The 576,716-nt window shown below is 38.7% G+C and overlaps 2 protein-coding genes and 1 long non-coding RNA gene across 5 annotated transcripts; 2 read left to right on the forward strand and 1 right to left on the reverse strand.

Moving 5' to 3' along the window:
- Positions 1-37,713: 37,713 nt before the first annotated feature.
- LHFPL6 (LHFPL tetraspan subfamily member 6) lies at positions 37,714-315,740 on the reverse strand. Of its 3 annotated transcripts, XM_058548068.1 has the most exons (5): positions 276,950-277,222; positions 275,778-275,854; positions 274,832-275,409; positions 68,011-68,109; positions 37,714-38,835 (listed from the first exon to the last, which is right to left on the reverse strand). In XM_058548068.1, exons 3-5 carry the CDS (start codon positions 275,214-275,216, stop codon positions 38,717-38,719), a joined length of 603 nt encoding a protein of 200 aa, XP_058404051.1. In that variant the 5' UTR covers positions 275,217-275,409; positions 275,778-275,854; positions 276,950-277,222; the 3' UTR covers positions 37,714-38,716. The 3 variants fall into 3 exon arrangements, with proteins under 3 accessions (XP_058404051.1, XP_058404052.1, XP_058404050.1); XM_058548069.1 differs by lacking the exons at positions 275,778-275,854; positions 276,950-277,222 and adding an exon at positions 315,653-315,740; XM_058548067.1 differs by lacking the exon at positions 275,778-275,854.
- Positions 315,741-323,495: 7,755 nt separating this feature from the next.
- Positions 323,496-405,202, forward strand: COG6 (component of oligomeric golgi complex 6). Its single transcript, XM_058548070.1, has 19 exons — positions 323,496-323,707; positions 326,474-326,617; positions 330,911-330,982; positions 341,315-341,373; positions 346,217-346,328; positions 347,970-348,052; positions 348,421-348,491; positions 350,899-350,992; positions 355,748-355,876; positions 355,955-356,046; positions 357,429-357,493; positions 360,978-361,069; positions 366,125-366,242; positions 388,513-388,644; positions 388,987-389,154; positions 391,476-391,583; positions 392,677-392,730; positions 395,852-395,931; positions 403,651-405,202. The coding sequence occupies exons 1-19, from the start codon at positions 323,555-323,557 to the stop codon at positions 403,796-403,798; spliced, it is 1,974 nt and encodes a 657-aa protein (XP_058404053.1). The 5' UTR covers positions 323,496-323,554; the 3' UTR covers positions 403,799-405,202.
- Positions 405,203-531,731: 126,529 nt separating this feature from the next.
- LOC131410154 (uncharacterized) lies at positions 531,732-532,621 on the forward strand. The gene is made up of 3 exons (XR_009221171.1): positions 531,732-532,122; positions 532,218-532,340; positions 532,599-532,621. It is a non-coding gene; the product is annotated as an uncharacterized LOC131410154 (long non-coding RNA).
- Positions 532,622-576,716: the final 44,095 nt, after the last annotated feature.

Here is a 576,716-nt window from a genome sequence, read left to right on the forward strand (position 1 = left end):
TCAGCATAAGCTGGAATGTCTGGAGCTTGGGAGGGGATCTCCTCCTCCTATTGGCCCCGTCTCCCTCTAACCACCAAAAGTAAATCTAACATCTCAGAACTTGTTCTAAAAGTAGTAAAATAATGTAGAAAATCCTTACTTTTTCCCATCACAATTTGACAGAAGGGTAATATATTAGTTATGTTTTTCCAGAGAAACAGTATGTAGATGGATGATTGATAGATAGAGAGAGAGAGAGAGAGAGAGAGGGAGAGGGAGAGGGGGAGAGAGAGAGAGATTTGTTTTAAGGAATTGGTTCATATGATTATGGGGGCCAGCAAGTCCAAAATCTGCAGGGTGGGCCAACAGGCTGGAGACCCAGGGAAAAACCGATGTCACAGTTCATATCTGAAGGCAGTCTGCTGGCAAAATTCCTCCTTGCTCAGGTGGGGATGGGGATGAGGAGTGAAGACCAGTCTTTTGTTCTATTCCAGCTTTCAACTGATTACTTGAAACCCATCCACGTTATGGAGGGCAATCTGCTTTACTCCAAGTCCACTGATTTAAATGTAAATCTCATCCAAAAACACTCATGGAAACGTCCAGAATACTGTTTGACCACATATCTGGGTACCACAGCCCAGCAAAGTTGACACATAAAATTAACCATCACAGGCAAGTTAGCAACTATTCAGGTTTCATCAACTTCAAGGGCCACATCATATTTGTCTTTTTGCGATCTTTTTTTGATGGGTATTTGGTGAAGTGGGTGGAACTCACAATCGCCAATTAAACTTCTTGAAACGCCTTATAGAGGAGAAATATTATGGCCTCTTTCCAATTGGCTGATTCAATATGTCAGAGAATTCTGTAACCCTGGGGCACAATTAGGAAGCTCTGGAACCTGTATGATTCAAATTTTACTTAGTCATAGTCAATGAACCTGCTACAAAGAATAGAGGATGAGATATAGGCGGCAAAAAGCTGAGAAAATTCATGTTTTCTGAGGCCAGAAAGGAATGTAGAGGAAAAAATATTAAATTACCTGAACACATTTAAATATTTTCTTATATACATTTCCTGTGCACACACACAAAATCACCTAAAATTTTTCAAACATTTTCTTAAATATATATTTATTTAAATACAGAAATGTTTCCAGGTGAGATATATATGGTATATATGTGTGTATACACATATACACATATTTATATATATATGTAATATGTATATTTATTTAAGTCTATACATTGAAATAGTTCCTTATTATATATTTCAAGTAAAAGCTGGTCTCATATTTAATGCTAAATAAGCTAGAAGCATTCTCATTGAGGTTAGAAGTAAGCTAAGGATATCTACTATCTATTAACACTGTTACTTAACTTTTTTTTATTTTATGGGGGTAATAGACAAGGGAAGAGAAAAAAATTAAGAGAGAAAACATTTTAATAAATGAGTACAAAATTATCTTTCAGATGATATAATTGTACATCTAAAGAACTCAAGCAAATCAACTGAAAAATTATTTATAAACAATAAGAGATTTCTGTAAGGTGGCTGGGTTCAAAATGAATATATAAAAATCAATAGCCTTACTATATATAAAACGACTACCAACTAGAAAAAACAAAATGGAAGAAAAGAACCTATTTACAAGAGCAACCACAAACAAGCAAACAAATAAAACCAATTAGGAATAAAACTAACAAGTAAGGAGTTAGATCCATAAGAAAAAATTTAAACACTTTAAAGAAGATGAATATAAGGCAAGGTATACTCTGTTCTTTGATAAGAAGACAATAATATAAGAATATCAATTCTTTCTAAATTAATCTATAAGTTGTATTTCATCCCACTATAAAATACAAATAGAAAAATTTTAAACTTATCTAATTCTAAAGTTCATGCGAAAAAATAAACTTCCAAGTATAGCTAGAACAATCCTAGAAAAGAAAAATAAGAAAACTAGATGTTAAAACATTTTAAAGCAAAAATAATTTAAATAATGTGGTACATAGAAAAAGATAGTTTAAAGAAAGAAAATACAGGTATCAGAGATATACAAAACACTCATACATGAATTTACAATATGATAAAGGAAGCATTGCAGGTAGGTGGGGAGAAGAATTGTTCAATAAATAGAGTTTTGACAACTTGATAGCATTCTGGAAAAAAGAAGTCCACTTTTTACTCCAAAATTTCCAGGTAAATCTAACATTAAAGTAAAAAAAGAAGAAATTATAGAAGTACTAGAAGAAACCATGGGTGAATTGTTTTATACAATATTACACAATATTTCCAAAGCCCAAAAGGATCGACATCTTTGATTATATTAAAAAAGAAAAGACAAAATTGAGAATTTTCAATATGTATGTCTAGCAAAAGTCTAATTTCCTTAATATCCAAAGAACTATAAATCAAGAAGATAAACAGTCAATAATTACATAGAAAATTGGGCAAAAATCTTGACCAGTCCTCAGTAAACTAAGAAAACTACAACTTAAACTCTAAGGAGAGAACATTTTTCACTTATCAAATTAACAAAAATCAAAATTTGATGAGATGTTGTATGTGGAGGGAATGGGAAACAGAATGAATGCCTTGCTGCTCTGAGTGCATATTATTACAACTTTATGGAGGTCAATTTGAAAACATCTAATAAAATGCAAGATTCATACTGCTTTGACTCAGCAATTCTGTTTCTTGGAAGTTATCCTACACATAGTCTCTCACATGTGCCCAAAACATATGTTGAAGGATATTTATTACAGCACTGCTTGCAAGAGCAAAATGTTTAAAAAGAACACAAACGTACATCAATAAATATTTGTTAAGTCAACTACAGTCCACCCATACAATAAAATACCAGCAGATATTTTTTAAAGTCATCTTTATATGTACTAAAATAGGATCATTTCTAAAATACAATAACGAATGAAAAAAGTAAGATATGGAAAAGTGTGTACAGTATGCTACTGTGTGTGTAAATTAAAGGGGATGATAGGATAAATGATTGTCTGGTACAGGTGCAGCGTGTCTAGAGAAGGATGCTCAAAAAACTGGGTATAGCAATGAGAAACCAAGAACTGTGAGGTAAGATGGGAGGAAACAACTTTTCACTACTGTATGTTATTTCATACCTTTAAAAATTGTGCACTATGTGTATACATTACTTCTTCTAAATGAATAAATAAATTCAAAGTGATTGGAAACTTGGGGACAGCTAATTCACAAAATCAAATTGCAAAAAAAATGTTATTATAGCAATAGGAGGAAGCAATGATCATATTACATATTCTATTCATAGCATTCTTGGATAGTTAAAGACTGGATATAAGAAATCTTCATATGCATATATGTGTGTATATATTTGATATAAGAAAATGTGAGGAAAAAGGGTCAAGCAAAACATTCTGGACAAAGAAGTGTGGAAATGATTTATGATGCATTCATTCAAAAATGATTGAGCACAATTATATGCCAAGTAATAGAATGATAACATAAAGAAGAAAAAACTTGTTTCTTGCACTCAAGCTGCTTAAAACTTAATAGACTGAATGAGTCCAAAATAATAAGAAAGACAAAAAAAATTAATGAGCAGCACAGGTTAAAATGAGTTGGGGTGGCTCAACTAACACTAAAAGATTATTGTAGAGAAGTCTTTCAGAAGGAAACAGATAATTAAAATCTTGACCCGCTCCGACTTTCAAGACCTTAATAACTCCCTTATAAAGAACAAAATCTTCCAATTCCGAGAGCCGTTCTCATCTACCACCAATAGGTCTCTGCTACCCATGATTGCCCACATAGTTTCAGTTCGCTGGAAATATTCTGTTTTAACCTAGCACATAGCATAGATGTGCAGCTGTCAAACAGACAGCAACTCAGCCACAGGGGCCAAGAGATCTTGTCAGGCTGTTGTAGGGGGAATGAATTCTATAAATAGTGCACCAAATGCTTCATCAATTATTGGGTAATGCTTATCAAGAAAATCTCTTTACAACTCCAAATGATTAAAAAAAGTAACAATTGACAAAAGATATTCTGATGTGTAATGAAATTGTGGAGAAAAACTCCACTTTAGTTTATCTGTATGTGTAATCCACCTTCTTCTAGGATCTGTAACTTAGTAGATCAAAAAGAACCTCTAAAATAATGTTTCCAAACGTACATTTTTTTTGCTTCTTCTTACATTAATTTACACACTGCATTGACTTACACGTATTCTGTTGAGGCTTGACAATGAATAAAACTTTCAATTTCGGTTTAAAACTTGGATTATAAGGAAGTGCTACCAACAATTCATTTAAAATTTGAGTTCTTTCCCAAAAACTCAAAAAGATTCAAATACCATCACCTCAGCTATGTAGATCAAGAGGCAGCAAACTATGGCCTGTGAGCCCAATCTAGCCCACTGCCTGATTTTGTAGATGAAAAATTTTGGAACACAGCCACCATCATTTGCTTACATATTGCCTGTAAAAGTAATAAAAGAAATTGGAGTCCGGAAGGACTGTGCAGGGAGCTCTCACGCCCTAGCATATCTCATCAATTACCACTCCAAACATTTTGTGGTTAAGGGATGCAGACAGGGCTCAGCTGAGTGAGTCTATTGTTCCATATGGTATTGAATGGATAGGCTCGTCTAGAGGTTTCAGATAGCTTCACTGCTGTGTGATATTGGGTGGCCAAAAAACTGGGCTCAACTGGAGCACCCACATGTGGCCTCTCAAGTCTGGCAGTCCTGGGGTAGGTGGACTAATTAGAGGACAGCTCAGGGCTCCAGAGAGTGTTCCAGAGACAAAAGCAGAAGCAGCAAGACTTCTTATGACCTAGCCTTGGGAGTCACACAGTGTCACTTCCACCACACACAAGCAGGTCTCTGAGGCCAGACTTTACCTCTCACTAGGAGAAGTCACTGAGAAGTTTTAGCCATCGTTAATCTACCAGGCCCTAGTTTATATACATAAAACAATTTCACTAAAATCAACCACCAAACCAATAAGATTTGAATTCAGACAAAGAATTGTGGGATTTAGGATTACATGAAGCTGGTTTACATTAATTTTCCACTTTTTTTCAAATTGTTGTGGCGGCATTTAAACACAATTTATCCATTCTAATAACCAGAGGCTGGAATTCTCAATACCTCCATTTTCATTTAATAGAATTTATCAGATTAGCTGAGCCACCATTCCTATCACACCTATAAAATGAGCAAAAGAAAGCCGTTTTCCTCTTCCAAGGGAAACAGGTAACGTGTACCTGAAAATATGAAGGATTTTAGCCACATTTGGGAAGTATTTTGAGCAATTTGGAATGGAAAGTGGTAGCCATCTATTATCTTTTTTCTTTCCTCAAGTGTGGAAATGTAATTTATATTTACATTTCAAATGTATTTTTATTCTAGATGTGTTGAGGGGGAAAATCCCCATGCTGGTGAAGAATTCAGTAATATGTCATTGAGCAGATCCAAGTGGGTGGTTCTACCAAGAAATGCAGTGAAACTAAATTGGAAAAGTGAAGTGGGATCAGTCCTCAGGTGCTGAACAGATGTTAGATCAGAAATACACATAAGGGCCCCAGGGCTTAGCTGAGGCAAAAGCTCTGTGGAACAAGCTAATGGCTTCACTTTCAGTGTCTTGCAAACAGTGAAAACTTCCAAATTGGGATGAAAGGAAAGATCTGAACTTTATGTATGAGAAAGAATATCATTCTCCAAATGAGAAAAACAACTGAAATTTATTTTGAAAATTCCTTTTGTGCAAATTTATTGAAACTGTCTTTGCAAAATTATGTTTTCCTTTTTTAAATGTCACTCTGATATACAAAATAAAGAGTTTTTTAATAGTGTTTATTGTATTTATGTCACTTTAATGGGCATAGCTGGGTGGCTGATGGGAGAATGGCCAGCAGAGTCTTGTGGTACACTAGGCCTAGACTCATGCTCAGTTATTTTAACACTCGTGTTTCACTTGATGAGAAAATCAGGTCATCAATGGATACTTTAAGATTAGCAGCATTGTTTTCATTTCAAAACAGTGCTTTCTAAAAGAACATCCATAAATCAGATCAGCAGTTAATGCCTTTTCAGTTTAAATAAAACAAGTTCTTAGTTCCATTTTTTTTTCTTTAGGAATGCGACCCACTTGAGAATACACACACACTAAAGTCGCTAAAACCTTAACAATTAATTACTTAATATTGTTAACATTTTAAACTGTAAAAATTGTTGAATTTATCATTTAAGATATAAAATAAACCCGAAATCAAATTCTGCTTCTTTGAATATAGGCTATTTAAGTAGAAATGTTTGGGTTCTGAGGTTGGTTCTCAGGGGAAGATCTAAACTGGGCACACAACATATATCCTTACACTGAAGAATGCCATTCACAAAAGCCTAAAGATCCAGGCAAAATGTCGTGACTTCTTAGAAGGGAACTGTTGCCCAGGAATCCCATCCATTGATAATGACCCATATTTGTAGTACACAGGAGTTTACAAAATGCTTTTGCATCAATTGCCTCCTTTGAGCCTCACAAGCCTGTGAGTTACGTTTTACTAGGCACATTCTATAGTTAAAGAAACTGAGGATCTGAAAAGTTAAGGGTTTTTTCTTTTTCCCCCCAATCTCTGACCCATCCTAAGCTAAGGCAGGACTCTGAATTGTATGCTTTCCATGACCACGTCCTCCCATCCTCCACACTGCTCACCCACATTGTCTATTCCAGTCACGCTGATTTTCTTCCTGTCTCCCATATAACGCATTCTCTCTCACCTCTGTTTGCTTGTTTGTTTTGTGCTGTTTGCTTAAATGCTGCTTCCTTTGCACTAATATCTTTAACCCAGAAAGACTTCCCTAAGCATGTCAGCCCACATCTCCCTCACCTTTTTACAATACCCCCCACCTCTGAATATCTGAAATGCACCATGGTGTTTGATTGTGTTACTTCCCCTCTTCTCTGATATCTGCAAGGCTTAGGCATCCAAATGGCACATAAAGACCTTGAGTGCAGGGGCTGTGTCGCCTGTTTACTCCTCGTCCCCCAAGTGCCAAGCACAGTTCAGTGAACAGAGTAGGAGAGCACTTATTCAAAGGGACAATCTGAAAATCTCTGTTCTTGGGCCAGGTGCCTGGGTTTCATTCCTCTGCCTGAAATGCCCTCTCTGCTTCCACCTTTCCAACTCCAATTATCCTGAAGACCCAGCTCACGTCACCTCCTTTGTGAACCTGTCCTGAATCATCACGGAAACTTGAGTCACTGTCTCCCAGCATTTGTCACACTCTATGGTGATTATTTACATGTCTGTCTCTCCCACCAAACAACTTAGAAAATACACGCAACAATCAATACCAGCCACGGTTTCAAATACCTCCCATAAACGTCTCTAATTGTTAATAGAAGGAATTCTTAACCCCAACTAGATCATAAACTCCTTTAGAGTAGAGGCTATGTCTTGATAGATATTTGTGGTGTGAAAGCAGTCTTTGGAAAAAGATCAGCTCTAAACCAGCGAAATCATCTCCAGTGAAATGCATTCATCCCTAAAGAGGAATAAACGAACTCCACAAAGCCTTTTTGAAAAGCACCCAAACACTTTTCAGAGGAAGTCAGTATATTTATCTGACTTTTTTTGTCATAAACAAATCATATTCACAACACACCTGGTACAATCCTATTGGAAGAAAACTGACGGTAAGCAAAGAAAGCTGTCAAAAAAGAATCGTTTTTTACAAAGAAAACGTCTGACGCAAATATTTCTCACAACTCTAGGATGAGCATATTTATGTGCTCCATAAAGATTTCATCTAATTTCTAAAATATATGGAATTTGGCTCTCGATGGCATATTTTACATTCAGGATAATGAAAAGTAATGAACTGAATATAGACTATTATATCAAAGTGAAGAGGATGAACATTATTCATCCTGAACATTAGAATCCGTTTTCATTACATCTTAGTGAATTTTGTGGCATGAACATGTATTTAGAGTTCTTGATCTGGAATGGCAATACCGCGTATACAAGACTGGCCTTATTTAGGAATGAACATAGAAACCAGAGCTCAAACTGCAGTTTCAGGATCATCTGGGAAACTTGTTAAACACACAGATGCCCTGGCTTCAGCCACAAAGATCTGAATCAGCCCCTGCACTTTTAATAACAGCGATAGTGATTCACACCAAATTTTGGGAACAGCTGGACTAGGGGGATAAACTCAGTGGCATGCTGAAGCCGGCTCCTACTGGCATTCAAGAGCTGATTGTGCCCATCTCGTCCCAATTCTGCGTTCAGCGATGACATGTTGCTAACTAAGTCAGCCATGGTGGCAGTATTTACACCACGGAAATTGGCAACTACTATGTTGTTCAACGTTTACCAGCACTCCACTGGATTAGAAATCAGAGCTTTGGTTTCTGTAAGAGAATTTTTTGGATAAACTTTGGTCCTGCTGAAACTCTCTGATAAACATTCTGTTATGGATTAGGAAGGAGCATAGTAGAAACTCAACGTTCCCAAGTGGTCAGATTCAGCACTTTCCCTTAATGAAGTGGAAATTAGAAGACTCAAGGAAGTCAGTTAACAGTCATTTAAAAAGCAAGGAAGACTAAAATTTCTTATGATGGTGAAATTTTTAAGGATTTATGGCCCAGATTTTACTCTGGATAAAGTGATTCAGGGGAAGATGTAGGGTGGGGTAACCTACAGATCTGCTTTGCCAACTTTTCATATTTAATCAGGTCCAACTGCCCTGCTGTTTTCCAACTCCAAGCCAACACTGACTCAAATATGGGGACCTTATAGGGGATATTCAATAGCATACACTCTCCCACTCCTCCTGGACGGGTGGTAGGCATTTATGCTCACTTGTTCACCTAAAAACAAACCAGAACTAGATAGGGATGGTGCTAATTTAATATTTGATCAGATAACACAGGAAACTCAGAGACTTGGCTTGAGATTTGTAGTCTTGTTCCACTCTGGCATTACATGTGAATTTTGGAATGACAGAGTCAGCAACGAGTCCCATGACTCTGAGACATATTCATACTCTAGAGGCTTGTGTGCAATGTCTCAGGGTGAGAAAGCTACAGTTTTGAAGGAGAAAAAAAAATTTCTTGCAGCTTCACTCATTGAGTGAAGTGAATTGAATGATAAAAGCCTTCTTTAAAAATAACTGAGACAGAGTGGACTAGGTCTTGATTCACAAGAGAATTATAAAGGATTGAATCCTTTAAAAGAGTAAATAAATATACCAAAAATATTCTTAGGTATGATTCTGCAATCTAAACACCATGTGAGATCACATATACTGACCCTTTATGCCAGCTTTCCTGGTACAGTTATGATTTTATAAAATTCTCTTTTCTCCAATAAAAGATTTCCATTACTAATTAAATGAGATTAATGTATAGCTCATAAAGATTTAGTAACTTCACAAATCAGAAAAAAAAATCCTTTAGCCAGATGATGTGTCCCAATTTGAGATTTGGAGAATATGATCACTATGTTTATAGAATTTATGATAGATTCCTTATAGCTAGACTATTTGTCCAAAAGTAGACTCTGTGTTTTAAAATTTAGAGCATGTACATGGACACTGCCAGCATCTTAGTGTAAGTGTGAGGCTTATTTCTCAGCCCCTGCCCTCCCCTGAATCAGACCCTCTGCTTCTCTAAGGAGGAAAATCTGTTGAACTGGACAAAGGCCAGCAGCCTCAAATGTCACAAGGAAGATTAGTCGATGCTTCTGGGGCCAGCGGTTGATCTGTGGAACTAAATGAAAAAAGGAAAAGAAAGGTGTAAATAACAAAAGCGTTGTCGGAGAACTAGAGTGTTTTCCTAAATGCTCAACTTACTGCCATTCTCCCAGTCCCTCCTAAACGAGAGTCGTTAAGTGGAGGAGTGGGTCTCTTAGGAGAGGGGCTCTGAGAACTGTGGAGGTATAACTAGGGGAAAACTACTATTATATCTTATTATGAGCCAAGGAAGTTGGACTCTGGGTGGTCCCTGCCTGAACTGTGCGGTTGTGTGGTGCCTAAATGACACAGGTGCCTAAATGACACACTATCCCATGCAGAAATTGCTCCCCTGCATCTGATTTCCCATGAGAAACTTTGCATAACCTTTTCCTCCTTAGATGGACAACTTATGGTAACATTAGATCCCAATGTTCTTGAATCAACCTTGCCTACCCCCACGGAACATTTTGAATTATCATGTTTTTAAAAAAATAACATTCCTAACTTAGATATTTAAAAGATTTATCTGGAAAAGGGATAGGAAAAAGATTAAAGAATAAAAAGTGGTCTATATTCGCAGTTTCTAGAGTATATTCTATTTCTGGAAAAATGTGTTTTACACTCTCTCATTTCAAATAATATTGTACTTGAGCATAATAAAGGCCTGAGATATCCTGCAGTTAAAACAAACATTCTTAGATTTCTTCTTTTTTTTTTATTGTGTTAAAATATACAACATAGGGGGCCGGACCAGTGGTGTAGCAGTTAAGTTCGCATACTCCACTTCAGTGGCCCAGGGTTCACTGGTTCGGATCCTGGGCATGGACCTACATACCACTCATCAAGCCATGCTGAGATGGCGTCCCACACAGAGCAACTAGAAGGATGTACAACTATGACATACAACTGTCTACTGGGGCTTTGGGGAGAAAAAAGGAAAAAAGGAGGAAGATTGGCAACAGATGTTAGCTCAGCGCCAATCTTCCTCAAAAAAAAAAAAATGCTTTCATTTAAAAAAATACACAACATAAAATTTACTATCTTAACCATTTTTAAGTGTACAGTACAGTGGTATTAAATACACTCACATTGTTGCTCAGCCATCACCATCATCCATCTCCATAACTCTTTTCATCTTATAAAACTGAAACTCTGTGCCTATTAAACAATACCTCTTCATTATCCTCTCCCTCCAGCCCCTGGCATCCACCACTCTACTTTCTGTCTCTATGAAATTGACTACTAAGTATCTCATATAAGTGGAATCATACAATATTTGTCTTTTTGTAACTGGATTACTTCACTCAACATAATGTCCTCAAGGTTCATTAATGTTGTAGCATGTGTCAGAATTTCCTCCTTGTTTATTGCTGAATAATATTCCACTGTGGGGTATACCACATTTTGTTTATCCATCCATCAGTCAATGGACACTTGAGTTGCTTCCATGTTTTAGCTATTGTGAATAATGCTGTTATAAACATGGGTGTACAAATATCTCTTTGAGACCTTGTTATAAATTTTTGGGGGTGTACACCCAGAAGTGGATAGATTCATTTTCAATTCAACATTTCCCAAACTTGTTAACTGCAGAAGCCTGTTTATATTGAACTGCTCTTAACATCACAAGAAACTCATGTTCTGTAGCCTTCTAGTTGGAATGCCAGTCAGCTACGTCACTTTTTTCAGGAAAAAAAAAAACCCTGAAAGAGGCTCCTTCCTTTGTTTACAGCTTTATACATACGGATACTTCACCAGACCAACCCACTTCTGAAGTAATCAGCTGCTCAGTGAGAGCTGGGCCACAGGAATAGAATTGGACCCTCGAGATCACCAGAGCAAAGCATTCCTGCTCAGAAGGGAAGGAAGCCAAGCTTCCATTTCTGGAACTGAAGAGTTCACACTGCAGGGATGGCACTTCTGCTCAGGATCCACTCTGACAATTCATAATTAAAGGCATCAATTTCCTTTTCTGGGGGTTTTACTATCTACCACATGCACACTATCTTTGTTGTGCATTTGCTATTCAATTATACTCCATAACTTTTTCTTGCCAAATTATTTCTAAAACATAAATTCTCAGTCAGTTAACACTTCACCCCAAATCCTCTGCAGCAATATGCAGAACATGTGGGTGCTGCAACTCTCAGTAATAAAGGAGAGCTGCTAATGTAGACATAGCATATATTTTAAAGAAGCAGATGGATCGTAACCTCAATTCTGCAGCAAGTGGGGTGTGCTGACTTTCATGGTTTTCTTGCCGGGGTTTCTAGATTCAGATGTTACTTACCACCAGCAAACAGATCTCTTTCACTCCCTTTGTATCCTGAGGTTCTCCTAAGTTCCCTGGAATTTAAGATGAGCTTCTCCCAGTGTTTCTTCAGTGTCCACCCAGCAAATGCCAAGCGAAAGAAACACTAGAAAAGGGGAGGAGTAGAAAGGTCTGTGTTGCAGCTCAGGAGGGACCCCTGTGAAAGGCGGGCACAGATGTCATAATAAACTGAAGGACATTTGCATTAGTTGGGGCTGGTCCAAAGGGGGTCTTGGTGTTTACGAAAAGGAAGCCCTTGGATAGTTGTCAGGGCCTGAGTCAGAAGAGTGGACTCCTGCCCACACGGGAGGCACGTCATCCCTGTAACTATACAGGACACAAAGGCCTCAGGCCGGCTAGAGAAATGGATCATGGAGAAACTGCCCTCTCTAAAGCATGGTTCTTTCTGCCACAACATGGTCACCTCCAGACATCCAGGGCCCTGCCCTGAGTCCCTTCAATTGGAGTGCTCTGCTCCGGCCGTCCTCTAGCCATGCCTCTCTATGGGGGACATTTCCAAGGCACCAAGCTCGTGCCACTCTCCTCTTCTACACCACACTCCAGGTACCCAGGATCAAGGAATTCCCCATCCAAGGGCTCAAGCCGATGCCAGCCTGCAAGGAGCTCTCCCCTGGGTCTATCCTCTGGAGGGCCCATCCTTAGAACTGGGAGGTGGCAGAGGAGTGGCTATTTGCAGGACAGGAGGGAGGCGGATTTGGCCAGAGCTTAGACATGCGGGCTGGGGTATCACACACATGTGTGAGTGAGGTAACTTGCAGTGAGGAACAGAGCTGAAAGTGGGAAGAAAGTGGGAGTGGGTGTACATTTGTGCTCTTGCCCCCAAGCCCTGCAAATGATGGAGGTGGACCTGCTGAATCTGTCCTATTAGGACTCACATGACAGTGGCCAGGAGACATCTCCATACACCAAAAAAAAGGCCTCTTGCTTTGCTGGGTGTGGTCAATAATCACCATTATAAAAGCTACCAGCCCTTAATGTACCAGACTCTGTGCTAAGAAGTTTACATGCATTACCTCATTTAATTAATTATAATATGTAAAAAAATAACATCATTCCCATTTTGCAGATGAAGACATCGAGGCTGAGAGAGGTTAAGTAATTTGTCCAAGCTAACACAGGTAATAAGTGATGGGATACTGTTCAAACTCCAGAATGAGACCTCTAAACCTGTGCGAATGAAGGGAGGCAGAGAAGGCTGAACAGATGCAGGTGAGGGCTTTGTTTCCTGAGATGGAGAGAAATCTGTAGACATCTAGGAAGGGGGTGGGAAAGAAGCAGAAACACTCAAGGAAAATGAAATGGCAAGTCGGAGGCCAAGGGCAATGCACAGAGCTGGAGGCCTTGTGGGGGCTGGATGACAATTCCAGCTTCTCCTCTGAGTAGAGCCCAACTCCACCCACGGGTCGTCTTAAAGCAAATCACTCAGTTAATCACACAGCACACCTCACACACACCAGGTGGACCAAAAACCAATTCGAAAGATTTACATTGTAGACATAAGTAAACAGCTGGCTCTAAGTGTTCTAGTTCAAAGGAGGAGTTGGCTTTTTTTTGTTGTTACTAAAATATAACTGGAAAATCTATGAAAGGCCGTTGTCACGGGCTCCTTCCCCCAGTTCCTACAGTTGAAGTGTGTTTTTGCTTGTTGTCTGGCAGCCCAGGGCTGAGTTTCTGGATGAGAACTTACAGCAGCCAGGTCAGTCAGAACAGGGCAGCTAGGCATAAAAGTTCTGGAGGAGAATTATTTAATGAAAAGTATGTTTCTCATTAAGGTCCATTTAAAGTCAGCTTGTTCAGTTTGGGGAGAAATTAAACGTAATAAAGAAAAGTGGCCCAATTAATTTAAATGTGTCTTCTATCATAATTATGGAAAAGCTTTATAAAATATCTATATATAAGTAAACAAAGAACACTTCATTTTCCAAACATACAAATTTTAGGACAATGAATGAGGAGAATAAAAATAAGTGGTATCAGTGCTGTGCGTAATAAAAATAGAGTAGAGTACATCATAGTGTCTCATTACTTTGCAATTTTGGTCCCTGCCTGGTCTCCATTAATGAGATCTCTATCAAAAACTTCACTTTTAGGGGCCGGCCTGGTGGCACAGTGGTTAAGTTCACACTCTCCTCTTCTGCAGCCTGGGGTTCATGGGTTCGGATCCTGGGTGTGGACATACACAGAGCTCACCAAGTCATGCTGTGGCAGTGTCCCACATACAAAACAGAGGAAGATTGGCACAGATGTTAGCTCAGCCACAATCTTCTTTACCAAAAAAACAAACAAACAAAAAAAACAGTCACTCTTCCTTCTGTGACTGGATAGTCTGACATTTCCCCTCCTGGTAGTTGCCCAAAAGTAACAATTCATATCCACAAGAGAAAAATAACTCTTTTCAGAATAAGAAATGAACACAGCAGGAATGAAGGAGCACTAATGGAGGATTCTAGCAGGCCTGCTGGCACCTGCCCCACTGACAATCAAGATTCTAAATTTGTCAGGGGCCAGCCAGTGGTGCAAGCAGTTAAGTGCACGCGCTCTGCTTCAGCGGCCCGGAGTTCGCCGGTTCGGATCCCGGGTGAGCGCCAACGCACTGCTTGTCAAGCCGTGCTGTGGCGGCATCCCATATAAAGTGGAGGAAGATGGGCCAGTCTTCCTCAGGAAAAAAAAGAGAAGGATTGGCAGATGTTAGCTCAGGGCCGACCTTCCTCACAAAAAAATAAAATAAATCTGTCTGTCTTTTGGAGCACTGATCTGCTCACCAGAGGCACTTTATATATATTATTATTTTGTAAGCCTCGCAACACTTCACTTGGATTACTACCCCCATTGTATAGATAAGGAAACGAAGACTCATTGGTGAATGTATTTTTACTTCATTTGAACTTTTTCTTAATTTTCTTAAACTTTCATTTTTATTATTACCATTAATAACTTTTTAAATGTACTAACGACTCAAAATTAGTTCATTAGGGTGTAAAAATAGTGACAGAAACAGAAACACTAGTACTCCAACTCAGAGTAACTTCATAATAAAGAATAGTGAAGAGATCCTAGAGTAAATAAGGAATTTGACTCTGCATATGTTGGGATGGTGAATCTATAAATGAAGATTTTTCCCAAGCATCCAAGGAATGACAAGTATTTGAAAATTGAATTTCATTGGATTACCTTTTGTTTGACCTGAGTTCTTAGTGTGTTTTAAGAAACCTTGTCATATTACAGCACTAACCACTGACGCTGTTGCATCATTTTTCAAATGAAGAAAAGCTGCTTTTATGATAAACCAACTGAGTTTCTCCAGAGCTCGCCAGTGCAAAGGTGATATTTTTGCTGTGACAAGTGGCACAGTCTCAGGGGTAGGGACACCGGCCCGTGTGTAGATCCCAGCTCTGCCACTTACTAGTTTTGTGACTTTAGGCAGGTTACTGTGGACAAAATGTCTTTTTGTCCCACTTTCCTTATGAGTAAAGTGGGGATAACAACAGTATCTAATCTTATAGATTTGTTTTGAGGATGGAATGCACATACAGTGCTGAGAACAATGCCATGAAAATAGCAAAGACTCAATAAGCACCAATAATTATTAAAGACAAGGAAGAGTCCAAATCCATCAAGTGCTCTCGGCATTGCACTCGTCATGTATACATAGGTACAAATGATAGTAATCTAAAGATCAAAGAAATAGCTTAGTAACAGATTGGCAGAAGCCCTTATCAAATGGAGCCACGGATACTGTATATTATAAACAGCATACCAGGAGGAAGGGCAGTGACTAATACATATGCTGCTGGCATAGACTTCACAACTGGATGAAGATGTATGTTGTATAATAAAGGATTTGTCTGGTCTTTGTTCCAGGTTCCTGGGATAGAGCTTCTAAACCCTTGGAATTTCCTGAGTGATAAGAGTGTTTTTGTTATTCACGGTGGAATTCATGGGTAAACCCCTCTGAGTTTGTGCTAACGAGAGGACTTATGGTAGTCCTCTAGATAGTTTCAGGGTGGTGGCTGGCCACACAGGAAAGACCAACTGTGAGATTAGAGGGTTGGAGCTTTGAGTCACATATTAGACCTACCTCCTGGGAGGTGATGGAGGGCTGTAGATTGAGTTCAGTCACATGGCCAATGATCTAATCAATCATGCCTATGCGATGAAATCTCAATAAAAACTCTAAACATTGAACTTAGTTGAGCTTCCTGGTTGGTGAACACTTCCGTGTGCCAGGAGGGTGATGACAGGGAGAGAACAAGGACACTCCACATTTAGGACTGTCTCAGACCTTTCCCAGACTTCTTTTGGCTGGTTGTGATTTGTATCCTTTATAAGAAAACTGCAATCATAAGTACAGAGCTTTCCTGAGTTCCATGAGTCATTCTAGCAAATTATCAAACCAAATTTTGATAATCAAAATTATCAAACCTTTAGTTCTCATGACCCCTACTCCTGAATTTGTAGCCAGTTGGTCAGAAGTACAGGTGGCCTGGGAATTCCCAAACTTGCAGCTGGCATCTGAAGGGAGACAGTCTTGTTGGGGACTTTGCGCATAACCTGCGGAGTATGCACTAACTCTGAGTAGCTATTGTCAGAATTAAATTGTGATATTGTGTGAATTGGTCTTGACATATGCGTACTAAGTGTATAGAGTAAATGGGCTTGATGACATTTTGACCAATTCAACACTGAAAGCATGCTTTAGTAAAAAGAAAACTTTTTTTTTTTTAAGTTAAGGATTCTTTTATGAGCCATGGTGTAAACGGGAAAATGTGTTGACATTAATACTGACACAGTGTGAGCTTAGGGCTCAGCAAGGAGGGGTCTCTGCCACCATCCATTGAGCACTTTCCTCAGAGACAGCTGTCAGTCAGCAAATGACTCCTCATCTTAAGTTATGCTGAGAGAGACAATTGTGATGCAATCAAATTGAGCCCACAGAATAAATGTATTTTCAGGCTACTGTACAAATAAATTGACAGTATAAGCCTGCTTTTTCACTCCCAAGTTCCCTGACTGTCAAAGGAGAAGATGCTCATGTCAGCCTTTGAAATTAAAATTATGATAAAACCAGCTCCTCGTGATACTTATAAGGCCACTAAAAACCATTTCTATGATTTCATGAAGCTTAGTCAAGTGTCATCGCTCAACGATATATCTAGAACTCTGAGTAGCCTAAACCTGTCACTTCAGGCGTGAAATTTCAAGATGTCTGAGGATATGATATCAGGATTTTATAGGAAAGCTAAGATATGACAGATTGATTGCTGAGTTTGACTCTCTCCAAAAAGTGTGTGAAATACTTCATTAAGAGTATTACAGAGGAATTAGTGGACTTCATATTATTTGGTTATATTTTAAAACCACCTCCACATGATGCAATGGAAATGGAAACAAAAGATTACTTTCCAGAGTGGAATGTAATCAAAGAGTAGATTAGGAAACCATAAGCTGCTTTATCCCAAGCTGAAGCACTCGGAAGCCTGTGGACTTTACACCTAACAGAGTGCCAGATTCGTCTTCAGTGACAGAGCACCCTAGGAAGTCTGAGTCCTTGCCTTGCCCTGAAAAATAGTTAACAAAGTCACCAATCACTTGTTTCCTTTTTTACTTAGCAGTTTCTAATTTAGTAAAAAATAAAGACTAAGAAAAGAAACATACTGAACACTGAACCTGACTTAAGGCTAATGTTATGTGCCATCAAACTGGATACAGTAACTTGGCAAAATATTATCCACTTTTTTAACTGATATGGATTTATTATTGTAAAATTATTTTCATTAACAATAGCAATAACATTTATTTTACATTTATGTAAAATTCACAGTCTACTTGCTAGATGCCTATTAACTGAGACTCAAAGTTAAAAACCCTGCCTGATGGGGGCAGGACTTCTAGAAGGGTGATGTGAGGATCTAGAGGAATGCTCTCCCCAGAAAAATGACCATTTAACTAGTGGACATTATAAAAATAGAAACAGAAACAGCCATTTAAAGTCTCTGGAAATTCCCCTAAGGATGTGTAGCAAATAGAGAGATATTTACTCAAATTATGCTAAATCTTGATTAAAATAGAGAAAATCTTTAGCATTTGAGTCAGGACCTGCTCCCATCACCCCACCTCCACCCTAGCTCCATGTGATCAAAGAACCACTCCATGTGGTGCAGGAAAAAGACGAGTTGTCCTGCTCCACTTAGCCTCTAGTCCAGGTTTATGATTCACCCTGGAAAGAGCAAGCCACTAGGATCTCTCATCCTCCACAGTCTCATGTTGTGAAAGCACTGTTCAAAGCAGGCATGGCTGAGAGAAATGGGACTCCCTTCCCTCACCCAGGTCATTCATAAAGTAAGGGCTCTGCTCCAGGTACCACAAGCTGAGAATATTAGGGCCTGATTGTCTCCGCTACAGCTTGCTCAAAGGGAGGAGTTTCCACACCAGCACTGCAAGCCAAAAAGACAAAAGGCTACCATCCCTCAGCACTGCTTATATTGCAGGGATGTCACTCTGGGAGAAGTGGGCTGCTGTCCCCATCCCTTGCTGTGGTGCAGTGGTTTTGAGGTTCTTCCCCGGTGGAGGGACAGTATGTAAGACTGGAGAACTCTACAGCTCTGCCTGAGAGAATAACTTTGGACTAGAGCGTGGAGAAGTTCATGCCTAAAGGTGTTGCTGAAAACAATGGAGATATTGGTGGCCAGCAATTGAGAGGGGCTGGTAGCTCTATAATACTAGTAGCAAAAAGAGAAATGTCAGAACAGACAGAAGACTAATAGAATCAAGGAAAGATTCAGCCAAGAAGAGTCCTGAGAAATCAAAATTGTCCCTGGAGTTCCAGAAGGCTATGCACATGCTCTAGGCTGCACTCAGGGGCAATCAAAGTGGGATGTGGGGCAGACTTGAAAGCTTTCCCCAAGCCATATACTGATCCATCGGTGAAGGTACTTAAGCTTTATGGCTCAAAGGGCTTAAGCACAACTTCTCAAAAAACACTGGCTGAACAATAAGCTAATCTGACCTGGGGGCAACACCTATAAAGCTAGGCTTAAAAATAAAATCGCTCCCATCCCTGGTGGACTGGAAGACTGTGCGCATGTCCAAGGCTGCACCCTCTTAAGAGGGACTGGAGGGAGCACCTCTGACCTACTAGTCCCTGACTGAACATGGGGCAAAATTGTAAACTCCTCAAAATGTGAAAATAATCTCCAAGCCACACTCACAAGATAGTTGTGAAAATAAGATGAAAATATAACTGGATAATGGGGGCTTAAACATAACTTTTGATTAATAACCAGTTTATGCAGACCTAAGGGAGCTTCTAGGAAGCCAGAGGAAAAGGTAAAAACAAGCGAAAAAATCTAAGTGGGGATACCAGATGCTCCACACTGTGGGGGAAATAGGCTTCACAGAATTAGTCCAGCCAAGTCATTAAACAAATAACCAAATTAAAAGAAAAAAAAAAACTCAGAAATGGGAGGGGGAACAAAATCTACAGTTGCTACAATATATTATTTAAGATGTCCTATTTACAACAAAAAATTAGGAGACATGCAAAGAAATAGGAAAGTGTAACCCCTACACAGGAAAAATAGCAAGCAACAGAAACTGCCTTTGAGAGGGACCAGTTTGGATTTAGCAGACAAAGATTTTAAAGCAGCTATTATAAATATGTTCTAAGAACTAAAGAAAATCATGTTTAAAGAATCCAAGGAAGGTATAATGACGATTCATCAAATAGAGAATATTAATAAAAAGATAGTAATTATTTTTTAAGTGGAAATTGAAAAGTTTAAAAGTATACAAAACATATGAAAAATCATTTAAGGGGCTAAACAGTAAATTTGAGCTGGCAGAATAAAGAATCAGCAAACTGGAAGAAAGATCAGTAGAAATTATGCAATCTGAAGAACAGAGAGGAAAAAAATAAAGAAAAATAAATAGCTGCACAGATATGTGGAACACCATTAAGCACATTCACATACATATAGTGGGAGTACCAGAAAGAAAGGAAGGAGAGAAAAGAACAGAAAAAATATTCAAGAAATAATGGCTGAAAACTTTCCAGATTTGATGGAAAACACTAATCTACACATCCAGGAAGCTCAATAAATTCTGAGTAGGATAAACTCAAAGAGATCCAGTCCAGGCACTTAGCAGTGAAAATGTTGAAATCCAAAAATAATCTTGAAAGCAGCAAGAGAAAATGAGTCATGACGTAGAAAAGAGTCACAATACTATTAACAACTGATTTCTTATCAGAAATAACGGAAGCCAAATGCAGTGAGAAGATATATTCCAAATGATGAAAGAAAAACTTTTAAACAAGAATCCTATATCCACAAAAGCTATCTTTAAAAAATGAGGGTGAAATACAGACATTCCCAGATAAACGAAAACAGAGAATTCATTGCCAGAAGACCTGCCTTCAAGAAATGTTAAAGGAAGTTCTTCAGGCTGAAAGGAGGTGAGGTGACACCAGACAGTAATTTGAATCCATGTAAAGGAAAATTATGTAACAATAAAAGAGTAAAAATACATATTTCTTCTTCTTTCTTCTCTTAACTGATTTAAAAAGCAATTGCTGAAAACAATTATTCATAAAATTGTATTATTGGTTCTATAATATATAGAAATGTAATGTATTTGACAATAACAACACAAATAAGGGTATTATTGTATATTGCATATTGTAGTATATTGAGAAATACCGTAGTAAATAAATGACAGCAAATGGTAACTCAACTCCCAAGAAGAAATGAAGAGGATAAAAAATAGTAAATAAGAAGATTAATAATAAAACTACCCATATAAATATATTTGTGTCCTCCTTCCTTCTCTTAGCTTCTTTAAAAGATATAAGATTATGTAAAGCAATAATTATAACAATCTATTGTTGGGTTTGTAATGGATATTGATGTAATATGTATAACAACAGTAACAAAAACCAGGGGAGGAATAGAGGCATACAGGTGTACAGTTTCCATATCCTACTATAATTAACTTAGTATAATCTGAAGTAGATTATAAATTAAGGTATATGTTGTAAACCCTAGAGCAACCACTAAGAAAATAACTTAAAAACATGTAGTTAAAAATCAATAAAGGAACAACAATGACATACCACTACACATCTACTAGAATGGCTAAAATACAAAAATCTGACAACATCAATTGCTGGCAAGGATGCAGAGGAACAGGTATGCTCACTCATTGACTGAGGGAATACAATCAATGGTACAGCCATTGTTTGGTTGTATGGTACAACCACCTTAGAAGACAGTTTGGCAGTTTTCTTGCAAAGCTAAACATTTTATTACCATATGATCCAGCAGTCATATTCCTAGGTATTTATCCAACTGGTTTGTGAACTTAGGTTCACACAACACCAGGAAGTAATTGTTAATTGATTCAAAATTGCCAAAAATTGGAAACAATCAATATATCCTTCAATAGGTGAATGAGTAAACAAACTGTGGTATATCCATACAATCAAATACTATTCATAATAAAAAGGAAGGAGTATCAAGCCGTACAGAGACATGGATGAATGCCAAATCTGTATTACAAAGTAAAAGAAGCCAGTCTGAAAAGGCTACATACTATATGATTCCATTTATACGATATTCTGGAAAAGGCTAAACTATAGAGACAGTAAAAAAAACAGCGGCTGCTAGGGGATGCGGGGAGGGAGGTTTGAAAAGGTGAAACACAGCACATTTTTTAGGGCAGTGAAACATTCTATATATTATATTGGTGACTATGTGACACTATGCATTTGCCAAAACCCATAGAACGTTACAGCACAAAGATTGGACCTTAATGTATGTCTGAAAAATTTTAAAACATCATGTAGGAAGTCAAGGGATCCCAGGATGGAATAAAGAATGTGAAAAAATAATCTAACTGAAACAAAATAGATGGAATTGAAGGAAAAGACAGAGAAGTCAACAATAATAGTTGGGGACTTCACTATCCCACTTTTGATAATGGATAGAATAACTAGGCAGAAAATCAATAAAGATATAAAAAACTTGTAGAACTATAACCCAACTAGACCTAACAGACATCTATAGAACCCTTTACCCAACAACAGTGGAATACACAGTTCCCTCAAGTACACATGGAACATTCTCCAGACCATATGCTAGACCACAAAAACTGGCCTACAGATTAATAGTCTAAATTCTTGGGCATAATGGGCAAGATCCTGGATTTATTCTTTAAATTCAATTAATACTGATTGAACATCTTTTAAGTGACAAGCACTGATCTGGAGACTGGGGTAACAATAACCAACAAGAAAGACGAGTCTCTGCCTTTGAGAAAATTGCATTCAGGGAAGGCAGACACACAAGTAAACAAAAAGTCAGCAAGGTAATTCCAGAGTGTTGTTATTAGTCTGGAGGAAATAAACAAAGTGACAGGATAGGTCTTGGGCAGTGGGGGTGGATAGGGGGCAGCTATATAAACTACTTTAGGGAATGAGATCATGAAAAACCACTCTACTTGAACTGAGATCTGAAAGATAAGGAAGGGGTAGACATTCAAATACTTAGAAGCCTGATATCTAGCAGAGAGAATGAACAGCAAATACAGAGGCCCTGAGGATGAAGTAAAGAAGGCAGGTGTGACTGCAGAGTGACCAAGGGAACGTGGACAAGATGAGGTCACAGAAGCAGGCAAGAGGCAAATCCCATAGCCCCTCTGGACCTCAGTCAGGGATTCGGTTTTATTCTGAGTGTGAAGAAAAGCCAGTCAAGGGTACAAGTTAGGGAAGTGGCGTGATCAGACTTATATTTTTGTAAAAAGACAATTCTTACTAAAATACAAGAGATTTTAGAGGCTTGGATTAGAGTAGTAGTTGTGGTGGCAGAGGAGAAAAATAGGCAGATTTAAGATTTGTTTTGGATGTGGGCTTGGGTGTGAAAATGAAGAATGAAGGATGACTTTTTAATTTCAGCTTCACTAACTGTGGATACCGTTACCTCTGATACAGATGAATAAAACTGGAGGAGGGGGCCGGCCTGGGGGCATAGCTGTTAAGTTCACGCCCTCCTCTTTGGCGGCCCAGAGTTCGCAGGTTCAGATCCCAGGCGTGGACCAACGCACCGCTTGTCAAGCCATGCTGTGGTGGCGTCCCATATAAAGTAGAGGAAGATGGGCATGGATGTTAGCCAAGGACCGATCTTCCTCAGCAAAAAGAGGAGGATTGGCATCGGATGTTAGCTTAGGCCTAATCTTCCTCAAAAAAAAAAAAAAAAAACCTGGAGGAGAAAATAAGTACAAGAGAGAAAGTCAAGGGTTCTGTTTTGGACAGAACTTACCTTGGAAGTTGTTTGATATCTACATAGAAGCAGCCAGGCAGCAATTGGACGTTTGGCTCTGGTGCCCAGTAAGACGGGAGCATCAGGACTGAAGATGCAAACGTGGCTGTCATTGGCAATTAGGTGGCAGAGTAGGCTCTTGTCCCACTCACCAGCCTCGCTCTTTTCTGGCCCTACCATCCCGCCATAATGAACCCCTGCCGTTTCCCCATGGTACCCAACTATCCTTTGTCTTCTTGCCTTTGCCCATGCTGCCCTTGCTTCCTGGAAGCTCTCTTGCACCATGTCCATCTGGTGAATCTCTATCCATTTTCTATCACTGGGAAATAATTTGCAGGTAATATTCACTATCTATGTTACTAACAATTTTGCAAGTTATCACCCTAGTGTGGACCTAATCTTTGCCTAACAATTCTCAAAAAAAAAAGACAAAAAAAAAATTCTCAAAAAACAAAACAACACAACAACTTAACTCACAGAAACTGAATATGTATGCGCTAAATTGAACCAAAGCTGAGTCCTAAAGATCTGAGCACAAAGACTGAGGCCAATCTGTTAAGCATCCTTGCTGAGCATCCAGCCCTACGTTTTGGTAAACAACTTATTCTGCCTAAAAGTTCTATTTTAAGATTCTTGAGGAGCCTATTCCTTTACTGACTCCTGCATGTGTGTGTATACACATGACTCTAATAAAGTCTGACAAGTGCTCAATTCAGTTGCTGCTTTTTCTTTAAGAAGAACAAAACTCAAGTGACAACTCCTCTATAGAGCTTTCCCTCAACGGCAAGATAGAACAACCACTTCCTACTGTCTTCCTAATGGATCCTGTACAAACTTCTTGTAATTGTAGCTCCACGTATTAACATGTCTGTCTCCCCATTAGACTGCTTCTTGAGGGTAGGACCTCTCATATACAGCACAGTTCTTGTCACTTAAAAATGGAAGGTAGGAAGGAAGATTGGAGGAAGCCAGGAAGGAGGTGAGGAAGGAAATTTTATGTAGCATGTTTCAAAAGCAATGCTGTTCCTAATACTTTATTTAATGGGCATTCATAACTAATGTTTTCTTAGAAAAATTGACAGCCTCTATTTTTAAAAAACATATGCATTTAGCGAATATACTATACACAGAAATCATTAAAATACAACAATCTACTCAATCGCTTAACTAGGTCAAAATTGTTCCTTCTGTCTCTCTCCTCCCATACCGCCCAACACTTTCTTTAATAACCGAATAGCTCAAAACCACTTGCCAGGGGCAGAAAAAAAATCAAGTGACTGAAAATGTCTGCATCAGCGACCTGATACTCTCAGAGAAGCTCCTGGGAATCGCCCCTTGAGAGCCTAATCGTGTCTGGGAGCAGCCCCCAGTCCGTGGGAAAGCCTGCCTGCTAACAACTTCCAGCCGCAGAGGAGGGCAGGGTGGGCCCTGGAGAAATTCCCAAGATTCTGAGCTCGGGAAACAATGAAATAGTCGTCCTGGCCACCAGCTCGGGGTCCCTGGGTTTGTGCTGAATGTTTCTTATTCGTATTTGTGAACATTTCAGGTGGTGTGGCAATCTCAGCTTTCTCTCTCTATTTCCCACAGTGCATCATGTTCACGACACGTCCTTTCACATTCCTCCTGCTGGCCGATCTCTTCCTCCAGTGCCTGGTTGGACACACACAGTCTGAACTGTTACATCTCCATTTGGGAGATGTAATTTAAAGTAAACACCACATCCAATGCGATGAGTGTTGCGAGCTGTTATTAAAAATAGCAGTCCTTGGGAGAGCTGTGCGGAGTCCTTCTTCATTAGATGATGGTCTGATCAAATTCATCTTCAGTGCCTGCGACAGCACGGCTAGAGACCACTTCCTAGGCTTTCCGATGTTCTCCAAGGAAGCTAATTGTCAGAGAACTAGAGCAGCTGTGGACAGAAAGTTTCCAATTCAGAGTCAGATGCAGACTCAACTTGGTGTAAAAGAGGTTCTTGTAAATTTCTTAAGCTGTAACAGAGCACCCAACTTCAAAATGTGAGAAAATTAAGAGTGAAAGTAACAATGACACTATGAATGACAATAACAATGAGCACTCACTATTTGCCAGGCACTGTGTTGTGAGTTTCCCATTAGGTAAATACTATTATCACCTCCGGTTAACAGATGAGGAAACAGAGGTTTAGAGATCACGGCACTTGTCCAGCTAGTAAGTGGTGGAAATGGGTCTCCAACGCAGGCCTGGTTTACACTGCGGTATACTATTACTATTGCATGGCTTTAAACTCCAAGCATAGCTTGAGATTAAAACAAAAAGTAAAATGATTTAATCCAAAATAGAACCAAAGAAGCAAAACCATAAAACAGCAAAGGTCAAAGCAATTGTATCCAGGACCCTGAGAGTGAGCAAGCAGGACTCCTATTGAGTCAAAGACGAATGGTCTGGAGAAAGCTGCCCAGCCTGCCCCAGTCTGGTGTCCATCCAGACCCACAGAGGAGAAAACACATTGGCAACAGCTGGCACATGCTCAGGAAGAAAGATCAACTGCCCTGTGTCAGACTCTCAGAATTCTATGTCATCATTTTGCCCTTGTGACTACAATTGTCCTAATAAAATCAGAATTTTATTCCCAAATCCTTCTTGTTTAACTCTTGCCTCTAGAAAATCAATTATGGAGAGACTGAAGGTTTCCAATACGTAAAGGAAGAACTAGCCACCCCCACTGGACCCATTTCAATACTGTCCATTCCTGTTCCTAACCCATATTCTTCTCCTTAGGCTAGATTCTACCAAAAAGTTAACAAACCCCTTCCATTTCTAATTCACAACACACTACCAAAATGTATTCATTTTTCAAATAGCAGCTCTTTCCAAGGATCATCAACTGAGCAACTTTTTGTTCCTTTTATTTGAAAATAGATTAACAAGGGTATCTTTCTTTGGAAAGAAGGTGTGTTCCTGTTTTAAGTCAGAATATTGTAGATACATTCATATATTAAATGTTACAGGAGCATGCCATTTAAATTATTAGCCATCATTTATCTGTTGTGGAAGTTTGGATTTTTCAAATAAAGAGATACGAGGAAGCCACACCTGTGTTAGTAAATATTGTTGTATTGTAATATTTATATAATATATAATAATTTATAATTATTAAAATAATAATAATAATTTATGTATATAATAATATTGCCATATTGTAAATATTGCTGAAAAAAACATGTAGACTGCTCCTTGGAGAAAAAAACAATAGCTACCTGTTTTCTGTTCTGCATTTATAATAATATTCACTTCCATTTCAAACTCAAGGTACCCCATTTCCTGGGTAGGCTATCCACTGTCTCCAAAGTCACCATTCTTTCCAGTGGTGAGGATTGTAACAGGATGGAACTCTCCACAACAGAGGAAAGCCATGAACCAAATCTGTGTGTGTGAATAGGGTTAATATGGGTGTTAGCTGTATCCTTCCTTATGGCTTTCTCTATCTTTTAATGTCTCAACTTATTTTTTAAGTGCAAATTACTGGGCCCAAGACCATACTTCCTGAATAATAATCTCTGAGAGTTAGGCCCAAGCATCTGCATTTTTTTCCTTTTTTTTTTTTTTTTTTTTGTGAGGAGATCAGCCCTGAGCTAACATCTGCCAATCCTCCTCTTTTTTTTTTTTTTTTTGCTGAGGAAGACGGCCCTGGGCTAACATCGGTGCCCATCTTCCTCCACTTTATATGGGACGCCGCCACAGCATGGCTTACCAAGCAGTGAGTCGGTGCGCGCCCGGGATCCGAACCAGCGAACCCCGGGCCGCCGCAGCGGAGCGCGCGCACCCAACCGCTTGCGCCACCGGGCCGGCCCCCAAGCATCTGCATTTTTAATAAGCAGTACAATAGAGGGAAAATTGTGTGATTATTTTAATGCCTGAAATGTCATTGGCAATCTTTTAATGCATAAATTATCTCTTGCACTGCCTCCAAGACACCACAGAATGCCATAAAAGAAACCCAATACTTGCAATATAAACAAATAGATTTCTAATCTGTGTTTACTTGAGCAACGCAGACAAATGGATTTTGCGCTTTGTAGGATTTCCCCATATGGAGTTAATTCACAGCACACTTTCCAAACTAGTTTGCTGGGAAACTTTCTTTGGCTTTTGTTTTTAAGGCCTTTCTGTGCCCCACCTTTGACCCCTGCTACTCTTTCTGCAGAAGACCCTGAGGAACAGTGATGGAGAAACTCCTTCCAGATGGGGTGTGCAATTATTTGTAATCATTCTTGTCCTAAATGTTGTTTTTCTTCTCAAAGACCTTTAGGAGCCATCAGATAGGGAGGATTTCGGATTTAGATTTCAAAGGACATCAAATTTATACCTTCTCTGTGTATCTATTCCAGTAATTAATGTGTCATATCGTTTTCCAAAGAATCTCACCGAAAAGTCTATGTCAGTTGATGTTCCCAGACATAACTACAAATAAACAAACCCATGTTCCAATGGGAAGCACAGTGTAAGCAAGTGTGTGGCTGAGGTTCCTCAGATACACTAGAGCTGTTAATTTCACTCAGTTGAACAGCAAATATTTATCAAATACTAACAATGAGACAAAGGCAGTGCTAAGTGAGTAAGAAAGACACAAACCTTGTCCCTGTAGTGACGACAGTCAAGTGACAGACATCAGACAATTCATTGCAGCTTTGGTCATAGGAGGGCCTACGAGGAGGCTCATCTCAACTGAGGTGGGAAGAGTTGGCAATGGCTTCCTTTAAGTTGCGGCCTCAATTATGCATAGGGTTTAGTTAGGCTGAGAGAGGTAGAAAATGATGTTCTAGGCAGGGAGGACAGAAGTGCAAAGGCTACAGGAACTTGATGTCTTAGCCAACTGAAGCAACAGACAGGAGGACGATGTAGCCAGGCACAATAGGTAAGGAGAAGGGTGACAAAGGAGAGGGTGGGAAGCTGCATACAGACTGGTAAAACAAGAGAAGCGAGCAGTCATTGAGGCAGGGGGATGATCAGATGTGATTTTACACATTAATTATTTCACCAGTGTGGAAAATGGGTTTAGAGAAGAGTAAGTGAGGACATAGGAAGATGAGTCAGGAGTATACAGATAAGAAGGGATATATTGTCTGCAATGTAATTTTTCCTTTGATCTAGATTTTTTTTTTTATTATTGAAGTATAGTTGGCATACAATAGTACATTAGTTTCAGGTGTACAACATAGTGATTTGACATTTATGTACATTATGAAATGATCACCATGATAGGTCTAGTAACCATCACCATACAAAGTTATTACAATATTATTGATTGTATTTCCTAGGTTGTATACTACATCCCTGTAACTTATTTAATTTACAACTGTAATTTTGTACTTTTTAATCCCCTTCACCTATTTTGCTCAACCCCCCTCCCCTCTGGCAACTATAAGTTCTCTGTATCTATGAATCTGTTTCTGTTTAATTTGTTTGTTTTGTTTTTTAGATTCCACATATAAGCGAAATCATATGGTTTTGTATTTCTCTGTCTGATTTATTTCATTTAGCATAATACCCTCTAGGTTCATCCACATTGTTGCAAATGGCAAGATTTCATTCTTTTTTGTCGCTAATATTCCATTGTATATATATACCGTATCTTCTTTATCCATTCATCTATTGATGTATTTTTAAAATGTGATATATAAATACACATATATGTGTATAATATTATATAACGTATAATAATATGTAAATACATGCAAAAATATTTAAATTCTTTTTAATCTCCACCCTAGAGGTGGCTACTTAACATTCAATCTACCCTCATCAGACATCCATTCACCAGAAGCAGCTACAACAAATATCTTCAAATATCATTATTGAAGCTTCACCAAAGAGATCTTTCATTGGCATAGGAATGCTAGAGAGAATATTCCATTCGCGAAAAGAGTGACATTCAAAATTTGTGCATTGACTCTGGTCAATTATACAACCACTTGTACCTGGGCATGAACAGTGTTCTGAGAATCTGGAGGGCCCAGCAGCTTCTCTCACTGTTAGGAGTGGTAACCTAGGCCTTGGTAACCAGACACTTAGTTCTGTGTCCCATTAATTAACAGAGGATTCTGATTCAAAAGGAGGTGAGCTGAATCCTGCTGCTAGAATATTGACACATCTGCTCAAGTGAACCTTTCATGCTGGCTACTTTTCAAAGTGCCTAAAGTACAAATAAGTGGAACAGATTGTATGACAGTTTCTGTGCTTACCTGCAAACAAATGTTTATATTTGTGGCAGAATCTGGTCAGAGATTCGCTTTAATTGCAACATCCCATCTGGTGGTAAACTTGTGGAGGAGGATACTTACAGCTCTCACTAATCTCCAAACATCCTAAACTAGCGATATTTGCAACAGGAATGTGTAAGTGGGATGGGCTAAATTGGCTCAGGTCAGTTAGCAATAACCGGATTAAGAGAGTATCAGTGGAGATGCAGAAAAGTGGATCTACCTATGGGGTAGACTTGATGTGGATGAGGCAGAGTGAAGTATCAAGAATGACTAAGGTTTCTGGCATGAGCAACTTGGTTCGTGGTGGTACGATATACAGAGACAAGGATCACTGGTTACAGAACTGGTTTAGGAGAATGATTGTAAATTCAGTTTTGGACGGTTGGGTTTGAAATATTTGTGAGTTTGCTAAACGGAGCTGTTGCATATGCAGTTGGTTTTAAGAGATCTGGGATTGAAGACGTACCTGTGGGAGCCTTTGATAAACAGATGTAGTTGAAGGCACGGGAGTACATGAGATTGCCCAGCAGATAATGGTTTAGAAGGATAAAGGCCCTGAAGAACTCCAACATTTAAAGTTTGAGTACTGGAGCACATAAATCAATAATGATTTTCGTGTTGTTACTCTAGCAAATATGTGGCATTGTACATAATTTTGTAACTGATAGCACAATTCTTTTCAGGTAAGACTCGCTTTTATTTGGAAAAATACTCTGATGAGCCAACTGAGGTAGAGACCACTGAAGTATGCTTCAGTGGCACACTTAAGCAATGAACTAGAACACAGAACCACTATGCAGGAGAGAAAAAGAATTTATTTTGCTTTTTACAGAAAGAAAGAGGATAGAGGAGGCAGTTCAATGAAGAGACCAGGCTGGTAGGGTTATTGGAACTTCACAGCGGGAGGGCAGCTAAAGGAAGGTAGTCTTCTGTTCCACTTATAGTTGTTTATGATGCTCCATTGTACACGCCTCCTCCATCTTCATCTGCCCAACCTTCATTAAAACCTAGAAAACTCATAAAATGTTTACTGCGAGTAATTATTATTATTATTTTTTAGAAATCAAGGAGTTTCATGTCAGGGTCAAAGGAATAATGGATAAAGGTAGCATGTGGATACATAAGAGGTAGCTTCTGAAAACATCCCCCCCGGAATTTGTAGGCTGGCTTTGAACTCTAATATGCTGTGGAATTGAAGGATTTATTTTCCATAGATTTTGAGGGACAGGCATATCTGTCATCTATATCTGGGTTATACATTTTTAAATGATCTCTTTGTATTATTTTAAAATTATTTTTGAATAGGTAATATAGTCATAAGTTTAACAATAAAAAGAGCACTTATAGTAAGTCTCCCTCCCACCCTTGTCTCTTATCCAGAAGCAAACATTACCATCTGTTTCTTATTTATCTTTCCAGAGACATTCCATTTGTATAAAACAAATACATGTATATTCTTTAAAAATGGTCTCAGAAATTTTAGCGTACTATGTACACTCTTCTGCATCTTGCTCTTCTCTCTTACTAGACCCTGAAGATCTATATCAGTACAGAAATGCTGCCTTTTAAATGGCCGTGTAGTTTTCTACATATGAATTTCCCATAATTTATTTAAGGAGTTCCCTACTGATGGTCATTTCAGTTGTTTTCAGACTTTTGTTATTATTGAAAATGCCTCTATAAAAACCTTGTCCATACATCTTTTTGCACATGTGCAAACTGAAATGATTCTTCTTGCCAAAAGAGTTTGAAAGCTCCCTTCTCATCAGGACAAGAGGCAGAACAGAGTGGGCAGGTGCCAAGGAGCATGCAGATAAAGGTTCAGAGAGCTCAGCGTAGAATCTCAGAGAGCTGCAGCAGCAAAGTCTCAGCCAGCATGTTTCAGGGCAATTGGTAGAAAGCAAAACGGTGCAGAGAAATAAACTAATAAAGACTTAGAACTAGAGATCTGTGTTTTGGAAGAAGACATTCTAAAACTTATCAGACTTCACAGGACAAAGCAATGTGGATCACACAAAAGACAAACTAAACTAGCAAGAACCGTCCCCTGAGCTTCCATGGAAAAGGGTGATCAGCAGTTCTTCAGGAGCAACTGAAGACAGGGATCAGAAACTGTATTTTGTGTCTAATTATTATCATCAACTATTGATACAGCATTTGTAACAAATCATTTTGCATGCTTTATAAAATCTGGAGTTCTTTCACTCCTCTTGATATTGTTACAGTCATATACTTGGAATGGGTGGACTCTATTATTAATCAAAATTCCAGGGCCCAGAATGAAAGGAACCAAAAAATAATATGATGTGTTGAGTGCTTACCACATGTTGAGAACTACAAAGAGCTTTCCATGGATTATCTTGTGTGATCCTCATAAAACTCTATTAAGAAGGTAAGATTATTGTTCAGATTCTACAATGAGGAAACTAAGGGTGAGACACTTAGCCAAGTTCACACAACTAATACATGATGAATTCAAGATTCAAACTCGGGCACTCCGAGTCGGAATCTCTTAACCACTGATGTATGCATGAAGTTTTAGCCAAACAGCAGGATCTAAGTCCATTGTTGATAACTAATCCTAACCTACCCATTTCTTTATGTTAGCTTTTTCCTTAATCCCAAGTCTTCCTTAAAGAGCTGGTGTTTTTCAGTAAAGTGGCTTGGAAACTAACCACTTAACTTGCCTCGAGAAAATAATAATTCATTCCAGATAAGTGCAGAAAAACAGACAGCCCTTATAAAATGTCTCTGCTAATGAAGCTTATTTCTGTGTGCGCTATAAGTTAAACATTCATTTTTTAAAAAGTTATGATTATTGGTATTATGGTCTAAAATATGCTTATGAATTGTAACAAAGAGTACTTGTTTTAAAGAATCTAAATAATAGAAAAATTTAAAGACCATAGTAAAAGGTAAAATATGTCAACGGTATGTCCTATCACAGTATGATGCATAATAAGTGATACTTAATAAGTGATCAGTAAACACTTTTTAAATGAATCAATATAATTAAAAGAAAAATACAAGGATATCAGAAAGCACTCTGGATGAGCCAAACTAAACGTCTCAGGCAATCATACATGGAAGGCACAGCATAGTCTTCAGAATAGGACAAACAACAGTTCCTCCCCATATTCCAAAGAAATGGCAATTGTGAAAGTTGTTAAGAAAAAAATAGAAGAGGAAGAGTTTTCAGATCCAATTGCTGGTGGAAGTAATTTAGCTTCGGTGTGGCCACAGATGGCCGCACAGCATGACGTTCTCTCCTGCTCTTGTTCATATTGAAAACATTCTCATTTTTCATTACTGCCGAACATTTATTTCAGATATGCATATTTACTTTAACCACCACTTGAGCACACAAAACTAGGGCAGGCAGTAAGAATACAGAACTAAAGAAGACCTGGGTCATGAGAAGATCATCCTCTTTCTATAATAGGTGAATTCCTACAGGGAAAAATCAGTTATTTTCTCATTGACCTCCATTTGTACAGTGTTAGTGCAGTGATCCAGTTCATGGCATCCTCTTGCCTTGATCTAGGGAATTAGTCCAAATCTGTTCCCTCAAAAATTGCTCTTGAGATAACAGGCAATTTCTTCTAGGTCCTGTGGGCTTGCTGGAACCTGGTGTAACGATCTAATGGTCTCATTTCCAAGCAGGCTTTCTTGAGATACCCACTCCACTTTATGAGAGAGCCTGAATCAAAGAGGTGTGCATGAACATTGGATGTTCTGACAAATTCACTCCAGTCACTAAGGATTGCAAAAACAGTTTTTATAAAGACCATTTTGCTGTTAAAAAAAATGCAGAATGAATTCCATCCCTCTCCTTCCATTTACAGCTAGGTTTCTTTTTCTTTTTACAAGTTAATGAGGTATAAATGATACACAAAAAAACTGCACATATTTAATGTAAACAATTTGATGAATTTGGACATATGCATACACCCATGATACCTTCACCACAATCAAGGTAATAAACATATCATCGCTTCCAAAAGTTTCCTTGTGTCCATTTTTGTGTGTGTGCTAAGAACACTTAACATGAGATCCACCATATTAACACATTTTTAAGCACAGAATACCATATTGTTAACTACAGGCACTATGCTGTACAGCAGATCTCTAGAATTTACTCACCTTGTATAACTGTAACTTTATACCTGCTGAACAGAAACTCCCCATTGTCTCCTCCCTCCCACAGCAAAGTTTCTTGAAACATTGCTCTATAATTGTCTCGTCTGTATCTCTTATTCATTCTTCTACCCCTAACAATTTCATTTCCACCCCCACCACTCTACTAAAACTGCTCTTCTCTGAGGTCATTATTAACCTTCTAGTTACAAAATCAAATAAATATAACTTGACTCCCCATAAACACAAGAGAGAACCCCTCCCTCTTGAAATTCTCTTCTCTTCCATTGGTGTCTGTGACAGTATCTTCTTTTGAATTTTCTCCTGTTTCTGATTGCTCCTTCAACAGGAATCCTTTCAGTGTTCCTATCCTTTAAATGATGATGTTCCCTAAGGTTCCTTCTGCCTTCATTTCTTATTAATGCCTGAGTATTCACTGATATCGCCCACATCTGTTAATTGTAGACCACAAATTTTTCCTGTGCCTAAGGCCTTAATGTTCAACTACCCAGTAGTCCTCTCCACCTGGATATCTCATAAGCACGTCACACATAAGTCCTTAATTACACTCATTCTTCTTTCATATCCTATCTCTGTGTGGAGACATGTTCATCCATCCAACTGCCCACATGAGAAACCTGGACCACCTCTACTCTCGTCCTCCCCACTCTCTATATCCCAGGGATCCATTGATTCTATCCTCCTTTTCTAATTGGTCCCATCCTCTCCACTTCCACTAACTTTGCCTAGTTTGGGGCCCTATCATTTCTCTCCTGGATGACATCTCCCTATTTGTTCGCCTCATTTTCCCAAGCACTTAGCCCACAGTAGGTGTTCAACAACTCTTTGGTGGTGGAATGAATACATTGTAACAATTCCTCTCCCCACCTCTGCCACCCAGTGACTCACCATACTTGCTCCAGGGATCTTTCTAAAACACACAAGGAGTCATGCCACATCTCCTCCAACTTCAAATCCTCCCACTGCCCCCAGGATCAATTTTAATCCTCTTAGTATGGCACACAAAGTACGTCTTGCCCTTCTCCAGCCTCATCTCTAGTCTCATCTCCCACCATGCCCCAAAGGACTCTCACTGCAGTCCTGTGAGACAATTCACAGCACCAGTACCCTTTAAAACCCTTTTCTCCTCTCTTTTTATTAAGGTAAAATTAACATACAGTAAAGGGCAGACTGTAAGTGCACATATCGAGGGATTCTGGCAAGTGTATGCATCCATGTAACCACCACCCTAACCAATATTTGGAACATCTCCACCATCCCAGGAAGTTCCCTATGTCCTCACCAGTCAATCATCTCAGATTAATCACTGCTCTGATTTCTATCACCATATATTAATTTTGCCTGTGTGTCTCACTTCTTTTGTTCAACATAATGTCTGTGAGATTCATCTATGTTGTTGTGTATACCAGAATTTCATTCTTTTTTATTGCTGAGTAGTATTCCATTGTTTAAATATACCACAATTTATTTATGTGTGGTGGCCATTTGAGTTGTTCCCAGTTTAGAGTTATTATGTGTAAAACTAAAATGAACATTCTTATGTAATCTTTTTGTGGACATAGGTTTTTTTGGTGTAAATATCTAGGAGGGGAACTACTATGGTTAATTTAATAAGAAATTGCCTAATGGTCTTCCAACCATGCATCCCTATCCTCGGCATTTATATATCCTCTTGGTGTTAACATTTTTATTTCCATCATTCTAGTGTACGTTAAGTGGTGTTTCATTGTGGCTCTAAGTTTCGTTTTCTTCTTGACTAATGATGTTGAGCACCTCTTCAATGTGATTATTGGCATTTATATATCCTTTTTTGTAAAATATCTCATCCAAGTTTTTACCCATTTAAAAAACTGAGTTGTTTGTCTTTTTATTATTCATTTGAGGGAGTTCTTTATGTGTTCTGAATATAAGTTATTTGCCAGATACATAACTTTTCCAGTCTTTCACTTAACTTTTCATTTTCTTAATGATATTTTTTGAAGAGCAGAAAATTGTAATTTATTATCTTTCTTTTCTTTATGCCTTTTTAATTTGTCTATGCAGGATTTTTTTTTTTTTTTACCTGGGAGACCCTCCCTGTCTTTGAGAGTCAGTTGATATCACAGGATATGGTAATCATTGATGGTCTTGTTCCTTTTCCCCCACAAGCTGGGGACCAACTTGAGAGCAGTGTGTTTTATTAAGTGCTTTATATCTAGTAGAATGCCTAGCAAGTAGCAGGTGCTCAGAACTATTTATTACACAAATGAATACATTGAAAATTGAAAGAGTCAATTCAATTTCATCAGTTAACTTCTTTGCATATCATTTTCTCTTTCTGAAAACAAGTAAAACTCCTCACTTACCTAATAAGCATGTGCAAACAGTGAAAGCTTTATGAGGTTGTGAAAATGGAGGTTTTTTTGCCCTTTAGGTGTATATCAGTAAGCAGCTTGTGAATACGTACTTTTCACAGATTTTTACTGTTGTTTTGTTATTATTATTTCATGAATCCTCATTTGCATTTGAAAAACAGTATTTGTAATCCTTAATAAATCAGACGCTTCTCATGAAATGCTGGGACATCTTGAACCAAAAAAAACACATGACTAGTCAGAACTTGAGACGCGCGAGTTTGCTACTTGACTCCATCATGTCAGAGTGACCAGCTTTCTGTTCTAGTGAGGTTCACCAATGTCTAAAATCATATGGATGACATACAAACAACGTCATCATTAAATTTGTCCAAGAAATTAGACCTTAATGAATTCCATAGAGAACTCCAACTTGATAATGGGAGCTAAGAAGTCATAATACTATTCTGACAGGAAAGTCCAGCAAAAAAAAAAAAAAGGGAAAAGGGCCAGCAGTACATGAAAATGACGAGCTAATTGAGGAAGCAAAGTGCAATCTTTTCCTCTCCGCAGGAAACCGCAGAGTGGAGAAGCCCCTGCTCAGTGGACAATGAAACACAATCAAATGACATTCAGCACATTATGAATTAAGTATTTGAGAGCAGAGTGACTTTTTCCATAGCAACAAAGCCTCACAAAGTCCAGAATTTTATTGGCCAGATTCTTGTATTGTTCCAGGGCAGCATGAATCCTCACCCTGGGTGATTAAAAGCACCAGAAGCAAGCAGGATATTCAGACATTCAATTAAATTGATAAATATAGAGAGAGAATAGAAAATATACTTACACGTATAAGTAGCCAGAATATTTAATTTCCAAAAATGAAAAGTATATAATTTAGAAACGAATTGACACTGAAGTTCATGGATTTGATGCAATAACTCAGCCTTGCCTAATAAAAGAATCTATCCATTACCCAGTATGTAATCTTTGCTCCTGAAAGAGCTGGTTCCGTTAGGGGGTCATGAAAGGGTCCAAATCTTTCTCTTTAGTCAAGGCTTTATGCTGGGAGCAGGAGTGTAAGATAATCTTTCTCAAATGGCCAAGATCCCTGAAAGAGAGTGGTGTGAAATTGCCCATGGCACAGAAGTGCTGAAGAAATGCAGCACGTTGCAGAAAGTGGAGGGGCAGCAAGTCACTGGCAGCTTGCGTTGCCTCCGTCATCATCCGGGACACTGCCGGCCCCGACACTTCCTGAACCATGGCTCTTGTTGCCCTAAGCCACGTCTGAATATTGCCCATATTCTCAAACTTAATCCAAAACAGACTTGAAATTCACTCATAAGAATTTGGTCATGATCGAAGTGCAATGAACAGGAAGTTAGAATTCTGGTCTTAAAGAATTCAAGTTGAAAGCAGGAACTATGTCTTATTCACCTTTGATACCTCGTGTGCCTAGAACAATGCCTGGTTGGATGATTATCAAGTGAATTAATGGGAGGCCTTAACAAGAAAAGGGAAATTCACAGGACTGTTGGAGTTGAAAGGCTATATTTAGGAATTTAAAGAAGCAAACCCAATAACTGAATGAACATTCTATGACTCATTTAGCTATTGATCAAAGAGAGAATTTATTCACAGAGCTTTTCAAATACAAACAAAATAGCACTTTTTTTATTTTTTACAAAATGAATATTGAAATAAATGTGGTACAGCACAGTACAATAATGGGCAAAAGAAAACAAGATCTAATGAATGGAAAATGTCTCCCATCACTCACATATCTTCAACTGAATTCTCCCCTACAGTGGACAGAAATTTGATCCTTTACTTCGTAAGAATATCATAGCAGAAGCTACTCAGAGAAATATTGCATATTTTTGAATAATATTGAAATACAAAGGCTTAACTCTAAAGCTCTGCATAAACACTGAAAACACGTTGAGGGCATAAAGAGTTTATGCAGGATATATAAAATACTGATAAAGTGGCTTATTGGTCCATTTATTAGGTTTAATGTATGCTTTATAAAGTGATAATACTGTGTTTTAAATGTATATTAAAAAGAAAACAGAGGAGTAATGCACCGCTAAACCTCTCATACAGTCTGTGCAACAACTCATATGTTTGTGCATGGGCCATGTGTGTGGATGTGTATGTCTGTATGTGCTCGTGTGCTTCCAGAAGCATCATGACCTACAGGGAACATCTGCGGGTTACCCTGCTTCCCAACATAATACTGTTTCTACTAGCCCTTTGATTCTGAGTCCTCATCTTTAAAAAAAAAACAAAACCCTTGTTTGCATATATAAATTTGTTTTGTGTGTGTTTGTGTTCTACATTAACAATACTCTGTGGAATAGAAACACCCAACACCCTGCAATATTTTTAGCCTTTGGTCCATTTTTCTCTATCATTCCATGCTCTCTCTTTCTTTCACAAATCGTGCACAACCCTTCCATAGTATATAAGGTTTCTGATTCCACTGGGATTCATTTCATTAGCATTGTATGGATTAGAACCACTATTCCACCTTTTGAAAGTAGCTGGATGCTTCAGTACCTCCAAGCCCCTTCGGCCCATCTTCTCCTCTGTTTGCTCTTGGTGGCCCCATCTCAGTATGGGTACTGCTTCTGTTTCTTGCCAGAGAAGCAAGCCAGCCATGTGCACAGCAGCATGGCGGCGGCAGCACCTGCTCCTGTGCAGTAGTAGGCCCAGCCGATTTCACACTTACCTAGGGACACAAGAAAGGGAGAGAAAGCAGGCACAGATCAGGATGACTTTGCAGGAGGCTCTGCTATTTCTCCCAGTGTATGTGTTTCTGGTATACAGAAGTGAAAATGAAATACCCATTAGCAATGTGGTGCACTTAATCGAAGGGAATGATAATACGTGCTGAAAGCTATCTTGAGACTGAAGAAAGCCAGAATGGTTGTGTGCATTTCAGAAGGACCTCAACTCCTACGCTGCCTGCTAGCTGAGAGAGAAACCTATTCTCCTCCACCAACGTCCACAGCCCTAGCTGAAGAAAAGGAGGAAGGGCAGCAATCAGGATAGAAGAGATGAAGGTATTAATTCTAATTTAAATCACCCCAACTCATGCATAATGAGGTACCTTAGGAAAAATTCCAAATAAATACAGTCTGTCTGCAAAGGTCACTCTAAGAAAGAAACCCATTTGAAGAATAACACTAAAGTGAATACTGCTATTTACATGGAATTGCCAAATGACTCACACTCTACCATTTGAACCGAAGAAGAAAAACTCCCAGATTCTCCTGGGATCAGCACTCATCTTTAAGTTAAAGCATCATATAAACAAGAACATAATGACAAGAGTCCAAATGGATCCTAATCTCTCAGAGTTGGATTAGTATTAGTAGTAACACTAACACACCCACAATACTAAAAATATAATTAATAAAAGAAAGCAAGAGTAGCTATATTAATTTCAGAGAGTGCAGACTTCAAAGCAAGAAGTTATCAGAGATAACAAAGGGCATTACATTATGATAAAGGAGTCAATTCTCCAAGAAGACATAATAATCCTTAGTGTGTGTGTGCCTAAAAACAAAGCATCAAACTACATGAAGCAAAAACTGACAGACTTCAAGGAGAAATAGATGAATCCGTTATCATAGAGGGAGACTCCAACACCCCTCTATCAGAAAGCACAGATCTGGCATGCAGAAAAAATCTGTAAGGACACAGTTGAACTCAACACCACCATCAATCAACTGAATATAATTTACATCTATAGACAACTTCATCCAACAACAATAGAATACACATTCTTCTCAAGATCAGATGAAACATTCATCAAGATTCTGGGCCATAAACACACCTCACTGCATTTAAAAGAATAGAAATTATACAATGTCTGCTCTTAGACCACAATGGAATTAAACTAGAAATCAATAACAGAAAGATGACTGGAAAATCCCCAAATTTGTGGAGATTAAACAACACACTTCTAAATAACACATCAGCCAAAGAAGAAATCTCAAGAGAAATTTAAAAATATTTTGAATTAAATGAAAATGAAAACACAACTTATCAAAATTTGTGGGATGTAGCAAAAACAGTGCTTAGAGGGAAATTTATAGCACTGAATGCATATATTAGAAAATAAAAAAGATCTAAAATTAATAAGTTTTTACCTTAGAAACCTAGAAAAAGAAGAGCAAATTAAACTCAAAGTAAGCAGAAGAAAAGAAATAATAAGAATTAGAGCAGAAACCAATGACATTCTATGAGGCCAGCATTACCTGAATACCAAAGCCAGACAAAGACATCACAAGAAAAGAAAACTCAGACCAGTATCTCTCTGGTTCAACATTCAAAAATCAATTAATATAATTCCTCATGTCAACAGATTAAAAAAGAAAAATAACATGATCATATCAATAGATACTATTTGTCAAATAGAAAAGTATTTGACAAAATCCAACACCTCTTCATGATAAAAACTCTCAGTAAACTAGGAATAGAGGGGAACTTTCTCAACTTGATAAAGAATAGCTATAAAAATCCTACAGCTAATATCATACTTAATGGTAAGAAACTCAGAACCTTCCCACTAAGATCAGGGGCAAGGCACGGATGTCCCCTCTCACCACTCCTTTTTACCATCATACTGGAGGCCTTAGCTAATGCAAGAAGGCAGGAAAAGGAAATAAAAGGTATAGAGGTTGGGAAGGAAGAAATAAAACTGTCTGTGTTTGTAGATGACATGATCATCTATGTAGAAAATGTGAAACAATCCACAAAAATACTCCTGGAACCAATAAGCAATTATAGCAAGGTTGCAGGATACAAGATTAATATACAAAAGTCAATTGCTTCTTATATACCAGGAATGAACAAGTGGAATATGAAATTAAAAACTCAATACCATTTACACGATCACCCCACAAAATTAAATAATTAAGTATAAATCTAACAAAATACATACAGGATCTATATGAGGAAAACTACAAAATTTGGATGATTGAAATAAAAAAACTAAATAAATGGAGACATATTCTACGTTCATGGATAGGAAGACTCAATATTGTCAAGAAGTCAGTTCCTCCCAATTTGATCTATAGACTCAATGCAATCCCAATCAAAATCCCAGCAAGTTATCTTGTGGCTACTGATAAACTGATTCTAAAGTTTATATGGAGAGGAAAAAGACCCAGAATAACTAACACAGTATTGTAGGAGAAGAACAAAGTTAGAGGACTGACACTACCTGACATCAAGACTTACCATAAATTGCCAGTAATCAAGACGGTGGTGTTGGTGAAAGAACAGACAGATAGATCAAGAGAACAGAATAGAGCACTCAGAAATAGACCCGCATAAATACAGTCAACTGATCTTTGACAAAAGAGCAAAGGTAATAAATGGAGCAAAGATAGTCTCTTCAACAAATGGTGCCGGAACAACTGGACATCCATGAGAAAGAAAGAAAGAAAGAAACTACACACAGACCTTACCCCCTTCACAAAAATTAACTTAAAATGGATCATAGACCTAAACATAAAACATAAAACTATAAATCTCCTAGAAGATAACTTACGAAAAAATCTAGATGACCTTGGCTTTGGTGATGACTCTAGATACAACACCAAAGACACAATCCATGCAAGTACTAATTGATAAGTTAGACTTCATTAAAATTAAAAAACTGAAAGACAGGGTCAAGAGAATGAGAAGATAAGCCACAGACTGGGAGAAAATATTTGCAGAAGACATGTCTGCTAAAAGGCTGTTATCCAAAATATACAAAAAAACTCTTAAAACTCAACAATAAGAAAACAAACAACTTCATGGAAAAATAGACCAAAAACCTTAACAGACACCTCACAAAGAAGATTTACAGATGGCAAATAAGTATATGAAAAGATGCTCCATATCATATGTCATCAGGGAAGTGCAAATTAAAACAAGAATGAGATACCACTACACATCCATTAGAATGGCCAAAATCTGGAACACTGACACCACCAAATGCTGGTGAGGATGTGGAACAACAGGAACTTTCATACACTGGTGGTGAAAATGCAAAATGTTACAGTCACTTTGGAAGACAGTTTGGCAGTTTCTTACAAAACTAAACATACATTTACCATACAATCCTGCAATCGCACTCCTTGATATTTACCAAAAGGAGCTGAGATCTTATGTCCACACAAAAATCTGCACACAATGTCTATAGCAGCTTTATCCATAATCGCCAAAACTTTGAAGTAACCAAGACGTCCTTTAGAGCCAGAATTTAAACCTGGGTTCCAGGTTCTAAGAATAAGAAGTCATTGACCCCAAATATCCTATCTGAGTGAGTGGAATGGGTTTCTGCATTCATTAATCCTTTTTTTTTTTTTTTTAACAGCACCCAAGTTATTCTTTTTGCATGCATGTTAAGAAAGGTTTCTATCTCTCTCACTGAATTTTGTCTTTTCTGCTCCAATTTTAATCCCTCTTTTAGTCTTGTGATCTGATCGGAAAATGCTCCAACAGAAACTATATTCCCCCACTTGGCTTTTGTTCTTGTTTACACATTACATTAGACACAAACACATACACCAAGATACTTGGATTTCACAGTCATTGAACATATAAACTATAGATTGAAAACCATATCCCTTTTTTTTTTATAAATCAGTCATTTTTACCTTGCTCATTAATAACTTCTCTATTGAGAAACACAAAGACTGTTAGGTATAGCATGCAATTTGACCATATCGTCACTGAAATTTACTGGAGGGGTAGTTGGCATGTGCCCTATTTACAGATAAGAAGGTGAGGTGAGGCAAAGTTAAATGAGTCATCGGCTTGTCAGTCAACGGTGGCAAAATTAGATCAAGGGCTTCCACATCTCCAAAGTACTCTAGGACATTACCTATGCACACAGACAACGGGCTATGTTGTTCAGGGCTCAACCTCAGTGTCATCCTTGATTTCTCCCTTTCCACATCCAATAATAATAAGTTAAAAATAGCAATTCATTGATTGATTTATGTATTGATTATTGTTTGCTCCAAATTGTTAGAAAAGTGTAATTTACATGGTGTAAATTCTAATGCATTTAATCCTCATAAGAACATAATGTGGTAGGCACATGAGTATCATCCCATCATTCAGATGGGAAAACTAAGGCCAAGGAAAGTTCAATCACCTGCCCAAGGACTTATTGTTAGTAAGAGGCAAGTCCTTTGCCTCTCTCTCCAAAAGGTACCCTGTGTACTACCACTTCTCAAACGCCTGCAGCACCCCCAAGCAGTCTTACCTGCTGTCATTGCTTTCCTGTCTCCCTGCTTCTATCACCAACAACAAAGTAGGCAGCTATCTTTTTAAAAATAAATCATGTTAAGTCACTCTGTTACTTAAAATCCTCTAATGAATTCTCAAAATCCCAGTCTCCTTCCAAAGGCCTATGAGGCCTTGAAAGAGCAGGCATCTACCTACCTCTCAGACCTCATGACCACCTTCCCTCTTCTTTCCGGCCACGCTGGCTGCCTTCTTTGGACCACATCAGCCTTGTTGCTGCCTTGGGTGCTTCACACTCAGGATTCCTTCCGCCCAGAAAGTTCTACTTCCAGATCCTTAGAGAGCTGGCTCCTTCTCAAATGGCACCTCTGTTAAGATATCTCCTCCCACCACCCACCTGCCTCATCAAAGTCACTCTATCCCTTTACCTCACTTGATTACCTTTGTAGCACTTAACCATGGTTTGTAAATACCGTGTGTATATGTGTGTGTGTGGTGTGTGTAATTTCATTCTCTCACTAGAATGAAAGCTTCAATTAGGTAAGACCTTTGTATATTTTGTTCCCCATTGTACCCCTACAACAGTGCTGGGCTCCTAGTAGGCACTCAACAAAAAAATGTGGAATGAAAGGCAAAGGAAAAGAAAAAACAGAAAGAAAAGAAGCAAAGTAGGCAGCCAGCCAGTCCCTAAAAAGCTGAGTAAATGTGGGGTTTTATTTTAAGAATAACTCTAGTTCTATTTTCCACAGGACTTTTGGAGAGAAGTTCCCAAACCAACTATATATTTATAGCCTCACAGAATGTGTTATATTTAACAGGATAATAGATCCTGAAAGATCACATCTCCACCTCAGGGTAGGTCTCACTGGCATAATGACCTCCATTCATACTGATAGATAAGCATTTTTCAAGGGTAACAGAGTCATGGACCAGATTTGCTGATAACCACAGGCTAATGTGGCTGTGAGTCTTGGGATTAATCTCCATTTTGAACTTTCTTTAGTTGGATTAAATAAATCCAGAAGGCAGAATAAATAGGTAGCTAAGAGATGGCACAAGTGGTTTAGAACCTTTCAAAAAGTCAGCAAAATTTATGTTCCATTCAGCACAGGGCTCATAACACAGAACACAACCAACTGTTCACGAATAACAAGGTATTGGCCGACACACAGTTCCATGACCTAACACGAAAAGCAGAGTCTATAATTCTGTATTAATTATTGGACACTTACTCAAGAAAAAGTAGTTGGCGAGGCTAATTCTTTAAGAATAGTATATGTGACAGTAGCCACGTGTGGTAAATAAGATGAAAAAAAAAGTTGCTAAAAGGTTGACTATCAGAGGACCCAGGAGAGAGAGTATAATTTTTTCTTCTCCAGGGAAGTCAATAAAATAGCAGAAGTTTAAACTTTAGAGGCTCTTAACTGGCAGGATTGCTGTAGCAGATGCTGTAGATGCTCTACCCAATTGCTTTGGATCCCTTTGCTGGGTCTGGGCTCTCATCTCAGCTTCTGATTCTTCTTTGCTCCTAACAGTAACCCTCTTCAGAGGGCCCATGAGCATGGAGCCACTTTGCCCCAACTCTCAGAATGCTGAAGTGCCCCATGGCATGACCTGTAGCCAATGGTGGACTGCAGAAGGACTATGAAAGCCTGCTTTCTTGCCTCCGGGTGGGACAAACTCTGCAGTGTGATGAATGTTCCAGAGCTGCTGTGAGTTCAGGCTGAGGCTGGGACCTCACCTGAAATTGCATACTTGCTTCATATTTCCTCTTTCACTACCTTGCTTTCCCACTTCCTTACTGGTTTCTCCTTGGCACATTTCCTTGATCACTTGAACACGAACCCTCATCTCAGGATCTGCTCTGGGGAACCCAATTTAAGATAAGAGCAAATGAACAAAAGTCTTTCTTGCTTTTCTTTATCATAATAAGGGTCTGTGAAGTTTCTTCAGTTGTCAGAGGCTTAACCACCCCACTCACCCAAGCCCTGCCCCATCCCCTGAAAGACCCAGAGCCAGGGTAGCGCCTTCAGCACCAGCTGTCTCACCCTCTCCCTGCCTTACCATCTTCCTGGGGCAAATCCAACTCCCTGTCTTGTTAAGTGTGTGTGTGTCATTTCTAATAATTGTTATGTTTCTGGAGGCTTTCTTGTTTGTGTCGTAAAACATGTAGTCACCTCATTAGACCAACTGCTAATTAGATGAAAATGAAACTAAATAAAGGTACTTAAAAAGTGTACCGTTGTAGAAGAAAATGTTTGAGGATGTCACAAAATGTTGCCACTAATTATACATATATGCAAGTTTTTGTGTGTGATTTATATATTTTGTGGTTTAAAATCAACAACTGGCTAAGATCCAACATGAGCAACTAATGTTTAGTGTGATTTAAAAGAAAAATATTCTGGGGCCTGGCCTGGTGGCGCAAGCGGTTAAGTGCGTGCGCTCCACTGTGGCGGCCCGGGGTTCGCCAGTCCGGATCCTGGGCGCACACCGACGCACCGCTTGTCAAGCCATGCTTTGGCGGTGTTCCATATAAAGTGGAGGAAGATGGGCATGGATGTTAGTCCAGGGCCAGTCTTCCTCAGCAAAAAGAGGAGGATTGGCAGATGTTAGCTCAGATGTCAGCCGATCTTCCTCACACAAAAAAAATAAATTAAAAAATAAAATAAAATAAAAATATTCCTCTATTTCAGGTATGAAGACTTTCATTTAGTAAGAAATTTATAAAATAAATAATTATGAAATCAATATGGATTTATTCTGGTATTTTGTATTATATAGAAATATAGCCAGCCCATCAAACTAGCCTCAAAATAATACACAAAAGCATACACCACACACACACACACACACACACACACACACACACACCCCTTCTGAGAAGCAAGAAATGGTCAAGATCAGTCCAGTAAGATCAAGAAGTGTCAACAGGATTTAGGCAAATCTAAAGAAACACTAAGTCATCCAACCCTTGATTCTTTTTTTTTTTTAATTTTTTTTTTGTGTGTGAGGAAGATTAGTCCTGAGCTAACATCTGCCAATCCTCCTCTTTTTGCTGAGGAAGATTGGCCGTGGGCTAACATCCATGCCCATCTTCCTCTACCTCATATGGGACGCCGCCACCGCATGGCTTGACAACCGGTGCGTTGGTCCACACCTGGGATCAGAACCTGTGAACTCCGGGCCGCAGAAGCAAAGCTGGAGAACTTAACCACTACACCATCTGGCTGGCCCCCCAACCCCTGATTCTTGATTCATTGATTCCTTTCCTCCCTCTCTCGCTCCATCCCTTCCTTTCTTCCTCAATCCATTCATTGATTCAACAAATATTTATTAAGTGCCCATTCCGACTAGGAATCACTGGGTGCTGGAGATCTAGTTGGGAGCAAGTTAGATAACAGTTCCAGTTCCTGCTATCAAGGAGCTATTGTCTAGTCAAGGAAGTAAGTTATTATACAATAATTATTCAGATAATTATATAATGAGTATTGTGATATGTGCTTTGAAGAAATAAAATTCAGGACGCTAAGACAGCAAATCACAAGGGATGTTACATAGTGTGGTCAGTGAAGGAGAGCCTTAAATTTGAAGTGGAATTTAAGCTGAGACCTGGCAGATGAGCAGGAGCTAGCCAAGCGTGACTGTGGGAAGCCAGGAAAGTGTACCTTCACTAGAGGGATGGGGAATGCAATGGAGAAACACAGGCGGATTTGGGTTTTGTTAACCCAAAAGAGATGGATGCCACTTCGGGTGTAAGCGAGAGATGAGGTTGGGTGTGACCACCGCCAGAGTTTGAGAGAGTGAAGCTTGAGAACTTCCTCTTCAGAATTTTTCATCTGTACTGTTGGATAGAAATGTGAAGTATTTGACATTCATCAATAAATCTTGAGCACCTACTATATGTGTTGCAATGTTACAGGAGCCGGAGACACAGCAGTAAACAAGACTGTGGGTTTTCCAATGCAGACTGGACACTGTACCTTGAACTTCTCTAAAGGAAAACAAAAAGTAGATTTTTTTCTCTCTGTGCATGATTCCATTGTTAAAACCCACATGCTCAATAATAAGAAATTAGCACCATGTTTTACAATAGTAGGAGAAAAAAGTCTTTTTGAGTACATTAGGCTATTAGGAAAGAGCAGACATTTAAGTTTCCATGTTTTAAACCGCATGGTAGTCCAAGAGTAGTAATGGAACTAAATGAAACCAGGAAATGCGGGGCCATTCTTGCATGGCCTCTCTCTTCCCTGTCTGGGCCATAAATGCTTGTTATTATAATGCAAACAGAAAGCATTTTACCAGAGTGCAAGTTTTGTCTGTGATCCTTTCGGGAAATTAGAGAAGCAAATCTGTTTAAACTTTCCCTTTTGCTCTCTGTAATGCTCCATCACACAGAACTCCAAGCTCGCATGGTTGGCAAATTGCTGCTTTCAACAATCGAGAATACTATTCTTGACAATAAAATAGAGGTTAATGGGACAGAAAGCAGCAAACCACAGCCGCCTGCCAAGTCAATGGAAGAAGATGCCATGGTGGCATTCTAGGGCAGCCCCAGAGAGGAGATGGGGTGGGAGAGGTGTGGCTGATTTTTTAAGTTGGCTCAAACTAGTTTTTAGTGCAGCTTTTGTTAGTAAGGTATACTAGAAGAGACAGAAGAAAAGGTATAAAGAACCTAGCTCTAGTACAAATAACAATGGAATTCCAGTGATCGCTTTGTCTTTTGAGGACATTGTAGTTTACATTCATTTACTCCATTAACGTTTCAGAGCCTACTATATGTCATTGTGTCTGGCTGCTTCCCTTCTGGATCTCAGTGCTCAGTACAATGTCTTGCCCACAGCAGACAGTCACACACATTCATGGTGTGAATAGATATCAGACACTTTACTTGTTCTGAACATAGAAATCTGAAATTAATAATTATATAATAGCTGTCACGTATAGACTGTGAGCCAGGTGCTAAACAGTTTAGAAGTGTCATCTCCTTTAATCATTTTTGCCTATGATGCTTTCAGGAAATTGGAGAAGCAAATCTGTGTATAGTTTCCCAACGTTATTCCCATTTTGAGGATGAAGACATTGAGTTACATGCAAGATAAGTAACTTGCCCAGTACCTCAAATAAATGGTGAAGCTTGAATTTGAACTTGGGTCGAACTGATTCCAGAACTTTTTCCTGTGCTCAGATAATGTATTAGGAAGATCTATATCAAATGTATTTTTCCCATTTGTTAGCTAGCACTTGCTTTTGTTAGAACTTAAATGCCAAGAAGAGATAAAACATATTTTTCTCCTTTGAACTTACCAGTCTTCTTAGAAGATTCCACATCCCCGTGTCCACCTTGCACAGTTCTAGATATTAAAGGCCTACATCTTGCAGACCCCAATTCTTGTGCCAATGGAACCAAACTGGAACACTCTTGGCAACCCCATCCCCTCTAGAGGATGTGCGGAGGTGGGGTTCAATAAATTTGCTTGATGCGGGGCCGGTCCCATGGCTTAGTGGTTAAGTGTGCGCGCTCTGCTGCTCGCAGCCCAGGTTCAGATCCCGGGCACGCACTGATGCACTGCTTCTCCGGCCATGCTGAGGCCGCGTCCCACATACAGCAACTAGAAGGATGTGCAGCTGTGACATACAACTATCTACTGGGGCTTTGGGGGGAAAAATAAATAAATAAAATCTTTAAAAAATAAATAAATAAATAAATAAATAAATAAATTTGCTTGATGAATTCAGACAATTGATTCTTCCCAGGTGAGAACCCAGCTATGGACATGCCCTCTCAACTGGGTGTTTTTGAGCCGCCCCTGACTCTCTGAGCCGCGCTGATGAAGGGCTCCAGGTCTTGGGCACACTCTAGCTCCCCTCTTAGGCCATCTGCCTGTGAACCCTCAGCAGTTTGGCCGGAACCACCATGCCGTCCTCACTCCTACCCAGAGACTGCCACAGCACTGCCCACTGTGTACAGTGTTGCACTGTTAAGCACAGCACAAAATGTGGTAACTCAGGTAGTCCTGTCCTCTGCCTGGTGCCTCTAACACAAACCTGCATGTGTGCCTAGTCTTCCTGTGCTCTGCATCTGAACCTGAGCCCCATCGGTTCCCAGCCTACCTCACTCCTCATGAGGTCACTACTGAGTTCCAAGTCTTGTGGCCACAAGTGCCCGAGTCCAGATATAATAAGTCAACTGGCTTCATTTACCAAGGCAGAATGTCTTTCATCTGTGATATCCTTAAATTTCCAACATGTTAAGATATAAATGCAAAGTTTGTGTAGAGAAGCAGCAGGGATATTAAATTTCATCCTTTTTGCTGTACAGATAATAAAGGCAGAAAGGTAAAAGGATCAGGGGAGAGAGAAAAACTTTTGTACTCTTAAATACCATGGACAAAAGTTTGATAGGTCTTTCTCCTCTTGAATAAATTTCTTCATGCCTCTTCATATTCAGACCATCTTGTCTGCATATGCGTGAAAACCAAGAACAAAAAGAATCTGTCATGGGACCAATTCCATTTGTTCTTTTGTGAAGTTACCGAACAAAGGTGTTGCTAGTAAATAAGAAACAGGTTTTAAACCTTTGACCTAAAACATACAAAAGCTTTAATTCAAACTTTTAATGGAACAAGTAGTCAAAATGATACCTCATGTGTCTGAAAAGAGAAGAGAAGAACATCCAGACTTGGTTGGTGGGCAAAAAATGTAGACGTAAAAAGGCTGAGGGAAGGAAGTTTGTGAGGAGTGGCTCTGTTTCAAGCTCCTTTGCTGGTTTCTGTCTGTTTATTACTAGAAGTAAAAACTCACATTGCTGAACAGGGCCGCCCTGTACACAGCTTCAGGGCCCCATTTATATTGTATTCTATGTACCCCTAGCGGGGTGCTCCAGGAGGTGCTGTCCTCAACCAGATCTCGGGAATGCCTCCCCCCCCCCATTAGTAGTACTTCCTGAAAGAGTAGGTAGTGCAGAGGTATGTGTAATGGTAGAACCCCCCAAATCCTAAGCACGGAGTCTGTGTACAGCATGTTTCAGCAAGCGTTGGCCATCTTCATGCCTCCTTAGCTTCTGGAGCAGGACTACAGTGGATGGACCCAGCATTTCTCCTCAAGAACTGCAGCTCTTGACTCTAATGAACTAGGCTGACTATCTCTTTCTACCTCTCCTGCCCCTTCATTCCCAGCTTTGGAGATTGAACGGCAGGATTTGAACTCTCCTGGGAGTTGAATGGTACCTTTTCCCCAAAACACACCGTATGCCTCAGTGTATGATGTTCTAGCTTGGAGCACTGGAGCCACTTCAACAAAAAAGAGGAGGCATGAAATTTCTTAAAAGATCCTCCCAGCTTCTTTGTTTGCCCTACGTTCTCCACAGAGGTAACGAGGATGTAAAGAGTCAGAAGATAAAATGCAGACATGTCCATTGTTAAGGACAGACACACTCAAGCTATGGCATTAGTAGTATTCTCCAAGACCATGCACGTCACAGGGTGCAGGGATTTATTCTCTGGAAAAGATAAGATATGGATCTGCAAAGAGCTCATAATGGCACTATGTCTAAGGAGATATGCTACAGTGCATTTTGATAGGAAAATATAGATCAGCCTTACAAATTTCATCCAGTGCAGCTACGTTGACTCCGTAGTGGAGCGGGAGTGAGGAGCGGGCTACAGAGGAGCACAGGAGGGGCAGGACCGCTGGGCAAGCACCATCCTCAAATATAAGTGCATGTTATATGGGGCTCAGATCGTAGGGGAAAAGACTTTCCGGAATTACAAACTAATTCTATTCTATTCAAAGGTGTAAATGTGTCTTCTGGATTCCCACAAAAATCCTGCTAAAGAGCCATAATTTTAATTTGCTCTGTTGTTTCTTTCTTGCCCCCATAGAAATGTTTTGGCTCCATCTTTAGGATGAGGAGCTGAGGGAAAGAGAAAAGAAGAGTTTTGCCCAAGTACTATTGACTGTCCCCCAAGGACAGTGCTCACCATCATCAATATAGGGATTTACCAGAAAGTACCTGTCCGAGGTCTCACACTTGCACGGCTGCTCAGATTCATGAAAGGGAGGACGCCCAGGACCGTAGCCGGACTTGACATAAGGTTCAGTAGTATATCAGGGAGAAAAGATGTTGCTGCTTATTATTACTACTATTATTATTAATGCTTTCTTTCCTAGAATCTCAATAAGTTCTAACATCAGAGTGTAAATTTGGACTTTTTTTTTTTTTTTAATTTTGAGCATCTGGAGATTTTAAATACTACTTTGTGTTTGTTATTTTCTGCAAATAGAAAACCATAAAGCAGAAATAAAGTCCTGAACGAGCAATACCCAGCACGAGAAAAACACATAAATGCCATCTCTCTGATGCCTAATTCTATACTTAAAATATATCAATGTAAGGTCTGTAGATTAGATGAAAGTATTGTATCAATGATAATTTCCTGATTTTGGCAATTGTGCTGCTATGTAAAAGAATGTTATTTTAAGGAATTAAGGAATGACAAAGCAAATATGATGAAATTTAACATTAAGGGAATCTGGGTAAAGAGTATACGAGAACTCTTTGTACTATTTTTGCAACTTTTCTATAAATCTGAAATCATTTCAAAATCAAAATTAAACAAACATAAAAATTTAACTATATATATACACACACATACACATATATAAAATCAGTGGGCGACTTCTATACTTGTAAGTATAAAGAGCAAGAACTCAATAAATATGTTGGTACTATATGGTACCCAAAATGAGAAATCTGCATAATGGCAATTTTTATTCTGTAATTTTCCTCATGAAAATATTCATTCATGCTCTTCCACTCCATTTGCATGTGTAGCTCTGCTGAGCCCAGCTCACAGCGAGGTATCTGAAGTCCCTGCCCTCTGGCTGCATCCCGTCTAATATAAAACCTCACCCCATTCCCACCAACCACAGCCAACCACCGACAATGAAGCAAAGAGCCTACAAATTAAATCCACTGTGGGAGGTCAGAATTGGCCACCACAAAATATGTCTTTTTACCTTGGTTATTTTATCGATAGACTGGGAGGGTCCTTGCTAAGACCAAACATTTACATTTGTAAGAGAAATCTCCATTTGTAAAGGTACCTCCCTCTCTGTACCAGGAAGAAGGGGGGATGACTTTATTTCTAGAAACTCTTATCAGTGCGGAAGGTGAGGACTTAAATCTGCACACTTTTGATTACTGTGCTTTCTGTTAATCTCCCATAGCTGACTCCCCCACTCGCAACATCCTCCTTTGTCTACCTGAATATGCTATTTAAAGTGAAAACCTCCACCATTTGTTGAGAAACTCAGTTTCCCTGGTCCCTCCCATGTATACATGTTATAAAGCTTTGTTTGATTTTCTCCTGCTATTCGGTCTCATGTCAATTTAACTTGTAGCCCAGATAGAAAAGACCCAGAGTGGGTAGATGCTAGTCTTCTTCCCCTTCACAACCTAATAAAGAAGAAATTCTAGCATTAATCATAAAATAGTGTGAGACAGTAAGTGAGGGGGATATGTGTGCAGGACACATGTGCCCAGGTGGGGAGGAAATGGAGCATGGACTCCATCTTCAGGATGCTTGGAGCAGAGGACCAGGGTAGCAAATGGGCACAAAGGGTCAATTTTCCTCCATACAATTTCTGCAGCCCAGCAAGGTGAAGTAGTGATATACTCCATGGGGAAACAACATTTCCCACTGAAGGAAGGAGGTTTTTCCAGCTGATACCTAGAGGGATTTTACACAAACAAAGCATGTGCTCCATAAGAGAAAGACTACAGGATTTTTATGCAATCAAAGTTGTCCCCAGACAGCTCCAGCTGTGGGCACTTGCAGCAAGACAGGAAGGCAGGAAGAATGCAGAGTCAGAGATTACAGTAAAGGGGTTAAACCTGACAGGACAGAAGCTTTTCTACATTCAAGCCTTGTCAAGAACCAGTGTATCACACTCCATTTCTGTGTCCTTTTGACTTTATCCTTTCCTTGCTCCTCTTCCTGCCACCTAGCATATCACAGCATCACAGATTTTAGAGCCAAAGGGACACTGGAGAAGAATCATCTAGGTCAAGGGTTGCTCATCTTTTTCTGAAAAGGGCCAGAGAGTAAATATTTTAGGTTAAAAGCAGCCATAGACACTGAGTAAACACAGGAGTACAGCTGTGTTCCAATGAAACTTTATTTAAAAAAAACAGGCAGGACAGATTTGTCCCATAATTTGCTGACCCTCCATCTAGGTCATCTCCTATATTTCACTGATGAGGATACTGTGGCCCAGGAGACTTAAGTCACTTTCCCAGATCTCTTGAATGTGTTTTCTTCAGTATGAGAGTCTTTCTCTTTGTTTATAATTTAAAATTTCCCAGTTCCCCATCTAAAGCAGGGTGTCGAGGCTGGGTTATTCTTAACCAAAAATCTAATCCTGACTATTTGGGTGATAAGTACATATACCTCATAATTACCTGCCTGCACTTTTAAAGTTAATTTCACATAGCCAAAGCAAATAATTATAAAGTTGTAGGCAAAAAAAAAAACCCAGCAACCTCTTGTACTAACAGACCAGTACATTTGGACATACGTACTTCATGTCAATATAAGTAAATCACTAGTATGAAAACAGCTCTAGATAAAAAAAAGAGCAGGGTTAGATGAATGGACAAACAAAATGTGGTTTATCCATATAATAGAATGTTATTCAGACATAAAAAGGAACGACATCCTGACACAGGCTACAACATGGATGAACCTTGAAGACATTATGCTAAGTGAAATAAGCCAAGACACAAAAGGACAAATATTGTATGAGTCCACTTATATAGGCACCTAGTATAGGCAAATTCATAGAGACAGAAAGTAGAATAGTGGATACCAGGGGTGGGGGTAGGCGACAATGGAGAATTATTGTTTAATGGATACAGATGCTACTTGGGATAATGAAAAAGTTCTGGAAATAAACAGTGGTGATGGTTGCATAACATTATGAATGTACTTAATGCCATTAAATTGTTCACTTAAAAACAGTTAAAATGGTAAATTTTATATGTATTTTACCACAATTTAACAAAAAAGGAGCAGTGTTATGTGGGGCAAAGAACACAGTAGAGATGGGTCAGTCAGAGAACCTGGAAGATCTAAGAACCAGACATCCAGGGGATTTTGCTGGGTGTGGCTGCAAAGGAACCAGTGCTTCTTCACTCCCTCTCACACATAGGCTCCCAATGATTTTCCCTTTTGTACCACACCAAACCTGCTGTCTCTTTTTTTTTTTTTTTTTAATTTTATTTATTTTTTTTCTCCCAAAGCCCCAGTAGATAGTTGTATGTCATACCTGCACATCCTTCTAGTTGCTGTATGTGGGACGCGGCCTCAGCATGGCCAGAGAAGTGGTGCGTCGGTTGGCGCCCGGGATTCCAAACCCCGGCTGCCAGCAGCAGAGCGTGTGCACTTAACCGCTAAGCCACGGGGCCGGCCCCCTGCTGTCTCTTCTTCACGTTAGATCCACCCAGGGTCCTTCCTCTCAAACTCTACACTGACTCAAGGCCCTGCATCACCCCATCCTGAATGCCAGGAAGAATCACAGGGCCATGAAAAGGGTGGCAAACATGCTTTGCCCACACAGCATTCCCACAACACAAAGGAATGGCAAGAGAAATAAAAATACCCTGGTGTTTCCAGAGACGTATTTAAATTTCAGTGTTAAGTGTCAGAAAAGAAAGGTAGGATGAGTGGAGCAGCATCTGAATTCTTAGGATCACACCAATCAAATGGACCTCTGTCCTGTGGCCCTGTGGATAGTTTTGTTAATATAACACGTTTGTACCATTTACACATAAAAAACGGTTTACCTTTGTCCTGTCTGGCCCGCTAAGTCTCTGCTAACACAGTGTTATTAATCCTCACCCCTTAGCACCGAATCCATCCTAAAAGTTTCACTAGAGATAACGCACTGTTAAGATGATAAGGCACACACATTGGCTCTATACACAAGATGTACGCTGGTGGCCTTTGTGTCCATGCTGTGAACGGACACAGAATCCGATCTCCATGTGGGGGTGGCTAAGATAACCAGTGGGGCTTTATTCAGTGTATGGCAGTAAAGATCATCCTTTAGTTTCTGTCTATAGCTGCTATTTATAAAGGCTGGAACTACCTGAAATTCAGCTCCTTTGACTCACAGATGGCCCCAAAGAGAGCGTGAAAGGACCCAGACTGGCTCTAATTGCTGCTCCCCAGTGTGATCTGTGGCTGCAGCCAATTTCCCGACAAACCCACGTGAAGAGATGCTGCGTTCCATCCTGATGGCATTTTATCTACCCTCCCCCGTTTGCACCCCTCACACTTCTATCAGCCACTGAGCAGCCACTGAATATACTCTGTATGCCCTTAAACGGAAATGGGCTGCAGCGAGCGCTGCTTTGATCTTGGTTAGTCGCCCTCAGTCCAAGGGGTTTCCTGAATGATCCCTCCTTGATTGTAAGGTAGCTCTTGGGAGCGAACCTAACCCAGTTTGGTCAAGCACAACCTTGAAACTCTGGTAAATGACAATACCCACTGAAAAAGTGTGAGGGATGGTAGGGGTAGCTACTCTCCTCAAACCTCATTTCCAAGTTGTAATGAAAGCAAGTCGCAGACCAAACCCTGCTACACATACAGACACTTGTTAAACACATAGTTATCAAAAAGCAGGCACAAACCAGCTCATCAACCTGTTCTGGGAGCTAGTTAAATCCCAGCTCTCTATCTTTTTAAGTGTTTGGCCTCCCACCTTGCATGAAAGAACCACTGGAGGCAAATGCAGCAAGCTTCCAGGGCAGGATTCTGTTCCCTTTGTCAACAAACGACCAGAAATCCTCCAACCCAAAGGCTAGAAACTGAGCCCTTTAGGGATGATCAAGCCTTGGCTGCCATTCCTAAGGACAGAATGGGTACAGCTGGAATACTTCAGTAAAGCTGTACTGGTTGTTAAAAATACTAAAATATGTACTTCTGTACTGGTTGGTAAACAGCCACTGCCCCAGGTTCCCCAAATGTCCTATTGTCCCTTCCCTCCTCTGAGAACCCTAGAGAATCCTAGTCTCATGTCCCAGAAACCAAAGAGTTAGTGCTTAGCAGAGCAGGGCCCCTCAGGAGCCTGCTGCAGCACTGGGGCCACTATTTGTTTTAGTTCAGATTGGTCATGGCCAATGACATATTGGTTATTAAATATTTTGACTATCACTTGGGCTTAGAACAATGGCTATGTGCCTGGAAGGATGCTTAAATCCTTTCATGCAAAGATAGGGAGTGTCTCTAAATCTTTCAGCCAATCCACAATCTTGAATACCTTTAATTTCACCGATGAGAGTCCATTTTTAACATTCATCATGCTAATTAATAAGACACTAATTCCACCAATAAAAATCCATTTCTGGGGGCCAGCCCAGTGGCGTAGTGGTTAAGTTCTCAGGCTCCACTTCGGCGGCCCAGGGTTTGTGGGTTTGGATCCTGGGTGCAGACCTACGCACTACTCATCAAGCCATGCTGTGATGGTGACCCACATATAAAGAAGAGGAAGATGGGCACAGATGTTAGCTCAGCGCCAATCTTCCTGAGTAAAAAGAGAAAGACTGGTAACAGATGTTAGCTCAGGCCTAATCTTCCTCACCGAAAAAAAAAAATCCATTTCTGACCATTATTTTACTAATAGTAAAGCTTCTGGAGTTGGTTGAGATAAGGATAACGGAACACTTGGACTAGAAGTCTTGAGTATCCACTCTAGAGCATGTGCCTGAGTTGTGACTTCCTCTAACTGATGCATACATCTCCCTCTGTGAATACTGAAGTATTTTAAAACGAATTACAGGCTTTGTAACAGTGGTGTCAAGAACTGAAGGGTCTGAGCTTTTATTCTACTTGCAAGTTGACAAGTTGCACTGCCACAATTTCACAGATGCTGGCAAAAGATAGGAGCTCCTGGGTCAGAGATAGAGAACTGTATTACTCACGGCACAGCAAGCAGCATGAGCTTCATGTCTGCATCCACCCCTTTGCCTCCCACATCCCACAGAGGCTGAAGTGGCAAACTCAGCAGGTTTGTGTCACAGTCTAGGAATCCCAAGCTTAGGGAACCCCAATTTTTTACTATAGGCTGCAAGCAAATCTGCCCAAACTTAGCCCCAGAGGGAGACATTATCTTTATTATACTAAACAATAAATAAACCTGTCCTCTTTTCCAGCAGGATTCATTATCTTCCAAGGCTGTTCACTATACAAACGTCTTTGAAAAGACAGTTAGGAATAAAGTGCTCTTGAGACATGCTGGAGAATTGTCTTCTGGTAGCAGCACTAATGAAATTGGTTAGGATTCTAAGTGGAAGCATATTCAACTCACTAGGAGGGTTGAACACTCATTTTCACAGATATGATTTCAAATTAGAGCTGGTGTATGGCAGTACTTATTTGCAATAATGCTTACTCTAAGTATAGATGTTTTCCCCTATAGCATCCCTCTGACAAACACTTTCATAGATAAGGAAGTCAAGTCAAAGGGGTTCAATGGCTTCACAGCTTCCTGGGGAGATTTGTGGCTTGCTGGGAGGTTACATCTAGAGTTCAAGTCTCTAAGCTTTCTAATGTCAGACTTCCAAATGTTGTTTACCAGAGGTTCTAACTCTTCAGATGTCAGGAATGCATTTGAATAATAAACAAAAGCTATGAACACTCTCTCCAGAAAAAAGCACATACCCATAAGCGTATAAAATTTGCACACAATTTCAGTGGGATCACAAATTCCTGATGCCTATTGACGGATTTTGGGCCCCTTGAATGGTCTGGAGACCTCAAGAAAAAACCCACCCCTGGAACAGGGGTTACTATAACATTGAAATCATTTACCAGCATCATCAAACCATCAAACTTACTAATCCAAAGTACCTTACGTATCCAGATATCATGTTGCTGACATCCTCAGCTATCCGAAGCATAACCCCAAATTAGGAAGTCAAAAAAAAACTGTCCAGAGCTACAAAATTCAGTGCTTCAAAGACCCACAGTGCACAGAAACAGAGCTAAACTGTGTTCTTTTAAAGCACGATTCTAAGATGATTTATGATGATTTGATTAGAAAGGACACAAATTAGAAGTGAGGCAATGAAGAGAGAAAGGCATAATTAATAACTGCAATGAATAATCGCTGACAGTGTGACATAAAAATGTGGTAAAGCAACAACAACAAAAATAGAAAGAACTCAAAGTGTTTTTCAGCCTTGGTTATTTAGTGAAAGGACAAGTCACTCTATAAATGTCCACGGCTCTCAGGAATGACTCCATATGATAGCATAACCACTAATGATTAAAAACAAGGCTGGTTTATGTTTTTTATATGTTTTATATATATTCTGGCTCAAATGACGGAAAAGTACATAACACACCCTAAAACTATTTCAACATGATCACAATAGGAAACATGTTGGTGTTTAAGGTAGAAAGGAGGGACTAATATTTATAGTATGTCTTCCAAGTGCAAAGCACCTTCCACAATCACATTTAATCCTTTTAACAGGCCTGTGAAGTAGGTACTGTCATTCCCTTTTAAAGACTCAAGAACTGAAGTTTCGAGAGCTCAAATAACTTGCCCAGAATCAAACAGTTGCTGGGGAGTCAAATTGAGATTCAAATCCAATCTGTAATTCCATTAACTATTCCTTTAAGGGGAAAATTCATTTATCTGGAATAATTCATTCATATGGAAACTTCTGATACATGAGTTTTTCTCTACAAATTCTCTACATTTATTAATTTTTGTCAACATTCTACCAGGTTAAAAGTCAGGTTAGAAGTCAGATCAGCATTAATTACTTTGTTATATTTTTGGTTTTATTCTAAAAACACTTTTGATAGGTTTATTAATCAATAATACTTACAAATAGTCCTTTCCTAGCAGACCTGTTAAGAGGAAGTGGCTACTTTCTATCTTCTATTACAGAACAAAAGCAATAACGACACAGTAAGGTCACACAGGAGTTAGCACACTCATACGATTTCTCCATTCTGGGGCAGAAATATTTCTCCTGGGATTAAGCATCATAATATAAACATTTGAAAGAACTCTCTTCTAATGTTCATATAGACAAATCTCCCAACAACATCAGTGAATGGTCTTTCCTCAGTGTTACTATTTTGAACGAAGATATAATTAGATAGAGGATGGTCTAAGATAAATCTGTGATAAAGCTCTCAGCTGGAATCTCCTTGAGGGCAGGGAGCAGGTAGGAGACTTCCCAACAGGGTTGCGTTACATTATCCGAAGAAGTCAGCTTGGGATGGGTGGGGGAGGAGGGCAGGTTCTTCTTCTTAATTAATAGATTAGCTTCACATCCTTAACTACCAGAAAATTTTAATAAAATCTACAGACTTATTCAAGATGATGTTCATATAGCCCATTTGTCTTAACTGTCCTTTCTTTCTTGTTTATGTATTTATATTTTATTTATGTATTTATTTTTTGTGAGGAAGATCAGCCCTGTGCTAACATCTGCCAATCCTTCTCTTTTTGCTGAGGAAGACTGGCCCTGGGCTAACATCCGTGCCCATCTTCCTCCACTTTATATGGGACACCGCCACAGCATGGCTCGACAAGCGGTGCGTCGGTACGCGCGGGCGAACCCCGGGCCGCCACAGTGGAGTGCACGCACTTAACCACTTGCGCCACCGGGCCGGCCCCTGTCCTTTCTTTCTTATAGATATTGTTGATATAGTCAATTGAACAAAGTTCATCCCTGAGACGATCTAAAACATCACAAACAGTTAAACTTAAAATGAATGCATTTCTACTCTCAGATTAACATTCAAGTGAAACATACTAGGAAATAGTTAAGAGCTCATAATACATAAGAATAATTAGAATTAAATAGTTCAATTTTCTAAAGTCGCTTAAGTAAACTATATCTAAAAAGGTACATAACTCAGGTATATTTATTTTTTGTTTTTACAAAAGGATCACATTGAAAAAAATGAAGAATCTTTAAAAGAGAGATTAGCCTTTAAAAGAGAGATTAGCATATTTTTTTCCAATAGTTTGGTTGGCCATATCTTGAGGAATACTATTTCCCACAGGTTTTCTAAGAGAATTTCATTTTTTCTGCAATCACTGAATTTCACTGCTGCAGATCACTACAAGCCACTGAATTAGGTTTTAAAAAGGCATTCTTACAAGAATGGGAATGATCCTGCTCTGAAAAAACCAAACCAAAAAAGACTTTCGGAAGGAAAGATTTACAGCAATTTCTTTTTTCATCTATCAGGGCACTTGGTTCTTTAAACTATGACCCTGAACTTGATATTTTTCTGAGAGATGGTTAAGCGATTGTCCCTTAGAGAGTAATGCTATGATTCTCACCAGGATATCAGTGGCCAAGCATATACAGAAACATGATGGCAGAAATTAGCGATAAGGTTTCTCCCTCTTTTTTTCTCTCCTCCTTCTTTCCCTCTCATCCTCCCTTTCTCCCTCCCTCCCTTCCTTTAACTATTCAGTAGATGGCAGATATGTGACATGCAGGTAAGGATCATGTCTACCTTATTTATAATTTCATCCTAAGTATGTGGCACAATTTTTGGTACCTAGAATGTGCTTAATCAATATTTGTTGAATAAATAAATCTATTTAATACTGCTGTGGGCTAAACACTGAGATACACACTGAAGTTGCAAAAATCCCGTCCCATAGGTTCACCTGGAACCTGCAAAGATGTATTTAGGGAAGCAGATAGAATTGGATCTATGATTATACAGAATGTAGGACTAGAAGCATTTAGGAAGCTGTAACTTAAAGTGGAAATGTTCAGGCTCTAATGTTGTTATCATGATCCCACTGGAATGGGCAGGTTGAATTCATGCCCCTCAAATAAATTGGTTCTTCTCCCCACTTCCTGGGATGAACGCAGAAAATGCTTCATCTCATGAAAAGAGGTCTCAAAGAAGGCTGAGTGACCAGAAAAGCTGATTGTTTTTTCCTTAGAGGTACCTGGACACTTTGCTCCATCACTTCATCACTAGCCAAGTTGGCTTCCTCTGCCTGTGGCAGTTTCCCAGCATCATGTCTAGCATCACATTCCAGAGTGTCCCCTGAGCCTACTCAGTTTGAGCCCTGGTTTAACTCACAGCAGCTTCCTGGCTTTCCTCTGTCATCCTCCTGCACTAGAGCTCTGTAGGAGGGAACACAGGCTCCTGTTGAACCTTCTGAATGACTCCCAGCAACTTGGACTTCAGTGTCAAAAGTCTGGAACAGATCCAGTTAATAGCCATGGAGGCGGGGCATTATGGCTGCTTTGAAGACTTTAAATTTGTCTAAATCTCAATGCATATTCAACGCCTTATTGCTAACCAGTGTCTCAAACAGCAACCTCAGAATGGAATCATAAATTTACTTTAAGCAATGACAAGAAACTCATCAAGGGCTAGGAGTCTCTTCCCGAACTGAGGGACAGATACTATCTGGGGCTCTCCACAGGCACCTGGTGGGCAAGCCCTGCGCCAGCACCAACTCAGCTGCCCGAAGCTGTGGGGCAGAGCCACAGCTGCCTGAGCACGAAGCCGCCTCAAAAGTCCACCGAAGCAACAGAAGCCTTCTAACTTCTGGCCAAAGCGAGGCTTATTTTATTAAATGCTACAGAAGCGGACAGCAGCTTCTCCTGTTGTTATCTGCAGAAATAGAGGCCTCTGTGTAGCCATCAGAAAAACTGGGTCACTCAGTTTAAGAAGCACTCACTAACACCAAGCTTGAAAAAGCTCAGAAAACCAATTTTCTATTTTTGTTCCCATTTTTGCCCACTGACCTCCCCAGAACTCGCAAAAAATTGTTTTTTCTCAAGTGCGAATAGATTTGAGAGAAGAGAAAATGTGAGTCAGGAGTCAAAGAGTTAAAGCAGATGTGTCCAAAGAGATGTGGGATGGTCCCTGCTCAGATTAGATAGAAGAGATTTCTTCACTGAACTGAAAATTTGGAAGAAACAGACTCTCATCTTTTCCAACCCTGAGAGGCTTTGAGTTTTCCGAGTTCCTGGTACTGTTCTTGAGAAGCCAAGAGCACAATTTCAAGAACAGGAAACATGATGGCTTCTTAATCAAATTAAATAGCAAAATGAAAGCAATAATTACTCAAATTTACTTGGCAAATTAGCAAGACAAATTAATTGAAACACTACTTTTGATCATAAGGATATAATTATAAAAGTCTTTGGTGGATGAAAATATCTCTGAGGCATGAATTAAATCAATTGGACAACCTGATTATAAAGACCTTATGCTTAATGTGTAAATCTAGACCTACTGTTATGGAATGTAAAAGGAAGAATAAAAATCGATCAACAATATTCATTAAAAATGGTCCTGTATAAATAATGTGAATAATAATAGCAAAAATCTACTGGGCTTTTATTATGGGAAGATGCTGTGCTACACTACATATTATTCTTACCACTTGTACTGTTTTGTTCTTTTAAAAAGTAATAAATAAAATCCCATTGTTATCACTTACACATCACAAACCATTACTGACCCTTTGTCCACAATCACAGACTTCACGATGGAAAGAGCACAGGGCATCGAAGTCCAACAAAAGAAAGACAGATGAGATGCCTTTTCTCTTCTTAGCCTCATCTTCCACTTACAAATACCACTACTTCTCAGTAAAATCTGGTTCTACAAAACTCTGAACACATCCAAGCTGGACCATAAGAAGCCAATTAGTACACGGTCTCCCCTGGTGGCAGTTATTCATTCAAGAGTGGGCACGTGACAAAGTTGGCCCAACTAGACTGAGGAAAGAGACTGTTATTTCATTATTTGGGGGAGAAGCTCGCCCTCTCCTATCCGACATGAACAAGGATGCTTAGAGCCCCAAGTGCCAAATGCAATCATCTTATGACCGAGAGAACTAGCCTCAGGATGAAGCCAGCTTTGGGATGGACAACATCTTTGAGCCCCTGGATCAGTCAAATCTGCAGCTCACCTTAGCTCTGACCTTGTAATAAGAGATCTTAAATGTCTTCTTTGTTTGTTTAAGCCAGTTTGAGTCAGATTTTTGTAACCTAAAGCTAGAGCATCCTAATTTATATAAAACAAAATGAATATTTCTTAAACTAAATTCTAGAAAAGTACAAAAAATTAATTTTTTTATATAAATTAGGGCTGTTTTTTTGAAAGTATGGTTGCTGACCACTTGCAACAGAATTACCTGGGGTGCCTGTTTAAAATACAAATGAGAGAATCATAATTTTTGGGGCATAGAAACTAAAAATCTACATTCTCAACAAGTCTACCTCTGATTCTAATGCTAAAGGTTGAGAGCTACCGTCAAGGCAAGCTATACAATTTCAGTGGGAGAATTTAGAAATTCATTAGGTAGCCTGTTTGGACTCTTGTTTCTCTATTTTAAAAATGTGTGTATTCAGATCCGCTCCTTGCTTCTTCATAGATAAGTATGATCCAAAGGTAAGCAGAGGAACAATCTTCGATTTGTAAAAGTCGGTATTTTTGCAAAACCGCTTCAAGGTTCTGCACTTGATAAAATATTAAGATGCTTGAGAAATAATTAATAGTTTTATAAAATTGTTTTCAAGGCATAGAAAAAAATTCTCCCCAAATCTCCTTTCTGAAGAAAGGAGGCATTTTTTAAAGTAGATTCTATCAGACTCCTACCACATTACATTACAACCACAAGTGTGAACTTTTTATGAAGTCCATTCCTTCCCTAACTACTATGTAAATTTTTGGACTCAGTTTAAAGGTTCTTTCCCTGGGGGGCTCTTTCTACCCCTCCAAGTATTCCTACCCCTTCCAGTGTACCTACACAGGCTCCTTCCTGGCTCTTCTTCCTGCCCTGTAACCTACCTTCATGCCCCCCCAAAACACACTCACACTCACTCTTTATCTACCTAAATCCTCTTCAGCCTTGAGGGCTCAGCTGAAAATAATACTTCCTTAGAGAGCCCCCAGATGAGGTCAGGTCCCCTCGAATGGTGATATAGCAACTAAACAAAATACCAGTCAGGCTGCTTTCAGCTGCAAGTAAGAGAAAGCATGCCTCAAACTTGACCCAACATAGAAATGAATTACTGTGTGCCAGCAAGGTTGGAAATTCCTAGGGAAGGCCTGCTTCAGGGATGACTGAACCACAGGCTGGTTTCTCTGCCCACCTCTGGCCCCACAGGCTGCTTGCTCCTGCCATTCTACCGGGTCAGAGGTGGCTGCCAGAGAGAGGGAGAGCACGGCTTCTGGTGCCTCTCCCTGAGATCCCTTCTTCCCTTCTTCCTCAGAAACCTCTGGAAACATCTCCTTCAGTCTCACTGGCCCAAATAGGTTTAAGCCTTCCCATCCCATCTGGTGTTAAGAGGTGGGATGACCAAGCTTAATTTACAGTGCTTGCCACCTTATTTCACGCCACAAAACAAGAAAATTGTAATATTTATACAGCATAGTAGGATAATTGGATGGGGCTGCTCAGAGCAGAGTCTTGGACTGCCCTAGGTCCTGAGCAGCCGCCCTGGGGGCTGAAGGGATCAATAAATGAGCACATCTGGAATGAAGATATTTCTGACATGTCAGGGGTGTGCTTTGATTGAAATCAGGGATCTTTAAACCACAGGTCCGCCATCTGTTTTGTAAATAAAGTTTTATTGGGACATAGTCACACCCATTCATATATGAATCGTCTTTCATGCTACAACTGCAGAGCTGAATAGTTGCAATAGAGATCAGATGGCTCACAAAGCTGAAAATAGTCACTATCTGGCTCTTTACAGAGATGTTTGCCAACCTCTGGCTCAGATTCACCAACAAGAGTGGAATAATATTGGCAAGGCAACCATGATGCCCACTGCAGTGCCTGACACTTTGTCCTTTCTAACACACTTCCCATGTATATCATCTTTTTGAATATCTGCCTCTCCTGCTAGTTTTGATGTTCCCTGAGGGCGACGAATAGTGTCTGTTTAAATTCCTTGCTTATACCATATCGCCAGCACCTAGCACAGGGCCTGGCACATTGTAACCATCCCATAAATATTTGTTGGCTGAATAATTGAATGAAGGCACTCAAGTAATCTTCCATGTGGGAACAAAAGCAATTATTTCTTCCAGGATGTCCTCTAGAGAGAATAACAACATTTCAATAACAGCATGCCAAGAAAGTGACCCATATTCCACAATAAGTAGGGCATGAACCTTAATAACATTAATATGTCCTAATCCTTGGAAGGAGGATGTGTCCACACACTGTCTCCACTGAGAGGAGGCAGAAATAAGCTGGATTTTCAGAAGTGGCAGAGGCAGGGTGTGGCTGCAGCAAGCAGCGTGTATGCCACTAAACCTGGGCCCCAGAGTCATCCTTAGTGAGAATGCTACCCTCACATGCATACTATGGCTCCCAGCCCCAGTCCTAGGTTCTCTCCCAAGTTTGCTCCATAATCTGTGACTTCACTCATTCACTGAAGTTCAGCCTTCATCAGTGTTCAGGGGAATAGTAATAATTTTATAAAGACAGAAAACACAGGAAGTTAGGTGGGTCAGGCATAGTGATAGCTCTGTGCCTCAGTTTCTCTTTAGGTCTTTTGAAAGAAAAGATCACGGAGTCTGCAAATATAATAGTAACTGGAGAAACCGAACTTGATACATCCAAACCACTTATTCAGGGGAACTAGAACCATTTTAAGATGATACCGGTTTTGATTTTCCCTCTCATCATCCAATCTAAGAGAAATTTAAAAATATAAAGGCAGAAATTAAAACAACACTACAGTTTTTCAAATTGCTAAAATGGCTTTAGTGAGTTTAATAACATAAGAAATTATTATCACTAGTAAAGAGGCAAGTTTTTTTTTTTAAGTTTAAATTTGACATTCAAATTTTTAATTCACAATGCTGAGAAGCTATTAAATACTGGGGTGCAGTAATGAAAATTGCAAAAACAAGATCTGAGTTTCATTATAACCTGCTAATTAATACAGCAACACACAATAGCAAGAGATCAGCGAGAACAGTATTCTAATCAAGTCAAGGCCTGTATGAAACAGCCAAAAACGCCTCAAACACCAGAGAAAGAAAAATACCAAACACTGTATTAAAATATCTCCCCTGGAAACAATTTGCCTTCCAAAAAAAACAAAAGCTGACCATCAACTTTGTGCCAGCATTTTTCCCGTCTCTGCATTTATGGCCATCACAAACTAATCCAGACTTAAGAAAGCTTCGTCAACAAGGAGGGAAAAATGGGCAGTGGAAAATCTCTTATTTTTTATCCATGCAAATTAGGTGGTATTTAGAGCATGGTCTTCTCTACCAAAAGAGCCAGTATTATTTTGAGGGAAGCAAGGTGTTTGCCATCCATTGGGTCAAACAAAAATTGCTTCATTTTCAAATTCACAGACTTTTGATCTGGTGTCATATCTGTCCATTCTTCTCAGTACCTAACAGAAAATTTTTTTCCATAGAAGTTCTAACAAGTTTTTTCAATGATTTGGGATATAGTAATACTGCCATTGGAATTTTTCTCCTTAAAGTGAAATATTTAATGTGAAAAGTGGATGTTTAAGTCAGTAACTCACTATGCACTAATTGTCAAAAACTTAGCCTATCCATATAGTAGGGGGAAATATATTTGCTGTCATTTGGCAATAAGTGTTTTATGGGTTCATAGTCTTTGGTCCAGTAACACCAATTCTAGAAAAACAACCTAAGAAAATAATTCAGTTAAGAAAAGACTTATATTCATTAAACTACTCATTATGATATGTCTTAAAATAACAGAAACCGGAATAGACTAAATGCCCAACTAGAAAGAAAGAAGTGGTTAAGTAAATGTAGGTTTATCAACCCAGTGAAATATTATCTAATCATTACAAACTATAATGGTGCAAACCATGTAGTACTATGCAAAAAATTTTTATAGAATGCTAAATAAGTAGGTACTACTATACGTACAAGTAAAAAAATCCAAAATTTTCTGATTAGTACACAGAAAAACTCATGAGGCCTTCATCAACGTGTGAACTCGCACCTATTTAATCACATCTCTCCTGCTTCTCACTCTGCTCAGTTCTGTGGTCTGCTGATGAGCTTCTCCCATTCCTCCCTTGCGCCTCTGCTATACTGTAATCCTGGCCTGCAAGATGCTTCTGTCTACTGCCAGATAATCCACGTGCATCCCTTTGTTCAAGACCCAGCTCAATGCTCATCCTTTTCACAAAGTTATTTATTACCCTGGAGTGAAATTGCTTTGGGTTCCTTAACCTTTACTGTCATTTCCTTGATCATTTTGTTTGCTTTATCTTCTCAGATAGACTGTGAATTCCACAGAGCTATTTTTAGCACATGCAATGAGTAATAAATACATGATTTTGAATGAATTAATCAATGAATATAAACTCTTCAGAGCAGGGCGATCTCTTTTCTTTGTATTTACAATACATCCCATAGTGCAGGTAAACAGTAGATTATCAATAACTCTACACTGAATAAATGGATAAATGAATGTACACCTATTATTACACATGACTACTGGTTGCAATACCAGGATGTGTTTGTCTTCTCCATCCCTTTTCCATCTTCTGCTTCTATGAAAGATGAGACAACGTTCTTTTCTAAAAGGAGTGCCATTCATGACGACAACTTACCCAGGTCAAACTGGCCAGAAATGTAGCCACAAGTCTGCCGGACTTCCTCACTGTCCCAGCCCAAGGGGTAGAGGGCACAGCCAGCACCGATCAACAAGCCTGCAAAGAGATAAGATGAGAGGGCTTTACCAGTGCCTCTCTGCATCCCTAGGTAAAGGTGGTGGGGGGATCAGTATTAGCACTATAACAAAGGAGCATGGTGTCTGCTTTTTGGAAAGCACCAGCCACAGCTCCCTTTAGCAATCAAAGATCAATTTGATTCCAAGAACAATTTCAAGTCTGCTTAACAGGGGAAAAAAAACCTTGACAGACAGCTCAGTTTGGTTCCAACTTTGCCTTTTAAAGCATTAAAAGCCTTGCAAATCCTGTTTAGGAAATACAACCCAGAAGCCCTTTTAATCACTCTTGTAGAAAGCCAACCAATTCCACCATGAATCCATGTAAACAAGTAATTCAAGATCAAGCAAAAGCGCCTAATAGGTCGTGCTTCATCATTCATTAGATTGTTTTTTACAGTTTAAGAATCAAAATAGACTGTTTCAGCATCACCAAATTTTACTGGGGCAGGAAGAACACAGAGATTTTCAGGACTCACTTTGGCACACTGATTGAACCTGTGAACTGTACTACGAGTTGTTAGGCTCCGTTGAGAAGATGAGAATCTGGGAGCATCCACTCATCTCAAGAAAAACCCTAGAAGACAGACACTTATTGTAATCTAAGTCCTCCTCGCAGCTAAGACCAAAAGGTGTAATGATTAAACTGAAGAAAGTGACCGTTTTATTTTAATATAAATTAAGTTATCACGGCAGCACACTCTGAGCCGACAGCTTTTGATGGGTGAGTCTTTAGTTTTGCGTCTAAGCCTAACACGGTTTTACAAGAAGCTGAATGAGACTCACCATGTGAATGAGCGGGCTAATCTGAAAGTCACATCTTGTCATGTCAATCATTGAGTATTATGGGTATTACCATCACCCGTTAGTCCCACCAGTGTGCTGAGCCAGTAGGACCAATGCATACGCAGTCTGATTGGTGAGAACACCAGCCTGTCTGAGGGAATGTGAGTTATAAGGCACTAAATGAGGGAGTCCCCTAAATGAGAAAAGTCCATTAGTATGGTAATGTAGAGGCGGAATGACAGGGTCCCAAATGCATCTAGAAGAGGAGACTGTCAATATTTCTGGACTGAGCCCTTTCCTGTCCCTCTGTGGTCCTTCTCCCCACGCCTGGTGGGTGATCTGAGTAGCTGTAACCCATACAAATAGCCTGTTTCCTCACAGGCATCCAAGGAGCAGCTGTTTTCCATCCCCCTCCCCCAACCTCCATGCTGAGCTGTAAGGAGAGACATCCTCCACGAACTGACACACACTTCCCACCCTGGTGACCCTCCCTCCAATGTACCCCTTGGTCAACATTAAAGTGACCATCTAGGGCCGGCCCCCTGGCTTAGCAGTTAAGTGCGCGTGCTCCGCTACTGGGGCCCCGGGTTCGGATCCCGGGCATGCACCGACGCACCGCTTCTCCAGCCACACTGAGGCGTGTCCCACATATAGCAACTAGAAGGATGTGCAGCTATGACATACAACTATCTACTGGGGCTTTGGGGAAAAAAAGGAGGAGGATTGGCAATAGATGTTAGCTCAGGGCCGGTCTTCCTGGGCAAAAAGAGGAGGATTGGCATGGATGTTAGCTCAGGGCTGATCTTCCTCACGAAAAAATAAATAAATAAAATAAAGTGACCATCTAATGCAGAGGGGCTGTGATCCAAGGAAACATCTACAATCACTGGAACTGCAAATCACTAACCCCACGATGTCCTACATGCAATTGTATAAATATGAATTGTGTTGAGGCCAAAGAATAATCCAGAAAGCAGGAGTATGAAGTTTTGCTCACTAAGCATATGCCCTAGTGACCGGTTTCCTTAGGCTTTTCCCCTTGGGATAGAATTTATAGAATTCTGAAAACAGCTTCAAACTAGTTTTACCACCATCAGGTAAAGAGATAATTAACGAGGATGCCAAAGTTTGTGTAAATTGAATTCCATGAATGTTTAAAAAATAATGTGGTATCCTTTCCAAGATACTCAGTTCCTGAATTAATAATTAATAAGTAACACCACTTTCTGAGATCTTGTGACCAGTTGTTTAAGGATGACAAATGCAGAAAGGCAGTCAGAAAATGTTCAAGTGTGAGAAAAATGAAAAATAGTAACATTCAAACCATCAGTTTTCTCTTTATCTGATAGGCAAATAATAAAGAGTTTCATTTGCTAATGTTCTTTTCAGTACAGCTGAAAAATATGTGTCATGCATTCACAAAATCACCTCCTTTGGTCCAGTATTAGACTGGGCACTTTGGGAGACTCAATAGAGAGGAGCTTGTAAATGCCTATATACAGAGCAAGTAGGCTTGTGGTTCTCCAAATGGTAGAACACGTGGCAGTCATGGATTTTTTTTTTTTTTTTTGGCTGAGGAAGATTAGCCCTGAGCTAACAGCTGTGCCAATCTTCCTCCACTTTTTTTATATGTGGGTCCCCGCCACAGTGTGGCTGACAAGTGGTATAGGTCCGTGCCCAGGATCCGAACCCATGAACCCAGGCCTCCAAAGCGGAACGTGCAGAACTTAACCACTATGCCACGGGGCAACCCCTAGTCAGGGTTCTTTTTTGTAGAATACTGGTCTGTCTTTGTGACATTATGAAATGTAGATTCAACCATATAAATTAGGAACAATTTTATGCAAGGAAATTTGTATTACGTGTTTGAATTTTTAAAAAATACCATGAGCATACGCTCACACTAGGAAAAAGTTCACTGGAGGGCAACTACCTTATCTGGATTTTTATATTAATATTTATGTAGTCTTTGTTTTGTCATCTGCTAATGTTTGCTAACAGCAAAGATACTGCAGATTCTGAAAGTCTGAGAAACATTTCTGGGAGAAAAGTGTATGTTGCAAACTGATGAGGCTAAATTGGCTGTGGCATTATTAGGTTCTGTCGGTAAACACCAGGAGCCTCCTCACCACCTTGCTATCATTGTAGGTTAAGGGGAAAGCAAGTCTTAGACCAAATTCGGCCAAATATACAACAAATGTTTTTGTTCATTAGCAAGCTGGCGCAAAAAGCAGTCAGACAGCCAGTACTAGAAGCTCAGCGAAACCCTCCCCCCAACTCCATGAGACAGTCATTCTAACAAGTACCTTCAATACACGATAAATACAACAAATATTCAAATGGCATGATGAGGGGCACTTCAGGTCAGAGCAGGCAATATCTTCTGTTTAATAGAATGGGAAGACAACCCTGGTGGTCTAGTGGTTAAGAGCCGGCGCTCTCACTGCCGGGGCCCAATTTTGTTTCCCCGTCAGGGAACCACACCATCTGTCTGTCGGTTGTCATAATGTGGCAGCTGTGTTGCTGTGATGCTGAAAGCTATGCCACCTGTATTTCAAATACACCCACGGTGGACAGGTTTCAGTGGAGCTTCCAGACTAAGACAGACTAGGAAGAAGGACCTGGCCACCCACTCCAGAAAAAAACTAACCATGAAAACCCTGTGAACAGCAGCGGAGCATTGTCTGATACAGCACGGGAAGGTGAGAGGACGAGGCAAAAAGACCAGGCAGGGTTCCACTCTGCTGTACACAGGGGTCGCAATCGACTCCATGACACTAACAACAAAATGGAATGGGAGAGGGGGCCCAGGAGCAAAGAGTTCTAGACCTGCATTGCCCAATGCAGTAGCCATGAGCTACATGTAGCTATTTAAATTTAAGTTAATTAAAACTAAAAATTCAATTCTTCAGTTGCACTAGCCACATTTCAAGTGGCCACATGGCGTTTGTGGCTACCATATTGGACAGTGCAAATATAGACCATTTTCATAATTGCAGAAAGTGCTGTTCTAGATCTAAGACATCGCTTCAAACGGATGCTGCTCTGGTCAGATATGTACATCCTATGCCTGATACTGCTTGTTAACAATCAAAATCATCCCTGCTCTTCTAGATTCTCCCTTTCTAGATGGGGCTAAAGGCCAGGAAGCTACATTTCAAAAACTCCCTTGCTAGCAGGAGTTCTGGTTTATATTCCGTCAATGAGAAGCCCTCAAGTGAGATTTAGAAGGTAAAAGAGAGGGATAAACCATGTTCCCCATTAGCAGCTGCAGCCAGGGGTATGCATTTCTGCAAAGAGTACACATGAGATTTTGGGAGTGGCTTTCCGGTACCTCCCTCAGCATCACCCACTAAGGGCAGATCATTAGCTGCCCTTAATTTCCTGATTTCCTGAATTCTTCAAAGCAGCTTCTCTGACCTTCACTTCCCCAGACCTCCCAATAGGTCTGTGTAACTTTAAATCCCTGGGCTACATCCCTTCCTACTTGAAATATCTAGAGTGGTTTCTTTCACTGGCCAAACCCTGGCTGGCACACGCCCATGTCCATGTGCAAGGACAGAGGGACTGATACACATCTTTCTATCCTACCCTCTGTGTGAACATCATCCATTTTCTCAATTAAAAATCATCTCTAGGGGCCAGCCCAGTGGTGCAAGTGGTTAAGTGTGCGCGCTCCACTGCAGTGGCCCGGGGTTCACCAGTTTGGATCCTGGGCGTGCACCGACCCACCGCTTGTCAGGCCATGCTGTGGTGGCATCCCATATAAAGTAGAGAAAGATGGGCATGGATGTTAGCCCAGGGCCAGGCTTCCTCAGCAAAAAGAGGAGGATTGGCAGATGTTAGCTCAGGGCCGATCTTCCTCACCAAACAAACAAACAAAAATCATCTCTAATACAGCTTATGCTAATTATCAAACCTTGGGGTAAGTAGAGATAGTGATATTAGAAGGCTTTGTGTTAACCACCTCTGTGGTATGAACTCTGGTTAGGGAATTTGACATGCTAATTAACCTCTCCTGCAGTGTTCAGTTTTAGCGGTGTTAAACCCTAGACCATGTTGTGGAAATCAATGTTTGATGGAAGCATAGTTTGAAAGTCCCTGAATTAGATAACACTTAGATATCATACTGTATACTGAAATGGGGCAGAGAATATTCCGGAATTTGAGGTGGTTGCCCAAATGATATCCTAGTGACCTAATGGGTTTTCATAGCTCTACTTGCCAAATTTGCTCCTGGGAAGAAAATGTGTCAAGTAGAATCACTGGCTCACAAACTTTTATACTATTTACATGGATTTTCTTTATTAGATATATAAACCTTGTGGTTACCACATGGGTTTAATTATGTGGTATTTTAACCAAATTCCTGGGTTGCTGCCATAAAAGACATCATTAAAATAAGTCACATTATCACACTTTTTTGAGTAAAAGTGAGAAAAGACTGTGAATTGAGGAAACAACCTGAAGAAGGTGGTTACAGAGGTGGGGTGGTTGGAGGTGTGAAATTATTTGCAATTACAGGCTCATTTGCAATTAAGAAGAAATCTATTTTTGCAATCCTAAAGACTGCAACTTTTAAGGGGTCAGGAGTAAGTCACAAATTAGTGTAAATTAGTTCAATCTTTAAGTTTTCACCCAGCACCTAGCTGAAATCAGCTATCTGGAGGCAAGAAACCCTAAGGAAGGTCATTTTGTAGGAGGTCTTAGAAATTTAGAGAGTCTGCCTCCTAAAAAGGAAAAAAATATAATCCAACAAATGACTCAATAATTCTTAAATTAGAAAAAATTCATTTGAATAATGCATTGACTATTAGGCCATTCCAACCTAAGTACCCTAGGGTTTTGGCCTCATCCTGTTCAAGGCAATTAAAATATTTTCAGAGCCAGGTCAGTGGAATGACCCCTCAGGGGAAGCCAATGTTAATGGAGAAGAGAACGCACAGATAAATGCAAAGGGTGGGGGGCCCTTGGGAGCTGTGCAATGATGCTGTGTTATCCCCAAATGGGCTCCTGTGCCTGAACCTTGGCCAGATACACCGCCTGCCCGTAAAGCAGCTACGAGAGAGAATCCCTAGTGGAAACTCTATTCCTTTCGCACAATTCTGGAAATATCTGCCATGATACTAGTTATTTCTTAGAATTTGAGTGTGAAGTCTGAAGTTTGTAAAGAACTCAGTGGTCAGAGTAAGAACCCGATGCTGGGAATTTTCCCTTCTGCAAAACTCGCTCTATTCCAAGTCAGTACTTAACACTCAGCCAGCGGAATATTAACATAACAATTCGGCTCCTGCCAAGAAGGCAAAACAAACCTCTAGTCAGCCAATGCCAATTACCCTCCACAGGTGGTAAGAATAGAATCCTCATGCTAAACTCATAAAGCCTTATTTTTTCCAGGCCACTCTTGAAAGTTTTTATGTGATCTCACTTTTTTTTCCATGACTATTGCTCCATTCTTTTTCCACATTTTATTTTATTTTTTTACAGTGTGACTTTTTCCACCTCTCGCCCCTTCAGTGATCACACCAGCATTTCCCATCAATTCATCTTTTATGTTTTTTGGATACTTTTATCCGTCCTCCAGTTCCTTTATCTTCGTTTCTGTGGCAAGCACCGAGGGAAATTGTTTTCTTTACTTTTCTCATGAAAGCTGCTCCGTCTTGTAGCCTGTTATCTGGACTTCTCTTTGGAAGATGTTGGCACGTTTCCATCTCCAAGTCTCCATATGCTAATTTACGTACACGATATTCATCCATTTTCAGCCGTAGATAATGGTCCCTTTACAGAATGTAACAACAAAATAAATCCAGAGTGGGGAGGCAACAAGAGCAAGGGCCAGTATTATAACTCTTCAGGCTTATAAACCACACCTCCTTTCAAAATGCTTTCTGGAAACTAAGGCACAGATGACAGAAGGACACAGAGCCCAGATCAATCCCAGAGCTCCCGGGTCCCAGTCCAGGGCTTTTTTCCACCTATCATGATCCCAGTACTTGGATATAAGTCCACTCCAAGGTCACACGCTCACCACCCACAACCTGAGTTCAGCCACAGACATGTTGGATTTGACCAACATCATGTTTTACTAAGTGGAACTTTTCACCTGCAAGTCCAGATTTCTTGTGTCTCTTGAATGATTGAAGGATGTGCCAACACTGAGTCTGCACACAGCTGGCTAGAGCTGAGTCATGGCAGTCTCATTAAACAGCTCGGGAGCCCTGGCCAGTCTTGAAGGCATGTCTGAATGGGGATCCCTGGCTTACTTCATCCATTACTGGTTCTTTGAATATGTCTTGAACTTTCTCATCTCTGAAAGTTGAATCTCTTCTCTCTCCTTACCTTATGCTCAGACTCTGCCATGAAAATACTAGCTGTTAAGGCCTAGAAACCTCAATATGCAGCCTGCCCTGGCCACCCCAGCAGTGAGCTACAGGTTTTACCCCTTCCCATGAACTCCTACTAGGATGCACTCCGTACCATTTATTTGGGGCTTACCACCTTGCATGGTAGTTCTTTGTAAGTATTACATCTCTTGGAAGGCCAGAAACTCGACCATATGTTCCCTTGCTTCCAACATACCGGTTCATGAAATTTGTTAAATATTAAGTAATATTGTTTATTCAGTATTTATAAGAGCCTCAGAATAATTATATGATAGTTATACAATAGATAATATAAAACATATAATTGCCCTCATTTGGCAGAGGAGGAAACTGAAGCTTAGAGAAGCAGCCTTGTGTTCATGAAGCTACTAAGTGGTAGATCCAGGGACTTACTTCCAGTCTGAGCCCTAAGCCAGTACTCCTAACCTTTACCTTCTAAAGCCTCCCAAATCCCCACGTGTTCATGGTCCCAGCTCTGGGCAGACCTCCCACGTCCATGCGTGTACTGAACTCTATATAAAACGGAGAAGGAGAAACGAGGCAGAAGATGAAGAGAGATTTCAAGTCACCATTTCTCCAGGATCGACTCTACTGCTGCATATAACCAAAGCCAAGGGCCCTTGGCAACCCCACAGACCCCCCTTTCCCTGAGTGCCAGCCAGGTGGATCCTGGACATGAGCCCTAAGACACAAAGCTCTGTCCACAAAGAGCACATGGAGACGTAAAGATGAGCAATGGATTCCTTATTATCAGAAGTTTAGCCAAGGAAAGCATATCTTATCCTAATGCTACAATATAAAATAGATATATGGTCATTTCTGAACTATCAAAAATATTTTTACAATCACAAGACTATTTCTTTGCTGCAAACATCCTGCAGAAGAGAATATACTTTAGGTTTTCTTAAAATGTTTTCCAAAATAGCTCCTTGATTCTCATTTCTTCTCCTTCTCCAGTTCATGCATCAGAAGACACGAAAGACATACACAGGGTGTTAGGTGCCCGAATACCCGCTCCTTAGCTCAGAGCAAAAACTTCCCGAGCTAATTTCATGAGTGACTTGTCATCTTTGCTCTTTCTAGAGTCCTAGGCAATCACTGCTAGAAAAAGATAAACTTGTTTTAAACAATGAAACTTTCGGGGAGATTTTGTAATTTTTATGTGACAGTTTTCTGGTAAATTACATTCAATTGAAAGCAACTAGTAGTTAAGAGCGCCTCAATTCCACCATTTCACTTCTTTAGGTCTCAGTTTTCTTTATCTGCGAAATGGGGGAAAGACCTATCTCTCAAGGTTGTCGTGAGGATTAAATCAGGAGTAAGTGAGGAGTAACTAGTTGGGCACAGTAACTCAAAGTAGTTCAGTGAATGGTCTCTACTGTTAAGCTTTTTTTGTGTGTGAGAGGAAGATCAGCCCTGAGCTAACATCCGTGCTAATCCTCCTCTTTTTGCTGAGGAAGACCGGCTCTGAGCTAACATGTATTGCCAATCCTCCTCCTTTTATTTTCCCCCAAAGCCCCAGTAGATAGCTGTATGTCATAGCTGCACATCCTTCTAGTTGCTGTACGTGGGACGCCGCCTCAGCATGGCTGGAGAAGCGGTGCCTCAGTGAGCGCCCAGATCCGAACCCAGGTCGCCAGTAGTGGAGCGCACGCACTTAACCGCTAAGCCACAGGGCCGGCCCTCTACTGTTAAGCTTTATACTTTGCGCTTCGGGTGGTGGAGGGGTGGGCGTGGCATTGGCTCAAGCCAATGTGTGTTTGTACACACTTGCCTGAAATTGAGTCCTCCTCTCTCAAAGAAGATCCTCTTCTTAGATGGAATGCAGGGAGGGTTTTAGTAAAGACATTCCTGGAAGCAACCGTGAGCAGTTGCCCCACAGTGGTATCAGTCATGCAAACAAACCTTAGTAGGTGCAAACGAAACAGCCACAGCCTGACGACCCTCAATGGATTCGTACACTAATACAAGGATAGTTAACACTTTCATCTGGGCCATTTTTTGTTTTGTTTTTTGCTTTTTCTTTTAAAGGCACTTTTGGCCTTTTCATGAGGCAGGTAGAGCCAGAACTGATGTTCCCACTTGGTAGAAGAAGGAATAGAGTCACAGACAGGTGGGGAGATCAGAGTGTCATCATGTGGATAACCAGAGGCAGAGCTGGGACACAGACTGAGGGTCCCGAACTCCTTTTTCTGTGCTTTGGTTCACTGGCTTCGCTCTGAGACTGCTGAGAAGGAGGCTAACAATGCTCAGCACCACAGCTAGACCTCGGAAACAAAACAAACGCTAGTCTGCACTGACCCTAAAGTGTCCCATGTTACAGTGGGAGAAAAATAAAGACACCGTCCCACATTTCCAGAGTAGCGTGGTCCAGTACAGTGCTTCTCAGACTGATGTGCGCACAGGACAGCTGGGGGCTTGTTAAAATGCAGATCCCAGTTCTGTAGTCCTGGGGTGGGGCTGGACCTCCTGCATTTGGAACCAGCTCCTGGTGAGACTGAGGCTGCTGTCCAGACCACACTTAGAGCAGCGAGATTCTAGTAGAAATAGTACAGACTTTGATGTCGATCAAAACCTAACCAGGTGTGTGACCTGGAGCAGCATGCTTTTGACTTCTCTGAGCTCAGATTTTCACCCATAAAGTAGACCTAATGGTGTCCACATCCTTAGCATTGTTATTGGAAATAAATGAAAGTCTTCATAAACGTGCCCAGGGCCTGGGATAAGATAGGGTCTCACTAAACGGTAGTTGTTGGTGTCAATATTAATAGTGATATTGTACCACTGGCGCCGCTGCCTTAGAAATGCAAACATGTCATTCTATTATACCTGCCAGTTTCAGATTCCTCACTAGCAGCGACCGGTGCTCACCAGTCTAAAACAAACGAATAGACAAAAACACGACCTAATCAAAAGCAGAGGCCTCTGCCTTATTGCTTGCTTCCATCTTCACCACAAATATATTTTCTGGAACTGACCACATCTCTACAGCTAAAAATGATCACATTTCTTCCCCCCACGCCCCCCACCCAACATTATATTACGAAAATTTTCAAACTTACAGAAAAGTTGGAAGAATTATATAGTAAACACCCATACACCCACTGTCTAAGTTCTACGAATGACAGGTTTTTAAAATGTGCTTTATCATCTCTCTATCCATTTTCCCATTCCTCTATTGATCCACCAATCTACCTTTTTTGGGGATGAGAGAGATGCTTGTCACAGTAGGTTTCAAGCATCAGTACATATGAAATTTCTTTTCATAATTCATACCCCACCCTCTATCTTCCTTTGGCCCAGTAGTCTGCGCAGACCTATGAGGAAGACATAAAGGCTAGACCCAGAAGCCGTAAGTGACACAGCATTGCATCCCTACGGCCTCAGGGCACTAAATTGGGACCCATCAACCTGGAAGTGATTTATATACAAATCTAGAGCAATGCATACCTTTAAGCTTTTCATATTTCTACAACAACCATCCTACAACCTAAAATAGGATCAGCTTGCTTCAGCTGCCTGACCCAGAAATACCTGAAAGAACCTCACGAGACATTTCACAAGGCCCAGAATGACAACACCACAAACAGTTCAGCACAGCCTGGCCACTCAGCTCAGAGTTTTCAGTGGACGTATTTTCTCTTAAGGATCACTGCTATTTTGTACAAAATAAATCACTCTTGATACCCTCTAAACAAGAAAAAAAGAACTAACATAATCATCACACCTCAACATGAAACCTTTCTGGGGCAGGACTAGGCTCCAAAATATCCTATTAGAAAAGTTCTGACCAGAAAATGAAAAACAAATAACAAGCAAACAAAAAAACCCCCAGCTATAAGAACATCTACACTGCAAACTCGGAACCCATCTCATCTCACCCCTGCTTTGAAAATGCATCGTCAATTCCAAATCAAACTCTGGTCAGCGTGTGTTGCCAAACTGTGGTTATCCGCACTCAGGTAAACATTCAGGTGGTAAACTATTAGAAACAAAGAAAGGCTTTGGAGTCAGAGTCCTGTATTCAAATACTGGGTTGCTACTTACTAGATACTGACTGAGCAAGTGTCTTCAACTTGAGCCCCAAGAGTTTCATTCATAAAATGGACATAGCAGTGCCTCTCCACAGAGTTGCTGAAGGGGTTAGATAAAATGTCCCAGAACCGCATAGAGCATGCACAAGTAGCTTCCCTCTAATGAAATAATGAGGAAAAAGAAAATAAAGCTACCTCTCTAAACACTTATTTTTATTTACATAACAGTAGCTTTATGAAAGCAAAGAGTACCACTACCCGGATGCCTTGCTTTGTGGGACCAGTTTGCAGAACTTCTGCTGGGATTATAGGGCAGACAACACCATGCGTCTGCAGTCTCACAGGAACACGTCATAATACATCACATCAGAAACTAGAATCCCGTCCCTAGACACCTCCGAGCCTCTCCCTGACATGCCTAAGATCTTTGCCTCGATTCCTGCTAAAGCACTAACTCCCAGTTCCCTTTTGCCTCCAGCCTGTAGAGGGATTTGTCCTGGGAGTGGGCTATAACATCACACACGCCCCAATGCACTCATCCCGAAGGCCCTGGGTAAGCTGACCCCAGAGACACTGTGATGGGATTCACTGTCTCCTGTAAGAATTGGAGAGGATTTGGGGGTCGTGTCCTGTTTGAATGGAGACAACAGTGGAAATGAGCTGCCCCGGTTCTGTGCAGACCATGTGAGAAACAACGGTGATTATTACACAGATACACAGTGGACCTACGGATCCAGGGTTTTACTTCAGCTTCCCTATGATGTAAGTTCTATTCTAGCAACCTGTTTCAGTTCTAACATAACATATTTAGGAGGCAGAGTAAAACCTCTCTCCCAACTAGTGCCCTTAATCAGTACATCAAGTGCCCAAGAATGGACAGAGTCCTTGCTTCCAACCCTATTTATTCATTTCTACTGGACTTAGAAAAAAGTGTCAGGGTAAGAAATGATTTATCTTCCTATTTATTTTATTTATTTATTTTTTGAGGAAGATTAACTATGAGCTAACATCCGTTGCCAATCCTCCTCTTTTTTGCTGAGGAAGATTGGCCCTGGGCTAACATCCGTGTCCATCTTCCTGTACTATATATGGGATGCTGCCACAGCATGGCTTGACAAGCAGTGCGTAGGTCCGTGCCCGGGATCCGAACCTGCAAACCCCGGGCCGCTGAAGTAGAGTGTGGGAACATAACCGCTACGCCACCGGGCTGGCCCCTTCCTATTTATTTTTAAGGTCCTTAAATACTTCACTCAGGGGCCCCATGACAACAATAAAGTAGGATGCCAGGCATATTTTTAAAAAGTAGTAAAATCTACACGTGATAAAATAAATAGTTAGTGAAAGATCCTCTACAAATTGACATAGATGAGGCATCTGTGCAGTCTGCAACCTGCCACAGCGAGCCACATGAAGCCTCGAAGCTTAGGCAAATGGGAAGAGTATTTAAAATGCTTTTGAAAAGGTAGTGCAGAGAGTATCAAGTGAAAATTCTATGTAGTAATGAAAATAAGCCTATCATGCAGTGATAGGGCACTTTTTCTTTAAGTTCTAGATATTCTGACGGTAGATATTACTTACATCTAGCTTCTAAACAAAAAAATTAAAGCCCGAAGTTGTCTGGATTTTTTTGTGGTAACAAACTACTGTAGCAGAGGCTAGAAACACCACCCACATTCCACAAACACTGTGACAATGCTGTGGGGGGGGCTTCTGCACACAGCCTTGGAAGTATGACACATCCCCACAGGCTCTGGAATACTGGGTAACTTTCTCGCCTTTCTCTTGGGCACGTTTCCTCACCAGTAAAATAGGAATAAAATCCATATCATACAGCTGCTATAAGGATTATTTTATATATATACACACAAGCATACATGCATACATATATGTGTGTGCATATGCACACATACACACAAACTATATATATAATTATATACATAGCTTATATTATTATCTGGATATAATATATACAAATTATATGTGCACATATATATTTTTTGACTAGACTATATAAGACATTTGTAACAGGCTTCTAACTTTCCAGCTTAGGGTATATATTATTTTCACTACTTATATACTCAAAAAGCACCTTTTTCACACTAAAAAATTAGAGAGTATAAATATACCGTAAGATCACAGATGGGTGCCATCAATGAGGTGGTACAGGCGGCCAATGTATTTAAAATAGACAGTTCTTGAAAGATATTTTTTTCCTTCATCTACCTTCTGGGACATCAGGAAAGAAAAACCTCATCCATTTTCCTCAGGTCTTTTTAAAATACCATCAATTCCACTAAAAAACAGTAAAGCCATCTGGAATAGCTGACAGACAACAATTTGGAAGCAATTTTTTTCAAGACAGCTATAATGATTTTCCTTTTCTGTTTTCTTTCTCTCTTGAAATGTCAAGGATAACTGAAACTTTTTACTTTTCCATCTGTGATTTACTGATCAGTCCCAAACAAGTTTTAAAAGTTCTTGAGAATTTGTTTCCAGTCAGTCCAAAGCTATTTTTTCAATTTTAATTCAATTTTTAAAGTATGACATTGTCTTAAATTGTTTTGATATTTAAAAATATAAAATATTTAAACACATACATTGAAATATGATTACAAACTATTTCACAATATGAAAAAATACTCTAAGTATTTAAAATACTATCATAAGTATTCACAATGAAATCACTCATATCTTTTTCAAGAACAGATTATCCTAAGAAGCATATTAAAATAAATGTAAAAACAGACCCTCAAATGGGTAAATGCTGCATCTCATATAGCAGAATTAGCAGAAGACAGACAGGAATTCTCATTCTTAGCCTGATGATCTAGTTATCTGAACAGGAATTTTATACAAACAAAGACCTCAACACCAGATATATACCTAGGGTTTAAACCATGAGATATATTAAATATATATATGTATATAATATTTGGTAGAGAAAACAATCCTAATTGATCTCTGCTTTATGAATTAAGCTGGTGGGCTTTTGGGTCTGTGCAAAGTGCGGTGCTTTTCACTGAGGAGGAATTAAAAAACTGAAGAAGGTCCATGCACTCTAGCATCTGAGACGAAGAAAAGTAACAGAAACAGTCACATTTCAGGCTTGGACTTGTGCCATGTTAGCGGCAAAACCAATAATTACCACAGAGATCAGTTCATTTTCAGCTAGAAATAAGGGAAAGTGGCCCTCGAAGGATGAATGGGGTTTTGATAAGTAGATGCAGTCCTCTCAGGTGAAGAAAAGAGGCCTGGGGATGTGCAGGTGCAAGGCAAATTTGGGGAAAATGAAACGAGAATAAGTTGGGAGTCAAGGGAGTAGAGGAGAGCAGTGGCCAAATGTTGGGGTGGGGTCAGTGACCCTGCAGAAGGTCATTAATTCTGGGCCAAGGAAGTTGGTCTTTATTTAGTGGGCAAAGGGGACTTAAGGTTTGTGAATTGAGTTCCCCCAAAAGGGACCCTCAGGGTGATCTAACCTGGTGCTTCTCAAACTGTGCCATCAAAATATTCCCAAGAAGAGCGAACTTCATACCTCACGGAGTCAGGGGTCGTATCTTCTTCAGTCACTCCTCCTCTGAAACAGGTCTTCCTTACTTCTACCTAAAAAATTATCGTGGGATTTTCCATTCTCCTCCACAGACAGCCTTATTTTTTGTATAAAAATTCTTTCTCCAAAATGTTGGAGTAAAATCGATGCACCAGTAAGCTATTTGGAGTTTGTCCTGTGGCTTCACATATGTGTACACACCACCCTGTTCCCTTTTAGTACACGTGGAGCTCAGTTTCAGAAGGATGAATGTAGGCCACAGCTCAAGAAGATGAAGCGGCATGCTTAAAGTCCTAGTTAGTAAAGGAATCAGAAATGAAACGATACCTCTTGTCCCTGTGTCCGAAGATTTTTCTGCACCACCACATTATCACACAGAAAAGAAAGTACCTGATCTGACTGGGGCAGGGCACATCACATTCAAAAAGGTTCCGAGGTCACCCAGCACTACCCCAGGAGTGAGACACAGACATCCCCAGGTGGCCCATGGACCCCACCACGCCAGCCGCTGCCCCCCAACAGGGCTGCAAACAGAGCTGTCTCGAGCAATGTGAAAGAGATGGCTTAGACCAGGCTTCCTGCAGAGGGCCTATCCCCAACATCGAAATTTCTAGCTTATTTACGAAGGAAGAACAGAGCCTCAGATAAATGCCTCCTTTCCCAAGTGGAACTGAGCAGCTGCTAATCAAAGACCATCAAACATGATTTGTACCACCCAGGGCTCCATGGGAGGCATAAAAAGAAAGATCCTAACACCATGTTTATCTCCCTTTCATTGCTGGTTCTGGCAACAGTATTACAGTCAGGCAGGCTGAGCCAAAACAATTTTCTAAAAATATGGATCAGCTGAGACCATGTAAAGCCTCCTTTTATGGAGTTAAGGTTAGGACTTTCCCCTTGGGCTGTTTTGTGTCTTCTTTCCCAGAGGCTGCTCTTCCAATAGCATCTGGCCATCTAAAAAATACAGCTCTTTCTCCTTGCCAGGGTGATCACAGCCTCCCAAAGACTGATAAGCAAGACTGCATTCTCCCAGGAGCCTGGCAACTCTTCCCAAGGGCTCCATGGTTCAGAGAGGGATGCAGCATGCGCCTGTGTCAGAGTTTCTCTTGGGGACTAATTGGTTTTGTTGGTGGACCTGGTGCCGCCCCGCAGGTGGGACTGGCTGGGAATCAGTCTGTTTCAATCCTTCCAAGGATGAGTTTCTACTTTCCCAATTTTTATGAAATGAGAGAGAGAGATTCTAGAGAGTAAACTGTATACCACGATTTTATACGGATATTCAAATTTAGGGGGAAAGAAAATAAACCCCTCATTTGTGTTAAGCTTTTCACCCAACTCTGTTTCAATGGCTGCTGGTGACAAAGCTAAGATGACACTAGAGGAGGTCTGCTTCCAGGAAATTCTATTTCCTTTATATTAAAAACAATAAACAAAGGAAACGCAACTGCTCTCAAACAAGCTTTGTAAACAGACTATTTTCAGAATTTAGGCTCCTTAAAGCTGCTGCTATAAAGGAATGGGATTTAACTTGAGAAAGGAACCAAGTGGAACATCTAGTTCCACCGTTTTTCCTGCTGTGCCCCTCGAAGCCTTGAGGGGATCCTAGTGATGTCTAAAGAGCTCCCACACAGATGGAAAGGAGCCAGAAGACCTGGACGGGTGAAGAGCAGAAAGGCCCTGGACTCCACTGCTGCTCCCACCAGGGCAGTGCTGCTCTTATCTGCTCTCATATTGGGCTTCCACGAGATATTTTATATGAGGGAAAGGTTTGGCTCCTAAATATCTTTGAAACTACCCTAACCCGGTACTATTGGTTGATTTGTGTTCCTCCTCCTCCAAAGAGATATGTTGAGGTCCTAACCCCTAGTGCCTCAGAATGTGATCTTTTTTGTGTGTGTGTGAGGAAGATCGGCCCTGAGCTAACATCTGCCAATCCTCCTCTTTTTGCGGAGGAAGACTGGCCCTGGGCTAACATCCATGCCCATCTTCCTCCACTTTATATGGGACGCTGCCACAGCATGGCTTGACAAGCGATGCATCGGTGCACGCCCGGGATCCGAACCAGCGAACCCTGGGCCGCTGCAGCAGAGCGCGTGCACTTAACCGCTTGCGCCACTGGGCCCGCCCTGAGAATGTGATCTTATTTGGAAATAGGGTCACTGCAGATGTCATTAGTTAAGATGAGGCCACGCAGGAATCGAGTTGGCCCCTAATCCAGTATCACTGGTGTCCTTATAAGAAGACAGCCATGTGAAGACAGACACAGAGTGAAGATGGCCATGGGACAATGGCAGCAGCGTTTGGGTTTACGCTGCCACAAGCCAAGGACTGCCTGGGGCCACCAAAAGCAAGGAAGAAGCAAGGCAGGACTCTTCTATAGAACCTTCAGAGGGGTCATAGCCCAGTCAACACCTTGATTTCAGACTTCCAGCCTCCAGAACTGCAAGAGAATAAATTTCTGTTGTTTTAAGCCACCCAGTTTGTGGTCCTTCCTTACAGCAGCCCTGGGAAACTAATGTATCTGATTAAAAATATTTTCTTCTCTTACTGTTTAATTTTTTTACCCTCTTAGGTAATAAGTTGATAAAGGAAAGTACATTAAAAGAAAAAAGCAGAAAGTTATTTTCTCAGTTTACTAACCAACTCCTGCCCCTCAGCCCCACCCCCACTCCATATGTCTCTTAAAACGCTTCCAAGAAGAGACACACACAGAGGCTCCGGTTTCTCCAACAACAACGCTGAGGTTCAAAGAGGGGGTCTGCACTCAGATGCCACACATCACACTGTAAATCTCTGCCTTACCACTGGGTCAAAGAACGAAGGTCGATCAGGGATCCTCATCTTTATAACCTGGAGGAAGCATAACTTACACATCAGACACAGTTAACCATGCGTGCTTGACACGTGAGACGCAAGCTGTGTGATCGTAATTTATATTTAAATAGCTTCTTTCTCCAAAGGGCTTGAAGAAATTTACAGACTTTTACTTAATTAATCCTTGCAAGCCATCCATGAAAAAGGTAAAGTAAGGTCATACATCCCCCTTTCCTCTGGCATCTCAATGTTGCCCACGTGTTCTCCTCTTCATTCTTGTTTTCAGGATTGCTGAGTTTCTCTTCTCCCAATATACGGACTTTTATTTTGAAGCTGATGTTCATATTTCCATATAGCTCTATTTCTGGGAGCTCCTGGTTAGTAAAGAAAATTATCCCCATCCTCCCTCCCTGCCCCCCTTTTCGGGAGGTTGCTCAGAAAGGGCCAATCTATTCCGAAATTACCATGTATTTAAAGCTTTAACTCCTGAATTTTCTTGAGTCTAGGAGACTCAGTGTGCATGAGTGTGTATGTGTGTTTGTGTGTGTGTGTGTGTGTGTGTGTGTGTGTAGAGAGAGAAAAAGAGAAGCGATAGCCTTGCCAAGTGGCAATAGAATGCCATAAAAAGTGTTTTAGGAGTGGAGGCAGGATCTCAGCATCTCAGCAGACACCTCATCATCACACACATCTTTCGTAACTCTTTTGGTCAGTGTTCAGATTGTGTTCCATTGGAACTCCTCCCAGGATTGCTGCGGCCAGGAGACGTGGAGGAGAAATCATCAAGGAAACTGAAGAAGGAAGGACTTCAGCTCCAACCCCTATTTTAAACAGGGCTGCTTCTCCTTTGCCGGTTTTCCTATTGAGCTTCTGAGTAAGCAATTCTATCTCCTGAGCACCTTACTGGATGGTGGGCAAAGATTCAAGAAAGATCAGCAAATTTCTTTGAGCTCTTTGGAGAAAGATGTTATTAAAAAGAAAAAAAAGTGCCATGTAACATTGGGTTCTCTGGACCTACCCCTGCAGCTCTGCCTTTAATTTATCAGAAGGAGAAATGTTAACATCTCTATTTCTCAATTTGCTAACGGTTAAAGCTCTTCTGCATAGCGTGGAGCAAAAGTAAGCCACTTCAATCTTCACTACCCCCCCACTTTTTTTTTGCTGAGGAAGATTTGCCCTGAGCTAACATCGGTGCCAATCTTCCTCTACTTTGTATGTGGGTTGCTGCCACAGCACAGCAGATGAGTGGTGTAGGTCCACGCCTGGGATCCGTATCTGCCAACCTGGGCCGCCGAAGCGGAGCCTGCCAAACTTAACCACTAGACCACGGAGCCACCCCCTTTGCTAGCCCATTTGAGGTGAGGTGACGTTTTACCAACCTGGAAGCCCTGTAGGTACTAGTTTGCTTTCCTGGATATTATGGATTGATGGGATTTAGCCAAGTACCACCAGCCTCTATACAGCAGAGCACTTTTTACATCATTTGATATGTATGTGGCCAACCCATTCTATAACTCGAAGTCTTTCCTTGAGCCAATAACTAGTGCAAGAATTCAAGTGTTTAAAACCCTATGGTTTTTCAGATGCTGTAAAAATTCCAACCAAGGGCTTTCAAAGTTTCAACACAAGTGTTTTCAAGCCAAAAGAGCTTAACACTCAATCTGGTTTTTTCTGCTGCTTATATTAAAATCTGTAACTAACCATATTTCTATAGCATTTGCAACCATCTTGTCGTGAAAGACAGTATGGAAATCACAGCCTAAAGTGGTTTGGATATATTCATTTCTGCTCAAACTGATCTGAAGGATTCAGAGGAAAAACCAAGTTTAGCCTCTTTGAGCAAAAGGATGTTAAAACAGAAGGTTCTAAACCAGCAAGAAAAGTATATTAATTAGCATTTATTAAAAGAGAAAAATGACCACTAGAAAAGAGACAAAACTGGAAGGGGGTCCACAAGTTCTTTCTAAACTCTTATCAAAAACATTTATGTAGGTATATCGTGATTGGAAGCTTAGGATAGCAGAATTGGGAAAGCAAGACAGGAATTACTAACTCTTATTTGTGGAAGGGAAGAAGTATGGGGGCTCAAAAGGATAGTGTTTTATAAAGATCACACTGTGGAAAAGAAAGAAATTCCTTGAGAGGTCAAAATGTTATGGGTAATATTGCCTAATGCTGCCTTCTGCATCTTGGGCAAGATGAATTCCATCACTATCAGCACCCGAACGGAGTTGCAGGGGCTATGAAGATCAGAGAACTTTGACTGCCAGAATTAAAATAAAGAAATACATAAAAGAAAATCTGTTCCAGGAAAGCAAACCCAAAGTGAAGTGGAAAGTAATACTAGGCAAATTAAAATGGAAGATGGCAATAACGTGCACCTCAGCATGCTATCTTTTGCTTCAATTGTTATTTTCTGTTAATGTTAACTTGTAACAAAAAAAAAAAAAACAGACCTGAGTTCAATCAGTTTCTCAGTCACACAAGCCATATTTCACATCTTCAATAGCCACACATGGCTAGTGGTTACTGTATTGGACAGCACAGATGTAAGACATGTGACATGTTCATCATTTGCAGACAGTTCTATTGAACAGCACTGCTTTAGAGGGAAGACCTTTCAGACTATTATAAAGATGGCTGATATTAGTAAGATCCTTCTCTGTCTTCCCAGCAACAAAATGCCTGTTGGCATCATCCATTGTGTTTATTCTAAACTTTCTTCATTCATTCCCTTTCATTATTATGTCTCAGTTTCACCAATTTTCAAGCTTAACCACTAATGAGATAAACAAGGAAGAAATATTATTGAAAAAGATAATTGAAACATACAGCATGACATCCTATAATTAATACATAGAAAACTAATTTGGATTATTCCTTTATAGAGCCTATGTGACATTAATTTCTGTTCTCACAACTATGTTGAGTGTAATTACAAATATCCAAAGCAGACACACTGAGTATTCTAAGTACAATTATGAAGCCCACAAAGTCCTTTCAAATGCAGGTAATTTTACAACATTTATTTGGACTTTTAAAAAAGTGCACACAAGAGCCAGCACTGTTGGCCTAGTCGTTCAAGTTTGGCTCTCACTGCTTTGGTGGCCTGGGGTTTCATTCCTGGGCGTGGAACCACACCACCCATCTGTCAGTTGCCATGCTGTGGCAGTGGCTCACGTAGACGAACTAGAAGGACTTACAACTAGAATACATAACTATGTACTGGGGCTTTGGGGAGGGGAAACAAAAAAAAAAAGAGGAAGACTGGCAACAGATGTTAGCTCAGGGTGAATCATTCCCAGCAAAAAAAAAAAAAGTGCACACAAGTGCCAAAGTCATTTGCATGAACCTTCTTATATAAATAACAATACAAGTAGAAACCAGAAAAGAAGAAAATAAGTACTGTTTGCTCCCCATTCTCTGTTTCTTTTGTTTAAAACTGAGAACTTCATTGTTTTCACTGAAGAGGGGAAATTCATCAGCTTCAGGATGATATAAATAAAGGAGACTTGGAGACAACAGGGGAAACGATGACCTTACTGTCTCATGCTGTCAGATTCAATAAGGTGTGGAGAGGCGGACATTCTCCATCGGTGCCTGTTCTTCCCAGTAGTTATTAATAGACTGATGCTAAAGCAGAATGATTAGCAGTATGAGTGTCTCTGAGCTTTTTGGCGATATACATGCTCAGCCTTTTCAGATTTTTTAAAATTTAGGTTTCACAAAAGTTTCATAAGCTCTACTGCTCAATCATTCTCATACCTTTCCTGATTTGCCAATACTCTACCACCGTGAGCCATCAGTCTGATTTCTGTCACTTTTATATTGTTGTGAACAATTAACCAAAATGGGTAGGACATGGGACTACAGACTTTAGGTCACATGTTAGAACTCCATAGAGCCGGGCCGGCCCGTGGCTTAGCGGTTAAGCGCACGCGCTCCGCCGCTGGCGGCCCGGGTCCGGATCCCGGGCGTGCACCGACGCACCGCTTCTCCGGCCATGCTGAGGCCGCATCCCACATACAGCAACTAGAAGGATGTGCAGCTATGACATACAACTATCTACTGGGGCTTTGGGGGGGGAAATAAATAAATAAATAAAATCTTTAAAAAAAAAAAAAGAACTCCATAGGGCCAGTTAGCTCCCTCCAGTAATACCCTTAACCCTGTCATCCTAAAAATAGGGGCCACTGGTCATAAGAACTACTGGGGAAATAGGGAAGGATCTGGGCATATGCTTTAAAAAAACTTAATCCAAATGATAAGCTGAATGGGAAATGAATTATTTAGATAATAAGTTTCTTAGTAATATTATATAGACTTCTGCTGTCCAATATGGCAGCTACTAGCTACACGCGGCTATTGAGCACCTGAAATGTGGCTAGTCCAAATTGAGATATGCTGAAAGTGTACAATACACACTAATTACAAAAGACTTAGTATGAAAAAAAAAGTAAAATATCTCATTAATAATTTTTATATTGATTACATGTTGAAATGACAATATTTTGATATATTGGGTTATAAAAAATACATTATTAAATTTAATTTCATGCTTCTTTTCGTTTCTTAAAATATAGCTCCTAGAAAATTTTAAATGACATATGTGGCCCGTATTATATTTCTATTGATGACACGGACCATCATCACAGGCTCTATCTGTAATATAAAAGAGCTTAGAAAATGCTGACTCATGAAAAGCACTCTAAAAATTATCTGCTATGAAGGCAAAAGAATCCTCGGGCAACAGAAGTAGAAGAGTAGCTGGAACTGGAGAAGGTGTCATCAATATCTCTATTATTGAGAGCAACATAAAGGCCTAGCCAGCAGCTGAAGCTATGTAATCTATTAGTATCAAAAAAAAATCAAGCACAGATTTCAAAATCCCTGCCCTGTCTTTTGAACTGACTGTGGGAAAATAGCGCTCGCAGTTGCTAGAGGTTGGGGCTGTGACTCAGAGGGGCTTAAATCCTTACTTTGATTTTCTCTTGATCAAAGATGGCACCTCATTACTGAAAAGGAGTCAAAGACTCCTGGAAGGAATTCTCCAGCAGGGTATACAACGACCCAGGGAGATAGCAAGATAATTTGATAATTACATCTGAGAGTTTTCTAAATAATATTTAAATCCCCAGATATTGAGATATAATGAAAAATAAGGATCAATACATTGTATGAGACCTGGGAGAAGCAATGCTTTTATCTAGCGGCGATTCAAGTCCTTCACAAAGCTAGATAATGAAGGCATTTGCCGTTTAGAAAAGGGAACAAACAGCTGTTTCTTCCTTTATTTCCAAGTTTATGTCCTTGCGCTGTATAAGCTCTTGTGTTCTATAAATAGGCAGGAAGGGAAGTTAATCAGAGTCAGCTTTCTCATCCAAGAGGAATTTTATCCCTGCCTCCTCTCTAATCTGTCCAGGCTTAGAGATGACCATTACTCCCTAGTTACAAAATCTGTAATTTATTTTCAATTACTTCATTATAATCAGTGTGATATTGTGCATATACCAGTTGGTTTAAACTCCCATGCCCAAGAGTCATCAGCTGACATGCTATGAAGAATGCCCAGGCCAGGGGGGTGAGGTAACATCTGATCAGAAGGAGCCACAGTCTAGAGGCAGCTACTACAGGCCTTGCTGTTATCTGTCTATCAGTCAAGAGCAGAAACTTTGCCAATAGTAAATAAATATCAACAATGGGCTTTTATTCATGAAAGTAATGTTTTGTTAATTAGCAAGATGGATATAATAAGAGGATCTCACTAGGTGACATTTTAGGTATTCGAAGTATGTGCATGAGCAAAAATAAGTTAGCGATACCCCCACGGTTGCATGAGGGTCTAAGAATCCCTCAGAGCCTGTATCCTGTATCCCTCAGGCCTGACTCTTGCACCTCTTGGAGGAGTGGTGCCTGTGGCTTGATTCCTAGTTGGATCTGTGCCCAGCTATTGGTTTAGAAGGATTTCTGATTTATGACGCCAAGTAGAAGCCCTGGAATCCTGCCTTGTAAATGCTGTTGTTTTTATCTCAAGTAAACCTTTCCTACAAGGTAAAGTCAGCACACCTAGAAATAGAGAATTGAGATCTTATGGGGCTTAAGAAACAAAGGGTATGAACTGTTTTGAGCCTGCTTTGCTGAAGTCTGTTTATTAAATAAATGTATGATAGAATTTTGTTTGAAATTTACATGTTTTATAACCTAGTAGCCAGGTGATAAGGGAGTGGCTTTCTTTCACCTACTTGAAACCTCTTGGTCGCCACTATGATCTAACAAAATTAACCTGGGTGTGGTGCATGGTCAAACTGGCTTAGGTCAGTAGGCAACAGCCCCTTTTCTCGTCCTGATCCAACAAACAAGCCTTCCTTCAGTTCTTGGGTGTACAATCCTTCCTGCCTCCAGGGGACAGTAAAGTCCCCTAGGCATTCTTCACCTGGTCAATTCTGATTCACCCTTCAGGTCTTGACATAAATCACTGGTTCCCAGACTTTGCTGCACGTTAGAATTACCCAGACAACTTCTAAAAAATCCCACAGCCCAGGTCCCACTCCATACAAATTAAATCAGAACATCTGAGGAGGCAGGAGCCAGGCATCAGTATTTTTTTAAAGATTCCCTAGATGATCCCATTGTGCAGCCATTTGGGAACCACTGGCTTCAGTGTTATTTTTCTCAGTGAAGACTTCAATGATTGCTCCACTTAATTTAGGTTCCTCTGTAATTGAGCTTCCTCTGTCTCACGGCTCTCTGTACGTTTTCTTATTTTATAATTAGCTGTGCGATTTTTGTTTTGGTGCTGTTTGCCTCCTAGACAGTATGTTCTATGAGGGCCAAGACCGTGGCTATTTTTCTCACGTCAGCATCTGAAACAGCTAGTACAGTGCCTGGTACATAGGAGGTGCTCAATATACTTGTGCAAAATAAATTCAGTATTTACCTCTTCACTGATACTTTCTCCCCCAATTAAAACTAGCCAACTAACCAAATATTTGAGTGCTAACTGTGTGATCAGTTTTCTAAAGGTACTTTGGAATGACAGGAGGGATTTTATAATCTATTTGTAAGCAGGATTAATGCATTTGAAATCATAAGAGAACTAGAGGAGGCAGAACATATAAAAAGCAAGGGCTTACCTAAAGAGACAGTGTGTGCAAGGTGATGAGTAACACATATGTATGGACATTTGTCCTCCAAGATTTATCTGAGTGAACTTGGGCATAGACAGGCAAATTTAGAAATCATATAGTGCAGGCTGTCTCATCCATCTCAACTTTGTATTCTTTCTCTCAGATTTTTGAATTCCACTACCCAGCAAGTCTTCCTGGTGTTCATGTGGCATTCACCTAAATCAGCAGCCTTTTGCTTATCTGAACCAGAAAGCTAGATTCACTCACAAATTTGAAAGAAATATCACCACCTTGGAAACTGTCATCTTCACTTAATTCTGATCAAGCATTTGGGATAATATTGAGATGATCAGCCTATTGAATCACAGAACTGTGTTAGAAGAAACAGATTTGTTTATGTGCTCTAAATTATTTATTCTCCTCGCATTCTTATCTTCCACTCAAATCCTTGATGATATAAACATTTTCTGGGCTGTCTCTACAAACCACAATTTCTGCATCTGGCAGGAACAGATAACTTCTGAGCAGGAACCCAGACTTGGGGGCAGGGGGCAATAAATGTTCTTGCTAATTTCAAGAAGTCAACACCTAAACAAACAGACCCAAAGAAACTCTCCAGCCCTTTTGCCTCATAACACAAGCAGGTGCTGCAAATTAAGGTAGTGTTCACAGGCCACATCAGAGAGAGAGGATGAATAAATTCTAGGGAGCTCCAGGGTGAAAGAAGGCATGTGGTAAAAATCCTAATGAAGGACACGCAAGATTAGTCCAAGCTGCTTGGGGGCAGCGACAACCCATCTTCTAGGCTAAATCGGAGTTAATGGCAGGACTCATCCTATTAAAACAAAGGATGGAATTTGTCCAAACTAGTTTTGCAGTGGGTAACATTAAAGAGGGCCCGTGGATGTGACCGACATTAATTTATTATTCCGTATTGTAACTGAGCTCCCCAGAGTTCAGGATGAATGGGAAATGACAATAAGGTGTTCAGTACGGTTTCCCTCCATGGTCCGGCTCAGTCTCGTGTCTTGGAAGGCAGCAGATACTCTCCCAATCAAGGCTTGAGATTGTTGTGTAAAATGTTGTCCAGCTGGGTGCCTTTTCCTTTCAATAAACAATACACCACTTGAGGAAGAATTCTGTCAGGATAGTATCAATGAGTGACTTTTTAGTATTCCCCAGGGTGGTGTTTGTGCATGGTTAAGATTACCTAGAAGTTATTTTTAAAAAATAAATGTTCTTGAAGTTTCTAAATCCAATTTGTAAAATCTTTTTATTCTCTTTTGAAATTTAGCAAATGTTAACAGTTTCAAGTGATCTGTGATCAACTACTAGAACCGTTTATTAATTTAATCAAACCCCTTAAACATTTTAAACTACATTTATAAATTTACTATGTTTAACTTCCTTAATTGCTTCAATTGTTTTGAGTACAAACTCTATCACACACATAAGTTCTTGTAAATATAAGAAATTAAACCTTAAATATAGTGAATCTTATCTCAAATGGCTCAATATTGTTTATGAACTTATTAATATTTCAACTTAAAACCACAAGTCTGAATAAAATAGTCAATTATCCATTTTTAACTTAATCACAGGGCTCAGTGAAGACACTCAAACACTTAAGATGCCATATACATTCAGATTTCTTTATACAAAAACATTGAAGATTATGGGGTGATTTTCTTAAACATTGTACATTTAATTTTGTCTTTTTATGAAAACAACCAAATCACCTCAAACACTTTTGTGGTCATGCTGATAACCAGGTGTTTGAAACTACATTCTCCACTGGGAGTGACTGAACATCAACTGCAGGCCTTAGCCTAGAGGTAAACTCAGGAACTGCAAGAGATCCAGGGTAATTTTTACCAGTACCATCATCAACATGGCAAGGTAATTCTGTTTTGACAGTCATTAGACCAACATGGATCTCAAGACCATGCACTCCAAACAGGGTGGTCTCTTAGCCCAGGTCTCTAGATTAAAGTCATATCATTATTTAATTTTCCTCTACTAACAGAATTTTGCAACCCACATTAAGTTTGGAGCTAATATATTTCATTGTTTCAACTGTATTTATTTGGGTTTTATAGATATTTAATTTCTTCATTGGATTTCATGGATCCCTTCCCCTTTTTAAAAACAATTCTACACTGACCAACTAGTTAATGATTTTCCCAGTCTCTCTAATACTGTTGTAGATCTCTTGCCTGAGAATTTCTAGGGTAAAATCTGGTTCTTTCAGACCAAGTCCCTGAGGACCCCATATTCTGAATATAGCTCAGCATGAAGTTCACTGTGATGCAGGCCAAGGCATTACTCTACAGAATGCAAGTTTTCCTTTTTTCAGACCTTTAGCTATAAGCATCTTCACTAACTTTACTTGATGCTTCCCAGGTGCCAAATGGAGCATAGGCCAAAGAGCTCAGAAACTGACAAATGGAAGAATTAGGTCATGTCATCAAAACTTGGTATTTGCTGAGGAAAATGACTGGGAAGAGCTTTAGAAAATATCTGCTTGTATCTGAAAAAAAGATCTGAGTTGCAAATAGGAATTAAATGTAATGAGCTACGAAAATGATACTTTTCTACATAACAAATATTTGTTTAAAAGGGTGTTTCGCCTTAATATTCACTGATCCATTCGTATACATAAGTACACAGAACATATACCTTTGCACATGATTTTTTTTTTTTGTGAGAAAGATCAGCCCTGAGCTAACATCCGTGCTAATCCTCCTCATTTTACTGAGGAAGACCGCCTCTGAGCTAACATCTGTTGCCAATCCTCCTCCTTTTTTTTCTCCCCCACCAAAGCCCCAGTAGATAGCTGTATGTCATAGTTGCACATCCTTCTAGTTGCTGTATGTGGGACGCAGCCTCAGCAGGGCCAGAGAAGCGGTGCGTCGGTGCGCGCCCAGGATCCGAACCCGGGCCGCCAGTAGCAGAGCGCGCACACTTAACCGCTAAGCCACAGGGCCGGCCCTGCACATGATTATTAATAACTGATTTATGACCTATCAATTTTATTTTCTTCAAGAAGCACTTTATAAAAGTTGACTTATTTAATTAGCCATTAATGACTAATATAAAACAAATCAATTATTAGAGTCAGATAAGCAGCACTGAATTCTCTTGGAAAGAAACGGGCATTTCCTTTCTGAGAACTAATGGCAGGTGGCAGACGACTGTCTGGGGCACAGTGTCCAGCACTCGGCTTTCCTTCTGTATAATAACCTAGGGGTGGAAATGGATGCCAGAGACCACTTATTTATCTTCGTACCTGCCACAGTATAAAGCAGGATGTTTATACTCAGCTATCTCAAATCTTTTTTGAAATATAATGGAAATTAAATAAACAAAACAGTATATAAGCAATCTTAAAAATGTCAAAAACTATTGAATAAACTATTCAATTATGCTGAGAAATAGCTGAGTTTTAGGTAAACTTATTAATGTCAGTTACATAAACTGAAATTGCTGTTTTATATATGACAATATCTTGGTGGTCTAACTACAGGCTAAACTAAACTGCCCAAATGCAGGCAGTAATCTTACTCTAGACTATCAGACCGAAAGGACAGGGAATTATTCCACAGTAATGAAGATATCTTTTCATCCTCAAATTAAAAACAATGTTACAAAGTTCCTGGTATAATCACTTTAAGTGTAATTTATTTGATCCTTATATAGATCTTCCAGGATTACTGCTTGCATATAGCCAATTATAAGTACTCAGAGACTTTCCAGTTCTCATTACAGGAGACTAAAATGTTTTAACAAATGATGCATCCTTCCACAATTTGGGCCCATTCTTTTTTTGTTATGGTGCTTTCCTATATTTTGCACCAAACCCACAGTAAACACTTATTCTTTACCTTTAACCCTACGCCCAGATTGAACTGCTGCAGCTTGAATCATCAAAAAGTAAAAATCAAGTTCAAATAGAAGTGGACCGTGACAGACAAGCAGTTGGTGTCCTGTCACAATGACACCCTGCCTGTCAACTTCAACAACAGGAAGCAGGTCCAGTTTCGAGCTTCCAGAAGCATGACCAGAAATGTAATTTAAAGAAATATTTTTAATAGTAATGAAAGGGATGAGAAGTTTCTGTTGTTATTACTTTTTGAATTGGGTAAATTGGTTGTCTTTAAGAAAATAAGGACTTCTCATTTGGCTTAATTCACCCCAAACAACCTGAACGCTTTGTAAAGAGCCATCACAACAACAAAAGTAGTTGTAGGTTAGTATACTGTAGTGGGAAAGTGGCTTAGTGTACGGTAAGATATGAGGAATTCGTGGTCTAAAGCAGGTAACTTTGACAACATCACTTAAATCTATGGGCCAAAACGGCTTTTGATTCATAATTCTAAGTGGGTTTTCTCTTCAAGACATAACTCCTTGGTTCATCTGACCTGACATCTAAATACTTTACAGTGCAAATTGAGATGCACCGAGATACTAGACCTGACTGGCATCGATAGGCAATTTTTGGCATCATAGTGTTCTAGCACTGATGAGCTTTAGTCATATATGTCTCCAGGCCAAGCGGTCATTGTTGAGTTAAATGCCTGCCTTCCACCGCACACAATCTGACATGACAGTTCAACACACAATAACTCTTTACATTTCCTAAAGTAACCATTGAGTTATTTGGATAAAACTTACCAGAATAGTCTTTAGGTAACGGTATTTAAAACTGGTACTTGGTTAGGGATGATAATGTGACAAAAAAACAAAACAAAACAAAATCAATCCAAAATAAGTTGTTCTATAACAATAGGCTCCTTTTGGCCTCAGTCATCTTCTAGAAAAAGAATAATTCAATATTGTTCAATGCTGTTCAATACTACGGCAAGATCTCTAAGCCAGGCTCTAGAGAGTTTATCATTTTTGTTCCAGACACAATAATCTGGTGCTGGAGCACGCTCAGCACCAAAGGTCGGACAAATGTTTAAAAGGGGAGCTTTTATGTAAGATAAAAATTCTTAAAAATATAGACTGGAAAGCATTGCTCAGATACCCAAGTATTTTATTTATAACTTTTATGTGCTAAAATCGTCTACCTATCTGAATCATACATCACATTTTGGATAACAAGACTAACATCTGAAGAAAAAATTGTCTAACTTTGAATTAAAAAAAAGCCAAGAAACAAAAAGTCTTTCACAACAGTTCAAAAATCCTGAGGCCAAATTTATTCATTCCTTTGGCTTTCAGCAGGCAACTGTTTTGTCCCCAGCAGTATTATGCAAGCTTACTTAAGAATGCAGAAGAGTTCAGAGAGCTGGAAATTCTATTCCCATTGCCATGGTGAAGACCACAGCGTATGAAGATAGCAGCCCCCCAGCACAAGTAGGGTGGTCTCCAATATTCCTTTGGAACACCACCACTGAACTTAAAAGCAAATAGTACAACTTAGAAATGAACCCTCTGTCCAGGATCTAGAAAAAAATCACCTCAAATATCATTTCAGGGAAACGGATCCTCTTTCCCTCATCCCACCAATAAGAGTGATACAAAACTAACAAAAGACTCTCATGAAAGACAAAAATTTTCCCGTATCTGAAAAAACTGTATGAAGAACATTAACAACAGACACTTCCCACACCCTAGGGAGGTGCAGTTCCTTGTAGCACAACCTAAACACAAGTATTTTGTACAAAATCACCCAGAGGACACCCCCACTGAGATGATCAATCAGCACACAGTGGCTTTGGGATGTTTTCCAAAAGCCAAGTCTCCGAAGAATGTTAACATTTCATTGCTTCCTTCTTTTCTAAAGGTTATTGAATCAGGAAGTCATTGTCCTCTATTAATCTTTGAAGGGAAAACAATAATGGCAGGAATCTACAACAGCTTCCTCAGCACAGCACAGCTGCTTGGCTTCCAATCAACATTCCATATTTCAAATAAGTATTACATGTTAAACCACAGAATTATAAATAAGTGGTTTACTATAGGGAAACCTTCCCAGGTGAATGTCTCTGTCAGAGGGATATTTGAATAAAAGGCTAAATTTACTTTTCATAACGGTATGTTGCCTGTAATAAACATATTTCTGCATGGGTAGTACGACATGTAAGTGTGAGTAATCTTTTCACTCTGTACCCTAGGGGCGATCAGCTGCTCTAACGAGGAAGATACGCTTCAACTGTAGTTAGTTAGTGTTTCATCAAAAGCCGTATTCCAGGGTGCCTGCTCTAGATTTGGTTTAATTAATTTTGTCCACACTAACCTTAGAAGTTTCCATAACCGGCAAAATGGATTTAAGAGGTGGGGGTTTTGGTTAGTGAAATTATTGGTGCTTAAGATGTGTGGATTGACTAGAATATAGAGACATTCTTCACTCTTATGTGTACATACTAGAAGAATCTAGTGTGCTATGGAGGCTGTATTCTCTGAAATGGCTCCTGAGACTTGAATCCAAAATAGTGCTGCATCCAGGCACGATTCATAGGACTTTGGTTGCCTGATTCCATCTCTTAGGTTAACTGAAGTCCTGCCCCTGGAAGAGTGTTGTGTTTATCTCAAGGGGACTCTTTCATGTCAGCTGTGGGTGAAGCACCTAAAAGGACAGAGAGCTGGGATTCTGATGAGCTTCAGAAAAGATACTTTCATTGTTAGGGCCTGATTGCTAATAAATATGTGTGGAAAATTTTGTTCTGAGTATGCTTCTATATTTGTAGTGGGATGGTCAAGGAGGGGAGCTGTAATCCTCGCCTGCCTCTAAATACTGCCCAACACCGCTACCTGTTCCCAAAATTCAATTTCTTCTTCTGGGGCACACATTTAAACTACATTTACCACCCTCTCTTCAACTGGATGTGGGCATTAACTGAAGTCTAGCCAAAAGGAATAAGAGAACAAGTGACGTATGCCATTTCGCATGATGGTTTTTAGGAAGTAAATGCAGCACCTCCATGCTCTTTTCCCTCTTCCATGAGCTAGACACAGGAACAGACAAGGCTTAGGGAATGGTATACCTGTAGAAGGAGGCTGAGTCCTTGAATCATCATATGGAAGCTGACTAGTAACAGCTACTCGAACTATAATGTGAGCTAGAAATAAACTTTATTGTGTTTCAGCAGTTACACATTCTTGGGTCTATTTATTACCATAGTCTAGTCTAACTAACTGAATCAGGAAACCACCAATATTTACCAAAAAGAACCTAATAATTGTGTATGACCAGACTGACAGAACAGTTTGAATACATTTAACTACAAGGGATCAACAGATTGTGTTTGAAGAATATCTGAGAGAAAAGTTGTATTTGGGAATTAGCGGACAGGGTCTTTACCAAACAGTTCTGTATTTTATATTCGACTTTTTGATTGACCACTACTCCTAGGTCTTTTTAGTTTTTTTCTTTTCTTTTTCTCATTCAGAACCTCATTAGGAATCACAGTGATACTATACTAAAAATAGCAGCTAACAATTATTGAGCACTTACTATGTGTCTAGAGCTGTTCTCAGAACTTCATGCATCTCATTCATTTAATCTTTAAAACAACCCTAACAGACAGGTGCCACAACTGTCCCCATTTTATAAATAAGGAACTTAAGTACAGAGAGGTAAAGTGTTTACCCAAAGTTACACAATTTATAAGGGGCAGAGAGGGGACTTGAACCCATGTCGTCTGGCACCAGTGTGCCTGCTCTTAACCTCATCACTATATTGCCTGTCTCCAGATTATCATAGGAGATTCAAAGATGAATGAGATTTGATCCTGCCCCAAGGAGTTTATAAAATTAAGTATAATACAAGGTAGCATATGCATCACTAATGGAAACACAAAATATTGTGGAGTTTCAAAGAAGGGAGAGAGAATATCTAATCAAAGAAATTTGGAATATTTTATGGAGGAAAATAGCATTTGTTATTTGTTTTAATTCAATTCAACATATTTTGATTGAGCACCATTTTATGCCAACTTTTCTAAGAGTACCTACTCAAATAATAACTACAAAATGTATCCACACTAATATTCACTCAGGAAAACAGTCTACCGTTTAAAGTAAGACAAAAGATTTGAATATTCACAAAATTTGTTTCTATTTAAACTTCAGATCCTGAGCTACTTTGGTTTTTTTTTTTTTAAGCACTTGCTTTTATTTATTTATTTTTTTAATTTTTTTGTGAGGAAGATCAGCCCTGAGCTAACATCCATGCCAATCCTCCTCTTTTTGCTGAGGAAGACCGCCTCTGAGCTAACATCTATTGCCAATCCTCCTCCTTTTTTTCCCCCAGCAAAGCCCCAGTAGATAGCCGTACGTCATAGTTGCACATCCTTCTAGTCGCTGTATGTGGGACGCGGCCTCAGCATGGCCGGACAAGCGGTGCATGGGTGCGTGCCCGGGATCCGAACCGGGGCCGCCAGTAGCAGAGCGTGTGCACTTAACCGCTAAGCCACGGGGTCGGCCCTACTTTGGTTTTTTTTAAGTAAGTATATCTCCCCCCAGCCCCCAAAGCCCCAGTAGATAGTTGTATGTCATAGCTGCACATCCTTCCAGTTGCTGTATGTGGGACGCAGCCTCAGCATGGCCGGAGAAGCGACGCGTCGGTGCGCGACCGGGATCCGAACCCGGGCTGCCAGCAGCAGAGTACGCGCACTTAACCACTAAGCCACAGGGCAGGCCCAAAGTAAGCATATCTTAAATGAGTTTTTATGTTGTGTTACTGTCTTTAATGAGTGAACATGTGTTTGCATTTGCACAAGTATACTGAAATCTCACATGCATATTGAAAAGTGCACATATAAGGGCACAGCTCAAAGAATTTTCATAAACTGAATACACCATGTAACCTTTACTCAGATTAAAAACCATGATGGGACCGGCACCCCAGAAGCCTTCCTTCTGCTCCTTTTTAATCACCACCCTATCCCAAGGGTAAGCATTATCCTATCTTCTAACAGACTAGATTGGTTTTGCCTGTCTTTATACTTTCATAAGTGGAATCATAAATTATGTACTCTTTTGTTACGATTTCTTTCACTCAACTTTATGTTTGTGAGACGTTTATGTCATCCATATTGCTGAGTGTCATAATAATTGTTTTATTGTCATTGCTGCATAACTTTCCGTTGTGTGAATATACCATAATTGATCCACTCTACTTTTGTAGGCATTTTGATAGTTTCCAGTTTTTGTTTGCTATAACAAATGCTTCTAGGAACATTCTCAAGTATATCTTTTCATCCACATATCTACATATTGCTGTTTGGAATATACCTAGGAGTAAAATTGCTAGATTATAGGGTATGTTGGCAGTTCAAAGATCTTTCCTACCTGGAAATTCAGGTCAGTAAATAATGTGATGTGTTATTAAGGGCAGAAATCAAACCAGAAAGCCATAATAAAATAAGCATTGGTTGTGAGAAGTGTCAACGTCCATACAACACATGCTTCCTAATTACTCTATTTTTAGAGTCAGATTTTAGCCACAATTCATTGGTAGCCTATCAAAGCGACTGACTCTAGTCATTTTCCAAGAAATTGCTTTTAAAATCTCACACTGAGCTTTAGGCATGTGCTTCAGGACACCTCAAAACGTCCTCGTGATCGGCTTTGGCTGGAGAGCAGGCAGAGCAAGGCCTCCTGCTTTTGGCGTTATGGGGCTCTGGGGAATCTCTCTCAGGGCAATTTTTTCACTTGTTCTTCTTATTCTAGTGCAATCAAGGGAATTTCACATATAATGCTTCAAGTTCCTATTCCTGCGGGCTCATTTTTTGCCATTTGTGTTAAAACATGCTATGAAACTTTTGCTTATGAAACTCTGATAGAGGGCATAATAACGCCAATTATTTGTCTTATCTCCACCCAAACACCTAAACGGCACAATCCCTTGGCAGTTAAGAATTTTTTCCATGCCTATTGGCGTTTAGACCCTTCAAGTGTTAGACAGGCTGGGGTAAATGAAATTGAAAGAAAACAGCATGTTAATTTATTTCAAAACATAAATAATTTACTAGAACCAGGCCGAATTAATGTCTTTGTGAAGACACTGGGCATGGTATTTTTCTTAAAAATACTTATAATTCAAGGGATCACTCAAATTTTAAAGTCTGAGTTTCTCCCTCTTCCTAACCCTTACGTTGCACATGACCACGTTATTTGGTGAAGAGCACATTCCTCAGCCCCCGGGACAGAACAACTTGGCCTAGTTTAACTTGTGGTCTTTTGTTATTACGGAAACATCTGGAAAAATACCATGACTGAGCTGGTGGGATCAAAGACCAAAGTGAAATGGTCTATTGTTAATTTCCAGGAACTGACACAGAGTGCAGAATGAAATAATTCAGTTGGGCATGATTCCCGTCGGATTTCTGCAAGGCTTGTATATCACTGTATTGCCGCGCCAGATAGTTGAAGGAAAAATAGTTCAGCAAAGTTGAGGAAAAATAAATCTTTGTGCTTGTGTGTATGCGTGTGCATGCAGCATGCACATATGCCAAACAAGTCAAATCTGTAATCAATATGTTCATGGTATATTCCTCTGATGGCAGAGACAACTTGCCATAAAAATATCAAAAAAACACAAAAGCCAGCCGAAGAAACACTTAAGTCCTTCAGGACTTGAAGTTAAGAATTGTGTTTGCAAAGAAGCATCCTGGTCTCTCACCAGACTGAATTCCAGAGGGCAACGGCTGCCTGATTTATCCTTGCTCTCCTTAGTGGCTGGGGCAGGGTCTGGCACATAGTTTGCAGTAACCAAAAGTCTACTTGGTGAAAATAAATGAATGAATAGGTGAATGGGAGAATTAAAACAACAAGCAGCCAAGCTTCATAGTCTAAGCGCCGAATTTGACTCTTCTCAAGCCATTCCCATTTGCAGTCAAGTTATCACCTTGACCTTTGATAAATACATTAAGAAATGAGAAGAGGAAAGAAAACAACACATATCTAGCTTGAGTGGATATTTGATACTTAGGTATTCACACAATAAGGACTAGAAATACCTTCAGATATCACCTTTCTCTATTTCTGTGCCCATGGGAAGCGTGTAATGAGAAACAGAATGGATGTAGGTTGAGGAAGTGTCCAATGGATGAGATTATGCAGTCTCCCTGGGTAACATCTAAAACTGGAGCATGAGCAACTATGAATCGCAATGGGAATGGTAAATAAAATGAACTGAAGTCTTTGAGAGGATTAAGAATATTGAGAAGATTTAAGGAAAAAACCTGAACATTTAGAATCAAGTTCTATGGCTCAGACCAAGATTCCGCCCTAGAATATAAACCCCAAGAGGGCTGGTATCTTCATCTGTTTTGTTCATTAATGTATCCCAAGGGTCTAGAACAATGGCTGGCACATTACACATGCCCAGCACATGTTTGTTTAATGAATGAATAAACCTTAAAATGTTAAAAAGAAAAAAAAAGGGGAGGGAGCCATTAAATGGTATTATATTAGGGGCATTAGTTGGCCAGTTCGTTCTCTACATCTTCTCAAGTGAATGCAGAAGATAACAGTACTGTTCAACTGTGATGCTACAGAATGACACTTATGATTGTACAGTTGAAAGGATAAAAAGAGAGAGGATAAAAGGTTTTCTCTCTTCCCCCCACCTCGGGCTCCTTTTCCTCACAATCTCTTAATATTTGGGCAATACAGTCAAAAGTTTGAAGCTGGAAAACAGCAGAACTGGATTCATCTACTTGATGTACGATGCATTATTTCTTTGCAAGAGAGAGGAGGAAGTGCCAGCTTTCTCTCTTTTACAATGTGTGTGAACATAAATCAAATATAGGGAAGTTGTAAAGTCATTGTGCAGTTTTTTAAACTTTTATAACTCTGGTGCCAGAGGTGGTAGAAAGCATTTGTAAAGAGCATGCAAATCCAATTTTCCTCCTCAAGTTCTGAGAGCCTCAGTTCTGCTTTTCCCAGCACTTATCTTTATCTCGTTGCCTACAACAGGCATATAAACGTTTGTCAAAGGAATTTAAAGGATGAATACATTTCGGATAATCACATAAGAGTGTTTTCGTCAACATGAACACATTTTTGTTTTAAAATCCCATTTGTGGATTTTTTCTGTCCTGCCTATACATTTAGGTTATCACAAAGTTAGAAGAGCCCAAGGGCATATGGAGACTCCTCCTAACTCCAGGAAGGAACAGGCCAAGTAGCTTTTATGACACTTCTTATCAGTGTCTTTTCTCTCCCTTGAAATTACCCTGGTTTACTCATATACCTCTTGAGAGAGAACAAGACTGGAGTTTACCATCAAGACTAACTACCCAGCCTTTCTCTCAAAGGCACTGTTTGTTGGCAGCCATAGTGCTGAGGCATCTGTGGGAAGCCCTCAAATCGCTGGCTCTTGTACCGCGGATTGACAAGGCTCAATTAGGTCAAAGCAGCTGCATAATATTAAGCGAGGCAAGGACTGCACGAGCAAATCCACGGGAGGCTTCCCTTCCTAAAAGCAGGAATTGGAAGCAGAAGTGGGAGTGTCACCAACTAGGTGCCTTGAGAAACTCAAAGGTGGGTTTGGAAGCAATTAACTGTTTTTCCGAGTTGTTTCTTTTCCTTTTGTATGTTAAGGAGATGTAACCACTAGCCATCCTGAAACTGACCAAGGGAGGCACTCAAGGGAGATGTAACCACTAGCCATCCTGAAACTGACCAAGCCTCCCCACGAGAGCTGTGCCCATGACCTTTGCCTTATTTTTAATGCAAAGATCTCTCCAGGAGGAGCTTAGGCCTCATTATGTGGAAGTGTGTTCTCCAACTGAGCCTGTGCAAGCCAATACGCCTCTCCCTTTTGAATATTCATTCTCCAGCCAAATAAAAGTTCCTGCTTTGCTTTGTTCTGGGACGCTATGACTTTGGAAATGATTCCTCATGGCCTCCTATTTGCTGCAAACACACTTTACTTTGTGAGACAACTTCCACGGGTGTAGAGTCTTATTTAACTCGCCAGGATGCAAGCCCAGGTATCAGGAGTTTTTGTTTTGCTTTTTTAAAATACATCTTTCTGTCCTCCTCTGTCGTTTAACCAACAACTCCTCTAACTTTCCTCCTCCTCAAAATGGCAAAGAGAAGGGGGGAAAGAGTCACATCCACGACCAAGTTTCCTTCCACAAAATTCTTCCTTGTGAGCCATTCTGCACAAGTTCATTAGCTGAATAAACCATTCTCCACAGACCTCATCTTTATTCCTAGCTCCTTTCCCCTCTCCACTCCTTTCTTCTTAACCTTTCAGCGCAGAATTAAGTCTTTGTGATATTCAGCACATCAATGAACTCTTGCCCAGCCCCGGGGAGTGGACCAGGGCAGGGGCGGCTCTGTGGGCTGCATTCCAATTCAGTGAGGTGGGGATGAGGAAATCCAGCCTCAGCCTTTGAATGGGCCCTGGGTCTGAGGATGATTCATAACACAAACATGTTTAGAAAGCGAAAGAAAGGAAGAAAAGGGCATGGGATTTGGAGTCATTGAGTCAGTATTGTTGGAAGACTTAGAGCATTATGGAGGGAAAGAAAGAGAAATTATTCTTGTGTCCCAGCACCCAATCCACAGGCAGATCTGCTTCAAAAGAAGGCCAATGACATGATACGACATCTCCTAAAATAAATTCAAATTAAAACTAAACAAAACAAAACCTACAGCTACTCTTACCATGCCACCATCCCACTTCTACTGTGTCTTGGCAAAATAAACATATGAATGAATAAATGAATGAACAAAATAAACAAGTCCCTGTCGACTATGGCAGGTATTGTCTATAATTTTTTTTTCTCATGAATAATGTAGGGGTAAAAGCTGAATTAGTTGCTAATTCTTTTTTATGAGATTTGGGGGAAAAGTGCTGCAGGGATATTTAAATATTCACTGAACTTAAAGAACAAATTAATTAAGTTGTCCTCATTTATCCACCTGGAGTGTAATAGATTCAAAATTAACTAATTGGCTAGAAATATACTCTGATTTCTAAAATAAAATTTTAAAGAAAAGAGTAAAGCTTTTGTTTTTTTTTAGGATGCAATGGAGCTAGTATTGGAGTCAAAAGAACTGGCTATGTCTTATTTTTGTATTACCCGCTGATTTTTAATAGATATATGTATATTTTACATATTATCCAGCAATCTCCTTATAATGCACGTGGTAGAAGTAATATCAGTTCAAATGTGTGCAGCCGCTGATGATTATCATACAAGTTAAATGATAGACATCTGCAAGATGCTCGTTAAGGCAGAATTCCTTAAAAGCTCCAAATAGCAGCTGTGCATTTCTTTAGTTATCCAAATAAAATATCTGATTTGGTCACAGAAATCGCACAATATTGTCTTATTTTCTGGAAATCAAACAGCTTCGCCTTTCCTATTTCATACTCTCATAATCTCTGGCATTAACATAAAATATCCACTGTGGCCAACCAGCCCTGCGGACTTTATGGCATATAAACAGTTACATTCATCCTGAGCTGCCTAGGAGAGTCAAGGTGGAAAATTGATTCGATATTTAATGATATATAAGGCACCGGCCAATGATCAGAACAAGGATTCAACAGATTCACTTTTTCTGAAATGTTTCTGCAATGTTACTTCCCTCTCCCTTTTTTAAAAAAAAGAATAATAGGGGGTGGATTATGTCCAATTTGTCAACAGGTGAATCAGTCTACATTGCAAAGGTTGGGGGTGTAATCCATACACTTAGTCTACCAAAACAGTCCCACAAAACCCAGGGCAGTCTGCGCTCCCTTCTGTACTGACCATCTTGCTTACACAAGAGAACACTTTTAAATGTGAAAAAAATGATAAATGATAGCAGGTTATTTCTCTACTCTGGGACTGCTGCTGCTTGTAAAATACAAGCACAATTTCATCTCCTCTGGACAGTAAGTTTAAACTGATGTCATTGGTGGGACCACAGGGGTCTAAGGTCAAAGTCTTTTACATATCGGTGAACAAAGGAGAGCAACATTTTCAAGCAGCTTAGGATGAAACAGTTTCAATACGTATTTGGTATTCTCACCCTCTTCTCTGGAAAAAAATGTAAAATAAATTATTATAATTTTTAAATAAACATAATTTTAATTCCATTAAAAAAATCCTAAGTAAAAAGTTTACAACCAATGAATTCTTCATTCACTGTATGTGACATAAGAGTTGAGTTAGTCTTCTGAAATGAATTAAAACGTTTTAACTTCTACTAAAGTTGTGATATTCATCATTGTTTGGGCGAAGTGGTTGAAGTTCCTAATTCCTTCTAAATCCTAATTTTTATTGAAATTTTTAATCATTATGAGTTCTGGTCATACCAGTCCCAAATTAAAAATAAGATCCTGTTCCCATGCCTGCAAAGAGTTTGGAAACTATTTTTCCTTTTTTCTTGAGGGTCTTTTCCCAATTTGAGGCTGAACGATATAGGTTAGAATTAACTAAAACTTTTTCTTGAGATACTTAAAAAATCCAAGTACTTTTTATAACTGTTAATAAGATACATTATTCTTTTACAGAAATAAAAATAGAAGGAGTGATGATTTTCAATAAGGTGACCAAAGGCAAAAAAAATGTTTCATAGAAAACACACAGCTTAATAGCCTGTGCGTTCCTGGAAGTTCTGGACCACCAGCTGCGTTTGCACCTGCTCAGCTGCCCCTGGCCTTGATATTATCAGGCAAGCCTCCTTCAAATTAGGCTTTCTAGAATCTGTACCCACTGTTCTCACACAATTCCCTTCTTAATTGATGCAAACCATACCCTCAGAAATAAGGATTAGTTCCCAAAGACTCCTTTGGAGAGTCTCAAGATTATGGTCTGGGTTATTATGTAATCCATACAGAGACTATGGAATATCACTTTGCCTATGAAAGTGTAATCCATACCTCAACTTGAACCTCTTAGGCAGGTTTGATTACTGGACCATTCACACTTTGTGTCTTCTTTCTATAAGTAGCAATTAATGTTGCTAGCATTATAGGGGGAAAAATAAGACTTTGCCATTTAAAAGAATTATTCTCATAGCCAGAAACTGAGACCTACCGCACCAGTTTTCTTACCACATCAAAATTACAGGATTTCTTCCATACATAAGTATAGCCCAAGGCACCTCCAAGAATTGGCTTGTGAATATCAAGGGAGGAGAGCTTTGTGACATTTGGGTAGGAAAGATAACACCTTAAAACTTTCAGTAGGGAAGGGGAAGGTGGACTTTGTCAAAAGTTAGAAAACTTTCAAAAGGCTATTTGAAAGGCTTGAAAGAGCTGTTTTCACTTTCACTGTAAGAGCTACTTGAGGGAGATGAACATGGGGAGAGGCGGGAAAGTGGACCTTTTGGTATACTGCTGCAGACAGCTGTTAAGTCAGATACTAGGAATTCCGTGGTCTGTATTTGCTCAGCAGTTTCTCAGTTTGTTCCAGTGGTCCTGAAGTTATTTGTCCTGGAAAGAACTCTCCTTGTTCTTTCCTCCAGTGCAGTTCTTATAAACAGCAATATCTTGGCTTTAAATTCTGAGTCTGGGTTATTTTTTTTTCTCAAAACTAGGAAAGAGTTTGGTAACAGAATTGAAAAGGAGTTGTGCTTTATCATTTCTGTTTTGCCAGGAGGGCATTCTTACTCCTGGTGGTAGCAATGTCTAATATCTGTCTGTTAGATCACAAAAAAAACTAACTCACAAGCGTGGATGCCCATTTACTTTCCTATTAAGTCCCCAACAGACAGGCTGTCAATCATGGAGAAAAGCCAAAAGATTGAAACCAAAACTTCAAAATGCATATCAAAAAGTGATGCTTGTATATCATATTTGCTTATTGGTTTAAATTTCCTCAATTTTAAAAATGTTTTAAAAAATATTTTGCAAAATATAGTTAATAATTTAAAATTACTCCTACAGATGTTACTGAATGTTGAATTCATAAACCTTTAAGCCTAAATTCATAACATATCAATCACACGCATGCTATGATGAAATAGATTCCAGCTTTATGACTGATCCTACATGTTGAAAGAATTTAAAACCATTCTCAATGTCATTTAGATGACTTCATGGGGTGAATGATAGTCCACTGTTCCACTTTTTGTTTTACAAGGTATGAAATCAGATGTTTCATTCTAATAATTATTATTTCCAAATGAACATTCACTTGGCAAGATCCCATGTTAATGGACTGACAAATTCAAGGTTCCAAGTGCATTCCCACTGGTAAACAATGGAGAAATTAGTGGAGCCATTTTGGAAACTCACAGCTGTCATCTGTTTCTACTTACCCAAAGCAGTCCAATAAAAGGACCTTGGGGGGAGGATGGAGAAAGATTGACCAGTGGTTTCAGAATGCTATAATTTGAAGGCTGGCTATATGAACAAAGCCTTTTATATAACATATTTGAATTCTGTTCCCTTACCTGGCAAAATACTCATGCACAAAATCAACCTGAGGAATCTGACCGCTCATAGAGGACAATCAGGTAGACTGGCTGTCTTAACACTTGGGTAGCACGGTAATATAAAGGATGGAGTAAGCATGAATACTTGGTTTGGGGTTTTTATTATTATTATGATCTGTTTGTTTGTTTTTGCTTAAATCTTCAGGAGATGACTTTGTCTCATATCCTTTTTAGCAGAGTTTGTCAGATATTATCATGGCTCAGTAACCTGGGGGCAGTACCAGGAAATGGCAAGCTATGAAAGAAGTTATGCTGCTATCATCTTGATCTTCTATACAAAATGGCAGCAGACTACCTGGTATGTCTAATGTTAGGTATTATTAATTCTGAAAAAGTGATGCTGGTGTATTTCCCTTCAGGTAGAAAATACAGTGGGTGACAGCCGCAAGTTCCTTATAAAAATATACTCTTTTATCTGGAAAGCTCTTATTCTAGTTCCTTTCCCTCAGCAACTTATTTTGGGTCAGGAGCCTCATCTGTGTGGCTTTTACTGGAGCCAAGAACCAATGAAAGGATGCTACACATGCATAATTCTCAATAGGTCTCTTGCAGTTCTCAGATTATCTCACAGAAATTTACCTGGTTGGAATAACAATACTTCCATATGCCAAATAACTATAGTTTAGACTTATTTCAGGAATATTTGAAGTTACAAACTTTTCAAACATGCAATGCAATGAAATCTTCAAAGTTATATGGAGTATATAGGGCATAAAGTTCAGCCTCTATGGGATTTCAAAGATACCAGTTTCTATAGCTGAGAATTATACCAGCAAAAAACTTTCATTTCTCTTCTTTATTTTCTTTCATTTATTCCATGTTCTGGTGGTAACCACAGAATCACCTGCAGTCTCATGGACAAGGCAGAAACTCTTAGTGTCTAATTAATTGTCAGAGTATCAGGGGTCAAAATTCCTGTCCTCTCATTGTCTGACAACTCATCCACTTCCTTGTCCATCATTGCTATGTGAAAACTATATTCTTAGATCATTAATGTGTACATTTGGTTTACAATATGTGTCAATGTGCACATATAACCACTACCCTCTATATCTGTACAGATTAATCATGGCTAAATGTGGTCGAGTTAGAAGAGACAGGCCTTTGGAGGCCAAGCTACAACCAAGTCGGAGGATCCTTAGGACACAGGCTAATCCAGACTTCAGGTTAATATCAGATATTCTTCAGGACATTCATACAGGTGAAACAAACTCTACAAAAAATTCCCCCCCGGACAGCACCTACAGTTAATACATTCAGAATGGTGTTTTAAACTTTTGATACTCTCATTAAAGCAGTGTTTAACACGTGTATAATTGGAGTACTGCTTTGATTTTGGTTATTTTGTATTTTTTTAGTCACAATACAAAATGGGGCTTAATATGGACTAGAGAAACACAACATTGACACAAATAGCTAGTTAAGTGAAACTTAGAGTATTATGAAATGAGAAAACACCATTTTTTCAAAAAAGATAAAGCAAGAAACAGCTTTTAAATATAAAAAAAATTTTTAATCAAGGCTACATTGACCAGTATCTTTAAAATTCAAAAGCAAGTTTTAAAGATATGCTTTTTCCTTATTAATATGGATTAATTCTCTAAGTATTACTAGCAAATTAAAACTTGAGAGGAAAATAGTAATTTGAGACAATTGATTCAAATGCCAGCAACTCTCTGACATACAGAAGCTCCATGATATATATTTGTCTAAAGAAATTATGTGACCTGAGCTGTTTACCTTGAACTCATTTTGTCTTGCATTTCTCAATGACTGTCTCTCTTTGTCTTCCATTTTCCATCTCAAACTTCAAAATGAATTGGTTATAATATAAGACTGAAGAACGTACGTAATTTTACTCATAATAGAATTTTAGATTGAATTTTTTCACATCTCTACATATTTTTTATGGTGGTAAAATATACATAATATTTACCATTTTCATCATTTTTAAGTGTGCAGTTCAGTGGCATTGAGTACATTTACATTGTTGTGCAACCATCACCACTATTCCTCTCCAGAACTTTTGCATCATTGCAAACTGAAACTCTGTCCCCATTAAACAATAACTCCCCATTCCTCCCTCTTCCCAGCCCCTGGTAACCACTATTCTGCTTTCTGTCTCTGTGAATTTGACTATTCTAGGTATGTCATGTAAGCGAAATTAAATTGGCTTACATTTAAAAGGCAAAAGTAGAATAATATTTATCTCAAGAAATAAACACATCAAGCTAATTAAGTTGGCTTTTATTTATGCGTAGACTTCCTTCTGTTGGCTTGGAAATCTTTACTTCTGAATAGAAAAAAAAGTCCTTACTTTTTGCTCTAAAATGATCAGAAATGCATTTAGTTTATTACGTGTGCCTTTCCTTTTCAAGTTAATTCATCTGTCATTGGGCTCCTATCACATACCAGATACAATGCTAGGCAGGCCTTGAGGATAAAATGGTGATCAAGACACAGTCCCCAACTTCATACAGCTTATGGTACAGTGGGAGAAACAGACAGTCCACAGAGAATTTGAACACTCTAGTAAAGGTTCTGATAGGAGGAATGCAGGGTGCTTCAAGATGCACAAAGGAGAGGCGTCAAACCCAGCTTGGGAAAAGGAAGGCTTCTGGGGAAAAGTAATGTATAAACTTAGACGTGAAAGATAAGCAAGAATTAGGAGGTGGGACAGAGTAATCCCAGGCACAGTAAAGAGTATCTGTGAAAAAGACCCGAAAGAATTTCAATGAAGAATGAGTCAAGTATGACAAAGGGAATAGAGAGAGGTGAGATAAAGTGGTGCCAGGGCACACTGGTCCTATGTAAGTCACGCTGAGTAGTCTGCGTTCTTTTTCCAAAGCAATGGGGAGTTGTAGAAGGAATCTATGCAGTACTGTGACATGATTATATTTTAGAACGCTCACTCTGGCTGGAATTGGATAAGAAGTAGGAGAAACTGGACTCGGGAAAACAGTCGGGAGATTAGAGCAGTAATCCTGGAAGGATAGTGGCAAGAACTACAGTAAAGGCAGTGGGAGAGGAAAGAAATCTCCTCTGTATTGAATTCCTGTAAACTAGCATAAATATACATATTTTTCAAAGAGCATGTACAAAATAATTATATAAAATCATGGTTTTTCCTAAAGTGGCTCATGCATTAAAATGAAAATATAACCCAAATTATGTGAAATTGGGTAATAAAATGAAACGACTTTTAAAAATAGTTTGACCTTGGGGGGCAGGCCTGGTGGCATAGTGGTTAAGTTCTCGTGCTCTGCTTTGGTGGCCTGGGGTTTGAAGGTTTGGCCCCGGGGCCGGGACCAATGCACCACTAGTCAAGCCATGCTGTGGCGGCGTCCCATATAAAGCAGAGGAAGATGGGCACGGATGTTAGCCCAGGGCCAGTCTTCCTCAGCACAAAAGGGGAGGTTGGCAATGGATGTTACCTTAGGGCTAATCTTCACACACACAAAAATATAGTTTGACCTTATATTTGGAAATTTGATAAAAATTAGAAAAAGTAGATTTCCATCTTAGACTCTCTTCCTACAATTTAGGAGAATAAAGTTTTAAGAAAGCTGAAATAAGTGAAAGTTGTGAAAATGAGAAACACCAAGGAGTAATGGACAGACTGCCAAATAAAGCTGTCAACAATTGCACCATGAGCTCAGCCGCATCATACTGATAATAATAATGTGGGCTGTGAAGGAAACATCCATATTGTGCGAATGTGAAGTACAAGGGCACATGAGTAAAGAAATTGCAAAGTGGAGCTACAGAAAAATTTAGCACTTGTTTATGTGCCAGTTGACATTCACATAAATAGGTAGTGAGATAACATCCAATTGAAAATTATGGGGATTTTTACAAAGTTAAAAAAATGTTATTGCAATTTTTCAAAAGGATGAAAATGCCCTGGTATAATTTCAGCGATCTGGAATCTATGTGGCTATCATATCACATTTCTATCTCTAATAAATTAATATGAAACTTAGACAAAAGGCACCGTACATTCCTAAAATATTTCCCAGAACTCTTAAAATAGGGCAAAGTATCTTAGCATTTTTTGACTATTGAAGTTACAGTTTTATTTTGTACCCTTAAATTGTTTTAGACAGATTTATTTGGTATAAGTGACATACAATAAACTTCATATATTTAAAATGTACAATCTGATAAACTTAGGCAAGTATATACCCATGAAACCATGACCACAATCAAGATAAAACCCCACCCTCAAATTTCCTTCTGTCCCTTTGTGACCCCTCTCTCTTACCCTTGCCAGCATCTCTCCCCCATCAGGCACCCACTGATTGGCTTTGTCATTACAGGTTAGCTAGCATTCTCTACAGTCTTATATAAATGGAATCATACAGTATGTACTCTTTGTCCGACTTCTTTCACTCGGTATAATTATTTTGAGATTTATGCATGCTTTAGCATATATCGGCAGTTCATTCCTTTTTATTGTTGAGTAATCGTCCAATGTATGGATATACCTCGATTTGCTTATCTATTCACCTGTTGATAACATTTGTGTTGTTTCCATTTTTTACTATTACAAACAAAGCTGCTATACACATTTGTATACAAGTCTATGTACACACATATATTTCCTTTTCTTATGGGAAAAAGAGTGGAATGGCCGCATCATATGATGGGTGCACGTCTAACTTTTTAAGTAACTGCCAAAATGTTTTCCAAGGTGGCTTTACCATTTTACTTTTCTGCCAGCAGTGTATGAGAGTTCCAGTTCATCCACATCCTTGCCCACACTTTGTATGGTCCCTCTTTCTAATTTTAGCCATTCTAATAACTGTGTAGTAGCATCTCATTGTGGTTTTGATTTGCATTCCCATAATACCTAATGATGTGGAGCATCTTATCATGTGCTTAATTGCCGTCCATATATTGTCTTTGGTGAAGTAAATACTTTAAATCTTTTCCCCATTTTTGTTAATGCATTGTTTTCTTATTTTTTTTCTTATTATTGAGTTTTGAGAGTTCTTTATATATTCTGACACAAGTCCTTTATCATTATATTATACAGAAATATTTTCTCCCTGGCTATGACTTGTCTTTTCATTCTCTTAACAGTCTTTTTTTTAATTTTTACTTTTATTGTGGTAAAATATATATAATAAAATTATCTACTTTAACCATTTTTTTAAGTATACAATTTGGTGGCATTAGTTGGATTCACAATGTTATGCAACTATCACCGCTATTTCCAAAACTTTTTCATCACCTCAAACAGAAACTCTGTAACCGTTAAGCAATAACTCCCCACTCTCTATTCCCCTCGGCCTGTGGTAACCTCTAGTTTACTTTCTGTCTCTATGAATTTCCCTATTCTAGACATTTCAGGTAAGTGGAATCATATAGTATTCGTCCTTTTTTGTCTGGCTTATTTCACTTAGCATATTTTCAAGGTTGATCCATGTCATACCATGTATCAGAACTTCATTCCTTTTTATACTGAATAATATTTCATTGTATGTATATGCCACATATTTTTCCCTTAACAGTCTTTCAATGGACAGAAATTTTTACTTTGATGAAGTCTAATTATGAATCTAATCAATGTGTTCTTTTTATTGATCACGTATTTGGTGTTGTACCTAAGAAGTTTTGGACTAACTGAAGATCACAAAGATTTTCTCCTATGTTTGCCTATACATTTTTATAGTATATATTAGGTTTTATATTTATATTAAGGTCTTGGCCCATTTTGAGTTAATTTTTTGTATATAGTGAGGTATGGACTGAAGTTCATTTTATTGCATATGAATACACAATTGTCCCACCTCTTTTTATTGAAAAAACTATTCTTTCTCCACTGAATTGCCTTTGCACCTTTGTCAAAAATCAGTTGTCCATGTATGTGCTTATTACTAATATGTAAAAATATAATTGATTTTTGTATAGTGATCTTATATTCTGAAACTTTACTAAATTCATTTATTAGTTCAAGAAGTTTCTTTGGGGATTGCCTCTGATTTTCTATATGGACGTACATGATATCTGAGAATAAAGACAGTTTTCCTTCTTCCTTTCTAATCTAGATGCTTTGTATTTCTTTTTCTTACTTTATTGCACTGGTTAGAACCTCCAGTTCAGTGTTGAATGAAAGGAGGAAAGAGGACATTCCTGCCTTGTTCCTGATCTTCAGGAACAGCATTCAGTCTTTTACCATTAAGAATAACGTTAACTATAGGTTTTCCATAGATGCCCTTTATTAGGCTATGGAAGTTCCATTCGATTCCTGGTCTGCTGACAGCGTTTATCAGGTGTGGATGTTGGATTTGTCAAGTGCTTTTACTATTTCTATTGAAATGATCATATGCTTTAATTTTTTAAAGTTTTAAAAATATAGTGATTTACATTGGCTGATTTTACAATGATAAACCAGCCCTGGATTACTAGAATAAATTCTACTTGGTCTTGATACATTATTCTTTTTACATATTGTTGGATATGGTTTGCTAAAATTTTTAAAGAACTTCAGCACTTATGTTCATGAGTGATAGTGAACTGTATTCTTTTCTTGTAGTGTCTTTCTCAGGCATCATAGATAATACTGGCCTTATAGAATGAGCTGAGACGTATTCTCTCCTCTCCAGTTTTCTGGAAGAGATTTATAGAATTAATATTATTTCTTCCTAAATGTTTGGTGGAATTCACCAGTGACATCAACTGGGCCTGGAGTTTTCTTGCAGGGAAGGTATTTAACTACAAATTCATTTAAAGAATAGGTATAGGGCTATTCATCTTTTTTATTCCTCCTCTGGTTGTTTGTGTTTTTAAGGAATTTTCCATTTCATCTAAGTTGTCAAATTTATTGGCATGCAGTAATTCATAATATTCCCTTATTATTCTTTTAATAGCTATAGAATCTTTAGGGATATCACCTCTCACTCTTGATATTCGTAATTCGTGTCTTCTCTCCATTTTGTCCTGATCAGCCTGTTAGAGCTTTATTAGTTTTATTGATCTTCTCAAGGAACCAGCTTTTGGTTTCAGCAATTTTCTCTATCATTTTTCTGTTTTGTATTTCATTGATTTCCACTCTGATATTTATTATTTCCTTTCTTTACTTTGGATTTCATTTACTCTCTTTTTCTGGTTTTTAAAGTGGAAGTGGAGGTCACTGATTTGAAATATTTCTATTCTAACAGAATAATACTCTATTAGGTAAATTTCCCTCCAAATACTGCTCTAGCAGCATCCCACCAATTTTGATATATTTGTCTTTATTTTCATTCAGTTCAAAATGCTTTCTAATTTCCCTTTTTATTTCTTCTTGACTCATGGGTTATTAAGAAATGTCTTATTTATATTCCAAATAATTGCAAATTTTTAGACGTCTTTATATTATTTATTTCTAAGTTAATTCCACTATGGTCAAACAACATATATGTTATATAACATGAATCTTTTTAAATTTATTGATATTTATTTTATAGTCTGGAATATGGTCTATCTTGGTAAATGTTCTTTTTGCACTTGAAGAAAAGGTATATTCTGCTGTTGTTGGGTGGAGTATTCTGAAAATGTCAGTTAGGTGAAGTTGGTTGACAGTGTTGTTCAAGTCTTCCATATCCTTACTGATTTTCTTTGTAATTGTTCTATCAATTATTGAGAGGGAGGTATTGAAATCTCTTACTATAATTGTGAATATGTCCATTTCCCCTTGCAGTTCTACCATTTTTTGGCTCATGTATTTTGAAGTTCTATTATCAGGTGCATAAGTATTTAGAACTGTTAGGTCGTCCTGACTCCTCTATCATTAGGAAATGATTTTGTTCCCTGATAAGATTCTTTGCTCTGAAATCTACTTGTCTGTTAGTAAATAGCCACTCTAGCTTTCTTTTGATTAGTGTTAGAATGGTATATCTCTTTCCATCCTTTTGTTTTTAACCTATTTGCGTCTTAATATTTTAAGTGCATTTCTTTTTTGTGTGTGTGTGAGAAAGATTAGCCCTGAGCTAACATCTGTTGCCAATCTCCTCTTTTTGCTGAAGAAGATTGGCCCTGGGCTAACATCCATGCCCATCTTCCTCTACTTTATATGGGACGCCGTCACAGCATGGCCTGACAAGTGGTGCATCAGTGTGCGCCCCAGCATCCGAACCTGGGCCGCCAGCAGCGAGCGCACGCACTTAACCACTATGCCACGGGGCCGGCCCCACATTCATTTCTTTAGTGATCTCATCCTTCTCATCAATTTAAATATTACCTGCTAGGGATGTTGGGTGTACTACTCAGATCCCCTGCACTTTAGGACTGAAGCACTCATTTCCCCCACTGCTGAGAGTACTGATGGTTGATATCTCAAAGCTTATTCCCCATCTCCACCAAGAGGATTGCCCTTAGCTAAGAGAACTGACTCACACAAGGTCACACTCTTGGGCATCTAGTGACTGGTTAATGTAGGGAATATAAATTACGACAACTCTGCAGGGTCATTCCAACTCTAGAGCTCTCTTTAGGACTGGTGGAAGCATTTATATGTGATCTTATTGCAGCCTAACTTTTCCCTCTGCACAATCCTGCTTCTTTTACGCCTCACAGTTGTCGATCTCAAGAGTACTTGCCAATAAACTTCCAGTGCAAATCTTCATCTCAGTGTCCACTTCCTAGGACAGCTGACCTATGACATCATCCATATGATGACACCTATAAACATATTTCCAGCACAAGCTTTTGTCTGAGCCTCAAGACTGAAGTAGCCATCTTTCTTCTCAACTTTTCATCTTTTCTTAACACTTTGATGTCTAATGGAAATCTCAAATTTAATGTCTAAAACTGAATACTTGATCTAAACCACCTTCCTCACACAACTCTAAACCTATCCCACACATAGTCTTCCTCATTTAAACTGATGGAAACTCCAACCTCCTAGTTACGTACTACATAAGCCAAAAGACCCGGAGACATTTGTGGTGGCTTTCTCTCATATTCCACATCAAATTTGTCAGCAAACCTGCTGCTTATTTTCAAAATATTTAACCATTTCTCACCCCTTCCAAGCTATCATTCTGGCCCAAGCCACCCTTCTCTCTCACCCGAATTAACTCCAATGCCTCCCAATTTATTTTCTTGTGTCTGTCCTTGCCCTCTACAGTTTATTTTCAACCGAGCAGCAAAAGTGATCCTAGTGAGACATAAGATCACTTTACTCTTTGCTCAAACTTTCTAATGGCTTTGCTCTTCATCTGTCCTCTCCCACTCCAACCCTCAGCCCCCTCTCTGAACTCATATCCTATACTTGCTACCCTCCTTGCTGTCCCTCCCCAGAGCCTTTGCATTGTCTAGTCCCTCTGCCTGAAATGCTCTCCTCCCAGATATCTGTAGTGCTTACTCTCTTTCCCACATCAAGTCTTTCCCACATTAGGTCTTCCTCAACCATCCCATTAAAATTGCAACCCACCCCCACTCCTACTACTTCCTATTTCCTTTCCTGGTTTTATTACTTTTTTCCCTCCTTAGCACTCCACTCCCAGAATTTAAACCCCACAATTTCAGGAATTGTGGGTTTTTTTGTTTTTTTTTTTGAGGAAGATTGGCTCTGCGCTATCATCTGTGGCCAATCTTCCTCTTTTTCTTTTTCTTTTTTTTTCTCCCCAAAGCCCCAGTACATAGTTGTGGATCATAATTATAGAGTTGTAGCTCTTCTATGTGGGATGCTGCCTCAACATGGCTTAATGAGGGGTGAATAGGTCTGCGCCCAGGATCCAAACTGGCAAACCCCGGGCTGCCGAAGCGGAACTTGCGAACCCAGCTGTTATGCCACCGGGCCAGCTCCAATTTCAGGAATTTTTATCAGTTTTATTTATTGCTGCTTCTGGTCTTGACCACAGCCTGGCACATGATATGTCAATATATGGTTGTTGAATCAAGTAATTAATCAATCAGTCAACCAATCGACTGATACTGACTGATGTATTTTGTTAATAAACAAACCTATACCCAAACAAAAGTAAATTCTTTTCAATTTATCCTCCCATGAGGTGAAGGAACACATTTGCAAAAATCCATTTGAGCTATCTAGTCATTAAGATGTTGCCTTCTAACGCTGAGATCGACAGATATAAGGTCTAGTTTGTAACTCGCACACTGTCATTTTTCCAGTGACTGGAGTTTTTCTCATCTATAGTATTAGGGAACCAGTCATCTAAGCTCTCTTACCTCTAAATTACCATAATGCTGTGATAATTAAGTTTCAGAAACAACTAATTCGGTGAGTAATCCTCTTCCCTCCAAATGGCAGCTAATTTGCACCATGAAGTATATTTAACTCTAGCTAACAAGATAAACAATGAACTAAAAAGTTAAACAAAAGAAACCTTAACAAAGCTAAGCACCAGAAGTAACTGGCATTTCTTGTAATTAAGAATTTTATAACTTTATATGATAGATGTGCATGCACAATTGTGTCTTTAATGCACTTTATAAAAAGAGCATGGACTAGGCATATTCCTTTGATGATCCATCATGTTGAGGACTGCTTAATAAATATCAAAAAGCAGCAATGAGGCCAGGGGAAACTCCTGACAAGGTTGTAGACATCTGGACATGTGCATCTGTTCAAAAGTCAGTGATCTGTACAGAAGACCCTAGAGAAAGGATTAGTGTCAATCTCATATTCAGTGATAAACGATTATGACCCCAAATCCAATATGACACTAGGGATAATAACAAAACTGGCAAGTTAAGTGCAAACTGAGTGACCTCAGATTTTATGAAAATGTGAAGCCCTTGATTGCTGCTCAAAGCTGTCATGTTGGCAAGAAAATTCCTATTCAGCCTAAAAGTATAGGAATTCTGATTTGTTTCACTCTGGCCCTACGAACAAGCTCCCTCCACCACAGAGCTCGAATAATCCAGCAGCCACCAGGGGCCTCCTTTGGTCTAAACCTTGTTTCTTCTATTTATTTCAACATACTGATTTCCAACCCCATTTCCCTGGCTCTCCGGACCCATTTCTGACCCTCTTTCTGTTCCGGTGACTCTTATCGACTCTGCATCAGGCTTTTTGATGTCTGTGGCTCTTCCCAGCTTCTGCCACCAGATCTACCAATGGGTTCTTTGATTTGCACTCTCGGAGGCAGCTATGGGTTTAGCTAATAGACCTCTCAGCCTCAGCCCTGGAATCAGGAAAAGGTTTCTCACATTATTAATAAGAATATAACTGCTTCCACTTACCAAACACTTACTATATGGCGGGTACTATATTGGGCACTTTCCACACGTAGTCTCATTTAACTCCTACAACATCTTTGTGAGAAAATTCATTATTGACATTTTATAGATGAAAGATCTGAGAAGTTAAATGACTCATCTAAAGTCATATAGCTAATATATATATACAAAGAAGGCACCAGGATTCCAACTTCAGACTCTAAGCTTTCCGCTTTCCACTCTGTCTCCACTAAGCATTTACAGCACGAGTGATTCCAATGTCATTTTCCCCTTTGCATATATTATATAGTGGTCAAATGGACACAAATGTTTTAATCATTTTGGTGTCAAGTCAAATATTTTCTAAGCGTGGAAGCTGTGTACCTTTATTGAAAGGCCATATGAAAATAAAGCACACAATTATATTGCTGATGCATATGCATAACTTTCTAAAGGACAATTTGGCAATATGCCTCAAAAGTTTTGAAAAGTGTTTACTTGTTTTAATACAGCAATTCCACTTCTAGAAACATACCAAGAAAATTTTCTTTACAATTCTAGAAATAACTAGAATGCCCCCAACGCAGGAGATTGATGGAATTCATTTTGAAATTTCGGTGTATTACAGTGGCTTTCTAAGTGTGGTCTGTGGGTTGCCGGCAGGGGTTCATGAGGTTGAAATCTACTTTCCTAATAACACTAAGATATTATGAGCCATCTTCACTGTGCTGACATTTGCACTGACAGTGCAAAAGCAACAGTGGCTAAAATTGCAGGCAGCTTAGCACAAGTCAAGGTTGCGGGACCAAACGATACTAACAGGCACACCAAAGTGTACTAGCAGCCCCACAGTCTTCACCACCACATAACTGCAGCTGAAGAAAAGGGCCAGTGTTACTTAAGATATCCTTGACAAACAAGTAAAAAATATTAATTTTATTAAGTATCAACCCTTGAGTGCATGTCTTTTTAATATTCTGTGTAACAAAATGGGAAGTTTGCACACAGAAATATGATGGTGGTCTTGAGGTAAAGCACTGTGTAATTGATTGTTTTGAGTTTCAAGCTGAACTAGCCTCATTGTTCAAGAAACATCATTTTTACTTGAAACAATAATTGACAAAGTATTGTTCTAACTTGAGTATTTGGCAGACATTTTCTTTACAATGAGGAAAGAGAACCCAGCACTGACAGTATTTTGTGCCAATGATAAAATTTGAGCTTTCAAGCAAAAATAAGAATTTTGGGGGCCGGCCCCGTGGTGTAGCAATTAAGTGCGTGCGCTCCACTGCTGGTGGCCTGGGTTCGGATCCTGGGTGCACACCGATGCGCAGCTTGTCAGGCCATGGTGTGGCGGCGTCCCATATAGACTAGAGGAAGATGGGCACGGATGTTAGCCCGGGGCCAATCTTCCTCAGCAAAAAGAGGAGGATTGGCAGGGATGTTAGCTCAGGGCTGATCCTCCTCACAAAAAAAAAAAGAATTTTGGAAAATTGCGTTCCATCACAGTATGATTGACATCTTCTCAATACTTCAAGACCTTTCAAGTGAAGTCATTAGTGATATTAATAAATATAATTTTTTATATATTGTAAAGTGAAATGTATCAATATTTGGAAGATCTGCATAACTTAGTAAATCAATTTTTCAGATAACGAATGTATGATGTTACAAAATTATGCATGGGTAAAGGCTCCATTCAAAATGCAAGATAGGACAATGAATTTTAACGTAACAAAATATAAAGAGTTCAAGGATTCCATATTTCAACAACTTTTAAGAAATCTCCACTTGTCAAGTTTTGATGTGGCTCCAAAGGAGAATTTCCATAATTATCTGAAAATGCTAATAAAATACTGTTCTCTTTTACAACTACATATCTGTGTCAGCATGAATTTTCTTCATATACTCAATCAAAACAATATATTGCAACAGATTGAATGCAGAAATAGATACGAGAATTTAGCTGTCTTCTATTAAACCAGATGTTAAAGAAATTTACAAAAATGTGAAACAATGCCACTCTTCTTAACTATTTTTTATTTGGGAAAATATATTTATAGTAACATGTATTGGGTTTAATATTTTTAAATTAATTAATAAATATGTTAATCTTTTCTCAGTTTTAATTTCTACTAGGTAAATATCAATAGCTATAACTCATATAAACCAGAGTTTTTTTGGAGTCTTCAATAATTTTTAAGAGTGCAAAGAGGTCATTAAGACCAAATCATTTGAGAACCAGTGATATAAGAGAATTCTATGTAGCCACTGAATATTTCAGAAGATTATGTCGAGAAAGATAAAATATAACACTAATAAAAAAAATAACTGAAGGGAGATGTACTTCAATGTTAACAGTATCTGTAAGCTGTGAAATTGTAATGTTTTTTACTTTTAATGTTTTGTTAAAATTTTTATAAAATGAGTATAGCTTACATACAAAGCTAACGAATTGTTAACAAACAAATGAATACCTGAATTAAGTCATACATGATAATAGTTTTACTCTAGGAAACAAACTTCTTTCTTTACTGCCCTCCTTATTTTAATTCAATCCCCTCCTTTCTTTCTGCCCAGCTATAGATTCCTGATATGCACATTACTTCTTCAATACTTTATCTTATAAAACAACCTTTCCTCTCATCTGAAGGTTGTCAACAAATACTAAAGTCATTGTTTTCTACAATCATTTATTATAAAGCCCAGTGATACTATGTTTTGGACAATCATACCTGCTGCAGGTTGCACATCAAATTATGTTGATCACTGCAATTTCTTCAGCCAGTCTCACTTTCCAGCATCCCACTGCACACCTAACAATAGTCTAAAACAGAGCTACGGTCATAACAATGGCAGAGGGGGTGAGAAGAATGACCTGCATCTTGGGTCCACTTAGTTACTTGATGGCTCAGTGGTTAAGCCACTGGAGTCCAACAGAACTGAAAGAAAATCCACAGTTCTGAACCCCTGCACATATATATATTTGTGTGTGTGTGTGTGTGTGTGTGTGTGTGTGAGGAAGATCAGCCCTGTGCTAACATCTGACAATCCTCCTCTTTTTTCGCTGAGGAAGACTGGCCCTGGGCTAACATCCGTGCCCATCTTCCTCCACTTTATATGGGACGCCGCCACAGCATGGCTTGACAAGCAGTGCGTCGGTGCGCGTCCAGGATCCGAACCAGCGAACTCTGGGCTGCCGCAGCGGAGCACGTGCACTTAACCGCTTGCGCCACCAGGCCGGCCCCTGAACCCCTGCATATATTTTATAACCTCTCTTAGTCTCAATTTCCTCATCCAAAAAGTGGATGTGAGGAGCTTTACAGAGTTATTATAATATAAAATGTCTCACATATTCTGGTAGATGGTAAGTGCCCCCAAAATGCTAGCCACTGTGCTTTTGCTATATTATTAGTATTATTGTTATTGATGTGATTCTAGACCTTAACTCCCCATTTAGTCCTGCTTTCCTCAGACATCATTATAATGGGTAACAGTGGTTACTTTCTTTTCTAGTCCAACTTCATTAACTACTCTTCCATGTTGGGGAAGAAAAGTGAGTCATTTTTTTAAAAATGAAATAATTGGAAAGTTTGAATATTTCTATAAGTATACTGTTAAATTGTTTAAAATGTTATATCACAAAATCTCTTTATTTCCTATTAGGAAACACATCTCTAAATATTAAGAGATAATGGGTAAGTTCTAAGTGTAAGAAGCTCTTGGGCAAACTTTAAGAAAAAGACACAATGTTTCTGTGTGGAGAGAAACTTTCTGGAAAGATTCAAATTGATGCTTAAAATATCACTCTGTCGGAGGGAGAGTATAAAGAGATCAAAGACAAATACCATATGATTTCACTCATAAGTGGAAGCTAAACAAACAAACACATAGATAAGAGGAATAGATTAGTGGTTACCAGAGGGAAAGATGGGTGGAGGGTGGCGAAAGGGGTTAGGGGCACATATGTACGGTGACAGATAAAAACTAGACTATTGGTGGTGAACACGATGCAGTCTACACAGAAACTGAAATGTAGTGATGTACACCTGAAATTTACACAATATTGTAAGCCAATACGACCTCAATAAAATAATTAAAAAAAAAATCACATCAGAGTTAGAGGCAGGAAATTGGATCCATTCTGCATAAAGACAATTGTGTTCTGAGTTACACACCAAAACTCACAGATGCTGGTTTTGTTTCTTTAAGCAATGCAAGACTTCCATGATTTTTTAAAGAAATCATTATAATTTCCTGTCTATGACAAATTACCACAGAGGTATTGTTCATTTTTTTTTCAATGCAATTGAAATTGTACATGGTAGGAAAGTTTTTAATTAGTTTATTCCAAGCAAGAACCGTGTGTGCTCACTGAAGTAGGAGCTTAATAAATTACTTCATAATCTCAAAAAATAAAATAAAATATTACTCTAATCAAAACTTTGGAAATGCTAAAGGGTCTGTGTGGGCATCGACTGGCTGCAAAGGCAAAGGAAGGCAGTAAAGCCGCAGAAGCCCTGGGCTGGGAATCAGGAGACGGAACTGATCCAGGCTCTACTGCTGATTAGTTGTGTGGCTTCGCCCAAGTGCCATTATCTTTCCTGACCTCAGTGTCTCAGTATGTGTATAACATTGGGAGGGTTGGACTTAAACATCTCAGAAGTTTCTCTGAGCTCTGAAATTCTGTTCTTCATTTCATTTCTTGTATTATGAATTTTTGCCTTGCCACTCTTCTGGACCTTTCTGCATCATCGGCACTACTGACAACAGTTTCCAGAAAACTCCTTCTTTGGCTTTCATTGTGAGGGCAACTCAGGGTCTCATTCTATAGACTTCTGTCCTTAATTGTGGTGGGCCCTCATGGCTCAGTTCTTGATCGGCCACTCTCTCTTTCTCTCCTTTTTCAAATAGCTGACAATTTCTAGTGTCTTCCGCTGGTACCTCTGTATCAATAACTTACAAATTTCTATCTCTAGGCCTAATGATGTCACATCACATAATGGAAATGGGCTATGGGAATGGCTTTGGGAATTTAACAATACTTAGAAATGCTCTTTAACTCAGGACTTTGTAAGGACCTGTTGAAAATAACTTTCATAATTTTATAAATTAAAAAAAACATAGGATGAGAGAGGTCAGATTAATTACCCACCCAGCTACTAAGTTGGACCTTAACAGTAGAGTGCCCAGTCCTAGTGCAGAGCAAATTTCAGTAAACTTTTGTTTTTGTTATGGCATTCTTTGGAATCCCTGCCAGTGGGGTATTAAAAGCGACAAATATTCTGAATAAGTCCTCAGGGGTTGGTAGTTACCTAGCACTTGCTTTTCATAATTTACTTGACAGCCCTTTCCAAATAGTTATTCAATTGTCCATTAAGTGCATATTTGATACAGCCCACATATTTACTGCAGAATAAAAAAACAAAAAGCGGTACAGTCAGAATAACCTGGGCCCTTCGAAAGGCAGCTCAGAGTCCTTCAGGAAGACCTGCTACCTTAGAGGACATCAAAGTTTGCTTGAAAGAGAAACAGCCTCTCCAAAATGGGTCTTCAAAGATGGCAAAGTACTGCAGCACAGCTTTAAATTCAGGCTTCTTTCTATGGTACTTTAAGTATAACAGATGGATCTTCATAATTAGCATCACATTTGCATTTTTCTCTCCACAAAAAAAGAGCTAATAATCTTAGCAGGAGAATTAAAAAGCATCATTCCATCATATTTTTATTGATCTTATTTATAATTTGTATGCCAAATCTTCTTTATGGTCCCTATTACTTCCAATCCTCTCCTAGGAGATGAACAAATTTGCAAATGAGGAAACGAGCAGAGTAGTTACTCAGGAGCACAAACTTGACAATGACTTTAGGACTAGAACTAACTGGAAGGCCCTGATAAAGTAGAAGAAATATGGAGATTCAGATACAGCTTTAAGCCCATCGATGTAATTTCCTCCAACAGAATAGGCCTATTTATCTTTTGTGTACATTTCTGCAAGATTCCCACCTTCTCCTTGTGCTATATAACTGCCACCACGCAGAACCACTTAGTTTAAAGGTGCTATTAAATAAATGAAATCACTGAACAAATTGCCCTCAACCAGGGCGGGGCTGGGGGTTTGAGCAGATGCATGAGCAGCAGCAGAGCACGGAGGAGTGGGAAGAGGCTCTGGGACATTGAACACATGAGAAAGCCACACCCTAGGGGAGCTGGGCCAGGGTAAACAAGGATCATATTCCATCTTGTGTATAACAGCTAACATCCTGATAATCCTTACAACTGCCCCATGAGGCTGATATCATCCTCATTTTGTGCATAGAGGAATTAAGACTTAGAGAAGTGAAACCACTTGCTCAAAGTAGTCTAGTAAAGTGGCAAAGCCGAGATTTTCATTTAGGTCCCGGCCAACCACAAACTTCATGATCATAACCAGCATGCCATTTTGACCTGTCAACCACATGCAATAATTTTGCTCTAGTAATGGCTTTGCTTTGATTCATTCATACCCAGTCCTCCGTAATCAATAACATAACTTTGCAAGTCACTTGAAGAGGGATTAGGAGTGTAATCAATGACCATGAAACAGAGAAGATAAACTGGTCAACAGGGAAACTAGACCCTTGACCTCAAGCTCTTGAGGGCTGATTTCTAACCAAGGCAGTTAATTAGCCACAGACTATTAGGTGGAAAAGTTAGGGTCCAGATCCTTTCAAATCAAAAATCTGAGCTGACTCTTTATAGGAGCACAGAGTTAATATGCACTGATTTTGTGGGTGCCCCCATTTAGCACATCACAGACCCTCTGAGTATCCCAAAACAAGTGAAACTATAAGGGAAAATTATAATCTTATTTTAGTGTTCTCTTGCAGTAATAATGCCTAAGCTTTGCTACATCTTTTTTTACTTTGAAAACGATATATCTAACCTAGGAATGAGGGTCTTTAAAAGAGTCATGCTCAAAGTGCCTATTTTTCATCCGATTCATTAAACTCCACCCCAAAGGCAAAACCAGACCTCGAATTCTTGGGTTGGAGAGTATCCCATGAGAGATCCCATAGTGCCTCCTAAATGAAAAGCAATCGCACCACCCACATAACTGATAAGATCCTTAAGTCCAGAAAGCCTGACAAAGGACTCTCTTTCCCTTGGACTTCAGGCCTCTTCAACAGCACACTGAGCATGTGCTCCACACAAGGCTCAGTCCTCTCCACCCACTTCTCACATGAATGAAAGTCACTTAAGGGCTGGGATCTTGCAGAGCAGGAGAGGAAAAGAGAACGAAGCAAGAAGAGGGAGCCACATCCTCCACCTAGTATAGTATGCGGGCCATTGCTCTTCTGCACCCTCCATAAACTCTTGATAATTTTGAAAAGACTGGAAAGTGAGCAACAGAAAGGATAAGGGGAAGGAAGGAAGAAAGCAGGAGAAGGAATTCCTCTGGGACTACTCTTCCATTCCTTCTCCCTTAGTCCAAACCCCCTGACATCTTCTTTCCTTTCTTCACTGTAATTCCTCGAATCATCCTATTCCCAAACTCCTAATCTTCTCCCTTGTAGCCAGGCCCTGGGCCATGGCAATCACACATTCAGACTCCTGGGAGTCTCCTCCCACTTCTCGGGAGTGGTAGGAAGGCATAGATCTCAAAGCTACAGAGTTTCAGTGAGAGGAGATTTGTTGGTTGCATTTAATTTAGAAGTCTGTCTTTTCATAGAAATAATGTTCTCCAAGATAACTAAGTTTGATAGAACTGTTATTCAGCGCACATTTTGAGTTAAATAGGTTTTCATGAGCCGGCCTTAGATCTTAAACATCATAACACAACATTCTGAGTTCCAATGCTTCTATGTAGGAGACTTGCCTGTAGCGCATTGTGCTCATTTATTTATCAAGCAAAAAAAAAAAAAATATGAGGAAGAGTGCAAAATAGAGAAGTTTACTTTGAAGAGGGAAGTGCAATGTGAGCTAAAGAATCTGGCACATAGGACAAATTTTGCAATCATGAAAAGTAAGACCAGGCATCACATACACTAGAAATTCATCATTTGCTCCAATATCTCTATTTTTATTTTCTGTAAACAATGTACAACTTTATGTACAAAATTACTATCATTCTGTCTGGTGGTCACTGTAGATTTAAATACGGAAAAGCCTCATTAAGAGAAATCTTAATGATTCTTTTTAATGGAATTTTTGGTTGTTCAAACCATCATTAAGGGCCGGCGCCGTGGCTTAGCGGTTAAGTGCGCGTGCTCCGCTGCTGGCGGCCTGGGTTCGGATCCCGGGCGCGCACCCATGCACCGCTTGTCCGGCCATGCTGAGGCGGCGTCCCACATACAGCAACTAGAAGGATGTGCAACTATGACATACAACTATCTACTGGGGCTTTGGGGAATAAAAGGAGGAGGATTGGCAATAGATGTTGGCTCAGAACCGGTCTTCCTCAGCAAAAAGAGGAGGATTGGCATGGATGTTAGCTCAGGGCTGATCTTCCTTACACACACACAAAAAACCCCATCATTCATGAGAGAACTCTAAATTTAGAAAGGCGATGGATTTTAATTTACTGATGTTAATCCAACAAGATCATTTGGAAATATTTAAACTGCCTAACAAAAATCATTTACTGGAAGATGATAATAAATTCCTTAATGAGTTTATTTCAGGACAAAAAAGAAGAGTAATGCTCTGTTTTTCAAAGGGAAAAAAACTAATAGGATTAGATTTGCAATGAAAGAGCTTGAGAGGAACTTGGCCAATTGGCGCTGGCAAAGCCATGTGAGCAGATGCATTAGGAATCATCTGATCTGGAAACACGGATCCCAATGCAGTCATACCTCCTAAAACTGCCTCAACCGTGTGGATGCAAAAATGGAAGCTTATTTCTAGTTTGCAGCTTTAGTAGAACCAAAGAAGATGCTACTTACCTCAGAGTCAGAGGGAGAAGCTTTCCAGTGGCATATGATGCCTCTGCTTCTCACAGAAACAGAAGTCCAGGTCAACTGGAAAGGGACCCTCTGGACTGAATGACCAATGATACTTCTTACCATATTTCATGATAATTATATTTAAATATGCACTAAACTCATATATGTTTGAAATGTACTTTAATGGCAAACCCAAGAAATTAACACCTAATTCTAAATCAGATAAGTTAACAAGGAAACTTTTAATTATATAAAAGGCTAGACTTACAATCAATATTTCCCAATTTGTCATAGTCAAGAGTGTAAATGAACATGGTATTAGGGATTATGGAAAAGGAAAAGTAATGTTGATAGGAAAAGCACTTTTTCAAGGTTATAAGCACTATGATTTTTCTCCAATATTATTTACAAAGTTAATTTACAGTTTTGCCGTCTAAAAAAATATCATGACTATGAAATATTTAACATTCACTTCAAAGTTTAAAATTAAAAATGAGAATGAATTTATGCAACACACTTGCCCTACCTTTAATTTAGATGATGGAGCTTGTTTTCAAGATAGAATATACAGATACTGAGCCAGATATCCAAGCAGCTAAGCTTTCATTCCTGTAGACACCATTAGAAGCTACCATTGAAAACTAAATGTCATCATGCCAACAAAGAGGTAATAACTATATCTATGATTGAACTGCCAAGTCCACCCAAGGCTAATGGTTAAGAGTTCAATGATTCCAGGGCCGGCCCCGTGGCTTAGCGGTTAAGTGCACGTGCTCCGCTGTTGGCGGCCCGGGTTCGGATCCTGGGCACGCACCGACATACCGCTTCTCCGGCCATGCTGAGGCCACGTCCCACATACAGCAACTAGAAGGTTGTGCAGCTATGACATACAACTATCTACTGGGGCTTTGGGGGGAAAAATAAATAAATAAAATCTTTAAAAAAAAAAAAAAAAGAGTTCAATGATTCTGAAGTGAAAGAAACAAAAGGAATTTCAAATTAAAATTGAATAATTTGGTAATTTCTATCAGCTCTGCATAGATTTACCATCCTTGGTTCCTTACTGTGACATCTTCTTTATCCACAAATATTTATCTGGAAATCTCACATATTGGAACATAATTGAGAATCAGAATCAAGTCACAAAATTCAAGCAACAGAACTCTCCACTATGTCTTGGAGGAAAGACTCTTACACCATCGACATCACAGATTATTTGCTTTTACGCTTTACCTAAAAATATGACAAGCTTGGTAACCTATTTTCTAAATCCAAAGAGTATTAGAAGTCATAAGTAAGTGGGGTTAGGACTTGCTATAGGTTCTATGAGAGCAGAGAGAAATGATGGCCTCAATAGTAGAGAAAGTAGAAAATCTATTAAAACTGACAAAAGCTTAAAAAACACATTATTCTGGGGAGAAAGAAACAAGACCTAATACAACTCAATAGGTCCCACTGGCATCATGGTATTCTATGCATGGCAGAAGAACTGATGGTCATTCTGATGTCTGATTCATTCAGAAAAGTTTATATTTTGTTTACTTAGTCCATTTAACAAGTCATAAAAGTACTAATTCATTTTAGAAAAGTATACATTTAAAAGGCTGAAAACAATATCTATGTGTATGTGTGTATACGTGCGTGTGTAGGTGGGTGGGTATCTATCTATCTATCTATCTATCTCCCCCCTTCCTCCCTCCCTATGTACCTACCTACCTACCTATCTTGAGAGAGCGTGACAGAGAGAGAGAGAGAGAGAGAGAGAGAGAGAGAGAGAGAGAGAGAGAGAGAGCGCGAGAGACAGATGCTTAGATTCTAAGAATTTCAAGCTGATTTTGCCTGAATTCAATTTCCTATTAGCCACATACCTCTATATTAGCATAGTGACTGGAATATAGAAATAATAATAAAACAAATCTTATTTATTGGTTTTGTATTAAGCCCCAAGTAGCATGCTAGGCTTTTTTCACACATTATTTCTAATTCTCAAAATAGGAGAGAAAGGTAGGTCTTCTTGTCTCCATTTTATCAATGGGAAGGCTGCGCTCTGGAAAGGTTGATAATTTGGCCCAAGTGTAAAGTTACAGGGCCAGAGTCTGGGCAGAAACACAGGACTGATTTACTCCAAAGTCCATGCTCTTTTCACTGTACTAATCTTTGCCCTGGAAGCACTCAGTGAGGAGTTTCTGGTTTTTATGACTTATTTACTTATAACTGAAAGTCTACCTTTTGACCCTCTTTACCCCCTTCACCACACATTTCACTTCACCAACGGTGGTTTCTTGATTTGAACCATTAAATAGTGGGGTTTTGGTAGCTCTGATCTAAGTGAATGCCATTTTTGCAGGTGAAAAGTAGTCAAATATTGGCAATTTCACATGGCTGTACCTAATAGTACACATTTCAAAGCATCATGGACCATTTTGTGATCTGTTTATCTTCTCCATATTATGTTTTACTTAGGCCAATTACAAAATTAAATTAGATTATATGTATACAGTAACCAGATAGTGGGGACCCTAGAATGAAAAATATGGTTAATGTTTTAATGGAAATCATGACGATGAAAAAAAAACTTGATATCTGAAAGGTCCTATATTAGGACCCTCAGCTACGACAAATTCACCACGAAGAATTTAATTTTAACTCACACTAGTATTGGTGGTATTTTATTCCTCCTACCCAGAAGATAGCTCATTGTTGGCTTATGATCACCCAGGAAATCTGCACGAAGGCTGAAGTGGAAGTCATCAGGCTCTTCTCTGAATCATGAGCTCCATTTTGTTTGTTTATTTATTTAGCAAAGGGGCAGGGTAATTACAAATAGTTTGCAGAGCCAATGGAAGAAATTATTAAATTTGCTCCTATCTCTAGTAAAACAAAAACCAAAAAAAACACTTTTGTTTTATTCTGCAGCAAATAAGATATTGGGGGATTAGCAATAGAAAAAAGAAAAACACCAAATGGCTTTATGGTTTTATTATAAGTAATTTTCTTTCCAAGCTGGGTGCATGCTTTTGATTTAAGAAGATCAAGATTTATAATAATTGATAATCTTTCCTGAAAAACAAGCGGCATTCAACCTATTATATATTCTAGCCAAAGAGAGAAAACTGTTCACAAGAAGCCACTATACCAATCACTTCCGCTATTTGTAGACTATTAAACGAGTTTGTTTTGTACTAAAGTGTACATTATCCAGAAGATTAAAGTAGTACATTTTGAAAGTACATAAACCTGTTTATAACCAAACATGTTATTATAATGGTACTTTAATTCTTTACATGTTCTATCAGCATATGTCTCTACGGCTAATGTTCTGTTTCCACCAAGTCTCATAAAGTAGAGTTAAGCCACATAGGTTTTGTTTTCCTGTTTGTTTTTAGCTTTATCAAGTTATACCCGTCATTAATATTCCTAAAGATTCAAGTATATTCAAACATTCCTACTAACTTTTGGGAGAAAAATCTTATCTAAGTATAGTAATAAAACTACTAAAGCAGAAGCATAAAACTATACGAAATACGTGTGTGTGTGTGTGTGTGTGTGTGTATGTGTGTGTGTATTGCTGTCTTTTGAGAATAGATGGGCTTAAGAAATATTTTTGGATCAGGACCATGAACTGAGTGGATGTGGATTTCATGGAGCCCCAAGAGGACCCCTGCAGATTAAAGGAACAAAAGCTTTGTACAGAAAATTCATTAGGTACACCTACATCGTATTTAAAAAAAAAGAGTGTAAAACAGAAAGCGTAAAAGAGGTCAACAGAATTACACCAGCTGGTCCCACTCCCCACCAGGCTGCGGCGGGAAGTGAGGCAATCCACAGGATACCTGAGGTTTAATCCAGACAAAGCTTCACAGAAAAAGAAAATCAACATAGCGAGTTGCGCTGAAAAACAATCTTCAGCCAGCCCAGGTTATGGAGTGCTGATAGAACTTAATATTTTAAATGTTTGCCCTTCAAAGAGAAACTTTTACATACTAAGCCAGTTAGCCCAGGTTTTGATATGAATCACCAAATTTAGAAATACAGCCTTCAGTTTAAAGAAGAAGAAGGGAGTCCTACATTTTGGTTAGGGCAAATGTGAAACCACAACTGCCAATATTACAATTATATCTAAAAATCTAACGTCAAGCGGTGAGGGAGATGCTCCTCTATTTCTTTACAAACACCAGGGTGGTCTCACACGTCTGTTGGAGTGTGGGGTGACAGGGGGACATTGTACAGGGCTTTGATATGGCCCATTATGACGATACCCAGATGCTGGATGTCTCACACACATTCCTCTTCTGCCGCCTCTTCAAGTCTCTCCCCCTTCAAACACTGGAGTTAAGATGTTAAAGACTGTAATTCAAGCTACACGAACAACAGCAGGAAGATTGGCCAGTGCATAAAGTAGAAGTTAAAAACAGAGATATCCATTGATTCTTTTAATTGCAAAGGCCATTCAGTTATAATACAGGACATCCTTGTCCTTTTCTCTTCATAATGCCCACTCCTTGCCTAGCTGGCCCCGTCCTCTATCGTTCTGATCCACCCTCTGGCTTTGTCCGTCTGCCCCAGTTTTCTCCCCCAGAGAGTGTAACCTTATTGCTACTCTGCAGAAAGGAAAAAATGCATGTGCCAAGGGCAGCCTGGGAAAAACCGAGATATCAGCAACAAAGAAGTCTCTCTGGAATCCTGACCTTTCGAAAGCTTTTTATGGACACTTAGGACGCAGAGAAGCCTGCTGACTTCACTCACCTGCATACACTGCGCAGAGGAACATACCAGGCTGTTCTTTTTTTGGCTTTACCCTGGGAATTGGGTCATTCTCCCATCTAAGAGAATACGTTTTCACTGGCCTCACTTGAAGAAGTACATTTAAGTGATGACATTGCGGTTATGACTTAAGACAGGCTAGTTTAATTATTCAAATAAAATATCTAAGCAACATGTCATTGAATGTACATGAGTGCAGTAAAAAGGAAGCATCAGGCTAATTAAGAAAGATTAATTAAGCTACATCAATTTTAGGCTTATGTAGTATTTTTATCGGAAGCTTTGAAGTGTATCACGATGTGCATTTAAACTTGCGCAGTGCCTTTCATCTAAAAATACAGAACGCGTTATCTTGAAAAGCAAATAAAACCTTTTATATATTATGTTTTTTATAGTGCTGGAATTTTAAGAAAATCTTATGCTAATGATTTAATTTTCATTAAAACACATGGCATTGGCAAGATAAGTATTATTATCCCCTGTTAAGAAGTACAAATTGATGTACAAAGAAGCTAAATGAAAACTAAGCCACATGATTGGTAATAGAGTGGTAATAGAGTGTTTTTACTTCTGCCTGACCACTGGCGACCTGATCTGAAGTGAGTCCCTAGCCTTCCCTGGAGTGGCAGTCAATTCACTCATTCTTTAATTCAATACCAAGGGTACAGGTTGGACAAGACAGATGGACTACTGCACAGTCTTCACCGTGACTGGAGAAAGAACTTCACAAGCAGGTCATGTATGTGATATATTTAAAGAAAAGCAGAATCTAACCTTCTCTGCAATATACTAGACCATCAACTACCAGAGAGAACTGAGAAAGGCCAAAGTCAAGGCCAGGAACAGAGGTTTTGAGCGTCTACATGTGCAAACCTGGATGTACTTCAACTGAGCCCTCGTACTGCATCCCCCGGGCAAATGCAATTAATTTTGGAACTATCTTTGAATGGTCCAACCCAGCTTCCCTCCATCCCTGTGGATAATAAAAAACTGATGTAAAATTGAGAATTTCAGGAACATTAGATCTCAAACTACCAGTATAACCTTCTAATCTTTCTCCTTTGTAAATTATTATACCTCTGCGTGACAAGTTAAGAGCCCAGAATAATGAAACCAAGATTACTGAAACCTATAGTTATACTTTAAAACATAATCCAACACCGTTTGGTCTTCTGGGCTGGTGACACTGTTTTCTTCTCTCTATAATGTGTCCTTAAGAGTTGTAATCAAGGGGTGCCTGGGCAAGAGCTCAGTGCACTTTAAAGATAAGACTGAAGTTCTTTCTATACTCCATCTTAGCACCGCCTGATTAAGATTAATGCTTTGAAGAGCTGCTTTTTGTGGACAGAATGAATTTATTATTATACATATTCATCACTTGTGGTTTCCTAGTGATATTGTTTACAGAACAGAGATACAATATTTTCATCCAAAAGGTCACAATGCATATAATTGCTGGCATTTTAACTCATTTGGAAAAATAAATGTTATCATTGTATCACTGTAGGGTGTCCTTCACTTTTTTCTTCTTATTATTGTCACTTTGGAGATTCTGTTAGTAAAAGTCAAGCAGTTTTCAGTTTTTTAATGTCTAAATCATTTAATAAAATTCAGTGAGCAGCCAGAGTACACAGAACTCTCCACCCGCAGCTGCCACAAACTGGTGGCAGGAGCAGCCCCTAACCAGATCTGGGTTAGTCATTGAAGGATACCGGAAGTAGAAAAGTTGGAGTTTCCAAAACAGCATGCTCTGAAATAACTGAATATAAAGATACACTCTTCTCTCCTCAAAGAAGAAAACATGTCCCTTTGTTGTCACATACCATCGATATTTTCAATGTAAAACTAATTAGATCATTTGGATAATAAACCCCATTTTCCATTTTGTTAAAAATAATGACCGTTATTCTAAATTTCCAAGAGTTTCATTAGTTCCAGAGAGAGCAGACATGCTAGTCACAGCAGCAATGACTCCTGCTCAAAAGCCTAGAAGAGAAATGGTTGATGAGAACGATAACCTGATTTTATTTCACTAGGGAATACCGCTTTCAAATCTCTTGCTACTTCTCACAATGGATGTAACATTTAGCAAATGTTATGAAGCATTTACTTCATCTGCTCTAGCCATCACTGGCAAATAACATTACCATATGAGAGAGCAAAGAAAAAGAAGTTGTTTTTTTCTAACCACATTAAAATCACACAACCAACGTTGCTGTTTAAATAAACAAAACCCGGGCCAGCCCCGTGGCTTAGCGGTTGGGTGCACGCGCTCCGCTGCTGGCGGCCCGGGTTTGGATCCCGGGCGCGCAGCGAGGCACCACTTCTCCGGCCATGCTGAGGCTGCGTCCCACGTGCAGCAACTAGAAGGATGTGCAGCTATGACATACGACTATCTACTGGGGCTTTGGGGGGGAAAAAAATAAAGAAAGTAAATAAACAAAACTCATGTGAAAAATAAAATGATCATAGAAACTTGATTAAATTTATGATGAGCCATATTGTGTGTGTGCACACATGAATGACTCTGAAATCCACAGTAGGGTGAAAATCATCATCTCCTAAACGTTCTACAAAGGATACAAATATATTCTGGGCGATTGGTAATTCTTAGAGTTTCAACTGCCAGAGGCTGAGCATGGTGAAAGCTATAATGTGTTACTCAGCATGGTTAACAAGGAACAGTCTACTAGCAAGCAAGAGAAAGGCACAAGCCTCCTAAGGACAAAGGTGTTGGTAACACATTTGGACTCACATCTAGACAAGTGTCAGTTTCTTGAAGGTGCTTATTAACCAACCTGAGCCAAACCTTCCTGTGGATAACTTGTGAACTGGCAGAAAATTGAGCCTTTTTGGAGATATATTTACTTTTCCAAACTTCAGAGGACTGTTTAGAAAATGGCTACTCAAGGATTTGACTTTATTCCCAAATATGTAAAAAGTTGATCTCAGATAGCAAAAATACAAATTTTCACTTTTGATAAATTCGGAAAATCAAGGGATTAATGTATTTCCCTACACGACACTATTTGACCTAAGAATCTTGAACAAGCCCAGAGATATAAAAGGTTACGGGATGTATGTGAATATCTACATTCAATATATCATTCTCTGGGTTTATCTTTGCATTTTGAAAACAAATACAGAAATAATGCCAATCCTAACCAACTCCTTCAGAAATAGAGGGAAAGGGAACACATCCCAATTCATTTTCTGAGACTAGAAATAACCTGATGCCATATAAGACAAAGACATCACAAGAAAAGAGAACTAAAGACCAATCAACACAAAGACCAATGAAAAAAAATTCTTCACAAAATATTAAAAAATTGAATCCAAAAATATATAATTAGGACAATATATCATGACCAAGTGGGGTTTATATCAGGAATGCAAGGCAATTAATATAATTCACAAAGGTAAGTCAATGGCAGAAAAGAGACTTTCAGCAAATCGTACTGTATCAACTGGATATCTGTATGGAAAAAAGCAAAAGAACTTGACTCTTAACCTCTACATTCAAAAATTAAGTCTAAACAGTTCATGGACCTAAATATAAGAGGTAAAATTTTAGGAGAAAATATTTGTGACATGAGGTTAGGTAAATATTTCTTAAACACAAATTTCTTAAGCACAAATTATGAAAGAAAGAATTGCTAAAATAAACTTCATCAAGGCTAAAAACTTTATTATTTGAAAGATACAGTTAAGAAAAAATACAAGCGGGGCCGGGACCATGGCTTAGCGGTTAAGTGCGCACGCTCTGCTGCTGGCGGCTCAGGTTCGGATCCCGGGCACGCACCGATGCACCGCTTCTCTGGCCATGCTGAGGCTGCGTCCCACATACAGCAACTAGAAGGATGTGCAGCTATGACATACAACTATCTACTGGGGCTTTGGGGGGAAAACATAAATAAATAAAATCTTAAAAAAAGAAAAAATACAAGCAACACACTGTGAGAAAATATTTGCAAAACATGTCCACCAAATAGCTTATATCCAGAATATATAAAGAACTCTTACAATTCAAGAAGAAAGACAATCCAATTAAAGGTGAGCAAAATATTTGAACAGACACTTCACAAAGGAAGGTATACAAATGGGTAATAAGAACATGAAAATACGTTCAACATCACTAGTCATTAGGAAAATGTAAATTAAAACCAGAATGAGATATGACTACACACCTACTAGACTAGCTATAGCTGAAAAAACTGACAATATTAAGTGCTGGAAAGGATATGGAGAAATTGGAACTCTCATATGTTGCTGGTGAGAACGAAAAATGGTACCAATGCTTTGGAAAAGAGTATGGCAATATTTTATAAAATTCAATTTTATATTTACCATATGACCTAGCACTTCCATTCCTAGGAATTTATCCAAGAGAAATGAAAACTTAAGTCTGCACAAAGGCAAAACCACCGTGACAAGAAGCTGATCTGTGGTAGAGTGTGATGCTCAGCTGTACGGGGCACAAAGAAACTTTCCAGCTGAGGGAATTAATTGTTCCATATCTCCTTAGTGGTGGCGGTGAAACAACTGTGTACATTACAGAAATTCATCAAGCCATACCCTCAAAATGGGTGAGTTTTATTGTATGAAATACCTTAATAAATAAAATTTTAAATTACATAAATATTTCTCTTTATCCATCGCCTTTGGTAAAGAAAATGACACAGTACCAAAGAAAACTATCACAGAATAACAGTGAAGATGAGATTTTGAGAAGAGAGTGATCAGAAATCCAGATCCTAAAACGTCAAGTCCAGCTTAAGCAACTACCTTCCAACACTATGAATATCATCCAGTAGCATTTCATTTTGTGGAAAAATGTTCATCATGGAAATGTTCATCATGTGGAAAAAACACAGTATGAACAGCTGTTTCTGGGTACGCTAAATTACATAATGCAGAATGCAGAGCTCAGTCCTACAAGAGATTTTCCAATGACAGTCTGCCATTAGTAAACCTTGGAGAATGGAAGAGGAAAGAGTGGGTGGGAGAAGATGGAAGAAGGAGAGTTAAAGAGAGAAAGGGAGAGATCAGTGCCAACCAGGAGGAGGAACAGCTGGCAAATGGACCAGCATAAAAAGACCAGGTGAAAAGAGGTTAAGGGAAAAGCCGAGAAAGAACTGAATGATGTCAAAGGAAAAGCACAGAGAAAAATAAGATATGTGAGAACGAACATCAAGGGAAATGAAAGCAAGCAGAGTCAGAAACTGAGCAGAACAGGTGAGGAGAGAAAAGGAAAATATGGACACCACAAATGAGGAAAGAAAAAAATGAGGTTAAAGAGGGTTAAGAAGTCCAAATTTGGATGGGAATGTGAGCTATGAGACTGCCAGTGTATTCTTTTTTTTTATAAAATTAAAATGTTTTAGGGAACTATCGGAGAAATAACTTGAAAAATTTCTTTTCAGATGTTCTCAACATATTTTTTTTTTCCTTCTGTGAAATGTAACCTTCCTGGGGCCTGTCAAAATTTTATTTGGCTCCCTTAAACTTAAATAATTCAATTTAAGTCATGGTTTCTCTTCCAAGGACATTTTAATTTGTACCTTATTTTTACAATTCTTTTCAAAGATCTGAAAGTGCTCATGAAACAATTTCCTACTGTGAAGCAGAGGGCCAAGAAGCAGATATATTATAAACACATACCTGTATTCTGGTTCCAGGTCTGTCAGCAACTGTGTGGGTTGGGCAAGTCCCTTATTTTGTGTGTGTGTGTGTGTGTGTGTGTGTGTGTGTGTGTGTGTGTGTGTGTATGTGTGTTTGTGTACTTTAACAAAACAAACTCTCTTCCAGTTCCATTTATTTACTCTTCTTTCTCCCTTAGCCCTTCCTTTTCCCTTTCTTCCCTCAATCCTTTTCTCAAGCTCTCTCCTTTCTCCCTCTTTCCTTCCCTTCTTTTGCTCTCTGCCAACAAATATTGAGAGCGTACGCTGTACTGAGCACTGTGCCAGCTACTGAGGACACAAAGCCACAAGGGTTCTCCTCAGGATTTGGAGGTGTGGAGATCACTAACTTATCAGTAACTTTCAGTGTTTTAACATTAAGGAGAAGCAACTATTGACTGTTCTATCCTCCAACATTAATCCTTTTCAGTATAAAAGCAACACTTTCTTTCCCATGAGAATTTAAGCCCTTTTGGATAATTTTTGAGTTATGCGCAATTATTTATCTCCCCATTTCCTAAATGTCATGTCTTCGCAATTCAGTTTGGAATTTTAAAACTCAGTCTGACAAGATAGCCTGAGGGTCCTTCAGAGTTGAGGCTGTAAACACGATCAAATGAATTTAAGGATAAGCATTTGTAGCAATAACAAAAGCTCCAGCAACCTAAAACATAGCAACTTTCACAAAAATGGGCCTCATTTTAGCAAAGAATTTGACGTGCAAGAAATCACTTAAAGTAGGTTTGAAAATATGTTAACTGGTGTTGGCATATCAGCACACCTTTCAACTCTTTCAGATTCCCACAATTATCAGAAAGAATGTGGTATAAGAGGATCTTTTTTTAAAAGATAATATACCTTTATATATCTTAATCCTTCCTCTTCTTAATTTACTTTATGCTATTCAATAAATCCCTTGAGTACCTACTGAAATTTCTCTTTACATGCTATGACTAATTGCTCTCTGCAAACTAGTAGGTGGTTCACACGGGATGCTTGGTAGTTTACTTGATACAACGCTGGATGATATGACAGGTTCAAGAAAGAGCAAGGCTTACATCTAGCTTTATACAAGTCAAGGCTCCAGAATCCAATGGCTGATTATCTAAAGTAACATTATGAAAAGCCCTCAGATCAAATCGATAAGAAACTTCAACTCTTTCCTTTGGGAGAAAGATCATATCCATGCTTGTCTCAGAGCTTCTTTCTCTCTCGTTTTTCCTAGTGATTTCCAATGATTGCTCAAAAGGAGACACTTCAACAAGAACCACGGTACAAATATTAAAATTGCAGGCTTGGAAGACATCATGCATGCCGATTTCAATTTGCAGGAGAAGAGAGAACAAAACACGAACAAGCAGCAATTCTAAATTATGATTTCTCAAAGAGCAATAGCTGGTTCTTTTCAGTTACTTGGTACAGGACCCAGGACATCATTTGTAGGCACTTAATAAAACTGTATTTGATGGCAAAACAAATACAAACAGTATTGGTTATTTTGAGAGTTGTCCTCCTAAGTGATTTAAACTCCTAACAGATGCTCTACGTAGGAGTTAGCTCCCTTGGAGTAGACATTTAGTTTGCTCTTTGGAAATATTAATGGGGAGAAAAGACTCTCTCTGTGGTCCTGCCGGTGCTTTAAACCCAAATGTCCTCATCTGTGCGTGTCTACGGCTACAGGTGCAAGGGCAAGTAGGGGGGAGCATAACTCCACAGTCAACAGCCTGTCTGGAGAACCTGAACATCATCACAAGTCACTGTCCCCTAGGCAAGTTTTTCCTTACAGCTGAGGTTTGGATTCAGAGATGCTAAGGCTAGTCTATGGCCAGAAGGAAAAAGTATACGACTCTTAGCTAGATACACCTGGGAAAGGGAAGAGAGGCGGGTGGAGGCGGAAGGATAGTTGCAAAAGCCAAGATAAAAATCTACCTGCACACTTGCTGCTGAAGGATGTGTATTTAAAAAGTCTGAAACTAGCAAACAATGGTACATCAAATTGGAATTTCTTCTTCCCTTAATAAGAGCTTACTATAGGCATTCGTCCTATCATCAACTATTACTATTTTTTCAATCTCTGAATTTTTTAGAGAGTTAGTTAGAAACTTCTCAAAACAACAGAGAGAGGAGCTGACAAGGATTTGTAGAAAAGAGCCCTGTGGCTGAGTCTGTCATCTGGGGATTATGCGAAGTCAGTCCCCCATCTCAGTACTCAGCAGAGATGAGGCTGACACTATTGGGTTTCCTGCCTCAGAAGCTCAGGGAACTTGCAGACCTGTGGCCAGTCCTCTCTCACTGAACTAACTGTGCATCCTGTAACTCTCTGTGGATGGAGCAGACACTCAGCAGCAGATCCCTTTTCCCTCATTATCTCCCTCTGCAGAAAGCCTGGGGATGACACTGTGAACACTACCTTGAGAGGAAGGAGAAGAGACGGCTCAACTCGCAGAAACATTCCCCCAAGGATTTATTCATCAAAATGTCACTACAAAGCAGTGCTCCCTGAATAGAGTTTCTTTCGGACTACAGCTAAAATTCCTTCGCTTTGGTTGCCTTTTCTTTTTTTCCCCTAAAATGTGTCCCATTATATCTCATGCACTGTGTCTTTGGCAGTTTAATGAGTTGAAAACATCTGGCTTTTGCTCTCACCCACATAACTGTCAATATGTTTAAAGTCATTCTTCTCCACAAATATTTCCAAATTCTACCATCCTATCTCTATAAAGTTGTATGTCATTCAAGGACTTTTAGAGAAAGGAAAAAAACCTATATTAAGCAAAAAATAAATGCCTCCCACTAGGCTATGCACTTCCCATTACTGTCTCACTCTATGAAGTGGGGAGTGGATATTACTGTCACCATTTTATAGATCAGGAACAAATTCAGGTAAGTCTCACAAGGGCTACATGATGGAGGCAAGAATTAAACCCAAGTCTGTGTGATTCTAAGTTCCACTGGTGTCCTTTCCTTTGCTTATCGTGACCCGCAGAACACCTCAGGAATTGAAGCTTTGTGAGACAAGGTGCGAGTCCCCTCTGACAGGCTTAGGATCATTCTTCAGGTTAGGGCTGGGGGTGTTATCATGGTTATCCTCAAGGAAAGGCTAAGCCAAACCAGGCTGTAATGATGTAAACTACTATTGGCTAATTCCCTCTGGTTCTCCAAGAAGGGTCCCAAGAGCATGTTCAGGAAGGGAAGTAGCTCCCAAGGGAACTTCACATCCTACATGAGTGCCTTCTTCCTCCACTTCACCCACAAAGCCATCTAAGGCAGCACAGGAAACGGGGTAGCATCACTATCGTCAACTCAGATTGAGAGATGCTATCAAGAGTGATGGATTGAAAAGATTCTGGGCCATGACAAGAGTACAGAATCAATTAGCAAAGGCTCACTATCCTCCTTCCATTTATGCTCCTGGTATGAGTCTGGCCAAATGATTTCAACCTCATATGTCTTCAATCTCCCCTACCATCATCCCTACAACTTCTCCCCAACCATAAAACGATTTTGTTCATTGGTAATTCGTACATTGTCAAAACTGGGTAGGGTAGATCTAAGATCGACAGTGGATCCTACTATATGTACTCCACTGGTGTTGGTGTAATTAGTGGAACTTGATCAGAGGTAGCCTTGGAGGGGTACTTATATTGATCACAAAACTATTTAATGTAACAAAAAAGTATCCAATATAAAATGATCTAATCTATCCAGAATTTCCTATTAACATATCTTGCATACAAATATTAATGTGGAGTGGGGTAAAGGTCATAGTACCTTAATCTCTAGGTGGATGCCTGTGATAGTCCATGAGTTCCCTTGAAGGTATGGAGACTCTCTACAATTGGAGGAGAAAGGTCTGAAGATTTCAGCCACAGACTTTCAATTAGGCAAGTTAGGAGAGAGAAGGGCAGGAAGGCGAGGAACCTTGTGATATTGTGATTTATAAGAAGAAATATATATTTGGTCTTCTACCCTGTTCCCGGCAGAGTTCCTAAAACTCTTGGAATTTCCTAAGTGATATGAGTGGTAAAAGGTGTCTTTTGTTACGTTAATAAGGTGATATTTGGAAAACCCCTAGGTAAACCTAGGGATGGAGGTTGGTTGCCAGGGGAGCCAACCATGTGATTAGAGGGTTGGAACTTTCAGTCTTGTCCACCCTCTCCCCCTCAACAGATTGAGTTTAATGCCAATGGCCAATGATTTGATCAATCATGATTATGTCATGAAGTCTCCATAAAAAGCCAAAAGGACTGGGTTTGGAGAGTATCAGGGTTGGTGAACACATGGAGATGCAGGGAGAATGGCACACCTGGAGAGGGCATGGAAGCTCTGCACCCTTTCCCCATACCTTGCCCTATGCATCTCTTCCATCTGGCTGTTCCTGAGTTATATCTTTTTATAATAAACTGGTAATCTAGTAAGTAAAATGTTTCTCTGAGTTCTATGAGCCGCTTTAGCAAATTAATCAAACCCAAGGAGGGGGTTATTGGAATGTCCAATTTATAGCCAGCGGGTCAGAAGCACAGGTGATAACCTGGGCTTGCAAATGGCGCCTGAAGTGGGGCCATGGGGGTGCAGTCTTGTGGAACTGAGCCCTTAACCTGTGGAATCGGATGCTACCTCCACGTAGAGAGTATTGAGTCGAATCATAGGACACTCAGCAGGTGTTGGAGAATTGCTTGGATGTGTGGGCAAAAAACTCACGCACTGGTCTTGGTACTAGATCAGGATAAACCTCATAGTTCTTATTTTTTGTAGTGGAGAATTCTCTTGCAGTAATTGGTCTCCTGACAGGTTCTGTTGTACCACTCTCATGCTATATAAACAAACCCCGATGCACGGACTCCAGATATAAGTGCACACTGCAGGTAGTTTGCTACTCCCGCCCATCTGACTATAAGATTTCTAGATATGCAAATTGAGCAACCCTAATATGCTGATGCTGAATGGACATGCAGGCCCGCACTGTGATGAGGAAGCCCTCCTGCATTGTTGTTGACAAGGTTATGGCCAGAATTGAGATTTGGAGTCATAATTCACATAGTCACAAACTCTACACAAGTAAAATATGCCAGGCACAAAGGGAATTATGAACTAGTGAGATGCTCAAAAAAGGTGAGTTTTCAAGTAGGTCAGTAATTTACATTTACATTTCTTTCTTATAAGTTCAGCAATGAAGAAGTTCATGAATTAGGACTCAAAGAAGTGAGGCATTAAGAAATCTCCTGTAGAGCACAGAAACACCAGTGAGAATTGGTGGATTATATCAAGCTAGAAGGGATATTTTGGGGCCAATTAAATCTTTCTGGTGGTAATTTTTATACGAATCAATGAATTGAGGGACTGATGCTAGCAAACATAACGTATATAAAAGAGCAAAGGACAGTCAACGTTTCACATTTGACCCAGACCAACAAAGCGAAAATAGCTAACTCAACAGAGATGCAAGTCAAACGAAACTGAAGATAAATTCATAACTTAAATAGTTGTTAAAGACTGTTAGAATTGAATTTTGGGTGAACTGTAGGAATTGACTCCATATGAAAGAATGCATGTAAAAACACGTTTTAATAACTGCTACCAAAAAAAGTAAAGAAGCCCAAATCTGCAGTTCTTTTATTCTATTCAACAAAGTCTATGAACTAAAGATGTACCTAAGTATGATTTTATTTTTGTAACATTTGTAAGATTCAACGTAAATAAATTCAAATACCAAGGGGAAAAAACACGGTCTTTGTCAGACCTGATGTCTTGATTTGGGTTTTAAATATTTGGTCACTACAGAAATAAAATATATGACCTATTTCCAGTAAACTGGGAATTGTGTGTGTTTCTCTCCTTGATCAATAACACACAATGGGGGAAAACATGGCCTTAACTGATCTTCAAACTAATTATCCTGGAATGAGATCTCTGACTCACCCACTGAAGGAGTCCTTCAGATAATTCAGTGTTTATTATATCTGGGAATACTGTCTTCTAATAGGGGCACTTATTAGCTAAAGAAGAACAAAGAGCCAGTAATCCTCAGGGATAGCTGCTGTCAAGCAAAATAAATCAGGGACCACGACTGATTAACTAATTTGAGTAGTAAAGACAGATTGGTTGCTATGGCAATAAGGGAAGGGGTAAAGATTTGATCACCTGAGAGATTCCTTATTCTCATGGGATTTCACAGAAATCAGAAACCATAAAGAGAAAACATCCACCAGGTTACTAACTGTGGCCATAAAAAAATAATACTTTGTGATCACTTCTCTTCTGAAGTGTTTAAATGGCTTTACCAACACTAATTTTTAGAATGACCTGAGACAGCTGGAGGCATGCCAATCTATCATTAACAAGATGTTCAGGAAGGCGATCCCTGGATACCACCTGAGTGAGAGCTCAAAAATTCTAGGCTCTTCCTGTCTCTGTGGCCTCTGAAGAACTCACTCTCCTAATTTAGAAACTACTTTCCCAACATATTCAAGGGTTTCAAATGGCCATTACTCAACACAATTTTAGGTTAAAGAAAATGAGAGTCCCACTGTCCTCAGATCAGATTCCCCCATATGTTTGTCCCCCATCCTGGCATCCAATTCCAGGAGGAATGGTTAGGAGTTGAGCATATCATGTTACTAGGGATGCTCATGTGGAAAAGAAAAACTGGGAAAGTACTTCTTAATCCTTTTCTGAAAATATTTGAAATGTTCATCTGTAGAAAAAAAAGATCACACCTAGCCTACCTAGCTGCTCTCTGGAGCACTGCCTTCTATGCTCTTTGAAAAAGTATTCCCTCTCAAATGCCAGCCTTTAGATCAAGCTGGGCTCTCTCTTCTGGAGAAAGGCTACTTCTCTCCATTTTCCAGCTCTGTACCTTTCACTAGGAAGAGAGATTTGGAGACATTATTTAGGAAGTCTTAAACAGCTCAGCTAAAATATTTGTATCTGAGTTTGTTTGATTCATTGATTTTTCTAAGGTTCTCTCAATATTGTCACTTAATTCTAGACACTCCCAGATTGAGAAAAATAGAACATTCAGTCACCAAGACTAAGGAAGAGGGGAAAAGAGGAAGATCTCCTGATTCAGATTCAGCTCCACCTGATGCTGGCATAGATTCAAGTCAGCAAATGTTAATGATACACTGGGCACGTGCAAAGAACTGTTGTGAGAAAAGCAGAGATGAACATTTCTCTGTATGTATACCTTATCATCTGGCACAGAAGATTTGAAGCACCTATGAGTCTGCTTAATACGTAGTGCCTGACTTCACAAAGTTCACAAGTAAGATGAGAGTACTTCGAGTGTCCTCCCTTATATGGTGCTTATTCTGAGAAGTAATCTAATTAGTAGTTTGGATCCCAGGCTTCAGAATCAGATGGCCTGGGCTGAAATAAGACTTAGTCAATGACAAATTGTGTGACCTTAGGTAATTTGGAATATCTTCTTATTATATAGTATTTACAAAAGTAAATACTATAAAAAGTGCTCTTCATGCACATCTCTATGTAAAATAAATAATAAATAAGGTTATAGAAGAGTCCACAGTTCATGAGCAAACACTTTTTCTGACGAAACCTCTCAAGCATTTATCATATGATGACACTACAGAATAAATTAGCTTTGTCGTTCTTAGTAGGTTTTTCTAAGTAACTTTTAGGTAATCATATATAAATATTGAAGGGCTAAACATAGAAATTCTGCACCATCTTGAATTCACCTATTTGCTTTATTCTGTAAGGCCTCCATTACGTTTTATAAACTGATCTTTGTTACTTTAGTGACAAAGAGATGAAGACAACATAGAGGTCTGCCAGACTAAAAGAACAAAAGGTGAGTTCTGATAAAATTGGGCAAAAGGCTAGAGTACTTATGATTTTTCTTCCCAGAGGGAGCCAGGGTTTATTCTTCTCCATCTCCTTTGTGTCCCCCTGTGGAGCACCTCTCCCCCTTTACTGCCTTTATTTGCCTATGATTCCTGTATTTCTTCTAGATCCTGAGTTCCCTGAGTTTGGGTGCCATGCCTTATTGGTGTTGTTATTCCTCATGTCTAGTACAATGCCTGACATATGGAAGGCATCCCATAAACAGGTGTTGAATGAGTGAGTTAATGAATCTCCTCCCAACAATTTTCAACGTTCATCTCTCATAATTTTTGAAGGGTGTGTCCATGTCCACAGGGCTAAGGACTCCTTTTGCCGGTCATGTTAATACAAAACTCATTCCTCTTGGTTCCATATTCCTTAATTCAATGTCACTTTCCCATGCACTACCATCCTTGAAATTCTTGAAATGGCACCATATTGCTGTTTTTTTCACCAATCTACATAAACCCAAGTCTTCATAGTTATCTTCCCTAATGCAAAATTCTTGATTGGTATCAGCAGATCTGTGCAAGCCTCTGTATTTCTGACATTCCTTTATCACCTTTCTCTTACTGCCTTTCTGAAAATTCTTTATTCCTTAATTCATTCCTCTTATGCTTTCACTTTTCCATAATAGAGAATGATCATTATCAGTTCCCTTTATAGCTGCTGTAGGGTAATCATGCATTTCTGCCTGGCCTTAATCATTTGATTTCAAACAGTGAGCTGGTGAGGGCAGCAGGGACCGGGGCTTAGCTCCTGTGCTCCAATCATCAATCTGGCAGATCATCTAGTATTCAGTCCTTCCTGAAAAAAAAATTGCTGGCTGATTTCTTGAACTGGGCCAAGATTCATGAAATATCTTGACATTTCTGTCATCAGCATAATGCCTCCATGATGTATCTCTTCATCTTTGGCCATGACCTAAATATAATGTCATGATTTGCACTCTGAAGTTCATGAGGATTATTCATAGTCCTCAGGAAATTATCTGAATACATCTTCTTGATCAAAAATATCCAACATTATCCTTTTACATTCTCATTACCAACTACTTAGGACTTCCCTACACATGATAAAAATTCTCAGAGGAAGCCAAGTCTTAGTTTTTTTTTTTGCTCATCAAAAACTCAAGCTTGAAAGACAAACACTGCATGATTTCACTCATATGTGGAAGATAAACCAACACACGGACAGAGAGAACTGTTTGGTGGTTACCAGGGGTAAGTGGGGTGGAGGGTGGGTACAAGGGGTGGAGGGATGCATTTATATGGTGACTGACAAACAATAATGTACAACAAAAATTTCACAATAAAGAAAACAAAAACAAAAAACAAAATCTTGATTTCCTACAGGAATGAATGTTATGATTAGCATCCTCTTTCCACCATTTGTACATTTGGAAGATGCCAAAATGTAAGAATAAAAACCTATAACAGGTTCAAAATTCAACATTCTCTTCAAGTAAACGCCAAAGCATTGTTTGCTACTCTAGGAATGTTTTAACTAAGTTTGTATGCCTCAGGCTAGCATAACTGTGGAAGGCCTAGGACAGCAGTAGCTATTCTAGGAGAAAAATCATATTCCTAAAGATTTCAACTGTAAGTTACCAATCACCACAGCATGACATTTCTTATCTCTCTTGCCAGTAGAGCCGTCCTCAAATTGCTTCAAGTCAGACTCTGCCTTTTGTCTCCCAGCCTCCCTGACAGCTTCTTTCCCTTTCCTCTCCCCCTCTCTCTCACATCCTCCACCTACAACACACACCTGATGCTACGAGCAGCCGGGAAGTAACCTAATGTTGAAGATACTCCTGAGGTTCAGATTCTTGTGGTTATTCAGTTCACAGCTCTGGACGGGCCCACTTCTCTATCATATGCATATGCCGTCTACCACTCTCTCTCCCTCTTTGTCAAGATGGTTCGTGGTCCTCTAGCTCTTTCTTTCCTCCTGCAAGGCAGTTCATGTGCTTTTTCACTGTGTTTCATTCCTATAAAATACGGGACATATGAGGCTCCCAGGATGCTTGTCTACCTCTGGCAATAACCCCCAAATCCTCCCTACAATGGCCCTGCTTCCTTGCTAGCCTTAAGAGCAAGCAAACGGGTAAGTGCCCAGGGCCAAAAATAATAAAGAGAAAGTCTTCAAAAGAAGATAATAAGCCCTGTCTTTGGAAGACCAAATAGGCTAATGGTGTGACCTTGTAGCAGACATTTGTGGTTTTGACTGAATTACATCTATCTCCTCACCAAAGTGAAACACAACCAAAGTATAATTAAAGTAATTTTACAAAGCATTTGCTAAATATCTGCTGTGTGCTAGGCTCTAGGGAAACCAAAGATGACAATGCCACGCATTGTCTCTTTCTACAAGGCTCTTACAACCAGTTGTAGTCTCAGACACACTTACACTGTGATGGCATCATATCTACAGTAGAAACACATGCAAAGTGCTAGGAGAGCACAAATCACCAGCATTAATTATGGCTCAGGGAAGAGTCAAAGGAATGTTAGGAAAGTCCTGTAAGGCGCTCTAGTTCCTTCCAGAACTTAAAGTGAAATGGCATTTGGGGTTGAATAATCAAGCTAACCATTTCATCTTTCTGCTCACTTTTAAAATATATATAATCAAAGTGAAAATAGTCAGCTAAAATGAAAAATTCCTATGGTAAAATTTTGCTAAACTAAATAGGAAAGATGAACTCTTCCTCAAAATCTCGCAGATCAGATATAAGATTTTGTGCTGGGTGTGTTCAAAGAAGGCAAAGGGAAACCATCTAATATGTTTAATTTGTTAAGAAAGCTGCTGTCAAATTTAGAGAATAACGAGCTTCAATTTCAATTTAATATTTAGCAACTTATTCTTAGTTTATATTCTGTTTTTTTCACACTGTCAACTTTTTTTTTTTTTTTTTTTTTTTTTTTACATTTTTATTGATATTTTAATGGTTTCTAACATTGTGAGATTTTGGGTTGTACATTTTTGTTTGTCCTTCACCCCATATATGACTCCCTTCACCCCTTGTGCCCACCCCCCACCCCCCACCCCCACTTCCCGGGTAACCACAGTCCAGTTTTCTCTGTCCATGTGTTTGTTTATATTCCACATATGAGTGAGATCATACAGTGTTTGTCTTTCTCTTTCTGGCTTATTTCACTTAACATAATACGCTCCAGGCCCATCCATGTTGTTGCAAATGGGACGATTTTGTCTTTTTTTATGGCTGAGTAGTATTCCATTGTATATATATACCACATTTTCTTAATCCAATCGTCAGTCGAGGGACACTTAGGTTGCTTCCACTTCTTGGCTATGGTGAATAATGCTGCAATGAACATAGGGGTGCATAAGCCTCTTTGGATTGTTGATTTCAGGTGCGTTGGATAGATTCCCAGTAGTGGGATGGCTGGATCATAGGGCATCTCTATTTTTAATTCTTTGAGGAATCTCCATACCGTTTTCCATAGAGGCTGCACCAATTTGCATTCCCACCAGCTGTGTATGAGGGTTCCTGTTTCTCCACATCCTCTCCAACATTTGTTGTTTTTTGTCTTGGTGATTATAGCCATTCTAACGGGCGTGAGGTGGTATCTTAGTGTCGTTTTGATTTGCATTTCCCTGATGATTAGTGATGTTGAGCATCTTTTCATGTGCCTATTGGCCATCTGTATATCTTCCTTGGAGAAGTGTCTGTTCATTTCCTCTGCCCATTTTTTGATCGGGTTGTTTGTTTTTTTGTTGTTCAATTGTGTGAGTTCTTTATATATTATGGAGATCAACCCCTTGTCAGATGTATGTTTTGCAAATATTCTCTCCCAGCTGGTTGGTTGTTTGTTCATCTTGATTCTGATTTCATTTGTCTTATAAAAGCTCTTTAGTCTGATAAAGTCCCACTTGTTTATTTTTTCTTTAGTTTCCCTAGTCTGGGTAGGCATGTCATCCGAAAAGATTCCTTTAAACCCAATGTCAAATAGTGTGTTGCCTATATTTTCTTCTATGAGTTTTATAGTTTCAGGTCTCACCTTCAGGTCTTTGATCCATTTTGAGTTAATTTTTGTGTATGGCGATAGCACATGGTCCACTTTCATTCTTTTGCATGTGGATGTCCAGTTTTCCCAACACCATTTATTGAAGAGACTTTCCTTTCTCCATTGCATGTCCTTAGCACCTTTGTCGAAAATTAGCTGTCCGTATATGTGTGGTTTTATTTCTGGGCTTTCAATTCTGTTCCATTGATCTGTGTGTCTGTTTTTGTACCAGTACCATGCTGTTTTGATTACTATTGCTTTGTAGTATGTTTTGAAGTCAGGAATTGTGATGCCTCCTGCTTTGTTCTTTTTCTTTAGGATTTCTTTAGCTATTCGGGGTCTTTTGTTGCCCCATATAAATTTTAGTATTCTTTTTTCTATTTCTGTGAAGAATGTCATTGGGATTCTGATTGGGATTGCATTGAATCTGTAGATTGCTTTAGGTAATATAGACATTTTAACTATGTTTATTCTTCCAATCCACGTGCATGGGATATCTTTCCATTTCTTTATGTCATCGTTGATTTCCCTCAATAATGTCTTGTAGTTCTCATTGTATAGGTCCTTCACCTCCTTGGTAAGATTTATTCCTAGGTATTTTATTCTTTTTGATGCAATTGTAAATGGTATTATCTTTTTGAGCTCTCTTTCTGTTAGTTCATTATTAGCATATAGAAATGCAACTGATTTTTGTAGATTGATTTTGTACCCTGCAACTTTGCTGTAGTTGTTGATTGTTTCTAACAGTTTTCCAACAGATTCTTTAGGGTTTTCTATATATACAATCATGTCATCTGCAAATAGTCACACTGTCAACTTTTAAATCACCATTGTGTGTCAGTTTTTCCATATGATAATTAAACATTGGCTTCTAAGAACTAAATTGAAAAGGAAACTTCTTTTAATTACAAACAGAAATTTAAAAAATCTCAATAAATCAAAATGAAAATTTCTTTTCTTTTGGGATTTAATGAATTGCATTTCAGCTACATACATGTGCTTCTAACTTACTAAATGGAGGAATGTGAACTCCTATAAATTCATGCTCCATGATATAATGAAAGATTTTATTATCTTTCTGTCAAATACACAGAAAAGCCTGATTCTTGGTCCAACAATCTTCTAAACTTGAAAGTTAATTTTAAAAAGAATTTGAGTGAAGAAATACTGATTTCAAAATAAGTTGAATAATAGGCTTTAGATAATGCTTTTCAATTTATAAAATGTTATTACATAATAACAGTAAACATTTCAATGAGTGGTCCAAACCAGAAATCTGACCATCATTCCACATGCTCCCTTCTCCCTCACTCTCCACTTCAACTAAGGTAAACATGATTATCATTCCCTTTCACAGTTATTCTAGAAAAATCCAAATTTATTTTCAATAAAAGAGGTACTTATGCTAAAATTTTTTCACCAACTCATCACCAAATGATTCTTGTCCCTTCCAGAAGATGGTGTGGAAGGGATATATTGGATGCATTTATTCTCTTCCACCTGGTATCACAGGAAGGGAATAAACACTCCAGACAGGTGAGGCGGTATTCCCAAAACCACACAGCAAATTGGTACCAGAGCTGAGACTGAAACCTGGGACTCTCAGGTCTTCTAGTTCTCACTCCATTTTTCCTTCCCCTCATCTTGCTAGCCCTAAATTTTTAGTAGTTTATAAACATGCCTGCTCCCTGTGGCTGAGTGTATCCTTTCCCAAATATGTACTATTCAGTCATTTGCACAAGAGAAAAGAATCAGATAATAACAATTAAAATCACCAATTAGTTTAATCCAATTTAAAATGCCTTCCCCTTCATAGTTATTAGCATCCTTTCAACTCCCTCTTCCATTGGCTTTCTGAAGGCTCTTCCCCCCGTTAGGTGTGTGTAAGGAGACCACTGCCCCCTTTCTCATTTTCCTGGTGTCTTCATTGTTACAGGACTCGTGCTTCAAAGTCTGATAAACGATCCACCGCGTCCGTTTGTTTTACTTCCTGGGGAAAATGGCAAGGCTCAGCAGTGAGAGCACGAACATTTTTTTTCTCTTAATGAACTTGAAAGGTTTCTTCCCTTTTTTATTAACAGGAGTCCTCTGCACCGGTACAGCTCTTTCTGCAACTGCAGCTAAAATCCCTTGAAGGTATTTGGGCTGTGGTGAGACTTTGCTTTATGGGAGTGGTAATTACAGAGGGAAGGGGACAGCTGGAGCACAGCCAAGGGGTGCATCTCCAGATAATGAGCACTCACTCCTGGAGCCGTCATACCACCAGGTACGCCGATATGTGGGCTGGGGCGGAGGGTGGGGATGCGGAGTGGAGAACAGAGGTTTTCATGGAGCTTGCGTCTCAAACAAGAGTCCTCAAGATGGCCCAGGTCCTGTCTCTATCTGCACCAGCCGGGCCTGAATGCCACCTCACCTGTCCCCTTGGAACAGATGTGTTTGAAGAACCAAAGGTCTCCAGGGAAATACCAAGTCTTCCAGAATAAGCACAGGAAGACACAAGAACATACACACACACACACACACACACAAATTAAACACAAGTACATTTTGTGTTTACCCATCCAATATGCCACACTGAGAAATATATTATAAAACTCACAGGCAGTCACTGAGTTCCTTCGAGACTCCAGAGTGAAAGAATGAAAGCTGATGACAGTTCAGGTGAAGGAGGTGGCATTTTTGTTCCCCCACAATGCTATTCAAACTTAATTTCTTCCAATATAAATGTGTCCAATTTCACTTTTTCTATGACGTTAATCTATGAGATTTTATATAGCTGAGCCCACTGAAGTCTTCCTCTCAGGCACATCACAGCAGTCCCCCTCCACCCCACCTGTAGACGTCCTTCTGGAGTCACTTCAGGTGACCACGTCATACACTAATATTCAGTATGAAATAACCTTTCAGTGGACAGCAGTAGAGTTAAAACACAAAACAATTGTATTACCTAGAATTATGACAACCAAATATTATTTCCACTTATAAAGTGAACACCATTGACATTACACCACAACCAGAAATTGTCCACAAGTGCCAGTGGTCTGCAAAAACGACACTTCAAATGGCTAAGAGATCCAAATACAGGCATTCATGTCACCGACTAGGTGCCCCGAGAAACTCAAAGGTGGATTTGGAAGCAATTAACTGTTTTTCCAAGTTGTTTCTTTTCCTTTTGTCTGTTAAGGAGATGTAACCACCAGCCATCCTGAAACTGACCAAGCCTCACCACAAGAGCTATGCCCATGACCTTTGCCTTATTTTTAACACAAAGATCTCTCCAGGAGGAGCTTGGACTTCATTATGTGGAAGCATGTTCTCCAGCTAAGCCTCTGCAAGGAATACCTGCCTCTCTCTAATAAAAGTTCCTGCTTCTCTTTGTTCGGGGACACCATGACTTTGGAAATGATTCCTCATGGCCTCCTATTTGCTGCAAATACACTTTACTTTGTGAGACAACTTCCACTGGTGTAGAGTCTTATTTAACTCACCAGGAGGCGAGCCCACTTGGTTCGGTAACATTCATACTGAATCAAGAGGATGGTTCCAAACAGGAATGCTATTTACATAAGGAGTATATATATCAACAGGGAACTACTTGGTCTGTTGCTGTACCAATACAAATTCTCACAGAGACAAGTTTATAATTAAAGTCCAACTTAGCACCTTGGCAAAGAGCAACTTTAAAGCTGAATAAAACCATCAATGCTACTTTTGAATCTCCTTTGAATTCTTTTTGTATGACTAAGGAACACGTTAAGTCCAATTTCTTTCTTTCTCTGCTCCTCTAGAGAGATAAAAAGAATTGAAGGGAAAAAACTTCCCAGAACTAGATGACTATCTAGTAAATTTCCAATTACACAAAATGTCTTCAGTATGTGAGGACAGAATTTGGAGAAAGGGTAACTAACTATTCAATACACAGTCATTGATTCGAGGGCAATGCTGGATAGTTTACCTTCCCGAACAACATTGCAATTGCATCACCAGAAAAATTCTGCCACAGAGCCTCTGCTTACAGATATTTTATGGGTATGCCTTTTTTATGACCCTGTATTAAACATTCTGTATCTTGTGGTCTGTGAAAATGTAATAAAAAAGGTTTAAGTAATATCACTTTAGAAATAAAAGGAACAAATTGTCTACTTGTTCCTGCAATACAGCTTTTCTATTTCATGGGTTTGTTTAAAATAATATAAATTATTTTTCATTTTCATGAAGAGAATTTCACTTGTCTTTATTTTTCCATTTTTCCTGATCTATGTTCCAATTTTCACATAAGAAGAAACTTGTCAAGACAAACTGGTAACAAGCTTTTAGTCATACTTGGTTTTTATATATACTTTAAAATGTAATATTATTCTTTTCCCCTCACTTGTTTAAACAGGATCTCTTTAAAAAAGAGGAAGAAAATAATGCTTCGTCACCTTCTTTCTTAGCCTTCTAGGGTCAAAGTAACAAGTCAGTGTGACTTTAATTTGAATACTCTGAGAGTAATTTAATGCCATGGCACGCTAATCCAGAGTTGACAGTGAACAAATAAATAAGCATTTATTAAACTCTGCTTGTGCTAAGTACTCAATAAAGGGAGCTGTCAGATGATGTCCCAGCCCATGAGGAGCTTGCAGACCAGTGGCAGAAACAGGCAAATACAGCAGGCAGTAACGTATTGCACATGACACACAATGCCAGAGGAGCAGGTGGAGAGAAGAGACCCTTGCCATGAGATCACAGACAGGAGAGACCCTGACAAGCAAGGGAGGGCCTCCTAGATGGACAATGGTGGACCCGATTCTTCCAAGAAGGAATTCATTTTGTAGATCAGTGGTTCTCACATTTTAGGTTGAACTTGTTAAAAATAGAGTCCAACTCTGCTCTCCCAGAGAATCATATGCAATATATCTCAGATGTGACCCAGAAATCTGTTTTTAATAAGCTTCCCATTTGATCTTGATTTAAGTGGTCCCAGGAGCACCCTTGGAGCACCACAAAGCAGACAGATGGGGGTAGGGGGTAGAGCAGGGGTGGCACATCAGGCAGGAGGAGCCATCTGTGAGATGACAGTAGGGGAGTGTGCACGGGCATAGGGTGACTGAGAAGCTGGAGAGCAAAGATATCAGAGATGTAGGTAGCTGCTTGATCACGAAGGCCTTGCTTTCCACGTGTAGGACCTTGAACTCGATCCTAAATATGATGGAGAATCCATTTCAGTGTAATAAAAATGAGAAATAAGATCAGATGTGCTTAATAACTTTTCATGATAGTAACAAAGTTGAGGGTCAATCCTTTCAATTTGATTAGTTAATCCATTTTTTTAAAATAAAGCCATGAAGAAATGAGAAATACTTTTTTTTTTTGGTATTTTTAATGCAGACACAAATGTCAGGATACAATGCTTTAAAATGCACCCCAAAATTGTGGGGTACTGTGGTGGCAGCACATCTCCTAACAGATGATGCCAGGTGGCCCATGCATACAGCAGACACCGTCTACAGCCACACAAAAGGGGGTTTCCGGAACGGCATCCACTTTCCCATTGGCTCCAAGAAGTGTCCAGAGACAGCCCTGCATCCCAGGTGAGACCACCAACCACTAGGAGACGTCAGTTAACCTCACAGGGAAGCCCCCACATGAAGCAGCAGCAACAGGGGACCGTGATCAGAATATAAATGAAGGGACACCAGTTATCAGTCCTAGTAAAAATGTCAGAGGATCACTACCCTCCATGCCACACCACCTAGGGTAGCGCAGACAAAGACACACGGCCTTGACACCAAGAATGAAGGGCTGAGTCCGTGGCTCCCCTGAGGGGAAGAGCTACCTCACAGCAAAGGGTTCCACAACGCAGGAGAGGAACAATCACGTGAGTGATGGTGTGTGCTTCTATCTGTGTCCTGGCTATATATTACCAGTGATATTTTTGTTATTTCATCCAAACTAGAAAGATTAATTACCTTTTTCCAAAAACTGAGTATTTACTATTTCTCTTAAGGAATTATAGCAAAAACACACGATCAATATTGTATTTAACCTAATGGAGCATATATGCGGGTTTCTTAGTCTTTATGAGAACATCTAGTTTTATTTAAACGTGGATTAATTAAATTAAAAATAAAAATTTGAACTCCAAAATAAAAAATAAGTTCTATTTTAAATTCAATTAGATAGATATTATTTGAATAAAGGCTTGCACCTAAAATAAGAGACCACGTGCCAAAGAGTTATTTGGTCCTTGGCATAGCTTCTAAATTCTTACTAAAGATCTAGTAAGAATTTGGCAGAGTAGCTGAGCCTAAAGAGATTCTGCTGAAGGTAACTAAAAATTTTAATAAAAACCGAATTGAGGGCAAAGTGCTTTCATATTGTATTTCCTCCAGCCTCCAATATAATTTATATCAACTGTAGCATTGCTAGGAACGTAAGTTTGGTAAAAAACATACTGCAGGTCTGACGAATTTGTAAATCGTATACGCAAAGTGACACCTGCAATAATATTTAATAATGTATATACTCAATATTCCAGAACCTGTGAGGAGCCTCTTCTCTTCAAGATGACAGCAAAGACTCTCAGGCTTAAAGGTAGTGTCTGAGTTTAATGAAATATGCAGTCTTTGAGCCTCATTAAATGTGAGGCCCATTGCTCCAGTGCTAGCATGCATTCTATCTTTCAGAACCTGGTCTTCTCACTGTCCAGCTGACCCAACCCTCCCCCATCTCCCCTGACTTCACCATCAGCCACAGTCCCTGCATCAGAGCTGATGGTGCTCTTCAGGACCAGATTCCTTCCCCATGACTCTGAAGCCTTTCCTAACTATTCCATCTTGGATGGGTTCTCTCCTTTCCCTAAACCACTTTGTACAGTCAGCACTACACTGCTTAGTTTATGATAGGACTTCACGTGCTTCTGCTTCTCTGAGTAGGTTTCATGGGATGGGACTTATTCATAAGTATTCTTAGAATTCTATTTGCATCTCTAGCATGGGAACTATGGAATATCGTGTTTAGCAGTAGAACTTGATCTGCAAACAAACTCTTTGTCCCAGGAGGATTTGTGAAGGGGAACATGACCCTGTTAATGCATCCCCCAGGTACCTTGTCTTAGGATACTATCAAGAAGGAAATAGTATTCTGTATGTTAACCAAGGGTCACTTTCATAGCACATGAGATTTCATCCCTAGATAAAACATGTCTTCATTTACTGATGTATCTGCTCCCTAGGTAAGTGGGAAGAAAGTCTGACTTTCGAGAAGAAAAAACATCAAATGAATTTTTGACTCTAGTCCTAGCTCTTCTCATGGTTTACGAGAATCACTTTAGTAGAGTGTCATGGAGTCAACAGGTAGCTAATAAGTAATGATGGTCTTACTGGAAATCATCTGTATATTGATTTCCCTAAAAGTCAATCATGGATAAATTCATCCAAAAAGAATATTGATGTAATTATGAAGATACAAGACAATCAATGCCAATTTAACAGTATCGACCTGGAAATCAATGTCCAGTTTTGAGAGGAAATAAACTAAGAAAATGTTCCAAAATGAGGACAGTCCTCCCATTTACCAAATCAAACTGAAGCATGATCAGTGTTTACTGAGCACTTACTATACATGCAGCACCATTCTACGGAGGAAGGGGACAGAGAGAGGTTTCTAAGAAGGTTTCAAGGAGTGGGCATGTTCAACCCGGTGATTAATGGAAGATCTGAGAAGTGGTATCTAAATGGAATTTAGAATGTCTACAGAAGGCTTTGTGGAGTCAATTAAATATTTATTGAATTTTTCTTTAGGAAACCGGAACTAAGCTGTAAACATTTTTTGAGCCTCTGTGGAGTGCCAGGCACTGTGCTAAATGCTGGAAATATAATAATAAATAAAATAACAGTTGAAAGAACTCACAGACTAGCCCTATGAACACACAAGCATTACTATATAACTTGCATACTAATAGCACAGTAAATGTACTTTGTGGGGCTATTTTGTCTTTTTTAGAATCTAGCTCAATTACCTAGGTTTTAAAATTAACCCACCGATTGTGGTCATGAACAGAGCAACAGCAAGATGACACAAATGCCTTTTTAGAGTGAGGGATAGGAAGTAATTGTGAAAACATCTTCTGAGTACTGGGGAAACCCTAGGCAGAAGTTGACCCAGAAGCACTTTATCTAAATTCATCCAGGAGGTCTCTGATCCCTTCCCCAGGGGACCTCACCAGCCACAGGTAAGGCAGGGACTGCAGAGCTTTCCAGAGTTGTCTCAGGATCACTGCAAAGCTACTGCATGATAACGCTTTGGAATAGAAAAACAGCAACAGAAATGAAAAGAAAGGGTGAAATAGGAATGGGTAATAGAAACGCCATCAACATTAATCAGCACTCTGCGTAGTGGGCCAGAAAACATATTTTAAGGGCAGGTGGACACTGACAATCCCCTGCAACTGACATGACCTCACTTTGACACACAAGTGCCAGGGCGAGGCGGACTACCAAAGAGCCAGAAACCCATTAGCGTGGATCCAAGCATATTTATGTTGTGCATGGATCCAAGCATATTTATGTTGTATTTCACAGCCCAATTTTTTTTCTTTGCGAGGAAGATTGGCCCTGGGCTAACATCCGTGCCCATCTTCCTCTACTCTGTATGAGGAATGCCTGCCACAGCATGGCGAACCCTGGGCCGCCAAAGCCAGCGCACAAACTTAACCACTACACCACGGGGCCGGCCCCATCACAGCCCAATGTTTTTAACTTACAGTGTAAAATAGCATTTTCCCATGTTATTGGAAACTCTGCAAACAAGTTAATTTGACACACTGGAAAATACAGATAAATAAAAATAAGGGGAAACTCCACCCATAATTCCACAAGCATAGAAAACCCCCATTAATATTTTGGCACAAAATCTGCCAAAGGTGCCAACTTGAGAACGACAAGAGTATTTAAAAAGTATAAGAAGAAAAAAGTCTGAAATTGGACCTAGACTATGAGATATGTAATGTTAATCTCCTGTGTAAAGGTTTTTATCCATATTTAAGTGAAATTACTACCCAAAACATGATAGTTACATCTGAATTTTATCCTATCATCTTGATATATGCTACAGCTATATATTTATATATTTATATAGCCATATATATAGCCATATATTTTTATATATATAGATGTATAGTTCAGACAGAGCATCTATTTATTATAATTCTTCTCAACTGGCCCTGTCATTTGTCCACTGATGTCCCAAGATAAAGGGTCCCTTCTGGTATTGTTAAAGAGGATACCAAGGCAAATCCCTTGAGATGAAGGCCATTTACTGTTACCCCAAAAGGATTTGTCTTAATTGGTAGCTTGTGAATAGGTCTTAGAGAAAATGCCACAACAGGAATATCTGTGTGGGCCACTCAAGTCCTTCCCTCTCATAGGGACTCCTTGGTTTAAAATGTCACCTTTCCCCACTCAAGAAAAATCCCTATAGAAAGACACACTTGGATGTAGTAAGTCAAAGGAGAATTAGGCAACTATGATATCATTGTGTTATGATTATAAACATGAAGTAAACACAACAAGACTACAAGCTTATCTCTTACCAATATTATTAAAAGAACAAATCTTAGAATCATAAAATTTGAAATTACTTTTAAAGATCAAAAAGAGGTGCATATTGCAATGTTATTTTAGTATTGAAAACCTGGAAATAACTAATATTCATAGAATAATGAATGAGTTATGACACAGCCATAGGGACAAAGCACTATTCAGCTATTAAAAATTGTATTTATTAAGCATGAATAATTTAATATGATGTATTATATATTTATATGTCTATATGTGAATGGATATGTGGCAAATTATTAAGGAGAAGTGTGGGTCAGTTTTCCCTCTTATTTTAGTTTACCTATACTTTTAAGTTTGCCCAACTAACTTGTATTAGTTTTGTAATAAAAAAATTTGTAAAAAATGTCTGACAACACAGGAAAGTGATAATTATGTGATGGTAATTGAAAAAAAATCAGGCAATGAAAAACTATGTAAGACATGGTTAAAATAAAGTGTTTCAGTTCACAGTAAAAAAGAACTAGAGGAAATTACTTCAAAATATTTGTTCAATAATCATTCAACCCATATTTATTAATCACCTACTTCATACCAAGCACTGCTTATCCCTGAGTATAAAGTGGTAAAGAAGACAGACAAGGTCGCTGCTTTCCTGGAACTTACATTATAAATGAATAAAATACAATGGTCAAATACTTAAAGAAGCAAGATCTTTTCAGATGCTGGTAAATCCTGTGAAGAAAATATAACAGGCATACATGATGGAAGGTAAGTGGGTAGGACGGGGCTACTTTAGACCATGCAATTAGGGGTTGCTGCTTTGAGGAAAGGTATCTGGGATGGAACTTAAATAGTAGGGGAAAGCACCAGCATATGATGATGTAAGGACAGGCAGGAATAAGTAATAACAAGGACAAAGACCCCTAAATTAAATGAGCTTGTTGGGGCTGGCACACAGGGAGCAAGAAGGTGGGGAGACGTACAAGAGGCATTCAGAGGAACAGACAAGGGTCAGATACTGCAAGCCCAGGGTAATGAATCTGCCTTTTATTTTAGTTAATTAGCATTCATAATAAGATTTTAAACAGGGGTGTGACATCATCTGAATACTTGTTGATGTAGAGGTGAATTTTGGGGGGAAGAAGAGACATCAAGCGTGACTCCAAAGTTTAGAGCTATAGCTAGATGATGGTGCCATCCTGTGATGACCACTAAGAGGGGGATGCATTTTGGAGTGCCAGAGTGTGGATCTAGAGAAACAAAAGTTCCATCTGGCCATGTTTTGTTGGACATACCATGTGAAGTGCCTAGTACACAGCTGGCTATCTGAAGTTCAGTGGAAAGGATGGGATTGGTGAAAATGTTAAGGATTATGGGCATAGTTCTGGATGGAATCACATAAAAAGTAAGTGCAAATAGAGAATATTTGAGAAAAACCAATCCTGTCCAAACTAACAAGTCAAGCAGAGAAAGATAAGAAGAATAGCTGGTGAGTAATAAAGAAGTAATGATGTCTTGGAAGATGGGCCCAAAGACTATTTCAAGAAGGAGAATTAATCAGGGTATCAAATGCTGCACAGAGGTTTAGCAAAATGAGACAGAGAATTAACCACTGGATTTGCAACACTGAGGTCACAGGTGACCCGGAAAATGGCAGTTTTGGTAGAGTGTTGGAAAAGGAAGATGCATTGGAGCAGGATGAGGAAAGAATAGGAGAGGAGGAAGCAAAGATAGCAAATATAGAAAATTCAATTGTATAAAAAGCTAGCAAAGTAGTAGCAGTTGGAAGGGAATATAGTTTCATTAAAGGAGGGAGGTAACAAAGCTGACTGAAAGGGAAGGGATTAGATACAGGGCTCAGGTGGACCAGTGGCTCTTCATCCACTGTAACAAAAGGGAAGTCAGAGAATATGGGACAGATGCAGGCAGCCTGGTAAACACTGCAGAGGTGGGAGTGGGGGAGCTGCCATTGTTTATCTTTCCAATTTTAACAGTAGTTATCTCTGATGGGTTGGATTATTGGTGAATTTTATTTTAGTGTTAGATCACATTTTTTGCATTTTCCAAAGTTTCTATAATGAACATACATTACATTCATAACAAAGAAAAATACTATATAAACCAAATATTGAAGGAAACAACTGGTACAAACTGGAAACATTTCAAAACTTTAAAAATTGTAATGTTACACAAGAGATCTATTTGAACATACATTAAAAAGAGGGGAAATTTTTTTTTTTTTTTTTTTGGTTTTCTGTTTTTTATTTTATTTATTTATTTTTCTGGTGAGGAAGATCAGCCCTGAGCTAACATCCACACCAATCCTCCCCTTTTAGCTGAGGAAGACTGGCCCTGGGCTAACATCTGTGCCCACCTTCCTCCACTTTATATGGGACACTGCCGCAGCATGGCCTGACAAGCGGTGCCTTGGTGCACGCCCGGGATCCAAACCCAGGCCGCGAGCAGCAGAGCACGAGCACTTAACCGTTACACCACGGGGCCGGCCAAAAAGAGGGGAAATTTTTGCAGCATAATCTCTGCCCTGTTCCAGCTCTCCAGCTGTCAAATACGCTTCCCTCCTTGTCAATTTCTTTCTAAGGGTTGGGTTTGGGGCAAGGGCTTGAGAAACTGCACTAATATTGTGATTTTGGAACTCAACCACAGTTCTTTGCCCCTAACTCAAGTCTAACTTAAAAATGTCACATATACAAAAACAATAGGTGTAAATTATCCCAAACTCCTATCTGCCTGGTAACGATTTTTTAACAAAACCACATCCTGCTGCTTTTCATCCAATTCTGCCTCAGGCAAAGAAAGGCATTTTATGATGTCATGAAATACACAGCTTATTGGTATAGATTCTATTTCCTTTTAAATTTTTTTAGATGAAATACTGATGAAGTTTTCTTCATGGGTTTCAGAACCCAAGTAGACTTAATTTAGGATTTTACAAAAGCACCAAAAATCAATGCAGAGAGGAAGAAGATGAAGCCACCAATGTAAATAGCATATTGACTGAGAAACAGAAAGTAGCTAAAGATATGCAGCCATCACTCACGAGTATCTGTCACTCTATTCTTGCCATGGAAGAGAACAGCTTGAGACTCACTGAGCTCAGTTTGCCTTTTAACATTTATAAGAGGGCCGGCCCGTGGCTTAGTGGTTAAGTGCGTGCGCTCTGCTGCTGGCGGCCCAGGTTCGGATCCCGGGCGCGCACCGACGCCAGCTTCTCCGGCCATGCTGAGGCTGCGTCCCACATACAGCAACTAGAAGGATGTGCAACTATGACATACAACTATCTGTTGGGGCTTTGGGGGAAAAAATAAATAAAATAAAAATTAACATTTATAAGAGACTTTAGATGTTTAAGGTAGTCTAAAATCTGGCATTCCATCGGGCAGAAGGATATTACTGATCATAGCCACAGAATTATTAGTTCTCGTCTTAGTTGAATCATAAGTTATGATTCTCAGTTTAAAAAGATTCACTTGGGGGCTGGCCTGGTGGCATAGCAGTTAAGTACGCGTGCTCCACTGTGGCAGCCCCGGGTTCACAGGTTCGGATCCTGGCACAGACCGATGCACTGCTTGTCAAGCCATGCCGGCAGCATCCCATATAATGTAGAGGAAGATAGGCACGGACATTAGCCCAGGGCCCATCTTCCTCAGCAAAAAGAGGAGGATTGGCATCGGATGTTAGCTCAGGGCTAATCTTCCTCACAAATAAATATATAAATAAGTAAAAATAAAAAGATTCACTTGGAGGAGTACAATTACCCAGGTACTTTTTAGTTCTACTTTCCAAAGACAGTTTTGTAAATTTTGCTTTAGTTTGCTGCATTGTAAGAAAATTTATTGAGAGGAAACCCTGGCTGGTCAGACAAATCATTTCTTCAACCAACACAGGATCCTGAATTAGAAACAGGGTGGATCCTCCTGGGGAAAATCAGCCACTGACAGAAAATTGGCAGCTCCTCCCCCTCTCTTTTCTTGCCTCTCTTTCACTCATTTCCTCTCTCCCTTCATGTACTGGGATGAATTTATTTTTCTTTTTGAATTCTTTTCCATGAACGTGAACTTCCTCTAGAAGAACCATGAATCACAGTAGGAGGCTGTAGTCAGTTATGAGAGTTTTAATACCAGCCTTCACCTCATCCATATTTGCAATAAACCACTCCCGGGAATATCTCTCAATATATGCAGAAGTTCTCACTGGGGGGTGAATATCAAAATGAGGGCATGCAGGCCTGTTCCCTAGAGTTTGTTTTTTTTTTTTTTAATAATTTTATTTTTTCCCCCAAAGCCCCAGTAGATAGTTGTATGTCATAGCTGGACATCCTTCTAGTTGCTGTATGTGGGATGCGGCCTCAGCATGGCCAGAGAAGCGGCAGGTTGGTGCGCGCCCAGGATCTGAACCGCGGCCGCCAGCAGCGGAGCACGCGCACTTAACCGCTAAGCCATGGGGCCAGCCCTGTTCCCTCGAGTTTTGTATATGTGACTGACCACCATCGCCCTCACCCTTCCCTTCCTCGCATAACAAGAGAGAACTTACTGATATTCACAGTAATGAGAACAAATGACCAAACATGGCCGTTTTCATCTAGAGTCAATTCACAATCATCCCCTTGTAAGCCTGTGGATGTTCCAGGGCCAATTTTCAATTCCAGAAGGTTTCTACTGACACCTCCTATCCCTCAGGGTCACTTCCCCTCATTAGTCAGTTACTGCTCGGGGAATACCAACAACATTTAATATTAGATTAAGCAAAATATGAAAGAATATAAATCAGCAGGAAAAATTATATTGCATACAAAGCACAAATACGAATGTTTCTGGTATAGCTCATAGTTTACCAACACTACCACTTTCTAACTGCACAATGCCTTAGAGGCATTTTAATACTATCTGAAAATTTTAATTGTATATCAGATTCAGAGAAATGGGTTCAGCTGTTTCTTGAGTAGCCTACAATTAATTATCTAATTTATAAAGGATTCAAGGGAAATCTGGTCTTTTCCCACCTGATAGCCATCTTTTATTCGTTTCACAAGTCATTAGCAGCATCTGGGACAATGGGAAAGCACTAAAGAAAGGAAGATAGAAACCAGTTCACTTTGCTGCTTATTATGTTTCTGGAAGAATTCTGGTCCATACAAGACTGGACCAGAAAGTAGACTAAAATAAGATTTCCCCACGTTCTACCTTGGAATTTCAATTATTTATGTGTTCCTTGGCTTCCACCACTGTGAATAATCAAGAGCTAGCTACTACGAAGGCAGCTATGAAAATCAGTACATTTTCAGGGAACAAAAGCAATCAGGATGGAACTAAAGGAAAATGACAAATGAGCTACATTTTTTAAAATCTAGAAATTGTAATGAAAGAAATTTAATTTGCTTTACCCTCTATAGCATTTACACTTGTATCACCAATTTGGCACTTAGCACACACTGGCTTGTGCTATTATTGTTAGTAAGGATAACAGCTGACATTTATTGATCTTTTACTAAGTTCTAGGCTATGTTAGGGACCTTACAACAACCCTCCAAGATAAGTATTATCATTCCCATTTTACTGACAAGAAAACAAAGGCTCAGGGTAAGTGACCTGCTCAAGTCCACAAAGTCCCTTAGGTCAGTTGGTCAAGTAAGAGTTGGACCCAAGACTGGCTGACCCCCCAACCCTCTGCACACAGCTTTCTCAGTGTCGGGGTAACCGTATACAGGTCTTATTCTCTTTCCTAAAGAGACTGTAAGCATCCAATGGAGGGTGGGGGTGGAATCCTTAGTGGGACAAGGACCAAGAAGTTCCACATCTTTGCATCACTCATTGTCTCCTGTGCAGTGCTCAATAAGTACTATGGATTGTGTCTCCATTTTGGTAGGGGATTTTGGTTTGTTTTAGCATCATTTTTGTTTCTACAGAAAGGCCAGCTGCAGCAATGCAGTTGCTGTGTGTGTGTGGATAGGAGCGCTTTTGCTACCAACAGTATAGATTGTGTCAGCTAATGTAATATTTTAAAAAATGTATCGCAGCCCTGTGCTCTCACTTATAAATGCGTAGTACACACACAAATCTATCCCAGCGGGCCACTGGAGCAGACGCCGGGATATAAACTGTGTCATCCCAAGCGGTCACTGAGTATTACTGCCAATGCAATGACAGCGGTCAGGGTGTCTTGTTCCACTCTAAAGATAGATTTGTCAGGAAGAGAGGCATTGCAATCTGTCACTACAAGTGGAAGTACAATCTCGCCAGCTTGAAAAGCAGGGGTCACTTTGAGCCCCTTTCATAGAAGAGAAAGAAATGCTAACATATCAGGATATCTAATTTCAAAAGAGAAAACAGCTTAGCTCCTCGCTGGATTACTCTGCCTCAATAATTTAGAACAAGCGGACAGTCCTAAAGAAAAAGATTGAAATTGTGTCTTTGCTTATAAAAAATTACTGAGTTGTTTGAATATTCTTGTTAATTCATTCAGTGGTACTTAATCAGCACACAGCACAGACTTTAATACAAACGCTGCTATCTTCTGAGCAGCCACAGCTTACGAAAGGGTCAACACTCAACGTAATGAATGCATATTTACTCTTTTAATGCAAAGAAAGATATGCAGTTGACTCACTGATAAATGAAATGCAGGCTGTTTCTCAGAAACTAAGCGTATAATCTTGGAAGCTTTTGGAAAACTATCACACAGACGAAACGGGCCACCCTGGAAAGCCTTTCTTTCAAAAATTATTAAAAATAATAAATGGACCAATTTGGGCAATACTATATGCCCCCCTGACATTATTCAAGAAACAAATGGAAATGGCATAGAGATTCCTCAATTCTCAAAACCTTTATGGTGGCTTTTTGGCTTGATTTTTAGTAGACAAAAGAGTGATCTCCTCATTTTTAGTAGACAAAGCATCCGATCGTGCTTCAGCCTGGTGCGCTCCTGTCCTGCTCCGGCGGCACAACTGCTTTCCTAAGTGACCTCGGGTAAAGCACTTAACCTTCTTGCATTTTAGTGTCCAACTGTGAAATAAGAAAGATAACCACAATAATAAGGCGCAGCACCTACATACCTCACTGAAGTGTTTTATGAATTAATCACACTGGGCGTTGAAAGTGCTTTTACACTTTAAAAGCATTTGAAAACAGTTAGCAAATTCCCACATTAATGTCATATGTTTGGTCCACAGAATTATGGCAGAGGCTTTGCAGGGTAAAGTGCACGCAGGTTACTTTGTGGCAAGGCTTTAGGTAACGTTAAAAGAAATATCTCCTTTAATTGTTTTTGCTATTTACCCCAGGGAGGAAGAGGGAGAAAAGCAATTTCAAAATATCATCTCCAGTTAGTGAGAATTATAAAAGTATCCAAGTAAAAGATCAGCCTTTGACAGTGGCAACGTGAGCTCTGAGCGCGGGTAATGGACAGCTGGTGAGGTGATCCTCCCTTTTATCTCAGCAGTTTGTGCCTTTTCCCAATCCTGCCCTTAACACTATCACGATGACCTCCTCTCTCACTCTCCGCCGCATCACAGCCATCTCTCCCATCAAAGGTGCAACTTCTAAGGCAGATTTTTCAGGTCAGATAAACCCTGTTTCTATCACTCTAGCCACATCGAGACAAGCTTAACCATCAAATGAAGCTGTAATTATGTTCTGTTAGATCATGTCATATACGTTGTTAATTGTAGTGAACTTGATGCCAACATATGACTCCTGTAAAACTGTCAGCATCTAGGTGCCAGGCCCTGGGCTCCCACGTCCTGAAGCGTAACATGAGCGAGTACAGTGCTCTCAGTTCCATGGCCAGGCAAGGAATGGTGCTGATTGATTAGTTCTAAAATAGACTTCAGATATTTATCACAGTGCAAAAGTTTCAAAAATAAACTGTCACCAATACCCACCACAGTCGTGCTGCAGAAGGACGTTTCAGTCAACGATGGATCTCACGTACGACGGTGATCCCATAAGATTAGTACCATATAGCCGAGGTGTGTAGTGGGCTGTACCATCTAGGTTTGTGTAAGTACAATCTAGGATGTTCACACAACGATGAAATCGCCTAACGACGCATTTCTCATAACGTACCCCCATCGTTAAGCGAAGCACGACTGTACTTGGACTCAACACATGTGACTTTGTAGATATTGCTTCAGATTCTATGTCCTTCATCATGAATTTGGAAGACGGAAACAAAAACTTCATTAATGGAAACTTGCTCAGTTTATGTTGCTCCTATGCCTTCCTTTATCTGTTGGCTTTACTTTCCTTTTGCCCCATCTCTCATGCATGATCTGCCCAATATCATTTAAAGACTCCCATCTCTCCTTTCTCACAAAAACAGATCTGCCAGGAAATTATTCAGTCCTGATACGTTCTTTGCTGTGGAGGGTTCTGTGTCATCTCATGAAGTGATTGTGGTTGATGCCCACACCATAACTGGTGGGCAAAGTCACTGAACAATGGCATTAGAACCTAAACGCTTGCCGTTGGGGGGTCTAGGACGCTACTGTACGACCCTGAGGAATTGCTTTGCAAAGCTGATAGTTTCTTCTATTTCCAAAGCTAAAGAATCTCGTTGATGGAGCACTGACCTGGAAGTCAGGGGACCTGCGTTCTAGGCCCAGTGCTGCCCCTGAGCAGGAGCAGACTCGCAGATGAGGTACACAAGTTCCCTAAGCTGACGTTTCTTCAAAAGGGTTGAAACCTGATGATCTCTCAGCTCCCTATTAATCTTAAAATATATATAATAAGACGATTTCATGACTTTTCATAATCATGTTTATTTAAAAGATATAGTAAAGGAATGGAGAAATCTGATAACCTGCTATGGGTTTTTTTTTTTTTGCTGAGGAAGATTAGTTCTGACCTAACATCTGTTGCCAATCTTCCTCTACTTTATATGTGGGTTGCTGCCACAGCGTGGCTGACGAGGGGGTAAGGTCCACACCTGGGATTCAAACCTGTGAACCCAGACCGCCAAAGTGGAACACGCCGAACTCAAACACTATGCCACGGAGTCAGTCCCTTGGCTATGGTTTTTTGACTGACTGATTTTGATTTTATACGCAACCTTGGGAGAGCTGGAATAAAGTATAAACTTCTATTCAGAGATCTCCCCAAAAAACAGTCCACATAAACAAAGAAAGGTAACAAATATGAAATTAAAAGCAAGCACCAATTTAAATAAAATCCAAACTGCTATTCCCATGCCAGAAGTTGGAAAGCTGGAGACAACAAATAAAGGAATCATAGCTAACAAATAAAATAATGAAATAAAGAGGATCCTGTTGGGGACTCAGCCTCTCCTTCCTATTCATTGATCCCAAAAGATGCAGGAATTGTTTAGGCATTTTTTATGCCCTGAATGGAGAGAATAGAACCGCATACAAGTCCAAACCAAGAGGGGAATAAGTCCATAAAAGCCTGATAGGGGAACAAAGCAGGGTGGACAAAATCCTAGTCTCTAAGTGGGTGCATGGATGAATAAGCCTTCTAGGATGCCCACGAGAGAGACAGTCCTAGTCTCGCCAGTGGTAGAGCATTTTTCAGGTGTGTCAGTCTCTGTTAACACCATCTCCACTCTGAAAAAAACGATGCTGGATGCAACGAATGCTGATTTGCTGGAGCATTCAGGGAAAGGACATGGTGGCTGCGAGTAAGCAGTCACCAAGGCTGGAATTACAGCTACATCTGCGGCCATGTAATTAGCTGTAAAGCTAGGCACCTGCCACAAAATCGCAACTCCCATATGTGAACTGATAACACCAACAGTTAAAACAGTAACACCACAAAGCCTCAAGGAAGCTTTAATTATTCATTTAATTTGGAAAGTAAAGCTGGCAAGGACAGCTGCTCAAGCTACAGCTTTTCTTTACTCACTTCTACTTATTTGGTTTTAGAAATTTTTCTATTGTTAATGTGATTCTCTTTTGTATTTAATGAACCCTGATTTTCCTGGAAGTCCTCCAAAAAGATCAGTGTTAAATCCCAGTACTTCCAATTACATCAGGCACGTGAGCAAAATATTAGCTGTCTAAAATGGACAATCAACTCAAACTTCACTAGAATAAAGCCCACTCTGGTATTTAATGCACTCAAATGGTGCAATTAAAATAAAGACAGTGACTGCTGTGTGCCTCTAAATTTAGTCAACAAAAATTTGTGAGTCCTACCGTGGCACATTTAAACTACTCTAACACTTTACAGTCCAGAAGAGGAAAAGGGGGATGAGCAAGAAATACAACACAACCTGTTATGCAATAATGCCACGTGGGTGTTACAAATTTAAGCCATAAACAAGAGGGGGAAGGGGTGACTTCTGATTGGGGATCAAAGAAAGACTCATGACAGAGGTGGCATTTGAATGACTCCTAGTCTGGGCAAAGAGGGAAAATGACATTTCTGACAGCTGGCTTGTAGCATGAAGGGTAACTCAAAGGCAAGATGGAGCAGAGGGAGCTTGGGAGATGGGGAGTGGTTGCAACTAGCCTGAAGTCATAGGTGAGGCCTGAAAGGGGGATGGAGGATGGGTTATAGAAGCCTTGCCTAAAGAGTCTGGATTTTACTTGTAAGTCAAGAGATAAGTTGACAAACACGTTTTAATTGGGGAGCTGCAGTTCTTCCTGGTTCTTTGAGGATTATGCGTCTGATGAGGATGGGCAGGATCAACTGCAATGGAAATCTCTGGAATCCACTTGAGGGGCTACAGCGAAAGTCTCAGAAGGACTTGGTGAGGAGGTGGAGTGGGGCTGGCGGGAAAGGAGAGTGATACACTTCCTCCTAGGGCAGAGCTGTCCACACAACTTTCTGCAATGATGGAGATATCCAAACCTGCACTGTCCAACATGCTAGCCACCAGCCACACGTGCTCAATAAGTTCTTGAAATGTGGCTAGTGTGGCAGAGAAACTGAATTTTAAATTTTATTTAATTTTAATTAATTTAAATTTAAATAGCTACACGTGTCTAGTGACTACTGTATTGGACAGCACAGTTTTCAAACAATAAATATTGCACAGGTAAGATGTCAAAGAAATCAAGAGAAATAATATTAAAAATGTGTTTAAGCAACAGAAGGCAGAAATTTACATTACTTTTGGTAACTTCCCCAAAATTTTGGCATGCATCAAGTGCCTGTTAAAGTACATTAAGCTGTGACCTTCTAGAAGGCAGGCATTGTTTTTCATTCATCTTTCTGTCTTCTAGTCCCTAGAACAGTCCTAGGCACTGTAAGTTCTCAATAAACAAGCCTGAGTGAACACACGGATGAGTTAATGAATGAACACATTATGTGTATGCAATTTAGAGCTCACCATTTAGAGGGCTGAATTTAGGCAAATGTCTTAATGGGTGAAGGTAGCAACTCTAGGCTAGCTTCATTCCCTGACTGCTCCAAAAATCAAGACACTAGAGTATAGAACCGAACTGCTGGAAGAATTGAAGTTCCAATTTCACTAAGAAAATGATAGCGTTATTTTTCTCAAGAGCTTTAAAAAAGCCAAAAGGATTCATACAAATGGTAGAGCCTTAACACCATCATACATTTAGTTTAATGCTCTTAGGAAGCAATTTTCTGATTGTTAAAGCCATACATATTTCCTATAAAAGCTTTGAAATGTATTTAAATAACAAAGTAGAAAATAAAAGTTATCTATAATTCTATAACCAAAGATGTTCACTGTTGAGATATATTTCCTTTACGTCTATTTTCTGTACAAAATATATATATAAACTTTTCCTCCAAATAAGGGAAATCTTTACACCATGAGCAATGTCAGCATTCTTCTAAAACAATTTTTATAGCTGTGTAATATTCCATCATGTGAAAATGCCATAATTTATATACTCATATCCCCAATTTTTGTCATCAACATTGTTTCCAATCTTTTGGAATGCCATTTGGCAATGTGTATCAAGAGACTTAAAATATTGATAGCCTTGACTAGTAACCCCACTTCTAGGATAATATCTCAAGGAAATAAGTCTCACTGCGCATCAAAGAATTACTTATAGTAGTGTAAGACTACTAATAGGCTTTAACGTCAAATAACAAAAGAAGGGTAAACTACGTTACAATGAATATTATAAAACCTATAAAAGTTGTTTATGGAAAATCTGAAATAAGATAGAAAATACAAAAACAAGTAAAAAAACACATAATATCAAATTACATAGGTAGTATAATCACCAGTTTTTTTTTTTTATTGATGTTTTAATGGTTTTTAACATTGTGAAATTTTGGGTTGTCCATTTTTGTTTGTCCATCACCATATATGTGTCTCCCTTCACCCCTTGTGCCCACCCCCCACCCCCATTGCCCCTGGTAACCACAGTCCAGTTTTCTCTGTCCATGTGTTGGTTTATATTCCACATATGAGTGAGATCATACAGTGTTTGTCTTTCTCTTTCTGGCTTATTTCACTTAACATAATACCCTCCAGGCCCATCCATGTTGTTGCAAATGGGACGATTTTGTCTTTTTTTATGGTTAAGTAGTATTCCATTGTATATATATACCACATCTTCTTGATCCAGTCGTCAGTTGAGGGACACTTGGGTTGCTTCTACTTCTTGGCTATGGTGAATAATGCTGCAATGAACATAGGGGTGCATAAGCCTCTTTGGATTGTTGATTTCAGGTTTGTTGGATAGATTCCCAGTAGTGGGATGGCTGGATCATAGGGTATCTCTATTTTTAATTCTTTGAGGAATCTCCATACCATTTTCCATAGAGGCTGCACCAGTTTGCATTCCCACCAGCTGTGTATGAGGGTTCCTGTTCCTCCACATCCTCTCCAACATTTGTTGTTTTTTGTCTTGGTGATTATAGCCATTCTAACGGGCATGAGGTGATATCTTAGTGTTGTTTTGATTTGCATTTCCCTGATGATTAATGATGTTGAACATCTTTTCATGTGCCTATTGGCCATCTGTATATCTTCTTTGGAGAAGTGTCTGTTCATTTCCTCTGCCCATTTTTTGATCGGGTTGTTTGTTTTTTTGTTGTTCAGTTGTGTGAGTTCTTTATATATTATGGAGATCAACCCCTTGTCAGATGTATGTTTTGCAAATATTCTCTCCCAGTCTGTTCATCTTGATTCTGGTTTCGTTTGTCTTGTAGAAGCTCTTTAATCTGATAAAGTCCCACTTGTTAATTTTTTCTTTTGTTTCCCTAGTCTGAATAGGCATGTTATCTGAAAAGATTCCTTTATGACCAATGTCAAATAGTGTGTTGCCTATATTTTCTTCTATGAGTTTTATAGTTTCAGGTCTCACCTTCAGGTCTTTGATCCATTTTGAGTTAATTTTTGTGAACGGGGATAGCAGATGGTCCACTTTCATTCTTTTGCATGTGGCTGTCCAGTTTTCCCAACACCATTTATTGAAGCGACTTTCCTTTCTCCATTGTATGTTCTTAGCTCCTTTGTCGAAAATTAGCTGTCCATATACGGGTGGTTTTATTTCTGGGCTTTCAATTCTGTTCCATTGATCTGTGTGTCTGTTTTTGTACCAGTACCATGCTGTTTTGATTACTATTGCTTTGTAGCATGTTTTGAAGTCAGGGATTCTGACTCAAAGCCTCCTGCTTTGTTCTTTTTTCTTAGGATTGCTTTAGCTATTTGGGGTCTTTTGTTGCCCCACATGAATTTTAGTATTCTTTTTTCTATTTCCATGAAGAATGTCATTGGGATTCTGATTGGGTTTGCATTGAATCTGTAGATTGCTTTAGGTAATATAGACATTTTAACTATGTTTATTCTTCCAATCCACGTGCATGGGATATCTTTCCATTTCTTTATGTCATCATTGATTTCTTTCAATAATGTCTTGTAGTTCTCATTGTATAGGTCTTTTCACCTCCATGGTAAGTATAATCACCAGTTTTTAAGTCAAAACCAAAATCTATACATAGAGAGGGGAAAAAAGAAAAAAGCCTGGGAAACATATAGTAAAATATTAGCAATGTTGTCCTTGGCTGAGAGACTACAAAGTAACTATATTGTTTCCATCTCCAGTATTTCCACATACTAAAAGGTCTATAATAGACACAATTTTCTGTTAAGAGGTTCACAGAGTGTTGTAGTTAAGACCACAGGGTGCTCTGACGTTACTCAGAGAAGATAGTATGGCCCATGGTGACATCCAAGAACAACTTTTAAGTTGTTTATGACACTGTGCAACAAATTTCTCTATATTCCTACATAAAAAAGCAAGCGGGCATGATTTCTAAGCAAAGACTTCACAGGGCATTTGAACACAGCGCACGTTCTCGTCCCTCTTCTGAGAGGGGTCAAGGACTTGGTGACCTTGCTTAAAACCTTAGACAACAGTCATTGAATGTTAACTTCATCTACTTCCCCTTAGAAAGAAAAATCACTATATTACCGTGTCAGAGAGTCGCAGGTCTCCTGTAGGGGATTCTGCCGAGGGTCCCCGTAACACCATTCAAAAACACTGGGCAGGCGGTGTTTGTTTATAGTCATGATCACAGTGTTGAAACAACTGCCCACGTGAAAAGGCATAAGTACGGCTAACACTCACTGGCCTTGATGCTGTTGTCACCACTCGCAGGACTGTGCCAGCTGTCTTTGAGTGCTGCCATAAGGAAGCCACTATGCTAAGCTGTTCACATTATGTTTCACCATTTTCCCCTTCGGCAGATGAGGACATATTAATTAAGAGCTTGTTAATATCCCCATTTTACATATGGGAAAACTGAAGGGCAGAGAGGATAAGTAAGTTGCCTGAGGTCCCTTAGTTAAGAACCACCAGATGTGGGATTTCAGGCCAGGCAGTGGGCTCCACAGCCGGACTCCTCTCCTTCCTCTCTCCTCCCCATGCAGCCCCACTATGCTCTTCACCTCTGCTCCGAGCATTATTTACATAATCAGAAGGAAGTTTATGTACTTATTTATATGTAAACCATTTCTAGCTAATGGGAACAATTATCCCAATAACATCAGAGTGAAAGAAAAATAATTCCAAGAAACCCCTTTCTATAGCTCTAGGTCACAAAACTACAGATTCACTAGTGTACTCAATTTTAAATTAGGTTCCATAGTCATTTAAGATTTAATCTGAATAAAATTTGCCAAACTTACTGTACTGGAGTACTCACAGGAGTATACAACCGTCCAGTGCCAAAATAAATGTTTCTCCGACTGAGATTATGGGCATTCCTTTTCTAATTAATTAGTTCAGAATTTTCCATTTTTATTAACCAACTGTTTGTACCACTGACCACATGAGCTGGAAGCAGTAAGTGACTATGTGATTATGTGACTATGAACTGTCTGTACCTTCAGGTCACTACATTCCATATGTCATCCTTAGGCATTTAGTCAGAACATGAAATGACTGCACCCCATTCTCCTATCCCAAATTTTCCTCACTTTCCACATTTATATATGCTAGTAGAAGGGAGCAATGGAAAACAGTTGAACTCAATTAACTTTCAAACTTAAAAGAAAAATAGGCCTTCAGAAACAGACATTGTGGATCAAATAGGGAAAAGTCTATCTTCCAAGAACAATCACCCTGTATTGCCTGAAGACCTTGTAACACATTTTATTAACATAAAAATAGACCTCAAATTAATGCATCTATTCAGATTTCAGGGTGTGGGTCTCCCAGAATCCCTTTACTAAGCCATATTCCCAGTTTACAACCTCGTGCACTCTGACCTGTGATTTCATTTAATAGAATTCAGTGAATGTAGTCAACCACGTCTGGAATTTCTCTTATAATTTGTCCGATGATACTAATACCTTTCATTTGTATTGTACTTTATAATTCTCAAAGCATTCATTGATCATAACATTTCAGTTATAGGCATAAAAAGAAATTATGCCCATTTTAGAGGCGGGGAGTGAAGAGATAAGAGCTGTGGTGCTATATGGGACAAGGACATACCTCCTTTCAACAACCATATCGGGATTTGTCTATAACTATTTGGTCACTCCATGACTCAGATATTATAGATTTTTTAAAAAATTTTATTTATTTATTTTTCCCTCAAAGCCCCAGTGGATAGTTGTATGTCATAGCTACACATCCTTCTAGTTGCTGTATGTGGGACGCGGCCTCAGCATGGCGGGACAAGCGGTGCGTCAGTGCGCGCCTGGGATCCGAACCCGGGCCGCCAGTAGCGGAGCGCGCACACCTAACCGCTAAGCCACAGGGCCGGCCCGCAGACATTGTAGATTGATTACTACCTGCCCCAAACTGTTGGGCATCAAATTAATATTCGTAGGGGCCGGCCCGGTGGCATAGTGGTTAAGTCTGTGCGCTCCACTTTGGCAGCCTGGGGTTTGCAGGTTCAGATCCTGGGCATAGACCTACGCACGACTTACCAAGCCACGCCGTTGCAGCATCCCTTATAAAGTAGAAGATGGGCGTGGATGTTAGCCCAGGGCCAACCTGCCTCAGCCAAAAAGAGGATTGGCAACAGACGTTAGCTCAGGGCTAATCTTCCTAAAACACACTAAAAATTAATATTTGTAATGTGCCTACTAAGTGCCAGGCATGAAGCTTGGGCTGAGGATATGAGAAGCTTGGGATGTAACTCCAGGGTATTTTGTACCTCACCAGTTTACCCAAGTGTCCTGGAATTAAAATCCTGGCTCAATCGCTACCTGCTAGGTGACCTTGGGAGTCATTTTACTTTTCTGAGCTTCAGTTTCTTCATCTAGAGCCAATGAAAACAACCTCTCAGGGCAAATGTATAGGTAAAATAAGATAATGGCTATAAAGTGTCTGGCACATGGTAGGTATTCTATTAACAGTAACTCTGCAGAAAGGAGATTAGATGGAAAGAAAAAGAGAGAGCTCAGCCAAGTCAATCCTTTGATACCTTGATAAGACCAGTGTTGTGAGATGTGATAGAACAGAATCCAGCACGTCACAAAACGCACGCATGCAGTGGTATTCACACCTCCCAAAGGCAGAGAAGGACCAAGTGTCTCGGTGCCAAAGAAAGACTTCTCCCCTGCACAGGGCAGACGAGGTAGCTCACCAGTAGAGAGCTACAGAAAAGAGCGCGCAGTTTCATGAGTGGCTAAACCGACAACAGTCACCACAGGAAGGCAGGCAATCCGTTCTTAGCGAAAAGGCTAATTACATCTCCTCTTAGAAAACGTTTGCTCTGCTGGCCACCTCAGAGATCAAGGGGTCACTCGTGCCACAGGCATTTCCAGTGACTGGCCAGGTGTGAAGCCAGTCACTACTTTCCAAGAAACCTCAGGTGTAGCTCAGTCCCCAGGAGCAAAGACCACAGCATTCGCAGTATCTCTGGTGTACAGGCTGCAGGGGGCTGCACGAAGCCTCTGTACTTATCTCAGTTGGTACAGGGTAACACTCTTTAATCCAAAATGCAGAAGCCCGTCCCAAATCTAAGTGCTGCCTGTAAATTGTGGAGCCAGAAAAATACAATCAAACAATTATACTAGGGAGTATGGATTTAGTGATAGATCATTTCATTCACCATCTTGAGCAAGTAAACTACTTTCCAAATCTACTAATGGGCTTGAAGCCAAACCCCCACTTACTGCAGTCTCCGCAAGAGGCAGACGGGGCACGATGTCGGGTTTTATGGTAACGCTAAGCAAAAGTGAGGTAGGAAATCGGATGATCACTAAACCACAAGGGCTTTCGTTACTGGCACTGACTGCAAACACTATGGGAGGGAAAAGTCAAGGGGACAGAGCTGATTTTATCCCTGATTCACAGGCTCTACTTCACTAAGTTTGCTGTGAACGTGGGGAGAGAAATAAGGAGAGAACATGCCTATCTACAGGAACTCTACCAAATTCCCAGTAGGAATTTCGTGTCATCCCTAGAGATGCTCTCATGCTACAGAGGCATGAAGAACAAACCCCTTAGAAGAGCAAAGTGTGCATTTTTTAACACTTGGCTTAAATTAATAGCGGAATTTACTTGTCTCACGTAATAAGATGTTCTCTTCTCACTTTTTATAGCCATGGGAAAGATTAGTTCGGGACTAACGAACTTTTAATATTAGCATAGGAATCAATTAGTGATAAACCTTCCTGCTTTGCCTTCATATTTAACCTTCTGGTCTTATGACAGCCATCCCAGAGATGGGGGAGAAGCACACAGCTGTTTAACTTAGGGTTTTTCTCCACTCTCTTTAGTGTAGTATTGAGGGTACCACAGATGACGGTAATAGCATGATCTGATTTGATTTGAGTGGCAATCTTTTCCATTTAATAACTCTGATGTCAGCTTCTCTGTCACGTTGCCAAGTTTAATTCCCACTGCTAACACGATTAATACTCTAATGAAGACACTGTCTGATTATGTGCTAGTACACACTCATAAAGTATCGCTCTTCTTAGCTGCAATGGAAGCTTCTGCCATGAACCACAATAAGTCAACCCTCCCCCCAGAGTCCCTATTAGTTGTAAGACTAAAAACCACTGAACATTGCCATTTTGCCCTAAAACTTGATTACCGTATGGCATATTTAACATTTTAGTATCACTTTATTTTCCAAGTGTTTGGCTCTGTTTTTGGTGATTCTTCCCAAACGGCTCCACAAAAGGTAAGTGGTCTGGTTCCTCGTTAAGACCTACAGAGGACAAGTGGCTCTTGTCCAGATCAGAGTTATCTAATGCCCAATTAAGAATTAACTGAAAATTTTGTTTCCTCGTCAACTGCGCCATTAAGGGAAAGAGCATTTATCCAGCACCTACTCTGTGCAGCGCTGGGCTGCAGCTGGCTAACAGGAGCTAATCATGTTCCGTTTGTGAAAGTGCTTCCAATATTTTGCACATTTTCCATCTACATATAGAACAAGGGGGATCAGGATACTTTCTAATTTTAGAAAGTCATATTAGTCACTTTTCCTCCTGAGATTATTTCAAAGGTTAAAATTGGGGAGAGAAAGTCAGTAGAGACTGAAAGTCTGAGTAATTAGTGTGTGCAGCTGTGGTTAGGAAGTCCCGAACATAGCCAGCTCTTAATGCTCACAGCTACATTGGGAGGGGGCACACAAGCCCCTAAATATCTAGTTTGACAAAGGAAGCAAAAAGGCACATATGCCCTGCCAGTTTCTGTGCTAACGATTCAAAGAAGAAGGATGCAGGGGGTGAGCATCCACCGTGTACATCTCTGGCCACAGTGCAGACAGTGCCTCTTGGATCTCCCACCAGTAACTACAAAACCTCCCCTGGTGAGACTGCAAGGCTTTGCCGTTTCTCCAAACTTCTTCACTTCATTATGACTATTAAGAGCACCAACTAATCTCTTTCCTACACCAGGCATGATAATGAGGTGTTTTTCTTTTATTGTGCTGTTAAAAGTCACGGTGATTATTTCTTTACAGTGATGGTCAAAGTCTGTTCAATGTTTTTTTGTGTGTGTGAGGAAGATGGGCTCTGAGCTAACACCTGTTGCCAATCCTCCTCTTTTTGCTTGAGGAAAATTAGCCCTGAGGTAACATCTGTTGCCAATCCTCCTCTTTTTGCTGAGGAAGATTCACCCTGAGCACATCTATGCTAATCTTCCTCTGTTTTGTACGTAGGTCACCACCACAGCATGCCTGATGAGTGGTGTAGGTCTGCACCTGGGAACCGAACCCAGGCAGCCAAAGTGGAGCACGCCAGACTTAACCATTAGGGCATGGGACTGGCCCCCAGAATCCTCCTTTTTTCATTCAGCCACTTTGAATTGGGTTTCTGTCACTTGTAGCTGAAATAATCCTGGCTGATACAATAACACACACCCCTGACACAACATTCTTACTCAAGAACTCCTCTAATGTGCTCTTTTGCTCAGGATTCTAGCAGTTTCTTATGAAATCCAAACCAGTCCATTTTTCTTTCCAAACTTCTCTCTCTTTCCAATATGGTTCCTTTAATTCCAGACATGCCAGTTTCTCTCTGCCTTGACCCTCCAGATCCTGGCTCAGTGCTTTCCTCAAACCCCTTTATTATCTCCCTTTCTAAATAAAAGTCCTTTGCATCTTTCAATGCTATTCTCAAAACTCATCTGAATTCTTCATTCTACCTCCTGTCAGCACTTGTTCATTTCCTGTACTCCAGTAGTATGCACCTGATGATAGATAAATGGAGACGTTGTTCCCTCAATTAAAAGTTCCTTAAGGACCATGAATTGTATAATGAGTGTTCTCGAACCTTTTAAAATCTATGCTGCTACTTTTGATAAGTAAACATTTCACATCTCTTTTAATATCATCTGAAATTTCAAAACAAATTAAATAAGGTGACCAAAGCAAAGCTCAATACTTGGTATAATATCAAATATGCATTTTTAAACTCAACTTGGACAAGAAATTTGGATTGTATCCACAAGAACAGTGGTTCTCAAACTTGAGTAAACAACAGCATCACCTGGAAAGCTTAGGAAAACACAGACGGCTGGTTCCTCGCCTGGTTTGCTTTCCAGTAGGTCTGGGGTAGGGCGTGAGAATGTGCACTTCCAACATGTTCTCAAGTGATGCTTTTGCTTGGGTTTGAGGACCACAGTTTGGGAACCATTGTCCTGGAGGCATGTTCCTTTTTCACTCCATCCCATTTTAGAGAAGAGCATAGTCTTTGAGGCTAGATCCAGAATGTCATCCCTGCCTCTCGATGACCGTGAGAAGTTATGATCTGAGGCAACAGAGCTCAAGGTTCTGAGTCTGAACTCCATGGTCACACAGAATAGACTACCATCCAGATCTGCCCTGTTGTTGGGTGAATTGATTAGGCAAATTCTCACTCTCTCTAAGCTTCCATTTCCCAATGTGTAGCATGAGGCAATTATAGTACTTCCATACTTATCTCACAGACATGGGGTAGAAGTGAAATGCTTCTCACAAGGTTCAGCACATAGTACATGCTCGATAAATTCTGACTGTAATTACTGGTGGGGTTATTATTGCTGTTAGCAACAGGAAGTTGATGGTTTTCTGATTCCCAGTCCAGGACTCCTTTAACTCAACCATATCTCTTTCAGAAATTTTTTTACCTTTCAATATCTCTTATGTGACTATACCTTGCATTATAGTACCAGCCTCTAATATCATCCTTTCTCAATCTCATTCTATTACAATATTTGAAATCATCTTTCTTTGAGTAGCCCAGAATTTTTTCCTTAAATCACAGAATATACTTTTTCCTTCAGCCTAATTCAATTAAAATTCAATTTTTAGGAAGTCTGTGCATTAAAACAAATTAGATACTGTGCTTAAAATGGCCCCGCTTCCTCTCCCCCTGACAATTACTAACGGTTTTTCTACAAAATAGATTGAGGCTTCCCATTGGCTCTATCTATGGAATTCTCAACCCTGTTACCACCGTGGAGAATGGTTATTTATGATATTTAACGAAAACAAGACTCATTGTTTCCTGATCTCTTTCATTTACCCATGAAGAGTGCAGGCTAGAATCTTGCTCTCAGTGTGGTCACAGAATTTCTGAAGAGGCATCAACCACGTATTTAAAAGCTTGACAAGGGGCTGGCCCAGAGTGAGCCAGGCAGAGAAGCATGATGCTAAGGAAAACAGGAGCCAAGAGTCAAGCAATTAACATTTTTTTCATGCTTCACTATAATTAGCCAGATCAAAGGGGGCCTGGGCTCACAGATTTCACCAGGCCCACATGACATCTCTGAGAACAGTTAGCAAACAGCTCTGTAGACCTTCAGGATGACTAATTGTTCACAGGCAGAACTCATTTTCTTGTAAATCACTCCCTTGTGAATCCTTTACCAGTTATTCCCAGTCTGAAGTGCTGCACTTGAGGAAATTCACAGGACTTAGATAGTCCCCGTTACCTGAGTGTTTACTGCGAGGTGCAGATTGCTCATGAACACCTCAAAATAACCCTGCAAGGTCGGCATTGTGGCTCCAGGTTACACGACTTGACTGATGCCTCACTGCTAGAAAGGGGCAGGAATTGAACTCAGATCTTTCAAAAAAGTCAGTGATTTGCAAACGATCCTGATCATAAAAGAATCACTTGAGCTGCTTAATAAAAATACACATTTTCCTCTAGTAGCTCTGGAGTGAGGCGGGGAAACAGGATCTTTAAAAAGCTCCGAATGAGTCCTATTGTCACTGAGGTTGGGTAAACTAATTGCAAAATTTAAGAGACCATGTATGGAACTTTCTATTTACTGCCAACATATCAAAAACAGAAACTCCACTTTACGGGAGATGTACAATTTCATGACACGTCAGTCTCTTCTAGTCTTTTCTTTAGAGTCTCAGAGCAATAAACTCATTCCTATCACAACCCATACATCGTCAGTCCTCTGCCCAGAACCCTGAGTGGTTCCCAATTTCACTCAGAATAACAGCCAAAATCCTTACTGTGGCCTACAAGCACTATACGATCTAGCCCACTCTTACTTCTTGGACACCATCACTCCCTCACTCATTCCTCTCCAGACACGCGGCCCCTCACTATTCCACAAACACTCCAGGAATTCCTGTTTTGTGCCTTTACACTTGCTGTTCCCTCTGCCTAGGACGCTTTTCCCCCAGATGTCGACATGGCCAACTCCCTCACCTCCTGTAAGTCTCTGCTTAACAACAGCTCAATAAGGACCACCTAGATCATCCTATTTAAAACTGCAACCATCCCCCATTCCTGTAACTCCTAATACCTCTTACCACTTTGTGCTCTAGACTATCACCTTCTAACATGTCATGTAATTTACTTATGCTTATTATTTATTAGCTATCTTCTGCTGCAGAGTAAGCACCATGAGGTCAGGGATCCTTGTCTGTTTGTCTATCGATGTATGTCTATCGATGTATCTCCAGCACCTAGAAGAGTACCTGGTATGTAGTAGATGCTCAATAAATATATGTTGAATTAATGAATATAATTGAAACAAAACTTCACACGACAATACTTTACTACAGCAATATACTCTGATGTGGTCGATCCAATTCTATTCTAATTTATTTTATTCAAGTGTTGGCTATAAGTCACTACTTGGTTAGTGAAAAGCACTGACATAATTAAAATTCTGTTGCTTGTTTGCCAATAACTTGCTGGGTGCCTATTTAAGTCATCAGACCAATATCTCACAATGTGCCACCTGACCAGTCAAATACAAAAAGCTTCCTCCACAGGTTATCAACTATACCTGATGGTGGCTAACAACTATACATGATGATAGATCATGTGCAAATAAGAAAGACGATAAAATGACAAATTAGAAGTTTTGGCATATGATTCCTTTGGCAAAATGCTAACTTAGCTTTGAGGGTACACAGCAAAGTTGTAATAAATATGTGAGTATGGTAAGCAGTGCATCAATGAGTCATCAGCAGGAATACTAACATGTTTCAAATTATACTAATTAAGTTACAGCAAAGAATAATGTTTTAAAACATATAGTTTTTTAATCACCATGTTTTGTGAATTTTCCTTTCAAAACTGTTAAAAGGAAAGGTCTGGTTTTATTTCAGATGAACAAGATTAGTAGACCAGATGTTATCACCAAGGACCAATTATTCATAGTTATATCTTATGGGCTCTTAAGTATTCTTTAATCTTAGTTTGGCTTCATGTTTCAGACTTTACACTGTAAGCATTTCCCCACTGCTTTAGTTTGCTAGACCTGCCATAACCAAGTACCACAGACTGCGTGGCTTAAACAACAGCAATTTATTTTCTCACAGTTTTGGAGGCTGGAAGTCTGGGATCAAGGTGTTGGCAGGATTGGTTTCTTCAGAGGCCTCTCTCTTTGGCTTGCAGATTGCCATCTTCTCCCTGTCTCCTCACATGCTCTTCCCTCTGTGTGTGTCTGTGTCCTAATTCCTCTTCCTATAAGGACACCACTCATATTGGATTAGGGCCCACTCTGATGTCCTCATTTTAACTTAATTATCTCTTTAAAGATCCCATCTCCAAACGCAGTCACATTCTGAAGTACTAGGAGTTAGGGTTTAAACATACAAATTTTGGGGGACGCAATGCAGCTCATAACACCCACATTCCTAATTCTAATACTTAAAAACATCCTCAGGAATAAGCAAATTATTTTACATCTTGACCTGCTGTCATAAATGCCACCAAAAGCTAAAAGAATAACACACCATTTCATATTCAATGTATGTGATCTCCCTAAAGTAAACAGAAATGAACTGGCTAATAATATAAATGAATAATATAAATGAATGAATTAAAATTAATTTAACTACAGCTAAGACTTCTAGTTTTTCTCATCAACTAGGGAGAGTAAAACAGCTTATATTTTCCTCAAAGCTCAGGCTTTCTTCCCAGATATTTTATTTTACATTGGTTTACACAGGCATGCCTTTTTCTCCTAAACATTCTTCTCTGGGCATTGGTGCAAATTAAAAATAGAAAGGAACATCCACCCCAGGGAGGATCAGTCAACCCATCCAGGAGGAAACATGAGATTAAATTAATGGTTTAAAATCAACCATGTATAGACGTTATCAACATCAAAACATCCTAGGAATCACTGCTATTTCCACATTATATAGAGTGGAATCTGAGTGGAATACAGTTGTCAGTGGACTCTCACTGGAATTCAGAACAAAATTGGTGTCAGAATTTTGTCAAGTCAAACCCTCCTTGAGGGTCTACTATGTTTGGGGAATTGTGTAAGACCCCAGGGGAGATTCAGTGGGAAACTATTGAAAGGGGCTGGCCCGGTGGCGCAGCAGTTAAGTGCGCGTGCTCCGCTGCAGCGGCCCGGGGTTTGCAGGTTCGGATCCCAGGCGCGCACCAATGCACCGCTTGTCAGGCCATGCTGTGGTGGCGTCCCATATAAAGTGGAGGAAGACGGACACAGATGTTAGCCCAGGGCCAATCTTCCTCAGCAAAAAGAGGAGGATTGGCATCGGATGTTAGCTCAGTGCTGATCTTTTTCACAAAAAAAGAAAAAAGAAAAAGAAACTACTGAAAGAAGTGAGGAGTTTTTTAGTTGGTGAATGAAAGATGTGGAGACAGGAAAGCTGTCCAAAAAACTTGAGGGCTCTCAGGCAGAAGAAGGAGGATTCAATTTATTCTAAGAGGCTCCAGAATGCAGAGTTTGATCAACTGGTCCAAACCCTGAGAAGCTGATTTTGGCTAAAAGAAAGATGATTGTCTAACAGAACTATCCAGTAACACTGGGGTTGGGAGTTCCCTCTCACTGAATATATTCAAAACAAGGCATGGGGGTGCTGTGGAGAGATTCATGTGTCAGGTAGAAAATAAGTAACTTCCTTGGTTCCTTCCAAATCTGAGACTCTCCCATCAGGTTCATTCTCTCTACAGGTTTCCAGTAATAGAGTGAATGACAATATTTATTTTTATGCATTGTCTAAATAATATTTTGTCTACAGTATAAATTAAAATATTATCATCCATTCAATGATAACTTACTCTACTATCCCAAAGGAATTATCCAAAATTTCTTCAGTCCTCACCAGTCATTGTAAAGGATCTGTGACACATCTCTCCCTCTATCCTCTGCCACTAAACTCAGATCAAGCCATCAATCAAAACTGCCCACCTTGTCACGCAGGTGACCCAGCAAGAACCATCTCTCTTTACAGACAAAATAATCCCAAGTATATCCCAGCAGGAAATAGAATTAAAATAACACAGCTTCATTCTACATGGTGATCTTCCGCATTATCTTCATTACAATACAACTTTCTAGGGAACAACGTGACCGTTTCCAGTATTCAGCACTGGCTTCATGGACTTAATATTACTATTCTGTGTCCAACAGTGTAGTTAATTGTTTTGATTAGGGAAAAAAAAGAGGCTACCATACAGTATATATGAAAGAGGACTTGTTACTGCTGCTAATACCTTTCGCCAAGTTTTTTAAAGAGGGGTGAGGATCCTAATGTTCAGTGGTGAACACTATGACCGACTGTGAGAAAAGACCTCAGGGGAACAGGAACAGCGTAGGAGCACCGAATGGAAGCGAGTAAATATCTGTCAAAGTTAAATTCCATCTGATTTCACGCTCTGCTGCGCAGTGGAAACCAAAATCACCTAATTTTCTACCCAGTCAGGCTAGGATGATCATCCACAGCGAGAAACATTTCACACTCGTCATTTATTTTATTTTATTTTAGTTTTTGCTTGTCACCCCCTAAATTAATAAGGGCCACCACCCTTCAGCAGCTTAATCAACAGAGCTCCGTCATGCTGTCAGCTCCTGAAGAAGCAGGAAGCGGAAGGAAGAAAGCGGGGTGGGGGAGGGTTGGATGGCAGAGGTGGGGTAGGGCTTGAGAGAAAGAAAGGTGTGGAAAAATAATGTGAGATCTCACATACAGTCTGACGCTGAGGCAGCCATGTAATTATAAAGCCAGCTTTTCTTTCACTTGACAGCATAAGAAAAGGAGGTGAAGAGAAGCTTTTAAATGAAACATGACATTTCCTTATTAAAGTCTGATTTAGATTTTAAATGGCTTAGAGCTTTGCATCTATTTCCACACTCGGGGCTATCCAAGGAGTAGACGTTTCACGGAAAGAGAAAGTCCATTTTTTTGAACAGTATATGCGTGTATCTAAACTAACAACTTCTTTATAAACATTTTCATGTTATCCAAACAATAGCTGGCCATCTTTTGCTAAGTATAGATGTATTCCAGCTCACTGGGAAAACGCATGGTATGTCTTTTGTTTAAAAATAACGTGATGCATAATGTGTGATGCATTACGAATTTATTGCCCGTTTCTGCTTCAGTTCCTCTCTACTGGGGGTAGCCCACAGAAACTGCACGTCCTTACAGGCAGTGCTCTGTGGCCCACATTAAATTGGAGCACTGCATGCTGAGGCCTGTAGACCCCAAACGGGAGGGCAGCTGCAAAACATTTCCTGTGCGATAAGCAGTCTAACAAGTTTCAGGTTTTATTTTCCATCTCACAGCAAAAGACGAACTTCCCTGCTTCTTTTCTCCTCCCCACATCCACTTTAGTATCCCTCCCACCCCAAAGGACTCCAAACATTTCCTCCCAAAGTGGGTGGGAAATGCCCCAAACTGTTGCAGTTTGCATCTGCTTGATAAATATTATCAATAATATTCATATTAATGTCTAATATTTATTGAAAATTTTGCATATTGCAAAATATTTTTACATACATTATCTATGTATAAAATGGATATTATTAACCTCATTTTATAGAAAAGAAAACTGAGGCTCAAAGAGTGCAATTTACCCACAGGTACATAGCAAGTAAATGACAGATTCAAGATCCCAGCCCAGGTCTCTGACTTGAACTCCAGGCTTTTTCCTCCTTCCCTCTTCCTCTTTCTCACTACCTCCTTCCTTCCTTCCCTCCCTCCCTCCTTCTTTCCTTCCTTCCTCTTTTCTTTCTTTCATTCCCTTTATCCTTTCCTTTCCCTTTCTTTATTTTTAACAGCTTCATGGAGGTATAATTGATATACAGTAAGCTGATCCTAAAGTGTACAATTTGATACATTTTGATGTGTATATAACAGTAGTAACATCACCATAGTGAAGAAAATAAACATATCCATCACCCCATCAAGTTTCCTCATGATCCTCTTCCTCCTTGCCCCATTCCATACTCCCCCATTCCAGGCAACCACTAATCTGCTTTCTTTCACTACAGATGTTTGAATTTTCGAGAATTCTGTATAAATGGAATCACACAGTATGTACTCTTTTTTTGTCTAGCTTCTTTCACTCAGCATAATTATTTTGAGATTCAGCCATGTTGTCACATGTATCATAAATTCTTTTTATGAAATCCTTTTCATTGCTGAATAATATTCAGTGAATGGATATACCACAATTTGTTTATCCATTCACCTGTTGATGAACGTCTGGATTGTGTCCAGTTTGGGCTATTACAAATACAGCTGCCATTAACATTCATATACAAGTCTTTGTACAAATATATGCATTCATTTCTCTTTGGTAAATACCTAGGAGTGGAATGGCTGGGTAATATGGTATATGTATGGTAATATGGTATGTGTATGTTTAACTTTTTAAAGAAGCTGCCAAATTGTTTTCCAAAGTGCTTGTACCATTTTTCATTGCCACCAGCAGTGTGTGACAGTTCTAGTTCATCCACATCCTCACTGACACTTTAGTATGGTTAGTCTTTTCAACTTTAATCACTCTAACAGGTGCTGAATGGTATCTCATTGTGGTTCTAATTTGCATTTCCATAATGACAGATGATGTCAAACATCTTTTCATGTGGTTATTTGCATCCATATATATTCTTTGTTCAAACATTTTGCCCATGTTTAACTACACTGTTTTCTTATTATTGATCTTTAGTGTTTTTATATATTTTGGACAAGTCCTCTATCAGATACATGATTCGCAAATATTTTCTCCCAGTTTTTCAAAGAACAGATGTTCTTAATTTTGACAAAGTCAGATTTAGTCATTTTTTCTTTTATGGCTCATGCTTTAATATCATATCTAAGAAATCTTAGCCTAACACAAGGTCACAAATATTTCTTCCTTTGTTTTCTCCTAGAGGTTTTATAGTTTTAGGTATTACCTTTAAAAATATAATATGCTTGGGGTGAATTTTGAATATGGTGTGAGGTATGGGCTGAAGGTCTTTTTTTGCATATGTACATTTTTTGATTTGATTATTTTTTATTTCACTATTCTATATTTGACTATTATAAAATTTTTTATTTTTGACTGTTTTAAAACTTCCTTCTATTCCAGTGTTATCAATGCTTTTTCTTTAGGAATGCCAAGATGATCAATAAAGAAGGATAAGTGGTATAAACCAGACAATATTAAAGGAACAAGTGACAGGTTCTAAGAAATAGAACAGGCTTCAGGAGAGGAACTCACTGTGCTCAAAGAGAATCCTGACGGAAGGCTGAATCCTACTTAATTGCCCATCTGCTGGTGGTTACTGATTGCTCTGTAGATGGTAACAATGAGGTAATACAGCACTGTTCTGGGGTCCTATACAGTCAGCCCTCGTATTTGTGGCTTCCGCATTTGGGGATTCAAGCAACTCCAGATGGAAAGGCCTATGATGGTTGCACCCGTACTGAATGTGTACATACTTTTTTTCCTTGTCATTGTTCCCTAAACAATACAGTATAAGAACTATTTACATAGCATTTACACTATATTAAGTATTATAAGTAATCTAGTGATTTAAAGTATACGGGAGGGTGTGCGGGTGTGCGTAGGTGATATGCAAATACTATACCATTTTAGATAAGGGACTTGAGCATCTGTGGATTTTTGTATCTGTGGGGGTCCTGGAACCAATCCCCGCTGCCCTCGCCCGAAACAGCGGGACGACTGTACAATCAAGGCCCCTCACTGGAGATTAAAAAACTAATTAAAGATAGCATCACCCATTAAAGGCAGAGTTAAGTCTGTCAAATTATACATTCTGAGCAGCATGGTTTATCAGTAACACTTATCAAGTTTCCTTTATCTTTATCTTCTTTTTTTTTCCCAATTATAAAACCCCTGTTCACACGACACTGTTTTCCAGAAGGGCCACTTTTGCCCTGGGGCAAACTGGGTGGAGTTGTCTGTAGTAACATCAAGAGCACCACTTTGTCCCTCTCCAGGGGTAGGTCGCTAGAAACTGAACATCCAGAAGCAACTGCTTCTCCTGCTCTCCTGATCTCCAGGATTTTTACTTTTAGCATTGGGAGGCAGGAATGGGGCATCTGGGAAACTTGTATTATTTACATCAGTCTGAAATCACCGGATTTAAAACTTAAATTCTTCACCAAACCCTACAATAATCAAGAGATCAGGGGACCAGCCCTGGTGGCCTAGTGGTTAAGTTCTGCACACTCCCGCTTCGGCAGCCCCAGCCTGGTTCCCGGGAGTGGACCTACACCACTTGTCTGTCAGTGGCCATGCTGTGGTGGCGGCTCATAGACAAAGTAGAGGAAGACTGGCAACAGATGTTAGCTCAGGGCAAATCTTCCTCAGGAAAAAAAAAAGTTGAAGACTGGCATCAGACATTAGCTCAGTGTGAAGCTTCCTCAGCCAAAAGAATAATAGTAATTAAAAAAAAAAAAGAAAAAAAGAGATCAGCATGCATCTTTCCAGAAAAAGAGAAATAAAAGAAAGAATGGGGAATAAGGTAACAAGTTAGGAGTCACAGGAATGAACTGCAAGTATTCTTTACAGACATGAACAGCTTTGCTTCCTGGCTAGAAAAGTTAAGTAAAATAAAACAAAACAAAAAAAAACAGTTGAAGAGGAAAACCATAATTTGAAATACGCAACTTAAACCTGAAATTAAATTACTGGAACTGGTATCCTTGATTATTATTTTTAAAATATTTTCTCATAAAGTATTTCAAATATACAGAAAGTCATGGGTTAATATAGTGAACACTGCTGTGTCCACTTCCCAATTTATTAAATCTTAACAGTTTACCAAATTTGTTTATTTCTCAAAATAATACAGTACTATACATACAGTCATTCTTGATTAAAAATTTACAAGAAGAGGGGCTGGCCCGGTGGTGTAGTGGTTAAGTTCACGTGCGCCACTTCGGTAGCCCAGGGTTCACGGGTGTGGATCCCAGGCGTGGACATATGCACCGCTTATCAAGCCATGCTGTGGCGGCGTCCCACATATAAAGTGGAGGAGGATGGGCACGGATGTTAGCCCAGGCCAATCTTCGTCAGCAAAAAGAGGAGGATTGGCAACAGATCTTAGCTCAGGGCTTCTCTTCCTCACCAAAAAAATAAATAAATAAAAATTTACAAGTAAGAATGAACTGCAAGGCGTGAAAAATAGACTTAACATACCTCCTCCCACCTTCCACAGGCATTAGCAATCAATCATGGCTTCTTTGTTCCTAACCTCTATCAATTGATTAAAATCAGTTCGAAAACAAAAGAAAAAATGTAATTATCATCCCTGATAAATGCATAAGAGAAGTAAACAAAGAGTTCAACTTAAAGATGGGGGAAAATTGAGCTTTCTACACCGATTAGCTTGACTTTATGAATAATTACAGAAATCTTGCTTTATGAAAAATGAATAGCCTCAGGTCATATTATTTTCTTTCTGTGAAAAACCCCAAGTATTTAAAGAAAGGGCAAAGGTTAGGAAGATATTGAAAAACTATTTTTTTCTCTAAATTTTAGTAATATTTTGAAATCGATCACCAATTTAAAGTCTAGTTTTCTCTGGATTGAGAGTTATACTGAAAAGGTATTTGCGGTGTATTTTTCTGGTGCCCCATAGTAAGATTTTGCCTGCTGTTAGGTATATGCTTCATGGAACAAAAACAGGTGCAGAGCTGTCCTTTGGAAATGCTTCTCGATAATAACAACGACATAGGGTCCCTTCCTGCACCCTCCATTGTAACTTCCTATCATCCACTCAGTATTTTCCAGCACTTTCTGGAGTATCTACCTGTTCCATTTCTCACCCAACCCAGCCAATGCCTGTGGGTTCTCTGAAAGTTGCTTTCTCTTGACAAGTGGTTCACAAGACTCACCCTGAGTCCATCTATTAACACCTATTGTTTTCTGCTTCTGAAGTGGGATGAGTGGTTAAAATGTTTTTTATGGGCCGGCCCCATGGCTTAGCGGTTAAGTGTGCGCGCTCCGCTGCTGGCGGCCCGGGTTTGGATCCCAGGCGCGCACCGACGCATTGGTTCTCCGGCCATGCTGAGGCCTCGTCCTACATACAGCAACTAGAAGGATGTACAGCTATGACGTACAACTATCTACTGGGGCTTGGGGGGGGGGGATAAATAAATAAAATCTTTAAAATGTTTTTTTATTTGAAGACAATAAATATAAAGATCATATAAAGTTTTAAATATTTACCTACAATGTCAACAACTTCCCAATCCTTACCTCTCCTTCATACTTAATGCTCTGTCTTCACGTTATCTCTCATCTCACCCTGACTCTACAGCTGTCTGTGTGGCATCTGTTTCCTTGACTGAAAACCAAGTAATATCTTTCATTCCTTCCTTTCATTGTATGTAAAATATATAAGAAATAAAACCAAATTTCTCTCTCTGTCATCAGTTACAAAATGATTGAGCCAATCTTGTTCTCTTTTTTTTTTTATCTTACTCTGTGTAGTTGTTCCGGAAAATTTTCATATCTTCAGACTGCTCTTCAATTCTAAAAACAGTCAGGGCAGCTTGACTGGGCATGGGATGTTTGGAATCTGGAAGAAGACAAGATAAGAATCCAGGATCTTCCTGCCAGTTTTGTTCTAAGGACCATCCCTTCTCCTTGGAGGGTTTAGATGGCTGGCAGGGGTTGGAAAGGCCCACCCAGTCATGCCTACATTGCTCTGCCTTTCATTTCTCTGCTCTTGGCCACCAAAGAAACCACATTTATCAAGACTTATGGCCAAGATGTGCTGGATGTTGCTAGAAAAGAAATATCCTCACCATTTGCTGGCTTTGCCCTCCCTGACCTCCATTTCTCTTCCCTTGTAAGTTCAAAAGGCATTTTTTGAATAATAGTGAATAAATTAAAAAATTTACTAACTGGAAATTCTGGTTGTGAGAGTGTTTGTCCTAAGTTAGGTTCAATCATTTTAGATTATATCAAATAACTTCCAGTTGGCAGTAGAAGGGAATGACTCTTCTTATGGCGTTCATGGAATTCTGACCTAAAGCAATTCTTTTATTCTAATCATCAAGGTAAAATTTTCTCAGCTCTCATCTCTTATACTCCCAAATTTGTTTCATCTTCTACACTCAGTCTTGCTTCTGGGTTATATTTCCATTCTACATCTTCCAGTGGTCTTCTTTATTTGAATCTCTCAAAATAGTCTTTGGAAGTGTTAAGGGCTAAAACTAATAAAGATAGAAAGTTCTGAGAGTGAAGAAATAAGTATATATGTTCTATAGGATGCTTAGAAAGCTAGCTGATGAGGAAATGTGAAAATAAGGAAAGTAAATTGTACTTTATTGAGCATGCACTATGTGCCAGGCACTGTAGTAGAAGCTTTCATATCAACATATTTATTCTTCACCATAACTCTATAAAGTAAGTATTATTTCCACTTTACAGGTAGGAAACTGAACTTCAGAGAGAATAAACTTCATTGTCCAAGGTCACACATCTTCTAAGTCCTTTATGATCCTGACCTTCACGATCACAACACTTATATGACCCTCATTAGTTCACATAATGCCTTTCTCCAACTACACTCAGGAAGTATTTATTGAGTATGCATTATATGATCTCTACTATACTAGTATACTGTGGGATAAATAATATATACAATTTAGCCCCTGTCCTCAACAGCTTTAGTATGAATATATTCCATTTCTTCCAAGTAAGAGCAGAGAGAGAAATACAATCAATATGTTAGAAAAGGAAGATCTTGATGGACTGATAGAGACATGGGAAACCTCATGGAAGAGGGCTAATTACACTAAGCCTTAATGGAGCTTAAGATTTTATCTACACTCACCTTGTCCTTGCACCTCTTTCATAGAAGATTGCATGTTAGAGTGGGAGAGACCTCCAATAGCAACTGTAGCTCAATCCTATCATTACACAGATGAGGACCCTCAAGCCTAAAGAATAAGCAACTCAGCAAAGTTTACCCAGCTAAAGAGGATCAGATTTGGACTTTGGACTTGTCCCTTGTCCTATTTTATGCTTCTTCCACATGCTATAGTGCCAAAGCATTCTTGACAGTCACTCATTCATTCATCCATTCATTCTTCAAGAAAAATTAAGTCCCAAGTGTGTTCCAGAGACTGTGACAGATGCTAGGGAAATATTACAGAACATGCCTGGTGTGGCCCCTGCCCTGCAGAGCTTCTAGTTGGGTACAGATTCTCATGACTCCCCTAATATAGCTAATAATAAAGACACAGACTAGAGCTCAGAACATTTGTTTCTCCTTCTCGAAGTTTAAGTGATAATTAGTTACTGGTGAATATTAGTCTATTCTCATCCAAATGTTTCCTTTTAACCTAGTTCTATGACCACTGTCTATGCCAGAGGAAAGCCAAAAAGAGTTGCTTAGACCAGTGGTTCTCAAACTTTAGCGTGCATTAGAATCACTTGGAAGACTCATTAAAACACAGGCTGCTAGACTCTACCCAAGAGTTTGTGAGACAGAAGAGGTCAGGGATGGGGCCCAAGGATGTGCATTTCTGACAAGTTTCCAGGTGACCCTGATGCTGGTGTGGGGACCATACTTTGAGAACCACTGGTTTAGATCAGCCTCAGAATGATCAGCCTCATACACAAGAAACTTAGGACAGAGTGGATGGCTCGTATCATCTCCCACCTGTGGTGATGAGGACTGTTTTCTGACGTTACCCGTGAGGAGGCTGAAGGAAGTGGAAAAGCAATGGCTTGCCCAGGAACAGCTATGTGTCTCCTGACTAATAATGAATGCGAGAGGTCAGATTTCTCCAAGCAAAATAAAAAAGCTGTTACAGAGACTAATACTCAGATCTTTATGGAATTTTCAAGAATGCTCCCCTCTTTCCAACTCTGAGAACCTGTCAAAAAAGCTGATGAGCCCACTCTTTCCAACCTGCTTTGTGAAATCCCACGATTAATCCCTGTAATCCCTACTCCTAGTCGTTACACTCATCTCGATGAGAAGCTGAGCGATTAGTGAAGAATGTTTTACACTGAGGGTCAGGAGACTCACATTCCTACCCAGTCTTAGGCACTGATTATTGAAACTGGCCCAATTAAAGTAACTGGGGTCACTTCCTTCATCTGTGAACTGAATGACTAGAAAGACGACTTCTAAAGTCCCCTCAAGCTCTAGCCTTTTGCATTCCCTCTTATTTCCCTGGTTATGACTGGACTAAAAGGAGGACTGGAGGCACAGCGACGAAGCTCTCAGTGCAAGGTCTCTTCTGAAAGCACAGACAGAGCCCCAGCCTCTCTCTGCACTGTGGCTCAGCAGTGTTCAGTGTATGACTGAAAGTGTTCTCCTGAAGCCTGATCAGTGTGCTCACTGTTCACATTGATAAAGGAAAAGTGGTCTGGCATCAACACTGGTCCCCTGGCTCCACATTCGCATCTGTTCTGGAAAGCAGGTTACAAATGGCGACCACAATAATCTAAGTAGGAACACCATGCTACATGTGAAAACAAAATTTACCAAAGAAATGTGAGCCACAAAACCCGCCGGAGTAGCTCATTATTATTCCGCTGAAGTTAACTGAGTGCCAAGGGATGGGAGGAGGGAAAGGCATGCCTCCTGTCAACTCAGCAGAGCTCCAAAACCAGGCGCAGGGACGGAGCAGCAGAGCACCGACTTAAATGTAAATGCACTTCTGCTCTTACAGGGAAAAGGAAGAACTGAATATTCCCAAAGCTGAAGAGCCAACCAAGGACACAACTGAGTGATGTAAAATTTTTCATTCCAGCCAGCCAAAAACCAAAAGAAAAATAGTGAAGTGATAAAGGATAAGGATTCCTAGCCCCCAAGAAACGCCCCATATCAGAAACAGGCTCGAAGAATGTGTAAGACGAACGTGTGAGTTTTCTAGGCATTTGCAGGAATAGATCAAATCAATAAATAACCACCAAAACAGTCCTACGCGTTGCTTTTAGGGCCGTCTGAGGCACTGCTGTTGAACTTCACTTGATCCTGATGAGACCTGAACCCCCTTTAAGCAGAGTGGTTGCACCTCTAACAAGTCTACCCACTTCACCTGCAAAGAATCGTATTCTGCTTTACACCTTATGGTTTTTCTGACAAAATACTGTCCCTGCCCTTTCGCTCCACTCACAAAGCCATCCAAACCAGGGATGTGCCCTGCTGCCTTCCAGAAGTGATGCGCCTCAAAACGTCTGCAGCCACTTCAGGCTGTGCCCACTTTTCCATCGAAGGTCCAGGATTTTTCAGACAGCAAAACAAAGCTCGAAGCACGCAAAGCTATAAATCAGCATCAGGAAACAAGGTCGTGCATTTCACAGCATATGATGCAAACATTTGCTGTGCCAAATTGGACTTTAGTCACTTGAACTGACGTAAAATGTGCCTGGACCGACACTTTATTTTTACCATTTGCCCTTATTGCGAGATAAAGTCTGTCGCCATATCCTTTCTGGGAATTTCCCTCCAGCTTAACAGCTTCCTAAATGCTTGCCTTTGTTTGATAATCATTTGTAGGCACTGCTTTAAATCATCTTTCTCCCTTTCTAATTTATCTCTGCCTGACAGCAAAGCAGCTCCCGAGCTATCTGTGCTGAGGTAGGTGATTAACTGGCTTAGGGACTGGCCCTACATTAACATCATTGTCTTCCAAGCCACACGGACACGTGAGTGGTGATAAAGGAAGGAAGGGAGAGACACAAATTGAAGGAACTGCTTAAGTAAAAGCATTATTAACTGAGAAGGGAGACCAATAATAAAAAACATTTGCTTTCATAAAAAAATAAATTACTATGGGAATACAGTTTCACAGGAAAGAAAAAACTAGCTTGAGTATAGTTTTAGATGAACTCATACCTTAAAAGTTATACATAATTACAGTATACCTTTCTCTTTATTCATGCTATTCACTTAAATTAAATTTCAACCAAGGAACTTTTCAAAGTATTTTGCATGCTAGCATATCCTAGAAGGCTCAAGACTGTGGAGGCTAATCATGGGTTCCTATTGTCTAATCCTTCTGGAATAGTCTCCTAGCTGGATTCCTGTGAGCTTCATATTTGGTATCTGGGCAGACAAAGCCCTTCAGCAGCAGCAACAAAAATTTAACAGCTATGCCACACTTCCAAGCAGCCTCCAGGAAATGAATGCAAAGCATTTCTCTCCCGGCAAAGGCTTCGTGCCCCTGAAATGAAGTAATTTATGTACAGGCCATCCTGCCTTCTGCCATGCCAGCTTCAAATACCAGACAGCCCATGACATATCTCCCACCCCACACAGGCATCCTGGTGGTGAGCCTGAGCGGCCCACAGCTAGATTCTGCTGGCGAGGGGTAACAAATCCCTAGAGAGCTGCATCTGCCGTGCAGGAGATTATCATAATTGATCCCTATATGTTTCTCGTTTGCAGATAAAAGATAACGCATGAGTGTGCAGACTTCCCATAAACTTCCCATAAAGGGTGCTGAGGGCTTTTAAGCACAGCCAGTTCATCAGGAGAGCAACAAGGATGAGTTGGATGTTAATTAACAGATTGATGAATGCATAATACAGGAATCCACAGGGACTAAAAGAAAACTCATCTGAGCTAAGACATTGACATGCTAGACGACCTTGGCCAAGGCATTTGACCTCTGTAAGCCTCGATTAGCTGAACAGTAAAACTGAATAAAACAAAAAACCTTGATGAAAATTAGATGTTGAATTTAATTTACTCTGATGAGCTTTCCGGAGTAATTTACAATCCCAAAGACAATAGTCAAAACACAAAGCAAACATCAAAAGTGCCAGCGCAGGAGGGAGCTATATCACATCATCTGTCCAACATTTTACACGGTCTCTTAAATCAGCCTGCGTACCATTCTATTGACGGAAAGCACACTACATGACGGCAATTTACATTTTTCATATTGGAAATATTAGCGTGCTATGTAGTTTTAAGGAGAGAAGGAGGTTAAAAAAAAAAACACATTCTGATGTCCCCACGGGATCCAAAAATAATGCCTTTTCCTAGAAATTGCTTTAAAGAAACCCTACCATGGTGTTAAAGGGAAAGGCTTGCCAAGTGCTCTGAGGGTTCCAAAGAAAAATACTGCAGACTGTAGGGGGGTAATGAGAACTTTTACACTTCTAAATTACATAATTAGTTCCTGAGTACCCCAGACTATTTAAAATGCAATTTGCTGATTGGAAAGGAAAAAAAATAATGTAGTACAAAGAGGATAATGAAGATACCACATGTTAAGCCAGTGGATGTTCACGAGATGGGAGGGGGAAAAAAGCAACTCTATCTGCTCATGCTCTAAGCATTCAAGATTTTCAGAGGATCAGATGAAAAAATGCTTTTTTTTTGCTCTGATTTTACCAATAGATACAAAGTCCTTGGCTTCCTTTTCTTTACGCAAAATCTGAAATAACCTCAAGAATCCAGACATCAACTTTTATCACTATTGTTTATACTGAAGATCCCAAATACATCCCTCCAGCCCAGACATTTTCCAGATCCAAATTTCTGTCCAACTTACTGCCCTCAGCTTCTTGAAGGTCCCTAGAGCTTGTCGCCTTTCTCCTCACAAATGTACCAATATATGTTTGTCTAGGACAGTTCCAGTTAATGCCTGTTGTCCTAGGGTAATTATTAACAGTGCTTCCTTTCACGCTCACAATGGTCCAGATTGGAAGGATAAATTATATGGTCACCATATCTATTCCCCACCTCCTCCACTCAACCCACCCTAGCTTTAGGTAGGCCTATATCATCATCTCTAGCTCAGACTGCTGAAATAATCTATTAACTAGGCTTCCAATCTCCATGGTGCCCTTCCCTTCCTCCAATTCACCCAGCATAGGTAGATCTTTCCCAAGTGAGAATCTAATCAGGTCACCTTCTTGCTTCATTGGCTTTGCCTACTTGCAGAATACAGTTTAGGGGCTGGCTGGGTGGCACAGTGGTTAAGTTCGCACTTTTTGCTTCGGTGGCCCGGGGTTCACCAGTTCGGATCCTGGGTGCAGACCTACTCACCACTCACCAAGCCATGCTGAGGTGGTGTCCCATATAGAAGGGCTATAACTCTACAACTGTGATACACAATCACGTACTGGGGCTTTGGGGAGAAAAAAGAAAAAGAGGAAGAATGGTAATAGATGTTAGAGCAGGGCCAACCTTCCTCAAAAAAGAAAAGAAAGAATCTAGTTTAAATGCTTTGCAGTAGTAAAGTTCAAAGGCTTCCATGATTTGACTTAATCATTCAGTAACATCAACACTGTCTTTCTTTCTTTTTTTTTTTTGTGAGGAAGATCAGCCCTGAGCTAACATCTGATGCCAATCCTCATCTTTTTTCCGAGGAAGACTGGCCCTGAGCTAACATCTGTGTCCATCTTCCTCTGCTTTATATGGGACGCCGCCACAGCATGGCTCGACAAGCAGTGCCTGGGATCCGAACCAGCGAACCCCGGGCCGCCGCAGCAGAGCGCCCGCACTTAACCACTTGCACCACTGGGCCGGCCCCTCAACACTGCCTTTCTAGACATACTAACATGTAAGTGGTGACAAGGAAGGAAAGGAGAGATGCAAATTGAATAAACTGCTTAAATAAAAAGCATTGTTAACTGAGAGGAAAGGCCAATAATAAAAAACATTTGCATGTTTGTTACATTTTTGTTGATAAATGTATTACATGTTTGTTGATTTTAACTTTATGGGACCCTCTTTATTAATAACAATAATGTAAAACTTTGAGTTAGTTTTCCCAGATCCTGGAGTATTGAAAAGTCAACATTTCAGGTCCTGAACAACTTCTTTTCTGGTAAAAGACAAGAGATCTGGGACAATCTAGCTACTGTTTCCAGTAGCTGTGTTTCAAAAAACTGTATGTCAGTCTTTTCACATTTTTTTAACAATTTACATTTATATTTTGAATGTACTAGAGAAGCTTTCTATTTGAAATAGCCCTGTAGAAAATCCTTCTGAATGATAGAGGATTCTTTTATAAAGTATATTTTTCTGTTTGTTCACTTCTTATCTTCATAAGTTTTCTAAATCTTTCTAAAACTTTCTGATACCTCACACTGGACCAACCTATAAGAAATCTCAGGACTGGGAAAGTCTCTAAAGGCCACACCTCTCTGGTGTTTATTTGAGCCCTTCTAAGATAGAGTTTCTTACCTTTGGGGTACATTAGAATCACCTGGAGAGCTTTTCAAAAACGCAGATGCTCACGCACCCACCTGTGATTTAATGAATCAGGATCTCTGGAGATAAGGCCCAAACAGGTGTATGTGCTGATGCTCCCTGAAGATGGACAATGATGAAGAGCATCCAGTCCATGATGGAACACCCAGAGAACCGATGAACCAGCAGAACCAAAACTTATTTGGTTTCAACGTGACAACGAATTAATAAAACAGGTGTTAAGCAAAGTCGATGCTTGGAAAATCAGAGCCCAAGTATGCGAGAAACTATTTAAAATATGTAAATATTTTAAAACTGGGGTTTATTTCTAATAATCTTGCTTCATACCATCCAAACGAGTCAAATTTTATATAATCCTAAAACTATGTCTACACATGCTAAGAGCATAGTGGAGGTAAGTATGTTATCAATTTGTGTACACAAAAACCTGTTAAGAGAAAACGGATGTGGAGTTCAAACTGGATTTCTATCTTGATGATAAAAGTTTCCACATGATGCATACAGTTTTATTTATTATATTGATCGTGATACAACTGGTCGAGGGTGAATCTGAAAGACATATTCATGTTCACTAGCAATGTTAAATTGTGACCCAATATACATAACTAAGAAAGCTAGAAGGGCAGGCAAAAGTGCATTTGCTATACAATATTATCCTAATATTTCTATTTTCTTTAGGGCTAAGAATTAAATTCAAAATAGTAAACTATATAAGAGCTCAAAAATGTAATTTAGAATTATCTGTCAGTACCTATAAAGAGAGGTTTCTCAGAAGCACTTCTTTCTTACCAAAAGTAAAAGCAGCTATCACAAAACAAAACACCACTGAAGACTATTTAATTTACAAAATAAAGAAGGGCCAGCCCCGTGGCTTAGCGGTTAAGTGCGCGCGCTCCGCTGCTGGCGGCCCAGGTTCAGATCCCGGGCGCGCACCGACGCACCGCTTCTCCCGCCATGCTGAGGTCACGTCCCACATACAGCAACTAGAAGGATGTGCAGCTATGACATACAACTATCTACTGGGGCTTTGGGGGAAATAAATAAATAAATAAAATTATTAAAAAATAAATAAAGGAAAAGAAGTCAGATACCCCTGCCTTGCATCAGCTTTCAGCAAATCCCAAATCCCCACCCCTACAACTCATGACTTCCACAAGCTGATCCAACTGGGTTTCTCTCCTTGGGGTCACAGTTCAACTTGCCTGTCAAAAGATTTGCCAAATCAGTACATATCACTATAAAGTGAGGCTTTCACTCAGAAAGGGTCAAGTGACAGACAAATAGTACTCAAAGCTATTTAGTGACTTTTTTGAATACTATAACATAACCAGGTTCTGGTTAATTCCCTTTAAACCCACAACAATAACAAAAACCAAACCTCCCATAAAAACCACTTACTTTAGGGCCAGTCCCCTGGCTTACCGGTTAAGTGCGCACACTCCACTACTGGTGGCCCGGGTTCGGATCCCGGCGCACACCAACGCACCGCTTCTCTGGCCATGCTGAGGCGGCGTCCCACATACAACAACTAGAAGGATGTGCAACTATGACGTACAACTATCTACTGGGGCTTGGGGGGAAGAGAAAAAAAAGGAGGAGGATTGGCAACAGATGTTAGCTCAGAGGCAGTCTTCCTCAGTAAAATGAGGAGGATTAGTACGGATGTTAGCTCAGGGCTGATCTTCCTCACACACACACAAAAGAAACCACTTACTTTAAAACAATCAAATCTGGGAAGATCAGCAACATTCTACCAAAATGTAAATAATTACATTAAAATAAGTCTTTCTACCATGTTGCCTCAAAACCACAGATTACAAACATGTCTATAGAAATGTTACATACATAGAATTATAAATTTTACAAGTCCAATTCAAATATAAATATATTTGAGGAGTTTGCTAACTATAGAAATTCTACAATAAATTCTCTTCTAAAGAGTCACAAATTTAATGCCTTAAATTTGGCTTTTGAATATATAAATTTTTCAGTGGAGCCAGCAGGGACTTTTTCCTCAAATTACTGATTAGATCAGCATCAAAGACCCAGAACACTCTGAATATTGAAAGAGATACCAAAAATTAGTTTTTCTTCTTCTACATCTCCCCCTCCATCTGCAACTGATGTCAGATCAATTAGACCAGGGGAATTTCCTCAAGTCGTGGTTTTTACAGCAAACAAAATCCTTACTTACTGAACACTAATAGATAATTTTTTTCTAAGCATTTTTGCCAGCTAAAATTGTGACACTAAGCATGATATAAGAGAAATATACCTCAAGGCTGAGAATAGAAGCTCTCATCCATTCCTACTCTTCCCGTGATTTTTAAGGGAGCACCATACTTTTTCCTTCTATGTCAATAAGAGAGTGAGCATCTACAAATCCTCATACCTAGACTTCTGGAGGAAAGATAGGACATACATGAAGCACTCTGGGTATTATTAAAAAAGAAAAAAACACTTAAATGAGGTTGAATCTACCCAAAGCAAATCTCTAACATTCAAGCCACTGCCTACAGACCTATGGTGCCACTAGGTCATGCACTAACCACTGGACTCACCAAATGGAGAGATTCATAGGAATGGCCCACGCAAGAAAGGCTTCCTAGCCTTGTAAATCAGTGATCTCAATGTAAAATAGGATGTATCAGAATCCTCCAAAGGTTCAGATCCACCCTCCCTGTCCAGGAGCACAATGCCCAGCAGCCTGGTCCTCAAAATGGGTTCATTTGAATTAATATCTTTCATCATCTAAAGGGCCTTGTAGTATTCAATGACCCATAGCTAGAGGAGAGGGAAGGAGATCTGAAGGGGCCCAAATCAAGAACTCGACTCAGCTTCTCAGCTGGAACAAACAGGGAAAAACAAGATAAGACTTACCCTCAAGTGCAGTGGGTCAAATCAACCAAGCACAAAGCTACTTGAGAACATGGCAGCCGGTGGTTGTGCTGACCAGCCCTCATATCAGGGACACCCAACAGAGGCAAAAGTGTGTCCTGGGAGAGAGAATACTGAAAGGACGAACTCAGGAATAGTGCTATATAGACACCTAGTTAGCACCAAGGAATTCTAGTGGCAATTCACCAAGCCGGGCTCCAATCCTCCATGGGCGAAACATAAAACAAAAAATAAAGAGTTCCGGTCTTCCAGAGACTGTGATGAACTGGGCAGATTAACAAGTTGCAAACTCAGCCACAGGGAAAGAAAGCTGGACTTCTGTCACCAGAAGTGGGTCAAAGGAGATTGGGTCTTTGATGCTGGTAGAGAAACCAGCCTCAAAAAGTGTAGCCATGTCAAGGCCAGACAACAGCAACAGCTATGGCAATACTGAGCCAGTGTTCACCTCCATCTCCTTAGATGCCTCCTGCCAGAGGTGTAGATGGTCTCTAGAGCAGAGATTCTCAACCCTGACTGCCCATGAGAATCACTGATGCCTATGTAGTCACATGAGACTCTCTGGGTGTGGGGCCTGGGCATTGGTATTCTTTAGTGCTCAAGGTGGTTTCTTTGTGCAGCTAGGGTTGAGAATGACTTCAGGACTGGGGGAGGACAACCGGTGGGCCAGCAGTGCTCATTGTGGAGAAAATGCAACTGGAGATATTGGACCCAGGTGCAACCTGAAAATACAAGCCCAGAATCAAATTCTACATAATCCTAAAACTGTGTCTCCAGACACCCATTCTGTTCCTTTCTTTTAATAACTGTCTTGCCTTCATAGGTGTGAGTGAGCATACGGTGCCTGCAGCCTTTTAGACAGATCATTTAGACAAATCCAGAGACAGAAACAAAGGCCATTGCTCAGAGCTTCAATCAATACTGCTTCCAAGTTTGAAGTAAAGACTCCCTATTTTTAAACTACCTCACTCTCAGGGCTGTGCCTTGCAATACGGATGTGCTCCTTTTATCTTGAATTCAATCTTAGAAAGCAGAACTTCAGAGTGCCCTGAAATACCAAATATCACACATAGCCAGGTTCTACTGTTAACCTACCATTTGCTGGACGTGTATTTCAGGTACATTTCATGTGATGAAAAGGAGATTAGAGGTCAAAAATGAGAATTACATTTCCTCGACTCTACACGAAGAACTTCGGGCTTGATTATCAGGCTCACATCCTTTGGTCAGTCACAGACACAGGATTTTACATACAACAGGACTGCTGATCAGATATGCGCGTGCTGGGGGCTTTTGCGTGTGTCTGTTGTCTCATTAACCACAGCGACACAGAGAGCAGCAAACTGGATGCTTCCCTCAAATTACAGAAGTAAAATGTAGTCATGACGAAGAGTCATCATCTATCCAAATATCGACATGTCTTACTGTGCCTGCCACAGAGCAGCTGGAAGATCCTTGACCTGCTGACTTGCTTTGCTGATAACTTCTTTCCTCAGAGGGTGGAAAAGAAAAAAAAGGGAGCTCGTGCACTGAGACTTAATGCTGACCAAGCAACAAGGATAGGCCAATTAATGGAGGGAAAATGAATGGAATACCGAATGAAAGTAGCCCCGGCGCTATTCTCTTTTAGATCCTCCCTCATTATTTCTTCTCCATTCCACTGGCTTTCTAACTGCTTTCACTACAACCTCCACCTTACCCCAGTCTCCCGTACACACACTGCCTCTCACATGTCCAGCATTCTCACTGCCCCTCAGAGTGAGCATTTTGCCATTCGACTTTTGTCATCTCACTTTCCTCCTCCAAAGACAAAATCGCTCTTCTCTTTAACAAGCAGTTAGCGCCTACCATTTGGGAGGCATGGTGTAAGTGCTTAACAAATATTCACTACGTCAATCCTCACAAAAACCTTAAAGGATAGCTGATACTTTAACTTCATTTTGCAGATGGGTAAACCGAGGCACAGAAGGCGTTAGTAATTTACCTGAGGTTACACAGCTAATAGGTAGCACAGCAGGATTCAAGCCTGGGCAGTCTGGCTCCAGAGTCCGTGCTCCCCACTGGTACACTGTTGTCCGCACGGCCAAGTGCAAGCTCCTTACAAAAGTCCTCCGTGTCAGTCCATGACCAAACTCTCCAACATGATTGCATACTGCTCTCCCCCCAAGCACCCCATGCTCCACAAGTCAGAGCAGGTGACTTACTGTTCCACCCGCTTGCCTGCCCCCATCCATCTCACATGTACAGGCGATGTTCTCTTAGCCCGCACAGCCCTCTACACCCCTTTTCAGGTCGGGGGGCATACTACCAACCAGATGTAGCCTTTTCTATCCCCCTCAAGCAAGATCTACTCTCTTCCATTTCAAATTTCTCTAGGTCTTTATATATCTGGAGAAAATTCATCATGTTTACATATAAGTACCTGTGTACTTGCTGGTTTTCTTCTCCCGGCAACCACAGAAAGACTGTGTTTTGTTCTGTTTGTCATTTGCACAGGATCTAAAGTGGTGCCTCACTCTTGTTGATTTCAGTTGCATTAAATTATTCCTGTGGACAATGCAGAAATATGGACTAAATAATAGTATGGTTAAATGGAACCATAGCTTGTTAATCAATTCTATCCAAAATGTGGTGATGAACGGATAGTCACCCCGACAGGAAGCTTCTGGCGGTGGGCAACTCTCTTATGTTCTTGGTCCTGTCTCAATAAGCACTTTTTGTCAATAACTTTCAGGCAGACACAGAAGGAATATTTATCAGGTCACTGGAGGATGCAAAAATACGAGAGGAATAGAAAGTAGCATGACAAAATCAGCCTCAAAGAATGGGTTGAAACCACCCTAATTAGAATATCATATGAATACATAAAAAGACCTGAAATGAGCAGCATTAGAATGTAGGATGAGAGAAATACAACTTCACAAGTCTTCGCAGGGAAGAACAAACAAACAAACAAACAAAACCTGCCTTGATCCTTACTAATCACATGGCCTTGGACAATTTACATAGCCACTTAGAGCCTTTATTTCATCCTCTATATAATCTTATGCTTTAGAACTGATACACCTGTTATACAGTAAAGCGTCTGTTATATAAAATGTATGCAGTTTCATGTAACTATTATTGTCATTACTATTACAAGCGGTTTAGGTTTCTGAAAACTCAATACTAGCCAATGATGTGACATGATTACTAACAAGTTAGTGCAGACTTAAGCTGCATTAACAGATATGAAGATCCAGATCATAGGAGGAATGAGCCAATTGGACTCTTCATCGGTCAGGGAACTTTGCAATGGTACTAGATTCTGGAGAACATTCCAGAGTGATATCAAAAAGAAAATGTAAAAGGCCTGAGAGAGAAATCCTAGACGTAGAATTTACTTTTTTATCATTTTCTACCACAGCTGCTCTGCTCTCTAAGTAAGTATATCAATACAAGGCCCATTTATTTCACAAAAGATGAAAAAGTAAGTAAAAGTTCCAGAATTAAGGCTGGCGTTAGAATAAATGAGAGAAGAGGGACAGAAAGGAGCTTAATGGAGGAGAGCCTTAAGAGTAAAAACAGATTCCACAAATATGCTGGGTGAACTTCAAAGGAGCGTTAACATTACCTTAACACTGAAAAGAAAGGTCTGTTTGAATCGTCTTATTAGGGAATGACAGGAGAAGATGGCATGCGTACAAATAAAAGATAATAAAAGCAAGGGCGATGACAGGATGGTTGAAATACAAACAGGTCACACTTTAAAGATGTAAAGAACATACTGATGGTAGGAAATATGAAACAGAAGCTTAGATAAAGGGAAGAGAGAGGCTAAGGGACGTGGGAAAGCCGCTGCACCCTTGAGAATTAAATACTCAGTTTTGTATAGATTGAATTTTCATCCAAATAAGCATGATTTAATCAACAGTTTTTTAGGAAAGCAATTCATAGGCAAGGCCTGGAAAAAAGGGGGAGGGAGAGATTCCAAGTGGGTCCATCAAAACCACATTTATTAATACACCTTTCAAAATTCTTTACACATAATGAATTACACAAAATTTCTATCACATAATTTGCAGGAAATGAATCTATTTGGAGATGGTACCATCGCGTGACTCAAAGGTTCACTAAAACAAAAGAACAAAACCTTGACTCAACCCTCTGGAGCATTTTGCAGTTACCCGTTTTGATCTGTAGACGGTACATTGTGCAAAAGGAGAAAGGTACCTGGGCTGTTAGAAAATCCCTGTCTTCTTTTACTAAAAGCATTTTGAAGGAAGGGCATAAATAGCAGCCATATTTGATTGCCTTTCTCCACAACAGGGGATTTAGCGAGAGACGAGACAAATGGGTCTCCAAGCCATCATGGAGCTTAGAGGCCCCCGGAGAGGCGGACCTTAACACAACTAGGTACAGGAATAATGAAATACTTCCATGGGAAATGTTATAGGTAAGTAGAAAAGGTTGCTAAAGTAGCACATAACTGGGGGTTCTGTCCAACTCTGGGATATACGGAACGATGATATATGGATAAGATAGCAAAGGAAACAAAACTTCTTGAATAATTACATTATCTGCCAGGAGGGGCAACTTTGCTATGTTGCTAATGAAATAATGGCTAGAAAATAAGCCCAGCTGACAGAAACAAAAGAGAACATGACTGGCAGAAAAAAACACATTTGCAGGCCTCCTGCGGTCAATGCTCAGGACATCTGAATTCTGCACGAAGGAGCCGGAGAAGAGCCACGGTCCCTGGGCAGAAGGCGGCCAAAGGAGCTGTCAACTGCTTTCTTTCCAATTTGATGCAACCCTTTGAGTGACCTGGGTTTTTTTTTTTAATTTTTTTGGATGTGAATTATATTTCTACCTCTCATTTTCATTGCAGATCCTCATTATGGGTTTATTTCTGAGGTTACTGCCTGAGAAAGGATATTGTCTTTTTTACACTTGGGTTTCAAAAGCGAAAAGCATTGTGACATAATTCTCCTTCTGACTTAAAATTTATATGAAAGAAGATAATAAAATAACTAATTTCCATATGAACATCTTTTGTCATAGTGTTGTATTTCTGGAAGGATATCATCCAATTCGGTAATGAAATTCTCTGCATTTAATATTATCTGAAGCCTTCATGTCCAGCCGTAATAAGTTTAATGTTATTCACTAATTCCAGATGAACCACTCAAGGGTTAATTTAAATAGCAGTGAGCCACTGGAAAGGGAGTGTGACTGGTAAATGGTACTTAAGTGCCTACATAACCTTGCATCTTCTTTATGCACTCTGACATTGAAGAACAATGACAATAAAAAATAAGGATGGCCAGGCCAAAGACAGGTACCCAAAACTCATATCATGTATTCAAGAGGCTTTATCTCTTTTTAAGCTGATGCATTAGGAAACATTCATAACTGTATTATAGAAACCAGTGCACCATTCGCGCAAAAGGCATTTATTATCACCAACATGGTAAAAGCATACTCCTTGTAAAAAATCTCAAGGTTACTAATATGTAATGACAATTTTTCCTCGTTTTACTTAAAACTCAGTGGATATAGGAAGGTTTAAAGAAATGCTTCTGACCAGTCACAGACAGTGTTATCTAACAGGCACTAACCCTTGCCAAAAGCAGCATCCTGGAGAGAACCAAGTCCTGCCAGTTAAAATGATGGCTCTCATCTTCCTTTACTAACACCGTGTTTCATAGTATTGTCTTTGTATTGGTTAGGAATAAATACATGCATAATCCTGTCAACAAACAGACAGAAACTTAAAAATAATCTTGTTAAACAGGCAACACCCCTATATTGACTGATGAAAGCTTCAAGAGCTTATTTACAATTGTATCCCAAGTCCCTAGTACAGGAACTAGCATATAGTGGTACTCAATAAAATCTAGTAAGTGCTGGTACTTATATGGCTCAGCGATTTTTGATACACTAAAAAGTATAAATATCTAGAAATTAGCATTCTGGGTTAAAAGCTTTTATATTTTCTTCTGTCCCATCGTACAGATTTCTTAGTAAACAATGCTGTATGGTGTTTGCATTCTCCCCAATGTCTTCCTTCCCTCAGCTGATCCCCAACCCACCAACCTTTCACGTCCATTCCTAGCAAAGAGGCCTTTGACATTCATACTATTGCCTGAAGTGGTCTACTTTCAACCAAAGTCACATATAATATCATGCAATAAGCAAGGGAACTTTGTGGGATACAAGGATAATACTTACGGAAGGGGCTATAAATAGATTTGGTTGGGGCTAACTTCATGTTAACAAGAGACTTCTATCTCCTGTCCATCTTTGAACTATGGACAATATGGTTCATCTGCTGTCAAAGAAAAAAAAAAGGGTATATTCTACAATCTAATGAAACCTAAATTCCACCTCTTTCAGCAGTTGACAACACATCCGGGATTGTTTCTTCTTTCTTTCTTGTGACAGATTTGTGCTGCTAGATTTGGACCATTCCAAAGCTGAGAGATCAATTCCACAGGATGACACTGTGCTCCCAGGAGCACAAACCATTTAATGCTCTGTGGTCAGAACACACTAAGTCAGGTTTCAAGTTTTGCACTGAACCCAAGAACTTCTTGATGTTGGTATCAAACTGAGGGCTGCTTCTAGTTACGTAGTGGTTATTTTCCTGGTTCCTTGTTACTTAGCTTTAAGAGTTGCTTTTAGCCTCCTCAAATAAATTATAAAATCAGTAGAACAGGGACCTACTCTCACACTTCTGTTTACTTACACCCCAGAAACTTCCCTGCGCATGCCAGGGGTTCCATCAAGTTCTCAGAATTACAGATTTATGAACTCCTAGTTACTTCTGTTAGAAATCAGATTTACAGTCATAAAAATTTAAGCTAGAAAATATAAGTTTTATATCTGACCTGTCTCCTATTTTGTACAGACTCTGTAGCTCATGGTCTAGTTCTACAACATACAGAATCTCATCTCCTTCCACTTGAGATGACCCTACAAAAAGAGAAGTCACCATTTGGCATTTGTTGAGGGTAAGAAGAAGAATCTAGTGTGGTCCACACTAAGAATCAAGCCAGAACTCAAACAGAAAGAGGATTTGGCACACTCCCCACTCTGGTGCTCAGAACCCAGGCCAGCTCTACACTTACTAATACCCTCTGGTCCTATCTTGTCCCCGCAAACCAGGGTGAATCTGCTTCTCAACGGAGATGCTTACCACTCACCCATCAACTTACAAACCCTTCCTCTCCTCTCTGATTGGAAAGAACTAGCCATTTGAATATTGTGCAGGCTGACTTAGGGAAATTAAAGGACTTCTAATCAGGTCCCATAGTCACCTCCTAGTGCCTTTAACAGCAGCATGGAGACTCCAAAGAGGAACAGTAATGACAGGCACAGCAGCATCCAAAGGAGCCTAAGTGCCAGGCTGTAGGGCATCCCACTCTCCCAGAAGCCCACCACTAAAACAGACAAGTGTCCTTGTGAATGTCGATTCACCATAGTGTCACCTACCCAAATAAAAGTGGAATTTTCCCATCTCTCTCTATGATATTAAAAATTATTTCCATTTTAGGGAAAGTGGCAGGCAAGATAAAACATAGTGAGAAATAGAATTTATGAGCTGCTTCCCGTACATCTGGGCTACAATTCTTGCACCTGTCACCCCTGTTGACAAGCTTAAAATAAAACCATGATTTTTATTTTTAGGTCCTCAGATATTCTTCCAGGAATTCCCTTTAAATTCATTTCTCACATCTGGCAAGAAGAATTAATACAGAATGAATAATAATTTTATTTATTGTGTTGCTTAGACTTTTCAGAAGGATAAAAATGTATATGAATAGATTTTCAAATAATTACTCTCTTTGTCAAAAGACAGAAAGCTGGCTAAGGCTGAGCCAGTTAGCTGCTGTTTAAGACAGCTGGAGAGCAAGGCCACTGTTATCCAGTAGCCGATTAGCAGAGATGCTACTGCCAAGATATAATACACAAAAAGCATGCCAATTCCCTCATTCATCACTAAACACATTTAATGATAGAAACCTGTGTGCTTTGTCCATTTATGCAATAGGCATCCATGAGTTCCTGCTATGTTCAAAGTCACAGGAAAGGGGAAGAAGAGAATTATAATGAGTAGACACCTCAGTATACTCATTTTCAGTGTGGAAGGCACTGTACTGGAAATGTACAAACATGTTCTCATTGAAAGCCTAAGGACACAGTAAAAACAAATAAACCTCGTTGAATTGATTTAATTTGATGTTCTTATCTACAATACACAATTGGGGAATCCAGGATTTGGAAAAGTTAATTAACTTGCCCGGCTAGTAAGAGGTGGAGTTGGAATTCAAACAGTCTATTCTACTCTAATTTTTGCTCTTTCCAATCTTCTGAGCTATTTGTTGGGAAACAAATAAAAAACAAGATCTTGTACTCAAAGTACTCAAAGCACTTATGATCCAGAGGGCTAAAATACACAGATAAATTAAGCAACCACAACACAATGTAAATGAACAAAATGATCATTTAAAAGAAGTTTTGCACCAAGTGCCAAGAAGGAGAAAGTTTTCTAAAAGAGGTGATTTTATGCTGAGGCTTCTCCAGGGATTAATTTATCCAATTCAAGACTATAATTGAGCACTTTCTATGTGCTTAGCATAAGGCATGGTGCATAGTATGTACTCAATAAATAATGGTTGGATTATTGAATGAATGAGTAGCGTTCCTTTAGGCGAACCTAAAGTGGGAAAAGCATTACTAAAGAAGACAGTATGTAAGGTCCTGGAGATCTCCAAAAAGCTCAGCTCCCCTTCTGGGAACTGTAAGAAGGTGGGGAGATTTGTAGGAAGAGAGGTGCTTGGAAAGACAGGCAGGGGCAGACTGTAGAGCATCATACCTGCCTGTGTTTAAGAACCTGAACTTAATCCCACTGTGGAGGAGGTCACATTCTGTCACTGGAAAGTTTCCAATGTGGGTAATCAAGATCAGTGTCATCACATTCCACAAATCCAAAGGGCACCATCCACTTTCTATTTTATGTGAATAGTGCCCCCCGGAATTGGGCAAATGGAAGTCCTGACCGGGTAAAAGAATGATCCTGCATACCTGTGACTGAACCTAGGGAAGCAGCATATGAAAAAGAGCCTAAAAGTCACAGTGAGAGTTCAAGCTCCCAAGCACATCACATCAGAGACAAAGAAGGCTCCTTAAAGGACATCTTGTCAAAACTGCAGTGCTGGGTAGAGAATCAATCAGAAACTCTGAAACCACTGCCTCCTGCTTGCTATAGGCAGGAAGACATTCAGTGAATTAAAACTTATAGCAAGGGTGGCATTCAAGAGGTATCTACAGTATTAAAAGCAACATATACTTAATTGCCTCAGCTTTCCACAGAGTAATTATTTGCAAGTTAACTCATGCCAGGATCGTGTATGACAGCTAATAAACAAACTACAGCTTTTTCCAATGATCTGTGTGAGGAAAGTTTACTGGCATAACTTAAGAGCAAGTATTAAAAGCAATCTAGACATGGACCATACCCCAGTGACATACTATTAGGAAACATCCTTTTTTTCCTGGATAAATTGCATCTAGTTTGCAACAGAAAATGAGACCATACTGGTAGAAATGGCTTTTATGCAGACGAGAATTAATGAACCTCATTGTCTCTGTGTAGACAGCTGTGCTTATATTTTGTTCTCCTTTGGACATATAAAAATTTAAAAACGAAGAAAAAATTGAAACACATCTACATAAAATGGAAGAGGTTATTTTAAATTAACAAAATGTGCCTTGAGGCTCTGTTCAGATTCCAGACAACTCAAGTCAAAACATTATTGGGGGACTGAGGCAAGCACATATGCTTAGAAATAAAAGTGCACCACCCAGAAGTACCAAATTTAAATTAGGAATTCACAAACTCTGAGCTTTAGGTGGCAAAAGCTAGTTGGACTTCTTGTAGATTCCTTACAAGTACTACAGCCCTCCCTCAACCACAAACACTGGAAATGTGTGACCGGGAGGCTTTGCAAATCCCCTAACAAAAGTTCAACCACCACATTAAGTGCATGGGAAATTCAACTAAAGAGTAAATAACTTGTGCTGAACAAATAACTCTTTACAGAATGTAATTTCATGATTCAACCCTTCTGGCACAAATATGCTCAAGGAAGGAGAATTATAGGACAAAAGGTCACATGACATAAGCTAAGACTGTGAAGAATCATTTGACACACTTCATCAACAGCTGTCAAAAGGCAACCAGGAAACAGGCCTTTTATACTTTCAAGTGTAGTCATGTGCTTCTACTTTTTAATCTTTTATTATCGATTTTAGTTTCTATTATTATTATTTTTTTAATTTTTTTGTTTATTGCAGTAACATTGGTTTATAACATTGTAAAGATTTCAGGTGTAAATCATTGTACTGATTTGAGTTTCTAAAAGCCCACACATCAGCTCAAGACAAAATATAATGCCAAAAGTAGGATTGTGAAACAGAAATTCTGAAAATTACTCCTGAACCATGTTCCCTTCAACCCTCTCCCCTGGATGGGTTGCAGTGGCCTTCTGCCTGATAATCTAGCCTCCCTCTAGCATTTGCCCACCCCAAACCATTGTTTGTTCTGATGTCAGATTACTCTTCTTAAAGAGCAACACTGGGGGCTGGCCCCGTGGCTTAGCAGTTAAGTGCGCGTGCTCTGCTACTGGCGGTCTGGGTTTGGATCCCGGGCGCGCACCGATGCACTGCTTGTCAGGCCATGTTGTGGCGGCGTCCCACATACAGCAACTGGCAGGATGTGCAACTATGACATACAACTATCTACTGGGGTTTTGGGGAAAAAAAGGAAGAGGATTGGCAATAGATGTTAGCTCAGAGCCGGTCTTCCTTAGCAAAAAGAGGAGGATTGGCATGGATGTTAGCTCAGGGCTGATCTTCCTCACACACACACAAAAAAGAACAACACTAATCCAACTCCTGCCCTGTTCAGAAACCTTCAGTGACTCCCCAGTGCCTAACAAATTAAGTGTAAATTCACACTCTCTATGATACAGCCCCAGCTGATGTTATCCAACCAATCACCACAGCTCTAGTAACACCAACAATGATTTTTCACCTTATTTTTGTTGCAGCATCGACATTTTTGCCAATAAAATATTACAATTGATCCAAGTAATATAAAGCAGATAGAATGGTTTCTTATTAGAATATACTTATTTAATATATTAAAATTTATATAATTTTCTTTTTATGAAGACAAATAATATTTTTTACTTGTACCATGTTTATACCCCAGGGGACTGAACATGAAGAACTCCTCTAGACTTTGGATATAAGGTAAAATACGGTTGCCTCTGAGAGCTTAAGTTTTGATCAACCCAAAATGGATGAGACACATAGTCATCTTTAACAGAGACAGATGGTTTATAGACCAGGAAAATACAAGACAATTGTACCTCTGTAACACTAAAATTGCAGCTATGTTTCAGAAGAACCCTAGTTCCACAAAACATTAGTAAGTGTCCCAAAGAAAGAGATCCATAGTCAAATAATATTGGAAAACACTGCACACTATATCCTCTCCCTGGCAGATTAGTGGTATTGTATAGGCTCTGAAGAAACTGGTCAAAATTATTTGACCCACTGTTTTTCACACTTACTATCTTCAAATCATCCCCCACACGTTTTTTTTTTTTTTTTTTTTGTGAGGAGATCAGCCCTGAGCTAACATCCGCCAATCCTCCTCTTTTTTTGCTGAGGAAGACGGCCCTGAGCTAACATCGGTGCCTATCTTCCTCCACTTTATATGGGACGCCACCACAGCATGGCTTACCAAGCAGTGCGTCGGTGCGCGCCCGGGATCCGAACCAGCGAACCCCGGGCCGCCGCAGCAGAGCGCGCGCACTTAACCGCTTGCGCCACCGGGCCGGCCCCCCCAACACGTTTTTTGGAGGAACACCTATGTGATATCGTGATTTATAATAAATATATATTTTGGTATTCATCCACAGCTCCACTCCCAAAACCCTTGGAATTTCCTGAGTGATAAAAGCAAGGGGAGCATCTTTTGTTATAATATTTGGTCTCTTGTCCTCAGTTCCTGAAATCTCTTCAGAGCCATAAAGGTGAAATGAGTGTCTTATTATTCATAACAAGACCCTTTCCATCACAACTGGGTTTATGTTAATCAAGTGACTTTTGGGAAAAAACTAAGGATGAGGGCTGGTTGCCAGGAGAACCAACCACGAATAGTGGGTTGGAACTTTCAGTCCCACCCACTGATTTCCAGGGATGGAGAGGGGCTGGAGGTGGAATCAATCACCAATGGCCAACAAGTGAATCAATCATGCCTGTGTAATGAAGCCTCCATAAAAACCCAGAAAGAGGGGGTCCAGAGAGCTTCCAGGCTGGGAACCAGAATGCCTCCACATGCTACGGTGCCGGGCCCCAACCCCACAAGGACAGAAGCTCCTTTGTTTGGGACCTCACCCTATGTATCTCTTCATCTGGCTGTTGATTCGTATCCTTTAATATCCTTTGTAATTATCCGGTAATCTAGTGAGTAAACAGGTTTTCTGAGTTTACTCTAGCAAATTAATCAAACCCAAGAAAGGGTGATGGGAACCTCTGATTTATAGTCAGTTGGTCAGAAGTACAGGTAACAACTTGGACTTGCGATTGGCATCTGAAGTGGAGGGCAGTCTTGTGGGACTGAGCCCTTAACCTGTGGAATCTGATGTTATCTCTGGGTAGATAGTGTCAGAATTGAGTTGAATTGTAGGACATCCAGCTGGTGTCAAAGAATTGTTTGTTGGTGTGGGGGACCCCCTCCCACCCCCGCCACATTGGAATTGGGTATAGAATCCTTAACCCATTAATACAACTTTCCTGAAAAGCAGTTTGGAAAATATGGCTATAACCAACTTGATACTAACTGGTCTCATTTCATATCATAGACATTTCTAAAACACAAAATTAAAGAAAGAAAAGAAAATTGTTGTCTTGGAATCTAGGTGGCTCTGAGACTCATAATTTGCATGTTAACATTTGATTCTAGAAGGTGGTTAAAAGATGTGGGTGGCCAGTTTCCCTATCAATATCTGGGCATATGAGTGTATCAGTTAGGACACAATCTAAGCTGCTGAAACAAAGAGCACCTGCAAAATACAGGAACTTTAATGAGACAGTGGTTTATTGTTCCCTTGAGGAATATTCTATGGTGGTAGGTTGGCTCTCCCCTCCTTAACACATTGCTTCCCTCTTGATTCCAAGGTGGCAGCTCCAGTTTCCACCATCACACGTGTATCTGAACAGCAGGAAAGGAAACAGAAAAGGCATACACACCCATTTCTTTCTAGGGCCTAGCCTGGAAGTACCCCCCCACATCACTTCCATCCACATCCCATTGACCAGAACTTGGTTACCTGCCACACTTAGCTGCAAGGGAGGCTGGTATAAACTCCCTAACTGGGATGCTGATGGAAAACCATCAGTCTCTGCCACCACATAGCTCTGGCAAAGATATATCCAATTAAAACAGAAGGAGTCCTCCCTGTTGTTGGAGTCTATGCCAAGAGGGGAGGTCTTTTGGTATAGTTTCAGAAGTACTGGTATATTTACCCTACTTCTACAGCAGATTAGATGTCATGTGATCTTTTACATTTCCATGCCTGAAGCAGGACGGTAATGCCACAGATACTACCCCACTTCTTTGTAGCCATAGACAACATTCCATGTCCTTCCAATTCCCAGCTGTCAAGTTTCCTTCCAATGGAAAATCCATATTTGAACGTGGGTGGTAGTAACAGTCATAGTAATTTTAGGGTGGCATGCTGGGTTGCACATGTAATTGGCTCACATCCTCAGTATAAAATACTATGTACCCTCGTTTTGATCCTAGTTAAGAATGTTCAGGAAAATCAAAACTGGGCTCTGCTTTGCTGATCATAAGTTTGGTACAAAGAAATATTAGATTTACAGCACCAAAGAAACAATGTTTTTTTAGTAATGACAAGTAAAAGACAAGAGATAAGGATTTAACGTAAAATTAACCTTGAGGCAGTTTGCCAGTAATCAGGACTACCTATAAAAATTTCCATTTTTTATTCTTTTCAGGATCCTGCAGCACAAATGGAACTTGATCCTGTTCCAAAAGTAAACATTTCTTTTATGTTCTTTAGGCCAAGGAACTTGAAGCTTTCTTGTTAATCCTCTTGCTCCTACTCCAAGAATAGGTTAAATAAATTATGTAAACCACTCTGCACAGTGCCGAGCACATGGTAGTTTTCAAAAAATGGTAGTATTAAGCATTCCGTACATGCTTGTGTGGTACACTAATAATAGCAACGGGAATAGCAACAAAAACAATTATTGGGTTTCATAAACAAAGAATTCTTATATAAGTCAAATTTAAATTTTCCTTATTACAAAGTAGCTCTACGAGTGTTCACATGCAAAGATCTCCAAGATATACTGTAAATGAAAAACTCAGGGTTCAAAACGTGTAAAGAGCACGCTGCCATTTGTTGAGAAGCCGGCAGAAGCCAGCCCTGTTGGTCTAGTGGTTAAGATGGGGCATCCTCACCGCCACAGCCCGAGTTCATTTCCTGGGCAGGGAACCACACCACCCGTTACCATCCGTCTGTCACTGTCATACTGTGGCAGCTGCACATTGCTATGTCACTGGTATTTCAAATACCAGCAGGGTCACCCATGGTGGACAGGTTTTAGCGGAGCTTCCAGAGAAAGCTCTCTTCCTAAGACAGACTAGGAAGAAAGACCTGGCCACCTACTTCAGAAAAAATTGGCCATGAAAACCCTATGAATAGCAGCAGAGCACTGTCTGATGTAGCACTGGAAGACGAGAGGATGGCGCAAAAAGACTAGGCAGGGTTCCACTCTGCTGTACACAGGGTCACTAGGACTCAGAATCGACTCGACGACCCTAACAACAAAATTTGTTGAGAGAGTTTGGGAAAGGAAAAGAAATATTCTTCCATGCTTGTAAATGCATTACATACTTGTTGAATGATATCCAAGAAAATGGTAACAGTGGATCTCCTCTGCAGGAGACATGGGTAGGTGGGGGAAATGTAGCAAGAGATGCCTTTACTATATATCCTTTTATACCTTTATAACTGTGGACCATATCCATGCATCACCAATTTAAACAAACTAAAATTAATGATTATATATTTTTTCTCATTGATAACTTGTGCAATCTTCACTCTCTTACCATTTAAAATGCTACTTATATCATTTTCATAGGGCTGTCATAACAAAAGTACTGTCTTAAACTGGGTGTCTTAAAACAACAAAAATTAGTCTCTCACAGTTCTGGAGACTAGAATTCTAAAATCGAGGTGTTGGCAGGGCTACGCTCTCTGCCAAGCCTCTAGGGGAGGACCTTTCCTTGCCTCTTCCAGCTTCTGGTAGCCCCAGGCTTTCTTTGGTTTGTGGCAGCTTAACTGTAATTCTGTCTCCATGGTCACATGGCACTCTCTCTGACTCTGTCAAATTTCCCTCCTTCTTATAAGTACATCAGTCATACTGGATTAGAGCCCACCAGTACGAACTCATCTTGATTACATCTGTAGAGACCCTATTTCCAAATGAGGTCACATTCACAGGTACCTGGGGTTATCACTTCAACATATTTTGGGGGGACACAATTCAACCCATAATCCACAGCGTCACTCACTACCTTCTCTAGACCTTGTTTCTCTCCCTTCTTTTTGATTTGAGCTCAACACAAGAGAGTGGCTTGGTGACCCCAATGATCACTCGTCTTCCTTTAAAAATTTGACTGGCATCATAAAAATGAAAACGCATCTCTTGGTGGAAGAAACTTAAATAAAAATTTAAAAGAACAGAAGGATGGATATTTTTTAGCTTTACTAGTAGGGAAGTAAGGTCATTATATATCACTAAATGGGAATTTCAGGCACTAGATCAGGTTGCTGTCTGAATTCAGGGATAGTGTGTACACACTCTGTTTTACTAGCTATCAATTTTTATCTGGTTGAAGTTGACCTACATAGACATGTGCGCTGTTAAATTTTATAGCTATATTAAAGCAAATAAGAAAACTGAAGATTTGTGATTTTACCTCTTCCTTTGAGGGTCATAATCACCTGTTCTTAGTTATCACAGTGAATAAACTATCAAGCTCCAGGCATAAGAAAGAAGGGCATAAGTTTAAGATCATCAGCATTCTAAACAAATAACTCTAATAAATAACTCTAAATAAATAACTAATAAGTAAGTAGAAATCAGAATAAACTCATTCAACCATTCATGAATCATTAATTGATTAGCTACTTCAGCTCTCTACTTGATACCACGTAGGAAAGGAAAAATGAGATACAGTAATCTCACCACTTTCTTTATGCATTAAGTGCCTTTTTCATTATCTAGTTGGCCAAAGATCTACCTGTTTGTCAGGTCACAGCCCTAAGTTCACAAGCAGCAAGTAGTCAACTTGCATTATCAAAACATAGGAGCAAACTCTAAAATGTTAAAGAAATGTACATTGCATAGTGTCCTTCTCCATGTTAAATTTAATTATACAAGCAAGTGATTGCTACAACGGCATGGAAACCAAGAAGAAAGAGAGGTAGGAGTGACAGAGGTTGCTTTTGTAGACAATCTTGGCTGTGGCAGCCATGGCGTTGCCCAAGTCAGATCTCCCTTCGTGGGGAGAGCAGGGTCAACAGACTGGACACCGGTCACCAGATCTTCAGGCCCTCTGCACTAGTGCCAAAGCCATGCCTCCCCCAAGGTTCTCCCAGCCAGTGATTGAGCACAGGGAAGGTACTTCTAGATCTAGCCATTCTTGCCCAATTCAAGACTCTTTAATGGGCCATTTGTGCTCAGGGACTCCCTATCAGCCTGGCTGAGAGCTTCTCAGAACTGCACTGAAGTCTGAAGCTCTTTCCAGTCAGTAATGAACCAAGTTCTGATTTACCTTTTGTCTACTTAAGACATCACAGGCAGGTGATAGGCAGTTTCTTTTAGGCAGTCACTTTTCCTCAAACAGTGAAGCATGATTCTTTATTTTTCAACTGTTGAATCCTAGCTCTCTCCTCTCTGTACTGACTCGAATACATCCAATATCCAAGAGAAGCTCAGACATTTCCCCGAGGTCATTACAAGGCTGTTCAACATGCTCCCTCTGACAGGCTTGTACCTCTGCACCTGTCATTTTGATTAACTGTCTTCCTACTGATGGGAGCCCTCTCAGCCTTGCGGGAATTTTTAAAGTTCATTCACTGTTCTCTGTTTGCAGTGTCTTCCTGCCTCTCGCTCTATCCCTCCTCTTGCGAGGGCCGTAAATGCATTCCTGCCTGAATGTCATGAGACAGGTTAGGTCTCTGGCAGCAGTAAGTTCGCAGTCCTAAACATACACACCAAATAACGCTACATGATTTTAGCTAAGACACATACAAAGTAGACCTTGGCTGTAAAACACAAGTTCATGAACCAAAGAAATAATAGTTATAAGGCAAAATGGAAAACTTAGACTAACATGATTAAAGTCTGTCTTCAAAGGTCACAAGTTCCAGCGTGTGTCTGCCTCAGGCAGATTTATCCTTACACACCCAGTTTATTTCATGCCAGAGGAGGAGCCTTTACACCCTTCCATCTAGGAAATTTAAATCCTTTAAAACTACATTCAAATTTTTAAATGGTTATAATCACCTAAATGCAATTATTAACTTACAGCTTAGGGTTCTCTATTTATTTAAGTATCAATTACAACTCCTTTTAATTTCCTTCACATTTCATTATCAATCTTTACAATCTTTAATCATTTTGTTGCTTTTCTCTGATATTCCTTCACTTAAAAACAAAGAAATACAACAAAGCAAAACTCTCAACAACTCAGAACCCAAACCAGGCACAATTATCAGGAAAATAGGCCACTAAACCAATACTACAGAACTTCATTGAGTAAATATGATCCAGGGACAAAATCACTTAAGAAAGCAATGGAGAGTCAAGGTCAGGTTACACGCTGAGGGCCAGCCTGGACCAGTACCGAGAGCAGGAAATCAATGTCAGGCTGCAGGTTCCATTTCTAACTCTACTTCCTGTACTACGTTTTTACTTCTTAGATGCCATTTTTCCTAGTTTTAAAATAACTCATTGATTAAACTGATAATCAATCTTAGTATCACCAATGGTGACACAAATCTTCAGATTTGATGCAGATTTGAGGATCACTTCTCATAATTTCTGGACAACCATGTTTAACCTGAATTCAGTTGAGATCCAACTTCTGATTTACGGTAAATCCAAGGAGGAGAGGAGTATACTAGTTAACACCCCTCAAAAACAGTCACGTATATTACAGAAGGGGAGACATTCTACAGGACAAACGGCATGGCCTTTTCAGGAAGTCAATGTCATGAAAAAAGGGACATATCTTGAGTAAAGGAGACTTGAGAGACACAAACAGCAGATGCAAGGCATAGTCCCGAATTGGCTCCTGGCATGGACAAACCAGTTGTAAATTATATTTTAGAAATAATTCAGAAATTTTTACATGAACCAGTATCAAATTATATTAAGGAATTACTATTAGTTTTGTTATATATAATAATTTTAATTTGGCTGTACAGAAAATATTTTTTTAAGATATCTACTTAGGAAATTAGAGGTTGAATGTGAGGATATCTCTAATTTACATTAACATATCTCTACATAAAATGTGACATTCATCTACCATAGGGTTATACATCTACCTCGTGATTGGCAAACTTTTTCTATAAAGGGCAAGATAGTAAATATTTTAGGCTTTGTGGACCATACAGACTCTGTTGCATTTACTCAACTTTACTGTTGTAGCATGAAAGCAACCACAGACAATACATAAGTCAATGTGCATGGCGGTGTTTCAATAAAACTTCATTTACAAAAACAGTGGCCTATAGGCCATATTTGCCAACTCCTGATCTACCCCTTCATTTAAAAATAGATGCTGGGCTCATAACAAATATAATCCTTGGCCACAAGATACAACATGGCATTACTTTAGCCTTTAGTTCTTGTTTCCTTTGCATTTGGAACAGCAGCAGCCTATGGTTCCTATTAACTTTGAGATCCATAATATCTGCCAACTGTTTTCCTACACAGCTAGTCTTTTCTTCAGCGTGTGACTCAGAGATTTCGTTTTAAAAAAACAAAATCAATGCGCCTATAAAGTGAAATAATCTTATCAGAAGGAATTCAACTCTGTGAAGGCTCTTCTGTCCCATATGCACCAGGGATTTCTGGTTCTGGAACTGATCAGCCCTTGACAACCTTCTGAAGACAATTGGAAGTCACTGGACTCTTCACCTTACCATACCACTGGAACCCAGTTCACTCTTTTAGGCCCTCGGGACACTGGCTACTCAGCAAATCAGTATTTTCCTGCACAATACGCCGCACATGCCCAGCGGGTCTGGTAGAGTAAACACAGGTTCCTAATGGGTCTGAGTAAACTACCTTCAGTGGACAAGACACTGGGAAAATTGGACTCAATTAACCCACACACGTCATACGTGAGGTCAGCACCTCTTACCAAGTAGGTACAGGTTCAATTAAAATAGATGTGTCTGTCTGTCTGGATGCTCATAAACGAGCAATCCTGCAAAAATAATCCCCATAAACTCAGATTTCTCTTTGAAATGATATTAGAAATAGAGAAGTCAGGGTAAAATATTTAGAGGGTTAATTAAGTTGCACCACTGGTTCAGATTGCCTATTAAAAGTTTACCTATAATGGAAAGCTTTAGTCTATTCGGTTTTGTGGTCTGCCATTAAAATTGCGTGTAATAAACTTTTATAGAATATGGCATGGCATGAAATTTGAATAGACTAAAAAGAGTTTCATAGAGATGATCAGTAAAAACTGAGGGAAAATTCATGTTATATAGATTCGCTATTAATAAAAAGAAACCTAAATCATGATTCGAACTTTTAGGGAAAAAAAAAGAACTAGAGAGTTAAGGTAGCCTATAAATTCTTTGGAAATGGGAGGAGAAAGGTGGAGGAGTAGCACCCCTGCCAAGTTTCAAGGTCATAAAAGTAATTGAAATAAAATACAAAGCTGTATATAGGACCACATTTTTCATGGTAATATACTTCATGGTTCAAACTGGGCAGTAAAGCAGGAGACTCATGAAAAAATACCACATTAGAGTCTTTCTAATTAATTCTAGGTACTAATTTGAGATTCTTAATTTAAATTGACTAGAAACGATATATGAAAGAAATTACTACTGTTAAGTCTTATTAGAAAGTTGTTTATAAAAACATGTTATTTATTTTTAAAATATCTGCTTTTAAGTATTGTAATCACCCAGGACATAATACACACATTATTAGAAATACTATTGTATTTCTACAGTAATTTGCGTTCTGAAACTTACGTAAATTTGTGGAGAGGAGGGGAGATTTATCTCTGCCCTAACCTAGCAGAAAGGATTTTTTGATGAGAAATAAGATCACCAGGGATATATGAAATCTACTTAATATAATAAGTTTTCAACGCATTGTGGGAGTTTTGGAGGTTAGCAATTAATATCATAATTATAAAATAGTTGTATCCTTCTGTAAAATAAGCTTTCATTGGACAATCCTAAAGTTGAAAAAATTGTTTTAATGGGGAAATAATAAAATTGCACTCCTTTTGAAGGATTTTAAATTGTCAAATCTCTGTTTAGCTAATTTGGGATTTCCTCTTTCCTTATTAACTTGGATAAAGGACAGTTTACCAGAGAGCAGAAACAAATGCATTTACAATTTTTTTTTCTCTTAAACATCAGAACGCAAATGAACCAGGAGGGAAACTAAATTACACATTTCCGTTTTGAGTACAAGTTTAACGTGAAACAAGAATGGCTAAGGCTTAGCAAGTACTGTCACTAAGAAACAGTTATACTGGGGCCGGCCCCGTGGCTTAGCGGTTGAGTGCGCGCGCTCCGCTGCTGGCGGCCCGGGGTTCGGATCCCGGGCGCGCACTGACACACTGCTTCTCCGGCCATGCTGAGGCTGTGTCCCACATACAGCAACTGGAGGGATGTGCAGCTATGACATACAACTATCTACTGGGGCTTTGGGGGGAAAAAATAAATAAAATCTTTTAAAAAAATTAAAAAAAAAAACAGTTATACTAGATGTATACAAGATGAGGCAGTCTGACAAGATTAGTAAAGGTTATTTCTCCTGTAATTTAGCAGGGTTCACAGCACGGGAACCTAAGCTGCCTCTGGACAACCCAATATTGCTCCTAAGAGCACCCTCCATCTCTGCACTCCAGCGGGGCCATTGCTGAGGAAATGGATCACGTGGATAACCACATTGAGGGGAGTTTGGTTCGGGGCGCTGTAAAAATAAAGCTTGAACACAAGTCAAATCCTGCCATTCTTCCACATTTGCTCTTCATGAAAAATTTCAAAGAGAAAAAAAATTAAATTAAATTCCGCAGGCATGTTTCATCATTCTGGGGTTCAAGACTCTCTACAAGCTGTCCCCTACCTGTGTGACATTACATCATCAATCATGTAGTCTTGCAGGATATTATACCCTCCATAACCTGCTGCCGCATTTACTCCTGCCTCTGATCTTCAACTCCTGGTGCTCTCCTTACCCGGAGAGCCTCTAACTTGCCTCACCAAATCCTACCTAGTATCCTTCAAGGTCAGACTTAACTCTCACCCCTAATGCATAGCCTTTCTAACTATAGTCCTGAGTCACTTAACAACAGGGTATGTTCTGAGAAGTGCATCGTTAGGGGATTTTATTGTTGTGCAAACATCATAGCGTGTACTTAAACAAACCTAGATGATATAGCCTACTACACACCTAGACTATATGGTACTAATCTTACGGGACCACCATCATACATGTGGTCCATTGTTGACTGAAACGTCACTACGCAGTACATGACTGTACTCCAGCTCATATGGATTATCTTCCTTTATTCTCACTGCCCTTTCTACATACATCTATTGGAGTAGCTATCACATTATATGTTTATGTGTTTATTTCCATCTTGGAGCTCTGATCTGCTAGAGAGAGGGATCACCGTATACATCTTTGCATCTGCTCCAGTGCCTACAGTGGTGCCTGACACACAGTAGATGCTCATTTAAAATGCATAGAAGGGCAGGCCCGGTGGCATAGCGGTTGGGTTGTGAGCTCTGCTTCGGTGACCCGGGGTTCGCAGGTTTGGATCCTGGGCACGGACACGACGTACCACTTGTCAAGCCATGCCGTGGTGGCGTTCCATATAAAGTAGAGGAAGATGGGCATGGATGTTAGCCCAGGGCCGATATTCCTCAGCAAAAAGAAGAGGATTGGCAACGGATGTTAGCTCAGGGCTAATCTTCCTCTCTCACACACACACACACACAAATGCATGGAACAGTTTTACCATGGGGGGTAGGGGAAAGGTTGACTGGAAAGGGGGATTGGGGAGCCCCCTGGGGTGTGGGAATATTCTGTATCTTTACCTGGATGGTAGTTATGTGGTCTTTACATAGTAAAAATTTACTGAGCTGTAAATGTATATACATATCGTAGAAGAAATGAAAGAATGAACTAGTAGCAGAAAATATCCAATCTAATACAGACGCTTTCCTCTGAAAACATGGCTATAATGCCCACGCATGCACGCACACACACACACACGCACTACAGAAAGTCTCTCCTGCTTGGCTCGTCACTCCACTGTGCTTCCTCTGCACCAGCCGGGAACCCCGATATTCCAAGAAGGCTCCACCCCTGACTGTGTAACAAGCCATTCACTGTCAGGATGCCAGATCTCCAGGAAGCCCTCTTCCCACTGAAGGAATCCATCACGCCTCCATGAGCTGAATCCCCGCTTCTCTGTAACATGATGTATTATCACAACTTTCTCTTCTGCTCCTTCTTTGCACTTGGTGCAATTAAGTTCAAAAAATACTTGAGCCTGCCATGTGCCAAGTGCTAGGGAATGGGTTATAATGCTGAATTAAGACATGCCCTTGGGCCGGCCCCGTGGCTTAGCGGTTAAGTGCGCGCGCTCTGCTGCTGGCGGCCCGGGTTCAGATCCCGGGAGCGCACCGAAGCACCGCTTCTCCGGCCATGCTGAGGCCGCGTCCCACATACAGCAACCAGAAGGATGTGCAGCTGTGACATACAACCATCTACTGGGGCTTTGGGGGGAAAAAAAATAAATAAATAAAATTATCAAAAAAAAAAAAAAGACATGCCCCCAAGTTTTTGTCTATGTGTGTGGTAAAATATACCTAACAAAATTCACCATTTTAGCCATTTTTATGTCTACAATTCAGTGGCATTAAGTACATCTACAGTGTTGTGCAACCATCACCACTATCCATTTCCAGAAGTTTTTCATCATCCCGAACAGAAACTCTGTACTCACTGCACAATAACTTCCCATCCCCTTGCCCCTCCCAGCCCCTGGCAACGTGTGTTCTACTTTCTGTCTCTATGAATCTATTCCAGGTACCTCATAAAAGTGGAATCATACAATATTTGTCCTTCTAAGTCTGGCTTAGCATAATGTTTTCAAGATTCATCTATGCAGTAGCATGTATCAGAATTTCATTTCTTTTTAAGACTGAAAAATACCCCATTGTACGTAGATACCACATTTTGTTTATCCATTCAACACCTCCTGTTTTTGAAGAGTTTATTGTCTAGCAGGGAAAGTGTGCTAGTTATTGCCTACACTCTGCTGATCTTTGTCCACTATTTGTTCTCTCAACCTAGAACCTTCTATATATTGGGATAGAACCTTCTATATATTGGGTTTTTGCACAGACACACGTGTCTCTTCCACCTCTTTATCCCGCTGTCTCTCGTGGTGCCAGTACATAATACGCACTCGACTAATAGTTGCTTACTAATGAATGGAATACTTTCTCTTGGGTCTCCTGAGGAGATTCTTTCTGAAGTTTCTTTTACTTAACTGTAGTCTCCACCTTTGGTACCCTCATTTTCCTCTACGTAAGACAAGTGACAGCTGGTCCCTATGGACACAAATAGTTACTGAACTCCTCTCTTCAACCTAGAGAAAAGGGGATCTACAAGAAATTATAAGCACAAATGGTGCTGGATTGGGAGACAAGGAATGTGAGTTTTAGCTCCAGCTTTGCATGACATAACTATGCCCAGTCACGTGCTCTTTGGGTCTCAGTAAACTGTGGTTACAGCCTAAAATAATGTTGAACTGATTGTGTTCAGTTCTAAAATTGTATGATGACAATTAGCATAAAGCAGAAAAGCAATACCGTGACAAAATGCCTCAGATATATCTGTATAATATCAAAAAAGACTCTTAAAAATTCTTGTGATCTACAAAAGCAGTTTATTTACAGCTTTCTTTAGCAATTCTACTGCATCGTTTCTTTTGTATTTCAACCACTTAGAAAACTATCCCAGACTTTTACTTCAGTGGCAAGAGAGGTATCATTTCTAGCTAGACTAGACTACTTAGCTATCATCATTGGAAAGGAGAAGGAAATGAGAGGAAATAATGTTCATTTTGCCTAGAAACTTGATTAAGTGAAGATATTAACAAAAGAGGGAAAAAATAACAAGTAAAATTCGTGGAAAAATGGTTTCAGCTCTCTCACTAACAAAGAATTTATTTTTCAGTCAGCTTTGGCTAGTACATTTTGTCACCATATGATCTTTCCTGATTCCAGAAACTTCTCTGAATGCATGAGCAGGGAATTAGATCATTAGACATCTTTCCAGCTCATGCAAGTTTAAGTTGTTTTGGCTATTTGCTGGTGACAGAAATGAACTGGTGAAATCTAAAAGGAGGAACCAAAAACCAGAGGGCTAATAAGTGGAGGGTGACCACAGAGAAGAGAGAATCTAATGATACAGACTTACTGCTTTTCTTCACGAAGCTCTTCCTTAAGAATCTGAGGAGCTCCAAGTGATCCTTCTGGGAGTGCACTTGGTCTCTTCATTGGGCGATAGTTGGGGGATAATCACTGAGCACAAAAAAAGTACCACAAAAATGAACAGGAACCCTCTCAGGCTACATTGAATGGGAATGACCCTTTCCTTATAAAATAATAAGCTAGCATTAATAATTCACATGCAAAGGATGAAGATTACAAGAAGATGGTAAAAGGAGTGATACTAAAATGAAACTATCGATGCAAAAACTCCTAAGGAATGACTTGTATGGCAAAAATTGTTAGAGAACAAAAAGTTTCAAGTATTGTTTCATTACTAACTTTGCATTATTCATCTAACTAATTACCTGAAAGGTTATTTAATAAATAACACCAATAGATCTATTACAGATATGTAAATTAACGCCCAACTTAATTTTCATAAATCAAAATTACTAAAAATGAATAAAAAGCAACCACAAGTAAATGGTCAAAACTCTTAACAGAGTAACAACAGAGAGAAGGGATCCTATCTGGTACTGGGCCCCTCCCTCCAGCCATACCATATTCTTTCAGTTCCTAAAGGGCACCACTCTTATGCCCTCGCGAACTGTACACCATGCAGACAGTAAGTGACTCTGGAGTTGTGTGATCATAGATAGATATGCACCTACTTACAAGCTATGGGATCTTGGGCAAGATACTAATCTCTCTCATTTCCATCACCTCAATAATGGGAATAATAATAGTACCTACTTTATAAAGTTTGGCAAACCTTTAATAAAATAATATACTGTAAAGTGATCAGAGAGTGCCTAACCCATAGTAAGCCCACACTAAATATTAGCTATTAGACTGTGAAATCTCATGATGAGATTACAGATAAGAAAACTGAGGCCAGATGATCCAGCTGGTAATCCACCCCAGACTGCCTCCAGATATCGCCCTTAATCCAGACCAGTGATTCTTAAAAAGTGGCCTGTGGTCTCACCAACATTAGAAATCATTTCTGGTCCTTATTAAAAATGTAGATTCCTTGGCTGACCCCTAGAGATTGGAACTCAGTTAGTCTTAAGGCACAGGAACCTGCATTTTTAAGAAGCACCTGAGCAGATTCTGACATATATTTTAATTTGAGAACTAGTAATCTGTTGGTTCTCAAGATTGCATCACCTGAGAACTTGTTAGAAATGCCAATTCCTGGGCCTAACCAATCTAGTAAATCAGAACCTCTGGAGTAAGCCAGCCATCTGTGTTTTATAACCCTCCAGCTCATTTTGATGGACACTAAAGTTTGAGAACCATAACACTAATCTGTACCTTCTCATCCAGATACAGCCAGAGATCCAAGTGTCAGAACGGGAAACCTGGGGTCACTCTCGACTCCACCCCATCTCTCTTTCTCACCTGTGACATCCAATCAACCACCAAGTATGGCCTATTTTATTTTGCCTCTTTCCATCCCTACCTCTACTCTCTATTCCACATCTTTGTCCTGCTCCTTGACTTCCATAGAGGCCTCCTACCAAATCTCTGGCTTCTAATCTTGTTACTTTCAAATCCAGTGCTGCATCTAAATTGCAAATCTGACAATGCCACTCCCCTGCTTGGCACCCTTCAGCAGCTTCCCATTGCTTTTAACAACAAAAATCCTTAACATAGCTTACAAATCCTTTCATACTTGGCCTCTGCCGACCAATCCAGTTTCATCTAATACCGCCCCCTGCCTCCAATTTTCTGCCCTAACAGCACCAGGCCACTTAGAAGCTCCTCCACAAATTCTATTTTCCACCTCTCAACCTTAGCTCCTGCTGCTCCGCACCAACACATTCCACTCTCCCCACTCCACTACCCTAGCTAACTCCTATTAGTTCTTCTAACTTTAATTTCCTTGTTTTCTGGAAAATATTTCCAAGCCCTTGTTACCCTTCTCCCAAGGCTGAGTTAAATTCCATTTAGTGGTTTCCAACATGTTGCCTCTGTCTTCGGTCGTCTCTCCCCTTATGTCTGTTTCACCCACTCATTCTCCACTCATCTTTCTATCCCCAATACCTAGCAAGGTGCTTTGACACAGAGAGAGATCAAAATCTCTTTGCTGAACCATTTAATCCACCAATAACAAGCATTTACTAAGTTGATGGCTGAGATTGGGGGTGTAGTCTGTGGCCAGGTAATTTTCTGTGTAGAGAGTCTGTCCAAGGAACAGGTCTTAAATTCATTCCCACTATGTTCAAATTAACTAAATTAGTGAACACAGACATTATATCCTGAACATTTTGCAAAACAGTGAGATAATGCAGCAAGCCTGACCAGGTCCAGCTACTGAGAAATGAAGCTTCTTTGTTGGATGCTGCTAAACCTGAAACAAATCCATGGACATGAAGGTTCAGCAAATTTCGAAATCATAAATTTTTTACAAATCAAAGAACATATCTAATGTTTCCAAGCTCTTTTTTCAATATTTATTCCTTCCTTTGTTTTCTAACATTGTTAAGAATGAAGTAGCATTCTGCTATAAATTACTTATTTCAATTATCAGAAGCAATAGGTTAAGTGAAGCCAAAATGCCCCAAACTGGGGAATACTGTACAATGCTATCTATACCTTAGATGCAAACTTAACTTTCTTTTTTTTTTTTGAAGAAAACAGGTCTACACATACCCACCCTCACCCCACTCCACCCTACCCCTGGAAATTCAACAAAATTTAAAGGTCGTCCCTTACAGATAAAACAATTACTGAGACAAGGTAAGAAGGGCTAGGAGATATCGACAAAGTATCATGAAAGACTGCTTCCAAAGAATACATCTAGGTCATTAAATTAAATTAAATTAAATTAAATTAAATTAAACAATATTATGGAAACATTACCTGGGAAACTACTCACTTCAAAAGATTTAACAATAGAGTATACATTGGGAATTTGAAGCAGACACTCCTCCTCAACGACAAACCAATGTAGGAATCAGACACTGTGCCCCTTATGATTTGTTTGATTGATAGTCTGCCAGTGTGAGGTGAAAATCTTTGAAAAACAACAGATTCCACAAGTAGTAGTAGAATCTCAAAGGACCATTTGAATGTTTTTAAAATATAGAAAGAACTAGTCATCTTTTCTATGGTATTCCCACTGTTTGGATGAACACACATCTCCCACGGTTAGCAACTGAGGAAGATTAGTTATGGGACATATTATGATCAGTCTTAAGACAACTCACAGTCACTGACAAGCTTTCTTTTTTCCTTATTATTTCTTGGTTGGAAAAGTCATAGTGATTAACTTCAGAACAAAATTCATGCCAAAAAGTATTATACAGAATTACTCACAAATCTATGATGTGTGTTGGGGAGGAAAGAGATAAAAAGTAATTATCAAAATTCTGCCTCCCTAATACCATGCCTCAGTAAAAGAAACCAGGGCTGGTCTGGAGACATGGCTGATTCCAGGGTGGGCGGGGAAAGTACAAAGTGAGACTCCAGACATCTTGTTATACCAGAAAATGGGGAAATGCTTGAAAAAAAGATGAGTGTATGTCACAAGGATGCAGGAGCCAGCTGTGAAAGCATCAAAAACACAATCCATAAAGGTAGAAATTGATAAATTAGACTTCATCAAAATCTAAAACTTCTGCTCTTTGAAAAACACAGTTCAGAAGAAAATGAAAAGACAGGTCACAGACAGAGAAAATATTTGCAAAATACTTATCTGATAAAGGTCACCTATCCAGGATATATAAGAAACTCTCCAAGACTTAATCCTACTAAAAGAATCCTATTATAAAATGAACAAAGACTTTGAAGAGATGCTTTATCAAAGAAGTTACATAGATGGCAAATAGGCATATGAAATAATACTCACTGATCATTAGGAAAATGCAAAATTGAAATTGCATATATGGTCAATTGATTTTCCAACCAAAGTGCAAAAGCAATTCAACGGAGAATGGACAGTCTTTACAACAAATGATGTTGGAATGATTTTACATCCATATGGGGAAAAGAAAACTTTGACTTTCACCATATACAAAAAATAGACCTAAGTATAAAATCTAAAACAATTAAACTTCTAGAAGAAAACATGGAAGAAATCTTTGTGACGTTGGGTTAGGCAAAGATTTCTTAGATACAACACAAAAACCACAATTACATACCACTATGCACACATAAGAATAGCTAAAATGAGAGAGACAGACCATACAAAGTGTTGGCAAGGATGCAGAGCAGTTGGAACTCTCATATACTGCTGGTGGGAATGCAAAATGGTACTGTCATTTTGGAAAACAGTTTGGCTTATAAAGTTAGGCACACATATACCATACAATGCAGCAATCTGATTCCTAGTCATTTATCCAAGAGAAAAGAAAACTTACGTCCACACAAAACTTTTAGGAAAATGTTTATAGCAGTTTTATTCATAATCACTAAAAACTGAAAAGAAAAGAAAACAAACGTCTTTCAACTGGCATATATACCAAAATGTGACACATGCATACAATGGTATAGTCCTCAGCAATAAAAAGAAACAAAGTATTGTTACATGCAACAACATAAATCTCAAATGCATTATGTCAAGTGAAAGAAGCCAGACTCAAAAGGCTGCATTAGCCACAGAAAGTAGATTAGTGCTTCCCTAGGGCTGGGAAGGTTGTGGGGAGACAGGGAGTGACTATTAATGGCTAATGGGATTCTTTTTGGAGTTATGAAAATGTTCTAAAATTGATTGTGATAATAGTTGCACAACTTTGTGAATATACTAAAAACCATTGAATTGTACACTTTAAATGGTTAAATTGTATGGTATGTGAATTTTATTTCATTAAAACTTTTTTTTAAAAAAAAAGTTTAAATAGTGTATGATTCCATTTACGTGACATTCTCCAAAGGCAAAACTACAGGGACAGGAAACAGATCACTGGCTGTTGGGAGCTAGGGGTGTGTGGAGGGATTGACTACAAAGCGCTTGTGAGGACTTTTGGGGTTGATGGAACTCCTGTGCATCTTGATTGTGGTGGAGGTTACACAACTGTATGCATTTGTCAAAACTCATGCAGCGGTTAACTAAGCAGGATGAATTTTACTGCAAGTAAATAACACCTCAGTAAATGTGACATTAAACATAAAAAACAACTATACTTCCTATCAGAAAAAATAGCCATTAGTTTTATGGTTTTTAATTTGTATTGGGTAATAGCACTATTCACCTATTCCAAATACTGTATTATCAGTGGTCTGTCACAATCATAAGACCTCCGAATATATGGTTTGTCATTACATTTTTATAACTGAAGTGGTTTTATTCTACTTTTTAAACATTTAAAACAATAAATATAAGAAGTAATGCAGTAATATGCATTTCTAGCCACAATTATAAAGCTATTAACTAGCTCTGAGTCTATTTATTATGGTTTTATGAATAAGATAAATTCAGTTTACATGTGCTTACTATGTAAACAACAGGCTTTTCATTCTTGAAAAGCATTTACAGAGGGAAATTTAATTGCCTATTTCAGAGAAATGTTCCAAAATTGAATTATTTAATTCTTGGATACTTTCTTAAAGTATGTTAGATTTTTCTACTAGGAAAGTAGAATTTTTTTAAATGTCAAACATATAGAAAATTTGAAAGAAAAATAATAGTACAAAGACGATCCATATACCACTTACCCACTTCACCTATTGTTGACATTTCACCCTATCTGTTGTCATTTTCTCTCTCTCATATATATATATATATATATATGTATAGTTCTGGGCTCTCTAGTCTATTCCATTGGTCTATGCATCTATTCTTTCATCAATACCACACTGCCTTGATTAATGCAGCTTTCCGGTAAAATTTGAAATCAGATAGCGTCAGTCTGCCAACTTTGTTCTTCCTTTTCAAAATTGTTTTGGCTATTTTAGTTCCATTACCTTCCCACTTAAATTTTTGAATCAACTTGTCAATATCTACAAAAAGTCCAGCTGGGATTTTGATTAGGAATGCACTGAATCTATAGATCAATTGGGGGAGAATTGACATCTTAACAATATTGACTCTTCCAATGCAAGGGCACATTCTCTCTCTCCATTTATTTAGGTTTTGTTTGATTTTTTTCTAAAGGGAAATTTAGTTTTTATTTCTGGCATGTTCTTTTTCATCTCTGCCTATCCCTCCCTCCATTCCTTGAAGTCAAGTTTTGACCCATTACAGAATATGCTTCAGACATATAAAAAGTAATATTTTTATATTTTTAAAATTTCAGTTATCAGTATAACGATAGCGCTCCATACCTAAAAGTTTCCACTTAAGAATTACTCAGAATATCTTGGCTAACTCCCTTAATTATGTGTGAATAAGGTGAACACGGTTGGCCAGTGCTTTTTATTGGACAAGGGCAATATTCAAACATTAGAAAAAAATCATGGGAACATAAAATTTCAAAAATCAGTACCCTCTGTGCCAGGTACCATTCCCTTCATGGATTAGAAACTGGTTGCAATTATCTCATTCACAAGGGTTTTTGATCAAAATACATTGTTCACAGGGGTAACCTAACCCCAATGTCAACAGGCCAGCTTAAATATGTGCCCTTGAAGCTGGCAGCAGAGGTAGGGGGAAACATTAATATAAGGAGAATCCATTAACTCAGAGGAACACACACGACCACACTCAAAGACTATGATTATGACAGTAATTGGTAAACTGAATATTTTTCAAAAAGCCCCTTTGTTCTAAATGGCATCCAAGCTATTGTTGGGCTATACCACTGTCACCAACATGAACAGCAGTAGTGACTATTGGTGCATGCCGAGGATCAAAAGCTGTGATGAAAGGGCCTGTAATTAATAATAATTGCTTCCCAAGTGTCTATTTTACATAAAGATTCCACTTCATAAGGGATACATTCAAGTCCACTGGATAGGCTTAATATTTTCACTGTGGGTGGTCCTTTCTGGGAAAGTTATTCAAAGGCTCTACATGGGGCTAGCAAAACATCATTAATAAGAATGATACAGCAGAATTATCAAGACAAAGCACACCTTGCCAACCGTGACATCTTACAAAGCAGCCCAGGCAGTTTTGAAGCATATGAAATGAAGGATCCCAGAGACAATGAGGGCACAGTTACTTATTTATTGGAGTCTTTTTATTTAATGGGTGCTTTTTTGGAGGCAGTGATTGTGAGCAGGGTTGACACTTGCAGGCTTGGTTGGCTACTTAACTATTACTTTTCTGTGGGTAATTTTAAAAGGAAAATGTCATCAATGCTTTTGAAAGGAGTTAAATAAAGAAATGTAAAGTAGCAAGAACCAAGTAAATGGAAACCAGAATAATATTCCTGTAACTCCAACAAAATGAGAGAATTTAAACAAATACCAACACCTTTACGCTCATATTAGAAAATCATTCATTTTAATCTTCACTGGGAAGCAGAATTAATGGAATACAATTTTTAAATTATTTTGATAATCACCTAGTAATTATGAATCACTGCAGTAGACTGACTAAAAGAATACTTTTATGGATTAAAATAATAGCCCCATTCTTTACCCCTCCCTATACTCATACTTCTTGAAATGAAAATTTGCTGCTTCACTCCTTGACGTTGGACTTGCCTTCTGACTGGCTTTGGCCAAAAGAATGCAGTGGAACTGATATTATGCCAGTACAGAGACTAGATCTCAAAAAGTCATACATGCCTTGGCATCCTGCCCTGCTGTCATGAAAACAGCCTGAGCTAACCTGCTGGATGATGAGAAACAGACAGAAGAGAGCCATCCCAGCTGAGGCCATCCTAGACCAGCCAGCCACTAGCCAACCTGTCTGCAGTCTGCAGAGACATGAGGGAGAGCAGGTGAGATGATAAACCATCCTGCTGACACATACACTCATGAGCATAATTAATACCTGGTTGTTGTTTTGCCATGAAATTTGGGGGTCATTTCCTACACAGTATAAGCTAACTGATATGATCACCTACCTTTCCAAGTTGCTCCTTAGATTTCATTCTATACCCTTTTCTTTTCCTGCCCTTGTGTTTTCTCAGTTACCAATATCACCATTACCAGTCCTATGACTCCTGATGATTCAATCCGTTTTGACCTCTGCCTCTCCCATAACCAGTCACTTAGTTTTCTAGCTTCTATACAGAAGCAGGTCTCAAATCTTTCTGAATTTCTCCATTCTTTCTGCACTCCACTAGTAAAGGTTTTCATCATTTGTCTTCTAAATTGTCTCCTTTCTTCACTCTTTTGTTTCTTTATACATTCTTTAGTCACTAAAGTAGAGTAATTTCTTACTAAATCAAAATCATTATTTTACTAAAATGCACATTAGGACATATCATTCCCCATCTCAGATACTTGAATAGCTCCTAGGAGCCTACCGAATGTTCTGAACGGCTTAGCCTGGGATTCAAGATGCTCCGCCATCTGATCCCAATCTTTCCTTTTAGTCATTTCCTACTGCATCTCTCCACACTTCTCCAGTCACATCAAGCTAGAATTATCACCCAAACAGACCGTGCTCTTCCACACCTCAGGGCCTCTGAATTGTTATTTTCTTTCCATCTTCCCTGTCTATCGACTCCCAACCAACTGATTCAACTACTGACAACTCTATGACCCTCTTCTCCAATAGGCACGCAGCCCTCCCCTCCACGCACACCTCCTTCCTAATGTCCTTTCCCCTGAACATCTCGCATGTGCCGCTACTATGGTAATTTTTTCCATTACAGTTTAATCTGTACTTAGCTGAATGCTGGAAGACTGTCAATTCTTTGACAGCATGGCATATGAATCTTTCCATCCCTCATATGTCCAGCACAATGCTTAATATGTTACATGTAATATGCTATGGACCCTGGAGTCCCAAAGAGGAAACTGTTCAGAGGGAATTTAGTTTTGTGGCCAATTGCCAAATCCAGATGTGGGGCAAATCAACACCTTTGCATGATCAGAAATGGAAAGTTATGCACAGCAGAAAGCTAACTTTTGATTCCTTCAAAACTCTAAACTTAAATATCACAATACAGCATCAGCTACTTCACTCCCATTCAGGAAGTTGACAGCTAAGACTATGTTAAATTCATTTAGAATCAGGACCCAGAAGTGTTATATTCCCTTTCTGTTCTCACCTTTGTCTGTCTGGCATATTTGGCAGAATCAAATAAGTGAAAGGCAATTTCTGAATACAGTAAAACCTGAAAAACAGAGCTCTCTGTTAAGCAAACCATTTTTTTTTTAATTCCGCTGTAAAGAGAAGAAAGAAAATAAGCTGATATCAGGACTCATGCAATAGCTACTTGCAGGCATATATTATATTCAGAGGAGAGTTCTGTAATCACATGTACATATTTTACCTCTAAAAACAAGCACAGGGACCCTGAGCAAAGCCTCTCAATGCCTCTGGGTCCCTATTTCCTCATCTGTAAAATGAGTGGCTGAGACTAATTTAGCACTAAACTTTAGTAAGCTTTTTAAACACCAGTTTATAGAAACTGATGTTCACAATAATAAATGTAAGGAAATGCAGGATTTTCAGTAACGAAAACTTTAACTATTAAATTATGCATAATATACTTACAAAGATAGCAGAAGACACCAATATAATTTTGAAAGATTTTTAACAAAGGTGAGAAATAGAGTATTTTCATGGCTTTCAATTAGTTAGAAATTTCAATTAATAAGCACGATCTCTACCTATCACAGAGTCAAGTTAATCAAGGTACTATTGTGAGTATTAAAATACTGGTCTTATAGAGAGTGGACAAACCACAGGTTTTGCAGATGAGCTGTGGAGCTTGCAACAAGTTACTTAACCTTCATTTCATTATCTGAAAAATAGGGATAATAATTCCTGCCTCAATGAAGGTTGTAAAGATTGTATGAGATAATGTCCAGGCAATGACTAGAAGATACCAGATACTAATGTTAATTTCCCTTTCTCCACCATCCCCAAGAAAGTTCAAAGCACTTTAACAACGCATGATTGCAAGTTACCTCTCAGCTATACAATGCTCTTATTTTTTTTCATCATTCAATATTCTCTCATAATGCTGAAATATTTTATTTTCACAGATAGCACATGCTTCAAAGTCAGTTACCTCCTCTGTTTACTAGAAGGCAGGATGATGAAGCCATAAGAAGAGTCACAATCGATTTATTCATAAAAACAGCTCTGACACAAGTTTTGGTTTAAGTCGTATGCTGGCATATGAAATAAAGTCACGGAAGATCTGGCAATAACTTTGGTTAGTAGAAATACTATAGAGGGCAGAATCCTTTGATCTACCTCTCTCCCCAATACGAGGCAACATCCTATTTTAGGAAGGGAAGAATCTCTCATTTTCTTAAATGATGTTTTCTAATTTCCAAATGCCACCATCTTTGCATATATTTAAGCAAAGTTGATCTTTTAAAAATCCTTATTGGAAATGAAGAACATTCTATGAAACATTCCATTCTATGAAATTCCTGTTCATTTAATGTAATCATGCTTTTGGTCTTGGTCCACTCAAGTTTAATCGGACAAAACAGACTAGGAGAGGCCAGAGCCTGGAGCCAGAGCTCCTCGTTGGAGAGGTGCTCAGAGAAAGGTTCTGCTGCCAGTGCAGACACGAGGCCCAGTCTATTAGACCAAACACAGCATCCAGGGAGACGACAACAGGCAGGTGCCAGAAGTCTCAGCGACACTTAGAGGCAAGGGAGATATCAGGTTGAAGGCCAAGGGAGCACCCAGTGCCTCTCCTCCAGCGACAGGTGGATATGTCCTCCCAGGAAGGCCACATCCAACACGCACAGTAGAAACCCCCTGGCTCCTTTCCCCAGGCTGGGATTCAGAGATAGCGTCTGGTTTCTGGGAATGGGAGTTATGGAGGAAACAAGGTCTTTAATCTAGTGTGATTGGCCTAATGAACAGGAAACAAGACGTAGATGCAGATAGGGTTCAAGAGGGGCACTTGCATCTCAAAAACAATACCAAAATAGGGCACAGAGTCAGAATTGGACTAATTGAAGAGGACACTGCAGATCCCCAGAGCAATGGGATGGAGCTCCTTAAGCCCCACCTCCTCCAGTGTCATTCCCGTCTAGTGAGGATAATATGTCTCACAGAATAATCGTGAAGATGAAAGCATTTATTGAAAGCCAACTTTTTCTCCCTGCTCCAGGCAGTGGGAAATCAAAGATGAGGAAGACAAGTGTCTCTGACATGAGAAGCTCAGAGTCTAGTAGAGGAGGCAAAATGAGATGGGTCCTGTGTTGCAGATGGCCACTGCAGGCTGCAGAACACAGAGAAAGCCATCTAACTTAGATCCAGTTGCGTCAGGAAAACCTTCTCAAATATGGTCAATAGGTTCTGTTGAACTAAATCCCTGTGCCGCTACTAGGGCAGTCCCTCATCTTCTCCCTAGAGAGAAAACATTTCTTTGACTTCCTTCTTTTTAAACATTTAAGAAAACCCTTCCTACTCTTTACCGAACGCCCTCTAAATTCTCTCACAGTATTATCCAATCAGACATCCTGCAAGACCACCCACAAGACCACCTGAGGTTCTGGTCTGAGAAGGCATCAGAATGCCACACAGGAGAAAAGGCCCTCAGCATGGCAACTGTCCGAGTTCACTAAGTTACTTCCTAGGCAAGAGTTTATATGAGCTCAAAATCAACATTGTTAATAGTTATAAGTTAGCAAACACCTCCTGTTGGCACCAAACTGCATGCTTTGCCAAAAAATGGTGTTTCAATGAATTAAATAAACAATTCATCTTCACAATTATCCTATGAGATAGTATTTAGTACCTCCACTCTATAGATGAGAAAACTGAGATTCAGTAAGTAAATAAATTTTTTCAAGGTTACAAAGCTAGAAAATAAAATCCTTCTAGTGAGGCCAGAATTCAATTCCTGCTGTTTGTCTCCAAAGCCCGTGGAAATCTAGAAACCTGACTCTCATCTACAGTCTTATTCTTTTCATTTACCACCTGGGAATATTCCAGCACAATCCACTTTAAGTTATGGAAATTACCTAACATGATACAGCATTTGGCTATTTTCAAAGCAGTTTTACAAGTATCACGTAATGGCTCTGCTAAACCTTGTGACCCTGTGTTGGCTGCAGCATTGAGCCTAAGGTCTTAGCCTGGCAAACAGGGCTGACTCTTCACCCACTGGCCCCAGGTGAGCAGTCTAGCCTCCTCTCTCGCTATCCTTTCTCTTCCTCTGCTTTCCTAACTCTCTATGCTGGAGCCAGCCCATGCCCACGTCCATGTGGTTGCCTCTGACCTAAGGCCTGTCCTACTTTTCTGCCTGGTAAATTGACCCAGCTCTTTAGGAACCAGATGACCCACTTCTAGTAAGCTTCACCTGCCTCGTCCCCTCTGCCCAGCACTAGTTGATTGTTTCCTCTATGCTCTCTCATATTTTCAGAATGCCAGGAATGCAGCACTTACACCTGCATTAATACTTGTTTGCCAACCTCTCCCTAAAGCCTTACTAGTCAAGCTGTAGTCTGTGGACTTGCAGCATTGACATCTCCTGGGGATCTCAGATGCTCCCTAAACTTGTAGCTCAGAATCGACACTGCTAACAAGATCTCCTTGACTCTGGTGCACTTTAGACTTTGAGAAGAACTTCTCTCACAGACTATGAATTTCAGGATAAGAGGGATGGAGTTTTATTTATCCTCAGAACTTAGCAAAGGGCTCAGCACTGAGTGAATACTCCGTGAATGTTGGTTGAATCAAAAGTGAGAATGTGACATCATTGGATTCTCACAACAGCCCTCCAAGATAGGAACTACTCCCTCTGTTACAGATGAGAAAACTGAAGCTAAAGACTTGAAGAAAATTTCTTAAAACTCACACAGCCAGTGACTGGCAGGACGAGGTCCAAATCTTCTAACTTCAAATTCTGTATTCTTTTCATTTCCCTATACTATATCCCATGCATTATAAATAAGAACAAATATTTATCCAATAATTCACATGACATTTATTTTAGCACTACAATATTGCCAAGGTAGAGATAGCAGACACTTTACTTTCTGGTTCATGCACTCATTCATTCCTTGATGTAGTAAAATCTTATTGAGCATCCACGATGAGCACGGTACTCAGAACTGAAGATGCAGAGTAGGACTAACCAGGTCCGTTCCTGCCCTCGTGGGGATACCACCAAACACAGAGCAGTCCTCACCCAGTGTGAGAAGTGCCAGGCTGGGAGTCCAGGGTGTGCTGGAAGCACAGAGGAGAGACCTGGAACTCAGACAAAGAGTCAGGCTCTCTATGAAAAAAAGCATGAATCACATGTTAGAACTTAGTTGATTTCATGTATCTCTTAATGTTCTAAGACCACACCTGTGAGTGCATACACGTGTGTGTGTGTACACCATTTGCATACAATAAAGAGGAAACTATGAGGAAAGGCACTTTAAACAACCTATAGCACACGCTGCCAAACAAAATCTGGTAAGGTAAGATAGAGAAAAAGACCCACCTGGGCGCCACTTGGTTTTCAATGCATCAAAGATTTACACACTCGTCCCATTATCATTAATGGCTGTTATGAACGTAATTTGTCCCCACGCACCAAGGAGAGAATAAATTCCTCACAGAGGGGAAATAGAGGGTATTGAAAGAAAAAATATTTTATGCAGAAAGCTGATGACTGCTAACTGGTAATGAATGCAGTAGGAGTAATAATAATTTTTTTAATTCTCATTAAATGAGTCATAAAGGGCACAGGGCAATACTAGAAATACACACACACGCACACACAACACCTCTGAATTACCCAGTGAAGCAACAATGACAAAAAAGGGCTTTTTTAAATGCCAGGCTAAATATTAAAAATAAAAATCAGGATGAAATAAAAATAGAAGGGAGCTGAAATTCCAATAACTTTAAATTATAAAGATCATGTAAAAAACAAAAAAGCAGAAGGATGGATCAAATAAGAAAATCCCTTCTGTGCTATTCCATTCTCCCTGAAGTCACTAAATCTGCTGATGCCAGAAACAAAATACAGAAAGATATCTTTGTGCACAGGAAAAAAGCAAACACATTCCTAAGTGACTAGAATAAATGAGCCCAGTGGGTTGATAAGTGACTTATACAGTTCAATATAGATATTAGATAATGAGACAAGGGACTAAAAATATTCATAGAAGGTAAAAGCTTACAAGTCAGCAGTAGAGAGGCATTCTCAAGAGCAGCATTGTTGTATATTTTAATGCCTTCTTGGCTAATGAGAATAAAACTGACAAGAGAAGTACAGATATGGGACTTGGAACATCATTTCTACTTTCCTGGGAGCAGCATTTCTTAAGGTGATAGGGAGGTTGTTGCTCCTCATCAGATCTTTATTAATCCATTGTCATGTCTCTATCTTTTATTATTCCTGCCAGGGTAACAGATTATAGCCACAATTTCAGGTCATAAAGTATCACAGCTAACTCAGGGAATCGGAAACACAATTAAGAATAAAGAATGGCATGTTCCTTTACTTCTCAGAGCCTCTGCTTCTTCCCCTGTAAAATGAGGTTAATAGACACTATCCCCCAGGGCTGTCGAGTAAGAGAACACACACGTTGTATATTCCCCAAAGGAAACCAAAACTGTGTAATATGTATGTAAGTTTCCTAGTACCCTGCCAGGCCCATGGTGAGCACTCAGTGAATGTGGGCTGCTGTTATCACTGCATTGGAAGGCTTCTTGCCATTGAGAGTCATTAAATCCAGGAAACTCTGAGCTGCTTTCCTCTGGAGAGTTTGGTTTTTTTAAAAGAAATACAGCACAGGTTTAGCCAAATCAGCAGATAAATTGCCAAGGCCAGGGAAAAACTCTATTTAGTATACTCTGAATATAGCACCTAGCACACCATTATAAATATAGAGTGCTTAATGAGGAGTACTGGATAAAAATGGTAAAGTCTACTGCCAAGAGTAAATGAGGTGACCTCTCTGGATTCCTTCCAAATGGAGGCAGTAAAGGAAAAAGTGAATATTAAATATCTATCTATTTATACCCAATCCATCTAGACTGTGTTATCCAGACTGGGCCAGAGCAACAAGAATCTGTGCATCTTCATATTTCTAAACTGCAGTAAGCAGCCCCTGCAGTACAAAACTCAAGAACACTAAATAATGGTCCTCCATTCTGCTTGTAATACATCACCTGTAACTACTCCACCTAGAGGTGAACTGTATATCAAAAAGAATTACTGTAGGACCAAATGAGACTTCCATAAAATTGCACTGTCATATTATAATATTTTGGCTGCCTTTGGGAAATATACAAGGCAAAAGCATCTAACCATGGGCAAGCGAACTCAGTTTGAACCTTAGGAAATAGAAACGTTGATGAAAGATTAGATTTGCTTATTTAAATATAAAGCCTTTGTGATTAAAGTGTTAAGAATACCACTTCCATACTCTGCCAGTGAACAATTCTCATCTGGAATTTCGGGGAGGATACTAAGTCTAATGTGACAAAATTAAAAAATGCTGATGGGGCAAGATTCTCTACAACCTGCCTATATACCTCATTTTATCTTGATATTGTATAGCTGGTATCCCTCAATAATAAGTGTAATAAATATAAAGGGCAATAAATTAAACATTGTATTCTCAGAGAGAAACCACTCTGGGTGAGTGGCAATCCCAAGACATAAACACTTCTTCCACATTCCAATGTTCTAAGAATCCTACAAAGATCAGAACGATCAACGCTGTTTAAAGATACCATTTGCTTAGAATAAAGAGCAAACTGTCCTGAAATAAGCTTGCCATCAGCTCATCGCATATCCAGAGGGAAGATAAGGCCAGAAAGGAAAAACAGAGGGGAGCAACTAAATTAAATTATATCCCATCATAGAGTGATAAAGTATTCTTTTAAGGAAACAATCCAGTTTATGTCAAAGAGAGTATCATTTCTAAACACTGTGGTCAAAATGAAAGTTTTTTTGTTTTTTAATTTTTTTGAGTTCAAGTTTACTGCAAATTACATACGACAATACAGTTTTTAAATAGAGCAAAATGAAGCTCCAACTATAATTTTGGTGTTGTGGTTTTTATATTTGTGTAGTTGTTAAAATAAGATCGCACGCTGGCACAACTATCACAGAGCAGAAAACGAGCCACTGAATGAAAAGGAAAGGACCAAAAATCACAGTAGGGAAATGACGGGTAGTTTGAAAGGGATTTGCGTGGGAATGGTGACTTTTTTTCAGTCTGCATTAATTGGATTATTTCTAAATGAACATTTGATTATTATAAAAGAACATTCTATGTAATCGAGTAAAATTTTGTAAATTCCTGACAGAGTCAATTCGAAAGTATGAGGCTGACAAGCCCTTCTTTCGAAAATATGAGAATTATTTGCATGAGAATTATCACTCTGAAGAGAGCAAATTCCAGTCCTGTTGACTCACTGCCTCTGCCACCTACACTGGGGCTTCCAGGCCAAATGAGTCCCAGCCCACTGCATGCGGCGATTCCAGAACCAGGCCAGCTCAAGGGAGTCAAGTAGGAACAACAAAGGTGATGAGAGAGCTCGCTGCCAAATGAACAAGAGCCAAATCAATAGAAAAGCCACAAGGCCATTTTGTTTCTGTTTTAACTCAATTTTTAACTATTAAACCCAAAAATACATCTGAAACACAAACTCAAATGTAGAAAGAGTACTGAACAAATGTTAACTAGTATTACTTTTTGGCTAACATTGAAGAATATTTCAATTATTGAAAAGGTCTTAGCATTGACAGAGCATGCTCTGCCCCAAATAAAGGCCAGAAGACTCAAAATTTCAGGCACAGAATTAAGGAGGAATACATAATTGTGCTTTATATTCCCAGTGAAGAACATTTTCAAGAGAATAATTTACATTCTAAAAATTTCCTGTAAAATCTTAAATTTTAAAAGAATGAAGTGACCAAAGAAAACTACCAGCATGATTTTTTCTGATACCCAAGATATTACTAAAACTTTAAGTTCTACATTTTATCTGACTAATAAGCTTTCTCGCTCCATATTACTGAGACTTTAACCATAGGAAAATAGAAAATGAGCACAAAATCAAATCCATAACGTGCAATTATCAAGTAAGAAGTAAGCAATCTTTTAGAGCAAGGGTCAACAGGCGTTTTCCATAAAAGTCCAAACAGTAAATATTTTAAACTTTGTGGACCACATAAGGTCTCTGTCATTCTCCTTCTCTTTCTCCTCCCCATTCCTTTCCCCTCCCGCTCCCCCTTCTTCTTCTACTTGTTTTTAGCAACTTTTTAAAAACTTCTTAGCTCTATGGCTACACAAAAACAGGTCTCAGGCCAGATTTGGCCCAAGGGCTATAGCTTTCCAACTCCTGTTCTAGAGCAGGGCTCAGCAAACAACAGAGCAGAGGCCAAATTCTGCCTGCAGCCTGTTTTTGTAAATAAAGTTTTATTGGAAGACAGCTACTCCCATTCATTTACAAATTGTTTATGGCTGCTTTCCCACCCCCAAAAATGGAGTTGAGTAGTTTTAACAGAGACTTTATGGCCCACAAGCCAAAAATATTTACCATCTGGCTCTTTACAGGAAAATGTTTGCCAATCTCTATTACTCTATCTAGAGTAATAAGAATGCTTATTAATATAACTTTTCTCTATCCCTTTCCACTATGGGAAGGACTGGAACAAATGGCCTTAGTTACTTCATTGAGAATTTTTTTTTTTTTTTGGCCACTGTTAAACACCATAAAAGCCAAAACATAATACACTTTGTACACAAAACTAGTGTGGGGTGGAGAAAACTTCTGGACATCCCTTTGTTTCTTTAAATGGGTGGCATGTATTTTCATAGTTTTTGTAACAACAGAGAATGGGAAATACTGCCTCTTATGAAATGTTGAAAGAAAGCAATATGAAGCTGAACTAGCTGATCCAAAAGCCCAGAATAGGATATACAACATAAACTTAGGCAGGAGAAACACCCTTTTGTGGTATAGGAACGTTGGGTGAGTTTGCATGGTGCTTTAGAACACAGTTGATCAGTTTACTCAGGACAATGACCTGCTTGGCTCTGAAAATGTTGCTTCTGATACTGAACCAAAGTGGGTTCGTTTCCTGGTGAGTCAAAATTAGACTTTCCACCAGAAGTAGTTGTCACACCAAGTAGAGCTTATTTGCAGCAAATAGGAGACCACGCAGAATGATTTCCAAAGTCGTGGCTCTCCTGGAGCACAGGACAGCAGGGGACTTTTATTTTGGATGGGGAATGAATATTCAAAAGGGAGAGGTGGGTATGCACTTGTGCAGGCTCAGCTGGCTCATCTGCGCAGGGGCAGCAGCTCTTGTGGTGGGGCTCGGTCTGGTTTAGGGTGGTTGGTGATTGCATCTCTTAATATAACAAAACAGAAAAAAAAAATTTGGAGAAACAGTTAAACGCTTCGGAAACCTCCCTTGAGCTCCTCAGGGCAATTAGTTAGTGACACTTCTACCTATCAATTTCAATTTAGCCTAGAAAAAAATATAAAACTACGTAAATAGAGCAAAGCACCATACATATCTGCCTATATAAATAGAAAAATCTAACCCAAATCAAATCATTTCCAAAAGCTATATATTTCAACTAGCCAACTTTCCTTCTATTCTGTAAACAGAACATTTTATGCCAGAAATTAAATTTGGAAAGCACTATGAAATTGTATTCATATTTTGTATTTCACTTTTTCTCTGCATGATACCATAAGTCAAAATTCCTTCCTGCCCATCTCAGAAGCTCCAGACTCTGGCTGCCTCTCAACCACCACCACTGTTCGCCCTGTCTGGTTTAGGTAGAGGCCGACACAGGGAAGGACTCTTGCTTTGCGGCCCAACAGCAGACCAGAATCTAAATTAATCTTATCCAGTGACCTCAGTTTTAGAGATTGGGGAATGACAGAGGAGTCAACCAACAGAGAGTTTTCTCTTGAAACTCTCATCCATTTTCCTTAATCATCCTTCCTCAACCTGAGCAGTTAACTGTTTTCACTGGTGCTTGAAACCATTTTCCATACTGATTTTCATTACTGCTTGAAAATTGAAAACCCCAGTAGAGTAAGATACATGAGAGCAAAGACATGTCTGCTTTCTATCTTTAGCCCTTATATGTCTTTAGCCCTTAGCTCAGTGCCTGGCATAGGATAAATATAAATAAAGTAAATATTGCTGGATGAATGGATAGATGATGGATTGATGGATGGATGGATGGATGAAAATTCTAAACATTGGAATGGTGCTTGGTTTTTAAACTATGCAGTGCTTATCTACAAATGTCTTTGCAAACATATTTGAATAATTGTTGAACATGGTGACTTGGCAGTTTATAAATATAAGGGATCTATTAGTAATGAATTGATCACAAGGATATCAGCAAGCATAGTCTAGATGACCAGGTCTTGGAACCCTTCAAACTATTGCTCTCATTTTCAAAAGGGAAAATGTTTTGAAATTTTAGCTTTTGGAAACAAAGATCAATAATTTTATATTGAAAACCCCCCCAAAATGAAGATTTAATTATTAACCAAGTGGTCTAAAAGATTTACTCAAGAGAAAGGAGATTATCAGGAAGCAGTGCTATATCACTTAGAATAAAGTGTATTAAATTCTCCTCATTGTTTCGGTAAGTCAAGAAAATGCTACAGGCATAATGTGTCCTGATTTTTGCAAGATATTTGACAATGTTAATGTTCTTTATGGTCAAAATGAAAAAATGTAGATTGGATGACAGGACAGTAAGGGAGATTCAAAACTTACTGAAAAATTATTAATAAAGAGTGTTATTAATAAATCAATCTCTTAATCTTCTTGTATATACAGAGGGTTCAACTAGAAACAACAGAAGTTAGAGGCAAGAAAGCACAGGCTTAAATAATGAAATAATGAAAATGCTAACAATTAGAAAGGCTGTAAAATGGATGAAACAATTTCCAGAAGTCTTAAGCACCTGTTCAAGCAGAGAGTAGTTCAGACTGTCTAAAAGGGATGACTCGGAATGATGAGAGATCAGTAAACTATTATGTGCCTTTCCCTTTAAAATTCTATACGCCTATGAAATATCTATGTAGAAGGAGAACGATGGCGTGATGAAGAACCACATGTGCAGGTTCTGGCTGCAATTTAGCTTTTCAAGCTTAACCTTTCTTTACTCTTTTTGTATTTCTCACTCCAGCAAAATTACACTATGTTAGTTTCCCGAACACACCCCACAATTTCCCACCTTTACAGACTCTTTTCTCTTTTCCTGGATGATATCTTTAATATTTTATATTAATTATATTAATATTTTAATTTTCTCCCACTATTAAAATTCTCCTCATCCTCAAACGCCCATCACAGATGCCATCTTTAAACTTTTCTTCATCCCATCCCCTCTCTAAAAAATATTTTTTATCTTGACCTTTCCTGGACTCTTGTAATATCATGTTTGTAAGTCTTACAAGGCATATCTTATTCGGCATATACTACGCTTAGTGGTCTACTGGCTTCTACACGCTTAATCATAATTATCTCATTCACTCTCATAGCTTTAACATCACCATATACTGACAAGTACAAAATTTATGTCTTGCCACTATCTCCTTCGAACGTGACCATCACATATCCAACTGCTCGCAAGACAGCCCTGTTGCAAACTCAATAGTATTGAAAATTGAAATCATCGATATCCCTCAGTACACCTTTACCCCCTGAACCCTTTGTTTTAATTGGGACATGACCACAGACTCGTTCACAATACCAGGTCCTGATGATTTCACCTCCAAATAGATTCAAATCTAAGTTCTCTTCTCCACTTCAACTGCTGCTTTAGTTTACACCCTTATCTTTTCTCATCCAGATGGGATGTGAGTCTCCTAATGATCCTCTGCCCTAAATCATATCTCTTTATAAATCTATTCTACAGAAAGTGGTCTACCTAAAACACAAACAACAATAACTTTGCACTGCTTACATCCTTCAATGTCTCCCCATCACATCAAGTTACAGTCCAAGTTCCTCAAACCAGGCTTAAAGTTAAGCTCACAAGGTCAAACAGTAGAGAGTAAGGATTAAAACCTAAAGGCACGCTGACTCCAACGTCCCCCTTAACCAAACTTCCATGTTGCTGTGTTTGCCAACTCTTCTTTAGAACACAGGAAGCCAGAGTTATATCAGGATATATCAGCAATAAACACAAGCAAATCTTTCTTCATTTTGCCTTTCCAGTTCCTCACATGTTCTTGGAAGGCTCTGGTGACTTGAAGTAAGGGAAACTTGTACTTCTCTCAATGACTTCCTTGACATTCCAAACCACAAACTCACAAAATCTAGATAACTGAAATCTTACTTCATCCCTGAGAAGATTTATGTAATTTTAAATTATCCAGCAGGGTTCATAAAAAACATGGCAAGAAACGAGGAGGTGGGGGTGGAACCTTACATGATAGAATGGTAATCAAAGAGCCAAGCAAGAAAATGGCCACACAATTAGCATTTGCAGGCAACAATGGTTTAATCATGATTAAAGCCATGGCAACTATCAGGTGGTTTCATTTTAAGTAATATCAACTGTCAATCTGGTAACAAGAGTGTGTGTGTGTGTGTGTCTGTGAGTGAGTGAGTGTGTGTATGTGGTGTTGCTGTTGTTGTTTTCTTTTAAATGTTTAAGGAAATAGCTTAAAATAAATGAGACTATCTCTGGAAGAGGAATGTTCAAAGTAGAAAGAACCCTGTAATTTCTTTTACCCAACATTTACATTCTTTATCTCCTCATCCAATCAGATTCAGTAAACAAGAATCCTTAATTCCCATTAGTACAATCATATACCCATTGGAATGAAAGTATAAACAACAACAAAAACTAAACATTTTGCGTAGTCCAAATTGTAGCCAAGCTTATTCTTTTTAGGAAATCTCAAGAGATGCCTCATACTACAAATCAGGCTGAAGAGTCAATGTTTGGGACCACATATGGAAAAGATCATAAATGTAATCATTAAATCAGGGGGGAAAGACGTAAGCTGGACAATGATAATATAGCACAGCATGAGGAATTCCTAGAATAGCATTTGTATTCTACATAAGTAACAATCAGCCAGCAAAACAGTAAGCTTTCATAGGAATACTTGCAAGTCACCTAAAATTGAATACAATCAAATATAAAATAAAAAGACACAGAACAATCTAAAGAGTCACTTATCTAAGGCTCAGAGTTGCAGTAGTGGTTTATTTGATTTTTTCAAAACTTTGTGTGTTTTAAAAAGTCCCCACTGGGAATCAGATGAAAGTCTGAGACCTCTTTCCAGATATGGATACACCTGCACCAATGCAGGGCCCAGACGTAGACCTTCTATGAATGTATGAAATAAGAAGTCCTAATTTAGAGAGAGGCTCAAGTCCTGTGGTCAGTAAACAATATGATACAGTATGGGTACCTCCTGTTACACAAAAACCTCTTTTTAAGAAGTGAAAGCTATATAACTAATTTTTGTAGCCTTTGAAAAGGCAAACACATCACAGTCCAATTTTCTACCCAAGGTGGGCTTGGCCACTTGTTTTCCTTCCTGTCGTTTCTGTAATATTTTGGCTGTCCCGTGTCACCTTCATCCCTTCTGTCTTCCTGTCCTATCTGTCCTCTGTTGGTTTTGATCATCACCTTCCGCTTTAAGCCTCAGCTATTGCACAAATAGCCAAACCTTAACCTTGTGAGCTTGCGTACCTGAGCTATCAAAAACCGGTGGGAAAACCTATCTTTCTCCTAAGTAGGAGGATTAGTCGGAGGCGTCAGTTAGTGACCATTAGCTTCTGCTCCTCTAAGTCAGCCACAGTCACGTGGTTTTTGAGCCACTAGGTCATAAAGCCACAGACAAAGGGATCAGAATTCACAGGAAAGTAATGAATGATGATATTGAAGTTAAAGGCGAGGTACACAAACTAATGTCTGATGATGGCAAATTTCCTAGTTTATACTTCCATAAAGAAAAAAGAACCAGGGTTGAAACTAAATGTATTGCATGCATACCCTTTTTACCTAACCAAAGCCATGTCTATTGTTTTTTGTTTCTAAAAATGTACAGTATACAGCTCTAAATACAACAAAATTTGGGGTACAAAATAAATTTAAAAGAGATGTTCCCCTGTGAAAATAGAGAATAAAGATTTGTTCTTGCTTAAATATTCCTATATGTATTAAGGAGAAAAAAATAAAAAACTAGATGAAACAAATTAATTCCTGGAGTAGATTATTTTACTATTTTAATATGAATATGTCAATAGGACTTAGCCTTCAAAAGGAAAGCAACTTTTTTTATGCATGTTTTAAAAAAAGAATTGCTCACATGGAGTTTGTTCTGGGCTTAAGAAATACTTAGAAGATCTTAATAAAAATACAAAGAAGACCATTTTAAGGGGCCAATGATCATCAAAATAGATTACAATTTATGAATGAATGTCTGCATCTAAGGAAAAGCAACCACAGTCATGAGTAGAAAATTTCTGGGCTTGGAAGTCAGAACTTTATAAGTCCTTGTTTTACATAATATAATTTCTTACAAAATACTCTTCAATTTACAAGTTTTTATTTTTTTATTTTTTATTTTTTTGTGAGGAAGATCAGCTCTGAGCTAACATCTGCCAATCCTCCTCTTTTTGCTGAGGAAGACTGACCCTGGGCTAACATCCATGCCCACCTTCCTCCACTTTATATGGCACGCTGCCACAGCATGGCTTGACAAGCGGTGTGTTGGTGCGCCCCGGGGTCCGAACCAGTGAACCCCGGGCCGCCGCCGCGCAGCACAGCACTTAACCTCTTGCGCCACCGGGCCGGCCCCTACAAGTTTTTAAATGACAATGTATCCTTGTTCTACTTTGCCCCACAAGAAAGTATTGGAAATAATCTTGCCTCTAGTAAATCCTTTCTAATATTAATATTTATGAGTTAGCTAATAGTTAAATCTTTTGAAACTTGACAGCAAACACATATAAAATATATATTTTTAAAAGCCTGAAATATTTTTCCTCTATTTCCTAATTATTCAAACTATAGATGTTTCTAGGCCTAGTTCAAAACCTACATCTGGGTCCATGGCACTTGCTATGATCATTCCAGAGAAAACTGAGTTGTCTCTTGACAGATGTCCAGTTTTACTACAATTCATCTGTTTCATAGAGAGGGAAGGAGCCTGTTATTATAGTGGAAGAGAAGTAGTGTTGGACTCACCTGATCCAGGTTTGAATTACAGCTCAGTCACTAGCCTGCTCCATGCTCTTGACCTCTCTAACCCTCAGCCTTCTCATCTGTAAAATAGGGCCAACCTTCCCGTACAGAAATGTGGTTAAGATTACAAACAAAAGTGTTCAGCCAACAGAATGTATATAATAGATCACATTTCATATTATTTAGATTATTCATCAATTTTTGTGTGCTTCAATCTAGTCCTCCCAGGACACTGCAAAGCAAGGTTCAGCATCACTAGGTAAATCAATGATGACATCCTGAGGTTCTTGCAAATTGAGACTGCTTCACAAGAGGCTGGAAGTGTGGGGCAAGGACTTGGGATGTGGTTCCTACCTTTATTAGGAAAGGAGCTGAGTCTAACAAGTTTTCGTTCTATTCCCTCTTCCCCCCTCTGCCTCATCAAATGAAAACACAATCATGACCCCATACGTGGGTGACCAGAGCTATATCACCTTTCCTAGGAGTAGCAGAGCACAGAGCATAGACGTGAAGGCAGAAAGGCAGAAAGATAATGTGTTAATAAACTCTGGTTTGGGATCCAGCTAACACCCACAGGACAGTCATTTCAGAAGCTGTTAGTACACTTTCTTGATTTCACACTTTAGCATATAGTTAGTTCAGTAATGACTTTTTTAAATACGTCTTTCCTAGTCTACTAGCATTTCATTATCTATACAAATTAAAACCTAATATAATGAAAATCCACAGATAGTCATAACATATCACCTCAGTAACATCTTCCCCTTTCTCTACCAAATGATGTCCAGGGACCAAAAAGTACAGATGGCCAGATTTATTTTTAGTTTCATTTTAATTCCAAATGGCCTACTTTTTAGTAATAAGTGAAATGCCATGAAGGCAGTCAACTAAAGGATAAGCAGCAGGAAAGGAGACTGGTAGCAATTTGGCATTTTAAAAGTTCAAAGTTCCGGGGTGAGCAGGACGTGGGGGCGGCAAGCGCCATCCTCCATGGGGTCTGGTTCCCTCTGCCCAGGATATGCACGTTTCTCCTTGTGGCTCATTTCTCGCCATTGGGCAGCCCAGGCGCAGACTGTAGGCTGCTCCAGATCTTCAGATTTACTTTCAGCACTGAAGGATAATCTGTGCTGACAAGTCTCATTAGAAATCACCAATTTACTTCTAAATCTGTGGAGACCGCAGAGGAGCCAACATTTACTTTCCATTCAGGTTTATGTACTGTGCAAGTGGCCCTGGAGGAGATATCTTTTCCTTCTGCTTTATTACCATTCAATTTCGCTTGTAAACTAAACCTACCCCAGGGGATTTCTTAATGTAAAGGTTTCTCTTACCTCTTCCTGGGACCAGTGACTCTTTGGCAATCCCATTTTGAACTTGTTCCTATGCCTCCAAAGCTAAAGTGGAAATAAGCTCATTTTTCACTGCTCTAATTTATACTCATTTTACCAGAGTTCACACAGACTAGATTTGGGTCAAAATGATTTACTAGTGCAACACAGTTAAAGTCAGTAAAATACCAGTGCTGTGGATGAGAATAGATTGCTCTGGTTGGTTGAGTTTACTGCTTTAAATTTTATGCTAAGAAAACTGGCACAGACTGACTTCAAAGATGGTAAATTAAGCATTAGTTCACATTTGTGGTGTGACAGGTACCAGTATTAAGTACTTGTTCTCCCTATTTCATTGGGAATCCAAGAAGCAAAGCGTTCATACTATTAACTAGAAACGAAAGAATAAAATATGTTTAATTCACAAGCAAAAACCAGAAGGATGGGAATTCAAACCTCTGCCTCCTTTCTGCATTAGAGCAGGGAGGCTTCATGGTGTGCAACCTGTGCAACTGCATAAGGCCACAGTGGTCTCAATGCTCTGCTGTCACCACCTTGAAATTCTCAATAATTTTTGAACATGGGCCCTGAATTTTCCTTTTGCACTGAGCCCTGCAAATTATGTCGCCAGTCCTGAATGAGAGGTGTGAACATCATTAATCTATTGTCCTTACCTCCTTACTAACAGAATAGAATTCATTCAGTCATTTATTCATTCAATGGCTGTTTGTTGAGATCTACTGTGTGCTAAAGATGTGAGAAACTCTAATAAGAAAGACATATTCCTTATCCTCATGGAGTTAACAGGCTAAAGAAAAAAATAAAACAGGGAAAATTAACATTTAAATAAGAAAAATATTTAAGTGCTAAGCTGACCTTTAAAATTTGAACAAAAATTCCACATGACAGTTAAAAAGGATATATTCCTAAACTGAACAAATATATCCAACTTTGCTGCTCCTCTTGGTCTTCCAAAGCACCTTCCCTTTCTCTCCACCGTGCTGCACACCAAGTGACAGAGCAGAGCTCCTCCAAGCAGTACTGAAATAGCCAACACTTGAGGGCCAATTGTAGTTCACGGTTTGCAGAAATCATTTCATAAATGTGGAAAGGTTAGCATTTTGGAAAGGAGCACGAGTACTTCCAAGTACAAGTTAAAGGAATGAAACTCAATGCACACACACTTAAGTGTTCCACTTATCTCAAAAGTGCCAGGTTCCACGTGCCCACATGAACTACTGTCCCATTAAGATGTACTGTGATCATCCACCAGAGGCAATCTGGCCTGGTGGCCCTAATGAACATCACAATATCTGCATTAATTGACGGCTTATAGGTCTCCTTCTACCAACCCCAATATTGACACTAGATTTTCTAATATTTTGAAATAGAAATGTTTGGGAACACAGAAGCCAGAATGTCCCCGCAGTTTGCCGGAAAAGACATATTCTCCATCAACAAAGGCTGAAGTGAAGAGAAGGTTTCTCAGTCCATTCACCGCCTTTAAAATACACTCTGGCAGTGTGTCTCAACCCATATCACTGACAATTCTCTTTTTCCTTCTCAGGAGAGGAGCAACCAAGTTACTTTTTATCTACAGTAAATGGCTGAATCAGTCATTGCGGAGTGACAGGACAAAAGCACCCTACTAAAGACCTCGGACAAAAATGACTAAATCAACATGAGGTAACAGCTGTGAACTATCTCACAGAAACATTTTCAATTGTTGACTATTTCACTGCTGTCTGCTGGTTTGAATGTAACTAAAATGGGTAAAAGAAGATCACCTTTTGAAATTAACTTGATCAGAAAGACTTACATTTAAACACATCTTTATTTTAAGCATAGGGCTATTGGCATCCAAAACAGAAAATTCGACGGAATCTGTATTTTACTATGAGGGATGAGAGTACCGGACACGAGAAGTGACCTAGCCAAAAGAAAGGGGCGGAGTTAAGTGTCACACAGAGAACACAGGCTAAGCATGTCATGGACCCCAGATTAGGATCTCGCTCAGGTGAATACCTGGATTTAAAAATTTTCTGAATCGTTTTAAGCAAATCATCAGTCAAATGAGTGTAAAAATTCTGATAAGTACGGAGTGTGCTGAGAGATTACAGCAGGGGGGCTGACAATTACACATGGTAGATAGTGCTTCCCCCAGGTTTCTACCCCCTCCAAAAATGTTGATAAAGTTCAAAGGAAGCTCAAGAAAGGCAGAGTTCCTTCAAGCTGTGGAATCAGAGAAGACTTTATGGAGAAGTCAACATTCAGATGAGGCCTTGAAAGGAAGAATTCAGGCCTGTGAAAAGGAGAAAAAAAAAAGGTGAAGAGAACAGTGTCAGCAAAGGCTCGAGAGTGGGACTGTGCAGAGAGCACACAAGAGACATTATAAAATTCAGTTTGGCCGAAGTGTAATGCACAGGAAGGATGTCAGTGGATGGCAATGTGACAAATGGAGGTTGGGGGCACTGTGGAAGGTACTTATCCTACAGGGAGCAACAGAGGTATTTAGAGCATGAAGGGCCATGATCACAGCCAAGAAGGTTACTGTGGAAGCAACCTGAGGATGGATGGGAGAGAGGCAGGCGTGCAGGAAGGAAGTCCAGGCAAATGACAGCACAGGTCTAGCACAGGTCTTCTGAGCCATTTGAAACAAATGTGATAGTACCCCATGACACTCAGTGAGAACAATAATTAATGTCAGGTGGCTTTTTAAGTGGTCATCCAGAGATCATGACTGTTGTAGTAGCTCGTTTAAATTACATATAGTTACATATTACATTAACTATCTCGTAGTATAATTTCAAGACAATAAATAAATAAATAAAAGTAGTACTTTCAAGACAATAAAATTTCTTGTCATTCTATGGGATTCAGCCTCTGATATCAAAATAATTCACTGTTTTACAGCACATTATTCTATCCTATCTCTAACTTCAATTTCAAAGGACTTTTTACTTTTCTCCTATAATATACTTGGAACAGTTTTTAAAGAATTATACACAACCATCAAAGATATTATTTTCTTTTTATTTTCTTCAATTCCCCAGAGGATCAGAAATGAAAGCTCCAAAACCCCTGAATTGAGCTCTAATCTGAGAGAACATCACTTCAACATATACCTGCAAACGTCACTGGCAAGGTTCATTTTGTGAAGATAAAATAATGATCTAGCTATATAACACAATACTGAAGCTTGCTGTGGGTAGAATAACAATTACATCTTTCGGAGGGGAAGAGTCTAGTGACCAAAACCATGAATTTACAAACTCCTTGAGGTCACAGCCCTGTATTATATTTACTTCTTTTATTTCTCATATCACCTCCCACAGTTTCAAGCACAAAGCTGTGCAGGATTTTAAGATTAAATGAGAAAACGTGTACAAAAGTGTTTGGTGTATTATAAAATGCTATATTAAAAGTAGCTGACATTAGTTGACTTAGAGCTCTAAAGAACTAATTTACTTTCAATTGGTCTCTGTGGTTATTCAAAAGGGATAAAAATATGGACAAGTAGCAATCAGGCTATAAATACATGGGGGGGTATTGGAGGAGAGATGGAGGGTTTAAGGAAGGGACCTCACAGAATCTACAGATGATATAAAAAAAATGCCACCATGATGGAGAAAACCTACAATACGGGGCATATGCTAAAAAAACAAAAAGAAACCCATTTGTCTAGATGTTAAGGATACCTATACAGATATTATATACAGATATATATAGATATATATCTATACATATATATACATATATTCTATCTACATCTACAGATAGATACTGATATCTATATTGCATCTCAAATTATGATCTGTGGAGGTCAAATTCAGCTAGTAACAAAGTGTTTTTACTAGGCTCTGATAATAAGTCACCTGCAGATAAGAATATGACTAGTTCAAAAATTGGTTGGGGAAACGCCATGGGGAGCAAGAGCAAATTAAAAGTAGATGAAAGTATAACCAAATGATGTTCTTTATTTATGGCTCTGTCTCTACAGTTCTTTCTTAGTCAGCTTCTATTCATTACTTTACCCCCAATATCTAGAATGTTGCTTAGCACAGAGCAAGATTCAATAAACATTTGTGTAATGAACGAGGGATGCTAACTATTTTTTAAGCTAAACGAACTACGAGTAATAGCCACCATTTTATTGGCAATTTACTGTATCAGGCCTGAGATTACGTGACTTACATATATTTAAACTTCATGAAAACCCACTGAGTTAGTTTTACTATTAGTATTGCGTGAAGGAACCGAGGGGGACAGTCACTAACTTGCCCGCGGCTGTGAGGCTGATGAGCGGCAGAATTCAGCCCTGTCTGTCCAGATCCTGTGTTCACTTGCTTTACATGACAACATGTGGCCACAGAACAATGTGAATACGTGAACAGAAGCCAGTACTTGAAGATTTGCTAATACAAGAAGAAAGTACTAACAATTCATTTTACTTACAGTCTTACAGAAACGGTTTTTTCTGGGATCTGAGTGCATGTAAAACTCTGACGCATCTCATGTGGGAAAAACTGTCGTTATCCTAATCTGATGCTGTAAGTAATGCTACAAAAACAATCTGCCACAATTTATAAGCCTAACAAGCTAAATAGGGAGAGTAGAGAGAAATAAAAACATTTCCTTCGTCCAATATTTTCCACCAAAATCTCATCCGATTCAGAGGTCCAGATCTGCTCTAACTGGACTGCAAACTTATTCTGGTATAACCACTCCACACAACACACAATTGTCTGAAATTACAGTGAAGTCAAATGTATATAAAAAGGTGCCACACAGAGAAGAAAAGCTCACTGCTGTGTAATTTAATGAAATGTACTGAGCACCAAGGGCACAGGCCGCCAAATTGAATTTTAAATGGTGCCTACCAGGAGGCTATAATCAGGATAGCCACCAGTGGGTGGATGAGATAAATGAACTCACTTTCTTCCACCAAGCGATCAAAATAGAATGCCATCTTTATGCATGAGACCAAAAAGAAAGAAAAAAAAAAAAGTTGTTAAAATACTCATCCTTAATACCTCTGCTTTTTCACTACGTGGTCATTTCTAGAATCTTCCTTGCCCAAGGTGCCTTTGTGTTAGTGAACATCATGCAGACTGATTTTTTTCCCTACCTTGAGTTTTCTTGCAATCTATTCCAGAAAAATAAAATCTGTTCCTACAACATGCAAACATCTCTGTAATCCTGGTCCACCAGCATAGTGGCTATTAAGCAGCTGGCATTATCCAAGTGGAGGCTTAGAACTGATGGTCAAGTTAGACATAGCTAGGAGCTTGCATTCCAACCATGACAGCCAAAGAGTAAAAGAAAATGTCAGGATTTAAAGGCCATGTGTTTTTAAAAGTAAATGAAGTAATATTCTCACACGAAGGTTTTCAAAGAAACTATTTTTATAAATCTATAATTTAACCCTGATCTTTCTCATGAGCTCTCTGCCCATGTTTCCAACCGCCCACTTCACCTTCCACCTTGAAGTCCTACCAGAATCTGAGCCACAAACTGTCCAGAACTGAACTCATCACCTTGCCTTACAACCACGCCTCCTACACACAGCCCACTCTTCATAATGGCAGCCTCATTCGAGGAGGGACACAGAGGTGAAAACAGAGAGCTCATTCTCACCAAACACAATCAGCTGCCAAGTCATGTCAATTGTATCTTCATCCCATCTTTCAGATCTCTGTCTCTTACGTTTCCCAGAGTCCAGAGTCTCACTGTGTAGATCTCTAAGGAGAGGCAGCAAGGCCCAGCCAAGTGAAGTACAGTCCGGTGAGACTTTTATCTTAGTGGGGGACTTGCAGGGTTGGGAATATAAGGAAATTAAGACAGAGTCAATTCTGTAAAGCAGGGGAGGAGCAGAAGATTGCAATTCAATGATCAGGTGCCTACCTAGGCTAACCGCCAACAAATGGGAAAGCATTTCACAAAGGAATTTGATCACTAGCAAAACATTCCCAAGCTCCTAACGTACCCCTGCCTGGCCCTTTGTGGCTTTTTCAATGGGCAATGCTGAAGACTCAGGAGAAAGGCTAAAGAGTTTGGCTAAGGCTGGTAGAACCTGACCTGTTCCACAGCCTACTCAATATGTATATCTCACAGGATCTTGAGGACACCAATCAAATAAGATCTCTCTGAATCCTCTTAGCACTTGCATCACATCTATCTCTACAATTCCTCATCCTCGAGTCTGAGCCTCTTGAAGGCAGACACTGTCATACTCAAGTCAGTATTCAACACCAGGCCTAGCATGGGCCATTTTGCAAAGTAGAAATTTGACCAACAGCTGCAAAATTGAACTGGATTGAAAACACATATATAACAGCTTTCCAAAGAGACCATATTATCAAGTATCAGGCAGACAGAAAATTACTATTGCCTGCTCTGTCTCAGGCACTTTGCTAGGCTCTGGGAATAATGTGGTGAATACAACAAAGGAGGCCTCTGTCCTGAGAGTGATACATCAATCAGAGAAGAAAGACATTATACACATACTTGCAAAATTAAGTAAGTAATCACAAGTGTACAAAATTCTGTAAAGGAAAAGTATAGGGTGCAAAATTTTAACAGCTGCATCCCCTAATGAAATACCTAGATATCAATAATACTTAACTTACCCATTCAAACAATACACTAAAATTTCACAATGACTTTTTATATTTTCAAAATATAATAATAATTACCTCTACCTCAAAAGGACTGGTATAAGTACAAGAAGCCAGGTGCTTTCCAGCCAATTACCTCTCAACTTAACTCTTCAACAACTTGCCTGAAATGAACAAACTTCTCACATGAGCAGGTACAGGGATAAGCAGCATCACCATGCTCAAACCTCTTCATCTCTTCACTGGCTTCTAATTTCACAAGTATCCTAACCAAATCCTTCTGGCCCCTGCCTCTCCAGCCTCATCTACCCATCCTCCCTCATGCTTTTTGCTCTAGAGAGCCTCAAAGGCAACCTGCTTGCTCACTCTGAGGGCTTTGTCCCTGCTGTTCCCTTGCTGGGATGCTCTCCCCTTCTCCTCCTCCAAGCTTCAGGTCTCCACTCAAACCTGATGTCCTCAGGAAAGCCTTCCTTGGCACCCCACCTAGATCACGACTGCCCAGGATGCACCTCTTCTTTCTAACTTTTTATCAGACTTATAATTTTACATTTATTTGGGGGAGTATATGATTAATGTTTGTCTCTCTTACTAAAATTCTAGGTAGACAAGAACGATACTTTCCAATCAGAATTGTATCTCCAGTGCCTAGAACAGAGGCTGACACATAGTAGGCACTTAAAAATCATTTGTTGAGTAAATGAATAAAAAAAAATACCACTCTACAGTAAATTTGTCTTCCTGTAGTTGCATCCAGTATGTCTACACTTTCAAGCCTTGTAAGCACTGGGGTGACTTCTCTTAAGGCTGAAATTTATATTCTTCCTCAGAGTACTATTAGGAGAATTAATTCTTACTTAGAAGTGACTACAGAGACTATAAAGGAATTGCCTTAATACCTAAGGATTACAATTTTCCATTTAGACTAGGTAATGCAACCCCAATTGAGAAAAACAAACAGCAACAAAAATGATGTCCTACCATACACTAAACTGTAGAAAATAATTAGTCCATTGTAGTTCCTTACTAGACATGAGGAGAACAAGGAAAATCTTATATTTGCATCCAGGACAACTGTGCACACACAGTAAAGGAGGGGAAACGATATGGGGAGCCTGGATTGTTATGGGGAGCCAATTGCAGCCAGGAGTGAGAAAAGCTATTCCCACTTTGACCATGTACCTATGTTTCCCCTTTCCAGCCACATGCATACTGGAATGCCATGGTCCTGTAAGGAGTCCAGGGCTTCCCGTGTGTGCTCATCCCACCCAACATCATCAGCTGCAATGTGCTACCAGTATGGGAGGTATGTTAGTGGACTGCTGAGAGGACGATCTGGGTAATCTCATCATAAGACAATTTCAGGGGTATGTGTGTTTTTAAAGCTTCTGGATCTTAGAGGCAGAGATAAACGGAAACAGCTAAGAAAGTTATGCCTCATATAGTGACTCTCACCAAGAGGCACTGCATCAAATGAGGATTAGATTTAATCACAGAATCATACTATTTTAGAGGTCAAAGGCATATTGCGTTTTTTCAAAAATTTGATATGACAAATATATGGGAACTATAAATTATACCAGGATGACACAAGTACATTTCGTGTTTCATGGCCTTCAGTGCAATTGGCTCATGGGACATAACACTAACTCATTGATAATAATCAGAGGATAACTAGTCTCCTTTCTTGCTGTACCTTAATACGCAGCTGTAACGTGACTAACATACGCTATGACAGCAATCTACTAGGTTTCGAAACTAAAAGACGCATTTACTACAGGTGACAGCAATTTTCAATTACAAACATGTTTATAATAACATTCATTTCTTTATAAATAAAATAAAAGTATAAGTAATTAAAGTCAACGTTTTTTATGAAAATAAGACATATAAAAATCAGTCTTACACATCTACCTATTGTTTATGTATTTACACACTTACTATTTACTGCACTTCTGGGAGAGAAAAAGAAAACGTCTGCTCGTGAGAAGCCAGTGAAGTTCGAAGCTGACAGCTACTTCAGCTGTTACCAAAATGCTCCTCTTAGAAGCCCCCAGGTGTGCTGAGCAGTCAGCAGCCCTCATCTTCACACAGATGAACATGCAAACAATTCTAAAATCAGAGACATCCACATTGTAAAGTTGTACAGTAGGTTACATCTACAAACCATGGTAACAATATTACTTATTACTTTTTAAAATGGTTTGCTCTATAAGCAAAAACAGAACTGCTGTAATTTAAGTCATATTTTCTTGTTTTGTTTTTTTTGTTTTAATTTTCTGAGGGACTAGGGAAAACAAAGAAAATGCCTGGTTTCTTTTATAAACAGATACATAAAATTACTGAGACATTCATTCATTCATTCATTCCTCTATTCTTCTAAAAAGAGGAGTAGCAAGACCTGTTTGCCTCTACCTCAGAAATGTCTTCAAACTCCTTTTCTCTTTATTCCCACAGCCCCAATGAGATTCTCACCATCTCTGGCTGAGACAGCTATAACAGGCCTCTCACTACCTTTCCTGGTTTTTGTTGTTCCCCAAATCAATCTTTACTCCTCAGTGCTACTAGGTTATATAGTTCTAAGTCAATTTTACCCATAACCACTCAAAATCTTTAGTTTAATTAAGTATAGAATCCTGAGCATGGAATATAAACAGGGGCCATCACAACCTGACTCTTTCTGTCCTCTCTACTTTATCCTTTGTCACATCACCCCCACTCCATACCTTGTAGTATGTTGCCACTCCCTAAACTCACATCAGATCTTTTTACAACTACTTGGCTTTGAGAACTTGACGTTCCCCCTGCCCAAAGGCCCAGGGATTTTCCGCTCATCCTTCAGACCCAGCTCGACTAGTACCTCTGCTATGAAGCCTTCACAGACCCCTCCAGACAGGTCAGTGCCTCTCTTGTGCTCCTATAGCATTATGTTCACACTGTAATGGACCCTGGGCATTCCTAGATTAAACATTTGTGATTTTTGTCTATTCACCAAAAATCCCAAAAGTTCATAGTATGACATAATCCACCACTTGGCTGAGGTAGGAATTTGAATTATGTATTGTATTTTAGCCAGGGACCAGCCAGTGTTAAACAAAGTTAAGCTGGTGTCTTAGTCCATTCGGGCTGCTATAACAAAACACCATAGACTGAGTGGCTTATAAACAACAGAAACTTATTTCTCACGGTTCTGGAGGCTGAAAGTCAGAGATCAGGATGCCAGCCGGGTTGCAGACTTCTCACTGTATCCTCACATGGCAGAAGGAGCAAGGAAGCTCTCTGGGACTTCTTTTATATGGGCATTAATCTCATTCATGAGGGCTCCACCCTCATGACCTAATCATCTCCCAAAGGCCCCACCTCCCAATACTATCACATTGGGCACTAGGATTTCAACAAATGAATTTAGGGGAGGACACAAATATTCAGACCATAGCAGCTGGTTTCTTTATTGCAGAAAATAAACAAAGCTCATTCAGAGCTTTTAAAATGTGCTTGAAGAGATAGAGATGTAGTATTATGCAGTATCATTTCAACATATATGACTACAGAACACTTTTTTTCAAAGGACTAACATTATGCAGGGACATCAGTTAAGGGGACATTGCTTTAAACGTCTTCACATTTGTGGCATTATTTTATTTTGTCCTTGAAATATTCCTGTGAAGTAGAGAAGAACAAAGTCACATCTCACAGATAAACATCTTGCTAATAAATAAAACTAAATAATATATCAAGTATTAACTGAATATATAAGACGTCATTTACTATTCTAACCACTATAAGGCTAGAAGAAAAATATACACCTTAGTTCCTGTTCTATTTGAAGGGATAAGACACATAAGAGAAACAGAACCATAGGATGGAACTTTCTTTTTATCTGAGAATATTTTTATACAGTCAGTCTCCAACTTACTATGGTTCATCTTAATGATTTTTCAACTTTACGATAGTGTGAAAGTGACAGACATTCAGTAGAAGCCGTACTTAAAATTTTGAATTTTGATCTTTCCCCGGGCTAGCGATATGCAGTCCAATCCTCTCTCCTGATGTTGGGCAGCAGCAGTGAGCTGCAGCTCTCAGTCAGCCACAGGATCACAAGGGAAAACAACTGATATGCTTACAACCATCCTGTACTCCTACAGCCATTCTATTTTTCATTTTCAGTACAGTATTCAACAAATTACATGAGATATTCAACACTTTATAATAACTAGGCTTTGGGTTAGATGACTTTGCCCAACTATAATGTTGGGCCAATGTAAGTGTTCTGAGCATGTTTATCTAGGCTAGGCTAAGCTATGATGTTCAGTAGGTTAGGGTGTATTAAATGCAGTTTTGACTTCATGATATTTTCAACTTACAATGGGTTTATTGGGGCATAACCCCAGCGTAAGTTGACGAAGATCTGTACATGTTTTAGTACATCAAGATATCTGGTGTTATCTGATTACTGAAAATATGAGACTCATGCAAGGCAAACTATCTACTGAAGTTATAAGCAGGTCAGTTCTGGAGCTTACATTACAATTTGAGCTTCATGAATTCTAAGAGCAAATCTCTAAAGCACTAACTGGTATAACATCTACCATATAAAGAAAAGAAGGGAAAACTAGATCCCCCAATCATTAGTTAGCAATATCAATGCACCAGAACTGGGGCAACGTTGAATCCAACCTCCTGAGCTTCTAAAAATGACCATTCCCAAGTCCCTGGGAAATCCCTAGACTCCTTTAGCGTGATTTAGCTAGAATGCCATTTGTTTCTATCATAATATTTTATTTATCAAGATTGACAAAGTAGAACATCATCCTTCATTTCTAAAGAGAGACATGAGGTCCTTGGTTTTGTTATTTAAGAAGTATGTTCTCTGGAATTAACATTATCTTCGACCTGAACAAAGGATCATTACAAGGCCTTCTAACAATGGGATACTTACACTGGAAAACTTGGCCAGCATGTCATAATGAAAGATAAAGTTCTTCTGTTAAACAATTTTTAAAAGACAGAATGTTTGCTTTGGTCGGATGTTTTGACATTCTCTCCTAATGGCCTCTCTACTACATATTACATTATTGACATTAACCTGTAACATATATTTTTGAGAACTGGCAAAAAGTTGCTGTATCGTAATACTACAAGTGGTTCTACCCTACTACAAGCATAAACTAAGGACCAAAGAAACAATAAAAATATTCACCTATGTTAGGAAACTTACTATCCATCATGGTCAGAAATTCTGAATTCTACATATAATATGAGGTGGAATTTCAATAACACTTTAATATTATGGTGACAGCATTCACAGGTCAACCAATAACTAATGGGATAACGGGGTGTCACTCTCTAATATTCTGCGTTCTCAGCTGTAAAAAAGAATAATTACGTGCCTGAGTGGGGTGAAATGAGAACTGAATTTGTTCCACAGATCACCAGTCCCTTTAGGGTGCTGGGCCCAAATAAGTTAGGAAAACACTTAATTCTACACTTAATACTATACCTTCTCCATTACCCCCAGGAGACTGGTAATAGGCATCAACATACTAAAGGCTCTGTAGAGTTCTGCTGTAAGGAAATCTATTAACTTTCCATAACCAAGCGTTTCTCAAATCTACTTGTTCCCAAAACTATTTTGCTTTTCCTGTTAACACTCATTGGTACACCCAGGAATCAGAGCTCCTCAGAACACACTTGAGGGTGATACCTTTGGAGGACAAAAAGATGAATTTTAACGACATCCAAGAATAAAAGTTTTGAACCTGATGCTGTTATTCCTTCTAACTATAACCAACACATACATAAGACACTCTTGCCAAGCTGGCAGTAGCTGGCTAATTCAAGTACTAACAGTGCAACAACGATGACTTTGTGTGGAGTGCAAATTTTATGCATCTTGTGATACTATATAGTACGATGTAAAGCTCTCTTGAGTGTGTGTTTTGAATTTTTTAAACAGAAATAGTTAAGAATTCACATTCCTCAGTTGGTTTTCTTTGTGAATAACAACATGTTTTTACAAGACAGCTAACCAATTTGCAATCTACGTTTTAGCAAGGCTAACTAACCCATACTGACCCCAGCCTCAGTAGTATCTGGCTACAGCTGTGTTAGCTGGTGGTAACAAAGGGAAGTAAGTTAAAATCAAATCACTCTCTTAGAAAGACTCTACTCCACATAAAGTAAATGAAGATTTGGACCATGTCAAAAAAACCAATCTAAATAATTCTAGGCAAAAAGTCTTGCATAGTTGCTAATACGATAGGCCCAAGCGCAATGGATAACTCCTTACTCCACCATTTCTAAGAATTATTATCATTATTATTTTTTACTTCAGAGAGACAATCTTAGGAAGTAAAAACCAGTAACTCAAAATAGGGAAAAACTGAATACACCTGGCAGAAAAGAATCCAGGGATTTGAGCACACCCTAACTGAACATGAACCAGCAGCAGCACACCGTCGCAGGGTGAAAGACGCAAAACATAGCGCTGGGAATGACAGCGGGTTTGTGATTTGCAGCTGGAGTCACAAATCGAAACAGAGTCTTCATCTAAGCATAGCATGGACAAGATCTGGTTCTTCTGCTTTGTGAGTGTAGACACAGGTCTGACCGTCACCAGTAACACCTAAGGTCAGTAATATAATATAAAGGAGAATACAGTTTATAACCTGCTCTGTTCCTACACTAATTCTGATATTTGCTGCTTATATTACATTGTCCCCAAATAACAACTACAGATGGAAAGAGATTGATAATCCATACTTAGTTTAACACTTGATATAAGTGTATGCCCCCATACGAGTAACATATAAGGTTTTAAGTGAATTAAATTGGTTCGGGTTTCTCAAAATTCGGTCTGTGGATCTTCTGTGTCTAGAATCCCTGGGGAGTTTGTTAAAGGTGCTTCACCTGGGACCCACCCAGATCTACCGAATCAGACTCACTGGGGCAGGGCTTGGGACTTTCGCATGGAATAAACTCTCAGGTGATTTTTAGGCCCACTAGAGAACTAAAAGAATATCGTATTGAATTCTGATGTCAACTATTGACATGGGGAACTTGGAAGCATCATAAGAAAGTGTGAAAACAATGAAAAACTTTCCAAATTAAGGCTTAAAAAACAAGTTCCTCTGGAGAAAAAATAAGTATGTGAAAAAATAAAGCTGTTAACAATGACTACTTGAAAATATAATTTTAAAACATTATTAGATACAAACAGAAAATCTGGCGTCTTCGATTTTATAAAAGATTAGTTAATTCATCAGCATCCCTACCTTTAACCGGATTTAAACAAATCCAGAGCTCGGAGTAGATGCTATCCCTGGCGTTCGTCTGGGTTGTCTACACTGCATCTCCCTTTCACTCCTTCCTGGCTGGCAAAGCCCGGCTCACACCGTTGCACTGTCTGGGCCTCCATCTCAAGCTTCTTCCTCTTTATTATCAATGTATGTGCAATGTCCAGCTGTGACGAAAGGCGTGGTCCGTGGCCCTAGAAAGTACTATTATTCAGCAAGAGTGCATCTCCTTCTTCCCTAGAGATGTTTAAGACCAGGTGACCTTCTTCATGAAAGCTGATTTAAGTACCATCCCGCCTGGCAGCAGAAGCTCAGACTGGCTGGTTCCTGCGTGCCATCTTGGCCTAATCATTCTGCTTTCCCAAGATATACATGGCTTTACTGAGTTGGCTAAGGGCTGTCTTGGCCCCTCTCTGTGGTCTGCAGTATGGTCTTCATGTCTTTCAATTAGCAATTCCTTACTGAAAATCCACTGCGTGAAAACTACAGAGGGTGTATTAAGGTCTTATTTTGAGTTCTCCATCTATAAAATCTTGTTTCCGGTATAGGACAATGGTAAATGAAAGAATATATATAATATATATGGATATATTCTATAATATATGTAGTATAATGTGAAAATTAATAAAAGGAACTTCATTTCAAATGGAGTCAGGAGACGGGAAGGGGGAGCTCCCATGCAGTACCACTGGAGGTCAACTGCAGGAAAGACAGTCAATTACAGACCCCAACAGAAAGAAGTCAACAGGAAAGAATCCTCAATTATAGAAAGAAATATACATTTCGTCCCAAACAGAAATCAACTACCCTAGCAACTCAGCGAATGAGAAACCAAACTCCTGCTTTTTTCCAATGGACTTTCAGTCAACACAACCCCTCCCAATTTCCTCCTTTTCCTCTATAAAATAACATTTCTCTCCCTTGTTTGTTGGATTTGCCTGTGGTCCACCATAGCATCATATCCTGAGTTGCAATTCTTTGGCTATTCCCAAATAAACTCATTTTGCTGGTAAAATAACTGGCTGTTTTATGTTTAAGGTTGACAATAATTATAACATATATACAATACATATTAAGAGAGAGAACTCCAAGAGAACAATTTTCTGTGACAAAAACAAGAAGAGACGGAACAAAGATGTGCTCAGCTAATACCAAACTACAGAGGTGGGGGTCTTTTTATGGTCCAATTAGAGAGATTTATATCAGATTATGATACAACTAAACAGTATGTAAATTCTGAAAGTAAACCATCTACCAGAAGTCACATTTTTAAAAACATGAAATAGTTAATTTACAACAGGGTTCTCAAGGTGTGGTCTCAGAATGAGCATCATCTGGGAACTTGTTAGAAACGCAAATTATCAGCGCCCCCAGCCCCTCAAACCTACTGAATTAGAAATTCCTGAGTGGGCTGCAAAAATGTTTTAAAAAAAGTCCTGCAGGTGATTTTGATGCATGCTCAAGTTTGAGAACCTTGGGTCAGAACTCAAGACAACTCACCTGGACCTTCTATCATAGGTCAGAGGGAGCTGAACGGAACAGGAGTAGTTTGTAACCTACAAGGTGTAATTTAAAGGGGAGCAAAAAGAGCACTGCCTGCTCCCCCAACTGACCCAAGAAATGCCTGGACTTTGTAAAATTAGAGCAACTTCTTTCAGTTAAGACACTGTCACTAAAAAGCCACTATGCCCATTAATATGCCAACACGCCATTTATCTTATTCCTCAGCTGTCACTTGAGAGCGAGCCTGGATATGAAGGAAAGCATAATATGGCATATCATACGACAGGTCAGGTTTAAAGTGGAGCAAGGGGAGGAGGGTCCCAAGCTCTCATCCCAAAGGGATGAAAGACAGGCACAGGTAGGACCCTACAGTGAGGGAGCCCTGAAAAGGTAATGATGCTTTCAACACACAGAGACAGAGATGCTCAAAGAGACACTTGGTCATCATTACCGTCTTGAGCAGCATTTAGCTATCAATTAGTTGAGGAGCTGGTCTCCCCTGGCTTCTTGGAACAGAACGGTGTCTAAACTGGAAAGGTAGTTGTTTGCCACTGATTAGCATTCTACACCCATTTTATACATATATGTGACTCACATTCAAACTAATGAATTAGGGGACTCTCTTCGATATCCCCTCCTTACAGCACCAGCAGTTTCCTAAGATGAAATCTACAAATTCAGATCCTGACATCTGTAAGCACCAGTTCCCAGAACTTACAGATAGACTTAACATGTCTTTACAACGTTCTTATATGTTTCACTTACACAGCATTTAAGATATTTTACTAACACATACATCAAAAGTTTGATATTAATTTTTTAAAGCCTTGTTAAGTACTTAATGACTACAACAGTATTATAAAGCACATAATTTTATATTTAGCAAACAAAAACATTAAAACCTCTATTTTCTCATAGACACCATTACCATACTATATGCATGTTAACATTTTTATTATATGTTATATTTCTCAAAGGCTTTCTACATGCCTTTTAAAAACTCAGTTGAGGGTAAAACTCAACCCAGATTGGTTTTTAAAAATATGACAGGGCCAGCCCCGTGGCTTAGCTGTTAAGTGCACGTGCTCCGCTGCTGGCGGCCCAGGTTCGGATCCTGGGCGCGCACTGATGCACTGCTTCTCCGGCCATGCTGAGGCCGCGTCCCACATACAGCAACTAGAAGGATGTGCAACTATGACATACAACTATCTACTGGGGCTTTGGGGGGAAAAAAAAAGGAGGAGGATTGGCAATAGATGTTAGCTCAGGGCCGGTCTTCCTCAGCAAAAGAGGAGGATTGGCACGGATGTTAGTTCAGGGCTGATCTTCCTCACACACACACAAAAAAAGCATAAATGTAAAAAAAAAATTAGCACAAAAACATGACTTAAGATATAAGATGGAGATGGTGGCAATTAAAGTTTATGTACGAGTGACCACAGGAAACGCACAAGTCATTGATTCCTTGAAGTATTCCTCCTATAGGTAGCAAATGTCCATGTACAACAGTCCCATATTGTGCAGTTCTATCAGTTGACAGGTGACATTTTAACCTCTAACCAACCATAGCAAGACGATTCAAAATTAAGGTTGACACTTTGTCCTTTAACTAGATCCAAAGTACTGCAGGGGTTTTGCTGCCTGAAGTTACACCATATGTGCAAACTCTAGACACAGCAGGCAGGGTTACGCAGGATGCCTCTGTATTCTGCCATTCTCCTGCTTCCTGTTGTTTTTGGAGCAACCCTAACTTTAGCTAAACATAACCTTTCTGGGTGAATCATTTTTAGTAAGAGAATCCGCCTCATAGCAGAGTCCTCTGTATGTAGACTATATTTCTGAGGCATTGCCAGCTATGGAATTCATAGAACTCACTGGTTTGGTATTTTGCAGTCTTTATGAAACCCACCCATTTTAGGAAAAATTTTATAAAATAAAAATACTTACCACTTAACTTTTTATGAATAAAAACCCAAACAATTATGGAATGAACAACAGGAGGAATTCTTTTTGAAGCATTTGTCCAGTGGTCTACCATTAAATGATAGCGATTAATGGCAGATTTTTTTAAAACCTTTTCCATAATTCAAGTTATTTTTTATTCAAAATTTACTATTATCTTGGGTAAGGGGATGTATTTACTTACTTGTGCCTTCAAGAGGTTTGAATCAGAAAAACCCTCTTAGGTTTTGCATTCAGAATTATTTTTTTGACAGATATGAGAAACATATATGAGAAATGAAAGACTACCAACTGCTAGTAATAAATTATACCCTTAGCTTAATGTCAGTAACTCTTACCAACGCAGAGATCATGAAAAGCATATACAAAGAAAAAAACAGTCCTTTGAAAAACATATAACTTCCCCAACGGTCTTTCCCCTTGAGTTTTCCATAAAGTAGAACACTTAGCTCTATATAATTCAAAAAAATCTATACATGGCTTAGAGAGGGAAGCATAAATCTCATGGGTCTCAGATTCACTTCCTGTTGCCTTCCTTCATCATACATTTAAAGATAATCAATAAAAACTGATTTCTCTTTGTAAGCATTTTCCTGTTCTGCCAGAAATAACAGCAGTCCCTGCCCTAAAATGAAAAAAAAAAAAAAAAAAAAAAAAGGAAAGTAACATTTACCATAAGGGGAGAAAAAGAAACTGCCTAAGCATTTTTCCTGAGCCAAGTGAAACACCAACAGCAAATCAAGTTTACTCGTCAAGAAAAAAATTTTAAATACTCCTGGCATTAGCTTTATTCTTAAAATCTGTGGTAGCAACAAGTTTTCCAACTCTGGATTTACATTTGAACTTTCAACAACCACCTCTTTATGTGTCCTAATAGTTTTACTGTATTTCTGTATGCATATCCATATCACGTGCAAGACGGGTGCTCAATGTTGAACACTGAGGCAGTACTAAGAGGACAGTTAAGTCTCCTAAATTGCCTCCTAGGGCAGAGATGCAAAACCACAGGGAAAAAACAGACGAGAACAAAGTTACATCCGGTAAGGAAATAAAGAACTGCAGACCTCTACCTCCTGTTTCAAAACACAAAATATTTTGCCACTTGAGTTTTTAATACAAGAATTTTCTTACTTAAGACAGTGCTTGAAAGTTTTATACTAAATACTCTGAAATAATCTTTTGGGGTTTCTCCAATAGGTAGACTCTATCTCAGACCTATCCATTTTTAATTTTTTTTCTTCTGGATTTTTCACAAGACTGTATGAAGACACAAAATGGAAGAGTAACAGACTTTTACTTTGTAAGGAAGTTACAAATACATTTTATACATTTTCCTGGCTTCCTATTTCCCTTCACTCTATACTGTCAATGAAGGTTGTCATATGTCACCAGGGCAGATTATAAATCAGACAAGTTCAGCCCGTCAGGTTGAAAAATGGAGGTGAAAGGCGCAGTGGAAAATATATAAAGTATAATTAAAACCATATGACCAGAGATATTGAAGCAATACTTGTTGGAGGAAACCCAAGTAAAAATCAAACTTCTCCTGGTGTTACTGAGACTATCCAGTCCATTTGGGCTAAGCACACATCATTTGCTAAATATTCTTTTTTTTCCTTCACAGCAAGAGCACCGAGGGAACTTAAACCCTAGCCAGGTAATTAAGCCTACAGCTATCTTTGCAGCGTAGAGAAATTCATAATCGTTAATGTAAAACTGATCTCTCATTTAAAACAGTTATCACTTACTTAGAAATATAGTTTAAGATTGGGCAAGGGTCAATTTTGCATCCACCAGAGTATTAAAGACTTATGATGACAATGTTGAATCAAAAACCTTTTCTACTTTTCTATGAAAAAGTGTGCAACTCTAAAGACCTGAGGATTACAGTAAGACACACATAATCTAATTGCTTACTGTTGAACATAAAGAGCAAGAAGCTATGAAATGCAAACTGTCTCCCCTACTACACTAAAAACAACCTAGATGTTACTGCCTCACACAGGTGGTACTTAGCAGGCCAATGATGTATATACCTCTAAAGATGTGCAGGAATTAAGAGCTCTTGAAGTTGTAAAGCAATTCCAGTAAAAATCTTTAACTTTGGCAAGCTATCACCAAAGCCATTCCATGTCTATTTCTCCTGAGCATTCCAAGTGTCAATTATAATAATCTCAGTAGACAACTGGAACATAATTTCAATATTGCTTTGAGATTCTGGTAAACAACTCAAGTTTAACAAGTCACTTACCCCCCAGAAACTGAATTCCTCCAGCCACTCTTCCCACTGTCCTGGAGATGAGCTCCGACACACAGCAACCCATGAGGGCAGTGAGAGCCACCAGAAGGAGGAGGCCACAACCCAGGCCTGTCACGATGGTACAGATCCTCCATTCTGCACTGGGGATGCCCTGGAAGGAGGCATAGCGCCCACATTCCTCCACCATCACCATCATCTGCCGACTCTCATCATGCACAGGATATGAGCACCTCCGGAAAGTACCGAAGGACACAGGCTTGCCCAGTTGTGATCCCCAGAGCCAGTAAGGCATAAAGAACCCAACGCAGGAGGTGGCAGCACAAAGAAACGAGAGCAAAGCCCAGATCACTCCGGTACAAGTCAGGCTGGATGCCATCTTTCACCAGATAGGGCAATGAGGACCCAAAGTAACTGTTCTGGGACTGCAGGAGTGAGGGAAGGTGCGTTTGAAACCACCAGGGAACCCCAGGTGAGCCACAGTTCCGTAACAGGGAGTGTCTATTAACAGAACAGGTCTTCAGTCTCACTGGGCATCAACTTCCCATCCTCTGTAGTAAGGACGATGGTCCCTGGTAAAACAATAAGAAATATGAAAAGTTAAATGGTTTTAGAGACGTGATAACACCAATTTAGTTGGTCTACAACTTTCAATTAATAAACATTCAAACTTGCCTCAACACTTCAAAAGTGGGAAGAACTAATTCTCTCTATAAACTTCTCTATAATTCAAGTTTTGTCAAACTAGCTCAAAGCGGTTTCATTTCTTTATCTCCTATAAATGCTCCCAAATTAACTCTGACAGCTATTTACTTAAAGAAATGCATGACTTCTACTTGCCATGCCAGTGAATTCATTTCATATACTCACATTAAGGGTAATGTAGCATTTTTACTGGCAGCAAACATAATACTGAATATTACAATAAAACAAACCATACTCTGGTTTATTTGGCTTGGAAGTTCATGCTCATAACTTGCAGCAACTGTTCTGTGTCCCTTTAGATGCAGTAACTCTCTGCATGAGCCCAAACAAAATAATTAGGATAATTTTCCCAATTGCAGAGCACCATAAATTCAACAAACATTATATACTGTCTAGGCACATAGAATGGATGGAACTCTTAGGCACTTCCAATACTCATTCAGTAGCATTTGTGAATTTCTTCAGTCTTAACTGTCTTCTCCTAGTGTAAATGAAAGAAAGACTGTGTATGACTTATTCTCATATCTGCAATTTTGATTCAGTGGTTCCAATAAAATTAATGGAACCATCTCTCCTGCCGAATGATTGTCACTGTCTAATCTGAAAAGCAATCCATACTTCCCAGTATTCTACATGGAACTCCAGTCATTCAAATGGTTCCACGTGCATTGACTTCCATCCCTCCCTCCCTTTCAAAAAGAGTTCCAGAACCATTTCCCACACTTTCCATAGAGAAATGAACACAGAAGCACAGCGCCCATGCACCCTACAGTTGCATCCCCAGAATTCTTAACTCCAGCTTTCCGAGTCCGCAGTAAATTCCTTCTTCCCTCATCTCGCCCCTTTCCCAACCCTCGCCCCTACCGTTTCCTTTCCACCCACTGTCCCATTTCTAGTCCAATATGACACTCCAGGGGAGCTCCGGCTACTTTTTTTTTTTTTTTTTAATCTTGTCAACTGCGGTCAGCGTCAGCGTTAATGGCTGAAGTTGGTCTGTCTGGGCCATGAGGCTGGGGAAGACGAGTAGGGGGTGGCACAGGGGGAGGAGGGTCCTCATCTCCAGCTGGGGTAAGGCAGCTTGCCAAGACAAGCCCATAGTCACCCCCTGCCACGGCCTCGCCCACCGCCCTCTCCCCGCCAAAACACAATGATCCCTCAATCCAAAAAGATGGAGAGGGGCATTTTCCAGCCGGCCCCCTCGCGAAGGGAGGGGATAAGGATGGGAAAGCAGCACCCCCCGGAGGCAGACGCCAACAGTGGACGCGGGAGGCAGGGAGAGCCGAGCGAGCAGCTAAGCTCAGGAAGTCCGGAGCCCGGGAGCAGCCCAACTCCGGCGTCCGGGGAAGAGGGGGGCAGCGCGAGAAAGGCGCGGAGCCCACGCCGCGGGGCGGCGAGCGCTTTACTCACATGGCTGGCGGGCGGCGGCCGCCTTCTCTCCCGAGTCCGGGGCGCACACACAACTTGCTGTCTTTCCCGGGCGGAACATCCACGGCGAAGAAGACTGTCCTTCCTTCTTCGCCGCTGTCCCTAACAGCCGCAGAGACCCCGGGCCCGACTTGGGAGAGAGAGCGGGGCCGGGAGGAGGCGGAGGGTGCGCAGAAGAACAGGCTGCGCGGCGGCCAGTGGAGACCCCGCTCCCCGCGTGTCTCCGGCGCGCTCGGGCGGAGCGCTGTGGCCGCGGGGTGCCGGGCTCGCACGCAGCTGAGCAGATCTCCCTTTGGCAGGCGAGGCACGCACCGCCTCCTCCCCTCGGCTGCCGAGCCCTCCTCTTTCTCCTGTCCCCTCCCCTCGCGCCCGGCGGGACCCAGAGCAGACAGTCCGAGGACACGGCGCGGCCGGCGAGGCCTTCTCAGTGCGCCGGGAGGGGAGGGGGCGCGCCCCGCCGCCCATGGGGTCCCAGCGCACCCCTGGGAGGACAGCTTTCGCGGCTTTCCAGATCCGAGGCCCCTCGTGCCCTCCTCTCATTGAGACCCCTCCAAAAAGAGAGGAGGAGGCAGACAGACTGAAAAGTAGGGGAGAAAGTTGCTTGTCTCTCGGGTGCTCCCGATGGGCCGTGGAAGATGGGACACGTTCCCTGCTTGCTTTTCTGGGTCTGGTATTTGGGGTTTAAGCTCCGGTTTCCTACCGGAGATGTAGATGGGAAGAAGGGCCTTACGGAATAGGTAAAGTGACTGGTTTTGAGTTTTCAGGAGGCTCTTGGGATTTGGTCACTTTGGAAGGGGGCGAACAAGGCCCATGTGGGCGTGGGAATGAGAGACGACGAGAGCGGAGAGCCCAAGGCCCTGGAATTCCGTCAGGCGGCCGCCTTTCCAGACAAGCCAGGGAGAGGGCAAGCGGAGACTTCCAGCGAGCCCCTCCTAAGAGCTACCCTTTGGGAACCTCTTTCACGGCATTGCGCGCCCTCTCCACCCCCCTCCCTTCCCTTCTCCTCCCTCCCTCCGTCCCTCTCCTCTGCCTTCCCCTTCTCCCTCTCCCTTCCTTCCCTTCATCCCTCCTCCAATCAATCTTGCAATCAATACCACCATTGAATTGCTTTTCTGAGAAACAACTGATTTTGATTTCCCCTCTGGACTTGAGGTCTTTTTTTGCTTGTCATTAGCGCTAACACCTTTGGAAGTTTAGAGCTACTTTCAGTAGATGACTATGGGAGTCTCACTGAAGATAGTATTTTAAGAATCGTACCATCTGGGAATAGCGGTTTGTGAAGTACTTCCCCAGATACAGTTTGTGAAGTGCTTTTTCAAAGTAGTTGAAAGTAATAAATGGTAGGTATATATTTCAGAGTAGATTTTCAAATTGCACCATTTTAATTAGCCATGATGGTGCACATTTTCCCCACAACTACCGCTGGAGATGTGCGTTCTTTCGTTATTATTTTGAAAGGCTTTGAGTAATTGGTTTCAACTCTTTTGAGGACATAGACCTTTTTAAAATATGAGGAAACTGATGAGCCTCCCAGAAAAAAAAATGTACATATATATTAAGCTTTATCACAGTGGTTCTCAAGGGGGAGAAGGAAGAGTATGCCCCCCAGGGAAACTTGGCAAGGTCTGGAGATGTTTTTGATTTTCACGGCCAGGGAGGTGCTACTAGCATCTAGTGGGTAGAGGCCAGGGATGCTGCTAAACATCCTACAACGAACTGGACAGCCCCCTAGAATTATCCAGTCGGAAATATCAATAGTGCCAAGATTGAGAAAACCCATTTCGGTGAAATGTCAGATGATTTCCTGTTTCCCTGAAGCCCATCCATGAAGCCCAGATTCAGAATCCCTGATTTAAGTCATCTTCTACAAATCACTGGTTATTGAGTTCAGTGACAACATAATAATGATTGGTCTGACTTCCAGTTATGTACCACACTCTTAGTTATTACACAGAGCCTTCATATCTCTGTAAGTGAAGTTAGAAGATACGACTGTATAAAGACAAAATAATGATAGGAGATTCTGACTCACCCTCCACACAACCTGCTGGAGAAATTGGTCCCGGACACTTTCTCAAGCTTGGAGGAGTTTCAAGCACTGAGATGGATGGCTGCTGTTAAGTCCTTGATGTGTGTCAGTCACCACACTAACTTTTCTTTTAGATTACTTTTTCTATTCTCAAAAAAGAAAAAAAAAAAGAAACTACGAAGGTGCAATTATTATTTTACAGAGAGGTTAAGTAATTTGCCCAAGACCTTACAGCTAACAAGTGGATTTTAAAAAATCTCGTTATCTGTATTCTATTAAACAGAGTAAATGCTGTTGGAGAGATTCTGCCTAAGACAAAAAAGAAGATAGAGGCTGGATTTTTAAAAAATCTATCAGGATGCAATACCAATTATTTGGGAAAGTGTAGTGTGTTATATACTAGGACTTGAATTTCTAACTAAGATGAGTGAATTTGGACAAATGGTGACCTTTCTGAACCTAAGTTACCTCATTTGTAAAAAGAAGTTGGAATAGATGATTTTTAATACTCTTCTAGCTCATGACTTCTAGCATTATGATTATATAGGTACTCGTACATTTGAGGAGTTTTGGGGTCCTCTAATTTTGTTCAAGTACATGATTTTACAGATGAGGATGCAGAGGCTCAGAATCCTTCCAGTGTCTTACCCAAAGCTGAGCCTAGAATCCATATATCTTGATTTCTCTTTTCATTCCACCATGTAATTATCTTCCCAAATTATAAAATCTTCTGAATTACTCCTTGGGTTCTTGTATGCATACTTTATAGGCAGAATGCATTATAATATCTTTATAACCCTTGTATTAAATTTGTACCTTCAAAGGATCTTTAAATTACTTCCCAGCCAGAAGTTCCCCCATAGCAGATGCCACTGATACCTCTTATTTCAGGTTTGAGTTTCTAGTATGTTTGGATAGTAGTCCCATTGAGTCATGAGATGAGATCATGAATGTAAAAGTATGTGGAATGCTGTAAAGCATCTATGATAACACTCTTGGTTGGCTACTCAATATTAATTCCCAACCCCCACTCCCTTGTTCACTAGATACTTTTCTAACCTCCCTTAAAGCTAGTGGTGATCATGTGACTCTGTTCTAGCCAATGAGTCTGCTGAGAAGTTTTCTCGGGAAGATTGTATTCTCTGGTAAAAGGAGGAGGCATGAGAGAACAGTTCTCTCAGCATCCTGGCTGCCTTTGGGAACATTTTTGAAGGATGAGATGTTTGGAGCTATGGCAGTCTTCTTGTAACCATGAGGGGAATCACAGAGATGTAATCCCAGCACCCTAACATTGTGGAGCTATACACCTCATTTTGAATTTTTTAAAAGTTAATTATAGATTGTTAATATGATTTGTCATTGTTATTTGAATTTTATGGTTTTAGTATCTGAAACCATTCCTAATTGATAAAGCAGTGTACAGATAAGACATATGCTCAATGACAGGAAACACACATTAGTCAACATTGTATCCAAGTGTTTTACAACAGGAGATAGCTACACAATAACTGAACAGTAACTGAAAGAATTAATGAACAAATCAATATCATTGTGATTACTATCCTTGTTTTAGTGCAGCCCACGGAGTGGGTATTTAACTTTTAAACAAATGGAGTATGCTATGTGAAATTAGGGAAGGAGTATGATAGTGAAAAATAGGAAACACTATGGAATCAATCACATTTGACCATTGGGGAGAGGTTGGAAAGGGACTTCTTCAGTTGACATTTGTGGCAAACACTATAATTTGGCTGATACAATTGTCCATTTCCAACCCTTTTCTTCCATATCTTTCTCTCCAATTGAGGCAGTGAAAGCTAAAATCTCCATTTCCCAGCCTCCTTTGAAGTTTGAGTGGCTGTGTGATGGTGCCCGCCAATGAGATGAAAGTGGAGGGGCGCTGGTACCATCACATCCACTTCCTCTTTCTTCCACCCTAGAAAACTGACATGATTGCTCCTTGTAACACAGCAGCCATCTTTCAACCATGAGGTGACATGCATGAGGACAAAATCCAGCACACTAAGAATGATGGAGTAAAATGGTAGAGAATGGATCCTTGGTATCTTCATTAGGCTGCCGTATTACCCTAAGACTTCTCTTGGATGAGGCCAATAACCCTTAGCTGGTTAAGTCACTGTTATCAGCAATAAATCCATACCTGCTAGACTATTCAAACTAACTGTTCTCTTGCAGTCCAAGAGCCAGCACCACAGTAAAGTGGATTAGACACAGAGCATGGAGACACTAAAGAGAGCAGAGGGGACAGAACGCTGCCAAGGGAGAATTCATTCTCCAGCAAAGGATGGTGGCCATGGGCATTTGTTGTCAATAGCATGTATTACAGAAGATGGACCCTGCTTAAAATCTGGCAACAGAAGGGGCTGGCCCGGCCTCGTGGCCTAGTGGTTAAGCTTAGCGTGCTCCACTTTGGCAGCCTGGGTTCGGTTCCTGGGCGTGGACATGTACCACTTGTCAGCAGCCATGCTGTGGCAGTGACTCACATACAAAATAGAGGAAGATTGGTAGAGGTGTTAGCTCAGGATGAATCTTCCTCAAGCAAAAAGAGGAAGATTGGCAACAGATGTTAGCTCAGGGCTAATCTTCCTCAGGAAAAAAAAATATGGCAATAGAAATAGGAATAGTTACGAAGAAAGTTTTCAAAATGTCTCCCCTTAAAGTATTAACATTGAGAAATTTAAAAAGACAGAAATTCTCAGCATTATAAAATGGCCTGAGACATTTCCTCAAATTTCCCTCAAATACAGACCAGCAAGAGACAGAGGCAGGAAGGTGCAGGGTGCAAAAGAGAACTAGCAGATGACAAAAGAGAGGCTCTAAATAGAGCCAGGGAAGAGAGATTGTCCTTCACTGCTCCCGGCTGTGGAGCTCATCAGTTCATTACCAGAATATATCATTTCTTTCTCAACAGATGCTGGGAGATGCCCCAAGAAATGCTCCACTAGCTGAAAAACTATAATCACGGTTTTCAGAACAGAAGCAGTAAACAGGGATTCAAATAGCTAGTTTGAGATCATGGTGAACTCCTCCTTTTTGCCATTTCCTTCCTTCCTTCCTTCCTAAAGTTCCTTTTCCCTTCATGAATCCCTTCTGAAGACAACTCTAGTTGGGTATTGCTATGGTATTTTACTGTATTGTGCCCATCTTACATATACAGAAAAAAATCTCACGAGGCAAGTGACCCCTCAGGTTTCCTGGTCTCCGTTTCACCTAGTCTCTGAGTGAGTGGCGTATTGCTTTTAGAATGCTTGTTCTCACATTTTTATACATACATGTGCCATAGCTATCCCAACACCCTATTATAGTAGGATATTACCTATTTCATTTTCTATGCACTTTCTTTCATGTGTTTGATAGACTCAAGACCCCTCTTCCTGTAGAAATTGCATATGTCTAGTGATGTACAATTTCTAAACATGGTGATTCATGTGACTATATTCCTCAGGAACTCTCATGGAAATAAGTAACATAACTGTCCAGGGCCTACTCCCAGGGGTGCTGTCTGCATTATTCCTTTAAAATTTGCGAATGACTTGGGAAATATAAAGTGCCAAATAATTTCTCTATATTATTCTTTTATGAATTAAAGTAGCATACAAATTTTAAATCAATAACTTATTCATAAGAAGAAAAAAATGTGAAATGTTAAACCATATTTAACATAGCAAATACTTCACGTTCAACCATCAAAATGGAAAATGTCTGTAATACGTTATATATATTTTTGCTACATGACCCAGTATGCATTTTAAAACAGCACATAATTATGTTTAATACTGAATCAGTGTCATGCTTTTACTACTTTTAAATTCTTCTTTTTCTTCCAGCCTCAAAAATCATCTCAGGCTTTTTCAGCGTTACAACTATGTTTTCTGTTTTTAAAAAAATTTTCCCAGAATATGTGGAAAAGATGAGTATAATGAGTTCTATAGAAAGAGACAAGAATTATTTTTGTGTGGATAATAGTATTTGCCACCAATCAGTCATAACTTCTGAGAGAACTCACAAAGATTTGTTTCTACAGTATTTTAAAATCTTAAATCATCCCTCTTTCACCAAAATAAGATGCATTGCAAGGACTGAATGTACTAATAAAATGATCCAACAGAAGAAAGCCAGAATTTAAACACTTAATTTGGTATTATAATACAAAGAGGGTTTAACAAACACAGAGTTTTCTAAAGTAAATAAGTTCATATTACAGCCATTGTGAAATGGTGGAGGAGAAATGCTTCTTCCCAGTTCTCTGGTTTTCCTCAGGAGGATGTTTTCTTAGACGTACCTGGCCTCTCTCCACTCATCTGAGCACTTGGGGCAGGTGGACGCTCCGGGAGGAACCCGCCCTGCGTGCTTCCTTAGCTCTGCACTTCATTTGTGGGTGAATCTCCACACAGGGCAGGAGGGCCTCTGCAACGCCAGGGAGGCCTGCCCTCGTCCACATTGCTGAGACGGAGAGAGCGGGCAACTCTGCCGAGCTCTGGGGCTCTTAGCTGGCCCTTTGCCCCTCAATAAGCTCTGTCCTCCATGTTAGCCCTTATCAGTAATAATTGTGATATTTTGGTCTCCATCTGCCACTTTTTCCCCTCAATTTGTTCAGATTGCAGCTGTGAAGAGAGGTGATGTTTATTGGCCTCCATCAGAGACCCTAATATAAACTATCACAAACTGAATGTAAGCATGTTTAAATATTAAGTTTTACTATTTTGTCACCAATAAGCCAGCAACACCAGGTCTGTACTAAGGGGTCAAGGAGAAAAGAGGGGAACTAATTTTCAGCAGTTAGCATTGAGTTGAACTGCCGAAGATTGTGTCTTAAATGCTGTGCTAGGTTGACTTGCCAAAAAGAGTGAATGTGTGGATGAAAAGAGGGCGCTATTTGGCTAGTTAGGTCTTTCAAAGATCAATGTCTCTGTGTGTTAAAAGCTAAAGAGCATGGGCGAGGCGACAAGAAGCAGAAGATACAAGAATAAAAATAGAATTAAGAGCAGTATACGACATCAACCATGTCAGCAGATAGGCATTAGAAGTGGTGATGGGGATGATAAACAGCAAGGCGGGGAGGAGGAGAGAAAGGGAAAGGGAGGAGAAGAGGGAGGGAGAGAGAGAGGGAGATAGTGACAGAGACAGGGGAAGGGAGAGAGAGGGGGAGGATACGGACAGAGAGAGAGACAGAGAGAGAAGACAACTGTTCTGTTTTTGAGTTTTGGTTCTGTTTTGCTTTGTTTCCAGGGAGAGAGGGGTAAATAGCAATGCTGTGTCTTCTCACTTGAAAGCATAGATATAGAGTGCTTGCCATGTCTAGTGAGGGATGGGAAAAATAGGGATCCAATGACTCGATTGCTACTGCATGGGTATTAGTGTGCCAGAGAAAGACATTGGCATTGCGTTAGCAGTCAAAGGGACGTTCACTATATGCAAAGAGACGATAAGCTATGTTTCCCAACCCTTTGTCAGCTTCTATAGTAACAACGCAGGATAATAAGTGATGTTTGATATTACGCCTTTTCCAACTGTCTCAGGCAATTAGCCAGTTTTTCCTCTATGCTTCCAATCAATTTATACCTACTTCCACTATAGAGCTTATGACACACATTTTAATTACTTGGTTGTGAGTGTGTATCCCAAACTGGATTTTAGCTCTTCAGGAACTACCTCACTCATCCTGCTAGGCACACAGCAGGTGCTTGCATTGTGAGCCCTAAAATTTCACGGGCTGCCTTGACATCTTTGAGCCTCTCAGGGCCCCAAAGCCCTAGCTGTGAGTTTCCCTGCTCTTGCCCAATATGTCCCCCACCCAGAAAGAAAGGCTGCCCACTCGACTGGTCCCCCATCAGCCAGATCACCTGCACCCCATTTGGTCCTCAACCTAATGGGTTTCATCTCCCTCCCAGCTCACAAAATTATTCAAACAAGTCAATCACATCCTCCTGTGGGAACCAGGGGACACTTCACCCTCTTGTTACTATAAAGCGTGTCTCCCACAGCCCCTGCTGGTTCACTCTACTCACAAGTGCAAGCCAAGTGTGGCCCTGAGTGATGTGCAGGATGCTCCTTCCCCAGCTGTGAGTAAATGTGACAAATAAACTGCTGTCATCTCATCTGTCAGTGTCTTAGGTTTAGCCATCTCACACTATTTAGAGTGGTGGACATCTCTCTCATCAATGAAGTGAATAGGAGGTGATCAGAACAGTGCCGAATAAATACTTGATAAAAAAAATTAACGTCTAAACCCATATCATCGTATCATCAAAAAAGACTACATTATATATGTCTATGTTTTTCTTTTTTTTTGTTTTGTGAGGAAGATCAGCCCTGTGCTAACATCTGCCAATCCTGCTTTTTTTTTTGCTGAGGAGGACTGGCCCTGGGCTAACATCCGTGCCCATCCTCCTCCACTTTATATGGGATACCACCACAGCATGGCCTGCCAAGTGGTGTGTCGGTGCGCACCCGGAATCCAAACAGGCGAACCCCGGGCCGCCGCAGCGGTGGAGCGTGCGCACTTAACCGCTTGCGCCACCGGGCCAGACCCTGTATGTTTTTCTTAAAGGCACAAAACTATACATATGTTTGGAAATTTTCCCATACAGCAAAAACTAAAAGTTTGGAATGTGAAATCCTTAGATATCTAGAAATATATTAACCAAATCAGCCACTCCTTGATTGGTGTGGGTAAAAATTTTACAATGTAATTGAAATAAGCAATTACTTACAAATTATTAAAATTAAAGTTTGGTAAGATTGAGGAATTTTTTTTTCTTTTGTCTTATCTGTATGTCCTAATCTTTCCTCAAATAACCTAGATTACTTATATAATTAAAATGTTTAATTAGCAGTAGAAGCCAATTGTCAATTGAATGAGCTCTCTGAAACACAGAATAACTAAATCTAACCAACCGCACAGAACAACTTATGAAGAAGCATATATCAGGTCGGAGTGAGAAGGGTAGGAGTTGTCCCCACATGGAACATGCATTTCAAAGACCTGAACTCCAACACAGTAAGTGTCCACTCAAAGTGCAGATCTGTTTGTCAGCAATGGTGTAGAAAACAAGCCAGATCTGGTCTGAAGTTCTACCAGATTCTTTTCTGTTCCCTTCTATTCTTCTGGGGCCAACTTTCTCTTTAACACTCCTATAATAGCTCAAACCCATATCCAAAGAGGCCTCTACATTTATGCAAATTGCTTGAAGAAACTCTAGTCTCTTCTCACTAAGCTGTGGGTCTCACATCTGTCTCACCCCAGGTTCTCACATCAAACCCCAAGGGGTAAAAGACCTCTTTGTCTTTATCTCCAAAGTAAGACTCAAAAGTTTCTTTAAAGACTTTGAGGAGGGACAGGGAGGGGTTGCATTTTAGCACTGCAAAACTATCCAGCTGAAATGGAATACCAGGCCCCCAATCCCCCAGCCCCTGCTGTGAGGAGTTTCACAGGGGTTGCTATCTCTTACTGCCTGCTGTCATTTTTCACAGCAGCCTGGTGGGTCCCTCTTCCTGGACCCTCCTTCCTCAGCTGCCCCTTCCTGCTTCCCTAACTTTTTCTGAACCCCTTCACACCTCTCTCCTAGGCTGCTCTTAGAAACTTAAGGCCCTGTTCTCTGTATTCTTTGAGCATCTCAGCTTTCCCCCTTGACTCTGTTCATCCTCTGGGGGTGATCATGGCCAAAGACACTGTAATAATCTCCCCTTCCCCAACCCAATTAAAAAAATGTTCTCTCGCTAAAGAGATTTAGATTTGTGCCTTCCTCAGGTGTGAACTGGCTCAAACATCAATCTGCTTTTTAAAATTATAAAATAAACTTATTTAAAATATATTATTAGACTATGTTCCAAAGGACACTTCTTCAGAAACAACAACTTTTCATCTATTTAGCATGAGTTCTATATCATCTTAGAGACCCTTTGAGTCAAAATATTGAAATAAAAAGCCCACATTATTACTGGTTTAAGAAAGAATATATAAAATACACCACTACGCTGCCTTCAAAAAAAATTTATCTTTTCCAAGAGGAGTCAGAGCCAGCTTCTGACCATCATAATCAAAACCCGCAGTGTGTTCAGCTGTGGAAAGAGCACTGCATGAGGAGTCAGACCTGAGTTCAGATTTAAAATCTGGATTTGACCATAACTATGACTCAGATATCAATTCTGTTATAACCCTTTTACACAAGGCCTCGTCTTCACCTAATAAGGTTATTCACCATCTGACCACTTGCCTGAGGTGAAATGAATCAATTAATTTATTTATATTAGTTAGTGTTAGAGTTTGAATTAATGCTACTGCTTGGATTAGAATGTGATTTTCCTGAATGTTAAGTATTTATTTCTTTATGCTAGAAGTCACCTAGTGGCAGAAATGCAGCAAAAAGGAGATTGGATCTTCAGTAATTTTTCTTCCAGGTCTAAGGGTGAATTAGATTTCAGCCCAACCTTGTCTGACTTCACTGTTAATAATTGATTAGCATCCCAATGTCTCTACTCCTAATACATCAACATGAGAGTAGACTTGAGTTAGTATGCGTATATGGAAAATGGCATTAGGCCGAGAGAAGCACAAGTTCTATCTTTGCTGTAAACTCCTTGTCAATTATTTTCTTTTTCTTCTTATTTTGTTTTTGTTTTTACACATATGGCTGTTATTTCTTTCATGGTCATGATGCTCAATCAAAAATGTGTATAATGTAATTACTGCTAAATTTCAAGTCTTTATTTACCACCTGCTTTTGATCCAAAGTATCGCAAGTCTTGTTTGAGCTTGGATGTTGCTTAGAAAACAAATAAATATAGTGTAGTGAAGAGAGGGAAGACCTGGATTCCTTAATTCAAAGGAGCCTTTGAGTCTGGTTAAACAGAAAAGACAGAATAAACATCTGGTTTTTGACTGACGCTCTCTAACCTTCATTTTTGTTTGCAAAGAAGCAGAAAAGGGGAAGGCACGCAAAGGAGCTGCAATAGGAGATCTAAACACGGGGGCAGAAGTCCGGAACACCCAGGGCTGGGCTTGGTTTAGCTGCTCAATTGTTGCTTGACCTTGGACATGAGGTAACAGTGTAAAATGAGGGATCTGGTCATCCCATTGTTCTCTCCTCCAAAAAAAGAGCTGCAGAGTTCTATCATGAGACATAACATGATTACCAAGAGCCCATCAGGCCAGTGCAGGAAATTCCCCACTGTAGTGTGTTAGCTAAAATTATATGAGATGAACTTCTGAAGGGTTCAAGAAACCCCAGCAGGGATATAGGTGAAAAGATGCACTATTTTGCAACAGGTTAACATTTTCCCTATTTCTTATTTCTACGCTTCTTAGATAAAAATAACACCCGAAAGCCTTAATAACAATTCTATTGTACTAATCAGCGCTGGAGAAGGATAGAACCACCTGACATCAAGCTTCTCAATGTAACGAATTAATCCAAACAATCAATTTTGAATTGTTTATTTTCCCTAGTCAGCTTCTGCATAATCCCTCTACTATCATTTTAGAATTCATTTAGTAACAAAGAATCCAACATGTTCAAACCCACAATAAAAGTGTGACCTACTCTTTTAAGATGAATTTCAGGGTGCTATTATTTTGCCAGGAGCATGCAAAGATCAAGGCTCTTTAAGGGGTCAGAACATAATATAATGAACCTAAATCCTATTGCTTTTCTTGTTTTATATGAAGGAGGAAAGTTTTGTTTTGTTTTTTGGTCTGGCTATTTTCCAGAGTGTCTTGGATTAAGTGTTGATGTATAATAAAGGTAAATAGAAGTATAAGATATAGCATAATGACTTGCTGCCACCAAGACAGGATTGATCTGCATCTGAGTTACCCACAGAATTACCTCCTACAGGACGAAGGCCTGTTATAGTTTCAAGCAGGCAGATTCTGGACTCAGCCACTTACTGGTTTTCTTATCGTGGGTAAGTAAGTTATTTAGCCTGTCTAAAACTCAATTTGCTCATCTGTAAAGTGGAGATAATAATATCTTCCCGTACTGTTATTCTAAAGACTAAATGAGATAACAGATGTAAAGTACTTACTACAGTGTCAGGCACATAGTAACTGCTCAATAAATGATAGCTATTATTTTAGTAAGATTTCTCTTCTACTGTCTTAGAATTCATGTAGTCACAAATAAGCCAACACTTTCAAACCTGCAAAAAGGTCTGATCTACCCTTTAAGATGAATTGCTATATAAAATTAAAGTGAGCTTTCTTTTCAAAAATGATTATTCAATATGCAATCTATGTTTTCTACAATTTCTTTTAAGAGAGAAGACAAATTCTGACCAAATTTTCCATATAAATAAAAAATGTATGCCGATTTTGACGTCTTATTCAGTATGCTATATTACACACAAATGGTAGCCACGAAAAGTTTTCCTATGGAAATAGGTTTTTGGCATTTTAATACATCAAATTAATGAAACTGAACATTAGAGAAGTGGCAGAAATACACATTTACTTTGAGCTCAAAAAATCTGAGGGTGAAGCCCCCAAAAGCTAGAGTCTGTGAGTCTTTTTTTCTTTCCTCTGGTCAAGTCCAACTCTACACCATGCCCCTCCCTTCCTTCTTTCCTTTTCCTGTTCCTCTCTCTGAATCTACCTTGACAACCCAGATTAGCAGGAACATATATATGAAAGCACTTTGGCCTCTATAGGGAAGTCACATTAACACAATCCCAAAGTCTTTATTAAATAACATCATAAGGGGTATAGCCCTCACTGAGTTATATCAATTCTGGCTAATAATAATTAATAACCTGTGTAGATAAAACACAAAACACAACTAGTCTGAAAAATTATCAATAATCTAATTCTTCACATTATTGACCATTGTGAGGATGGAGATACACCTTTGAGTACAAACACATGAAGAAGTTGTTCCTACTAAAACGGACTTCAGACTTTAGAATTGATGTATAACCCCCCCAGACGTCATTGTACCCAGATTAGTTTTCTGAAACTAAATAAATTTTGTTTTGATTATTAAAATTTAAAAATATCCTTCCAAGGCAGAATTAAAATAATGGGAATATCACGTTGCTTCTTCAGTCTATAGCAAGTTTAGTATTTAGAGAAAGACCCTGTGGGCTGGAAACGACACGGCTGTTACTCAATAGCGACATCTACCGATAACCCAGGAGTATGGTTATAGTCACATTAGCGAGCGCGGCTCTTTGGCGGTGACTTGCTGTAATCATACACAGTTAACTCTTAGGCATGAAAAGACTTATTTTCTAGTTTGTGGGTTTTGTAGGTCTCTAGTGACTCTTCATTCTCCCGCCCATTCCCTGCCAGTTGGCTGAAAGGCTAATCCTTGCATTTTTACCAGAGGTTAAGTAAGCAGGGAATAAAAAAGGAACCTCATATCAATCAATATTGTTTCCGTTATTTGATGGTTTAAAAAATACGAAGTTTCCTTACAGAAGAATTCCAGATAACGTAGACACCCCCCACCCCGACCCAGGAGATGGAATTTTTCCTCTCCTCCACTCCCTTGAGGGTGGACTGGACTCAGTAACTCACAAAGAATAGAGTATGGAAAGGAAAAAACAGTAACTTGACAGTGGAGAAAGCTGCAGACAACATCTTAACCAGGTGACCAAGGTGAACATTACCAGTGATGTGTGGACACCAGGTACCCCTCATATGATGTGACAAAAGGGCACCCCACCTCCGTGGTATTCTTTTCAAAAACCCATAACCCCAGTCTAATCACAACAGACTACCCCAGATTGGGGACATTCTGCAAAATACCTGATCAGTACTCCTCAAAACTGTCCAGGTAATGAAAAGCAGGGGAAGACTGAGAAACTGTCAGCGATCAGAGGAGACTAGGGAAACAGGACGACTAAATGCAATGTGGTATCCTGGATGGGGTCCTGAACAGAAAAAGGACAGTAGCGGAAAAACTGGTGAAATCCAAACAAAGTCTGGGGTTTAGTTAATAGTAAGATGCCGATGTTGATTTCTTGGTTTTGACAAATGTACCACAGTAATGTAAGATGAAAACATTAGAGGAAACTGAAATTGGAGGAGGGATATATGTGAATGCTCTGTACTATCTTTGCAAATTTTCTGTAAATTTCCAAATATTCCAAAATAAAAAGTTTAAAAAAGTATTAAGGACATGCCGTATGTCCATTTCAATACGGGACATTCTTGAGGATAATACCTCATATTTGAAGAACATGTCACAGATTAAAACATGTTTTCATATGCTTCCATTTGAACTTGCATAACAGCCCTGTGAGGGAGGCAAAATGGGATTATGTCTGTCTACAATGTATAGACAAGGAAGCAAAAACTCAGGGAAGTTTTGTCCTGCTCAAAGTCACTCAAGGAGTGAGAAGCAGATCCAGAACCCAACCACGGGACTCACGGCTCCGCCTCCAGGACTCTTCCTACACCCTACAAGTCTCTCACCTTTAAATTCCAATAGAAGTGATTCTGTTGGGAGTGATTGACACAATCATGTTGGGAGTGACTGACATGAGATTGTTAGATTTAGTGTGTCATGTTATCCCATGTTATCCATGTTAAATCCTCTGAGTGAGGATTTAAGTGTGGAAAATAGTAATGAATGCCCTAAGAAAAAAATTGAAATGGAAAAAAATAAGTCAAAGTTCCAATATTTACTCCCAGACTTCATTATGAAGTAGTAAAATTCTCTCTGCCAAGAAAAATCCCTCTCATCCTTTAAGGCTTGGCTCAAGAATTACTTTACGAGTCCTTCCTCCGGCCTCCCCTCTGCATACACAGAGCACACTCCTCCAACCTCTGTACTTCTGTAGAGGTTCACTGCTTCCTTTGGGTATTTTTTGGGGGGGAGGCATAGATATTAGAAATATACATTCATATTTTTGCTATATGTAAAATGACTTTTCCATCTCTCCTTTTCTTACAACCTCTTTTTCTATCCAAATTTAATCCTCCAACATATTTTTTTCTAGCCGAGTGGCTCAGTGTGGATGGGCATGTTAAATTACTTACGTGAAAAGACTCAAACTCAAACAGTCCCAAACTCTACAGAGACCGGCAAAGGAGCATAAACGGGTAAAGTAGGCCCAAGAATAGGAAAAGTCAAGTGTTCTTCTCTGTCTCTTATTTTCCCACTCTTGGAAGACCCACAAAAACAGATATTTTTCGACTATAAGAAAAGCGGTGCTTGATGATAAATGGCAACTGACATTTGACCTCAGTATTTGTGAGAGAACAAAAGAGTGACGTGAATTGTGGCAAATTGGAAAGTGTATGGCCTGTGCACGGGGACAGAACTATTTTGTTTCAAACAACTGTTGCCTTGTGGAAATTCAATGACAGTGTTGATAAACATCCTCTTTTATTTTTTTGTTTTTCCAGAGAAGCTAGAAATTTGAATTTTTATGTGAAACTATTTTTTAAGTTTTGGCTTAGATTTAGTTAAAATACTGTACTGGCCAAGTAAGATGTATGTGGCCCCGGTTTGGCCCATGTATATCAGTTTGCACCTCTGATTTAAATAATGTGTCAAGACTAGTATCAAAATAAAGTACTGCTTTTGAGAGGTTTCCAGAAGAGATTTTTGCCCTCCCAAGCTGGGGCTGATCTGAGAAATTCCACTGCTGAACACCCTTCTTTTGAATCAAAAGGGTGTTCTCTAAGGGTGTTCTCTACTCAAAATGCAAGTATCTTCTAGATAGTAACACACTGAGTTATTAACTTTAATGTTCACGATAACATTAGATCCTTTGAAACTGTTGCATAGATAAGACATGCAAATAGGAGAAAACTGAACAAAGCATAAAAGATTAGAGGAATGAGCTGCCCAGGATAGGACAGAGCCATGTGTTAGGGTCTAAAATTAAAACTTCTACTTTCATGATTTGACTTTGCGCAGTCCTGACTCGACTTATAATGATAGTTCCAGTAAGCAACCATTGTTCTTTTCATAAATCTTGAAACAAAAAATGGAGACTCTCCCACTTTGGATGGAATGTTCTTTTCCTTGATTAGTTTACAGTTTCCAGGTGACAAAATGTGAGGAAGGAGCAAGGAGCACTTGTAGATGGATTTCACAGATGAAGCTCATACAAAAGCCCCACTGTATATATTTCTTCTGACAGCTGAAGCGCGGTATCTAGTCTCTTCCTTAGTTAGGCATAGAGTCCTAGTTAAAATGCCTCCGATGAGAAGCATAGTGTTAACTCATTAATATTTCAGCAGAGAGAATTTGAAAGAATGGGAAATGGCCACAAAGAATGGGAAGTGGAAGGGGCTGGACTTTCCTGAGAAATCTTGAGCACTGTAGGGGCAGACTTAACTGAGGATATTTAACGTTTTTATGAAAGGGCAGAAAAGAGAAGCCCCAAACTAGAAATGGAGAATTGGGAAGGTTAGAAAGCAGCATCCTTGTCACTGTTTTGCTTGTAGTCAGCCTTGTGAGTAGATATGACAGCGTCATTTCCTTTCCTGGAAATATTACCCTGTTTTCCCACCTCCCCTTACCTAGCTCCTTCTCTGCTGGATGTCTGACTGCTTAAAAGAATCTCTAATTGCTTCTATTTGGTAGACTTAAGGAATAATCTAGGCAACATTTTCGTCTTTCAGAAGGGTCTTCCATAATTCTCAGAGCATTTCAAGTTATTCAAGCATTAACTTCATCATTGGAATATCCTGCTTTTCTGAATTTCCTTTACGGACTCCTGTGCCCTGACAAGAAAAGATTAATTATTACAGTGCTGGTAACTCCCAGAGCAAAGATTTTTGGAGCCAAACAAGGAGGGAACCGACCATTGTCAAAGTATTTTGAGGAAAGAATTATGACTTTAGAAAAAAAGTTTTAAGTTTATGTATTGTTTGGATTACGTGATCTGGATATTTCTCTCCAGCAAAGTGTTTTTTCAGTATTGACTGAGATCAGTTTCTCCTCTCCGCCTCTTGGGTATTTTTTCAACTAACATCACTTCATTGCATTCAGCTGATTTCTTTATTGCCCAATTAAATTCTGTTTTCCTTTCATTATTCTTGTTGTCTAGATTTTAATGGGAATTCCTGTTTCCCCACATCTTTACCATACTCTATATTATCATTATTACCATACTGGATATTATCATTATTTTGCCAATCTTATAAGTAAAGAATATATATCATATATATTTGCATTTCTTTATTTGCTAGTAAGGTTGATTTTTCAAAATGGTTTTCATCTTTATTTTTTCTTTTGTGAATTACCTGTTCTTGAATTTTCCCCACTTTTCTTTGGGGGTGCTATGGTTATTCATAGAATACATATCATAGAGGGCCAAGGGATGAGACTGGATAAATAAATTAGGACTGATTTAAGAGAGCTTAAAAGCCTGATTGAGAATTTGAACCTGATATAATAAACAATAAGACTTTACATCAATTATCTTTATTGAGGAAGGGCCAATCAATTTTGAATCTTTTTAAACTATAAAATATAATATGCTTATAGAAAATTGCATGAAAAATATAAGTTCAAATTAACAATTATAAAGCAACTCCAGGCCAAGAAATAGAATGTTATGGCATTCTAGAAATGCCCCCTTTGCCCTTCCTTCAATAGAGTTGTCTCCCTCATCTCTGTAGGCAACCACCATTCTAACTTGCTTTTACCACCTCTGTCAACAACATTATTTAGCTCTGCCTGGTGTTTTTTTTAAAACCTTATATAGTTTTTTTAAAACCTCATATAAAACCTCATTTAGTGTCATTCTTCTTTTGCTCAGTGTTATGTTTGTGAGATTAGTCTGTGTTTTTAGTATCTCTTGTGGTTTGTTCATGTTCATTGCTGTATAATGTTTCCTTGCATGAATATACCACAATTTATTCATGTATTCAGAAGTTGATGGATTTTCAGGTAGTTTTTAGTTTGATCCATTACAGATAATGCTACTACTAATATTCCTGTTTATGTATATTCTCTCTGAATGTTTTCGTGTGTGTGTGTGTGTGTGTGTGTGTGTGTGTGTGTGAGGAAGATTAGCCCTGAGCTAACATCTGTTGCCAATCCTCCCCTTTTTGCTGAGGAAGATTGGCCCTGGGCTAACATCCGTGCCCATCTTCCTCTACTTAATATGTGGGATGCCTGCCACAGCATGGCTTGACAGGCAGTGCATAGGTCCGTGCCTGGGATCCGAACCTGCTGCTGCAGCAGAGTGCCAGCACTTAACTGCTATGCCACAAGGCCGGCCACTCTCTGAATGTATTTTTTGTGTGTGTGATGAAGATCAGCCCTGTGCTAACATCTGCCAATCCTTTTTTTTTTGCTGAGGAAGACTGGCCCTGGGCTAACATCTGTGCCCATCTTCCTCCACTTTATATGGGACGCTGCCACAGCATGGCTTGCCAAGCGGTGCGACGGTGTGCAGCGGGGATCCGAACTGGTGAGTGCCAGGGATCCGAATTGATGAACCCCAGGCTGCCGCGGCGGAGCATGAGTGCTTAACCACTTGCGCCACCAGGCCAGCCCCTCTCTCTGAATCTGTTTTAATAGAGGAGTTATTCTATCAAGTTTTTCAAAATCTTTTCCAAAGTGGTTGTACTAATTTATACTCAACAAGCATAATGTGACATTATGCTCCCCATCCTCACACACTCTTGGTTGTGTGGTAGAATTTCATTGTGGTTTTAATTTGCATTTTTCTGATTATTAATGAGGTTGAGCACTTTTTCCTATGCTTATTGACAATCAGATATTCTCATTTGTGAATTACCTACCCAAATCCTTTGCACCACTTCTATTAAGTTACATAGAAGGGATTGAACAGATAGGTAGATATATTAGGGATAACGGAAGCCATGTTTCTTACTGTTTGAGAAGGAGTTACAGTCACAGAAAGGAAGAAAACTAAAATGAATCCTGTGGTGTTGGTTGGAAATAGAGAGATTGACATAAATTCATGGTTTTCAATATGTGTAGGCATGTAGACATGTAGATGTCTATGTAGGCACGGAAAGTATGAGATGACCCTGGAATATATTATGACAGAAAGAAAGCAAAAACTCAATGACGGAAACGTATCGAAAGGATGCAGAAGCCAGTTTGGATGGCCTCCCCACTGGTCAAGTCTAAGAATTTAATCATAAAAATAAACAATAGCAATAGATTATGACTCATTGAATAAAATAGGAAACTATAAGTCCTTAACAAACAAGTTTTAAAGTTTGATGAGAAATGGGATATTTACATAGTTTCAACTTACTACCCATGAAACACTTATTAAACAGAAATGAGAAAGGGGTACTATTACAGTGAAGGATTCTGTTAGACACTACCTTAATCAAATCATCAAAATGAGTATCATCAGTATACCAGACAAATTAAAATTCTGCACCACCTGGTCAGATGCAATAGGAACACCGCGTCAACTACCGTGCTTTTCGAAACTACCAATGATGCACGCTGAATCTTATTATGAGGTAACAGCAGAGAAAGCGAAATTGAGGAACATTCTATAAAATGACTGGCCTATAATCTTCACAAGTGTCCAAGTCATAAAAGTTGGGAAAGGTTAAGAACTGTCCCAGACTGAGGGAGAATAAAGAGACGTGGCAAATAAAGGCATCGTGTGATTCTGAACTACTTCTTTAGTGAAACTTGAATGGGCTCTGAGGATTTTTTTTTCAAGTCCATCAAATAATTTACTGCCATTCGACCTGTGTCGGATGGGCTAGCAGAGGGCTGGGAGGAGAGTAAACAGCTGGGGTGCCGTGGCGTCTGGGACAGTTCATGACAGTCTGTGCAAAGCATCCGTGGGAGGGTCTGCAGTCACCTCTATCCACCGTCTCTGGGCTGGCTGGGCTGTGACGGCTCTTCTTTCCTCCCTCCCTCCCTGCCTTCCCTCCATCTTCCCACATCTGTGCGTCCTCCCCTCACCCGGCGCCTCCACGGCCTGCGCCTGTGCCTGGGCGGGGCACAGAGGACCCAGAATGGACGCGGCGGCCGCGGCCGTCAGGAGAGCAGGCGCTTGCAGCTCGGGCAGTCGCGCATCAGAGTGTAGAAGGCTTGCTCCACGCCAGCGCCCGGAGCCGCTGGGTCACACGGGTCCCGGTTGCGGGGGCAGATGAGGGAGGCCCAGAGGCTCGTGAGCTGGAGCCAGAGCCAGAGCGGCTGTTCTGGCGCGCCTGGCCGACGTCTCGGTGTAGGGGATGCCATAACTGCTGTAGGTCCTGCGCCTGTCACCACTCGACGTGCGCGCACTTGTTCCCCGCCAGCACCTTGGACACGTCGTCCGAGTCCTTCACCCCCTTGATCTGCTGCCTGTATGATGAGTGTTCTCAAAGGGCTGGGCGGTATTGATGCTGAACACACAGAGCCAGGAGATTTACACAGCCATTAGATTTTCGATGTTAGTTTCCCGACTTTGATGTTTCTATTGTGGTTATGTTTGTGGGAAATACACACTCAAGTATTTGGTGTGATGGGTGTCAGGTTGGGATTCGATTTTACTTTATCACAACCTAATCGGTTAGCCTGTTACTATTTCGTGGACGCTGGCAGAAGACCTAAGATGCCCGGTCAGGGACAAGTATATTATTACTTATGGCACAGGAAGCAGCATGAACATCACCATTTGCGTCTGTCCTCCTTTCCCCCAAAGTCCCATGGGGACAACACTGAGGACCGAGGTGGTACCTGCACATGCAGTGGGTTGCAATACACGGAGAAACACTGAACTTGGGGAACCCACTGTTTTATAGCAAACAGTAAGCTTGATCTTTGCCGAGAACATTCCCTCATCTCTCACTGCAAACAGACCCTAACATATACCCAAAGGAATAGAGCATGTGTCCAGTCAAAACGTGTACCGGAATTTTTGTGGCAGTATTCATATTATTCCTACTATTTCAAGATTGTGAACAACTCAAACGCCCATCCATGGTAGAGTATAAGGTGTATTCGTAAACTGAATAGTGTGTAGCAATGAAAAAGAATGAACTACTGTTACATAAAACAACATGGATGAGTGTTACAAGCGTAAGGTTAAATGAACGAGTAGAAATACAAAAAAATATATAGTGTATTGTTTCATTTATATAAAGTTGAAAAGTGGGTGGAACTAGTTTATGGAGTTGGAGGGCAAAGAGGAAGGATCCTAGAGGTAGTGACTAGAAGAGGCATGAGGGAGCCTTCTAAGATGCTAGTAATTTTTTTTTCTCCCTCTTTGTGGTGGTTAGGTGGTTGTGTTCATTTGGTGTTGGTTGAGCTGAATACTCACGATACATGCGGTTTTCTATGTTTTACTTCAACAGAAGATTTAAATGTGAAAAAATGCTAATGTGTGCCCATTGTATAAGTGAAACAATACAAAGATTTGCAAAGGAAATGCTAATAACTTTGCCACCTGCCTCGTCTGCTGGGGTGTCCTTTTTTTTTTTTTTTGGTGAGGAAGATTAGCCCTGAGCTAACATCCGATGCTAATCCTCCTTTTTGCTGAGGAAGACCAGCCCTGGGCTAACATCCGTGCCCATCTTCCTCTACTTTATATGGGACGCCGCCACAGTATGGCTTGACAAGCCGTACGCAGGAACCTGTGAATGCTGGGCCGCTGAAGGGCAGAGCCACACTTAACCACTATGCCACTGGGCCGGCCCCATGAGGTGTCCATTTTTAATAGACCAGTATGCATTCTTCTATGTTTTCTTCTAGTTAAATAAGCAAATATAATCATTTGTACACGAATATCTCTAGTTTCTCTTTTCTGTTTCATTGTTTGCTCTTATTCATCATATGATACATTTTATATACTTTAAACTCTAATATTTTTATTTGACAATTTGTCATGGACTTTTCTATAAGTCAGTAGCTATAGTTGAAACTTTTATGGCTAATTTTTCTACGCACCCAATTATAATTTTACATAAATAAGAACATATACTGTTGTTTGTTTTTAGTGAAGCTTTTTTTTTCTATGTGTTCTCTCTTCCCCCATGTGATTTCTCTCACTTCTGGAACAACCTGGTATTTTTTTCCCTACTTATATTATCATTTATAAATATATAATTTGTGTATATAATCATTTATGTATATAAAATGGAAATTTATACACAAATGTATAAAATATGTTCATATTAATATTCTCATCCTTATTTATTTTATTTAATATTTCTACTCTATCTTGTTCCCAAAATACATTTAATGTAGCACTTTTAGCCATTTAATAATCAAAGCTTCCTAACATTCACAGTGTTGTATAAATGTACATAGCTGTTCTAAATACAGCATTTTAAAGGTAGAAATAATGTAAATAGTTTTATTTTTCATCACACTTTGAATATTATATGAGGCATTTGGGGAAAAAGTACTTTCTCTGAATTAAACATAAGGCTTTATCAGGGCATATTGTTTGTACCTACTGGAAGCAAATGGAAATAGTAGGCTCAATCATATGCATTAACTTTTCTGCCAATATCTGCATTTTATTCTCCTTTCTCTGGTGGAGAAAAACCTCATTATTAAATCATTAATGTTATTGCTTATAAGGAGTTATAGCCAGTTAACTAGGTATTCTTTCATTATATTTAATTTAAATTATCTCTTACCGTTTGAAGGATATCATAATTTCAACAGGCAGATGTTTGCTTTCTATTTTTTTTAAGAAAATTGCCCTGTAAATTGACATATATTTCTTCAGAAATCTAGGCTAATTCACATGTGAAATTAAAATGAACTCAGTGGCGTTTTATGGCATTTTCATATTTTTTAAGAAAAAAAGTGATATTAGCATTATTAGAGTTTCCAAAAATTTACCTTCCTTTAATAACATTGGGAATGAGGAACTGCACAATGACTTTAAAAGAAAGTCTCAATTTAAAAATTCATCATCATAAATTTGTGTCAAGCATGGCAAAATATGTACACATACTTTTTAAGTAATTTCTACTTTGATGTCGATTTCCTATCAGAGTAAGGTGATTTATAAGCTTTTTATTGTTAATAAGAGAAGTAATAATAGTGTCTGTCCTTTACCCTAAAAAATAGGAAATAAGCTTTAGAAATAGGACTCTGAGGAGCCAGCCTGGAGTTATACAAGAGAAAGAGGGAGGATTTCTCCTTGTATGTCATCCCTCATCTGATATGTTTTCTAGGTCTGAGGTCCCAAAGAGAGATTGGGTCTGGTTTGGGGCCCCTGCCAGGGGTGACAGGATTTGGACACTTTTGTTCAAGACATTTCTGTTAATTAGGCTTTGGAATCATCACATCTTCATTAAAGAGCCTCCCCTTGAGAAAAACTGCTTTCTCTACTCTGAGATTATTAGAGCACACTGTCTTTGCTCTGTCAGATATAAAGTGTAGGCTGCACTCAGTGATACGTGGTCCACATTTTATGAGGCCTCTGATCACACCTTTATCACACCAAGATGCCGGCACTTCATAAAAGTTGCTGTTCACCTATTGCCACTCTTTTCCCAAGCTTTTCTCTCTTCTCTCCCCTGATACAAAGCACCAGCTGGTTTTGGTGGCTCTGTTCCTTGGCCTTGTGATTGAATTTCTTGTTTAGAATGAACCACTCCATCTCTGATAATAGGCAGCTCTTTAAACAGACTGGCTGAAAACTGCAAACCAAATAACGCCAGGGGTCAGCTATCCATTATGAGGGATGTAATCATTCATAATCGCATGCCAATTGCTGGAGAGCAGTTCAAATTTTGCTAACCAGTCACTGTTGACAGCTTTGCTATCAAATCTCCGATGATAGAATCTCACCTGACTTAGGTCTTGCTGTTTCTGTGTAATTATTGCTTTAAGCTGACAAAAAATTGTATTGCATTAATATTTAAAATTAAAATCAATGATTACTCTAGCAGAGTGACAGAATGCTGCTGTTGAATGCCCTTGAATTTCTCATTCATATTAATTTGTAGTTTGTAGAGAAAGGGTTTACCAACTGAACTACACACATATAATTCAAATATTGATTAAATGAGCCATAAATCTGTGATCATGAAAGAAATTGCTTTTAACCATCTGTGTTTGATTTTATGGTCTTTCTTAGCATTTTCAAAATTCATCATATTTCAGTAATAACGTGTAATGTACTTTTTCTAGTAGGTTAGTTGTTAGCAAATATTTTCCAATATTCTGACCAGCATAAATTTGTTTTAGGTTGCCAGGAATGACATAAAACTTTCCAGTGAGATCTTTACCTAAAGGCACAATAACCTTGATCCCAATATTAACAGCATCAACCGTGATTCACTGAATATGTTTTAAGAACCTGGGACTGAACTAAGAATCTGATTTTCCTTAGTATAGGGAAATGATGCTATTGATCCAAAATTAGTAGAATCTTTAATGTGAATTGTTTTTCTTGATTGTGGTGATTAACTTCCACTATGTTTAAGCTGTAAACACATATCTCATGTTTGTAACATTAGATGAACATGTGCCTATAGAACAGTAATTAAAAATCCACCATTCTAACTGGATGAATTTGTAAATTCCAAACAGAAAACTTGCTTTTTGTAAGAGAACAGTTTATTTATTTGTTCATTAATGAATATTTATTGAATGTATAAGGCATTATAGTAAAACTAAATTATTTACTGATTTACTAATGTAATGTAAATTACTATTTACTAATTTACATTACACTGAAATTTTTGCTGGGAGTATATAGATGAATAACCCATATTCTTTAACTTCAAAATGTCTTATTATATGCTACGAAATTGATGAGGCATGTATGCAATAACCATAATACAAATTCCACTTTTTGTGTATTTGTTTTTTTACAACCTCACTAGGTTTGTGAGAACCAGAGACAGAGTAAACAAAATTATTGTAGAGATGAAGTTTCTTTTGTGGGCCTGTCATATTTGGAGATGCTTTCACTTGAGAAGCACACATGCTAAAGGCAGAGCCACCGTTAGTGTGTATCAGAATCACCTGGAGGACTTGTGAAAACAGACTGCTGGCCCCCACCCTCAAAGTTTCCCATTCAATGGGTCTAGGGTAGGGCCTGAGAATTTGCATTTCTAACAAGTTTCCAGCTGATGCTGAAGTTCCTGGTCCAGGACCACACTGAAAAACTGCTAGATTAGAGACTTCTCAAATTGGTTAGTAATAAAAACTGCATAGGGAACATTTTCTGTTTTCCTTTTTTAACTTTTCCTTTTTTTTCTTCCTTCCTCTTTCCTTCCCTCCCTCTGTCCCTCCCTCTGTTTCTTTCTTTCTTTCTTTCCTTCTCTTTCTTTCCTTCCTTCCTTCCTTCATTCCTTCCTCTTTTTTCCTTTTTGATATCGATCTTCCTCCTCCTCACTCTTAAGAGATTCAGTGTGTCTGTGCCAAGGATCAAAAATCAACACTTTCAAAAAGCTGACACTATACGTGGCTGAACTCTGGGTTAGCTAGTTTTCCTTTCCGCTGTACTAGGGAAAATTAAATAGGGGAGAGGATTGAGTGCACATGGCACGTAAGCATAATATAAAGGGATTGGTTTAATAAAATGGAGAATTTGTTTGTGCTCTTTGATTTGCGCTAAAACTTCCCTCCATAAAACACCTAGATGAGTGTCCTTAGGTCTCCAAAGGTGGCAGAGTTTAGAACATTCTAAAAGACCAGTTCTAATTGCTGATGGGCTGTGCACTCCCAGGGCTGGGGCACATTAGGAGCTAAGGGTGGCACTCCATAGGGGCAGTTATGAGGAATGACTCTGAATTACTGTGACCTGTCCTCCACCTTCTCACATCATAGATGTTTTCCTATTTTTAAGCGACTTCAAGGTCCTATGTCATTTTTCACTCTCACTCTCCCTAATCCAGTAACAAATCTTTGTGTTTCCAAAACTGGACTATGAGAACACCACAGATAGGTGTGGGGCACCTTCTGGGAGCATCAGTTCTAATTAAAAAGTGCACTGCCACGCTATCTCTCAGAAAAGACTCTAAAGCTGAGTATTTCAAGCACCATAGAAGTGTATGTGTGCATGCATGTGCCTGTGCATGTGTATGTGTGTGTTTTATACTTTTGTGCTGGTAGGATAGTAATGGTCCTTCTAGTCACAATGTTTGCAACTATTTTTTCTGATTGCTAAATAGTCAAAATGGGTGTGGAAGATGGCAAAACTAGCCCTGCAATAAATTATGTAATTTCCATTACCTAAATTGCCTTCATTATCTGTGCCTACACAACATGGCTGGATGATATCACACTGAATTAATAGATTTAATGCTTCTTGTTACCAGTAGAACAGCCTGTCCTGTAAAATAAGCTTGTACATAATCAATTACTGAACTATTTAATATGTAAAAGGATGACCAAACCTATCAAAACCTGAATCACTTCTTGTTTTTAAAATGGTATCTTATACCTGTGTTAGTCAATAAATAAGACTGGAAGTGGTCAATATAATTGAGATATGGCAGATGATTTTAAATATAATAGCATTCTCCTTGGAAACTGCCCATAGAGATTTGGTGTTTCTTTCTGCTCCAAATCATAGACTCATGCCATCGAAAGGAAATTCAATTTGATGTTCCACCAAATGGAGAAGTTTCTTCTGGACCTTCCTGAGGGATTGTCAACTGGCTCCTGCTTTACCCCTTCCTGTGAGAGTGAACATACGACCATTCCCTTGTTGGACAGTTCTGAATGATAGAAGGCTCTTCCTTTCCAAAATTTTCATCAAAATGCTAATCCTTCTTCCATGAGACAAGTCTCTCTGATTCCAAAGCCCATATTGTTTTATAGTATCACATGGCCTCTGAATGAATGCCTACTATGTGGCAAGAAGTTTGCAAGATAATTGTTAGGAACAGAAAAATTAATGAAACCCAGAACCTCTTCTTAAGGCCTTTATAGTCTACTCATAGAAGAGATAATACATGCACATAATTATTTATAATTAATGTGCCAAAAAGAACCTTTAAGTTCTATGAAACTTTGTTCAAATGAGGTAAGAAGGATGATACCCAAATAGAAGGAGGTTTCATGAAGGAGAAACCTGGTAGGTGGAGATACAGAGGTAAAGTGGGGAGAGCATTCAAAGCAGAAGAAAGGGCATGTGCATAGTGCGGATGGGCACTGGGCATGTTTAGAAACAAGGGATGAAAATGCTTGGAGTGCAACATAAAATAAACATAGGGCAGCACTGAGAGTGAAATGTAAGGATGTATTGTTCAGATGGGTTGGGGTCAAATGATAGAGCACTGGAAGCCAGAGACAGCAGTATGGATTTGATTCTCCACACTAGTGTTCGCCAAAGTGGGGCATAAACCCCAGGAGGTACGTAAGAGAATGCATTGGGGGTGAGGAGATGTCCAAACTTCATTTACTTTTGATTTTTAATCTTAAAAGGGAAAGAAATTAAGCATTACTAAAATTTACTCTATTGATTGACTCTGGTTTCCCCTCTGTCCGTATTTCAAGGTCACATGTTGCATTTCATGTACAGTGTGGAAGGCATCCTGAGGGAAGAGTGGGAGCTCCATAACGCTGAGGGATTAGGAGGGACCCTTCACTTTTTGCTAGTTTTCAATGAGTTTCACACTGGAAAATGCTACCTTTCGGTGAGTTTTCAGATTTGGTGGCCCAGTTAGGTGGATTTATAGACTACGTCATCCAATTTTAACTAAACTCATTCTCACAAAGTATTAACCAAAATTTTCAAAATTAATAAAGCCTATACATATACCATAAATATGAATAAATGCATATAAGATCTAGGAATATAAAATAATTAAGTAATATAATATCTATAAATTATATGCTAAGTAAACATGTATGATATAATATTAAAGACAAAAATTTCGAGAGCTAAAAAGTTATTTGAAATGTTAATGAATAAAATAATTATTCACAATATGTTTATTTTCTCTTGACCTCAACCTTTTACATTTTTATGCCTGTTTAAGAATGTATCTAACATATTAGTACAGTCATAACTTAAATATATATTTATAAATGTGTGTGGGGCTATACACTGCACATTCTTAAAATGTTTAACCTGAGAGGGGGTGATAGTTTTTAAAAGTCTGAGGACTACCACTTTACATTTTGGAATAGGGATTCATTAAAGATTTCGATCCAAGCAGTGATACATCAACTCATCAAGATATATCAAGAACTGTATTTAAGAAGAAAAAAGGTACCAATGTGCTATAAAACAGACTATTTATAATGAGCTATAAGAGACAAAGAGGAGAGATGGCTAATAAATTGTTGAAATAATTCAGGGCTGGAGTAAGGGAGATAGCAATGGAAATAGGAAGGAGAAACTAGATGTAGACACTGTGGAGGTAGGACCTACAGGATTTCAAAAAATGATTCATTACAGGGGAAAGTGAGAGGAGTAATGGAGACGAACCAGAGGGAACTATGAGTTTCTCCTCCGGATAACTGAATGAGGGGCGAGGACATTAATAAAAACAGAAATGCTATGTCTTCAGTTTGGTTTGGAATAGAATATTTTCTTAAATTGGGTCATGGTTTATGTAAACAAATCAGTCTGTCCATTTGTTCATATTAATTTTTAAATTATTCAGCAAATACTTATTCAACTCCTACTACATTTCAGAAACTGTGTATAGTACTAAGTATTCAAAGATGAATGGGATGGTCTAGCCCCAGGGAGCTCGCAGATTAGTGGGCGTAATAAAAACATATTGATAATGATATACAGTGTGAGAAGTGCAATGAGAGAACCATCTGTAGGGTGGTTTGAAAGCACGTGGAAGGGACACCTGGCCTGACTGGGAACATTTTGGGAGATGAGACTCCTGAGCGGTCTACAAGAATGAGTACGTGCTAGTCAAGGGAAGAGGAAGGGAATGTGTCAGGCAGAGGGGATAGGATGGCACAGCACAGTGTATGCGGGAAGCTCAAGCAGAAGAAGAGTTCCACAGAGATCAGATTCCCTGTGACAGCTGGACTGCTGAATTCTGCTCAGAGGCCATGAGCTCACATATTCTGGGGGAAAAAAAAAAAAAGAAATCAACAGTAACAATTAAAAGCAGAAGGCTGTCAGGCCTAGGGTGACAGGGGGCAGCCAAACAGAAAGAAGGGGAAATATATAGCTTATATGCTAAAGCTGCAGTGCAGAAGTTGAACAATGAAAATACTAACTGTGGCTATTTTAATTGCAGACACTACTATCCAGTGATTAAACGCGGTACGTGTTAAATAAGAGAGGCCAGCTGGCAAACCCACAGATTGGGACCACAAGCACAGACAAGTAAACACAGTTAGAAGCTAGCTTCTGGACGATACGTGCAGCCATAGAAGGAAAGAGGACACAGCCAGAGCTCCAGAAGGTACGTGAACTTTTACACATTCCTATTAAACTATGTATTTATGTATATGCACGTACATGTGTGCGCCAGATGAAACTTGAAGCTGAAAGGGGATAGGAAATGTGTGAAAAGGTATATGCTTTATCTGAGCATGTGGAACTATTTTGCATGAGACATGGGTGAGAATGAAGGATTACTGTATAGTTCCACTGATGGTGGTGTGAAATAACTCAGATAAATGTGGCAACTATGTGTTATTTTACAGATTATATAATACATCTTGCATGTGTCTCATTTCATCCAATCCTCATTACTCATTAGCCCAGGTGGTATTATAGCATTTGCAGACGAGAAGATTAAGAATTGGAGGCAAAAGTTTCCCAGCGTTGTATGGTGGCAGGGCTGAGATTCAAAGCAGGTTTTCTGACTCCGAGACCAGAGTGCCTACCACCTTACCAGTGGGTTTCATATGGGCTTCATGGAAGTCCAAGGGGTTTGCAGTTCTCTCTCAGGGGCAGCATGGTGGACATTGGTAACTTTTCAGCTGTCAAGAATCATTCTCCCTCCCCATTGTGACAACACATCGATATCCTTTTGGAGAATTATCATTTGATAACTGAGGGTTTTTTTTAATGTATAAAGCTATCTTTATACATTACATTATAATGTATAAAGATAGCTTGACATCTGCATTCATTTTCATTAATAGTCAATACATTAAAATTTTAATAGTAAGTTGTAGATACAGTTTATATATTAAGTAAATCTACTTACAAATATAGTGATTGTTAATTAATACTCAATTCTTTTCTAAATTTAAGATATTAAATCTCCCCAAGCATTTAAATACAACTGATAAATTTAATTCATATATTATTTTAAACATTTAATATCAGTCATACAAATTATATGTTCTCCTAAATATTTAAAAATCTTTATAAACGTGATTGATTTACTTATCTAAAACTTTTCAACTTGAAATAGATATGTAATATATCTAATTTTCAAAAGTACTTCAAACAGGTAAGCAGGTGGAATTATAAGTCTAACACACAAAATATCCCTAAGTAATTAAATAACACTTATAAACCTAATAAAGATTTGATGACAGATTTATTTAAACTTACGAATTCTGTTAAAAACTTATTAAGTAATATTACACCTTTTTTAAATTAAATTGACACACAAAAATTTCAAATTGAAATTATAAGTTTAATATATTAGATTCAAAAACAAAACATTTTTAGATTATTGTATACTGTTCGAATTTTTCATTTTCTTTCACATTTATTTTCTGCAGTTGCGATTACCTAGATTTGCCCTTAACATTCTAAATTGGTACAAACTATTGATTCCAAGGAATTGATTTTATCATTATTTTCTCTATGCTTATTTATTTATTTATTTTTTTTGTGAGGAGATCAGCCCTGTGCTAACATCCGCCAATCCTCCTCTTTTTTTGCTGAGGAAGACGGCCCTGGGCTAACATCGGTGCCTATCTTCCTCCACTTTATATGGGACGCCGCCACAGCATGGCTTACCAAGCAGTACTTCGGTGCGCGCCTGGGATCCGAACCAGCGAACCCCGGGCCGCCGCAGCGGAGCGCGCGCACTTAACCGCTTGCGCCACCGGGCCGGCCCCTCTATGCTTATTTTTACATGTTCCTAGAGTTGCTAAGTCATTTATCATTTCTTTGCTTAAAAAATTTCAGGCTGTGGTTAGAGACTATGGACAGGGACCTGGAACCTAGTGCCAATTTCCGGAATAATTCTACTCGAGCTGCCTGTTAATACACCAATCCTGTACATACAGAGAGGAGGCTTTTTAAGTCCTTGCCTTTTCATGCAAACTGTTTCATCTGGCTACTACTTAGCCATTTTGTTTTTACTGTAACTCTGACACAGATCTTATTATAAGTCCTTTATAAATATAATTGCCTAATTTGGGTACACGGCATCATATACCCACCCCACCTCCCACCCCACCCAGTTGCAATTAATCTCTCTGTCTGCTCAAAGTTAATTGAAATCTGCATGACTGCCCCTTCCATTCACCTGTGCTGGGGTTGTAACTAATCTCTTTACTATTTAGTTGGAATTTGCACCTTTTTTATATAGATTATTTCCTTATCTGTCTCACAGACCATATATTTATAGTTATTATGTTGACGAGAATTACCTCTCCACTGTTGTGTGCTGTCAAGTTGGGACTGTAAATCATGGTGCCCTGACCAATGGATGGGCACATGGCCAAAGTGGACTCGCTTCAGGACTTTGAGCAAAGGCAGAAAAAAGAACTATTGGCAGGGCCCTAAAAACGGCCAAATGGTTCCAGCCACTGAGATCCCCTGTTGCTGCTGGTTCCCAGCTGAGTCTTCAGCCCTTCCTTCAGGTTGGGCTACCTCCATAGCCTTCCAGTAAATTACCCTGTCTGTTACTTTGCAACCTCCAAAAGTCCAACAGATACAGGCAGGCAAGGGGGAGCTGCATAGATGACAAAGGGGGTGAACTAAGCAGAGAAAGGGCTCCAGGGTTACCCCTGCTTCAGTCAGATTAGCAACACTTTTATCCTTTCTGCAGATTTCATTTGAAAAAGGTTTGAATTCATTTTATCACTAAAAAGGTTTGAAATTGTTACATCCATGACTGCTAAGTTTTCAGTCATGAAACCTTAAAATCAAAGAATTTTAAGGAAAAATTGAAGGATGACAACTCTCGCAGAAAATACGTCTGAATAAAAAAGGAAACGAGAAACTTGAGGCAGCTTTCAAAATTCATGAGATATAGGAGAGAAGAGAGAAATTAGGATAGATTTCTGTGTGAGAAGCCTCGATGCCTCAAGATTGAGGACTAAGGAGCAAAGGGAAATAATAGGAGGTACGTGACATCACTACTTCAAAGTTCCTGAGGGAAACACACGGCAAAGACAGTACACGTTACAAGGACTTCTACAGAGAAATTGATTTAACTAAAAATGAAAGCCAAAAATTTCATACTTGATTTCTCAACTTTTCTAGAAACTAGCACATGGGCATGTGATTTAGATTCAGCCAACCAGGCACACAAAGATAGAAGCACAGTCCAAGGACACAAAGAAACTGGCGCTGTGGGGAATTTTTCCTAGAGGTGATGTTTGTAGCACATCAGTTTGCAGCGATAGCAGTGCCAGTATGACCAGTCAGAGGCACAATGTACAGAATCAGCCACAGAATCCAGGGTTCAGCTTGGAGGCCAGTGACATCCTCAACAAACTGCTCCTGGGGAGTAATTTCAACCATAGTTCTGGCAACATGGCTTCCTTTTGTTTCTGCTTATTTTCTGAGCTTGATTCTCCAGTTTTCACAGAGATTCTTTGATTTGTCCGATAGCAATTGATCCTCAAGGAAATGATGGGGAAATCTAGTATTTGCTTTCTGTTCTGATTGGTGCTGAAGACAGTAAAACTAGCTAGTATTAAGGGATGGGATTTGGGTAGCCTATGGCATGCAATGACTAAAAAGTTCATCTAATTTTCACCTGTGGTCACTCTGGAATAATAGGTCTATTAATGGCAAGACTTTGGAGGACCAGGTGGCCTCACTTAGATGGACATTCTTAATAATCAGATGAACAAAATCAGCAGCACTGTGGATGTCAGTCATCCTTCTTTCTAACTATCCCCAAATTTGCTCATTGGGCCCAAGAACAAAGTAAAGTAATGACAGGGATGTAGACTCAACAATATGGATTTCCTTTCACCTGACTACCACCACTGCTGAGGGCTCAATTTGCCAGCTGCAGCCAAACTTGAGCCTCCAGTATATTAACATACCCCAGGAGGACTAGCAGCCATTGCATAGTTAGATTCTTTTCGTCAGGTAGGGAGAAATATTTTGTTCTATTGAACTAGAATCATACTTGAATTTGCCTTCTTTTTCTACCAGCCATTGACTTATTGAATGCTTTATTTATTTATTTATTTCGCGAGGAAGATGAGCCCTGAGCTAACATCCATGCTAATCCTCCTCTTTTTGCTGAGGAAGACCGGCTCTGAGCTAACATCTATTGCCAATTCTCCTCCTTTCCCCCCACCCCCCCAAAGCCCCAGCAGACAGTTGCATGTCACAGTTGCACATCCTTCCAGCCGCTGCATGCGGGACACGGCCCCAGCGTGGCCGGAGAAGAGGTGCCCTGGCGCGCGCCCGGGACCCGAACCCGGGCCGCCAGCAGCAGAGTGCACACACCCAACCGCCAAGCCACGGGGCCGGCCCTTGAATGCTTTATTTACCACCATAACTTTGCATGCAACATTGCTTCTCACTTAGAAAATCACTTTACAGTGAAAGAAGTATTGTAATATCCATGGAATTCATTAGTTTTATTGTGTATTCCATGATGGAGAAGCAACTACAAAATAGTGATAGGAGCTATTAATTGATTGATTACTGCAACAGTGAGAAGATAACACCTCATAAGTTAGGCGCAGGCTATTTTCTAAACTAGAGATTAGTATTTGTCCTGTTTCTCCCATAGCCTGAATATATGAACTAAGAACAAAGGGAGGTAGGTGGAAATGGCACCTCTCACTGTATTACCCACTTGCAAATCTTGGTCTTTATCACCAAAAGTATGATACCACTACTGATGCTGCCTCTGGAATTCTGTGCTGCTTAAACTTCTACTGCCACCTGATAGTATAAGAATAGATGCATGTAACTGCAGAGACTAGTACTTGTGATTAAAGGTGTTAGGGCCCTAGGAAAAAGAACTTGTACCAGGAGTAGCAACAGTCGTCCCATTGAACTGGATGATGAGACTCCTGGTGATACTGGGTGAACAGACAAAAAAGAGGGTTATGTGGTTGTGCAGAGTGACTGATCCTAACCCTGAACAAGAGGGAGTTTGGGTTTTTGCTATATAGTAAGAGTATATAGCATAGTAAGAAAGGGGTAAGGACAGAACCTAGACAATCACCTGAGTACTTCCTAGGACTTCCATGTCTGGGGCAAACTTAAAAGAAAAGTATAGTAACTTAATACGGCCAGAATCAGCAAAGGCCCAGGCTCTTTGGGCATGACAGTTTGGGTCACCTCACCAGAAAAAGAACTTTGGTCAGCTGATGCGTTGGCTGAAAATAAAGAGATCATGGAAAGGAAAGAAGTCATACATTCCAACAACAGCTTTGTGACAGTTGCAGAAATGAGAACCATGACATTTAACTCTGTTTTCTATTCTGTCTTTTCTTTCTTGAATAACACTTCATATAGGATGAGTTGTTGGTGGTTACTTTACAGTTTAGTCCATTTACACAGTTGTGTCCAAGTTACACAACACTGGGGAAAGAGTGTAACAAAACAGGAAAGATTTGGCTTTGAGCTGAACAGAAAAACAGATTAGATTTTGGGTTATTCCTTCGGGAAGAAGGTAAGTGAAATTTTGATTATGTGGTGAATACATGCACTATATTAGGCAAAAATATTTGTTAAGCCTAAGTATAGGAAGAAGAGTATATGTTGATCTGGTCTAACTGAAGGGATAAACTGTGGTGGACATTTGCCATTTATTCATCTATTTATTTATTCATCTACATTTATTTATTAGTGGGAGTGGGGTTCCATAGTATATGAATACTCTCTCTGTTCCTTGGTAGTGGGCACAAATCTGTTACCTAAGCTCTGCCAATGAGAAGCATCTGTCCTGGACTTTGAATCAAGAGAAAGGGACTCAAAAAGCATAGACAGCGGAGAATTCTTCAGGCGGTGGTAACATTTTAAGCAACTTAGTCTCCAGAGACAGCCCTTGGCAGTTGTGCTGTGGAGGTATCCTATGTCTAGGGTCAGAAGTGTGGGTAGAGTGACCTGTCAATCCCAGGCTTCAGCAGTAATGACAATGGGGTCCACGATGAGTTGTTCTGTGGGGTGATTTTGGTGATGGTTGTGTGTGCCCAGCCTCCTTTTGTTACTGCCTCTCTTCTGAGCATGGTTCTTCATCTTTCATATTGATTCTGAAATTTACCCAATATCCTTTTGTTAAATAAACTTCTATTTAAATCATCCATAGTCAGCTCCTATTGATTGCAATTAAGAACTCTTAACTCATAAAGCCATAAAACTTCATTTCAATACTTTTCATTCTATAAGCCTTTAGTAAGAACATATATTGTGCAAGACATTGTGGTGGAAACTAGGAAGGCAAAGATGAGTGACACAGTCCCCATCATCCAGGTACTTAGAGTCTAGTGGGGAAATAAGAAATCCATAAATAAATTTTAAAAATAATGATATGACACAAGTTATAATAGGTGTTATATATTAAGTGCTATGGAATTTGCATGAGGGATCAATTAATTCCGCTCAAGGACGGATGGGGAGCTTTGTGAAGGAACAGAGAAGAACTGACATTTGAGTGGAGCCAGAAGGCCAAATAGAATTTCACCAGTTTCACAGGAGCAGACATTCCTGGAAAAGTGGGTTGTATGAGCCAATGTATGGAGACTTAAAAGTCTGTAATGTGTTTGTAGCCCGGAAAACACAGGCGGCTTGAGTGTTGCAATCACAAGCATGTGCCTAGAAGTAACAAGCATGTGCCTAAAGCGATAATCTGAGATCTGATTATGAAAGCCTGTGTATACCATACTAAAAAGTTATTTTATTTAATGATTGCCGTTATGGTTTTTAAAGCAAACAAGTGATAGGACCAAATCTATTTTAGAAAAACAATGCTGGTGTCAGCGTGAAGGTAGTAAGAACCGTGTCAAGGCAACACCAACATAGAACACATTTGAAAGTTTAGCTTCAAAAGTTTTGGCCTACATTCCAAGTGAGAGGTGTACACAACTCAAAACCAAAACCAAGGAAGCAGTAACAGAATTTGATAACTAACTGCTAACTCAGCTGGTAACTAGCTATGTGATCTGAGGTTAGCCATATATCCTTGAAAAGATTTCCTTAGCCTTGGATTACTCATCAATAACAGAGTACTAATTACATGATAACATGATAATGATCCTTATGTTGCAGGGTAGTTATGAAGATAAGAATAGTGTATTAAAAGGATCTAGCACTGAGCCTGATTCTCAATAAATTTGGATGCTAAATAATAGAAGCTATTATTAATACAGTGAAAAATGTAGAGGGCTGAAAAGTCTATTGTATTCTACAATTCACTAGACATGGCTTTAATAATGCCATATTATATTTTGATGAAGCCACAGTGGCCAATATAATGTGACTTCCACTTATTTCAGAAGCCAAAGAGCAAGATAGCTTAAATAAAGGAGAAGAGAAGAGAAGAGGGGGAAATTGAAGCCCTCCTTTCAACTGTTACTTGGAAGCTAAGAATCTCCACATTTTACTCTAAGCACGGTTCTTCTGTAGTTATGTAAAAATGCTTTACTCTTTTACATGCATGTATTTGTTCTCGCATTAAATTAACATATTTAGGTCAGAACTTGTCTTTTAATTGTTTTAGTGTTCTAGTACATTAAGGAGCTCAATATACAAAAATATCTTTTACATTTGCAATTTATCTTCAATAATATACATCTATATATATAACATAGGTCTCTGATGAGGCTTACCTGAATATTCATTTTAACTGTTGAAAAATATTGATTTTAAGCACTTATATAGTTAGCCTTAGAAAATATGATAATTAAGTAAACATTAAAAAGTGTTTTTTACATACATATGGCTCTAAATATTTTTAAATTTTACAATAATATCCCTGTCTTCATACTACTACATATTGCTTATTACATGTTACATCCATAACTTCAAATTATTTTGTTTCTTTTTTTTTACAATTGTAAATGCAGAGAAGTACAAATAAACAAAAAAAGTGGGCCTTAATTATTGTATCTTAATAAGCTCTGTTAATATGTTCAGTAACACAAGTAAGATTAGAAAATTTCAATCCATTTGGAAGAGTACAAAATAAAAAGGGGAAACTTCCCTTCCACAAGAATGCCATCCTGAAAAACACTCTAAATTTACACGTCTCTATTTCACACGCACAAGTGATCACATCATGCACGCTCTAATACACCTTGTTTTTTCCACATACTGTATTTTGACATTCTTTGCACATTAGCATTTAAATCTCCTTCATAGCAGGTAACAGTTGCGTAGTATTCTACTGAGTGAGTGCACCATAACTGATTTCTTCAGTCCTTTATAGATGGACACTTTGATTGTTTCCAGTTTCCCTTCCTCCCTCCCTTCGTGCCTCCCTCCCTCCCTTCCTCCTCAGTAGGGACATCAAAAACACCTCCAGACATTGCTAAATGTCCCCCAAGGCCAAAATTGTCCCAGGTTGAGAACTACTGTTCTAAGCCATGAACATATGAATTATCTAATGCTACATAAGAAATTACCCCAAAACTTAGCCTCTTAAGAGAACAATCATCCTAGTTTCCGTGGGTTAGGAATTGAAGAGGGGCTTGGCTAGGCAGTTCAGGCTCAGGGTTTCTCATGAGGTTACAGTCAGATGTTAGCTAGGACTGCAGGCCCCTGAAAGCTTAATTGGTGCTGGGGGATCTACATCCAGGCGGCGGGCTCTCTCACAGGCTGGCAAGTCAGTGCTGGTTGTTGGCAGGAGGCTCAGTCCCTCTTCAAATGTGCCTCTTCCTTCTTTCCTTCTCCCTCTCGCTGTTTCTCTCTCCCTCCCTCTTTCCTTTCTTTCTCTTTCTCCTTCCTTCCCTTCCTCCTTCCCTCCTTCCTTCCTGTTTCTTTCCTATTACAAACCATGATGTGAGGAATGTCTTTGTCCATATGCTCTGGCATATTTGCATTACATCCATAGTAAATTCCTAGCGGTGAGAGTGCCGTGTTGTGAGGACATACAAACAGCCCTGTGGAGAGTGTATGGCCTGTAAATTATATCTCAATAAAGTTTTTAAAAATCTAATATAAATTGAGGGACTAAGTCAAGATGGCAGCGTAGGCAGACTCTGAACTCACCTCCTCCCGCGGACACAGCCAATTTTCAACTACTTGTGGAAAAATTACCCCTGAGAAAGAACTGAAAACTGGATAAGAGGAACTCCTGCAACAAAGCACAATCCTAATTGAGGTGGAAGAGGCAGAAACTCCCTTCTGGAGAGGAAAAACACCGCCTTCATAAGCCGCAGCGCCTCATAGCCGCCCAGGAGCAGCTCACAGGTACGGAGCCCTCCCTGGAGGCGCGGGGCCCTGAGTAGGGGAGCGTCCCTGCTGTGAGCATTTTGTGGACCCAGCACAATTGAGGCGAGTGGCACAATATCTGACTTTGCCTGCTACTAAAACATTGAGGAGTACCCCCCGAAAAGCTGGTTCACAAAGAAATTAAAACCAGCTCTTAAAGGGCCCACATGCAAACTACCGGTTTCAGAAAGCAACTTAAAATCACCAGAAAGAAAGGTAGCATAGTGCTTTGGTGAAACGAGACTCACCTAATAGGCCCTGAGTGCATCTCGGTGAGAGGTGAGACCTCTCCAGGGACTGGGACATTGGCGGCAGCCACTGTTGTGGCCTGGTGTGGGCGTGTGGACACAGACGCCATTGGAGTCCTCCCTGAGGCCTGCTAGCCCAGGGTCTGCCCCACCCACTAGAGCACCGATTTAATCCAGCTCAGCCAGGGCTGGCAGCCCACCCTAGAGACTGGCCCCACCCAACAACAAGCCCTCAGGCAACTTGTGGGCCTGCATAGATTGGTGACTGGATTCTCTGCAGCCTGGCAACTGAGCTGACTTCAGTGGGGCAGGGAATGCACAAGGAGTGGGTGGAGAGTGTGGGGCGGTGGTGGAGGGTGTGGGGCTCCCACCATGGAGAGACTGGGTCAGCTTCGGGAGCTTGGGGTGCCCACACGGCGCAGGACTGTGTTGACTGTGTGTGTGGATCTGTGGGCAGCAGGGCTTGTCAGCTGCAGAAGACTTGTGCTTCTCAAAGACCCACATAGGGGTTTGACCCACCTTCCAAAGCCTGAAACAATTGGGTGGTTCCGTGCCTGAGGCCAGCCCCACACAGCTGCAATCCTTAGGCAGCTGATAAGAGACCTAAAGTCTGGAGGCTTATAGCAATTGTAAGCCCCTGAGCCTAACAACCTGCCATGCTGAGGGCCTACTCACTTAAAAGTAATACGGCAACACAAATGTGGTATTAGAACTTGCAGCCAACTGTGCTGGGGCTCCACACACCTGATAAAGAGACTGAAGGGCCCACAACAACTACAAGCAGCTGAGCATTACAACAGCTGGCCAGGGGCATAGATCAGCCTCCCTGGGCACCTACAGGGAAAGCAAACAGGCCACAACAGAAGGACACACATGGCACACATAGGGGTCACCCCTGATATGTTGAGAACTGAGGGAAGCACACTGCAGGGCTCCTAAGCCATCACTTACATAAGGTCACCTATCCAAGAGCAGGAGACGTAGCTGACCTACCTAATACATAGACACAAGCACAGGGAAAGAGGCAAAATGAGGAGGCAAAGGAATACATTCCAAGTAAGGGAACAGGACAAAACCCCAGAAAAGGAACTAAGTGAAACAGAAATGAGCAACCTACCTGACAGAGAGTTCAAACAAAGAGTGTTAAGGATGCTCACTGATCTGGGGAGAAGAATAGATGAACTCAGTGAGAATGTCAACAAAGAAATGGAAGATATAAAAAAGAACCAATCAGAAATGAAGAATACAATACTGGAAATGAAAAATTCACTAGAGGGACTCAAAAGCAGAGTTGAGGACACAGAAGAAGGGATCTGCGAGCTGGATGAAAGACTAGAGGAAATTACCCAAGCTGAACAGGTAAAAGAGAAAAGAATTAAAAAGAGTGAGGACAGTCTAAGGGACCTCGGGGACAACATCAAGCACACTAACATCCGTGTTATAGGTGTCCTGGAAGGAGAAGAGCGAGATAAAGGGGCAGAAAATCTATTTCAAGAAATAATAGATGAAAACTTCCCTAACCTAAGGGAGGAAACAGACATCCAGGTACAGGAAGCACAGAGAGCCCCAGACAAGATAAACCCAAAGAGGCCCACACCAAGACACATCATAATCAAAATGTCCACAATTAAAGATAAAGAGAGAATCCTAAAAGCCATAAGAGAAAGACAATTTACATACAAAGGAAACCCCATAAGGCTATCAGCTGACTTCTCAGCAGAAACCTTACAGGCTAGAAGAGAATGGCATGATATATTTAAAGTGCTAAAAGGAAAAAACTTACAGCCAAGAATACTCTACCCAGCAAGGTTATCATTCAAAATGGAAGGAGAGATCAAAAATTTCCCAGACAAGCAAAAATTAAAGGAGTTTGTCACCAAGAAACCAGTGCTACAAGAAATGTTAAAGGGAATTATTTAAGGGGAAAGGAGAAGACCACAAATAGGAAAAATTATCTATTTCCATGACAAGAACATAATGGATACAAATGCACAAAAAAGAGGTTAGATATGATATCAAAAACATAAAAAGAGGGAGGAGGGGAGTTAAAGAGCAGAGCTTTCAGACAGAGGTCAAACTAAAGAGACCATCAATTCTGTATAGAAGAAGAAAGGAACAGAGAAGGATGACTAAAACACTGAGAAAAAAAAGTTAAAAAATGGCAGTAAGTACATACTTATCAATAGCTACTTTAAACGTCAATGGACTAAATGCTCCAATTAAAAGGCATAGGGTGGCTGAATGGATAAAAAAACAAGACCCATATATATGCTGCATACAAGAGACACACTTCAGACCTAAAGACACTCACAAACTGAAAGTGAAGGGATGGAAAAAGATACTCCACGCAAATGGCAATGAAAAGAAAGCTGGGGTAGCAGTACTCATATCAGACAAAATAGACTTTAAAACAAAAACTGTAAAAAGAGACAAAGAAGGGCATTACATAATGATCAAGGGAACAATCCAACAAGAGGATATAACACTTGTAAATATCTACGCACCCAATGTAGGTGCACCTAAATATATACAGCAATTATTAACAGACATAAAAACAGAAATAGACAGTAACACAATAATAGTAGGGGACTTTATCACTCCACTTACTCCAACGGATAGATCATCCAAACAGAAGATCAATAAGGAAACATTGGCCTTAAATGACACACTAGAACAGATGGACCTAGTAGATGTGTACAGAGAATTCCATCCAAAAAGAAGAATACACGTTCTTTTCAAATGCACATGGAACATTCTCCAGGACTGATCACATATTAGGCCACAAAACAAGTCTCCATAAATTTAAGAAGATTGAAATAATACCAAGCATCTTTTCTGACCACAATGGTATGAAACTAGAAATCAACTATAGGAAGAAAATCAGAAAAGCCACAAACACGTGGAGATTAAACAAAATGCTACTGAACAATGACTGGGTCAACGAAGAAATCAAAGAAGAAATCAAAAAATACCTGGAGACAAATGAAAATGAAAATACGACATGCCAGAATTTATGGGATACAGCAAAAGCAGTTCTAAGAGGGAAGTTTATAGCAATATAGGCCTATCTCAGCAAACAAAAAAATCTCAAATAAATAATCTAACGATGCACCTAAAGAAACTGGAAAAAGAAGAACAAACCAAGCCCAAAATCAGTAGAAGAAGGGAAATAATAAAAATCAGAGTGGAAATAAATGAAATAGAGACTAAAAAAACAATAGAAAAAAATTAATAAAACCAAGAACTGGTTCTTTGAAAAGATCAACAAAATTGACAAACCTTTAGCTAGACTCACCAAGAAAAAAAGAGAGAAGGCTCAAATAAGTAAAATCAGAAATGAAAGAGGAGAAATGACAACAGACACCTCAGAAATACAAAAGATTATAAGAGAATACTATGAAAAGATATATGCCAACCAATTCGACAATCTGGAAGAAATGGATAAATTCTTAGAATCATACAACCTTCCAAAACTGGATCAAGAAGAAATAGAGAATGCGAACACACCAATCACCAGTAAGGAGATCGAAACAGTAATCACAAACCTCCCCAAAAATAAAAGTCCAGGACCAGACGGCTTCCCTGGTGAATTCTACCAAACATTCAAAGAAGACTTAATACCTATCCTTCTCAAACTCTTCCAAAAAATTGAGGAGGGGGGGAAGCTCCCTAACTCATTCTACAAAGCCGACATTACCCTGATACCAAAACCAGACAAGGACAACAGAAAAAAAAGAAAATTACAGGCCAATACCACTGATGAACATCGATGCAAAAATCCTCAACAAAATACTAGCAAATCACATACAACAATATTTAAAAAGATTATACACCATGATCAAGTGGGATTTATTCCAGGTATGCAGGGATGGTTCAACATTCGCAAATCAATCAACGTAATACACCACATTAATAAAATGAAGAATGAATATCACATGATAATCTCAATAGATGCAGAGAAAGCATTTGACAAGATACAGCGTCCCTTTATGAGAAAAACTCTGAATAAAATGGGTATAGAAGGAAAGTACCTCAACATAATAAAGGCCATATATGAGAAACCCACAGCTAATATCATCCTCAATGGTGAAAAACTGAAACCTATCCCTCTAAGAACAGGAACCAGACAAGGATGCCCACTGTCACCACTCCTATTTAACATAGTACTGGAAGTCCTAGCCAGAGCAATCAGGCAAGAAAAAGAAATAAAAGGGATCCAAATTGGAAAAGAGGAAGTGAAACTGTCATTATTTGCAGAGGACATGATCTTATATATAGAAAACCCCAAAGAATCTGCCAGAAAACTTTTAGAAGTAATAAACAAATATGGTAAAGTTGCAGGATACAAAATCAACATACAGAAATCAGTTGCATTTCTATACACTAACAACGAAGTAGCAGAAAGAGAAATTAAGAATACCATCCCATTTACAATTGCAACAAAAAGAATAAAATACCTAGGAATAAACTTACCCAAAGAGCTGAAAGAGCTGTACATAATTGCTGAAAGAAACTGAAGAGGACACAAAGAAATGGAAAGATATTCTGTGCTCTTGGATTGGAAGAATTAACATAGTTAAGATGTCCATACTTCCTAAAGCAATTTATAGATTCGATGCAATCCCTATCAAAGTTCCAACAACATTTTTCACAGAAATAGAATGAAGAATCCTAAAATTTATATGGAACAACAAAAGACCCCGAATAGCTAAAGGAATCCTGAGAAAAAAGAAGAAAGCTGGAGGTATCACACTCCCTGATTTCAAAATATACTACAAAGCTATAGTAACCAAAACAGCATGGTACTGGCACAAAAACAGACACATTCAATGGAATAGAATGGAAAGCCCAGAAATAAACCCACACATCTATGGACAGCTAATCTTCGACAAAGGAGCCAAGAACATACAATGGAGAAAAGAAAGTCTCTTCAACAAATGGTGTTGGGAAAACTGGATAGCCACATGCAAAAAAATGAAAGTAGACCCTTACCTTACACCATACACAAAAATTAACTCCAAATGGATTACAGACTTGAACGTAAGACCTGAAACTATGAAACTTCTAGAAGAAAACATAGGCAGTACGCTCTTCGACATCGGTCTTAGCAACGTATTTTCAAGCACCATGTCTGACTGAGCAAGAGAAACAATACAAAAAATAAACAAATGGGACTACATCAAACTAAAACCCTTCTGCACAGCAAAGGAAACCATCAACAAAACGAAAAGACAACTTAGCAATTGGGAGAAGATATTTGCAAACCATACATCTGATAAGGGCTTAATCTCCAAAATATATAAAGAACTCATGCATCTCAACAACAAAAAAACTAACAACCCAATTAAAAAATGGGCAAAAGACCTGAACTGACATTTCTCCAAAGAAGATATACAGATGGCCAACAGGCACATGAAAAGATGTTCAACATCATTAACTATCAGGGAAATGCAAATCAAAACTACAATGAGATATCACCTTAAGCCCATCAGAATGGCTATAATTAACAAGACAGGAAACAACATATGTTGGAGAGGATGTGGAGAGAAGGGAACTCTTATACACTGCTGGTGGGAGTGCAAACTGGTGCAGCCACTATGGAAAACAGTATGGAGATTTCTCAAAAAATCAAGGATAGAACTACCATATGATCCAGCTATTCCACTGCTGGGTATTTATCCAAAGAACTTGAAAACACCAATGGGTAAAGATACACGCACCCCTGTGTTCGTTGCAGCGTTATCCACAATAGCCAAGACTTGGAAGCAACCTAAGTGCCCATCGAGGGACGAATGGATAAAGAAGCCGTGGTATATATACACAATGGAATACTACTCAGCCATAAGAAACGATGAAATCCAGCCATTTGTGACAACATGGATGGACATTTCGGGTATTATGCACAGTGAAATAAGTCAGAGGGAGGAGGTCAAATTTGGTATCATTTCCTTCATTAAGTAGTAGATAATAACAACAATAAACAAACACAGAGACAGAGATTGGATTGGTGGTTACCAGAGGGGAAGGGGGAAGAGAGGAGGGCGAAAGAGATAATTTGGCACATGTGTGTGGTGATGGGTTGCAATTAGCATTTGGGTGGTGAACATGATGTAATCTATGCAGAAATAGAAGTACAATGATGTACACCTGAAATTTATACAATGTTATAAACCAATGTTACTGCAATAAACAAACAAAAAAACTAATATAAATTAATATTTTTATCACTTAAACACTGCCTATTTACTTCCCCTCTCACTTTTTTTAAAAACAACTTTGAGATATAATTCAAATAACATACAATTTACCCATTTAAAGTGTACAGTTCAGAGGTTTTTAGTATATTCACAGAGTGGTGCAACCATCACTGCAATCTAGGTTTAGAACATTTTCTTCATCCCTAAAACAAACCTGTATCCAGGAGCTGTCACTCCCTGTTCTCTCTTCCCAACAACCCCTTCCCCCAGAACCACTAATCTACTTTCTATCTCTATAGATTTACCTATTCTGGAGATTTCATATAAATGAAATCATACACTATGTGATCTTTTGTGACCCTCCTCACTTTGTGTCCTAGCATTGCCATTTATTTTAATTGTATATATTTTTAAGTTCCACATTATTGTTTTATGCAGACAAGATTTATTGAGATGTACATACTTATGCATGCCCTTGATAATTCAATTTTGGTCACATTGAATTTGAATTTATATATTAAAGAGGAATGGTATCTTTACAGTATTGTGTCTTTCTGTTAAAGAGTACAATGTATCTTTTCATTTATTTTAGTTTTACGTTTCCTCAGTAACGCTTTAAAGTTTTGTCTAGGGACTGCGTATTTCTTATCGAAATCACACCTGGATATTGTGTTTTTTTGGTCTTTCCTTTTCTTTTTGCTAGTTGAGCCCTCTCTTCTTCACTTACCAAAATAGAGATGAGTGATTTTGTCAGAACTTTCTTTATATATAAAACAAGACAAATTAAGGACAAAAGCTAAATGGGTAGTGTTTCAGAAAAATATTTCACAAGAGGTTCAGAGATTTTATACTGATTTAAATTTTAAAAAGTGAGAAAAGAAAGAAAAAATAACGATGTTTGTCATCTAGACTTTCCTGAGATTTTATTTCTCACCTTGTCACTTCCTCGTCCTTACTCTACAGCTACACTGGCTATGGCCTGTCTGTGGAGCAGCCACGTTCCTTCTTGTCTCTCGGCCTTCCATTTACAGTTTCTCCTACCCGGCAATGATTTCACCCCTTGTTTTAGATTCTCCCTCAAATCTCAGTTTAAACGTCAACTCCTTCCCAGACCCGGATGAAGTAGGCCCCTCCCTCCATTACCCTCTTTCACTCCACTTCCTTGCGAGCACGCAACACAACCGAATAATATTTAACTCCTTTGTTTCATACACATCATGTGGATCCCCCAATGCCTACCAGACTACCTGGCACATAACAAGCCTTCACTAAATACTTAAAAAAAAATTAGGTAGAGTGAATTTAATTAGAATTAACTTTTACTGAACGTATATGCCAGGCACAGGTCTCAGTGTATCTTACTTATGCTTAGCTCAGACCTTCGCAGATTCAGGATTCCGAAGTTTTCTTAACCCTATGAATCTTAATCCCCAAACTCTACATCTGACTTCAATTTCGCAGCACTTCACGAATTCTCGCACCAGACTGCTCCCCGCAACTCGAGGATCCTGCCCCACCTCCGACATCTTCACCCTCTACGCATCTAAGAGCGCCTGGCGGAGCTGAGTCGTCCTGGCAGAACCTTCCGAGGGCGCATGCGCGGCACGCTGCGCACATGCGCACTACTGGCGCTGCCGGCGCCCGTCCTAGCCTGGGGTTGAGGTGGCGGCCGCCGAGCCGGGGGCGGGGCGGGACGGGAGGTGCTATGGCCGAGGGCAGCGGGGAAGTAGTCGCAGTGCCCGCGTCCGGGGCTGCCAACGGCCTCAGCAATGGGGCAGGTGGGACGTCGGCGCAGAGCAACAACCCGCTGGCACGGAAGCTGCATAAGATCCTGGAGACGCGGCTGGACAACGACAAGGTAACCGGGGCTGGCGGGGCCGAGGGTCCCGCGGGGCCGAGGCGGGCTCCGGGTGGTCTGTACCGCACTACCGCCATCTCTCTGGTCCCCGCCGCGGAGGGGACCCCAGAGCCGCGGGAGCCGCTGCTCTGCCGGCGCGGGGCGCGTGAGAAGGGGAGGCCGAGGAGCCCCTGGGAAAGCGAGGAGGTTTCCTGGGTGTTACCCCTGTTTAAAAAGTTCCTCGAAAACTCTGGATCCGGGAGGCAAGTGGTGGAGTCCCCCTATCCCGGAGGTGTTGGGAGGTCTGAGCAGGCAGGGAGGAGAGGAGAGCACGGGGCAGGATAAGGAACCGAGTGACAAGTAACACAACTAAAATGATTTGCGGCGCGAAAGAACTACCGGCTGCTCATGGCTCAAATGAAATAATATCTACTGGTTTGTGTGTTAGCTAAGCACTGTCTGTGATGTGTGGGCAGCCTCATGCTGTGTATCTTGACAAGAGAAACTGTCCGCATGCTCTCCCAAGTACCTCCTGAAACTTAGACTGGACTTGCCAGCTTCTGTCGTAGCTGGTTATGTCCTCCGTAGCACTGAGTCGCCAGGTAAATTGGTCATGCCAACGTAGCATCAAGAAAAAATATGTAGAAGTGAGAACTTTATAGATAAATTTGTAGGTAACTGAAAATAAGCTGTCGATAAGAATTTGACTCCTATGTGTAAAAAATAACATTATACGGGCTCTGGGGCCACCACTTATTACAGAATTGTGCATTATATTGGTGCATTATGATTTGAGTAAGTTACTTAACTCCTGTAAGCTTATGTTTCATCGTTTCTAAGTTGGGACTACTGCTAGTAACTTTCTCAGGATTGTTGTGAGGGTTCGGTGAGAGAATGCAGGGGAAGTGCTCAGCACAGTGCCTGGCACTTACTGTTTCTTATTAAATATTAATTTTATTATACAATTTATTAAGTGTTTAAAGTAATATTGACATTTATTATCTCTTTAATGCAGCTACTAGATACTCAAATTAATATGTCCTTTTTATCTATGAGAAAAATAAGGTATGGAGAACATGTTAAGTCATGTAACTAGGAACTGGTGGAGTTGTTATTTGCACCCGAGTCTGTGTGATTTTTGTTCATTCAGCATTTACTGACTACTTCTTTGAGCCAGGCCCTAGAACATTTCAAGGCTGTAGTCAAAAGAAACAGCTTTATTTTATGGGGTTGTTTTTTTTGGTACACTAAATATTTGTAGCTGTAAAGGTATTTTTGCTCTCTCTTAAGTATTAAATTGAATTTATTTATTATTATTTTTTTAATTTTTTGTTTATTGCAGTAACATTGGTTTATAACATTGTAAAAATTTCGGGTGTACATCATTATACTTCTATTTCTGCATAGATTACATCACGTTCAAAATTGAATTTAAATAGTTTTACTATTTTTGTCAATCCAGCCAATATTTCAGAATAACATTGTAACCGAAATGTGGAAGGGTAAGCCTGTTAGAATATCCGTTAGTTCAGGTGTAAGAATTTCTATCTGTAGGATTTATGATATTATTGTACATCCTGGGTCTGGTCCTCTGCCCTCTCTCCTCTATCCATATTCTCTCTGTAGGAGAACTCTCTTACTTTCATGGTTTTAAATAGCAAAAAGCATGATGATTCTTAAATTTATAACCCTGTCCTGACGTCTCTATTGAGCTCCAGATTTGTACCATCAGTTGTCTGTATGACACCTCCAGTTGGATACCTGATTGCCATCATAAAAATTTAATATGGATGGAGCTCTTGATTTTTCTCCAAACTAGTTCTGCCCCCACTGTTAGTAAAGAACATCACCATAAACCATGCAAGCAAGAAGCGTAAAAGTAATTTTTTGTCCTGTCATTTTTTCACATCCCACTAACAAATCCTATAGGCTCTAACTAGGAAAACGTTTTTTGAAATGTCTCCTCTTCATTTCATCTGCAGTGCTACAGTCTTGGTCTAAGCCAGTATCAAATCTTACTTGGCTTCTTTTAATTTGTTCCTACCTGCTTCCTTTCTTGTCCCCTTCCACCATCCATTCTCACAAAGTTGGAATAAACTTTTAAACATATAAAGCATATTACATTACTCCTTTGCTTAAAACCTCTAGTAGTTTCCCGTAGTGTTAGTCACACTGGCCTCTCCGCTGCTCTAGAGTCTTTGTACTCATTGTTTCGTCTGCCTGTGGAAGGCTTTCCCCCTGTGGATGCCTCTTTCCTACCATCCAGGCCTCAGTTCAAAAGTTGTTTTAGAGAGGGCTTCCTCTCTAAGATCCTTTAAGTTCTGCTCTCAGTTGCTCAGTTCCTAGCTGGAGGCTACCAGTGGTATTTATTCCTTATATATATATTCTTCCAGAGATAGTTTATGGATTCACATAATGCGTGTATGTAAATACATAAAGATTTGTGTGAGTACATAAAGAATTTCCACCCTTTTTTCAATGGATATATCAGAACTCCTTTAACCAATCCCCTTTAGATGGACATTAAGGTTATCTCCAATCTTTACAGTTCCAGACAATTCCACAACGAATAACTGTGTATATATGCCACAGTATACAAGTAAGTATATCCTTATTGTGTTTCAGAAATAAGCTTACTGTTCAGTAACGTGAAGGTCATCCAGTATTTTTTTGCATTGTTTAATGGAAACAAATTATTTGAAAATGATTTCATTAAATTTTGACTTGAGATTAGGAAAACATTTGAAAATTGGTCCCAATAATTTTCTTCTATTATCAATTCTGTAGGAGATGTTAGAAGCTCTCAAGGCACTTTCAACCTTTTTTGTCGAAAATAGTTTGCGGACTCGAAGAAATTTACGTGGAGATATTGAACGCAGAAGTTTAGCCATCAATGAAGAATTCGTAAGCATTTTCAAGGAAGTAAAGGAAGTATGTAAACTCTTTTCATTTATCATTTATTGAGAATTTGCTATATGCCTGGCTCTGTGCTAAGTATTTTTATGAATTAGGTTGGCATGTTTGCTATTCATGTACCAGGTTCAAATAGAAAATTTAACTACTTACTCCAGGAACATCTAGGTCTTTCTTTGGATTAGTGTGATTTCTGAATCTGTGACCTCCACTGATGCTGCTTCTTAGAAAGTTGTAAAGTTTTTTCTAGGATATTCTCTTAAGAATTTTAGCTTTTTTAATAACAACAAAAAATCATTTTTTTGAATGGTTTTCTGGTAGAAGTAAAACCCTCATTGAATAAACATCCATTGGATAACCACTTCTCCATTGGAGATTAATTAAGGTCGAGTTACTTTAATACATCCTAAATTATGAAATTTTCAGATTGATTAAGATCAATACTTTAATGCATAAATGATTCATCATATTTGAGTGAGCAATCTACTCACTATAGGGTAAAAATAAATTTTATTTTTCATGTTATATTTTGGTTATTTATTATGTAATATATTGTTAACTGTTACATAGTGATATTAACATAGTTAATATTTCTATGTGAGTTGTATGAAAGAGTTATACATGGTTTCAGTGAGTCCTTAATAAAAACAGATTATTTTTAACAGTTTAATAGGATTTCATTGACTGAAGGCTAATAATCTGGAAGGTCGAAAGGAAAATTTAGCAGTGTTCGCAGAAACAGGAAGAGTGATAGTAGCCATGAGCATATCCAGATTGTGGTCTCTAAATACCATTTTCCCACTGAAAGGAACAATCTTATCAGTAGCAGAAAGCAAGGAAGCTATCTAAGACTATTGGGAAAGACTAGCACTAACCTGAAGAGGCTTCTACTGGCCAAGTAGGATGATTTGAGCGTCAGTAAGAATAACTCAGTGGACTGAAACACAGTTTAAGTCTGTGAAGACATTAATAATGATACTGAAAGCCAACAGAACCCTCATTAGTTATCTTTGGTGGGTATAAAGGAACAAACTTACTATTTTGAAAACTGCTAAATAAAGAGTCAGGCATTTATCCTGTCTTTTGTACCAACTACATACAATTGCTGAGGGGAGGCTTTTCTTTATAGAAATATTCCATCTAATAAATTAAAAAGAAATGGTAGAGGATTTTGCAACCGCTCTTGAATTTATGGATCTAGCTCAGGGTTTTTCAACCTTGGCACTATTGACACTTTGGGCCAGATAAATGTTGGGGAGTGTCTTCTGCAATGTAGAATGTTTAGCAGCATCCCTAGCCTCTACTCACTAGATGCCAAGAGCACCAATTTTTCCCCAGTTGTTCCAACCAGAAATGTCTCCAGACATTGCCAAATGCCCCCCTGGGGGGCAAAATTGCCTGGTTGAGAACCACTGATCCAGCCATTGGTCCTCACTATCTGCTAATCTCACCAAAAGAGGAATAACCATATATGTGACTCTTAATAAGGTATACAACACCACCTGTGAAGAATTCTTGCCAGAAAATTGAGTCAGAATATAAGCAAGCTTCTAGATTTAACTGCCTGTTTATAGGAAATCCTGGGGACAGAGGAGTATGTTAACACCATGAGAATGCAGTCAGCCAAATCTAATGTTGAGAATTGTACAGCAAATGAACTGGTTTCTTCAACAAATAAATTGTTAGAAAAAGCAAAAGAGAAATAGGAGTGAGAATCTGTAGATTTAAAAAAGAAGAGAAATATCAACCAGTTACTATTTGTGAATCATATTTGGTTCCCGACTTGAACAAGTTATAGAAGAATTGAGACAATTGGGGAAATTTGAACACTGACTAGATATTTGCTATTAAGAGATTATTGTTAAATATGTATAAATGGCATTATGGGTTTTTTTTTGAGTCCTCTTAGAAGTATATATTGATATGTTTATGAAGGAAATGATATGATATCTTGAATTCAAAATAATTCAGTTTGTTGGGGAGGGAGAACATGGGAGGGAGGAGAGGTAGAAAGTGGATAGAGAGATGGAACAAGAGTGGTCACGAGTTTATAATTGTTGAAGCCAGGTGATATGTACACAGGCATTCCTATTTTCTCAACTTCTGGAAATTTTCCGTAATAAGAAGTTTTTAAAAAGTTTATCCTACTCCAGTTCTATTTCACAGTCTAGAATTTTATTTAATTGGTGAAAAAAAAAGACAGTTTATTCTAAGTTCAAATGAAGACTTTACATTAAAGGCCCTTGAATTACAATTTAGTAAATCTCTGCATTTAAGTCATATATTGAGATGTAATTTCTTTCTTTTTTTTTTTTTTTTGTGAGGAAGATCAGCCCTGAGCTAACATCCATGTTAATCCTCCTCTTTTTGCTAAGGAAGACTGTCTCTGAGCTAACATCTATTGCCAATCCTCCTCCTTTTTTTTTCCCCAAGGCCCCGGTAGATAGTTGTATGTCATAGTTGCACATCCTTCTAGTTGCTGTATGTGGGATGTGGCCTCAGCATGGCTGTAGAAGGTGTGCGTAGGTGTGCGCCCGGGATCCGAACCCCAGGCCACCAGTAGTGGAGCGCGCACACTTAACCGCTAAGCCACGGGGCCAGCCCGAGATGTAATTTCTATTATTTTACAAGTCAAATCCATTTATTGTATTGTGGTAGCTAAAGTAAATATTAGGAGTAGTTATTGTTGACCAGGCTGGCTGATAATGCCATAGTACTTTTCTTATTAGGTTATACTGTGAGATTTAAGGGAAATGGTGAGATTAATTGGCTTACGTATCTGCTATTGCTGATGTTAATTGATATGTTGAAATCATGCTGCTTTTACTCTTCACCTCAAAGCAGTTTAGGACTTAGTTTAATAATTTGATTTACATCCTATTTATAGTAAAATATAGAGAATAACATTTGAAAATATCTGGTGCTATGATTTTTATAATTCAAAGTACTTTATAAACAGAAGGGAGAAAATCTTAATTCTAGAACTAAGATTTATGCTCATACTCTTATCTGTGATTTCCCAACTCTGGCTCATTTTCATATTTTGTTTATAGCCCTGCTTGGCTGCTTTCTTCTCTCTTGCCCTGTGATTGGCTATCCCTTCATAAAATGTCATGTTTTTCTTTGAAGGTCTGAGCATTGTGTTGAAAGGGATTATAGTGAGACCCTGTCTACCATGGAAATTTTTCTTCCTTGCATATCTTTCTGTTGTGTGACACTGAAGTGAATTGGGAAAAAGAAGATACTAGTGCAATAGGAAGCTAAATGTGATTTTGTGATATCGTATTTGCGTATTAAGAGATTGGTTCAGTGAAGTCTAGAGCGTGGTTTAATAAAGAGTGTAGAGTCTGGGAGACCTGGTAGGAGACCTTTTTAAATCAATCCATGGAAGAGAGAGCAGGTTTTGCTTTGACCTGAACTAAAGTAGTAGCTGTTTGGGTAGTAAAAAAGAAGTAGATAAGACAAATACATTAGGGGTATAGGTGATAGGACTTAGTGACCAGTTAAATTCATGCGTATGTGGAGGGGACTGGAGGTGGAAATACATAGGGAGAGAGTGTTACTGAGAAAATGATCAGATTTTTGGCATGATCTAATATGTGGTGACTTTCAACAAGATAGGAGGAGGCACTATTGTTAGTTTAGTGGGTTTTCAAATTTCCTTGTTTTTATTAATTAAAAGTTACAAATAAATCATTATAGAAAAATTAGTAAGGTCAGAAATAGAGAGAACAATTACTTATGATCCTAGCACATATATATGTGTTTTTCTAAAAAATGGGGAGGTATTATATGTATTGTTTTATAACACTTTTTTTTTTACCTCATATAGACATCGTTCCATGCCAATAAACATATATATATATACACACACCCCCCACATATATACACACACATTATCATTGTTAATGTATGCATAGATTTCCATTGTGTGGTTGGAAAAGTTTCATATTTTCCATTTGTTTTAGGCCAGTGTGTGTTGATCATCCTTGTACATATATTGTTGCACACTCATCTGATTAATTTCTTAGAATAAATTCTTAGTATTAGAATTTCTGAATAAAGAGGTATTAATATTTCTAAACCATTTGCCATTTCCTGTTGTCACACCCTCTAGAAAGAATATATTAGTTTTTTTATGTCTTTTCTAACACTAGATGTTATTCTCTTTAATCATTTCCGGTCTTAAATATGGGGTCTTTTGTCATGCTTTGGCAAAAAAAATTCATGGGATGAAAATAAGGATTTGTCTAAGAGAAGAGAAATTTCTTTAACAATATATATAATGCTTCTTGTTACTTTTCTTTTCAGGAACTTGAAAGCATAAATGAAGATGTTCAAGCAATGAGCAACTGTTGTCAAGATATGACAAGTCGCCTACAGGTACTATATAATGGCTGGGTTTTAGCATAGTTCCTGGTACAAAGTAAGCTTTCAAAAGTTGTTAGGTAGGTCTACAAAATGTATAGATATCTAACACATCATGCCCTCTAGGAAGTTTGAATGTAAATATTATGCTGCTTATTTTTTTTAACTATCACTGTCTTTGTGTTTCTTTGGGTGATGGTTTGGGAATATTGTTCAGTTAACTCCGGAAGCCTTACTAGTTTGATCTAGCCAGATCAAAGAGCTAACTGTATAGAATTTTGATAAACCTTTTAATCCTATAATATCTGTTAAGTCAAGCAGAAATGAATTCCTTCGTAGAAAGCCTTAGGAAAAAGTCTAAACTAAAGCTATGCCCAAAAAAGACCCAGCTTTATGATGATTCATGCTCAGTCTCAAAAAAAAAAAATCTCAGAAAACTGTGTATAATTTTACATCTGTTTATTCAAGCCTTTCTAAACCTCTAGTTCGGGTGCAGAGTTAGCATTTAGCCTATTACCCTCAGTCATATAATTTTGGAATAGTGAGTAGAATAGGTTCCTCCTTAAACTCAATAATGCTGTCTACTACCTTCACATTTTTATTCCAAACTTTTACCTCTAAGATTCTCCTGGAACTGTTGACGTGAAGAATCATTAATCTATGCATATTCCACAAATTAATTGTAGTCTACTTGCATAATCTGTCCGCAGAACTAATCAATTTCCTGTTTCTCTAAAATTTTAACTTTCCTATCTTGTGTAAATTTGTATATTCTTACTAATATATGAGATATTATTGGCATATTTATTTTCCAATCTTTATATCTTTCTTAAATATACAATACTTAAATCATCATATAATCTTCGTTAATTATTATTGTCATTTCACATTTTTTGCATGTATTACTTTTGTTGCTTAGTAACTGATTTTGACTATTCTTTTTCTTTAACTTTTTCCATTTTTCCTTTTCTCGTCTTCTAGCTTTTATGATTTAACGCCTTTTCTCAAGCTATAGTTTATAAGGTTTTCTATATTATATTCTTGTATTTATTTTGTAATATTAATTTTATATTTTGTGTTATTTTGGATTACTCAGTTTCCTCTGTTCTTAGTGGTAGTGCCTCTTGTTTTCTAATTCTTATCCTTAATTATATTTTTATTTTTTTAATCATACCTATTTTTTGTTAAAATTTTTTGTTTATTGCAGTAACATTGGTTTATAACATTATATAAAGTTCAGGTGTACATCATTATACTTCTGTTTCTGTGTGGATTACATCATGTTCTCAGGTTCACCACCCAAATACTAATTACAAGCCATCATCACACACATGTGCCTAATTATCCCTTTTGCCCTCCTCCCTCCCCCCTTCCCCTCTGGTAACCACCAATCCAATCTCTATCTCTATGTGTTTGTTTGTTGTTGTTATTATCTATTACTTAATGAGTGAGATCATACGGTATTTGACCTTCTCCCTCTGACTTATTTCACTTTGCATAATACCCTCAGTGTCCATCCATGTTGTCACAAGTGGCTGGATTTCATCGTTTCTTCTAGCTGAGTAGTATTCCATTGTGTGTATATACCGCATCTTCTTTATCCATTCACCCCTTGATGGGCACTTAGGTTGCTTCCAAGTCTTGGCTATTGTGGATAATGCTACAGTGAACACAGGGGTGCGTGTATGTTTACGCATTGGTGTTTTCAAGTTCTTTGGATAAATACCCAGCAGTGGAATAGCTGGATCGTGTGGTATTTCTATCCTTAATTTTTTGAGGACTCTCCATAGTGTTTTCCATAGTGGCTGCACCAGTTTGCACTCCCACCAGCAGTGTATGAGAGTTCCCTTCTCTCCACATCCACTCCAACACATGTTGTTTCCTGTCTTGTTAATTACAGCCATTCTGACGGGCGTGAGGTGATATCTCATTGTAGTTTTGATTTGCATTTCCCTGATAGTTAATGATGTTGAACATCTTTTCATGTGCCTGTTGGCCATCTGTATATCTTCTTTGGAGAAATGTCAGTTCAGGTCTTTTGCCCATTTTTTAATTGGGTTGTTAGTTTTTTTGTTGTTGAGATGCATGAGTTCTTTATATATTTTGGAGATTAAGCCCCTATCAGATGTATGGTTAGCAAATGTCTTCTCCCAATTGTTAGGTTGTCTTTTCGTTTTGTTGATGGTTTCCTTTGCTGTGCAGAAGGGTTTTAGTTTGATGTAGTCCCATTTGTTTATTTGTTTGTTTATTCTGTTGTTTCTCTTGCCCGGTCAGAATGGTACTTGAAAATATGTTGCAAAGACTGACGTCGAGAGTGTACTGCCTATGTTTTCTTCTAGAAGTTTCATAATTTCAGGTCTTAGATTCAAGGCTTTAATCCATTTTGAGTTAATTTTTGTGTATGGTGTAAGGTAATGGTCTACTTCCATTTTTTTGCATGTGGCTATCCAGTTTTCCCAACACCATTTGTTGAAGAGACTTTCTTTTCTCTGTTGTATGTTCTTGGCTCCTTTGTCAAAGATTAGCTGTCCGTAGATGTGTGGGTTTAGTTCTGGGCTTTTGATTCTATTCCATTGATCTGTGTGTCTGTTTTTGTGCCAGTACCATGCTGTTTTGGTTACTATAGCTTTGTAGTATATTTTGAAATCAGGGAGTGTGATACCTCCAGCTTTCTTCTTTTTTCTCAGGATTCCTTTAGCTATTCGGGGTCTTTTGTTGTTCCATATAAATTTTAGGATTCTTCATTCTATTTCTGTGAAAAATGTTGTTGGAACTTTGATAGGGATTGCATCGAATCTATAAATTGCTTTAGGAAGTATGGACATCTTAGCTATGTTAATTCTTCCAATCCAAGAGCACAGAATATCTTTCCATTTCTTTGTGTCCTCTTCAGTTTCTTTCAGCAATTATGTACAGCTCTTTCAGCTCTTTGGGTAAGTTTATTCCTAGGTATTTTATTCTTTTTGTTGCAATTGTAAATGGGATGGTATTCTTAATTTCTCTTTCTGCTACTTCGTTGTTAGTGTATAGAAATGCAACTGATTTCTGTATGTTGATTTTGTATCCTGCAACTTTACCATATTTGTTTATTACTTCTAAAAGTTTTCTGGCAGATTCTTTGGGGTTTTCTATATATAAGATCATGTCCTCTGCAAATAATGACAGTTTCACTTCCTCTTTTCCAATTTGGATCCCTTTTATTTCTTTTTCTTGCCTGATTGCTCTGGCTAGGACTTCCAGTACTATGTTAAATAGGAGTGGTGACAGTGGGCATCCTTGTCTGGTTCCTGTTCTTAGAGGGATAGGTTTCAGTTTTTCACCATTGAGGATGATATTAGCTGTGGGTTTCTCATATATGGCCTTTATTATGTTGAGGTACTTTCCTTCTATACCCATTTTATTCAGAGTTTTTCTCATAAAGGGACGCTGTATCTTGTCAAATGCTTTCTCTGCATCTATTGAGATTATCATGTGATATTCATTCTTCATTTTATTAATGTGGTGTATTACGTTGATTGATTTGCGAATGTTGAACCATCCCTGCATACCTGGAATAAATCCCACTTGATCATGGTGTATAATCTTTTTAAATATTGTTGTATGTGATTTGCTAGTATTTTGTTGAGGATTTTTGCATCGATGTTCATCAGTGGTATTGGCCTGTAATTTTCTTTTTTTTCTGTTGTCCTTGTCTGGTTTTGGTATCAGGGTAATGTCGGCTTTGTAGAATGAGTTAGGGAGCTTCCCCCCCTCCTCAATTTTTTGGAAGAGTTTGAGAAGGATAGGTATTAAGTCTTCTTTGAATGTTTGGTAGAATTCACCAGGGAAGCCGTCTGGTCCTGGACTTTTATTTTTGGGGAGGTTTGTGATTACTGTTTCGATCTCCTTACTGGTGATTGGTGTGTTCGCATTCTCTATTTCTTCTTGATCCAGTTTTGGAAGGTTGTATGATTCTAAGAATTTATCCATTTCTTCCAGATTGTCGAATTGGTTGGCATATATCTTTTCATAGTATTCTCTTATAATCTTTTGTATTTCTGAGGTGTCTGTTGTCATTTCTCCTCTTTCATTTCTGATTTTACTTATTTGAGCCTTCTCTCTTTTTTTCTTGGTGAGTCTAGCTAAAGGTTTGTCAATTTTGTTGATCTTTTCAAAGAACCAGTTCTTGGTTTTATTAATTTTTTTCTATTGTTTTTTTAGTCTCTATTTCATTTATTTCCACTCTGATTTTTATTATTTCCCTTCTTCTACTGATTTTGGGCTTGGTTTGTTCTTCTTTTTCCAGTTTCTTTAGGTGCATCGTTAGATTATTTATTTGAGATTTTTTTGTTTGCTGAGATAGGCCTATATTGCTATAAACTTCCCTCTTAGAACTGCTTTTGCTGTATCCCATAAATTCTGGCATGTCGTATTTTCATTTTCATTTGTCTCCAGGTATTTTTTGATTTCTTCTTTGATTTCTTCGTTGACCCAGTCATTGTTCAGTAGCATTTTGTTTAATCTCCACGTGTTTGTGGCTTTTCTGATTTTCTTCCTATAGTTGATTTCTAGTTTCATACCATTGTGGTCAGAAAAGATGCTTGGTATTATTTCAATCTTCTTAAATTTATGGAGACTTGTTTTGTGGCCTAATATGTGATCAGTCCTGGAGAATGTTCCATGTGCATTTGAAAAGAACGTGTATTCTTCTTTTTGGATGGAATTCTCTGTACACATCTACTAGGTCCATCTGTTCTAGTGTGTCATTTAAGGCCAATGTTTCCTTATTGATCTTCTGTTTGGATGATCTATCCGTTGGAGTAAGTGGAGTGATAAAGTCCCCTACTATTATTGTGTTACTGTCTATTTCTGTTTTTATGTCTGTTAATAATTGCTGTATATATTTAGGTGCACCTACATTGGGTGCGTAGATATTTACAAGTGTTATATCCTCTTGTTGGATTGTTCCCTTGATCATTATGTAATGCCCTTCTTTGTCTCTTTTTACAGTTTTTGTTTTAAAGTCTATTTTGTCTGATATGAGTACTGCTACCCCAGCTTTCTTTTCATTGCCATTTGCGTGGAGTATCTTTTTCCATCCCTTCACTTTCAGTTTGTGAGTGTCTTTAGGTCTGAAGTGTGTCTCTTGTATGCAGCATATATATGGGTCTTGTTTTTTTATCCATTCAGCCACCCTATGCCTTTTAATTGGAGCATTTAGTCCATTGACATTTAAAGTAGCTATTGATAAGTATGTACTTACTGCCATTTTTTAACTTTTTTTTTCTCAGTGTTTTAGTCATCCTTCTCTGTTCCTTTCTTCTTCTATACAGAATTGATGGTCTCTTTAGTTTGACCTCTGTCTGCAAACTCTACTCTTTAACTCCCCTCCTCCCTCCTTTTATGTTTTTGATATCATATCTAACCTCTTTTTTGTGCATTTGTATCCATTATGTTCTTGTCATGGAAATAGATAATTTTTCCTATTTGTGGTCTTCTCTTTCCCCTTAAATCAGTCCCTTTAACAGTTCTTGTAGCACTGTTTCTTGGTGACAAACTCCTTTAATTTTTGCTTGTCTGGGAAATTTTTGATCTCTCCTTCCATTTTGAATGATAACTTTGCTGTGTAGAGCATTCTTGGCTGTAAGTTTTTTCCTTTTAGCACTTTAAATATATCATGCCATTCTCTTCTAGCCTGTAATGTTTCTGCTGAGAAGTCAGCTGATAGCCTTATGGGGTTTCCTTTGTATGTAACTTGACTTTCTCTTGCGGCTTTTATGATTCTCTCTTTAATTGTGGACATTTTGATTATGATGTGTCTTGGTGTGGACCTCTTTGGGTTTATCTTGTTTGGGACTCTCTGTGCTTCCTGTACCTGGATGTCTGTTTCCTTCCTTAGGTTAGGGAAGTTTTCATTTATTATTTCTTCAAATGGATTCTCTGCCCCTTTGTCTTGCTCTTCTCCTTCCGGGACACCTGTAACACAGATGTTAGTGTGCTTGATGTTGTCCCCGAGGTCCCTTAGACTGTCCTCACTCTTTTTAATTCTTTTCTCTTTTACCTGTTCAGCTTGGGTAATTTCTTCTAGTCTTTCGTCCATCTCACAGATCCGTTCTTCTGTATCCTCTGCTCTGCTTTTGAGTCCCTCTAGTGAATTTTTCATTTCCAGTATTGTATTCTTTGTTTCTGATTGCTTCTTTTTTATGTCTTCCATTTATTTGTTGACATTCTCACTGATTTCATCTATTCTTCTCCCCAGATCAGTGAGCATCCTTAACATTCTTTGTTTGAACTCTCTGTTGCGTAGGTTGCTCATTTCTGTTTCACTTAGGTCCTTTTCTGGGGTTTTGTCCTGTTCCCTTACTTGGAATGTATTCCTTTGCCTCCTCATTTTGCCTCTTTCCCTGTGCTTGTGTCTATGTATTAGGTAGGTCAGCTATGTCTCCTGCTCTTGGATAGGTGACCTTATGTAAGTGATGGCTTAGGAGGCCGGCTGTGTGCTTCCCTCAGTTCTCAATGTTCCAGGGGTGCCCCCTATGTGGGCTATGTGTGTCCTTCTGTTGTGGCCTCTTTGCTCTCTCTGTAGGCGCCCAGGGAGGCCGATTTATGCTCCTGGCCAGCTGTTGTAATGCTCAGCTGCTTGTAGTTGTTGTGGGCCCTTCAGCCTCTTTATCAGGTGTGGGGAGCCCCAGCACAGTTGGCTGCAAGTTCTAATACCACATTAGTGTTGCCGTATTACTTTTAAGTGAGTAGGCCCCCAGCATGGCAGGTTGTTAGGCTCAGGGCCTTAAAATTGCTGTAAGCCTCCAGGCTTTAGGTCTCTTATCAGCTGTCTGAGGATTGCAGCTGTGTGGGGCTGGCCTCAGGCACGGAACCACCCAATTGTTTCAGGCTTTGGAAGGTTGGTCAAACCCCCTATGTGGGTCTTTGAGAAGCACAAGTCTTCTGCAGCTGACAAGCCCTGCCGCCCACAGGTCCACACACACAGTCAACACAGTCCTGCCCCATGTGCGTGCCCCGACCTCCCCAAGCGGACCGTCTTTCCACGGCGGGAGCCCCACACATTCCACCACCGCCCCACACTCTCCACCCGCTCCTTGTGCATGCCCTCCCCCACCGAAGTTGGCTCAGTTGCCAGGCTGCAGAGAATCCAGTCTCCAATCTATGCAGGCCCACAAGTTGCCTGAGGGCTTGTTGTTGGGTGGGGCCAGTCTCTAGGGTGGGCTGCCAGCCCTGGCTGAGCTGGATTAAATCGGTGCTCTAGTGGGTGGGGCAGACCCTGGGCTAGCAGGCCTCAGGGAGAACTCCAATGGCGTCTGTGTCAGTACGCCCACACCAGGCCACAACAATGGCCGCCGCCAATGTCCCAGTCCCTGGAGATGTCTCACCTCTCACCGAGATGCACTCAGGGCCTATTAGGTGAGTCTCATTTCACCAAAGCACTGTGCACCTTTCTTTCTGGTGATTTTGGTTGCTTTCTGAAATGGGTGAGTTTGCATGTGGGCCCTTTAAGAGCAGGCTTTACTTTCTTTGTGAAATAGCTTTTCTGGGCGTACTCCCCAATGTTTTAGTAGCAGGCAAAGTCAGATATTCTGCCACTTGTCTCACTTGTGCTGGGTCCACAAAATGCCCACAGTGGGGGCTCTCCCCGGCTCAGGGCCCCGCGCCTCCAGGGAGGGCTGCATACTTGTGGGCTGCTCCTGGGCGGCCATGAGCTTCTGTGGCTTGTGAAGCCAGCGTTTTTCCTCTCCAGAAGGGAGTTTCTGCCTCTTCTACCTCACTTAGGATTGTCCGTTGTTGCAGGAGTTCCTCTTATCCAGTTTTCAATTCTGTCTCATGGGTAATTTTTCCATGAGCAGTTGTAAATTGGCTGTGTCCGCGGGAGGAGGTGAGTTCAGAGTCTGCCTATGCCACCATCTTGATTTCCTCTCTGTTTTAAATCATCAGGTGTTGTCCTCTGTTTTGTCCTTTGTGTTTTCTTTGCGCCCCCAATCCTGTTTTTTTCCTGTAATGGCGTGGGCCTTTTTTTTCTTTTTTTTTTTTGGATCAACTTTATTGAGGAATAATTTATGTACAATAATAAACTGCATCTGTTTGAAGTGTACAGTTAATGCATTTTGACAGTTTTGTATACCTATGAAACAACCACCATAATCAAAGTGTATTACATTTTCATCACTTGCAAAAGATTCCCTCCTAGCTTCTTAGAATATTAAAAAATATTTTGTGCTACCTATTGTTTATATTCCTTTTTGATTCTTACATTAGTAGGGATTAGATCCATGATTTTGAAAGTTTGTTTGTCATTGGCACTAACTAATTTATTTGAATATAGTGTTATTGGACTCTTAATAATACCCACTCCTGCTATCAACTCTAGAATAATATTTTCAATTTGTTCATTCATAAAGAAAAGTATTTCTTGGAATGCCCCCCCATTCATTATAGGCTGTTATTATAAGGACTAATTTAATTAGTTAATATTTTCTAAAATACTTTGGATTTGGGATATTTTAGAAGTTATTATTATCAGATACATTTAGAAATTTAGAAATTTAGAAATTTAATCAGTAATTTTTATATGCTATGGTTTATCCCTTTGTGGTGTTGCTTGAATAAATGACATTTAGAGGTATATGTTTATTATGTAATGAGAAATAGTCCTTAACATTTAAGATAAATTGACTGGAATTCTTTTAAAATAATAATCTTACTAAACATTGATATTAAACATTATTTCGGAGTCAGTATCACAATTTATGAATGAAGAGTCAGGAAATATGCAAGAAATTCTTGTTATATAACATTGTACTCAAGTATCATATTTCAGTGGTTAACAGATGGTGTCATTTGTAAGATATACCCTTAATTGAATGATGACTGAGGCTAAAAAGAAGCTAGTAAATATTTTTTGATACTGATTTTGTGAAGCATTCTTTTTTCACAAATGTTAAAATGTAGATATGTTTTAGAATTTAGGAAATACTGTATCTAAAAAAATTGTACAAAGCAAAAATAAGATGGAAGTGGATCTTTAAAGCAAAATGACATTAGGAAAGATAAGCATTTGAAGAAGTTATTGGATTTAAAGAGTAATAATTTTAGAAGAGCACCATGGGAGCCATCATGTTCAGCTCCATTCCTTAAAAGTTAGCAATCTGCTGAATTATCTACGTTCATATTTATATTCTTAAAAATATCTGCTCTTTGCTAGACACATAATTTAGTTACAAGGAACACAGACTCAAAATAGCTTCACTAGAGATGGGTCCTGGGCTTTGTTATTGACAGGATGCATATGAAGCAGTAAGACAGAAAATTTCATTGACAATCTGAGAGTTCGTAGAAGGATTAGGCCTCTAAGAACCCAGAACCTTAGGGTACGGGTTCTAATGCAGCTCTAGAAACATTAGCAGCAGAAGCTTGGCTCTTTATTGTAGTGTTCCAGCATGAAAATGACTCAGTATCTTCATGTTTACTCTGGTATCTTCTCTTTGACAGACTGACCCTTCACTGTTTGTGTTCTTGTCTACCTTATAATTTCTGCTTACTAGTGGCTTTATTTATATATAATTCTGGCTTACTTAACGTGCCTTCAAGGCATGGACCCTGTGTCTCTGCCTCTCACCCACTTGTTTCTCCTCTCATTGTTAAGTCCCTTATGTTCAAGTCTTTGGGAGAGAAACTGATTGGCTACACTTGTCTTCTCTTTCAGTCCACTTTATAAATATTTGCCTCATCTTTGGATTTCATCAAGTTTTCACTCCTGATCCTTTCATTTCTGGCTTGGGGGAGGGAGGATTGCTTAATGTGAAACTTGGTCAGGAACAGCCCTGTGTCCTTGAGACAGGGCAATCTCTAATCTTCATCAAAACCCTGTATGAGGGGTCATTTGTATATTCTAACTCTCAAATTTTTGTCTCCATCTTTGGCCATTTCTTTTGAGTTCCACACCAGCGTTTCAGTGACTTGAACTTACAACTCCGTTTAGAGGTCACATGGTATCTTAACTCAACATGTGCATAACTGAAGTCGTGTTCTTCATCCTTGACTTGCTCGTCCAGGGCTCTATTTCACTAAAAACCCTCGTCAACTGTTAAATTCCTTAGTCAGCATCCTGATACCTTTTCCTTTCTTGTAAGCCTGAGCATTATGTGTGTATTGAGAACTCTGAGTGAGTTCCTCTCAGGAAAGGTAGTGTATGAGCCTTGAAAATCTATTTCAATTACTTGGGCCTTTTTTAAGCTTTTGAGTTCTGGAATGTGATCTCATTTACGGTAAGTCTGAACTCTAGTAAGTGGTAGTATTAGTTTTCTGAAGTATAATAAAATTGAAATGTATTGATATTAGATATGTTTATAATTTTAGGCAGCAAAGGAACAGACTCAAGATTTAATAGTAAAAACCACTAAGCTGCAAGCTGAAAGGTAAGTTTTTCTTCATGTAGGCACCTCTTCATTGATTTGGGGATTAAATGCAAAGAAAATTATAGATAACTCCAAATCAAAGGTAAAACAAAATAATAAAAAACATGATTCAAAATACGAGGTTCTAAGCTGTTATCTGAGAGTAAAATAAACATAAAACAATAGTTTAGGAACATTAATCTTAATATTGGGATTGAAGGATCATTCCCTCTTTGGAGGTAATGATGTGTTGTTTATTGTTTGCTGTGGAAGTAACAAATGATTGATTTTTAAAATGTAGATGTTTTCAGATTTTTAGTAATTGTTTTTTCACAATCATTGTCTCTTATTTTTTAACTCTGATTAATCCTCTCTGGTATAATAAAGACTTAACCATATAAATTCTTCTTGTAGTAGTTTACAGATAGGTATACTAATATTTGTTGACTGCATAAATGTGTGAATGAAGGTGAGTACAATATGGATTCATGTATTGTAGTGTGTGTTACAATCTCTGGTAATTAATTGTTGGTTTGATAGTCTCTTTTCCTTCTAAACTGTGAGCTCCTTGAGAATCATGAGAATTTCTTATTCTCTTTTTGTGTCTCCAGGGCATACCACATTGTAGATTCAATAAATAGTTTTTGAGTGAATGAATGTGGAATGCAACTATTCTAACGTCAGGAAAGGAAAATAAAATAAAAACTTTTCCATAAGCATTGTACTGGAGCTGGTAACATATATGGGCCTCTGATTAATGTCTACAGGAGGCAGTATTAGAACATTGTGCTTCTATTCATATATTCTCAAAACTATCTAAGCAGGGTTGTGTTCACTGTTTTAGTAAGCCTATGAGAGTGTTTTGGACTGGTATGCTTTGGGGAAGTGAAAATTTGTGACATCCTGGTATCCCAAGAGCTGTAGATAGATATGATGTGCCAAGTGAACATTTGTGTGAATGTATTTTAGGAAAATTATATAGCAGAAATTGTGATAACAGATTCCTGGGAGCTGGCAGAGTGTTGTTTTTCCATTTTTAAATATTACCTTTTCTTTTTAGCAAGAAACTTTGTTAAACAGCAGTTAGCTTTAGAAGTAGAAATTCTATGGGCTTATTTGGATAACGATGCTCGTATTCAGATAAATGTATAAATGATAGGAATATTTTTCCAGCTGGGTTAGAAAGTCAGTCGTTGTGACAGCTGATGCTCTAATAGGTGAAGTTTGATGTAGAATTGTCTTCACAGAACTGCAGCGTAGCATTTCCCCTTCATATTTAGTTGATAGTCGGAAGATGGGTTGCACTGATGATCAGGAAAGGTTATATCCACATGACCATACTAACATTTTTTAATACTATTGAAATCAACTATTCATTATATATATCATTGTCTCTTGTAAAGGCCCACCAGCCAAATTTCTCTCTGGACTCAGAAAAATAGTCTCTGGTGAATGTTTATGTTTCTTTTTGGGGTGTCGTATGTTAAAGTGGAAAGAATGTAGGCTTTGAAGACAAAAACCTGAATTCTAATCTAAATCTTGAGTGAGAGCTCGTTAGATTTTTAATTTTGTACAAGTTATTTCTCAGCTTGCTCAGCCTCAGTTTCCACATCTGAAAAAAGGGAGTAATAATCTATGTCACAGGGTTGTTTTAGTGATTAAATGATTTACATAAGGTGCTGAACGCACTGCTTGACATCCATCAAGGAACATTACCCCTCCATCTCCCTCCCCTTTTATTAGACGGAGAAAGCTGGGTAGGATGTCTTGTTTCTATATTGACTTTGGTGGCTAGGAAGCTTAGGCTATTTTTTCCTAATTGCAATAGCTTTCCTCAGCTGTGTTATTTACTTTTTCATCCTTTCTCTTTATTTCTTACTATTTTACTTTTTAATACTTTTAGTTGTATTTGTTATAAACTACTTAAATTCGGGTTTTGACATTGATAACACATTACAATGTAAAACCATTTTGCACCAATATACAGGTAAAAAATATATTATAGAAGCATATGTGATGTATATTCTTTCATTGCCTAATAAGAGATGAGGAGGGGGCAGAGGAGCATCACATCTCCTTCTTCCATCCTCTCTCATTTATGTGTATAAAATTTCAAGAAGAAAATTAAAATCAGATATAACTTCACCACTTACACATGGCCACTATTAACATTTTGGTATATTTCTTTCCAGAGTGAATATGTGTGTGTAATTATATTTTACTTTGTTCAGTTAATATTTTATGTGCATTTTCCTATATCTTTTATTTAAAAAAAACATGGTTTTTAATGGTGGCATTATATTTTGTCTTGTGAATGAACCAACATATGTTTAAGCATTCTTAAATTGTTGAATATTGTATTTCCATTATTAAAAATAATGGTTCGGTAAATTTTTCTACAGCTTGCTTTTTGTACTTATAAAATAGCTTATAGATCATTTTGTTAGTACACGTAAATCTATCTCATATTTTTTATCTGCTGCAATTATATTCCACAATATGTATTTGCCATATTTATTTATACATTATATAACATATAATATACAGTGATTACATGAACACATCTCAAATAGTCTAGAAGTTGTAATTTATAATAACCATTTATATGTTTTATATTAACATTTATTTCATATAACTTTTATTTAGATAATTAAAAACCCTCCAAAAGATAGCATATTTCAATTGTGATGTAAGATGAGGGTAAGGTCTGCATCATATGTACCTTTTGTCACACCAGACCCTGGCTTAGGACCTTTACACATGGTAGGTCCCCACTAATGTTATTTGATTGCACAAATACTCCCAAACCAAATCATTTGACCATCTAACAGTAACTTTCTGCCAGAATGGTTGTGAAATTTTACCTGGGAAGAATATATATGGTGAAACGAAAGAGTAATATGATTTTAAAAATAGATTAGAATTTCTTCTGTCACTACTTTAGAAATTGTCATCTTGAGATACCAAACCCTTGCTTTAGCAGTGTGGGCTATTGTTAAACATATTTTTGGAGAAAATCTTTTGTAGATTTAGAACCTGTGGTTCAAAGTCTTTACTTCATGGATCAATTTTTGGATACAGTCTATTTGGAATGAATTTTAATGATTAAGGAATATGAACAAGATGAGTAATACTAGATTTGGTTAAAACAAAATGAAGCTAGAGGCCAGCCCCGTGGTGTAGTGGTTAAATTTGGCATGCTCTGCTTCAGCAGCCCGGGTTTTGGGTTCGGATCCTGGGCGCAGACCTACACCACTTACTGGTGGCCATGCTGTGGTAGCTACCTGTATACAAGATAGAGGAAGATTAGCACAGATACTAGCTCAGGGTGAATCTTCCTCAGTGGAAAAAAAAAAAAACACCCAACAAAATGAAGCTATAAACTAAACAATTTTCCTTTTTGCCTAACAAATTGACTCTAAAGATAGATCCAAAAGAAGCTCCAAGAAGGTTTTATTTGTGTAGTCTCAAGTCATTTTATGAAGTTTTATAATTACTTGAAGTCCTGTATGAGAACGATTGGAACTCTATCTAAGAGTATAAAACCTGTTAAGGTTAACTTTTCATTATCAGTAATAAGATGATTAAGGACATAGGCTATTTGAATCTGTATAGATTTAATTAAGTGACTTATGTTATCATTTGAGATAAACGGAACATTACTGCCACCTGGAGGACTTTTCCTGTCTAACTTTCTATACTGTTTTCAGCAGGAGCTTTTGACTTCGTGAATTTAAAATCTCACAACCCAAGAGTGCAAACAAAGATGGCAAACGCATTATACTGTCTATACAAGTAGTGTTAATGTTTATCTTTGTTTACTCTTATTTGAATATTGTTAGATTGTAGAATATTACTGCCCTGTGAATACTAGTGAAACACTTATAATTTTATTTATATATTTTCACATCTAAGATAGGAGCCAGGAATGTTGAGTTTCTACTCAGGTAGTTCATATTCCTCACTTGCCTGTAGATGGTGAGCCTGCTCAGTCCTTCAAGTCCTTGCTGGTTGCATTCTAGGCTAGAGTGGCTTTTCCTAATGGTCAACTAGTCTAGATAAGTTGCATTCAGATATAACTTAAAAGACTTTTTTTATTACCATAGTATGCAGAAAAAGTGGGGAAAGCAAAAGTGACTTTGTGGATTTATGAGGAATTAGTAAATGAGTTCTTGACTTCTATTTCTAATGTGAAATAAAAAAACAATAGACCTGATTTTTGGTTGTTGTATACTTCATGTGAAAACATCAAAGGCTTAGTATTTTTTAGTGACTGAGAAGAAATTAGTTGAAAATGATCGTATTTCTCTCCTGTAAGATAACCTTGTTATTACAATGTGAACTATTCAAAGTACATGTAAGTGGCTGAGAATCTGTAAAGCAGGGACCATTTGTGAATTTATTTCTTCTTTGCGTAGTCATTAACTCCTACTCTGTGCAAGTATCTGAGATAGAACAGTATCAGCTAGTTTTATCACCTACATGCCTGATGAGTTTCCAATATTTGAGGCAGAAATGAGGCTTTTGAAGATGTTGGAAATCTTGCACGTTTGTTTTAAAAAGTTATGTCAGAGATATTATTTGTTTTGAACTATGCAAATGAACAGTGTGCTTGATTTTTTCTTTTTTTTTCCCCTTTTCTCCCCAAAGCCCCAGTAGATAGTTGTATGTCATAGTTGCACATCCCTCTAGTTGCTGTATGTGGGACGCGGCCTCAGCACGTCCGGACAAGTGGTACGCCGGTGTGCGCCCGGGATCCGAACCCGGGCCGCCAGTAGCAGAGCGCGCGCACTCAACTGCCAAGCCATGGGGCCGGCCCCATTGTGTGCTTGATTTTTAATGCTTGTTTTTATTGTTACTGTAGTCAGAGATTAGAAATAAGAGCACAAGTTGCTGATGCCTTCTTATCCAAGTTCCAGCTGACTTCTGATGAAATGAGTCTTCTCCGAGGTACAAGAGAAGGACCTATTACTGAGGTATCTTGCTTTTGTTATAATCATTTAAAGCATAGGAATTACAGATGTTGTAGAGAAATCTTTTTTTTAAGGTTTTATTTTCCCATCTGAAAAAAAAAAGTTCGAAAATATTTTTAAATTTGAAAATTAAAACGCATATTTTAAATTGTCTTTATTTTATTTTTTGTTTTTCAAAGCAATACATGTATTTTTTTTTTTTAGAAGTCGAAGAGTACAGTAAGGCTTATAAAGAAAGCCTACATCACCTCTTCCACTCTAAGTCCTTTGTCAAGCATTTTCAACTTTGTTGATTGCTTCTTTTGTAAAGTCCGTTTTCTAGATCTGTAGCTGAAGAGAATATGCTTTGATTATCTATGTTAACTTTTTTTTATTGATCTTCTATTCTGAAATAGGAGGGGTTAGCCTCTTCCAGCCCTGCCCCTTCCCCTACGCATGTGCGTGTTCTCTTTCCTTCATACCTCACAGTACAGTTATATGACATTTTCTGTTTTATTACAGTGATTACATGGTCTTTCTTTTACAACATTTTGTTTTTCTTGGAATTAGAAATTCCTTCTTATCTTTTCATGTAATTAATTTTTTAACCTATGCCATTCTTTCCAAACTGACACAGAACTATAAAACCTCTGAAAATGCTAAACAACAGGGAAAATTTTCCTTTTTTTTTCCTTGAAGACACTCAGTTTTTCCAGAAAGGAATCTTTCAGTTTCCTAACTGGGAGAAGCTATAAACCCACACCTGCTGTCATCATTCTGGGATCTGAGGGTAGGAAGAGTGCTTGAGGTGGGGTGAGGTCTCTCTGAGTGGCTCTTGATAGATGTCACTGTTCTCTTACTGCCTAGGCTGGAATGGAACCAGTCACCTGGTTGTAGGGAGTTAAGTAGGTTAGTGAATTGGTAGGAACATACCCATCTGCCCTTGTAGTTTGAGGTACTTGGCATATTTGAAATATTTGACATCTCACCCTTTCTCCACTTGGCAGAAATAGTAAACAGTATTAGAGATTTTTTTAAAATAATTTTATTCATCAAGAAGAATAACATTCATTATTTTCATGGTTAGAACACTATTTGTGGTTATCTGGAAACTAAGGCTCCAATATATTTTTCTAAAGGGAAAAAAATCTTGGAATTCAGCATCAGTCAACTCCTGCATATTTAATGAGCATCTTTTATGCATCCAACTTTGCATTCTCCTCTTGGATGAGGGGGCAAGGACAGGTACATAGAAGATATGTAAAACATCGTCAGTGATAAGAAAGCCATGCTTAGTTAAATCATAAGACGTGTAATACGTAGCGCATTTTCTTCATGTAGTAATCATTAGGTTTGCATTTCTCTCTCACTAGACCATACACTTCTTAAGGACAGGGATTTTTGTCTTTATAAAAAATTTTGTATCCCTGGCAGCTAGCACACTATTTGGCATATGGTAGACATTGAATTAATATATATTTTAAAATGTGAGTAAATATGTTACATTTTCTAAACAAATTTAGAGAAAGTTGAGACCAGTATAGGAAGGCTTTATTAGAGTAGGTGAAAGAATTTGTTTTTCCTTTGTAGTGATATTTCAATTTAGAGTAATATAATTTTACCTGAAAACATGGATATTTTAAAGTCACATTCTTAATTTTAAAGGACTTTTTCAAGGCATTGGGAAGAGTAAAACAGATTCATAATGATGTCAAAGTTCTCTTACGTACAAACCAACAAACAGCAGGGTGAGTAACCTTTTCAATTCATAATTGCATTGCCTCTTATATTTCCAGAATTTTGAAAACATTCTTGTTCTTTCTGAAGCTATCGGACGTTTTATGAAATAGGAGTTTAATTTTTATCTTTGAATAGGGAGGGAGTTATATCCTGATGTGTTCAGAGTAAAACAGCAGTTGGATAACTAGGTGATGGTACTAAAATTTGACAACATTTATTTAATTATAGAAAATTGAAAAATCATTCCATAAAATGATAAAAAGCTAATACGCTGTAACCAAATCATTCTGTAATTAAACAAAATAATTAGGTGCTTAGATGGAGCTATTGGCTACTGAGAGTTTAAATTATAATAAATCTTTAATTTTTTTTTTAGTTTAGAAATTATGGAACAAATGGCCTTGCTTCAAGAAACAGCTTATGAAAGACTTTATCGATGGGTTCAAAGTAAGTGGTTTCTTTCATGTGGTCTGGATTCATGAATATCAGTGTTACGTTTTTTTATTTCACTTGGTCTTTATTTGATATCATTTTTTTTTTTAAATTTTTTATTTTTTTATTTTTGTTATTTTTCCCCCAAAGCCCCAGTAGATAGTTGTATGTCATAGCTGCACATCCTTCTAGTTGCTGTATGTGGGACGCGGCCTCAGCATGGCCGGAGAAGCAGTGCGTCGGTGCGCGCCTGGGACCCGAACCTGGGCTGCCAGCAGCGGAGCACGCGCACTTAACCGCTAAGCCACGGGGCCGGCCCCAATATCATTTTGATTTTAGTAATCAAGAAGTATTTTTAAAAAGAAAAACTACGTTTGAACATAATGTCTGTGTTTGTATCATGAGCATCTACTATCAGTCAAGCAACATGCTTGATTAAGGATGGGAATAAAAAATAAAGTCAATGTTTCTACCCTAGATTATCTTAAAGTTGATTAGACATCTCATTTTTTATATCACTGTATTATAAATGGTGAATTAATTTTCTATTGCTGCTGTAACAAATTACCACAAACGTAATGGCTTATAACAACACAGATTTATTATCTTGTAGTTCTATAGGTCAGAGATCAGACATGGTTCTCACCACAAAATTAAAGTGTTGGCAGGGCTGCATTCATTTCTGGCGGCTCTGAAGAGTAATCTGTTTCCTTGTGCATTCAGTTTGTTGGCATAATTTTGTTCCTTGAATGTGTAGGACTGACGTCTGAGTTTCTTTTCTGGCTGTCACTGAGGGATTTTCCCAGTTTCTAGAGGCTGCCTGCATTCTTTTTCTTTTGGCCTCTTCCTCCTTCTTCAAAGCTAGCAGAGGAGAATGGAGTCACTCTCTCACTTTGAATCTTGCCTGCCTCTTCTTCTATTCTATATCCCTGACTAACTCTTCTGTCAGCCTCTTCCACTTTTAAGACCTATGTGATTTCCTTGGACCCACTTGGGTAATATGGGAAAAATCTCCCTATTTTAAGGTCTGTTACCTAAATTCCATCTGTAGTCTCTTTTGCCATGTAGGATAACCTGTTCATGGGTTCTAGGGATTAGGAATCTTTGGAGGGCCATATTTTGCTTACCATAAATGGTATATTTGCTTTAGTTTTATTTTAAAATGTTTCATTAGGCTGTTCACAAAATTAGCTGTTAAAACCAAGGAGACAAGGTTAAAACCAAGTTAAGACAGCAAGAATGGAACAGGAACACAGGATATTTTAATAGGTGTTACCAGCTGACTGTTGGACAGAGTTGGGATTAAATCCATTTAAGCAGTAACACCTGTACTAGACTGTGAAAACACCTAATTTTCTGGTTCGGATGATTTACTCTTTATCTCCAAAACGTGTTTCCTTTTGTACCTCTTGTTTGTACTGTTTTATCCTATTTGGAGTGTTGTCTGACTTTGTTTCTTTATGTCCCAGACCTACCTTAATCTTCAAAGCTGAGTTTAGGTTCTGCATCTTCCTGGAACTCTCCCTGACTACATTTAATCAAAAATCACTACAGTGATTTTTCACATCTCTGAACACTAACAGTTGGAAATATTTGTTTGGCATTTAATGATTTACTACTCTATTATTACTTTTCATACATGTGTATCTTAGCCCTCCAGTTAGATTTATTTCTCAAAGGCAAGGATATTGTCTCAAATTTCTTTGTCTTCCATGGCATCTAACATAATGGTTCCAGATTGTGGGCCTCTTTCACCTATAGATTCTGGAGTCATTTTAAGATATCTCCAATTCCATACATGTGTATGTTTTTCTGAGTCAGTGCATGCTGAAAATATATTGCTAGTGTGTGGTCCTCATATACCAAAAGGTTGGGAATTTCTGAACAAGTTTGGAGTTCTTTGAACATAGTGGACACTTGAAGCATTTTATGGATAAGATTAGAAGAGTAAAACAAACAAAATGTTGATGTAGAGATTTTTCAAAGTTTAAAATCTAAACTTTTAAAATTATAGTCCTATTTACCATATATTAGTTATGCATATAAACATTTTTAGCAAACTGCTTGAAGATTGCTTCCAAGGGACGGAACTGGTAATATATTTTTAGTACTCCTCTCCTACCTTGAACATTGCCAGATATTCAGTGAATATTTGTTTACCAATTGGTGTCTTCAGAACTGGTTTTTTTATAATAATGAAGTAGAAGTTTGGGGTGTACCGGTCATTTAAAGTTATATAAGTACTTAAATTTTTAGTTTGGTTGACAGCATAAACTAATTTTTGATTGGCATATTTTCTAGGTTTTTCCACACATTTTTTTCATGTCATATTTGCTATAGAATTGAGACTCTGGGTGTACAGCAGACATAATAAAGACCTAACTTTAATTTAATAAGAATTATAATGTTAATTATTTTTCAGGTGAATGCAGAACATTGACACAAGAATCATGTGACATATCTCCAGTATTAACTCAAGCAATGGAAGCCCTGCAGGATAGACCTGTCTTATATAAGTTGGTGACTTGTTCCAAATTAAAAAACCCTACTTTTTCAATAATTTAGATTAACTTTCAGTATTATCAAATTCATATACAATAGTTTAATATTTATAATAATTTACAATGATATTTTCATCTCATATTATATATGTATCAATGCTAGCATCAGCTTATTGCATATTACGTGCTATAGAATGCAGGAGGGGAAAACCAAGGGGTCCCTGTGTCTAGACTGCCTCTTATTTATGGGGAGGTTGAGGGGCTTTTCCCCAATCTGTCATCATTAACTACCTTGGAATTTTAAGTAAAACTCCAGTATCAATCCTGTCCTGGAGAGGTCAAATAGGAGACTGAGAAATATAATTACGCAGAGATGAAAAAAGAAAATTTAAAATCAGGATTCCGTTAGTAGGATTCAAGAAAAGAAAGTGCCCAGGTCTTTGATCTTGTAAGTTATGCCAGCCAAGAGATATGTGATAATATTTTCGATAAGAACCTTATGCATTATTAACTTGTTTACATATTTTTTATTATTCTGTATTTTAATTTTGTTATTTTATTTCTCACATAAAATAGAAGTAAATACTTTTTTATTTTTAATGCCTGGAATAGTATGAAAATAGGGAGACCAAGTGGGGAGTTATAATTCAGGAAACAGCCAGGGGACTCCTACATAGGCATTGAATCCTGCTCTGAATCATGCCTTTCAGATGCTATAACGTTTTTAGAGGATTTCCCTATTACTCTTCTTTTTGATTGCAGCATTACTTTAGTCTATAATAAGATTCTAGAGCACAAATGCTGGGACAGCTGTGTAACAAATAGCATTCCAATGCAGCTTACTGAGTACTTATTTTGTGTTAAGCACAGTCCTAAGTGCTAGAGACACAACATCAGTAAAACACTGCCCTCAAATTGCTTTATTTTATGGAGGCTGACATAAACACATCCGTTTTAATGAATATGTTAATTGCTATCCTAGAGGTCATGTCTCAGGCACTGTGTGGCTCAAGTATTTTGTGGTAGGGGAAAGGGATGAACATTAGGGAAAGTTTCCTTGGGGGAGTAGGCATAAATTGAGTTCTGAAGGTTGAATAGGCATTTTCCAGGAAGAAGAGGATGGAGAGAACATTCTAGGTTGAGGGAACAGCAGGTGCAAAGATGTGCATTGAGAAAGAGCATGCCCCTTGGGGAAATTGATTGCAAAAGCTTGCACTAGCTGTTGGGTTACTAGCAAGAGCCGGATCATAGTAGCCCTGAATGTTATACCTGTGCCTATATGATGAACTGATGTTTGCTATTGATCACCAGCTCAGCAGATTGTACCTACTTTGAAATTTCTTTTCAATCTTTTTCACTTTAAGGTATTGGTGTTTGATTATGAGAGTCTTTAGTACTTAAAACATTTGGTGTTTGTTTTTAATAAAGTGTTACATTGTCCACGGATTCATATTGTTCCCAAGGTTAATATCTTTTTAAAAAATACCTTTGTTTTGAGCATCTGAAAAAGTCAGCTGACTTCTACCATGTAAATATATTTTTACTAAATTATGATTCTTGATTAATCCTTGGAAAAGAGCAATATTGCATAAAGATTTAGAAGGTGGGCTCTGAGTCAGATTTTTTGACAAGCCCCCTGAACCTTTATAAGTTCGGTTTCCTTAACTGTAAAATGAGGATAAAAATAGTGCCTCTCTTTCAGGGTTGTTGTGAAGATTAAATTGGGTTGTTCATATAAGGTGTTTAGCATAATGCTTTGCTCATCATTAAATATTAGCTATTTTTTTATTTTGAAAGGGGATAAACTGGAAAGTTGTCAACTAAAGAGGAATGTATTTAGGGCCTACATGACAGCTAGGGAAAAGCTTGAAAGACGGTAGAGCTATAATAGAGAGGCGAAGGTTTATCGCTGAAGGGCATGTCAGGGAATAGGGGGCAATTGTAAAATTTGGAAGATTGTCAGAGGCATAGGGAGGAAGAAAGATTTTAAGGTGAGTTGATTGCCTTAAGATGAATGCTAAAAAAGAGAAAATTGGCCTTTGATTAAGTAATCATCTTTTTTCAAAGTGGTAGTTTCTTTAAATTTAGGAAAAACTTAATAATAAATCATGTTAACCACCAGATGGCACTATATGAACTTTATTTAAGTAATATGTAGAAGCTTCACTCTTCATTATGGTGTCTCAAATGTGTAGATATCATGTGCAAGAAAAATGTCAATTATTGAAATCCTTGAAAGTTGCCATACTTAGTTTTTCTTAAGTGGTATATAACAGGAATGCTAATGCATTAACTTTTAATAAATAAAGTACAGAAGTTTCTTCAATAAGAATTTTATTGTAAGTGGAAAGGAAAAAAATTGATGTTTTCTTTCCTTTGGTAAACCTTCAGAATATAAATTATTAAAGAATGTAGTAATATGTACAATGCTGATTTTTCTTCATCCTTCATGTATTTGTTACGTTTCTTAGACTTTCACAGTATTCTTTTGTCTTTTGTTTTTGACCAGAATTTTTCATCTTTTAATTTACCTTTTGACCAGATGTTTCTTTTTTTACTATAGCTAGACATAAAAAGTGGTGATTTTAATTTTAACTAGCGGCATTTTAGAATATTTACATAATTTTAACATTTACTTTTGTAAAGGTGCATTTTGAATTTTTGATCTTTGTTTGAAAAGAATCTGTTTCTGGTCAAAGAAGTTTTCTTCTGTCTCCGGGAAAAGATGTTTGTTTCATGTCTATAGATATTACTGAAAGTTTATTGTAGCTCATGCTGTTCTTGCTTCAAATTATATCTGTTATTGCAGGAGGATTAATATTAAGGTTTATTGGTATTTCATAGTATTATGCAGATTAGATTCCACTGTTTGTCAGGCTTGGTACTTTTACCCCCATTTAAAATGCCAGTGGATTCACTGGTTTCTAATATAACTTGTGGTTACAGTGGACAGCCCTAGAAACAGAAGTTACATTGTTTCTGTCTATTCTGGTTGGTTGGGTCCTGAGAGTGAGGATTTATTTTACATATTTGCAAAGTGGAAAGTTTGTGAATTTTGTACTAAGTAGTCATCTTATCTTAGTCATTTAAAGGAATGCATTCTTCACACTAAACATTTATAATTTAAGAGCATGAGGGGAAAAATAGAAATAAGCATTTTGGTTCTAATTTATTTTAAAAAATAGTGAATGTGGGGCCGGCCCGGTGGCGTAGTGGCTAAGTTGGCACGCTCTGCTTCGGTGGCCCGGAGTTCTCAGGTTTGGATCCCGGGCGCGGACCTACCTACCACTTGTCAAGCCATGCTATGGTGGTGTCTCATATAAAGTAGAGGAAGGTGGGCACAGATGTTAGCCCAGGGCCATTCTTCCTCAGCAAAAAGAGGAGGATTGGCATTGGATGTTAGGTCAAGGCTAATCGTCCTCAGGAAAAAAAAAATAGTGAATGCAAGGCAATTGTGCAGTTTAGCAAAACTTAACCTTGATATTGCATTTTCATCTTGAAATATTGCTAGTATGTCACTGTAGGGAATTTCAAAACCATTTCCATTCAACTGAAAACACACACCAAGAACCATGATCTGGTTACTAGTAAACAGTCCTTATAAAAGGTTCAGATTCCTAAAAATTTATGGCTATTGACCACTTCACTACGCCTTCCCCATTATTTAAGAATATTCCCTCTTCCAACTTTCTTGTGTTTAAAAAAACAGGAGTTTTTCATGAGATGAGTAGCATATTAAAGAAAGCACTATAGCCTAAGAAATTAGTTCTTTGGAAACTTTTGAGAAATTTTGGTGACTTTTTTTATATTTACAGTAATGAAATAATTCTTAATATTTAGTCTGTTAGAATACTGTTTAGGGGTTTAAAAGTTAATAGGTCTAGAATCTGCTGATATTGGACTGAGAAAAAATATTTTGTTTTCTTGTGTACTTTTAACATAGAAAGCACTTTGAATTGGATGACAGGTCTAAGGAATGGTGGTGATAATGGGAAACAAAGGCTGATTTTAGTCAAAGAAATGGGCACTCTTGGGAACTCTAAGCCATCCTGTGATTTCACCTCAAATTGTCTGAAGCTCCAGTTCAAAACTTCCCTTCCCTAAAAATCCCTCACCTTATAAAGTCTTTTTTGTCCTTTTCAACCACAATGGATGACTTTATTAAATATGCATAGAAGAAAATATTTGCTCTGTATGCCTAGTTGGTCAGTAAATTTAAAAAACATACAGTATGGCTAATATTGAAGTCAAAATATATGGATAGTATGTTTTGGGCAAATTATGATGGTAAATTGTGATAAAATGTATAAAGGGGAATTTTTTAACGTAGGAGAAAAAGTCTTGTGTTTTGGATTGCAGAGTTGTCACTGTAACTAGCCTCTGAGAACTGGATATTATGGCCTAATGTGAACAGTGGAGCATCATGTCTGGGACTAGGAGGATACTGAAACCTGAAGAGTCCACGATTTCCACCTTAACCTTGATTTGTCCTTTTAACAAATCTAGTGCTGTATCCCTTATTGCCACTGCCCTGTTATTGATCCCAAATCCCAGCATTCCTTCTTATGAGGAGTGAAAGATGTACCTTTAGATTGATTTATTAGGATAAAGTTATTTCATAAATATTTTTGTTGTTTAAGAACAGTATTGCTTGAGAAAATTGTATAAAGAAGCTTTAGATGTCTTGTTTATCTCAGAAATTGCATGAGTAGTTTGATATAACCATTAGGAAGAAAAACAACTGTTTTTCGTATAACTTGTTTCTTTTAGGTATACCTTAGATGAGTTTGGAACAGCCAGAAGAAGTACAGTTGTTCGTGGATTTATTGATGCTCTTACAAGAGGGGGCCCAGGAGGTACACCTAGACCCATTGAAATGCACTCCCATGACCCTTTGAGGTATAATGATCAGATAATTTTGGAGTATTTGATGTTCTTCTGAAGGAAATCTTTACTAACATTTACTTTTTTCATTAGGTATGTAGGAGATATGTTGGCTTGGCTCCATCAAGCTACTGCTTCTGAAAAAGAACACCTGGAATCTCTTTTAAAGCACGTGACTACACAAGGTGGGTCCTCCGAATGTTATTGCTAATGCCTGACTATAGAAGGTAACACAAGACTTCTCTGTTTCTATTCTTCTTGCTTACTTCTTCATGGAGATACACTCTTCACACCTAGATAGGACAATAAACATCCTAATTAATCTTCCTCTCAGAGTTTCCCCCTTTTGCTGCTAATAGACTTTCTCCTCCATCACTTTCATCCTGTCACACAACTGTTCACACTTTTATAGTGGACCCTTATTACCTTCCACATCAGGCCTGGGCTCTTGCTTCACTTTTAAGGCGTTTCTGGAGTGCCTAGCCTACGTTATCTCATCTCTTCCGTGCCACCACACTTTGAGAGCAAAAGGTGATGTTATCTTCATTTTATCTGAGTGATTTGCTTAAGGTCTTTAAGCTACTAATTCTTTCATTTCTACTACCCAACCCCTTTTTTCATTCTCATGTGACTGTTTTAAAGTTTTTTGATTAACTATCTGTGTACTAAATGTACTTAAAATCTTGGTCTTGATTTCAGGGAGAAAAACTACCATTTTTGAATTACTCATGTCTGTGGTTTACAGAATTTCAAATCTTCTTAGTTGTGACTACCTTAAGATACCTGTTGTAGAAGGGGTTAATGGATAATTAGGGTGTTCTGTTTTTGATAGGATGTGAAGAGAAATATTGTGACTGGTATCACTTGACTATTTTGTGTAGCTCAGCCCCACATCATTCTGGTTCAGCAGTAATCTGCAGGAGAGACTGGTGTACAAATTGGTGGCAAGACTTAAGCTCTTAGTTTTTAACTCTTTGATATTGAGATTAGATTCAGTGTATATATTAGATCGGCACAAAGTCTGAATTAATGGCTTAATTCTTCTAAGCCTCAGTTTCTCCATCTGTAGAAATGAAGGTGGTTACAAGCAGTAAATGTCAAGGACCCAGTACAGAGCTCGATAAATAGTTGATATTTAGTAAATGTCAGTTTTTTCATTAGATTGCGAGATGTTTTCCATCTTTATACTCTTAGCTTGTGTACTCAGCACCACTGCCTAGAATAAGGTGTTTGTATAACAAATGCTAATACATCTTCACATCACTTCCTTCAGTTAATATATTTCACAGTCTTTTTTCTGTGACTCATAATTTATTCTTTTTCACAAAGAAATAATGTTCATTGTATTAATCAATAGTCGAATGAATGAACGGATCTCTAGACTCAGATATTAACATAATTAGTAATGTCCTAAAAGATATTGAATTTAATAAAATATTGTTTTGGCTGTTTTAAATGTTTGTTATTAGTGCCATTAGTCATATGTATTATTGGTAGTTTTTTGAACTTAGGCGAAGTGAAGTGTAATATGGAAAAACATTTTCAATTATATTATAATTAATTGTAGGTGTTGAAGAAAATATTCAAGAAGTTGTTGGGCATATCACTGAGGGTGTGTGCAGGCCTCTAAAGGTAAAATATTTTGTTTTTATATATATTGCATCTGGGTAAATTATTGCCTTATTCTTATGAGTTTAAAGAAACTGATAACAGCTTGAATTCAAGCTGTAAATTTGTCAAATTAACACATTAATATAGGATAATAAAATACATTTTAAAATAATCATTGTTAGTTTTCTAAGAAAGAAAATTTGAAATATTCTTAGTTTGCATATTTTGACTTATTTTTTACATATTATGTTTCCCATAGTAATATATGTTAATCAGTTGAGAAAAAGACTATTAAATTGAAATAACTAATCTGTGAACTCAGAGATTTTCTCAGAACGTATTTCATTTACTTTATTGCTTCAAGCATAGGAAAATTGTTGGTGATCATAGCAAGAGTTAATGATAAATCCAAGGATAAAATAATAATATGTGTGTTATTATCAATACTATTTATAGTACAAGGAACAGAATTTGAAGTCGAACGTGGGTTAGAATTCCCACTTTGCCACTTAATTGTATTCACTTGTTCAAATTGCCTAACTCTTCTGTGCCTTAATTTGCTTGGGTAAACCTGTATATGAAAATACCTACCGTCAAGGGTTGTTATAAGGATTAGAGGAGAAAACTGTATAGACGAAGTACATAGTCCCTTGTACCTACTAGGCCTGCAACAGATGTTACTTTTTGTTATTAATATTTCCAGAACACTTTGCAATTTTTGCTTTACTTTTCCTTGTTGAGTGACTTCAGTTTGCTATGTAGAAGTTGAAACCCAGAAGTTTTATGATTTTCTTTTTAGCAAGAACTAAATTTTAAAACTAAAATTTTTTTGTTTCTAAGATTTTCTTTGGTATTTTATCCCAGGCAGGGAAGTCTCAGATGACACACGTTGTGACAATTGATTATATTTACAAATTTAATTACTATTATAGCTTGATCATCTTAGGGCCCAATTGCCTATTCAGTAAAAAAATAGCAAAGTATTTTGAAATTATTTTATTTATGTCTCCCAAATGAAAAACTTACGTGCCCATAGTTTGATTTTCAGACATTTACACTCATATAAATATTGTTTGTTTTGTATATTAGCAGTTATTGGAAAGATAAAAGAAAAAAAGGGAGAACAAAGAAAAGTTTCTTTGTCTATATTTTTCATACCTTTTTATAACTACATACAGCTAAATGAAACTCCTAGTTACTTTGGTGAATAAATTGTATTTTATCTGCCTTAACTTTTTTCTACCCCTCTCTATTATGTTCCTTATTAGAGCTTTTCTTTCTTTTTTTTTTTTAAGTAAATCATATAAAATATAATTCTAGAATCTGAGGGTTGGAATGGACCTTAGAGTTTCCTGTCCTGGTCTGAGTAAGAAATGGTATTATGTTTAAAATGTTTAAAATAACACCTATTGCTTATATAAAGAAATTACGTACTGAAGTCTGCCTTTGTTTTAAAATGTACTTAGAAATTCTCATTTCATCTTCCTTAAATGCATATGCCTAGAAAGGTGTTTATAACAATTGTAGGACATTATTGTGACTCCCTGGGAAATTTTAACATAAGACATCAAAAGGTAAAGAAGAAAACTAGTAAGCAAGCAAAGATGTTTTTGTTGTAAAATGAAGAAACATCCCTTTAGTTTTTGAAGTGACAGAAACCTTAAGTCTTTCCATATGATAGTAATATTTATTGCACACCCAAGAGAATATTAGCAGGTGTTCACAGTAGTTACACATCAGATTAGCTTGGTAGTGATATATCCAACAACTTTTCCCTTCATTTATGTACTCGTAGACGGTCCTACATTATTTTAAGAATTTTCTTTCTATGTTACCTCATTTGAGTATCTAATATTCTCAGTGATCTAGTTGTTAGCTGAGAAAAAAACTAACTTGAATAATTTTGTTTTGCAGTTATAATTTGGAATGTTTTTTCTTAGTGATCTATCTGCTTTTACGTTCCATTAATATAAACTTTTTTCCTCCTAATTGATAAGCAGCTAACTTTATCATAATGGCATAAGATATTGGATGTTTTGGCTAAATTTCTGTCCCTCAATCTTTTTTCTTTGTAGGAATGCATTTTTTTAGAGGGGGGAGATTTTGATTTTTAGAAGCATAAAGAAAAGGTTGTAATGGTAATGCGAGATATCCTTGCGAAACTATATATTTGTTTTACTCTACTCTGAATTTAACCTTTTCTTTGTGTTAATAAAGTGGGACTTCATAGGCAGTGGACTATACATTTGTAAATGTATGCATTAAGATATAGTCTCTGAAGTTATTTCCTGTTTTAAAAATTTGTGCTCTAAATTTAAAATTACATAAAGATAAAATTACATACATTGTGAAGAGGGTATCAGAAAATATCACTTGTATTGCTATCTAGAATGAAATTGTAATATAATAATTATGGTTTTTAAAGTCAGATGCCATTCATGATTTATAATGTTGTGTTAGTTAGCTAGTCTTTACCTTATGCCAAAAGATGTATCAGTTTCATAAATATATTAATGTAAAGGTCAGTTAATTTCTGTAATTCAAGAGGTTTTTGTATGGTCATATACATAGATTTATAAACTCTGATTTTAGCAAATCACATTTGTTCATATTATGACATATTCCAAAATCTAAGTACAGGGAAACTTCAACTTTCAAAAGCATTTATTAAACATCTGTTGTGTATATACTGTTCTACCAGATGCTGCAGAGATGTGAAAGAAGCAGAAAACACAAAGTCTGTGTTTAGAATCTAGTTAGAAAACAAGACACATAATGTAAGCAGCAGCTTAAGAGCAGATATAATATAATATGTAGGTAAGCACATATCAGTATGGTTTAGATTGTGGTTATTAACTAGGGAATATAAAGTAAGAGAATGATCAGTGAGGGATGGAATTTAATTAGAAAAGATTCCTAGTAGTTAATCTTGAGACAGATCAAGTTAATCTTGAAGTAGATCTGATATTGCCCTGGTAGTCTTATAATTAGACAAATATGTTGGTGCTAATTTAAGGTTTTTATGCTTGCCTATTCTCTAATTAATATAAAAAGAAACTTGGTGTAATAGTTTAAAGATAAAGAAATATTTCATTTTTTTCTGCCTATTTGGTGAGAGAACAGTACATTTCCACTGAGAATCTGTTTTTAGGGATGTGACAGCTGCTTTGCGATTTAGTGCTCAACTAAATTCCATTATATACTGGTGGAAAAAAACCTCAAAATGATCTCATCATTGTATTGATTATTTTTGGTAACAGTTGCCTTGAGCCAAATTCTATAGATAATGGATCATTTTTTTGTAGAGTATATCTGTGTTAAAATGTTTCTATTTTAACATCGCCAATGACTTAATATTCAGAAACTCTTTGTTTAGAAGGAATTTTGTGATTTCTGTGATAATAAAATTTTATCTTTTTTTAATGCTGTTTATACGACATGTAATTGATGAAGAAAAGTTATACGTTTAAGAAAAGTTTAATTTTTTTCTCACATGTTTTAATAGGTTCGAATTGAACAAGTAATAGTTGCTGAACCTGGGGCAGTTTTATTATATAAAATTTCTAACCTCCTTAAATTTTACCATCATACAATCAGGTATGTGGAATGGTTAAATGTGCTTGTTAAATCCCACGTGATACCTCATTTCAGCTAGAACACAGTGGAAGATATTTTTTTGTTTTCACTGTTTGCATGACTCACAATAACTAGTAGAACCTCCACACCATACAAATTGTTGTATGCATATTATACTTGCTATACTATGAGATCTGTCATTTACTTTTACCTTTCTTGTCTAAATGTAACTACACACACACACATGCACACACACAACTGTATAGCAGTATAAGTCTAAAATGTAAGTGTTTTTTTGAGTCCTCCTGCATTGGTAAAAGAGATCTGTGGCACCTAAAACGACTATATATTGTCAGAATAGGGCATAATAAGTGAAAGTTTTTATTCTGGATGTAAATAACATAAGTGCTTCTTGAACATTTAGTTTCTATTCGTGACAAAACAGAACCATAGCTTTATCATCTCTAAATAAAAGCTACTCTATCTGATTAGGAACCACTTGTCTTATTTAAAATATAATCTTTGACTCCAAAATTTGTATTCATTTTTGCTTTGCATATATCTGTTTATGGTATACACTTGAGCTTTATTATAAATGTCACTATAATACCATGTTATATGTGTACCTGTGTTAAAACAATATCTTTTCAAGCTATGTTTTTGATGGTTTCCATATTAGTCCATTAAAAAAAAGACTTAAAAATTACTTTTTATCCATTATAGACAGTATCAGGAACAGAAGGCCAATTATTAAAATCCTGGAGAGTTATTTTAACTAACAGATCCGGGAGAGGTGCAGGGATCACTTGTTCCCGAAGCACCAAAAGACTATGGCAGTGATGTTACCTACCTTCTAGTGGCTGAGATCAGCCACCCAAAACTTCACATCTGAGAGATGGATTTCACATCCTGTTGGTAAATTTTCAGGTAAAACCAGCAAGCCACAGGCGACCAAACTGATCAGAGATAGGATTTGGGTTAGTCTTCTAATATTTTAGATATAGATTTATTATATAGATTTATTATCACCACTTGCCATGACTCAAAAGCAATAAATTAGTTCCAGTTGTAATGTTATAGCATTCCTAGAATAAGAGAATGATACACACTTAGAAAACAGAAGAGCAGCTGAAAGCAGCTAGCACATAGCTAATGCTGTATTATGCAAAGATAGTGGTAAAATAATTTTTAAGTTATCTATTTACTAGTGCCCATGATGGTACTGCATGAAATTTATTATTTGAAGATAGTGATAATTCAGTTTCTAATGTAGAGAATGCTAACAATAAAATCATTTGGATTCTGAAGGTGATAGGTAGGTTTTAGGCTCTGAGAATTATAATTTTTCTATGCTTTGAAGATGATAATTTTGAGGATGAAATTAAGATCTTTTGATACATTTTTACATGTACTTTTTCTGCTTGTTCACACATTTCCTCATTTAGTCAATTAAAAAGTTGACTCTAAATGTCGTTCTTCTAGGTGCTAAAGAAGCGGCAATGAACAAAACTTAAACTTATATTCCAATGAGGGAGACAAACACACAAGTATAAAATAATAATTGTGGATAGCGATAAGGTCACTGAAGAGAATTAAAGCAGAAGAAAGGGAATACAAAGTATAGGGAGAGACCATATATGAGTAGGTGTATGTGCACGTGACTGTTTTTGAAGGCCTTTTGGTGGAGGTGGTATTTGAATGGAGACCTGAATAATGTGAAGGAGTTGGGTGTGAGAAGATCTTGGAGAAGAGTATCCTAGGGAAGGCCTTTCGGTGGAGGTGATATTTGAATGGAGACCTGAATAACGTGAAGGAGTTGGGTGTGAGAAGATCTTGGAGAAGAGTATCCTAGTCAGAGGTACATTCTGGCCCGGATGCCAAGAATAGCTTGTGTTTTGGAGGTCCAAAAGAAAGGCCAGTGGTTGGAGTGGAGTGAATTGGAAGGTGTAGGGGGAGATAAAATCAGAGAGGTAGGCAGAGGCCAGATCATGTAGGACTGTAGGCCGTGGCGAGGATTTAGATTTTATACTGAGTGGATTGGAGAAGATGTGGGAGAGTTTTGAGTGACTTGAACTGATTTATGATATAAGATGACTCTGGGCATTATATAATGTAGTATAATGGGGCAAAAGGGGAACAAGGAAGGTATTTGGTAAATGGTTTGTGGTTCTGAGCAGAAATGATGGTGAATTAGACTAGGGTGATAATCTTGGAGGTGGTGAAAAGTAGTTGGTTCTGGAGATTTTTTTATGTTTTAGCCAATAGGACATATATATGGACTAGGTGGGGTGAGATATGAAGAATCAAGGATGAATTCTTGGCTTTTGGTTTGAACAGCTAGATGCACAGTATTGTCATTTGCTAAGATGGGCAATTCTGGAGAGAAACAGGTTGACGGGAGTGGATGGGTATTGAAGAGCTCAGTTCAGTTTTGGCCATGTCAGATTTGATGTACCTGTCAACATACAGTAGGAAATGCTGAATGAGTAGATAACACAGAGAAATCAGGGCTGAAACTATAAATTTGGTAGTTTGCAGCATGTAGATAATATTAGAAGCTGTAGGACTAGGTAAGATCACTTAGGAAGTGAGTGTAGATAAAGAGTAGGGCCTAAGACTGCATCCTGGGAAGGTCCAATATTTAGAGGTTAAGAAGAGAAGAAATCCACAAAGGAAACTGGGAAGGAATAGCCAGTGAAGTTGGGAAAAAATTGGAGACGTGAAAGTTCTCAAAAAGTTTTGCCTCCTATACATTAAAACTCCTAGAGGATAGATTCTATCAAAAGGCAGTAGTAAACCAAAAAAGGAAGATGTGGAATCCGGGAAACAGAGAATCCAGCATACTTTGATTACATTTCTTTTCCTGTAAAACCGTTTGTCTCTCTAGTTACTGATTGCTTGGTTTTTGCACTTGTTTACTTTCCTATGCCCTTCTCACTATTTCAGACCCAAACTATTAAGTGGACTCTGCATGTTCTCACCATATAGTCAAGCACATGAAGTAATCCCTCCCAGCGTCTCTCCCTCTACCCTTCCCACGTCCCTCTTGGAGCCCTCACTCTCCTTCTTCAGCCTGGGCTGGTTACTTTAGGCCTGCTGCATGGATGTTGCGCTGGGGTTTGTCTTCCTCACCAGCCTGCTCATTCCCTTGTGTTGGATTCCCTGATTTCTTGACCAGCACCGCGTAGTATTTACATGCTTGTAATAATGTAAACATTGAATATTTATTTACCAGAACCCTGTCATATAACTATATTAGGAAGCCTGGGAAAGATGAAGTTTGTGTAGAGTGTGGTGGGGGAGGAGTATTGCATAAGAGAGTTTAACTCATCTTCTATATCAGGAAATTGGTATATAATACCTAAAATTGAAAAATCAAGTAATAAGAGTATAAGCATGTTGGGTAGAAAATGAAGTGAAATTAAAAAAAGCATCCACAAATGTGTAGCCCAGTTATTGGTACCTAGTGAGTACTCAGTAAACATGAGTACATTCTAGATCTGAGTAACTGCAAAATATGGCTGATAACTCCAAATTAAAAAAAAAAAAGAATGTTAATGTATCTTGATCTCTTTCCAAATTTTTCATTAAAATATCAGTTTCTATTTGTATTCCTTCAGTTTTCTTCCACTATTGTTTAATGTATTGTACTTTTATTCAGAGGCGTACTTATTTTTATTGTATGCATAGGCGTATGTGGGAGTTCCTTCCAGTTTACTTTGGTGTTTAGCTTATAATATTTTTAACTAACTTCTATCTTTTTTTAAATGCAAGTATTATGGCTGCCTGTTTAGAAATTTGCTTTTACTTTGCTGTTTGTTTTATATGTTTTTTTAACTGATAATTTGCTTTGTCTGCATTAACTGTATAAGAATTCATTCCAATTTATTTTAGTTTCAGAATGTATTGAAATATATAGTATTAGTATTTGCTTTTAAAACATATGTAGTATATCATTTGTCAGTACATTTGTTGTATTTTTTGCTTACTATCTACTGGTATTTATTAATGCCATCATATTTATCTTCAGCAATCTAAATTTTTTTAGGTATAGTAAGATGTTATTGTGCCTTGAGAAATTATGATTTCCTACTGTATGTTTTCTCATTAACAAAACCCTTTTCCCCTAAAAACACATTTTAAAATCACTTTCAGTACATGAATTAGGAGAATGAAATTGGGAATTGTTTTATATACATGCTTGTCTTACATCCTGGCAAAAATGGGAAACCCCATTGGATGGGTCTAAGAAATATCTTTGTAATAGATAGCAAATTGAGAATTATAGAATGTACTAGTAATTACTTCCAAATATTATCAGACTAATTTCATAATTAGTCTTAGTATACTACTATTTAGGCAGCTGTATAAAAATTGAGAAACTAGATAGGTATGTTATTGATACGGTATAACAGTTTTAATTAAAAGAATAACTCAGTATTAAAATTTAAGTATTTTATTAATAGAACTATTGATGGAATGGCTTTCTTAAAATTAAAATTAGATCATCTTGGATAATCAAGACATGCATTTACTGTAATTGAGGAAAAATAGATATGGGTTTGCATATTATGAGTATCTCTTCTAACCCACTGTTTTGTTTTTTTTTTTTCTGTGAGGAGATCAGCCCTGTGCTAACATCCGCCAATCCTCCTCTTTTTTTTCCTGAGGAAGACGGCCCTGGGCTAACATCTGTGCCCATCTTCCTCCACTCTATATGGGACGCCGCCACAGCATGGCCTGCCAAGCAGTGCGTCGGTGCGCGCCCGGGATCCGAACCAGTGAACCCCGGGCCGCCGCAGCGGAGCGCGCGCACTTAACCGCTTGCGCCACTGGGCCGGCCCCTAACCCACTGTTTTTCTAAACTATTGTGAAATATTGAAAACATAGTAGTTTGTTTTCATTTGTTCATCACCTGACTCAAAAGAAAAAAAAGCTGTCATTTGTATATGAGAGTAATTGTTGTATTCTACATAAAAACTTTTATTTAAATCTAGATTGTTTTTTAAAGAATTATACTCAAAGAACTGAATTATTTTAGCCTGTTTTGCAACCTGAAATATTCTTTGCTTTTAGTGGCCTCGTTGGAAATAGTGCAACTACGTTGTTGACTACAATTGAAGAAATGCATTTGCTAAGCAAAAAAATATTCTTCAATAGCTTGAGTCTTCATGCAAGTAAATTAATGGACAAGGTATGTTTGAAAAATGTAATACTTAAACTATGTGAATCTTTCATATTTAAAAATGTTGTTTTACTGTTTTTATATTGGTGACAATTTTTTCCCATTCCATATGGTGTTCTTTTGAGTTCTTCCTATGAACAGCAAAATTCGTTTTGAGATGACTTACTGGATCTAGGTTTATAGTCTGTGTTCCTGGAATAGTATATCGTTGAGTCATAATTGGAGATAGAATCTCAAGCCTTAGTTTCACTACCATTTTTCTATAACCAAAAATTTATAGTTAAAGCAATTTTTCTATATTTAGGTCAGGGCTAAAATGACATACAGATTAGAAAACTGGAGCTCTTACTAAATGTTTTTTCTAAACAGCTTTCTTATATTTTTACTCTCTAATTGCCCAGCTTTGTCCTTATGAAATTTATGTTCCTTTGAGTTATATACTATGAATAATTATGAAAACAAGATAACAACCTCCCCACAAAAACCAAATAAACAACAACAAAAAAATTGAGAGAGTCCTACGAGAGCTGATATTTTAAATTGAGCAGTGTATTGTGGCAGAACCTTAAGGAATGGGTTTACAATGATTAAATCCTTCTTTATTTTTGTTTCATTATTAAGGATTCAAGTTTTTTAAGGATGCATCACAATCACCATGCTGGCTTTCTTTTTTTTTTAATTATACAGCTCTATCTGATAGCCTGGTTATAGTAGGTACAGGTTTTGTAATATAGTGTAGAACAGTCAGTAACAATCCAATCCATGGTACCTGGTTAATTTTTACATTCCTCAGCTCAGAGAAGCCTTAATAGGAGTCTGCTTTCTGACCCCCATGCATGACTCAGATTCTTTTGGAAAAGCAACATGAATTTGTGGAATTTATCTTATATTTTTTCCATTTTTCATATTTCTATTTGCACCAGAATTTACTAACAATCAATTTTGGTTATATATATGCTTATGTCAGTTCTTATTTAGACATAACTTTTCTAAAATCATTCATACATGATACAGACGTTGAACGTGAGCAAATGTGCTAGCTGATGAGAGTACAAGGACAAACACAATCAAGATCTTTTGGGCTCAGGTTTCTTTTTCTTTAGTGGAAAAGAGTCTAATAAATCAGTGATTACAATAGAATCGCATGTTTTATGGAAGACTTGTGCCCAAGGTGCTATGCCTGCACAATAGGAGGAGAGGGAGCTTTCCAGGGAGGGAGATACAAGAATTGAACTTTGAAGGACATAGGGGATTTCGATAGGTGCAAAAAGGGTTGGGTAGAGGTCATCCTAAGTAGAGGAAACAAATAGAATATGCAAGAACACAAGCTATGAGTCACCAACAAACGAATTTTTCGTTTATTAAAGAAGTCCGTTGGGAAGTGGTGTGGCATACAGAGATGAGAGAGGCCAGGTTGCAGACAGGAAAATTAGGAGAGTATCGAAGTAGTTTTTATGAAAATGCATGATCTAAGGCAGAGACTCTGGGAAGAGCCATGAGGAGACAGATTCTTGAAGGGTAAAGGTAAATCTTCAAAACTTGCTGACTGACTGAATGTGGATAAATGAGAGAGAGGGAGGAGTCTAAATTAATTCCTAGGTTACCAACCTGAGAATATTGATATTAATCACAAGTATTTAGAACACAGAAAGAGGGTAAAATTTGGGAGATAAAGATGATGATATTGTCTAAGTCAGACAAGTAAGATACCTGTGGGATATCCCTCTGCAATTGATCTAATCTAGTAGGGAGCTATACATTTGGATTTAGAGAGTTTTGCATATAAAAGATAGTAGAATCCATCGGATTGGATGAGGTTGCTAGAGATCATGTTTAATAAGAGTGGGGCTCCCAGGGCACACAGTCTTGCAAAACACTGACATTTAAGAGAAGAAAAGAAGTCTACCCATGGTAGGAAGCTGAGAGAGGATGACTGGAGAGGCAGGAGAATAATGAGGAGAGGGTTTTATCAGAAAAGGCAAGAGAACAGAGTTTCAAAAAGGAGGGCATGGTTAATGACAGATCCTGCATGAAGAGTTCTAGTAAACAAGGATAGCAGGTTTGTTATTTTTGTCAATATATAGATGATTCAAGACTCACTGAGAACAACTGTAGTCATGTGGTGGGGACAAGAGCCAGATGACAGTATGTGGAGAAGCACATGGATGAACATATTACCCAGAGCTTTACCAGTTGGAAAACATATGGGCTAAAGACTGAAAATAAAACGTAGGCATTCTTATGAAATTTGAAAGAGAATAATAAAACAAAATGGTAAAAGGAAAGATGGAATTAAATTTCTAGGGTAAATTAGAAAACAGAAAAACAAAATTTATTTATTGAAAAGAATCAACACAATTGGCAACCTTCTAGCAATTCTTTAACCAAGGAAAAAAGAAATTTAAAATTATATCATCAGAAATTAGAGATAATAACCAGAGATGAGCATTAAAACTTTAGAGAATACCATATTAAAATATATCAATCTTATGCTAAAATAATCTGAAAATCTGAATAAAAAGAATGATTTTAAGACAATATAAGTTGACAAAAATGGTTCAAAAAGAGGTGGAAGGGCCGGCCCCGTGGCTTAGCGGTTAAGTGTGCGCGCTCTACTGCTGGCAGCCCAGGTTTGGATCCCAGGCACGCACCGACGCACCGCTTCTCCGGCCATGCTGAGGCTGTGTCCCACATGCAGCAACTGGAAGGATGTGCAGCTATGACATACAACTGTCTACTGGGGCTTTGGGGGAAAAAATAAATAAATAAAAATTATTAAAAAAAAAAAAAAAGAAGTGGAAAACTTGAATACACTTAGGGAGGGAAGAAAAATTATTAAAGAACATGCTGCTAGGCCTAGTTCTGGTTATATAGATAGCTTTATTCACACCTACAAAGAACAGATAATTCTCCAGAGCACAAAAAAATGTAGAAAGCTTCCCAGTTCCTTTTAGGTGGTGTAACACTGACATAAAAGCCTTTTAAAGACAATACAAAAATGAAAACCTTACACTAGTCACTTTTTAAGTTTTAAAAAAGGTTAAAAAGAAACTAAAAATACCATTAGGTCAAATCCCCCATTATATTAAAACTAAGTATTGGTTAGTCGCAGGAATACAAGAATGTTTCAGTGTTAGGAAATATGTTAAATGTTTCAGTGTTAATTAAGAAAATTTTACATTCTCATAATATTTAATCAAATTGTTGGGGAAAAATTTTAGTAAATAAGAAAGTAAAAAGACTTCCTTAATCCTATAAAGATAGATAAAACTAACAGCCACCATCATGATTAGCATAGAAGCACTAGCGATATATTCTATTTAAGTCAAGAAAGAACAAGACAGGAATGCTTGCCAATAACACTTTTAAATAATAGAAAAATCAAATGAGAGAAATATTTAAAAGGAGGAGACATTAGATTATTTGTGGATGCTGTGATTGTCTACTTCAAAAATCCAAGAGAATTAATTGAAACATTATAGAACTAGTAAATGGATTTAGAAAGGTAATTGTTGACAAGATCAATATACAAAAATAAATAATTTTCAGGGCAGATGATGAAGTAGGAAGCACCAGGAATCTGTCTCCTCACCTAGACAACAGTTGCACTGGCAGAATTTGTCTGATGTAACTATTTTGGAACTCTGGAGTCTATTGAAGGCTTACGATTGCTAGGGGAAGTCTTGGGCAGTAAATTGCAGTCAATTTTGGTCAGTTAGCACAGTAGCGCTTAGCACAGTAGGAACTACCCATCGTCCACCCCTGCCCTGTGGCAGCCTGCTGTACACTTGTTCTTGGAGCACCTTGCACACAGCTTGTGGAGCCAGGGTGGACAAAAAGGACACTGTCCTCCAAACCTCAGGGGGATCTGTGCTCTGATCACAGAAGTGCGAAGAAGAGGGTGACCATTGTTTTTGCACCTCCTCCATTATTACAAACACCTCCTCTGGCTAAAGTGACTTCCTAGGGATTTCAAGGGCTAGTGCCTTTTTTCACCCCCTTAGTTTTTCTCTTTTTCCCTTTTGTTAGCCAGACATTAAAGACTAGGATGTTTAAAAGCAGCCGCATATACAGGGAAGATTAGAAAGTAACTGCATATGTCCATTGAAAAAAGCAGGCTTAGAAAAGACCTGAGAAGACCTTAAGTTTATACCTTATGCTGATCCTTGGCACAGAGACAGCCTACAACAACTAAAAAACAAACATTAACAGAAAATGGCAAACCCTGGGGAAGGAGGAGAATCTGATTTCCAGAGTTACCAAATTATTACATATAAATGTTCAGTTTTCAACAAAAAATTATGAGGCATACAAAGAAACAGGAATGTCATATTATGGCCCATTCAAAGGAAAAAAAAAATAAATCAACAGAAACTGTTCTTGAAAAAGACCAGATGGCAGATCTAGTAGACAAAGACTTTAAAACAGTCGTGTTAAAGATGCTCAAAGAACTAAAGGAAGATGTAGAGAAAGTCAAGAAAGCAATGTATGAACAAATGGAAATATCAATAAAGAGTTAGAAAACCTAAAAAGAAACAAGACAATTCTGGAGTTGAAATGTATAATAACTGAAATGAAAAATTCACTGGAGGGATTCAAGGCAGATTTTAGCAGGCAGAAGAAAGAATCAATGAAATTGAAGATAGAACAGTGGAAATTATCAAGTCTGAGTAATGAAAAGAAAAAAAGATTGAAGAAAAGTGAACAGAGCCGAAGGGAACTGTGGAATACCATTAAGTGGACCACATATGCATTGTCAGAGTCCCAGAAGGCGAAGAGAGAAAGGGGCAGAAAGACTATCTGAAGAAATAATAGCTGAAAAATTCCCAAATTTGATGAAAGATATGAATCTGAACATCCAAAAAGCTCAACAAACTCCAGGTATGGTGAACTCAGAGACCCACATCAAGACACGTTATTATCAGTATCACTTTATAATTTGGAAGCCAAAGATAAAGACTCTTGAAAGCAGCAATAGAGGAGTGACTGGTCGCTTAAGATTATCAGCAAATTTATCTTCAGAAACTTGAGAGGCCAGAAAGCAGTGGAAGATATATTCAAAGTGCTTAGAGGGGGAAAAAAAAATCATCAACCAAGAGTTCTATATCTGGCAAAACTGTCCTTTAAGAGTGAGGGAGAAATTAAGACATTCCCAGGTAAACAGAAGCTGAGGGAGTTTATTACCTGTAGGCCTGCCCTGCAAGAAATGCTCAGGGGAGTCCTGCAGGGTGAAATGAAAGAATAGTAGATAGTAACTCAAACAGTATGACAAAATAAAGATCTCAATAGAGGTAAATACACAGACAATTAAAAGCTAATATTGTAACAAAAGTTTATAACTCCACTTTCTGTTTTCTACATGATTTAAGAGACTAATATATTTTTAAAAAATTATTAGTCTAAAAGCTGGTATTGTTTAAACTTTGGTTTATAATTCCATATTTTGTTTTATACATAATTTAAGAGACTAATGCATTTAAAAGAATTATTATTTTATATTTGGGGCCACAGAGTGTATAAAGATGTAATTTTGTGACATCAGTAACCAGCAACAGTGGGAACAGAGCTGTGAAGGATCAGAGTTTTTGTATGTTACTGAAGTTAGCTGGTATAAATTCAAATTAGAGTGTTATAACTTAAGGATCTTAAATGTAACCCCATGATAACCACAAATAGCTAAAGAATACATAAAAGGAAACAAGAAAGGAATTTAAATGTTTCACTCACTACAAAAAAATCAACCTAAAAGAAGACAGTAATGCAAGAAATGAGAGACAAAAAAGGCTATGAGGTATACAGAAAATAAATAGCAAAATGACCGAAGTCTCTCCTTATCAGTATTTGCTTTAAATGTAAGTGGATTAAACTCTCCAATCAAAAGACAGAAATTGGCAGCATAGGTAAAAACACATGATCCAACTAAATGCTGTCTCCAAGAGACTCACTTTAGATCTGGAGACACAAATAGATTGGAAGTGAACAAAAAGGAGAAAGATATTCCATGCAAATACTAACCAAAAGAGAGCAGAGGTGGCTATACTAATTTCACACAAAATAGATGTTAAGTCAAAAAAGTTTACAGGAGATAAAGAAGGACATTAGATATGAATAAAAGTTTCGATACAGCAAGAGATATAACAGTTATAAACATTTACACATCTAATGACAGACCAGCAAAATATATGAAGCCAAAACTGATGGAATTGAAGGGAAAAATAGATCTACGGTAATAGTTGGAGACTTCAGTACCGCATTTGCAATAATGGATCGAACAACCAGCCAGAAGATAAAGAAATAGAAGACTTAACATAACAAACCAACTAAATCTAACAGACAGAGAGAGAACACTGTACCCAACAACAACAGCATATACCTTCTCAAGTGCATGTGGGTCAATTTCCAGGAGAGACCAAATGTTAGGCCAAAATTAAATCACAGTAGATTTAAAAAGATGGCTGTCATACAAATTGTTTTCTCTGACCACAACAGGATGTAGTTTTTGAAATCAATAACAGAAGGAAACTGGAAATTCACAGATTTGTAGAAATTCAACAACACATTCTTAAGCAACCAGTGGCTCAAAGAAGAAGTCACAATGGAAGTTAGAAACTGCTTAGAGGTGAATGAAAATGAAAACACACCAAGCCAAAACTTATGGAATGCATTAAAGGCAGTATCAAGGGGAAACTTTATAGCTATAAACACTTACATTAAAAAAAAAACAAGGAAGTCTCAAATCAACATCCTAACTTTATAACTTAAGGAACTACAAAAAGAAGCACACACTAAACCCCAATCTAGCAGAAAGAAGGAAATAATAAAGATTAGAACAGAGATAAATGAAATTGAGAATAGAAAAACAGTAGAGAAAATCAGTGAAACCAAAATATAGTTCTTTGAAAATATCAACAAAATTGACAAACCTTTAGCTAGATGGAGTAAGAAAAAAAGAGAGAAGCCTCAAATTACTAAAATCAAACATGAAAGTGGAGACATTACTGCTAATTCTACAGAAATAAAAGGGATTTTAAGAGTATTATTGAACAACTGTATGCGAACAAATTGGATAACCTAGATAAAATGGACACATTCTGAGAAACACAAAAGCTACCAAGAATAAAGCATGAAGAATTAGAAGATTTGAATAGCCCTTTAACTAGTAGAGAGATTGAATCAGTAATCAAAATACCTAAAAGCCAAAGTAAAGGTGTTAGACCTGACGGCTTTACTGGTAAATTCTACCAAACATTTAAATAAAAACTATTATCAATCCTTCTCAAACTTTTTCAGAAAATTGAAGAGGAGGAGGGGCCGGCCGCGTGGCATAGCGATTGAGTGTGCGTGCTCCGCTGCTGGCGGCCCGGGTTCGGATCCCGGGTGCACACTGAGGCACCGCTTGTCAGGCCATGCTGTGGCAGCGTCCCATATAAAGTGGAGGAAGATGGGCACGGATGTCGGCCCAGGGCCAGCCTTCCTCGGCAAAAAGAGGAGGATTGGCATGGATGTTAGCTCAGGGCTGATCTTCCTCACACACACACAAAAATAACAATAAAAGATGTTAAAAGTGGGGGGTAAACTAAAAAAAAAAAAAAAGAAGAGGAGGGAACACTTCCTGACTCATTCTGTGAGGCCAGCATTACCCTGATACCAAAGCCAAAGACACTACAAAAAGAGGTGACTACAGACCAATATCCCTTATGAATATTGATGCAAAAGTCATGAACAAAATACTAACAAACCAAATTAAGAAGCATATAAAAGGATTATACACCATGACCAAGTGGAATTTATTCCTGGAATGCAAGGATAGTTCAGCATATGAAAATCAATGTAATTACCATATTAACAGAATGAAGGAAAAAAATCACATGATCATCTCAATTGATGCAGAAAAAGCATTTGACAAAATCAATACCCTTTCATGATAAAAACACTCAACAAACTAGGAATAGAAGGAAACTACCTCAGCATAGTAAACACCATATATGAAAAACCCACAGCTAACATTATACTCAACATTGTAAGGTTGAAAACTTTTTTTTAAGATTAGGAACAAGGCAAGGATGCACACTTTCACCACTTCTATTCAAGATAATACTGGACGTTCTAGAGAGAGCAATTAGTTAAGAAAGAGACATAAATGGCATCCAAATTGGAAAGGAAAAAGTAAAATTATCTCTGTTTGCAGATGATATGAGCTTATGTGTAGAAAACCCTAAAGATTCCACCAAAGAAACCTGTTAGAACTAACAAATGAATTCAGCAAAGTAGCAGGGTACAAAATCAACACAAAAATCAGTTGCATTTCTATACACTAATGGTGATCAATCCAAATAGGAAATTTAGAAAATAGCTCCATTTACAATAGCATCAAAAAGAATAAAAATACTATAGGAAGTAACTTAACCAAGGAGGTGAAAGACTTGTACAATGAAAACTGCAAAACATTACTGAAAGAAATTAAAGGAGACAAATAAATGGAAAGACATCCCATGCTCATGGATTGGTAGAGTTAATATTGTTAAGATGTCAGTACTACCTAAAACAATCTACAGATTCAATGTGATCCCTGTCAAAATCTCAATGACACTTTTTGCAAAAATAGAAAACCCATCCTACAGTTCATGTGGAATCTTAAGTGACTCCAAATAGCCAAAACAATCTTGAAAAAGAAGAAAGCCTGAAGACTAACACTTCCTGATTTCAGAACTTACTACAAAGCTATAGTAATGAAAACTGTGGTCGTAGCATAAAGACAGACATATAGAACAATGGAATAGAATAGACAGCCCAGGAATAACCCCTTGCATATATGGTCAAATAATTTTTGACAAGGGTGCCAAGACCATTCAGTGGGGAAAGGACAATCTTTTTTCAACAGATGGTGCTGGGAAAACTGGATATCCACATATGAAAGAATGAAGTTGGACCTTTATCTAACACCATATACAAAAGTTAACTCAAATGGATCAAAGACTTGAATGTAGACCTAAAACTATAAGAATCTTAAAAGAAAACAGGGCAAAAGCTTTATAACATCAGATCTGGTAATGATTTCTTAGATATGACACCAAAGGCACAGGCAACAAAAGTAAAAATAGACAAATTGGACTTCATGAAAATTAAAAGATTTAGTACATTAAGGGGGCTAGCCCGGTGGCATAGTGGTTGAGTTTGTGCGCTCTGCTTTGGAGGCCTGGGGCTCGCAGGTTCAGATCCCAGGCATAGACCTACACCGCTCATCAAGCTGTGCTGTGGCAGTGGCATCCCACATACAAAATAGAGGAAGATTGGTACACATGTTAGCTCAGGGACAGTCTTCCTTAGGCAGAAAGAGGAAGATTGGCAACAGATGTTAGCTCAAGGCCAATCTTCCTCACCAAAAAAAAAAAAAAAATATTTAGTACATTAAAAGAACTATCAACAGAGTAAAACGATAACTCACAAAATGGGAGAAAATATTTGCAAATCATATATCTGATAAGGGATTAATATCCAGAATATAAAGAGAACTCCTAAAACTCAACAACAAAGAACCTGATTCAAAAATGGCCAAAGGACTTTAATAAACATTTCTCCAAAGAAGATATGCAAATGATCAATAAGCACATGGAAAGATGCTCCACATCACTAATCATTGGGGAAATGCAAATAAAAACTACAATAAGTTACTACCTCACTTAGTATCTTATTGGATAGGATGGCTACTATCAAAAAAACAGAAAATTACAAATGTTGGCAGGGTTGTGGAGAAATTGGAACCCTTGTACACTGTTGGTGGGAATGTAAAATAGTGTAGCTGCTGTGGAAAACAGTATGGTGATTCCTCAAAAAATTAAAAATAGAATTATCATCTGAGCCAGCAATTCCACTTCTGGGTGTATATCCGAAAGAATTGAAGGCAGGATCTCAAAGAGATATTTGTATAGCTATGTTCGTAGCAGCTTATTCACAATAGCTAAAATGTGGAAGCAACCCAAGTGTCCATCAATGGATGAATGGATAAGCATACTGTGGTATATACGTGCAGTGGAATGTTATTCAGCCTTAAAAAGGAAGGAAATTCTGACATGTGCTATAACATGAATGAATCTTGAGGATATCATCATGCTAAGTGAAGTAAGCCAGTCACAAGAAGACAAATACTGTATGATTCCATCTATATGAGATACTTAGAATAGTCAAAATGGTAGAGACAGAAAATAAAAATGATGGTTGCCAGGGACTGGGAAGTGGGGGGGTGGGGAGTTATTGTTTAATGGATCGAGTTTCAGTTTACAAAAAGAAAAGAGTTATGGTGATGGCTGGTGGTGATAGTTGCACAACATTATGAATATATTTAGTACCACTGAACTGTACACTTAAAAATGATTAAGATGGTTAAATAAATAAATAAATTTCCTATATGCCAGCTCACAAGTTATACTAATGACTGATTCACTGCTTTTTCTGCTAGCCTGTGCTCTATCATTTTTTTGCTGTTATCTTTAAATCTCTTGCACTCTTGTCATTTTATCACACTCACTTTGCAAAACCACCCTGGATTCATAAAACTTTTCAGTTTCTCTTTTGTGTACTATGACTGCTGAGCACTGCTGAAGAAAATCATATAACCACGCAGACTAGAGTCACTAAAGTTCACTGTCTCCAGCATCAGTGAAGCCCTCCATGATGTCTAGCATTTCTGCGTGTCCTTAGGCAGCCACTCATATTCACTTTCCTTTCACCTACTTCCTCAAATCTACCGTACTGCCTCCTACCAAAAGTGTCAACTTTTGCTAACATTGGATAATAGGCTCTTTAAAATGTCTTTGCCAATATGATGAGCAAAAAGTAGTATCTCGTTTTTTTATTTGGATTTCGGTGCTTCTAGTGAGAATGAACATTTTAAAATATATTGTTGGTTGTTTCTGAATTGCTTATTCATGTCCTTTGCCATTTTCCTACTAGGTTGTGTCTTATTCTTGTTATTTTTTTGATATTTTTTATACCTTAAGAATATTAACTCTCATATATATTGCAAGTATTTTCTCCAGGTCATCATTTGCCTTTTAAATTTGCCTGTAGTATTTTCTGACACATCACTTTTAATTTTTACAAGTAAAACATAATTTTTTTTCTTTATTGTTTCTCCCTTGGGAGCATGCCATACTTGAAAACTTCCCCACAAACATTTAGAATTTAATATATGCTGAAGTTAGCATCTATCAGTGGGAAAATGTTAGATTATTTAATAAATTCAGTTAAATGTATGTTGTTAGGTTGTTCTGTGTTTTCACTTTTCTATCAAATTTTTAATCTACCTGAAGTGTATTTTTATCCATGCTGGGAAGGAAAGATTTATTTATTTTTCCAAAGTGCCTATCCATTTATTTTATTTTATTTTTACTCAAAAAAACCTAAGTCCTTATGTATTTTATTTCTCTTGTTAAGTTAAAATGAAAGTTGCAAGAAAGTAAGAAAATATAATGGATAATAAAAAGCAAGTTTTAAAGATGGCATCTTCCAATTAAAACCTAGAATAAAATAGGATGAAAACAGGAAAAGAAAGAAATTATAATTTGAATATATTTAGTGCCAATTAATACTGCAGCCTGTGTGAGTTTATAGCAGTGAATGAGTTTTGACTACTATTATTGTTTATTGTTGTCATTATTATAATGATATATATAATGATATATGATGATATAATGATATATATGGTAATGATGTGCCCTGAAACATTTTTCTCAGATATGAATTGGGCCATATTTAGGGATATTTTAACATTACATTGAGATTGGAATATGATACTGTTTACAAGTTATGTGTTGCTTAGATCTACAACCATTTCAGGTTTCTTTTGAGAATTATCTTCCTTTCATTAAATTTTAATGTTCCATATTTTATATTAATTATATCTTTCTCTTATTCTACATCTTGTAAACCATTTACTTGTTCTAAAAAGATTCTAGCCTTATGAAGAAAACAGCATTTACTGCAGAATAGTCTTCATTAGCAAAACCCTGAGTGGAAATTTTTGTTAATAGAATTTTAAGTGGATAGTAAAATTGTTAGGAAGAATAGATTTTAAAATAAAGGTATAGCCAAAGATGAACTCTTTTCATATGATTCCTTCTGTGCTTTAAAAAGACGTATTTGGGAACTAATTCTTTATGTAATATGAAAAAAAGAAAATTCAAGGACCTCATTTTATTGAAAGATGTACTTTTTCCCTAACAAAGCAGTTTAAAGCACTTGAGTGTTCCAGTATGTGTACTCCCTTCCTTATCAGGCTCTCCTGAAACATTTATAACTGCAGATCTAGCAAAGTATAAAGGGAATATGTGTCTGTACTGCAAAAGACACAATGCCATATCAATTTAAGCTAGACAAAAATTTTCTGAAATTCTTTTCACTCTAAAATAGTACAATTCTAGCTCAAAAGGATATGGTTTGTTATAAATGAAACCCAAACTGTCAAATTAACAATAGTCAGGATTAATTTGTACAGCCCTCTGAAAAAATCCTAAATGGTCCCCTAAATGTGGTTTAAATTCTAGGATGTGCTGTTCAGAATCTCTTTTTACTGTTCACAGTGTAGTACATGGACCAGCAGCTTGAGCAGCACCTAGCAGCTTCTAAGACATGCAAAAATCTGAGGCCCCCCCAAACCTACTGGATCAGAATATGCCTTTTGACAAGATTCCTTGGCCATTCGTATGCAGGTTCAAGTTTGGGACATGCTGTTCTAGATGAATAATTTGAGTTTTGCATTATTCCTTATAGGTCGTTCTACGAGGAAACACAAACAAACAAAAGCAATGTTTTCAGTTAAAGTACTTTTAAAATTTTAAATAAAAGTATGTGAAATAAAAAGTTATAATTATTTGAAGTTATTTCAAACAAATGTTAGTTTGTACTCTTAAATTTATCTTGGATAATTTTGTTGACAATTTTAATCCCATAAATAAATAAATTAAGGCAAGAGAGAACTTTTGGAGGTGATGGATATGTTTATGACATAGAATGTGGGGGTGGTTTCATGGATGTATACTTATCTTCAAACTCATCAATTATATACTTTAAATATGTACAGTTTTTTGTATGTTAATCATACTTCACTAAAGTGGTTTAAAAAAAAAACTTTAGTTCCATTTATTGTCAATTACTGGAACATATATGAATTTAGATAGAGCAAAAGGAGTCTATATAGAATGAAGAAATTAGTTTAAAAATATGAGGTGGTTTTTTTGGTTGATTGGTTTTGTTTTTATTTTTTTGAAAGCAAGTGGGTGAGTGGCGGAAGAATCTATAGAACAGAAAATTGGAGGACCTTAAATGGAAGATATTTAGAAGAATAAAACTAAAGTTGGCAGTGGAATGAGGTTGTAAAAACAGCTTTTGGATTTTTTATGGTGCAGCCTTTTTATTTTCCTCTAATAAGGTCAGAGAACCTATCTACAAAAGGGATAAAAAGTGTCAAAGTAAACAGTCACAGGAAGAAGGAGAACTCTGTTTAGTGTTATAGCTCTATACATTTAAAAATGTATAAAAAAAGAGAGCTTCTAATATATGGAATATGAGGTTTTCAGTAGACTAAATGCTTTTAAATGTGAAATTTTTCTTTATACTTCAACTTTATCAATTGGAAGATGTACATAACAATTATGAATATGTCTTTCACAAAGCTCTTTTGTGCATTAATTATTAACGATCACTTTGTTTAAGAATTTTGGATATTTTTATAAAACATTATGGATTCTCAATATTTACATAATGTGGATAAAAAGATCAAATGAAGTTTCTTTTTAAGTGGAGATAAAACTTACAGTACACAAATCTTAAATGTACAGTTCTTGGATTTTTGTATTTGTATATGTTCATTAATCATCACCCAGATCAAGTTATAAAACATTTCCAGCATCTCAGAAAGCTGCTTCATGCCCCTTCCCAGTCAATATCCCTCAAGGGAAAGCACTATCTGACTTCCATTTTCTGTTTTTGTGTACTACTTAAGTTCACGTAAATAGATTCTATACAGTTGAACTCTTTCAGGTCTGGCTTCTTTCATTTAACATTATATCTGTAAGATTCATCCATGTTGTATGTAGCAGTAGTTCCTTTTTTAATCATTGTGTAATCATTGCGTTATATAAATACACCACAATTTATTGATGGACATTTGGATTATTTCTGGTTCTTAGATATTGTAAATAAAGCTCCTATGAATATTCTAGTACATGTCTTTTGGTGGACATCAGTTTTCATTTCTCTCATGTGTATGCACAGGAATGGAATATCTGGGTGATAGGATTGATGGCTTTAGTAGGTACTGCCAAGCATTTTTGCCAAGTGATTGTACCAATTTACTCCACCAGAAATGTGTGGGAATTGCAGTTCCTCCACATCCTCTCCAGTACTTGATATTGTTAGGCTTTTTATTTTAGCTATTGTGGAAGTTGTGTGGTGATATTTCATTTGTGATTTGCACTTTTCTGAAGACTAATGATGTTGAACAGTTTTTCATATGTTTATTGGCTACTGGATATACTCTTTTGTGAAGTGTCTTTTAAAGTCTGTTACCCAATATTTTATTGGGTTATCTGTATTTTTCTTATTGATTTGTAAGAGTTTTTAAAAAATGTGTTCTGGATACAAGCCCATTATGGGATAATAAGCATTACAAATATTTTCTCTCGGGTAATAAGCATTACAATATTTTCTCCCAATTTTGACCCGTGTTTCCACTCTCTTGATGGTGTATGTTTATGCATAGAAGTTTTTAATTTTAATTCAGTTCTGTATACTAATCTTTTATATCATAGTTATTCATTTAATTTTTTTCTATCACAAGGTCTTGAAATTGTTCTTCCATATTTCTTTTAAGAAGTTTGATTGTTTTAGCTTTCACATTTAGGTCTTTCTTTTTTTTTTTGCTGAGGAAGATTCACCCTGAGCTAATATCTGTTGCCAGTCTTCCTCTTTGTTTGCTTGAGGAACATTAGCCTTGAGCTAACACCTGTGCCTTTTTTTTCCTTAATTTGCATGTGGGTCACTGCCACAGCAAGGCTGACGAGTGGTATAAGTCCGCTCCCGGGATCCAAACCCGTGAACGTGGGCTGCTGAAACAGAGCCCAGCAAACTTAACCACTATGCCACAGGCCAGCCCCCACATTTAGGTCTTTGATCTATCTCAAATAAACTTTTGAGTATGCTGTGAGACAGGGGTCAAGGTTAATTTTTTTTTCCCCTATAGATAACTAAGTGATCCAGCACCCTGTATTATAAAGACAATCTTTTCCCACTGAATTACAGTGGAAACATTGTTATAAATCACATGTGTATAGATTTGTTTTGTAACAGTTTTATTCTGTCCCCATTGGTTTGTTTGTCTGTCTTTGCACCAGTATCACACTATTTTAATCACTCTAGAACTTTATATTATGCTTTGATATATAGTATATCAAGGTTTTTTGGCCTTGAATATCTTTTGTTAGATTTAGGTATTGGAGGGTTTTTTGATGCTATTTTTTAAAAAAATGTTTTGCTTTTTAAATGTTTTTGTTTTGTTTTTTAAAGGTTATTTTCTGCATATTTGATGCTAGTATATAGCGTATAGTTGATTTGAAATGCTGGCTCTGTTTCCACACATCTTTAAGGCATTTGGTTTTTAAGTGCCAGGGTAAGCTATTGAATATGAATATTAAAGGGTTTAATGAGAGGGTCTGACCTCTTTGTTTATTTATTTGAAAAGAACATTGTGGCTGCTATGTGGTCAGTAGAAGGTCGAGTTAGGGGAACAAATTTCAAAGCGAGGAGACCACGTAGGAGATTCTTGGAGTGGACCAGGCAAAAGATGATAGTGGTAGCATGAGGGTGAGGAACAATTGTATTGCATTTGGAATGTATTTTAGTAGTATGGAGCTTGTTGGTAAATTGGATAAGGGAAGTGTGAAGAAGAAAAATCAATGCCTACTCCTGAGTTGTTGGTCTGATTAATTGGATAGCATTAATGTATTTAAAGTACATATTAAGGTAAAGTTAAGCAAATATTCCCATTCATTTAATGTTCATAAAGCAAAAAGTGATAAATTAGCTGTTGTTCCTATCCCCTTTTACATATAATAGAGACTTAAAATTCTTTAGAAGTTTTTTTTTTTTTTTTTTTTTGAAACAGGGTAGTGAAGACATTAGCTTTGGTAGTAAAAATTTTGGCAAAACAAAAATTTTAATCTTACCATATAACACTAATTTCTCTCCTTTTAAAATCTTAATTTACAGTATAGTATATCTAAGTTTACTTGTGCTTAAGCTTATATTGGAGCCCATGAGTGGGCTTCTGTTAATCTTAAATGGTTTGTATAATTTTCCATGTGTTTATCTTTTCCTTGGAAAACAAATGATACCTTTTATTAAATTCTTAAAGCTGTCTGCCTTCTCCCCCTTCCTCACATCCTCCTTACATATAAAAATCACTGGTTTGGAAAACTTAAGGCATGTAAGTCACAAGGATATAAAATTAGCTAGCAAAATTTCAACATTAACAGAAGATTTAGGCAGGAAGGATGCTTTATATAAACTTGGAGGAGCCTTCATCTTGGTTGTAAGATACTGGAGCCATTAGCGTTAGTAGGGCTCAGTGTAGTGACGATCTTAAGAGCTTTTAACAACACTTTATCATAGATTCTGTAGGATCTCTACAATATCCTCTTTGAAGAAAATTAACTTTAGGGAATTCAAATAATATCACCTATGAAAATCAAAATAAACATAGTTTGGTGTAGCGGTTAAAAGCATGAATTTTAGGGTCAGACTGCTTGGGTAAGTAATCCAAGCTCTGGCCCTTCTAAGAACAGTGGGATCTTTGGCAAGTTATTTAATCTCTCTCTGGTTCAGTTTCCTCATTTGATAATTATATCACCTTCCTCATCATCATCAGTCATATTCCTCTTTTGTAAAATGGGAATAGTATTTACCTTACGCTCATTAGGATTAAACAAAGGGTAACATATATAATATGCTTGGTATGGTTTTTAGATTTTTTTCCTTTTTTACTTGAGGATTCACCCCGAGCTTAACATCTGTGCCAGTCTTCCTCTATTTTGTATGTGAGGTGCTGCCACAGCATGGCCGATGAGTGGTATAGGTCTGCACCCAGGATCCAAACCCGCGAACCCAGGCCGCTGAAGCGGAGTGCACCGAGCTTAACCACTAGGCCACGGAGCCAGCCCTAGATTTTTTTAATAGATTATAAAATAATCTGTTCATTTTGAAAATAGAAATATAAAGGAAAGTTAAAAGTAACTACTTAGAGGTAATATTCAATATATATATATTTTTTGACGGAGATTAGCTGTAAGCTAACATCTGTTGCCAATCCTCCTCTTTTTGCTGAGGAAGACTGGCCCTGGGCTAATAACATCCATGCCCATCTTCCTCTACTTTATATGGGATGCTGCCACAGCATGGCTTGATACGCAGTGCGTAGATCTGCGCCCGGGATCTGAACCTGCAAACTCCAGGCTGCCAAGTGGAGCACATGAACTTAACTGCTACGCCACTGCGCCAGCCCCTAATATTCAGTGTTTTTAATATTTTGATCTTTTTTGTGAATGACACATGCTGTGCATATAATTTTGTATCCTGCATTTTCATTTAACGTGTTATGTGGGCTTAATAAATCTTAATTTTCTTTCTCGTATCTTTTTGAAGGTATCTTTAATACTGTACTCATGGATCCCATTCCTCCATGCAGAAGCCAATTTTATATTAATTCTTTTGGTTTATTTTCCATATATAATAATATTAATAATGCCACAACATGCCCCGATGGTACTATTGGAGCATGCTTATTGTCCAGTGGCTTATTAAGAAATGAGTTGTTGTTTAGTCCATTGACATTTCAAAACAATTTATTAGAATATTACTGTATAGTTGTATATGTACGTGTTTTATGTCTTAACTATGCTGCCAGGACGTAAAGCCCACTTAATTCTAGTATTTGGGCTCCACAGCCCTATATGTAGATAGAAAAGATACAAGGTCAGTATGAAGTAAGCACAGGAATGTGTTGGAGGGACTTCAAAAGAAATAGAGAGAGACTTGTCTTGTATTAAGTTTAACCATTAGAAATGAATTTCCCTTAATAGAATTAAATTGAAGTGATAGAAGGATGTTAATCAGACATTTCTCTTCTTTAGATTTCCTTTCCGTTATTTGTACTACAGATTTGTAAAGTCATATATCTTCTTTATCTGACAACTGCTGTAATTTTCACTTTGCTTTAGAAGTGTAATTCTGACCTGTTGCTGATCTGATCGATGTGTGTAAAAGCATCTCTTAGAATGGCAGTTTCTTGAATGAAGTGAGTTCAAGTAGCACTCACTTGTGTCATTTACCATTGGCTCTAATTAGGGCAAGGTGTGACTTTTGCTTTAAATTTGCACAGCTTTTAAAGACCCTAATTCAAGGAGATAAAAAAGAGATTTCTCTTCAACTTTCTGTCATCAGTGCATAAGATTTCTATCACTGGTCTTCTCTTTGGATTGGCAATTGAAAAACTCGTGTGTGAATTCTTGAAAAATGTTCTTTAAGTTTTTTTGTTTCCAAAAGACGCTATACTGTAGTTTATAACTTAGAAAACTGCACATTAAACATTTAGGATCTTAATCATGCAGTGTGTGTAGTTATATTAAAAGTCTACTCCCCACCTAGCTTCCCTGGAGGATTTGTTAAACTTTTGGTTCTTTTTTTTTTTTTTGTATTTGTGAAAAGTATTGGGAAACTGAGACACATGTACGTGTTTCCTCAGGTTTATGTGGCTGCCTATTTCTATACTAAAGCTGTTAGATTGCTGGCCAATGTTATTGATTTGTACTTAGCTAAAGATGCCACTGAGTAATTTTTTATATGAATAGCTTCTATTCGCCTTATATTACTCATGTATATGCATGCATGTATATATAATGCCTGTATATTTTAATTAAATTTCTAAAATTATGAATACACTTACTAAATAAATATTAAATTTATTTTAAAACAGATGAAAACACAGAGAAGAAAACAATCATCTACACCTTGTCATCCTGATTAACTGTTATTAACAGATTGGCATGTTTCATTCAGTGTGGGGGACAGAGATTGTTCTATTATTTTTGTAAAATTGATATGCATATACTTATTATAAGAAATACAAACCATGCAGAAAAGCACAAGGGTGAAAGTTTTAAAAAATCCCTCCAATCAAAAAATAACATTAGTTAACCATCATTACCAAACATTCTAGATATCTTTTTAATTGGGTGAATGGATGGAAAATACTTTTATAAAGATAACTTCGTATTCTGGGGTTTTTCTTTAGTTCAAATTTATTTAATTTAATAGAAAAAAGGAAACAAAACTGAAGGAAGTGAAATAAGTACTCCTTCACCACTAGAGATATTTTCCCTTCAACTTTGTCAGTTTTGGCTTCATGTATTTTTGGGCTCTGTTGTTAGATGCACCTATGTTTATAATTATCATAGCTTCTTGATAATAAACATTATAAAATGTCCTTCTTTGTTTCTAGTAGCAGTTTTTGTCTCAAAATCTGTTTTCTCTGAAATAAGTAGCTACTCTAGCTCTCTTTTGGTTATTGTTTGCAGGATATATCTTTTTCCATCCTTTTACTTTGAACCTGTTTGTGTCCTTAAATCTAAAGTGTATTTTTGAATACAGCATATAGTTGGGTCATGTTCTTTTTGTGTTTTTTTAATTTTAATCCATCTGCCAGTCTCTGCTCTTTGGTTGGCATGTTTAATCCATTTACATTTAATTTAATTGCTGATTAAGTAGGATTTATGTCTGCCATTTTACTCTTTGTTCTTACGTCTTAAGTGCTTTTTGTTCCTCTGTCTCTTCATTACTGCCTTCTTTTAGGTAAATATTTTCTAGTACACTACTTTAATTCTTTTGTTTAAATATGTGTGTGTGTATATATATATATAAAATATGTTATATATATGTTTAGTTATTTTCTTAGTTATCATCTCAGTTTATAACAATCTAGTTCAGAATAATACCACCTTACTTTCAGTAATATACAAAAGCTTTGCTCCTGTACAGCACCATTCTCCTCTTCCTTTATGCTATTGTTATTACAAGTTATATCTTTCTACGTTGTGTGCTCCTCAGCATAGGTTTATAATTTTTGCTTCATGCAATTGTCTTTTAAATCGGGGAAAAAAAAGGAGTTATAAACAGAAAGTACATTAATACTGTCTTTTATATTTACCTATGTCAGAACCTTTACTGGTGTTCTTTATTTCTTCCTGTGAATTTGAGTTGCTGTCTAGTGTCCCTTTATTTTAGCCTGAAGAATTTCCTTTAATATTTCTGGTAGAGCAAGTTTTCTAGTGAAGAATTTTTGTTTTTGTTTATTGGGAATGTCTTAATTTCTCCTTCATTCTTGAGTAATTTTGCTGAATATAGAATTCTTGGTTGACAGTCTATTTTTTTCAACCCTTGAACGTGTCATCTAGTGCCTTCAGGCCTCCATGTTTTCTTATGAGAAATCAACTGTTAATCTTATTGAGAATCCTTTGTTCATAAGGAGTTACTTTTCTCATTACTTTCAGATTCTCTCTTTGTCTTTTGACAGTATGATTATGATGTGTCTCAGTGTGTATCTGTTAATTATTCTACTTGGAGTTCATGAACTTCTTAATCAAATTTGTGAAATCTTCTGTTATTTTTTCAAATATTCTTTCTGCACCCCTCCTTCCAACATCCCCCATTGTACTTATGTTGTTGATGGTGTCCCACAGGTCTCTGAGGCTCTGTTAATTTTCTTTTGTTCTTTTTTCTTTCTGTTCCTCAGACTGGATAATCTTAATTGACATATCCTCAAGTTCACTGATTATTTATTCTGCCTGCTCAAATCTGCTATTGATTCCCTATAGTGAATTTTTCATTTCAGTTACTGTGCCTTTCAACTCCAGAGTTTCTGTTTGGTTATTTTTCATTATTTCTGTCTCTTTATTGATATTCTCTATTTGGTGAGATATTGTGCTCATACTTTCCTTTAGTTTATTAACATGGTTTCTTTTAGTTCTTTGACCATATTTAAAAATAGCTGATTTAAAGTCTTTGGCTAGTAATTCCAACATCTGAGCTTCCTCAGGGAAAGTCCCTATTTTGTTTTTTTGTTTCTGTGCATGGACCATAGTTTTTTGTTTGTTTGCATGTCTCATAATTTTTTGTATTCATTGCTTTTATGAGGGAGGGTGGGTTTTCAGAGGTCCATACTTTGCCATTTCTGCCGATGTCACTTATGTATTAACTTTTATACATAAAATATTCTTAATGTAAATCGTGATATTTTAAAAATTTTACATCTTTCTCTCTTCCTGACACAAGGCTATAGTCTCTTACATGGATTCTAAGTACCAGATTTTGTTTCATTTACAAAATCTGACTATATTAATATTATAAGTACTCTGAAAAATATTTTTGAAAAAATTCACTGACACCTGTTCTTGGATATCATGATGCCAGCAAGTAGGGATAATGAACTCGGCATACCTTCCAGTTAGTAAGTGCCAGGCACTCTACTCAGTAGTTTAGATGCAACAATTTCATTTAATCCTTGCAGAATCCCTCTGAAGCTCTGAGCAGTTAAATAACCTTTCCAAGGTCACACAACTAGTAAGTGGTAGATCCAAAATGAAAATTAGTTTAACTCCAGAACCCAAGATTTTAGTGACAGTGTTACACAGTTTCGGTGAAATGTGTGGCCCATGGACTGGGTCTTCTGAAAATCGCCTGGGTTGCTTGTTTAAAGATAGATTCCTAACCTCCAAACCTATACATACTGACCAAAATATATGAGATTTGGGCCTGGGAGTGGGTGATGATTCTCAATTATATTATAGCTGGGGAAGTGCTAGTCTCTGGATTGCTTTTTTCTTATGACTTGGGCTAAAAAACAAAACAGGCCATTTCAAGTTCATATGAAAATATAATTCTACAACTCAAAGACCACTAAGTTTCCTCACAGTTTTTTAAATTTTAGAAGTACAAATTCTGTACTACTAATTGTGAAATATTAATTCCGAGATAATCTAACAAAAACTTTTGTGTCATTTTCTGTACTGGTTAATATAATATAAAATAAGCTATTGATAAATTATAGATTTTGTAATGTCAGCCAATGCTTTCCATCTTTTATATGTATTATTTTACTGTGAACTGGCATTTATTTATACATTAAAATTTAATAGAAAAATATAAGCAGTGGATAAACCATCCTGTATTTTAGGTTGAACTCCCACCACCTGATCTTGGGCCAAGTTCTGCCTTAAATCAGACACTCATGTTGTTGCGTGAAGTTTTGGCATCTCATGATTCTTCAGTTGTACCACTAGATGCCCGTCAAGCTGATTTTGTGCAGGTATGTTGTAAATTCATTTTTAATGATTGCTTATTGCTCCTCTATTGTACATTCTGTTGAAATTCTGATATTTTATAACCCATATATTTTGATAATCCCTCTCATTGATTTTTTTTCCTTCAAATATTAAACCAATTCTCTTTAATTTAAAAAGTATTTGTTCAGTGATGCTTGTTTTTAGAACTATTATGATAATTATACCATGTAATCTTTTTCCTCTGTACTTCTGTAAGTTGGCCCCCTTCCAGTTAGTTTGGCATTTATTCTGAAGTGCCATTAACCCAGGCCTGTATCACTGATTGGGAAATAAAGAATAAATTTTATTTTATTTTTTGTTCATAGGTTTTATCATGTGTCTTGGATCCTCTCCTCCAGATGTGTACTGTATCAGCCAGCAATTTAGGCACAGCTGACATGGCCACTTTCATGGTCAATTCACTATATATGATGAAGACAACATTAGCTCTGTTTGAATTCACTGACAGACGTCTGGAAATGCTGCAGTTTCAGGTTAATTTTGCTATAAAATGACTGCTCACTGTGATGGAATCTTTTTTCTGTATATGGTCTCAGTTACTGGCTTTAGCCTAATTTCAATGACCCTATTCCTATAAGTCCCTTCTTATAGTCTGATGGAAGGCCACACACACACACTCAGTATTTCCGTTTTGTTTTGGAGAAGCCAGAATATGTGATGGGTGAGATATTTCATTTAAACCATAGTATGTGATGGTAGAATGAAGCTTTTCTGATTAATTTGAACAGTTATTCTGTATGCAGATTTCAGTTTCTGAACTGTGAATAATGTGCTATATTTTTCAAGCTGTGTAACTAGTACAGAGGGTGTTACAGAGGACAGATATATTTTTATCTATGTGCAGACCAGTGTTAGGCAAAACATTACAATTTGTTATACCAATCACTCTAGTTCTATAAACCAAACGGTATCAGTTAAGAGTCTGTAAATGGCTAAAACAGAGCCATTTATAAAATCTACCAGATACTTGGCTTCTGATTTTGAAATAGTGATTTTCGGTAGATATAATGTTTAAAAAAAAACTCTGAATCTTCTGTGTTATCACAAGTATATAAACAATTTGGCAATGGCTATAGTAAAAATTCGTTTGTAAAGTTTTGGAGTTTTCTGAGGAATGAGTTTTGATACATCTAAATTTTTGATATTCTCTAATTTCTAATTCCTTTTTTTAAAACGAATATAAAGAATTATGATTGATTTTCCTTTCTTGCATAACTTTTTGTTTTATGTGGAATAATAAAATTCTTTTTTTTTTTTTTTGGTGAGGAAGATTAGCTCTGAGCTAACATCTGTTGCCAATCCTCTTCTTTTTTTTTTTTTTTTGTGAGGAAGATCAGCCCTGAGCTAACATCCGATGCCAATCCTCGTCTTTCTGCCAAGGAAGATTGACCCTGGGCTAACATCTGTGTCCATCTTCCCCTACTTTATATGGGACGCCACCACAGTGTGACAAGTGGTGTGTTGGTGCGTGCCAGGATCCGAACCTGCGAACCCTGGCCTGCCGAAGCATAGCGCGCGCACTTAACCTCTACGCCACCGGGCCAGCCCCCAATCCTCCTCTTTTGCTGAGGAAGATTGGCCCTGAGCTAACATCTCTGCCCATCTTCCTCTATTTTATGTGGGACGCCTGCCACAGCATGGTTTGATAAGCGGTGCGTAGGTCCACACCTGGGATCCGAACCTGCGAACCCTGGACCGCCAAAGTGGAGTGTGCGAACTTAACCACTGTGCCACCAGGCCGGCCCCATAAAATTCTTTTTTAAAAAAAATTCATTGGTTTTTACTGTATTTATCACTAATTCAACCCCAACCCCCTGCCATTTGTCTAAATCTTTTCTCAAGGTGTTCAGATGTATCAGGTGTTCGTCAATCTATTTTATCACCAATTATCTGCATTTCTTAAATATTCCATAGTCACTCTTTGCATTTTAGGAGGACAGACCCCACTGTGGAAGTGCTTATTAGTCCTGTACTTGTATCATGCATGCTGGTAGGCTGTTGGCCAATGCAATTGCATGGACCAGCCCCTAGTCAGTGTGAGAGGGATTAGACAAGGATGTGGATACTGGAGGCACAGTTTGTGCCCCCAAAGTAACAGTTTACCTTGTTGAGTAAAAGATACTTGATTGTCAGACCTTTTCTATCAATTATCTATCAATTTTCTTCCACTCCTACTTAGCTTCTTCCAGTGTTTCAAGTAAGAAATCCAGGCCAGTCTGATTCTCTCTTGTTTGTGGTAACCTATTCTTTCCATCTGGAGGCTTGTAAGGATTTTCCTTTGAGTTCAGATACTTCCTCAGGATATTGTTCAGTATGTCTCTTTTTCCATCATTTCCGTCTTGGACTTTGCAGAGCCATTTCAATCTGAAGAGTCAACCCTTTCTTTTGCTCAATAAAGCTTTCTGTTATCTTTAATTAATTATCACTCCTCCATCTGTTACTTTTTATATTCTGAATCTTCTGTCCTTAGTTTATCTCCTGAATCTGTCTTCTAATTTCTTTTTAAATCTCTTCACTTTAATCTATTTCTTTGATGTTTTCTCTATATTGCGTTTCTTCTGTTTTTCTTTCAGATACTAATTTGGTTCCTAGCAGTAACTCTTTCGTTCAATGTTTACATTTGCACATCTTGTTTTTCTTTGATTTCCGGTAAGTCTAGTAAGTAAGGGCTCTCATAGCCACTGCAAGGAACAAGTCCATGATGAAGAGCTAAGAGTCCAAGGTAGTCTGCTTGTACTCTCATTGGTGTTATTCTTCTTTTAAAATATTTTCTTTCTTTTGTGTTTTATTTTAGATTGAAGCACATTTGGACACACTTATAAATGAGCAAGCTTCTTATGTTTTAACTAGAGCAGGCTTGAGTTATATCTATAACACTGTGCAGCAACATAAACCTGAACAGGTAAGCACATGAATGTTCCTAATTAGAGAAAGACACCAGTTTAGAGTATGGGTTGTAGAGCTCAACTGTGGTTTGAATCTTGACTCTGCCACTTAATGGCTGTTTTTCACTGGGAAAGTGACTTATCTCTCTGTGTCTATTTCCTCATTTGTGGATTGGGGGTAATAATATCTGTATCATAGAGTTGTTCTGAAGATTAAGTGAGACAATAATACATGTATAATTTTTAGATGACTACCTGAGATATAGTAGAGTGCCCTAAAATATTAACTATCCTTTTTACTACAGAGAGTTTGGGTTAAAAGTAATGAAAATATATAAAAATTAGTACTATAAAATGTATCAAGGACAGTCATACTGGTAAATTTTGAGAGTCCTATATCACTATCAGTTAATTGAATGCATAGATTACTATATAAATAGCAGTCATTCCCTTTTTAATTTCGTAAATTGTCATCTGTTACTTTGGAAAGTAAATATTTCTGGGGCCAGCACATGATCTTGTTAAGTTATAGAACTCTGGTAGAAATAGATAATGGAGTGGTGGGAACCCTAATTATGTAAGCATCTTTCTTTAAAAAGCAAAGAACTCTTTTAAATGACATTAACATGAAGAATATCTTATAGCCCAGGAACTCTTAAATGAAGCTTTCAGAAATCATAAGTTCTGACTTAAAGCAGTAAGCAAATTTCTACCAGTAGGAACCAATTCTGCTGCCCTTTTTATACTATCAAAAATTGTCAGAGTGAAACTCAAAAGCCTCCACATCTCACTGCCGTTTTCTGAATGCTTCACTGCCGTTTTTTTCCTGCTTATAAGTAGTTCTGAGATATGCTGATATTTCCATCATGAGTAAACTTATGTGCTTCTCACTCCTTCCAACAAATACTGAATGCTTTCATGCTAGTTACACAGATGAACAAGTCAGAGTCCCTGCTCTAGTTGAGGTTGAAGAGATGACACTTGAGTTCTTTGGAAATAAGCTAGATTTCCAAATTTGAGCAGTCCACTGATGGACTAAATGTATATTTCGTAAGTGAACTGAAACATATAGCACCTTTTTTACATCTTGTTTTTGCCTTTTTTTTTTAGGGCCCTGTAGCTAATTTGCCCAACCTAGATTCTGTGGCATTGAAGGCTGCAATGGTAAGTGCGTAATAAAGCATTTTAATATAAGTTTCCTTATGAAACATTATTCTTAATTTTTTTCTCTGTGATAATTTTGTCCTGGTTGGTAATTTATCTCTTGATATGCTGTATTCACATTGGGTCCGGTAATAATGATTGCACGTGTGTTCCTTTAACTAAGGAGGTCTGACCAAGACATACATTTGTAGTAATAGTCCACCATACCCTAATAGTTTCATCATTTCTGTTTAGGTTTTCTTCATTTTCAGAGTTTTACTCCTAACCTAATGGAGAAATAGGAATGACAGACATGAAGAACTTAGGCTATATATCATTATAGACTTCCTCCAGTCAGCAATCCTTGGCTTTTAGTTCTTGACTTCTTCCTGAGATGATAACCGAAATTGGATTCCAGTCTTAAAATAATATTTTACTCTTGAGTGTGAGACTCATTGAACCTCCGCTTTAATACCTTCTTTTCAGTTAAGAGCTTGCTTGCACATCCCTTTTTGCATGAGCGCCACTTTTTGTAGCATGTTTCCATGTCTTATATATACTTTGCATGTTATGTATATCCATCAGGTGGATGACTCTCATTTAGCCCTCATAGGAATTTTCCTCTTTGGAAGCCTTATAATAGTAACACTAGTAGTAGTAGTAATAACAACGAGTAACAACAACAGCCATTAACAGTTATTGAGCGTGCCAAGCGTTTTTCGAGCATGCCAAGCGTTTTTCGTGTATTAACTCTTTAATTCTGCTAACAACCCCATTCAACCCAGTACTTATGTACTTAACTACTGTTCTGCCTATCCTAGGTGTTTAAATACTCACATATACTCACTACCACAATGGTTTGACTTCAATAAATAGTGATCTTGGATGACTGTTCGATGCCAGGGTTTTCTTATCCATCATCTTACAGAGCTACATTTAACTGAAAATAAAGGGATAGACCCACAAGATACCTAACAAATGCAAAGAATGGAAAGCTGGTAATATTAATATTAGACAAGGTAGATTTTAAAAACACTAAATAGGATAAATAAAGAACATTATGATAAAAGGCAATATATGTAGAAGTAACAGTCATAACTTCTATATATCAAACATAGCAGTGAAAACTACAGAAACACAAAGAAGATTTGATGCTAAAAAGTTCAACTAAAAACAAATGAAAATGAATAAATTTTAGATTTATTAAAAAAAAGTAAGCTGCTTAGAAAGTTAAATATACGTATATTCATCATACTACTCAGTACTTCCACTTCAAGGTGTTTACCACATCCCCCCCCCGCAATGAGGACATATGTCTACACAAAGATCAGTAACCTTAGTTAGTACTCAATAAATGTTTCCTCCCTCTGTTTCTCCTTCCCTGCTGACACACATCCAGTCCGTAATATAAACCCACAAAATATATTTAAATCCCATTACAAATTCTTATATGCCTGGTCTTAAACTTTAAAAACGATTAAGTTAAGGGGCCAGCCTAGTGGTGTAGTGGTTAAGTTCGTGCGTTCTGCTTCGGCAGCCTGGGGTTTGCCGGTTTGGATCCTGGGCACGGACCTACGCACCGCTCATGAAGCCGTGCCGAGGCAGTGTCCCACATAGAAGAGCGACAACTCTACAACTGTGATACACAACTACATATTGGGGCTTTGAGGAGAAGAAAAAAAAAGAAAGAAAAAAAAAAGAGGAAGATGGGCAACAGATGTTAGTGCAGGGCCAATCTTCCTCAAAAAAAAAAAGAGATTAAAAAAACAATTAAGTTGAATATCTTATGTCTCTCTAAAGAAACAAAATCTTGATTGAGTTTTGTGTGTGATCCATCATTTTATATATAACTGTCTGTTGCCTTTGTTTGGGTGCTTCAAAGGCGCTTCAATTCAGCATATCCAAAACCGAACTCTTCTGACTCTTCCACACGCTCCCATCCCAGGTTCTCTTCCAAGTGTTCTTAACTCAGAAAGTGGTGATAGCATCTATCCATCTATTACTTTAACAATTATTAATCCAGTGTCTGCTATTTTCTAACCATCATGCTAGGAATTGGGATGAGAATAGACATGATTTAGTAAGGGGCGAGGCTATTACACAACTAAATAAATGTATTAAGAATACAGTTATGAATTGTGATAATACTGTGAATTAAATTATACAGATCCAAAATCTGGGAGTCAACCCCTTCATCCCATCACTAAGCAAATCTTGATAATTTTACTCTCTTAAGTTTCTTCAACATCTCCTCTTCTGTCTACCTTTATTGCCCTTGTAGTCTAAGATGCTGCAGTAGCTACCTATTTGGTGTCCTTGCATCTGGTATTACAACCTTCCTTTCCATTCTTCTTGCTGTAGCCAGAGTTAGCTTCTTAAAACTTAAATCAGATTATTCTCCTACTTCAATGATTTCCTAATGCTTTTGCAATAAGAATTAAAATCTTTTGAAAAAGCGTACAAGTCCTACACTAACTGATCTCTATTAGCCGTTCCCTTTCTCACCTCAAGCCTTCATCCGTGCTGTCCCCACTCCCTGAACCCCTACCACACACACATTTACTTAATGTCTGTTCATCTTTGAGTTCTCACTTCAAATGTCCTTTCCTCAGAGATGTTTTTGCCAAACACATAGACTAGGTCTGTCCTCCTGATTTATGCTTTTATAGTACCTTGGTTTTTTCCTTCATAGCATTTAACACAGTTTGCAATTATGTGTTTATTTACATTATTATTTGTTTACTGGCTCTCTCAGTACCTTTCTAATAGTAGGTACTCGATAAATATTAGTTGAATGAATAGTTGAATGAATAATTAACAAATACAGTGGATTTAAGGCTTGAAATCTGATAACTTCTTAATATTATTAGTCAGAAGTTTGGTGAGGAAGATTAAGATGAATGGTTTGGATTCAGAATTTTACAAGTAGGTATTGCTGATATTGATTACATTGAAAAGTTTGACACTTTTAGGGAGTTTTAGTTAGAATGTTTGAGAAATAACTCATTTTGATCACAAAGAACTCATTACTTGGAATATGGGCTTTTTCCTGAGATGTAACCCTTTAAAGAAATGGTTATATTTGAGATGCCTGTTAGCAAATATATGCACTTTATATGTTGCATTTCTCTGTTTCTTTTAGGTTCAGTTTGATCGTTATCTGTCAGCCCCAGACAACCTGTTAATGCCCCAGCTAAACTTTCTTCTGAGTGCCACAGTGAAGTAAGTATTTTTTGGTCCCAGATAGTTGGTTCACATATTTTTAAATACCAAGTAGATTTCCTAGAAAAAAATTTATTTTCAAGAATAGATTTACCATTGAAGATCTATAGTTCTCAATCTTTTTTTCTGCCTCAGTATCCCTAAGAGATCTGACTTTTACCATGTTCCTACTTATTCCTTGTATGTATGTAGCTCCAAAATCTCTATTTAGTGAATGATTTTTTAAATTAATATGAATGTAATTGGAGCTGTATAGCTATAATACCAAATTCCCTTTTATTAACAAGCATGTCAGAATGACATTGAATATGTCATGGAAGATCCATAATATATTCATTGTGCAGTGAGGAAGGTCTGCTGTATAGCCTATTTTGGACCTAAGCAGTTTCTGTGGATATGTTATAAAATCCAGAAGCACGTATTTATCAGGAATATATTCAAGGCAAAGAACTATACATTAAAATATTAGATTAGTACAATTAGAAGGAACTGAGAAATTGTATTGTCTGACTTTCTTAATTTTGAGAAAACATTGCAGAAATTAGAGAACATCTATACATTTTTTTTCTTTCCATTCAACCAGCTGTGTATTAGGTGCTTTCTATGTAACAGACACTGGGGATTAAGATTTAAAAGACATTTGCACTGTCTTCGTGGATTATAGTCTGATGGGTCAATTAGACATGTGAACAAATATTTACATTAAAAAGTGCAGTAAGAGGGCTGGCCCAGTGGTGTAGTGGTTAAGTTCCCATGCTCCGCTTTGGTGGCCCAGGTTCGCAGGTTCGGATCCCTGGCGCAGACCTACACCACTACTTACACCATGCTGTGGCAGCATCTCATATACAAAATAGAGGAAGATTGACACAGATGTTAGCTCAGGGCCAATCTTCCTCACCAAAAAAAAAAAAAAAGCAATAGGAAAAGAACTATCCAACTTGAAGAAAATACTTCAAAAATCTGAAAGAATGTAGTGGTACAGAGATGGTACACTTGTTTTCTGTTGTTCTGGAGAGTAGGCCCACAGCAATAAATAGAGTAAGGAGGCAGCTTTTGGTTCAACATGCAGAAGAATTTGCTGTCAGTTAGAATTGGCTGGAAATGGGATGGACCATTTTTCTCTCAGACATAGAGTTAGAGAATTCCCATACCAGGTATTGTTAGAGTAAATGATTTTAATATTTTTTTGACTTTTATATTTTATTCTAAAAGATCTCATACTATCTACATAACCAGAATTCTAAAGACTCGAGAAATTATAAAACAAGCTCTATTATGCCATGGCTCAAATTGTGTGTGTATTTTTTAAATTATTTAATTTTTTAGCCAAATACCTGCAGTTCTTTTAGATTTAACCACTTTTCAATACTTAGTATTTGAATGTTGAGTTGTTTGGAATATTACTAATATAAAAAATACCATTATTCTTTTCATAATATAATGATTGAGGGGAAATTTTAATGTGTTTTAAAGGATGGCTTGTAGCCCAGATGCCACAATGGAAAAAAATGGACAGATTTGGCTATATAACACTAAGTTTTTTTTACAGAAAAATACAATATAAACTAAGTGAAAATATAAACAATAATTTGGAAAAATACTTACAAATTATGTAACAAATTATCCTTAATATATTATCCTTAACATAGAACGAGATTCCAGAAATCAGTACAAAACAGCAGAAAAACGTGTACCATTACCTTATGTTTGGACAATTCACAGAAGAAATGAAAATGGCAAATAAATGTATAAGAAGATAATAATTATCTAAAAATACAAATTAAAACAGCAATGAGAATTTCTGCCTATCAGATTACTGACAATAAAAAGATTGTTATTATATGCTAATGGAAAGGGTCTGGGAAAATGGGCATTTTCATACTCTATTGCTGAGAGTATTAATTAGTACAGTCTTTTTAGAGGGCAATTTGGCAACATTTATCATAATTTTAAAAGTATATGTCCTTAGGCTTAGACATACTTCTAAATAGAATTTTCCCCTTTCTTAATCTCAGTAAGAGTTAAAAACAAAGTAATTGAACTAGCTGTGAAATTAAGCACTTTATGTGGATCTATATGAATTCTTTATTTCTGAGGACTTCTCAGTTTTTCTAAAGCTTAAGTGATGTTCAGATCAAATGTTTGTCTTCTGTTACTAAAGAAACATTTTAGCTTTCCATTTATTTTTATTGTTTTAACAGTAGTAATTGTTTAACAGTAATAATGTAAATTTTATTTTATTAACAAAGTCAAGCGAACATAGTTTTTGGTACATTATTTAAAAATCTAAACTTTTAAATTAGTATTTTGGTTTTATATTTTATTTATTTATTTTTTTTCTGAGAAAGATCAGCCCTGAGCTAACATCCATGCCAATCCTCCTCTTTTTGCTGAGGAAGACTGGCCCTAAGCTAACATCTATTGCCAATCCTCCTTTTTTTTTCCCTTTTTCTCCCCAAAGCCCCAGTAGATAGTTGTATGTCATAGTTGTACATCCTTCTAGTTGCTGTATGTGGGACGCCGCCTCAGCATGGCTGGACAAGCGGTGTGTCAGTGCGTGCCCGGGATCTGAACCCGGGCTGCCAGTAGCAGAGTGCGCACACTTAACCGCTTGCGCCACTGGGCTGGCCTCTATATTATTATTTTTAAAGGAAGCTCAAGAATGTTAGACATATGTGATAGATAATACTTAGATGAGATAGGTGGCTTCAATCTCATGTAAAATATGCTTTAATTTTACTGTGAGTGACAGAAAGCTGACCCAGGATAGCATGTTGACTTGACCCATTGTGATATCTTTGATGTTTGTATTGTGATCAAGAGAAATCAAAATGTACGTTCTTTAACCAATCTATTATTCATAAGTATATTATCATCATCTTTCGTACTTTTTCAGGCTTAAATGCCTTCTTCTCTCCTATGGCGCATTTGATTACACTCTTAACTGTGGTGCTATAGTAAAGCTCAATTTTAGTGATCACAGAACCTGAATGTTGAGATAAGCTATTTTTAGAAATGCTAGGTTTATGGTAATGATGAAAGTTGTATCATGTTGTTATGGCAACCAAAATCCTAAGGTACTGATTAATGACAAGCTCACTGATTCTGGAAGTAAGCAGTTCATTTCTTCTCACAGCTCAGTACTTTAAATAATTATTTAAAATACACTTAATTTCAGTGAACATATTTTAACATGAAAATGATATCTCAAGTTAAATGTTAATCTTTATTAGTATTTTTGAAATTTATAATACTAGATTTTTATGGCATTGTTACATTTATAACTGGATAAATTGAATTTCTTAATGTATGATATTCTGATGCATAAGCAACTGAAAAATGTTGCCCTTCTGTTAAATTGTCTAACAAGTTCATCCTCTCCTCCTTTAATTTTTTTCTTTTTTCTAGTAGTAAATTAACTACATGATTGTTATCTTTGATATATGATACACTGATATAGCAGATTACTTTCTAAAAGTAAGAAAGACTTTCCAAAACTTGGAAAATAAGGCAAATAGAGTCTGGGAGAACAGCATGTCCTTTCAGTTTCATACTGAAGCATTGTTAACAGGCCCATTAAAAATTACTTAATTATTTAGAGGAATGTACCATTGTTTGATTCTCTGTTTACTGTTGATGAAAGGTTCCGTGGTTTTCCATGTCCTCTGGTTTTTCTTGCTTCGTGGGACATTAACCTGTTTTGTATCTAATCTATTTTATTCTAACCTTCCTATTCAAATGCCCATAAATGACCAGTTCCTTAACATGTTCTGTGAACCAGCTTTACCATCTTAGTAGTTTCCTCATTACTAAGTTATTAAGTTTGTGACATTCTTTCGTTCTTTCTTTGTATGAGTCATATTTTTAATCTTTTGAAAGTTATCCTTGCACTGGGAGAATTATTAAACTGTCCAAAAGCCAATAGGGCACCACTTAATAAATTACTACCTATAAGAATTTCATGATAGTAAAGAGACCAAGAAAGTTAATGGTCTAACTCTATAGATAGATGATTGTGGCTTACATTCAAATAAAAGTTTTTCCCTCTCAGCTGGCCATTTTGCGTATCTTTTGGTCATGTGAAAAACAGGACTTATCTTTAGAATTTTAACGTACAGAAACCGTACTAAAAGTACTCTCCATCCATCAGCTATGGGCCTGACTGTAATTGATCAAAATACAGCATGTAGGTACAATCTGAGGTGGACGCCCGTGCTAGAAGCAGCACTCAGCTCACACTACTAAAAAAAATACTGCTTTTCTTTACCTGTACACAGGTGATCAGTGGATAAGGATTTCCAAGTTTTCAGAAGCGCATGACTGGATTGAGATGATTTGTTGGTCATTTTGTATTTAGTTATAGAACACCTGAAACTTTTCCATTTCAAACATTGACTATTTGTCACTATAAGGAGTCATCATTATTTGAGATTCTATATTTCATACATGATATTAGTGAATAATTTGGCCCGAGCCACCAGGCAGGCAGGCAGACAGATAAATATACAGATACATGCCTATACTTTCTAAGATAAAGGATGAACTTACATACTAATTACCACTATAAATAAAAAAGAAGGGATAGTAAAATGGCAAGAAAATACAACTGTTTTAGCACTTCAAAAACACCATCCATTTATATACAAATAACTGATGTGCTTTTTGTAAATCATTATTTAGGGATCCCAACTCCCTAAAATAATGTGTGTGTTCCTATGTGTGTGTATATGTATGGATGTGTGTGTGTATGGGTGTGTGTGTGTATGGATGTGTATGTAGATTCTTTTTAACAGCAGTTCATTAAAATTCTCTTAATGGAATGGTATAATTTAAAATCTGAAAGTACTTATAAACATTATTGAGTCCATACTTTGTTTTACAGCAGTAAAAAGTTTAAATTGGAAAGGTTAAACTAGAAAGGTTAAATTACTTGTTCAAGACAACAGTAAGTGGCAGAGCTTCAACCAGAGTCAAGGTCTTCTGAAAGTAATGTCTTCCACTATACTATTTTATCTCTACCATATATAATTTGTTAGAAAAAAATTAATGAACATGAATGTATAGACTTAAACCTGGCTCTTTGGTAGTGACAGATTTGTCCAGATGTATGGAATCACTATCAGGCACAGTTCTTGCTCTTTACAGTTTGGATTTGACTCAGATTCACTTTGGAGAATCTCCCTTTCTGTTGTGTTTCTATCCTGTTGGCTTTAGCAGCTAACTGACAGGCCAGGAGGAACAGTTCTTTGCCCTTCCCTTTTTCCTTCCTGCTACGTGAAAGACCTTTTTCTCCATGAGCTTTGGTGTCTCTCATCTTGTTCAGCACAGCCATGTTTATTTTTTAATTCCTTCCCTATCTCAGTGGCTTCTTAAACTGAGGAGCAGAATGAGAAAGCTCTGTACCATCAAACGCTAACTTTATTCTGGTTTTCTCCACGGCAGATTTATAATGATTTTTCAGCTATGTTGTGAGTTATGACATTTGTAAGCTGGTTTAGCTTATAAATAGAAATGTGCCCTGAGTTACAATGAAACTTCAGTAAATTTAAAAATTTTCATCATTTGGACTTGAAAATAAAAGTTAAAATTCATTACTTCAGAATTTTCAATACATTCTACATTTACCTTTTACTCCGGATTTTTAAAAATTGTATTTAATATTCATTATTTACTTTATTCTGATTTTAAACTCCTTGTGAGAAGGAATAGCCTTGTTTCTTTGTATTCCTTATATAGTATAAATGTACACTATTTTCAGATTGAGTGAGATGTGAGTAATGAATGCTTTATACACCCCCCAAAGTCTGTCTTACTGCTTTGAGTAAAGAACTTAAAATGCCGTATCTAAAATCCATTGTTTGACTTGTCGCAAAATGAGTATGAAACGTACATTATATTTAACAAATTTTAAAAATACCGGTTTATGCTATTTTCCAGCTTTTTCATTTATGGAAGATAATTTTTGCGTGATTTTGGTGCATTCATTGTTAAGCTCAATTAATTATAGGAATGATCACAAATCAATACTTCAAAAATATCTGGAAGCCTCATCTGGCTAAGTAGATTTCCAAACAGTTTCTACCGTCCTCCCTTCCAGTGAGAAGATGGTACAGCCAGTAGCATTACTCTACTCTGCTCAGAGACTTTACTCGGCGTATCTTCCTTCTACCCACTCTTATTTTGGAAACTTTAGCAATTTTTGGAAAATGTCAAGTTGCTTCAACTCACCAAGAGTTGAGACCCTGTCAGAACAGGGCGCTAGTGATTCAAGATCATAAGTGGACTTCCGTGATTCCATCTAACTAGTTTTGGGTTTTTTAAGACCACAGGTACATTTGTAGTACTGTGGAAATATGTATATTATTTTGGTTATGGACGTTCCAAAAATGGAGTAATTCTTTCTACCTCTGAAGATTAGGGAAGACTTCATGGATGAGAGTACATTTTCACTGAGAATTAAGGCATTTCAAGGTAGGTGAGAGAGAGACACTCTAGGCAAATGGAGGAACGTGAGCAAAGGAGTTGAGGTCAGCAAGAGCAGGACAGAGAACAGTCAGGAGTTGCACTGGACTGCAGGATTAGGGTAGGGATAGAGAAGGTATTACAAAGGATTGAATGATAGGGTAAGGAATTCTGACTTCTCTGAAATCAGAAGAAGCCATTAAAGCTCCTTGAAGGAAAGCCCTGGGTAGGGGAGAGACATGATAAAAGGTTTGCTTTAGAAAGATTAATCTAACAGCAGTGCTTATGATAGGTTGGACGTGGAAGAGACTGAAGGGGAAAGACCAGACAGGAGTTTTTTATATGCTCAAGGCAAGAGTTCATTAGGGTGGAATGAGGTGATGGAATATGGCTATGCCATTGACAGAAATAGGAAACATAAGAAAGGAAGGTTTGGGAGTAAGGCTTGAAAGACACATTTTTAATTTAGTTGTAAAAATCAGCAGAAAATAGTGTTTTCATCCCTAGATATAGTGACATGTAAATAGAAGTAGCTGGAGATGACAAGAAGTAAATGCCATTAAAACATGGAGAGAGTCTATGCAGATTTAAAGAATTCAGTGCTATTTTTTCTGGCAAGATATATGTATTTTAAACACTTGCTTCAGTTTATTTAAAACTGTTTCTGTTATTCTTTTATGTGCATATGTAGAAATGCATATTTGTGAAAGTGCTGTGATTTGTTGTAGGCCCGTGTCACATTATTTTAGTCTGGTAGTATAAATAGAGAAATGAGAGATCTGGGAGATGTGTTATTAGTGTAGGAGCTATAGGTGAAAGGGCGGTTTATTGTAAGTTATTCTGAGACTTGCAGTATTGATAAATTTGGATAATTGTGAGCCTCTTTCTTTAAGATTAATGTGTTACCAGCCGTGTTTGCAAAATCAGTACATTGATGGTGGGTCACAGTTTCTCTTTCTTGTTTAGTAATCCACTATATATCAGGCACTGTTCTAGCCCTAAAGATAGAGCAGAGAACAAAACAGTCTTGCCTTCCTGTAACCTACATACTAATGGGGAAGGTTTAATAAATAATAAATCTAAAAGTTTTATCCCAAAACCAAGATAAGTAACTGGTGTAGTTGTACAATAATTTTTTAATAGTATATATGTGATAATTATGAAAAGGAAATGCATTGGTTCAAATATGAAACTTTTGTATAATTCTTAGTATTTTATTTTCAGATTATGTGTTCTCATTTTGTTGTTTATCAATAGAGAGCAGATCATAAAACAGTCTACAGAATTAGTCTGCAGAGCCTATGGTGAAGTGTATGCAGCTGTGATGAATCCAGTCAATGAATACAAAGATCCAGAGAGCATTCTACACCGATCGCCGCAGCAAGTGCAGACACTTCTCTCCTGATTATCTTATTTGAATGTATTTGCAAAATATCGTATCCCTAAAACCCTGAAGGTTTTCTTGGTTTTTAGTCTGTTAATCTTTAGGTTGAAATTTGGTGGTTACAATTTTCTTTGTATCATAAGATTGTAGGTCCCGATAATTGCTTTGCTTTGGTCACAATAACGTGGAAGTAAGTTACGTTGACCTGACTTAGCATTGCTCTGTGTAGAGATGCTCTGCTCTCTACTAGCCACCTTTCCAGCTCTGCAGTTTCCCATCGATTCTGGGGTATAAATGTATGGGGAAAAAGTAGTGTGAGAGGTTGGAGGAATTTTTTTTGGCAAGATTGGTTCTAAATTAACCGTACATAAAAAAATTTATCTTAAGAATTAGCGTGAAGATATAACCTAATAAATGTCTGTTTACGTAAAGATTCATTTGCTTTCTTATTAGTTGTTAATGTGAGTAGGTATACTTAAACTGAGGAGCAGAAATATACACTCAGCAAAAAGGGGAAAGAGAGAAAGAGAAGTAGTTTAAACAGGGTGGATTCCAATCTGTGTGTGCTCTGGACTGAGTTCAGAGTGAAGTTCTGCACTTCGAATGGGTTTTAAGTGTGTCGGCATCCTGTGCCGCATATAAGTCTAGTGTTTAAAGATAGATATTTGTTACACAATGTGGACTCTAAATCCAACCAATTACAAATTCATCTGGTGTTCAAACCAAAGAAGTAGTGATCTACTTTAACACTGGAGAAAAATGCCAGAGTAGCAATTGCTAATTGAGGGCAGTCTACCCCATGGTGGCCCTCACAAAGAATGATCTGGGCTCTGACTTTAGAACTTCACCTGTGAGTAATAGTCAAAGTCACTGTGTTTTTTTAAAAAATAAATCTCAATGTATTTGATGTGACTTTACTTTGTTGGTTAGATTTTGAGGACAATTTCTAATAGCACAATATCTTAATTTCGGATAAATCTATAAAAAGAAGTAAGTCCCTAAATTATAAATGAGAAAACAGAGGCATAAGGAAAAAATTGACTAGGTTAAAATCTTTTGAAAAGTAGTAAGGTAAAATTAATGTTTATATGACAAATATCACAAATTTATGTGTATAGAACATGGCCTGTTCATCTATCTGAAATTTATAATTATTTATACTAATATGATTCTTTTGGAGCACGAGTGATTATATATCATCTCTTTTGGTATAAATCTGTATTTTTAGTCTTTTCCTTCAATGGGTATGTGTGATATAGATAAAAAATAAAGTATATAAATCAAGAGCTTAAATTTTATATGATTTATTTCTACTGTGAAAAAAGATTGCTACCTTACCATTAGTGAATTCCTTTGTTTTCTAGGAAAAAAAGTGTATTTGGCTTTTTACCTAGTTTTCTCAAATAAAATATTAAGCTATTTCTAGAGCAGTGATCATTGCAGCATTTTTATACATCTCACCGACATGCTTTTAGAAAATGTACTAATAGAAAAGAAAGTACAATGGAGGGCCAAATTGAGATAACCAATGAAAGATTGATGAGCAGAATGTGGTGGCAATATGATCTTGAGAACTAAGTCAAAATAAAAGGTTATAAATGTTAATCTATTAGCATAACACTTATATTTGCTATATACTTCATAGTTTGCATTTTGAACCGTTTTTATGGGGCATAATTATAACCTTAGATAATGCATGTCAGCTTTTCCTTCAGAGAGAAAAGGTGTTTTCCTGGCAAAAACCTTCTCTGATTGAACTTTTCCATTTCTTTCTCTGTGCCTGTACTTGAACAGGTGAATGTTACCTGTGAAAAATCACACAAATGGACCAATTGACTTTTTAAATTCATGATCACAGTCTTCAAATGGCATTCAATATTGCTTTGTAGTTTTACTCTGTCTCTTTGGTAAACTCACCTCCCCACTTTTCAAGATGACTTTTCTGCCCCTACTCTTAGTTAACAACCTTCAAAATTCATTGAGAAAATAGACGCTGTTAGATTAATCTCCCTCATTTTCGTACCCTCAAATATTGGACTCATCTTCTCCATCTTTTCTCCTTCTGTGTTAGAGACAGTGTCCCTCCTCCTATGGCAGACTGTTCCCTTCTTTTGTACTCTGGATTCCATTCTCTCACCTTTTCAGAGACTTTTCTCTCTGAATTATCCCTTCATTTTGCTTCAGCAACGTGCAGCCTCTCTGTAGGATTATTCTCGACAGCATACGCGATGCTCTAGTGTTGATAATATTTTTTAAAACTCTCCGCCTTCCAGATCCTAACACCACCATTTCTCTGCTTCTTTTTGTGGTTGTTTACACATGCTGTCTTCTACTTCTACTGCCATTCTGTCTTTAAAGTAGCCCAATATGGCTTAACCTCTCACCACTACTACAAAACTAACCCTGATGAGATCTCCATAGTGTTGTATGTTGTCAAATCCAATGGATTCTTTTCTGCTCTTATTGTATTGAGCTCTCAATAGCATTCCACACACTTCTGTTTGAAATACTGTCCTTTCCAGTCTTCCATGGCACCTATGTCTGCTAATTTTCCTTCCACTTCACTAGCCAAACCACTTTCGACCTCCTTCCTTGGTTCTTTTGCCTCTATGAAACTTCTAAAAGTTGACATACTCTAGGGCTTAATCCTGAATCTCTTTTTTCCTCCCTTAGGAGTTGTTTGTTACCTCAGCATAGCCCACCCTTTCCTGATTGCTATTAGCTCAGATGTCTTTAGATATATCCATATAATGGAATACTCTACAGTAGTTAAAAATGAGTGATTTCTGCATAATGTTGAACAAAAAAAGAAAAGCACAGAATAAGATTGAGTCCATTTATAGAATTTTTTTATAAAAGGTAAAACAAAATTATACATTATTCATGGAGACACATGTGCTAAAGCTATAAGGAAAATATGGGAAATGATTAACACAGAGTCTCGATATCTCTGGGGAGGGAAACACAGGATCTGTTGACGTCACTAATAATGTTCTATTCTTACACTGGGTTGTTGGTATGTGAGTGTTCATTTGTTTAATCTTTAAAATTTACATATGCGTTAACATGAGCTTTTGTCTGTATATTTCATGATTACAAAAAAGTTTAAAAACTTGCTTAGCGCAGGGCCTGGGGTAAAATTACACCTCAATATATGTTAGCTAGTTTTTTTAATTTCTCTTGTTAAACACATTTATTAAGTACCTACCAGGGTCCAGGCTCTGTGTTAAGCACCTGGGTTTTAAAAGATCACTAAAATGTGCGTCTGTCATTGAGGAATTCCCTGTCTTGCACAGAGATAGTCACTTGTATTATGAGTAAACATAATGCAATTTGATAGGGTGTTTGTGTAGGTAAGAGGAAAAAATGAACTAACATTATCCTTTATAACAGCCAAATGTAGGTACTTGATGTTGAAGAGGCTGAGAGCATGGAAAAGAAAGTTTTAAAATACAACTGTACATTTTTCATTCTGAGATGATCGTAATGACTGGGTTAAATCAATTAGCTATTGGAGTAAGATGTAAAATTCTATTATAAGATGGGGACGTCAGCAAAAATGATGGATTAAGGAATTCCAGAATTCTGCCTCTCCATAAAAGCAACAATAAAACTGTCCCCAAAAATGTCAAAATAAACTTTTTCAGAATTCTAGAAACTGAAAGCTCACAGCACGTTGGATTATGCTTGTTTAAAGAAAAAAAAAAAAAGGCTGACTCTTGGTAAGAACAGCATACTTTGTGGTATTTTAATTTCGAGTAGTCCTATACCTTGCTTCCAAACTCAGCAGTAGCCTTGAAAGTCACATCCCACGTTCCTGGTACTGGAGAGAGCAGAATGGACCTTTTTAGCAAAGATTGTCCTTATTTGACCTGTCTCATGACTCCTTGGAAGAGTTGTTTGGAAAGCTTCTCTTTATCTTGTCTAACTTGGAACTTGCCCAGTGCTAAAGCCACTACCAAGGGGGAAGGTTTAGTCAGAAGGGAGGGTATTTCTCTGCTGCCTGAAGCAATGAGTAACAGTTGGGACAAACAATAGACTAAGCAAAAAGCTTCGGAAGAAAGGTTTGAAATGAAATATCCCTAAGGGCTTTGAAAAACTCTGACATTCTTGGCAATCTAGAAATTGGCAATCTATGCACATGTCTAGAACTGTGTGCATGCTCAGGAAAGACCAGGGAGACCCTGAGCTCTGACCTCTGGCTGACCTTGAGTCTTTGTGTAAGCAGGAAGTGAAGGCTGAAGCAAAGTTAGAAGCTGCCTAGCTGAAGGTGGAAGGCATGTCTCAATACTCACACACAACACCCCAACAAAGACCGGGAGATGTTTTTGGTTCTAGACATTTAAGTAAATCTCTGTCCAGTCATTAATCAACAACTAAGCTAATGGATCACTTTAAGTGGTCACACACAACAAAGAATATAGATTTTACAGAATTAGTTTAAAAAAGTCACAAAAAAACAACAGCTACAAAAAGGAGCAACAACAGCAAACTCTGAGGGATCAGGTGGGATAATCTGATTTTCCAGCACATTATAATATTCAAAATGCCCACTCTTCGAGAAAAAGGTTGTCAAAGTACTAAAGCAAATTATGGCCAGTACACAGAAAAAAACCAAAGCAGTCAATAGAAGCTGTCCCTGAGGAAGCCCAGATGTTGGTCTTATGAGACAGACTTTATTTTTTTTAATTTTTTTATTTTTATTTTTTTTGTGAGGAAGATCAGCCCTGAGCTAACATCCATGCTAATCCTCCTCTTTTTTTTTTTTGCTGAGTAAGACTGACTCTGAGCTAACATCTATTGCCAGTCCTCCTCCTTTGTTTCCCCAAAGCCCTGGTAGATAGTTGTATGTCATAGTTGCACATCCTTCTAGTTGCTGTATGTGGGACTCGGCCTCAGCATGGCTGGAGAAACGGTGCGTTGGTGCGCGCCCGGGATCCAAACCCAGGGCCACCGGTAGTGGAGCGCGAGCACTTAACTACTAAGCCACGGGGCCGGCCCCAGAGACAAAGACTTTAAATCAGCTATTTTAAATATGTTCAAGGGCTGAAGGAAATATGAGAACAATGTCTCACCAAATAACATCAGTAAAAAAGTAGAAATTGCAAAAAGGATGTTTTTGTGAAGTTTTAATTTATAATTATAAAAATTATGAAGTTATAATTTTATAAAATTTATTTAAAAAACTTCTGGAGTTGAAAATTACAATAACTGAAATAAAAAAATCACTGTAGGGGGGCTGGCCCCGTGGTGTAGCGGTTAAGTGTGTGCGCTCTGCTGCTGGCGGCTGGGGTTCGGATCCCGGGTGTGCACTGATGCACTGCTTGTCAAGCCATGCTGTGGCGGTGTTCCATATAAAGTGGAGGAAGATAGGCATGGATGTTAGCCCAGGGCCAGTCTTCCTCAGCAAAAAGTGGAGGATTGGCATGGATGTTAGCTCAGGGCTGACCTTCCTCACAAAAAAAAAAAAAAAAAAAAATAACTGTAGGAGTTCAACAGCAGATTTGAGCCGGCAGACAAAAGAATCAGCGAACTTAAAGATAGGTCAGTTGAGGAGTGACGTCAGCATCATGGCGGAGTGAGCTTTCCCGTGAACTCTTCCCCCGACAAGATACAACAAAAGCAACAGCCACAGACCAACAACGGAATCCCAGACAGTGAAAACCTAGAGCGGAGGGATCCACACTGCCGCACATCTGAGAGCAGAACGTGCTGGGCCCCCGGAGGAAGTGGGTAGAGGTAAGGTGAACTCCGCTCCCTCCCCATCAGATCAGCGATCCCGGTCCGCGCGGCTCCCAGAGAGGGGGGAGGGGCGGCCCTCGGCGGGGAAACCGTGGCTCTTTGGACTCTCTCAGCCAGTGGGAAACTCCCGCACAGAGGACTCAGAGGAGCCACAGGGCTACCATCAACATCTGAGCACCCCAGAGAGTGGATAAAGAGGGGCAAACGAGAAGCCTCCCACATCAGGGACCCAGAGGGCAAAAGAGAGAGCTCTCCCCTCCCCGCAACCCAGAGTCTGCAGCTTGACCAGACCAGACCTAGCGATCCGAGGCAGACCTGATCAAACGACTGGACCCGTGGATCGCAGCAGGAAAAAAAAAAAACAAAACTGCGGATCGCAGCAGAAAAACCGGGGCAGAGCGCAGGGGGCTTAGACTACACAGCCCTTTACCACCAGACAGTGGTGGCAGGTGGAAATTGCAACCAGAGACTTCCAGGATGAGGAAAAACAAAACCAACACAGGAACCACAATGCAAAAATATATGAAATCACCAGACCAGAAACAAAATGACAAGCACCCAGAAATCAACCCCGAAGACACAGAAATCCATAAACTAAATGACAGAGATTTCAAAATAGCTATCATAAAAACACTCAATGAAATACGAGACAACACAGACAAACAATTCAATGAGATTAGGAGTTTCTTCACAAAAGAGATTGAAATCATAAAGAAAAACCAATCAGTGCTGATGGAGATGAAGAACACAATGGAGGAGTGTCTTGACATGAGTACAGCCATGTTTGGCCGCTCCATTGACCTACAGCCACCAGCACAAAAAGAAATATAAAAGCTGCTTTCTGTGTGGTGGGAACTGGCCTTTTCCCGGGAACTGGCCTTTCTCTCACGGAGGGAGTTGCAAGTTGTAACATTTCAAGGCTCTTGGAGCGTCGTAGCACGGGATGGACTGGCCATCTGTGCCGGGCTGGGACGATAACCAAAGAGAACAATGCACGTACACAACTACTGGACCGGGATGTTAGCCAGGGGGCTCAGTGCACGTACGCCACTGATAACCATTTTGTACTTGGGAACACTAAATGCTTGCTCTGCAAACTCTGTAATTGCTTACTCTGAAAATTACTGATGGTATAAAAACTGCTGGAAACTGAGACCCGGTGAGAGTTCCACCTGTGGAAGGGACGCCTTGCCCAGGATGTGTGATCCTTGCCCAGCCGTGTCGATTGACAGGACTCTCCCGGCAGTGGGGCATGGATGTTGTGAGTAATTGATTTACTGTGAAGTAACTGATTTGATGTGTTCTCTTTTCGGTCAACCTGGTGTTTCTCTTTCCGGTTGATTTTTGTCATTTCCCTTCAGTCGATCTGGTGTTTCCCTTTCCGATCGATCTGATGTTTTTCCCTCTTATTATATGACCAATTCGGATCTGCTGCTATCTCAGCCGATGTGGATGTTTTCCCTTTCCAGTCGAGCTGGTGTTTTTTCCCTCTTATTATTTGACCTATTGGGATCTGTTTGCGGACTATCGCCTTTACTATCCTCTATATAATAAAATATACCTTCAGTCCATTTGTTTGGAGTGGAAAGTGTCTTTTACATCTCCAATCGAATCCCCGAACCTCTCATAACAAGGAGATAAAGGAGAATCTGGAATCTTTAAAGAACAGAGCTGACAATATGGAGGAAAGAATTAGTACTTTAGAGGATAGGAATACAGATATACTCCAGATGGAAGAAGAGAGAGAACTAAGACTAAAAAGAAATGAAGAAAGACTCCAAGAAATATCTGACTCTATTAGAAAATGTAACATAAGAATTATAGGTATTCCTGAGGGAGAGGAGAGGGAAAGAGGAACAGAGAGCCTATTCAAGGAAATAATAGCGGAAAATTTCCCAAATCTGGGGAAGGAGCAGGAAATACCAGTAAGTGAAGCCAACAGGACACCTATATATATTAACAGACAAAGGCCTTCACCACGACACCTAGTGGTAAGGCTAGCCAGGGTCAACGACAAAGAAACAATATTAAGGGCAGCTAGACAAAAACAAAAAATAACGTACAAAGGAACTCCCATCAGGCTGTCAGCGGATTTGTCAACAGAAACTTTTCAGGCTAGAAGAGACTGGAATGATATATTCAAAATACTGAAAGACAAAAACTTTCAGCCAAGAATACTCTATCCAGCAAAAATATCCTTCAAATATGATGGAGAAATAGTAACTCTCCCAGATAAACAAAAGCTAAGGGAGTTCATGGCCACGAGACCTCCACTACAAGAAATACTCAAGAAGGCCCTCAGGCCTGAAAAAAAGAAGAGAAAGGGAACACAAAGCTTGGAGGAAGGAGAAAAGTAGGTAGACAAAATCAGAGAAATAGATGTTTACCGGAATAGGTTAGCAACCACTTAAATACTAAACTCAAAGATCAAAGGCAGAAATTCACCAAAAATAAATTTAACCTCATCACTGTAAACACACAGCCACAACACAAGATAGAATAAGGTATAACAAGAGCAACTTAGAAGGGGAAGAGGAAAGTGACTGAATTGACTTAGTATAAGGAAATAGGAGGCTATCAGATAATGGACTATCTCATACACAAGATTTTTTGCCCAAACCTCAAGGTAACCACTAAACAAATAATCAAAGCAAAACCACATATGATAAACAAAGAGAAAACTAGAAGAATCATAAGACAGAACAACCAAACTGAATTGGCAGTCCAAAACAAATGGGACAAGAAACAAAGGAAATGCAAAAGAACCAGAAAATAAGTGACAAAACAGCAACATTAAGCCCTCATATATCAATAATTACCCTAAATGTAAATGGATTGAACTCTCCAATCAAAAGATACAGAGTGGCAGGATGGATTAAAAAGCAAGACCCAACAATGTGCTGCCTTCAGGAAACACATCTTAGCACTAAAGACAAGCACAGGCTCAGAGTGAAAGGATGGAAGACAATACTCCAAGCTAATGGCAAACAAAAGAAAGCAGGTGTTGCCATACTCATATCAGACAAAGTAGACTTCAAGATAAAACAGGTTAAGAAAGACAAAGAAGGGAAATATATAATGATAAAAGGGACACTACATCAAGAAGACATATCACTTATAAATATATATGCACCCAACATAGGAGCACCAATGTACATAAAGCAACTATTAACAAACCTAAAAGGAGAAATGAACAACAACACAATAACAGTAGGGGATCTTAACACCCCACTTACAGCAATGGATAGATCATCCAGACAAAAAGTTAATAAAGAAATATTAGACTTAAATGAAAAACTGGACGAGATGGACCTAGTAGACATACACAGAGCACTCCATCCAAAAACAGCTGACTACACATTCTTCTCAAGCGCACATGGAACATTCTCTAGGATAGACCATATGTTGGGAAACAAAGCAAGCCTCAATAAATTTAAGAAGATTGAAATCATAACAAGCATCTTTTCAGACCATAAGGCTATGAAACTGGAAATGAACCATGAAAAGATAGGTCAGTTGAGATTATCCAGTCTGAGGAACAGAAAGAAAAAATGAAAGAAAATGAACAAGCCTCAGAGAACTGTGGGATACTATCAACAATATTTGCACAGTGGGAGTCTCAGAAGGAAAAGAGAGGGAGAAAGGAGCCAAAAGAATATTTGAAGAAATATTGGCAGGAAACTTTCCAAATTTGATGGAAAAATGTATACACTCAAGAAGCTCACCAAGCTTCAAGTAAGATAAACTCAAAGAGATACACACCGAGACACATCACAATCAAACTATAAAAAGCCAAAGACTAGGAAGGAATCTTGAAAGCAGCAAGAGAGATGACTCATCCTGTACAAGTGAGCCTCAATAAGATTAACACCTGATTTCTCATCAGAAACCCTAGAGTCCAGAAAGCATTGGATGACATATTGAAAGGGCTAGAAGAACAAAACTGTTAACTTAGAATTCTATATCCCGCAAAACAGTGAAAATATAGGAGAAATTAAGACATTCCAATATAAACCAAAACTATCAGACCTGCCTTAAATGAATGTTAAAGGGAGTCCTTGAGGCTGCAGTGAAAGGGTACTAGAGAGTAACTCAAACCAACAAAGAAAGAATAACAAGGAAGTAGAAAACTTCATCAACACTATAAACCAGCTAGATCTAATAGACATCTATGGAACACTCCACCCGACAACAGAGTACACGTTCCTCTGAAGTGCACATGCTGTGTTCTTCAAGACAGAACATATGTTAGGCCACAATACAAGTATCAATGAATCTAAGAAGATTGAAGTCATACAATGTATGTTCTCCAACCACAATGACATGAAATTAGAAATCAATAACAAAAGGAAATTTTGAAAATGAATAAATATGTGGAAATTAAACAACATACTCTTAAATAACCAGTGAGTCAAAGAAGAAATTGCAAAGGAAATTAGAGAAAACTTGGAGGTGAATGAAAATTGGGTATGAAATAGCATACCAATTCTTATGGGATTCAGCAAAAACAGTACTCAGAGGGAAATTTATTGCCTACATAAAAGAAGAAATAAATTAATAACCTTAAAAAACTGGAAAAAGAAAAGCAAACTAAACTGAAAGCAAGAAGGAAATAAAGATTATAGCAGACAGAAAATATAGAATGGAAAAATTACAATGTTATTTCAGTGAATGGATATGTTGACCATTATGTAATGCCTGCAAACAAGCATTTAAAGACTCATATAATGAGTCTAGGATGTTTCTAGGAGAGATCCCTGCCCATCATTTTGAGAACAATGTTATTTTGGTTATTGGATGTGCTGACCTTTCAGCATAACATGTAGAGAGGTGTTTAAATGTATACGTAAAATATGAAATAGAAAAATACAGAATAGAAAAGTTAATTCTTTGAAAAGAAAAAAATGTACTAACCTTTAGTTAGGTAGACCAAGAAAAAAGAAGAATCTAATTACTAAAATGGGGTATGAAAGAGGGGACATTACTACTGACCTTACAGAAATAAAAAGGATAACAGAATACTATGAATAATTATATGTCAACAATTAGATAACATAGATGAAAAGGACAAATACCTAGAAAAACGCATCCTATCTAATCTGACCTAAGAAGAAATAGAAAATCTGAATAGACGTATAGCAAAAAGATTGAGTCAGTAATCAAAACACTTCCAATTTAAAAAAAGCCCAGGACCAGATGGCTTGCATCACTGGTGTTTATACAAATGTTTAAAGATTTAACACTAATCTTTATCAAATTCTTCCAAAAAATGGAAGATGAGAGAGCACATCCTAACTTGTTCGAATATTCCAGTATTTGTTATTGGTATAACAAAGCCAGAAAAGGCATCACAAGAAAGCCACAGACCACAGACCACTATCCCTTATGAATATTAATACAAAATTATCGACAAAATACTAGCAAACAGAATCCAACAACATATTAAAGAATTAAATACTACAACTAAGCAGATTTACTCTTGGAATGTGAGATCAGCTTAACATATGAAAGTGGGTCAATATACTACACCATATTAACAGAGTAAATGAAAAAAAATGCGTGATCATTTCAATAGATGTAGGAAAAGCCTTTGATAAAATCCAAGACCTTTTGATGATAAAATAAAATAAAAAACATTCAACAAACTAGGAATAGAAGGGACTTCCTCAAACTGATAAAAGGATGTTTATGAAAACCACACAGCTAACATACTTAATAGTGAAAACCTGAAAACTTTCCCTCCTAAGATCATGAACAAGATAAGGATGTGCACTCTTGCCACTTCTTTTCCACATTGTACTATAAATTCTAGCCAGGGCAACTAGATAAGAAACAATAAAGAAAAGGCACTTGGATTGGAAAGGAAGAAGTAAAACCATGTCTATTTGCAGATAATATGGTCATACATATATATAATCCTAAAGAATAAAAAAACCCCCAAAACTATTAGAACTAATAAGCAGGGGTAGCAACATTGCAGTATACGAGATTGATATGCAAAAATCTGTTGTATTTCTATACACTAACAGTGAGCAATCTGAAAATTAAATAAGAAAACAATTCCATTTACAGTAGCACCACAAAGAATAAAATACTTAAGAATAGATTTAACCAAGGAAATGAAATACTTTATTCACTGAAAACTACAAAACACTGTTGAAAGAAATTCAAGATGGCCTAAATAAATGGAGCGACATTTCATGTTCATGGATTGGAAGAGTTAATATTATTAAGATGGCAATATTCCCCAAATTGATCCAGAGATTCAATGCAATCTCTATCAAAATTCTATCTGCTATTTTTTTTTCTGGAAATGGACAAGCTGATCCTAAAATTCATATGAATATACAGAAGACCATAAATAGCCAAAACAATTTTGAATCTTCCCAATTTCAAAACTTGTTACAATGCCACAGTAATCAAAACAGTGTGCTACTGGCATAAAGATAGACATATAGTTCAATGGAATAGAATTTAGAGTCCAGAGAGAGAAACCCATCCATCCATCCTCAGTTGATTTTTCAGAAGTCTCCCAAGACCATTCAAAGGGGGAAAGAATAGTCTTTTTAGCAAATGGCACTGGAACAACTGGAAATACACATGCAAAAGATTGAAGTTGGACCCATATCTCATACCATATACAAAAATTAATTCAAAATGGATCAAATATCTAAATATAAAAGCTAAAAACTATGAAACTCTGAGGGAAACATAGGTACAAATCTTTGTGTATTAGACAACAATTTTTCAATCTTTTATACAATATAGATTTTAAAATAAATATATAAGTAAAATGCAGAGTCACATAATGTTGAATACTTGCAGCAGGTCAGTTTATTTTTTCTATTTATATAAATATGCTGTTTAGATAATAATATTATAAATAGATTGGCATACCTGGGCTATAGTGTATTTAAGCATGACTATCTTAAAAATACATATTTATTTCTCTTCAGAGAGAATGTACTTTTGGAGACAGATAATATAATTATGTATTTTTACAGATCCAAATATAAAATTACTATAAATAGGCTAAGAAATGAATATAATAATCATATTAATAACAGCATACTAGTCTCTCAAATTCGGCTAACATTAATTCCAGTGAAGGTTAAAAATAAAAACTTTCCTAGCACTGATAGTATAATAAGTAAAAAAAAATGGTTCTAAGCTTATAAAAATGAGCTGAATTGGAGAAAAATGCTGATCGGGCCAAAAATACCCATATGAAATATTTGCTTGCTTTGAGGAGATATATCTTTTTTTGTGTGTGTGTAAGGAAGATTGGCCCTGAGCTAACATCTGTTGCCAATCTTCCTCCTTTTTTTTTTTTTTCACTTAAGGAAAATTGTCCCTGAGCTAACATCTGCTCCAATCTTCCTCTATTTTGTACGTGGGACACGGCCACAGCATGGCTTGATGAGCGGTGAGTAGGTCCGTGTCCGGGATCCGAACCTGTGAACCCCGGGCTGCTGAAGCAGAGCGTGCAAACTTAACCACTACACCACCGGGCCTGCCCTGATATATCATTTTTTGATAAGGTGTTTTGTCATTGTGTATCTTTAACAGTGAAAGTCCAAGTCAATCTAGGATTTTCAAAGTTTATAGCTTTGCCACTAGGAAGTTAATTTACTTGAATATTCTCTTTATTTCCATCAATGACAAGATCTGAAATTCCACTGGAGCAAGCATTAGTTTTTTGCCTACTAAATGCAAAATGACAAGAAACGAGTGATTTTTCTTGTGCAAGCCAGCATCAAAAGTTGGGTCTCCTGTGTTGAGATGCCATGAGCCTTTCCAGGGGCATCATCTGTATGAGCCTAGTTTGCCGGCTTCAGACAAGAGCAGGCTGCTGTTTGCTAGGCACTCCTCAGATGGAATACAAAATGGTAATGGTGATTGAACTGAGGTAGGAAAATGCACTCGCCTTAGAAGCCAAGTCTTATAAAGGAAACCAAAGATTCGATTAGTAGTCCACAGACTTGCAATATATATTTAATAGCAGACCAGGAATTTTCCTTGCCTAAAAACTATTAGTTCCTTTTCATAAACAAAGATGTGAGCAAAGCAAGCGTTCAAAAACAAAAAAGCTTTTGAGCCAAAAAACAAAAATAATCAACAAAAACAAAAACACTATGTCAAGGTACCCTACCTTTATTCTGAATCTTACAAAGAAGAAATTCACCTATCCACTGAGTACTAACAGGTTAACGTAATCAATCATACAATAATAAACCATAATGGAATTTGCAGAAACCCAAAATGTGCAGATACACTCTTGTGATTTACCGAGAGACTCTCTCTTGGCAAGTGGTAAATCATTAGCCATGGTGTTGTTCTTGGTGACCGCAGCTCTCAGGGGATGGTGCAGAATTAGCATTGCTTCCTACTTTCTGTGTGTGATAACGGTGGGGTGAGACTAGTGCCATCTCTGTCTTCAAATCCAATATCCATATATGTGGATACTTTCCTGCATCTTTTTTGCCTTTTAATCGGTTTATTTCATCCTGCACCAGTAACAAATATTTTAATTATTATAGCTTTATAGTAAGTCTGATATCTGGTAGGCTGTTTCATTTTCTTCACCTAGAGTGCCTCAGGCATTCTTGGCTTTTGCTGTTCCACTTAGATTTTAGAATCAACTTGTATTTCTCAAACAGCAACTGGGAATATGGTTAGGATTACTTTTAATTTATATATCATCTGGATAGAATTAATATCTTTATGATATTAAATAATCCAAATCATGAACATGTTAAATTTTCTCTTTTTATTTATTTTTAATTTTTTTGTGAGGAAGATCGGCCCTGAGCTAACATCTGCCAATCCTCCCCTTTTTGCTGAGGAAGACTGGCCATGGGCTAACATCCGTGTCCATCTTCCTCCACTTTATATGGGATGCCGCCACAGCATGGCCTGACAATTGGTGCGTCAGTGCATGCCCGGGATCTGAACTGGCGAGCCCCAGGCTGCCACAGCAGCGGAGCGTGCGCACTGAACCGCTTGCGCCACTGGGCTGGCCCCAAATTTTCTTTTTTTTTTTTTGTTGATGTTTTAATAGTTTATAACATTGTGAAATTTTGGGTTGTCCATTTTTGTTTGTCCATCACCATATACATGTCTCCCTTCACCCCTTGTGCCCACTCCCTACCCCCATTGCCCCTGGTAACCACAATACAGTTTTCTCTGTCCATGTGTTGGTTTATATTCCACATATGAGTGAGATCATACAGTGTTTGTCTTTCTCCTTCTGGCTTACTTCATTTAACATAATACCCTCCAGGCCCATCCATGTTGTTGCAAATGGAACGATTTTGTCTTTTTTTATGGCTGAGTAGTATTACATTGTATTTATATACACCACTTCTTCTTGATCCAATCATCAGTCAAGGGACACTTAGGTTGCTTCCACTTCTTGGCTATAGTGAATAATACTGCAATGAACATAGGGGTGTATAAGCCTCTTTGGATTGTTGATTTCAGGTTTGTTGGATAGATTCCCGGTAGTGGGATGGCTGGATCATAGAGTATTTCTATTTTTAATTCTTTGAGGAATCTCCATACCGTTTTCCGCAGAGGCTGCACCAGTTTGCATTCCCACCAGCTGTGTCTGAGGGTTCCTGTTTCTCCACATCCTCTCCAACACTTGTTGTTTGTTGTCTTGGTGATTATAGCCATTCTAACGGGCATGAGGTGATATCTTATTGTGGTTTTGATTTGCATTTCCCTGATGATTAGTGATGTTGAACATCTTTTCATGTGCCTATTGGCCATCTGTATATCTTCTTTGGAGAAGTGTCTGTTCATTCCCTCTGCCCATTTTTTTTTGTGCGGAGGACCAGCCCTGAGCTAACATCTGATGCCAATCCTCCCCTTTTTTCTTGAGGAAGATTGGCCCTGGGCTAACATCCATGCCCATCCTCCTCTATTTTATATGGGATGCCACCACAGCATGGCTTAGCAAGTGGTGTGTCGGTGCACGCCCGGGATCCAAACCTGCAAACCCCTGGCTGCCGCAGCAGAGCGTGCCCACTTAACCACTGTGCCACAGGGCCAGCCCCCCTCTGCCCATTTTTTTTTTTTTTTTTTGTGAGGAGATCAGCACTGAGCTAACATCCGCCAATCCTCCTCTTTTTTTTTTGCTGAGGAAGACGGCCCTGGGCTAACATCGATGCCCATCTTCCTCCACTTTATATGGGACGCCGCCACAGCATGGCTTACCAAGCAGTGCGTCGGTGCGCGCCCGGGATCCGAACCAGTGAACCCCGGGCCGCCGCAGCGGAGCGCGCGCACTTAACCGCTTGCGCCACCGGGCCGGCCCCCCCGCCCCGCCCACTTTTTGATTGGCTTGTTTGTTTTTTTGTTGGTCAGTTGTGAGAGTTCTTTATATATTATGGAGATCAACGCCTTGTCAGATATATATTTTGCAAATATTCTCTCCCCACTGGTGGGTTGTCTGTTCATCTTGATTCTGGTTTCATTTGTCTTGTAGAAGCTCTTTAATCTGATAAAGTCCCACTTGCTTATTTTTTCTTTAGTTTCCCTAGTCTGAGTAGACATGTCATCCGAAAAGATTCCTTTCTGACCAGTGTCAAATAGTGTGTTGCCTATATTTTCTTCTATGAGTTTTGCAGTTTCAGGTCTCACCTTCAGGTCTTTGATCCATTTTGAGTTAATTTTTGTGAATGGGGATAGCAGATGGTCCACTTTCATTCTTTTGCATGTGGCTGTCCAGTTTTCCCAACACCATTTATTGAAGAGACTTGCCTTTCTCCATTGTATGTTCTTAGCTCCTTTGTCAAAAATTAGCTGTCCGTGTATGTGTGGTTTTATTTCTGGGCTTTCAATTCTGTTCCATTGATCTGTGTGACTGTTTTTGTACCAGTACCATGCTGTTTTGATTACTATTGCTTTGTAGCATGTTTTGAAGTCAGGGATTGTGATGCCTCCAGCTTTGTTCTTTTTTCTTAGGATTGCTTTAGCTATTCGGGGTCTTTTGTTGCCCCATATGAATTTTAGCGTTCTTTTTTCTGTTTCCATAAAGAATGTCATTGGGATTCTGATTGGGATTGCATTGAATCTGTAGATTGCTTTGGGTAATAGAGACATTTTCACTATGTTTATTCTTCCAATCCATGTGCGTGGGATGTCTTTCCATTTCTTTATGTCATCATCGATTTCTTTCAATAATGTCTTGTAGTTTTCATTGTATAGGTCTTTCACCTCCTTGGTAAGATTTATTCCTAGATATTTTATTCTTTTTGATGCAGTTGTAAATGGTATTATCTTTTTGAGCTCTCTTTCTGTTAGTTCGTTATTAGCATACAGAAATGCAACTGATTTTTGTAGATTGATTTTGTACCCTGCGACTTTGCTGTAGTTGTTGATTATTTCTAATAGTTTTCCAATGGATTCTTTAGGGTTTTCTGTATATAAAATCATGTCATCTGCAAATAGTGAGAGTTTCACTTCTTCGTTGCCTATTTGGATTCCTTTTTCTTGCCTAATTGCTCTGGCCAAAACCTCCAGTACTTTGTGGAATAAGAGTGGTGAGAGTGGGCAGCCGTGCCTCGTTCCTGTTCTCAGAGGAATGGCTTTCAGTCTTTCCCCGTTGAGTATGATGTTGGCTGTGAGTTTGTCATAAGTAGCCTTTATTATGTTGAGGTACTTTCCTTCTATACCCATTTTGTTGAGAGTTTTTATCATAAATGGATGTTGTATCTTATCAAATGCCTTCTCTCTTGTCTATTGTGATGACCATGTGGTTTTTATTCTTTGTTTTGTTGATGTGATGTATCGTGTTGATTGACTTGCAGATGTTGAACCATCCCTTTGTCCCTGGTATAAATCCTGCTTGATCAATGGTGTATGATCTTTTTAATGTATTGCTGTATTCAGTTTGCCAATATTTTGTTGAGGATTTTTGCATCTATGTTCATCAGCGATATTGGCCTGTAATTTTCCTTCTTTGTATTGTCTTTGTCTGGCTTTGGTATCAGGGTGATGTTGGCCTCGTAGAATGAGTTAGGAAGTGTTCCATGTTCCTCTATTTTTTGGAATAGTTTGAGAAGGATGGGTATTAAATCTTCTTTGAATGTTTGGTAAAATTCACTGGAGAAGCCATCTGGTCCTGGACATTTATTTTTTGGGAGGTTTTTGATTACTATTTCAATCTCTTTACTTGTGATTTGTCTATTCAGATTCTCCATTTCTTCTTGGTTCAGTTTTGGGAGGTTGTATGAGTCTAAGAATTTATCTGTTTCTTCTAGATTGTCCAATTTGTTGGTATATAATTTCTCATAGTATTCTCTTATAATCCTTTCCGTGGTATCCATTGTAATTTCTCCTCTTTCATTTCTAATTTCATTTAGTTGAGCCTTGTCTCTTTTTTTCTTAGTAAGTCTGGCTAAGGGTTTGTCAATTTTGTTTATCTTCTCAAAGAACCAACTCTTTGTTTCATTAATCCTTCCTACTGTTTTTTTGGTCTCAATTTCATTTATTTCTGCTCTGATTTTTATTATTTCTCTCCTGCTGACTTTGGGCTTTGTTTGTTCTTCTTTTTCTAGTTCTGTTAGGTGTAATTTAAGGTTGCCTATTTGGGCTTTTTCTTGTTTGTTAAGGTGGGCTTGTATTGCTATGAGTTTCCCTCTCAGGACCGCTTTTGCTGCATCCCATATGATTTGGTAAGGCATATTTTCATTTTGGTTTGTTTCCAGATATTTTTTGATTTCTCCTTTAATTTCATCAATGATCCATTGGTTGTTCAGTAGCATGTTGTTTAATCTCCACATTTTTGTCACTTTCCCAGTTTTTTTTCATGGTTGATTTCCAGTTTCATAGCATTATGGTCTGAAAAGATGCTTGTTATGATTTCAATCTTCTTAAATTTATTGAGGCTTGCTTTGTTTCCCAACATATGGTCTATCTTTGAGAATGTTCCATGTGCGCTTGAGAAGAATGTGTAGTCAGCTGTTTTTGGATGGAGTGCTCTGTGTATGTCTACTAGTTCTGTCTCTTCCAGTTTTTCATTTAAGTCCATTGTTTCTTTATTGACTTTTTGTCTGGATGATCTATTCATGGATGTAAGTGGGATATTTAGATCCCCATATTATTGTGTTGTTGTTAATGTCTCCTTTTAGGTTTGTTAATAGTTGCTTTATGTACTTTGGTGCTCCTATGTTGGGTGCATATATGTTTATAATTGATATGTCTTCTTGGTGGAGTGTCCCTTTTGTCATTATATATTTCCCTTCTTTGTCTCTCTTAACCTGTTTTATCTTGAAGTCTACTTTGTGTGATATGAGTATGGCAACACCTGCTTTCTTTTGTTTGCCGTTAGCTTGGAGTATTGTCTTCCATCCTTTCACTCCAAGCCTGTGCTTGTCTTTAGAGCAGAGATGTGTTTCCTGGAGGCAGCATATTGTTGAGTCTTGCTTTTTAATCCATCCTACCACTCTGTATCTTTTGATTGGAGAGTTCAATCCATTTACATTTAGGGTAATTATTGATATATGAGGGCTTAACGTTGCTGTTTTGTCATTTATTTTCCGGTTCTTTTGCATTTCCTTTGTTTCTTGTCCCATTTGTTTCAGACTGCCCATTCAGTTTGGTCGTTCTGTCTTATGACTCTTCTAGTTTTCTCTTTGTTTATCATATGTGGTTTTGCTTTGATTATTTGTTTAGTGGTTACCTTGAGGTTTGTATAAAAAATCTTGTGTATGAGATAGTCCATTATCTGATGGCCTCTTATTTCCTTATACTAAGTCAATTCAATCTCTTTCCTCTTCCCCTTCTAAGTTGCTCTTGTTATACCTTATTCTATCTTGTGTTGTGGGTGTGTGTTTACAGTAATGAGGTTATATTTATTTTTGGTGAATTCCTTCCTTTGATCTTTGATTTTGGTATTTAAGTGGTTGCTAACCTATTCCAGTAAAGATCTACTATTTTTCTGATTTTGTCTACCTATTTTTCTCCTTGCTCCAAGCTTTGTATTCCCTTTCTTTTCTTTTTTTCAAGCCTGAGGGCCTTCTTGAGTATTTCTTGTAGTGGGGGTCTCATGGCCATGAACTCCCTTAGCTTTTGTTTATCTGGGAAAGTTACTATTTCTCCATCATATTTGAAGGATATTTTCACTGGATAGAGTATTCTTTGCTGAAAGTTTTTGTCTTTCAGTATTTTGAATATATCATTCCAGTCTCTCCTAGCCTGTCAAGTTTCTGTTGACAAATCCACTGAGAGCCTCATAGGAGTTCCTTTGTACGTTATTTTTTGTTTTTGTCTAGCTGCCCTTAATATTGTTTCTTTGTCATTGACTTTAGCCAGCCTTACCACTATATGTTGTGGAGTGGGCCTTTGCCTGTTGACGTATTTAGGTGACCTGTTGGCTTCACTTACTGGTATTTCCTCCTCCTTCCCCAGATTAGGGAAGTTCTCAGCTATTATTTCCTTGAATGGCCTCTCTGTTCCTCTTTCCCTCTCTTCTCCTTCAGGAATACCTATAATTCTTATGTTACATTTCCTAATAGAGTCAGATATTTCTTGGAGACTTTTTTCATTTCTTTTTAGTCTTAGTTCTCTCTCCTCTTCCATCTGGAGCATATCTATATTCCTATCCTCTATAATGCTAATTCTTCCCTCCACATTGTCAGCTCTGTTCTTTCAAAATTCCAGATTCTCCTTTATCTCCTCCATTGTGTTCTTCATCTCCATCATTACTGATTGGTTTTTCTTTATGATTTCAATCTCTTTTGTGAATAAACTCCTAATCTCATTGAATTGTTTGTCTGTGTTATCTCGTATTTCGCTGAGTTTTTTTATCATAGCTATTTTGAAATCTCTGTCTTTTAGGTTATGGATTTCTGTGTCTTCAGGGTTGGTTTCCGGGTGCTTGTCAGTTTCCTTCTGGTCTGGTTATTTCATGTACCTTTCATTGTGGTTCCTGTATTTGCTTTGTTTTTCCTCATCCTGGAAATATCTGGTTGCAATTTCCACCCACCGCCACTGAGTGGGGGTTAAGGGCTGTGTAATCTGAGCCCCCTGCGCTCTGCCTTGGCTGCTCGCTGCAATTGGCTGGCTGCTTGGTCTGGTCTGGTTGGCTGAGCTGCAGTGTCTGGCATGTGGGGGGGGCTCTCTTTTTGGCCCACTGGGTCCCTGGCATGGGTGGCTTCTCACTTGCCCCTCGTTATGCACTCTCCTGGGGTGCTCAGATGTTGATGGTACCCCTGTAGCAGTTCTGAGTCCTCTGTGTGGGAGTTTCCCACTGACTGAGAGAGCCCAAAGAGCTACGGTTTACCCGCAGAGGGCTGCCCCTCCCCCCTCTCTGGGAGCTGCGTGGACCGGGATCGCTGATCTGATGGGGAGGGAGAGGAGTTCTCCTTACCTCTCCCCACTTCCTCCGGGGCCCTAGCAAGTTCCACTCTCAGATGTGCAGCAGTGTGCATCTTTCCGATCTTCCTTTTCTCTGTCTAGGAGTCTGTTGTTGGTCTGTGACTGTTCCTTTTATTGTATCTTATCGGGGGAAGAGTTTATGGGAAAGCTCACTCCGCCATGATGCTGACGTCACTCTCCAAATTTTCTCTTTTTAATTAGGGTAGTTTTAGTGTCCTTAAAAATTTTTTTATAATTTTCTCTGTATAAAGCTAAGAAAACTTTGATATATTTATTCTTAAGAAACTTATAGTTCTTGTCCCTGATGTAAATGGCATCTGTTTTTTAATTACTTTTGAAAATTATTTGTTGCTGCATATAGAAATGGAATTGAGTTTTGTATGTTGATTACATTAGATCCAAGCACCTAACTTATTATTTCTAATGATTTTGCTTTGAGTTTTCTGTTTAGATAATTTATATTATTTGAGACTAGGTAACAGTTTTGTTTCTTTCTTTGCAGTCTATATACCCCTTATTTCTTTTTCTTGTCTTAATATGCTGGGTAGGACCTCCAGCACAGTGTTAACTAATAGCAATGGTAATGGACACTTTTCTTAATTCAGATTTTAAAGGTAATGTTCCCAACATCTCACCATTAAGAATTATGTTTGTTGTAGGTTTCAATAGACTATCAGAGAGAATAGTCTTTTCAATTCTGATATGCTCTTAGTTATTAATTATGAATGTGTTGAATTTTATTAAATGACTTGCAGAATCTATTGAGATGATCGTGTGGTTTTTCTCTTTAACTTGTTAATTTGGTAAACGACATTTATAGTTTTTCTGATGATAAACCACTCTTGCATTCTTGGGCTAATCCTATATTGATCATATTATTTTGTCTTTTTTGTATAAACCACTGGATTTAGTTTTGTTTGTTTTTGTATGTTGACTAGTGACCTTGCTAAATTTACCAATTAATTCTAAACTTTATCTGTAGATTCTTTTGTAAACTTTATCTATAGAGTCAATCACATAGTCTGTGATTAATGACAGTTTTGTTTCTTCTTTTTATCCTTTCTGCCTTTATGGCACTGCATAATGTTCACCCAGTACAATGTTATAGTGTTGAATAGAAGGGGTGATAGTGGTCACCCTTGTCTTTTTCCAAAATGTGGGAAAGGAGGGAAAGCTTTCACTAAGTGGATATTCTGTAGATAAGCTTTATCAAATTAAGAAAGTTCCCTGCTGTTCCTGGTTTGTTATGATTAATTTAAATCGTGAATGAGTATTCAATTTTATTAAAATTTTTTGGTTATCTATTTGGATAACCATATGGTCCTCCTCCCCATTATTCACTTAATGTGGAGAATTTCAAATATCAAAACAACCTTGCATTCTTGAAATAAACTCAATGGTCATAATTTAATCTTTATTTATATATCTCTTCATTTGGTTTACTAATACTTTATTTAAAATTTTTGCATTTGTGAGAGAGATTGCCCTGTAACTTTCCTTTCTTTTAGTGCCTCTGTCAGGTTTAGGTAACAAGGTTATATTGAGCTCATGGGACATATTCTCTGTTTTTTGTTTGTCTGAATTCATGTAAGATTGTTGTTACTTCTTCCTTAAATGTTTAGAATTCCAAATGAAGTCAGCTCACCTGGTGATGTGTTTGTGGGAAGGTTTTAAATTACAGATTCAATTTTTAAAATAAGTATAGGACTATTCATATGCTTCATTTCTTCTTGTGTCAGTTTTGATGAATTCTATTTTTCAAGGGTTATGTCCATTTCATCTAAATTTATTGTCATAATGTTGTTCTCCTTACTATCTTCTTATTTTTTTTTTTGATGTCTGTGGACCTGGTATTAGTAATTTGTCTTTTCCTTTTTTTTTCTCTTGCTGAGAGTCATGGACTTTGTTAGTCTTGTCAAAGAGCCTATTTTTGATATGATTGATTATTTCATGTTAATTTTCTATTTCATTGATTTTTGCTCTATCTTTATTATTTCCTTCCTTTTACTTTCTTGGTATTTTATTTGCTCTTCTTTTTCTACCTTCTTGAAATGGAAGCTTATATCATTGATTTTCAGACTTTCTTCTTTTGTGATTTATTCATTTAAATATGTTCATCTGTGGGCCGGCCCCATGACTTAGTGGTTAAGTGCACACGCTCCGCTACTGGCGGCCCGGGTTTGGATCCCGGGCGCGCACCGACACACCGCTTCTCTGGCCATGCTGAGGCAGTGTCCCACATACAGCAGCTAGAAGGATGTGCAACTATGACATACAACTATCTACTGGGGCTTTATTGGGAAAAAAAAACGAGGAGGATTGGCAATAGATGTTAGCTCAGAGCCGGTCTTCCTCAGCAAAAAGAGGATTAGCATGGATCTTAGTTCAGGGCTGATCTTCCTCACAAAATAAATAAATAAATAAATAAATAAATAAATAAATAAATAAAACTGTTAAAATAAATAAATATATAAATAAATATGTTCATCTGTATTTTCATCTAAATACAGACTTAGCTATATCAGTGTTTTTATATGTCATATTTTCATTATCTTTTAATTCAAAGTATTTTCTAATTTCCATTGTGATTTCTTTATTGACTCATGGATTATTTACAAATGTATTTCCAAACATATGAAGGTTTTTTAGTTATCTTTTTATTATTGATTTCAAGCTTACTTCCACTATAGCCAGAAAATATATATTATATATCAGTCCTTATATATTTGTTCATACTTGTTTTATGGTCCAGCATGTGATCTGTTTTAGTGAATGATGTCCTCTTTATACCTGAAAATGATGTGTTCTGTACTTATTGTGTGCAGTGCTCTGTGTATGTTAAGAGGATACATATTGTTAATCTTATTCAAATCAACTATATTCCTTCTGATTTTTGATCTGCATGTTGTATCAGCTACTGAGATATTTGTTAAAATTTTTAACTAAGATTGTGAATTTGCTTATATTTCTTTTTAGTTTTGTCAGTTTTTGCCTTACATGTTTTGAGGCTATTTCTAGATATTTAAATTTTATCCATTTTAATTTTTTGTTTGAACCATTAGTTACTTAGAAGTATGTTATTTGCATTTTTTACTATTATAGTTTTTAGCAAAGGAGTGAGACAATAAAATTTGTTTCTTAAAAATAGTAATTGATGATGAGGGTAGATTTCCTTCTGCCATGCCCTTTTGACATCCCTCTCTCTGTGTCCTACTCTACGGTTATAAAAGTAAACTGTAGACTTACCCATTAAGCCAATCACTGATATATGAACTGCTGGCAACACCAGTTGCTTTGGTCCGCTGACAAATTAAGCTAAATCCTCACAGCGCGTTGAGGTACCACGCATAATGTTCACTTCTATCCTTCTCTCTCAAACCCTGGGTGGGTGACTTGGATTCTGTTGGCTCTGACTGATGTTTGAATACTAGCATATGACTTTAATCTCTAAGAGGTCTTGGTATTTTATATGCTAGAGATAATCTGATTTCCTTGACTGAAATGACCTCATCTCAAAGTTGGTTATGGTACATAATCATGTTAACAAGTATAAGCAAGTATGTCACATTGATTTCCAGCTTCCAGTGTTTTGAGATCGTAAAATGTGAATCCTTTTTATCACGTCAGTGAATGTTGCGACATTCCTTCTAGATAGTTTCTTGAACAAAATGAAGCAGTTTTGCTTCGTGGATATTCTGCTGTTTATAAAACCATCCATAATCTGAAGCATAAACTTAATATAAAACTATCCAATAGCTTCTGAGAAGTTTTCATGGAATTTTGGTGGTCGGCAAAGGAATTATTGGAATAAAAATATCACAGCTTCTGTGCTGTGTGCAGATACTTACTGAGCGTGATGAAGGAATTACTCTCTAACCGAGCACATATTCTGAGCAATTAGGCCAAGTGCCAAAACCATTAAGGCTCAAATGCCAAGTGCCTGGAGGGAGGATTCTGTTACAGGATTTAGCAACCAACCCTTGGCTCTCTTACCAGAGGGTGGCACTCCAGGCTTCCTGATAGCCATGCCAGCCTGGCTGAGACTCAGCAGCTGCCATCCGGCCACTGCTGGCTTCTCGATACTCTCCCCAATGCAGCCTCTGTCTCCACCTTTCTTGCCCATCTGCCCTCCATCTGCCTGCCACTTGAGCGGTGGGTGCAGTTGGGGACACCTTACAAGTTGAGTCATGACATCCAGCTGACACACTGCATTCACCTTTCCTATGCCTCCACCCCCTACAGCCCCTTCTCCAGCTTGGCAGCTTCAAAGGAAAGGGTTGCCAATTCCTGTTTCATAACATTTCATGGGCTCCATTCTGAGACTTCTGGAGTATCCTGGCACTCAAGGAAACTGGGCATGGGAGTGGGATAGGGAGACCCATTCAGGAGATTATGGACATCCAGGCACCCCTGGCCTGCAACCAGAAAAACCTGAAGGAACAAGAGTAGCCTTTGTAACTCCAAAATTTTATCAAGAAGAGCTAAAATCTGGTTCTGTCATTTCGGTGTCCTACCCTGTCCCACAAACGCCCTCCCCCCCCCCCCGAAAAAAAAACCTCAGTACAGTGCAATATCTTAACAGTTTGACTTTTATCCAGAACTGAGGCTCTTTATTTGCTGGAGCTAAGCATTTGGTCCAAGATTTTCTAATTCTTTCTGTGGGAACTTGAATCAGCACCCCTTCTCCCCAAGCTCCCACAGAAGAAGCAGATGGGGATCTTGGCGAGGTTCAGAAGTCCAGGACTTGGCCAGGTTGAAAGTTCTATTTGCCAGGCTGAATTGCTTATAATTAAAAAGCTTATCCTCCTCCTTTTTTTGCACTTCTGAACTTATCTGAGGAATCAAGAGAGTATTTAATCATGCATAGAAACAAATCTGTCCATATAAGTGAAAATCTGCATTTGAAGTCAGGGGCTTACCAGCAGAGGTGAGTCATGCTGGCTGGTTGGGGCGATGAGCACAATCAGTGTTCTTTGCGCAGGTTAGGGCTGGGGTATGCAACCTTCTTCGCTCCTTCCTCCTCTATTCCCGTCTCCATCTCCTTGCCTAAGTTGTGCCTATAATAAACACTCTTGGACTATGGGATTCTGAAGCAGGTTTCGGGTCTTGTTAGTGACACACACTGACACCAGATTGTTAACGTTTATCTGCTTTCTAATACTGAAAAGAAAATAACTCATTAGTCTTGACATTTTAATGTGTGAGCGTTCTGAGACAAAATTTAACTTTGCTCCTTCCAGACAAAGCTGTGCTAATTGCCAGATTGAGCGCGTGTTAGAAACTTCAGAACAAAGTGAAGCATGACCACTGTGGCTCCTGGGGTAATGAGAGCTCGGAGTTATTTTCAGAAATAACTGATTTTTCTTAAAAATTTTCCAAAGGAGGTGAGTAACTGGTGTTTTCTGCCTTTAGTAGTTCTTATATGGGGCATTGGCAATTCTAGGGGTGGAAATGGAGGCACAGTAACAGGAAGCATCGTGTTGGTGCACCACCTGCGAGGAAAGAAGAGCATTATTTTTCTGTGTGTTAATGGTGACAGTGTTTACTGAACGTAACCAGAGCCTGGTCGTGTGCATACTTCCAGGGAAGGAGGGGAAGAGGCCACTTGGATGGGCTCCCTGACAGGTTGGCAAGAACTTGTGCTGCTGCTTGGGAGTGCTTCCCCCTGTAGGCATTCTCTGATTCTTAGATTTCCCAGTCACACAAGCAGACAGCTCCAATTCCCACTTTGAATTCTGCCATGAACGCAACCAGGCATGACAAGTGTCAAGTGTACAGCTTGCGTGGGTAGCCATGCCGGGGTGAACTCTGGAGACAGCTAAGGGACAGAAAAGATCTTTCCTCACAAGACAGGAGCTTTATCGTCCAAAATGGAGACTCCCCAGCAGGAGATGAGACCTGGTTGCCATTAGTCAGTCTCAACTCTGAGCCATCATTGCACAAGAGCCGCCACAAGTGGCAGGTTTCACAAATCGTTCAGAAGGGTCCATTAAGTCGTCAGGGTCTCCTTCTGCCTAGGTGGCACAGTCAGGCGCTCTCAGATCACTCCCGCTCATGTTCATTTATGCAATTTCATTTTCTTGCAGTTAAACACACGTGTCCCTGTCTCTCTCTTTTACTCTCGCACACAATGAGGTTTAGGAACCCATGTTAATGAGGCAATTATATTTTAAGTCTATTATGTGCAATTATCCACTCGCTTAAATTGCCTCAGCTGGAGTGCCTGGTGTTGCTGCCTCACTGGCACTCACTTGCTGGCCCCTGGGGGCAGCTGGGTGGCTGCGCCTGGAACACTGACACTCCTGCTGCCCCTGCTGCTCTCCACAGGTGGCTTAGTGCTGCCACAGGGCAGGGACAATTGCAATTTCTGGCCCACCCAGTGGAGCTCTTGATTGCTGTGTGGGTGGCCTAGATCTTTCTCATCTGCTTTGCTGTGCTGGCAGTGTTGTTTATCCGGGCCCCAGAGCCCCAGGTAGCCTTCTAGATTGGAAGGGCCAGAAACACAAACTTGGGTAATCAGAGGCATGCACCTTGGTCTGATGTTTTTTCTTTTTAGTCATCTAGGCTTTAGGTGCCTGGGGATCAGGGTAGAAGGCGGAGGCGCCTGTACACCCATCCTACCTTTGCAGTTAAGTTCCAGTAGTAACTCTAAAAAAGAAGGCTTTAATTATGAGATATCTACTTCATTCAAAGTAATGTATTTAATTTATATGGTAGCACGAAGCATAACAAGGCAGTTACCTATGGACTTACCACCCAACTTAGTAACTAGAATGTTCCCAATACTTTTGCATCTACCTGTGGTATTTATCCCACCCTTGCCTACCCTTGGAGGGAACACTTTGCTTGAATTTTGTCCTTATTTCACTTGATTTTTCTAGTTTTATCACAGATGTATGTATTCCTATTCATTATTTCTTAGTTTTGCTTGCTTTTATTGATGTGGTGTCATTCTATAGGTAGGCCTCTGTAATTAACTCTTCTCCACTTAGTGTAATGTTAAAGATTCATCTCTGCAGCTGGGTAGAGCTGTGGTTCATTCATCTTCACTGCTGCATAATATTCCATTGTGGGACAAGTTATTTATCCTCCTCCTGTCAAATGAACTTTTTGGCTTTTCTAGATTTTTTTGTTTTACGTTATGAACAACACTGTCATACCATTTCTGTGTATGCATACTACTGCAAATGCATGAGAATTTCTCTACCTTGGGGTGGAATTTCTGGGTTGTAGAGTATGAGAATGTTCAAGATTATAAGAGAGTGCCAAATTGTTTTCCAAAGTGATTGAACCAACTCATAGGCCCTCTAGCCAGTCAGTATCTTTTGCAATTTTCCAGATTCCCGTAGTGTTCTATGTCTAATGTGACATAATGGTTAAGAGCATTATGGGCATGAATTCCAGATGTTGGCTGTGAGACCTTGGAAAAGTTAGTTGCTCTCTCTAAACCTTAGTTTTCTCATTCATAAAGTGAGGGGAAATACTTGAGTATGTATAGTACCTGATACCTAGTGGTCACGTTGGCAAGCTCCTTGCCTTACGAAATGCAGCAGCCCCCAGCAACCCAGTGCCTTAACGTTGCCAAGTGTAGCTAACCAAAATTCCTTGTGCTGTTGTTTAGGATATTTGCTACTTAGCACCATTCACAATTTAAATCTGTCCTGCAAAGAAAATGAAAAATCACTAAGATATCAGGAGGCAGAAACATTTTCTGGTTTGTATCATGTGGTAATTAGGTAATTTACCTAATTAACACCCACCATGGCTGCCGTTACCTTGTACATATTAGATGGGTTTTCTCTTTGGGCTGTCAGAGGAACGCCATTGCCCTCAGAGCTGCATAAGACAGCATAAGCTACACCAAGGCTCCCTTACATTGATGGAGTTGTCCTTAGAGACAACCAACAGTGATGCTAAGAGCAGTAACATTAGTAAAGGGCTTTCACAAAGCATATTCCTGTATGGCCTGTCATTTGTCTCTCCACTGAGGTCCTCAAAGTTAAATGTTATTTCTATTCCCATTTGTACATATAAATAAACTGAGTTAGAGACAATTAAGTGACTTGTGTTAGGTAAGCCCAGGTCTTCTGTCGCTGGATCCAATGCTTTTTTTCCCACTGCTTCACCTGGTCTTACTGTATTATGCTGTATAGTATATGTTTATTAATTTTTCCTTTCTATGTTATTTAATATAACCCACCTGATTATGTTAAAAATAAAAAAAGTCCGTTTGTGTCTCCAGAAGTGGCAATAGCCGTTTGTCAGAACACTGAACAAAGTTCACTGTCAAATTTGCTTTAAAAGGAACGGTTCAAGAATTAATTGTGAAAGCCTAATTCATAATGAAATAGACTTCAGATCACAGGCTTTAATTTCTCCCAATCAAGTTTTAATTACTGAAAAGTTTAGTAACAACTGACGCATGTAGTTACTACCCTCTTTATGGCTGGGAGGCTTTTTCACAAGAGCTTCTACGGCCTCGTTGTCTTCTCTTCTTGTTTCTACAAGACCTCACTTGATAATATTAATTGTCTTTTGAGTGTTCGCTTTCACTAAAAAAAATTCTGCATTCTCTGAGGCTCAAGCATTAGCTGCTCCTCGTTAACTGCTCCTCCTGTCATAAGTAGCAGCAGTTCAAATCAGTGCAGGCACAGGTGTGGCTATGCTGCACGCCGCCACCACTCTCACAGTCAAGCAAGAAGGCACGGCTACCGCTTGGGCTCATTCTACACAAGGTTGACGGGTGAGAACCACCGGATTCCCAACAACTCATGGGCAGTCCTCTGAATATCACTCAGCAGTGAACAGATCCAACGGATCTGTTAGATCTTATTTCCCATGGATACTGAAAGACACTTGCCCCACTCAAGTCCCACTGCAAGATTTCCAAGCACTTCTTTGTACACCATCTTCACGTGGACAAGATCAGCCAGGTGTGTTTGTCCCAGAGGTAGTCAGATGGAGTTATAATGTGGGGTGAGCCTCAGCCTTTCCCCAGGTCTCCCCAGTGAGACCCTGCCCTGCTGCTCAGTCCCGTCACTTGGTCATCATAGCAAGCTTGTGACTGGACCGAGGAGCATGGAGTTGCAGAGGTGTATGGGCACCAGTTTTGGTCTCTGCAGGAGGATAGTCATGCTTTCACCCTGGGTTTGGGCTGCTCCCTTGGGGGAGCAAATTTAATCCCACTGGCCCTTTCTTTCCTTACAGACATAGTTTCTGCCCTCAGGGAGCTTGTAGCCTTTATTTCCTCAGCTCTCCATTGTTTGAGGGAGGAGCTGGGCCTTACTTGTCGCTCTTTGCAGGGACACTAGCCCCCGAATGTTAGTTGAACTGACTTGGTCGTTGAAATTCACAGGCATTCTCAATAAATGCCTGAAATAGACTTTCCTAAAGTTACTCCCTGGCCCTGTGGTGTCACATCATTTATCATCTGTCCTGGCTCAGGGACCCTCTGAGACTCCCCTTCCTGGCCTGGGAGCTCAGTTGTTGACCTCTTACAGATGGTTCAAGTAAACGAGCACTTGAATCACCAATGGTCTCTTTAAAAAACAGAAAAACACCCCTCTTCCAATGATCTTGGGCTCTTGTGTCCCTATTGAGGAACTGAAGGGTTTTCCTAAGCATCCAAATACTCCAGCTAGAGGCTCTAGTGGCAGAGCGGTTACCAGCTGGTAAGGACTGCGCTGCTGTTGCTGTCCCAAGGACTGTCTTCCTTCTATACACCTGCCATTTTGGATCACCAATTTGGGGCCAAGCACTTTGTATATTTTACGTCTCACCCTCACATCAACCCCACAAGGCAGACATCAGTATCACTGTTTTTCAGATGAGTATCAGAAGGGTCTGAGTGGTTGAGGGACTTTCCTCAGTGACAGAGCAGGGATCAAAGCCAGTTCTGTCCACCCTCTCCTCTTCTTACCCCTCCACTCTCTCTCCATCCTAATGTCAGGAAGGGAAAAATAAATATGTATCCAAGGCTACCAGAGGAAGGAGACTGGTCTTCTCAGGGTGCAGCTCATTTGGGATATTTACATACATTTGTTTCTTGAGAAGAGGCTTAGGCCTGGATTGAAGGAGCAATGAACACTTTCCAGATGGACCTCCCTGGCTGTTTGAAGGGAGAGCTCTTCATGTGATCTGGATTCCCGTAACAGTGAGAGCCTTGAGCACTGGACGTTGTTTGTGAGGCTTCTGACAGACAAAGAGAAAGAGATTTTTATGCCATTTATACATTTTTCCATTAACAACCAAAGAGGCTGGGGACACTGTGACTTTTAGTCATTAGAAGCTGTTATCTGTTTCTACTTCTGCTTTGATTAGAATAGGAGGAAAACAAAACACAGCAAAAACTCTGAAGATTGTCTGATTTTAGATTGGCAGTGCCTGGTCAGTGAAAGAGCTGGGCCACTATCACTTACCAGTTATCTGGAGTAGAGTAGTCATTGGAATGGAGAAATTCTGCACCAGCCTGACTTCAATCAGCATTCTTTTAAAGCTGGTAGTTTTCTAGAAATAGGTTAATTCTTTCCTATGACTTAAGTTCCATCCACCTAATAATCAACTACTTATTATTTAAAAGTGAATATAGTCCTTAGAATAAGAAATACTGTGTTAGCCTGTGTAAAACCTATCATGCTGTACTCTAATTAGTCCAGATGGAAACGGAAATTATAAATTTACTGACATTTTTGTTTGCTCCCTGATATCTAACTATTGGCTGAAATGAACCTAAAAATTAATCACACAAGGGAACATGAAGTTGTAAGAAGTTTGGGTAGATTAGTATAAAATGGCTGGGTGGAAACCCACCTGTGTGTTGTGTGCTGCGTGCCCAAGCTCCAGAGAGGTCCTCTAGTTCACAGAGTGGGATGGTCTAATTGTAGGGAAAGACCCAGCCAATGGCTTCTCTGAGTATATTAATAGGGCAAATCAGAGTGTGCTATTTCTAGAATGACCACCAATGAGCCCCGAGTTCATATCTGCCAAAGGAGACCTTAGTTGTGACTTTCAGTCTTCTGTATTATCTATTCTCTCCCAAACTTCACATAATTTAAAAACTTTATAAATGTAATGTACATTTTGAAGGCTTCTTTTTGCTAGTAGAAAGTAATTTTTAACAAATTCTTAGGCCAATAGTTTCTGGTGTTTAGGACAGAATATAAGATCCTCATTAAATGTGGTTTTGAAAAAAATCTGAGAACTACATTTAGTGTTTGGTACACCTTACATTATGCTCAAAATCTCTTCTATTTGATCTATGGTTTTGAATATTAAGAAATTTCTTTTTATTTCTATAGATTTTTACACTGATTTCTTTGTAAATCTTGTCTATAATTATTTCACATTTATCAGTGGTTTGGGGCAAACTTTTCAATATTTTTACATCTAGGCAGTTTACAAAGAGGCAAAATTTGCAAAGTTCATATTTTCACATTATTGCAAAATCAATGTGATTATATTAAGAAGATTCCAAGGGAATGAGATTGCAAATTCATTGTAATGATTATATAAAATAGGGGTTACCAAAATGCAAAGCCACAATAATGACATTAAAATATCAACACTCAGACAGGGGAATACGCATTTCCATTGCTGTCCCAGCCCTGGAGCAACATGCTGAGAGGCCGTCAGGTGTAATGGGTGGGTGCATGGGCTCTGGAGCCGAGGCCTTGGTGTCCCATCCTATCTCTGTCATCCATTACCTAAGGTGTGTTACCCTGGAAAAGTAACGTAGCCTTTTTCTTTTTTTTTTTTTTTTAAAGATTTTATTTATTTATTTATTTTCCCCCAAAGCCCCAGTAGGTAGTTGTATGTCATAGCTGCACATCCTCCCAGTTGCTGTATGTGGGACACGGCCTCAGCATGGCCAGAGAAGCGAGGCCAGAGAAGCGGTGCGTCAGTGCACGCCCGGGATCTGAACCCGGTCCGCCAGCAGTAGAGTGCGCGCACTTAACGGCTAAGCCACGGGGCCGGCCCTATGTAGCCTTTTTCTGCCTCAGTTTCCTCATTGGTAAGATGGAGATACTGGTTTTGTGACTCAATTAAACTAAGACAGATAAACATTGCAGAATAATGCAGAGCACAAAATTAGCGTTTATTGGATGTTAGCTGTTCTTATTTTCACTATAGTTACATTGCAGAAATTTAGATTGGAGAAAAAGAAAAAAAACACACACAACTCAATTGTCTCTACTCACTTGGTCCTAGGTATAAGCGAAAAAGTTCTAGATGGAGAAAGAAGACATCTGGGTTCTAGTCCTGGCTTTGAACTTGCACTAGCTTTGTGACCCTATAGTACGTCCGGAGACTTGGTTTCCTCATCACTAAAATGAGAGGGTTGTACTGGAGGCTCCCTGTTCCCATTCACCTCTAACATCCTAAGATCACGCTCAAGTGGCTCAAAAAATTCTAATAACTTAGTTATTTTTTAATGTAGTATTACATTTTAATATATCCATCTAAACAAAGCATCCAGATGCCAGCTAAAGTGAAAGCTAGAGATATTCTAAAATGATCTTTTCAGAGATACTTCTGAAAGATGTTTTTTAGGCAAAATTCTGATCAGCAAAGAGTTGGAAAAATATGACTATATTTGAAAGGCTAAAGAAAACAACTGCAAGATAATAGTAATATCAGCTCTTTTATTCTAGTGTCTGGCTTTGTTTCTAGGAACTGTTAGATGAAAAAAGAGGCAGAGAAAGAAAGAAGAGGAGGCAATGAGGGAGCAAGAGAAATAAAGTACAACTTGTGTGTCACGTGTAGTTGTTATTTTAAGAAATTATATTCTGACCAATTTTATTCAAAGAATAAATCAACAAACACCCAGTAGCAATCTGCCCCAAGATGTTTTTTTCCCCAATATAGACCTAATCAAAATAATCAGGTTGTGTCAAAAAAGTTTCCAGTAAAGTGGCGGTCTCTATTTTTTCCAATGTTATTGTTAAATATTAGCTACTCTGGGGTTGCATAGTCCTCTTGCTTGGTAATGTTAGCTAAGTAAACACTAATACTGTGCACTTTTTCCTCAGAAAACTGAAGGCGAACAAATGGGAAAAGATGTAACAAATGTTTTGCAGCCTTATTATAAATATTTTATGAATGAATCAGAGAAATTAAAGATGAAAAGCCCACTAACTCAGCCGGTACCCTGATGTCTACTGCTGTATACTTTTAAGTGGTTTGTCTGGTCTAGTTTTAGTGACTCAGGTTGTAGGGAATTTACCACTTCCCTCAAAGCTACTTGCCTAGTGGAGACACTCTGGCCTGCTAGGAAAGTTTGTCAAATTCCCCTTGCTATGTTTAATTTTCTCATTAATCTCATTTGATATACCTGATTTAATTGCTTATCTTTAGTGTCTTGAGATTCTTCATTGTTTTCTATGTGTGTTTTATATTTCTTTCTTTTCTTTTCATTCAGCCTTCCTCTCTTTAGTTGTTGCCAGGAAGAAAGCAAACAAATGTTTTTTGCTTATGGATAGGTGAGCAGTAACCATTGGTTCTATTCAACAAATTAACAACAGCAGCAACAACAACGCGAGTCAATCACTTACTATGTGATTGACCATAGTAAGTGTTGTGTAAATACTTTGTGTACATTATCTCGTTTATTAAGCACCTACTATTTGCCAGACACCAGGAATGCGAAGTTAAATATGATCCTGCAATTGTTGTCAAAGAGCTTATAAGTTAGTTACCGGAGGAGACAAGCATTCAAACAGATAATGTCAACACAGCATACTCAGGGCGTGGGGCTGTCTTCAGAGTATTGTTGGAGCATGGAGGATGAGGATCCACTCCAGCAGTGAAGGGGAAGGGGCAAGGGCAGAGGTCAGGTGGAGTGGGAAGATGATATCCCAGGTGAGATGAACTCTACTCCGAATCCTTAAAGAGCTAGAAGAGGAGTGTGGAATTGGAAAGGATGATTGTTCAAGAAATTACATAGAATTCAATGTTATTAAGTTGAAAAACACGAGGATTGTTGGGAGATAAGGCAGGCCCGGGTCAGATTGTGGAAAGCTCTGTATTACCTGCTTGGAAACTTGGACTTAGTTCTGGATTTTAAGTAGAGGAGTGACATGACTGCCGTGTGGAAAACATACAGGAGTGGAGGCAGAGAGACTGTGACTGTGGCATCTGTCCTGATGAGAGGTGATGCATGTCGGGACTCCAGGGTCAGGTTAGCTCTTCTTGGTTGGAATATCTTTAAGGCTATCTGTCTACCTTGACCGCAAGTAACTAGGAAGTTACTTACCTTCTCTGAATGGAAGTTCCAGGTACCTTGGTGCTGAAAAGTGAGTAGTGTAGAACACATGTTTGCTGCAGCCAGTGGGGTTATGTCAGTTGATGGTTATTTATTGACAACCATCTAACAACTTCTGAGGAAGACTGACTTTCTCTTAATAGCATATGTGGGGAGTGATGGGAGAGAGACAAGAACTACCACTTACTGAGCATCTGCTTTGTGCAAAGCCCAGGCTATGGGCATTGATATTTATTGTATCAACAAGGTGGCAGCAGAGAGTCAACCTTCTGAGAGTTTGGCATCCTCATCAATACATAGTGAGAAATAACCTCTTGCAGAAGTGATCCTATCTAAGAGATGAGTTGTTTGTATTTTCCTCCCAGCCTAAAAATAATGGATGATAAAAGAGGGCTAATACTTGAAGTCGATAGATTTGATACATATCCAGTTTTGTTAAGGTGATTATGGTGTATCCTCAGGATAGAAATGGCACCAAAGGAAGCTGTAATTGGATTAATTATATTGTAACAGGCTTATCTGAAGTAATGTGCTAATAAAAAATAATGTCTGCTTGGAGTCTAGAAAAAGCAGGATAGGGCAAAAGACTTCTACCAACATTCCTTCAGAAAGTTCAAGGAAATGTGTGCTGATGTGTGTATCACCGTCATTGGATTTCTAAGTGTCTGGAAACACATCAAAGTTTCCTGCAGCTTGGATGAAATAGTCCTCCCAATTATTGAACACTTTTTTTCAGAATCTGAGTTTATCAAATAATCTCCTTTGTATCAACAGAGCCAGAAGGGTATAGTGGTAAACTGTGGCTCTGCCTTCAGACCTCGTGGCTTGGTATCTTGGCTCTGACACTTACAAGCTGTGTATATTAGTTATCTATTGATATATAACAAATTACTCCAAACCTAGTAGTTCAAAACAATAAACATTTATTGTCTCACAGTTTCTGTAGGTCAGAGATTTAGAAGTAGCTTAGCTGGGCAGTTCTGGCTCAGGGTCTATCATGTGGTTGTCATCTGAAGGCTTGACTGGGGCAGGAGGACCCACTTCCAGGGTGGCTCACTTACATGGGGGGCACATTGGTGCTGGTTGTTGGTCCTCCCATGTGGGCTTCTCTACAGGCTGCCTGGGAGTCCTCGAGATATGATGACTGGCTTCCCCCAGAGTGAGCAATCCAAGAGAGAGCCAAGAAGAAGGAGCAATGTTTTTTTATCCTAGCCTGGGAAGAATATGCCATCACTTCCACCACATTCTTTTTGTTAGAATTGAGTCTCTAAGTCCGATTCAAATTAAAGGAGGAGGAGAATTATACTCTACTTTTTGAAGAGAAGTGTTTCAAAGAATTGTGCACACAATTCTACACCATCACACTGTGTGACCTGTGGCAATTTATTTAAAATCTCTGTGCTCCAATTTCTTCATCAGTAAAATAGAAATGACATTAGTATCTGCCTTATAGGGTTGCTGTAAGAATAAAATGAATTAATTTCAAGACCTTAAAACAGTACAGGATATATAAATTCTCACTAAGTATTAGCAGTTGTTATGCTGATTACTAATTCTATTCCAGACCTCTTTGGCCTGTGATGGAGCTAATCTGGAAGAACAATGTATGCTGGCATCAGTTGTGGGCTCCCCTTAAATTGACCATTCCTATGAGCAACAGAGTTATCTCCACACCCTCCTTTTGGGCCTTGATGAACCTGGATACTGATCTTGCCTAGGCTGGGGATCCAGGCAGCATATTTTCTTCTTCATTATAAAGCCTCTTTATTCTTTTCTCACCAAAGGAAGTGTCTGGAAGGATGCTAGCCAGACTATGTGACTTCTCAGGTTCAATGGCATGGAGATGAGGAAGACCAAAGGCGCCTAGGGGTCCTGCTGAAATCAGAGGTATAAATCTCAGCTGAGCCATCAGGAGCCATCCAAGAACCCTTGAATAGATCCTTTCAGATTCTTAGTGTGGCTTCATTGAGCAAGGACCTCTCCAGGGCTCTGTCCTGAAGTCACCTCAGAAAGCTGTGTCTCTGACATCATAGGAAAGGGATCCAGGGCCGGAAAGCACTTCAGAATCACCCACGTCGGTACCACCTCTGAGAATTGAGCTATCAGGCACAAATATTGCAGGAATGTTCAAGAATCTGGCTGCCAAATAGTCCTTAGAGATATTGTCTTAGATTAAATCAAATTAATAAATATTTATTAGGTACCTACCGTGAGCAAGTCACAATATTTCCTAAATTGGCAGAAACTTTCTGATGGTCAAGAATGAATAGAATTTTAACTCACGTAGGATCTAAGCGAGATTAATTACTATCTGCTGCAGTCAAAATTCGCAGTGATATTCCAAGAACATGTGTCAGGAAGTTGAGGAGAGTTTTGAATTTTTTACTCACAAATGCATTGAGTTCAAACTAGAAACCAAAATCACTACCTACTCCTTACAATTACAGCCCTCACATGAGCAAGCTTGCCTTCAAAAAGAGAAAAGAAGAAATTTGATAGGTTGTCCAAATATCTCAAGTCCTGATATCTAACCAAATTAAAGTTAAAAATTCAGAACTTTGCTTTTGAATGTATAAAGCAATATAATGGCTGGTTCCATGGAAGACAAGATCACCAGGAAGCATAAATGTCACTCTCTGGCATGCATGCCCTGGTGGCTGACCCTTCCCTGAAAGAAATGTTTCTTCTATTGAAAGGCAGTGTCCGGGGTGAAGTAATTTATAGATTTTAATATGACAAATGAAAATTACTATTTCTGGTCAGGTATCCATATTAATGTGGAAGAAATGAGAAGAGAGACCTCATCGTTTCTCAAGGTATTACACTTTCAGCTAACTTAATAGAAGACTCAGCTTCAGGATCAATGTTTGGATATTTTGTGTACACTCTATTACTTAGGGAGGTCTGAGGATATTTGGACTACAATAATATTGTAGAATATTATGATCAAGTTATAGCACATAATTTTCAGGCAAAATTTACCTTTTTAAAGTGGATTACAAACCATCTAATTTCCCCTTGTGTTTATTCCTATGAAAGAATGCCACACAGGGAACCAGGCAGAGAAACAAAGATAAGAGTCTTTCCCTTACACAAAAGTCCACACAAGAAAAGGCGGATGGCTCTCAGCACTGGGCACAGATGCGTGGCTGTGAACCACATGCCCTGCTTTTCTTCTTGGAAAATGGTCTCCAATTAGTCTAGGACACGAAGTGAACTGCTGCTAAGTAAGTAAAGCGGTCATTACTTTCTGCAACAGTGAATGCCATTGAGTTATATCAGCGATTCTGAATTCTTTTTCCTCCAAGGGCCCCATTTGGCCTCTAAATCTCTTTCACAACCCCTCCTCCCCTCTCTTAAAAATGTTTCCTATTCAGTGTGAGGCTCTCATCCAAGGAAAATAGATGGCGGCGAAGGACCTGGAGGATGGGGACAGGACGCAGAGGGGAGCTGTAAAGAAGAGAAGAGGAGGCAAAGCTGCCCCCCACATAATACACGGACGCTGATGGGAGGGTTGCAGGATTCTTTTGGCAAACATCAAATTAGGTCCAAACATTCTCCCCCACCCCGATTCACTGGAACGTGTAAATTCAGTTGACTGGTTAAAGAGAGGTTTTAAAAAATTAAATTTTCTTCTCCTGAAAATATGAAATGACTTTGTGCCGTAGAAAAAAGTGGTCGCTAATGAGGAGGACTTTTTTTAATAGTATGGGAAGCTAAACGGCTGTAATAGAACTATTTCATATTTTAGATGCAGTCTGCGATAGCTGAATAACATTCTTATTTTGACTCAAAGCTTCACACAATGCAGGCTTTCATCACATGAAGAGCCACAGCAGAGAGTTTTGGGCCATTTCTCTTTTTATTCATTTTCTAAGCCTCATCCCTCCCCCACCTCCATTCCCCCATTTCCTCTGTCTGGGTTTGAATAGCTGAAGTGTGCCCACAATATGTATGTACTAGACACATTGTCACCTCCCTTTTACCAAAAGCACCTGGCAGGGTCATTGGCTGCCCGAGTCCCCCCACGGAGTCTGGCTTAACTCTTTGAGCGACAAATTTCCACATATATTTTTACAATAAATTTAACAAAAATTAGAAATAGTCTAACAAGCTATTTTAACAAATGCTTTGGAAGGAAAATATAGCCTGTCATATTTTGTTAAGTTTTATAATTTCCTTTCTACTCTTCCTCTCTTCTGGTCTCCTTTTCCCTTGGGTTCCTAATATTAAGATGTGAATTTGTTCTTCCCCAGCTGAATCAGTGGGAGACCGGATTGTTAATTGCTTTTAAATCTAAGTCTGAAAATATCTACAGACTTTGTGGTCACAAAACAAGCAACCACACATATTTGGTAAAGGAAAAAAAACAGTACCCATTATATAATCAAATCCTTTGTATCTCTAGAAACCTCATTCATCTCAAGAGGCCAGAGGACTGTCAGAGTGTAACTCTTCAGATTTCTGCTTCCAGCCAAGATGGAGTAACGTGACTGGATGTACCCTGCTGTCTGGAACAACCCAAAATCCAAGAAACTTTATGAAATAATAGTTTCAAGACATTGGACAATAGGCAGCTTGGGATAACCTAAATCAAATACAGATTTATTTTAGTTAGAAGTTGTAGTTTGGGCCATAAGCAAAGGAGTTTAATTTCTTACTTGGTGTGGGTGTAGAATGTTGGACATGTTAGTTGTGTAACCTGTGGGTGCCCCCACTCTTGTTTGCATCAGACAGGAGTCGTCCCCAAGTGCTATGTGCCAAGGTTCTGCAAGAAGTACACAGGAAATGGATTTTGGTGAGGACAATCCTCAGTCTCTGCTTCATTTTCATCTGGACTGAGTGTTATGACAGAATCTTAGCTTAATGAAGATAAGGGCTAGATCTATCCTTGAACATGAGCCTGAGCTGATTGTATTTGGAGCCGCACTGGGAGACAGGAAACATAAAAAGTCTGGGAGCTGCCACCTTCTCCCCATCACAGCAGGGCGAGTGATGGCCTTCGTAATTCCTGGACCAGGCTGCTTCGAGGCCAAGAGTCTGTCTGCAGGCTGTAGCTTCCTTTCTCCTTTAGGATGTACTGATGGATAGGTTAAAGACAAAGGTTTTGAATCCTGGTTTTAAAAATAAGTGCAGTTTGTGAGGGAGCTTCTAGAGTGCTGCTAATGTCCTGTTTCTTGATCTGGATGATGGTTACACAGTATTCACTTTGTGACAGTTCATCAAGCTGTGCATTGATGATTATGAACTTTATGTATATTATAGTTCAATAAAAAGTTATGAAAATAAGCATAGTGGTCCACATTATGTCTTTCTTTTAACTGACCCTGTTTTGATCTAATTATTACTTTATTATAGAAGAATGTATAGTAAAGCTTGAGTACTGATTATACCTCATATTTTTAATGGTGATCCTAGAGGCCTTACATATTTTCAAATAACAGAAAAGAATTCAATCTCTTCATTCCTGCAGGTGGAGACAAAGCGATATCATTCAATCCTATGCCCTTTGTTAGGAAACCTTTACTTCTCAAATGGAAATAAATATTCTCACTGATGAGAGTGGTGGCTGTTGGGCTAATAGGATGGCATTATTTAGAAATTTACTGATGCTCAGCAACATAAAAGTCTGGCTTTTTCAATTACTGCATGACTAATATTTGTTTGTTTTTTTGTTTGTTTGTTTGTTTTTCTTTTTCCATTCCTAATGTCATAAGTGAACACGATATTTTATTTTAAAATTATTTTTCTCTCTTCTGTGTTTCATGTTAAATTCTTGGAGTGAGGAACTGTGTCTTTTCTGTTTTAAAATGATGCTACAGTTGGCAGTGTTACTCATGTGCTTGTGAGATTGAGAAGGACAATACTTCCCAGAGGCCTTCTTAGACCTCAGACCAATTCAAACTAACCCTAAGTGACCCATCAGTATTGTGGTATCAGTATTATGAAATACAGTCCCCGATTTGGACTCTGACTTCACACCAACAAGTGACCTAGAATCTGTCTCAGTTTGATCCCAGGAAGTCTGAACAGTGTTTATCTGTTGACCTGGGTACCCCTCAAGCTAGGAGTAGCCATGCACAATAGTAATACAATTTTCATATACAAGTTCAACTTCTGAGTGAGAGTTGAGAGGAATTTTTCATTCCTGTCTTGTTGAAGATCTTTGGAAATAAAAGTAACTCCAAGCCAAGTGAGATAACTTTTCATACTAACCTAGGAAGTAGAAGCTGGGCTGGAAGTGGCCCCAAACAGCACGGAGCCTGGGGAGTGAAAGTGTGATAGGCAGGGAAGCAAGTTGGTTTCAGTCTGGCTAGAATTAGGGCTGGCATAATCTGGTCCACTCCAGGCAGCATATCTAGCATTAAAATGGGGTAATGGGAAGGCTGTGCCTGGAAAAGCTGTCATTACCTTCATGGTGAGCAGAGAGCTTATATTCATGGAACTCTTAGGAACCCTTAGGAGGGCAAGGGTACTGCTTAGAGTAGCTGTGAGAAATGAGTGGTGGGATCCAGAAGAAGTAGAGGTTTGGATTAGTTGGGAGACTCCAATAGAGAGTTGGAGAAGACCACAGCCACCTAGAAGGAGAAGGTGGTCTCTGGGCACCAGATCCAACCAACCAGTATTTACTGAATATGTATTCTGCTCTAGGGGCTGTAGCATTGGATACAGAAGTCAAGAAGACTGCCTTCAGGGAGTTCACAGTTTAGAACACAGTAAGCTGTTCACTGAGTTGGAATCAGTTGAAACTAAATAATAGCAGTTGTTCACAGGCCTAGAAGGAGATTTCTAATCTTTTTCTCTTAGACTCAAAGTTAAGGAAACCTGTCTGGATGAAGACAATGTCCTTAACCAAGGCCTGGGGACAAGAGAGAGCAGTGAATCCCTCCAAATAAATTCCCCGTGAGGGTAGAAAGAGAGGGACTCCTGAGCTGGCTCCTACACTGCGTTGGCTGTGGAAGGAGTGATAGTGCTTCAGGAGACCCCAAAGTGTGAGTGCTGGAGAGGTACCCCAGTGGGTAGTGTGGTGGCCTGAGGAAGTGCCAAGTCTGCGAGTGCTAACACGTTGAACTCAGGCTCGTGTGCTTGTGGCATCCCTGAGTGAACCTTGCACTGGGAAGGGTGAGTGGAGCTTGACGAACTGCCGTGGGCCGGGCAGGAACCGAGGTGGAGGCCCAGTCTCAGGCCCACAGCTTTGCTCGTGGCCAGCTGCAATATGCTTCAGCCTTGTGGCCGTGGCAGGGCCACCAGAGGACCTCTTTGGACTGTCTGGTGGCAGCAAGGTTGCTTTGCAGCAGCACTGAAGGTGACCTCGATGGGTGCATCTGAGTCCCTGCTCCAGTAGTAAGGCTAGAAAGTTGGGAACTGTCTTCGGATTCTAGTAAACAGCTGGGAATTCTGGGCTACATCAGTATGTGTGGTAGGCAGATGGGGGCACTGGTGGCAGGAAGTAAAGGGACTGGGTTTCTTGCTATAGGACCATGGGAGAAATTTAGTTTCATTTTTGGTAAATGTTACCTTCCCAGATTTAAAATGGACTTATCTCTATGGTCATTTTCTAGTTTACTGTTCAGGAGTTTTCTCATATATGCAATACATGTTTTAAATTGTTAAAAGTGTCTACTTACACTCCTCCATCAGAAACAAAAAGGGTCAGAGAACTTACTTTAGTTTAGGTATATCTACCAACCCTTTTATTTTTTAAATTATTCAATGTTTTAACTATTGAGGGTACTCAGAAGAGATTTCAATTGGAAGATTATATCTCATGCAAACTGTTGCTTTTCTAGCTATTAACTTATCCTTAATTTTAACTAAATCCTTCAGCTAAGAGATTGAGACAGAGAGCCCACCCTCAAATCAAAGCAGAGAGAGAAGAGGGGCTGGAGGACTTGGAGGATGAAGGATTTTCTGCTTTACTCAGCTTTGGGGAATGAAGGAAGTGATATATCAAAGTACGGACTGGCCTCATTGCCCTGGGACATAAATACAACGAGTTGTACGGGGAGTAAGGTGATCCCTATGAGATGCTGGCAGGACAGATCCCAGTAGTGGCTCAACTGTGTATACATCCCCAGCTCAGGAAATCCTGCGCTCTGACAGCAGGAAACGGAGGAGCACACTGAAATCCTGGGGCTTAGAAGAGACTCGTCACTGTCGGAGGAGGGTTAGCAGGCTGAGCAAAGGAAGCTAGATGAACTCAAGTGAGAAGAGAGGAGGAAATCAGTTACCCAAAACAACTAAGCTCAGAAACTCTGCTAACAGGAGAAATTTTCCCCTCCAAGATTACAGGAAGCTGGTCCAGACCTCTGCAGCGGCATGAATAGGCAGAGGAAGGAATGTGAAGGCAGATAAAGAGGGCGGCAGGCATGCTGGCTCTGCCTGTTTTAATTTGCCTGACATGGAGTGGAAGAAGAATGGTGGAAGCCCGGAAAAGTGCATGTGCCTCCGGTGATGATAGTGGGAGACTGCAGCGTTTGTTGTGAGGGAGGGAAGGCACAGTTGTCAGGACTGGGCAGTTTAGAAATCATGTTTCGAGAAAATGACCACCCCCTTAGGGTAAGTGATATTGAAACAAGTTTTGCAGAGAGAAAATCATACTGATACTTGCACTTGTAAGATTCAACTTTATAGTGACAGAATTTCAGACAAAGATGAAACTGAGAATCATGCTTTAAAGCACTCCTAGGAAGAGCCACTCTGAGATGTCCATTCTCTTTAGCCCTGCTGATTTGAGGTCTCCAGATTCCAGAGGTGACACTGGATTTTACCCACAGCAGCACTATTAATTCATTGTTGGATTCAAGCAAAACTTTTACTTTTTGAGTGACCAATTGATTCTTGTAACCCCTCTGAGATTCTAGCATGTATGTGAATAAAAAGAGGACAGATTGCACTGCCTCCCGTTCGTAATTCAATGACTGTACATTCTTAAGACACTGTTTCATCTAAACTACTAATGGCAACGGAGACACTTAATATTATTAATCACATTATGAGCCCTCGGAGATTGCTTACTGGAAAGTATTTTGAGAAATTTACAGATGGGAAATGGAAGGCACCACAAGTCTGCTGGTTCTCTGCCCATTTTTTTTTCAAAGGTAGGAAACATCCCTTTTCACTGCGAGATTGGCTCACCACACAGTGAACTGTAATGAGTCGACTGGGTCAAGGGTCAGAGGAGTGGAATGAACAAAAGGGCGTGGGTGGTCCTGCACAAAGGGCCAGTTCCAGGCAAGATGGTCAAGTTTGGTTTCAGCAATGGTGCTCTCGCATTGCCTGCCAAGAAGGTGGTTAATTGGGTAGGAAAGTGTAGGAAGAAACTGATGTTAGTGGAACATTTAACTGGATGATTTAGCAATTAACTGGATTCTGTATCAAGTAGAGTGTGTGTGTGTCTGTATTTAATTCTCATAACAACCCTATGAAATGAGAATTAGTAGCCCCATTTTACAGATGAGGAAACAAACTCAGATTAAGAAAACGTGTCTGGTGGCACAGAGTTATTAAGAGGCCCAGTGAAGTTTAGAAGTAAGGCATGGTAAGGTTTAGAACAAATATCTGACACTGACTTGTATGCTTTGGCACTTTTAAAATAATTCACTCTTTTATTTAGTGTTAGACCTGTATATATAGGTTTCATTTTATTTTCATTTAAAAAGTGGAGTTGGCAGATAGTGCTTCCTTGTGGAGTTTCAGGCACTTTGGACAGAGGTGTGGAGAAAAGATATTATGGAGTGGGATTTTTTCAAAGTGCCATGATTAAAGCTTTCCCTGTGTGACAGCTGTCACCACTATACAGTAAGCAGCTGTAAGCAGAGTGCCCAATTGCCCTCTCCATCTTCACAAGTCCACCACCACAAGTACTCAGTCTATGGTCCCGGATAATTCGCCCTCACTGTGAATGCTCAGAAATGTGGAGCATTCAAAGCAGGAAATTGCACCATCAGCAACATTGTCTTTGAATGTTAACCCTTGCTCAAGGTCAGGCCGCCCCAGGGGCCATCATCATCATCTTGTGACCTGTACAGGACCTTGTACTTCTGGAACCATTCCAGGTGTGGGAGGTGATGATGTCTTGGAAAACTGCCCAGCAACCTGGCTTGTAGAAACGTGGCCAGATGGTTTTATCATCTGCCCTTGTCTACACTATACTCTAGAACTCTTCATTTGACGGAACTGTTGTGAGGTACGAACCAAATGGAAACTCAGATTTACTCTTTGGAAAATGCAGACAATAATATGCACAAAACAGCATGTAGGGTTGCTGTGAGGGTCAAATGAATAAATATAGGCAAAGCACTTAAAATAGTATCTGACAAACTTTAAGCACCAATTAAATGTTAGCTATTATTATTATTATTGATATTCTTGTCTTAAATGTTTAATTTTCGTAGGTTGTTCAAAGATAAAATGACCTGAAGAAAGTTAGGCCCTAAAGATCCATTTAGCGAACAACTTTTTTCTCTGCCACTCTTTCCTTTTCTCTTAAATTTCAGAATTCCCTTTAGGGTTTTCACAAAAGTTGCTTACTTCAATTGGCAGAGATACTAAAATGCAGGGGATGAGTAAAATATTCTCACTTAGAGTTGTTAGTTTTAAATTTTATTATTTATGAACAGATAATAACATGTATACTATAAAAAATTCAAAAGGTACAAGAAGATATGCAGTGAAAATGTAGTCTGGCCCTCCTCCAGGACCTTAGTCATCAGAGGTCTCTTCCCCAAAGGCAGCCCCTGGTACCTGGTTCTTGTGCATGCTTTAGAGAGAATCCGTGCGGTCAGATAAACATCAAATATTTTATCTACCTGCTATTGATTTTCCTAATAGATATGAGGCAAGGATCCAACTTCATTTTTCAATCAGATATGATGTATTGAATAATCTACCTTTTCCCCCATGATGTGAAATATATTTTTATCGTATAGTCAATTCTCCCAGGTGTTCAGGCAATAAAGCATAATATTTGAGAGTGTGGGCTCGGAAGTCTGACTGTCTAGGTTTGAACCTTAGATCCTTCACTAACTCATGGTTTAAGTTTGAACAAATTATTTAATCTCTTTGCCTCAATTTCCTCATCCAATAAGTGAGAATAAAAAAAGTAACAGTTTCCTCGGATTATTGATAACATAATACAAGGCAAATATTATAACAGGGCTTAAAAAATTGCCTGGTCTATAATAAACTCTAAATAACATTAGCTATTATTGTTTCTTTACTTATTATCATTTCTGGCCTTTGTAGTATTTTTCCCATTGCTCTTTCTACTTCATGAATCATGAATCCAGTATTCATAAATCTACAGATTCACTAATTAATTAATGTGGCTTTTTAATATCATTTAATAACTTCTAGATTCTGTCCTTCCTCATTACTTTTCTCTTTCAGAAATTTCTCATGAACTAAGAATCAGCTTATGGAGTTAAAAAATATTGTTTGTATATTTGTTGGGAATAAATTAAATTAGAATATATTGACAGGTAGAATTGATATCTTTATAATATTGAGTCTTCCTATTCAAGATTTGACTGTATGTCCATATTATAAGTCTTTGTTAATGCTCCTCAGAAGGATTTTAAAGTTTTCTCACTAGGTTTGTTCCTAGTTACTTTTCATTAATACATCATCTACCTGGTTGTTGTTTGTATATATGAAGACTAAATTTTTTTTTTTTTCGCTGAGGAAGATTCACTGTGAGCTAAAATCTGTTGCCAATCTTCCTCTTTTTGTATGTGGGCTGCTGCCACAGCGTGGCCACTGACAAGTGGTGTAGATCTGCGCCTGGGAACCGAACACAGGCTGCCAAACCGGAGTGCCCTAAACTTAACTGCTAGGCCACCAGGGCTGGCCCAAGACTAATTTTCTTTTTTTTTTTGCCCAGCTACTTTACTGAATTCTCTTATCATTTGCAATATATTTTTTAGTTGATTCTCTTGGATTTTCCAGAGAAACAATCATATCACCTGCAAAAATAATTTTGCCTCCTTAAATTTTATACCTCTGTTTTTTCCTATTGTCTAATTGCATTGACTGGTAGCTATGGAACAATATAAAATGTTCTGTATTGCTGACAAAGGACAAGCTTTCTTGTTCCAGATTTTAAAGACAATGCTTTAGCAAGAGGCTGGTGTACATAGTCACATACACACATATGTACATACATACTTCTCTCTCTTTTTCTCTCATTTTCTCTCTCTCTTTCTCTATCTATATCTAGGTAGATACTATATCTGTATAGTACGTATGTGTGTGTAATTCATATTAAGAAGTATCTATTTTTAGTATTTAACATTTTTATCTGGAATGGATATTATATTGTATAAAGGCATTTAAGCATTTATGGAGATGATAACATGCTTTTTTTCTCTTTTGACTAATATGATGATCTGTAGTAAGATAGTGATAGATTTCCTAATATTGAATGATCTAGGCATTACTGGAGGATTCTGTTTGCTGATATTTCATTTAAGATTTTGCATCAATATTCATAAGTGAGCACTGTCTGCAGGTTCCTTGTTTTGTATGCTGTTGTTTACAGAGTTTTTGTAGGTTAGCTTTGCAAGAAATTTTTGCAGCCTTCTATTTATGAAAATATGGTAGATTATATATCTGAAAATACCTTTTCATTACAGAGCACATAAAAATGTTGAATAAGGGGCTGGCCCGGTGGCATAGTGGTTAAGTTCGCATGCTCTGCTTCAGTGGCCCAGGGTTCGTGGGTTTGGATCCCAGGCGCAGACCTACACACCACTCATCAAGCCATGCTGTTGGTGGCATCCTATATACAAAAAATAGAGGAAAATTGGCACAGATGTTAGCTCAGGGCCAATCTTCCTTAAGCAAAAAGAGAAAGAGTGGCAACAGATGTTAGCTCAGGGCCAATCTTCCTCACTCCCCCCAAAAAAAATGTTGAATAAAATAATGAAAACACATTTTCAAATTAATTAGGTTTTCTATGTCTTCTGGCGTCATTTTTGGAAATTTTTATTTAATAAACAATCATGCATTCCATCTCAGTTCCCAAACTTATTTGCAGAGTTGAAGTACTTTCTTATGATTCTGTTGAAGTCTTTGTATCTATAATCATTTTCTGTTTTTTTTCTTTTTAGTAATTTTATTTATTTATTTATTTTTCCCCCAAAGCCCCAGTAGATAGTTGTATGTCATAGTTGCACATCCCTCTAGCTGCTGTATGTGGGATGCGGCCTCAGCATGGCTGGACAAGCGGTGCATCGGTGCGCGCCCGGGATCAGAACCCAGGCCGCCAGTAGCGGAGCGTGCGCACTTAACAGCTAAGCCACTGGGCTGGCCCTCTGTTTTTTTCCTAATTTTGTGTATTTCTACTTAATACTTATTTTCTTTATTAAATTAGGTACCTGTTTACCAATTTTATTATTTTTTTAAAGAAGTAGCTCTTGAATTTATTAACTTTTATTTTTCTGTTTGGAAATGATCAATTTCAGTTTTCATACTTACCAAATATTCCTGATTGCTTTATTTTTGTCATTTACTTTCTAGCTTCTTGAGATAAATTTTCTTCCCAATATTTTACTGTGAAAAATTTTATGCATAGAACAAAGTTGAAATAATTTTACAGAGAACACATAGATTTACTCACTTCACAGATTCTACCAATAACATCTTACTATGCTTATTTTATAACATGTCTCTCCTTCTGTCCATCCAGTAATCCATATTGCTTTGTTGACTCATTTCAAAGTGAATTGCAGAAATCACTTCACTTCTCCTATTTCACATACATATCATAAAATAGTTAAATATTTGCTACAATTTTTTCTTTTTTCTTTTTTTTGTTTTTTTTGCTGAGGAAGATTAGCCCTAGCTAACATCTGTTGCCAGTCCTCCTCCTCTTTTGCTTGAGGAAGATTAGCCCAGAGCTAACATCTGTGCCAATCTTCCTCCACTTTATACATGGGTTGCCGCCACAGCATGGCTGATGGGTAGTATAGGTCCGCAACCAGGATCCAAACCTGTGACCCTGGGTCACCAAAGCTGAGCATGTCAAACTCAACCACTACACCACGAGGCCGGTGCATACAATTTTTCCTTTTTATGTAAGATTTACATACAATGAAATACACAAATCTTAAGTGTATATTTGCTGGGTTTTGACAAATATATACGTATCAAGATATAGAACGTCAACATGACCCCAGAATCTTCTCTCCTGACTCTCCAAGTCTATCACCATCTCACACCTTTTCCAGAGACAAACACTATTCTGATTTTTTTTCCACCATAGATTAGCTTTGCCTGTTTTAGAACCTTATATGAATGTAATCATGCAGTATGTATTCTTTTGTGTATGGTTTTTTTACTCAGCATGTTTTTGAGATTTATCCGTGTTGGTTCATGTGTCAGTAGTTCTTTCCTTGTTATTGCTTAGTACTCTTCCATTGTATAAATATCCTATTAACAATAACCAACTGAACTTTTCCCAGTGTGTGGCTATTATGAATAAAACTACAGTGAACATTGTTGTCTAAGTCTTTCTGTAAACATAAGTTTTCCTTCTTCCTAGGTAAATACTTAGGAATGAGACTGTTGGGTCATAGGGTAGGTATATATTTAGTTTTACAAGACACTGCCAGAACTTTTTCCAAAGAGGTTGTACCACGTTCCCATCAATAATATATGAGAATTCCAGTTGCTCTAGATCCATACCAACATTTGCTGTGGTCTGTATTTTTGATTTTGGTCATTTTGGTAAGGAATAACATTATCTCATTGTTTTAATTGGCGCCCTTGATGGCACATGAGGTTGGGGACTTTTCCATGTGCTTGCTGATCATTTATACATCTTTTTTGGTAAAGTGTATGCTCAAGTCTTTTGTCCACGTTTACTTTCTCTCAGCAATCTTTTGTAGTTTTCATTGTAGCGGCCTTGCATGCCTTTTTAAAAATTTATTTCTAAGTATTTTATGGATTTTGGGGGGAATTATTATAATAAACAGAATTTTATTTCATCTTATTTTCTGGTAAAAATAATTTTTATTCCTGTTATCTTTAGTAATAGTTTTATAGATATTTTAGCATTTTCTACACAAACAATGCCACCTGCAAATACAGTCCATTTCTCTTCCTTTCTGTCATTATGTTGTTTGTCATAATGCAAAGCTTAGGACTTCCAGTATAAAGCTGAATCAAAATGGTGAGAGTGGGCGTCCTTGCCTTGTACTTAATCTTATGGGGAAAATGTTTTGAAATTTCCCTGTAGGTATGATATTAGCTGTAGGTTTTTGGTAAATGTCCTTTCTCTGATTGAGGGGTTAAGCAAGTTACCGTCTATGGTCTTAGTTTGCTGAAAGGTATTTTGTTTGTTTGTTTGTTTGTTTAATCTTGAATGGGTGTTGAATTTTGTCCAGTGCTTTTTTTTTTGCATTTTTAAAATGATCTCACATTGATTGATTTTAAAATCTTAAGCCAATTTTATAATCCTGAGATAAACTCTACTTGGTTTTGATGTATTATTATTGTATATTTTGCAGAACTCCATTTGCTAATATTTCATTAAGTGTTTTTGCATCTATGTTCATGAGGGATGTTAAATGATTATTTTTAATCTCCTCCTTTTTTATTATATATATTTAAGATCACAAATCTCTTTTACCAAGCACTACTTTACCTATAAGCAATCAGTTCTCTGTGTGGTGTTTTTATGTCCTAAATATTCTGTAATCGACATTTTGATTTTCCGTTTTTAAATTCGCAGGTGGTAGATATTTTTCTTTTTTTTTAGTTTTTATTTTAATTTCTACATTTATTTCATGTAATCAGAGAATGTTATCTGTATTATTTCTGTATGTTGGAGTTAATTGAGTTTTTCGTTGTGGCCTAATACACGACCTTGTAATAAGCGTGGCACGGACACTTAAAACGAGGGTTTCCTGGGGCTGGAAGGGTTCCTGGGATGGAAGACTTACAGTGAAAAACTGGGACCACCCTGAAGAAACTAGGACAGGTTGGTCACCCAACTAAGAGTAAAATTCTTAGGTCACCTTCTTTCTTTGAGGACTTTGTAGGCCTCACTGACTGTCCTTTAGCAGGAAATACAGCAATAAAGTAGTCAGAGAACAGCATGAGATTTTTTCCTCCACTATAGGTGATTTTGTATTTTATCTTTGAAATCCAGTAACTTTACTAAGCTGTCTCAATATTGATTCTTCTATGTCAGTTTTCCCTGGGGTGTTGTATATTACCTTAATTTGTAGAATCAAATCTCCACTTAATTATTGAAAGTTAAAAATATTTTGTATCAATAAATACTTTCTACTTCCATTAGGTTTTGCTTTCTTCAGGGACATCAGTTATGCCTTTTTGACCCTTCTCTGTTTTATATATATAAAATATACATATATATATATATTTTTCCTAATCCTTATAAACTTTATTTTCATTTAATTTTACTTGCTTTTCTCAATTATCTTCTTTATAATCCTTACTATATTTCTCATTTATCTACCTCCATTTTGGCCTTTATTTATGAGAGAATTTTAGTTTTAAAGTCCACTTTTTTCTGAGTTATATCAACTCGTATTTCGTCTCCTTCTATTATCCTACCATAACTTCTCTGAGCTCTTACATTTCTGCTCTATGCTCTTGATTTAAAGTGGTTGCTTCTTGAAGATTTGCAGTGATATATTTGCTTAAAATTCTCATTTGTTAAATGCAACCTTTTTTTCCCTAGAGTTAGTGTTTTCTGTATATTTTAAATTTCTATTTCAATCCCTTTTCCTCCTTTTGTGGTATCTTTGAAGATGAATTCTTTCTGGACCAGCTATTTGTAAGAGGTTTATGTGGAAGAAGAATCAGTGCCATGCTGCAGGCTAGCAGTAGTTTTTAATATTCGAGGTTGTGTATGTGAGTGAGTTACCAGAAGCTTATATTTCCCTAGCTAACTGAACTCAGTATTCTGCCTCCTAGTCTCATTGATAGACTGTTTCCTGCAAGATGGCTTCTCTCTGTGAGTCCTCATTCCATCTTACCTTCCATGCTTCCTGAAGCTACCGAGAGTAACTATGCTACTTGTTTCAAACAAGACATGGTTGGTTTTTGTCCCTAAGGGACAAACCTTATAGAACTATAGTCTGTTGATTCTCTGAGATCTGCAGCTGTGAGCATTCCCTCTTGGTATCTTGATCTTTACTGCTTTTGTCAGCATTTATCTACTATGTTTCAGGATTACATATACCTCCTAGTTTGCCATAAATGGAGCTTGCATTTGTATTTCCTCTCCTTTTGTTTTACTTTGCCATTTTTTTACAATTCCAATGGTATTCTAAATGACCTATTTTGAAAGCACCCAGAGCATTAACATTAATAATTTTAAAAGTCCTTTCTTCCTTTCTCAGTTATCGCTGCAAAAAAAACGGAGAAGTCTTTGTCGTTAAGTGGTTAAACTGCTGAGTGCAGAGAGCCAGCTGGGATCATCAAAGTTTTAGGTAAAACATCTTGAAGAGTCAATTTTTATAGAGGATTAGTAAGAAAAAAGAGACAAAAGATGGTACCTACCCCAGAGCTGATAGTGAGTGGGTGACATAGGTACAGATGAGCTGATATTTATAGATGACATTGGATCTGATTGGGAAAGTATGTGTTCTGATTGTTAGTTTCTGTACTGTACCATTTTTGTTATACTGTACCATTTTTGTTACATATTTTGAATATTACCAATCTACCCAACACAAAGTAGCAATTTGTTAATTGTTTGAATACTTTGGTCAGTGTGGATAGCCAACTTGGAAGAGTTCTTGAATATTTCCACATTGACTAAATTAACCAGGTAATTGCCATATATCTAAAGTATTATCTGATGCTGACACCAGCTTTTCTGTTTGTTCCTCTTCTTTCTTTTTGACTTTACACACATATTAACTCTGTGGTGGCTTCACTTCTTATCCAAATATTTTATTTGTGAATAGAACCCTCTGATTCATATTTTCTATATTAGTGCCAAAGCAATGTTTACGTACTAACAGTAAACTGGGCTGTTTATGCAGTATAGCCAGCCTGGCTTGTCATGGTTTCAGGGGAGCTCTTTTCTCAGGACATGAAAGCTCTAGTGTTAGAGATCAATAAACTCTTTCAGAACCCAACAACGGTAGCCAAAAACCCTTTCTGTCCAGCCAAATCTACTAGTTTGGCTCCTTTTCTCCATCAAGGATTAAAGAAACAAACACAAAACAAAACCACTCTATTGAATCACACCCCTGAACTATGGTAAGCCAATTTATGTTGAGGCAATAGTGAGAGTGGTAATTGCCTTCAAATTAATTTTATCTTCCTTCAATGTCCATATGGAATGTTTCCACCCTACGTCCCACCCTGCAAGACTTGCTTAATTCACATCTTATCTGGTAAGATCCTGCAGCGCAATTAATAATTCTAACATTCAATGAACATTTACCATGTGGCAGGAGCTGTGCTTTCCATGCCTTACCTCATGTAATCCTCAGAACAACTCCATTAAGATGGAACCATTGCTATCCCAGTTTACAGCTAAAGAAATTGAAGATGAGAGAGGATAAGCACATTGTGTAAGATCATACAGCTAGTTAGCATTAGTGCCAAGACTCCAACCTGGCTCATCTGACTCCACTAAGCAATGCTGACCCTATGTGCACATTTCTCCTTTAGGCTTCTGTTGTTTATATCCTACCTTCTTAACCCAATGGTTTGCAATCCTGGCTGCACATTAGAATCACCTCTTGAGCTTTTAAACAATATTAATTTTCAGAGATACTAATTTAATTCATTTGGATAGGGCTCAGGCTGGTATTTTTTTTTTTTTAAAGTTCCCAGGGTTGAGAACCACAGCCTTAACAATATATTTTTAATGGGAAAGCAAGGGTACCTCACATGCTGATTTACATATATTAGGTTCCCAATAACTGCATCTTTAAGTGAACTAGAAGACTATAGATTGTTATCTGATTTATTTAGTAGAGTTTGTAGTACAGTTCTGTACACCAAAAAATCAATGTCTTAAATCAGCAGCTCCTTTCATAATAATAATAAGACATTATTTGATTTTTTTCTTCCCATTTTTTCATGAGTATAGAGTGGAGTTTTCCTGAGGCTTCAAGATGTGGATGACGTTACTGTTCTGACAGATAATAAGATGTATGCTGATGTATTCTTGTGTTTTAAAATTTTCTCAGATTTACTTTCATATATGGTAAATACAAGTGGATATAAGCTTTTTTGGTTCCATAATAGTTTTTAAGATGGTGAAAGGAGTTCTGAGACAAAAATTCAAAAACCGCCATCTTAAGTGTTGCTTTAGTGGCTTTGGTAAGTAAATACATGTTTAGAAATTGTTAAAATTACATCAGTACTCACAGCACCTGAAATCACTAAAATTCCTGCTACTCAAAGTGTAGTCCATGTAGCAGGAGCAATAGCATACCTGGGAGCTTGTTAGAAATGCAGAATTTGGGGCCACCCCAGACTTCCTGAATCGAAAGCTGTATTTTAACAAGATCTTCACATTACTTATGTGGCCATTATAATCTGAGAAGCTTAGACTTAGAGAATTAGCATTATCAATTATATTTGTTAGTAATTGTCCCACATCATTTTTATTATATGTAACAGAACACAAACTTGTTTTTTTCCTTTCACTTCGAGCATTATACCATTGTTCAATTTACCTTGCATAGAAGTTCATGACAAATGTTAGCATCTCAATTTACAGATGGAGAAACTGAGAAACAAAAAGTTGGAGAGGTTTGACTATGTCCCAAATTTAAGTCAAATGCCAAATTGGGAAGAAAATGCAGAGCAGCTGACTCATGCACCATTGTATACTCCATTAAAGGACAGGAGGAGAACAGCCTCAAACTCACAATATGGAAACTCACTATTACATAGGACCTTGGGATTTTGTAATTGTAAAGGGCTTAAGAACATCTCCAAACTTGAAAGCTGCAGGGGGACTGCAGACCTACAGACACCTAGGGGCAAGAGTTTATAGGTAGAGGAATACAATAGAACATCTAAGAAGAAGCGGAGATGAGATGCTTTGAGAAATTACGACATTTAAAAGCAGTTGGGGAAAATTGGAAAAAAAAAAGTCTACACACACAAATCCAGACAGGAGGCATGCCCAGAAAAGACCTGGGAAGACCTTAAGCTATCACCCTAGGCCCAGGCTTGGAGGCCTACAAATTAGTGAAGGTCTTCCATGCCAGTCTGCAAAGACTGAGTAAGGGTAGCTTTCTTTCAAATGCCCAATTTTCAACAAAAGATCACAAGCCATGCAAAGAAACAGGGAAATATGACCCATTCAAAAGGACAAAATTAATATGCAGAAATAGTCCCTGAAGAAACACATGCTTCAGGCTTACTTTAAAACAACTGTCTTAAGTACACTCAAAAAACTAAAGGAAATCAAGAAAAGAATATATGAACGAAGTGAGAATATCCACAAAGAGATAGAAATTATAAAAATGAACCAAACAAATTCTGGAGCTGACAATACAATAACTGAAACGAAAAATTCACTAGAAAGCTTCAAAGGCAAGCTCAAACAGGCAGAAGAATGAGTCAGCACATGTGAAGAGAGGTCATTTGCAATTATTAAGTCTGAGGAACAAAAAGAAAAAAGAATGAAGAAAAGTGTACACAGCTTAAGGCACTTATGGGATACCGTCAAGATACTGTGCATTATGGGAATCCTAGAAGAAGAAGGAGAAGGAGGAGGAGGAGGAGAAGAAGAAGAGTAAGAAGAGGAAGAAGAGGAGGAAGAGGAGGGGGAGGAGAAGGAGGAGGAGGAAGGAGAAGGAGAAGAAGAAAGGGGCAGAGAGATTATTTGAAGAAATTATTGCTGAAAACTTCCCAAATTAGAGGAAAGACATGGATATACTAATCCAATAAGCTCAAGGAACTCCAGGAAGGATAAATCCAAAGAGACTCACACAGAGACACATTGTAATCAAACTATCAATATCCAAAGACAGAAAGTCTTGAAAGCAGGAAGAGAAATGTGACTCATCATGTACAAGGGAGCCTCAATAAGATTATCAGCAGAAATCTCAGTAGAAACCTTGAAGGCCAGAGACAGTGAGATAATATATTTAAAGTGCTAAAAGAAAAAACCTGTCAACCAAGAATTCTATGTATGGCAAAACCGTCTTTCAAAAATCAAGGAACAATTAACATTCCTAGAAAAACAACAGCTAAGGGAGTTCATTACTTGCCCAACAAGAAATGCTAAAGGAAATCCTTTAGCCCAACAAGACCTGCCCAACAAGAAATGCTAAAGGAAGTCCTTTAAGTTCAAATGAAAGAACACTAGACAGAAACTTTAAGCCATATAAAAATACAAAGTTCTCCAGTAAAAGTAAATACATGGATAAAGAGAAAAAACAGTATTATTGTAATTTTAGTCTGTAACTCCACTTTTTATTTTTTAAGGGATTTAAAAGACAAATTCACAATAAATAACTATAAATCTAGGTTAATGAGTACACAATATTGTTATAAAGATGTAATTTGTGACATCAATAACATAAAGTGAGGGTGGAGCTATAAAAGGGCAGAGTTTTTGTATGTGATTGAAATTAAGTTGATATCAATTTAAAATAGATTTTTATAAATTTTGGATGTTATGTAACCCTGAAGGTAGCCACAGAGAAAATATCTATAGAATATACCCAGAAGAAAAAGAGAGAAGAATTAAAAAATCTTACTACAAAAAATTAACTAAACATAAAGGAAGGCAGTAATGGAGAAAATGAGGGACAAAAAAAACTATAAGACATAAAGAAAGCAAATAAAATGGCAAAGTAAGTCCTTCACTATCAGTAATTACTTTAAATGTAAATAGACTAAACTCCCTAATCAAAAGACATAGATTGTTAGAATGGATAAAAAAACAAGATTTAACTCTATGCTGTCTACACTCTAGATGTAAAGACATGCATAGATTGAAAGTGAAAGCATGGGAAAAGATATTCCATGCAAATAGTAACCAAAAGAGAGCAGGGTGGCTATGTGAATATTAGATAAAATACACTGTAAGTACACTTAAATACACTTTAAGTATAAGTTAAGAGAAAAAGAAGGACATTATATAATGACAAAAGGGTCAATTCACCAAGCAGATATTAACAATTATATATGTACCAAACATCAGAGCTCCAAAATATAAGAGCAAATACTGACAGAATTGAAGAGAGAAATAGACAGCTCCACAATAATAGTAGGAAACTTCAATACCCAACTTGCACTAATGCATACAACCACCAGATAGAAGATCAATAAGGAAATACAGGACTTGAACAACACTTTAGACCAACTGAACCTAACAGAAATGTACAGAACAGTCCACCCAATGACAACAAAATACATATTTTTCTCAGTTGCACATGAATCATTATCCAGGATAGAAAATATTTTAGGCCACAAAACAAGTCTTAATAAATTTTAAAAGATTGAAATCATACAAAATATCTTTTCTGATCACAGTGGAGTGAAACTAGGAATCAATAGCAGAAGGAAAACTGGAAAATTCACGACTATGTGGAAATCAAACAACACACTCTTAAACAACCAATGGGTCAAAGAAGAAATTACAAAGGAAATAAGAAAATATCTTCAGACAAATGAAAATGGAAAAAAAGCATACCAAAACTTAGAGAATGCAGCAAAAGCAGTGCTAAGAGAGAAATTTATAGCTGTGAATAAAACAACAAAAAAAATCTTAAATCAATAACCTAACTTTACACCTTAAGGAACTAGAAAAAGGAGAACAAACTAATCCCAAAGCTAGTACAAAGAAGGAAGTCATAAAGATTAATGCAGAGGTAAATAAAATAGAGAAAGAAAAACAGAAGAGAAAATCCATGAAACCAAGAGTTGGTTCTTTGAAAAACAAAATTGACAATCCTTTAGTTAGACTGACTAAGGAAAAAGAGAAAAGATTCAACTAAAATCAGAAATGAAGGGGAACATTACTACCAATTTTAGGAAAGTAAAAAGAATTATAAGAGTATTATGAACAACTGTATGCCAACAAATTGGATAACCTGGATGAAATGGACATATTCCCGGAAACACACAACCTACCAAATTTGAATAATGAAGAAATAGAAAATTTGAATAGATCTAAACTAGTAAGGAGATTGAATCAGTAATCAAAAACCTTCCCCAAATGAAAACCCTAAGACCAAATGGCTTCACTAATGAATTCTACCAAATATTTAAAGAAGAATTGACACCAATCCTTCTTAAACTCTTCCAAATATTTGAAGAGGAGGGAACACTTCCTAATACATTTTTTGAGGCCAGTATTACCTTGATGTCAAAGCAAGATAAATTCACTACAAGAAAGGAAAACTACAAACAAATATTCCATATGAATATTGACATAAAAATCCTCAACAAAATACTAGCAAACTGAATTTAATGGCACATTAAAAGGATTATATATCATCACTAATTGGGATTTATTTCTGGAATGTAAAGATGGTCAACATTTGAAAATAGACCACATTAATAGAATGAAGAATAAGAATCATGTGATTATCTCAAATGATGCAGAAAAAGCATTTGATAAAATTCAACACCATTTCAGGATAAAAATACTCAATGATGTACGACTGGAAGGAAACTACCTCAGCATAATATATGCCATATATGAAAAACACACAGCTGACATCACACTCAACTGTAAAAGACTGAAAGCTTTTACTCTAAGATCAGGAACAAGGCAAGGATGCCTGCTTTTGTCACTTCTATTCAATGTGGCATTGGAAGTCCTAACCAGAGCAATTGGGCGAGTAAAAGAAATAAAATGAATCCAAATTGGAAAGGAAGAAATAAAGTTATCTCTATTTACAGAAGAGATGATCTTATACAGAGAGGATCCTAAAGAGTCCACAAAAAATCTGTTAGAAATAATAAACAAATTCATCAAAGTTTCAGGATACAAAAGCAACACACAAAAACCAGTTGCATTTCTATATGCTAACAACAAACAATGTAAATAGGAAATTTAAAAGACAATTCCATTTATAATATCATCAAAAAGAATATGAAACACTTGGGAATACACTGTACACTGAAAACTACAAAACATTGCTGAAATAAGTTAAAAAAGAGATACAAATAAATGGAAAGACATCTGTGTTCATGAATTGGAAGACTTAATATCGTTAGGATATCATTACTACCCAAAGCGATCTATAGACTCAATCCCTATCAAAATTCCAATGACACTTTTTTTGCAAAAATAGAAAAATCTATCCTAAAATTTATATGGAATCTCAAGGGTCCCCTAATAGCCAAAACAATCTTGAAAAAAAACAAAGTTGGAGGTCTCACACTTCCTGATTTCAAAATTTGCTACAATGCTACAGCAATCAAAACAGTGTGGAATCATTACAGTGACAAACATACAGACCAATGGAATAGTAGAGAGCCCAGAAGTAAACCCTCATATATATGATCAAATGATTTTCAACACAGCTGCCAAAACCATTCAATGGGAACAGACTGTCTTTTCAACAAATTGTGTTGGGAAAACTGGATACCCACGCAAAAGAATGAAGTTAGACCCTTACCTTACACTGTGTTTAAAAATTAACTCAAAATGGATTAAAACCTAAACATAAGATCTAAGACTATAAAACTCTTAGAAGAAAACATAGAGGAAAAGCTTCATGTCTTTAGATTTGGCAATGATTTCTTGGATATCATACCCAAAACATAGACAATGAAAGAAAAAATAGTAAGTTGGACTTCTTCAAAAGTAAAACTTTTGTGTATCAGAGGACACTATCAACAGAGTGAAAAAGTAACCCACAGAATGGGAGAAAATATTTATTTCCAAATCATATATTTGATAAGGGATTGTTATCTAGAATATATAAACAACAAAAAACAACCCAATTAAAAAATGGGCACAAGACTTAGACATCTCTTGAAAGAGGATATGCAAATAGCCAGTAAACACATGAAAATATGGTCAACATCACTAATCATTAGACAAATGCAAATCAAAACTATGAGATACCACTTCATACCCATTTTGTTGGCTATTATTGAGAAAACAGAAAATAACAAGTGTTGGCAAGCTTGTGGAGAAATATGAACCCTTGTGCATTGCTGATGGGAATGTAAAATAGTGGCGCTGTTGCGGAAAACAGTATGGTGATTCCTCAGAAAATTAAACATAGAATTTCCATATGATTCAGTAATTTCACTTCTGGTGTATACCCAATAGAAATGAAATCAAGGACTGGAACAGATGTTTGTACACCAATGTTCATGGCAGCATTATTCACGATATCCAAAAGGTGGAAGCAATCCAAGTATCCATCAATGGATGGGTGGATAAACAAAAAGTGGTGTGTATATATACATATGTATATATATATATGTACACACAATGGAATATTATTCAACTCTAACAAGGAAGGAAATTCTGACACACACTACAACATGGATGAATCTTGAGGACATTATGCTAAGTAAAATACACCAGACACAAAAGGACAAATATTGTATGAATCCACTTATGTGTTGTCCTGAGCATTCAAAATCACAAAGACAGAAAGTAGAATGGTGGTTCCTTGGGCTGAGGGGAGGTCGAATGGGGCATTAGTGTCTAATGGGTAGAGGCTTTCAGTTGGAGAAGATGAAGAAGTTTTGGAGATGGTAATTGATGGCTGCACAACAATGGGAATGTACTTAATGCCGCAGAACTGCACAGTTAAAAATGGCTAAAATGGTACGTTTTATATTATATATACTTTACTACAAAAAATAATGCCAAAAATAAGAGTCAAATCTAAAAAAAAAAATGTTTTATAAAGTCAGATGACCTACCAGTTTCCTTTTTCTCCTGGGGACCTCGCTTCCTGGAGCCCTCCTTCCCTTTCTCTAATGTGGATGCATTGATCTCCAGGGACTCAGTGGTCATCCAAGGGTTTCCCTTTCCAGCTCTATTGTTGGAGCCACTGCTTCCTTAATCTATTTCTTGATTTATTCTCTTGTTTTGGTGGATAATATTCTTTATGGAAGGATGTATGGGTATTAAATCTTCTGAGTCTTGCATGTTCCAGAATGTCTTTATTTTGCCCTTAGCTGAATTGCAGTTCAGTTTTCCTCAGACTACTCAAGGCATTTCTCCATTTGCTTCCAGCATCCAAGTCAATGCTTTCTAGCTGTTCCATCGGACCTTTGTTGTTATACCTCGGCCTGTACACATGATCTCTATCTTTTAGGTTTTGTTGAATCTGATTTCTAATTTGAAGATTGTCATCTTGCACATGCTTTTGTAAAATTAACGGGACAATTGGTGAATACCATTCACTGATTATTTTCTCCTCCTGTTTACCTCCTGGGTTCTTGCCTTTGCTCCTTGCTGTGCCCAGGAAATCATTGGAACTCCAGAGCTTTAACCTGACTGTATGAAAGGGGCTCAGTAAATTGTCCATAGGCTTCAATTTGCCCTGATTTTCTGTTTCATTTCAAAATAGCTTTGGAGATGAATTCGCTATTTATTTTCTTTAAAGATAAAGAAGTACATCCCCAGAAGAGCAAAACGTTGACTAAATAAAAACTTTATTTGTTTGAAAACTTAATTTGTTACCTATCACGTGTTACCTTCATATTTTCATTTTAGACTGTTACTATTAACCAAAAGCCAGTCTTTGCAGAGACTAGATCCTTCCGCCTCATACAGCATGACACTGAGGGTTAAGAAAACATATTTCAGATTTCATTTCACTTTTTGTGTTTTGTTTTGTTTACTTGGTGCCTTTGTATGTGTTCCCATCTAAGTGTTTTCAGTTTATGTATAAATATTTAAGACCCAGATCTATATTTGGATGCATGCATAATCAAGATCACCTTCAGTTAAACCTTCTGCATTTTGCAACAAATGGCAGAAATTGACCTTGATATTTTCCAGGAGGACAAATTCATAAATATGAAAACAGAAGAGAAAATCCTGCACCAAGACAGCAAATGACTCACTGTAGCTTCTGTAGTGAAATGAAGACAATTCACAAGGCCGGCACATTTAGGAAAACGACAATAAATTATATAATACCACAAATAGGCACAGATAACATGAGCCTGCGCCTTTTTCCTGGTGCTGGCAATTTTTATACGTCTAAAGCCCCATGTGCTTCACTTTCAGTGGGTTTTGTCTGTAAAGACTAAATGTTCTGGAGAGACCCCCAGGGTGAATCTGTCATTTAAAATCCTACTTCTGCTTTGTTACAAATTCTTTGTGTGGAAAGGAATAAAACCAACCTTTGTTTGTTTCATGCAATGAGAGAGTTAAAGAAAACATTGATAAAGGAAATCTATAAAAAAATGGCCACTATTTGACCTTCCTGACTCAGTAAACCTTTTTAACAGGGCAGCTAGCCATTAGACCAGAAGTTGCTTAGAGTTTTACCATGCTTTATTTCTTTCTCTGACTTATCCTTTGATGATCACAGAAAGGCTACATGGTTACGCAAAGGAAGAAGTAGGAAGCGAAAGAAAGTACTGGATAGCACATAAATAGAGACGTAAGTGTGGTGTCTGCACGTCCTGGATTTTCCCCAGGAGGATCTACTGCGACACTCAGAGCCCTTTCTCAGCAACAGGCCACCCCTCATGCTCAGCCTCTTCTCCCCCTCTTCCTTGCGGCCACCCCGGCTGATTCAGGTCGTCTTCACTCGTTTGTAGCTGCCTCCAATACCACTTTATCCCAGGACATTCTCACCCTCCCCCTCCTCCCTCCTCAAGACTTAGTGGAGAGTGGGCCCTGTTATTTGCTGCTCCTTTCTGAGCAGGTTTAGTGCATAAAGGGAGGATGCACATGAAGAACCACAAGCCCAGTGGGGGGTGCCCCTGTGTGATGAGCATGATACAGGGGCTGTGTGTCCACTGTCGCATTTTATCCTTCTGAATAACTGTCTGAGGCAGGAAGTGTTAACTCTTAGTGAGGTTAGAGAATTCTCTCCAGGTCACTTCAACACTCACATTCTTCTTACTATGATGTATCTTCCTAGCTGAAGTGACAGAGTCTAACAAAGTTCCAAAGCCAGTGGTTTCTGGTTCCTGACTGGAAGCATCTGAGCCCTCTATTGCCTCTGCTTCTTACACAGCACCCCCTGCTGCCGGGAGGTCACCACTGAGGAAGGAGGTGCTGCGCTGCTTGTTCCTTGAGAAGATAAGTTGTAGATGACAGCCTCTGGGGAGCACCCACAGGCCCTGCCAGTCTTGGCCTGTGCCAGGAGAGAGCATTTTCCCTCCACCACACTTTAGGGATATGTCATCCATCTAATGCTCCCACCCCCAGTGGCTGCTAACTTTGGGGCTTCTAAGGTAGTTGGATGAGAGTCCTCAAAATCAGGATTGGATATGCCCTTTCCATTAAAATGGAAATGCTGATTTTGTGCAATGAAGATTGACCAGCAAAGAACATTTTAACAATGATTATGAGGCCCCAGTAGGCATGTATTCATATTCTTCCAATAATTTCAAGTTGTTGAATGTAACCAGGGTAGATGTATGACAGAACTGATTTATGCAGTTGTAAGTCCCAGCATGAAACCAATATGTGTCTGCCCCCCCACCCCCCGCCCTACCTCCAGAGTCATTTTGCCATGAGACTTTTGTGTTCATATAACAAAATGTCACACTCAGGGGACAGGGGCGATTTCCCACTTCTGCCCTGATCTGTTGTGTGGTCTCAGCCTTTGAGGATCCCAGAGAACATGGCTCCAATATGCCAGCTGTAGCAGGGCAAAGGCAGGAGAGGCGGCGTCTTAGTCCATTCAGGATGCTATAACAGAAATACCAGAGATTGAGCGGCTTAAACAATAGGAATTTATTTCTCACAGTTCTGGAGGCTGGGAAGTCCAAGATCAAGGTGCTAGTAGATTCAGTTCCTGGTGAGAGCCTGCTTCCCTGTTATGCCCTAACATGGCAGAGAGAGAGGAAGCAAGCTCTCTCTGTCTCTTCTTACAAGGGCACTAATCTCATCATGGGGGCACCACCCTCATGACTTAATTACTTCCCATTAGCCCCACCTCCACTTACCATCATATTAGGGATTTGAGTTGCAACATATGAATTTGAAGGGACACAAACATTCAGTCCATAGCAGGTGGGGTGGCGCCGGAAGAGGCTCTCGCAGAGCCTGGCCTAGGCAGTGCTGGGTGGTGGTGGTGGCAGCAGTGACCCTCAGAGACACAGTAGGAAGAGGCAGGGGCGAGAAGCTTCGTGCAGCTTTAGGGAATTGAGGCCTGGACAGTAGATGGTCCTAAAGGAGGCTCGGACGGCAGAGGAAACAAAACTGCTCTAAATCCCACAGAAGGAATGTCAGTGAATGAAAGAGCCCTGGGGATTCCCATTTGTAATTAAAGGAGAAGTGGCGGTCTCACAATCATAGGTGTTAACATGAACCAGCAAAATAAAGATTAATACGATTCTATTTTAACTCTCTGGCTGATGTTGAAAAACATGGGTTACAGCTATCAGAAGAAACGCCAACATAATTGACCTCTACCATCATTTAAATGAGAGAGATAATAATTATTCCTGTTACTGGTATGAATCAGTGTTTGTGGTAGAAAGGGTCCAGTGATCTTCTGGGTGTTTAATCCCAATCTGAGTTGGTGGTTTGAGCCCCAGTTCAGATATGTGTGATATTTATCCTTTTGGATGTGCTAGTGCTTTCCCACTAGCAAACACTAGCTCAGGTCACCAAAACATTATGATACAGCAATGGCACATTTCCCGTCACCTTGCTGTTTGCTTTCCATCGCTCCCAGGTCCTCGGCAGGCAGTCTTACCCCACAGTTGTCTGTTGCAGCCCCACATCTCTGAGTCTTGTGGACCCTCCATGTGTGGTCTCTCCCTTGTTCCCACCTCAGCTGCTTTGTGTGTGTCCCTTGTGATATGACAAAGCCCCCTGCTCACATAATGTTACTCTTGGACACTGGGCTTTTCCAAAAGGTTCTTGGATCAACTTTTAGCTCAAGTTTCTCTCCTTGGGTCCTTCTCAGATTGTCAGAATAGTCTCAGTCTGGCTGTGCCGAGATTAGCAATGCTGTTATCAACTGCAGCATCCTGGGGGATTCACTCCTTTCCTTAGGGCCCCTGTTTTTGTTCACACTAACTTTTCACCCCGACTCGGTTACTGACAAAGTCCTGCTTGGAAAAGAGTAAATTCAATTGTGTTTCCTCAAGGCGCATGCCACCTCTCCAGGGGCTGCAAAACAGCCTGAATGTTCTTGGGATGAACCTGCTCTCCTACTGCACAAGGTGAGTGAGGCTCAGGTGTAAATATACTTCACTCACGGCCAGAACACCTTTGTACTTTACAAACAACTTGCTTAATCAGACCAGATTTAATTATGTGTCTAGTATCACAGTGGATTAAAAGTATCGGACATCATCCCCCATGTCAGAGACTCGGCAATCTGGTTTGTCCACGAAAACCTGGGAGTGAATAAGAACCAACAATGAAGTGTTACAGAAGCTGACTCTTCGTTCCCTTCCCGTCGGGCTGGCGGTTCTTTCACACTTAACATGTAGGAGTCTCTGCAAAATCCTCTCCCTTTTGTTCTTTTCTCCTGTCTCTTTACTCTCTTACCCTGGATGCCAGATATAACATTAACATTTCACTGCATAATCTCGGGGTTTGTGTAATTTTTTTGGAACTCTCTCATTTTGCCTTCAAAGCTTACTCTCTGTATGACCTTCAACAAATTACCCAATCTTGTTGTACCTCCATTTCCTTATATGGAAAATGGGAGTCATAATAAATGTTTTCTTCTAAATTTGTTGTGAGCATTAAATGAGAAAATCAATAGGAAGAACTTCGCCCAGTTCCTGATACTTGTTCAACAGTCCATAAATATTAGCTATTGTTTGTATATTAGAATTATTATTAATTATCGTCACCACCACTTATTTGGCCGTGGATGAGATAACAGCAGTAGCTCCCATTTCTATAGTTCACAGCAGTGTGTGCCGTCCTTTAGGTATATAAACAGGAGCAGCTGCTGAGATGATGGAACTCATCAGTTTGGATAACTTCCTTTCTAGCTGATGATTGCTTGATTCAGAATCAGGAGGGACGGGCGGAGACAGGAGCCAGTTCAAGGGCACAGATTCTCATGGAAACTGACAACAGTTTTAGTGACGGAAACAAGCGGCCACCCTTCATCACAGGTATGTCTTGCTATCCTTTAAACATGGGGGTGCCACAGCTAGAAGAATTTCCTTTTAGCAACTTTAAAATTAAATATTAAATTATATGTGTATTGCTCTTTGGCATTTTCAAAAGACCGTCACATATATTTACCTATCCTATTTTACAGGTGAGGAAATTGAGACTTAAAGAAGTGGCTTGCACCAAAAAAAGGGGAGCTGAAGTAAAACGCAGATATTTTGAAATCTATACTAGACAACTTTTCCCTATGACATTGTGGCCTTTTCTTTAATACCAGGTCCCACTGGACATCACTCCCTTCTCACGGCTGTTTCTTTTCACCTTATATATTTTCTCTTTTTCTTTTGGGCAGAGTTACCTCGTTTATTATTGATATTGATTAAGGAACACAGCAGTAATTTGAGAATTGATTACTTATACTATCTTCTTTTGGTTCTAGGATGACCAAAAAAAAAGTATTCTTTAAAGAACAATGCTTTAGTATGGAAATATGTAGTGTGCACCAAAAAGAGACTTGTTCCTTCTCAGAGGTGTGGTGAGCAAAGTCTAGAGTGGATTGTTCAGCTTCTGACAACCTCAGACCACTTATAGGCACTCATTTTTATAATGCCCACCACCATATATTTTGCAGTGGTTGCTGATGACAGGAATATAAATATCAATTAATAACTGAAAAGTTTCAAGAGGAATATATATGTGTATAGGTGACTATATACAAACTCTAAATTAATATTTTTTTTTACTGTTTTTTTAGATGAATGTTTGCTTTTTACTGCATTTCTGTGGCTGATTTCTTTTATACTTTACAGTGCCATTATGCTGGTTTCCTGCTCGGCATAATAATTTCTATCTGTACGAAATTATTCTGATTGCTACCTGCAAGGCTCTGTGATTTCAATTGTTTGAGGAACATGGTGCCATTCAGATAATGTTCAAAAATGCAAATATTCACAGTAGGAATGTCCACAAAAGTCATTTTCCCACATTGTATTGAAGAAAAAATGGAAGCAGAAGTATGATAATAGTAAACTGGTATAAAAGAACCAAAACACTGTGGGGGTGGTAGCTAAAAGTTAAAATTAGGAAGATAAGATAGCGTTCTTGTTGAGAGTTCTTACAAATCAGCAGTATAACTTTGACTGCCTCAGACTCTGATTTTCATGTAAAATCAAACTGACAAAGGACTTTCTGTCAGATTTTCAGATTCTACTTGGAACATTTTTTGGAATACTCTCCCTGATGTTTATGATTATAATATCTGCCTCTTGACACTCTTTGAGCCAGGCTATTTTGAAGCATCTGCACAGATTTTTGCTTCCTTGAACTTCAGGACTCCTGATTTCTGCGTGTCAAAGTCAAGCTTCCAGCTATTTAAATCATAGACAGGGGCAGAGTTGGTCCAATTACTCAGCGAGATGGAGCCCCTAGGAGTTGGTATAATTGAAAAGACGAAGAATGAAGGAGAGAGGATCAGGAAGACTGGAGTCTTGGTGTCAGTCTCCATAAGACCAGCCCCTGAGCAGTTGACTTCCCTGGAGTTGAAGCGACCCATTTTAGGGATTACGAAGGCGATTCCTAATGAGTCAGTCCCTCCTATTTTTGATGTTTGTCTATGAATAAAATAGAGCGGGATTCTCAACCTTGGCACTATTGGCATTTGGGACCAGATTATTCTTTGTTTTGGGGGGCTGTCCTGTGCATTATAGGATGTTTAGCAGCATCCCTGGCCTCTACCCACTAGATGTCAGTAGTACCTCCCCAGCTGTGACAATCAAAAATGTCTTCGGACATTGCTAAATGTCCACTGGGGTGGGAGTATGGGGCAAACTTGCTCCTGGCAGAGAATTATTGAAAGAGAATGTTGGTTGATGCACTTATTCATTAAGACAAATTTTTCTAAATTATCGGCTATCAAACATTTTTTCCTTTTGCCTTAAAGAAAGATGGGATAAAGCTTTACAATATATGGCCTCTAAAATGTATTACACTTTTTTTAATGTTGAATTTTTTTATATAACGATACTGACCACCTTATAAAGACAACTTTTTTTTTTTTAAAGGGTCTGTTTACAGATTATCGCAGGATTCTTGTTCCCATTATTTTTCTCTTCCCCTTCCTCTTCTTAGCCCAAATTCTTCCAGAACCTCCAAAGAAAGTAAAAGGAATGGAGGTGGCTGTTGTCTCTTCAAGACTGAAGATTGCACTTTGGGGAGATTGCTATATATAAGAGAAAGTAGAGAAAGCAATATGAGGAGTTATGATGCTAGACTAAATTCTAACTCAAAAAAAAAACAAGAAAAGAGGACGTTGGTGATATGTAATATTAGACATTTTGGAAGAAGGTGACTATGTTTTCCTTATATTTGTCCTGAAGAAGAATGCACTGAAGGGCCGGTCCCGTGGCTTAGCGGTTAAGTGCGCACACTCCACTGCTGGCGGCCCGGGTTCGGATCCCAGGCGCGCACCGACGCACCGCTTCTCCGGCCATGCTGAGGCCGTGTCACACATACAGCAGCTAGAAGGCTGTGCAACTATGACATACAACTATCTACTGGGGCTTTGGGGGAAAAAATAAATAAATAAAAAATTTAAAAAAAAGAATGCACTGAAGAACTTAGATATGTACCCTAGACTTTGGACTCCTTGAGCAGACCTCTACAATTTTAGAAAGAGTTGTAGCTATAGAGAGTGGTCTCCATAAGAAATGAGGCTCCGGGGGGAAGGAAGGTTCTCAAGCATCATGAGATGACTCCCACTGAGGAATAAGGGGAACCATCCAAAGAACCAATGGGAAATTACTGAAGAACCAGAACCCAAGAACCCTGATTTCAAATTCCTTTATCCTACACCAGACCCCTTAACTTTTTGTGTTGGTTATACAATTCGTTGGAAACACTGAATTTAAGCTCTTAATATTATGCAGATTGTGCCTAGATGTTTTGAGATAAGGTAGACAATTATTGAATCTGTTTTTGGAAATCTTTGAAAGGTGTAATTCAGCCTAATTCATTTCAGTTTTACCTTGTGGTTTGTAAAAAATAAGTTAATAGTAATAAAGAGTGTCCTTTGGCTGTTGTCCTCCATACATGTATTTCCTTTGGGCCATGAGAAAAAGAAGTTGGCTGGATTTGAGTATTCTTGGATCCTCTGCACTGATATCTTTTGAATTTCACCTATTATTTTCCTTTTTAACCTGGCTACATTTACCTTGTTCATTAGTTGAATCTCTTTGCTCAGATGGCAACAGAGACCTTTACCAGAAGTCTTTATGTATCTTCCTGCTTCCTAAAGCTTTTAGATAGGCAGATCACACCTGTGAAGCCTTTAGAAATATTAGATTTTGAAACATCCTTGAAAATGAAAAGATTTAACCTTCTACTTGAGCAAAATCTCTATATGCTTATTAAGATTTTACAAACCCAATATGTTATTAAGTGAGTCTGTTCACTTCGTCCCATCAACATCTTCACTCAAATCACCCAGAAAGTCTGAGGTTAGGGTATGTATTTTATAGAATCATGTTCACAATTTATTGCTGGATCAAATTTGACTCTAGATAACAAGTTTCAAAGGAGGGGCTTTAATTCCTTTATGTACGTTCATTTTAGCAGAGAAAATTGTCCAAGTACTTGAACCATATTGGTCCCCAATAAAACAAAAGGTGTAGATGTTGGCTGGAGATGGAAAATAACCAGAATAGATTCTTATAGTAACTCTATTTTTTCAAGTATACTTAAAAAAAACTTTATGATATGCTTTATATAACAGGGATATAAGAAAAGATATCTTGAAGTTTCAGGGGGATTTCTCTCTCAAATTGTAACAAAGTACAGTAGTTTCTTTAAGGACCTTTATTTTAAAAGATAAAGGTTTTGAAATATTTTATTCCTTTCTAACCTTCTAAATTCTGAGGTCAGTAAGTAACTGCTCTCCAATGTGAGCTTGAGATGATGCAGACTCTGAAAACAGAACACCATGTGCTTGAAAATGCTCTGATTCAAGTACTTATAAAGTTCATAACTTTTTGAGAAACTGAAAGTGTCCTATGCCAGGGACCAGAAGGCAAATGTAAGAAGAATCAAATAGCCTTTAATTTTTTTAACCAAATATATCTCCTATCAGGATGGGCTACATAATTTTCTAGGCCAGTGTAAAACGAACATGCAGGGCCCCTTGTTCAAAACTTATGAAGAATTTCAGGTCAGTGACAGCAGATCATTAAACTAGTGAGGGGCTCTTCTAAGCACGACATTTCCTAAGAGGGACATTTTTCCTTCTTCTGATCTAGTCCCGCTTTCTGGTTCAGCTGGGTACTTTGTAACTCAGTGAATGTCTTTAGTTGTTCAGAAAAGGCCAGGGAGATTAATTCCATGGCTCATCTTGTATTAACAAGAAAACATGTGACTTTGAATAATACCATAAACCTGCAAAACACTTTTAACTGAAACTGTATTTTATTAAATTTAGACATCATCAGTTGTAAGAAACATCATTGTTTCATGTACCATTAAGAAAAAAAAAGCTACTATTAAATTCAATGTATCATCCATTGTACAATGAACTGTAAATTCAGAGACAGTAAAATGTTAAATATCTTAGAATTGATGAAATTGTGGATCTCAATAGAGCTTCCTGCAACACTGTGAGCTACCTAGCATTATCTCCCTACCACACAATGTTAGAAGGTTCTTTTGTTAACAGAAATGAGGCACAGAGGGGTAAGGAGACTTGCTAAGATCACACGCCTTGTTGGGGGTAGTATAGGAGTGTAGATCGCTAGCCCTGAGCCTAGTGCTTTCCCCATAGCCCAGCTGCCATGGCTCTTCATTAGGGTCTTTCACTGGGTGAGAGAAGGTCAATTGTAAAGAAAGAAGAAAATGAGAGAAAACTACATGAGAAAAGGGGAAAGGTGCACACAAATGTTAATGTTTTCTTTTACAATATATATATGTGTGCGTCTGTTTACTATATATACATATATATATTTTAAATGACATTTGGGAAGCAATATTTTCAAGTGAAGTTTAATCAATTTATGCCTCATTTTTAATTAGTTTCAAGCTGTTGAAGATTATATATATCTCATTTCAAGCTGTTGATTTATGTATGCATTTACGTAGACACGTGCATTTTTTATTTTCTAGGTGAGCGGTGTAGTTATCGGTGCAATAAACACCATAAAAGTTTAATGTAGACTTTTATACATAAGGTTACCCCTTAAGACGAAAGACAATTCAATAAATAAGCGTTTAAAGTGTCTTGAATGTGAGCAATCTGGAGTTGCAAAAGAACTTTCTTGAGATATTTACTAGAAATTATTTCTTCCTCATTAGCATCCACCTTACCAACACACACACACACACACACACACACACACACACACACACACACACAATGTGCCCATACACCGTCTTCCTAAGCCTCCATTGCAATCTTACAGTCTCATAACTGAAGTTCATTGGGTGACTGTGTTGCTCTCCCTAACAGATGGGCTGCTACTTAGAGAACCAAATCTCTGAGTCAGTCTTTGTCTCTCACCCCAAATTCATCCTGCTTTGGGAGAGGGAAGAGTCAGGGGTGGGCTGGGGTGTGGAGCTGTGGGAATTTGCTTCCATACACCAGATCCCCTGGGTGGAGAGCGTGGCTGCCCCTGAGGAGGGCAGTGGGGCCAGGTGGCCCAGACACCTCTGGAATTGCAGGAGGACAATGGCAAATGAGCACTGTGGATTGCGTCTACATGCCAACGCCTAAAGCTGACATCCAATACAAGGTACCAGTGCCAAACAAAAGCCAATGTTAAAGTCGATCCTTTGGAAGAGGAGGGGTAAAAGGAAAAGAGATTTGGAGAAAAGCTGTTGGCACCATGTCTCTTAAGACTCACATAGCCAAAGACAAATTCAAGTTACATTCTTCCAAAGGCATTCTTTAACCTGAAAGCCACAACTGGCAGAAATTTGCAAACGCCTTGGACAGCAGTGAACTTAATCAGATTTAGGTGGGAAAAACTAAGCAAGGAATGTGTTAGAAAATAAACTTTAGTTCGTAGCCTCCTCCACCTTCTCTTTTTCATTTTGCTTCTTAGTGGGAGAAAAAAAAAAAGATATCCATTCTATTATTCCTTAATTCTCATCTTGCTGCTCATTATCTCAATCAGCACGTCACAGTTGAGTGCATTGATTTCTGAGGAAAATTCCAGCAGGTTCTTGTAGCTGTTGATGAGCTGTGGCTAATCGCCACAGTTAAAATTTTCTGTGTTGACCTGAAACGGATTGTAAGCATTTGATTGGCAGGAAGGTTAAATAAGGAAACAGCATGCAGAAGTGATCATATTCTTTCTTGGCTCTTGGGGATCTGGTATGGGAGGGAAGATGTCAGGGATCATCAAACAGTAACCACCCAAGACCAATTAAAGAACAATTTTATCTGAACCCAAATGAGGTCCCAGCATGATGGTGTACATTGAAGGAGAGGCTGTGGGTGCCCAAGGCTTTGGAATACAGCATCTTCTGGTGTGAAAAGTGGAAGAATCTGGTCTACAAAGGGAAGGTTCCCGTCAGGAATACATTCAGACATTGTGAGCAGCACAATGTATTGTTGGTTATAGGGGCTCGATAGAGAACTTGGAATGGTCGAACGAAGAGAGCTGGCTCTGTGTGTGAGAAGCATCTAGAAGCAAGGGACTGGGAGTGTGAATCACTTCTTACCTCCAGCTTGGTGCTCTACGCTCACTCTCTCTCTGCTTTCAGCGTCCTCATCTGTGAAATGAAAGAAATAGAAACTAATTTACCTCCTGGGGTGTCTTCATCGCGTGATGTATAAAAAAGGGTTGGAAGGGACAAATGGGGCAATTGAGGACATTCTGGGCCAGAGTTAAGATCGGTTAGGTGGAGAATTGAAGTACATGAGGCTTAAAATGAAAGAATGCAAAACCCCAAACCCATAGTGTCTCACCCCAAAAGAAAGGAACAAAATATAAGACGGAAAGAAAACTGAAAACTGTGAAAGAAGAGCCCAAGAGGCACGATGTGCCTGGGGATGTGATACGGTCAGATGTGTATCTGGAAATATCTCTATAGATCAATGTCAGGTCAGCACTGAGAACCTTGAGGGGTGGCAGCAGGTTTATAAACTGCAAAATTTACGAGATCAGGAAACAGCTATGATTGTGGGTGTCAGTGGAAATTGAAGAGAGAAGCAGAAGAGAAATTTGTTAGTCTGTAAACAGAAGCCGACGTAATTAGAAAGGAGGAAGAGAAGCAAAAAGGAAAGGAAGTGGAATATATGGAATATATGCAAATACAGTTAAAAAAAAAACAAAAAAACCCAAACCTAGTTAATTTAGAGTTAAAAAATGAAAACTAAACTAAAACAACAAAAAAGTCTCCTGTCTTCCCTCCCCAACCAACTAGATTGTTTGAATTACACAGTTGAGGGAAACTGGTTATCTGCTTGCTTCTTGCAGACACAGTCTTAATTAGCAATTTTTAACTTGGTCTTAGAATACATAGGATGAGCTTCTGGGGAGGACCAAGTAAAACAAAATGAGCCATGGATCAGAACCATCCAATTTGTCTGCAATGGGAAGCAGAACAAAGCAGATGTTCCCTCCCTGCTGCTGACCCCATTGGCAGAGAGGCATGATGGTTGCATTTGGGGAAAGCAGGCAGGAAGGGTGAAGGGCAGAGGCCCCCCACCTTGTTCTTCTCTCTCTGGTAGAATTGGCGTTGGACTGTGCAGAAGATGGGGTTAGAGGTGGTGTTCTTTGTATTCTAAACAAAGCAAAGGGGTCGACGCTGCCTTCCTCTGCCTATGATGGTACTGAATTCCCAATGCTGAGATATGGCACAGGGGAGCAAAGCATAATAAATTACTGATTTGGAAACCAACCCAGATCAAACCTTATTTTCAAGGCAGTATGAATGAAAAATAAGCTTTCAGAACCGAGGCTGACAATTGATGCCCTCCTTCTCTTCATTTCAGCATGTGATTAGATGGCCAAGGCAAAGGCAAATGAAATCTGAGTCACCAGCATCCTGGTCAAATATCAGGAAACCCCTTCCTTGTCACAGTCGTCTTCCCTGGAATCTCAAAACTGTGGTGTTTCTTGGTTGCACTTTAATAATATGTGGCTTCCAGGAAGGCATCAGGCTTATTTGGACTACACATGCATTGGCTATTGAATATTTTTCTTTGAAACTCAAGAGCAGAGACACAGCAGAAAGCAAAATAGGCTTCCTCCCCCACTTCCTGCCACTATGCCTCATCTAAGCTAATAATACCACATTCCTGAGTAGGCACAGCAGGTAGACACATCCTGTGAAGATGTGCAAATTCTCCCACATCTTTGTATTTCAACACTTTTTTCTTTCTTTGAGCCATTTTCCAAAAAGAAGAAAACTTTCCTAGCAGTAAGGCTTTGGATTAGAAGAATTAGAAGTGGAAAATGTCCTGGCTCAATGGCAATCTTATCTCAGCTGAAACTGAAGAGGTGGATGAAGTTGGGGAGGTGGAGGGAGCCCCATGTAAACAACCTGCAGTGCTCTCTGTTGAGTTCACCTCTGGGAATGCATAACGCCTTAAGTCAAGACCTCAGGCACTGGGCCCTGGAAAAGTAGTTTTTGGACACATCTTAGGACCTGTCACCAAAGGCTCATATATTCCATGACATATGGACATTTTAAGATCAGCAAATAAATGTAGTAGGCAATAAAACAGCTTTCTGTAAGCTCAGAGTGGCAAATGGAAAATTCTGGGGGATTTTCAAAGTTCTCACAGTAAAGGAGATGGGGACACACATCATTTGTTTTTAGTTTGAATAGAAAGACCCAATACCATTTCATAGGAAAATGGCTCTAAGCTCCTAATTAGCTGCTCCCTTTGTGCCCTAACCATCCCCACTTGCCCTTCTCTTTTTCTATGAAATATAAGTGAATCCAGCTTTCCCTGGAAGGGAGCCCTAAGACTGAATTTTACGCTGCTTATTTGAAATGATTTAAAACAAATATTTTTGTGAACTTTGGATCGTCGAATTGGGAAAAACTGTTTATAAACAGATACTGACACAGTTAATGACATAGTTGGCTTGAAAAACGTAAGCCTTCCTTCAATCTGGCCCCCTGAAATAGTATTTGTAAATGATGAATTAGTGTGTAAAGGAACAATTTCCTGTAAATCAATGTACCTTACTTTAGACTTCAGTTTAATACAAAAAAAACCCTGTCCTTGGAAAACAAATGGCATACAAATTGTTTATGATCTTCATAGGAAAAAGCCATATGTTATTTGGGGTGATTTATCTAGACTTTCAATCCCTTCTCTTTGGAAACCTGTATTTCTCAATAATGTTCCAATTAAACTAACACAGCAGAATAAATCTGGGATACCTACATTGCTAATAAATGGATACAGCTGATTCTTTGGGCATTTTCATTATAAGATGCAGCCTAATAGACAAATAACAACAGATGCTTTTAATGATACTATTGCCATGAAATGGCTTTCGGTTTATCCAGTTTCAGACCTTCTCAGAGCTATTTCGGTTACTAAAGAGAAGGAAAATAAACAAGGGCCGCTCACCATGATTGAGGGCAGACATAACGGAGCCAATCTACAGGAAAATCCATTTTCAGTTTCAGCCGTACTATCCGAAGTGGGGAGTTGAAGCTAGTCTCACTTTTTAGGTGTGTTAGAATAGAAGCTATTTTGGTCTCTGAGGGGGTATTTGTAACAGGGTTGTATGTCTGCTCATCTTTTAAAAGAGAATACGGGTAAAAACATTCTCTTATCTAATGGGCTCTTTTCCTCTCAGAAATCAAATTCCTCACTCCATAAAATTTAGGCATTAGGGAGGCACAATGTTGTTTCCTCGCCTTTGGGAATCTTTGCACCAACTGGGAAGAGCATGAATGCACCAAAGGGAACATTTTGACTTCAGAGCATGCAATTATATCCTAGGAGCTGCAGTCTTCTGCATAGTTCCCAGAGGGCTGGAGAGCCATAGGGATCCTGAATCAGTATAGCGAGGGCCCAAACTACTAAGTGTAGTGGTGCTTTTCGTTTGTTAGGGGAACACAGGACAAAGGAAGCAATGAAATTCAGGGCGCTTCAAGTCCATGCTTCCATATTCCAGAAACACTGGGTAGAAAGTCATTTCCCGGGAATTTTCAATGCTAAGAAACATCTTTCTCCTAAAATGTAAATAGGATGACATCCTGGACTAGGGTTTTAACACTCGTTCCTTTAATATCATGTCCTAGCCAAAAGGTCTTGTTCCATGACTATTTATGTGATATTTGGCAAGCAATTTTATTTGGTCCTCATTTTTGCCTCCAACAAAGTGATGACAATATTTTCTGACCCAAATAACCTGAAAAGGGTCTTGTGAAAATAAGTATGGACATTTATATAAATTGTTTTTTCTCCTTGTGTTAAAATAAATAAATACAAGACACTTTGTAGGATTATTATTTTTATTTTCAATAACATGAATCCCAAGACAAGTGTATTTATAGTATCTTATATTTCTATAGTGCTCTATGGTTTGTAAAGCATTTTTTTTACATACACTAATTCATTTGATATTTACAAAAATACTGGAAGACAAACCAGGTAGACATTATTTTTCCATTTCATAAATAAAGAAATAAAGAACCAGAAAGGTTAAATGACTTATTTTAGGTCACACAGTCCTAAAAGGAGGACTTAAAACCCCTGATTTATGATAATCGTCAATTCGTCTTCCACTCCTCTTAGGTGCCAGAGTTTTATCAGATCACTAAATTGGTCTGTACTTCCTGAGCCAAGCTGCTTAAAATCCTAATATTCCGATTTTTCAAGTATTGTAATTTTAGTGTAGAAATAAAACTGTGACCAGTCTGTTAGGTTGTGAGTCTACGTGTGAAAGATTTGACAGCAAGGTAAAACTCAACCTTGATGCCATGTAAACAAACTGACTTAACAGATAGGGGATTTCTATTTCCAAATTTATAACGGAAAGAAGTGTTAATATCCAACTATTTATTCTGTGCTGACCTTATTGAATTTTTTTCCAGGTTACTCTTTAATAGTTCCTCAGAGTCTTTTTCTATAATAATTTCCCACTCCCCTGGCCTCAGTTTTTGGTCTCAGGATAGAACCCCCTAATCATATGGGGCCAGTCAAAATCCTTTCCCTGGGAGTCATCGGCAGAGGGAGATTCAGTCTTCTCCAGTGGACAGGCCTGGAATGAGTACGTTTCTGGGGTCATGGTTCTCATCACATGGATCCCAGAGCAAAAGAAGAAACACACACACACACACACACACACACACACACACACACACACACGCAGAGAGAGAGAGAGAGAAATCTGAAGTAAAGCTTTGGGAGAAGAGATAAGAATCAGAGGGAGTCTCGACACATTTCCAAATCTTAGTTCCAGTGCTTTCCTGCGGATTGTGGTATCCCTGCCCTTGGGTTCTGGGATACAGCCCTGAAGCCTTGCTAATATATGAACCTGGATTCAATGTGCTTAAGATCACCTTTCAACTCAGCTGAAACAATTGTCCAAAGTAATTGCCTTCTCAGGCAGAGCATTTCACATTCAGCTCTTTAATCCGTGCCGTGTGTCATAAACACAGTGAAGCATTGATGTAATTATGTGGAGGACAGAGTGGAAATTGAAAGGAGGAAATGCAGTCTCGTGGTTAGATTGGCAGACTAAATGTCAGGAGTTTTGTTTCTGTTTTTTTTTTTTTTTTTTGTGAGGAAGACTGGCCCTGGGCTAACATCTATGCCCATCTTCCTCCACTTTATATGGGACGCCGCCACAGCATAGCTTGAGCAGCGGTGCGTTGGTGCGCGCCTGGGATCCGAACCGGCGAACCCTGGGCCGCTGCAGGGGAGCACGCGCACTTAACCGCTTGCGCCACCGGGCCGGCCCCTTGTTTCTGTTTTTGACATGACTGTGGGGACACACTCAGTCCTTGGCTCCCTGCTGTCACCTCTAGAACTTAAGAAGCTAGGTCTGTCTCCTACTTAGATGAACATAGCTTATGATACTCCAGGACCCCTCTGATGGTGGGAGATGCCCTTAAAAGTGGGGAAGTCATAAGCCCATGCAGAGTGAAGGCTAATTTCACAGTTGACCCATACTTCCTCGTCTACAAAACAGAGGACAGCGTAAGTCATGCTCAATGGGGCCAGTTTCAATTATGGGGCCAGAGTCAAAGCCAGCCTACCTTTTATCTTGTGTCATAATTTCCAGCTCAACACAGGGGAAATCTGGTGTTGTGGGACTGACAGTTTTTTCTGTGTATTTGAATAGAGACAATCACTCTTCTTTTAAAATTCTGCCTTTCTGCTGCCGTAGAACAATCACTTGTCTTTCAAGACATGTGATTTCAAGCCATGATGTGGCAGCACTCTTTAGTCCAAAATCCTTTATGTTTCCTATCAGGATTTTCTGATTGGCTCAAAAAATCATCGTGTGTTCTTACTTACAAATGACATGATTGTTTATCAAGAAAAACCCTCCCGAAAATAAAATATTTTGGTATAAGTTAAACAAAACATATACAAGATCTCTATACTAAAAGTTATAAAATACTGATAAAAGAAATCAAAGAATACCTAAATAAATGGAAAGACATATGGTGCTCATTGATGGAAAAATTTAATATAGTCAAGAGATCAATTCTCCCTAAATTGATCTATAGGTTTAATGTAATTCCTGTCAAAATACCAGCAAAGTTTTTTGTAGACATAGACAACCTTATTATAAAATTTATATATAAAGATGCAAACACTGGAGTAGCTAAAGTCATCTTGACGAAGAAGAATAAAGAGAGAGGAATCACTGTACCTGCTATTGAGGCTCACCATTGAGCTATACCAGTAATCAAGACAGTGGGGTATTGCAGGTGGATAGACATACACACCAATGCAACAGAAGAGAGAACCCCGACGTAGACCCACACAAATGTGCTCCTTTGATTTTATTTGAGAAAAGTGCAAAAGTAATCCAATGGAGGAGGATAGCCTTTTCAACAAATGTTGCTTAAGCAATTGGACATCTCTAGGTAAAAAAAAAAAAAGAACCTCAACCTAAACCTCACACCTTATACAAAAATTAACTCAAAAAGATCACTGACTTTAAAAATAAACTATAAAATTATAAAACTTTTGGAAAAAAATTCAGGAGAAAATCTTCAAGATCTAAAGCTAGGCAAAAAGTTCTTAGACTCAATGCCAAAAGCATGATCCATAAAAGAAAAAGCTGATAAAATGAGACTTCATCAAAATTTAAAAATTTTACTCTGCAAAAGACTCTGTTAGGATGAGGAGACAAGCTACAGACTAGAAAAGAATATTTCCAAACCTTATGTTGACAAAGGACTAGTATCTAAACTATATGAAGAACTCTAAAAACTCAATGGTAAAAAACCAAGTAATCCAATTAGAAAACAGGCAAAGGACATGAACAGACTTTTCACCAAAGGGGATTTACTGGCAAATACATATGTGAAAAAATTGTTCAGCATCAATAGCTATTAGGAAAATGAAAATTAAAATCCAAATGAGATGTCACTGCATACCTTTCAGAATGGCTCAAATTAAAAAAAAAAATGACAACACCAAATGATGGAGGTGAAGTTAGATCACCCATACATTACTGGTGGGAGTTTAAAATGGTACAGCCACTCTGGAAAATAGTTTGGCAGTTTCTTATAAAATGAAATATTCCATTACCATATGACACAGCAATTGCAATCTTTGGCATTTATCCCAGAGAAATGGAAATTTATGTTCGCATTAAAACTCACCTATGAGTGTTTATAGCAGCTTTATTTGTAATAGTTCCAAAGTGAAAACCACCCAGATGTTCTGCAATAGGTGAGTGGTTAAACAAATTGTGGTACATCCATACCATGGAATACTATTCAGCAATAAAAAGGAACAGACTATTGACCCACATAACAACTTGGGTAAATCTCAAAGGAATTATGCTAAGGGAAAAAAAGCCAATATCCCAAAAGGTTGCATGCTGTATTTGTTTTCTGTTACTACTGCAACAAATTACCACAAACTTAGTGACTTAAACAATATAAATGTGTTATCTTACTTATCTTATTATCTTATCTTATGGATGTCAAGAATCCAAAATCAGTCTCTAAGGCCTTAAAAAGTCAAGGTGTCGCCAGGGCTGGTACCTTCTTGGAGACTCTATGGGAAAATCTATTTCCTTGACTATTTCAGGTTCTAGAGGATGCTTACATTCCTTGGCTTGTGGCCCCTTCCTGGCATCCCTCCAACCTCTGCCTCCATAACTGCATCTCCTACTATTATATCTCTGATTTCTTGCCTCCCTCTTATCAGCACTTTTGTGATTATATTGGACACATCAAGATAATCCAGGATAATCTCCCCCTCTCAAGATCCTTAACATAATTTCGTCTACAAAGTATATTTTATCACGTAGGGTAGTGTATTCACATGTTGGAGGGATTAGGATGTGGACATCTTTGGGAGGCCATTATTCAGCCTATCACATAGACCGCTTGATTCAATTTATATAACATTATTAAAATGATAAAATTATAGAAATGGAGAACAGATTAGTGGTTGCCAGGGTAAGGGAGGGTGAGCAGGTGTGGCTATAAAAGAGTAACAAAAGGGATCCTCGTGGTGTTGGAACTCCTCTGTATCTTGCTGTGATGGTGCATGTACAAACCTATACACAGGCAAAATTGCATAGAACTAAATATGCACAAATGCAAATGAGTGTGAATAAAACTATGCAAATTTGAACAAGATAGGTAGATTGTATCAATGTTAATACCCTGGTTGTGATATTGTCCTATGGTTTTGCAAGATGCTATTACTGAGAGAAACTAGGTAAAGGGTACATGGAATCTCTTTGTATGTCTTACAACTGCAAGTTAATCCATGATTATCTCAAAATAGAAAGTTTAAAAAAACAAAACAAAAGACCCCAGAAAGTCATAGTTATTATTGTAGAAATGTAATAATACCTCAGGTTGATATTATTACCTAACCCAGCTAGTAGTCAGAATTATTTGGGGGAATTGTTGTAAGCATACAGATTCCTTGAGCGCATATCAGACATACTTGATTAGAATTTTGTGGGAATCTCCATCTTTAAAAACTTCCCAAGTGATTTATTATCAACTAGGTTTAGAAACCACTATATTATACTATTCACTGCTTTTCTCCAAACACTTTTGCATGTAGTATTTTTTGTTTATATAAAATTTGAAGAAGTACATAGATCTATCCCACCAAGATGTTAGAAGAATAGTCCATCCCTCCATATACACTCTTCAGATGGAGTTCTCAGTAAGATTAGGGAAAAAATGAGTAAGGATGGGAGAAACTTGGGATACTGAGTTTAAAAAATTATCAGGTTGACAATTCATGTCTGAATTAATCTACTAAAAAGATGCTTGTTTTAAGGTTCTCCCCGCCTGGGGAGGAGGCCGTTGTTTAGAGGAGACCCCTAGCAGGGGAGAGATGACAAATGTGAACATAAAAAGGGAGATGGGAGATGCTCGGGGTGCTGCTTTGGATGTGCAATTTACTTTTTTTTTTTTTAATAATTTTATTTATTTATTTTTCACCCCAAAGCCCCAGTAGATAGTTGTATGTCATAGCTGCACATCCTTCTAGTTGCTGTATGTGGGACGCAGCCTCAGCATGGCCGGAGAAGCAGTACGTCGATGCGCGCTGGGGATCCCAACCCCAGGCCGGCAGCAGCAGAGCGCACGCACTTAACTGCTAAGCCACGGGGCCGGCCCACAATTTACTTTAAAGATGGATAACTCTTACGTTACTGTGCAGGATTGCTTAAAGGCCCTAGTTGTAGCTTTGAGAGTCAGGACATGATGAGAACCTTCATTTTAAGTTGTCAAATAGGTGGGAAAACCAAAATGGCTGGATACAGAGAGTGGAGATGAAAATAGATAAAATGGCAATTCAAAGGGCAAGGGTAACTTAAAGGTTTCTGAGTGGATTTTTCTTTTGAGGGTGCTTGAGTGGGAGCCCATAGAAATGTCTCTTAAAAGATAACGTGAGTCTATTGTGCTTCTCTGGCATAAATAGGTACTGTATGAGAAAAGGTAAGAATCCTACAATCTATGAGCTGACACTAGCTCAATTCAATTAACTGAGAAATTTTTAATTTGGAAAGTTTCCCCAAAAAACCTGTGTCTCATCCCATGAAGTTGATTAAAAGCCTGATTGGGGTAAATTAAGATGTACAGGCAATTAAAATTAGATGTCATGGAAAGAAACAGTGCACCAGGTTCCTATACAACAAGTCTGGGTATTGACTGATAATCAGCCATGTGCCATTTGTTACTTTCCTGGTTGCTGCTTATTTCCCCATTCCTTTTAGCACTAGAAAGGTCTAAGAGCCAAGATCAAACCTGCCAATATTTGGAACTTCACCAGACAAAACCTGTGTGGTGGGATTATCTATCCTGTTATCTGCCTTGGGCAGCATTTGCCCACTGTTTCCAAGGATGGAGGGAATAGGTCTTATTATAGTGACTCCACTCCTGCCTAATACCTTCTACGTGAGGAGACAGTCAGCTGTACGCAGAGGAGATGCTCTGCTCTTCCCATCAGATGCTTATCATTTAGTGAGGGGACTCCCTGCTCTTGCACCATTTTCCTAGATCTGTGGCCTCTGCAAGTAGAGCTGTAATGACTGGCCATATATGGAAACTAAGTCTTCTGCCAGCAATATTTGTTCAGAGGTTAAGTGACATTAGATAATACTCATTGTGGGAAATGAATGGGTTCTGGACCTTAATCTACTGTAATGTGCCAGCCTCAGAGTATGTAATATTTGATAATGTTCTTTTTATTAATAAAATTTTCTTTTAATATATTGTAGCCAGAGTTCTTGAGAAGGAGCTGTTGCTAGTTTATTGGACTATTGAGGAAAATTGTGAAGGTGTTTGAGTGGGAGCCAGTAGACGTGCACACCTCTTGAAAAAGAATCTAAGTCTATTGTGCGTCTCTAACAGAATGGAAGTTGCCTGGATGGATAGCAATTTACAGCCCTGGAGCAGATGCTATCCCAGTTAATAGTTCACATATAACTGTGTGGGAGATGTCTTAGTTCTACTTCCTGGCCCTCAGAGATGGAGGAGGAAGGACTCTTCCCCCAGTGGATACTAGGCTTGGAAACTAGGCATTTTAGAGAGCTATTATCTCTTTGGTCAAGTATGATGCTCCTGGTTCTAGTCTTTGATATTGAATCCAAACTTCAGGAACAGAGATGCGACTTATTTGGTCAAGATCATTTCACTCTCTGACCCCATGCTATTCCAAGCCCTTCCCTACACCTTCTTAGCACCCTTGTTTAAACCAAATCACTGGTCTGGCCCTGAAAGACCATAAGAATCCAACATCTTGAACTTTAAAGCCTAATCCATAATGACTGGCAGTTTTTTAGTTATTTCTTTACACAACTCTTTGGTTCAGACCCCCCAGATCTCTGGAGTGTGTACTTTATTGTGCACTGCCCATTGGCACATCCATGTCATAATACACTCAAGTGGAATGGTGAACCATTAATCAGCTAGCTGAAAAGGGTAAAGAATTTAGGTATTGCTGGATATGTCTACAATTTCCTACAGGTGAGCAATTCATACAATACCATACTTAAAATTCCAATACCATTCTCTTCAGGAGCTTAATAAACATTTTGGGAACTCAGCCCAACAACATGACTCTCCCATACCTGCCCTTTCATATCAAAGGGGTAAAGGCCGAGATTGTTCCTCTACAGTTTTATTGTTAGCTTTTCTTTTCCAGGGTCAAGAACTTTCCTTTGGCCTAAGAAGCTCAACCCAATACCGTCACCCCAGTCTCAGCTTCCTGACCAACATCTGTACTGAGGCCCTTGGGTGTGAGATGACATTTAATCAAATCAGTAAGAACTTGGCTGTGATCTGAAACACTTGTGAATACAAGGATTGTGTCCCATCCACCTGCCCTTTTTACTATAGGATTAATGCGTTGAAACAAGGCTGGAGATCCTGTGACAAAGATCGGATTTGCCATAAACACTGTAGTTTATTCCTCCCTGGAGACTTTTAACAGACCGAGTATTCTGTTGCTCTGGTGTTTTAATTCCATGTCCGTAACAGAGGTAGAGAACTATATCGGTTCTCAGGGACACCTCAAGTCCCTAGCTAGTTCTCACCTCCAACTCCATGCCTCTAGTAAATGGCTGGGTTATATATCACCACTGTTGCCAGGAGCTACTCTGTTCATGTCATTTCCTGATTGTAGGTACTTGCATTCTGAAGAGCTTTCCAAATATTTCTTTCAGAACTTCTTTGCAAAGTCCTTATGAGATAGCCCTGTGAGGGGTGTAAGGAACACCTCTTTTGAATGTACAGAATACTATCCTTTGGGATGAAATGTCTCAAAACATGTAATAGTATGCACATGGGGACACACGCTTTTGAAAATTGATCATGGCATTCTCTTTGGGACTTGTCACTCTAGCTTATATGGGGTCCAAATTGATGTCACCCATGTAAGACATACAGTATGAATACCAGACTGGAGGATGGATGCCTAAGAAGGAACATAGCTTACCACACCTGGCCTACTTTTCTCAGACTACATCACACCGCTCTTTGCCCAAATCTTCTGTGTATTGGTCTGTTCCCAACGCCCTCATACACATGGCACTTTCCCACTCTCTTTTTTCTCTTATAGTATTTCATCTTCACCTTTGCGCATTTACCAGGAGTTACCAGGCCTTAACGTCTGAATGCCAGCTCCTTTCTGCCATCAACACTGAATTCAAGTTCCTCTTCCTCATTCCTCCAACAAACATTTACTGCGTATCTAGTACATACCAATTGACCTGCTAGGTTTGGGGTACCCATTGGTGAATAAACAAGCCTGCTCTCTGCCCTGTGGAGCTTACAGTCTATTGAGGGAGAAAAACAATTAACTGAACAGCTAATAAATAAGTAAGAAAGAATAAGCAATGAGAGAGAATAATAGGGAGAACCTACTCAGAGAGGGTGATGACATTTAAGCTAAGACCTGAAAAGTGAGGAAAAGTCAGGTGTCCAGGGAGTGAGAGTGGGGACAGGGTACCTGGAAGAAGGAACACAATGTGATATGATTTGATGTATGCTTTAAAAAGCTGTGTGGACAATAGTTGGAAGGGGGACAGGAGTTGAAGTGGACAGACTAGTAGTGGCTATAGAAGTAGTCCAGAGGAAACGATGGCAGTGAAGATGGAGAGAATTGACAATGTTGGATTGGATAGAAGGCGTGAGGGACCGGGAGGAGCCAGCAATGGATTGTTCCCAACCAATTTAAGCCCCTACTTATGCTTTCAGTCTAGTGCCAGGCACCCAATAAAAGATCAACACATGTTTGTTCCTTTTCTATTTTCTTTGAAGACTTAACAATTCTATATACCACTATTTGGCAGTAACTCAGGTAATATCCTGTGACATCTCTTCCATTGTTTCTTAATCAAAGATACTGGAACATATCAGATAAACACTAAAAAGTGTAAAATTTACCATCCTAGGAAATAGCCTACATAGCTCTTTGAGGAGATGATAATTTCCTTCTGTGGTAGCAAGGCCATAATAACAAAAAGGAAGCATCAATCATCATTTATCTTTACAATTTCAATTTTATCTAATATTCTATTCTTGATTAATTATGTACTTGTGTTCTAGGGGAATGTTAATTCGGAGTGTTTTTCCAAAGGTGCAAGGCCGATTTTGGGTATGATCCTTACTCATGATTGTAGATTGAAAGGAAAATGAGTTGCATTGGTGGGGAATGCTGAGGCTAAGCTGGGGCTGTGTGTCTAGAACGGATGGCTACATTGCGAGGGGGCAGTCAAATTTCTTCACAGTCAGGCTCGTTTGCACAGCAGAAGCAGAGGAGTCTGTGCTTGTCTGTTGGAGGTTGGGGAGAGGGGGAGGGATAGGTAAGCTCCTAAAAGAGGAAGCTGAGTGAAGGTTTTTCCCCATCTGTGGTTTAGTTTGCTTAGCTGGAGATCTCAGGTCAGACTATACGCCTGTGGTTTCCTGCCCAACTAATGGAGGTCTGAGAGCCAAAAGATGACAGGTGAACTGGTAAATGGTTCAGCTAGAGCGTGCTCTGAGTGAGGTCTCGCGGGGATGAGTTGTGGGCCCGGAGATTTTTGAGCAGGAAGATTTGGAAGAACTGTGTGTACCATGCTGGTGGGGTCGCGATGACACACTCAGCTGAAGAAACGTGGGCAAGTCCCAACTATCAGTCATCAATATTCAGGGTAGAAATCTTTTATTAAGAAAAAGACAGTCTTTATATAAATGCTTCTATTGTATAAACGTGTCCAAAAAGTTGTGAAATCCACTTAGTAGTTAAACATTCTGCTGTACCTAAAATAGCAAAACAACAAACACAAGTTATTCAGTTTTTCCACTTTGGAAAAGAAACACTGCATCAATTCAAACCATAATTTAAGCCTGCGATCATGGGCTCTTTCTCTACTGGATGAGTGGTCTCAATGAGTTGCTTTGCTACCAGTCATTTCAGCCATTTAGAAAGAGCTCCAGTCTGGTCCCTGCTGTTGGGAAAGACTGTCTCTAAACAACGCAGCTGAGGGCCGGCCCCGTGGCTTGGCAGTTAAGTGTGCGCACTCCGCTGCTGGCGGTCCGAGTTCGGATCCCGGGCGCGCATCGACGCACCGCTTCTCCGGCCATGCTGAGGCCGTGTCCCATATACAGCAACTAGAAGGATGTGCAGCTATAACATACAACTATCTACTGGGGCTTTGGGGGATAAAATAAATAAATAAATAAAATTATAAACAACGCAGCTGAAACAACTGATTGAAAAGTTTGGTGGACCCAATTAGCTGTGGCGTGGCTGTTTGAGGAAGCCACACAGCTGGGACATAAGCATTGGCTCTGCCACTTGTCCAGCATTGGCAAATGCTTAACCGATTAGAGCTACTGCGCTTTGCTGCCCTTATTCAGTTCACCCACAGGACAGACATATGCTCCTTTATTTTTCAGGTCTTAAAGTGAAAATAAATATTGCCAGTCAAAAAGTACCAACCGAGAACACGGAATGGGGAATGAGCAAGGAATCATTGCCTAGTGATGACAATATGAAAAAGCAAAAATTTGGAACTAGGTATTTTCATTTTTCAATGATATGGTTTATTGTGCTTCCTCTTTCACAGAAATACACTGTTTTTTTTCAGTTCTGTAATTAGCCTGCAGGTCCCTCCTTGGTCCCCAGTGACACACATACTGGCTATCATTTTCCTCCACATCTTGAAAAGAAAACAAAGTGGTCAGGAGACCTTCCTGAGTTAGGAGTTTTATAATGATAACACTCAGTTACAATAGTAAAGTGATTTTTTAACCAATTTATTTGTATGATTCCTTTTCTTATTGTGTTGATACACTTTTTAAAACAGACTGCCAGGAACATTCATTACTATAATTCACTTCTTTATTGTAAGGCATTTTTTAAAGACATTTTAAAATTTATGTATTTTTCCTGACAAAATAACCAAATGTTGATCACCTATACACTTTAAGTTTCCGAAGGAAATATTTTTGCCTTCTCTCATGGCCTTTATATAAAGCAATAGTGTGATGGTTACTCAGACTGGATTTCTGTTTGAGTAACTGTTGCTTTTCTGTCCAGATGAGTTTCCTGAATTGGCATTCCTTTTAAATTTCTCACAGGTCAAAGTGGCATTTGGTCTGAAGTTGTACAAGACTGAAAACATATAACAGATCATTAACCCGGGCAGGTGTGGCTGCTTTGGGAATTGTGTGCTGTTATAAGAAGACAGTGCTCCTGATTCCTGTGTTAGGGGTCTTCCACATTTTACTCCTCATAAGGACCAGGTGAGGGTCAGAAGTCCCTGAACACAATATTACTTGCCACCACATGCTCCTATAGCATCATGTCCACACCTGGTTGACAGCATTAATCCCTTTGGAGGTAAACGTATTCTTATATGTTTCTTTCACTTAATTGTGAGGGTTGAGGCAATATGGTAGAAGGACACGGTTGGGTTCAAATCCATGTAGGCTATATTTTAGTCTTGAGACACAAGTTAAGTACATAATTTCCCTGAGTCTCCATTTTATCACTTGGTAAAAAAAAATGAGAATAATAATACCTATATCACAAGGTTGAATAAGGAATAAATATGTATTTACTTGCTATATATATTAGGTGCTCAAGAAATAAGAATGTTGACACCTAATTTTGAGAGTGTTATTTATCCTTTAGTAATGGATGCTTAGTCCTGTACTTGCCATTAGTAGGGGGTGCAATACATAAATGTTAAATAAATTGATTAATAAAGAGAGGGAGAGGAAAGAGTCATCAAGATTTTTGAGAAGGGAGTTTTTCTGGAAGGTACTCCATTCTCCTTCCCCCAGTCAGCATCCTTCACCCAAATTCCTAACACTTTGTACACATGTCCAGGGTTTATCGTGTTAGCATGGGGGTGGTTGTGGAAGGGACTGGCAGTGGCTCTGGTCATTCACTGCCTATTTTGAGTTAGTTAGTAAGTAGAGTTAGTTAGGGACCACTGTTCTGCATGTAAGCCTAAATCCACTAAAATGGGAAAAAATAGGTATTTCTCAAAATTATTGCTGAAGAAAAACTTACAGTGTTACAAAACATGTCCCCAGATAGCCCACTGGTGGTGAACCCTCGACTCTGCGCTGTGGCAAGCTTCAAGGGGACTGGAGAAAGATGGATCTCTGCTCCCCGCCCACCATTTTGTAGTATCAAGTACTTTCCATAAGATTTTTTTAAGCTAAAAGATAGACTTACACATCCATCACTATTATTTAATTGATTCCCCCTTCAAAATAATCTATTTCTTTCTCTGTGTCTTCACCTGTTGCTCTGAGAGCAGATGATGAAAGGGAAGCCTCCTCAAAGAAGATGAAGGGACTACTTGTTATGAAACATCTCATTTTCCACGGTTAAATACTATTCAGAATACAGGTAAAGCTCTGAGCAGTTTCCTTGGTGTTTGCCAAGCCCAAAAGCCGCAGACGGTTGAGAGGGGCAGAACATGAGCAATGAGGGAATGTGGGCTAAGGGATTCCATGTTTAGACAGATGGCTTCAAGCAGAGCGGCTAGCCAGAGAAAGCAAGAGTCCACGCCCAGAGCAGCAGGCCCCAGGAGAGCAAGTGGAGACGTTGGCACCAACCGTGTGAGGTCATGGGGACAGCCAAGTATGAAGACAGGATTCTCAGTCATCATCACCCGCAAAGTGTCACCAGGAAAGGAGAGTGGTTTTAGTCATAAACTAAACTGGATAAATGACTTATTTTTCTTGAAGAAGAGGATTTATGAGAATGAAGTCATGTAAAAAGGGGTGTCAAAATAAGAAGCAGTAGTGACAGATTGGAGTGGGTGGGAGTGCTGAGGGGCTGGTAATCCTATTTCCTTGTTATCTCCTGTCCATTATTCGTTCTCGGTCTAGACCTGGTTTATTAACTAGGTTTTATTTCATGAGTCCACATGGATCAGTTGGTAATGGCTGCCTGGAATGTTAGGAAAGAGTCTGATGATTGATTACTGATGTCTGCCACAGGATAGGAAAGAGGAATAGTTATATTAATACCATTTACTGGCCATCCCTGGTCCCTAGGCTTTACTTTCCTCATCTTGAAAACAATGCCAACCAGAGTTATGTGAATTATTCTAAGCCTAAGGTGTAACCAATGAGAGTATTGTTTGAGGGTTATTGTGGGTGTATTAAGTTCACTTGCTTTTAACACCATTTTTAGCATTCAAGTAAATGACGGTACTCAACCTTCTACATTATTCATCATAACCAACTCATTGTGCAGAGGTATCTGGGATTATAATAGTCCTGGTATTAAGTTATCATTTATATAATGCAGTGGTACCTGATACAGCCTTATGGATTATAGGCTTTCCTTGGTTGGGGTTTTATAGTGTGATGTCAAAGACTGAAACATTGCACAATTTATTATAGAAAAGGATGGGACACTTGAAACTGTCTTGGATCTGTCTATCATCTTTCTATCTATCTGTCATCTATCCATTTTCAAAATATGGGAGATGGAGCATTAGAGACAAGTAATATAAGCCTATATTTTAAGCCACCGCCTCATAGCAAATAGGCTTTTTGATTACAAGACCTTGAAAAAGTAGTCCTAGTAGTAAGGGTCTAGAAGAGTCTTTGAGAATTCCCCTAACTTAACCACTCCTTGTATGCAGGCAGGACTTCATATGAAGGGCTTCCAGAATTATTTTGCACAATTTTCTTCTTTCAAGTCCCTAAAGCTGATTTGACAGTCTCCTTGAATAACCTATTACACAGCAGATCCAAGTTTTGTGGGGCCTGGAGCTCATACAAATTGTGGAGTTCCTTTTAGAGAAAATGGATACAAAAATCTCTTTTACAAATTTTACATAAACATAAGACATGTAAATAAACACATTACCCAGTCCTCTGCCAGGGTTTTGAAGGCCCTTGTAGCCTTAACCTTATCAGCCCTGAAGCATTAACCTTATCAGCTTCATGTTCTTAGCGGTCAGTAATTTTGGCTAACTTAATCCTGCTGGAATTAAGGAAATAGCTACTTATACACTTACCTAAGGTACGAAAGAATGTAACGAATTCTGATTTCATTTATCACATTCTTCTAGGAATGAGAGTCCAAGTAGTAAAAATGTGTGATGGGTAAATTTATAAAATTTGTTTTCAAGACTATATGCAATCACTCAGAGAATAGTCCTTTATACACTTGCATGTATACAAAGAATAGTAGAAAGTTGTTCTTACTCTTCTCTAGTCTATGATAAAATACTCTGACCTCTGAAAGTAACAAAATTTTTTATGATTTTTCTTTCCTTTTATTCCTCCCCTCCTCCCTTCTCCTCCACTTTTTTTTCTTTCTCCTTCCTTCTCCTTTTCTGTCTGCTTCTTTTCTTTAATTTTCTTTTTCATTCTTTTTATTCTTCTCCCTCTCTGCCTCTTGACACTGCTGTTCTTTTTGTTTTTCCTTTTTTGTAACTTTTTCTCTGCCTCCTCCTTTAAGCTGCATATTAAAAATTCCAAAATATCACAACTAAAATGTTGACTACAACAAAAAGTTAGGCTCATTATTCCTGCATATTCTTTTCTTATTTATACTTATAATTTTTTTAGGGATATTGAACAAACTCAAATTAATTCTGAGCCTACAAAAGGACCTGAAGGCCTAAAAATTACTCAAGAACACACAGAGTAATTGAAAATAAGATAGCAATCAAGCCCGCAAAACACAGATAATAGACGTGGACACATTTCTGGTATCCTGAACTCCAAACACAGGGATAAATCATCAAAACACACAGAAGAAAAACAAATTCTGTTTTTAATTTTCTTCTTCCAGAAAGTACTCTATTTCAATTTTTCTCAAACTGGGTCTGTAGACATATTTTGGAGATTTGTGAACTTTTTCCTTTAAAGTATTACTCAAATTTAGAAATTGTTTTATTAAAATTTTAAAACATGAAATATTTCAAATCTTAGAAAATAATGTGACACCAAAAGAGCCCATCAATCACATTTATCAGATTTTCTGTATTATTTCTGATCTCTAATGTTTTTTAAAGGAATAAAACATTTCACATATACAGTTAAGGCTCCTCTTCCAGGCTCCCATTCTCTTTTTTCCCACCGTAGAGTTAACTGCTAACTTGATGTTGGTGGAAACACTGTCCAATTCACTTTGTGACTTCACAGGTTTTCTATAGTTGCATTTCATTAAGTTGTATCAGGCATTCATTTTTTTTCACTGCAAAAATGGGTTAAACGCCTACTGTTTATCTGTTTTGGACACAAATGTGAAGATACAGAACAAAAGTACTGAAAAGAGATTAGTGATCAAGTAATTAGAGGTTAATTAAATCATATATTCAACAAAGATTTACTAAATACACACAAAGTTTCAGTTCACGTTTCCTCAATAGTAAATGTTAGAGGACACGTGTCAAAGATCCACAATCCTGACACATTCTTGGTATTATTGTCAAAATCATAGATTAATTGGGAACTGGGACCATGCTTTCTGACTGCCTGGATTTGACCAGTGAACCGTGGCATGACCTTGGGGAAGTCAGTAGCCCTGCCTCTTGTACTATTATTTGTGAACTATGGATGAAATGAAACATATTCTTCTCACAGAGGCAGTATTAATATAAATGAGTTCATACATTTGGAACCTCTGAATAAAAGTTAGTTATATTCCAGGCTAAAGATGGAGTAGAGACTAACATTGTTAAATAAAGAAGAACAATAAACATATTATTAATTGGGGAACTTGCCTCTTGAAAATTGGGAGGAACAATCATTTGTTGGTTTAAATGAGGCTTTACATCTTAATTGCAACCAGGATATATTATGTAAAACACTGAGAGACTAGAAAGGCCGCAAATATAAGACACATTGATGTAGGTTTGGATTTTCAAGCGCTAGAAATATCTCGGTTTAGTGATATGCCGCCAAATTGCAGATGATTAGAAAGCTGAGTGAAAACAAGAAATGACTATAGTTATCAATATGAGAGAAAACATCACTCATTTGCTAATTACATTTGCTAATTATTTCATCTTTATTGACTTTACCTTCTAAAGTAGATAATCCTTAAGATCCTCTCTAGTACTCTAGCTTTCTTCAATTTGGGCATATTACTCCTTTGGATCTATAGCCATGATAAATGCATTTGTACAAGAGTGTCTTGGAGTTACACTGTGACCAACTTGTTGGGATAAAACAAAATTTTTCACTATTATTTAATATTTTGATGACATAGCCAAGATTTAAAAACTAACGTTTATACTATTTGAGACTTAACTAGTAACTTAGAATATAGAGTTAGTTCTTTTTACCTTTTTTCAGTAGCAAGAACTCTTTTGGCAGGAAGATAGATTTTGTTTAAGTGACAGCCACTACCTGGAAACACAAGATCTGATTGTGTGGTTTCAATGTCACCACCAGGCAGCTGAGCTACTGGTAAATGATCTGGCTTTCAAATTACAACCTTTGGCTCGTGGTTTGCCTGAAATAGGTGGAAAAGGCAGGTTAATTATATTTCCATAGTTACATGGAAGTATCCATGCTCCTTGGACTGCTGACTGCATCTTGACAAACTAGATTAAAATAGAGAAACATATTAAAGGGACATATACTCACAGTTCAGTTTTTTAAAGATTCATACCCTCGATATATGCTTTTTTGGGTACTTTTATAGTATATCATACTGGATGATAAAAAGGTTTACGAACCGCCACTGTTAAGTGCATTTATATGTTGATTGCCCAAATTAGTTTTAAACAAGGTGATATTTTTGCATCAATTAAGATGATATTTCCATTAGTTTCACTTGGACATGACGTTTAAGAGCATATTTTGATTTTCCCATTGTGCCGGCAACCTCTCCAACACACAAATACACGTGGACACATTTCTTGAAAGAAATGTTCAGAAATGTAAACATCTTTTGCTGAAGTTCTCAGAGTCACGAATTTATGATTTGTAACAAACTTCCAAGTCAAAGAAATTGCAAAACTCAATGGTTATTTCATCCAGGTCTATGGACGTTTGGAAGTCAGTTAGCAATATGGAAGTGGTAATAAAAATGGTTTTTAATTTAAAAAAAGTATTAGTCCATGTGATTTTTATGGGCAAAAAATCATTGTTTAGTATATTCTAAAACTCAATGAATGCAGCAACATTAATAGCACTACTTTGAGTAAGTTATTTAATCCTCCATATTTTATTTCGTCATTTGTAAAATGAGGATAATACCAGTCCTTACCTCACAGATTTGTTAAGGGTGTTTGATGAGCTAATACATGTAAAGCACCTGAAACAGTCTGTGGCGTATACTAAGCATTCAACAATTGCTATCTATTATTATTAACATTATTATTATTAGGAGTGGTAATGCAAAAAATGGATAACAGAAAGACAATTAAGTCTCTTCCCCCTGTCTATTTTAAATGTTCTAAGTCTTAATTTAGAAACTTTCTTTACTTCTACTCAGGTCTAAAGCACTCAATCCAAGACTTCTTTTCTGTTAAAAAGATACGATTTTGTATGTCAAAGAAGAGGATTATTCAAAGTTTAATTACAGTTTGGACAAAGAAGATAATTGATGTCTTTAGGCAATTGGCATTTCTCTCAATTCCTACACTTTAAAAAATGAGGTGTTAACTCTTTCCTGTAGCACGGTTTCAATCTAGTTTAATAATAGAGTCCTAGTTTCATTAATTTGGAGGAAACCTGATGAAGATAAAGTTTGTATGACTCAAGGAACATAAAGTTTTTATCAGTTAGGGTTCCAGAAAGTAAAGGATGAGACACTCAAATTGGATAATTTGAGGAGAGATACAAGGACTGTAAACAAAATGACAGGGAATAGTTAATCAACTATTGGGGGAGGTGCTAGCAACATCCTGGACTTTCCCCAACCCAGACCTGAAGGGGCCATGAGGAGGGCGCAGTTCTGGACCTTGGAGACAGAGGATCTGTGGACAGGGCAGTCTTATGGGACCAGGGAAGGCAGCCAGTGGTGACCCTGCAGGGAAGAAGCTGGAGAAATAACAGGAACTCCACTCTCCTCCTTCCCTCTGATCTCCTAAGCTTCTGTCCCACTGGCCAAACCCAACTGGAAGCCAGGGAGTGTGAGCCCCTGTTGATGTTGCTCAATCTGTTCAATTTCTTGACACAGAGAGCCTATGAGAAAGGGTAGAGAGTGGATCTGTAGGGCAAATGGAAAAAATCCAGTACAGATGTATAGGCAATAAACATGGGACTAACGAGAAAGTTGTTCCCTTTTCCCTCTCCTCTTATCCCATAAAGCTGGACATAGAGAAATAAGACTTCTTTTCAAAAGTTTAAATTACATAAGCAACAAGTCCATTTAACATGCCATCTTCAGAGATACATATATGCCTCTCAGGTTAAAATCAAAAGGTAACTTTATTTAAGATACATATCCAAAGAAAGCATGTGTGCATCAGAAAGAGGATGGTGAAAGCTGCCATGTTCTAAGTGGATGAGTGATTTTCTTTCCAAATTCCCCCTGAATCTCAACTCTTACCTTGCTTTGAATCACAAAAAATATCAGACAAATGACCTACCAGATACTGACATTGGTGGATTGGGGTGTGCTTACTTTTACTAAAGAATTTCAGAGTTTTGAGTCATTTTATGATAAAATAAATCATTATGGCCTGACAAACTTTTGAAAAACACAGTTTATTCAAGAATATAAACACTGTGATGGGTATATTTGGTTATTTGATAGTAATCATTTTATGTATGCCACATAGATGCACATAGGCAACACTTAGTTCTTTTAGTGAAATAATATAGATTCTGGTTTTATTTTTGTCTCTATGGTAAAATTATTGACAAAGTAATGAAACAAAGATATATTGTTCTGCAATTGTATGCCTTTGCACAGTAATTCTCAGCCTCTTTTATCTTATGTTCCACCAACAATTATATCCAATAGGTATCAACATTAATTTATTAGATTAATTAATCTATTAGAAATTTAAAAGCCCTTACTTTCAGGAAAGGTCATATTTTATAAATATTCTGTTATTATGTGTATCATTTACTGTGTTAAGCCTGTGAAAATATTGTAGTAGAAATTGCTAAGCCTTTAAAACAAGCAAAAACTATCCCTTAAGTAGCTGAAAATTGTTATTATATGGTTGAGTATAAATTTTACTATTTTAATAACAGTAAAACACAAAGATGTTCAATAAAAAAACATTACCATCAATAGGTTTATGTAAAATTCTACAATGGCAGGTGGACAAGGCAGAACAAAGGTGTTGGCATCCAGAGGTCAGGCGATGGAAAGGAAGCTCAGGAGATGCAAAAGATCTATCATGGATGTGGTTGGTCAAAAGAAAGGAAGAAGGGACAGAAGCTGAATGGACATTCCACAGTGGGCAAGCTCATTGGCAAGCTGGACAACAACAAGGCTGTTGGGCACGTGGGAAGCAAGGATTAGAAGGAATTTTGCCCAAGGTGACAACAAGTACATCAAAAGACATAGATTCCTGGAAGCCGGAGTTGGAAGGATGTGATATGCCACAGACATGAGGGACAGCCAGTTATTAAACTAGAATGTTAATTCTGTGTCTCGTCTTGGCCCTAGTGGGTTAGAGGACTTTTGGACCCATCGTTGTACTTGGATCCCATAGGACTTGTAGGCCCTAATATATGTTGTGGCTCAGTGCTTTTTAGAAAAATGTTTTAGTTTGTTAGATATTCATAGTGACTTCAATTATATGTCTGGACCAAAATTTATTTCCCTTTCTAATGTAAGAATGCTGTGCTTAAAATAAATAGTATATAAAAATCAGAATTTATTATTATTTTTTTTAAAAGAAAAATTCTGGTCAGCTATGAGTTCAGAGAAAAGAATGTCACTTAAATACTGGCTAATGTTTCCAGCATAGACCTGAGGACTAGAGTGGGGTGCCCAGGCTGTGGCAGGGACACTCTCCAGCAGAGGTGGATGGCTTGATGGCAGCAGCCATTAATATCATTCAACATGCACCCCTTACTTGACTTTTATCTATCAAGCCTCTTCTTGATGATTATCTGGCATTCCTTATAGATTGTCTACAGGGGACCAAATGAACAAGCCACAGGATCTGGTCTGCTTGTTTGCTATATGTTTCATTGTAAACTAATAAATTGCCATTCTGGTTATTATACGTCGGTAACTGGGGATCCAGTTAATGTGCGTCTTCCTGGAGAAAAGGATCTACATTTGATATTCTGATTGATTGGGTTTCTAAGCCTGCAGGGCTCAGGACTAGGCCCTGAATAGAGGTAAGTTCACTGAATTCACCAAGGTTGTGGCACCCCCTGGGTCTTCACTGGGTAGTCTGTACTAAGTCTGCTTTTCCATTCAAACCATAACAGGAGATTTGATAAGACTGACTTTTATAAACCCCATAATGATCCCACTGGTATGTAATTGATACACTTGACACAGTTAAACTTGCTTACCTGTGCCTGGATCCAACACAAATTCTAGAAATAGGCCTGTTTTGGATATTGCTCAACACAAAACCTTCATACAGATCGATTAACTGAAAGAACAAGGGCCAAATCTAAAAAGAAGAAAGTTTTCATCTGTATTTTCTTCTTGTGGGAGAACTAGTACAGAATGAAAGAAATTACATGTCTTAACCCAGATATGAACCCTGAAGCTAAGGGAGCGAGTGAGTTCTAAAGAATGGGTTCTAAAAAACAGTGGGATAATTGGAAAATAATAGGGACTAAAAAGGACGGTGATAGCAATAGAAATATGAAGATTTATCGTCCCTCAGCTGACAAAGTAAACCTTAAGGCTGAGTGAAATTCTGTCCCTCAGATCAATAGGTTGAACTATAGATTATATAAGCTAAAGCCTCATAAGCTGAAATAAAGGCAAAGCATTTGGACATGCTTTTCCTTTAATTACGTAAATTGGTGTATTTCCTAGAAGGATTGTGTGGCAGTATACAGGATATGGTTTGGATATAATAAAAAATAAAACCCAGGTATGATTTTAAGTGTGAACTGCTCAGCTACTTGAATGAAAGAAATCTTGTTTTTTCAAATGTCAAACAAAATCAGTCTTTGAGCAAGATTTTGTAAAACATAGAAAATCAAATATTAATGCGAATATCTTTCCCACCTCCATTAGATTCAACTAGAGCATTGCCCCAGCGATACAGGGAGGAGACAGGCTCTCAGCTGATGGAGTCTGTTACTCTTAGGACTGCATCAGAAGTGATCGGCCTGCACTGTCTGCCAGGCTCTGATGTTTTAGGAGGATTGAGGAGACACCCCTGCATGGCTTGTTCTTTCACTCCAGGCTCTGCCATGGAAAGGCTTACTGCTGTTTTGACACCAAGACCCCTGGTATGCTCACAGTTACCCCTCACTGAAGTCCTACCACCCTTGGGGTGATGAGCAGGAGGGGCCACTGGGGTCTGCAGGTGTTTACAGGTGTCTACTCTTCATGGTCTCCTGTCTTGTCTCCAGGTTCTGAGGCCTTGGGAATGCAGCACCTCTTACTCTGACCATCTCTGGTCTTTATCCTTATCTTCTCGTCAGAGCATGAATGCCCAGTTACTCTCCTATTTCACGCTCTTCTCCTTGTTTGCCTTCTCCCAAAGTGCTGAGCATTTCCAAACAGAGACCTGGGGGAAAGGGATTATGTTGTGCTCTAGCACTTGAAATACAAGTAATGCAAACTGTCCCAAACGCAGAACTTTGAACTCAGACCCCAAAGGTCTTGCTGTGCTTTCTACAAAGAAAGAAAAAAGGAAAATTACTTTATTTTTGTTCTTCTTTTTTAACTGCATCTATAGCAGCAACACAATCTAGATCCCAAGTGAGTGATTTTATGTAATACACAGGAATAAAATGACAAGAACTAAATAGTAAAGAAAAGAAGGATGTCAAATGATTATATTAGAAACCTAAGTGAATAATCTCAGCAGCTAAGATGATAAAGGGAACAATGGATTTCCAAGATCTTGCCTAAAAATCGTGGATGAACCCTTATCTGCAGTGTATCGATAAACTCCATTTGCTAACGAAGCATTTTGGATGCATGTTTCAATGGAACACAGGACTCTGCAGAAATTTGCTTAAGTGCCACAGATGATTTGCAAGTAGAGTTAAGCTTTCAGACACTCCTAACTTGGGTCTGAGTTGGTTCTTGGAAAATGGTCTCCGGGAAAATGGTCTCCCAGTTAGGCTGTGTGCTAAGGGGGTTGCCTACAATTGTTTTTGAGAAGTTATTCATTTTTTTAAAAAGTACTTTGGTCTGATTTGTTGCTGTAAAAAATTCCTTTCTCCTTTTTACTATCAAATCTAAGGGTTTAAACCCAGTTGGCAAGTCTAACATTATTAGCCCCTGGTGTCAAGTGACAGCAACACAGAGCTGACATGGTGGAGAGATCTGGAGAGCCACTGGAGGGAAGGGTGAGTATATGAGTGAGGCGGAGCCGGGTCTCAGAACGGTCAGAGCAACAGCCACAGTCTAGAAAAAAGCCACCTCTGAGTCAGGGATGAAGGAAGATGTGGACCCTAAGGCCCCACGGATGTCGATCTCCAAGCACAGTACCTAAGCAGGCGCGGGAACTGGGAGCAGAATGAGCCAAGACACATGGGGAAGAGCCGGTTCAGTAGTCTGGAGCTGAGCAGAACCCAAGGAAGAAAATGGGAATCTTTAACTGGCATCTACCATGTGAGCTGTACTGCCAGGTGCTCTGTTTTCTCTGATCCTCACAGCAATCTGGATGGTAGGCATTATTATCCCCACTGTATTACTTCATCACAGTAGCCAATAACATGGTATGGTGCATATCACTGGCTTAAAAGACAGTGAGAAGAAATTCAATAATCTCCAAAATCCATTTACTAATAAAACTCTAAATGCGTATTAATTAGAAAATGTATTTGTGGACACAATAAACACTGTATACTTAACACAAGGTTACCATTGTATTCAGTGGAAAAGTTGAAAGCAACAAGAGCCAAGCGCCTTGTCCATCACTGTTGCTTATCTCAGTGTGAGATATACTGTTAATAACTACTAGTGTGGAAAAAGGAAAAAAGAGGCAAATATAGAAAAGCAAGAATTCTTTTTACGAAAGATGTAATTATATATTTAGAAAATTCAAGGATGGTAACCAAAAATTATTCATGGCAATTAAAAGACAGAAAAAGAAATCCATAGAAAATCTGTCATCTTTCTATGGGGTTTTGTTACTTTTCAATTATTACATAGTATAACATATGTGGGATGTGACACTGGAGAAATTAAATTACTATAGAAATATTGGGCCAGATGCAGTCAAAAGGTTGCAGTTTTTCAAATTAGCATAATCAGTCCATTCATTTATTCATTCATTAACTCATTCTTTTATTAGTTATTTTTGTAAATAAAACCACAGGCCCTGGGTTAGGGGAGTGGGACAGCTTCCAGGGTGCCCCCATCGTGAAGCTTCCAGTCTATTGGAGGAGACAGACGTCAAACATGTGGTTGTTATATAGATTGGTAAGTACCATCAGGGGCCAGAGGCTGCCACTGCCCCAGACACTAGCACAGAGTAGGTAGCAGAGATAATTTTTGTATGATAGAAGAAAAACAGTTTTGTTAGTTTAGAGGTCTAGCTCATTTTATCAAACAAAAACAAAAACAAATAACAAGCAAAACCTCTCCTTTTATGCTCTGTATTTACCGGGTAGATTTACAAAGAGACGATATTGTGAACCTTGAGTTTTATTCACTTGACTGGGCTTCAGGTGACACTGGGATCTTTTAAGAGGACAAAGTATTGTCGTCATTGAGAATATGTGAAGAAGTGCTTTAAGTTCTGAAAGTACTTCCTTAAGAGGGGCGACAGTCTCCAAGAGAGGCAGCATCATTACAATAAATGTCAAATGCCCCAAAGGGACTGCTATGAAGGGGGCAGTACTCCCTGAGCTGAATTGATGCAGGAGTTAAAAACGAAGTCTCCTTACTTAAATCACATCCCTTTTACGGCAGAACGTGCCCTGGTTTGGCAGCGCTCTCGGTGAACCAGAAGTCAGTACTTACCTGCACTGCTGCCTTCCTTTAAGCACTGAATGATAATGATTGTCTTAAACATTCCTGTGAGGCATGGGAACTGGGATCAGATGAACCGGATTTGGGTCTCAGCCCAGCCTCAGACTGTAACCTGAAGGTGGGTTTAATCTCTCTAAGCCTCCATTTTTTCCCAAAACATTTTATAATGAAAAATTGCAAGCAAAAGGCGAAGCTGAAAGAATTTTATGGTGAACACCTATAATCCCATCACCTAGACTTGACCATTAACACTTCACTATACTTTCTTTATCACATATCTATTCATCTACCCATCTCTCCACCCATCCCTTTGTCCATTTTGTTGTTAATGGATTTCAAAGTAAATTGGCAGAGATTAGTATACTTCCCCCTAAATACTTGAGCGTGTAATAACTGGAGTTGAATATTTGCTTACAATTTTTTCTTTTGATATAAAACACACATACATTAAAATACATAAATCCTAAGTGTACTTTTGCTGAGTATTGACAAATGCGTGTGCCTACGTAACCCCAGCTTCCATCAAGAAAGCCTCTGATCGAACCTCCTTTTTTTTTGGTTATAAAATGGAGTCAAGAGTACTTGTCTCAGAGAGTTGTGAGGCTAACATGAGCAAATGTAGAAAGTGCTGTGTAACTTATAAAGTGAGGTGTAAGGGTGAAGCACTATTTTTATAATTGTAATTAAGATGATCACAATCTTTTTGATGAGTACTGCCATTAGAAGCGAAGCCAGCTCTGAGAGGGTGACAATTTCAGTTAGACGTGTAACCTTAATGACTGTGAAAGCTATCAATGCCCCAATGTTAATTGTCAAGCAATTTGCACACAAATATGCTCTCACAATAATGACACAGCTGCTTGTATGACATCCATTCCAGTAGTCTGGGAAACTGTCTCTGTGCGGTGTCTGGACTGTGTCTGGCAAAATGGTGATGGCAACATGCCCTCCTCTTGATTCAATTACCATCACTGTATTGCATTTTCCAAGCTGTCTGGGTGGCCCCAGAGGCGAGCCCTGGCTTTATGTCCATCTTTCAGTTATACATTCCATGAATAGTTAACAAACCAGAATGCTATGGATCAAAGAGGGAGATTGGTTTCCTGTAACAAAACCACCCATGGCACTAAATGTTCAAGTGTGGACATTTCCTTACCAAATGCTGATATTTGGAGCCAGGTAATCCTCATTATTAATGTTGTTGATAATTCAATTATAATGTATTTGGTTATTAAAATGATATTGTGGAGAAGATTGGACAGGACTGGTCTGGAACTTGACCTGCCTGAAAATATTGGGCAGGTATTGGAAGTTGGTGACTAGATTCAGGTCAGGGGGAAAGTCTTGTTCAGCGGTGTGGACAGGGCATGTTTGCAGAGAAAGGTAGTTGAAGCAAGTCACCAGCATCAGAGAATAATGATTGCACAGGAATAAAGGTGGTATAACTACAAGTACATGGCAGCAAGGACTCTAGAAGTTATCACCAACTCTGAAGGGTCTGAGATTTTTACCCTTCTTACAAACTAACAAGTTAGCCTGCCACAGTTTCATGGATGTTGGCAGAAGACATGAGACTCCTGGTCAGAGACAAATGACTTTACTGTGGCACAACAAACAGCATGATTTCAGGTTTGTATTGGTTCTCTTTGTTCCCCAGGTTCCACGGGGGCAAGGCAGAAAGAAAGAAGGAAATTCAGTCTTTGATAGCATATTTGATCTACTAATTTGAAAACCTTGGGACTGCTCAATTTATGAATTTTCTTGTTATGTGAGATAATAAAATATCCTATTGTTTAATTCTTTTTTTGTATGTGAGGAAGACTAGCCCTGAGCTAACATGCAATACCAGTCCTCTTTTTGCTGAGGAAGATTGGCCCTGGGCTAACATCCGTGCCCACCTTCCTCTGCTTTTTATGGGATGCCGCCACAGCATGGCTTGACAAGTGGTGCATCAGTGTGTGCCTAGGATCCGAACCTGTGAACCCCGGGCCGCCGAAACAGAGCACACGTACTTAACCGCTGCACAACCGGGCTGGTCCCTGTTTAATTCTTTTGAATTGAGTGTCCCATAGGTTGAAGCCAAGAGTCACCGGATATGCAGATAGACTAGTTAGCGCATTAGTGCAGCAGGCTAGGTGTGTCATGGTGGTAGCAGTGGAAGGAGAGGAATAGAAATACTTGGACTACCTTTCGGAGGATAAAATAGTATTTGCTATTGAATTGGATTTGAGAGGTAGTAAAAGGAGGAATCAAACATGACTTCTAGGTTTCTGGCTTAATTACTGAGATAGGGAAAACCGGAGAGAAATGTTGTCCTGGGGATGGGAAATTAAGAGTGCCAGTATAAATATGAACATCTAGTTGGAGATGGTAAGTAGGCATTATAGGTGAGTAACTGAAAGGAGAGGTCTGGAATGGAGTTGTTATCATATACAAATGGTATTTAAAGGTATTGATATTATTTAATGGTTTATAGTCCTGGTTCTTAGGATAGAGCCTAGAACCAGGCACCTAAGGACTCCAGCATTTAATGTTTGAGTGCAGAAGGATGAGCTATTAAAAAGACAGAGAGAGAGACCACTAGGTGGAAGGAAAACCAGGTGAGTGTGGTGTCATGGAAGCAGGAGAGGGGAGAGAGTGGTAGATTGTCTAATGCTTCTGATCAGCTGAAGACGGAAAACCTTTTATTGCCTTTAGCAACATGGAAATCACTGACGACTTTGCAAGAATAGTTTCAGGTGAGTGGTCAGAATATTTGCTAGATTTGAATGTCCTGAAGAGGAAACAACTGACTGAAGTTGCTTAAGAACAAGATGATCCCAACTTCTCTTTCTGCATGTATTTGAATATTTCTACGGGTGGGGAAGACCAGTTTGTAACATTTCCACTTTCCCTTCATTGATAACGGACACCTGGGGGGTCTTCCTTAAAAGTAGTTCAGCTTACTGTCCTTCCCAGTTGTGATATTGTGATTTATAATAGGAAATACATATTTGGTCTTTGTCCCTGTTTCTGCCACAGAGCTCCTAAAATCCTTGGAATTTCCTAAGTGATGAGTGCCTAAAGGTATCTTTTGTTGTTAACGAAGTGACTTTTGAACCACAGTTAAGAATGAGGCTGGTTGCCAGTGGAGCCAACCATGTGATTAGAGGGTTGGAAATTTCAGTCCCACCCCCAACCTCTGGGGAGGGACGAGGGGCTGGAGATTGGTTGAATTAATCACCAGTGGCCAATAATTTAATCAATCATGCCTATGTAATGAAGCCTCTATAAAAACCCAAAAGGACGTGTGGAGATTTGGGGAGAGTGGTGTGCTCAGAGAAAACATAGAAGCTCCGCACCCCTTTCCACATATCTTGCCCTGTGTATCTCTTCATCTGGCTGTTGATTCATATGCTTTAATATCCTTTGTAATAAACCTGTAATCTAGTAAGTAAAATGTTTCTCTGAGTTCTGTGAGCCACTCTAGCAAATTAATGGAACCCAAGGAGTGAGTTGTTGGAACCTTCAATCTATAGCCAGTTGATCAGAAGCACAGGTAACAACCTGGACTTGTGATTGGTATCTGAAGGGGTGGTGGTGGGCTGGGGCAGTCTGTGGGACTGAGCCCTTAACCTGTGGGATCTGATGCTATCTCCAGGTGGATACGGTCAGAATTGATTTGAATTGTAGGACACCTAGCTGGTGTCAAAGCATTTCTTGGTAGTGGGGACCCTCACCCCACTACCACCTTGGAATTGGCAATCAGAATCTTACCAGCTAAAAAGGAAATGATTCACTGGGGACATTTAGTAAGAAGCCCCAGCTATGCCTCCACCAAAGGAATGTCTCCAAAATCTGCTTAGGAAAATAAATTTTAGGCTTGAGCCATTGATGGATTATTATTTCTTGACATTCTCCTATCCCAGGTTTAATTCTTTCCTCTTCTTTCTTGAATATTCAGATTTTTTATTCCCACTATATCATTCTCCTTAGACTACAAGAGTGATAAAATCTTTCTCATAACATTCATTGACTCTGATTTATCTCAAATTATCACCCTCTCCTCTCCTTCCCTTCCCAACACCTCAAAAGAGAAGTCTACAGAAACTGCTTACACTTATGACATCATATTCCTTCATTGATCCAGTGTGGTATATTTTGTCCTCATCACTCTATGGAAACATGGGCACCAAAAGCAATGACATTTTCTCAGTCCTCTTCTTCTTTAACTTTTCTGGGGGACTTATATTATTAACTTTGCCCCCCTACTTAAAATTTTCTCCCCCTTTGTCTTCCAGAAACCTGAATTTCTTGAACCAATTGCTACATTTCTGGTGATATTTTCTCTTCCTTTCTGACTGCTCTAAATGCCTACATAAAAGCATTTTCTGGATATTAGGGTTTCCTAACCCCTTTTCTATGTTCTGTCTTTTCATCATCCCACCTCTTAGTCTAACATAAAATGTGCTTTATCATCAAATGCTAAATTTTCAAGATATTCCTGCCTCAGCTCTTCCAAGCTGAGTTTCTGAAGGTGTTTCACCTGCTGGTTCAGGCCTCTCCAGTCATCCCAATCATGACCAAATCTCTTAGGAAGCTCGTTTTAAGAACAGAAGAAGACTAGATTTAGTTTTCCTCTGTGCTGAACCAGGTCCAATGTGCCTAGGGTATGTGTACCAAGCACATGCCTACCAGTCCCCACCATATCTGCCAGTCTTTTGATCCAGATCCCTGGGAACAGCTCCTGAGGGCACATTCTCAGGAATCCTAGTTCTGGTTGCTTCACTCCTTCCCTTTTTTTCCCCTCTCCCATATTATTTAATGGTTTATTAAACCATTCCTGGGGTGGTGGCTGCTGCTTGTTTTTTTTCCTCTGGGTTACCTTCTAGTCCCTTTTTACCCTTCCACACCAGTGGAACCAATTCCCTGAATTAAAATCCCTCATTTGACATACCTAGTAAGCTTCTGTTATTTTTATTGGACTCTAAATAATATATCCTGGCTCATATACAGTATATTACTAGGATGGGAGGTCTTCCCTTGATCCCAGCTTGCCTGGTTAGTTCTTTAATGATCTATCTAATCCTAGATAGCCCACCCTCTGGAGAAGATGGACCATTTTCCTATACTCAAGTACATAATTAACTGGGATGTTGTTTCAACCTAAGTGATTCCATTTTGTAGAAATAGAACTGCTTGCTATCCACCTAACTTTGAAGGTCACTACTTTGCAGAATATCCTATGTCCACATTCATCAGATTTGGTTTATTGGATATAATATCAAGTCCAGAATAGATCTAAGTTCACTATTTTTCTTTGCTGTAAATTGACTATAGGTTAATTTTATTTAAGTTCAGCACTGTCACTGTTTAGTTCCTCTCTCAGTAACAGACATTTTCCTCCTGACCTACTGTTGATACACACCAGTGTATGTATTCTAAGTACACTGGACACCATTCAGGCAGATCAAAACTAAATCAAGACCTCGTCTGTTCTTAAAAACGAGGATTCTAAGAGATTTGATTAAAATTGGAACAATCAGGCAGACCTGGACCAGCAGGTAAAACATCTTCAGAACCTCAGCTTAGAAAAGTGAAGGCAGGACACTTCTTGAAAAGTTAGCCCAGGGTTACTTATAGCTAATTCCATATAAATTAAAATAAAAAGGGGCCCCTTGTTTCCTATGAGAATAATTGTTCTAGTGGCATCTTCCCATCCCAAACTACTGTGGAGAGAATAACCTCTCCCACCCTGTTGATAAAAGAGGCCCAAGAGTTCACTGTGACCTGCAGACCCTAAGAGACTGTAGGGAGAGTTGAACCCCTGAGAGATTCACAATAGAATGCAAAAAATTGAGAGGATAATCATCTGACCGTACAACCAAGTGATTAGGAGGACTCCTTTAGAAGAGTGAAGTGAATGGAGTCTGTTCTGAGAATTAGGTGAGCCTAAAAAACCACAGACTTGTGAAGTGCATGCTAAGAGAAACACCACAAGAAAGGCAAACAAGTAGACAGTGTAACAGGAGGGAAAATGAGTCCAGCACAAACGTGTGAACTCGTTCATACACAACCATGTTGCCCTGTGTGTCAGGCTTTGTATGAGAAGCTAGGGACATAGTAGTGAGCTGGTGATATAGTGTTGGGCAAGTGGAAGACAAGATTGTTAAGGTGAAGACAGGTAATTAGATATGCAAAACCAATAAAGTATGAGAGGTCCTACAACAGGAAGTACAGGTTGCCCTGAGAATAGTAGGCAGGGCAACTGAACTAGACAGCCCTCCTGAGAAGGAGATGATTAAGTTAAGGACAAGAAGAAATGAACCACACGAAGTGTGAGGAACTGTGATCCAGGCTGAGGGAAGTTCATAGGGCACTTTGGAGGAACCGAAAGAATTCAACAGGTCCAGAGAGTAAGCAGCAGGTGAAAAGAAGGTCAGCACGTGGAAGAAATGAGATTGCAGAAGCAGACAGGGCTTGACGATGGAGGGCTTGCTAAGCCACGGTAAAGGGTTTGAGCATTATCCTAAGGTGATGGAAACCACTTCACGATTTTGGACATGGAAGTAATAAAGTCCTTCTCCACAGTTCCCACCTCGGCATGCCTAATGGCACAAGACAGAGAACGGATACCTAGGATATTGTTTGAAGCGGCTGACTTCATGAAGTGGAATTTCTTGGTGTCTTACGTTTATCTTAAATAATTTGGGGGGAGGGAAGTCAAGATGGCGGCGTAGGCAGACTCTGAACTCACCTCCTCCCGCGGACACAGCCAATTTACAACTACTCATGGAAAAATTACCCCTGAGACAGAACTGAAAACTGGATAAGAGGAACTCCTGCAACAACGGACAATCCTAATTGAGGTGGAAGAGGCAGAAACTCCCTTCTGGAGAGAAAAATGCCACCTTCACAAGCCACAGCGCCTCACGGCCGCCCAGGAGCAGCGCACAGGTCCGCAGCCCTCCCTGGAGGCGGGGGGCCCTGAGCCGGGGAGCACCCCCGCTGTGGGCATTTTGTGGACCCAGCACAATTGAGACGAGAGGCATAATATCTGACTTTGCCTGCTACTAAAACATTGGGGAGTACCCCCAGAAAAGCTGATTCACAAAGAAATTAAACTGGCTCTTAAAGGGCCCACGTGCAAACTCACCCATTTCAGAAAGCATCCTAAAATCACCAGAAAGAAAGGTGCACAGTGCTGTGGTGAAAAGAGACTCACCTAATAGGCCCTGAGTGCATCTCGGTGAGGGGTGAGACCTCTCCAGGGACTGGGACAGTGGCAGCGGCCATTGTTGTGGCCCGGTGCGGGCGTGCTGACACAGACGCCATTGGAGTTCTCCCTGGGGCCTGCTAGCCCAGGTCTGCCCCACCCGCTAGAGCACCATTTAATCCAGCTCAGCCAGGCAGGCAGCCCACCCTAGAGACTGGCCCCACCCAACAACAAGCCCTCAGGCAACTTGTGGGCCTGCATAGATTGGTGACTGGATTCTCTGCAGCCTGGCAACTGAGCCGACTTCAGCGGGGCAGGACGTGCACAAGGAGCGGGTGGAGAGTGTGGGGCGGTGGTGGGGTGTGTGGGGCTCCCGCCGTGGAGAGACTGGGTCTGCTTTCGGGAGGTCGGGGCACTCACACGGGGCAGAACTGTGTTGACTGTGTGTGTGGACCTGTGGGCGGCAGGGCTTGTCAGCTGCAGAAGACTTGTGCTTCTCAAAGACCCACATAGGGGGTTTGCCCCACCTTCCAAAGTCTAAAACAATTGGGTGCTCCAGTGCCTGAGGCCAGCCCCACCCAGCTGCAATCCTCAGAGAGCTGACAAGAGACCTAAAGGCTGGAGGCTTATAGCAATTGTAAGGCCCTGAGCCTAACAACCTGCCACGCTGGGGGCGTACTCACTTAAAAGAAATACTGCAACACAAATGTGGTATTAGAACTTGCAGCCAACTGTGCTGGGGCTCCCCACACCTGATAAAGAGACTGAAGGGCCCACAACAACTACAAGCAGCTGAGCATTACAACAGCTGGCCAGGAGCATAAATCGGCCTCCCTGGGCGCCTACAGGGACAGCAAACCGGCCACAACAGAAGGACACACGTAGCCCACATAGGGGTCACCCAGAGAATATTGAGAACTGAGGGAAGCACACTGCAGGCCTCCTAAGCCATCACTTACATAAGGTCACCTATCCAAGAGCAGGAGACGTAGCTGACCTACCTAATATGTAGACACAAGCACAGGGAAAGAGGCAAAATGAGGAGGCAAAGGAATACATTCCCAGTAAGGGAACAGGACAAAACCCCAGAAAAGGAACTAAGTGAAACAGAAATGAGCAACCTACCTGACAGAGAGTTCAAACAAAGAGTGTTAAGGATGCTCACTGATGTGGGGAGAAGAATAGATGAACTCAGTGAGAATGTCAACAAAGAAATGGAAGATATAAAAAAGAACCAATCAGAAATGAAGAACACAATACTGGAAATGAAAAATTCACTAGAGGGACTCAAAAGCAGAGTAGAGGATACAGAAGAACGGATCTGCGAGCTGGACAAAAGACTAGAAGAAATTACCCAAGCTGAACAGGTAAAAGAGAAAAGAATTAAAAAGAGTGGGGACAGTGTAAGGGACCTCTGGGACAACATCAACCGCACTAACATCCGTGTTATAGGTGTCCTGGAAGCAGAAGAGCGAGACAAAGGGGCAGAGAATCTATTTCAAGAAATAATAGATGAAAACTTCCCTAACCTAAGGAAGGAAACAGACATCCAGGTACAGGAAGCACAGAGAGCCCCAAACAAGATAAACCCAAAGAGGCCCACACCAAGACACATCATAATCAAAATGTCCACAATTAAAGATAAAGAGAGAATCCTAAAAGCGGCAAGAGAAAGTCAAGTTACATACAAAGGAAACCCTATAAGGCTATCAGCTGACTTCTCAGCAGAAACCTTACAGGCTAGAAGAGAATGGCATGATATATTTAAAGTGATAAAGGAAAAAACTTACAGCCAAGAATACTCTACCCAGCAAGGTTATCCTTCAAAATGGAAGGAGAGATCAAAAATTTCCCAGACAAGCAAAAATTAAAGGAGTTCGTCAACAAGAAACCAGTGCTGCAAGAAATGTTAAAGGGACTGATTTAAGGGGAAAAGTAAGAAGACCACAAATAGGAAAAATTATCTATTTCCATGATAAGAATGTAATGGATACAAATGCACAAAAAAGAGGTTAGATATGATATCAAAAACATAAAAGGAGGGAGGAGGGGAGTTAAAGAGTAGAGCTTTCAGACAGAGGTCAAACTAAAGAGACCATCAATTCAGTATAGAAGAAGAAAGGAACAGAGAAGGACTACTAAAACACTGAGAAAAAAAAAGTTAAAAAATGGCAGTAAGTACATACTTATCAATAGCTACTTTAAATATCAATGGACTAAATGCTCCAATTAAAAGGCATAGGGTGGCTGAATGGATAAAAAAACAAGACCCATATATATGCTGCATACAAGAGACACACTTCAGACCTAAAGACACTCACAAACTGAAAGTGAAGGGATGGAAAAAGATACTCCACGCAAATGGCAATGAAAAGAAAGCTGGGGTAGCAGTACTCATATCAGACAAAATAGACTTTAAAACAAAAACTGTAAAAAGAGACAAAGAAGGGCATTACATAATGATCAAGGGAACAATCCAACAAGAGGATGTAACACTTGTAAATATCTACGCACCCAATGTAGGTGCACCTAAATATATAAAGCAATTATTAACAGACATAAAAACAGAAATAGACAGTAACACAATAATAGTAGGGGACTTTAACACTCCACTTACACCAACGGATAGATCATCCAAACAGAAGATCAATAAGGAAACATTGGCCTTAAACGACACACTAGAACAGATGGACCTAGTAGATATATACAGAGCATTCCATCCAAAAACCGAAGAATACACGTTCTTTTCAAATGCACATGGAACATTCTCCAGGATTGATCACATATTAGGCCACAAAACAAATCTCCATAAATTTAAGAAGATTGAAATAATACCAAGCATCTTTTCTGACCACAATGGTATGAAACTAGAAATCAACTATAGGAAGAAAATCAGAAAAGCCACAAATACATGGAGATTAAACAAAATGCTACTGAGCAACGACTGGGTTAACAAAGAAATCAAAGAAGAAATCAAAAAATACCTGGAGACAAATGAAAATGAAAATATGACATGCCAGAATTTATGGGATACAGCAAAAGCAGTTCTAAGAGGGAAGTTTATAGCGATAGGCCTATCTCAACAAACAAGAAAAATCTCAAATAAACAATCTAACAATGCACCTAAAGGAACTGGAAAAAGAAGAACAAACAAAGCCCAAAATCAGTAGAAGAAGGGAAATAATAAAAATCAGAGCAGAAATAAATGAAATAGAGACCAAAAAAACAATAGAAAAAATTAATAAAACCAAGAGCTCGTTCTTTGAAAAGATCAACAAAATTGACAAACCTTTAGCTAGACTCACCAAGAAAAAAAGAGAGAAGGCACAAATAAGTAAAATCAGAAATGAAAGAGGAGAGGTTACAACAGACACCTCAGAAATACAAAAGATTATAAGAGAATACTATGAAAAGCTATATGCCAACCAATTCGACAATCTGGAAGAAATGGATAAATTCTTAGAATCATACAACCTTCCAAAACTGGATCAAGAAGAAGTAGAGAATTTGAATAGACCAATCACCAGCAAGGAGATCAAAACAGCAATCACAAACCTCCCCAAAAATAAAAGTCCAGGACCAGACGGCTTCCCTGGTGAATTCTACCAAACATTCAAAGAAGACTTAATACCTATCCTTCTCAAACTCTTCCAAAAAACTGAGGAGGGGGGGAAGCTCCCTGACTCATTCTATGAAGCCAACATTACCCTGATACCAAAACCAGACAAGGACAACACACAAAAAAAGAAAACTACAGGCCAATATCACTGATGAACATCGATGCAAAAATCCTCAACAAAATACTAGCAAATCGCATACAACAATACGTCAAAAAGATTATACACCATGATCAAGTGGGATTTATTCCAGGTATGCAGGGACGGTTTAACATTCGCAAATCAATCAACGTGATACACCACATTAATAAAATGAAGAATAAAAATCACATGATCATCTCAATAGATGCAGAGAAAGCATTTGACAAGATACAGCATCCATTTATGATAAAAACTCTGAATAAAATGGGTATAGAAGGAAAGTACCTCAACATAATAAAGACCATATATGACAAACCCACAGCTAATATTATCCTCAATGGTGAAAAACTGAAAGCTATCCCTCTAAGAACAGGAACCAGACAAGGATGCCCACTCTCACCACTCCTATTTAACATAGTACTGGATGTCCTAGCCAGAGCAATCAGGCAAGAGAAAGAAATAAAAGGGATCCAAATTGGAAAGGAAGAAGTGAAACTGTCACTATTTGCAGATGACATGATTTTATATGCAGAAAACCCTAAAGAATCCACCAGAAAACTTTTAGAAGTAATAAACAAATATGGTAAAGTTGCAGGATACAAAATCAACATACAAAAATCAGCTGCATTTCTATACACTAACAATGAAGTAGCAGAAAGAGAAATTAAGAATACCTTTCCATTTACAATTGCAACAAAAAGAATAAAATACCTAGGAATAAACTTAACCAAAGAGGTGAAAGATCTGTACGCTGAAAACTATGAAACATTGCTGAAAGAAATTGAAGAAGACACAAAGAAATGGAAAGATATTCCATGCTCTTGGATTGGAAGAATTAACATAGTCAAGATGTCCATACTTCCTAAAGCAATCTATAGACTCAATGCAATCCCTATCAAAGTTCCAACAACATTTTTCACAGAAATAGAACAAAGAATCCTAAAATTTATATGGAACAACAGAAGACCCCGAATAGCTAATGGAATCCTGAGAAAAAAGAACAAAGCTGGAGGTATCACACTCTCTGATTTCAAAATATACTACAAAGCTATAGTAACCAAAACAGTATGGTACTGGCACAAAAACAGACACACAGATCAATGAAATGGAATGGAAAGCCCAGAAACAAATCCACACATCTATGGACAGCTAATCTTTGACAAAGGAGTCAAGAACATACAACGGAGAAAAGAAAGTCTCTTCAACAAATAGTGTTGGGAAAACTGGATAGCCACATGCAAAAAAATGAAAGTAGACCCGTACCTTATACCATACACAAAAATTAACTCCAAATGGATTAAAGAGTTGAATGTAAGACCTGAAACTATGAAACTTCTAGAAGAAAACATAGGCAGTACGCTCTTCGACATCAGTCTTAGCAACATATTTTCAAGCACAAAGTCTGACCGGGCAAGAGAAACAATACAAAAAATAAACAAATGGGACTACATCAAACTAAAAATCTTCTGCACAGCAAAGGAAACCATCAACAAAATGAAAAGACAACCTAACAATTGGAAGATATTTGCAAACCATACATCTGATAAGGGCTTAATCTCCAAAATATATAAAGAACTTGTGCATCTCAACAACAAAAAAACTACCAACCCAATTAAAAAATGGGCAAAAGACCTGAAAAAACATTTCTCCAAAGAAGATATACAGATGGCCAACAGACACATGAAAAGATGTTCAACATCACTAATTACCAGGGAAATGCAAGTCAAAGCTAAAATGAGATATCACCTCATGCCCGTCAGAACGGCTATAATTAACAAGACAGGAAACAACATGTGTTGGAGAGGATGTGGAGAGAAGGGAACTCTCATACACTGCTGGTGGGAGTGCAAACTGGTGCAGCCATTATGGAAAACACTATGGAGATTCCTCAAAAAATCAAGGATAGAACTACCATATGATCCAGCTATTCCACTGCTGGGTATTTATCCAAAGAACTTGAAAACATCAATGCATAAAGATACATGCACCCCTGTGTTCATTGCAGCATTATTCACAATAGCCAAGACTTGGAAGCAACCTAAGTGCCCATCAAGGGACGAATGGATAAAGAAGCTGTGGTATATATACACAATGGAATACTACTCAGCCATAAGAAACGATGAAATCCAGCCATTTGTGACAACATGGATGGACATTGAGGGTATTATGCAAAGTGAAATAAGTCAGAAGGAGAAGGTCAAATACCGTATGATTTCCTTCATTAAGTAGTAGATAATAACAACAATAAACAAACACATAGAGACAGAGATTGGATTGGTGGTTACCAGAGGGGAAGGGGGGAGAGGGGAGGGCAAAAGGGATAATTCGGCACATGTGTGTGGTGATGGGTTGTAATTAGTATTTGGGTGGTGAACATGATGTAATCTATGCAGAAATAGAAGTATAATGATGTACACCTGAAATTTATACAATGTTATAAACCAATGTTACTGCAATAATTAAAAAATTTAAAAAAAATTAAAAAAAATAAAAAATAAAATAAAAATTCCAGCCTGAAAAAAAAATAATTATGAACATTTAGCATAATATATCTGTGTTCATTTTATTTTATTTTATTTATTTATTTTTTCTTGTGAGGAAGATCAGCCCTGAGCTAACATCCATGCTAATCCTCCTCTTTTGCTGTGGAAGACCGGCTCTGAGCTAACATCTATTGCCAATCCTCCTCCCTTTTTTTTCCCCAAAGCCCCAGTAGATAGTTGTATGTCATAGCTGCACATCCTTCTAGTTGCTGTCTGTGGGACGCGGTCTCAGCATGGCCGGACAAGCGGTGGGTCGGTGTGAGCCCGGGATCCGAACCCGGGCCGCCAGCAGTGGAGTGCGCACTTAACCACTAAGCCACGGGGCCGGCCTTCTGTGTTTATTTTAGACTAAAGTAGTTTAGATGGTGTACCTTTGATAAGATTGATGCACCCTGAATATATAGCAGGCAGATCTCAAGGGTCCAGATCCCCCTAATAACGTTGCCTTTTACCCTTGTAGATGAATATCCTCCAATCTATGGAACTAGAAGTAACAGATTCAATGAGAATTGCGATTTCCTGCCCGGACCTAGAGAGAGAGGAGAGGTGTCTTTCACTCAGAAGAAGCCAAATGCACTGCAGAACTATGGCAATGCAAAAGAGAGAGAAAACACAAACAGTGGTAGCCTAGAAGAAATAAAGACAAAAAGTCTTGAAAGTGAGAATTTCATCTGATGTGTTGAGGAAGTCAGGAGCCTCTACAGCAGGCAGCCTCCAGGGACAGTGTGACAGGTAAAGAAGCCTGCCGCCCCAGCTAACCCCTTGGGGAAGCCAAGGAAGAGGACGCACAAAGACAACCGGGGTGAGACTGCCTCCGGTCCCCCATAGCTAGAGGGTTATGCTAATTCCTACCCAGTGAGATGCTGTCACATGGAGGTGGGATAATGTCAACGTTTGTCAATACAGCTACCTAAAACTATTACGTACATCTAGGTATAATTAACTCAGTGTAATTGTTATTGTTATTTTTAAATTAATAGCTTGGTGTCGAAAGCCCCAAGCACAATAGTTTCGTTTGTACTTAAAGCACCAGGCCTTCGTGACCCCTCCTCCAGTCATGATCTCCACAGTTAGGCAGGGCCAGTCCTGGGTTTGTTCTTCCAAGTCCCCAGTTCCAGGAACCCCTTAGGTATTGAACAATGACCAACAATCAGTTAATATTTATGAGCACTTACTGTGCGCTGGCGCTCTTCTGAATGCTTTCCTTCATTACTGTATTCAACAATACTCACAACAACCTTATTTTTATTCTTTATTTACACATGAGGAAGCAGTCACAGTGAGGGTTAGCAACTAGCTCCACCACAAAAACAATTAAAAGAAGTGGAGTCAGGATTCCAGTGAAGGTGGTACCTGAGCCCATAGTTGTAGGTGCTTTGACTTGTACTTCCAGGTAACCAATTCGTACAGAACTGTGGTCAGAGCTGCTTGCTCTGTCAGGGAGGTGTCACATGTGCCTGACAATATCAAAGCCCAGGGCACCTCGGGAAGTGAGTTTGAAATATCATGCTAACATGACCTACCTTGTTAGCACAGACGTCTTCAGTTGTCTAAGACTAAAACCAATGTGCCTGGGAGGCTACTTTGGATGAAGGTAGCAGTGGTTTCTCTCTCTTACATAGAGGGTTTCCCAATGACAGTAGTCCCCCCTTATCCATGGGGATATGATCCAGGACCCCCAGTGGATGCCTGAAACCAAAGATAGTGCAGAACCCTACATATATTTAGGTTTTTCCTGTACTGAGCACTTATCACACACAGTGGCCATACCTTCTGCAGTTTGAGGTGCAACAGCAAAACTAACACGACTCTCTTTTAATTTTTTCACAATTTCATGGATAGAAGATTCATTCTTAGTTTAGATCTTAGCAACTTCAGCATACAATTTTTTTCTTTCCTTATTAAGTTGAAAACTTTCACCTTTTCGCTTAAAGAAGACTTTATGGCTTCTTTTTGGCATATTCGAATTGCCAGCATCACTACTCTTGCACTTTGGAGGTCATTATTAAGTAAAGGGTTACTTGAACACAAGCACTGCAATACCATGACAGTCAATCTGATAACCCAGACGGCTACTAAGTGACTAATGGACGGGGGCAGCGTATACAGCGTGGGTACACTGGATGAAGGGATGATTCACATCCTGGTTGGGATGGAGTGGGATGGCGTGAGATTTCATCACGCTACTCAGAATGGTGTGCAATTTCAAACTTATGAATTGTTTATTTCTGGAACTTTCCATTTAATATTTTCAGACTATGGTAACTGAAACCGTAGAAAGCCAAACAGCGGATAAGGGGGGACTACTATACTGAGATACTACAGTAATGTGTTTTTCTGGAACCTTTTAACTCAGTTTAATTACCATTGCACATTACAAGCCCAGGTGAGCTCATTTTAAACTTTATTTCTAAGTTAGAAATCTATATATAGCACCATCCAAGTAAAAGAATTTATCATCCTATAATTCCTTAGTCCATTCTATCTCCCACATTCCTTGACAATTATTTCATATTTTCTTACTTTCCTCAAACTTCTCATCACTTCACTCCCATCCATACTCTCAGCTAATGACTTGCTTACTATTTAGTTGAAAAAATCAAGCAATCATAAGAAAGCTTCCAGAAGTGTCCATAACATATCTGACTCTGCATCTGAAACCATATATTCTACCTTTCCTTTTGTTGTTAATGGATATACCATCTTGGCTCCTTGCCAAAAGCAACCCCTGCACTTGTACATGAAATTGAAATTCCATTCCCTGTGTTCTACTCAAGGATATTGCCCAGAAATTTTCTCCTCTCTGAATAGTAGGTTTCCCTGCCCCACCTACTGAATAATTTCCATCAGTTATTATTTATCCCACTACTGTGCTATTTTTCTGTTACACTTTAAAGCAAAACTCCTCAATAGAGTTGATTCTACTTGATGTCTCCCTAATTCTCTCCTTTCATTCTCTCTCAAGTCTGCTCCAGTTGTACTTTTGTTCTCACCTCTCCACCTAAACTGCTTTTGTCAAGGTCACCAATGACCTCCATATTGCTAAATCCAATAATCAAAAGTTAATCATATTTAATCTATAAGTGACATTGTCGATCATACCTTCCTCCTTGAAACTATTTCTTCATTTGACTTCTAAGATATCACACTCCTAGTTTTCTGTTTATCTCTCTGGTTGCTCCTTCTCAGTCCCCTTTGCTGTTTCACTATATATCTCCGACCTCTAAACATTGGAGTGTCCCAAGGCTCAATCTTTGGGACTCTTTTTTCACATTCACAGGGTACCTCATCCAGTTTCATTGCTATAAAAGCCATCTTTATGCAGATGGCTCCCAGATTTATAGCTTCAATTCCTCCTGCTCTCCTGAACTAGACTCATTTATCAAGTACCTACTCAAGGAATGAGAATATCAACTATATCTTTTGTTAGGCAAAAATGAAAAATGTAAGAATTGAAAAAAATAGCAGGAAGGATGTGTGGCAGACCCTGTTAGTTATCTACTCAAAATTCATTCCCTTGCCTGTTCTTTGCTAATAATATTCTGATTTTGTTCTGGTCTCTATATTTCAGGAGAGGAATCCCACACCTAGCTCAAGGGTAAGTCTTCTATAAACTTAAGCAATAAAGCTGTACTCTTGCTAATCATTTGTTTAGGAGAAGTCATTTCTGACCAATAAAATGTGAGGAGAAATCTGCTGGAGGAATTCTGAGAAAGTTTTCCTCCTGACAGAAAGAGATGCCCAGAAAGGGATGGACACTCTTCTTCCAAGGCACTTTGGCAGGGTGGGGTAGATGGGATGCCTGGAGCTACTGCAGCCAACCAGAAACACAGAACGAGGGTTTTCCTGAAGACAAACCCCATACTGAGGGTAGTCAAGTGGAATGACAGGAAGAGAGTGAGTCCCTGACATACCAGCCTTTGAAATAACTCACCCAGGAGCTGCTCTCCAGCTGAACTTCCTGTTTTGAGGATACAAGTTTACCTTATTGTTTAATCCAGTTCAGTTGGGATTTTTTGTTACTTGTAGTTTAAACATTAAAACTGACACAGTGTGGAAATTTTGAGGGGAGTACATTTGAATGTACTTATCCAGGTTTGACTGGGGTAATCAAGATCAGATCCTCTTCTCTTTGATCGTCTGTTCTTTCTATCTCAGATGCCACCAAACAATTGACCACTAGGTTACCTGCTGACTTTCCTGCTTGATTATCCATTGTGTTGAACATCCTCTTTCTTACCATTCAGCAGAGAGGCAAGATTGGAATTTTTCAAAAGAAACTTTATAGGAAAGACTAAGAATACAGAAAGAGTATGTATTTTCCCTTCTCCCTCCTCCTTCTCTTCCTCCTCCTTTGAGTCCTCTCTTCCTCCTACTTCTCCTTATTCTTTTTCTTTAATGTAAGAGCACAGAGGAGACTTACTTCTTCTGGGCACTGATCTGATCTGGGCAGAGAAAAGTGCACTGCAAGGCTCTGAAGTCACAACAAGCCAGACTTGTTGGAGGAGTAGAAAGAAAGCCAGTGGGGCTGGGACATAGAGAGGGAGAGGCCAAAGAGGTATGCAGGGGCGGACCCTCCGGGCCTTGTGATCACGGGAAAGCATAGGATTTAACAAAGAGGGCCGTGGGAAACTACTGGAAGATTTAATCAGGGAGTGAGTCAATCTGATTTACATTTTTTAAGGTTCCCTCTGATACTCTGTGGAAAACAGATTTCAGGGGGGCAGGACAGGAAATGGGAGATCAGTTGGGAGACCTAGTACTCCAGACAAGAGATGATGATGGCTTAGTCTAGGTGATGGCAATGGCGATAGAGAAGTGGCTAGATTAAGGATATCTTTTGGAGGTGGAGCCAAAAGATATTGATGTTTGTTTGGAATAGGGAATAGGGTAGGGATGAAGGAAATTTGAGATGATTTCCAGTTTTTGACCTGAGTAAGTAGTAGGTGGTTGTGCCACTCCAAACATGAGAAAGATTGGGAGAGGAATGGTTTAGGAACGATAATCAAGGCTCTGTTTTGGACAGTATAAATTTATATAGAGATTTCCGATATATAAATGGACATATTAGACGCACACACCTGTGTATATGGTAACAAGTGTGTATTAGCTTCCTGTGTCTGATGTAACAAATTACCACAAACTTGTTGGCTTAAAATAATATCTATCTTCTCACAGTTCTGGAGGCCAGTTGAAATCAAGGTTTCACCAGGTTGAAATCAAGCTGTCAGGAGAGCCATGCTCCCTCCAGAAGCTCTAAGGGAGAATCTGTTCCTTGTCTCTTCAGGCTTCTGGTGGCTGACATTCCTTGTCTTGTGGCCACATCACTCCAATCTCTGCCTCTGTGGTCACACTGCCTTCTCCTCTTCTTTGGTCTAATCCTCCTCTGCCTCTCCACCCAGATAATCTAGGTTAATCTCCTCAACTCAAAATCCTTAAATTAGGTCACATCTACAAAGTTCTTCTTTTGCCATATGAGGTTTCATTCACAGGTTGTAGAGATTAGAATAGGGACATCTTTTTTTGGGGGGAAGGGGAGCATTATTCAGCCTACTAAATATATATATATTAAGATAAATAGACAAACAGTTCCTGGCATCTTAAAGGAAGAATATACTTCCCACCTAGCTCAGAGAAGTTTCTTTATGGATGCCCAACATAGATGTGTCCTCTGCCTGTTGTGATGTTCTCTGTGACTCTCAAAGCTCTTGTCCCTGGTCTTTTATTCCATCTTGTTTGGTTTTCCTGAAGTAAATATTTTCTGTTTCAATAAGGCTCATTACCTAACCAACTTTCACTGTTTTGTTCACTGCTGTACCCCAGTGCCTAGAACAGTTCCTGGCACCTAGTAGGTGCTCAATGAATGTTGGTTGATTCGAATGAATGAATGAGGACATGGCAGTGAACAAACAGACATGTACTTGATACCCGAGTTCACATAACTCTAATTTCACGGGGCTTACACCTGGCAGGTGATGCTGGATTCCCTTCCTTATAATTCTAAGTCAGCGTATAGCCATGTGGCTTTGAAGACAGGTGCTAATGTTCTCTGGAACCTGGCCACATTCTATCAATTCATTCAATGCCCAGCAATAGATTCATTGTAGATTCTTATTTCCAAGTGAGTGAGTCCATTTTGGGATGCAGTAAATTACTGTTTTCTGGCAGAAGTGTCCCTCCAATTCTCACATCTTTGCAGAACTAGGTTGGTGGGGGAGTTCTTGATCTCAGTGAAGAATCAAATGCCACCTACCCCGGGCAATTCACTTTCTTACTTTCAAGGGTTCTTTGATGACCCTTAATCCTTTAGGTCACATCTTATTCTGGAAGGAAGTATTCTCAGATGTTTCAGCTACATGTGCATTCACAGTGCTCGTAGAGATTTTTGTTTGTTTGTTTTAATCATACTTCTACCATAACAATTACAAGCAAAAATTCATCAAAGGAAAAGAGAGTTTTTCTATCTTTATCATTTTTTCTCTTCTTTATCATGCTCTGCTATTTTTTGGCCACTATTAAAAACACTCATTTTATAACTAACCCAGAAAGCTATGAGACTAGGGAAGTGGCGAAACAGCTCTTATTCACTTTTGTTTAAAATGTGACCTAGAAAAGAAAAATAAAAATTCTAGGAAACCATTGAACAAAATAAGGGAAATTTGGCATTCTGGTACAAAATTAAATTTAATATACATCTCAGAATTTTCAAATTATGCCTCTTGGAGTAAACAATTTAGGCTACCCAAACACATTGATTGTTTCTGAATTGCTTTCAAACTTAGGGACAGATTTAGGCATCATGGCGGATGTATAAATAAATGTATCTGTGCAAATGGTGTTCACAAATCATTTGTTCTTCAAATAAAATGCCAGTGTGTGTTACGAAGAGAGAATTACTTAGAAAAATATTATGCCACTATGGAAATTGATAATACCCATGCAGTGTCAGTGCCAGGATCTTTTTTAAATACCATATCTAAAAATAGATGAACAGAAAAAGAAACTGACAAAGTAGGGCCAAGTGAATGTCTTGATGTTAAAGGAGGAATACAACTGTGGTAATGACTTATTCAACTAAGCAGTAAATAAAATTTCTGCGTCATTACCTTGAGAGTATCTTCAAGAGCAGAAATATGGTAGTCGCTGTGGTCATCATCATCATCATCACCACCATCATCATCGTCATCAAAAACCATTAAGAGGGCCGGCCCCCTGGCTTAGCGGTTAAGTGCGCGCGCTCCGCTGCTGGCGGCCCGGGTTCGGATCCCAGGCACGCACCGCTTCTCCGGCCATGCTGAGGCTGCATCCCACATACAGCAACTAGAAGGATGTGCAGCTATGACATACAACTATCTACTGAGGCTTTGGGGGGAAAATAAATAAATAAATCTTTAAAAAAAAAAAAACCATGAAGAGCTTTTTATGTTAATAAAAACATGGCACCACTAAAAGGGAATTTCATCATTTTCTAGGAGCTAATATTTTAAAAGTAAGCCACCCTGAAATGTCTCCACTAGTGAAATCCATACTGATGTCTACTTGAGTAAAAGACATACTAACATATAAGAGTTATAGAAATTCTCCCTTAAAAAATAAATCTTGGGGCGGCCCGGTGGCTTAGCGGTTAAGTGCGCACACTCCACTACTGGCGGCCCAGGTTCATCCCAGGCACGCACCGATGCACCGCTTTTCCGGCAAGGCTGAGGCCGAGTCCCACGTACAGCAACTAGAAGGATGTGCAGCTATGACATATAACTATTTACTGGGGCTTTGGGGAAGGAAAAAGAAAAAAAAAAGAAAAAGGAGGAGGATTGGCAATAGATGTTAGCTCAGAGCTGGTCTTCCTCAGCAAAAAGAGGAGGATTAGCACGGATGTTAGCTCAGGGCTGATCTCCCTCACAATAAATAAATAAATAAATAAATAAATAAATAAATCTTGTATGGGAATTCTCTGGACTATCTTCTCTATTTTCCTGTTAATCTAAAACTCTTCTAAAAAATAAAGTGTATTTGAAAAGCCTTTAGATTCCATGCATGTTGGAGGTGATTGAAATTACATGGAGGTGACAATGATAAATATTACAGAATTGCATGAAGAATGACAGGAAGGCAGGAAAGTCCTTGGGTTCTCATCTAAGCAATCTGTTAGAGCCTATGGAGAAAAACAGGACTTTCACAGCAATTTGAAGGATTGAAGTGAGATGGTTGGTGAGGAATGACATTCTTGTAGCCACATGGTTCACTTTGAAAGAAGGCTCCCAGATAGTGGTGAGGTGCCTCGACAATGGAGCTTCTGTAGGGCTTAGGAAGAAATGACAGATAGATCTGAGAAGAGAGGAAAGGAACCCTGCTTCCTAATAACCAACAGTAACATCTTGGACTTAGTAAATCATAATTTAGTTTAGACACTGTGAACTACTATGTTATAATTAGTGAAGTAAATAAAAATTTATTTACTTTTAAATTACAAGAGCCTAAGGGGACTTAACATTTCTAATTGCCCTGAGCTTCTGAACAGTTTGACTAGTTTAAACTTGAGCCTGATTTTGGAGAGCAGACCAATTAAAGTTGTCAGTTTATGCAGACAGAGCTAGATATAGCAGAGGCTGTGAGAGAAGAACTGAAAAAATTTGCCAGTAGACTGAAGATTTGGTTTAGAGGACAGAAGTCTTACACCTTATTTCAATATAAATTCCAGATTAACTAATAATTTCAACGTGAAATGAAAACAACACAAATGTTTGAAGAAAAAAAGGAATATTTATATAATTTTGGGAGTGAGGAAGCACTTTCTAAGCATGATAACAAAATCAAATACAGTTTTAAAAAAATCAGTATTTTTAAATCATTTTTGGTATAAACAGCCTAAATGATATTTTTGGGCTTAGGATACTGGAAAAAATATTTGTTGCATATATATCAGATGAATGGTTAAGATCCTTAATATATAATGAGCTCTTAGAAATCAATATATAGATGAGTACACCAAAAGGAAAACGGCAGAAGATGTAAGTAGACACTGCCCAAAGAAGAAATACAGATTATCAACACATATTTGACCCCATGTTCACTCTTATTACAATGCAAAGAATTTCACATAAAGCAAGAATAAGATAGTATCCCTCCTCCAGCAATTGGTAAAGATTAAAAATAACACCCAGGGCCGGCCCTGTGGCTTAGCGGTTAAGTGTGCACTCTCCGCTACTGGCGGCCCGGGTTCGGATCCCGGGTTCGCACCGAGGCACCGCTTCTCTGGCCATGCTGAGGCTATGTCCCACATACAACAACTAGAAGGACGTGCAACTATGACGTACAACTATCTACTGGGGCTTTGGGGGGGAGAAAAAGGAGGAGGATTGGCAATAGATGTTAGCTCATTGCCGGTCTTCCTCAGCAAAAAGAGGAGGATTAGTGTGGATGTTAGCTCAGGGCTGATCTTCTTCAGAAAAAAAAAAAAAAAAAACACCCAATACCCAATGTTGGCTAGGGTGCCGGGAAACAAGGAAACAACAGTGGCAGAAGTATAGATTCATCTTTCCAAAGAAAAATTTGGCAATGTTTATTTAAAATCTTTAATAATTATTAAACCCATTCCCTTTGCCACTGAATTTCAACTACAAGAACAAGGATGATGGTATAAGTATATTCATCTCAAGATTTTTAATATTAAAAAATTGGAACATTGGAGCTTCTGAACAGTTTTCCAACTTTAGGAGAATTGAGTCAAATAAATTATACACCTTATATAGTCATTAAAAATTATATTGTAGAAGAATATTAATTAACATAGGAAAATGTCCAGGCTATGTTGTTTAAAGTTAAATAGCAGATTTTAAAACTGCATGTATTATATGATCTTATTGCTGTAAGAAAAATGTTATGTACAAATAGGGAAGATATGGGAGAGCAAACAATAAAATGTTAGCGAAAACTATCTTTTGATGTTAAGATTATAGGTAATATTAAACAACTGGATTGCAAGGTTCCTTATGCATTGTCCAGCAAAACCTGTTTTTAGTTTGAATTGGTAATGGAATTTTGAGTCAATGTTATCTTGTTGACAGAAATTGAATCAAGGACAAAACTTAGGCGGGAGATCTAGCATGATAGATGGAAACTGAATGGCAAAATAATTTGTTGACGGAATGATTTTAAATCATTCTGTGTGGCTTAAAATGAGCACTTTGGAACAAAAGAGGAAGGTATGATAAATGCAGCTGGTGATGTCCACTACTGGGATTTGGGTGAGCTTGTTTGGTAGACTTCTCAGGAATCTGTTTGCATAAAATCCTGAGTGACCACCTGGGAAAGATTATCTCAGGACAGGCTCAGCCTCGTAGCAAAGCATCGCAGAGAGAGGTTAAGTGGTCCCGTTATCATAGTGCCTCGCCCTCGCATGCGTACCAGTACAGTCCTCCTGAATTTCCTGAGTGCTGGGAAGGGACCTAATGCAGTTAAAAAAAACTTTGGCAGACATTCTGGCCACAGTACACTGCTTTGGTACCATTCTTGTAGAAAGTAACCCAAAAGGGAAGAAAGGCATTCTGCCAACTGGCTCAGCTTGCAGCGTGTGGAATTGCACCATCCTTTGCAAAAGCAGAGTGGCGTCCTTGAATCGTGCCACCCAACCCCACCTCTCAGATGGCTCTGTCCTGACCCCTATGCCCTGACAGCTCCTTGTGAGCACTGGATGTAAGAAACCAGTTGACCAGCTTTTAATGGGGAATGCCAAGGAGAGGGAAATTGGAGTCTGGGATATTACTGAGCCCCAAATTATGTTAATATTTAATAGGAATCTCTGTTTTGTCCAATGGTTTTTAAACTTTTCTTTTTAACAGTAAGACACTTTTTATGAGTTAAATATTATGTGTAATCCAAAACATAAAACTGATAAGGCAGAGGTGATGGACATGAGAATGGGGGAGGGGGGTGTCTAGAAACCCAACTGCTCCACGTCATCCCCTCTCTAACCTAGGGATGCTTCTTGAAACCACTTGAAAACCACAGATACATCCAGCTTCCAGAGAGGTGCAATGACTCGGTCAAGATATGCAGCAGCAGAGGCAGGGCTGGGAGCCAGAACTACGTACCCTGGGGAGTTCCCGCCACATCACTTCCCTGCCACTTCTTCCTTAGAAACCCTCCAGGTGTGTGAAGTGAAGGATATGTTAACTAACGTTATTGTGGTAAACATTTCACGATATATACATGTATCAAATCACTCCGTTGTACATCTTAAACTTATACAATGTTGTATGTCATGTGATTGTATCTCGGTGAAGCTGGAAAAAAAAATCGAAAAAAAAAAGAAAAAAGAAACCCTCCACAGTGCTCCTTTTAGAGAAACAGACAGAGTCCTGCAGGTAGAGAGGAAGAGGAACAGAGTAGGTGTTACCTGGTGGGATGGCCCTTGGGGAGATGTGACAAGCGACAAAGACCCTGATAGAAAAGCCACACAGTGCCTCGACACACTGCCCCTGAGCCCCTTGACAATGAAGCCAAGACCTCCTTTGGGCTGTGTTATCTGGAGGACACGAAGGGTCCTGACCAGAGGGGGCTCTGGCCAGGTGTTCCCTCCTGCTGTCGTCCTGCAGTGTGGCTTGAATCTGCCGGCCATCCAAGGTCACTGTGGGCCCTCTGAGAGAGCCTTTGATTTAACGTGTAAGGGAATTCCCACTGGTTGATTAAATATTTTTAAGTTTTATCGTTTTCCTGCAGCTAGCAGCTTTTGGCATGTGGGGTATTTTTATGAATGTCATAAGTAAATATTATGGGGTAGGTCACAGCGATGAACATGGACCCACAAGCCCAGGGCTGGAAGACATTAGACTTCACTGAAAAAAAAAATTGGGAATGGAAAAAGTAAAATATTGAGGACTTGAAAATACTTGTCAAAGTGTTGCAACTGTGCGCTGTGCATTCAAAATCCAAAGTTGATAGAATTAGACCAATAAAAGCAAATTGACTTTAAGTGACATATCTAGATATCCAAGAGATGTAATTGATTTTACTTTGAGTTTGTGGCATTTATAAAAAGAAAGGGAATAAGTAGAGTTACACTTTCACACTAATAACCGTGTGTTTTGTTTTCCAGACAGAACTAGACTCCTCCAGACCCTTCCATAAAGCATGGCAGACAGATTCCTAAGATGCCAAGCCACTACTCAAAGTTTCCAGGGGTCACGGGCCACTTAAGGTCCAAAGGCCCCTTTGGAAAATACAAAAAAAATAAATAAAGTGTGGGCTCTGGTGGCGGTTTGCTCCGATGTCCTCTTGAGTAATCAAGTCTCGGTAAGCTGCTTGGAAGCTCATGTCAGGAGAATCCTTGACACGGGGTGATTCACTGTGGAAAATTTACTCCTTCCTGGGAAACCACTAAACCTCTGCCCGTGTCATAGCCACAGGCCTGGAAATCCCCGGGGAACACATGCGTAGAGTATTGGTCAGCAGTTCCAAAATGACATCTGCCTCAAGATGCCTCTCCAAAGCATCTTTTCTACTTTTTTCTCATCTTCAATAGTCCCTGGCACAGGTCAAATGAATGAGGGGAGAGGTGAGGTGGGGCTCAGCAAACACATTTGCTTTGCTTTGTTGATTGATTTTTGCCCCATCAATCTTCCTCCACCGACTCTCCCAGGGAGTTGCTGTTTGCTCCTGTGCTATCTCCAGTCTAAACTTATTTGAGTCCAAATCATTTCACAATTGTTCTAATTAGCTTGAGTGCACTTATTCAGCACACCCATAAATTTTCTTCCCTTTCAAGGTGTTTTCAACACTATTTGCTGTCATCTTCAAACTTAAGAGCTCAGCCTAAACCCAGATAATTAACAGTCTTTAGAGCCAGGCATATAGCAGGTAGTCAATGAATATATTGGCAGAAAGGAAGAAAGGAAGGGAGGGAGGGATAGAGGGAGGGAGAAAGAAAAGAAAGAAGGGAAGGAGGGAGGGAGGAATCACCCTGGAGCATAGCCCACATTCCTCCAGTGTGATTTTGAAACACCTGGTGAGCATGCTGATTGAAGGGTGGGACCCTGTAACAGCCTAGGTAAGAATCCTCCTCTACCAAGAATGATGCAGTGGAGATAAGATGACAGGGCGTGGCAGAAGGAAAGTGCTGAAAGGTCAGACGGAGTATGCACAGGGCTGAGGAGCCAGGAGAACAGTGCTGAAGATGCCGACCCAGCTCCAGGGAGGAAGGCATGCTAAAGCCTCTGCCACTTCCACAGCTCTGGTCTCTGCAGTCCTTCTCAGGATCCTGGGTGAACGCTGTTTGAGAAACACTGGTGTGAATTGGGGCGTCCTCTCAAGTTGATCTGAATGGAATAAAAACCTTTCTGAAGTCTAGGTAAGGTGGTACCTTCTACTTCCTCCTTGCCTACCTGGCCCGTATCTGGAACATCAGGAAGAGATTACACCGTACTGGAGCCTGTCTCTGCCAACACTGATGAAGAATGTTCTCACCACCCCACCCTCCTTCCCGTGGCTGCTGGCCATTGTCACCAACACACAGACACTCATCATGAGAGCTGGGTTCGAGGGGCAGTGAAAGAGAATCATGTAAGGAGATTGTCTGCCTTCCAGAAGCTGGAAGGTTTTACATTTTTTTTTTCTCTTTTTGGAACCTATAGTATCAATTGACCATCTGGGTTTAGGTCATCCTCAGAGAAGGTGCAGTGGGATTGCCGGAGAGGGTCTTCTGAGAACATGCGAGGAGGAACCTACTAGGGGACTCACTTATTTCAGTTACAGGAAATGAGACTTCGCTTATCTCCCAGGTAAATTCTTCAATGTCAGAAAATAGCTAGGGAGGGAATGGAGGGAAAGACGGACAGATGGTAATTTTTTAAAGACAAATCGTGTTTAATTCAGGGTAAGATTTATTGCCAAAATATGCAAAGTAGATCTTTGATGACAATAGTAATATTTAATGAGTTGAAATACTTACTAAGAACCAGGCAGTGTTAAACTCTTGTCTCACCTATTCCTTTCAAGAAGCCTGTGAACTAAGTTCTTTCATTATCTCCGTTTTACAGATGAGGAAACCAAGGCTGACAAAGTGCTCAAGGGCACACAGTGCTAGATGGCAGAACTTGAATTTTTGAATTTGTGCTTCTAGTTGATATTGTTTTCTCTTTGTACCTTGGGCCACATATATACATATGCAAAGTGAGTAAAACCTGTTAAATAAATCCTGTTCCAGAATGAAAACCAACAATTGCTTTTTTTCTAGGTTTAAAAGAGTTTTCCCCACTTGAACGTGCATTGCCTGCCTCTGGAGCAGGTTTGCTTACCCACTAAATTATGCCACCTGACAAACTGAAGAGGTCCCTGTCCCCACCTTCCAGATCCACTCCCCAGGTCCCCAGCACAGGCACATACACATTCACAGGGGTTTGCTCCTTCTGGTGGGTCTAGAACCCTGGACTAAAACTCCAGTTCCTGCTGACTGACTTTAAGTGCAACTCAAGTGCCTCAGTTTTCTGTTTCTTCCCAAAGATTCTGGCTTCTGGCCCACTGCTTCCTGCCTCACTGCCGTCTCCCTGATAGAGGAAATCTTGATTATGGAATTCTTGATCCATCTTCCAATTGGAGTCCGCTCTGCCTTTTTACATTTTGCAGGGCATTTGCGCAGGGAGCTCTTGGAAGGAAGTTTAGCTTTTTTTCAGCAGTTTCTCTTGACTCTACCTTCTCATTTCTGGCCTCTTCTGTGCAAACAAGATTGCACATAAGACTTAACTCCTGGATCACTCTATAGCTAACTCCAGTCCCTCAATATGTGAAGGCTGCTCTCAGGATCTCAACAATGCCCTTCCATGACACCTAGAGAAGTTTCATTGAAAGAAAGGCATATTTCTTCAAATTTTAGCAATTGTAATTTCTTAATGGAAGCAAGTGGGTTGCATAGTTTGTTTCTATATTGGAAGTCACAGAGAAACCAAAATCCCTCATAGCAACAGTGTCATCCTGTCCTAGCCCATTGTTTCCACTTTCAAAATATGTTAAAACAATAATAATAATAAAGCTATTTCAAATATGCCAAATCTAAAAAATCTGTGCTGCCAGACTCCACTATTGTGACTGTTTCTAGTTGATATTCTATAATCTTATCACTTTTGGCCACACATCCACATACCACCCTGGGTTATTTATGAAGATAAACCCTGTGCTGAGATCAAAATCAAAATCAGTTTTTGCTGAGTCTAAATTTATTTTTGCTGCTTTAAAAAGAGATTTTGAAAATATTTTCCAGTAGGTTTATTTGTTTCAAAAAGATTTTGGTAAAGAAATTACTCTGAACAAAAAGTATCTTTTGAGTTGTTAACTACCAACTACCACATAATTTGGAATATCTTGAATTATCCAGGAACTGACAATTCAGTTTTAGGATTATTTGCATGCTTGGCTGTGTTATTATGTTTTCAAAATTTGTCTGTCTAAAACTATAACTCCAATCATTAATTGCTGGCTCCTTGTGAGCACGGGCTTATTAGCTAGTTGAACTTTGTGTTACCCATACTTTCTGAGCTTCGATTTGCTTATCTCCAAAGTGGAAAGAGTAGTACTTACTTTATAGAATTGCCACGACACTTAAATGACATAATACAGGTGAAATAACAATTGCCCATCACGCAGTAAGTGCTCAATAAAGGGTAGCCGAAAATATTATATAAAGAGTGAAGTTTAAAATTAATAATTGGATTACAACAATTTGTGTACCTGTCGTCTATACCCCCAAGCCTGCATACTGTGGGAGGATGGGCAGTGGCCTCCTTTGACCTTCCACCTTCCCCAGCTTTCACCCCAGTCTTGACACAGAGCAGTCTCTCAATGAATATTGGTGGGATGAAATTCATCCGAATATCAACTGGCCATGCTCTCCATTACATTGATAAGTAGTTGTCTGTATTCAGAATTGATTTCTTTTCTCTAAATACATTTAAGAAACTTAACTCTAATTTCAAAGATACTGTTTTTTTTTTACTCCTCTGTTTAAAAAACTGAAGTTAAAATTCTAATATGAGTTCAGTAAATTAGTGTTAATAATCTTACACCTAAAAAGAGTCAGCAGATAAATGATGTAATCAGCTTCTCCTAGGAGACATAAAATTGAGACAACTTGGGAGAACAGCAGGAATTTATTTGTCTTGGGGCCTGTCTCAGAAAAAATGAGCTACAGTTTGGAGAGCTAAATACAACCAAGAAAAGATTTGACCTCATATATGAATGCATTGACCATTCTACTGGAAGAAGACCAATGCCATCAGGGCCATCTGCTTGAAAGAGTCGCTTAAAAGCTCATTGGGCTTGAACATGTAGCTTTTACTCTATAAGGAATGTATTTCTCAACTTTTCATCTAATAGACCTTTTCTACTCTTCAAATACATACAAATAAACGTACGGGCAAATGCTCCAAGCTAATTTACAAATGCTATCTGGTGTTACTGCAATATTCTAAACATATTTGGTTCAGATTTGAATGGTGTGTGTGTGTGTATTTAAAGAGAATGTTAATTCATAGGGTTGAATTGTGGGAGATCAAGATTTGGCCACCCTGAAATCTATCTCTTTACCTTGGTTGTTTTCTTTAGGGACATTTGACCTCCCCCACTAACTGCCTAAAGAATTTGACATGGTGGCTCCTTTCTGGAACAGATCTATCATGATGGCTGTAAAGATAATGTAGAGTAAATGTTACAATAGGAAAGGCACCAACAAGCCCCTCTTATCAGAAGTTCTGTCTCTCTGGCCACATTCTCTGGATGACCCTGCAAAGAGTTGCCAGACAATCATTTACATTTATAAGGGAAATCTCCATTTGTAAAGGTATCTCCCTCTCTGTTTGGAGAAGAGAGGGGGATGAGCTCATTTTTAGTGACTTGTCAATGTGGAAGGTGAGGCCTTGAGCTACATAATAAACCTTACTCTTGTTTACTGTGCTTTAGTGGTAATCTCCTGTAACTGACTCCCCCCACCCCCAACATCCTCCTTTGTCATTGGCTGAAAATGATATTTAAGACGAGAATTTCTGCTATTGTGTTGAGAAACGCAGTGTCCCTGCTTTCTCCCATGTATACATGTTATTAAACTTGGTATTATTTTCTCCTGCTAACCTGTCTTGTTGATTATTTGGCCAGCCAGAAGAACCTTAAGGGAAAGGGCAGAGGGAGATTCTCCCTCTCCCCCCGACAGTTTTGGCGTAGTCACCAGGAGCCACACTGGCTGGCAAGTTGCCTTCTCTGGCTGGAAGACCTGCCTTCTCCCTGGACTACCGCAGATGATGAGATACGGGAACGCCTGACAAAAGCCGGCAAAAGGTAAGACTTCTTACCATGTCAGCCTCCCGGAATCTCTATCTGCGGAGTCCGGCAGAAGGAAATGGTGAGAATTTTTTCTCTTTCTAAATTTAGATTGGCAGGAGAAAATATTTGGGAAACTAGTTTCTTGTGCTTTTAGTGACTCCTGGTTTAAATTTGGTAGAGTACTCTTGGTTTTGATCTTGATTCCTTTTCCTCCCAGAGTAGTCTCTGTCTTGTTCTGTGTCCTGAGAAAACTTGGCTTTGTGACCAGTGAGAATATTCTCCTTGGTCTCCACCATACGGAAGATGCATTTACCGGAGTGCACCTTGGTGGCCAGTCGAGTAGACTGGGGTTCCGAACTGTCTCTTTGTCCGGCTGTGCCAAGTTCTCAGGGGAGTTTGTCCTAAAAGGCCCAGTCCATAAGGGCTTTTGTCGTCTTTACCTTCGTTGCTTGTTAGTGCTGGAAAAATCCCATTCCAGTATCGCCTGCCCGGTGTCACAGATTAGCGGGTCTGTGACTGGAGACGTCCCACACTATTGTGGGAGACCGGAGACACCATCCTTACCGCCTGTGCAACGAAGGTCTTTACTTTCTCTGAATATCTTTGGGAGTGAATTCTGTGGATCACGGGGGCTACATCATCTGCGCCCTCACCAGGGACGCCTCTTGCGTCCATGGTAGATTTATTCTAAGCATGAAAAGTTACCTCCAGGTCTTTCCTTAAAAAGGCTTATTGGTTCGAGTCACTATTGGAATAAATGTACAAATGAAGATCCTACTCGTCAATGGCCAGACGACGGATCCTTTGAATTGGGAAAACTTCTAAATTGGGAGAAAAAAATTTTTTTTGAGAGCTCTCACATAATTGTTTAATTGGTACCTAAGAAAAAAGGCCAAAAAAAAAGGAAGGAAAAAATTTGACTAGCCTTAAGACCTTGACTCAGGTTACAATTGAATTGAGAACATGTAAAAGTGTAAGTGTTAATAAGATTATAAAGGTTGGCATGTTTGAGCTAATTTTATAAAGAGGTTACATCAACTTTGCCTGAGTATGTTTTAAAATGTCTGACTGGGAATGCTTCCCTTGTCCAAAATTATAAGACCAAGACCTATTGATAAAAATCTTAATGATAACTATGTTTAAAGGTATAAGAGGTGATAAAATTTACATGAAATTTTGTAGAAAAAAACTGATGTTATTTCTATTACAGAACTGGTTAACAAAAATAGTAATTTAAATGATGGCTAATTTTATCTGAAGTCTTATGAAGTGTTGTAGGCAATCTAAATAATTATTGGAAAGAAGCAACTAAATAGTTGTGAAAAAGATAAATGTTGGATGAACTTTAAACAATAATTATGTGTTATGGTGGTTACAGCTTCCAAACTCTTTTTGGTGACTTTTAGAGTTTTGCTAAAATTTATGATAAAAAATTCTCTGAGTATCACCATTTCCAAATAAGATAAGATATTAGACATTGATTGCTAAATGTACGTTTGTCTACTTTTGGCTTTTCATTACAGGAAAACTAAAAGGTGTTTTGGGTCTATTGGTAAACATGTGTTTTATTAAAAGATTGTACTATAAAATAACATGTTTCTAGAAGTTATGAAGTGTTTATAAATTTTCCAAGCCGCAAGATACTAATGTAAAAGAAAGTTTATAATTGTTTAGTTTTTACTTACAAATTAAGGTTTCTAAGGGTTAAAATTTCTAATTAGTATATGTGATTGAGGCTACTAAAAAAATTAAGAAAAATATGTCTGTGTACAAGGAAAGTAAGCTGTATAAAGAAGGTGCAAAGCATGGAAATATTTTGTTTGGTTAAGAAAGATAAATTTGTCCTCAAGTACTAGAAGGGAAAAGAAAGACATGGGACAAATTCTGAATGTAAAAAGAAAGTTATAGAAGGTTTGTGGAAGAGGAATTCTGGAAAAAGAGTTTTTGCATGGTCAAGTTGGCTAAGATTGAAATGAATTTAATTAAGTAAATGAGTTTTAATAGCAGAAGTAAACTGGTACAAAATTGAAATTTCTCGTAAAAGGATAATTTGCTTAAACTTGATAAAGAGGTTATAAAAGATTTTTCTTTACCTTTGAGTAAGCCTACCTAAAAAAAAAAAACTGTTAAAATAATTTCCTGTGTTCAAAAGACTGAGGTCTCTCTATTAAGGCTTTTTGGACTATTAATGCTCTGTTTGCTTTGACTTTTTATATTTTTGACAAGCTCCCCAAAATTCATATCTTAAATAAAGTCTTTATTTTTACTTTTTTTCTTTGAGAATTTTCAAAGGGCCCTGGAACTTCTCAAAGAAATTTGCTCTCTTCCTCTCAGGGGAAAGATACTAAACTTATTAGGCTTATTCAGTATGTTAAATTACATAGAAAACATTGTCAGACAAGTGATGATAAGCCTGCTTAGGTGCTATTATGTGGGCAAACGTTATTGACATAGGTGTTTTAAAATTGTATATGATCTGTCCTGATTATCAGTCATAATTCTGTTTATTATTATTTTAAAGTGTTGTATGTCACAAAATTAACCAAATGTCTTTGTCAATTGCCATTTTGAAGTCTTGTTGTATACAGACATTTCTTTGCTCTAATGCTTTTGCCAAATATGTTTCAACTTCAGAAAAATTCATGGAAAGGACTCTGACATTTACACTGGAGTACAGGTTTCTGACAAACTTTCTGATCATAAAACTGAACTGGGTAAAAAAATTATAGAAATCTGATGGAGAGACTGATAACTTCATGAAGCTGCTAACAAAAAAATTGGGATCAAAAATAGATTACACAGGACTGAATAAACTGATAAGGATGATTATAATTTTTATGATTTTTCATTTGAAGTATTGCTGAATTTTTAATGTTTTGTTTTTTCAGATTTAAGGAAAACTTTTTCTCTTTTCTCCTGAGCTAGCTATGATTTATAGCAATTTGGTAAATGATACTTTTGTAAATAAAATTGAAATATTTATCTTTTTCTCTCTACCTGATCCCTCGAATTTAAAAACTCTTAGAGTGAGTATTGTTGTTTTCATGGCAATATAGTTATTTGCATAAGTTCAATAAAAATCTGTTCTCCTTATAACAGGACACAATTGGAAACACTGGTTATATTACCAAGGTTGTGACTGGAACATCATATTTGCGATATAACCATACAGCTTTAGAGGAATGAAGATTGGACTTTATGGAATAAAGCCACGTGGAAATATTGGCCTGGTACCTTATGTTCCAAGCAGCACTTAGCAGGATAAGTAAAGAATGTCACTTATCTGGCAGGTACAAGGAACCTCGAAATATTTTGGGGGAACCTCGGAGGAGAGGAATTCACCCAAATCTGTAGGTATTACAGGCAAAGTCTGATGACAAAATCCTTGGCTTGGCTTTCCTGGCCTCGAGAGACCTTTGAAGTTCAATCTGAGATTCCTTATAAAAAGTTCCAGCAAAGCAGATTTAAAAGAGCCTATGGGATCAATTGCTATTCTTGCTGTACTTATGTAAATAATTGGGCCAACACTATTGGAACTAGACTTATTTTGAAAACTAGTTAGTTTTAATTTGGCTATCTTTGATAAAAATGAGGGTGATTTTAGAGAGAAAAATTATATTTCAGTAAAAACTATAGTATACATTTGTAGATATTAGATCCTAGTTTTGTTAATTGTCTTTCAAGGTTTTTGTTTTATATCTGTTGACGGGACTGGATCCTGATTTCTTCTAGTCTCCTGAAATATCTGGCTACAGATGTCGAAACTAACGTTTTTGATTTTTTCCATCATTTTCATTTAGAATCACTAAAAACTGAACCTGCCCTTTTTCCTGAAGCCTTACAAACTAAAGCTGATGGACTTGATACAAATTTAAGAGATTACTTGATGACATCATCAGAGACATTTTAAACTGCAAAAGATGCTTTGATGCTGACATCTAAAATTCTTCTTCAGTGGCTGTCCTCTGAACTCAAAAACTGCTTTACAATTTGCTCCAACCATTAACCTTGTTTTTCTTTTGTTTACACAGAAATGCTTCTATTAAATACTTGATTGCTTGCTTCCATAATATAGGCGTAACCTTGAGAGCCCACCTGCATCACCACCTTCCAAAATGAACTTAATTGAACTGATCTATTATCAGGACAAAAAAAATGTGTTCAGTGAGATGAAACAGCCTACCAACTCAGCTTCTGGACTATGAAACTTCTTTAAGTTTCAAAAGGACTGTGAAACTTGTAGTTTCAAAGGCGGGACTGTGGGAGATCAAGATTTGGCCACCCTGAAATCTATCTCTTTACCTTGGTTGTTTTCTTTAGGGACATTTGACCTCCCCCACTAACTGCCTAAAGAATTTGACATGGTGGCTCCTTCCTGGAACAGATCTATCATGATGGCTGTAAAGATAACGTAGGGTAAATGTTACAATAGGAAAGGCACCAACAAGCCCCTCTTATCAGAAGTTCTGTCTCTCTGGCCACATTCTCTGGATGACCCTGCAAAGAGTTGCCAGACAATCATTTACATTTATAAGGGAAATCTCCATTTGTAAAGGTATCTCCCTCTCTGTTTGGAGAAGAGAGGGGGATGAGCTCATTTTTAGTGACTTGTCAATGTGGAAGGTGAGGCCTTGAGCTACATAATAAACCTTACTCTTGTTTACTGTGCTTTAGTGGTAATCTCCTGTAACTGACTCCCCCCACCCCCAACATCCTCCTTTGTCATTGGCTGAAAATGATATTTAAGACGAGAATTTCTGCTATTGTGTTGAGAAACGCAGTGTCCCTGCTTTCTCCCATGTATACATGTTATTAAACTTGGTATTATTTTCTCCTGCTAACCTGTCTTGTTGATTATTTGGCCAGCCAGAAGAACCTTAAGGGAAAGGGCAGAGGGAGATTCTCCCTCTTCCCCTGACAGTATCAATATTAGTCTAACAAATATTTCAAACACCCAGCATGTACTATGAACAGTGCAAAGGGCTAATGATATGGCACAAAAGAGTGAGAGAAAAAGTGCTAAGATTCTAGAATGGAAGATTGGGGCTAGATTGTATAATGCTATGCTTTTGAATTTGGAGTATATTTTATTTTGTAGGACAAGGTTGGAAAATATGTTTATCTTGAATGAAAAGCAATATAAGTATGGGCCACCTGGAAAGCTGTGATGGAAATGTTTCCACAACTGAAAGCATCTTTAGTGGACAAGCATGCCATGGGAGGTGGGAGTGGGATTGACCGCCCACATGCTGGGTATTTGTCATTCTTTGTCTCATGGTCAAAGGCAGCCCCTGGAGGTTTCTGGCAAAGGAAATGGCCCCATCAGATCTGTGCTTAAGAAAGTACTGTCAACAGTGAGGAAGATGAGTTAGAGAAGGAATAATTAACATATTTGATCTCACCTCATAGGTAGACTCATCTTCTCAATTTGGGGGCAGGCAGGATGATCCCACTCCTGGGGCAGGTTACTGTGATGAGGGATTGCTGCTCTGCTCTGCCCACCCATGAGGGGAGGCGGTCTTCTTTTCATTCACTTGCCTTGTAGGCATTGAGCTATAAATTTGTTCACATTTTAGATTAAAGGACCAAGGCTGCATGTTTAATGAGAGACATTTTCGGAACCCCAAGCTGAGTATCATCCTGATAAATATTACAAATTTGTTCAGAAAAGTGAATTCCTATCTTTTGACCCAAAGTAGCCTCCAGAATCTGCTAGTATCTGAGCACTTTTCTCCAAAATCAGAAGAATTTCTCTGAAAGAGAAATAGCAGCCAATAGTGCAGGGTGTCAATTAGAGTTCCAGCAGGAAACAGATGGCACTCTCAAACCGAGTAAATAAGGAGTGTTAATAACAGAGTGATTTACAAAGTTGTGGAAAGATTTAGCAACATGTACAAAGGATGTTGAAGGACCTTGGAGCTAAAATAGCAGAAGGTGATGGTGATTGGTAAGCTCTTTATTACCCCCAGGTCTGAAGGGAAATGTGCCAGTTCCAGATCTCAGGGTGAGTAGCTCTAGGGAGAGAGTCACTGGAGAAGAGCTGTGACATTTGATGGAAAGATGTGGTCAACCTGTATACACTGCAGGAAGGGAATTAAATGCACAGCCTCCCTCTCTTCCTTCTGGGGCTAAGAGCCCATTGACGTGGCCTTCACAGATCAGCCTACAGGGCACAGACTGGGACAGAGAAGGGTGGAGAGTGGGTCTGGAGGGCAAAGAGAAAATAACCAGCTCAGGACAGTTTTTGGTGTCTGGCAAATCCACATAAAATAATGATGGGACATCAGCAAGACGGTGGACTAAGAAGTTCCAAGCCCATGTTCCTCCATGTAATCATTAAAAAAACCCTAAAACACCTTGCCTGAATGGCAACAGTCTTGGTCTTGAATGGTGGCAATTCAGTTCCCAGTTCCACTCTTTAAACCAGAGGGAGGGAGCAGACCTTATTTGCAAATTATTGTGTACATCTGTTCTAACCTGGCTGGGGATACCTGAAGAACCGACTTGCTGTCTCTTTCTTGCGTAACTCAGAACACAGGCAGGCAAAGTTGCAGGCACTGCTTGTAAAAGCTAAAGGGGATTACACATCCACAGGCACCTGGGGCAATAGAGTCTCACTGGAGACATACAATAGACCATCTAAGGCCCAGAGGAGAAAGTGAGGTGAGACTCTGGGATGCTGGAGATTCAAAAGTAGCTGTTTATACAGGGAAATCTAGAAATCCACATGCATACCTAGGTAAGACATATGCTCAGAAAATCCTGAGAAGACCTTAAACTTTCACCTAAGGCTTATCCCTAGGCTTAGAGCAGGCCTAACTAAGTGGAAGAAGTACCCCAGCACAGAGCCAGGCTACTAAGACTGGGAGTGGTGATTGCTTTCTCTCTCTCACTCTTGGTGTTTTTGTTTGTGTGTTTCAGCTCCTGACATTGAAGGAAATCTCTATTAAAATGTGAGCTGAACACAAGCTAAAGCAATAAAGACTTCAGTGAGACACATGGCAAGGAATAGACTTCGCAAAAATAGTTTGGAAAAGTCTCACAACAAATGGACTATCACAGCCTTCAATGATCAAACAAACACAAAAAGAAAACTTTGGGGAAGGAGGGAACTCTGATTTCCAGAATTACCACAATAATCAAATGCCCAATCTTCCACAACAACAAAAAATAAAGTATACAAAATCCCAGGAAAATACAGCTCATTGAAGGGACAAAATAAATTGACAAAAACTGTCCCCATAAAAGCTGACAATAGACTTACTAGACAAAGACTAGAACAACCCTCTTAAAGAGTGCTAAGGAAAAACATAGACAAAGAACAAAAGGAAATCAAGAACATGATTTCATATGTATGAAAAAAAATGAGAATATCAACAAAGAGATAAGAATTATAAAAAAGAAATAAACAAATTCTGGAGCTGGGAAGTGTAATAACTGAAATGGAAAATTCACTAGAGGAGTTTAACATCAGATATGAGCAGGCAGAAGAAAGAACCAGAGAACTTGAAAATAGCACATCTAAAATTATTGAGTCTGTGGAGCAGGAAAAAAAGGATGAAAAAAGTGAATAGATTCTGAGAAACTTATGGGATAACATCAAAAGGACCAATATTTGCATTATAGGAGTTCCAGAAGGAGCAGAGAAGGAAAGTGGCAGAGAGCTTATTTGAAGAAATAATGGCTGAAAACTTCCTGAATTTCATGAAATAAATGAATCTACAAATCCAAGAAGCTCAACTCCAAGTAAGGCAACCAAAAGAAATCCACATTAAGACACATTATAATCAAACTGCTAAGAGCCAAAACCAAAGAGAGAATCTTGAAATCAACAAGAGTGAGGTAACTCATCATGTACAGGGGATCCTTAATAAGATTATCCCTCAACTTCTCAGCAGAACTCTTGGAGGTCAGAAGGCAGAAGGATGATATATTTAAAGTGCTGGAAAAAAACAAAAACTCAACTGAGATTCTCTACCCAGAACACTATCCTTTAAAAGTGAGAAAGAAATTAAGACATTCCCAGACAAACAAAAGCTGAGAGAGTTCATTACCGCTAAACTTTCCCTACAATGAATGCTAAGGGAGGTCCTTCTCAGATGTGTATTTTTTCCACCAGCACCAAGCAATTAACTCAATTCTGACACTGTCTACCTAGAGATAGCATCAGATCCAATAGGTTAAGGGCTCAGTCCTACAAGACTATCCCCTACTCCCCTACTTATATGCCAATCACAAGTCCAAATGGTCACCTGTGTTTCTGATCAAATGACTATAGATAAGAGGTTCCCATGATCCCCTACTTGGGTTCCATTAATTTGCTAGAGTGTCTCACAAAACACAGAGATACATTTTATTTACTAGATTACCAGTTTATTATAAAAGGATATAACTCAGGAACAGCCATATGGAAGAGATGCATTGGGCAAGTTAGGTAGGAAGGGGCATGGAGCTTCCATACTCTCTAAGTGAGCCACTCTCCCAGCACCCTTACGTGTTCACTGACCTGGAAGCTCTCTGAACTCATCCTTTTGAGTTTTTATGGAGGCTTCATTACATAGCCATGATTGATGAAATCACTGGCTATTGGTGATTGAACTCGAACTCCATCCCCTCTCCCCTCCCCCAAGGTTGGGGTGGGACTGAAAATTCCAACCCAATAATCACATGCTTGGTTCCCCTGCAACTAACCCCCATCCTTAGGTTATCTAGGGACTTTCCAAAGGTCATCTCATTAACATAATAAAAGACACCTTTGTTGCTCTCATCACTTTGGAAATTCCAACGGTTTTAGGAGCTCTGTGCCAGAAACAGGGATGAAGACCAAATATATATTTCTCATTATAAATCTCCATACCACACTTACAAATTGAAAGGAAAGGATATTAGACAATAACTTGAAGCCAGATGAAGATACAATGTCTCTGGTAAAGGTAAATACATGGGCAAATATAAAAGCCAGCATTATTGTAATTTTGGATTTAACTCCACTTTTAATTTAATTCCACTCCAGCATTTATAAGACAAATGCATAGAAAGTGGGTAAATGGGTACATAATGTATAAAGATATAAATTGTGACATCAATAATATAAAGGGAGTGGAGCTATATAGGTGTAGAGTTTTTTAATGCAATTGAAGTTAAGTTGGTATCAACTCAGATTAGATTGTTGTAACTTTAGGAAGTTAAATGCAATCACCATGGTAACAGCAAAGAAAATATCTATAGAATATACACAAAAGGAAAAGAAATGGAATCAAAATATGGTGCTACAAAAACACAAAAGAAGGCAATAATAGAGGAAATAATGGACAAAAAAAGACATAAGACATACAGAAAACAAATAACAAAATAACAAAAGTAAGTCCTTCCTTATCAGTAATTACTTCAAATGTAAATGGACTAAAGTCTCCAATCAAAAGGCATAGGTTGGCAGAATAGATTAAAAAAATTGAACTATATGCTGTCAACATGAGGCTTTCTTTAGCTCTAAAGTCATAACTAGGTTGGAAGTGAAAGGATGAAAAGATATTTCATCCAAATAGTAACCAAAAGAGAGCTGAGGGGGCTATACTAATAGTAGACAAAATAGATTTTAAGTTAAAAATTATTATAAGAGACAAAGAAGGATATTAAATATTGATAAAAGGGTCGATTCACCAAGATGATATAACAGTTAAAAACATATATGCATGAAACATCATAACGCCAAAATTTTGTCAAGCAAACTTTGACAGAATTGAAGGGAGAAAAAGACAGCTCTAAGATAATAGTATGAGACTTCAATACCCTCACTTTCAATAATGAACAGAAGAACCAGACAGAAGACCAATAAAGAAGCAGTGCATTTGGACAACACTACAGACCAACTGGGGCTATCAGACATATATAGAACACTCCACCCAACCGTAACAGAATGCACATTTTTCTCAGTTGGACATGGAACATTCTCCAGGATAGATCATATGTTAGACCACAAAACAAATCTTAATAAATTTAAAAAGATTGAAATCATATAAAGTTCCTTTTCTGGTCACAATGGAATGAAGCTAGAAATCAACAACAGAAAGAAAATTGGAAAATCCACAAATATGTGGAAATAAAACACATACTCTTAAATAACCAATGGATCAAAGAAGAAATCACAAGGGAGATTAGAAAATACCTTGAGACAAATGAAAAATAAAACAAAAACACAACATACCAAAACTTATGGGATGCAAAAAAGCAGTGTTAACAGGGAACTACATAGTTATAAATATTTACATTAAAAAAAGAGAAATATCTTGAACCAATAACCTAACTTTACTCTTTAAAGAACTAGAAAAAGAAAAGCAAACTAAACCCGAAGCTAGCAAAAGGAAAGAAATAAAAATTAGAGCAGAGATAAATAAAATAGAGAAGAGAAAAAAATAGAGAAAAATCAATGAAACCAAAAGTTGGTTCTTTGAAAAAAATCAACAAAATTGACAAACCTGTGGCTAGATTGACTAAGGAAAAAAGAGAGAAGACTCAACTAAAATCAGAAATCAAAGTGAGACATTACCACTGATTTTACAGAAATAAATACTATGATAAAAGAATGGCATGAACATTTGTATGTGAACAAATTGGATAACCCAAACGAAATGGACAAATTCCCAGAAATACACATCTACCAAAACTGAATCATGAATAAATAGAAAATACAAATAGATTTATAACTAGTAAGGAGATTAATCAGTAATCAAAAGCTCCCAACAAAGAAAAGTGATGGGCCAGATAGCTTCACTGGAAAATTCTACCAAACATTTAAAGAAAAATTAACACCAATCCTCAACTCTTCCAAAAATTTGAAGAGGAGAGAACACTTCCTAACTCAAGCTGTGAAGGCAGCATTTCCCTGATAGCAAACCCAGCAAACATGCTACAAGAGAAGAAAATTACAGACCAATATCCTTTACGAATATCGATGCAAAAATCCTGAACAAAATACTAGCAAACTGAATTCAACAGTATATTAAAAAGATTATATACCATGGCCAAGTAGGATTTATTCCTGGAATGCAGGGATAATTCAATATATGAAAATTAATCAAGGTAATATACCACATTAACAGAATGAAGGAAAAACCCCCATGTAATCATCTCATTGATGCAGAAAAAGCATTTGACAAAATAAAGATTATGACTTCTCTTTATTTGGGATGTGCTATGTGCCAGGCACTACGTTAGGTATTTAATATAGAATGTTTTGAATCCTCAAGGGGACTTCCTAAAATATGTAATATTATATTATTGCATTCCTCTTACAGATGAAGGAAGTGAGGCTCAGTCTTCAAAAACTGGAGTTATTTGTCAAAATCATATATATAGTGAGGAGTAGAGTCAGTATGTATGTTCCAGATTTTCAGATTACAAAATCTAGGGCATTTCTACTGTGTATTTGGACTTTTGCTTCTGTAGTATCTAAGGAAAATGAAAATGAAGGTACCAAGAGCTGATTTGCAAAAGTCACTGTTCAGCTGGTGGGATTAATAAAATGGCCTTTGGTGTTTTCGTCCCTGTTCTCATCCCCACTGGTAATAAAGTGCTAATAGTTTGCTTGCATATTAACTCTCATGGCTGAAATGAGGGTCTGGCCCACCTCACTCCAATACTGAATTTGGACTGCTGGATGTTGTCTCTTCACTTTTTACAGTCTATCTAGAAAAAGAATGGTTCATGTGAAACCAGCAGCCCAATAATGGAGCAGCACCCATGGTGGCAGTAGAAGCAGCAGAAAACACAAAGGAAGTTAATAAATTGAGAAAGCTGGAATTAATTTGGTTTTGACTCAGAGTCATACTCTGTGTCTCTTGAAAAAAAAAAATCTCTCTAAAAGATTGGTGCCAGCTCACTGAACTTGAGTTACAAATAAAAGTCACAATTAGAGTTTCCAATTTTTTAACAAGTTTTAATAGGTATATTGTTGAGCTTCCTGACAAATTGATGAAATGCAGACCTGCTAAATTGCAAAAATGCCTGTGACGCTTGTTTATTTGGACCATTACAAAAAAAGATCTTTTAAGATTACATCCTTTCTGTAGTGAAACTCAAAAATATGCTTCTGCAGACTTCTGAATTTGTACATGTTAAACTTTTAAAATCACTTTCAAACCTCTTACCTTGCGTTAGCACCACAGCAGCTGGGGAGGCGGTGTACCTGTTAGACCAGGTGTTCCCACTTTCTAGGTGACATTTGCAGACTAGGAGGTGAAAGAGCAGCTGAGGATCCAGTTTTTGTGACACATTTGGAGGTGAAGGGGCATTTACCTGGCCTAAAAGCCTGGGTCTTTCTCAGACGTAGAGATATGGGATTTCTGGGGAGGAGTTGCTGGCGTGTGAACTTGTTTTACTGGAATTATCCACAGAAGTAACTCCACATTTCGTTTAGGTTCCATTTACTGCCCTCTGCTCTTTGATAGTTTTATAGCATCCTTTCTCTGTCCCTGGCCACAAGTATAGAGACCATCAGAGTGACACTGACAGGAGAAGCACTTCATGTCAATCAAGCAATTAAAACACTTCAATGCTGTACGTGATACTAATGCTGGCTTTAGTGAAAAAGCAGATTTAATATTCCACTAGTTTCACAATTGCAACTCAAGTAGTTATACATGACCCTGGGCTATCAAAGATAAAACCCACCTCCCCACCTCCCGTAAGAAAATAGAAGTTTAAAAAAGAAAAAAAAAGAAAAAAAGAAAAAGAAAACTTTTATTTATACTTCACACCAGGTCAGGTGACTTCTGTTATCTTCTCTGAGTTGAACGCTTTAACCACGGGAAATAGAACTGCATTAAGCAAGAATTTTCCTATCACTGAGAAAATCTGCTTATTAAGTTTGCCAGAAACGGTCCTGCTTCCCGGCCAAAATGACAGACTGGTGAATCCTATGCCAGTGGGTGTGGGCGGCTTATCCGTCTCATTGCTGAAGACAGAGGGTACAATTAGGTCACAGGCAAAGGCACTGGTGACCTCTTTTCAGTCCTGTCTTCCCATGTTGAGATAGTTCAGGTTTTTAAGAAAACCTCGGGGGTAGAGGGAGGGGGGACAAGTTAGTGGGTATGGTACACCTCCAGGCCAGGTATCTCTGATCACAAGGGAGGAGGGGGAGGAGAAAGCCCACTGTGCTATAAGAGCCCCGTGGTACCGTCGCCTTCCTACCAAAATATTTACTAAACTTTTAAACAGAAGACTGGCAAATCCCCTAAGATCAATTTCACCCTCTGGGGTTTTTCAAAATCAATCCTACCCTGTGGGTCTTAGGAGATGTCATCCTCGCCTGCAGAGCGGACTGGCCACCAGCCTTCAGTCATGCAATGCCTGGCTGCACTTCTGAGTTCTGACCATTAGCTAACTCTGCTGTCAGCATTAACTTTTGTTCCAGTTCAAATCTGGAAATATCTTTCCCTTCCTCAACCCACTGCACCCTCCCCTGTCAAAGACAGCCTTTGTATAGTTAGAAGTAAAACGCTGCTTCAGAGTGGTCACCGTCCCCTGGGGTAGGCTGCATCCCGCAGAATGGAAGTGGAATGTGCCCTTTTGCTTGTATAATCATTGGACCTAAAGACGGCAGAGACACCCCTTACCGCACTGGTGACCCACAGACTCCTGGGGGATGAACAATCATATTGATGGTCATTTTGGGGGTAAGTGATAGAGAATAAAGAATAAAAACTGATTCCAAAGTATGAATATGAATATCAAACTTCAAAAGATGTTTTCACTGTAAACTGGGGTTTTCATTCCTTGATCAATTCCTCTGCCCTTTTTTTCTTTATTTCTTTAAGCCTGAGAGGTTGCCCTTGTGCACACCTCCTATTTAACAGGGAACACCCATACTCCATGGAGCTCTCTTTAGGGGTCTGAGTGCCAGGCTGATAGAGGAGGATGTTCTCAGCATCAGCACATCCAGGTCATCCGAAGGTGGAAGAATTGTGAGCCCACATCCTTCTGGTAAATACACTTACCCTGAACTTTACAATAATAAACCCACTTTCACATTATGTAATTTAGATTTTCAGGTGACTCCACAAGCAGTCATTTCTCCATTGCAATTTTAGGATACTCTTCCTAGAAATATGCTCATTTTCAATAAATGGTAAAATAAAAGCAAGAACTACTCAATTGGAGTAAAAAATAAAGTACGTAACTTGACTTATTTCCTACTTACTGCCGACATGTTTTTCCCCTTCTCCTTTAGATTGCGTGCATAAACATTGATAGAAGGGCAAGTGTCTTGTATTTTGGAACTAGAGTGTTCTTGATGATAACAGCACTTGGAGCCCTGGGGTGGAATGTCTTTGTAGCAGTTAAAGATTAACAAGAGGAGTTGACCTGCCTGTCAGTGTCTTTGAAGAAGGGCCGCATTATGCAATGTAGTGCCAAGAGGGAGGTTGTATGCACCTCCTAGCCTCTCTCTCCAGACTTCCAGACCTAGTAGGAATGGCTCCAAGCTGCCTGGAGCCAGCACCTCTGCAGTCTGGGGGTGGAAGCTCCAATGTCGTGGAGTAAATGATGCTCAAAGCTGGAAAGCACTTTATAGATCAGAGAGGCCAACTTCCTTAATTTACAGTCTAAGGCCTGTGTAACTTAACTTCACTAATGTACAAGAACGTTTGCAAGTACTCTACACATTGTGAATCATTTTCATACACATTATGTCATTTATTTCTCCCCCAAAATTTGAAGAGCAGATACTTGTCCCATTTTGCAGTTGAGGAAACTTAAGAGGCTAGTTTTAAAGCATAGAACTGCAAATAGTGGGGCTGAGACTCGAGCCTCAGTTTTATAAATTCTTTGCTGTTGTCACTAGGTTATGCCACCCTGTCTGTAGCTAGTGCAGTGTGTCCTCCAGCACTGTGTGCTTTCTAGGTGTCCAGTATTGTGCATATAGCTCTGTAATCTGTGTTCCTGCTGCATCTAAGCCATTAATAAAATGGTGCTAATAAATTAGCATAAACTTTACTTTTTGGTCATTTTTAATTTTATTAGGGAAATAAATACAAGCCTTTTTTTTTTTTTTGTCTTCATTTTCCTGCACAGGTAAGTAGGCCCATTTTGGCTTATCTCATGAAGATGGTACTGGTACCAACGTACCTGACAAAGATAATCATAAAATCTCCTGGGAGGTGCCTGGGAGAGTACCTAAACCAACTTTGTCATTTTTAGAGATGAGAAAATTCACACCAGGAACTTCAAAGAGATTTTCCAAGGCCACACAGCCAGCTAGATGCTGAGCCAGGACTGAAAATCAAAACCTCTGATCACCAGTTCAGTTTATTTCTCCTATAAAATAAACAGTTTTTAGCCAAGTGTAGTTTGATTGTTTTATATTAATATTTCTTTTTCCAAGACAGTTTTTAAAAAGGGGTAGGATAAAAAGAGACACTTTGAGGTTGAGATATATATATTCCTGATACAAAAGTACAACAAGAAGGTTAACATTAAGCACATTGATCTAAAAGAAGACGAGAAAAACTAGGAGCATTTCTGTTCTCAGTTATATTTGTCCTTCGTAATCAAAGCCATGTGAGAAGCTAGAAAAGAACCAAGAGCCCAGTGTGATTGCCAGATGAAGGGACAGCAGAAGAAGAAAAACGAGGGAACGGTGAAGCCGAGACCCAATATTATTTCCAGCATTTTAGCACACGGTCACACTTCCAGTTCATCAGATAAGAATGTTTTGCGCAGATTGGGCCAATTTATGCAGCACAGGAAAGCCTGTAGCTGTGCTCTCAGCCCACCACTTCCTGTGGGAGTCAGAGAAACAGGCTCAGCCCTTCCATTCCTTTGACCAAAATGCTTCCAAGTCCGAGGAAGAACCTCACTGCTCATCCTGCCGTTTGGTGGAAGGAGTCCACAGTGACCTCCTGACAGTCATCAGGAAAATACTGTCCCTTTCTCAGGTGTCTTTCCTCCCCCTTATGTGTGCGTGTGCATGTGTGTGTGTGTGTGTAAGAAAGCTTAACCTTCTTTTTGGCTCATTGCACTCCAATTATTCACTATTCATGCAAGTTAATTCTTTACAGTTGTAATTGTTTCTTTTTTCCATAAGAATTCAAGCAATTTTAGGTACAGGAAAAGGCCTTCTAACCACTTGGAGCTGACCTCCATTCCACAATCCCTTTTCAACAGGGCTCCAGAAGCTTGCATTCGGGGTGCAGAGAGACACTTCTTGTTTCTTTACAATACCTCCTCTAGGAGAGGAAAAGTTCACTGAGAGGCTGCCTGCTGAGATTCACTCTTTAGATTTTCATTCTTAGATCAACTTCTCATGATACCAGATGGCAAAGATAGATAAATGATATGGTCTCATTTAATTTGTTTTAAAACGTGTTCAAAAAGTTTTGTACATGATCATCTTCAAACTTCTTCCCAGTCATCCTTTGACCTACTTTTCCTCCTTTCTGCCTCCCCCCTCTCTGATTACCCCTATGCTGTTAATAAGACTGTTTGTTTCCTAGATGCCACCAGCACCAATCAACTGTTCAGAAATTCTGTCATTCCGGTCTCCCTCTTGGTGTCCCTGTAGGTCTGACACAGGAATGGGGAAGAGGGCACAGCTGGCTCACTTTCAAACCCACGTCCCCAGAGCACTGTTATTCTGGTCTGGCTCTTCCTTGAAGGTTTTCTCTGTGGGCTCCTGCCCCTCACCCCAGCCCAAATCTACTCATGTGAAAAACGGTGCTCTAGCTGGAAGGTTCTTTGGGCGAACTGAGAGCCCTGAGAGTCTCCTGGTCTCCCTGCAATAAGGGAGCACACCTCACAGCTGATTCTACGCTGGCACCATGGGAAGCAAAACGTAAATTCCCATTCAAGGATTGAGCCCATGAGATGAAATGACATGCCCACCATCTACACAGTTAGTGGAAAAAGCAGGGCCAAAAAGACTCAGATCTGAGTTTCAACTGAGCTTTCTTTCCAGTGTCCAGGGGCTGGCAGAGCTGAGCTGAAGAGAACATCAGCAGAGGGTCAGCCTGGAGGAATCCCTGCTCAGAGGACTTGGTCCTTTGGTGGTTGATTACATTTCTTACTGAGTAGAAGGAATATTTATTTTCATTAGGAAATCTGAAGGAGTAGATGACCCAGAAACCCTGGGTGAGGATTGTATAATTTATAGAGAACTCCGTGGAGGGTAGGGCACAAGGAAAAGAGAATGACTGATGTGACCAAAAATTCAAAAAATGAAAGGATCCTAAAAATCTTCTTCATAAATATCAGATCCTTGATATTCTAAAGATACTCTTGCTCAGTGTTTTCAACATTTTTAAACCCATATTCTCACAGAATGCTTTTTCAATGAAGTCTCTACGCATCTCTATAACCCAAGAAAATTTTGAGTAATTTTACTTCTTAAATTTAAGATCATGAAAATATGCACCCTTATAGATCCTTAAGTGTCCCCAGAGGGATTAGGTACTTTCTCTCCCCACATCCACTGAGAAGCCTTTAGCACAATCCTGCAGATGAAGAAGATGACAAGAGATGACCTGCATATATCCTATAGCTGGTTAGCTTCCTGCCCAAGATAAGAACACATGTTTCCTGTCTTTTAGTCAAGAGCTTTATCCTCTATAATGTTCTGTGTCCCTAGAGTTCAAGTGTATCAAGAATGTGAGATGTACTTGGAGTTTTCAATTCTTCAAATTCCTTCAAGAGCTCAAAATATTTCCTTGGGGAGAATTACTCTAGGCATCTTCTGGGAAACAAGCACATGGTATATCCATCATCCAAATGATTCTTTAGTCAGAGACAGAGAGACATGGATGTTAGAAGCAGAAAACAGAGCTCCAGCCAAAGTCTTAATTTGCCTCTGAACAAAGGGAAAGGAAGCAAATGAGGATGAGAGTTACAGAAAAGAAGGCACCAGCGACCTTTTGAATTTGGCATAGTAAAAATTGATGAACACATAGCCCAAAGCAGTATAAGACCTATTTCCTGAATTTAAAAATTTAAGAATAAAACTAATCAGCCAACTGAAATGAGAATTATTAAATGCTTGTAAGTGCCCTAGGAATCTTTAGAAATTTAAGCAACACTCTATAATTAATACACATGGGATTTTATTTTTTTTTAAGAAAGGAAAAGTACAGCTGTACTGTGGACTCACAAAGGAAGATAGAGGATTTCATCTTGAAAGATATAAAATGATCTCTCTCTGAAAATATGAAAGAAGGTAGGCCCACACTAGAGCGAGCCTGAGAACTCACGGGACAGGAGAGGACAGGAGTCCCTGGAAGGAATGTGTGGGCAGAAGGGTTATAGGAACTTGCAAGGCTTTTGTAAAAGGATTGGAGAGAAAAGAAACATAGGAGGCCTATTAGTAAGTCAGGGAAAGATGGATTTAACGATGAATGTGACATTACTGAGATAATGAACTGCATCATTAAATTCATCTTTTAAAAAGAAGAGAGAAAATATATCCTCAGGAATCTTTTATTGAGGGGAGAGGGGGTAGAAATCTGAATCTTTTAAAAATTGCCCACTAGTAAACAAGCAAACTTTAAAATAAAATGAGTTCAAAAGCAAGCAAAACTAATCTATGGCATGAGAAGCTGGGAGAGGGATAACCTTGGAGAGGAGGGATGGGGGGCTTCTGGCGTGCTGGCGATGCTCTATTTCTATACCTGCGTGGGATTACAGGAGGAGGGGGTTACTTTATGGAAATTCACTGGGCTGTGCACTGTGACCCATGCACTTTTATGTATGTGCTACACAGAAGTAAAGAGTAAAAATAAAAAAGAAATATGAGAGTTTTAAAGAAGGTAAATATTAAAATTATGATGATATGTAAAGTAGAATCAAAGATGGTGTAGTAGGATAATGGGATTGTAAAGTAACACAAAGTTATTTTAAAAAAATCTTTAGAGAGCTGAAGATTAAAGGAATAGCAATCAATAACAGCAACCACATTTTGCTTTCGCAATCAATATATTCTTGTAAAATTATATATATATATATATACACACACATTTAAATTTTGTGGTGAGTAGTTCTCATTAATAGGAATCTTATATCCTATTTGAAATTGAATCATCACTCTCTAATTTTTGTTTTTTACAAGAAAATCCAAGTTCCCATATATATAATTTGTTTAAATTGAAATGTATCCAGATTTGTAGAAAGGAATGAAATCCTACAGCCATATGTGACTTTTAAGAAAAGACTAGTCAATCAACCAAAAATAATTCAATTGCTAATTATGTGGCCAATCCAATACCAATTACCATTGAGGATACAAAAGAAGTAAAAGGTTTTGTTTCTGTTAAGAACTAATAATCTAGTTGGGGAAAGAAGACAAACATATGAATAGCACAAAAATGCTACACAGTTCTATGCTGTCTCTGTGTAAGTGGTAATATGCATGTAATAGTATGAACACATGGTATCTTAGATAGAGTATGATTTTGACTTTCTCTTTCCATAAAAAATGTTGAAATAAGAACTACCATACTGACTGAAATTTGTATGGATTATAAACTGAATAATAAATAAGGCTCCTTATTTATTTCATAGAAATTATCTGATGGAGATCAAAATTAGATGTCATCTTATTAGGTTCATTAAAATTTTCAAAGAAATTATTTACAACAATGAAATTTGCGTTGACACTAAGCCACAACATGTTAGGAAAACCGGAGAACGTTTAAAAAGGAGGATGGGGAGGAAATAGGGAAATCTCTCAAGTCAAATGCCAGTACCACTGGGAATCAATTACCAACATGATAGGTGGCAGGGAATTGGTCAGGACCAAGCGCCAAAAGCAATGTTTAGGTAAAAGTGTAAACCAAGCTATATTAAAGTGAGGAACATGACTTAGCAGGAGATGGCAAAACAAATAACCAGAGTCTATGTCTGTCTGCCCAGGAACAAAAACCCCCATGTTGAGCAGTGAAAAAAATAGTCTAGTGGAATGAGCAATGGCTCATCTTCGTGCCACATTTCAGCCTGTTTCCAACCCACGTCTGTGAGTGAATCAAAGTTTTTCCCTCAGTCAAGTTGACTTCTGGCCGAGTGTGGCAGGCTGAATAAGGGCCCCACAAAAGTATCTACATCCTAATCCTTGAAACCTGTAAAAGTTACCTTCTATGGCAAAAGGGACTTTGCAGATATGATTAACATAAGGTTTTTGGTATGGGGAGATCCAGGGGACCCAATGTAATCACAATGGACCTTATAAGAGGGAGGCGAGAAATTCAAAGGAGGAATTAGGAGATACGATGACAATGAAAGCAAGAAGTTGGAGCATACGAGGAACGGTCATGAACCAGGGAACGCAAGCAGATTCCAGAAGCTAGAGAAGGCAAGGAAATGGGTTCTTCCCAAGACCTTCCAGATGGGACCAGCCCTGTGGACACTTGGACTTCAGCCCAGTGAAACTGATTTCGGACTTCTGATCTCCTGAACATAGGGAAATAGATTTGTGTTGTTTTAAGCCACTAGATTCACAGTAATTGTTTATAGTAGCATTGGGAAAGTAACACGTAGAGTAAGATGATGAGTCTCATTAGACCTGATTTTCTCTAGGATGTCTCTTACTCAGGGCATTTGATTAGTGCATAGCTCTTGCAGAGTGACAGGTAGTTCACAGCTGTGCAAGGTCTTCTTTCAGAGTATTTCTTTTTTTGTATGCCATTTTCTTGTATTTTTTCATGCTGTATTTGTGGTTTTAGAATCTCTGAGCTTGAACTTTTAAATCCAAGATGGAGCCCTTGGTATTATCAGCTCCTTGGATTGTTACAGGAGCCTATTTACTGGGCAGGTTTCCTGAAATTCATGTCTCATAAGGTCCATAGCCCATCTCCAGAATGCATGGGGACTTATCCAAACTCCAAGAAAAAAGAAACTGGCCACATGGCTTAAGAATAATTGTTACACTGGAAAATTGTAGGAGATTAAAATACTAACTCGAGGGGCCGGCCCTGTGGCTTGGCGGTTAGGTGCGCACGCTCTGCTGCTGGCGGCCCGGGGTCAGATCCCGGGTGCGCACTGACACACTGCTTCACTGGTCATGCTGAGGCCGTGTCCCACATACAGCAACTAGAAGGATGTGCAACTATGACATACAACTACCTACTGGGGCTTTGGGGGAAAAAGGGAGAAGGATCGGCAGTAGATGTTGGCTCAGAGCCGGTCTTCCTCACCAAAAAGAGGAGGATTAGCATGGATGTTAGCTCAGGGCTGATCGTCCTCACAAAAAAAAAAAAAAAAATTTAAAATTTAAAATACTAACTCGAAAGTGCAAGTCTTAAGGTGTTTCTATAGGGATTCTTTGACTCAAATGTTTTTAGTATGTGATTTATTCCCCATCTTCACAGCAGCAACAAAAATGTGAAAAGGATACTTTTAAAGAAAGAGTTTATCCACTAAAGCATTTTTCTCCCTCACTGGACCATGGACTCCTTGAGGACAGAGACTGTGAATTATTACTCTTTGGCTCCACAACAACTAGTTGAGTGCCTGGTAAATAGTAGGTGATGAGACACATTTTCCAAGAAAGGAAGGAAAGAAGGAAGAAGGAAGAAAGGAGAAAGAGAAACTCTTTTTTCATATTTTTCTTGAAACTGAGTGAATTGGGGAGCCAGAGTGAATTTCATCAGTCAGTAGGCATAATTTTAAAATTCATTTATAAAAAGTATTGTGTTTACTTTCCCACCAATATCAGCCTGCTGAGTAAACCTACTATTGAGCTTAGATTGGAGAACAAAAATTAGGTGCAATGATTTGAGTATTGAGAAATTGTGATAGAAAATGGTAGAGTTGGTGTATGAAGTTTCAAGTGAAATTTGGAATGAATATTTTGAGTATTTTAACCCTAAGTAACTATCTCCATGTTATTTGTGACTTTTGTTGTAAAACTATGCTAGCTGTAGGCAGAATCTTAGGGAAGATTCCCATATATCGTACAACCACAACAATATTGGCATGAGAAAGACACTTGTCAATCCTTCTTTCTACTTAATCCTTAGAATGATAAGTAGATAAGTAGAATGATAAGAAGCTAATACATTAAAATAAAAAAGGTAGCGCTTAAGTAGGAAGGGGTCAATATATATTTATTGTTTGATCAAATCTTTAGTAGGGATGCACTAAGCAGAGAAACAATTTAACGTCGAAACAGTAAGTACTGGAGTTACTTGCTGGATCAATGCAGAAATAAACTCTTACAAGTGTTGTAGGGTTTATTCAACTGTTCCAGGCTTATCATTTCTTAAGTGGGCTCCAGAATTTGTAGTATCCAGGCAAGGATGACAACCCATATTAACAAATGTGGTCTACATTATTTGTACGTGATTTGTTTGTGGTACGGCATTGGGTTAGCCTTGTGCTGGACCCCAGGAAGGGGATCCTGCACTCTCCAAAGGGAAGGCATCTTCCCGGCAAAGAGAAACAGTGGGAAATCAAGAGGCCTGGATTCCAGTCTGACTATGACCTTGTGAACATTACTTATCATCCCCAGATTTCATTTTCCTCTTTTGGAACATGAGGGGGTTGAATGAGATGACCTCCAAAGTCCCTTTCTATTTTGGAATTCTATAACTTTACACTTGGCCTAGAGAACAGTGTTGTCCATTAAAAAGGAATTTTGTCCTCTGTCAGGTTCTTCTGCCCCAAATATTTCAGGGCCTGACTTGTACAAAATAAGGAGCAAAAGGCACCTCCTTTTGATCCTGTGGTTAAAAATATTTAGTTCTTTGGTGTTTGAAACATTCTCTTCAACTAAATATTGTAACCTTGACATAGCTGGATTTGTACTTAACTACAAACACATACTATTGGCAAGACCCCGTGAAATAATTGACTTACAGTGACCTTGAGGCTGGCCACATAACAGCTCAAGTTTCTCTTTATCTTTCTGTGCCAGATAAGAGAATTTTCCTCTCATTCAGCTGATTTTCAGCCTTTGTTTCTTGGGTAGCGGGTAGTGAGAGCTTTAAAATGCTCACCATCATATGCCGTGATGTGAATTTCAGCAGCCTATTTTGGAGAGCTGTTTTTAATCTCTTAATACATGATTAATGTGACCATTTTCTACTTATGACTGCCTTAGATTTAATTAACAACTGGTGTGATTATTCTTTCTGGTTGTAATGCCAGACTATCAAGACTTTGATTCATGAGTGCAGCCTTGTAGGTTAAAAAGCCAGCAAAACTGCTTTTGATGGGACAGGATTGTGAGTGTCTCTGTGAGTTAGTGAGTTTTGAAAAATCTGTTTGCAAGGCCACATAAGTTATTGATTATAAAATAAGTGGTTTAATTGGAGAGCACTATAATGAAAATGAATTGTATTGCTCCATAAAACCTCACATATAAACTTAATGAGCATTTCCATTGTACAGAATAGGACTTGGAGAGATTAGTTCTCAGCCTAGGTTATTCTCCTTTGTATCATTCCTTTCCATGTCAACTATGTAACTGAGGAAGAAAGACGCTGGCTGCACCTGCCATATTTGACTGCTCCAAGTAAAGACTATTTGTTCCTCCCCAGTTAGAATCCCATTAAATGGTGAGCAGCAGCCTCTGGGGATAGGATCCTTGATTTACCAAAACTGATAAAAATGTGTTTATCTCTAATCTGGGAACCACTTGGCAAATAGAACCTTTCAATCAATTTTCAGGTGATAGATATAAACCGGAACTTATCATCTTTTCTTATTCCTTTCCACTTAATTATTCTCATCGTTAACTAAAAATGATACATTAGCCAAAATAATTTAATTCCCTTATTATTTGCCCAAACTAATCAAAATAGGAATTTCCAAAAAAATCAAAGTTGGAGGACCTTGAAAGAGAAAACAGGTGAGAATAAACAAGTAGAAAGAGCTTAGTACAGAGTCTGATACATTTTACATTCTCAGTAAATGGTAACTATTATTAATAGCATCAGTTTTTGACTTTGCCACTTGTCTTTTTCTTAATTTATTTCAGAGCAATCACACACCAGCCTTGTTCTCCTCTATTCTTGCTGCTTAGGAATTTGATGCCTAAATTTAATATTCACTATAGCAAAATTTCTCTACAAGGAATTAATTAACACATCCCATAGAGTTAGTTATAATGAGATTTTAACTGCATCCCTGAAAATTGTACTATTTATATTTATAAATTAAAAAACAGTTTTGAGAGGGAGTTCAAAATGGAGTCATTTTGTAGAGTCAAAAGTTATATCTTTTACTCCAAAAGACACTGTTTGTGGAAAATAATGTTACTTATCTTAGAAAAGAAATTGTGTACTAATAAAAATCAGTAAGCTTCAGAAAGCTACTCACAAGTGGATAATTTGAGTTTTGAGTGAATGTTAATGCAGACTCTATAACAAACTGGATTTGATACCTTAGGAAACTAAGTTAATCATCTACCTTAGTTTCCTTATCTATAAAATGAGAATTATGATATAACACAAGATTCATTTTTATAATATTTGGTAGAAGTATACATTCCTCAAATAACAACCCCAAAATAAGGTATTTTGTCTTCCCAGCTGATAAAAATTTGCTTCTATTCAAATTTGAAAAAGTACATTTTTTTGTGTGTGTGTGAGGAAGATCAGCCCTGTGCTAACATCTGCCAATCCTCCTCTTTTTTTGCTGAGGAAGACTGGCTAACATCCGTGCCTCTCTTCCTCCACTTTATATGGGACGCCGCCACAGCATGGCTTGCCCAGCAGTGTGTCGGTGCGCGCCTGGGATCCAAACCCGTGAACACTGGGCTGCCACAGCAGAGCACACACACTTAACCACTTGCGCCACCAGGCCGGCTCTGGAGTACATATTTTATAAACCAAAAACATTTACTGGCTGATTACAGAGCTGTGACAGTAATGATGCCAAATCAAATTGGATAAATGTTGCCTGGTACATAGAAGGCCCTCAGTAAACGTTTGTTAAGTTAAATCTGAATATAAATAATTGCAAGATATTTTGGAAATAAAAAATACATGAAACATCAAAAATATAAGAGCCAAGTACTATTCAGGAAAAATTAAAGATTAAAGCTTAAATGATTAGATTCCTAACCAATAATTCATCTCATAGGGATTTTCTGAGAAATATTTAATTAATGAATATAATGAATTTGGATTTTAAAATAATGTTTTGAGTGCATTTTTCTGCCTTTTAGCTTGTTTTATGAGTTTGCACATTTCAACTATTTACCGGGTGACCACCAGGTGTCAGGTACTATTCTAAGCTCTGGGGAAGAGAAAGTGGACAAAACAGAAGAAAAATCATATCCTCATGGAACTTACGTTAGAATAGGAGAAGCAAATAAATATGTAAGTTATGTAGTATATCACATGCTAATAAGTTATATAGAGAAGAACAAAACAGGAAAGGGAGTTGGGGCAGCTGGGAGGAATGTGTTTTCACTATAAACACAGAGGTCAGGAAAGCTGAGAAGATGCGTCTGAGAAAAGATGTGATGGGGGCAGTGAGCCCTGGGGGAATCTGGAGGACCCGCACCCCAGTGAGCGAACAGCAGCACCTGCAGAGGCACCATGCCCTGGGTGTTCCAGGATAACAAGGAGGTCACCATAGTGGAGTGGAGCGAGCAAGGGGGGAATATGGGCACTTAGGGCAGAGGAGTAATATGGAATCAGATCAATGGAGCCTTTAGGTCAAGAGAAGAATTTGGGCTTTCATTTTGAGATAGGTGACCATTTGAGTTTTTTTTTAATTGTGGCAAAATAGGGCCAGCGCCGTGGCTTAACGGTTAAGTGTACGTGCTCCGCTGCTGGCGGCCCGGGTTCGGATCCCGGGCGCGCACCGACGCACTGCTTCTCCCACCATGCTGGGGCCGCGTCCCACATGCAGCAGCTGGAAGGATGTGCAACTGTGACGTGCAACTATCTGCTGGGGCTTTGGGGGAAAATAAATAAATAAATAAATAAATAAAATTATTAATTGTGGTAAAATAGATGTAACATAAAATTCATCACTTTAACCATTGTTAAGTGTATAGTGCAGTGGCACTGAGTACATTCACACGGCTGTGCAACCATCACTACCAGCCATCTCCAGAACTTTTTCGTCTTCCCTAGTTGAAACTCTGTGCCCGTTAAACCATAACTCCTTATTCCCTCCTCCTCCCAGCCCCCGGCATTCTACTTTCTGTCTCTATGAATTTGCCTATTCCAGGTACCTCAGATAAGTGGAATTGTACCATATTTGTCCTTTTGTGTCTGGCTTATTTCATTTAGCATAATATCTTCATCTCTTCAAGTCTTCAAGGTTCATGCATGCTCTAGCATGTGTCAGAACTTCCTTTTTATCACTGATTAATATTCCATTTTATGTGTGTACCACATTTTGTTCATTCATTCATCCATTGATGGACATTTGGGTTGTTTCCACCTTTTGGCTATTGTGAATAATGCTGCTATGAACATTGATATACAAGTATCTGTTTGAGTCCCTGGTTTCAATGCTTTTGGGTATATACTCAGAAGTGGGATCATTTGAGGTTTTTGAACAGAACGCTGACTTAGGTTTTTCTGTATTACTCCAGCTGCTGGAAGAGAATAAGCTGTAAAGAGACGAGGGCGAAGAAAGGTGACCTGTTAAGAAGATATTTATTATTGAATCTTGAATATATTTTGAAGGAAGAGCTCACAAGATTTTCTGGTAGATTGGCTCCTGGGAGTGAGAAAAAGAGATGAATCAAGGATGATTCCAACATTTTTTTCTGTTATAATACTAAAAGTGTTTTTTAGATGCCATTTTGAAATAAAAAATTGACTAATGACATTTTCTAAATGGACGTATTTCTGCACATTTCAGTGGCATACAATTATTTGCATGGGAGATTCGGGTAGAGGATACAAAGCAGTCTTTGCATTGACGTGGCTCTCCAAAGGCATAAACTTGGTGATATATGTAAATATGTCAATACTATGTGCAAACATGACAAAGGCTAAGCAATCATAACCCAACATTGTTTGAATGCCTAGGAATGACATGTTTGGTTTATTTTTGAGCAAATATTACTGGAGCTTGGGGCCGGCCTGGTGGCACAAGGGGTTAAGTGTGCGGGCTCCACTGTGGTGGCCCGGGGTTCGCCAGTTCGGATCCCGGGTGCGCACAGATGCACTGCTTGGCAAGCCGTGCTGTGGCGGCCCCCCATATGAAGTGGAGGAAGATGGGCATGGATGTTAGCCCAAGGCCAGTCTTCCTCAGCAAAAAAAGAGGAGGATTGGCAGATGTTAACACAGGGCTGATCTCCTCACACACACACAAAATATATATATATGTATATTAGAGCTAATATCTAAGTGTTTATTTTCAATAAATTTCATGTTTAATAATTAAATTTTCATACTTAATATTAACAAAGTCACATAGTGTTGTAGTATGGGAGCACTAAGGGATAGGAATCGACCTGAGGTTCACTAGCCAGGCTTTTGTTTCCTGTTACAATCATGCATGCAAATGATCTGTAATTATTATTTGTTAAAAAAATGACAGCTAGGGGGCCAGTCTGGTGGTGTAGTTGTTAAGTTCGTGCGCTCCACTTCGGCGGCCCAGGGTTTGAGGGTTCACATCCTGGGTGTGGACCTACACCACTTATCAAGCCATGCTGTGGTAGCAACCCACATGCAAAATAGAGGAAGATGGGCACAGATGTTAGCTCAGGGCCAATCTTCCCCACCAGAAAAAAAAAAAAAGACAGCTAGAAGTTCAAAGAAAGTGAAAAATAAATCCTCCATTTCTTGAGCATTTATCATGTGCCAGGCATTGTTGTGCTCAATTTTGTGCATCTCATTTTATCATCCCAACAGCCTCTTGAGTCTATATGATTATTTTATAGATGGGAGACTGAGTCTCTGAGAAATTAAGTAACTTGTCCAAGGTCACAGAGCTAATAAGTGGAGAATATTTTTGAGACTGATAATTTGCAGACTGGTTGAGAATTCAACTCCATCAGTCTCCAAGACCTATTATATACAAGATACAGCCAGAAGGCAGATGGGAAGGGAGTTTTATCAATACATTTACCCACTTATGCCACAGTGACTCAGAACTGGATGCTAAGTGTCCATCAAAGCACATACCAGCTGGAAGAAAGACTTTTCTGAAGGCTGTGAACTTTTCAAAAAGATCTTTCCTTCCAGATACTCAATATCACTACAGTTTCTCCAGAGAGGTAACCTGGGGATGACAGGTGAGGCTGCTAAGCTTTCAGAGTGTGTGTGACTCCAGTGTGAAATACACAACACGAAACCAATAGTGTCACACACTCAAAATGCATCCAGACTCCACATACGGCCATGAGGCAGCCAGCTGTCCCAGGCAGCTAGCCTTCTCTGGCTTGGCTTATGGAGGTAATTGCCTTCACAGAGTAGCACATGCCTGCTGGTGATGAGTATATCCGTGCCTGTTACATGAACAACATCTAGTTGTTACTGTGTGGTAGCACACAATAAAAACAAATGATAACTATTGAGCCAAATATAGAAAATATGATCAGCCACACAACAGGCTGTGACGATGACTACAAGAAGCCAAACAAGAAGAATATTGAGCCAGTCCTCGATTGTCTGAAGAGAAAGCAGGTATAAACTCAAATATTCAAATATTTGAAAATTTAACAGTTCACAAACTGAATTTATTAAGTAATTCTCTTGGCTCCACACAAGGTGCTGAGGGAGAGTCAGCAGAAACAGTGTCTCAATCCTTCTCCTTATCTCTTACTGCCTTTTAAACAAGTTCCTTCTCTTTGGTGTTCAAATCGCCTGCCCTGTACAAAAATCTCTCCCTCACTTCTCTGATGCTCAACATACAATCTCATTTCTGCCTTTCTTTTCACACAGAACTTTCTAAAAGAAGAGCTAACACCACTCTCCCCATATCCTCACTTTTCTGCACTCTTTGTAAGCTGACCTTGGCTGTAATGTCTTTTTAAAGACCTCTGTCTTAAAGCTATCTTAATTTACAAATGAATTCATAATTACAAAATTGTCCCTTCTCAATTTGTAGTTGTGATATTATGATTCATAAAAAGAAAAATATATTTGATCTTCATCCCCATTCCTAGCACAGAGCTCCTAAAACCCTTGGAATTTCCTAAGTGATGAGAGCAGTAAATGTGTCTTTTGTTATGTTAATGAGGTGAGTTTTGGACAGCACCTAGGGATGGGCGCTGGTTGCCGGTGAAGCCAACCTTGTGATTAGATGGTTGGAACTTTCAGTCCCATCCCCCTGACCTCCAGGGAGGGGAGAGGGGCTGGAGATCGAGTTCAATCATCAATGACCAATGCTTTCATTAACCATACCCATGTAATGAAGCCTCCATAGAAACTCAAACAGATGGATTCAGAGAGCTTCTGGGTTGGTCAACACATGGAGGTGGTGGGAGGGTGGTGCACTCAGAAAGCATGGAAGCTCTGCGCCCCTTTCCCCATACCTTGCCCTATGCATCTCTTCCATGTAAATGTTCTTGAGTTATATCCTTTTATAATCAATTGATAGTAAGTAAAATGTTTCTCTGAGTTCTGTGAGCCACTCTAGCAAATTAATCAAACCCAAGGATGGGATCTTAGAACTTCTGATCTATAGCTGGTTTGTTAGAAGCACAGGTGACAACCTGGACTTGCAATTGGCATCTGAAGTGAGGGTGGGAGGCAGTCTTGTAGGACTGAGATGTTAACATGTAGGATCTGAGGCAGTCTCCAAGTAGATAGTGTCAGAATTGACTTAAATTGTAGGACACTCAACCAGTGTTGGGGAATTGTTTGTGGAAAACCCTCCACATATTGTAACTGGTGACCAGAATCGTTAGTAGTCCTTTGATGATGCTGTCAACTGCTGATGAATTACTCTCTTTGGAATCACTTTCTTAGCTTTGGTTTCAATGATCCTACACTTCTGTTCCTTCTCTTACTATTATATAAACCTCTTCTTAGTCTGCCTTACTGTAGACTCTCTTTTTTGACTCACTTCTTAAAGTAAAATTTCCTAAGATTCAGTTCTCAGCTGTCTCCTTTGGTTCCACTGCAAGCTCTCAAATGGTGACTTGATTCATTCCCAAGGCTTAAACTCCAAATCTATCCCTAAATTAATTCTTTAGTTCCATGCATTATTTTCAATAATCTTTTCAATATTTGAGCCATGGTGTTATGAACACCGTGTTGCTCAGTAACCCAGAGAAAGTCACAATCTCTCTAGACAACTTCTGCTCTTTTGTGAGATGAAAGAGTCAGCGTTTCAGATTTCACATGGGTATTGTCAATCAACCTTCTTGGCTGGAGAAGAAAACTTGAACAGAAAGTAAATTTATTATCGGCTGTCTGTGAGCTTTAGAATTGCTAGTAAGGCTGGGGAGACAGACTTAAGGACTGGAACAGGACATCTCCAGGCGTTCACATAGCTAGAATTACAGACAAGTCCCACTAAAGGAAATGTTTGGCTTTGCCAACAGGCTACCACTGCAGACACTGCAGCCATGGCCACAGAGACTGCTGCCTCCACCACTATGACTATGTCTCATGTGTGATGAATTGACTCTACCTGGTCACCATCCCAGTATCACACGCAGGATTCAGTCTCCAGTTGGAACATCCTATTGGCCAATCCTGGGTCATGTTGCCTGCGCCCTGGGAGCAGTCAGAGGAAAGATCTAGCTGACTCAACACACAAAGGGGTTTTCCACCCAACAGGAATGGGGATTGGATGTGGGACCACAAAACCCTTTCCTAACAAGAAATGTTTACCATAGATTTCTCAGAACTACCTCAAACGCAAGACATTTCAAGCAGAACACCATCTGTTACTCAGGTAACTTGTTTCTAAAACATCTGCCACGTGTACTCAGGATAAGGAATCTTGCTTCACAAGGCTTTATTTTAATAGTTGTTTGGTTTTATTCAGTAGTTACGTTGGTCAGATTGTTAAATTTTTTTTTTTTAATTTTTCCTAAATCTTTTCTTTTCTGGTCCTAGCTCCTAGGTTTTGTTAGGAAATGATTAATAAAAGAGTGATTTAGGGGCTCAAGGCAACACCAAGCAAATTGCAAGGCATAGTTTTATCAATTGAGGACAAAATAGCGTTGACTTGAATTCTTGCACTTATATGTGATTTTCATGGCTGTTTCTCCCTTGTAATTTTCAATGAGCTTCAATTACCAAGTAGTGCTTTTTCAACCCCCTGAATGCTAATGACAGAGAGCGGAACCTGGTGATTAAGGGCCTACCTTCTAATAGAAAAGGGAGCGTATAGAGGCAACACTTTCTCTGGTCTTTTGTTCTTTCACTGTGAAACAGATCACAAGACTCTCAACACTTATAATCATCGTCATCTTTTGAAAGTATATGTAGTTCAAACACTTAAACATTTTCATATGTTGATGGAAGAAACATCCAGTAAATTAAGCGTGATTTGTACCTGTGGAAGTCTACAGATGAAGAGGAGGTGGAGGTGTGTCATCACTCAAATAGACATATTTTCCTTTGCTTTCGATTGTGAAACTCAGCATGTCCCTCACAAAACAGTGAAGGAGATAATGTGATGTTATTTGAACAACTATAAATATCCACAGAGGATAATAAATGCCTTCGATACTTCTATGCCCACGTGTTATGTGAATTTTCAGTGTCTAGCAGTTGTCACAGATGCACTTCATGGTTTTTAGACTTGGGATCTGATTGTATACTCAGTGGACTCTTAACTGAATTACCTGTTTGAAAAAGCAAACCACCCACCATATTTAAAATTAGAACCTGCCCCTACCACCTTGGTATTCCTAATCCCCTGACGCAGCTCTGCTTTTCTTTCTTTTTCTATCCAAACTTATCACCTCCTAAAATACTGTACGATTTAATTTCGTGTTGTTTATTGTTTATTTTCTATCTCTCTCTGTTAAAGAGTAAGCTCTGTGAGGACAGAGGACTTTATCTGTTTCATTTATGTCCTAAGAGCTTCAAACAGTACCTGGCACATTCTAGGCATGTAATATAATGTCTATGGGATGAATGAACAAACAGCATCCAGATGGCTTTGAGGCCAGCTGTAATGCCTGAGATGTATGCTTCTGATGTGTCTCCTTCTTGTGCTCAATTCCTGGTCTGTGGTACCTTCCCCAACAAAAATCCGCTTTTCTGAAGAGTCTAAAACTCATTCACAGCAAGCCTTCAATGACTCCTCAAGTTTAATGCATTCCTATTTCCCGCAGTAATTGCATTTTAACAAGGATCACAGTATCAAGCTAAAAGAATACAGTTTTTTTTGAGACTTTATTTTTTTTAGAACAGTTTTAGCTTCACAGCAAAATTGAGAGGAAGGTACAGAGATTTCCCATATGCCCTCTCTACCTATGCATGCCTAGCCTTCCCCATTATCAACATCCCTCATCACAGTGGTATATTTGTTACAGTTGATGAACCTACATTGATACATCATCATTACCTAAAGTCCACGGTTTACGTGACGATTCACTATCGGTGTTGTATATTCTATGGGTTTTGACAAATGTATAATGACATGTATCCATCATTATAGTATCATACAGAATAGTTTCACTGCCCTAAAAATGCTCTGTGCTCTGCCTGGTCAGCCCCTATCCTCCACAACCTCTGGCAACCATTGACCTTTTTACAGTCTCCATAGTTTTGCCTTTTCCAGAATGCCATATAGTTGGAATCACACAGTATGTAGCCTTTTCAGATTGGCTTCTTTCACTTAGTAATATGCATTTAAGGTTCCTCTATGTCTTTTCATGGCTTAATAGCTCATTTCTGTTTAGTGCTGAACAATATTCCGCTGTCCGGATATACCACAGTTTATTTATCCATTCACCTACTGAAGAGCATCTTGATTCCTTCCAAGTTTTGGTAATTATGAATAAAGCTGCTATAAACATCTGTGTGCAGGTTTTTGTGTGGACAAAAGTTTTCAGCTTCTTTGGGTAAATACTAAAGAACACAATTGCTGGACCATATGGTAAGAGGATGTTTAGTTTTGTAAGAAACTACCAAACTGTCTTCCAAAGTGGCTGTACCATTTTGCATTTCCACCAGCAGTGAATGAAAGCTCCTGTTGCTCACATCTTTGCCAGCATTTGGTGTTGTATGAATACAATTTTAACTGCAAAATCTCCACCACAGTTTTGTCTTTGCCTATGGCTTATATATTCTAGAAAAGGTAACTTTGGTTTGAAGAGAAATAGACTCAATCCCTCTGATTATTACATAGAATTCCTAACTTATGCATTTGTTGTGAACGGATATCTATCCAAAGGGAGTTGTGACCTCTTTTTCAAGATTCTACTGAAAGCTATGTTTTACGAAGAAAACAAAAATAAGCAAAAATCATAGTCTAATTACACGTGCTTGGTATTTTCATCAACTGCTCTAGAAGACCTGGACTCACTATCTTCTGTGTTACTTTTCTTTTACTTTCTTTCTTTTTAAAATCTATAAATCATCATCACCATCATCACCACCCCCACCACAATCATCACCACCATCATCACCACCACCACCACCATCATCAACATCATCATCATCATTATCATCATCATCATCCCATGAAGTCTGATATTGCATTATTTTGAATTTCCTAACCAAGTACAGTAAAACCATACTTATCTGAAGGTCATAACTGGAAACCATAACACTCTGGAATTGAATCAATAAATGCTTTCTAGCTGTTTTGAATCACTAATTAAAAGTATGTTTTAAAATCTCCCTTCTTTTCTTCTAGCCAACTTTTACTATTCCTCTGGCTTTTGGCCTCCAGTGGAGGTTCTCTGGGGCAATCTGGTTTCTTGCAGCCATTTGGCCTTGGTTGTTGAAGGGAAGAACAACTGCACGGTCCAGGAATTAGGAAGGATGTGGCTGGCCCAGAGCTGGGAGGAAAGCAGGGCCTGAGGGGAACATGATATGGCTACACTCTTGTTTTCCAGGCTAATCCCATTATTAAATTTAAAATAAAATATTTGGTGATTTAAGATGTCTTTATTCTGCCTTTAAACTTGATTTATTGTTTGGCTGGGTATTAGAATTTAAATTAAAAAAATGTTTTTCCTGATTTTGAAGGCATTTTTCTATTGGTTTTATATCTCTTGGTTGTATATGACATTTTCTTCCCTCTCTTTTCATATCTTGAAACTTTTAGATTTTTTCTTTTTTCTTTTTATTTATTTATTATTTTGAGGAAGATCGGCCCTGAGCTAACATCTGCCAGTCCTCCTCTTTTTGCTGAGGAAGACTGGCCCTGGGCTAACATCCATGCTCATCCTCCTCCACTTTATGTGGGACTCCGCCACAGCATGGCTTGCCAAGTGGTGCGTCAGTGCGCGTCCGGGGATCCGAACCGGGGAACCCGGGTCGCCGCAGCAGAGCGTGCGCACTCAACCACTTGCGCCACTGGGCCGGCCCCTAGATTTTTTCTTGATCTTCAGTGCTGTGAAATTTCTAATTGATGAGTCTTTATGAAGGTCTTTTTTCAAAACAATTAAAGTTTTTTTGGCTAAGCATTTGAAGAGCCCTTTCAAGACCCGAATTCTTCAGTTTGAGAAGTTTTCTTGTTTAATTTTTTCTTGCACAATTTTTAATGTAATTTACCATATGGTGACTGGACAGAGATTAAGCCTTTTAGCTGAGGAACCCCTAAATGTCTGCATGCAGCAGAGATCTTTGTTCTGGCTCATTCAGTTTCTCAAGAGATAAATCTTTAACCCCTTGCCCGGTAGACTGAGCTATTCAGGCCAGCTGTTGATATGAGACCAGGCAAAGGACAGGGTTTAGGGGCGTCATTCAAATTGCAGACTTCCTTTTAACCCTCCATTTTTTTCTTTCTCTCTCTAGCCATATCTAGAGTCCTGGAATCTAGATCTTATCTTATTAATGTTTTCTGGAGGAAAACTTCTGGTCTCCTATAAAGGTGTGGTCACCTGGCTGTGGGTGGCACGGCACACCTGGAGACTCTATGTCTCTCTCCACTGACTTCAACAAGCCCTGTTTCCCATCCTGTACTTCATCTCCACCTTCTATGGCAACAGGGATGCCAGTCCCGGGCTTTTCTGGGCTCTGCTTGAATATTGGCACATCTTTTGCCAATACTCAGCTAGAAGCATCCTCCCTTCTGCTAGGCCAGGTACCATTCCTTCATTGGCTGTCTGCCTTCCCAAAATTTGCTGAAATATTTCATGCACTCTACCTTTCTCTTGCTTTTGTGAAATATAACTTTTTTAAAAAAAGTTCTTTGCTATCCTGTTAGTCGGCTTTCAGGAGGGAATTCAGATCAAGAAACAATCTGCCATGTTTAACTGGCACTCCAACCAGTACTTTTCAAAAGGCTCTCTCTTGGAGCCTTAGGACTCAACTTCAGTCCTGCTAGTGGATGGGGGTAAGAAAGTGGGGAGGTGGCAAGACAGTGACGCTCTACTAATGCTTCAACCGGCAGAGTACTGTTTCATCAGTTTTATATACTGTGTTTCATGTAAGATGTCTTTGAACAAGAAGTTCTACAGCTAAAAATTTTCTGAAAACTACTAGTCTAGATAATCTTTAACGTAAATTTACGATGTTAATGTTTGATGACTATGCAATTCACTTATTCATTCAATAAATAGCTGTTGAGTTTCCACTCTATGCCAGGCACCAGGCTAGGCACGCATGTCCTCCTACGTGATATGAACAGATGTAACAATGCTGCTTTGTGTTAATAACTATCTTACAGTAACCACACATCTCACCTATATGAAACACTACATAAGTAAAAAAAATTCAAGTGATTCAGAATTATCAGTATCCCATTTGAAGAGCAGAAGAATACCAGAATATTTAATATACCTGCTTCTTCAAATAACGAACTGAGACCAGAACTATTTCATGGCTTAAAGGTAGAAGGTTATGAGAGAAGATTATGGTTTTTCTCTTTAAAACTTTGCCTCTAACTCGTATTCAAGTAACAACACAACTTTCAGTTAGTTCAAATGATCAGCTCCTTGATCATTTGGAAACTGATTTTGCTTTAAGTTATATATTATCTCAATTTCAGATGAAGAAAGATAATTTTTTGATGTATGGCTGGAAAATTCCTTCAGTTGGTAAGTTAAGAGCATCATTCCTCACCAGCTAGCTCTTTCTCCAGTGCTCCTTAGCTCAGTAGCTGGTACCATCCAGTGGCTCAGGGTATTAGTTTCTTGGGTTGCCTTAACAAAGTACTACAAACTGAGTGGCTTAAACAATGGAAATTTATTCTCTCACAGTCCTGGAGACTAAAGTCCAAGATCAAAGTGTTGGCAGGAGTGGTCTTTTCTGAGGGTTGTGAGGGAGAATCTGTTCATGCCTCTCCCCTAGCTTCTGGTGATTTACTGTCAATCTTTGGCATTCCTTGGTGGGCAGAGCATCACCCTGATCTCTGCCTTCATCTTCACATGGTGCTCTCCTGTGTGCCTGCCTGTCTTGGAATGTTCCCCTTTTTATAAGGACACCAGCCTTATTGGATTAGAGCCTACGCTAATGAACTCGTCTTAACTTGACAACCTCAGTAAAGAGCCTATCTCCAAATAAGGTCAATATGGGGGTTAGGACTTCAACATATGAATTTTGGGATACATTATTCAACCCATGACACTCAGGAACCTGAATGTCATTCCTGGTAACTCACTTTCCTTTCCCTTTCCACATCCAATCCATCAGAATGTTCTGCCCAGAATGTTCTATCCTTACCTCTTACCCTAACATGATCATTCTTTCTCCTGGATTATAGTAGTAACTTTCTCACCGATCCCTGCATCCACTCTAGTCTCTCATGATCCATTTTCCGTATACCAGCCAGAGATCTTCCAAAAGCGCATATTGATCATCTCTCTCCTCTTACAACACTCAATGGCTTCCCATTGCCTAAAGATAAACTTCAAACTCCTCCATGTGGCTTTCACACAATTGGGCGCCAGCCTCGTCTCTCCTATTTTATTTTCCCAGTGCTCTGAGCTAGGGCCAAGTGGGAACTTCTTTCAGTTCCTTGATTGCACCATTCTCTTGCCTCTAGGCTTTGAACACTCTGTTCCCAGTCTGGAACACTCCCCAGCCTCAACTCCCCAGACACTGACTCATCCTTTAGGCCTCAACTTTAATGTCGACTGGCTTCAGGAAGGCTAGCCCTCTGTAGTCGGTTGAATGGTGGTCCTCAAAAAGATATGCCCAGGTCTTAATCCCTGAACCTCTGACTATTACTTTATTTGGGGAAAAGGTCTTTGTAGATGTGATTAAGTTAAGGTTCATGGCTATATCCCCAATGCCTAGCCCAGTGCCCGAGGCATAGCATAGGTGTTAATATTTAATATCAACACTATTAATAATAATAATTTTTCTTGAATAAATAAATGAATTAATCAATCCATGCTTTAATCTAGGCACTATCCAAATGGTATGGATTTGAAAAAAAAACTAGAGGTCCGGCTCCCATAAATACTCCATAGTTCTGACCCCCTAGTATCTTAAGAATCTTGCAGTCTCCCTGGTAGAAAAAATGCTCACATCTGATAAGATACTTTAAAAGCTCAAAAAACAACACCACTCCCTCGAAATGAAAATAAATGTAATCTAGCTTGATTTTACAAATAGTTTAAGGGATTCTTTTATCAAGACATTTGTCAAAATTTATTTTTTATGCAATGTCACATTAGTTATTTAAGGCTGTTTTTAAAGGAGTGACATGGTCCTTACCCTAGAAGATTCTATAGTATAGTGAGAGAAAAGGAGAACCATGATTTTCTCTTATAAGCAAAAAATCAGAAATATATGAGAAGACGTGTGTTATTAAAGACTAAAAGAAAATTAACAACAGGAATGAATAATAATAAGCAAATTCACAAGGTCCATGCCTGTTTACATCCTGTTCTTAGAGCTAACCATCACGACCATTGGTACCTCCTTGTATGTCCAATAGTTCTTCCTTTCAGAAACTGCTCCTTCCCAAAGTCCCATTGAGCAATAAATCCCACCACCCCACCTCTTCTGCCATGGGAGGGGTGGACCGGAGTAGCCCCTACTCCTGGATACGGTGATTTGTTCAATGGCGAGCATGCATCTCAAGTAAGATCAATCAGATTTATTTTCAGGGATTGCTATGGATTTCATGAGAGGTGATTTTATTATTTTCTTTTTCTTCTGAGATTGCTGGTTCTAAAGATGATGCAATCTAAGCTTCTAAAGGCCATCGTGGCCAGCGTGTTGTGACAACTGCCTGAGAAGGAAGCCAACAAAGAGGAGAGCAAAGGAAAGAAACGGGAAGAGAATAATGGAATCTTGCTGAAGTTGTGCAAGCCTCTGGATGCAGGAGTACCTGTGACTCAGTCTACCCTCGGACTATCCCTGTCTTTAGATTGTGATACAAGCTATGAAGGGATCTGGGTGATGCGCCAGAGAGAAGAGGGGTGGAAGGGATGAGTCAGAGATGGCTAGATGTTCTTAAAAAATCAATTCTCCCACTTCCACGGTGTAGAGTTGTCACTGGGCAGTGACTGTTCATTAGGGACTACATTTCCCAGCCCCTTGACATCTAGATGGGGACTTGTGACTTGTTTTTGCAAATGGAATGAGGGTGGGAATGAAGTGTGTCCCTTTATTTATTTATTTTCTATGAATAGACTTAATTTTATTAAACCTTTTGAGATTCCAAATGAATCATTCTGTTAATGTTGACTGCGATTTGTTCAAGTTGTGTTGACATAATTGAAATACAACATTGTACAAGTCTCATGAAGTGAGTGCCTTTAGAGCTGAGGCAGGTGAGAACCGAGTGTGCCTTCTCTACTCTCCCAATCTCCTTCTCTACTCTGCCCTCTTTTGTTGGCTGGATTCGGAGGACTCCAATGGTTTCAAGGGCATTTTTATTTAAGATCAATAGAAAAGGATGTAGATTTCTGAAAATTTGTTTTAAATACAAAAGAATTTAAGACTAAACTAGTAAGAAAGACGCATTAAAAAAAAATCTCAGTGCTGAAATGCTTGTGCCCTTTTTGAATTAAAAGGAATAATCAAATCTGGTTAATAGTGATGACAGTTAAATCACCTATCAAGCCATGTCCCTATTACCTAAAAACCAAGATCAAAACTCGACTCTCCAGGTCTGGAAGCTTTGTTTCTCGCTGGCAAAGCATTTGATTTTGGTCACTTCTCAATGCCTCGGTTTCATCATACAGAAGATCTCTAAGTTTCCTTCCAGCCCTGCTGCCTGACTCCATTCCCTAGTTGCCTTACTGGACCTCTTGCAACCACGAGCCTGTCTCTTACCATGAAACATTTCAGTCATGACTTTGTGTTAGAGCTAAAGAGCAAAACTGACAGGCTTTTCTGTTTGAGAGTTGTTTAAAAGCCTTAGTCACATTATATTGTCAATAAAGCCACCTCTGTTTGGTCTATGCTGTTCTGCTATTTTCATCCTTTCTCTCAAGTGTGTGCAAATTTGAAATTGAAGCTCAAATGGGACATGGAAGCTAAAACTGTATCCAGGAGGCTCAGAGAATACTTGAACTTGCAAGCAAGAATTAACTGGTTAGCCACAAAAAGAGGGGAAATGTTTCAACTGTTTTAAGATAACAATAATCCTATTGTTTTGATTTTGGAACTTTAGGTTCAAGGAAACTTTACAGAACCTATATAAAATTTGAGGATGAGCCCATAACATGGCCACAGACTAACCTGCACTGTTAATGCAGACCTGTGGTATGTTCGTTAAGCTTTATGAAGCAGCAAATTACAGGTCCCGTGGAGCCAGAAGAACTTTTCTCTTTTATATTGTTCATGTGATCACCTATTCCAACAGCATCCCTGGAGGTCATGAGTGCCGTATGCTTGAGAAATCTCCTTTCTTCTTCACTGAGTCAGTTGTTGGTAATTGGGTTATGATTAAAAGACAGGTAGACAGTTGGAGCACCACTGCTCGATGCTGATATTCTTTCCCTGGGCTGTTTGGATAAGTGACCATCCGTTTTTACTGTCTTGTCATTGTAGACCAGCCCTGAACTCATTTGGATTAGCAACAGAATGAGTGAGGAGCAGTAGATGGGACTGGTTTAGGGAACAACAGATTGAAAAGAAAGAGGTGAACTGAAATGGAAATGGGAATGAGAGAGAGGAGTGGACGGGAAACTGAAGGGTACGAGTGGGGAGGGGAGATTAGTCCAAAGGCCACCCAGCCGGGATGATTGCATGATATCATAGGAATGTATACATTGGCTCTAAGAAGTTCTAGGGCTGTCTGCATGAAAAAGATGGCAAAGCATATTCATTTATTCATTAATATATATAATAAACATTTATTGAATTGCCTATGTGCCAAACTTCAGATCAGTAACCACATCTTATAAAAGAAGGACAACATTATTTTACATCAGTATTTCGCAAGTGTTTCATGATAATTTTCCTGATTGCTAACACTAATGTGCGCATTTTGCAGATGAGGAAATGTGAACCACCAAGGTTAAATGACTTGCCTAAGGTCACAAAACAAACGACTAGCTGTATGGTAATTAGAAGATGGAGACTTTAAATCTCAAATGCATTGCCTCTGGCTAAATAATATCTAAGGTGTAATTTATCTAATATGATTTTAAAAAATAATTTTCAAGACCAGGCTTATAAGCAAGTATAAAGCTCACACTGCTTGTCCTTTTCTAGGATCATTCCCTTGTGATGTAAAGCCAAACACATTTAATGCTACTTATTCATTTGATCATTTAAAAAAACTTATTATCAGATAATGTCCTTGGGATAGAAAGTCATTTTGCCTTTTTTAATATGCTCTTCCAAATCAGTGCAAAAATAGTGACACTGTAGCATCCTGGCTTTCTTAATAAACATCGGCCATTTGTGACTGTC

Source organism: Diceros bicornis, chromosome 9 (assembly GCF_020826845.1).
Source record: "Diceros bicornis minor isolate mBicDic1 chromosome 9, mDicBic1.mat.cur, whole genome shotgun sequence".
NCBI lineage: Eukaryota > Metazoa > Chordata > Mammalia > Perissodactyla > Rhinocerotidae > Diceros > Diceros bicornis.

Bases quoted from the DNA above. Each gene is read 5' to 3' on its own strand.
- LHFPL6 (XM_058548069.1), bottom strand. From the start codon at position 275,216: ATGGCATCCAGCCTGACTTGTACCGGAGTGATCTGGGCTTTGCTCTCG. The intron at 68,110-274,831 runs GTAAGTGACTTG...ATCTCTTTGCAG, and splicing joins AGGAATTCAGTTTCTGGGGG to GCTTGTTGATCGGTGCTGGC. The intron at 38,836-68,010 runs GTAAGTTGTCGT...TTGTGTCCCTAG, and splicing joins TTCTGGCCAGTTTGACCTGG to GTAAGTGTGAAATCGGCTGG.
- COG6 (XM_058548070.1), top strand. From the start codon at position 323,555: ATGGCCGAGGGCAGCGGGGAAGTAGTCGCAGTGCCCGCGTCCGGGGCT. The intron at 361,070-366,124 runs GTATGTGGAATG...CTTTGCTTTTAG, and splicing joins TTTTACCATCATACAATCAG to TGGCCTCGTTGGAAATAGTG. The intron at 388,645-388,986 runs GTATGTTGTAAA...TTTTGTTCATAG, and splicing joins GTCAAGCTGATTTTGTGCAG to GTTTTATCATGTGTCTTGGA.